General features: G+C 41.6%; 15 protein-coding genes and 2 long non-coding RNA genes across 26 annotated transcripts; 9 read left to right on the top strand and 8 right to left on the bottom strand.

Moving 5' to 3' along the window:
• Positions 1 to 5,397: 5,397 nt before the first annotated feature.
• On the bottom strand, positions 5,398 to 7,799 carry LOC128844430 (uncharacterized). The gene is made up of 2 exons (XR_008446472.1): positions 7,624 to 7,799; positions 5,398 to 7,425 (listed from the first exon to the last, which is right to left on the bottom strand). It is a non-coding gene; the product is annotated as an uncharacterized LOC128844430 (long non-coding RNA).
• A 54,877-nt stretch (positions 7,800 to 62,676) lies between these two features.
• LOC128844450 (parvalbumin beta) lies at positions 62,677 to 67,771 on the top strand. Its single transcript, XM_054042197.1, has 5 exons — positions 62,677 to 62,748; positions 64,657 to 64,724; positions 65,515 to 65,647; positions 66,024 to 66,133; positions 67,457 to 67,771. Exons 2-5 carry the CDS (start codon positions 64,664 to 64,666, stop codon positions 67,480 to 67,482), a joined length of 330 nt encoding a protein of 109 aa, XP_053898172.1. The 5' UTR covers positions 62,677 to 62,748; positions 64,657 to 64,663; the 3' UTR covers positions 67,483 to 67,771.
• An 8,000-nt stretch (positions 67,772 to 75,771) lies between these two features.
• LOC128843938 (parvalbumin beta-like) lies at positions 75,772 to 88,930 on the top strand. Its single transcript, XM_054041081.1, is given in 6 exon segments — positions 75,772 to 75,866; positions 76,372 to 76,472; positions 77,176 to 77,232; positions 77,235 to 77,307; positions 78,312 to 78,421; positions 88,865 to 88,930. Coding segments are annotated over 6 exon segments (462 nt in total). The 3' UTR covers positions 88,891 to 88,930.
• Positions 88,931 to 96,388: 7,458 nt separating this feature from the next.
• LOC128844470 (parvalbumin, thymic CPV3) lies at positions 96,389 to 101,654 on the top strand. Its single transcript, XM_054042232.1, has 5 exons — positions 96,389 to 96,429; positions 97,025 to 97,092; positions 97,540 to 97,672; positions 98,135 to 98,244; positions 101,346 to 101,654. Exons 2-5 carry the CDS (start codon positions 97,032 to 97,034, stop codon positions 101,369 to 101,371), a joined length of 330 nt encoding a protein of 109 aa, XP_053898207.1. The 5' UTR covers positions 96,389 to 96,429; positions 97,025 to 97,031; the 3' UTR covers positions 101,372 to 101,654.
• A 13,085-nt stretch (positions 101,655 to 114,739) lies between these two features.
• On the top strand, positions 114,740 to 145,100 carry CCZ1 (CCZ1 homolog, vacuolar protein trafficking and biogenesis associated). Of its 2 annotated transcripts, XM_054042230.1 has the most exons (15): positions 114,740 to 114,968; positions 117,013 to 117,110; positions 117,201 to 117,294; positions 117,387 to 117,464; positions 118,629 to 118,676; positions 119,143 to 119,226; positions 121,514 to 121,689; positions 125,978 to 126,059; positions 130,378 to 130,439; positions 131,689 to 131,800; positions 132,578 to 132,611; positions 133,067 to 133,184; positions 140,844 to 141,002; positions 142,292 to 142,419; positions 144,744 to 145,100. In XM_054042230.1, exons 1-15 carry the CDS (start codon positions 114,867 to 114,869, stop codon positions 144,797 to 144,799), a joined length of 1,431 nt encoding a protein of 476 aa, XP_053898205.1. In that variant the 5' UTR covers positions 114,740 to 114,866; the 3' UTR covers positions 144,800 to 145,100. The 2 variants fall into 2 exon arrangements, with proteins under 2 accessions (XP_053898205.1, XP_053898206.1); XM_054042231.1 differs by lacking the exon at positions 117,013 to 117,110 and having other exon boundaries at positions 114,886 to 114,968; positions 144,744 to 145,099.
• Positions 145,101 to 145,653: 553 nt separating this feature from the next.
• On the bottom strand, positions 145,654 to 180,147 carry LOC128843874 (radial spoke head 10 homolog B2-like). 3 transcript variants are annotated; one of them, XM_054040975.1, is made up of 22 exons: positions 179,709 to 180,147; positions 178,395 to 178,758; positions 177,483 to 177,558; positions 176,834 to 176,902; positions 176,159 to 176,332; positions 171,783 to 171,868; positions 170,530 to 170,650; positions 168,631 to 168,807; positions 167,721 to 167,862; positions 166,218 to 166,339; positions 165,886 to 166,075; positions 164,900 to 165,011; positions 163,882 to 163,961; positions 163,628 to 163,776; positions 162,281 to 162,388; positions 160,777 to 160,953; positions 159,251 to 159,382; positions 157,126 to 157,198; positions 156,321 to 156,383; positions 153,027 to 153,164; positions 149,664 to 149,853; positions 145,654 to 146,380 (listed from the first exon to the last, which is right to left on the bottom strand). In XM_054040975.1, the coding sequence occupies exons 2-22, from the start codon at positions 178,649 to 178,651 to the stop codon at positions 146,179 to 146,181; spliced, it is 2,838 nt and encodes a 945-aa protein (XP_053896950.1). In that variant the 5' UTR covers positions 178,652 to 178,758; positions 179,709 to 180,147; the 3' UTR covers positions 145,654 to 146,178. The 3 variants fall into 3 exon arrangements, with proteins under 3 accessions (XP_053896950.1, XP_053896951.1, XP_053896952.1); XM_054040976.1 differs by lacking the exon at positions 156,321 to 156,383; XM_054040977.1 differs by lacking the exon at positions 179,709 to 180,147 and having other exon boundaries at positions 177,664 to 178,477.
• A 7,202-nt stretch (positions 180,148 to 187,349) lies between these two features.
• PMS2 (PMS1 homolog 2, mismatch repair system component) lies at positions 187,350 to 211,123 on the bottom strand. 2 transcript variants are annotated; one of them, XM_054041654.1, is made up of 15 exons: positions 210,891 to 211,123; positions 209,401 to 209,540; positions 208,293 to 208,379; positions 206,802 to 206,904; positions 200,421 to 200,604; positions 199,513 to 199,680; positions 197,861 to 197,958; positions 197,072 to 197,171; positions 196,212 to 196,296; positions 195,553 to 195,705; positions 193,907 to 194,825; positions 193,119 to 193,286; positions 189,943 to 190,043; positions 188,369 to 188,538; positions 187,350 to 187,998 (listed from the first exon to the last, which is right to left on the bottom strand). In XM_054041654.1, exons 1-15 carry the CDS (start codon positions 210,908 to 210,910, stop codon positions 187,855 to 187,857), a joined length of 2,640 nt encoding a protein of 879 aa, XP_053897629.1. In that variant the 5' UTR covers positions 210,911 to 211,123; the 3' UTR covers positions 187,350 to 187,854. The 2 variants fall into 2 exon arrangements, with proteins under 2 accessions (XP_053897629.1, XP_053897630.1); XM_054041655.1 differs by lacking the exon at positions 199,513 to 199,680 and having other exon boundaries at positions 210,891 to 211,119.
• Positions 211,124 to 211,269: 146 nt separating this feature from the next.
• AIMP2 (aminoacyl tRNA synthetase complex interacting multifunctional protein 2) lies at positions 211,270 to 219,871 on the top strand. 2 transcript variants are annotated; one of them, XM_054041658.1, is made up of 4 exons: positions 211,270 to 211,370; positions 215,211 to 215,417; positions 215,999 to 216,230; positions 219,329 to 219,871. In XM_054041658.1, exons 1-4 carry the CDS (start codon positions 211,356 to 211,358, stop codon positions 219,712 to 219,714), a joined length of 840 nt encoding a protein of 279 aa, XP_053897633.1. In that variant the 5' UTR covers positions 211,270 to 211,355; the 3' UTR covers positions 219,715 to 219,871. The 2 variants fall into 2 exon arrangements, with proteins under 2 accessions (XP_053897633.1, XP_053897632.1); XM_054041657.1 differs by having other exon boundaries at positions 211,298 to 211,484.
• A 681-nt stretch (positions 219,872 to 220,552) lies between these two features.
• Positions 220,553 to 257,491, bottom strand: EIF2AK1 (eukaryotic translation initiation factor 2 alpha kinase 1). The gene is made up of 15 exons (XM_054042670.1): positions 257,256 to 257,491; positions 250,380 to 250,535; positions 246,431 to 246,564; positions 245,886 to 245,917; positions 243,881 to 243,980; positions 242,230 to 242,310; positions 241,493 to 241,590; positions 240,531 to 240,590; positions 239,367 to 239,739; positions 236,413 to 236,524; positions 234,048 to 234,154; positions 223,647 to 223,767; positions 223,430 to 223,509; positions 222,210 to 222,443; positions 220,553 to 220,779 (listed from the first exon to the last, which is right to left on the bottom strand). Exons 1-15 carry the CDS (start codon positions 257,380 to 257,382, stop codon positions 220,645 to 220,647), a joined length of 1,950 nt encoding a protein of 649 aa, XP_053898645.1. The 5' UTR covers positions 257,383 to 257,491; the 3' UTR covers positions 220,553 to 220,644.
• ANKRD61 (ankyrin repeat domain 61) lies at positions 223,775 to 232,116 on the top strand. Its single transcript, XM_054042671.1, has 3 exons — positions 223,775 to 225,299; positions 229,967 to 230,061; positions 231,034 to 232,116. The coding sequence occupies exons 1-3, from the start codon at positions 225,069 to 225,071 to the stop codon at positions 231,974 to 231,976; spliced, it is 1,269 nt and encodes a 422-aa protein (XP_053898646.1). The 5' UTR covers positions 223,775 to 225,068; the 3' UTR covers positions 231,977 to 232,116.
• A 13,975-nt stretch (positions 257,492 to 271,466) lies between the features above and the next one.
• Positions 271,467 to 311,583, top strand: USP42 (ubiquitin specific peptidase 42). 3 transcript variants are annotated; one of them, XM_054041626.1, is made up of 19 exons: positions 271,467 to 271,541; positions 276,513 to 276,759; positions 278,967 to 279,167; positions 279,598 to 279,708; positions 279,901 to 280,003; positions 280,162 to 280,229; positions 280,557 to 280,627; positions 281,761 to 281,843; positions 284,897 to 285,008; positions 285,479 to 285,619; positions 291,641 to 291,741; positions 292,294 to 292,447; positions 293,163 to 293,909; positions 294,846 to 294,937; positions 295,733 to 297,253; positions 300,988 to 301,322; positions 305,509 to 305,600; positions 307,123 to 307,166; positions 310,665 to 311,583. In XM_054041626.1, the coding sequence occupies exons 2-18, from the start codon at positions 276,522 to 276,524 to the stop codon at positions 307,135 to 307,137; spliced, it is 4,185 nt and encodes a 1,394-aa protein (XP_053897601.1). In that variant the 5' UTR covers positions 271,467 to 271,541; positions 276,513 to 276,521; the 3' UTR covers positions 307,138 to 307,166; positions 310,665 to 311,583. The 3 variants fall into 3 exon arrangements, with proteins under 3 accessions (XP_053897601.1, XP_053897602.1, XP_053897603.1); XM_054041627.1 differs by lacking the exon at positions 271,467 to 271,541 and adding an exon at positions 271,940 to 271,978; XM_054041628.1 differs by lacking the exon at positions 271,467 to 271,541 and adding an exon at positions 272,918 to 272,980.
• A 1,026-nt stretch (positions 311,584 to 312,609) lies between these two features.
• On the bottom strand, positions 312,610 to 407,440 carry CYTH3 (cytohesin 3). 2 transcript variants are annotated; one of them, XR_008446443.1, is made up of 14 exons: positions 407,282 to 407,440; positions 355,950 to 356,032; positions 354,447 to 354,511; positions 353,910 to 353,976; positions 346,597 to 346,715; positions 337,396 to 337,476; positions 333,213 to 333,325; positions 332,166 to 332,314; positions 331,271 to 331,382; positions 323,030 to 323,106; positions 321,918 to 321,989; positions 321,631 to 321,785; positions 319,710 to 319,850; positions 312,610 to 312,723 (listed from the first exon to the last, which is right to left on the bottom strand). XR_008446443.1 is itself a non-coding variant. In XM_054041629.1 (13 exons), the coding sequence occupies exons 1-13, from the start codon at positions 407,304 to 407,306 to the stop codon at positions 319,778 to 319,780; spliced, it is 1,191 nt and encodes a 396-aa protein (XP_053897604.1). In that variant the 5' UTR covers positions 407,307 to 407,440; the 3' UTR covers positions 317,996 to 319,777. The 2 variants fall into 2 exon arrangements, 1 of the variants encoding a protein (XP_053897604.1); XM_054041629.1 differs by lacking the exon at positions 312,610 to 312,723 and having other exon boundaries at positions 317,996 to 319,850.
• A 26,276-nt stretch (positions 407,441 to 433,716) lies between these two features.
• Positions 433,717 to 440,201, bottom strand: LOC128844734 (small integral membrane protein 10-like protein 2A). The gene is made up of 2 exons (XM_054042680.1): positions 439,941 to 440,201; positions 433,717 to 433,950 (listed from the first exon to the last, which is right to left on the bottom strand). Exons 1-2 carry the CDS (start codon positions 440,124 to 440,126, stop codon positions 433,930 to 433,932), a joined length of 207 nt encoding a protein of 68 aa, XP_053898655.1. The 5' UTR covers positions 440,127 to 440,201; the 3' UTR covers positions 433,717 to 433,929.
• Positions 440,202 to 440,480: 279 nt separating this feature from the next.
• LOC128844982 (uncharacterized) lies at positions 440,481 to 447,491 on the top strand. Its single transcript, XR_008446582.1, has 3 exons — positions 440,481 to 440,724; positions 446,299 to 446,645; positions 447,399 to 447,491. It is a non-coding gene; the product is annotated as an uncharacterized LOC128844982 (long non-coding RNA).
• A 5,899-nt stretch (positions 447,492 to 453,390) lies between these two features.
• On the top strand, positions 453,391 to 472,114 carry RAC1 (Rac family small GTPase 1). The gene is made up of 6 exons (XM_054041543.1): positions 453,391 to 453,619; positions 463,902 to 463,973; positions 464,426 to 464,543; positions 468,730 to 468,792; positions 470,163 to 470,322; positions 470,474 to 472,114. Exons 1-6 carry the CDS (start codon positions 453,585 to 453,587, stop codon positions 470,602 to 470,604), a joined length of 579 nt encoding a protein of 192 aa, XP_053897518.1. The 5' UTR covers positions 453,391 to 453,584; the 3' UTR covers positions 470,605 to 472,114.
• Positions 472,115 to 481,482: 9,368 nt separating this feature from the next.
• Positions 481,483 to 503,354, bottom strand: DAGLB (diacylglycerol lipase beta). 2 transcript variants are annotated; one of them, XM_054042121.1, is made up of 16 exons: positions 503,279 to 503,354; positions 502,819 to 502,947; positions 501,666 to 501,817; positions 498,549 to 498,723; positions 497,592 to 497,853; positions 495,070 to 495,195; positions 493,418 to 493,545; positions 491,057 to 491,183; positions 490,525 to 490,608; positions 489,894 to 489,971; positions 489,375 to 489,455; positions 489,112 to 489,239; positions 486,740 to 486,808; positions 486,567 to 486,639; positions 484,907 to 485,160; positions 481,483 to 482,994 (listed from the first exon to the last, which is right to left on the bottom strand). In XM_054042121.1, the coding sequence occupies exons 2-16, from the start codon at positions 502,911 to 502,913 to the stop codon at positions 482,799 to 482,801; spliced, it is 2,028 nt and encodes a 675-aa protein (XP_053898096.1). In that variant the 5' UTR covers positions 502,914 to 502,947; positions 503,279 to 503,354; the 3' UTR covers positions 481,483 to 482,798. The 2 variants fall into 2 exon arrangements, with proteins under 2 accessions (XP_053898096.1, XP_053898097.1); XM_054042122.1 differs by lacking the exons at positions 498,549 to 498,723; positions 501,666 to 501,817; positions 502,819 to 502,947; positions 503,279 to 503,354 and adding an exon at positions 498,147 to 498,353.
• A 3,258-nt stretch (positions 503,355 to 506,612) lies between these two features.
• KDELR2 (KDEL endoplasmic reticulum protein retention receptor 2) lies at positions 506,613 to 525,660 on the bottom strand. The gene is made up of 5 exons (XM_054041944.1): positions 525,475 to 525,660; positions 513,162 to 513,262; positions 511,590 to 511,748; positions 509,650 to 509,902; positions 506,613 to 507,851 (listed from the first exon to the last, which is right to left on the bottom strand). Exons 1-5 carry the CDS (start codon positions 525,563 to 525,565, stop codon positions 507,817 to 507,819), a joined length of 639 nt encoding a protein of 212 aa, XP_053897919.1. The 5' UTR covers positions 525,566 to 525,660; the 3' UTR covers positions 506,613 to 507,816.
• Between the last annotated feature and the right edge of the window lie 276 nt (positions 525,661 to 525,936).

Here is a 525,936-nt window from a genome sequence, read left to right as displayed (position 1 = left end):
TATTCTTAAGGTGTTCTAATTAGTTTTCCTTTTTCTCAGAAATATTTTGCTTGCACAGTGCTATGTAGAAAAAAAAATCTTAATTTTGATTTTAGAATACATTTTCTGTATTGTTAAAGCTCCATACTGTCTGTTGTCTGTTCTTAAAAACCAGCAGTAAACCATTCCAGGGCATCTTTTATTTGACTATCAGTGCACGTCTCAGACATTGGAGGGCAGAAGTTATCCCTAAAATGAATGTGTTTGTGGAATAATATTACCCACAAATTGATCTTGTTTGTACATGGAAAAAATAACCATATAGCTTCAATCTGAATGACTTATTTTAGATTGAGGGAAACAACAAAACAAGAAAAGAACAAAACGTAAGCTTTCCATGAGAGAGTAGAGCTTGTATCTCATTTGTAACATACTACATTAACTCTGCCTCAGAAAATTGCAGCTGCTCCTTCAGACAGACTAGAAATATTAAGGTGGATGTGACAGGGTTCACTATTCACTTCAGGGACACCTCCTTGTGGCTCATTGGAGCTTAGCTTTCGACCAGTCTGATGCCCGCTCCTTCAGTTGCTCACCCTGTGGTCTCTCTCTCTCTGGGGTCTGGTTACTCCCTCTTTATGACACAATGTGCTCCCTCTTCAAGGCTTGGCCCTCCTGCCAGGTCATTATAGTATTCCCCTTCCAGGTATCAGAGTCCCTAACTGTCCCAGCCAGTCTTCCAATTCACTGCCCAGACTGTACCACCTTCCCAATGGGTAGTAGTGGTACCCAGGCCCACCATCTACTCCAGATCCCAGCCCAGGAATCCTGTGCCCCAGCAACCACAGTCTACCCCATTTCAGACCCTGTCACTGTTTCCCTGGGCTCTTTCCTATGTCTTCTGCCCCCTACCCTCCCCCCTCAGGTTAGGGTTGCCAACTTTGTAATATTTAAAAAATATACACTCCAGCAGGAGAGATGGAACCTCCCCCACTCCACCTTTTCCTGTGGAGCCAACCTGAACTGTGGGACTGTTGAGACCTCTGTCCCACCAACCTGGAGTATCCCTCTCACATTGTGATAAGCTACAACCCTCTGGCAGGTTCTGCACTTACACAGACATCCACAGGCAGGGACACACCCAAATGAGTTACATGAATGCTTCTTCCAGCCACTCAAGAACCAACAATAGAGAGATTCCAGGCAATTCCCCCAGCCTTGCACCCCCTGAATATACCATCTTGACTTGGTCAGAAGCCTGACCAGTGTAAGTTTATTACCCAGTCCACCCCTCCCTCAATGTGGAGAGGACATACATTAGCCTTTGTATACAGAGTTGAGATTTCCCAAGCACTTCAACCAAAACAGACTGTTTTAGGTAAAATATCAAACAAATTTATTAACTCAGAAAGATAGATTTTAAGTGATTATAAGTAGTGAGTGTAGAGATCAAAGTTGATTACCTAAGAAATAAAACAGATTCATAGTCTTAGCTTTATAAATTAAACAAGATTTGGGTCAAGCAGTGTCTCACCCTGATAGATAGTACAAACAAGTCACAGATCTTCAATACACAGGCTGGAACTCTCCTCCATTCCAGGACCACCTCCCCAGTTCAAAATCTTTGTCCCCCAGACCTATTTCCAGGTGTTGAGTTGGGGGGGGGAGTGAGGCCAAGTCATGATGCGACTCCCCTTCTTTTATAGTTTCTTCCAGCTTGCTGGAAAGATCTTTTGCTATTACGTGGATCAAGCAGCCAGCATTGTATATATATTCTGTGAAGTCGCCATTGTATACAGTTCCTGGGATAGTTGTTGGGAGTATGGCTTCCCTTTAATGGACCATCAGCACCTCTGGTTACGCCATTGTTGTACCTGAAAGGCTGGTATGTTGTGAGTTTGGGAACACACACAATTTCAATCAGGGCCAGCTCCAGGGTTTTGGCTGCCTCAAGCAGCCAAAAAAAAAAAAAAAAAAAAGTCACGATCTGCGGCAGCAATTTGGCGTAAGGTCCTTCGCTCCGAGCGGGAGCAAGGGACCGTCCGCTGAATAGCTGGACGTGCCGCCCCTCTCCGGAGCGGCCGCCCCAAGCACCTGCTTGCCAGGCTGGTGCCTGGAGCCAGCCCTGATTTCAATAACACATATAGTAAAACGTCATAATCAATGATACACGTATGTTCAACAGATCAAGACTTTTAAAATGATACCTCACAAGTAGGTAGGTGATCAGATTTTATAGGGACAGTCCTGATATTTGGGGCTTTTTCTTATATAGGTACCTATTACCCCCAATCCCCAGTCATGATTTTTCACACTTGCTATCTGGTCATCCTACTCACAAGGCATATTTTGTACAAAACATATAATAATTATATGACGGTGGTGAATATGGGGGTTCCAGGGTGCTGCTTGAAGGTACAGAATGTCACACCCCAAAGACATCCCTCCCACCCCAAGGCCCCACCCCCCACTTGCTTCTTTTCACCCTCTGCCCCTCATTGTTTGCTGCTTCCCTCCCCCCACAGTCAGGAGGAACTCACTTGCAAAGCCAGGGCTGGGAGATGCAACCACCCAATGCAGGTAAGAGACAGCCCAATCTGAGTAGGGAATGATGCAGGTGATGACCAAGTGCCTCCCCCCCTCCACCACCTACAGTAACTGACTTCAGGTGTCCAGTCAATAGATCTAACTGGACATTGTCAAGTCCCCTTTTTGACCAGACTTTATAGTAAAAAACCAGAAACCTGTCCACCCTACCCCAGGCTATGACTGGAGCCTCCTCCGTTCCCTGTGGCTACATCACATTCTCATGTTCTTGCCAAAGTCCGTATTCCCAGGCAGGATCCCAGGGTTTGTTCCCCTAGAACACCCCTCCTCTCTAAAGAGTGGGTGTAGAGTTCCATCCCTCCCACTGCCCAGCTCCTCCCCCAGCTGGGTTTCATCAGCCATTAGGCCTTATCAGCCCTGACTCCGAGTTAATTGGCCTTTTTTTAACCTAGTCAGGCCTTGTGTGCAGTAGACACCCCATCAGAGTGCACCTACTGAAGTACTGGGGATATGCAGGAGTCCCCACACACATACACGCACTTCATCTGAAGGGGAGGAGCCACCAGACCCAGGTATCATATAATTTTGGGAGGCAACAAATAAAAATCAGGGATCCAGAGGGGGACACTGAGCAGAGAGCACCCACTGCTCCTCAAAGGCGTCCAGGGAGCCAGTAGACATGGCCTAGAGAAACTCTGCCCAGAGACATGACTTGAGGGAGGAACAGGGCCGGCTCCAGGCACCAGCCTGGCAAGCAGGTGCTTGGGGCGGCCGCTCCAGAGGGGGGGCGGCACATCCAGGTATTTGGCGGCAATTCAGTGGACGGTCCCTCACTCCCTCTCGGAGCAAAGGACCTCCCGCCGAATTGCCGCCGCAGATTGCAATCACGGCTTTTTTTTTTTTTTTTTTTTTGGCTGCTTGGGGCAGCCAAAACCCTGGAGCCGGCCCTGGGGAGGAACAGGAGAATGTCCAAAGGACAGTAATGTAGAAGGCATGTTCCAGAGGGTTGAGGTGTGATGCACCAGAACACCTGATTTTTGCATTATTAGTTTACCACTGTAATCCCTGAGGAGGAAGTTTGCAGTGGATAACACCCTCAGTAAGTGGGACCAATCACAGTGCAGTACACAGAAAACAAAATCATAATAGTTACAAGGCTATGTACAGCACAAACATAACTGTTGAAAACTAGTCAGTCATTCTTACCCTTAGGAAGGAGAGGAACTAGGTGGATAAGCAGTTCCTTTCACCCTAAAATATCTGGGCCTGATTTTTCTCTTACTCCCCAAGTGCCTTTACGTGTTCCCCTGTAGTGCCCAGCCTCATATCCACGGAACACTCACAGAAATAGCAGGTCTGCTGTCCCCAAGGAAACCGTGTACACACCAGCTTGTATGATTCAACTCAGGATCAGTATTTTGCTTAATATCACAGCACTTAGATATATTTACAGTGAAAACAAGGATAAGTTTATTACCAAAGATTCAAGAAATAGTGTGTAAGGATAATGTAAACAAAAGATTACATATAGAACAAAATCATAACACACTTTCTAGAGACTAAACTTAACAAGTTAACCTCCTGTCTAAAGAAGTTTAGCTCACCCAAAGCCTTTTGCAGCATCTTCAGCCAAAGCTGATTGTGATTCCATTGTCATGAATATAAACACACTGCCAGCTTACTTCCTAGAGACAGGATAAGGGGGTATCCTTTTTGCCTTCTCTTTATATCTCCAAAGTTAATTGTATGTACTCACAGACAATATAACCCCACCATTGCTTGTTTTATCTATGTGCTCTTCCCTGTTGATTTCAAATGTGAATGTCCATCCATTGTGTTGGCTTACAATGCTTAATTTACATGCTGCCAAACAGACAGTTGAATAAACATCTTTTGTCTGACTGAAAAATCTGTTTGTCAACCCTGCCTTCACACAGACTTTAAAACATTTTCAGTATAGATATGTAACTTCCTACATAGTATCTGTACATACATTTGACAATGATATTACTGACCAGAGTGACCCTGGCTTTCATTTATGACCTCACATGACATTCTTTGGTAACCAGAATGTACATACCAGAATCAGGATATTCTTGTACCCCCTTAGCAGCACGGAGGGGGTTCTTGTGTCACAGGGACATTTGGATTGGGCCCCTTCTGTCTCCTACTATCTTACATTGGGTCCACATTTTCTATCATTATTATCCAAACTATAGCACTATCATTGCAGATGTGATAAAAGACCACATCTACTACATATTGGTGTAGGTATGTCTAATGTGCCAATCACCATAGTATCTAGGTGCCTACATACAATAGGATATAGATACATCTGTAGCCATTTCATTAGTTTACAATATAAGGGTGTTCTCATTTTAGCAGTGAGACAACAAGCAGTTAGTGTTTCTTAGATACAGCAGTTACATTTATTTCACAATCCACCTATCATAACTGAACATCAGGCCTTTAAACCAGTAAGATGCCAAGTTACAACAATATCCTGGGTGTTAGGATATCATCAGAGGTACTAGTCAGAGTGCAAAATTTCCCAATGCCATTTTCTAATTGTGATACAATAAGGTACTGTGAGTCAGAATAAAGTACACAGTGAGTCAGTAAAGCCACGAGTAGAATAAAGGAAATTTAACTCCCAGTCCCATGCTTTAACTACTTGCCCATGTTGCTCTTTGCCTTCAGAAAAATAACCATCAGAGTGACAAAGATGCAAAAATCTACCCTCTTACCTACCATCACCAGGAATTGTACAATCTACCTACAGATGTTTCTGCAGTGAGACATTTGTAGCAACTATATTAGGCTAATATAATGAGTAGTATTATGACAAATAGTCCAGAACACACTTAAAAATTAAACATTTCCAAACATTTATATTTATTAAAATTGAACAAAAATCTCATCCACAGAATGGGATATACATTACCCAATAGCACAGCCTCCTGTTTCTTGATTATGCACTGTTAACATCACCAATTTGCTGTTATGTGTGGGAGGTGTTAAAAACCTTTTTTTAGAGAGAGATAATTGGATTAACTTAGGGATATGTAGTGTTTTATTTCTGGCAGATTTTCTTAAATGCTTCTGATAATGTTATTGGTTTGGAAGGAGTGTTGTCTACCAGCTAGAGCAGAGAACTGGGAGTCATGAGTGCCAGGTTATTTTACCAGCTCTCCTTGAGATGAACGATGTGATTGTAAGCAAGTCACTTAAGCGCTCTGTGCCTCACTTTCTCCATCTGTAAAATGGGCATAATACTTCCTTGCACCACGGGGGTATTGTGAGACTAAATTAATTAATATCTCTGAAGCAATCTGAGATATTTGCATTACACCGTGCTATAGAAGTGCAAAGCATTATTTATTATTGATTTAATATATTTTATTTTACTTGAGTAAACATTTTCCACTTCTCCAATACTCTCCATCTGAGGATCTCAGAATGCTTTACAAACATTTGCTAATTAAGTCTCATGACCCCACTGACATGTACATAAGTATTATTATTCCTACTTTACAGCTGAGGAAACAGACAGAGAGCCTGATTCTCAGTTGCTCCATTCCTATACATGGAGGCAGGATGGAGTGGCTGTGCAAGGGCTTTTTTAGACCCTGGTATAAATTGGAGAAGCTGGGCTGGAAGAAGGTTTAGCTCTGCTCCAGCTAGGTAGGAGACATAGAGTAACTGAGAATCAGGCCCAGAAAGATTAGTAATTGCAGAACATAGAGAATCAGTGACATAACTGGGAGTGGCCCCTGGATCTCCTTATTCCCAGATCACTGTTTTAACTTTTAGACTTTCCATTCATTTTGTATCAGCTTGAATGATGTTGGGAATTTCCCCCCTTAAAAATAGTGTAGGTTTTTTTCTCTCTATTGTTTGTAACAGGTCCTTAGAAGTTTGCAAACAACGTATTTTTCCACTCATTTTTGTCTTTTCCAATGTAACAAACTGATTGTTTTCCCATCTATTTTAAATGGAGCTGAAGTTAACATGGCTGACTTTGTTTAACAAGAACTTTTATTTCTTTGGCTTCAGAGTAGCTTGACGGTGTTTTTACAGCTCTGGGGATAGGGTTTCATAGTTAACTGCTATGCAGAGCCAGCATGAGAATACAAAATGTGGTTTTATGGATCCCCCCCAAAAATTGACTATGGAAGAGTAGCTTCAAAACTAACAAAAGAAAATCTTGGTATTTAAGGCCTAATGTTCAGCCATCCTTCAAAGGCATGCCCTCTCACACCAAACTGGCTTTGGAGCTGAACTGATTTGTGTGAGCACACAAATGCCTAGTTTTGCACATGCAAATGTAACCTTTGGGTGGGCTAGAGTTCATTTCATTTCCTGTCTCCAGTACCTTAAGAAAAAAAACCCCAACTCCCATAGAAAGTAGCTGGAGACCCAGAGTTCAGTCTCTAAGGATTTTCAGCAAGAATTGTACAGGGGTCAACCTCCTCACATGCAAGTCCCAAAAGAAACTAAAGAAATGAATTTAATTAAATAACTTTGTTTCTTTATCATAAGATTTTATAAATAATAATCTAATTTTTACAGCATGACATGGCTATTTTATAATCCACAGACATTACCGTCACAGTTACACATGAACATAAAGAAAACAAATTAAAACCTGAACAGTTCAGTCCCCACAGAAATACAGTGAGAAGAAACTGAGAGTTCCTAAAAGCTTAGGTTTTGTTCACCTAAATCTCAGAGTCTTTGATCACCAAATCTACACAGTCTGCTGAGTCTAAAACAACATCTTCCCTCCACTTGCTTGTAGGAATCTTCCATTGGAATCCATGCAGACGCTTCCTCTGCTGAAATCACTGCTAGCCAGTCAGCTAACTGATTAACCACTCAGTTATGTGTACAGAAACCCTGTTACAAGAAAATACAAAACTGAGAATAGCAAAATATAAACAACTCTTTCCCCATTACTACATTTAAAGAAAAGCTGGTGAATCAGACTAGTTGAGATAATTTAACTGGAACAGTTTGGCTAAAATCAAAACATTCAAAGCATACAATTAAAATAGAAGTTATTTTTCCTTCCCAATTTTCCCTTGCTGTAATTACCATTGCCCAGGCTTCCCTGTTAGAGGGGCTGCTGCAAAATGCTTCAGCGTTAGGGACAACAGCCTGCTTTCTGCTCCTGGACTCAGCTTCTCCCAACTCACACAGGACACATGGCCTTCTGCAAAGCAGCTGCCCTGACTGCTTGCCTCATGAAGTCTGACCCTAATAACAGGGAACCTATTGGAGCATACCCAAAACTACCACACCCAATTCCAGAAGCTTCTGGATGTGGAGTGTTTAATCTGCCTAGCAACAATGACCCAGACACAACTCACTCCTACCTCCTCCCAATGGGTCTCTTAAAGAGATATCTCCCTATAGTTACACAAACAGCTGCTCCCGAAAATTATGCACACTAGGGTTACCATATTTAGTGCCTCCAAATGGAGGACTACACGGGGGCCCGGCCCCGCCCCCAGCCCCGCCCACGCCCACGCCCAACTCCGCCCCCTCCCCAAAGTCTCCGCCCCCTCCCCTGCTTCCCGCGAACATTTGATTCGCGGGAAGCCTGAAGCAGGTAAGGGGGAGTGTGGGGGGAGGAGGCGCGGCCCCGGACCGGCCCCCGGCCCCGCGGGCCCAGCTCCCCGGCTCCCGGACCGGACCGCGGCCCGGCCCCGCGCCCCCGCTCCCCGCCTGGCCCCGCGCCCAGCCCGGCCCGGCACTGCGCCCCTGGACCCGGGCCCGGCACCGCGCGCCCGGCCCGGCACCATGCCCCCGGCCCCGCACCAGCCCCGGCCCCGCACCACCGACCCCAGACAAAGAGGCCCCGGCCGAGCCCTCCGTCCCTCCCGATTTTCCCGGACATGCCCGGCTTTTGGGGATTTCCCCCCGGACGGGGATTTGAGCCCCCAAAAGCCAGACATGTCCGGGAAAATCCGCACGTATGGTAACCCTAATGCACACACATTTTTGGATGTTGGTTGAAAATTGAGTCTGCAGAATCTAGAAGTGCCCAGTAATTTTAAAATAAGTTAAATAATAGTCCTGAAGCATTTGGCATATTTCTTTAAGTATTTATTATCTTCTTGACTAATGCAGTTTCTGATCTGTATTTGTATCCGTTTCTGAAATGCCTGTAAAAATTAATATAACACATCTCTATTGGACCAGATCAAATATTATTTCCCTATCGCCTCAATATGATAAGGTACTATCATCAACTCCCACTGACTTAACCAAGGGCACTCATGACCTTGCAGGAGGTGTTTATTCAACACAATTGCAGAGGCTTGGTCTTTGTTCTCTGTTGCATAACTTCCATGTCTATACTTATTATAAGGTTTTTGCTTCCCCCTTCCATTTGTTTTTAGTAAATGTTATACTTGAACTCTGTGCAAAGTTAGAAAATTCTAGTCCAGACACAGTATGGCAGGAGCGTAAATATAGTAAAGAGACTAGTTAATCAAATGAGTATCTATTGCAATATTTGTTTAAATAGATATGTATATAGACTAGGGCTGTCGATTAATCGCAGTTAATTCATGCGCTTAACTCAAAAACATTAATCACAATTAATCGCACTGTTAAACAATAGAATATCAATTGAAATTTATTAAATATTTGGATGTTTTTCTAGATTTTCAGTTATATTGATTTCTATTACAACACAGAACACAAAGTGTATAGTGCTCACTTTATATTATTAATTTTGATTACAAATATTTGCACTGTAAAAATGATAAAAGAAATGGTACTTTTCAATTCACCTCATACAAGTACTGAAGTGCAATCTCTTTATCATGAAAGTGTAACTTACAAATGTAGATTTTTTTTTGTTACATAACTGCACTCAAAAACAAAACAATGTAAAACTTTAGAGCCTACAAGTCCACTCAGTCCTACTTTTTGTTCAGCCAGTCACTAAGACAAACAAGTTTTTTACATTTACGGGAGATACTGCTGCCTGCTTCTTATTTACAATATCACCTGAAAGTGAGAAAAGGTGTCCGCATGGCACTTTTGTAGCGGCGTTGCGAGGTATTTACGTGCCAGATATGCTAAACATTTGTATGTTCATGCTTCAACCACCATTCCAGAGGACATGATTCCATGCCAATGATCCTCATTTAAAAAAATTAAGCGTTAATTAAATTTGTGACTGAACTCCTTGGGGGAGAATTGTATGTCTCCTGTTCAGTTTTACCCGCATTCTGCCAAATATTTCATGTTATAGCAGTCTCAGATGATGACCCAGCACATATTCATTTTAAGAACACTTTCACAGCAGATTTGACAAAACACAAAAAAGTACCAATGTGAGATTTCTAAAAATAGGTACAGCACTCGACCCAAGGTTTAAGAATATGAAGTGCTGTCCAAAATCTGAGAGGGACGAGGTGTGGAGCATGCTTTCAGAAGTCTTTAAAGAGCAATACTCAGATATGGAAACTACAGAACCTGTAAAAAGCAACAGAGGGTCCTGTGGCACCTTTGAGACTAACAGAAGTATTGAGAGCATAAGCTTTCTTTGAGACTAACAGAAGTATTGAGAGCATAAGCTTTCGTGGGTAAGAACCTCACTTCTTCATATGCTTGCATCTGAAGAAGTGAGGTTCTTACCCACGAAAGCTTATGCTCTCAATACTTCTGTTAGTCTCAAAGGTGCCACAGGACCCTCTGTTGCTTTTTACAGATTCAGACTAACACGGCTACCCCTCTGATACAGAACCTGAACCATCAAAAGAGAAAATCAACCTTCTGCTGGTGGCATCTGACTCAGATGATGAAAATGAACATGCGTCGGTCTGCTCTACTCTGTATCGTTATCAAATAGAATCCGTCATCAGGGTGGTTGAAGCATGAAGGGACATATGAATCTTTAGTGCCTCTGGCACGTAAATATCTTGCGACGCCGGCTACAACTGTGCCATGCGAACTCCTGTTCTCACTTTCAGGTGACGTTGTAAACAAAAAGTAGGCAGCATTATCTCCTGCAAATTGCAACCAAACTTGTTTGAGTGATTGGTTGAAGTAGGACTGAGTAGACTTGTAGGCTCTAAAGTTTTACATTGTTTTATTTTTGAATGCAGTTATAAATATAAAGTGAGCACTGTACACGTATTTTGTGTTGTAATTGAAATCAGTATATTTGAAAATGTAGAAAACATCCAAAAATATTTAAATAAATGGTATTCTATTATTGTTTAACAGCACAAATAATCGTGCGATTAATCGCGATTCATTTTTTTAATTGTTTGATAGCCCTAATATAGACCAAATAATGCTTTAAAAAGAACGCAAAGAAACTATTGCCACGTTGTAGGCCAGATCCTGAGACCTAACTCAAACTAATAGAACCAGTAAAGTCAATGGATCAGACAATGAAGTTTTTATTCAGTTCTTACCCAAGCAATACTCTCACTGAAGGCAATGGTTGTAGCATGTGCTCAGTACCTTTCAGGAACTGGACCACTGGGTCTGCTTAACCGAATAAGCATGACCGCATCAGGCCCTATGAATTTTTATTTGAGTACACAGACTCAGCTAGGGTTTCCACCTTTCTAATGGTAACCGGACCCCCGAAGTTCTGCCCCCTGCTCTGCCTCTTCCCTCCAAGGCCACGCCTCGCTCCACCTCTTCCCTTGAGGCCCCGACCCATTCTCCGCCTCTTTCTCCCAAGGCCCAGCCCCTGCTCCACCTCTAGATAAAAAAAACTGGACATCAAGGATTGTCAAATGGCACCCAGACACCCAAGCTGAAAACCGGACTGTCCAGGTGAAAAGTGGACAGGTGGCAACCCTAGACTCAGCAGAATCCTCAACAGATTGCAGAATTAACCCATTCCAGGAAAAAAAAAGATCTATCTGTAAATTGCCATGGGTGGATTGTAATGTTAAATGTTAGTGGAACCAATTTTATATAAATTAACACCTTGTTGGTGTAAGCAAGTATCCGAGTGAGCTTCCAGCAAAGACAGTCTCTCAAGTTGTGATCCTGCAAGGAGGTCCATGTGAGTGGAGCCAGCGCCTGAGACATGGGTCTCTTGATCACAGAGTTCACAAATCCAATCAACAGAGGACGGCAAACTTTGAAAAGAGGGTATAATATGATTTGCAGATATTCTAATAGACTAATGCTATTGATATAAGTCAATAATAAACACACAGATCATAACCCGAATGTCTTGGCTGTTTGAAAGAGAGCAACAGTAAGAAGTAAGAAGTCTCTTACAAAAACATTGCTGCACTTGGGCCCTATCCAGCAGTACTTTCTTAATCGAAACTCCCACTGACTAACTATTTTCCATTTCTATATATCACCTTCAATCCACTGATCTCAACATACTTTATAAACATTAAGGTTCGTAACAGTATTATTATCTTCTTTTTACAGGTGAGGAATCTGAAGCACAAAGACACTAAGGGACTTGCCCAAGGCTGAGCCAGAAATTGAGCCCAAATCACCTGAGTTCCAGTCCAGTGCCTTAACCATAAGACTATCCTTCTATCCCTCAAATTTCAATGAGAGTTTAGTATGAATAAAGGATTCAGGCTTACACCCATTGCATATATTGTGCTTTCACATGGAAAATGGTCTCAAATTCAGAGGAGACCCAGAGGGAACAGTGAGTCAGAAGTTGAGAGCAGCAGGCTGAGTTGCAGCAACACAGATGATTGCTGCCCACAAGCTATCTGAGCTTAGCTGCCACACTTGGGATTCAAGAGTGGAAGGAATGCACTTGGGAGGAAAAGTGTTGTGGGAGATGGGTGAAACCTTGAATTACTGGTGATTTTGGATCTTGTTTATCCTTTTCCCACCCCTGAATGTTGCTCTCCATAGCATTCAAATTCCTGCATTGCCAACTAGCCAAGAGTATGAAGCAGAGGTGAAACAAGACAAAGGCAAACTATGCAGGACCAGAAGGAAATTTGCCAACTGTGGGGTTACATGGAAGTGGCAGGAAGGTGACCTCAGAATGAAGAGAACAGCAGACTACAAGCTGATATGTCCAAGGAGTGCATGTCCGGGAGTGTATACCTTTGGGGGCTGGAGGCTTGTTTTATTTTGTTTTTTTAATAGCGTGAGTTTAAGCCACAAGATTCAGATCAGGACCCAGATTTTTAAAACCTCAAAGATGTGAAAGCATTTGGATTCAGGATTCTTGTTTGGGTTCATCTCTGAATTCTTTAAATATCAATGCATGACACAGATGTATCTATCTAAGGTATCAATAGGGCACTGTAATATCTCAAATGATGGCAGAAAATTAAAGCAGAATAAAAAAGCCACAGGGATTTGTTAGTATAGACATAAAAAACAAGGAGCAAAGTCTAATGCCCTACACAAAAAACAACTCTCTAGAGACAAGCTGCTGACTCCTTTAAAAGCCAGCTTGAAAATGATAGAAAATGTCTTATTTTAAAGGTTTATTTATTAATTTTAACTAGTTACTTTAAAAAAAATCCAAAACAAACAATGGTTCCTTTTCATCATCACAGCAGCCTTCAGAGTCTAAAGATCATCCAGGATCAAAAGACCTCCATTCATGTATAACCTCTTCATGTCCTTTTTAGTTATAATAATTAACTCTCTGAATGGGGCAGAAACAGTTTGCAGAGCAATCAAAATGTTTGAAGACTCTTATAGATTAAGGTGCTATGATACCAGGGTGATGAGAAAGAAAGATCATGAACACTGAAGACAGAACTATGTTTGTGCAAGTGGGTGCTGACGCACACACACCTGACATTTAGAGCTAACACAGTTCAGCACAACCACACTGCAATTTTTTTTCCTGCCACAACAGAACTGCAATGGTATTTGCATGCCCACATATACCTGTCACAGGGCTGGCCCTTTAAAGGAGTCAGATGCCCAACCTACTTGAAGGGAATGAGCCAACCCAGGTCCACTAGGAAACAGTGAACTGCTTAAGTAGCTGGAAGACAGGTAATTAAAGAAGGAGCACCTGAGCCTAATAAAAGGCTTAGGAGAGCTCAGTTGAAAAAAGGAAAAAGCCCCTGAGGAGAAAAGAACAGCACTAGAGAAGAAAGGAAGCTTTTAAGCCATGTCTATATTACCACTTATGTCACTCAGGGATGTAAAAAAAACACACCCCTGAGCGATATAAGTTTCACTGGCTAAGTGGGAATGTGCACAGCGCTGTGTGAGTGGGAGAGCTTCTCCCGCTGACATAGCTACCGCTGCTCGTAGGAGGTGATTTAATTATGTTGATGGGAGCGATCTCTCCTGTCAGCACAGAGTGGCTACGTGAGAGATCTTACAGCAGCGCAATTCCACCGATACAGCTGTGCCACTGTAAGGTCTCCAGTGTAGACATAGCCTTAGTGAGCTGAACTAGGCAAAAGTTTTCCAGGTGGGGAAGCCTGGGCGAGACTCTGAATAAGCAGGAGAAAGATTGCAAAAAGCTCTCCAGGTAGGGAGAAGTGGCAGGGTGGCTCTACGGAGTGAGCAGTGGCGAGTCTCAGAGCCTGGGTCTGCAGACTCAGGCTTGTGGTATGGTGCTAAAAATATCTGTGTAGACGTGGGTCAGCCTGGAGCTGAGAGCTGAGCTCCAACCCACGCTGCAACATTTACACAGCTATTTTCAGTGCCATGGTGCGAGCCTGACGCTGTTAACCCAGGCTATGAGATTTGCTACTGCTCACTGCACAGGTGCACTCAGAGAGACCCTGAACAAACAGGAGAAAGACTCCAGAGCTCTCCAGACAGCTGAGAAGCCTGAGGCTTTACAGCAGAAGAAGCAGCTCCTGGAAGATCAAGACTTGTTTGGGGACTGTTATGTGAGCCTTATGTGTTAAAGGTAAGCAGGGCCAGCTCTAGGCACCAGTGTTACAAGCATGTGCTTGGGGCGTCCCTTTTCAAGGGGCAGCATTCCGGCTCTTTGGGGGCTGCGCTTTTTTTTTTTTTTGCTTGGGGCGGCAAAAAACCTGAAGCCGGCCCTGAAGCTAAGAGCCTTTAAACCAGTGGTGGGCAACCGGCAGGCCGCATGCGGCCCATCAGGGTAATCTGATCGTGGGCTGTGAGACATTTTGCTGATGTTGACCGTCCGCAGGCATGATCCCCCACAGCTCCCAGTGGCCCGGAACAGCGACCAGCGGCCTCCGGGAGCTGCAGGGGGCCATGCCTGCGGATGGTCAATGTCAGCAAAATGTCTCGCAGCCCACGATCAGATTACCCTGATGGGCCGCATGTGGTCCGCGGGCCACAGGTTGCCCACCACTGCTTTAAACGCTTGTGTGAGTGCTCCTTTCAGAAGGCTTTGTTAAAGGGAGATACACAGCTGTAACGTAGAGTGTTTTGCCTCTCCTTGTGCAGGCTGCTTAAGTGACCTCATTGATACTTCATTCAGGAGAGGAAACTAAGCAGGGGCGCTGGAACAGTTTGTATAGTGGCAGTGCTGAAAGCCATTGAACCAAACTGTAAACCCTGTATATGAGGGAAACCACTTCAAGCCAGGGGGTGTGGCAGCACCCCCAGGACTCCTAGTTCCAGGCCCTATGCTGCACAGTCATGCAAACAGGCATGTGAGTGGGACTGCTCACATGATTTAAGTTACTCGTGTGTCCCATGTCTGCCTCAGTGCATTCTGTGAAAATCTGGGCAATGAGCCCATGCTCCTTGAGCAGCTGCTCCTCAAGTGCAAGAAACTGAAGGTGTTTTTCAAGATGCTTATCCTTGCTCCCCTTGGTGAAGCCTGATTAGACAGATCTGATTTTATTCAGTAAATATGGGTAACTATCAATTTTCCTCCATTCAAGAAAACACACAAAAATTGGCCATCACTAAAACTACCTGATGCACTTATAGAGATTTACTTCCTTCTTTTGCTGTCAATTAGAACTGTCAGCTGATAAATGTATCTATCAAAGGCATGTATAAGATACCAATCACCATAGAATCTAAACACTAGTATGAACAGTATAAAATGTTATGATTATCAACTATTTTGATTTTATTTGATTCTTAAGAATCTTAATTTCTACAGACAATAAATATGGAATTAGTAACAACTACTAGTTGACAAGTTGTGTTTTTAATCACACACACACACCTTGGAAAGAAATACCAGTCTAAAACCCCTGACCAAAACACCACATTTCTTGGGGTATTCAGAAACTGGATCCAACATTGAATCTTATGGCTCAAGTTCCTAATGTTATCTACTGAAATCCATTTAAAAAAAAAATCAAACCCTTCCAACCCTAACTATACTCCTGTCCTTTGTAACTGGCTGCCTTACCTGGCTGATTTTATTACATGCTTCCTCTCCTGCCCCCCATTTCAGTAAATATTGGGAGGAAGAGGTGCTGTCAGAATTTAAAAATAAAGCCTTTTTACTTATAAGACAGATGGAATGTCATCTTCAACAGTACCCTGGTAGGGTTGCCAACCCTCCAGGATTGTCCTGAAGTCTCCAGGAATTAAAGATTAATTGTGGATGAAAGATTACATCAGGGGTGGCCAACCTGAGCCTGAGAAGGAGCCAGAATTTACACACATTGCCAAAGAACATGTACATTGCCAAAGAGCCACAGTAATATGTAATGATTATATATGTATATGTGTGTGTATATATGTGTGTGTGTGTATATATATTTATTATACATTTATAAAGTATATTTAACAATAACAACTTAATCTTTTACTTAGTGGGACTTCTGGCAATCCTTGCTTTCAACAATGCCCTTGAAGTTTGGTTTGTGTTCAGTTGTGCTCACACGCAGCAGTTCTCTTAAGTGTCTGTCAAAATGGATCGGTGTTTGGATTTCACATGTTTGAGAGTTGAGAAAACAGACTCACAAAGTAGGTCGAGGCAAACATTGAGATTAATTTTAGGGCTGCCCCTCTGATGTTGAGGTATTTATCCTGTGGTACAGTTTTCCAGAAAGTAAGGGTACCCCTCTGTCTTCTGAACAGATTTCAATCTTTCATCTTCCAGAAGTTCTATTATTTCCATCTGGGATGTTGCTTCGTCAGTGACTAAAGAGGGTTCAGACAATTGGCTTCAGCACTAAAATGATCAGAAATCTGATCTGAAGTCTTTTCTGCTGTAAATCTTGGAATCTTTCCTCAAAACTGTCCTTAAGATCTTTAATCACGCTTGCATACCTAGTTGTGCTCCATTTTAGGGGTTCTGCTGTGTCTTCTTTTGATCTGGCTTGAAGTTGTGACATTGAGGGAAAGTGGGTCAGCTCTCCCTCAAGCATTTGTCTGTGAAACAACTGCAGTTTGTTCATGAACGCAAATACACCTTGCACTTGATCAGACAGCAACTGAAATTTTCCTTGTAAGTGCACGTTTAGTTTATCCAATGCAGCAGCATGTCTGCAAGAAATGCCAAGTCTAGAACCCACCCAGGATCTGTAAGTTCGGGGTGTATTCTGTGCTTCTCCTCTATAAACAATGTTGCTGGTTCCAGGAGCTCAAAAAAACAGGAAATAACTTTACCTCTCAAGAGCCATCAAACTGCACAGTGAAATGGCAAATCGGCAGGGTAGTCGTCTTCATCCCATCATTAGATTTTGAAATTGTCTTTGAGTGCATTTGAGAGAATGAAATGCACAATGTGCAAGACAGGTTTCATGACATGATCAAATTTGAGATTTTTAGATACCAGTTGCTCCCAATAAATAATACAGTGAAATGTCCAAAATTCGGGAAAGATCGCGTCAGACTTGCAAAGCCCTATTAATCCATTCGCAGATCCCCACATGGACGGAGCCCCGTCCGTTGCAATGGCAGTGAGCTTCTGTAAAGGCAAGTGGCTTTTCGCAACTACCAACATCAACGCTCCTTTAGATCTGGTCCACGAATTCTGTCCTTTAGCAACACGATATCGATGAGTTCTTCCCTTACAACACAGTTGTCAGACACAGTGTGACCAAATACCAATAATAAGGTTTATCCTGTGCCTGGCACAACTCATCCAAAGTGATGCGCAAATACTCACACTGCTGAAGTTGCGAGTGCAGTTGCGATTCGATGTCACTGTTCAGGTTGGAGATTCTGCGTTCTATTGTGTGGCGTGAAAGCTGCAGGTCAGAAATTTTCTTCTGTAGATTCTCATTCTCTGGTGACAGGACTGAAATCACATCAGTGAGGCACATGGTTATAAGCTCTCCTTCAGAGTAGGGCTTTTTCGCATGGGCTATGTGCCAGGCCACATAATAGGAGGCTAATGTTACAGTCTGCGATCGGTTGGCAAATCTGGTGAAGAACTGGGCTTCTATACCTGTTTGTTTTTTCAAAGTTTTCAGTTTTCAGTGGAGTTCAGAACCTTGTGGGAATTCTTGATCCATATGTACATGGCTAGAAGCGAAATGACGCTACAAGTTTGAAGATTTGAACTGAGAGATACACATCTGGCAAAGAAGACACATGGCCTTACCATTACGTTCAACGAAGAAGTACTTATTCTCCCACTCCTGTTGGAAGCCTCGATTTTCATCTGTGTATTTTCTTTTCTGTTGGCACTTGCCTTCCATTGTTAGATGGTGTAAGAAAAATTTTGATTAAAAATTTCCACACCAGCTAGTCACTGTGTGCTTTATTCAAGGAGACACTGGTGTTGGCCAGGGGATGCTGGACCCCTGACTCTGTCCCAGGCCTTGCCCCCCACTCCATCCCTTTCCCCAAGTCCCCACCCCCACCTCCGCTCCGCCTCTTCCTGCCCCTTTCCCCAAGTGAGCTGTGTCCTCGCTCCTCCCCCCCTCTGCACCACTAGCAGCCAAGTTCCCCTCACCCCCCCCGCCCCACCTTCTCCTCCCCATCCCCTGAGCATGCCGCGTCCCCGCTCTTCCGCCTACCTCCCAGCACTTCCCTCCTGGCCGCTGCCAAACAGCTGTTTGTACACTCCGGAGGGTAGGGGGAGGAGCAGGAACGTGGAGTGCTCAGGGGAGGAGGCGGGGAAGAGGCGGGGTCGGGGGGGGATTTGGGGAAGGAGTTGGAATTGGGTCAGGGAGAGGGCAGAGTTGGGGCAGGGACTTTGGGGAAGAGGTTGGAATGGGGGCAGGGAAGGGGTGGGATGAGGTGGGGCAGGGGTGGGGCCTCAAGGAAGGGGTGGAGTTGGGGCGGGGCTTGGGGCAGCAGGGGGGGGGTCGAGCACTCATGGAAAAGAGGGGAAGTGGGCGCCTATGCAATATATTCCACATGACAATCATTCTAAACTGACTACAAATTATCACAAGAGATTATACTGGATGAACAATAAAGTAGCTTTGCTGAAATATTCATTCCCTGCCAAGTGCACGTGAACAGATACAAGTGATTTTGTACATCCGAACATTTTTTGCATTTAAGGATTCCTTGTAACTGGAGAAAGATGACCTATATATGCCAAGAAGTTGTATCGGAAAGGGTAAAAACACTTCCTCTTGAAACTTCCCTTTAGGCTAAATAAAGCAGAGGTGGATTAAGAGTATCACCAGTAATTAAAAGCTGTTTTCAGTCTATTAAACCCTTGTGATGAAGTCATATCAAAATATGATATGATTTTTTGCTTGTGCTATGTATACATGCCTTCAGCAGGTGGTTCGAAAGCTGCCCAACAAAATGACAACTTCTAAATCAACCTTGTGTAAAGAGGGGCATGGTTATCTTAACAGTTTATAAAGCTATATCACAAGTGCAATCTATAGTGTGATGTTACAGGCAGGGCCGGTTCCAGGCACCAGCTTACCAAGCAGGTGCTTGGGGTGGCCACTTCGGAGAGGGGCGGCACGTCCAGCTGTTCGGCGGCAATTCAGCGGACGGTCCCTCACTCCTGCTCGGAGCGAAGGACCTCCCACCAAATTGCCACCGCAGACCACAATCGCGGCTTTTTTGTTTTGTTTTGTTTTTTGTTTGGCTGCTTGCGGCGGCCAAAACCCTGGAGCCGGCCCTGGTTACAGGAAGCAGTTTGTAAAGAAAGACATTCTCATTTTAAGGCAACCAAGGTGCTCAATTGTTCCGGATCAGCTTTTTCAGCCATTGCTCTCAATTAGAAATCCAGGTACTCGGTTCTGGCACAGAGAGAGAATGGCAATTAACTTTCCCATTTCCTAATGGCCACCGATGTATGGATTAAACATGGCTGGCTTCTGCTGCCCAGTTTACTGCTGAGCTGATATTTTAGAAGCAGGGCTAACACCTGTTCCCTCTGCTTAGTAGAATCGTACGTCTTAGCCATCCCACACATTGATGGCTGCCTTTTATTTTAGATCCAAATATAGTCTCCATCCCTCACAAACCTCCACACACTTTATTTTAGTCGGTGATGTGTCTCGGAAATGCTGAATCATTGAACGTAAATTAACAGAAAATGTTATTTATGCCAAGGAAATTAACACTTCACTTCATGTTAAATTCCCATGTAGCTGTTAGCCTCGCGGCCTTCACCGATCTCCCCCATTGACGTCTGTGCACAAGAAAGGCCAGCAGTGAATCTTGTTTTGAGTTCCCTCTGCCTGGCATTTGAACGTAGATGTTGCAGCTGTAACTGTGAGAATGGTTGCTAGAGCTGCCCTCCCTGTCAACAGTGCTCAACAGTAGCTGGTCCCATAACAGGAGGTGGGTTTATACAGATGTTCTCTGTTCAAAGTGCTTTGCTCCAGCTGATAAACACAGACCTGGCAATAAAGAGCCTGCATTCTGACCTATTCTGCACTCCAACCAAGATTCCTTGGATAGGCAGATCCTCTGAGGAGGAAACAGTCACCAGGGCCGGCTCCAGGCACCAGCCGAACAACCACGTGCTTGCGGCGGCCCCTTCTAAGGGGCGGCCAATCTTGGAGTGGTGGGGCAGCGCTCCGGTTTTTTTATTTTGGTGGGGTGGCGCTCGGTTTTTTTTTTTGGTTCAGCAGGGTGGCGCTCGGGGGGGGTTGTTTTGGCGGGGCGGCGCTTGGGAGGGTTGTTACGGCGGGGTGGTGCTCTTTTTTTTTTTTTTTTTTTTTTGCTTGGGGCGGCAAGAAATTTAGAGCCGGCCCTGACAGCCACAATAAGGGTCCCAGCCCTCATTCAGTTACTTGATCCCTCACCACAGCAGATGAGGATTCTGAGGCAGAGGCCATGGTAACATAGGGAGCCCTCCAGAACATCACAGATGAATGCCAAGGGCAGGAGGCATAGGCGTCAACTCTTGGGTACTCTTGGGGCAGAGTGGGGGTGGAGCACCACCGGGGAAAAGTAAAAGTTGATGCCTATGACAGAAGGCACTGTCTGTACCCTAGTGACTCCGGCCAAAGGCTGCCACAGAGCCCTGAGCTGCTTCAGCCAAAGACTGGTTCCATGTTTCCCATTTCCACAGGCTAGCTGGGGTGGAGGCTGCACAGAGGGCCCAGATAAACTGCACACTCCTGCTTGTGGCTGGAATAAGTGATGAGTGATGAGCATGTAGGAGTTCTGACATTTTGAGTGCTCAGCATGCAAAACTCTGGCCAATGGGCATGACATACCCACATTTCCTGTAACCATGTCCTTTTTCTGTTCTATTTACCACTCCACTCCCTTCTGACTCATGGTTTTGTCCACCTCTGAGATCTGGAACATGTCCCCAAAGGGTCATGGTTCTGAACATTTGCTCCTTTTAATCACAGCTTCCCCCATTCCTTCTCCCATCCTCCTCCCAGTACATAGGAGTGCAAGATAAGCCAGAATGTGGGGTAGAAAGAATAGTGAGCATTTTGAACGTGTTCAGTGTTGTACAAGTATAGGGGAAGACATAGTCCATTTCCTGAACAGCCTAGACGCTAACTCAAACATAGAAATGAGGATCAGCATTTGAAATAGGTTAGGTATATTATTGCATACCTAACTTATACACTTATTTACTGACCCTATATTACATGAGTTATGTATAAAAGATATAGCTGTAGATATGTGAACACAAGCAGATAATATAAAAGGTTCAATATACTGGCACATAAAAATATATAACCTTGTTCATAAATTAGTAGGACCAATAAAGTTATTGATGTTATGCATAACAAATAGCTCCTGGATTACACAGCTCTTCACATAATACCAGAAGTGAAAAAAGTTTTTGTATTTACTGCTATTGCACATGCTCACCAATTAAGGAGTGGAAGGCCTGGGGCTAGCCAACCTGTAGCCTGATTTGGGTTGTGTTAGTAGTGTTGATTTAATTTATCCACTTAATTTAATTTTATTTAATTAATTGATAATATTAATTATTATTATTATGGATATTCATTAGTATGGGTTTTGGCTCACCAATTTGTTTGATCAGAAGATAAAGTTTTTATTAAAATCAATGAAATAGTAAGCAAATAGCAAAACAGTTAGAATTACAGAGTTACACTTGTATTAATGTTATTCTAAAGACACATATGATAATACAATATTTATGAGCTCAAACGGGGTTAATACTCACACTCTGTTTTAATAACCTGGTGTTGGCAGATACAGCGGCAACGCCTTGGACGTTTTCACACCTCTGGCAGCAGAAGCTAAATGCAGAGCTGTTTATTCTCTAGCTTAATTTATTAAGCTTGAACTGAAATAAATGCAAGCTTAGTCTAGTTACCTTAAACTTACAGTCTGAAAAGAAACAAAGTACGGCCTATTAATAGTTAATAGCCGTCGTAGATGGGTAGCATCGATACGTAGTTGAAGGTGGAGGCAATGAAGAGTAGACAGGAGCAGATAGGTGGGTAGATTGCCTGCCTAATGGCGAGCTGCCTCGCCTTTTTATAGGGCATTAGTCGGAAATTCTTCCTCTTATGCCCAAATTTCATCCTTCCCCCACAGAAATGTTAGGGTACACTTACCCCATAGGCTAGTATGTGTGTGTGTATGGATGACAGGTAAGTACGCATTTGTGGTGTACTTGTTACATTTGTCATACCACTTTGAAAGCCATCTTCCATTATTCATTGGTTTAGGCAAAAGGTCTCTAGACATCTGTGTGGGTGTTTTATCTATTATTACTTTTCTAGGTAAGGGTCCCCAAATGTGCTAACTTTGCCTTAGCTTCACATACAGGGTTTTGGCCTGTAGGTCTCTTGCATTACAGCCAAACTTACTTTTAATATCAATCTATAAGCCTATTATACCAAATACTCAAATTTATAAGAAAGATATATTTATATGGACAAGCAGATTAATCCTTAGGGCTACCCCAACCTTGCTTACTAACGAGGCACAGCTGTTTTTCTATTGAGAACAGTAGGAAGAAACAGTAAATGGGGAAATGCTCATGGATCCGAGTCTGCTAGGAGTGAGCAAGCTCTAGCAGACAGTCAGAACTGAGATTCCAGCCAGGTAGGAGCTGGGAATGGTCTGACAAAGCAGGAAAGGCCTCAGCCAGGAAACATGTGGGCCTTTTGGATGGACTTTATTTTGGGGATTGTTTTATTTTGTTTCTTTTTATATTAATAAATCCAGTCCCTAGGGAGGGATATTCTTGACCACAAAAAAAGCCTGGGTGAAGTCTTATTTTCAACAGTCCAAGTGGAGAAACTGAGGCAAGCTGCCTGTGGCATGACTCTAGGCCATGAGTGGGTGCACAGGAGGGGGCTGGCCTGTTCACACATAAATGGCTAATGAGAAACATTGGGGAATTGTAAAGTGACCTGATTTGCACTACAATAGTAGTAACTGGGCAAATTAGGCATGCAATCACTTGTGCATTTTGCAGGTGTGACTGTGTGCCTACCTTGTTCCTGGCCCTGATGATACTGAGTTTGATTCTAACGTACACTAAGGCTACTTTACACCACTCTGGCAGTGAAAAGGGGCCTTAAAGTGGGTGTACATTTACACTGCCAGAGCACTTGCGCACTCAGAATCGCATAGAAACCAATGGGAGTTCTATGGAATGCAAACCAATAGAATGCAGGGTCAGGTCCTATGAGGAAGGTATGAAGCGTTTACAGAGAGTTAGGTTGGGCCTGTGCAGAAGTGTAAAGGGAAGTAGCACTCTACCTTAGGTCCCTGCATGGACTACTCAGATCTGGGGTCCAGCTGTGCACAGGAGAACGTGGAGCGGATAGGTGGGGAGAGAAAAGGGTTAGGCCAGGAGCAAATTACTGCCCCCTTCCTCTCCCTTGTGCAGTGAGGACATAGGGAGAGAATTGTGCCTCACAGATGTGTCCAAGTCCCAGTGTCTCTCAGGACTACTCCTTGGGTGGGCCAGCTTGTTCATCTGCCCTTTGTCAGTGCAGTGCCTAAAGGCACAAGATAGTCCTAAATAAGTAAGTCTAAATAAGTCAAGAGGGCCAAGGTTGGGTGATATACATGTGGAGAGACTGGGAAGAAGGTACAACTTGCATCCCTTTAGACTTCCTCATCCTCAGTTGTTTGCTTTTTTAAAAAAAATGATGGAAATATGAAGCTAATTGGGCGACAGAAAGAGGAAGAACAGTAAAAGGGAAATACAAAGCTGTTTGGAAAAGAAATGGGAGCGTAAGAAAAACTTCACATTAAATTTCAAAGAGTGAGCTTCTGTCAGAAAGATGATTGTTGTCAGTTACAAGCCTTCCAGTTATTCCAAGCAACATGACCTTCAAACAGCCTCTGATACAGTAATGACAACTTTCCAGTGTTAAATCTTAATTTGTTGTGAATAGAGTTTTCCTTCAATTTTCTCTCCACTACTCTGATGGAATTAGTTCCCCAGCCAATGCTGTTTATAAAACTGAGATGAGTCAAACTAAAGCATTTAACAATATGTAGCGATTACTTTTTTTTTTCTGTTTACAATATGTGGAGCATACCTTTAAAATAAAAACAATGGTTCTTGTTTGACAAATTATTCCATACTGTCAACAAGACACTAGAATTCTCCTTTTTGCACATACACACACTAGCACCTCTTCGGCAACTTGAAACCTAAAGAGGTAAATCAACTCACAGAAAGTTGTAACTTTATTTATGTTAAAACACATTAGAGCTGGACCTCAGTTCTAAAATACCTCACATGGTGGAGGAAAGAGAACTGAACTTTGCAGCATCGGATAGGCTCCTCTCTAAAAGAAATATGTCTGTATTTTCATTGGCACCAGGAACACCACACACGATTTGTTTTTGGAAAAACAAGCACACGATCACTTAAAGAATCTGTTTTTCTGACTTCTAATGGATCCAACAATGGCAGGTGAGGACAGTGGGATCTTTCCTAACCATAACCCATGAGCATCTGAAACCAAAAATTATTTGGAAGATTATACTATCTGGCTTCAGATTATAGAACAAAGATATGGATTACTGGCTCAGGCCTCTCCAACTTGTGGTAGGTTAAACTTGGAAGTTTTTGGGCATTGATCCTGCAGTCAGATCTCCGCATGGATCCATGTGTCCACAAAGGTCTACCCATGAGGATCCAGTTCCAGGATAGTGGCTTGGGTCTGGTAATATTGCCCAAATATAAAAATCATCTGAAATCTGAAAGGGTTAAAATCACAAGGCAGGATCCCATTGCAAAGCTCCTTGTTATAGACATGGAATGAATGTAGCACTGGTGAAAAGACCTGGATTGACAGCTAGAGACTAGTTTCAGAGGGGTAGCCATATTAGTCTGTATCAGCGAAAACAACCAGGAGTCCTTGTGGCACCTTAGAACTAACAAGTTTATTTGGGCATAAGCTTTCGTGGGCTGGAACCCACTTCATCAGATACATGAAGTGAAAAATACAGGAGCAGGTATAAATACATGAAAGGATGGCGGTTGCTTTACCAAGTGTGAGGTCAATCTAACGAGATAAATCAGCAGGATACCAAGGGAGGAAAAAAAAACGTTTGAAGTGGTAAGAGAGTGCCCCATTACAGACAGTTGACAAGAAGGTGTGAGTAACAGTAGGGAAAATTAGTATTGGGGAAATTAAGTTTAGGTTTTGTAATGACCCAACCACTCCCAGTCTTTATTCAGGCCTAATCTGATGGTATCCAGTTTGCAAATTAATTCCAGTTCAGTGGCTGATGTTGTTAGGTCCTATGGGGCCCCACCCCTGCACCGCCCCTTCTTAGAAGCCCCACCACGGTCACTCCATCCCCCCTCCCTCTGTTGCTCCCTCTCCTCACCCTCACTCACTCGCTCATTTTCACCAGGCTGGCTCAGAGGGTTGGGGTGCAGGAGGGGTTGAGGGCTCCAGCTAGGGTGCAGGCTCTGGGGTGAGGCCAGGAATGAGGGATTTGGAGTGTAGGAGGGGGATCCAGGCTGGGACCAAGGGGTTTGGAGGGAGGGAGGGGGTCAGGGGTGGAGCAGGGGGTTGGGGCATGTGGGGAGGGGGTGAGGACTCTGGCTGGGGGTGTGGGCTCTGGAGTGGGGCTGGGGATGAGGGGCTTGAGGTACAGGAGGACGCTCTGGGCTGGGATTGAGGGATTTAGAGAGCAGGAGAGGGATCAGAGCTGGGGCAGAGGGTTGGGGTGCGGGAGGGGCTCAGGCTCCGGATGGCGCTTATCTCAGGTGGCTCCCGGGAGCAGCAGCCTGTCCCCACTCCAGCTCCTACACAGAGGCATGGCCAGGCAGCTCTGCGCGCTGCAACGTCTGCAGGCGTCGCCCCCGCAGCTCTCATTGGCCACAGTTCCCAGCCAACAGGAGCTGCAGAGCTGGCGCTTTGGGTAGGGGCAGTGGGCAGAGCCCCCTGGCTGCCCCTGTGCCTAGGAGCCAGAGGGGGACATGCTGCTGCTTCCAGGAGCTGCACAGAGCCACAGCAGACAGGGAGCCTGCCTTAGCCCCGCTGCGCTGTTGACTGGACTTTTAATGGCCCGGCAACCCTACAAGTGGGGATAGCAATGCTTACAGGCCTCACCAGGGTATTGTGAGATTTTATTCCCTAGTTAACATAAAGCTCCATATAGGTGTAAAGTGATAGATCAGGACTAATTATTCTTGTAAATAACACACTAAAATGAAGAATGTGAGCACAGAGGCAGTAGAACACGGTCAACTATGTGTATCAGCCAAACATTAGGAGCATCATCATCTCAGTCACACCTAATAATGTAGTCGCTTTCACACCACAAGCCTAAGCCCTTGCTATATGGAGAAATACAAAGCCTGGGGGATGCAGCGACTGCAAGTGAGCTGCTAAGTTGTAAGCAACGTGAAATGGCTGAGGCACGTGTTGCTGGGAATATTATCTTCAGAGAGGAGTTGAGCTATTTTTGATATGGTTGAGTGGGGCTGAAGATTAATCAGATACAAATTACCCTGCCTTTGAAAGCTAGGGCTGATTCACCGAACCTTTCCCTGCTCTCGCCTTTCTGTCTAATGTAATTTTACATCCCTGAGCAGGGCTGGCTCTAGGCACCAGCTTGCCAAGCAGGTGCTTGGGGCGGCCACTCTGGAGAGGGGCGGCACGTCCAACTATTCGGCGGCAATTCGGCGGACGGTCCCTCACTCCCACTCGGAGCCAAGGACCTCCCGCCAAATTGCCGCCGCAGATCGCGATCGCAATTTTTTTTTTTTTTTGCTCCGCTTGGGGTGGCAAAAACCCTGGAGCCAGGCCTGTCCCTGAGCAATTGGGCACAATGCATTGCAGCCAGTGGTAAAAGACGAAGGAGAGAGAGTGTTACCGGAGCAGCATGGCAGAAGTCTCATCCTGAATCAGGAAGAGACAAACATAACTCCTTCCTATCGCTGCAGAACTTCTTCTCTGAGCTCCAGCCACACTATGTAGTCCCCTGCGCTAGCATAGAAAAGCGTATTGTGAAATCAGTTTTTCCTGCAGCCCCCTCCCCCTGGGAGGCAGTCTTTCACTGTGTAAACATTTGAAAATGTTTTGAGAGCTGCTGTCTGCCAGTGGCAGCTGGATGTGTTTGGCCAGGCCTGCCCAGGGGGAGTAGAACAATCAACTAGGCAATTTCTAAGCAAATTATTTATTTTCCACCTGACATTTGCCCAGTACTAATTGTTGAGAAGCAAATTTCTGGTACTGGGACGGGTGACCAGGTGTCCGGTTTTCGACCAGAACGCCCAGTCAAAAAGGGACCCTGGCGGCTCTGGTCAGTACTGCTGACCAGGCCATTCAAAGTCCAGTTGGCAGTGCTGCAGCGCTAAGGCAGGCTAGTCCCTACCTGTCCTGGCACTGTGCCTCAGAAGCAGCCAGCAGGTCCAACTCCTAGGCCGGGGGGCCACAGTGCTCTGTGCGCTGCCCCCACCCCGAGCACTGGCTCCACACTCCCATAGGCGGAGCTGCAAGGGCGGTGCCTGCAGGCAAGAGCAGCGTGCAGAGCCTTCTCCGATGCCTCCACCTAGGAGCTAGACCTGCTGGCCCCTTCCGGGGTGCAGTATGGAGTCATGACAGGCAGGAATCCTGCTTTAGCCCCTCCACTGCGCCGCTGATTGGGAGCTGCTGGAGGTAAGTCTGTGCCCCAACCCTGAGCCCCAACCCCCTGTCCCAGACCCCCTCCCCAACCCCAGAGCCCCCTCCTGCACCTCAACCCCTCATCCCTGGCCCACCCCAGAGCCCGCACCCCCAGTTAGAGCCTTCACCCCCTCCTACACCCCAGCCAGTGAAAGTGAGTGAGGTGGGGGAAAGCCAGCCACCGAGGGAGGGGGAATGTGCTTCGGAGAAGGGGCGGGAAAGGGGTGGGGCCTCAGGGAAGGGGCAGGGCTAGTGTGTTCGGTTTTGTGCAATTAGAAAGTTGGCAACCCTAGGTGACGGGATAGCTTTCAGCACATCCCTTCCCCTGTCCCCACTGAAACTCGCACTCTGTGTGAATTCCTCCATGATGTTGGCTCCTATTCTTCTGAAGAACCCAAGTGCAAGGCTACTGCCCAGGGGTCTCTGTCACCCCTCAACATGGTAAATTCCATTCTGTGAGCTACGAGACTGACTGTGAAATGGCCATGAGCTGAGGACACTCAATTTTTTGGTACACGGGATCAGTACCCAGGGTCACCACCTGGAGAGAGCTCTCCTTGGATTACCAGAAATCAGCTGTGCCCCATGCTCAACCAGCCGCCTGCCTTGTTGTGATGCTGGTATTTCCTGATTTGGACTTACATTCCTACAAGAAACTGATTGCTTGTGAGTGAAAATATCCTGCAATAACCCTTTATGTGGAGTCCATCTCTTTTCTGCACACTCCTCCTGCAGATACCCTGAGCAGGTAAATTAAAAATGAAGGACAAGCCCTTTGTTCTTCTGTGATGTCCTAAATTATTCCTAACTCTATGTGGGTTCCTCCCAAGACACTAGACCCAGCCTGGTTTCCTGCTGGGAGCCGAGGGTACTAAAGCATATCTCCAGCATTTGCCAATAAATGAGCAAAACAGTAGTTAGGTACCCCCTAACAGCTTCCTTCTGAAAATCCTGCTGCCTGAGTGCAGTGGTGGAACATGAGCACTAATGCAGCCTAGGTGGCCAGAGAGGCATCTAATTATCAAACGTTGAGTACAGCCCATCCTCAGCTCTGAAAAATATTCAGTTACCTGAGTGGCCAAAGACAGCACGACTTCCCTCCTGCATCTCCCACACATCCCCTTTGAAAGCCAACCTGGATATGCCCAATCCTACACCGAGTCAGTGCCACAGCTAGGATTAGAACTCAGGAGTTCAATCCCAGGTGTAATTCTCCTGGGCCAAATTCTCAGTTCCATGTATGCTGCTGCTTCGGTTCCAAAGGGGTGGCATATGTAAACTGAAAGCAGAGCCTGGCATACTGCCCTTAATTCCAATCTAGGACTCTCATTTTCCATTCTCTTGGAAATATGCATACTCTTGCTTTGTCACTTTATCCTACACAGTCTTACAGCCAAACTCTCAATAAAGCCATTCCTTGATTTCTTGCTTTTTCTAAGATCATTGGGTCTAACTCTGATCTCATTTACCCTGGAGTAAATCAGAAGTAACTATACTGTAGTCAATGGGGTTACACCAGTGAACCCTGTGGAAGTCAGGTTGGAATCACACCCATTATTATAGATTTGGGGATCTCAGTTGATTATTTTCCTTTCAAGTGTCCTTGGTCTACAATCTATCATCTCTGTTTTATTGACTCTCCACTGTCTTAGAATCACAGAATCATAGAACTGGAAGGGACCTCAAGAGGTCATCTAGTCCAGTCCCCTGCACTCGTGGCAGGACTAATTATCTAGACCATTCCTGACAGGTGTTTGTCTAACCTGCTCTTTAAAATCTCCAATGATGGAGATTCCACAACCTCCCTAGGCAATTTATTCCAGTGCTTAACCACCCTGACAGTTAGGAAGTTTTTCCTAATGTCCAACCTAAACATCCCTTGCTGCAATTTAAGCCCATTGCTTCTTGTCCTATCCTCAGAGGTTAAGAAAAACAATTTTTCTTCCTCCTCCTTGTAACAACCTTTTACATATTTGAAAACTGTTATCATGTCCCCTCTTAGTCTTCTCTTTTCCAGACTACACAAACCCACTTTTTTCAATCTTCCCTCATAGGTCATGTTTTCTAGACCTTTAATCATTTTTGTTGCTCTTCTCTGGACTTTTTCCAATTTGTCCACATCCTACCTGAAATGTGGCGCCCAGAACTGGACACAATACTCCGGCTGAGGCCTAATCAGAGCGGAGTAGAGCGGAAAAATTACTTCTTGTGTCTTGCTTACAACACTCCTGCTAATACATCCCAGAACGATGTTCGCTTTTTGTGCAACAGTGTTACACTGTTGACTCATATTTAGCTTGTGATCCAGTATTACCCCCAGATCCCTTTCCGCAGTACTCCTTCCTAGGCAGTTATTTCCGATTTTATATGTGTGCAACTGATTGTTCCTTCCTAAATGGAGTTCTTTGCATTTGTCCTTATTGAATTTCATTCTATTTACTTCAAACCAATTCTCCAGTTTGTCCAGTTCATTTTGAATTTTAATCCTATCCTCCAAAGTACTTGCAACCCCTCCCAGCTTGGTATCATCCGCAAACTTTATAAGTGTACTCTCTATGCCATTATCTAAATCACTGATGAAGATATTGAACAGAAACGGACCCAGAACTGATCCCTGTGGGACCCCACTTGTTATGCCCTTCCACCATGACTGTGTACCACTGATAACTACTCTCTAGGAACAGTTTTCCAACCAGTTTTGCACCCACTTATAGTAGCTCCATCTAGGTTGCATTTCCCTAGTTTATTTATGAGAAGGTCATGCAGAACAGTATCAAAAGCTTTACTAAAATCAAGTTATACTATGTCTCACTTCCCCCCCATCCACAAGGATTGTTACCCTGTCAAAGAAAGCTATCAGGTTGGTTTCACATGATTTGTTTTTGACAAATCCATGCTGACTGTTAATTATCACCTTATTATCTTTTAGATGTTTGCAAATTGATTGCTTAATTATTTGCTCCATTATCTTTCCAGGTACAGAAGTTAAGCTGACTGGTCTGTAATTCCCTGGGTTGTCCTTATTTCCTTTATCAGAGTATGGTATGTGATAGGGATCTTAAGAAAAATCAGCTACCATCCACACAGCAGATATTCATGGACATAGCTTCTGTGCTTGCCAGAGGTGACTCTCTGAACTGCTGCAGTATGACATTAACATTCTTTTCCACTCCTACCACCTTCCCCACCTATTTTACAAAGAAAGAAACCTGCCGTGAATATTTACATAACATGTTTCCAATACCCAGCCACTTGACTTTACTCAATAGGCAAAATCCTATCTTTTCCTTATTTTTTCTCCTCAAGTCAAACTGAAGAAAGTTCGTAGCCCACTGTAAGCACCTTGGGCTGGGAACATCTCTTCTTGTATGTCTGGAAAGCATTTAACATACCACAAGCACTAATGAGTACATAATAAATAAAATAATAACAACCAACAACCAACTAATTAATTAATAATAATCCCCAGAATAATAAAGTTTACCAGATTTTGGGACTGTGGTGTTGTTTCATTTTCTCTTTAACCTTTCCATATAAGAAGCATAGTCAATAACTTTTGTCTATGAAGACTTTGCAGATCCAACTCATCTTGAGAATTCATAGTGCTCCTTAAAGCATGTTCACCATAGTCACTCTGCTATACAGAATGGACTCAGTCATGTCTGCAGTGACATCTCCTCCACTGGATCCTGCAGTTTGGCAGGATATAAGTAGATCCCTGAGGATCTTCCATACAGGAGTGACCTTGGGGTCTTTTCTGAGTGGGACAAACCCCACCCACTGGGGATCTCTGAGGGATTTTTGGTAGGAGGGGATGATTAGGTCCACTGACAACAATGGGAATTACTCATATCCTGAGTGGGAAAATCCAGCCCTTGAGAAGAAGCTCTGCTAGTTAATTGGGCAGCAGAGCCAGGTGAGAGAGCAGAAACTGAATGGCCACTGTGGTAATGTTAAATATCTCCAGTGCATGTTCCATACAGGAACAAGCCAAGAAGTCAGTAGGAGAAAAGCTCCTGCAGAAGCTGTGCTGGCAGGGGGAAGGAAGTCCAGGAGTCACAGTGGAGAGGAACAGTTCTTTGCTGAGAGACTGTGGAATCCAGGGGGTTTGCCCATTAACTGTTGGCCCTACAGACTGTTGGGCCCTTATTTGTATATGTAGGAGTGAATCTACAATTCTATCTTCTGTGTACTGCACACTGACCTATGGAGAGCCTCTGCTTGTCTTCTAAGGGTGGTGCTGTGAGGCAACCTGAGTTGGGTTTAGAAAATAGCATATTGTGTTCTCTCTATCGTTTATTCTTTCCTTGATCTCCAATAGAAGCTGATCAGACTAAAAGTACATAATTTCGCTTTTTTGCCACTAGAAAGTGAAAGGCCTCGCCTTCGGCCTGCTCTGCCAGGACTCAAACCTCTCCCTCTATTGTTATTATAAAGTGGTAACAGTGTATGTCTATATTGCAATAACATACCCTTGGCTGGCCTGAGTTCGCTGGGTTCATGCTGCAGGACTATAAAATTGCAGTGTAGACATTAGGACTTGGGATGGAGCCTGGGGTCTCAGATCCTGTGGTCTGAGAGCAATTTTATAGCCCCGCAGCTTGAGTCCCGTGAGCCCAAGTCTGCTGACCTGGGCCTGCTGTGGGTATTTTATTGCAGTGTAGGCATACCCTAGTCATGAACCTGGCCCCCATTGTGCTAGGTGCTGTACAAACAGAAAACAAAAAGACAGCTTCTGTCCCAAGGAGCTTATAATTTAAGTATAAGACAGGAGACAACAGGTAGATACCACAGAGAGATCGGTGGAGATAGCATAACAGGGACTTTGCCAGACTGACTTCACTGAGTTTGCTGCTGACATTTTCCTCTCCTGCTGATTTTTCCACTGCAAAGCAGGATGGGGGGCCAGTCAGTACATGCTGATGAGCCTGCCCTTCTCCTTTGCTCCCATAAAACAGCTTAGCACAGTATCAGACATAAGTTTTTCCCAAATTATTTGATAGCAAGTGTGATGCAGATAGGAAGTGTGAAATATCGGGACGGGGATTGGGGGGTAATAGGCGCCTATATCAGACAAAGCCCCGAATATTGGGGCATCTGGTCACCCTAGATGAAGGGGAATATTATTATAGCCAGATAAAGTGCTGGAGCTCTCTTCTTACACTCATGTGTTGAGCCCCAGCAGCACCTTGCTAGGGTATTATGTTTTCATACACAAACGGAATCCACCTTTTTCATTGGGTTGCTGCAGAGAACACCCACCACCCCCAAGCAACCACAGAGACTGTGTCCACATCCAAAGAAGCCACAAGGTGGCACTCACTAGCCTTCTTTGAAGCCTCTCTAACACAGAGAGCCTGTACACACAAATGGCAGAAGGTTGCGCAGGGATACAGATGGTTTGGTGGCTGGAAGCCAAGCTGGGTGAACGTTTCACAAAACTACATCTTAGTCCTTAGGCAAGTGTCTTCTAAATCAAAGTTGACAAATCACCTAGGTTTAGAGGGCTGGCATCTTAACAAATCTTACTAAGCAAAACAATTTAATTGAAACTGGGCTGGTCTACACTTAGTCCGGACTTCGGACTAAGGTACGCAAATTCAGCTACGTTAATAACGTAGCTGAATTCGAAGTACCTTACTCCGGACTTACCGCGGTCCAGACGCGGCCGGAAGTCTCCCCCCGTCGACGCCGCGTACTCCTCTCGGCGAGCTGGAGTACCGGCGTCGATTGTGAGCACTTCCGGGATCGATCCGGGATCGATTTATCGCGTCTTAACCAGACGCGATAAATCGATCCCAGAACATCGATGGCGTGCCTCCGGACCAGCCGGTAAGTGAAGACTAGGCCTCAGGCACGGAAAAATATCAGCAAGGAGACACCATTACACATAGGTGTCAAGTCTACAAGAGCTTGTGGCTCAAGATTCCTTATATTTACAGACCTGCCACCCTTCAACTGTGCTCACTGGCGAAAGAGCTGAGATGATGGCTGTGACGACAGGGCTATCCCAAAAGTGCGGTCTGATGTGCAGGGTCTTGTTTATTTTTTTCACTCTCATTTTATATTTATATTCTGAATCATTTCTATTTCCCATACTTTTTTTCATATTTTTCACTAATTTCTCTTCAGTTAATATGATTTATCCTATTCACTCCTTCCATGATATAGTTTCCCAGGAATCACAGAGAGCAGAGCCAGGGGATAGTGTTGGGTCATAGAGTCCGATACTTTGCATTTATCAAGATCCCTCCCTACACTGTTTCCACTAGCGCCTCATCTATAGATCCCCATGCAGATACAAAATTTGTGTCTGCATCTGATCCGTGATCTGCAAAGGTGGTCTGCAGATATCAAGCAGATATCCGCAGATTTGCAGGGCTCTACTTATCTAACTTTTTTTGAAGGTCAGCAGTGATTGTGCCTCATCACTCTGTCTGCCTTACTGGCTTTCGGTGGGCAAATGGAGTCAGCTATTGTTTAAGTCTGATTTTACTGCCACTGCACTGGGAGGTGGATCTAGCCCTAAAGTAGGAGGAATATTACTCTTTGAGAACATGCATCTGTGCACTGCATTAGTCTAGCTAAAGCATCTAATTCCCTATTGTCTAAAATGTGAATATGAGGTCACTCTCAGGAGCAAATGGATTGAGACGGTTTGAAAAGGCTCAGTTGTGTCTCTGAAGCAATGCACTGGGGAGAAGCAGAGCCACACTATACTGGGCAATTCAGGGAGGCACAGGCTGCTTTTATAGTAATGTCAAGTATTGGCATCTCCTTGATGAACAGATATTTCATTTCAACCTTCACAGGAAAGCCAACCAATTAAACACCACTGATCTCTCCCTGAACATTTATTTTCTCAATTTCTGACCACTGCTCCTTGTCCAGCTATCCGTGGAGAGGGTGAATTTGTATTGTTATCTTCAAAGGATGTGGGACCTGTTTCAAAGCCTATTGAAGTCAATAGAAAGGCTCTCATCAACTTCAATGGAATTTTAAATATATTGTGACCATGCCCACTGTGCAGTGTCTTTCGTCTGTAGAGCTGGCCAAGTTATAACTTGCTTTACTTACATAATTGATTTAGTTGGGAATTGGTCCTGCTTTGAGCAGGGGGTTGGACTAGATGACCTCTTGAGGTCCCTTCCAATCCTGATATTCTATGATTCTATGATAATCAAGTCACTTCCCATAGAAGTCAATAGAACTACTTGGATGAGTATTAGATTAGCAGAATTAGGCTCTTTGCATTAACTTAGATTGTATCTTATCTCACAGCATGTGTCTCACATCTTATTGTTTAGTTCTGTCCGCCTGCATTCATGCTACCGCTCTGATCAACAGCACATTTGGAGCCTGGTCCTGCTCCCACTGAAGTCAATGGTTGCTATACATTAGCATTTCAGTCATCATGTGCCTTATCTTTATGTAATGCCAGCTAAAAATCAGATTGTGTTTATACATAAGAACCTCTCCTTATTTTGCATGCATCTAGCCTTAGTTCAGACAGCTCAGAAATGCTTTCCCTTCTTTCCTCCCTAATGTCTTGTCAGAATTTGATTAGTTGCATTTTTTTAAATCTTTCACAGTCATGCCCTTAGCAACTCGATTCACTCTCTTCCATTACAGTCTAGTTTTATGGCATTTGCTGCTAGGAGCACATCCTACCTTTTCTATGACCACAGAGGGCCCTAGAAACAATCTAACCTGTGAGATTCCACTACCAGGTATTTAAGGAATCCAAACGGTGCGGTCAGCAGGGCCAGGAGGAAGCACGTACCTGGGGGCGGCATATGCTAAGGGGCAGCTTTTTATTTGTTTGTTTATTTGCTTGGGGCGGCAAAAATGGTAGAGCCGGCCCTGGCAGTCAGCACAAACTTGCAGAGCCCACTTCCATGATCAGTGTCCTGCACAGGGCCGGGTCCAGGGTTTTGGCCACCCCAAGCAGCCAAAACAAAACAAAACAAAAAAAGCCGCGATCGCGATCTGCGGCAGCAATTCGGCGGGAGGTCCTTCGCTCCCAGGCAGAGTGAGGGACCGTCCGCCAAATTGCCGCCGAATACCTAGACGTGCCGTCCCTCTCCGGAGCCGCCGCCCCAAGCACCTGCTTGAGAAGCTGGTGCCTGGAGCCAGCCCTGGTCCTGCATGTATCCACGCAGTGGGTTTGAGAGTGAAGCAAGGTTGCCCCACTGTGCAAATCCACTGCCATTGCTCCCTGTGGAGTGAGCCTGCAGGAGCAGCAGTGTTACGGCAACTTCCGAGGTGCCCAAGGGGCTCTGGAGCGGCTCTGCTGAAATTCTATGGATGGGGAGGATTCTTTGGCTTGTAGCTTCTGTGGAACAGCTCTGTGCCAAGGCTGGCTACTTGTGCTTGGTCAGGGGGATGGGATTTACAGATTCCTCTTTAGTTCACAGCCATCCTTGCCAGCCTAGTTTATCACCTAGGTGAGTTCCTCTGTTGTTCTAGCAGAGATTGCCTGATCTGTATCACTCTCTTTAATGATATTAAGAGGATCTTCATTCCAGCCAATCTCCAAGCTCATGTAGCACACTCCACCCATGAAGAAGTGCAATTTAAGCAAGGTGCTGAATGCTCTCAATCCCCCACTATGGGAAATGGAAGTTGCAGTTACTCAGGATCAGGCCTTAAATCATTAAATGCCATTCAGAAATCATACAGATGCATTTCTAAATCTGTCATACAAGGAATTGCCAGTTTGTCTGTTCCATTCCCCAACTGTAAATGAAGTTAATGCAAGCAAGTAAGAAAACCCAAGGCTTTGGAAGGAAGTTTCATGTTGTAGGACAAAGCTACCCACTGCATATCTGAGTAGCAATCAGTATGTACCACAACAGTTAAAGTTCTGTTAGCTTTTCCATTACAAGCTCCATTTTTGATAGGTTTGTAACTCAGCCATAAAAAAAGTTATTCTGAGCCAACATTAGGTATCAAAATTTTCACTTGAGGAGGTTAAATGAATCAGCTGCATTTTTTTTAGGTTAGAGTACAGACATTTAAAAAAATTTACAGAATTTTGATGTTTTCAATGCATGATTTTTGCTAAGTTTTGCAATAGGTTAGCCAGTGAGGTCAACTGACCCCCACCTCGTCCCCTGGAATAAACTGATTATTGTGTCCTGCATATACTATTGCACTGCTGCGTGTTGCAGTATCACTGCAACCTTGAGGATCACATGGTCTTAGGAAGAACTGGCCCCAAACAAACAGGAAATCCATTCTGGAATCTTAGCTCTCTCTCAATTACTGCTGTGTTTTTCGTCCATCCGAGCAATTGGTGGGCAAGTGTCTGGTAAAGCAAGAGAGACAATCATTTTCAAAACATAATTTCTTAGAAATTGAAGGGGCTAATTTCTTTACACAAGAAAGGATCCTATTTCACTTCATTGATCCCTGGTCTTTTGGTTTATTTTTAGAGTGCTTCAGGTTCCTTCAGGGTAAAAGGTGCAAGAGGAATATAAGGGATGATGCTTTTAAACTTAAAATAATTTAGAAATCCTTTGAAGATCATGTTGTTGTAAGGTTATGTAGTGGAAAGATAAATTTGCCATGGGCCAAGCCCTGCTCCTATCGAAGGCCATGGCAAAATTACTATTGGTTTTATTGTATATTTTGCCTGCGTAAGAACTGCCATCATTTTGTTCTTGAATATCTTCTCTTGGGGTGTGATTTGTTCCAACTCTTTCACTTTCCTGATTGCCAGCAGAACTGCTGTGAATTTGAATTTCTAGTGGGCACATATGGTGAACAGAACTCTATAGGATCACAGACCAAAATTCAGGCCCCGGGGTCTCAGCCTCTGGAAAAAGAGTGACTGAACTGGATGCTGAGTTTTTGTCATGTGGTCTTCTGAGGATCCAAATGGTAAAAAAAAAAAGCAAGGCAGTTTTGCAGGCACCATAGTCTATTCAACTGAGTTTGGGAGAAGGTGTTAAGAGACCTGAGTTCTAATCCTGTATCTGACACAGACATGCTGGCTAGAATACTATGTTGGGTCACCCCTACTTTAACCACAGCTCCTGCTCAGCCAGCACTTATACTACAGTGATGAGAGCCGTATAAGTACATAGACAGAAGTCAGTAAAGATCCTGGGTTAATCAAGCTCAATGTCAGCATGTGGCTTGTTAACTTCAGTAAGCTCAGTATCTTGTGTCTGCATTAAAGAATGATTCATTTTAAAAGAATGTGGGTATCAAAGTGCATACAGATCTCCAACTACTCACAAGTAGTACTGGAATATCTGTTTCCTGCTGATACAGATTTCCACCCACTGGGGGTGAAAGTGCCTATTTCATGCATCGCTTTGCACTGGATTGTATCCAGTTACTTTACTTACCATTATGCAACTTAACCCAATGCAATCCAACACCATAAGACAAAATTAGAATTGCATAAATATATTTGTGCAGTTTCTTCACCATCCATAACAATATTCTTTTCACTCTCCAACCCAAGATGAACCTGAGGACATTAATTAAGTTACTGATGAAGACTAACAATGTTTATTTTTCTGAATTAAACCTAAACTCTTTGTTATCCTTATGGACTCAATTACTGGCTCAGAAGGGAGTGCTGCAGTTCAAAATGCAGCATGTATCATGCTGATAACTGGGAGAATCCGTGATCTAGACACACTGGGCCTAAGGTCATTAATCAGTCCTTACTCGGGTGTCACAGAGTTCACTCACTGCTGGTGGTGCCTCCTGCTGGCTGTCCTGAGGATTAGCTCCAGCCAGGCATTACACCCTCCCCTGGTGGTGCCTCTCCCATTGTCCTCTCACCCTGTGGACCCCTCTCACTCGAGGCACTGCAGCCTCCTCTTCATGACTCAGCCCTCCAGCCGGGTCATCATACATGCTCCCCCATTCTGGGGTATCAAAGTCCTTTTTGACAAAGGGGCTCAGGGAGTCTTCCTGTTCACTGCCTCGCCAGTGCCACTATGTCTGCAACTGGTAGGGGGACCCGGGCCCGCTCTCTACTCTGGATCCCAGGTCAGGGGCCCTTTCATCAGCAGCCAAGGTTTGACCTACCCCATACCTCATTGCTTTTCCCCTGAGACTTGCCTACTGCTCTGGCTTTCCTGCTTCTCGGGGCTTGCCAAACCACAAGCCTTCCTCCCAGGGAGTAACTGTAGACTACTTGCCTCTAGTCCCCCACTTCTCCCAGGGAGACTGAAGACTCCTTCCCTCCAGCCACCTTCTGTTGCCAGCTTCCTGGCTTACATAGGGCCTGTTCCTACCCAGATGAGCCTGTTCTACTTAAATTCCTGCTCCCTGTCTCTTTCTCCAGGTGCAGGCTGGGCAGCTAACTGGCCCTCTTAACCCTTCTAGGCCTTGTGTGGGGTGAACACCCCATCACATCAGGCAAAAGTCCAATTAACTTCCAGTGGGAGCTCTGCCTATCTAAAGAATGAGTAAGGACTTCCTTCAGGATTCATCCCAGTATTAATATGAGGCCAAATTATTCTGCCTTCATTGGGAATTACAGTTGAGTTAAAACAGAAGAATTTGGCCTATACTTAGCAATTACATAGCACTTTCATTTAATATTAACTAACAAATCCTTATAATAATATCTCTGTAATTAAGTATTGTTATCCCGATTTTACAAATGAAGAGCCAGAGCAGAGAGGTTAAGTAACTTACATAGGGCCAGACCGTGATATGCTTATTTGCACTGAACAATACCATACTCCATGAGTCCCATGAAAGAAAATAGGACTACTCTCTGTAGAGTAAGGCTCTGTCCAACCTGAATGAGTATAACACAATCTGGCCCTTAGGTTGTAAGCTCCTTGGGCCACAGACTATCATTTTATTACATGTGTTTGTTCAGCACCTAGCAAAATGGCAGCGGTGACCTCCTGACAGGGACCTCATGCAGCTATCACAATACAAATCAATTAAAATAATTGCTCAGGGCCACAAAAAGAGTCAAGGTCAGGGCCAAGGTTAGAACTCAGAATCTCCTATCCTGTGTTTAGCGCTTGCCTTTCTCATTAGTATAAATAATCTGAATGCTTGTTAACTATGCTGGATAAAGATACATTGCAAGCTCTCTGGGGGCAAGGACTGTCTCTGTAACTGTCTGTACAGAGCCTAGCATAATGGGGCCCCAAGGCTGATGTGGGGCCTTTTGGCACAATCACAATATACACTTTCACTAATAACAATAATAAGATGGCTAGTGTCATGGGTAGTTGGTATGGTGAGTAGTTTTTAGAGCCTAAAAATAATGCAGACACCATTTAACCTTTAACTAGAAGCTCAGACGGGATGACAGGGGATGGATAACTTGATAAATTGCCCTGTTCACTCACCCTGAAGCATCTGGCAGTGGCCACTGTTGGAAGACAGGATACTGGGCTAGATGGACCATTGGTCTGACTCAGTATGGGCATTCTTGTGTTCATGTAAATTAAATTAGTAGAGGAACAGGGAAGGATTGATGCTAATGATCGGCACCTTATGTTACTCTTGGATCCAGCTCCTCAAGCAGTTGCACAACCCTAATTAGACCATATTATTAATAGGTAACATATTTATCAAGGACTATGGTCCAGATCCTGCTGCACTGAAGTCAATGGGAGTTTTGCTATTGACTTCAATGGAAATAAGAACAGTCTCTGTAGAGCAGGTATCTATAAATGTCATATGTTTGTGCCTATAAATCAGGGGTGGCCAAACTGTGGCTCGCGAGCAAAAATGCGTCTCTTTTACCATTAAAGTGTGGCTTGCAAGCTCCCACACACACACACACCCATTCTCCGCCTACCAGACTGATGGGGGAACTCAGGACCTCTGCCTTGCAATGGGGTGATGGGTATGAGCTTCTGTCCAGTGGAGAGGGGGGGTCTCGGAGCTTCAGCCCTGCAGAGCACACCTGCCGAGGCTCGGGGCTTCAGCAGGAGTGGGGCTGAAGCCCTGAGCCCCAGCTCCCGGAAGGTGTGCCCTAGCTCTTGAACTTCTGAAGATTGTCATATGCGGCTTGGAGGGCCAGTAAGTTTGGCCACATCTGCTATAAATCCTAAATGTTTTCTCTGCTGGGAAGATTAAATCTTGCTGCAGCCAGGGCTCTCTGCAAGAAGCAATGGAATTTCCCTGGCTCAGATCTGGGAACACTCCAGACATTCCATAGGGGAAACACCATTTCACTCTGCAGTCTCATCTATTCTTTAGCCAATACAGAAGTGATGGTCACTATGCCACATGAACCTGGAGGTGAGGGAATAAAGATGGGTGAAAAAGGTGTACCAGGGAGTCTCAGATGGGCTATGGGGCTGCCCAGGGGTAAGCTCCATTTACACAGAGAAGCTGTGTCTGGTGAGATGGAGTAATTAATGTCAATGACAAATGACTGATGATGATTATTATTATTACACATTGCACTTCTATAGCAGCTTAAGTTTGGGGATCTCAGAGTACTTTATAAACATTAATTAACCCTTGTCACATCCCTGTGAGGTAGCTAAGTATTACTGTGAACATTTTCAGATAATTGCAGTGATGCACGAAGTGGGTACTGTGAAGAACTGCCCATGGTCTCATTGTAAATGGATGAGGCAAAAACAGAATCCAGGAATTCTGACACTCAGCCCCCTGCTCTAACCATTCTTGCCTTCCCCCCTATCTAAAAAACAAAAGCCATAATGAAAGATTTGACATGGCTATCAGATACCCACTGAGCCTATCTGCCTTTCAGTGTACAAGGAGAAAATCCTTTCTAAGTGCCACTGACTTTAGAGGATAATATTTTGCATATAGTTCAGCTGGGGGGATTTACATTTTAATATCTAATTAGAAGGCCACATTCTCAATGCAGAGCAACTAAAAAGCTTTACAAGGCTAGAAAGTAAGAAGAATATTCTAATAAGGAACAGATTAGCTGTATGAGGATTCTAAATTCATTCTTGATAAGACATGTTTTTGCCTCACATATACATACTATGCTTCAGTGCTATGACAAATTAAATCTCTAAAAAACCCAAAACACTAAAAGAATTTTGGAGCTATTTTTGTTTAAAAAATGGAAATTAAGAGATTGGTTCTACAGACCTTACTGTTGCTAATGCAGACCTCATGTTTTCTGCAACGCTATGGCTGCAGAACTGACAGAATTCACTCTAGTGCAGAACTTGCCTGCAGAAGTTAAACTTTCATTTACAAAAAAAACAAGTTCTGTCCCCATTGAAGTAAATGGCAAAACTCCTACTGAATTAAATGGGACCAGGGTTTCACCCTAAGTTGCTAGTCAGTCATGAATGTGGAGAAAGCTTTCTGAATGTGCACCTGCAGAGCTGCCTTTCTGTGCCTGCAGCCTGAAATAAGAGCCCTACATTTCATCATTTTCAAAAGTGGCTACTGATTGGGTGCCCAACTTGAGACATGTTGGGCCTGATTTTCAGGAGAACTGAGCAACTCCAGCTCGAACTAAAGTCAAAGATGGGTACTGGGCTGCCTATACTCATGGTCGTCTGTTAGGATGGCACCTTGCTCAATCAGAACAGGCAACCAGCAAAACAAGACTGAAATATAAAAAACATAGGTTGTGGTCCACTTGGTGCCTGCACATCTATGAAAACTATGTGGGGTGTCAAACCATTTTCACATAAGTGTATAGCCCACCGGTGCTCCATGTGAATGCAAGCCCATCGGACAAGCCCAGTCATGAAGGAGTCAATGTGGTGGAGTCTAAGACATCAATTGCATATGCTTGGAAGTGGGCAAAAAGCAGAGAATACATAACCCTATGATAGGAGTGGGGGCAGATTTTCAAGTGCTCAAAACCCATAATTCAGGCTGGGTTTTCCAAAGTGCTCAGCATGAAGCCACACTCATTGTGACACTTAACGCACAGATTTTTAGAACAGCTCAGCACTCAATACACTGAGCTCTTCTGAAAATCTGGACCCTGTTGTGTAATGCTACTTATAATGAGATAAAGACAAAAACAGGTTCTTGGTATCTATCAGGTCTGCATAAGAAACACCCTTTGATGCATCTTGCATAGATGGGGTTAAACATGGTGCTGATACATCACTCACTGTTAGACCACAGAAATGGGTGTGGCCTGTTTATATGGTTATACCACTTATATGCTGATCTGGCACTGCCTGATAACAGAGCTCAGACAGAAATGTGTGTGTTTCCCTTTAAGGGTAACTGACAGTGGAAAGGTTGCCATTTTGCCTTTTACCACGCCTTCCGTCTGGTGTCAACATCATTTTTCTCTTGGCACTCGCTCAGTTGGTCATTTTAGTGCTACTTCATTACGGGCCAACTGCCATATATGGACCAAATTTTGATGTCATCCTTGGAGGAGAGACAAGAAGTTGTAATGACCCCATACCCCCCTTCCATAACTTGTGGCACTGTACCTGCAGAGTAAGCCCTGTCCTACATATGCTCATTCCTCTGAGGAGAAAGGAAATGCTGCTGCATTCATTGTCTGGACTAAGACAAGAGAATGAAGGCACTCTCTCCTGCTACCTGGAGGCTTAAAAATTGGCTGTGATTAAATAAAATACCTTCAACGGGTTCACCTTGAGGCCACATCCCTTGCCTCAAACAAGTACAATCTGATGAAACAGCAGTCCTGCTTAGAGGAACTCATGAGAAAGTGAAGCTACGGAGAATTTGTCAGTCTCGGGTTCTTAGAAACACAGGCAAAAGCACATCACCAAAGCGCAGAACTCAGAGTTTTTGTTAAATATAGCCCTAAACTCTCACTATGCTTGAAAGCATGTGTCAGCCTTAACTGCGCTGAGATGTTTGTAATATTACACCCCTGTCAGGGAGCTATGAAAGCGTTCTAACATGAGCTAGGTTTACTTAGCTTGCCTGAAAGTCTGTGCTTTCTGAAAGCCTCCACTGCTGTGGCAATATTCAGTTTTTTGTCAAATTTTCCCACCATAGCAATAGCACCAAGGCAGCTCCCCTTCGATGCTAGCAGCAGCACAAGGCTGGCGTTGGTATTTTTACCACTGTGTCATTCAATTCTGCTCAGAACCAGTACAATGTAAATGAGGCATGTAATCCCTACAGCCTAAAAAGCCGATACAGCCGTTTCAGAGATCCACAGTGATTTCCTCTCATCAATGTGGTCCTTTTTTTTGTGAGTTAACTCTGAAAATGTCCCAAAAACAGAAAGGGGGCCATTAATCTCCTTGTGATTTCTGCTCATTACAATGCTATTAAAAAAAATCACACTGGACAATAATGAGAAATAAAAATGTTAACATCTCTGTCCTTTTGAAATCCTCTGACGTTTCTAATCCCTGTTACCTTTTTTAATGAAAGCCTGTGCTGTGAGCAGGTAAACAAGCCTATTAACCACCAAGTCTGCAAAGTTCCCTAATGGTGCTAAAGCCAGCATGGGGGATTTGGGTCAACTGAGATGTAAGACATCTGATCCAGCAGATCCCGACTGGAATTTCCTTAGTAGCTGAAACAGTAGAGGGCCAGCTGAATTGTCAAATTCATCAGACAACTTAAAATGGTCCTAAATTAAGGGGTAGAATGAAACCTACTGATTTTTAGGGGTGGGGGCAGGAGAGGAGAGGGGCGAGGGGGAATCATGTCAGAAAAGCATCAGTTGACTCAAATCCATTTACTTCTAAATGGAGTCAGGCAGCCCTTATGTAACCCATGCTCATTCCCCTCCCTGAAATAGCCTCTCAGAGAAAATAAATCAGTAAGATCCATACATTCAAATCCCTTTTGTAGCTTTAATAGTGAACATTTGCAATCATTTCTCAGCTGCAATACACGGATGCTTTCTAAACCTTCCACATCTGCTCTACAGCACAGGTGCAGTGCGGTTTGGTTTCATGATATAGATAATTACAGGGGCAGCAAATATATTAGCTCACTTCTGAATTTCTTTCATCAATCCGATATTATTAGAAGCATTAAGTGGGAGCATTCAGCTGGCTAATGGATTGGTCAAGTACCATAGTAGGTTGGGTATTTAGTTTTATTCCTAATCTCCATTAGTAGGGCCTTAAAAAAATATAGTAATATCAGTTGACCTACAATACACTGCTCTCCCTTAGTGGTCCACAAGATAAGGTCACTTGAGGAGAAACAAAACAGTGCTCTGTTTAAATTGTGCTTTCTCATTTTATGTAACTAAAAAAAAAAAAAAAAGTCAAACATTCCTCAATGTTATTTAATGAGATGGTATTTCAGTAAGTACCAGATTCTGCTCTTTTGAGACAGAAAAAAATAGAGTAACTAGAGGTGTTCCCCAAGGGTCAGTGCTCAGACCGATCCTATTCAACTTATTTATAAATGATCTGAAGAAAGGGGTAAACAGTGAGGTGGCAAAGTTTGCAGATGATACTAAACTGCTCAAGATAGTTAAGACCAAAGCAGACTGTGATGAACTTCAAAAAGATCTCACAAAACTAAGTGATTGGGCAACAAAATGGCAAATGAAATTTAATGGGGATAAATGTAAAGTAATGCACATTGGAAAAAATAACCCCAACTATACATACATAATGGGGGCTAATTTAGCTACAACAAGTCAGGAAAAAGGTCTTGGAGTCATCGTGGATAGTTCTCTGAAGATGTCCGCGCAGTGTGCAGAGGTGGTCAAAAAAGCAAACAGGATGTTAGGGATCATTAAAAAGGGGATAGAGAATAAGACTGAGAATATATTATTGCCCTTATATAAATCGATGGTATGCCCACATCTCGAATACTGCGTACAGATGTGGTCTCCTCATCTAAAAAAAGATATACTGGCACTAGAAAAGGTTCAGAAAAGGGCAACTAAAATGATTAGGGGTTTGGAACAGGTCTCATAGACTCATAGACTCTAAGGTCAGAAGGGACCATTATGATCATCTAGTCTGACCTCCCGCATGATGCGGGCCACAAAACCTGACCCACCCACTCCTGGAAGAATTCTCTCCCTTGACTTAGCTGTTGAACTCCCCAAATCATTATTTAAAGACTTCTAGTCGCTCAGAATCCTCCAGCAAGCGACCCCTGCCCCATGCTGCGGAGGAAGGCGAAAAACCTCCAGGGCCTCTGCCAATCTACCCTGGAGGAAAATTCCTTCCCGACTCCAAACATGGCGATCAGCTGAACCCCGAGCATGCGGGCAAGATTCTCTAGCCAGACCTTCTGGAAAAGTTCTCTGTAGTAACTTTTAATATCCCATCATTGACCATTGTTATCAATCTATTGACTAAAATCACTGTATCCCATCAAACCATCCCCTCCATAAACTTATCAAGCTTGATCTTAAAGCCAGAGCGGTCTTTCGCCCCCACTGTTTCCCTCGGAAGGCTGTTCCAAAACTTCACCCCTCTGATGGTTAGAAACTTTTGTCTAATTTCTAGCCTAAACTTCCTGACGGCCAGTTTATATCCATTCGTTCTAGTGTCCACATTAGTACTGAGCTGAAATAATTCCTCTCCCTCCCTGATATTTATCCCTCTGATATATTTATAAAGAGCAATCATATCCCCCCTCAGCCTTCTTTTGGTTAAGGTAAACAAACCGAGCTCCTCGAGTCTCCTTTCATACAACAGATTTTCCATTCCTCGGATCATCCTAGTGGCCCTTCTTTGTACCCGTTCCAGTTTGATTTCATCCTTTTTAAACATAGGAGACCAGAACTGCACACAGTACTCCAAATGAGGTTTCACCAGTGCCTTGTATAACGGAACCAGCACCTCCCTATCCCTACTAGAAATACCTTGCCTAATGCATCCCAAGACCGCATTAGTTTTTTTCACGGCCACATCACATTGCTGACTCATAGTCATCCTGCGATCAACCAGGACTCCGAGGTCCTTCTCCTCTTCCGTTACTTCCAACTGATGAGTCCCCAGCTTATAACTCAAATTCTTGTTAGTTATCCCTAAATGCATAACCTTACACTTCTCACTATTAAATTTCATCTTATTACTATTACTCCAGTTTACAAGGCCATCTAAATCTCCCTGCAGGATATCCCTATCCTTCTCCGAATTAGCAATACCTCCCAACTGCTTGTCAACCTTAATTGATGAGGGAAGTTATTCTTATTCCAACTGTTAAAAACTGTGGGTGAAACCCTCCCCTCAATCCAGTCAGTGGGAATTTTATCACAGTTATCAGTGGGCCCAGGATTTTACCCTCTATGCTTTGTGGTTGCTTTTGTTAATGCCACTTAATTAAAACTGGACCTTTACTGAGAAACATTTGGAAGAAAGGAAGTCTTTGCTAAAGACTTAACACACCTGCCCCTTCAAATAAAGGATGAGAAAATTTAGTCTATATCTGAAACCTCCAGCAAAACCAGGAAAGATAACATCTCTGATATTTACAAGGTAAAAATGAACCAAAAAAAAAATTGTCACAATCTTTCAGGCCTTCTGTATGCAATGTGAATCTGCAAAAGATGGCACTCACCCAATTGTTTTTTTCCTTTTTGCAGGTCACTTTGAAGACATATTAAAGGATTTCTGTGCACACAAGAAGCCCTTTCCAGCACTCATTACACCACAGACTTCCCAGAGAAGTCAGTGAAAGTTTTGTGTATAAAAGGAATATCAAGTGGGCTAATAAGAGGCAAAAGAACAGCTACCAGATTCTGCCCTCTGCAGAATTATATGGATGGAACATTCTGTTGGTGAGAATTTCAGATTCCATCCAATTTTTAACACATGCCTTGATCTGGCAGAGGCATCAAGAATGATGTGTATTGGGAATGGTGCAGTCCAAAGGTAAACTGAAAAAATCTTCCATGAGATGTGAATGGGTAAGGTTACCATACGTCCGGATTTTCCCGGACATGTCCAGCTTTTTGGGCTCCAAATCCCCGTCCGTGGGGAAATCCCAAAAAGCCGGACATGTCCGGGAAAATCGGGACATGCGGGGCCGGCGGTGCCGAGCCGGGGGCTCAGGGGCCGGCGGTGCCGGACCGGGGGCTCGGGGGCCGGGCCGGCAGTGCGGTGCCGGGCCGGGGGCTCGGGGGCCGGGCCAGCGGTGCGGTGCCGGGCCGGAGGCTCGGGGGCCAGGCCGGGGGTGCGGTGCCAGGCCAGGGGCTCGGGGACCGGGCCGGCGGTGCGGTGCTGAGCCGAGCCGGGGGCTCAGGGGCCGGGCCAGTGGTGCGGTGCCGAGCCGGGGGCTCGGGGGCCGGGCCGGCGGTGCAGTGCTGAGCCGAGCCAGGGGCTCGGGGGCCAGGCCGGCGGTGCGGTGCCGAGCCGAGCCGGGGGCACGGGGGCTGGGCTGGCGGTGCGGTGCCGGGCCGGGGGCTCTGGGGCCGGGCTGGCGGTGCGGTGCCGGGGGCCGGGCCGGGGACCGGCAGTGCTGGGCGGGCCGGGGGTGCTCGGCCAGGGGCCCGGGGGCCGGGACCGGGACCGGCAGTGCTGGGCGGGCCGGGGGTGCTCTGCCGGGGGCCAGGCCCCGGGCCGGCACCCCAGGGCCCGAGCCGACCCAGGCTGGAAACGCCGGGGGGGGGGGGGGCAGACTGGGCCGCGCCTCCTCCCCCCACACCCCTTACCTGCTTCAGGCTTCCCGCGAATCAAATGTTCGTGGGAAGCAGGGGAGGGGGCGGAGTTGGGGCGGGGACTTTGGGGAAGGGGCGGAGTTGGGGCGTGGGCGGGGCTGGGGGGCGGGGCCGGGGCCCCAGTGGAGTGTCCTCCTTTTGGAGGCTCAAAATATGGTAACCCTATGAATGGGTATGTCCAGCACCTTGTCTGCATGCAAAATTTGCATCAGTTTAAATAACTAGTTTAAATAAATTGCTATAAGGCATTCTTAAACCGATTTAAGAGTGTTCAGACAAGGCGAATGCATCAATTTAATAGTATCCACACAACAGGTTACAGCATTTTAACTAAACCGATTTAGTTAAATCAGTGCAGCTTTTGTGGGAAGTCAAGGCCTAAGTAGGCATCCTGCTCATTCTGTTGATGACAGAAACCCCCCTTTGTTGACTGCAGCCAGAGTGGATTTGAATATCTCCATCTTGAATCTGGATTCCCTCAAACAACTGTTATTCCTGCATGATGTGAACATGCCTTAACTGAGTATCCTGATGATCTTGCTGATACACCTTTCTTTTTCCCCTTCCTCTTTTGACATCCATAGTGATGCATCAGGAAATTATGCTTTTCAGGGCAGGCCCCATGTCCTTTTATTTCTACTGCAAGGTGCCCAGAACAGTTTGGAGCATCAAAGAATGATAACAACTACAGATAATTCATATAGCATATGGTCAATTTCCAGATTTATAAATAGCTGCTTGAGATTTTGGAAGAAGTTTACCCAAAAAAAGCAGGGGGAGCTCCTGGTATCCTTTTTACTGTGGCCATCAATGTCCCAATGACATTTCTATCACACTCAGTCCCTTGGTTGTTGAGGGCTTATTAATTCATCTGAGTAGGCTCACTTTGCTGGCAGACAGAACAATATTTTTTGACATAAGTTTCTTTATCTATTTTGTGGCACCCAGTTGTTTGCTTAATCTCAAAATATCTGACTGCCCCAAGTATTCGTAAACTTTAGACCTTCTCTAACAGTTCTCCGAAGCATGACTTGAGATGCTCATCCTGGTAGGTTTAACTTCTAATAACACACAGTTTCCTATGCAAAATAATTCTATTGTTCATAATCAGATCCATCGCATAATTGAAACTGCTGTCTGAACTGTCGACTACTCCATCCATTCTAAAGACATGTGATCCTCAGCCTTAGAGAAAATGTTTGCACTGACAAGCGAGCATTTTTCAACATGGCTGTTCATTAAAGCTCTAAGTACTAGATTTTTCAGGAAATAACTGAGATTTGGTATTCTGAAATTACCTTTTCCACAGCATTTTGAGATATTAGATCTGGAAAAATGGTTAGTACAGGCTTAATATGATCATCTAATTTCTGTAACCTCATATATTGTACAGAAGTAATTAACATTTGAGTAAAAATGTCAGGATAAATCCTACCCTGAATTACATCCTATGCAACTCAGTCAAGATTCTAGGAATCCCATGGGAATTTTTATGTAAAAGAGTTCATAAAGCGTGCTTAGTGCAGCTCAGTTTCATGATGTTCACATCTAGGTGCTGCTACCCAGTATTATCAACTCCAAATATCCAAAAATCATAAGATTATATTGTTTTTTGAACTCTACCACCATGTATGTGGCAGTTATTGTTGCCAGCTCTTGCAAATTTACAGAGTAGGTTGATTCTGGACCCCGGTGCTGGAATTCTTGCTGGCTGCCTGATGGTGGCAAGCTTCCAGTTTCTCTTCAAACCCCACAATTCCACTTAATTATGTGCCCAACCAACCCGACATCTGCCTGTCATAAGACAGATCCTCCTCAGAGCACCCTTTTTTGATAGGCCACAAAACAACAGGTGCACTTACCTCCGTTTCCCCACTTCTTCCATCCACAAAAAGAACATCGTTTCTCAAAATGTCCAATTGAAAAGCCCTCCTATAAGCATAATTTATTCCTGTACATGTTCAATATTCCACACAATGCATATGATAAAACCACTCTCCCCAAATCCCCAAAGTACAACAGCTTCACAGCAGTTTTCCAGGCCCCTTCCCGGGATGTCATTTGCAGCATCCCCTCTCCAAAGTCCATCTCCAGTCTGTTTCCAGACTCTTTCTGCCATTATTCCAGGGTTCCACTCCTCAAGCCATCTGGCTGAGAGCTCCAAGATTCATTTATCTCCCATGACCCTTATCTGGTAGCCCCAAGGCAGGGCTCTGAGTCCTGTGACATAGCTCCCTGCAATGTTCCACTCAGCCAGGTCTCCCTGCCTGTAAGTCCTATCCTTGCCCAGGGAACATCCCTCCAGGACCAACCCCTTGTCATGGGCTTGGCTCACTGCAGCCCTCCACTCAGGCCTGCTCATAGGTGCTGAGAAAAAAATAGTGGGTGACCCCGCTGATCAGCTCCTCCCCCCCAGTGCCTCCCACCCGCTAGTGTGCCCCACCCATTAGCACCTTCTCCTCCCTCCCAGCACCTCCCGCCCACAGCAATCAGTTCTTCAGTGTGCTGGGGGGCGGGGACGGAGCGAGGGCAGGGCCCACTTGGGGCAGAGGGTGGAGCGGGGGGTGGGAAGAAGAAGGGCGGGAAGAGGCGGGGCAGGGTTGGGGCCTTGGGGGAAGGGGTAGAGTGGGGGTGGGGCCTAGGGAGTCAAGCACCCCCCTGGCAAATCACAAAGTGGCACCTATGGGCCTGCTACAAGGGGGTTTCTCTGAGTATTCCACTGACCTAGGCCTCCTTGCCTATGAGTCTTTCCCCTGCTCCTGGGAGGCACCCTCCTGCATCAACTCTCTTGTTTTGGGCTCAGTTTCTCCTAACCAGGCTGGCCCTTCCCCTTCTTCCTAGGGGCCTCAGCATGAGCTCTCCTTTAACCCAGCAGGGCTTCCCCAGGTCTACTCCTCACCATCGATGTTTGCTCTTCCCAATGGTTCCCTGTGCCAGCTCTCCTGTGCTGGAACTCTCCTTTTCTCCACAGCCAGTTCTCACCTGCCCCTTTTCCTGACTAACTCTCAGGCTGCTCTCCAGGTCTACAACTTGCTCAGACTCTCCCTATGCCCCCTTGAGCTCAGGTTCCCACTTATAAGCCAAATTAGGAGGCCGGTAATGAGTCACAAGTGTACTGGCCTCTTCCTTCTTAAAGGGCCAGTGTCACCCTGTGACACTGCCCATCCCAGCAATTAATTACGTACTCCCTCCACTCCCACATCAATTTTGCCCCCCGTCCCACAACTGCTTCTTGCCCCTCAGCATACCGCTGCTCCTCCTGCAGTTCCAGGAGTTCTTACCCACTCCCATGCCTGGGGGGGCCGCTGCATTATGGTCTCCCTTTTCCCAGGCCTCAGAGGGGACAGTTTCACATTCTTCACTCCCTCTCACTCTTCTCAGGCACGGTGTTGTAGGAATGGGCAGGGTGTGATGTACACCTTGCACATGGTAGGTTGCAGGGCTGCTACTAGCAGGTCAGGCTTCTGTACCAGATATGGACCGGCTACAGAGTGTTCTTCCCTGAGAATACATCAGAGATGTGTTTACATTAAGACATTTAACGTATCACCAGAAATGGTTGTTGTGAGCTTGTTAAAGTATGTTGCACGTGGTGCCCTCTGGTGGCTGAAAAGTATCATACATTTTAGCATTCCATTACCTCTCCCCCTTTAAGTTTTACCTTCCTACCATTTACAAAATTTACGCTATCACACTACCTTTAAATTTCAGTATTGCTCAATCTGTAAAGTGTCTCCGAATCATACTGGTTTTCTAATTACAAGATCCGAACACGTAACAACTTGGTCATCTGGCTGTCCATTAATTGCAATGACTATCTGGTCGATTTGGAATCTTGGAGTCTTCTTCTTCTTGTTCTGCAGCTGCCACCTGTCGAATTTGCACTGTTGATTGTTCTTTTTGAGGAACAAATGTAGATTTCAACAGTTTCTGTTGAACTCTTTTGGTCTTGATCACATATGACCGGGGTGATCTTTTTTTTTTTTTTTTTTTTTTTACAACAGCTGGAGTTCTCCATCCTATTTCTTTATCCAATTTGACACAAACACAGTCACTAGGTTCTAGACCCAGCAGTTCTTTAGCTGAGAGATGTCTTTTATAAGAATATTTGTAAGGTCTTTTCGCCTCTTTATCTGATTTGGCCACTTTGGAGATAGGTTCTTTTCCAAAATTGGAACAGTAGTTCTGAGTTGTCTTCCCATCAGAAGTGGTGCTGGACTATATCCAGATGGTGCTATTGGTGTTGATCTGGGAAGGATGAAGAGCAGGGAGGAGCCAACCCATTTTTTTTTCACAGTAAGGAAGAGGAAAGAAGGGAACTGAGCTGCTGGGCTCTTTCTATTCCTTCCTTCCCCTCCACTCCTGTGAAAATGGTGTCAGCTGCTCCCTCTCCCCTGTCTCTATCCAAAAACTTCTCTGGCCCCTGAGAGGCAGGGAGAGAGGTTTGGCTGGCCCCTGCAGCAGCACTGATTGATGCTGTTCCCCAGGAGGTGGGCAAATGGGGAACAGAGCTAATAAGTGGGGGTTCCCCTGGGTCAAGACTGGAAATCACCTAAGTGAGACTGGCTTTTGCAGGAGTCAAAATCACTGATGAGTTAGCAACACTGCCTGCCTTAAGCACCTTGGCTGTTCTCTCAGGAAAGAACACACAAAGTAGATATTTTCTTGGAGAGTCAGGACCCAAAACCGGCAGGGCTTCACAGACTAAACCCAACATCTTAAATTTCATCAAGAAATGGATTGGTGAGACTGTGGAGCACAAAAGTCACATGCTTTCTTCAAGAAACATGGCAAAATGTGTGGGCAGAGCATTCAGTATCAGCCCAGGCTTCCAAGTGGCCTTCAGACATGCCCTCATAAAGAACAAATTGCAGTAATCCATTCACATGGTGACAAAGGCACCCATTACTGTGTCAAGATCTGTACCTGTGTGATAACGGCAGAACTTCCTTGCCAAGCACAGATTATAGGAAGTGCTTTTGGCTACATCTACTTCTTGACCTTTTAAAAGCAGATTAGTATACAGGAAAACCTCTAGGACCTTGTTAACAAAAGGTGAACCAATTCCTATTATATCAACATTATACTTTCCTCTGGACATTTCCTCCTCCAGCAATGCCTTTATCTTGGCAAGACTGAGATTTAGCCAGCTAATCTTCATTTAGTTAAAGCCTTCAGTAGACAACTGGAGACCGGAAAGACTCCAATGTCCAGATTTGATGAAAAGGAGACGTAGAGCCGATGCTTGTCTGTAGCCTGATGGCTCTGTCACCCAACTTGCCTCACTATCTGCCCAAGCAGCCTCATTTAATCAGTGAATAGAAGGGGTGAAAGAACAGAACTTTGTGGCAACCCACAGAAGAGACCTCTCAGGACAAAACAGCAATTGCCTCATGCTGCTCTCTGGATTATCTTAGAAAATAATAGAGCCACTCAAGCATCACTCCAATTTTACTTGCCAGTGTCTGCAGAAAGGGTAGCAAAACCTCATGATCAATTTCTGGACATTTCATAGAAATTTCCTGTATAATACCTAGCCATTTATAGCCATGGTTGAATTCTTAATAATGAGGGAGGTTTCACATCATAGAGTTTCAGTTAACCTTTTGCCCCAAAAAGTCCTAGCTTAAGAAAACTGCTCTTTTTTAAAAAACAGTATTCTACCTTTTTAAATCTTGGAAATGTTAGCAAAATGCAATCAGTGCTACTATCCAACTGCATCTATGGCAATCACAATTTGTGTAAATGAATCTTTCTGTGAATTAATTTATCACCTGGACACTATACATCCATTTAATCAATCAACAGAACAACATATTTGAAAAGAAATATGTTCCCTTCAAACAGAGTAAGCTGTTTTACTTTATTCCCACCAACTAGAGCAATTTGCTAGTAGAAGCCACTGTAAAAGTCACCTAGCTTGTCCACAACTGGGGCCTCATCGTCTCTAAATAATAGGGACTCACATTTTCTCTTTACATTGTTCTGTAGTCTATAATAAACCTGAAATCACCAGGAGATCTGGACATCAATACAAGTGGTAATGCTTATGAGCTACAGTACAAATACAATACTGTATAGAAAGGACAATGCCCTTTTCTGTTTTTTCATCCCACTGATCCTTTAAATATTTGAACAACTGAATCATTATTATTGATGCACTATTTGATTAAACCAGGCTTAGCATTAAAATGCTGGATGAATTCTTGTTTCTAAAGACTTTTAATGCTTCCATATCCGATACCATTACATCTGCAGTATCAGCTTCCATTTTAATTCATCTTATTTTTCCATGGTCCTCATTCTGATTATTGTTAGTGCTTTAGTAGTTTTTGTGCACCAGAGACAGCATCTGTGAGGTTCATTTTTATGGCAGGAAACATTTTTATTATAGCAAACATGGTTTCAGTAAGCTAGAAATGTATAGGCTTGACAGGTTTTTTTGCTGGGACATTCATTTGCAGGCCTTTTCAATGACAGCAGACCTTTTCCAATGCACTTTCCCTGATCCCAGGAATTGTTATTTATAACAATTATGTTGATGTGGGACAAAATCTGGCCATAGGCCTATTGGATCAGATTGTCAGTTGCACTGAGGCCCCTTTACATTCCTCTGGTAGCATAAAAGGGCATTAAAGTGAGTGTAAATGTAATTTATTCCCACGTTAAGGACTCTTTACACTGCCAGAGTAGTCTAAGCAGCCTTGTATAACTGAGAATCAGGCCCTCTATGTCTGGAAGGGTTTGCTGACAACTATGCCACATCCATCTGGTAACTTTCTAAATCTGACATACAATTACATTACTATTTATTACTGTAGTTCCTGGGAGCCCATGTCATGGCCTAGGCCCGAGGGTGCTAGGTGCTGTACAAACACAGTATCAAAAAAGGTCCCTGCCCCAAAAAGCTTCCTTACTGCTGTGGTCAATATTAGATTCATAGATTCATAGATTCATAGATTCTAGGACTGGAAGGGACCTCGAGAGGTCATCGAGTCCAGTCCCCTGCCCGCATGGCAGGACCAAATACTGCCTAGACCATCCCTAATAGACATTTATCTAACCTACTCTTAAATATCTCCAGAGACGGAGATTCCACAACCTCCCTAGGCAATTTGTTCCAGTGTTTAACCACCCTGACAGTTAGGAACTTTTTCCTAATGTCCAATCTAGACCTCCCTTGCTGCAGTTTAAACCCATTGTTTCTGGTTCTATCCTTAGAGGCTAAGGTGAACAAGTTCTCTCCCTCCTCCTTATGACACCCTTTTATATACCTGAAAACTGCTATCATGTCCCCTCTCAGTCTTCTCTTTTCCAAACTAAACAAACCCAATTCTTTCAGCCTTCCTTCATAGGTCATGTTCTCAAGACCTTTAATCATTCTTGTTGCTCTTCTTTGGACCCTTTCCAGTTTCTCCACATCTTTTTTAAAATGCGGCGCCCAGAACTGGACACAATTCTCCAGCTGAGGCCTAACCAGAGCAGAGTAGAGCGGAAGAATGACTTCTCGTGTCTTGCTCACAACACACCTGTTAATGCATCCCAGAATCATGTTTGCTTTTTTTGCAACAGCATCACACTGTTGACTCATATTTAGCTTGTGGTCCACTATAACCCCTAGATCCCTTTCTGCCGTACTCCTTCCTAGACAGTCTTTTCCCATTCTGTATGTGTGAAATTGATTTTTCCTTCCTAAGTGGAGCACTTTGCATTTGTCTTTGTTAAACTTCATCCTGTTTAACTCAGACCATTTCTCCAATTTGTCCAGATCATTTTGAATTATGACCCTGTCCTCCAAAGTAGTTGCAATCCCTCCCAGTTTGGTATCATCCGCAAACTTAATAAGCGTACTTTCTATGCCAATATCTAAGTCGTTGATGAAGATATTGAACAGAGCCGGTCCCAAAACAGACCCCTGCGGTACCCCACTCGTTACGCCTTTCCAGCAGGATTGGGAACCATTAATAACAACTCTCTGAGTATGATTATCCAGCCAGTTATGCACCCACCTTATAGTAGCCCCATCTAATTTGTATTTGCCTAGTTTATCGATAAGAATATCATGCGAGACCGTATCAAATGCCTTACTAAAGTCTAGGTATACCACATCCACCGCTTCACCCTTATCCACAAGGCTCGTTATCCTATCGAAGAAAGCTATCAGATTGGTTTGACATGATTTGTTCTTCACAAATCCATGCTGGCTATTCCCTATCACCTTACCACCTTCCAAGTGTTGGCAGACGATTTCCTTAATTACTTGCTCCATTATCTTCCCTGGCACAGAAGTTAAACTAACTGGTCTGTAGTTACCTGGGTTGTTTTTATTTCCCTTTTTATAGATGGGAACTATATTTGCCCTTTTCCAGTCTTCTGGAATCTCTCCCGTCTCCCATGACTTTCCAAAGATAATAGCTAGAGGCTCAGATACCTCCTCTATTAGCTCCTTGAGTATTCTAGGATGCATTTCATCAGGCCCGGGTGACTTGCAGGCATCTAACTTTTCTAAGTGATGTTTAACTTGTTCTTTTTTTATTTTATCCGCTAAACCTACCCCCTTCCCATTAGCATTCACTATGTTAGGCATTCCTTCAGACTTCTCGGTGAAGACCGAAACAAAGAAGTCATTAAGCATCTCTGCCATTTCCAAGTTTCCTGTTACTGTTTCTCCCTCTTCACTAAGCAGTGGGCCTACCCTGTCTTTGGTCTTCCTCTTGCTTCTAATGTATTGATAAAAAGTCTTCTTGTTTCCTTTTATTCCCGTAGCTAGTTTGAGCTCATTTTGTGCCTTTGCCTTTCTAACCTTGCCCCTGCATTCCTGTGTTGTTTGCCTATATTCATCCTTTGTAATCTGTCCTAGTTTCCATTTTTTATATGACTCCTTTTTATTTTTTAGATCGTGCAAGATCTCGTGGTTAAGCCAAGGTGGTCTTTTGCCACATTTTCTATCTTTCCTAACCAGCGGAATAGCTTGCTTTTGGGCCCTTAATAGTGTCCCTTTGAAAAACTGCCAACTCTCCTCAGTTGTTTTTCCCCTCAGTCTTGATTCCCATGGGACCTTACCTATCAGCTCTCTGAGCTTCCCAAAATCTGCCTTCCTGAAATCCATTGTCTCTATTTTGCTGTTCTCCCTTCTACCCTTCCTTAGAATTGCAAAGTCTATGATTTCATGATCACTTTCACCCAGGCTGCCTTCTACTTTCACATTCTCAACGAGTTCCTCCCTATTTGTTAAAATCAAGTCTAGAACAGCTTCCCCCCTAGTAGCTTTTTCAACCTTCTGAAATAAAAAGTTGTCTCCAATGCAGTCCAAGAATTTGTTGGATAGTCTGTTCCCCGCTGTGTTATTTTCCCAACATATATCCGGATAGTTGAAGTCCCCCATCACCACCAAATCTTGGGCTTTGGATGATTTTGTTAGTTGCTTGAAAAAAGCCTCATCCACCTCTTCCACCTGGTTAGGTGGCCTGCCTAGCATGACATCTCCCTTGTTTTTTGCCCCTTTAAGCCTAACCCAGAGACTCTCAACACTTCCGTCTCCTATGTCCATCTCTACCTCAGTCCAAGTTGTGTGGCTGATTTCTCCAACACTCATGCAAATAGTCCCAATATCTTCAGCTGATTATTACATAAGTAAAAGTTGCAGGTTCAGTGCACTTGTAATGACTTATATTGAGTCTCTCTAGGCTATTAAAGAAAACTTTGCTCTAAGATGTGGGCACAGTACAAAGCTACAACCAGCTCTGTAGGTTGCCTATGCATGAATGATGGCCTCCTTTGATTATCCTATTGGTATTATGCTTAGGAGGAAAGAACTGGGCAGACAAACATCAAGTAGCTCTTTTCTTTTAATCATTAACTTTTGCTTATGACTTAGGTATAAAATATTTTCTTCATGTGCTGAAAATTGCTTTGGTGTAGTTGCAGTTATTTTCCCACACAACAAATGGTAAGATTATCCCTCGCCTAAATTTACATTGGCCATCTTGTTAGGACCCTTGCAGGTGGCATTCCACTAGGTAATGAAGTAGCTTTTGACTTTAGTATTATGCCAGGCAGGTTGCTCTATTTTTCTGATGTGATCTGTGTGGGTTTTCAAACCACAGAAACAATCCCCCAGAGTTCAAATGTTTTATTTATTAAATGGATTAATGAATGAATCCAACAGATGAAATGGATTAATGTATCCATCATCTAGGAAGTCTTTATCTGAAAAAGCCTTTTTCTTACTTCTTTCACATGCACACTCGTTTAGTAAGCATTAGAAATGGGAATGATCTACAGAATGGATTCAGACACGAAAACCTCCAAGTGCAGGTGCGATCAGATCTGAGGCCATTAGCATGATAGAGCCTAGATGTGAAATTCAGATCTGGATCCAAGTTTCCCTAAAGTTTTGGATCAAGGGTTGGCACTCATCTTTAGCAAATCACAGATGAGGGGCTAAATATAAATATTGCTTGTCTTATGCAAGTAATCCCATTGACTCACATAAATAAGGAGAGTAAGATTTGACTCTAGGTAGAAAGATTTGTAATTAGTATATATATAGTTAGTTTGGTTGAAGTCAATGGGAAGTCTGAGTGCTCAGCACCTCTTAAAATCAGTCACATAAATTGTAAGTATGTGGCTTCAGACAGTAACATCAATTTATTACCATGCAATAAATTATCTAACAATTGTTATAGTTAATTAAAGTCTGCACAAAATAAGCCAAATCTTATTTGATTTTTCATGCGCTGCTTCCTGCCAGCAAGGCAGCTTCTCTTTCACTACCGTCTTGAGGGAAAATATTTTAATACAAATGTTCCCATCTACAATACAGTTACAGTCTGCCTGCTAGAGTCCTTGGCAGTTACTGAAAGTTGTGACTCTACAGTCACCTTCACAGAAAGTAAAAACTTTTGCGTACAATGGCATACAATAGAAAACAGAACAACCGAGTGCTCTCAAACTAGAATAGCTGTTCAACAAACAAGATGGTGCACTGGCATAATAATAAATGTATGTAATTTACATAAGAAAGGCCATTCTGGGTCAGACCAAAGGTCCATCTAGCCCAGTATCTTGTCTTCCTACAGTGGTCAATGCCAAGTACCCCAGAGGGAATGAACATTCACAGCTTCTGGCAGACAGAGGCTATAAACACCATCCCTGCCCATCCTGGCTAATAGCCATTGATGGACCTAGCCTCCATGAATTTATATAGTTCTTTTTTGAACCCTATTATAGTCTTGGCCTTCACAACATCCCCTGGCAAAGAGTTCCACAGGTTGTTCCGCAGTTCCTTTCATTTGTTTTAAACCTGCTGCCTATTAAACAAAGAAGCTCTTCACCACAGATGGGATGGAAGTGAACCCACAGCCTCTGGCTTAGGAGGCCAATGCCTTATCCATTAGGCCACTGGGATCAGTTTTGTCTTGTAGGATCCCAAAATGTTTTACAAGCTGAATGAATAAACAAAGTATTTTGTTTTCACTATTCAAATAGTATTGGTTATATATGATTGATGAAGTAAGTCAAATGGTATGATTTCTATTCTCTGATTTGATGAGTGCACGGACATTTTCAATCCAGTGTTAAAAGCTGTATGTATAACCCATGCCTGCTGGGTGGGTGCTCTGTCCCCCTCTAGTGGCTCCTATACCACTTAGAGATTAATGAGTCTGCTACAGCCTTAACTAATAGCATGTAGCTTTTAGCTCATGTAGTAGAGACTCATGCATTTAGCTCCAGAGGTCCGAGGTTTTATCCTGCCCACCGACAACCAGGGTCTGTCAGCGTTTCATATGTACATCTATAAAATGCAGCTTTAGAAAAAATCCCCACATAAGAACTTTGAAATTCACTTTTCATGAACATGCATGGAAATGAAACACAAAAGAGATGCAAGGGAGGCCTAAGCAAATTAATTGAAAATTAGACTGTATAGTCACAAAAAACATGTTTGTAGTATTTGCCTAACTACAACATACAAGAATCACTGCACTAGTGAAATGCAGCCACCTCTGGAGTGAAGAGGGACAACAGAACTATATTATGCAGCTGGCACAGCACACTACACAGAGGTGGGGCAATGGGGAGGGGGACAGAGGGGAGGATTTTGATGGCCCCACAGATCCTGATTTCCCAAGGACAGCAACTTAATGTCCTCTAGTTTAAAATGTGGCCTTTCGACCTGGGGGGGAGAAGGTAATTTTGGCACTAGCAGAGTTAAAATCATAATCAAGACTGGAGGCCTAAAATGGAAAGAGAACAGTATTTATACCATTGCTGCTTCATGCATTAAACAAGAAATCCTATAGCAGGCAAACAGATGTAAGAGGATTGAAATGGTGCAGGTCCCTTGGTCTAAACTGTCCCTAAGAAGGAATCTGTCTGTCTGAAGAGGATCATCCTTTCCTTACTTCCCGCTGTTTCCTAATGCTACACAGGTCTCCCTCCCCCTGCTAAATTGGGTGGCTGCTGGAAGGCTATTAACAGGCTTTGATGAAAAAAAATAAAATCAGCCAGACAGACAGATGTGTTTTGCAGTCTCTAAAGTAGCACTTGCTGCTAAAATGGCTGTTGGAGGCTGGCTGTAAATAGTGTTACATGATCTCTGTGCATTTCATCCTGCCAGCCACTGCACGTGTTTTGGATCTCTGCTGCCTCCAACTTCAGTGCAAACCAGGCTCCAAAATTTGCCAGAGTCTGACCACAGTTCAACTGTCTGGGGCTGTAAATCATTTGATTCAGGATCTGTCCTTAAAATTACAGCAAGCAAAAGGAATCATCTGGCTACAACTCATTGGAAAACAAAAACACATTTGTGTCCTCAAGTGATTCATACACTTAAGCGCAGACTAATGGTTATGGGCCACAGGCACTATAACAAATAATAGTAATCAATGCTATTTTTAAATAGAAGAATGGGGGTGAGGGGTTAACGTATGTGGAATTAGCTCTAAGCAAGATGAGATGCTATTGCTGTAAAAATTGAAAGCATCCTCTGACACAGACACCCATGGTTCAAATTCTCATTTATACTCATGCCATCCCAGAGTTTTAGCAGATTTTGCCTTTCTCCTTAACTTAGTTTCATTAGCCGATATCATGCCATCCATTTTTATGCAGGACTCCCCCCTGATTTCATATCAATTGCTGGCACAATGTGGGCCATTTTCTGATTTGAAAAAAAATGGGGGGTCATTTTTCTAGCAGAAATTAACACTTTCTGAAAGAAATCAACTAAACCTAGGCACTGCAGTATTTGTACATTACATCTCACGAAAGAAAATTCAGACAATTCAATAGTTTCTCGGTTATTTCAATTTTTCAAAAGTGTACCATAGCACAGAGCAACTCTGGAAAACAGCAATGGGGAAAAAAATAAATAAAAGGATTAGATACCTAAAAGAGATCTGAAAACAGCTTAAAAATTGTAAAGACGTCCCTTTCAGAGTGTCCTCTGCAGTAATGCTTTGGAAAATTTCCCCTCTTTTTTATGATAAATGCAAAGATCCCTCAAGCTGAAGCTCAGAAGCTTTCATCTCAGAGACAGCTAAGTAGATCAGGCCCTTCCTATCACTTGGACATAACACAGCTAAACATGGGTACTGCTTCCTAACTTTAAAGAATTCTCAGGTTCTGATTAGGAACAAACCAAATTCCTCAACCATTACAGAAATAGATGCTTTTTGCTGTTCAGATGGACTGGCATAATATTATTTTACCTATTGCAGCATCACAGTCACTGTTTTTAAAGTGACAACAGCCCCAAAATCTTTGTGAGAATATGACTATTATTCTCCTTAAACTGTATGCTACCCAAAATTTCAGTAGGGCAATATTCCATACATGAGTAAACTTCAATTTCCTTTTTTTCCTTTACCCCAAGCCTTGTCTACAAATAACATAAGAAGTTATCACAATAAAATGTTTATCTAATGCATCTCATCAAGATTCGGTCCAGCTTCAGTTCATCTGAGTACTGGGATCAAATGTATTAGATTGTTTGTTTGTGGCCTAGATCATATGAAGAAGTTGATATTTTCTGCTTAAATCAGAAGAAATTTAATACAACGCACTCCTTTCCACATATCTCGCCACTTATCTTATTTCGTTTGCAAATATCATATGTATTCTCTTGAGATAAAAATAGTGTAAGATGATTAGTTAGGCAAGTTCATTCGACACCATTCCCCCTTCATGACGCTGAAATCTAAAATCTGTATATGGTATACAACTTAAAGTATATATAAGCAAGCTCAGCTCTGCTGGAGACACACAGCAAGTGCTTTCCTTCCAACTAGATTGCCTCCTTGTCCAGTCAAGAAGACCACAAAGGTAAGACCATTAGAACCTCTGCTTTTGGAAAAAGAAAAAGAAAATGCTTCATAAACTGAAAGAACCTAGGCAATTAAAAAACAAAATAAAATCTTATAATCTTTTCAGTCTGACATACCTTTACAATCTAGAGTAGAATGAAATCAGTGATCAGACTAGTGGGAGGGAAATGGCAGTATGGTGCACCTCTCAGAAATGACGGCATGCTCCAACTTTTTTCCCCCTTTAACTTTTCCCCTTCCTTTTTTCTACCATCAGCAGTGAGAAGTGGGTGATTGGCATAACTCCCTATCACCCTGAGTGCTGAGAGCAATGGTAGCAAGTATTCACAAGAAATCATTGAGATAAATTCACTGCTAGCATAAGCGGAAGAAACGCCAGTGGAGAAACTTAATTGGAGATGCACCCATTGAGACCAGTGGGGAATTTGCCCTATTGTTTCTTTGCACCTTCTGAAGTACCTGCAAGCAAGGACTAGCCAGACCTACATGATTAACTGTTTATTTCCTCTCTCAGAAATCAGTTTGGATTGACGTAGACAACTGATTGCCTGAGCAAGTTTACAACTTATGTAGATCTGATTAACAGGGCACATAAGTCATAAATGGTTAGCCACCCCATCTTCCCTCATATCCATGTGCCCAGAAAGGAAAATAAAAGGGGAAACATATTTAATTTTTCTACAAGTATTTTATATGGGAAAGATAGTTTATTGGAAAAGCACTGGGATGGGCTTGGGAGATCTTGATTTTATTCCTGGCTCTGCCACAGACATCTCTGTGACCCTCAAAAAGTCACTTCTCTGTACCTCAGTTCCCCATCCATAAGTAATACGTACCTACCTCACAGAAATGTTGTGAATCTTAACTCATTAATAATTGTGATATACTTTGAAATCTTCAATGGAGAATACTATAGCAGTGCAACTGTATTAATATTAAATTACATTCCCATGAACAGAATAGACTGGGATTTAGGGCTTCAGCAACTGTTTGGTAATCAACACACAGCTTTGTCAGACAGAGCCTCTGGAGTCATCTTTGCTTCAGTGGGAAGAAGGGGATCTTTGTTAAAAGTTGATGTTTCAGAAGAAACTGGCTTCCCTCCTCCAGTCTTCAAAGATTTACTCTCAGCACATCGATTTACCAAAATGAAGGCATCTGGGTAAAAATCCAGCTCATTCTATTCTGTGCCGAGACAAGGCAGCCCAACTTGTTTAAGAAGAACAGTTGTCTAGACAGCTACCGTAAGAGTTAGTCTTCTATAGAAACATAAATGCAAGAAGCCAAATTCATCTCTGATGTAATTCAATTTACCTCAGTGAAGCTAGGCGCGGGTTGTATTTATTCCTGTGCATTTAGATTCCTTTAACATTAAATTAGAATAAATAGACTAAATCTTCATCTTATCATTTTTTTTTTTCAATTTTTAAAAAATTTCAGCCCATTTACTGATAATCATGATTTGATTTTAAAATATTCTAGGCAAAATAGCTCCAAGAACTTTGCCAGGGATAAAAATGGCCCTCTGTTTTATGTACTCTGTAGATACATTTGGACTGTTTATATAATACCTTTTAAATGAGTAATAATCTACTTCCAGGGAAATCCTCACAGAAGTCACACTTTTGGGGTGCTAGACACCTTTGACTTGCTCTCTTCCCATGCTCCCCAGACATCATATCTTACTCCAGCCCTACACCCTGTCATGTGGAATTCCTCACTCATTCCTCAGCTTCAAGTGGAAGCACCTGCTGCAGACATCTGTTACTGTATGCTCCGTTTACAATTAGATGAATAATATATCCTTTATCAGACATTGTCCCACCAGCAACTTCAAACAAAGCCTTTGCGTGAAAGAGATGGAGAAGTTATTTTAATGACTAAATACCTCACATTTATTTTACAGTTCAGCAATGGCTATGACTGATATCCTTTCTGCTAAAGATATTGAAGCTGCTCTTACCAGCTGCCAGGGTAAGGAACGGTCCCTCTGCAATGAGGAGACATTATTTTTACATTTTAATATGGTATGGCTATCATTTTCTCTGTAGATCTCTTCCCTTTGAGATCCCTTTGTAGCTGCATTACAAGGTAGCCTCCTGAATTCAAAAAGACCTACAACAGGTTATTTTATGGGTACCATTCCCTTAAATGTGCAGCAGCAAACTGAGTTAAAGGGCGACATCCTCAGATGGTATAAATTCGGTGTAGCTCCACTGATTTTTATTGCACTCTGCCAATTTTACACCAGTTGAGGATTTGTCCTTAAGTATTCATTCACTGAGGTCCTGCCTTGCAGGATTATGCCCACATTTATGTATATTCCATGAGACAGTTGAAGACCCTGGATTAAATTTATTTTCTCCTGAAGCCGTTGCCTGTGTAATGACTGTGTGAAGCTGGAGTAAAGGCTTCATAGTTTGGCTGAAAGGCTTTATGTCAGACACACATACTCTAAATGTTTATTGTAATTGCCTGTGAGGTAGATTGAAATAAGTTTCAGGGGCTTTGCAGAATGTCCATTCTAACAGGAAACACGAATTTGGCCACAGGATATCCAACAATAGGCCTACAGTTGTTAGAAGGGGAAGCTCCATTTAGATTGTGTCTAGTGTGCTGCACCGAGGAACAAAAGCAGCAGGAGCTGAATTGAAGCACTGAGCCTGGCACCCAGATATTATGGGGATGGGTACCTTAGAAATATGTACAACAGTAATAACCTCAAGAGAAAAGGTGTTAAACAATAGGTTTTTGTTTCTTCCAGCTGCTGACTCTTTCAACTACAAGTCTTTCTTCTCCAAGGTCGGTCTAAAAGGCAAGTCTACTGACCAGGTAAAGAAAATTTTTGGAATCCTTGACCAGGACAAGAGCGGCTTCATTGAGGAAGATGAGCTTCAGTAAGTATAGCTTAGCTGCTGTTACTTATTAGAAAACGTAGGCTTCTGGATGTTTTCTGCGTCCTGTGGTCTGCTGCTGCTTTTAAAGAAACGCCAACATCTTGGCTGTCTCTGAATGTGGTCTTAACATCAGCTTGTGAAATAAGTTTAGGAATTTCCACATATGTTAAGATTAGACCTTATTCATTTGTGGGGTTTAGGCTGTTGAATTAGGGGAGAAAGACAGAAATCCTGAACTACCAAAATCATCTTAGAGAACAGTGTGTCACAGAACTCTGTGTATGGCACCCAGAAAGATGGGGCCACATCCTGACTTTGGGCTCTAATCACTTCCACAATACAAAGAACACTTAGTAATGTCTCTGTTTTATTTCAGGCTGTTCCTGCAGAATTTCTCCTCAACTGCCCGAGCTCTAACTGCTGCTGAGACCAAGGCTTTCATGGCTGCAGGTGACACTGACGGTGATGGCAAAATCGGAGTGGATGGTAAGTTTTTCAATGTGGTCTTCAGTAAGTTTTGGTTTCTTCAAATATGTATTTTCAGGCTGAAAGTAAATGTACAGCACTAATAATTAGGTGGAGTAATAGGGCCCAGTTTCCCTCTGAAACAGGTTTTACACAAGCGTAGCTTCACTGATTTCAATCAATTTACGCCTAGTGTCGCTAGTTTCCATGACAGCAGAATTAGGCCTGATATGGAGCCTGATCCTGCACCCACTGAAGTAAATGAGAGCTTTGCCATTGCTTTCAGTGGAGGGAAGATCAGGCCCATCGACTCTAAAGGTCTGATTTTTCAGAGGTGCTGAGGACCAGCAGCTCCTATGGACTTTAATTACAGTTGTGGGTGCTCTGCACATCAGATCACAGGTGAACACTCGACCTATACTCAGTAATACAGTAAAAAAATTGATTGTGCTTTTTTTTTTTTTTTGTAAGGATGCTACAATTGCTGTAATGCATGTAAACACCCAGCACTCATTCAGAGTTTGTCTGACGATATTTGTGCTAGAGAATAATCTGATCAGTGCAAGTTTCACTGGACAGCACTTCTATGGGAAACTAGACCAAATTACTTTAAAAAACCCAAGAGGAGAGATATGGGCTGGCTGGGCAATTTCTTTTTGAACTCGCAAGGAAGCAAATAGGGCATCATGGATCATGTACTGGAGATAAAGTTGCTGAAAACTGGGCCAGACTAGGACAGGTGGCAACAACCCTAACAGACACACGTGCTAATCTTAGCTGGAGTTCGGGAGGAGAAGCAGGAATGTGCTTCAGCAGCAGCTCTTGCAGCTTCTACTTATAAACCCCAAATAGGACATCATCTTATACAGATCTCAGGCAGCTCCTTAGCGATAACACTTCTGACTCTGAAACTATGTCACTGCTAACATTCAGTGCCTCATTTGGAAGCTAAAAAAGCAAGAAAATTCAGACTGAAGGTGACAACCCTGTCCTAATCCACCCTCTTTCATTTTGGCTATTGCAGCACATTCAGTGTGCGTGGTAAACTCACACTCCAGCTGGAAACCCTGGTATAGTGGATTAAATAAAATTCAGTTTTAACTCAGGATTTCCTAAGAATATGATTTTATAGGTCCATTCCTCATCTCAGCATACAATCTGTTTTAAGGAGTGAAGAGCTGCTACACCCCCTGTGTTTCAATTTAGCAGTAGCTTCAAGTAGTTTGTTACAACAACATGGTGGGCCCTTGTCTAGGATTTTTGGACAGTTTTCTTTCCAAAAGCCCTAATAATCACTTTCATCTAGTTTTATTCCCTGCTTGTCTCGTTTTCTTTCTCTAACAGAATTCCAGGCTCTGGTGAAGGCATAAAGAGCATTAGACCAAAAGCAACAATGGACAGTCTCTTCAAATTCCCTCCTCCAACAAGCACCTCACACTCAGCACATATTTGTACATTTTTATATTGTCTCATGGCATTAGTAAAATGCCTGTATGTTAACTCCACATATGGGACTGTTAAGAGATCTTGCAATGTACAGGTATTTTGGTCATGTGGCGTTGTTTTCAGTGTAAAAGCAGGCACTTTGTGATTTTCGACCACTCACAATGTTGAAGTTGTGGCTGGAAGAAGGAAAAAAATTATTAAAAAATTCTGCAAAAAAAAACTGTTGTCTTTTATTCTCTCTGCTCAAATCTTCCTTTCCCAGTTCCCCAGGCCCACTTTCCAGCCCACCCACCCCAGACACACTTTTGATGATCTTAAACAATATGATATCTTTTAGTGTTTAATTGCTCTGATTTGGTTGAGTTTTCTTCTGCTTAATTCTATGATCCCTGAGGAAAAGGGATGCTAACAAGGTATCTAAAAATAATCTATATTCAGTTCCAGCTGTGAGACTTTTAGAGAAAAAATGTAAGAGGAGTTGACACATAGCTCATAGCAGGGAATAAATTCCTGGTTAATTTAAAAAGCAAGTGGTAGGCTATCGTCTGTATTGTCAGAAAGTGCTAATGGCCTAAAATGTAATTCTCTCAAGAGGAAATATCTTCCTTTATCTTTATATTAACAACTACTGTGCGGTAGCTGCATTCTAGTGGAATTGGGGAGCAGGAAACTTAGGTATTAATCCCAACTCTGCCAATATCAAAGGCCATGATCCTGCAACGAGCTACATGTTGGTGGGCTGTTGCTGTGTAACCATGAACATGTCACTTAATCTCTCTGTGCCTGTCACCAGCTGTAAAACAGCTATATTAACCATTTCCTGCCTTGTAAAAATGCTGTGCTTGCTACAGATGAAAAAATGCTCAGCATCATTCCTCAAGTCTGTTATTCAATGCCAAAGTGTAAAAATATCACCAGTAATACACTAATATAGAGTGGCTATTACCCAACTCCTTCATTTATCATAATGAACGCTGACTGATGTACATTAATATTAGTATCCTTAATAGTATAGCCTTAATATTAGCCGTTTAGTTTATGTCTGAAAATGACTGGGGCTACTCATTCCTTTTATAAATGTCTTACAGCACACGTAGTGGGATGTTGCTAAGTCTCAATTATTTACTTAGTCCATTGATAAAGGGTTATGGTTAAATACAAGAAGAGGAGCAGTTTTATATTTTCAGAGGGGTGGGTTAAAAATTTCCCCCCAACATTTAATTACTTATTTTGCCATGACTTGGTTCCAGACCAAAAGTACACTGTGGTTTTAATATTTCTTGCTGACATCGGATGATAATTGTCACCTATTTTTTGGCAGCTGTTTTGAAAAACCGCAGAAACCGAGCATGTTGGAAATTGTATGTAATTTTTGGGGCAGGCATGTCCATAAATTGCAAGCCGATCAAGTAATGCATAGCACAGCTCACTTACACGCAAGCATGTAACCGAGCTTTTTGGCAGATGTTAAGACTGACTGCTGAAGAGGAATCCTGGCAATCAGTCTTGCTGAGGCCTTGGCAGTCAAGCATAACACAAAGTTATCCTGAATATAAATCCTAATTCTATCCCCAGTTGCTTTGATGTTAAATCTTGATTTAAATTATTGCTGGTGTTAATTGCTAGATGGCAATATTGCAAATAGTGAAGAGACTACATTGACTCCTTCTACCTTTATTCATTCGCCTGTCTATGGAAGACAAAGATAAAGTGCACATCCATATCTCTGGCAGTCCAGAGACACAAAACTGGCATTACTGTTAATCAGTACAAATTAATGTCTGTTTTCCATAAGCATAATAGACATATATCACCAGCATACACAGATCCAGGGCCTGCTAATGCATTCCTTGCCTGCCAAATCTCCCAATGAGTACACAAGAAATGCAGGTTTGGGCCTTGAGCTAACCTCAGTTTCAGGAGTACTGAGCAACGACAACTCTCATTGAATTCAGTGGCAATTAGGGGTGTGTAGCACCTCTGAGAATCAGGCCACTCATGTATATGCTCCTACTCCATGTCAAAATTCCTGCCAATGTAATTGTTTTCAAGAGAAAATCTGCTGCAGTTATACAGTCGTTTCTGACAATATGGCAGATTTTAAACATTTAAAAAATGTTAAGAAGCCATGCCACCACTTTGTCAGTAAGAAATCAAAACAAAATGCCAAAAAGCCATAGACACTGTGCAGGCAGGATCTATGCAAAATTAGAGCTTTTTTCTCTACTGACTGGCGCTGGGATTGGTATTCTCAGAGTTATGTTAATAATTCAGGTCATGATGTCTGTTACCTATCTCTCTATAGATAGAAAAGAACCATTTCACTGAAATATGTGGATAGACAATTACTGATTGACGGAAGCATTAACAACTTACAATGATGTACTCAGATTGCGTATTCCCAAGTACGTATCAATTTGACATTAGAAAGACCTGGGCATGTACCAGCAGCAACTAAATAAATAGAAATTAGAGGCAAATATAACTGAGCCTTAGGTTTCATGCCTTGCAGTGCACTCAAAACATGTACTCATAGCTTATTGCTACATTAAAAAGCTAACTGCAAGATCTGAAGGAAGGGATCATGTCTTCTTTCATATCACAATGGAAATGAATAAAAGATAAAGTAAAATAGACTTAAACGGCCCCTTTCAGTGAGTTTCAGTTCAGCCCATGACAGATTTTAATTTCCTTAATGGGCGCAGGAGGCAGCACTCTCCAAATTGTGATGACCCAAGACCTCTGGGGAAATCACATGGATGGCAGGGCATCTAAGCAGAGGGCTTTCCCCTCTGAACTGCTTCCCGAGCCCTTTTCAATGCTGGAAGTATGAGTTCCACAGAAGTCCTTACAAAGAGATTTTCTTAGATTGTAACAGGTTGCAGAGGCTCTGCCTGACAACCAGTGAGGATTAAACTTCCTGCTCAGAACTCACAGAGGTGCGTGAGATAGGGAAACGAAGTAGGGCTAAACCCTCAGAGGGAACCGAGAAAACTATGAGCAGAGGGAGAGGAAATCCAGAGGAGACAGAGTTGTTAGACAGCTGGGCTGTAGCACAAGATGAACTCTTTCTATGTGATTCTCTCCTTATGCAATTCCAGGGTAGTTCAGTGTTGGGGTAGAATTGTACATTAGGTAGAGTAACCAGAGCAGATCTGTGTTCTTGCTATTCTTCTCCACTGAAGTGGTCGATAGTAGCTATGGTATCAAAAGCACAAGGTAGGACTACCCTAACCTGTTGTGGGGCACTGCACCAGCCCCACAACTCCTGCAGAGGTAAAGTGGAAGCCACCACCTCCTCTCTGTCTCAGCACCAATGACTGCACCAGTGTAGGGATTAATCTGGTCCAGGGCCTTAAAGAAACCGTGCCTGAGAAAAGACCTGCTTTATCTGCTAGACCAGCTGTCCCACTCACCAGCTTCCAAAAATTTTTTTCTTATCTTCTTAAATAACATACTCAACATTTCCCTTATAAAACTTATTCCTTCTGAAATATAAAACAGTTCCCCAGTCCTGCAAGCCTTCCTCAGCCAGGGCTCATTGGACTGCAGACTGCTGGGGAGAAAGGAAGAAGGACCTGGTGTCTCCAACTCAATGGGAATTTTGAGTAAAAACTGCAGGTTCAGGTCCTATGTTTATTCATTTGGGAGGAACACAGAAGTGAACATTATTGAAAAGAATATGCATTAAATATATAGCACCATCCTGTACTTAGATACATTTTTAGCAGTGCCTTTTCTCAGTCTATTTTTAATTGTTTATCTGTCACAAAACCAGAAAGGATCAATCCACATGCTGCATAACACACTGGTAGCCTGTTCTCAGCCTTTGGAATCAGGCCATACCACTGCCTAAGACACCTTTCTGTGAGTTTCAGGATAAAGGAAATAAAACCATGGTCTTTATATTTTACTAAATAAGAGGCAAAAGGGGGACGCAAGATAGAGATGACATCTGGATTTCACACACCTCAAAGTACAGGATCTAGCTGTCTTAAGACACATATATACTTCAGTCTGGAGATGTGAATTCCAGCCTGAGGAGACATACTTACACTAGCTCTGGCTGAACTAGCATGCTAAAATAAAGCGGAGCTCCAGCGGTGAGAGCAGCAGAAGGGGCTAGCTACTCTGAGTATGTCCCTAGAGTCTTGGACAGCATCATATGCGGGGCAGCTCCTCCCGCTGCCAGGTCTACACTCTATTTTTACTGCACTGGATCAATCAGAAATATCACAGGTGTGTCTCCCTGAGCTGGAAATTACACCTCCAGTTCCAGTATAGATATATCCCTAGGTACTTATGTGGCCCCTGTTACCATACTATCTGAGCACCTTCATCTGTAATCCCTCACAACACCTCTGGGAAGTAGGGAAGTGCTATTATCCCTAGTTTACAAATGGGGAACTGAAGCACAGAGAGACTAAGTGACTTGCCCAAGGTCATACAGGAAGTCTGTGGTGGAGAAGGGATTTGAACACAGGGCTCCGGCTAATGTCCACTGAACTGTCCTTCCTCTCAATCCACAATTTGGGGGCCAGACTTTTCGAATGAGTGTAAAGGAGCTGGGGTCCAAGTCCCCTTGAAATTCAGTGGGAGTTGGGTGTCCAACTACTTCAGGCGCCTTGGAAAATCCCACCCAGGGGCTGTTTGAAAAAGTCAGATCCAGGTTTGGATCTCCAATACCCATAAAATTTGGAGGCATTTTGCATGGGGCTCATCTCTAATAAGAAGAGAGGGGAAATAATGCTAAAGTGTTGAGCTGAGGAGAAAAAAAGAAGAGAAATAGAAAGAGGATCTGAGACCATCCATTCCACTCTCACACCCAGAGTGGTACAGTTTCTTCTTTGCATCAGCAGCCTGCCCATGTGAAAAAGTTTTGATGTAGCAGCACCACAGAGGCCTGGATCTCTTCATACAAACAGAGACGGGGCAGAAGTATCAGAGGGTTGGATTCATTTCCTGAAATGAGCTAATGAAATAGATACATCTTGTTTGAATATTAATTCTTTGAATGGAGACAGACCTTACAGATTTCAGAGTAGAAGCCGTGTTAGTCTGTATCCGCAAAAAGAACAGGAGTACTTGTGGCACCTTAGAGACTAACAAATTTATTAGAGCATAAGCTTTCGTGGACTACAGCCCACTTCTTCGGATGCATATATATATATATATATGCAAATATATGATATATGCATCCGAAGAAGTGGGCTGTAGTCCACGAAAGCTTATGCTCTAATAAATTTGTTAGTCTCTAAGGTGCCACAAGTACTCCTGTTCTTTTTGCAGACCTTACAGAACTGTTTTCATGCTTGTTTACATATGTTAAACATTTTAATAAGCAGAACCTGTGGAATTGGGACTAATTTAATGTTTCAAATTTTATAAAACCCTCTGTATTTCTAATTCCAAATTATTTTACTTGCAAGCACACAGAGGTTGCATAACAACAATTTAGGGTTATTGGTAACCTATTTGTACATCACTTTCAATGGGAAATGGCTACTCCACAGCTCAGGATTTTCTTCTCGCGGTGTACCACTCCCTGGGTAGCAGGAAAAGGAGGAGTTGCTGTAGGTACAGAAGAACTGGATCAAGGCCCAATGGAGATAATCCACATACCATGGCAGTTTCATTACCACTTGGGAGCCCTTAGACAGTTACTCCTATTAGGAGTCTGAAGGTATTGCTGTTCCCCTGGCCTTTCAGGCTGGTTATGACAACCCTGACAGCAATCCATGGGGGAACCCAGGCCAGATTCAGGGGGTAGGAATGTCTGCCTTCTGAAGGGAGAACATTGTTTAATCAGATAGAAGACTTTTGAAGACCTCCCAGGAGGCACTAGAACTGTTGGTACTAACTAATGGGCTTCTAAAACAAATCAACCTCCTGCTTCCAGTGATCTCCTTCGGACTGACCTGTACACCTGCTAGAGCATCTTCAGTATCTTGAAAAAAGGAGACTGGCTGGTCATTTTGTAAACTTAGGGGGACTTTTTTTTTTTAATCTAAATCCTCTAGTCCACTTTCTATTCTCAATGCTGAATTACTTAGGGCTTAATTTGTGATGAAAGAGGTGCTGGGGCTCAAGCAATTTTTTTACTTTCATAACTGACATGGCAAACCCAGAGGTGCCGGGGCTATGAACTAACAAGCCTAGAGGTCCCAGGGCTCAGCCCTGGCAAACCCCGGCACAAATTAAGTTCCGTATGTACTGCCCAAATCATACAAAATGGTTTTATTTTGTTTACGCTCATCTTATTTTTTCTAGACACTTTTGGCATATTTTAGAAATGCAGTTCTGGGGTTCTTCAGCTCTTATTTAGGCCAAATGTTCTCCAGAGAGTTTGAGAGACAGTTGGACTTGACTGCCTCTGGTGCCACCTACAGGGCAACTGGAGTTAATCACCAACCTTGTCTCATCAAAACATGACATTACAAGTTTTATTAGTAAATACTTCTTTTTTAAAAAAACAAACAAAGGCAATGGGAGTCAACAAAAATTTGCAGATTTACATCACATTTGGCTTTTAGTTCCAATAACAATCCCTAAATAACAACAAAGGTTCTAGCGTTGACAGGGGTTCTCAACCTTTTTCTTTCTGAGGTCTCCTCAATATGCTATAAAAATTTCATGGCCCACCCGTGCCACAACAACTGTTTTTCTGCATATCCAGTAGATTAAAAGCCAGGGCAGGTTTTAGGGGGTAGCAAGCAGGGCAATTGCCAGGGGCCCCACACCACAAGGGGCCCCACGCCACAAGGGGCCCCGCAAAGCTAAGTTGCTCCAGCTTCGGCTTCAGTCCCGGTGGGTGGGACTCGGGGGCCTGGGCTTCTGCCCCACATGGTGGGGCTTCAACTTTCCACCCTGGGCTCCAGCAAATCTAATGCCAATCCTGCTTGGTGGACCCCCTGAAACCTGCTCGCAGCCCCCCAGGGGCCCCCGGACCCCTGGTTGAGAATTGCTGGACTAGAACTCAGCTGCCAGATCTAGGGGTACTCACAGCTCCTGTGTAGTGTGAATTCCAGACAGGAGTGGTACAGTGAGTTCCTTCTTGAATGATAACCAACAACTGCCATTACCCCAGCTCTTCCCTGAGCACATGTGTAATTCCGATTACTGTTAACAGGAGCTGCAAATAGACAAGACTAGGATTATGGAAGTTAGAGACAGGGAAGACTGATTCATTCATCAAGTTCATCCCTCCTGCCAGTTCAGGACAAGATGCCTGAGAAAGGACATATTCAGTATTAAACTGATACTACAGAGCCCCCGTATCTTTGTTTCCAGGATGCTTAGTTTGCCACATAACACAGTTTTAGAATTATACAATTAGCTCCTCTTTTAAATGTAAACAGCACTGCAGAGGTAACCCACACAAGCTGATAAATGTAAGGTGAAGTTTCTGTCTCTGTCTTTGACTCATGCTATTTTTGAAAGAGGTTGAGGGGGCAACTTCATGGGATAACAGATAACTGTCAGTTTTTATTTTACCAGCTCTTCCCAAACATCAAATTATTTTCACTCCCTTTCTTAAACTGCTGTATATTCCTGTGTGCCGTTAAACAACTGAAACACACCACCCCCAGAAGTGGTTGCATTTATCATTGTTGTTATTATTTAAAGTGTATATGATGCAATGGTTTTGCACTGAGCTTTACAGAAATGAAAAGGCAAAGTCTCTTCCCCCCGAAGAACTTACAATCAAAATGACATGTTTCAGTAACAGATTAACTGAACTCTGTATCTAGCTTGTTAAAAAGCATTTGGGGATTCTTTAGAAGGAAACATGCTATATACACTTTACACACAAACTTTACTCGCGTGAGCAGCTTCACTTACGTCAATAGGACTACTAACAGGAGCACATAAAGGTTAGCAGGATCAGGCCCTAAGACTCCAAAGTCTAGCGGTACAGACATATATTTCAGTAACTGTAGCCTAAGCAATATCAAATTGTTAAAATCTTTTTCATCCATAGTTCAAAAAAATCACTTACTTTGCTAAAATTAGGTACAAGTGACTTGAGTGGGTTTACCTCATATGGCTCTAAACCTTATCATATTGTCTAAAACACCACGTACAATCCTCTATGATATAAATATCAATCTGATTAGCTAGCAGCTATAGTATCTCCTCCCCTTTGACATCTGAGCCCTGACATGATTCTATGACTTCTGTGAAAGGTCTGACAGGTCTAAACTAAAGCCTATATGTCAAGGTCTCTGCCAAGCAAAAAATCAAGCGAAGAGCACTATTATTTTTCTGCCTCCTTCTCCTCTCAGCTTGGGAAAAATCCATCAACAGGGTGAGTTGAGCTTTTTGCTTGTTGTTTTGGGGGTTTGGTTTTTGTTATTGTTGGTGGGTTTTTCCCCCCAGGTCTCACACTGACCCATTCAAAAAAACCTACTTGGATATAACTGTGTATGTCAAACTGAACCTCAAAAGCTGTAGTTTTTACAGGGTGTTTGGTTTTGTGTTGGCATCATCAACCTGAAGGATCAACTGGAGAGAATCCACTACAACCTATGATGAAAAACATGTGGCCAAATGAAAGAACTTGCTAAAGGAAAGAACCACATTCAGTGCTTCAGAGGAACACCTCCCCTGGGCAAAACTGTGGCCTGTGTTGCTGTTGCCTTCTGCAGATCTAAGGACATGTCCCCATCTGGCAGTGGTAGAGGCCAATATGCCAAGATCAACATTCAATGGCTCTGCTGGCCATTGGTGGAGCTGCAGACGTATCTCACACTAAGCTCTCCAACAGCCTGTACTTGAAAATAGTACTTGCCCATCATCACGGTTTGTATTAGCGCCAGCTTATTTTGTTTGCCTCTTCCCTGTAACTTTGACGTGGCTCTCACTGGTATCCTGAATGATGCTGAAATCGCTGCTGGCCTACCGAGCTGCCACAGTAATGCCTGCCTTTTAAAAGCCTCCTGCCTTTTCTCTTTGCCTTTCAAATTCCCCTTTCCCTGCCATCCAATCACTCAGTTCCAGTAGAAACAGAAAAGGCAACCAGATAGCCTGAAATAACCTAACATGATTTACCATTTCTAGTGTCCACGACAAGGTTATCGCCCCACATTTGTTTTACAAACTACATTTCTACTTGTATTCTCCCCCCAATAAGGCAAGGAGGTAGAATACATGTGAGTTTTAACCTGTACTCAGTCTAGGGCCTAATTCCCCCAACACTTATGCATGTGAATCACTTTAATCAGAAAAATAGTCACAAGGGAGGAAATCCTGGCCTCAGTGAAGTTAGTGATAAAACTCCCATTGGCTTAAATTGGGTCAGGATTTCACCCACTGAGTTCAGTGAAAACTACTTATATGAGTGACTTAAATACTTGCACATGTAAATCTCTGCAGGAATGAGCCCAGAGTCATTAGCTTTTCTCCCTAGGCTTAAGAGAGATCAATGATTGAAATGTTCAGCTCATCTGAAATAGATTAAGAAAATCAAAGAGTTATTGAGGAGCTTCATTGTGCTGAGGAGCAAAACAGTCTCTTTGTAGTTTGGCGAATATAACAAATGGAAAAAACTGAGGCCGCTTTTCAGGTTCCTAATCTCTAACCTCTCTTCTCTATCCTCTCTCACTGACCTCCCTCAGCCGCAGATTCCTTCGATTACAAAACCTTTGTCATCAAAGTGGGTCTGAACTCCAAGTCCAAGAACAGCTGGTCAAAGTCTTTGGAATCCTTGCCCTTGATAGGAATGGCTTAATTGAGGAAGATGAGCTGAAGTAAGTGGATCAAAACACTACAAACAAGTTCAGCCTTCACAATCACAAAATGCACTGCAGCATGGGATTAGAAATAGACTTACTCTGATCTGTGTTTTTGAAACCTAGGTTGTAATTACTCACTTTTTTTCCATTTGTGTTTGGGCTGAAAACCACAAGAAAAATATTTAAGAAAAAACACTTGGGTTCCCGGCTTATTTTATTGCCTAGTGTCCACTTCAAGAAGAGAACAATAGGAAGTTCAAAAAGCGTGGAGCACAAGGACAAGTCAGTTACATAGCTCTGAAAATATTTATTTTGTATGAGGATAATTAACAGGCTTTTAAAAGATTGAAAAACAGCAGTTCTGCTGGGGTTTGGCTTTTGTGCTCTAAATTCTAATGGCTATCGACTTCTTACAACCCTAATCTTAAAGAAGCTAATCATATGAATCTCATTTTGAAATAAAAGTTAGGATGGCTAAATTGTTACTGGTCATATCATCAGTCTAAATTTCCAGGGATGATATCCTGACCCCCTGAAGCAGGGCTGGCTCCAGGGTTTTTGCCGCCCCAAGCGGCGCAAAAAAAAAAAAAAAAAAGCCACGATCGCGATCTGCGGCGGCAATTCGGCGGGAGGTCCTTGGCTCCGAGCGAGAGTGAGGGACCGTCCGCCGAATTCCCATCGAATAGTTGGACCTGCCGCCCCTCTCCGGAGTGACCGCCCCAACCACCTGCTTGGCAAGCTGGTGCCTGGAGCCGCCGCTGCCCTGAAGTCAATGGAAATTTTGCCATTGAATTCAATGGAGCCAGGATTTCAGCTGAGGACTTTTCATACTTCGATGCAAATAGCCTCTTCTTCCCCTAAAACACATTTGTAATTAACTTTCACTTATTTTTTTATCATTGCATGGTAAACTTCTCAGGCAGACATGTAAAATCCTGTTCCAACTGAATTCAATGGGAATTTTGCTATTGACTTCAATAGGGCCAGGTTCACTGATTTGTCCTCTCATTTTTTGACAGGTTCTTCCTGCAGAATTTCTCCACAAGTGTCAGAACTTTGACTGATGCCAAGACTAAGGCTTCCCTGGCAGCAGTTGACAGTGATGGAGATGATAAAATTAGAGTGAATGGTAAGGATCCCGTTATAAAATGGTCACCCTGGATAAGGTGTTAAATGTGTTCACACCACTTACTTCATTGCCATGACAGGGGTCAAACCTTAACCACTATCCCCTCCCTGATATTAAACTTCTAAAAAAACACTTCTCAGTTATTATGGTTTTAATTATGAGAAAATAATCCCCTTTGAATAGTGCTACATCTTGAAAATAATCTATATAGGGAGATGGGGAAAACCCCATTCCTTAATTTCAATTTGTCCAGATATAACAATTTCCTGAAAGATACAATGGGCTCCATTATTGCGTAAGCCACTGACTTAATCCTAAATCCTGGAGAAAAATTTGATTTAGTTTTAAAAAATTAACTGAATGTAAATGAGAAAAAGCAGTAAAGAGAAAATATTAAAATTATTTCCCCCTACAGTTGAATTTTTCTGCATGTAATTATTAATCATGGTTGGGGACAGGAGCTTGAAAGAATTTATTTACTTAATAAAAAATGTAAAAGTACTTTATAACAACAAATCACATATGATACTTGTGTGTAAGAGCTAGAGTGATTAAAGTATCTAAGGAGACCTCACTATGTGTCACAGTGCAATTCAAAGACTTTGCTGAGTGGTATGGTTGAGGGTAGATCCTTGCGCACATATGCAGACCCCCATTGACTTCAATGTGACTTAATGCAATTGCAGGGATCCATGTGAGCAGATCTTCTTACTGGACTGGGGCTCTATAATGTAGACAACTAAGATTAGTAATGTACATTTTTGCATCCTGCAGACACTTACGTATGAAAGTAACTTTATGTCCATAATTAGTCCCATTCAACTCAGGAAGACTACTCATGTGCATAAAGTTACTCATGTGCATATATTTTTTCCAGGATCGGGACCCTAATTTATTCCTGTGCAAAAACAACCGCACTATTTTGTCAGTGATTTTGGCTTCTGAAATGTAGAGACAAGGACACTTCGAATACTTTAGACACTACACAATGACACTTCTAATACTTCTCTTTGGTTTAAGACATCCGCTTTATCAGTGTATCACACGGTCAGTTTAGCACTGATTTTTCAGAGGAAATATAATTAAGTTCTCATGTAATTATTTAAACATTGGCAAGACACTTTTATGACACCAACCTAATAAAACCCAGTTGTTGTTTTTTCCCTTGAGTTACAGGCTCTTTGAGACAGATCGTGCTGAGCCAAGAGCTGACGCAGCATCCTATCCCTCAATCACCACCAATGTAGGTTAATTGAGACCTAACTGGGAGGTCAAGCAACAGAGTACAGCTACAGCTCAGGGGCTAATTAGATGGGGAAGCCATTCCAGCAGCTGGGAATAGGAAGGAAGACCCTAGAAGGGAGCACTGAGAGCCTTAAGGAAGGCAGAGATAGACAGGGCTGGCTGCTGCTGCTAGCTGTGTCCATTTCCCCAAAAGCAAATGGGGGAGCTGGCTGGGGCTTGTAAATAGCACTACAGGCAGAGGCCTGCTGGAACAAAACAATAAAACACAGTGGTGATGAAGGAGACCTGAAGTGGTGTGGTCTCTGAGTAAGGCCTGAAAGGACAGCCCCGTGACCCCTGGTTAAATCTTACCAAGCATTCAAGATTAAGACCAGGCTGATTGTACTGTAAACAATCTTTCTTACTGCAAGTCCACTATTGATTTATACATTGTTCCCATGAAATGGCATTAACAGTTGCCAATATATTGTTTCTCATTGCTTGAAAATGTGTAACCCACAATGAACTACTTGAACTTTAGTGTCTCGTGTCATAATTAAAAGACTCTACATCATTGGGAGACTCAGATGGAACTCCTTATGCTAATCAAAATAACTTTGAACTTTGTGCTTTGTTTTCAATAGGTGCCTTTAAAAATATTAAACAAATGTGAAATATTGAATGTCTCTGCGGGCAATTTATCTTCAATATTCACAAATGCCAATCTAATTTTTAATGAATATCCATGAAGTCAAAAAGGCAGGTTCTACTTGTATACCTAACTAGCATTTGCCTTAAGTGGTTTAATAAAAAGCCCTGGCTACCCCATCTAGATAATGTAAGTGGCAGTGATAGAATTTATACATAAATAAGTAAAAGGTGGATTAATGATCAATGAGTTTAGAGCCCTACCAAATCAGGGTCCATTTTGGTCAATTTCATGGTCATAGGATTTTTAAAATCGTATATTTCATGATTTCACATATTTAAATCTGAAATTTCATGGTGTTGTAACTGCAGGGGTCCTGATCCAAAAGGGGTTGTGGGAAGGTTGCAAGGTTATTGTAGGGAGATTGTGGAATTACCACCCTTGCTTCTGCGCTGTTGTTGGCAGCAGCGCTGTCTTCAGAGCTGGGCGGCTGGCAAGCAACAGCTGCTGGTCAGGAGCCCAGCTGGAAAGGCATTGCTGCCGCCAGCAGCAGCGCAGAAGTAAGGATGCATGATATGATATTGCCACTCTTATTTCTGTGCTGCTGTTGGCGGGACGCTGCCTTCCTTGGTAGCTGGTCAGCAGTCACCACTCTCTGGCTACCCAGCTAGAAGGCAGTGCAGAAGTAAGGGTGGCAATACTGTGACCCCCTTACAATAACCTTGCAACCCTCCCCCACAACTCCCTTTTGTTTTGGGACCCTCAGTTTGAGAAATGCTGGTCTCCCCTGTAAAATCTGTACAGTATAGGGTAAAGTACACAAAAGACCAGATTTCACAGGGGGGACCAGATTTCACGATCCGTGATGTGTTTTTTATGGCTGTGAATTTGGTTGGGCCCTACTCAGATGATTACATTTTTCAGTTATTTTACACACTGAATAAGACTACAAGCAAACAGAGGTCTCTACATCTTATAGAGGTGCATCTTATAGAGTCTACATCGATGGTAGGATCTGGCCTTAAACAGGTTATTCATTTCTTTTAACATAAGATTAACTGAATCCAGTCTGAATTATGATTACCCCTTCTATAGCAATAAACATAAACCATGAGATGCCTTGTGGGTTCTCTGAGAAATAACCCACCTGCATGCCCACCTGATGTCACTCTTGTTTCACTTAACAGAAGTTAAAACATTTTTTGGCTTGTTTGAAGCACTCCGAATAAGAATCACACTAGTATCCTACATGTCCATCTCTGCTTATTAATTGCTTTTTCTGGGTGAAATTCAGTCTTCCACAGACAGAGAGCACAAGGCCTATGCACCACTTAAACCACCCAGGTCTCCCTACAGGTATTATCAACTTTAATAAAAAATCCTCCAGGACAAGTGTTGTAGAATATGCTATTGTTGCCATGGTCGTAGCCAAGATGTCATATACTGATCCTAAATTCCCTGTAAGCTGTGCAGCTGCACAGCAACCTTCTTAGCGCTGCGCAGGCGCTCAGGGAACCCGCCCGGGGAGGGGGTGCCCCTCCCCCAGCCCCAACTCTGCCGCAGTGCCCAGACACTCCAGGGCGCCCCTACTCTGGCCTGAACCCAGCTGCGGCCGGAGCAGCCCAGCCTCGACCGGCCCTAGACCCAGCTGCGGCCAAGGTGGCCCAGCCTGACCCAATCCGGACCCGGTGGATTTTGGTGAACATAACAAAATTCATTCTTCACATGGGTGGAAAAAATTAGAAGGAGCACTGTTGATGACTACTATATATTGACTCCCTTCAGGAAACACACCACCCTTCCCAGTATGCTGAGGGGAATTGTCTTCAGAACTGGTTACTGTGGTTAATAGAATCAAATGATATGTACATCTTCTAGCCTAATACAAAAACTCTCGGAGCCACATTATTTGTCACAGGAAATTAAAAGGGGCAATAATGCCTTCATTTTCTCTCTCTCTCTCTCCCTCTCTCTCTCTCTCTATGGACTACGGGGGCTAGTAGCACCACCTATTTTAAGGTTGTCCAACACTTCCAACTATAAGATCCTGTGTTCAGTTGCTTTTAACTTATTGTTTGAGCTGAATTTTTCCCTGCCAGGTGTCTGCTTCAGGCTGAATTTTTCTGAAAAATTTCAGCCAAAACAGTTCAGCTGTTTCCAAGAATGAGGGTAGGAAAAAATACATTGTTTTGCCCTCGTTAAAAAATTCTGGTGACCTTTTCTTTGAGAAGCCCTGCCACCTCCGTGCTTTCGAGCAGGGACTTGAAATGTGGCAGGAAGTGGCCCTCAAGTCAAGGATATGTCTTTTGCTAGAACTATGAAAATCTGCCCAAATTTGGCCAAATCATAAGCCTTTGAAAATTTGTGCAGTTCACACATGTGCAGCAAGGCTGCAGGGGGAGGAGCAGGACTTTCCTTGCAATTGAACTCTGGTCTGCGATGGACCATGCTAGGTCCAAGCACCAGAACTGAAAGGAGAGAGACTTTCCTTCCTGTGTTTTCAAAACTCCTTTTGTTGAGCCCACGCAGCTGCTGCATTCAAATGCAGAGAGGACAAGAGCTGAACCTGGGGGTAGAGAAGATTGGGACAAGGTGTCTCGGGCCGGGGGCAGGGACTGAACCTGGAGGCTAGCAGGAGGGAGAACGAAACTGGGGCTGAGAGTTGAGGTGGAGGGGAGACTGACTCTGGGAGCCGGATTGCGGCAGACAAACTGGCTGGGCAAGGAGACTAGGACTGGGAACCAGGGAAAGAAACAGGCAGGGGGGATGGTAGGGGCTGGGAACCATTAGATAGGAAGGGACTGAGAATGAACAGTGAGCCAGGGAGGAAGAAAGAGAATAGCTGGGCAAGGAGACCGGGACTGGGAACAAGCTGGATGAGGAAAGAAGAAGAGGGAAAACAGAAATGAAAAGAAGCTAGGGTGTGGGTGTAAAATGTGGATAATAATATCTCACAGGGATGTTGTGAAAATAAATTCATTCATATTTGTGAAGCACTCAGATGCTATAGTGGTGAATGCTATAGAAAAGACCAGGAGGAAATTAATAATTCTGTCTTCAGAGCAGAGTTGGACTCGTGTGCAGTAAATACAGCATGGGCCACACATTGAACATCAAGGAGAAAACAAAATATTGAATAGCTTCTCATTAATTGAGCACCATCCTGCCTGTGAACTGAATGAGGCAGGGATCCTGTGGGAAAAAATAGTATGTGGCTATGTAATTAATCATATGCACAAGGGGGGCAAATTAAGATTGCACAGGCAAGAGAAAAAAAATCAAGCCAGCGCTTTACCATGAGGCAAGAAAGAGAGATACCATTGTAGTTGTTTTTCTTTATGAGGCACACAGATGCTAGGGTGATGGGGGCCATATACAAACCCTGATGGATAGCTAATTCAAACATAATAGATCTTTTGCTGAATTTGTGTACAGTGTTTATTTGGAACCACTTTTTTCTTTTACCGTACCCGTTGACCATATGGATCATTACATTTCAGCATGATGGTCTCCCCCCCCCCCCCCCCCCCCCCCCCCCCCCCCCCCCCCCCTCCCCCCCCCACCCCCCCCAAATATCACATCACATGTTTTGCACTGTCTTTACTTAGGCACTGATCCTGCAAACACTTATGCACGTGCTTTACTTTACCACTGTGAGCAGTCCCATTGTGGGAATATTTACGATAACAAAGTTGTCTACTTCTGCTAAACAATCAGTTCCACCTTGTATTGTGCTGTGACACTATGAGTACCTTTCCCAAACCATCTCTGTGTAGCTCAAAAACGTGTCTCTTTCACCAACAGAAGTTGGTCCAATAAAATATATTACCTCACCCACCTTGCCTCGGCAACAAAGTTAGACATATGCAGAAGTGTTCGCGGAATTAGGGCTTTAATATCAAAAATATGTTGCTGCTAAAGAGGGCATTGGAGCATCACAAGAGCTTATCATCATACATTATGGAGAAAGAGGAAAATGGGAGATTGTCATCATTAATGAATCAAGCAATCTGATTGGCTAATGTATAAGGCATTAAATGGGTGATCCAATGCCCATAAAAGTCAATGGGAGTCCTTCCATTGATTTCAGTGGACACTGGATCAGACCCTAATATTTTAGAATTTTCCTGTACATTGAAACAGCATCTTCTGTCACAAATTGATGTGCATTATTCCATTTGCACCCCTCCCCAAGCACGCCGTCGCTGCTCCACTTCTCCCGCCTCCCAGGCGCCACAAGCCTGGGAGGGGAGGAGAATTAGACCGGGGGCAGCATGCTCGGGGAGGAGGCGGAGCAGAGGTGAGCTGGGGTGGGGAGCTGCCGCACGGCTCCCCGGTGGGGGGAGCTGCCGCGGGGAGGGCGCCTCAGGGCTGGGGGTGGGGCGCAAGGTGAAACTTCCGCCTAGGGCGTGAAACTTCCTTGCACCGGCCCTGCCCATAGGCCCCACACCTGAAAGGAATTCTGCACGAGCAGGCTCCTACATACGCAAAGAGGCCCATTAAAGTTAAGGGGGCTCTGCATGGGTGCTGGGGTCTAGGTGGACAGAATAACTTGCAATATTGGGGCCATAGGCCCTGATTCAGCAAAGCACTTAAAACATGTGTAAATACATCCCTATTCAGCAAAGAACTTAATCCTGTACTTAACTTTAATTTCACTGGCACTTCAGCACATGCTTAAAGTTAAGCAAGTGCTTAAGTACTTTGCTGAATTGGAGCCATAACTGAGCACTATTTTGCTCCACATTTATTAGGAGACCACATCTGTTAGCCAAGTGATTTTTGTCAGTGCTCTGGGTGATTACTTATGACATTGGTCACTATATAAATACAAGGTATTTTTTTTACATTATACATCATTTAGGATCTGAGCCTGGTCTCACTGCAGACAACAGGATTTTTGCCAGTTATTTCAGTGGGACCAGGACTGATCAGTTAATAAGGAAATAGCTGGAATTACTGCAGCGGCATTTCTTTTATTTACCACTGCTCTTTATATTAAAAAAAGAACAGGAGTACTTGTGGCACCTTAGAGACTAACAAATTTATTAGAGCATAAGCTTTCGTGGACTACAGCCCACTTCTTCAGATGCATATAGAATGGAACATATATTGAGGAGATATATATCTTAGGTGCCACAAGTACTCCTGTTCTTTTTGCGGATACAGACTAACACGGCTTCTACTCTGAAACCTGCTCTTTATATTGTTGGTCATTGTGAGATGGAATTATTTGGTCCCCTGCAGAATCAACTAGAAACAATATAACAATATACTGTAGTTCTCTTCATATTTATTACATATACTAAAAGGCAGCGTCCAGGCTCTTAAACATCTTTTAACCTTTATGGCAAGATTATTACTGAAATATCGGGAAAATGTGAATAATGCAGGAATGCAAAGATCACACTACCTGATTGTGCAGCTGACAGCAACCACAAACATCTTAAACCATCATGTGTAGTGTCAGGGTCATAAGATAGTATTACTAGATCATGGTGACACTAGACAATTTGTTTAATGATAATCATAGAGCATATCAAATGTTAGCAGAGACGCAGAGATGGCATCTTATATTGCTTCAGCTTTTTAAATGAAAAAGCACTGTGGACTAAAATATTTAGGAAATAATTCTGCTGAAGTTCATGAAGTATTTATTCTGCTATTGTATTTTATACAAAAATTTCTTCTTTACTAGGAATGGGAAAGTACATAACCCTCATTCTTATCACAGGACAGTAGGGGAGAAATAAACTTCATTGTTTAGCTCCAGACATTTCAACTCTTCAGGGTATATCCTCCATTTGTCACACACCCTGAACTCCCACCCAAAACTCTGGCTGATATCCTGATCACATTCTAGTCAACAGAAGTTTTGCTATTGACACTTATAGGACTAAGATTTCATCGGTTTGATTTTTCAGTGCATTGTCATAGTGGTCATAGCAGAAAAAAAATTGAACATAAAATAGTTTATTCCCAAAACATCTCTGTTCTATTTCCTTGAGGGTCCATGCCAAGTACCAAATCCCACCTGATGTAAAGGCTTTTGGAAACTACCTGGATGGGACTGAGTATTTATTTCCTGAGAATGAAAATGGATGCCCCGGGGGAGCACTAGAAGTGACATATAATGACTTGGTTCATTGTAGGGCATGATTCTCATTGGACCCTTCACACTATAAGTTACAGTTACATCCACTATTAGTTACACTGCCAGAGTTGTGAATAAGGCTTTAGTGTAAGTGAGGACCAGGCCCTATGGACCATTCAGCTTCTAGCTCCTCATGACAAAAGGGAGAGCCTCTTATTGAGGATGATGATACCACAGCACCACCTCTGACATGAGTGGAGTGGGAAGATGGAGTTGTATGGGTTTTAGAACGGCTGTTAGAGCATCCATTTACACTATTGTAGTCGGTCTCAGATTAACACTTCTCTAGTCTCACCTGAGACTGCTGTTGAAGCTTCTCTTGCATCTGCTGGTGTTAATGTCCTAGTTGGCTGTCACTTGCTAATTAATTCTATGTAGCTTAAAACAAACAGAAGACAAAGAGTAAAGGAACAGCTTGAAGAGTGTCAGTGTTTTAGTGTAATGCAAGTTCCCCTGTGCTTATGGAAGAAGTTAGTGGAATTAGATTAGGAAATAGTGCTGTAAACATTTTATCTAGATATGCTTTAATACTTTCATTTAGTCTATACTGCAAGGAGATTCATTTCATGGTTACAATTTCACAATATGAATTGCTTCGTATTTGTCTGAATTGCACTTTTCAATTTAATTCTGAAATTTTGAAGCCAAAAAAGCAGTTTCTTCCCAAAAGCACTGTGTTTAAATGGGTGCAGACAGTAAAACAAATATGGAGGGAAAGTTATGTACCAGGTAAGTCTCCAAAAAAACAATCCAATGGGTGTCTGAAATATCCCTATTAAGCAAAAGGAAACAACTAACATTTCTTTAATTGTTTTCTGGACTTAATAAGAAAACTGGCCAAGCACTTCTGAAAACAGAATTCACTGCTCTAGGGCCAGATCCTTAGCCAATGTAAATCGCTGATTGCTCAGAGATGGTTTCATTATTTAAAGTGTCATATGCCCACTCTATACTTGTATACTGACTGCACCATTATTTTTATAAAATATCTCCCTTTGTCCTTTTGGTTTATTTCATTTTTATAAACACCTTACACTACTAAAATGTAAGCAGTTGGTTAAGAGAAAGAGGTATCGGAGAATCTGAAAAACAACATATTCAGGTATTGTAGAGTAACTTATTTAATTAAAATATCTCTTTATATGATACACTCCTCCATGATGATTTCATCCTAACTGTAGTGGAGGGAAAGCAAATGAAGAGTGTCATTAATAAATAAATAAATACCAGTAACTCTAGATTTCCACCTGTATCACTATACAGTGACATCAACTTCATTCTGAAATTCAGCTCTTTTAGGCTTTTGTAACCCATCTTTCAGACAGGATTAGCATCACAGTTGGTCTCAGTGTTGAATTTCAAACATTACAGAACCCCATCTTTAATTGTTGCAGTCACTCTATGTTAGCCATTGCCCTGCTTTTATATCTTTTACTGTACTGTACAACTCATTTCAATTACTTTACTGCTTATGAATATTCTGCTTGGGGTGAATGGTTTTTAAATGTTGGATTCTCTAAGTGGCAGAGTTTATGAGAGTCAGGCACAGTCCTTTGAATTTTTTATCCTTAGATGTGGAGTTGAACATGGATGTTGTACAAGCAAATGTCTATGTGGTGGTCTCCCTAAGCAATTTAATCCACCAGTGTAGTGTTTTTGCTAACTGCAACATTAAAATAGATTTGGTTGATTTTTGATACTAATTACATGACATAATTCAGTGTAAAGATGGGGAGGGGAGAATGTTTGATTTGGTAGCTGGCAGAACACTAGAAGTCTTCCGGATCTTGTCAGGTCTTCCATAGGGAGCGGGGTGGATTGACCTGGAATGTCGTTTAGTTTTACTGGGACTGTCTGCATGGGGGATGGGAGAGCAGGGGATGACTTTAGGTGAAGGACGGTACCTGAGCCTGTAACCTGAGCCAGGAAGGGGGGTGGGGCGAGGCGACACCTTTGCCCAGGGAAACTGGACAAAGGGAGAGGGGGAGAGAGCCTGGAAGAGGGGTTTTTGGTTTCAGTTTTGGGCTGGCTGGGAAGAGGCAGGGAACCCCAAGATCCTTGCCACCCAGAGGGACCTGGCAGAGGGGTCCTGGTTGTACCTACAAGCCCTGCTTGGGACTGTGTTCCTGTTATCTAATAAACCTTTTGATTTACTGGCTGGCTGAGAGTCACGGTGAATCGCAGGAAATGGGGGTAGGGCGACCAGACAGCAAATATGAAAATCGGGACTGGGGGTAGGGGGTAATAGGAGCCTATATAAGAAAAAGACCCAAAAATCGGGACTGTCCCTATAAAATTGGGACATCTGGTCACCCTAAGTGGGGGGTGCAGGGCCCTGACTCCCCCACACTCCGTGACACCTTGATCTTGATGTTGTCTTCAATACAATTTATATTTTCTTTTCCTTGCAAATTAGTATCAACTGGCAAACCCAATGCTTAAGAATAAAAGAGTTCAGCAAGCAGCATACAAGGAATCCAAGTGGAAACAAAGGAAGCCCACAATAAAGTCCAGGGATCAAATCCTGGCCCCGCTGAAGTCAATGGCAACACGCTAGAAGATTACAAAATACAGTGTACGTTCTAGCAAGAAAATGTTAGGTGCTGAAATAGATCCAAACAAGACTTCAGAAACAACCCACTAGTACATGAAGAGAAGGAAACTAAGGCCTTGTCTACACTACGAGAGTAGTTCGATTTTACTTAAATCGAATTTTTGGAATCGATATTGCAAAGTCGAACGTGTGTGTCCACACTAAGGACAGTAATTCGACTTTGTGAGTCCACACTAACGGGGAAAGCGTCGACATTGGAAGTGGTGCACTGTGGTCAGCTATCCCACAGTTCCCGGAGTCCCCGCTGCCCATTGGAATTCTGGGTGGAGCCGCAAATGCCTTCTGGGTAAAAAAAATGTGTCCAGGGTGCTTTTGGGTAACTGTCGTCATCCGTCCATCACTCCCGCCCTCCCTCCCTGAAAGCGCCGGCGGGAAATCAGTTCGCGCACTTTTCTAGTCAGTGACAGCGCGGACGCCACAGCACTGCGAGCATGGAGCCTGCTGCAACCATCACTGCAGTTGTGGCCGCTCTCAACGCCTCGCAACTTATCATACACCTTTCCCTGAGGCAGATGCAGAAAAGTCAGGCGAGGAGGCTACGTCAACGCGGTGATGGCCTGAAGTCTGAGAGTAGCACAGACCTCTCAGAAAGCAGGGGACCCAGCGCCGAGAACATCACGGTGGCAATGGGTCATGTTGATGCCGTGGAACGGCGATTCTGGGCACGGGAAACAAGCACTGAGTGGTGGGACCGCATAGTGCTGCAGGTCTGGGATGAATCCCAGTGGCTGCGAAACTTTCGCATGCAGAAGGGAACTTTCCTGGAACTTTGTGAGTTGCTGTCCCCTGCCCTGAAGCGCAATGACACCCGGATGCGAGCAGCCCTGACTGTCCAGAAGCGAGTGGCCATAGCCCTGTGGAAGCTTGCAACGCCAGACAGCTACCGGTCAGTCGCGAACCAGTTTGGGGTGGACAAATCTACCGTGGGGGTTGTTGTGATGCAAGTAGCCAAGGCAATCGTTGATGTACTGCTGCCAAAGGTAGTGACCCTGGGAAACGTGGAGGCGATCATAGATGGCTTCGCAGCGATGGGATTCCCAAACTGCGGTGGGGCCATAGATGGAACTCACATCCCTATCCTGGCACCGGAACACCAGGCCAGCCAGTACATTAACAGAAAGGGCTACTTTTCCATGGTGCTGCAAGCACTGGTGGACCACAGGGGACGTTTTACCAACATCTACGTGGGATGGCCGGGCAAGGTTCATGACGCTCGTGTTTTCAGGAACTCTGGTCTGTTTAGACGGCTGCAGCAAGGTATTTACTTCCCGGACCACAAAATAACTCTTGGGGATGTGGAGATGCCTATAGTCATCCTCGGGGACCCAGCCTACCCGCTAATGCCCTGGCTCATGAAGCCCTATACTGGCACCCTGGACACTGAAAAAGAACTCTTCAACTACCGGCTGAGCAAGTGCAGAATGGTGGTGGAGTGTGCTTTTGGCTGTCTCAAGGGGAGATGGAGAAGCTTACTGACTCGCTGTGATCTCAGCGAAACCAATATCCCCATTGTTATTGCAGCTTGCTGTGTGCTCCACAATCTCTGTGAGAGCAAGGGGGAGACCTTTATGGCGGGGTGGGAGGTTGAGGAAAATAGTCTGGCTGCTGATTACTCACAGCCAGACAGCCGGGCGATTAGAAGAGACCAGCGGGAAGCGCTGTGCATCCGGAAGGCTTTGAAAGCAAAGTTCCTGAGTGAGCAGGGTAACCTGTGACTTTAAAGTTTGTGTATTGAGAAGCTAAACCTGCCCCCGTTTCTTTGCCCAGTTAATGTTGACTATCCTATCCAGTTACATACCCCCTTCACCCCACTTCCAACACACGTTTCAAAATAAAAATAGTTCTACTTTGTTAAAGCACACCGTTTTCTTTAATACTGTATTCGTGGGAATTTTTTAAAACTGGGACGCAGACTGTGGTGCGGAGCGGGTGTACTGTAGTGGCGCGAATGCAGCTTCTAAACTCAAGGATTGACAGGCTCCGCTGCGGTGGGATGGTTGTTTCAACGGAGCCTGTCACCCCTCCTGATAGGGACTGTGTGTATGCGGGGGTCTATGTGACTTTGTGGCAGGGGGAGGACGGTTACAGATCCCCTGCTGTGTGGCTCTGTGATCCTGCCTAAGGACCGCCGCTTAAGATCTGTAACTGCCCTCCCCTGCCACAAAGTCACAGAGCAACCCACCCCCCACCACATAACATGAAAACAACCTCCCAGACTAACCAGGGTAACTAGTCACTGCATCACTGCACTATGTATGTGCCCTGCTGCTGTGCCTGCCCCCGACTATATACCCTGCCAAAGGTGACTGTCCTGTCGAATTACCAACCCCCTATCCCCCCCTCCTCCAAAAGAACATGATGGAAACAGTAGTTAACAGAAACGTATTTTTTATTATCAACCAAACATGGAACTGGGAAAGTGAAACTTGGACGGGGGCTTGTGTCAGGCGGGAAGGAAAGAACTTGTCAAATTTTGGGGAATGAGAGCCTTCTGCTGCTCGAGCTCTCTGCAGGGGTGGAGTGAGAGTTAGCAGGGACTCTGCCGCCTCTCCTTCTGTGCACTTTGGGTGAGGGGAGTATGGGACTTGGTGGCGGGGGAGGGCGGTTAGAGATGGACTGCAGCGGGGCTCTGTCCTCCTGCCTCCGTTCCTGCAGAACATCCACAAGGCGCCGAAGCGTGTCCATTTGCTCCCTCATTAGTCCAAGCAGGGTTTGAGTCGCCTGCTGGTCTTCCTGACGCCACCTCTCCTCCCGATCCATGTTGGCTTGGTGCATTCGGGTCAAGTTCTCCCGCCACTGGGTCTGCTGTGCTGCCTGGGCTCTGGAGCAGGCTATAAGCTCCGAGAACATGTCCTCCCGTGTCCTCTTCTTCTTATGCCTAATCCGCGCTAGCCTCTGGGAGTGTGATGACAGGCTAGGTTGTGAGACAGTCGCAGATGGGGCTGTGGGAATGGGAAAAAGGGAGTGAATTCCTCAGAAAGATAAATGTAGTTGTGAACAAAGAACATAGTCTTTCTCTGTTAACAAGACCATGCACAGCACCTATCACATGCGCACTCAGCACAAGATCGAATTCTCGGCCTTCGCATTCAGTGCCTGGGGTCTTCTACAGCACATTTGAGAAGCCTCTCAGGAGAACGGAATTTCTGTTGCAGGCAGACATGGTAAGCCGTAGACTTGTGGCAGCTTAAAACTTTAATATTAGCAATGGCCTCATTTCACATTGAAATCAATGTCGGTCCCTGCTGCCAGCAATTCGGCAAGCAGGAAGTCTGCTCCTGTCCCACACCCTCGCGGCTGTCCCCGGGAACGATCCCTTTCGGCTGCCCCTCTCCCGCCTCCACCGCGTGGCTGCAAACCAGCGGTTACAGTTCTGTAAAGGAACGGCAAAGCAGTCCCAACACTAACATTCCCCTACCTCATTCAAAGCAGGTCATCATGAGCGACATCACCCTCATGAGGATCTCTGACAGCGAGAAAGAGAGAATGCTCCGGGAAAGCCTCCAAAGACCAGGGCCGTATGCCGCCATGCTGTGCAGAGCAATGATTCCAGAGTACTTGATAGTCTCGTGGCGTGGCAACGTGTCCTACTACGGAGGACCCAATAAGGCCGCTCTCCCCAAGAACCTAATGCAGCGGATTTCCAATTACCTCCAGGAGAGCTTCCTCGAGATGTCACAGGAGGATTTCTGCTCCATCCCCGGACATATAGACCGCATTTTACTGTAGCTGCTGTAGCAGTGACTAACCAGTAGAGCGGCTTGGGCAGGACAATCATGCAAAACCGGACATTGCTAGATTTTTTTTCAATAGTTGCACTGCCCATGACTGAACCGTTAAGCTAATCAAACTAATCATGAGAAACCCATTTTTTAAATTGTTAATATTCCTGTTCTGTTACAAATAAATGTTTAGATTTTTACAACACTTACTGGCTGATCCTTCCCCAGATTCTGTGTCCGGGGTAACGGCTGGGGAGGGTTGGTAGGGGATCTCTGTAAGGGTGATGAAGAGATCCTGGCTGTCGGGGAAATCAGCGTTGTGAGCGCTGTCGACTGCCTCGTCCTCCTCATCTCCTTCCTCATCTTCCCCGTCCGCTAACATGTCCGAGGATCCAGCCGTGGACACTATCCCATCCTCAGAGTCCACGGTCACTGGTGGGGTAGTGGTGGCGGCCGCACCGAGGATGGAATGCAGTGCCTCGTAGAAACGGGATGTCTGGGGATGGGATCCGGAGCGTCCGTTTGCCTCTTTGGTCTTCTGGTAGCCTTGTCTCAGCTCCTTGATTTTCACGCGGCACTGCGTTACATCCCGGCTGTATCCTCTCTCTGCCATGTCTTTAGAGATCTTCTCGTAGATCTTTGCATTCCGTCTTTTGGATCGCAGCTCGGAAAGCACGGACTCATCGCCCCACACAGCGATGAGATCCAAGACTTCCCGATCAGTCCATGCTGGGGCCCTCTTTCTATTCTGAGATTGCACGGCCATCACTGCTGGAGAGCTCTGCATCGTTGCCAGTGCTGCTGAGCTCGCCACGATGTCCAGACAGGAAATGAGATTCAAACTGGCCAGACAGGAAAAGGAATTCAAATTCAAATTTTCCCGGGGCTTTTCCTGTGTGGCAGTTCAGAGCATCCGAGCTCGTACTGCTGTCCAGAGCGTCAACAGAGTGGTGCACTGTGGGATAGCTCCCGGAGCTATTAGCGTCGATTTCCATCCACACCTAGCCTAATTCGACATGGCCATGTCGAATTTAGCGCTACTCCCCTCGTCGGGGAGGAGTACAGAAGTCGAATTAAAGAGACCTCTATGTCGAACTAAATACCTTCGCGGTGTGGACGGGTGCAGGGTTAATTCGATGTAACAGCGCTAACTTCGACATAAACGCCTAGTGTAGACCAGGCCTCAGCAAGGAAGTTATAAAGTGAGACTTCACATGATCTTGAAAAGACATAAGAGGACCTAAAATACAACATTTAGAAGATACAGAAGAGGATGCAAAACCCACCTGAAAGGGAAAGGGACAATTTATGGGAAAAACCTACACAAAATACATAGTACATCAGTCTCAGCTTCCTTTGATTGACTGACTATAACCAATTTTAAATGGAAGAGTAACATGAGTATGAAATACTGAGCTGAAAGGATGGATAGGAGGACCATGAAAAGCCATGGGACCAGATCTCCAAATGGTGCAAATCAGCACAACTCCATTAAAATAATTTGAAATACACTGATTTGCACCAGCTGAGGATCTGGCCCATGTTTCAAAGTGTGAGCCATGATTACTACGAATAGTTTTCCAGTTGACCAGAGACAGGAAAAGAGCCTGCTGACAGCATTCAGTATTTGGTATAGTTCATAGGAGACCCTGTTTATGAATCCTGAAGTCTATATTCAGTTTTACCTAGTCCTTATTGAGGCAATATTCTCACTGACCTCAAGGGGAATTTTCGCTGAATATGGATTGAGTAAAGCTTTCAGGATTTAGCCTACAGTGCAATTGTTCATATTCCAGCCACGGTATATAGAATTGACCCTGTTTGTGCAAACAATGCAATTAATCCCTATCCAACAATATTTGTGTAGATACTTTGGGCCAGATCTCTCAGCTGGTGGAAATGGGACTTAGGTCATTTCACATCAACTGCCCCTATTCAAGCCGATAGATCTTATTTTGTTACTAATTGTGCACAATTAAAGAGGCATTTAAAGCAAGTGTCTAATTATTAATGATTTAAGACTTCTTACAAAATGTGTGGTGATAAAGAAAGGAAATTATTATTAAATTATTATTACTTTTTTATATTGGTAACTCTTTATATTTCTTGATTCCAAATTGAGGTACACAAAAATTATGGTGCAATTACTCTGACTAATACTATGTAGATCACTAGTAAATCCACTGACATTTAATCATAAATTAATCATAGACTATCAGGGTTGGAAGGGACCTCAGGAGATCATCTAGTCCAACCCCCTGCTCAAAGCAGGACCAATCCCCAGACATCTAAGCAGTCCCCTCAAGGATTAAACTCACAACCCTGGGTTTAGCAGGCCAATGCTCAAACCACTGAGCTATTCCCCCCCCCCCTCCAATTTACACCAATATGAGATGAGAATCAAGTCTAGACTTATATGTAATTATATATAATGTATGACTTTTGTCTTCTGTGAGATATTCTCTGCTCAACATGTTAAGCAATTCCTACCAATACTAACAAGAGTAATGCATGCACTTCAAGAGGATAATATATGCATAAATGAATTACTGTACTAAAACCTGACAAATCTGTAAGTACAAACTAACAATTCAAGTGCTTTTACTGTGGTCTTCATCCTGCAACCCTTGCTCACATGAATAATCCTTAATCACATGAGCAGAAGCTTGCTTGAGAAGTGTAACCTGAACTCTGCAGTTCCAGGTTTTCTAACATTTGAGAGATTTCTTTTCAAATCTAATGTTCTTGAAAGTTAATATGGACTCAAACCACCACTATGTGCCTGCAATTCTAATTTCACGTTAAGGAAATTCCTTGTGTTGTTTTCTGTATAGGTCAATAGCCACACTAAGATCCAATCTGTCATTTGTAAAATACATGTTATCTATTCCATGTATTTAAAATGACTTACATATGGATTATTTAGCTAGGCCATCCTGCTTTGCAAGGAAGAAATGGATAACAAAACTAACCTGTTTAATTTTACCCTAATTTAGCTGTCTTTTGCTGTCAGGGATAGTTTTGGTCTCCCCTCTGTCCCTTTCCAGGGATAGCACTGTAATTTAGGAAATGGCTTGGACATGTGAAAATCAAGCTTGCTGTAGAAAGATCATCCCAAAGGATGTCTTCCTTTCCCCTATCCTAATGACAAGTTCTCTTTGTCAGACTGACACATCACTTCAGATCTTTCATCTCTCACTTCCTCTGAGCCTCCCCAGAGTCAACAGACTTAGGGAAACCAAACTGGCTTTTCTTTTCTAAGCATCTGACTGTTGGAGTCACCTTCCAGCATGTGACTTTAAAATCTGGATGCTATTTGGAAACCCCAAGTCCTTGGAGTTTATAGACTATGTCTTGATAGCAGAGTTGAAAAGTAATTAAGCACATATGTGGATTTATTAAAAATTTGCTGCTCTTGTTTGTATTCCCTTACAATATAAATAGAAAAAAAGTTTATTTAGTTAGGCAGGAAATTTGAGCTCGGTCTCAAGTCGAGCATTTGATCCATGACAAGGTAACCTAAGTAGTGGTTATTGTCACCTTTTGAATCCTATATAAGACAGGCTGGCAAGCCAGACAACACTACTGTTTTGTCTCATATCTCTTCAGCTATTTTTTCTTCACCTACTTGGGAAAATCAAAAAGGTGAGCAGCCAGCTAGAGATTAAAGAGCAGATCTGTGCAACGGTGAGCCAGTAGCAAGTACAGTAGCTCATGGTGTAAGATGTTCAGTTTTATCTCTGGAGGTTATATACAGATGGAGCTTATGTAGATAAGTTCCGGTTTTTGTTTTCTTTTTTAGGCGTGCTGGTGGAGGAAAAAAACTTCTTTCCTTTCCTTTTTCTTCTGCATGCCCTATTATTGTATATTGCTAAATGCCACACATTCCAACAAACTAGTGGTTAGGTTACTTTAACTATTACGTAGAGAGTTTAAACCTGTCTGACATGCCTAAATATTGAGTAGGTAACAGATAAAAATGTGTCACCAACTTAAAATGATATTCATGCAAACAAATTGATTAAAATAGGGATATAAAAAAATTTCAGTAACAGTAGTTTCAGTGTATACCAATTAGCTTCTCTTCCCTTAAAATACTCCTGTTACAATGTTGAATTTAAAAATGGTCTATTATAAAACTCTAAACAAACGAGTTTACTGGGGGGACATGTTTACTTGTGTATGTGTTTGCAATTCACTTGTACCTGTCTGCAATACATTTTTTTTTTTTTTGGACCAGGTTTAAGATGAGCATCACTGACATCCTCAGCCCTTCTGATATTGCTGCTGCCCTGAGGGACTGCCAAGGTAAGAAAATCTACAGGTGAACATAAAGCTGTTATTCAGCAAAATATGTAACAAATTTAATTCAGTCTTCAAGGAATACTGAAGATACGTTTCCAGAGAGTTCACCGTGGAAAAGAGATTTTCTGTTGTCAGACTTAGTGGCTGGCTGAGTTAATTTGTTACTGTTCATGACTAAGGCTGATGGCGGGCTGAGTTTATACGTTATCCACATATGATTTTTTTAATGTTTTCAGACGCTCATTTATTATGTTGTAAGATTAATTAAATTGTCAGGGCACCTAGAGCTTCTTGTATTGGCAGCCCTTTTTATTTTACTACTGTTTACATCGAAACAATAACATTAAAATATCAAAGTAACATGATCAGACGGTTCAGGATTTGAAGCTGAGACAAGGAGTGCTAACTGAAGTGACTTGGGTCATCCTGGCTTTTATTGTTTATCTCCAGCCCCCGATTCCTTCAGCCACAAAAAATTCTTTCAGATCAGCGGAATGTCCAAAAAGAGCAGCAGTCAGATCAAGGATATCTTCCGGCTCTTAGACAATGATCAAAGCGGCTTTATCGAGGAAGATGAGCTCAAGTAAGGGGTTTCTTTGTTTCTTTGACTAGTAAGAGACTTTCACAGAGGTCAGCATTACTCTGTGTCCTAAACCTTCCTCTGCTGAAGCTGAGGGCAGGTCATGCTGAATGTAAGTATGGTAAATCCTTGTACTGATTTTGAATGATGTCCTATGGGAATCTTTAGAGAGAAAACAATACAGTCTAAAAACTAGCAATAAAGAAGAGAGTAGGTACAGAAAAATGTCATTCCCCAAGGCTGTGCTTTGCCAAAGTGTACAGTCAAACATGCCCGGACTGCACTTATCAAGCAGGAATGTATGAAATTAAGCTTTAACTCCCAGAACAATGCAAGCTCTGTTTGGATGATTTAGCAAAAAGGTGTAGATAATCTGTTTATAGAAACTGATCGGCTTGATAATGCACCTGGCATAAAAAGAATTGTCTTCCATGATAATCACACCCAAAGGATATTTTCCTCTAGGTATTTCCTCCAGCGGTTTGAGTGCGGAGCCAGAGTATTAACTGCTTCAGAAACCAAGACTTTTTTGGCAGCTGCAGATCATGATGGGGATGGCAAAATTGGGGTTGAAGGTATGAAGTTAATTACATATTGAATAATGTGCAGAAGAATGTGATTATGGGACCTCATTCTTCTCCCACTTACACTGGTTTCCCATCAGTGTGACTCCACTGACTTCTGTGGAGTCACCCTTGATTTACAACCTGTGTGAGGGGAGAATCAGGCCACGATGTTGGAGACCCATCTTTGAAATCCCTTGTGCAGGAGCAGGCTGAAAAGATCAGACCACATATCCTATGGAACCTAATAATTACTGCTCACTCCAAACTCCTGTTTACTTCAATGGGAATTCTATGTTCAGAATAGTGGGATGATTCTCTTCCCACTTACACTGGTCTGAATCAGGAGTGACAGCATTTGTGGAGTTACACTAATGTAAAAACTATGAGAGGAAGACTCAGACAATGGCAGGATCACCACAGTATCAAGTACAAGTGGGTTCATTTACACTAGAATACACCAGCAATAACTCCATTACTCCATTCATGTCAGTGAAATTATTCCAGATTTGCAAAAGTTTAAATGAGAGAAGTATTTGAACCATTGTCTGTTTTGCACAGAAGCAATACAGGGTGAGTGTAATAGGAGGGCAGAGATGATCAAGTAGCATCATCTCCCTTCCGCAGATCCCACAGAAGGTCCTCTATGTGTGGGGTTTGAATGCTGTGGATTTCCGGTAGAGTGTCTGGGTTAGGATGGGGTCCGACCTGGGGGAATGATCACCCTAGACCAGCCGTTCTCAAACTTCATTGCACCGTGACCCCTTCTGACAACAAAAATTACTATGTGACCCCAGGAGCGGGGACCAAAACCTGAGCCCACCCAAGTCCTGCCAAAGCCCAAGCCCCACCACCCTGGGCCAGGGGACCAAAGCCCAAGCGCAAGGGCTTCAGCCCCCAGGTCAGGGGCCTGTAACCTAAGCCCCACCACCCACGCTGAGGCCCTCAGGCTTCGGCTTCAGCCCTGGGCGGTGTGGCTCAGGCTTTGGCTTCTGCCCCAGCATGTCTAATGCCAGCCCTGATGACCCCACTAAAATGGAGTTGTGACCCATTCTGGTGTCCCAACCCACGGTTTGAGAATCGCTGCCCTAGGCAGTAGCATCTTGCCCCAACACCTGGAGATTCTAGTCTGATTTAATGCCCAATGCAGCAGTAACTTCCACATGTCCAGGTTCTGTGTCTTCTAGTCCCCCTTTTGGGACAGGTGGTGCACAAAGTTGGGCAAGCAGCCAATGGCAGCTTGGCTGAAGAAGAGGACAGGCTTCCATGGAGAAGGGGCCCTAGAGAGCAACATGAAAGGAATATCCCTGTGTGCAGGTTCCCCAGCCTGCTGCATGATGGGAGGGCCACAACTCTCCTGTTCCTTCCCCTAGAGCAGGGGTGGGCAACCTATGGCCACAAGCCTTTTTAAGCCAGACCACGAGCTCCCGTGGGGGAGTGGGGTCTGGAGCTTGCCCCACTCCGGCGCTCCAGCCAGGGTGCTGGGTCGGGGGCTGCATCACGCGGCTCAGCCCTGCTCCGGCGCTGCAGCTGGGGCGCAAGTTCGGGGACTGCACCACGTGGCTCGGACCCACTCCGGCGCTCCAGCCAGGGTGCAGGGTTGGGGGCCACACCACGCGGCTCCCAGAAGCAGCGGCAAGGTCCCACTCTGGCTCCTACCCTCTCCAATGGCCCCCTCCGGCACTCCAATGGAAACTGCAGGGGCAGTGCCTGCGGATGGGGCAGCATGCAGAGCCACCTGGCCGTACCTTCGCATAGGAGCCGGAGAAGGGACATGCCACTGCTTCTAAGTGCTGCTTGCGGTAAGCGTCGCTGGGAGCCTGCACCCCTGAGCCTCTCCCGACACCCCAACCTCTTGGCCCCGCATTGATCCCCCTCCCGCTGTCCAAACCCCTCAATCCCAGCCTGGAGCACCCTCCTGCACCCCAAACCTCTCATTCCCAGCCCCACCTCAGAGCCCGCACTCCCAGCTGGAACCTGCACCCCTTCCCGCACCCCTGCCCCAGACATGATCCCCCTCCTGTCCTCCAAATCCCTCGGTCCCAGCCCAGAGCACCCTCCTACACCCCAAACTCCTCATCCTTAGCCCCACCCCAGAGCCCACACCCCCAACCAAAGATCTCACCCCCTCCCACACCCCAATCCCAATTTTGTGGGCATTCATGGCCTGACATACAGTTTCTATTCCCCAATGTGGCCCTCAGTCAGTTTGCCCACCCCTGTCCTAGAGGGAATATTCTGTCCCACAGAATCTAAGGGCCTGCAAGGTTCTAAAAGCTGCCATCTTTCTGTGTAGGCCCAATGCTCTATGTAGGCCCATGCTTAGTCTAAATGAACTAAAAAAGTCAATTAAAAAATAGGAGATGGTTGAACATATTTTGCTTTATTTAAAACCCACTCAAACATCATGGCTTCAGACGCTAATTCAAACTAACATATTATTGGGTTCCTACTTAATTTAGAAGAGATTATGAAAAAGAGGGGCAGAGGGAATTGGGAACAATATTAATATAGTATAAACACCACAAAGAGGACATTCAGTTGTGCCAGTCTAGCTCTTGGTGGCTATAATACATAACACACATTTTCCTTGAGGTAGGAAAATGTGTGTTTCTTTTAAAAATGAAATCAACCTTGGGAAAAAGATGTGGGTTTAAACTACAAGAAAATGGGGTTGTGAAATTAGTCTGGTGAACCCCCCCAAGTAGTCCAAAAGGTCCATAAAATAGTGAACTTCATGAGGTTCTATAATAAGCAGCAAATAATAGAGGGAAAATTTGCATGACTGTTTTCTTGGATGCATTAATCTGAGAGAAATAATTTAGGTAATAAACCCCAGTACTGGTGACTATAATCCCAAAATTGCATGACTCAGGATGATGCTTGTCAGTTAGTCTGAGATGGAGGAGAAACCTACTTTATAACAATCAGGAGACTTGTTCAAAAACGTATATATTTCTTCTATTTTTTTTACTTCCCATCTAGGCTTCTTTCACTTGTTTGTTTTATGCTCTTTTCAGCTGCAAAGCTCTTGATAAGGCTGTAGTGTTCAGTTTTTTTCAATGTATTGTTTTTATTAATGCTACTGTTACTTCTCCATTGTTCTTTGGTAGAATTCCAGGAAATGGTGCACTCCTGAAGGACTGAAGGCAACAGAGAAAGAAACAGAAAGGGGAGGGGGGATGAATCTGCAGGAGATGATACTCTAAAACTCTGTAAATCAGGGAGTCCCCTTGTTTATTTATTAATCTTCACAGTGTCTGTTATTTGTTTGCTGCTCTAGTGAGGTACCAAAGCACCAGTTAATATTGATTTTTGATAATGTGGACCATCTTACCATGTTCTAGGAATACATTTCAGCAGACACTGCCCTTAAAATTAACCAATAAAAATAAATTTCTCATCACATGCTGTTGCCTGTGTTTGATCTTTCTGACCACCACACTGGAACATGTGTGAATTCCTAAACTAAAAGTGTTAATCTCTGAAAGATACTGATTCCCACTCCAGCCCTCCATCGGCAGCCGTTCTGTTGAAGTCAATGGAAGTTCTCTTGTTGGGTCAAGCCCAAATTTTTAACCAAACTGTTGACAGTCAAAGACTAAGTCCTGCAGCTTTTACTCAGGAAGATATGGGGGAAAGAAATCTCTGCCTGACTTCCAATTAAAAAACATTCATGGACTTTTGCCTAAGAAAGAGCTTCAGGATGGGGCTGTCACAATATCATGCAGACCCTTGATAAGGACAATAAACTATCCAAATAGGAGATAACAGCTTTCTGCTTGATTTTGTCGTAGTAATTTAGGCTCAGGACTATGCTCTCCTGAGGAAGGGACAAAATCAGAAGAAAACCCACACATATTTGAGGCTGCAGAGAAGTTGTCATATCATGGAGTCTTCAAAATCGCAGAGAAGGCTAATGGCCTTCCTCTAACCACAGATTTGTGAGAAAATCCCTCAGGTATAGCCCTGGTGTACACTACAAACTTATGTTGGCATAACTACGTCACTCAGGGCTGTGGAAAGTCCAGTGTTATTTCAACGGGAGGTCTTCTCCTGTGGACATAGCTACCACCTCTTGAGGAGGTGGAGTACCTATGCCAACGGGAGAAGCTCTCCTGTCAACATAGGCAGCGCTGTAAGTGTAGACAAGCTCATAGAAGCCCAGATCGTACTCCCTAGGCCCTTTTACTCTAAGGCTGTAGTGCTCCAGTGCCGCCCCACTGGTGGCTGGCCTTTAGCTTTCTTCGGGGAGGATGCCTGAATGTGTGGAGGAATCTATGGGGAATTACTGTTGACATGGCTCAGGGCCCCTGCGTACCAATCACAAGAGACTTCCAGTCTGTGCCTACAGTGTCAGAAAAATGCCCTCCCCCAAGCCTGTTATTTTATGCACTGCTGGAGAAATACTTTTATGAACAAATAATCATCCATTCATTAGGAAAACAGGCCAGATGCATTAGATGGAGTATATCTGATGACACATTGACTTTCACAACTCATCTGGCTGGGCATGGCATCTTTTTCTTCAAACTGTAAATCTTTGTCTTGTCTACTCAAAATGCTTAACATTCAAAATTAGTAATAGACGAGGAACCAAATTCTATCCACAGTCATATCTTTGAAGCCTCACTGGAGGCTGACCTCAGCAACTTCAAAGGGGATGTATGAGTGGGGCTGATGAAAGAATCCAGCTTAAAATTACATATTTGTTTATATTTTATAACCAGCTACTGTATTTGCAAATTGGTTCCCTCCTTTACTGCAAAGGCCTGAGTTCAGGATTCCATGCCCCCCCCCCCACCCCGCCACCCCCATGTCTGCAATGATTGATGACATTACCAATACCAAATACAGTGCAGGAAAATGTTGATTGGGGCATAATCATTTGTTGCTAGGATGACCAGATGAGAGGAAGAAAATATTGGGACACATGGGGGGTGGGGGAGCAAAAAAAAAAAAAAAGCCAAGTGCTGCCGGCAGAGTGACAACCAAAAAAAAAAAGTTGCCAAAAATCGGCTGGGACGCGGGACAAACACCTAAATATCAGGACGGTCCCGATTTTATCGGGACATCTGGTCACCCTAGTTGTTGCAGAGGAAGGAAATACAGAATCTTTGAAAGCACCTAGGACAAGGAGCTATATACATCTTACAGCAGCAAAGTCACAGAAACTGTATTCAATTAATCCAATTTACAAGCACTTTTACTTACTATTATTAGGATGTTGTTTTGGGCCACACACACATTATCTTCCCTCCAAGCAGTATGTTGCCAGTCTAAAGTAATATACTGGAAAAAATCCCAATGGTTTCAAATGCATTTCACACTGAAACACAAACGTTTACACAAATTAAGCTTTTCCTTGTACTGCATGAAGGTTTTTTTCTGGAGTCATCTCATTCACAATGTCCTAAACCAGCAGTACTAATACAAATTCAAATATAACGCATTTTTCCAATGTCCCTCTTTCTCCCACCTCTCTAATCTCTTCTTCCTTTGGGAGTACAGTATCATACAAGCAAAGTCATCTTATCCTTTCTAAATAGACACACAAATTCAAGGTGCTGCTTATATGGTTGGTTGAACAGCAGAATTATTATTCCATGTCTGAATGTTTTGTACAGCTTCATTTAATTGTTTGAGCACCTGGACACTGTGTACACATGTGGAAATAGAATAAGGTTGCCATGTTTTCCCCTTTATTGTTAATAAATTGTACTAACACATTCAATAAGAAATGAACATTTATTTAACTAGTACGACAATGTTAAGAAATGTGGGACCAGATCCTTACCTGGCCACCACAGTTTCATTGGCTTCAACTGAGCTACTCCTATTCACACCAGTTGAAGATCTGGTCCACGGAGTTTTTGATAGCATATGATGAATGCCACATGACAATCACAAGGAAAAGAAATGTGAGGAACCCTGGACTAGTTCACATGTAAGTAACAATGTGGGGAGGGATAGCTCAGTGGTTTGATCATTGGCCTGCTAAACCCAGCATTGTGAGTTCAATCCGTAAGGGGCCATTTAGGGATCTGGAGCAAAAATCTGTCTTGGGATTGGTCCTGCTTTGAGCAGGGGATTGGACTAGATGACCTCCTGAGGTCCATTCTAACAAAAACAAACCCATTTTACTGGCAATAAAGTAAAGTGCTCTGATGTTGAATAATCATATTACCCTGGCCCAAGAAACAGATGTAAGATCAAGAACATATCCTGCTGCCATTGCAGGCCCAGCTCTGGTTCATCTCAACTGTAGGATACGCATTACAGACCCAGATCAGAAGAACCTGAGGGCACAGTATCAAATCTATTATTCCCCTCCAAACTCAAATGCAGGAAATGATCTCTCAGAACTAAATGCTTTGAGTGTGTTCACATAATATTTGAGCCCAGAGACAGGACCAACCTAGTCAATCTACAGTCATCCAAACACCAAAGACTTCCCAGAAGAGCTGATCAAGACAGTGTCTGATGACAAAGTTTACCAGGCTTGTGGTCTTTGAAGACTTCCATCCACGCAGGCAGTATGTTTAACTTGGCGTCACAAAATCTCCTATGTGAGCTCCCCAATTTAGGTTTCTGACATGCAATTTCCAGATCCTCACACCTAGCTGACCATATTCTAGACCAGCTGTTTCCAAACTTTATTGACTCAAGTAGTACAACCTGAAAATTTCTCCTTTTTGTGCACATTTGTTTAGGCCTTAATAGGCTTATCCTAAGTATTTCCAGATTTTACAGAATAAATGCCTAAGGAACACTAAAATGTACAGTGATAACATCCTTTTTAAACACCTCAGGTTTTTAGACAGTGCATCAAAAGGAAACATAATGGATCACCCGCTATTCTTATTTATGTTTTGGGTGTTATTCAGATCACAAGGCACAATTACATGTTATAAATGACATCTTGTTATACTTTGATATGCCACTGAACTACATTCAATGGCTTGACTCTTTAAACGTGTCTAATTTAACTTCAACGTTCCTTTTAATTCATTCTCTGGATTATTGTGGCATATGTGCAAAAGTGCTGTGACGTTGCACTCTATATAGTATATGATTTTATGAAAGTATCTGATGAGTGTGAATATAATGTAACTGGAATATGCTTTATGCAAAAGGTCTCTTGTAAGGTATCATTACAAAGCTTATAATCTACTGAGTCTGGTCATCCTATCTGTATAAATGTATCACTCTTGTATCTGAAACTAGAAATATGAAATATAACTCATAATATTGTAATTATGCAAAGTGTGGGCCATTAATGGTGGTTTGGAATCTTGATGGCTCCCATTAACCAGGACAATTGTCTGTAGATGGCTCTGTTTTACTTGTAAGTCTTCCTGTATACGTGTGTGCTGGCAAGTGGATAATGAAGTCTTACAGTGACATGTGATCATGTCACCTGAACTGGAATCCATCTTTAACCTGGTGTTTTTCCATTTAGAAGGAGCGGGGGAACCCAGAGAGGGACAAAGGATTCCCACCTTATGCAAAAAATATATAAGTGGGTGGAACAGAACAAAGGGGCGGCCATCATGAGAAATCCCCTAGCTACCACCTGAGCTGGAACAGGGGCTGTACCAGGGAAAAGGATTGTGCCCAGACTAGGAAGGCATCCAGTCTGTGAAAGAAACTTATTGAAACATCTCTGAGGGTGAGATTTTATCTGTATTCAGTTTTATTACTGTATTAGGCTTAGACTTGCATGTTGTTGTTTTTTATTTTGTTTGTTAATTCACTTTGTTCTGTCTGCTATTACCACTTAAATCCTACTTTCTGTATTTAATAAAATCACTTTTTACTTATCAACTAACCCAGAGTATGTATTAATACCTGGAGGGGGGGCAAACAGCTGTGCATATCTCTCTATCAGTGTTATAGAGGGTGAACAATTTATGAGTTTACCCTGTATACGCTTTATACAGGGTAAAACTGATTTATTCGGGGTTTGGACCCCATTGGGAGTTGGGCATCTGAGTGTTAAAGACAGGAACACTTTTTAAGTTGCTTTCAGGTAAATCTGCAGCTTTGGGGCACATGGTTCAGGCGCTGGGTCTGTGCTGGAGCAGACTGGTGGGTCTGGCTCAACAAGACAGGGTGCTAGAGTCCCAAGCTGGCAGGGAAAGCAGGGTCAGAAGTAGTCTTGGCACATCAGTTGGCAGTCCCAAGGGGGTTTCTGTGATCCAACCCATCACAAGTGCCCTTTGCACAAAACTGAAATCAAGAAAAATACAAAACATTTTGAGTAGCCCTTGAAGAAAATTTTAAAAAGCGCTCTTAAGGAGAAGTAGGTGCCTATGTCAAATGGCGGAGGTCTGGGGTGAGTGACTGAAGGAGAAAGAGGAGCTCAGAAAGGAGGGGTGCAAGTGAGGAAGTCTTGGCTGAAAGTGAGGATTTACCTGGGCATCAGGCAGCTTCAGCTCCAGGAGGTCCCTTTCTCCTCAGCTGCTCCAGTCTAGCTCCATCCCAAGCTTGGCCCCTGGAAGACTGCGCTGCTGGGCAAGCTGCACATGGGAAGGCTGGGCAAGCTGCTAGGAGGTAGCTCAAATGGCATCCAGCCAGCTACTCTGCAGCTGTAGCCAGACTTTTACAGTGCTGTCAACCCGAGTGATTTTTTGTGACTGACAGGATTTCAGAGGGTGCTGGTGATGACGCGAGAAGCACCAGACCCCTGGTGAAGTCCAGCCCTGGTAGAAGCTGTCAGAGTCTCTCCTCTTTGTCTTTCCCGCAGAAGAGAACAAAGAGCTCAGCTCCCTCCTTCCCGACTCTGAGAAACGTGGACAGGACAGCGACTCTGCTCCTCCCCCATCCACCATCTCACCTGGGAAGGAGTGGAGTAGGAGTGAAGAGCAGCATCCCCCGGCTTGGTATGTGGGAGCGGGGACCCTGCTGTAGCCCCTCCGCCAAAGGCCTGAGGGGGCAAAAAACTCCAGAAGGAAGAGAGATGAGGCTGATGGGGCTGAACAGAGGAGCGGGGCTGATGGAAGCTTGAATTGATGGGGGCTGAACTGATGGTGGGGGCTGAATTGAGGGACATGGGGGATGGCAGGGTGGGGATGGGTGAACTGATGCAGGGACTGAGGGACAGGATTAATTGCTGGGTAGGGAGCAGGCAGATGTGTGGGTGAGAGCTCTTGCAGCAGGGGCCAAAATCATTTTACCAAACATGCTTGGGAGAGTGGGCAACACTAATTGCCGCACCGCCTGGGAAGGGGCAGATGGAATTCAAGATAAAAGTGTCACGGAGTATTGGGGAACTCAGGGCCCTGCACCCCCGGCTTCCTGCGATTCACCATGACTCTCAGCCAGCCAGTAAAGCAGAAGGTTTATTTGGATGACAGGAATACAGTCCAAGACAGGTCTTGCAGGCACAGACAACAGGGACCCCCTCAGTTAGGTCCATCTTGGGGTCCCCGGGCATCCCAGCCCAGCCCCCCTTGGGAGGTCAGAGCCATCTCTGCCTCCCAGCCCTCTCTCCCTGCCTGCTTCCAGCACACTGCCTTCAGCGACCCCTCCCACAGCCTTTGTCTAGTTTCCCGGGCTAAGGAGTCGCCTCGCCTTCAACCCCTTCCTGGGTTCTCATGTTACACACTCAGGTATGCGCCCTCGGGCAGATCCCATCCTCCAATGCAGACTATCCCAGCACACTCCCCTGTCAGCATTCACAGACCACAGTGAGAACAGGCCCAGTTCGTCACAAAAAGACAGACTGAAAAAACAATATAATATTTATTTTTAAATCTTTTTTTTTTTAACCAATCAAATGATTTTGCGGTGTTTGCCTCATGATTTTTGATCTCTTGAGGTTGTCAACACTGCTTTTAACCACTGGACCCGACCAACTGCCCCCACCCTTCAACTTCCCTGGAGCGACAGGAGGCAATTCCCCATACATCCCCCAGTTTCCAGCCCTACAGAGAACAGACTGCAGCCTCTGCAGAGCAGAGAGCTCAGATGGAGCTTCCACTTGGCAGCAGCTTCCTGTGGGGGGAGCCTCTGATGTCAGGGCTCCCTACCTTTTAGATAGACAGCTGAGTGCACCCATTTGCACTGCCACAGTGCACAATACATCGCTAAACATGACTTCTAGGGAAGAATTGTCAATGAGACTTATTCATTATGTCTGAAAGCAGCCATTAAAGAGTATTTTGCATCTTGGCCATTTTCTGGTGCTCTGCAACCTGTGTGAAAACTGTTCATTTGAAACAGGAAGGGTTTTGTTTTTGTCTATTTTTCAAGAGTTGTGTGTGTGCCACTTCCACCAAACTCATGTCCACACTTTGGGAAACCCTTCTCTAGACTAGATCCTTAGCTGTACATGCATTTAAGACACACAAACTACCCAGGGTTCTGGTCAGACTGCTGCCTTCTTCCGATGGGAATCAGAACTGACTGTGTCTCCAGATAAGAAGAAGCTATTACCATGGTCCACACCAAAAGCTCACTGCTGCAGTCAAATTTCCAAATGTACTTGTGCCCAATGAGAGGCCCAGGAGTAGAAAAATTAGTGAAGCACTGCAAGTTCTGCAACACTGCTTGATTATTGCTATTGAGAGCAAGCCCTGAAGTGTGCCCTCCCCTTGTACCAATGGACCAGGACTGTGAAATGTCTTAGAGTGTATAATCTTGCTCAGGATTACCAAATAAAAACATACTTTTTAATTTGATCATGTGCTTCTTAGTAGTTCTAATTAGATATGGCTTGCAGGACATTAGGACATCAAATGAGGGAGGATCCAATACATTATCTCAGCACACTCCGAGACTCTCTCTAAATTCCAGTGTTCAAGGCATCAGCATTCAAAGGAAGCTTTGTATAGCATTTCTTTGAAAAATCTCTATAGTACAGTGGTTGCACTAAACAGTGTCTTCCATTTTGAGAAACATTACTAGTTCCAGTGGGAGCCTGCATTTTAAGTAAAGAGAAACTGGTAGAATTTTTTGAAATGGAGGAAACTTTTAAAGTCAGATCTATTACAGTTTTACATCCTCTCCAAATCATGCTATTTATTGCTGTAACTTCATAGGGAAGGATGATCTTGTGTCTAAAACAGACAAGATCTTAGACAAGGGAGAAGCCCTTTGCCTTAATATTAGTAGACAATCTGACTTCCTCCAACTGTATCTGAGAGAATCAAAATATTGATTTACAAGCAACAATTTATAAGCTTACTGGATTTTCTTCTGATCATGCAAACATGAATTTCAGTTCTCTTCAGACATACACTGGTTGACTATTTTCACTCCACAGAAGATATGTGCAGGTTTATGGGGTAAGAATTTTTGCTTTATTAAACACTGAGTCATCAAATTAGAATGATAAACATTTATTAAAGATGTTATAAGGAACAAATTGGTGTACCACAAACACATTACACTGTTTAATAACTAAATTTCACTGCCTGAGATTGGATTCTTACATTTGGGTCTTCTTCCTCAATACTCAGCATTTATATAATCATGACAAAGCTCTGGCGTTAACTCACTGATAAGCTTAAAGGGAAACATATAATGGTTTTACCCTCTATGGACTGCAGACTTGTAAAGAGATTATATAATATGAGCATTATTATGAGCAATACCTAATAAAGACCTTTCCTTATGTGATATAGTCAAATTACTGTTTTTTGAATCCAACAACCCCTAATTCAAGCTCAGTCAGCCACAATAGATTTCATACAAATTCAAGCTTTTTTTCCCCCATTACTATGGCAGCAATTCATTGATTTGCACAGTGAAGGATATTTTTGTAGTATAAGCCAAAAACTAAATTTAAAAAATATAAAGGGAGGGTTTTGGAGAATGAAGCAAAATTTGTTGGAAGACGAACACTGTGAAAGCCCACATATTCCTACACCTGAAGGTTTCTGTTGCTCATCATCTCCTACGTACAAAATTTATTCACAGAAATCAACAGAAGGGGTTGGAATGACAGATCAGCCCCATATTGGGCTTTACAAGGAAAACTGGAAGGTTTCTGAATGTTTCTTTTCATTATCAATATTTTTCTTTTTACTTTATTTTTACAGCTTACCATTCCCATCTTAGTAAAATTAAAATCACACTTATGCAAAATGTTGGGGAGGCATGTTACATACATGACATTTCAGAAAAAGGAGATAGAGCCCAACTATTCCTTCTATAATGTATTACCTTCTCATTCAGCGCTAAAATGCCTTGAGCCCCAGTGTTATAAGAAGCTCTGTGGGGGTTCAGGTTTCTACCTGCTTTGAGCTCATTCCAAGATCAGAGCCTTATTTTGTAACTACTTGTAGAGCAATATCAAACTGCTGACTCACCGACTTTTGGTTACACTTTTAGCCCTCAGACTGTCAATGAAATAACTATTTGACCTGTCAGCTGTATTTATTTACAGCTGTCATCTCCAACACCCAGAGTGATTTATAGTATTCTTTTTGTTAAGTCTGCTATTATGCAGCTGACAGAGATGCTCAAAATAGTACCAAGAAACAGTCAACAACTCTAAAAGTATGACATGATAAAAAATATTCCTATTTCCCACATCAGACTAAAGTTTTTGTTTTTTTATGTATGGTAAAACACAGATAAAAAGTTTTTTAGTTATTTGCCCATGGTTGCTGGGGTAATCCACTGTCACATTTAACTGCAAATGCATTTGTACAATAGTTTGATTTTATGTAATGAAGGGGTAGGAATCAGATTTCAAACTCACAGCTATCTAATGACACTCTGCAAATGCCAAGGTGTGGTGTTACTGTGCATACAATTAAGAAGATAGGATGAAACTGGAACCACAATAATAATTTCCATCTGCCTTGTTAATGTGTACACTAGGACTGTAGTTTTAACCATTTTACATTATGTTTTAGCCATTATCACAGACGCAACATATATTTTGATAAATTCCTCAGAAAAAACTTTGTCGAGTTATAGTTAAGATTGCAGAAGTGCATTTCCCATCAATACAATCACTAGACATCTAGAAAATCACTAGTTAAGGAAACATTAGTATCCATACCACTCACATGCCACCTTAGAAATCACACATAACCACATTCCTATCCTATCTGCTTCTACAACATAGCTCCTTTTAGTATTATTATTAAATAGTTGTATTGCCATAGCGCTTAGGAGCCCCAGTTATGAACCTTATCCCCATTGTGCTAGATGTTGTACAAATGCAGAACAAAAACACAGTACCTATCCACAATCTACTAAACTTTTAATAATTGCACTGATGGGAAATGCACTTGATCATACTTAAATATGAGTTACCAAACATATCAGCATTGGAATTTCCATTTTTGTTTTTAAATAAGCGATAAAGGGACATGTTTGTCCCATCTGACTTGCTGTTCCAATCTCCACCACCACCTACTATGCTCCTTTGGGATGTTTTTTTGGAAATATTTTATTCTGACTATTTCTAGGCTGTGTCACATCTCTCAAATGAATTGGCAGCTGCAACATTCTAGAACGAAATTTTTTAATGTTAATTTTTTTTTTATAAGTGGAAGAATTAGGAACTGGAATGATCAGCCTTTCTGATTACTTACATTTGGTACTGGATGTTTTTCATGTTTGGCCAAACTCTCAGATCTTTATTCTGTCTTTACTCTGGCAACTCTACTCAGTGCCACTCAATCCATGAGTGTTTCTGTAGCCCTCATGCCCAGCTTCCTCTCCTGCCAGTACTGAAACATGCTCAAGATGAACTGAGAGAGAGAGAGAGAGCTGCATGGAGGACCTGGCACTGGAAGAAGTCAGTCTCCCCTTGCTGCTGCTTCTGTAACACCACAAACAGCAGTTTAAAAATCTGCTGAGGCTCATTGGAAGTCCTGGGTCTTTTGCTAAGATTTGGGTGTACCAGAGCATTACTACTTCTCCTCTCCTAATTGCAGCCTTGACTGTAGGGAAAATATGGTCACAACTCTTTAGTGTTTCTGGTGAAATATATTATTGTGGAGCTGTCAGTAGTGACAACATAGTTAAGTTTGCATTAAGATTTGCACTTCTAATGGGTATTAAATTCCTTTCTCATGTATAAAAAGTAATGTGTATCAATACCACATTTACAACACTTACTCAGGGTCTTCTTCTTAGCGTATGCACAACATACTTCAGGTGGCATGTGATCAGGATTCATCACTGAATTTGGTCCACTGGTTAGATCATTAGCTTCCCCAGCCTGGGCACTAACGGTGAGCGTGAGGTGAACGCTGATCCCGAGGACTTGATTTAGCACTACCTTACTGCAGTTTTATGCCTGTGGAACTCCACACTGGACTAATGAAATGGTGAAACAGCCCCTGGATTTTTAGGGAAACCATCACCTGCAGTTGGGCATGACTAATGCTATCCAGACTCACTCTGAGAAGTTAGACAATCTGGACAAAATAGTAGAATAGATTAAGACAGCACACAATACAATGATGAAAGTAACTAACTGAGAACTTGAGGGGAAACAGACATAGAAAATATGATCTTCTTCCAAATTTAATCTTGCACAACTTGCTTGCAACTCTACAGTGCAGTACTCTGTAAAAATGGCATTGTGGGGTACCATGTTTATTTTTATTGACTCCAGATCTGTCTACAAGCAAGGGTTTTTTCTAAATGCCTGACTCATGAACACTGCTTGAGTAACTGAAGCTGGGATTTTGCCATCTCAGGCATCATCACACGTAATAAAGAAACTGGAAAAATTCTGCTCTTAGTTACACCTTACAGTTTCATAGATCTAAGGACCAGAAAGGACCATATGATTATCTAGTCTAACCTTCTGCAACTGCAGAGGCTGTAGAATATTGCCAAAAAATTTCTGCATCAAGCCTAATAATCTGTGGTTGAATGGGGGCATCTCTTAGAATAACATCCAGTCTTGATTTAAAGACTTTAAATAATGGAGAATCCACCACATCTCTTTCTAAATTGTTTGAGTAGTTAATTATCTTCACTGTCAAAATAGTCCCTTTATTTGCAGTTGAAATTTGTCTAGCTTCAACTTCCAACCGCTAGATCTAGTTCTGCTAGATTAAACCCCCCCTAACTTCAGATATCTTCTTCTTATACTAACACACAGTAGTCAAGTCATCTCAATCGTCTCTATAAAATATATAGATTGAAATCCTTAGTCTGACATTGTAAGGCATATTCTCTAGACCTCAATCATTCCTGTGGTTCTTTGCTGAACACTCTCTAATTTCCAACATACTTTAAAAAGTATGAATATCAGAACAGGACACAGTATTCCACTTGTGATCTCATCAATATTGTATACAGAGGTAATATCACTTCCCTGCTCCTACCTGATATTCCCCCAGAGATAGGCCAGTGTGGAAACAACAGGGTTCCAGAAGTTTACTTGAGGACACGATTTGGCTCAGCCCGTTTCAGAACTTACTGACTAATCACATTAATGTGTGAGGACAATATTGTAAGCACCTGACTGGAAGCTGTCTGGGACAGGGACCGTGTCTACCTGTACATCTAGTGCGGAGCTCAGTGGTCTTAATAGGGGCCTTTGGCCACTCCCACAATACAAATAATAAATAATTAAAAGAGGAGAAGGAATAAACCACAAAGACCTTTTTCAAATGTGTAAGTTCATGAAATCCTGGTCCTGCTAAATAATGTCAAAACTCCCATTGACTTCATTGGGACCAAGATTTCACCCTCTAGTTTTATGAAAGCTTAACCAGACTTGAGCCACCCGACCCTGCAGCTCTAGATACTTTTCAACTTCCTCCATCCACACAAAGCACGTCAAAATCCCTGCAAGCGTCATAAAGAAATGCTCACCCAGAGAGTATCACCATCCCACTACAACACTATTCAGCGGCGCTGCTCAGGCCAGTCCCCCACCTGAACACCCCTTACCCATAACCAAAGCCACAGAGAGAGAGACTCGCTCTTCCCGGCAATGCCACTTTTCAAGAGGAGCACAACTGCATGCGGCAAACGAGACCGCCCGGGGAGCGCTAGGGCGAGCGCCCCCCATCGCGGTGTACCCCACCCCAGCTGGGTACTTAGCCAGCCCCCAGCTCTGTCGTGCCCCCCAAGTGCTTCGAGACAGCAACGCTCCTCTTCCTGGGCGGCCTGGGCGGGAAGCAGCTCCGCTCGGGCTTTCCGCGTTTCCTTCCCCGGGGCTTCTTCAAAGCCAAAGGAACAGACAACAGGAGCCCCTGGGACCCTCCGGCTTCTGCTGAGCTGCCCTTGGAAACGGGGCCTGCCCCGCGGCCGCCTTCAGCTCCCCGGGGGCCTCTGGGGATCCCGCCCTCCCTCGCAGGGGCCCTACAGGATGCTCGGTTTCCGCGGGGCTGGGAGGGGTCCCCACTGAGGAGCCCCGGGCCGGCTGTTGCGGAGGGGGCAGGAACGGGGAGGCCTCCGGCAAGTGCCCTCAGCGCGGTGGGGGCGGCGGAGCTCTGAGAGGGTCGGCCCGGCCCGGCTCCTCCCGCCCGTGCCGCCCGCGGGCGCAGATAGAGCGGATCCGGGTCGGCGCCGTTCCCTTCCGGGGCAGGGGGAAGGCGGAAGTGCCGCGGGAGGTTGGGGTTGGTGCCGGCTGAGGGCCCCCGGCTGCTCCCCGATGGTGTGTGGCGGCTGCCAGCCCCAGACTCTCTCGCTTCAGGCCCAGTATGGCGGCGGCGGCGGGGGGAGCCGGGCAGGAGAAGCAGCTCGCTCCAGCCCTGCTTAGCTTCTTCATCTACAACCCCAAGCTGGGGCCCAGAGAGGGAGAGGTACGTGGGGCAGCCTGGGCTCGGTGTGTGTGTGTGCCTGGCTGGCGGGGGAGGGGGTGCTGTGTCTGCCTCGTGGGGGAGGGGTCTGTCGCTACAAGGGAGCGTGTGTGTGTGTGTGGGGGGGTCTGTTCCTCTTCACCAGAGGCCGGGGGGGCCACAGAGGTTTTGTCTGAGGGGAGAGGAGTGGGCCACATCTGTGTGTCTGTCTGAGGGGCGGAGGGGTTCCCGGGGAGGTCCCTCACCCATTGTTCCCTCATCTTTCTAACATTCACGTGGTGATTCCGGGCCCCACTTTGCGCAGTTCTGGGACCCCCGTGAAACACCAGTGATGTTGCCTTGGGATGCTGCTGCCCCACCGGGACATTCTGACTCTCATGTTTGCACTGTCTGACAGGCTAACGCAAAGCAGCTGTCGGGCTTCTGCTCCAGCCATTCTATTTTTTCCTAGACACTGGACAACAAAATGTCCTGTAGTAATATCGTTATGTATAGCGCGCCCATGGAGAAAGGGTTGTTCTTCCCTGCCTCTCAAGCTATAAAGGGATGCTTTCATCTTAAAAGTATGAGCTAAAAGTTTCCAGTATTACAACTGTCCTTGTATCACCTTACCAATATTTGTGGTTTTACAATGACATACTTCTGTTTTTTTAAATTATTTTTCTCTTTTTTGTTGCCCTGTAAAAGTCCCACATAAAAGAAGGGGGAAACTGAAACTGACTAAGCAGATGCAGCAGTGAAACTAACTAGACACAAAGTATTGTTTCAAAGCATAAAGTAAACTGAAAAATAGAGGAAAATGCAGCTACAGTTATCTTAGGTATTTACTCTAAGAATACATTAAAATATTCAGGAAAAAGTATGATTTTAAGATGAGGGTATACCTATAGCTAAAACTTTAGCATTTAGAAACAGGGCTGCTTGGCCCATTAAATTCCTGCAGCAACAAGGTTAAAAGAAAGACTGGTGGAAAAGTAGTTGTGAAAAAAACTCACATTTCCCAACGTAAAATGCATATGCAGATAAGTGAGTTGGGATCCATGGGCTAGAAGTTGTTCTGAGCACCTGAGTTTGCAGGATCAGGGCTTTAGAATTTTAGGGTTTTAAAAAGATCCTTCAGAAGTCTTTCATTTGTTTAGATGTTCCAGGTGCATACAATAATGCTAAATGTTTATATAGCACATTTTATTTACAAAGTGCTTTGTAAACATTAACTCATTAACCAACATCCCTGAGAGTAGGTATGCACATGATGAATCCTTCCTGCTTTCGGGAAAGGTATCTGTTAAACACTGTTGTTATGCACTTCTTCTGAGTGAGTCAAATTGATATCAAGATGTAAATGTACATACTAAACATTTGAGCAGCTAGATGAAGCTAGTTAAGTTAACTAGCAATAGTAATGGAAGACTGATCTGCCAAGCTATCACAGATAAATACCAGATGACATACTATCTTGAAAACAGCCATCTGATACATTATAGTCTATCTACCTATCTTCCTGGGTAACATCATAGTACTAGTTTTCTGTGTATAAATTCTGCTGAATCCTGAGGCTAACCATTTAAAATAAGTGTGCTTAACTTTTGTAGTGTACCTGAATTCTTGGATAGATATGGAGAAAAATAAAAAGCTTTCTTTTGAGAAACAAGGCAAACTTTAATATTTGAAGGGGTCTATTTTCTTCTCATTGTATGTGTGAGTTAAATATACACATTGAGGAGCAAACTTATTTTTGACTTCCTGGCTTAAATATGTGGTGTTCCTGTGCACAGCTATACAGCTGCATTTCACTTCAGCTAAATTCCAAAGGAAAATGAAGTGATACTTGTGTACCGTACTGCATTTGTAAAGAACTTCGAGATCATTTTTGATGGCAGGCCTTGTTAATGTGCCCTATATTAGTTTTATTTTTTAGTATATAAGCCTATTTGGTTATAAGGCAGTTTTTAAACTCTGTTCAGTAAATTTTGAAAAATTACATTATTTTGGATCTCTGCTATTCTGTTTAAAATTTAATCATCTTTATTCTTATTTCAAATTTTAGGAGGAAAAAAAGATTCTCTTTTATCACCCAAATGAAGTAGAAAAGAATGAAAAAATTAGAAATGTTGGATTATGTGAAGCTATAGTACAGTTCACAAGGTAGTAAAGTGTTACTGTTTGCATAGTTTATTACAGTATAACAAATTGTATGTTTGCTAAAATTTTGTTCCAAATATATTATTTTTCCAGGACCTTTAGTCCATCAAAACCCGCAAAATCTTTGCATACTCAGAAGAATAGACAGTTCTTCAATGAACCTGAAGAAAATTTCTGGATGGTCATGGTATTTATATGCATGATATATACCTTCCTAAAATGTTAAAAATTGCTAAATACATTCTGCATTGCCTGATGCCAGTTTGTTCCACTTTCTAGGTAGTACGGAATCCTGTAATAGAAAAATACCACAAAGATGGAAAACCAGTCATTGAGTATCAAGAAGAAGAGTTACTGGTAATGTTCAGTTATTCTCTCTAATTTGCCTTTACTTTTCTAATTAAATATTTTCGTTGTAATTGTTTTAAAAAATATAGCTAGCGATTTCTTTTAGTTCAGCTTATATCTATAACTTTTGGCTGTTGTAGAACTGATTTAAGAATATGACTGCAAACTGGAAATAAAGTAGAACAGAGCATTTTGCAACAAACTCTAAAAGGGAAGAAAGAGACAAAGATATAGGAAAAAATTATCCAATAAGAACAGCAGTGAAATTATGTAATGAAATGAAATGTCATTAAAAATAACAAAAACGGAGAGATCTATTGAAATTTCAAGGAACAGGCCAATACAATTAATGATCCAATATTGATTTAATTTGAAGAGATTATAAAGAAATCTTCCTTACTAAATTTAACTAGAGCAGCTTCTGTTACGATCCTAAGACTATTATTGATCATCTTTGCTGGAAAATCAAACATATCATGTCTGCCAGGAGGCTTCATTTCAGCATTGCAATGTCATCAATTCCCTTTAACTGTAAGCAGGCAGAGTAATTGGCCAGATGGAATAATTTAAAAAAATGTTTGTTCAGGGTTCCTGTGTTCTTTAAAGTTTTTATTCCTCATTGTGTTCTTAAAGAAATCATTCCAACAAAACAAACCAGTCTTACTCCTCTTGCCAGAAAACAAATTAAAAACCCAGTCTGATGACTAGGTATGGAGTCCTCCCCTACTCTAAGTCCTCACCTGCCCTGAACTCCTATGAAGAGTGAGGGGGAAGCTGATTTGGAACGAACTACTCTTCACTAATGACCAGCTAGTGCCCAGTACTTATCACAGTTCTAAGTTGTTACTTTAGTCATATTCTTTTTTCAGTACATGTTATGGTTTAATAATAGTAATACTGTTAGGTTTACATTTAGCAAGGAAAGAGGAATAGAAAATAATTCATGTGTATACTGAAAAAATACTTCATAGGTGTACTGTCTATAGTTACTTTTTTCAGCAGTAGCCAGTAACTGCTAGTTTTTGTTTTCGATTTGTGTAACAGATGTTCTAGTCTTTCTATGTTCTGGCTTACATGTGGTAGTTAAAAGAATGTGCATGACATTTGTAGGTCAATCAGAATATTTGGAGCTGTGCCTATTCTTATAATGACCTATTATTGGCTGTTTTACAGGACAAGGTTTACAGTTCAGTCCTACAGCAGTGCTATAGCATGTACAAGGTAAGGGTAATAGATTTATAACAAGATTATCCTTTGAGAGAGGGAGATAGGGTGCAGAGGGTGGTCTACTATCTGAGCATGAACAAATTACTCCTTAAGGGGTGCCAGTCTGATCCATACTGTCCATTTCTTCCTGAAGATGTAGTAGTGGCAGTGGGGAGGATATAACAGAGTGCTTTTGTAGTCCTCAGTGCTGTTCTTGAGTTCACTGTAATAGGAGTAGTAAAACGATTCCCAATTTCTGTGAAAACTTAAATTAATTCCTTCACATAGTTACAGATCTTGATTGACAGGTGGTTATCCCAAATCTGCCGAAGCTACACATCATCTAGGTCAGTTAGTTTGTATGGAATTAGGAAACGGGAATTATGTGGGTAGCAGTTTAGTTCTTGTTTTTCTGATTTTAATCAAGTTATGATTTACATAGTTGCCCAACTAATATTGCTTTTTTTTTTTAACCTATTAGCTTTTTAATGGTACATTCCTTAAAGCCATAGAAGATGGAGGTGTAAGGGTTCTAAAAGAGAGATTAGAGAAATTCTTCCATCGGGTAAGTTCTTACTGTTTATTATTAGAGTACGGACAATGTGTTTGATACTGAAGAGGAAACAAAATGTACAAGTGCCTGCACGGAAGAGCTTACACAGTGTGTGTGTGTGTGTCTGTCTCTCTCTCAACAATGGGAAGACTAGACTGAATGACTAGGAATGTTTGAAAAATGTTTTGTTTCATATTATTATTGTCTTGCATGCATCATGGAAGAGTCTTTAGAAGGGATTTGAATAAACAGAGTGATAGCTCGATGGATTAGAATAGGATGATCTTCTGTTACAGATAAAATCGTCTTAATATCCATGTTTAGAAAACTGTTAAAACCTTAATCTAATAATCAAGTATGATTGAACGTTTTCTTAATAGAGTTATTTGCAAGACATAATTACAAAGCCTTTGACAAATCACATCCATTTAGTTTTGTCCGACAGTGGCAAAGTGCGTCTCAAATCCCCAGGTTGAAAAGAACACCATGCTACTGTTACCAGTTAGTTCTCTAGCTCCAACCTTGCTGATAATCCACGCAGTGATGGAATTTCACTGATGGGATTTTTGTTTTCAGAGTACTTTTAAAAAATGTGGGAGAGAAGAGACAGACTGTTCCCTTCAGTTTAAGGCACTGGACCAGGACTAAGGAGAGCAGTATTCAGTTTGGCTCTGCCACAGACTTCTTACATGATGCTGGGCAGGGCTATCTTAACACATGGATGGAGAGAGGGGGCCTATGTATAACTATAACTCTTGCATCCCCTACCTTTGTGTATTTGATTTTTCAACTTCAATGTTTATAGTTTAGTTCTTTGGATTTCATATAATACAGCATTAGATGTGATGTAGAACATCATGTGTATGCTGCAGGGTTTCCCTAAATAGTACTTCTGAATATCAATAACTAAAAGAAATATAAGGATAGTGAAATAACTTTTAGGATCATATAATCTTTTGTTTCTTGTGAATTAATGGAGCACTGCTGTGTAACTTTCAGCCGTGTACCCAATTTTTCACGCCGACTAGAACAGTCAGTATGTTTTCTCTTGTGATAAATGTAATGTGCCATATCCCAAGCACTCCTGTAAGTATGACATTTTGTATGCAGTTACACATTGTTTTAATACCACAGAAATTCAAAGAATAAAACAACTTCAATATATAACATGCTTTAAGTGCATTGTGGGATAGTTCATCATGGGCACATAACTGTCATCAAATCCATTCAGCTACTAATGTGGCATATGTTGGTGGCTTGTTGGTAGGGCAGTTGGTCGTACTGTTGGATGCTCTCTGGTTCCATGCTATCTTTGTATCACTGTTCACTGGCTTTTCTGATGTACCCTGAACAATCTTAATTTGGTTTCTTCATGTGATCTTTTATCAGCACCATTACACCCTACTTTGTCTGTTTAATAATATGCATAATAGAAATGCTGAAACAAAAGTGCATATAGTGTTTAAAAGGTAACCAACCATTTCTTGTCAAGTCTTGGCATGCCATTATTTCTGCATGGTTTATATCATAACCCATTATTGTAATGTATGACCTGCATACAACACAACTAGGAGAAAGAAGTGGAGATTCAGTCAACACCAAGCTCTTCCAATATTTTTGCACATTTGCAAAAACACTTACAGTAAATAAAGTTGTTCTGAGCCTTCCATATGTCTTACTCCAGCACGTTTCTCTTATGTTTATACCGTAGAGGAGTTGCAGTGGACAGCGCATTAGGGTTTCAATTCCTTTAGGATTTTTTTTTAAGCAAAAAGAGGAAAAATGTTGCTGATGCTTTTCAAGGCCAGGCACTTAAATTTCAGTTTGCACAAGTTGTTCAAAGTAGATGGTCCCCTGCACAGAACCCAATTGAAGTAATTGGGGGCCACACATTGGTACAGGGGTGATCTACATAGAACAACTTACAGGATTGGAGCCTTAGATTATTGGCTCTTTGAGGCAGTGAACCTGTCTTTTTATTTGTCTGCAAAACATTATGCATATCTTTGCTCCTCGCTAATGATTCTAGTTATCATTGATCATATTGAATGTGGATAAATGAGATTTAGCTAGGCTCTATTTTCTCCGTGCCCCCAAAATGGATGTGTGAACTAACATCACAAATAATTGTGTCAACATGCAGTATAATATATAGGCTGTCACTTAAGGATTTGGTACAGAGCAAAAGCGCCCAAAAATAAATGCGGAAAAGGTTATGTTGAAATGTTAATTTTTATTACCTTTTAAATATTCAGAAAACCATTAACTACGCTCCTTTCCTTTATATTTGTTCCTTTAGTACTTGCAAACACTGCATTTACAGTCATGTGACCTGCTGGATGTTTTTTGTGGAATCAGCTTCTTTCCACTGGATAAAATGACTTATTTGAAAATCCAATCATTTATTAATAGGATGGAGGAAAGCCTGAACATAGTCAAATACACTGCCTTTCTCTACAATGATCAGCTCATCTGGTAGGTATCAGACTAACGGGTGTAAGGGGGGGAAAATAACATGCATCTTAAAATAAATAACATTACTGTATTTAGTAGTAGTAGTATTTTCGTAGGATGCCTAGGAGTCCTCCTCATGGCTCAGGACCCCATTGTGCTAGATGCTATACAGACACACACCAAAAAGACTGTCTCTGCCTCCAAGGAGCTTCTGTAAGGCAGACCTTTCATGTTGTGGGAAAAGATAGAACTAAGATTGCTAGAGATAAATGAAACTAGATTCTCCACATATGGGGGAGTGATAAATAATGAAGAGGACAGGTCACTGACTGAAAGCAATCTAGATTGCTTGGTAAACTGGGTGCAAGCAAACAATATGCATTTTAATACAGCTAAATGTAAATGTATACATCTGGGAACAAAGAATGTAAGCCATACTTACACGATGGAGAACTCTATCCCAGGAAGCAGTGACTCTGAAAAGATTTGAGGGTTGTGGAAGGTAATCAGCTGAATACGAGCTCCCAGTGTGATGTTGTGGCCAAAAGAGCTAATGGAAGCTGGGATGCATAAACAGGAATCTTGAGTAGGTGTAGAGAGGTTATTTTACCTCTGTATTTGACACTAGTGTGTCTGCTGCTGGAATACAGTGTCCAGTTCTGAGGTACACAATTCAAGAAGGATATTGATAAAGTGGAGAGGGTTCAGAGAAGAACCACAAGAATGATTAAAGAATTAAAAAACATGCCTTACAGTGATAGACTCAAGGAGCTCAGCCTGTTTAATTTAACAAAGAGAAGGTAACAGGTGACTTGATTAGTTTATTAGTATCTACATGGGGAGCAAATATTTAATAATGGGCTCTTCAGTCCATCCGAGACAGATATAACACAATCCAGTCTCTGGAAACTGAAGCTAAACAAATTCAGATTGGAAATAAGGCATACATTTTTAATGGTGAGAGTAATTAATCGTTGGAACAGTTTACAAAGATTCATGGTGGATTCTCCATCACTGACCATTTTAAAATCAAAATTGGATGTTTTTCTAAAAGAACAGCTCTAGGAATTATTTTGGGGAAATTCTGTGGCCGGTGCTATTGTGCTAGGCGATTACAGTGATCCCTTCTGGTCTTAGAATCTATGAATATAGAACAGTTGAGTATACAGCCTTTCCTAATAGTTATGGATAGTTTCCATTGTGAGAAACATGCACATTGAAATTGGAAGAGCTGGCCACCCATGGAAAGATCTTTCATTTACAAAGTGATCTGGAGAATAAAAACTGTGGCAATAACTCAAACTGTGTGAAAATATTTGGAAAGGACAAATAAGTTTTTACTTCTCAAGCAATGTTTTCTACAGAATTATTGAGACAGAGACACAGTTTTAACACAGTTCAAGCTCAATGTGTAACTTTGTAGGCATATTTTCTTTTTTCTCCAAGAAAACTACACAAGTCTTAAAGATGATTTAAAAAACAATCAGTGATGGTTAGATATTTGCATGTATTCACTTGTCAAGAATGTCACAGTGCACAATTTGAGTGTCAACAACAAAGAGAAGATGAGTTGCTTTAAGGATGCTGGAGATTACACTTGAGAAGTGAAGAGACATGGAATTAATATTTTGAATGGCTTTTCTTTTTTTCTTAAATATTTAAGGCCCAGGCAATCTTTCCTGGAAAAAAAAGGATCTTTCTTGTAGGTTGGAATGTCCAGTTACGACTTGCATTCACACATAATGTATAAACAATGCATCATCCCTTTTAACAGTACCTTATAGACATTTCATCTAAGCCATAATGATCTCAATCAGTAATGATGGGCTTAAATCCTGGGACCTGGTCCAGTTGAGTGGCTGAATCAATGGGAGGTGATGGTGGTCAACACCAGAGAATTTTTGCTCTGTTACCTTAAAGTCAGAGTCTGCAGTTAGGATGTTGTTGATTGCAGTTGAAACAGATGTTGCATAGTTCACTAATGCAGAAACCTTAAGCACATAACATGGAGGGTTGCCAACTTTCTGATTGCAGAAAACTGAACACCCTTGCCCTGCCCCTTCCCCGAGGCCACGCCCCTGCCCCTTTTCTGGGGCCCCTTCTTTGGGGCCTTGCCCCTGCTCACTCCATCCCTCTCCCTCCATCGCTCACTCTCCCCCACCCTTGCTCACTATTTTTCACCAGGCTGGGGCAAGGGTTTAGGGTGCTGGAGGGAATGGGGAATGGGGCTGAGGGGTTCAGAGTGTGGCAGGGGGTGCTGGGCTGGGGCAGGGGTTGGGGTGTGGGAGGGGGTACTGTCTCTGGACTGAGGGTGCAGGCTCTGGGGTGGGGCCAGAAATGAGGGGTTCAGGGTGTGGGAGGGGGCTTGGGCTGGAGCAGGGATTGGGGTGTGTGGGGGGGGGTGAGGGCTCTGGCTGGGCATGTGGGCTCTGGGGTGGGGCCGGGGATGAGCGGTGTGGGGTGCAGGAGGGGGCTCCGGGTTGGAGCTGAGGGGTTCAAAGTGTGGGAGGGGGCTCAGGGCAGGGGGTTGGGGTGCAGGAGAGAGTGTGGGCTCTAGGAGGGAGTTTGGATGTGGGAGGGGGCTCAGGGCTCGGTCAACGGTTGGAGTGCAGGAGAGGGTGTGGGGTGCAGGCTCTGGATGGCGCTTACCTCAGGTGGTTCCTGGAAGTGGCTGGTATGTCCCCCTGGCTCCTAGGCGCAGGAGCGGCCAGGACCAGGGGGCTTTGTGTGCTGCCCACAGGTGCCGTCCCTACAGCTCCCATTGGCCACGGTTCCCAGGCAATGGGAGCTGCAGAGATGGTGCTCAGGGCGGCACCTGCACCACAGGCAGGGGCAGCGCTCAGAGTTTCCCTGGCCACCCCTGCACCTAGGAGCCAGAGGGACATGCCAGCCACTTTCAGGGCTGCGCGGAGCCAGACGCTTCAGCAAACTGGACTTTTAGCAGCCCCGTCAGCTATGCTGACCAAAACCACCAGGGTCCCTTTACAATCGGGTGTTCTGGTTGAAAACTGGATGCCTGGCAACCCTAATAACATGGCTGAGGGGAAACGCTATGAATAATAGGAGTTTTAAATGAAGGGAAGGAAAGTTTTGAGAAGTAATGCATAACCCTCATAAATGTGATAATCTGACATTAGTATTTGACACAAATACACACATCATGTTAAACTGCGTGGGGCCATATTCTGTGCTGACTCAAAATTTGTAGAACCCTTCTGACTTCTGTGGAGTTGTAAATCAAAGCAAAATTTGGCCACATGCTCTTAATGTGATGTGTGTGTTACAAACAGAGCTGGCTATCGATTTCTAATGGATGGTTTCTTTGTAATAGTGTGAACCAATATACTAATTTAATAATTGCTGAAGATTTTAAACTGATAAGTTTCATATCAAAAGTGAAACATATAACAGGGAAAAGGACCTAGTCTGAACAAGATATTACCATAACGTCTGAATTAATTTTTAATGAATCTTATTAATCATTAGGGTTCTTGGTAATCATTCATATCATTAACAACAATTAGCAGCTTTTAAAAGTACTTTTTAAAACTAAAGACAATTTACAAATCCATATTTGATTTTACAGGCAGGTTATGTACAACCAAAAAGTAATATTGAACTGCAGTACATTTTCAGCTAATCAAAACTACTTTTGATCCATCCTGACTTCATTTGTAGAAAATATTACAACAGATTGCTTTTTTAGCAGAAACAAAGAAGTTTATGGAATTTGCTGCATCAATGTAATTTAAAACAGACAACTCCTCTTCAGCTGTGTTTGATTTTACGGTGCTTATTAACATCGCACAGGTGTTTTTGGCATATTATCTCACTTAGGAGTAGCGAGGCAAGGTGCTCCTATTCAAAGGCTCTTAAGAAGTGAGGAGAGAATGTGCACAATGTTTAGATGAGAAATTTATAAACTATTATTTCATAGTCTTCCTATATTTGTCTAGATTCCAGTATTTACTGCACATAATTTGCTTGTGAAATCAAATATGGATTCATAAATTAGGAAAAGCCTTCTTATAGCTCATGATTTTATCTCTTTGTTAACCTGGATATGTTGTTAGTATTGTAGGGGAATGAGCATTCTATTAAAAATTAAACATACACTGGGACTGTCTGTACAAAAGAAATTGGTGTGTTCTCATGAAAGAGAACTGAGTTAATTCTCCCAGAAGGCTCTAAATTGCGGCCTGTCCAGCTCTTGGTTAGAAAGGTGTTGGCCATGAAGTAAGGCCATTAGAGAAATTGTTTTTCCTGCTTTGTGATCTACATTTTAACTTTTTTCCCTCTCATATTCCAGGAGTGGTTTAGAACAAGATGATATGAGAATTTTATACAAATATCTCACAACATCCCTCTTTCCAAGGCACATAGAGCCAGAGGTATGGATATGTGTGTTTTTGTTTTTTGTTTTTTTTTTTAACAGCACATATACTTTGCACAGATTTCTTGTAGCATATACATTATAGCAATATAAATAAGCTATACAAGTACTTGAACTGGAGTTCCTTTGATATAGAAGAGGGGAAGTTTCTGAAAGTGCTTTCTTCAATTTAGGAATTAATTCTTTATGCATACATGCCAGTCCAAAAAAGCCCAAATTGTTGGCCTTTAGGGCACACTACAAAGTCTTACTTTTTGAGCAGATATTTTTTGGGAGTGCTTTTTTTGTAATTTGACAATGTAGTGAGATATTGATTTGTTTTGTAATGACTTGCTGCTGCCTGGTGGTTGCATGTAGCCAAGGGAGGTCTGCTGCTGCTCAGATTCTCTAATGGTTTTGTAATATATATTTAGCGGATGGTAAGTGTACTTAGAGTCCAGGATAGGTAGTTCTTTAGGTATGTCTATTTAAATCTGAATAAATATTGTCATAGCACTGTCAGTACAGTTCAGTTGGTAACATTCTAGCTTCTAAGCCAGAACATCATGGAGTCTAATCCTATACCAAAGCTTGGGATCATATCAAATGCTAACCATACAGTGTGCTAATATAATGCAGTACTGTATTCTGTATTTCTATAAACTTCTTTTATATGAGGCCTTAATTTTGCCACTTTTGGTGACTGGCCAGGTGAATATTAAAGATCTCATAAAACTCTTTTAAAAAAAAAAAAAAAAAAGTTAAAGTGCAGAGCTTGGACTCAGAAAATCTGAGTTCGCTTCCTGTGTGACATTGGTTAACTCATACCACCTCTGTTTCTTGGTGTTCCTGTCCATTAGATAAAGAAGGAGTATTTACTGTATAGTTGTTGGAAAGCTTAATCCATTAATATTTGCATAGTGTTCTAGCTCTTCAAATGGAAGGTGCTATGGAAATGCAAAGTGCTGTGATAAGATTGTGGTCTTTGCTCACATTCCCTTTCTTGGTGAAGTTCGTTCCAAGACTGAGCTGTGATGGAGTGTATATATATGGTATATTTGCCTGTCCAGTTGATGCACTCCAAGTATTTAATTGCTTTCTAGTAAAGTGCTTTAGTATATAGATGGAGTATTGACGGTACTATATTAAATCAAGTTCAGATCTAAATCTAGTCGTGATAATTGGTTAATAGCAAAAATACAGTAAACAAATGAGCTTTTACTTTTTTAGAATAGGTCTGAGCAGAGGCATTCTTAACTAGCAAAACAGAGAGCGGCACATGATGGTTGCCAGTGATCCAAGCCTTTGTCACCTCCAGAATGGCTGTGTCTGAAGACTGTTTAGCTGAAGTTTCTAATGCAGAGTGTGGCTGCCTGCTTAATAAGTAGTATCCTACAGGGAATTGCTCATGCTCTGTAGTGTACAATAGTTTCCAATTGGCTTCTATGAAACTAAATATTAGGTTGAGACCTGGCTCCCTCAAAAAGACTGCCTTTCTTCTCATATGATGTCATCTCAGTTACGATTAGCAGATGCATTTGTTCTAACAGTCCCCTGCTTTTGATAAGAAGGTACTGGTGTTTTCAGTGAAGTGTCCTTGATCTTGGACACGCTTCTCCCCTTTGTCCAGGTTTGCTGACGTTCAATATTTCTATTCAACAACAATTATCTGTGTTATAAAATTGTGTATGTGCCTAGGTGTCAGATGCATTGAGGAAAATATCCAAACAGATAATGGAAGTCTGTAGATTCCTTAGAGCAGAACAGTTTCTGAACAGCAGCTCACTTTGTCTGCCAAGTGGAAATCAATCTTTTTGATTTTCATTTGTAAATCATTCTGCTGGGTCGTTGTATGTTTTTACAACTACCACCTGAATTGAAAAACCATTAAACTAATCAGATTTGAATTTTCTATATATAGAGCAGAAAATACTCCTTTTGTACTGTTATAGTACGAGTTGCTGCTAGTAACTACTGTGGCTCAGTTTTGCAAAACCATCTCCATTCTGTAATCCCCTTGTTTTCACACACTTGTAATTTTCCAAAACATTCATCTTTGGGGGTAGCGTTTTCTATCCTTGGCATCACCATTAAGATGACTTGTTTTAACATTTTTAGTGAAATCCATTCACTTGATTTTGATTAATTAGAGGATGAAAAATATCAAAATTTTCAAATACATTTGAAAGGCCAGCCTTAACTCTGCCCCTTTGTGCTTAAAATGTGTTTTCTTTATGGGCCGAGTTATACTTCCACTGCATCCAGTGAAAGGAGGAACAGTCCCAAATCATTTATAAATGATCAGTTAGTACATATGTAGTTTATCTTATACAGATTTTCATGCAGTAACTTTAAATATACTATGCGTAAGTTTTCATACTTTGCATGATATTTAAGTTTCAGTGAGATGCACAAAATAAATCTGCAAAGATTTCTTATTTTTCTTGGACTTCAACTAACTATAAATGAATTATTCATTTCTCTCCCTGAGAAGCGGGGGGAAAAGGTGGCCAGGGTCTAAGTTTTGTCAAATGAAAATGAATTTGATCGTCTTTAAACCTCTGTTCATACACATGGTAAAACCACCACACTTATGTGCGATCTGCTGAAGGCTCACGCGTTGTGGAAGGTAGTGCCGTGCAGGGATCTTGCACAACACCAACCTGCATGCTCCATAACTCTCTCTTACCTTTTTATGAGTACTAAATTCACTCCCATATAAACAAATAAAGCAAATTTTTATTAACCGTGGCTAATGGGACTGAAATAATTTGCATTTCTACTAATCTTTTTTGTATACTGCAATTACATGTGAAAACAGCATGTCCATGAGCATTATTTTCATGTGGAGTTATTAGCAAATAATATGTACTTAGAGTTAATGCTGCTACAGATTAATCTGAAGTTATTGTTTTCAGCTACCTCTGAGATTTTAATAGGCGTAATGGTTATATACAAAAAAGTAATATGTGATTATATGGGTACATGGACAGGGTACAGTGAAGAGAGTATAATTTAAATAATATTTTGCATTTGTATAACATGAAAAATCTATAGCCTCCTAGGAACTCAATACACCGCACAAATATTAATTGACTTTAGTAGAACCTTGTCCAAAGCCTGTGGCAGGGCCGTGCTAGCACACAGGTCTCCAGACTCCAGTTCTTGTACCTTCACCACAAGGCCATCTTTCCTCCCATAACTGAATTAAATGAGCTCTGGTAAGTTTTAGAAATTACAGAAGTAAACATTTCAGAAAACTACAGATTCTGCTTCATTTAGGTTCATTGTGAGTCTGCACTACTGGCATCATATTAAGAAAGCGGGAGCTGGGATAGCCCAGTACATTCCCTAGGGAGTTTCAGAAAGGCTGCTTAACCGGGCCTTGGATATCACTGTTGGTGTTCACAAGTGAAAAAGGAACAGTATTCCCTTAGCAGTAGAAAACCTGAATGTTAGAAAGCTGTAAGGATTCAAATTGTGAAGCAGATTACAGCAGGTATCCCAAAAGGGAGCCAACTCCCCTGCAGTCAACAAAAATGTTGCAAATATGTAGACTTCACTATAAACAACAAATAGGAAAATAATGTAGAATATTCAATAACTGAAAATTAGAGATGGATAAACATTCTGTGGATATTGAACTACAGCTATATTAAAACCACATCTCTATTAAAACTGCAGTTTTGATCTCATTTGAGGGTTTCCCTTAAGGGCTTTAGTTAGGATGGTTGACTAGTGACCAACGTATTACCTAGATAAAATGCAGTTCAACCATGCACAGCTTTACCAGTGTGAGATGTAGCCTGTGCTGCTGTTAATATACAGAAATGTAAAGATTTTAATGAGGATGCAAGGATGGTCTTGTAGTTTTGGCACTAGACTAGGACCTAGGAAGTGTGGGTTCAGTTTCTGGCTCTTCCAGACTTCTTGTGTGGCCATGAGCAACTCACTTAATCTTCTGCCTCAGTTTCCCACCTGCACAATGAAAATACTTATCAACCCGACAATGGTGGTGTGAGGATAAGTTCATTAGAGTTTGCTCAGATACCATGATGATGGGAGCCATAAAATTACTTTAAAAGAGCTATATATCAAAGTTAAAACTTAACTTATGGAACTTTTTTCAGATTAATAAATATAAAACCAAAATGCCCAATTTTCAAAATATTGTTGCCATATATTCTTGCCCCTCCCATTCTGCATTAATGGTGTATTTCCTAGCAAGAGAGGTATAGTCTGCGGTCTGTTGATTGTGGACAGTTTCTTTAGCTACTGCAGAACAAAGAGAAATGGAAAGAAATGTCCCAAGCTGTTTATTTCCTGTTTGTTTTCAGTTAGCAGGAAGAGATTCCCCAATACGTGCAGAAATGCCAGGAAATCTACAACACTACGGAAGGTAGTTCTTATCATCTGTCATACTCTATACTGTTTCTTCCCTTCAGAAGGAAAGCTAGGCTTTTCGCACATAGAATAAGAACTGAATGGTTTGTTTAGGTAGGAGTGTAAATGAATTCCTGGGACTAATTTCTACACCCAGATAATCCCATAGGCTTCAGTGGGGTTGCACAGAGCATGAATCAGTGTAGATTTTGGCCTGTGATTTAGAGCTAGTGCATACTTATTTCCTTCTTGCTGTTCTTAGCATGTTGTACAGAAAGTATTTTAGTATTTCTCCAATTCCTTTTCCCCGAGCAATAAGATTTGTCGTACAGGAGCAAAACAATGGTCTGTCCAGTGACTTGCGTATCACAATGGCCTATATATTAAGTGCATCGGTGGGAGACTTTTTGCATTTGGCCAGTGTGTGACCTTATTCTGAATGAAGGGTTGGGTCCTTCTTGGCCCCCCGTTTCCAGAGCACGAATTGTGTTTTCTTTAATAAAAAACCCAGTTTAGTGTTTTCCACTTCTTTAGCGTGAGCATAAAATCAGGGTGGGTTAGCTCACTTCAGTCTTGCAAAATTCGGATGTTTTTCACATATGTGTACATTGGTAGGAAGCAGAAGAATGAGATGTACCACAGAATGCATTCTGTAGTCATCACTGAGAAGGTGTTCCTTTTAAAAGCAACCGGAGGATTTATTGGGTTTCCCTGATCTATGTATTTTTTACCTTTATTTCCCTAGCTCAGAGTTATTTTGGTGCTAACATGTAAACTTTTTTGAGGTTTTTTCGAGGGCCTGTTGGTAAATACAGATGGTTCCATGAGCAATAGTCACCTTTGATCAAGAAAAGGCTGTTGAAATGCCACTGATCACTTGCAACTCAGTCTTGAATCACCACATTCTGTTTATCTTGATCTAAAAAAACCCTCTTTCTGTGCATTCTGACAAAGTTTACTCCAAACTAAGGCCCTGATCATTCAAATGCTTACTCACATGCTTCATTTTAAAGAGAGTAGTCGCTTTGAAGTTGGGACGTAAGTCTTTCAGTTAATTTGAAATTAGTAATTTGACATGGACACATGTTCAGATACTATGGTAATAGGGAGTTATATAAGTAACTGGGTAGACAGAAATTCTTTGTGTTCAAATGGATGCATGTATTGAAAAAGTTGTTTTAAAAAATTGTTCATGTGCTTATAAATTGTTTTTCTGTCGAATACAAAAATGAATTGTATCTGTCCTGTTTAATTCTGGTTTTTAGGTTTCTTACTGGACCTTTAAATCTTAATGATCCAGAAGTAAAATGCAGATTCCCCAAAATATTTGTAAACACAGATGGCACTTATGAAGAACTTCATTTAATTGTTTATAAGGTACCAAACTCTCTCTATTCCAGTGTATTATGAATCCACACAGGAGGAAAACATTGCTGTGTTTTATTTCTGAATCCATGCAGGAAGGTGCGTAGGGCATGACCAGATTAGAACAGTGAGATAGGGAGCTGTCCGAAGGTTCAAATTTAAAACTTCAAATAATCTTTTTCTGAATTCTTTGAGTTTCTTTTGGAGATTCTGGTTTAATCCAAATGATGCAAACTTGGCAAAAGTCTGTCTGTATTCCTTCCATGTTGCTTTACCAGCAGTGAACTCAAAAAGCAACATATGCTAGCCATGTGTAATATTTTCTCAGAGCTCCTCACCCTGGCTTCTGGCCAGTGCCAACCCTAAGCTAGAAAGATATTATATATGTTATAAAAAGGTTTACATGTGGGTTAGGACTGGTTTAACTAAATGGATTTTAAAACTGATTTTAGTTAAAGATTTAGTAGGATAAAGTGCACATTTTGTGTGTAGGCAATGCCCTAGCCAGGTTACATTTCAATTCCTGCAGAGCAGCACACTACTTCTCAAAGCCCCCATGAATAGCTGATTTAAAAACCTTGTCAAGGACTGAAGTAATATGGAAAATTGGGTATCCTATATAGGCTCATGGGAGCAAAGGTTTTACTGTTAACACTCTAGCTTTACTGTGACTTAAGGAATTTTCAAAATTTAACTGGTTTAAAATAAATGACTTCTACAGTGAATGTATTGGTGAAGTTGAGGAAAGAAAATGTGTTTTGTAAATGTTTTTGTTTTGGTTTGTTTCAGGCCATGAGTGCAGCTGTCTGTTTTATGATTGATGGTAGGTATATATTTGTATTATTTGAAATAAACCATGGAGATTAAATGCTTTTCTTTTGACAACTTTGTTGTTCGGTACTATCTCCTTACCAAACCGTTATCAAACATAAATCTAGCCTGATTTTGCTATTGCAAAGTATTCAAGACTATAACGAATGTATGTTAATTTGTTCTGTGTGGATGCTTTCACCAGCTTCTTAGTCAAGTAGATTATTTATATTGTGTTTTGCTTGATGGTACAAAAGGGACACACTTTTGCCCTCAGTTACTCCGTGGAAGCCACCTGGATGTTGATGAGATTTCTTGGGTGTAACTGACAGCAGAATATGGTCCAAGAGTCTTATAAATGTTTAAAGTTAGCTACAAAAGAACATGTTTGCTTTTTTGGCACAAAATAGTATAGACCTCATGTACTGTTAGGAAAAAACTCATTATCTTTTTAAAACTGCTTCATAGCCTCAATGCAACCTACACTGGATTTTTGCCGTAAACTGGACAGCATTGTTGGGCCTCAACTCACAGTATTAGCATCAGACATATGTGAACAATACAACATCAACAAAAGGATATCAGGGTTTGTACTATCTTTATGTTCCTATTGCAAACCTTCACCAGGTAGCTCAAAGTCTATTTTAATGACTGCTTCAATAAGGGTAACAATATGAGTGCATATTTTAAGAGCATTCTCTTTGAATTAACATGTATATTTTATAAGATGTTATCTCTCTCCATATGTATCTTTGACATTTATAGAGAACCCATTGTGACATATTTAAGTGCCCTGGGGGAACTGCACTAGTTTTTATAAAAGTAACAATTTTATTTAGGTCATTGTGTGGTTAAGGTTCATTTTGCCTTTGGTAAGGCCTTTTGGCACATGTTTAGTCTTACAATCTTATAATTGCTACTTTTTTCCTACCCAACTAATTATCAAAGTATTAACCATTTTAAAGGAAACCTGCAAATAGTTAAAAGGAAAAGTCCAACAACTGTAGAATATGCTGCCTACCCCAAATAGCTAGGGAAGAGGGGCATTCAGACTCAGTGGTCAGGCAATTCCTGTGGGGTTTTGTGGTCATTTTTCATGTGCAAACAGAAATGACCTGATCCCAATAGTCCATTTTTAGTCTGAAATGAGGGTTCTGTTGGGGTGTGCAACATTAGCAGCATAATGGACATTGATGTATCCTCTAGAGTGGGAGCAGGAGAACTAGGACTTATTTTTCCCCCTTCCCTTGTCTCGCAAATTTTAAATTGAGTGTACATCTCCCCATTGCCCTTGGTGGAAGTATCTAGTATTTAATTCTAAGGTCCTATCCACACTGGATCAAAACCAGGACTCTGGTTGTTCTGAAGCTAATGTGGACAGGACCTAAAGTAGTTAGAAATTCTTCAGATCATTTTTAACAAGGAGTCTAAATAAAAGTAGATTCTGTAACTTCAGAGAAAATCCAATTACTCTGAAGGAATTTCTGTCTCTGACTCTTTGCAGTAGGGCCAGTGGAATGCAGGAAGGGGGGGGGGGGGGGCATTTTAACTTTGATTTCCTAGTAAGTTTGAAAAAAATAAAATTGCTGAGGTTTAGGTGCTACCTAATCTTTTAAGGTCTTAGATATACAAAATAAGCAGTTTATTGGCACCTTTTACTAGAAAATATACTTGCCCAAAGGCTCCTTCAGCAGTGGGGTCCCATCATTGTTTGGGCAGACAACAGGAGGTTTTGTTTAAAAGGTCAAGGCATTATCATTGTTACAATCTTATTTCTTCAGGTTCCCTATTCATGGGCTTGCTAAGAGAGAGTATTGCCTCTGGCTCCTGTCCTTGTATTCAGCCAAGCTGTGTTCAGTGTAGGGCCCAATAGGGAGCAGGGTAGACGCATTTTTAAGCCACTTTTGTATTCCTCTGATCCCTTGGGCTGCTGGGTAACATTTGATACCAGGTGTAAATTACAGTAACCATGGTACCATTACACCAGCCAGAGTGCAACAATGTTCTGGCCATCCCTGTGGCTAAAGGGGTTAGTGTGTCATAGAGCAGCTAATGCCATCTCTGTGCTTCCAAGGGAATCCCCAGCTGCCTATACTTATTCAATTCATTTTCCTCTACTCCTCCTGCAAAAAAATGGAACTGCTAGAGAAGATGTACTGATGTGGCGGCGTGTTTTCTTGCAAGACTAGAATTCTAAAGGACCATACAAATAGAGATAAGTGTAGACGATAATCCTCTGCTCCCTCAGTGCTCTGCATAATGCCAGGGTCACTTGTAGCAACTTATAGACCAAGAGAGAGAGGCTTTTCTTGCATTGGCCACATGCTGTACATTTATTGTCTTGTATCAGAGGGGTACCTGTGTTAGTCTGGATCTGTAAAAAGCAACAGAGAGTCCTGTGGCACCTTATAGACTAACAGGTGTATTGGAGCATAAGCTTTCGTGGGTGAATACCCACTTCGTCTTTGTTGCTGTTTATTGTCTTGTTCCTCCACTTTGTGAACATTTTTGGCTGACTTCAATGAAAACTTAGTTTGCTACTGAAACATTGTGTGAGGATGGCTTGTTCTTGAACATCTTTCCAAAGGCTAATCCCATAATCAGAAAGGAGCCTTTCTGAGTACCTACCTTCATCACACTGCCAGTGTGACTGGTCCCTTTAAGTGGGAGCAGGTTCCAGTGCACCTGGGACTGATTAGCTGCTACCCAACTGGGCTGAAGGGCGGGCAGGCACCTGAGCGTTATAATGGAGGAGAGAGCAGCAGGGGAAAGGCTGTTACCTGTGGACTTCTTTCAGTCCAGGGAGGTAGAGAGGAGAACAGCTGCTGCTGTCTCTTCCTTTGTAAGCCCTTCCCTTCCTTTCGCTCTACCAGGTGCCTTCCCGTAAGCCCAACTGGGCAGCAGATAATCAGTCACTGGTGCACTGGACGCCCCGCCCCACACACACTGCCTCTTAAAGGGGCCAGTCACCCTGTGACACACACACATTAGTTGCCCAAAGGCAGCTTGTAAAGCTGACTATAGACAATGTAGCAAGCTTTGTGGTGACCTTCCTCTTGACTTTCTGAGACTTTGTTTTTCCCAAACTGTGATGGTGTATAGCGTAAAAAAACGAAACACTGGGATGATATTTTTCAGTTAGCTAAATAAGGGCCGTGACATTTATATTTTTGAGTAGACAAGGTGAGGCGCTTTCAGTTTAGATAAAATATATTGGCTATGTAATTTAATTTATTATAAATCTATGGATATGCATATGCAGACAATGTAGTATGCAGTGCCAAGATCAGAACCTGGGATGTTTCTGTCTACAGAGAGGAAGCATAGCCTTGCGAATAAGGCACTAGGCTGGGACTCAGGAGACCTCAGTTCAATTCCCTGGGCTGCCACAGGCTGTCTTGACACCTTAGACAAATCTTTTTTTTTTTTTTTTTTTTTTTTGGTGCCTCAGTTCCTCATCTGTAAAATGAGATCATTATACTTATTTATGTCCAAGAGCTGTTATGAGGAAAATTCCTTGTATGTATCGGATGCTCAGATATTATGATGTGGACCATATTGATACTAGAAGGACCACTACCACTTGAGCTCCAGAAGAATGTTATCTCTGAGTAGTATTAGGTGTTATCCTACGCAGTTCAGTCTCTAAGGGGTGGCAGCTGCAGATATCTGACATTGTATCAAGCAGAAAAGAGCAGCATGCACATTAGCCAGTGCATTATATAACCTCTCCTAGTATATTGTATATTAAAAGAACATTATTTAGGTGGCAAGTCAAGCACTCAAAACTTAGGAGATGCCAGAATTAATGTTGCCTATGCAACCTTAATGCTGCCCCTTGTGCTTATGCATTATGCTACTGTCTTTAATTACATGATTACATACTGTTTTTTCTACAGACCCTCTACCTCATTTCCTAACTGTTTAGTGCTTGACTTTGCAACCTTTAATGTTCTTTTAGCATTTACTAGGTCTTTAAAAAAATTCCTTAGGTCTTTGAAAAAAGAAATTCTATCATGTAGCATCCTATTGAAAACTACCTGGATGATTGGCAGGATTGGAATGTTTAGATCCACCACACAGACCATGTGAGCTAACAGAGTAACGGATAGCAACTGTAGGTTGTCATCTTGTAGGTGGACCAGCATTAGAGGGAGATGGTAAGCTTTGCCAGTGTGTTTCATGTACTTACTGCCAGCAGAGGAATGGTGAGACTGAGGACTCTTAGGTTCCATTCCAAGCTCTGGATGGAGTGTGTCTAATGGGTTTGCACTCTCTTCTGCCTGTTCGTCCCTCCCCACTCCTCAAGTTTGAACCCTTCTACTCCATCCCCTCCAATTTATCCCAGTCCTGTCTTTTCCCTGCCTGTGGTTCCTTATCTCAGTCCCATTTTTCTCATGTAGCCAGTCCCAGTCTCCTCTCCTCAGGCTTCTCATCCCAGTCCTAGTCTCCTTGCCCAACCAGTCTTAGTCTTACCATTCCAGGCTCCCATTCCAGTTTCCCCTACTCCCAGTCTGTCTCGTTGCCCAGTCATTCCCAATTCTCACCCCCAGCTCCTTGTCCTGAATCTCCTTATGCAACCAATAACAGTTCCCCTGCTCCCACGCTTCATCCAGTTTCTCTCTCTTCCCCACTGACCTCTTGTTGCTGCTGCCGCCACCTCCCACATCCACACTTGGCTCCAAGTCCCAATCTCTCTCCCTAGACGACTTCTCCAATCTATGTTCCATTCTCCACCAGCAGCCCCCTGTCCCAATCTCTTTGCTCTGCCAATCTCATTTCTTCCCCCACCCCCGCAACCCTGGCTCCACATTAGATATGTCTCCCTTGCCCCCTCACCTCCTTCCCTCCACCTACTGGCTCCAGGTCCTAGTCCCCTTGCCCAGCCAGTTTGTCTCCCCCTCCCAGCTTCCTGTGGTCTTGTCCAGCCAGTCCCAATCTTTCCCCTCCAACCCTGCCAGCCTTCTGTCCCAATCTTCCCTCCATCCCACTGCGGGCCCAGCTCTTGTCTACCCTGCATTCGAGTCAGACAGCTTCCTCCTCCATGCTCCTTGAGTCCAGTAGGGGTGGTCACTGAGAGCACAGGAGGGACAGTCTCCTTGCTCTCTGTTCATGTGCCCAGACCCAGCATGGCCCAGAGCTGCAATCGTATGAAAAGTCCAGCTTCGCTCCTTCAGCCCTGGACTGGAGCATGCCCAGTGCGCCACTGACTCTTCGGGGAATTTAGCTGCTAAAAATCTAAGCCTCTATTGAGCATATGCAAACCACAGTTTTTCAAAGGCTTATAGCTTGGCCAAATTTGGACAGATCCTCATGGGGATGGAAAAAGGCACATCACTGACACACAGACCATTCCCTGCCAAATTTCAATAATTTTTCCAATAAAAGGTTTCCAGAATTATTTTAATATGGGCAGAACATTTTTTCCTTACCCTCTTTCTTGGAAACAGCTGAACCCACATTTTCCAGGGCAATTCAGATTGAGGCAGACACCTGACGTAAAATTTCAGCCCAAATGGTTAAAGTTTGGCAAAGTTATAAGCAACTTAAAACAGCATGTTATAATGGGAAGTGTCAGACAACCTTAATATGCAGCTCTATCAGCCCCATATATAACAACATGCACACTAGCTCAAAAAATTTAGATAGCAAAATACAGCTGCAAGCCTTATACTTTACCAAGAGTACTGTGCCATCTTGCAAGAAACTTAACAGCTCAAGGCTATAGAGGTCTGGGACTCTGTTACTGAAATCTTTATTCCTTTTGTCTAACTCTTAAAAGCCCAGGGTAAATCATTGCTGGATTTTACATAGTAGGTTTGTTTTTTCTCTAGTTCCTTTTGTGTTTTATGTTAAAAGAAAAGTGCCTTTTTATACAATAGCACCACTCTAATCGATTGTGATAGCATAGATGTCAGCCCTAATCTAAGCACATATTGTATATTGGCCAGCAAAGAGAAGCTGTGGGTCATTTACATGATAGAGGTTTAAGGCAGCAGCCTAGTTAGTGTATAGTTCATGATGGTTTAAACCAACAGACACATTACACTGAAGGATTATAAACTTTAAAGAGTTTAAATTCCCTACAGCAAGTGGCATTTGTCTGCTGCTGTCAAGCTAATATAAGTGAAGGTGTATATTTAGGATGATAACGTTGTCATTTAGGATGTTTGAAACCATGAATCAGTTGTACCACACAAATGGTTTGTTTGGTAGCACTGTATAAGAAGAGGGGAAAATTCCCAGGCAAGATTTATGTAGTACACACTTGACTGTTTGGGGGAAGAGTTGAGGTGCTTATTAGCTTCTCCCACAATCCTAAATATTTTCTTCAAAAGGCATATTTTCTTCAAAAGGCATATTTTCTTCAAAAGGTATATTTGTCATGTGGAGTATTTGTTGGTTTCCTACAGTATTGCTGTTCTAAGGATGATTCAATCATACCAAAGATACATGCACACTTACTTTGGTGTGTGGTGACTGTACTAAACTGGCAGAATTGCAGTGAGTCAAATAAAATATGCTTGCAATGGTGCCAACCTATTAAATCATTAAATACTTGGTTTTTTTATGTCATTGAGGGATTAAAGCAAAGGAAGATCATCTTATTAAATCTCCCTTAAAATTTTAATGCAGCAGTGCCCTGATAACTTTATATGGTTTCTTTTTACACTAATGCAGTTGGGTGACATAATAGGGAGCAAGATATCCCGACGTTTGAGCCATTTGTTGGTCCGCTAAGGTGATAGTGAGTAAACTGCCATATGATGTCTAGCATAGATGAGACCGTTCCAAACAACTGAATATGTAACCTTAAGTGCCAACTGCTGCAGCAAACCTTCACTGATTGTAATTGTTGAAGCCATCACCAAAACCAATATCAATGACTTAAGTTTAAGTCTTGACTTACCAAACTGGGAAAGGGAGATCATCTCATGCCCGAATCCACCAAGGAGGGTGAAAAACTCTCGTTGGCTTGGCCATTCTGGGAAAGAGGGGAAGTTTTCCTGATCTCAAATATGATAGTCAATGAAAAACTGATACAGTTCTAAATCCCTTATGAAACAAATTAGTAACACAACACCTAACCAAGCCAACAGCTGACTCTTCTTTAGGCAGGCAGCAAGGATCCCCACTCGCAGGCAGCCAGCACCTATATGCTCTCTCCCCAGAGTAGCTAACCAATCCAGCAACCAGCTGTGGTTCAAATCCACCAATGGTGTAAGATCATGGGCCCAGTGGGAGAACTCAAAGAGCTAGTGAAGGAGAAAGGGAGATGTTCTGATGTCCCTCACCGGTGGTTGGGTCCTGGTAAGAGCAGGAAATGCATTAGGCAGAGATAATTTTATTCTCTTTCCTGTACTAGGAATTCATGCAGGTCTCTCTTATGGTGTCAGTGTTTTGGAGGTCTAAATGTTTTTCATTTCAATGGCTATCCAAAAACAGTCTGTCAACCCTGCCACAGGTCTGGAAAAGTAGTTAGGCATGGCAGGATTTGATTTAAATTGATAGATGTTGGTAAATCAACTAAAAAAAAATATTGATCACTAAAAGTTGGCAGGATAGTAGCCTTTCCCCCTTTGCCCCTGTCACCAGCACTGTGGCAGTTCAAGGAGCCCTCTGCAGCCCTGCTGTCATGTGTCTGCAGGGCTGCAGGGAACTCCCTGAGCTGCCAGAGCTGGTGAGACCTGATCCCTGGAGGCACAAGGTGTGGGGAAAGGTGTAATTCTGGTGGGGCAAAGCAGAGACCCCCAATCAGGACTGTGGTGAGAAAGAGGTAAATTTCTGGCCATGGGGGAGATAACCCTGCTGCTGAATTGCTCCATCCCTGTTCCAGAACTGTGGCCAAGGTTTTGTCATCCTCATCGCAGCCCTGGCCTGAGGTCTCAGCTCCCCCAAGCCAGGGCTGCAGCCTCTCCCTCACCTTGCACCCTGGTGTCATGGGCCTCTCAGTTGTGTAGGGAGCCCCTGCCAAGCTGCCCTAATCCCAACCCTTCGCACAAGCTCCCTCAACTTCCAGCAACAGTTTTAAAAAATCTTTAAAATAAATGGTATAAATGGTCAAAATTAGAAAAAAAATCAAATTCTGCCAAGCCTAATAGTAATATATGCACAATGTCTCAATATGATGATAAGGTACCTGATCATGGATTTCATGTTGTGCATGGATTAGTGATCTGTGACTTACATATACACATTTCACAAAGACCACTTAGTCACCATTTTCTTTAACTTGTTTTCCTAGGTCTGAGAAGGAACCTCAGTTTAAGTTTATCTATTTCAATCATATGAACTTGGCAGAGAAAAGTACAATTCACATGAGGAAAACACCCAGTGTATCACTCACGTCCGTTCACCCTGACCTCATGAAGATTCTAGGTGATATCAACAGTGATTTTACTAGGTAATCTTATTTACAGTTCTCCTTCTGTCAAATAGGCCTCAGCTTTTAGCAGTGTTCAACTACTGAATTATCCTGGGTTTTCATTTATGTATATATACATACAATTACTGAATATATAAAATTGGGGAATAAGTAATATAGAACAGATTTTTCTTTTATGTGTACCACTGTAGCCAGTTTGATACATTGAAATGTCTGTCCTGTCCCACCCTTCTGGTCTCTTTTTTTTTTTTTTTCCCCCCCCATGAATTTTCATGTCCCTGAGATGTTGGGCTAGATTTCAATAAGGGATTGGATACTTCTGTGGATATCAAGAACAGTCACAGTTGTTATAATTAATAACCAATTTTGGAAGGGATTTAAACCTTATGCTTCAGGGCTTAAGTCAATCTCTGACTATTAGAGATCAGGATGAAATCTAATTTTGAGGGTACATTATCCCACATTTGCCTACTAATTAACATACTAAACTCTTTAAAATATGCTTATAATAAAACACTAAATCCAAGTACTTATTTGAAAAAAAGTATTAGTTTCTCCTATGATGGTGGAATCAAAGCTTGTCATGCCAAACCCGTGAAAAAATGCAGAAATTGGGCTTGTTTTTGGCTTAATTGGCTTGTGAGTTGCTTGTTGGCTAGTTTTTGACTTGCAGCTTGTTGCATTTTTTTTTTTTTTATTTTTTTTTTGATTGGCTCCCGGAAAGCAGGGGCTGGGGGGGAGAGAGTCGGGTGCACAGTGGGCCCACCACAGTCCCAGACTGCACGCCAGAAGGATCTAGTCACATAGAGTGTTGGGGTTCTTAGGGATTGGCTTGTTTTGGCCTTCTTGTGAAAGTCAGGGTGCTACCGCGTGAAAGTTGGCAACTGTGGACACCAAGCAGTTTCTTTCAAAGCACTGATGTTTAGTTGACTAGTAGACTAAATAAGTGGTTGGCTTACTTCCTCGTGATTAAATTCTCCCAAATGGAGATTGTGGAGGCTATGCTGGCACTGACTTGCTGTATTTATGTCTCCTGAGTTGAGCACACCTGCTCATTTTTGGTTTTCTGTTCATTTGCAATGTCACAGCAATCTGCGAGATCAGCTATTCAGTTCACATCTAGTTTATTCATAACCCTTAGGGCAGTTAAACAATTACTAAAACTGTTGTATTTGCTGGTTATTTCTTGAGATCTTTACTTCAATATTGTTGCTTGTAATGTAAGTTATTTATTTTGCTTTTCGAGTCCCTTATTTTTGATGTCGGTACAAATTTCCCTAAGGTTTGTTGTATCCAATTTCTTTCAGAGTTGATGAGGATGAAGAAATCATTGTGAAGGCAATGAGTGACTACTGGGTGGTTGGGAAAAAGTCTGATCAACGGGAACTGTATGTTATTTTGAATCAAAAAAATGCAAACCTTATTGAAGTTAATGGTAAGTTTTTTGTTGTGTTTTTTTTTTTTTTAATTTTTGCTATTTGTTAAATACTGTTGGTGTTACTAAAATGCTTATCAATGGATTTTTAGTTCTCTATTTTATATAAGATACGCTTAATGGGGGATTTTTTTCTATGCTACACCAGATCAGCTTGCCTAAGGCTTTGTCTCTCCTCCATGTTTTGCATGGCAACTAAATCATAAATATTCAGACTTTAAGTCGATGTTCTTAACAATGAATCGATGACCATTATCTTACTCCTTGACATTTAATGGGAGTGCTCTGTTGAAATTTAATTTTGGAATATTTAATAAATGAAGTGCATTATTATATTTCCAGGAGGTTAAAATGCCTACTTTTCTGAACTTGTCTTTTATAAGTCAAGGCAATATATTTTCACAAAGGGAAGTAGTCATTAAGATTATTACTGTTTTTCTCCCAAAGTGCTTTCCTACTTCAGTTTTACACTGCAATTTAAGACATACCAAGTACATGAAGAAACATGCATCAATATTACCTTTAGCCCAATTCATTTGGATAAAAAATGAGAACATTATGGGGCAATATCAACTTGAAAACTAAACAGTTTTTTTTACAAGATAAAAGTACTTTGTTTCTACATCTGCCCCTGACCTTCCTGCTAATTATTCTGGTTTTACAGTCCTACTTCTCTATAATTGTTTTTTCTCTCTCCTTGCTTCTGTGCGGAAGAGGCACAGAAATGGGGGAGACAGACTTGCTGTACTTAAAGTGCTGTCAAATGCACAAAATGTATAAATGATCTGGAAAAAGGGGTAAACAGCGAGGTGGCAAAATTTGCAGATGATGCAAAATTATTAAAGATAGTTAAAACCCAGGCAGACTGCAAAGAGCTACAAAAGGATCTCTCAAAACTGGGTGACTGGGCAACCAAATGGCAGATGAAATGTTAATAAATAAATGTTAATAAATGCAAAGTAATGCACCTTGGAAAGCATAATCCCAAATATACATATAAAATGATGGTCTAAATTAAATGGAAAGAATTAGAGAAATTCATGGAGGGTAGAAATTCACATTTGCCAGAAGCTGGGAATGAATGACAGGGGATGGATCACTGGATGATTACCTGTTCTGTTCATTCCCTCTGGGGCACCTGGCACTGGCCACTATCGGAAGATGGACCTTTGGCCTGACACAGTAGGGCCATTCTTATGTTCTTATAAACTGGAGAAAAACAGGATTACTCTAACCAAATCCTGGGTATAACTGTCAATAAGAGTTGGTTTGGGGAAAAACCCCAGATAAATGATTTTTCAACTGATGGCTGTCACTTTCAATAAACGTAAGACTCCTTTAGGTGTGGCCCAAGGCTACAAAACCAGTAATTTAGATGCTGGTAAAGGGCCTGATCAAGCAAGATGCTCAGCACCCTTAACTTCTGTTTAGCTATATTGAAGATGAGGGCCCTGAACACCTTTAGGATCATACCCGTTGTGCAGGAATAGTAGATAAGAATGTTTATACAGTAACTATAGTGCTGCCCCTAAATTACAAAGCAATCGCTAAAAACATTGTACTGGAAATTAATCTTCTCTATGAGAAGAAAGTAGGGGAGCACAAAACAAAAGACTTTAATCTTAATATTATTTGAGTAAGGATATTGATTTATCAATGTTTCTTCTAATCCAGTGGTTCTTATTGCACTGCAACCCCCTTCTGACAACCAAAATTACTACATGACCCCAGAAGGGGGGACCGAAACGTGAGCATGCCCCAGCCCTGCCACCCTGGGCCGGGGTGGGAGAGCAAAGCCGAAGCCCAAGAGCTTCAGCCCAAGGCTGAACCACACCACTCAGTGCTGAAGCCCTTGGGCTTTGGCTTCAGCCATGGGCCCCAGCACGTCTTAACGCCAGCCCAGGCAGCCCCATTAAAATAGGGTCACGACCCACAGTTTGAGAATCCCTGTTCTAATCATTAAGCAAGACTTGTTTAACAAGAAAAGTTTGTTCTTTTATTCTGTGAATACAGGATAAAAGCTAAGTCCATATTTGGCATGAAAAGACTGATATGTGAATTTTCAGACTGGGTCTGCTGAACAAAATTGACCCACCTTTCTCTTACTAAAAATAGAAATAAGGAGTTGATATGCACCAGGACATTCCTTAAAAAAAAAAAAGGGGGGGGGGGGGAGTGAGAATATGTTTTAAAAGCAGAAAACCCTAACAAATGTAATATTTTTCCCCGGATACAGTTACAGTTCTGTCAAGTCTTCTTTTAAAAGCAGGGTGTTTATATAATATGTTTCTGAACTCTCTCTCTTTTTTTTTTTTTTTAAACAGAAGAAGTAAAGAAACTTTGTGCAACACAGTTCAATAATATTTTCTTCCTGGATTGATCTGCAGAGGGCTGATTTAGTGAAAAAGAATCTACAAATGTCAGAAACATTTTTGTTTAACATGAAAGGTTATTAGTCATATTATTGACTGGAATAATGACAATAGTAAAGCAATACTTGCTTTGTAAGAATCAAATTTCTACTGAAGCTGTAAACTCTGATCATAAGATTTTTAGATTTTAAAATATTTATGTGCAAACTAATTAAAACCAATCTGATAATTCAACTGTACCATTCCATTTCTCTAATATTGTTATGTTAATATTTTACTGGACAATAAAATTAATAATTGTTACAATTTTAAGGGCCCTTTTGTTCCCCTTCTGTGCTCACGTGCAAATGAGTGGACTGAAGTGTGGGGATTTATTTTCTACACATTAGCATGTAAAAGAGAGGGGGAGGTAGTTGATGTTAACCCTATCATCTGAGTCTGAAGTGGCACCCACAGTAAAGGATATTGAGTTACCTAAAATAGTCTCAGAATCATCAGCATGTAAAAGCTACACTGCACCAGTTCTTCAATACTACACAAGTAAACTAACCTGTTCCTCTCCTGTATAAGTTGACAGAGGCTGCTGCTTTAACAATAAAAAGTGAAAAGGATAAGGGCCTGATCTTCCAATTCATACTTTGTAGTCATACCACTGAAATCACATGATGCAGGATTAAGCCCAAAGATTTACTTTACATGAGTGAAATATCTGGATTCCTTACATGCCAATGTACATAAAATAGGTGTACAGACGCTCCCCGACTTACCCAAGGCGTTCCGGAACAGAACACTTGCGTAAATCGAATTTTGTGTAAGTCAGGAACATATCTCCAACAATTATGCAAAAAAAACCTAAACACAAAAAAAACCCTTATGGAACTTTTTACTTAAGTGCAGATTTCCCTAAGTTGGGTTTGTGTAACCTGAGGAACGTCTGTATAAGCAAAAGCCTCATGCAGGATGTATAGTTTTAAATTCCATTCAGACTATGCAGTCTCATGGTTACAAGAGTTAGCCAACAAACAAACCTGAAACACTAATGATCTTTTAATGGAAAAATGTCTCGTAATATGGCAAATAGTACATGTATGGAATGGCTTTGTATGTTCAAAGGTTTACACAAGTTTTATGTAACAATCAATTATATAATCACACTCCCCAATTTCTAGGGGGCTCAGGATATCAGCAGATGGAGGTGTGGGGGAAGACTGGAGAGTTAAATTTCCCTCTGATATAAACAAATACAAATAATTGTATTCATTCATTTCCTAGAACCTACATTGTAATGTTTAGATTTTACAGACCTAGAAAGTAAATCTGATACCTTAAAAATGTTAACAAGCGCAGACTTTACTTACAACTTTATTATTGCAACAGTCAGCCTAATTTACTTTTTCTTTTTCTTCACCCCTGCAGAAACCTTGCTAATGACTGGCTGGGGCAGAATCACTACTTCTTCCTTTGCAGGAAGTGGCAGCTGTGTAGCTGAATCCTCTGGCTCTTTAACCACTCCACTATCTGTCTCTGCTTTTTCTGCTGCAGCTTCTTCTTGTTTTTTGGCCTCTTCGGCTTTCCTTATGGCGATAAGCCTAAGCTCACACAAACAAACAGAAGTTTACACTTGTTTACCACTGCAACAAATTCATGCAAACTTATCATAGGCTAAAATGATTGTTTTGCTTAAGTAAATATAGCCATACTGCAATTACATGCAGAATGAATTACCTAATGAAAAATGTGATCCTTTTAATCCTTTCCTAAAATGTGTGTGCTGTGTAGTTGCTACTTCGCAATCAACCATTGTTAAGCTTCATGTATCATTGCATAATCCAAGCACATTCTTAAAAGGAAAAATTATTTACCTGTGATCCTAGTTCTCTGAACATATCATCTCGTTAGCACAAGACTGCTTCCCTAGCTCTCAAATTGTTTTTTTGACCCCTGAAGGTAGTGGCAGCAGTGCAACATGTGAGGTAGGTTTTCCTAATAGTAATCCTATGCAGCGCATAAATACTACTCTCTGAATGTTCCAGTCAATTCTTTCGATTATGCAGAAGGCAAAGCTCCCATAAAAGAAACTAATGCCAGATCAGTATAAGGGCTTATCTCCACTCCAAGTTGCATTTGTTTAATTAAATTGTTTGATTAAACTAGTGTAACTATGTGGAGACAGTGTTCTGTGGTTTTAACTTGCACCTCTAAATGTACAGTTGCAAACTAAACCAATATAAACAGTTTTAAACTAACAAGTGTCCACCTGGTTATGCTGGTTTAACTAAATCCCCATAAAAATCACATTAGTTATCTCAGTGTGTAGCCCAGGCATACTTTTTTTTTTTTTTTAAGTGCTTCGGTAAAGAAAATGAACAAGGTATAACGGAAAAAATGTCAATAAGTAACCAGCAAGTTCTGAGAGGAAGTGGGCAGAGGAGTGACAATCGTGCCAGGTATTTTCAGGGAAGCAGAATTACAGGTAAGTAATCTTCCCTTCTCTAAAGAGATCTTCTGTACAGGAGTCTCACTCCTTCAGAGATGTTCCAAAAGCCAGTGGAGCTCAGCTGTAGCAAGGGCAAGGAGAGCTTTTGGGGAGAGAGGACTAATGCTGCTCGTCAGGCACAGAATACAAAGCTGTAGAATGGGCCCATACCACAGAAGCAAACGCCACGCAAAAATATTTGACCAACTGAAAATGACGGATGTCCTGAAATTAAAAAAAAAAATAAAAAATTGTATGAAGGTGAGAGAGTTTGGTCTCTCCTACCTTGGAAACAAATGCTGGAGCACAGAGAATCTCAAAAGGGAATCCCTTTTGGAGCCTGAATTCAACCAATAATGCTTTCCAAACGTATGAAGAAAGGAAAGTGTAGTTGCTTTGCATATGTCTGTGATAGGAACATCCATTAGGCAGGTAGTGGTGAGCATAGACTCTAGGTTATGCCAAGGCAGTTTCAGACCAGTTACGTCCTAACAATGCAAAGCACTGAAGACATTGGGTAAAGTTTTTGTAAGTGCCCAAGTTCCGTTTTCAAAAGAGATTTTGGTATCAAATTGAAAGTTAATGGCTTAATGACTTAGGAGCTTTAGGCACTTATGAAAATTTTACCCATAGTCATTTCCCACTTAACTGGTGTAAAAAGAAAAAGTTGTGTGGTCTTTCTCAGTGCTTTATATAGAATCATAGAAATGTAGGGCTGTAAGTCACCTTGAGAAGTCACCTCGTCCAGTCCCCTCCCTGTGCTGAGACAGGATGAAATAAACCTAGGCCATCCCTGACAGGTATTTGTCCAACCTTTTCTTAAACCTCCAATGATGGGGATTCCATAACATCCCTTGGAAGCCTATTCCAGAGCTTAACAACTCTTATCGTTAGAAAGCTTTCCTAATATCTAACCTAAATCTTCCCTTGCTGGACATTAATTCTTGTCCTACCCTCAGTGGAGACCGAGAATTGACCATAGTCCTCTTTATAATAGCCCTTAACAGATTTGAAGATTTATCAGGTCTTCTTTCTTCAAGACTAAACATACCCATTTTTTTTAACCTCTCCTCATAGGTCAGGTTTTCTAATCCTTTTATCATTTTTGTTGTTCTCCTCTGCACACTTTCCAATTTGTCCACATCTTTCCTAAAGTGTGGTGCCCAGAACTGGACTCAGTACTCCAGCTGAGGCCTCACCAGTGCCAAGCAGAGTGGGACAATTACCTCTGGTCTTGTATTCGACATATCTGTTAATGCAGTGTTTTTTGCTGCTGTATCACATTGACTGCTATTCAATTTGTGATCCTTTTCAGCAGTACTATTGCCTAGCCCATTATTTTTGTAGTTGTCCATTTGATTTTTCCTTCCTAAGTGAAATACTTTTCACTTATCTCTATTGAATTTCAGCTTGTTGAATTCAGACTGATTGTCCAAAGTGCTTGCAACCATTCCCAGTTTAGTGTCATCTGCAAATTTTATGAGCATACTCTCCACTCCATTATCCAAGTCACTAATGAAAATATTGACTAGTTCTGGACCCAGGACTGACCCCCTGTAAGACCCTCCTAGATACACCCTCCCAATTTGACAACAAACCTTTGATAACTACTCTTTCAATCAGTTGTGTACTAATTTATAGTAATTTAATCTAGCCCACACTTCCCTAGTTTGCTTATGCGAATGTCATGTAAGACTGTCAAAAACCTTACTAAAATCAAGAGATACCATAGCTATTGCTTCCCCCTATTCACTAGGCCAGTTGTGAATTCAATCCTTGAGGGGGCCACTTAGGGATCTGGGGCAAAATCAGTACTTGGTCCTGCTAGTGAAGTCAGGGGGCTGGACTCAGTGACCTTTCAAGGTCCCTTCCAGTTCTAGGAGATAGGATATCTCCATTAATTTGTATTTCAAAAGTAGCTGAGTGTTCTACAGAAGGGTTTGAAAAATGTTAAACCCCATGTGAACCCCTGGTGACAAGGGGTTGGTGTGATATATTCAGATTGCAATGAGCTAGGATAATTGAGACTAGCTCCTGATAGGCAGAAATAGCTGCCAAATGTGCTTCAGAAAAGAAGAAAATAATCACACAGGGCCTTTCCCCTAAGTGTCAGGGGTAGTTGTGTGTTGTATGTAAACATTTTCTTTTTCATCTCAATTTCTTTCTGAGAGAACCTGGGTAACGTTCTATAACAAATGAAAAGAAATTGATTATTGTAGTCTACTGATTGCACTATATAAATCAGTCATCCAATAGTAGCTAGTGGATGTGATTTATCAAAGAACAGAGTGACAATTTCCCAAATCCTAAATCTTCAAGAACAAGGTATTCATGTAGGACCTTACTCTAGATGTCTCTAGGTGTAAAATGAAGCTTTTAAATTAATTAAGACTCACTTTGCTTCCTCTTCAATTTTCAACTGCAAGGCTAATTCAGCATCCCGTTTCCTATTTTCTTCTACATTTTCCTTCACCATTTGAGCATGCTTGTAGGCAGGAAAGAACTTGTTCACAAAAAAGATGTACATCTGATTCAGCCACAGACTGAGTTTTTCCTTCTGTTCGTTTTTTGCTTTTTCTAGTTTATCTGTAACAGAACCATTTACATTTTAATTGTAGTTTAACCTACTTAAGAATATATTTGGCTCATTCTAAATTTTAATCAATACAACCAACTCCTCCCCATCCAGGATGTTCTAGAATTCTGATATGGCTACCAAAATAAAAGTGTGTCCTGTGAAGCTGCTAGGCTACCATCTAGGCCTCAAGGCTCATAAGAGGCATATGCTTTGTTCCTCTGCTTGGTGTCGAAGGGAGCCACATTGGAGGAAATGTTCAAAAACAACACATGGGGTAGACTGTGGCAGCTATATGGTAGCATCATTCCCTTTGCTGCATAGTTGCCACTTGCTGACCTCTGTACTGGAAGGCTATTGTTTCTGCTTCAACTCCAGCATAAATGTGTTCGTTTAGCATTAAATTACTGCTACAGCAATTCCATATCTACAGTTGTTTTACGCAGGAGAGGTGAGTAGGAAAATGATTGTGTCAAGATGCCAGGTAGGACAAAGTGTGGGTCAGAAGTGCTGCAAAATCATGGACATAACTCTGTCTTCAGCTGATCCTATGGAGCCCAGCCTCTGCTCCTTTAAGAGGCAAATCCCCATCCCTTTCTACACATTCTTTTGTGAGAAGGAGATGGTCCAGGCTACGGTGAAAATCCTGGTGGATTGGTGAGGTCAGTTTTTCTCCTGTTGGCACTTGCCCCTCTAACAGCAGTGTCCTTCCCTTAAAAAAATGTATATAAATAAAAACAAAGAATTCAAAAACACCTAAAGTAAAATTAATGGACCGTAGTTCTTATGGCACAACATAAAATGCACCTTGCTTGAAGGGCATCCCAATTTGGGATTCTGGTATCCATTCTCACGTCCAACTTGCTCCTACATACATATGCAATAACATTCTACAGTTGTTATAAAAAGAATACAGTAAGGATGGTTGCTGAAGCACCTTGTCTGCTTGTACTCTTGTGTTTGTGACAACCCCTCCGCCCCCCCGTCCATTCGTATAAGACTTTTATAGCTATGAAGAACAACAGAGCTAGGATTCCCTAAGCAGGCAAGAGGGAGTCAATGTAGGCAAATGGGAGATGCAAGGCTCAAGAGAGGCTCATGAGAAGTGCCATGTGGTGCACTAACGGGAACCCCACATACAAATTATGCTTTTCTGGCTGACAGATTATGTAAACACTGTGATACAGAGACCCCCTGGCAAAAAGTCCCCCATTCTTTGTAAACAGCTCTCACCTCAGATCTGACAAACTCATTACACCCAACATATATCTTGCAGGATTTTCATCTATATACGATATCATGTAAGGTATCTACAGAAAGCTCGTAACTTGTCAAGACAATCATTGTGCAATATATGTTCTGGTAATATTTAAGGAATAGTATATTTATACTGAAAGTATGCCTTATGGACTTGGTCATAGAAATGAAATAACAAAAGGGGTAATGTGCCTGAGGCCAGGTCTACACTAGTTATAGCAGTATAACTATGTCATTCAGGGATGTGAATAATCCACATCCCTGAGCAACATAGTTAAACCGGCCTAACCCCCAACGTAGACAGTGCTATGGCGACAGGAGAGCTTCTCCCATCGATTATAGCTACCACCTCTCTCTAAGGTGGATTAATTACACCAACGGGAGAGGCTCTCCTGTCAGTGTAGGAGTGTCTTCACTAAGGGCTTGTCTACACTTACATTTTATAGTGCTCTAATTTTCTGGCTCGGGGGTGAAAAATCTGCAAGTCTGAGCGCTTTAAAGTGCTAGTGTAGATGGGCTTTGAGTGCTTGGAGCTAATCCCCCTCGTGGAGGTGGATTACCAGGAGTGCTGGAAGAGCTCTCTCCTAGCGCTCATGCACGACCACACTCGCACTTCAAAGCACTGCCGTGGGAGCATTCCCGCAGCAGCGCTTTGAAGTTTCCAGTGTAGACATACCCTTAAGCACTACAGTGGCACAGCTGAGCTGATGCAGTGTTTTAAGTGTAGACTTGCCCTCAGTGATGGTGCATTCAAGCAAAAGGGAGTTGTCACTCTTCCTTAATCAGCTGGCGAGGTAATGAAAGGTTCAATTCACTACCCTTGCTCCCTCCTACAACTATCAATGGAAAATCATTAGCAGCACAACCAAACAATCAAAACCCGTTGGAGGTGATAAAGGAACATTACAACAGACAGAGCTTGGCCCAGACCTTGAATAAAAACAAAAGGCTGTTTTCAGTATAACACGGATCTAGAGTACTTCTCCCTCTCTAACACTGAAGAAACCCCTGGGGAGCAAGGCTGTTTTCATGAATGTTTGGGTCCTGGTTCCTGTGAAATCAGCCACCTCTGCAGAAGACTGAATTTTTAGGGGGAAATCTACTTTATCAGCTAGGAAAAGTAACGATTGATACATGTAGACCCAGGCTCGCTTTTTATGATTTTTTGTATTGTAAACACTTGTACTCATCACACTCTTGTTTCTAGTTAAATATTTATTCTCTCTCAAATAAGCCGCCTTCTATTTTATTATACGTTCTCACAAGTGCTATGTAGTTTACAGGCGGAGTGGCTTAAGGTAAAACTAGTGAATTGGGGTACAACACTGCACCTTTGGGTGCAAAGGATCTGTAATTTCTGTGGGTAGCCAGTGTCAGGGGCTGGATAATACAGGGATAACAATTCAAAGGGACTCAAGGATTAAGATGCACTTATTTTTAACCTGCAAGGTGAAGTTAGCCCAGAGGAGAGTGCGTGAGGGGCTGGTGGTGTCAGGGAGCTGACAGCCAGCTACCACAAGACAGACACCCTTTTGCTAGAGGCAGGGGGTGACTCTCGGTCCTGGGTACCCTGAGAACCACCACAAATGCCCTCTGGTTTGTTATATGGATTTTCTTTCTCTAGCCAATGACGACAGAACAGTCCTACACCTGTAAATAACAATATGTACCTTCAGTGAGAATGGAAACGTTTTATGTAAGTTTAGAGAACTCTTCTTTAAAATAAAAACTAGGATTTTTTAATTGTGGAAAGAAACATGGAAAGAGAATCTTAAACATCTCATTTCATTTTTTTTTTTAAACAGTGAAACTCACTCTATTGTGTTGGATGTTCTTTTACTGCCCTCTTGTGACAACAACCTAAAGGATTAGGAGCTATTCAATTACATTTTTTTTCATTGGTACCAGATCTTCAAAACTACTTTACCTGCAAATTCTTTCATGGGGTTGCTGAGCACTTGGCCTTGTTCTGCATCCAAATCCATCAAAGACTGAACTAACATTTCATCTTTGTCATCAGCAGACAGCTGGTACACTGTGTTTGAGGAGAATGTGACATTTGGAACTGCAAGGGAAGAAAATAAAATTACATACTGTGACCCAAGAACCCGTACTGCCAACTGGCAGGGGGCACTGGGATACAAAGGGGTACAGAGATCCCCTGGATTCACCAAAAGCCTGTCAACGCAAGGTCTTTAATGGAAGCCTGTATTACAGTGGTCATCATAACTATTGCAAGATGTATGTATGGAAAAGATGTGAGGAGTTATGTGTATATACTAAAAATGTTCTCTAGATCTGTAGTTAAAAGCAGATCACTCAAAGGCAGCATGTCTTCAGACAAACTTCTCCAGATGGACGGTGGGAGACATTTAGCTCCATGGTGGACTATTGTGTATTGTACAATAGGAGTCTGTTAACAATCTACGTTAAATGCTAATGAATAGCTAGCTGAGACTTGAGAGAGAAATTAAGAGGAAGAAGTAAACAGCAGAGGGAGGTGGGGGGACTCTATCTGGAGATGCACATCAAAGGTCTGTTCTGGTATATTTGTGGGGAGGGAAGGGTGCACAAAGACAGCCTGGCATTCCTTCAATCTGTGAGGACAAGCTGCCAGCACACTTCATCTTGTGAGAAGGGATTTCAACCAAACTGCTTGAAAATGCTGGGGAAAGAAGTTGGGGTGGGTTATCTTGTAGGAGATAGGGGAATGCCATATGAGTTAAGTTTAGTCTCTAAAAATGGTATTATGCTTTATATGTAACCATTTGTTCCCATCTCTCACATTGATTTTTATTTGAATCTATTTTTTTTAAATCAATTCCCTTTTGTTTTATAATTGAACACAAGTGCTTTGTGTAATACAGGAATGGTGATCTTGGGTAAAACTAGTGAACTCTGGGACACTGCTCCTTTGGGAACAGAGGATCTGGGATTTCTGTGGGTATCCAGTGATCATTTAGGGGCTGGATATCACAGGGGGACACAATGAAGGGACTCAAGGACTGGGGTGCATCTGTTGTCAATCTGCAAGGCAAAGAAAGGGCTGGTGTAGTCCACAGAAGACGGCTTGAGTGGCTGACAGGCTGGTTGTCTTAGGCCTGGTCTACGCTTGGGGGGAGGAAGGGGAGGAGAGAGAATCAATCTAAGTTACACAACTTCAGCTACGTGAATAATGTAGCTGAAGTCGATGTACTTAGATCTACTTACGCAGTGTCTTCACTGCGGTAGGTCGACTGCTGACACTGCCCCATTGAGTCCACCTACGCTTCTCTGTTTGGTGGAGTACTGGAATTTACAGGAGAGCGCTCGGCGGTCGATTTATCGCATCTTCGCTAGACGCGATAAATCAACCCCAGCTGGATCGATCGCTCCAGAGGTAAGTGTAGACATGTCCTTAGGGAGCTAACACCCAGCTAGTACAGGCAAGATTCCCTCACACTGGAGGCAGTTGGTAACAAGATGACACTCAGCCCTGGGTTCCCTGAGAAGCATCACACATACTAATAAGTACTAATAAACACTTTAACAACCTTTTATGTCTCTGTATTAGGTAAATATAAACTGCCACCTCTAGTTCTAATGCTGGAGTTTGCATAGAATTTTGCACTGGAGAAAAGCTAATTTCCCTCAGAAAACAAAGGGGCTGGTTTTACACTTCTGTTTTCATCTCAAGTGGCTGGGACAGAGAAGGGAAAGTGGAAAAAAAACTTTTTTTTAGCTTGAAAAGTATATTTTACTATGCTATTTTATCATTAATCATGAACCTTACAATAAAATTCATGAACACAAGCTTCAGGTGTGTGATGCTCAAAAGCTGAACTGACAACAGAGTGGTACAGAAGGCAGTCTCAAACTCAGGAAACACTTTTGAGGACATTTAGCTGTAGTATTGGAACAAACTCTTGCAGAGTATCCAGATGTGCTCTTGCAAAAGGCCTTACTACTACTCATTCCAAGAGGTCAGTAGGGGATGTAAACTGTAGAGTAAAGCATGTCCTGTTTATATTAGGGATGTGTGTTTTTTGATGGAAACAAAAGTACTGTAAAAATTTCTACACAGACAAATTCATGCAAAGTTAACGTTGCTCTAGTGAATTTCCTACCAACACAATCCCTAAAAGTCAAGGAAACCACCAGATAAGCCAATGTTACCATTCAGACCAGCCCTTTCTTCATAGAGCTTACCACCCCATCATCAAACAGACTCAAACACATGCACTTGGACTTGTCATCTCCATAATATGTTCTCTTGCCCTTCAGACAACCACGCACGATGCACACATCCATCCCTCAGTCACACTGAAAATCTTAACTCTGACCCCAACCAGATTAATATATTTGATCACTACTTTAAAATGCTTAAGTCTTGAGTTAAGGGTGTGCATGCAAGCATGATTCAGAGGTCGTGTGCAGTACAGGTGGCTATTTGTTGCAAGTGAAAGGGTGGGGAACGTATCAGTTCAGCTGGCTGGTTAAGATATGTCTAGCCTGGTCTAGATGTTAACGGTGCCATTAACTGCCTATTTCCTGGATTTTTAGTGTTTTGGTAGAAAAAAAATGGTAAATGTGTGCTGGGTAAGAAAAATCAGGAGTGGGGGGGAATTCAAGAGTGCTGGCGGGGCTAAGGGGGAAGAGCAGCACCTCCAGGCACCAGAGATGATCTCTACTGGCTTGCTGGAGTGAGGTGGGGCAGGGGTGGAAATGCCCCAGGCTGTGCACCACAACAAGCAGTGGAGGGGCATTTTAACCTTCAGACGCTAACAATTCTCATGCTCCTCAGCCAGCTCAAGCTGCAACCTACAAGCACTACCTCGTTCATGGACTGGCTAGTGCGTGAGGAGCCAGGGACCTGCTAGTTCTGCAGGAGGAGTGCCCACTGTCACCCACCGTGCCTGGCTCACGACATCAGGACTCCATGGGATTCCACTCCAAGTCCCTCAGGTGGAGAAGGCAGGGAAATGTGTTTCCCTGCAGCACAGAGATGCTCCTCAGCCCCACCTCCACTTGCCTCCTTCTCCTCCCTGCACACACAGTGCATTTGCCCTGGCACCTAGCTGTACCTGGCTCCACGCCTTGTTCCCTTAGGTGGTCTCTCTCCCTAGATCAACTCTCCAGACAAGCCATTGACCAGCAGTAGACCTGGGGAAACTTCCCCAGCCATCCACCAGCACCTGCCCGCCCCGCCCCCCGTGCTGCCTACAGCGAGCCTCCTTCTCACCTGTTCCAGCTCCTTCCTTTGGTGCCCGGAAGCCTATGGTGGAAGCATGTTCTACAATGGCCTCTAGGGGGGTGAAGATGAAAACAGTAAGTGTGGTCATTTTGTCTAGACAAAGGCACACTGAGTTGGTGCAGGATTAGCTAGTGTGGGGAAAGAGCAGCCTGGGGTTGTTCAGACCGACTCGAAGGAATCTGAAAGAAACATTAGACCAGGGATAGGCAACCTATGGCATGCGTGCCGAAGGCGGCACACGAGCTGATTTTCAGTGGCACTCAACTGCCCGGGTCCTGGCCACCAGTCCGGGGGGCTCTGCATTTTAATTTAATTTTAAATGAAGTTTCTTAAACATTTTAAAAACCTTATTTACTTTACATACAACAATAGTTTAGTTATATATTATAGAAAGAGATCTAAAAACATTAAAATGTATTACTGGCACGCAAAACCTTAAATTAGAGTGAATAAATGAAGACTCAGTACACCACTTCTGAAAGGTTCAATAAGGAGGGATAGGATTCTAAAACCACAACTGTATGTAGTGTGAAAAGGAGCTTGGAAATTCAAGCTTGTCCTCCTGCTTGAAATGGTGCAAATGTGTGAAATTAAATGTTAGATTAAAGGATTTAAACCCTGCTTTAAATGTAAAACTGAATGCAGCCTTCACTCCATAATAAAATACACCCCACTATACGAAGTCTAAGATACATTTTTAATTAACTCGGGGGGGGGGTGTGTCTTGTGAGACCCATATTCTCTTTCCCCCACTACCAGTAATAGATGCTAACAGCTATTCTGTAGTACTCACCTCTCTCTTTTTCAGTGGATTTAAAAGTCTGTCTGGAAGTTCTATATTCTACTGCAGAGTCCTTGGATTTAAGCTTGTGTTGGAATGAAAACAGAAATCACAAATATAATCTTTGAATTTCTATATTTTTCTTGCACATGTTTCCATCCACAAAGCATTTTGGAATAGCAGCAGCTACTACATTAAGGCACAGGAAGCCCTCAGTACAGCCAATTCTGCAATCTTGCCTGCTGTAGTCAATATTTAATAATACTTGGAACTATACATATAGTGTTTTACATTTTCAAATTCTTGTACAAATATTAGCTAATCAAACCTAACAATATCCCTGTAATATCTTAAAAGGAAATACGATTATACCTGTTTTACAGAGGGGGAAACAGACAGAGGGATTAAGGCCCCAATCCTGAAATTGGCTCCATGTGGGCACATAGGAGTCCCGCTTAAATTGCAGGGATGTGTCTGTGCTGAGCCAATTACCAGATCAGGGCTTAAGTGACGTGTCCAAGGCCACACAGTAAAACAGTGGCAGAGTTACAACTAGACCACAGAAGTACCTGATTTCCAGCTCTATCCTCAGTGCACTAGACCATGCTACCTACCAAAGCAGCCATCTACAGTAGCTTTTTAATAGGCTTTTTAGCTGGATCTTCTTGAACCACAGGCTCACAGAAAATGGCTGCCATGTTCCTTAGAGCCTTGTTGAAAATAGAGGTCCTGTCCTTACACGTGTCCTTCTGAGGTAACTGTTTGATACCATTAGTTGTCCTGTCCTGCTGAAGTAAAAAATGAATCTTCTCTACTGATTATATTACTTAGTAGGAGAAACTGCTGTCTCCAGAAACTCTTTACAAGTGCAGCTAAAGAAAGAGAGAGAGATTAATGGAGGATGTGAAGAAAAATAAAGTGACAGAGAAACTACGATCTTCCAAATTTCATATTATGCAGCTTCTTTGTCTTGCAGCCTTACATTATTGTCCTCCCCTCTAACAAGCAACTGTTCAATGGCAATGAGGAGTTCCACGTCTATCGTCTCTCAGTGACCCTCTATGAAGTTTAGTCTGCTCACTAAATGCCAGAGCCAGAGCTGCTTACTAAATGCCAAACATATCCTAGGATCCGAGAGTCAAGTGGAAATTTTCCCACCTCATAATATGTGGGGGAGAGGGGTATTATTATTATTACTAAAACTCATTCATACATCTTTACATCAACAGTAATAAAAATTCTGCAAGCCAAATTCTGACCCCAGTTACAGCAGTGCAACCGCATTGGAGACACAGCTTTGTGCAGTAACAACAGAGTTGCATAGGTTTTCTGTGGGCAGAATTTGACTCTGCCATTTTGGACCGTAGTTTTAGAATTCCTACTTTGAGAGAATGAATATACTCCTGCTTGAGCACCTTTATTAACTGTGTAGTGTTAACAGGAGGAAAGAATAGTAAAAGCTTATTTTTTAATCATTAAATAAGCAGCTGAGACCCAAAATATACACAGGAAACAGATGTGGTGAGTAAGAAGGTCCCATTTTCAGAAATTAAACATTGAAAATGTAATATGTGCTATCAGAAATAACAACAAATTAAAATTGCGGTGATCTTACTTGATGCCTCCAAGTCTCTTTGACCAGTTTCCAGCTCCCTGCGTGCAACTAAATCTAAAGCTTGGTTCCCCAGTGCCCACTAGTCCCAGCTATAACTGCTGTGCCCCACGAAGGTTTATCTATAATGTTTATCTTCAATGCTTTCTTCCTGCTTTAGTTATTAATTATGTCATCAGCTGCCCTAGAGGAGACAGTATTCTAAACACAGGTCTTTGGAGGTAGTAATGGAAGCAAACATTTACATTTGTTAAACAAAATATATCTATTTTAGATCTACACATGCATGCACGCACACACATATATTCTATTCTATTAACAACAGATGAAATCCTGGCCCCATTAAAGTAAAGGGCAAACTCACTTTGATGTCAATGGGGCCAGATTTTCTTCAAATGTGTTTTAGATCTCAAACTACATACAACTTAAAAAAAAAAAGAAGAGTCAAGCCTGTCTGCCCCCTGCCTGAAAAAGCAAAAATGATGGTCCTTTTACTTTCCTTTTCAGAGCACCTGTTTTACTGACCTCTGGTTTCTTTATTCTATTATCAGGTGACTGTGCTAGCTTGCTTGAAGACCTCGTAGTAATGTAGTAGTGACTTGTCTCAGAGGGTTCATGGCTAACCTCAGCACTGGTCATACTTCTGCTATGAATGGACTAATACAAAATAAACACAAAAGAGATGGTGTTTTCAGCATAATCCAGTACAGTTTTGAAAATGGTATTGTAACTTTATCATGTTAGAAATCAAACTCAAGCATGCAATTACATTAGCAAATGGTTTACACCCTCTGAAGCTAGAAATAGCTATGCCAACAAAGCATCAAAATGGCTAATGGAAGCAATAAACATTCTGTGCGTCTAATGTAGCTATTGGGTTTGGGTATTACATACAGTGAAACCCAGGGGTGCTGGAACAATTTGTGTAGTGGGGGTGCTGAGAGCCACTGAACCAAACTGTAAACCCTGTATATAATGGGATCCACTTCAAGCCAGGGGGTGCGGTAGCCCTCCCAGCACCCGTAGTTCCAGCACCTATGGTGGAACCCTATTCTGGTGAAGTAATTTTTCACAACACTCTCTAAAAATGTTATTGTGGATTCCATATTCATTGCCTCCCACTAATTTCCAGATAGAAATTGCTCACTTTGCAAGTAAAGAGATTTTTTTTTTCTAACTGACAGCATTGCAAATTCAGCCTAAGCTCTGAGAATCAAGCTGGGTTCCTTCTGTATTGTGCATCATTGCTAGTAATAAAAGATTCTTTAGACCAAATTATGTCCTCTACCAAATTCTATAAACCAAATTATGCCCAGCTCCCCAGGCCATCTCCACTGCTGACAGTGTTTTTGCACAGGTATCACTGAAAGCATCATTTGATCTGTAGAATCTTTAACTGTTTTTTTAAAAAACTATCTAGCTGTCTGTGAAACACTGAGACTCATTGAAAATAGATAATGTTTTCACCCCTCAGCCAAAAGGCCAAGAAGCAATATCTACAATGCCATTTTTACAGGGTCACTTTTTAGAACAGAGCTGCACTTTACAGAAGATAGACACTTGTCTCTTATCATGTGAACTTCACTCTCCAACAATGTCCACCCATTTGTGAGCTTCCCATACAAATATCTGTGCCTTTTTCCATGCTGCCAATTACGCCCTCTCTGAACTGATCTGAAAGGCCACTTTCCTCTGCCAAAATGCTTATAGGAAATCAGCCAATTAATAGTGGCTTAAGGGGCAGATGGGCTGCACATAAATTCTGCATATATATATAAAGTATCAGGAAAGAAGTGTAAGTGTATATAAAAATTGTATACATTTGCTTGGATCCCTTTCCTCCCAGCCTTTGTGTGTCACTTATTTTCTTGAACTGTAACCTCCTTGGGGCAAGGACTATATGTTTGCATGGAACAGAGGGATCTAATTCATACATGTTAGCATGGAACCCAGAACTATTTGGTCCATTAATGAGACCTCGGCTCTAGATGGGTACTGTAATATAAATATTAAATGATAACATAGCATATGAAGTGCTACATCATTAGTACCTGAAATGAGGAGTATTCTGGGTGCTGCAGAATATGCCGTGCCCCTTCTGTGTAATCTTCAGTTCTATAACCATTTCCTTCTTGATTTACAAGATCTACTTGCTGCTTAATCATATCATTGGTAACATATAACAGGGCGCAATCAAGGAGAGCTTCAAAGAATTCAAGAAAAACCAACTAGAGTAAAATAATAATAATAATAATTACTTCATCTCTGTAGAATCTCCTCTTTGAGGACTAAGCATCTGATCCAGCAAAGCATTTGAGCAGATGCTTAATTTTAAGCACATAAGCAGTCCCATTGACTTAAATTGGATTGTTCATGTGCATGATGCTTAAAGAGCTTATGAATCAGGGCCTAATAATCAATAATGATCATGACCCTTCTTCTCTGTGGAAAACTGATCAGAACCAAAGTCCTATTACATTACTATATGCTATTATGACATTAGCAGGTAATACACAGTATTTCACATTGCATACAACTGAATGATAATACAGTATTGCATCATCCTCCTGGCTAAGTTTTTGCTACACTTGGCATTAAGGCTCAGGGATATTTCTCTATCTGGTGGACAAGGAAATGGTTATATTGTTGTCTGGAATGGACAGTGTTTTGTTGTATGCATTGTGCCTAGAGTCTACAGTAACGGGCATGTAATGGATTAATAATAAAACAAACTACGTCCATCCAAGCCACCCCAAACAAGTATTTATAACAAATTCAATCATGTAGATTACAGTAGACTGCCGTTGGGTGAAAACTAATTCCTTAGGGACAAAATTCACCCACCCTGCACAACACTGGAGTGCAAAAAGATTTCTACAGGGATTGAGGGGATGGAAGTCTCTACCTGCAGGCTGGCTGAGAGGCTGCAATAAAATTCCTCCACAGCCACTACTCCAGCCTTGTAGGCTGGAAGTGCAGGCACTGCTGCTTCACACCCCATGTTCAGGGTTCCTGGGCCAGCAGATCTGCACGATCGAGGATCTCACCATTCAGCTGCTGATCCAGCCTAAAGGTTCCTAAGTAGCAAGAAGTGCAGAGACCTCCCAGTGCAGCCATTCCATCTGTGCACTCCTGTGCAATTCCCCCATGGAAAATAAGTGATGCAAAGAGTCCTGCACAACTATGCAATGTTGTACTCTCCGAACATATCCCAGACATCCAGTGTGCAGTCACAGGGCATAGAGAACACATTTGCAGTTAACTGTCCAGTAATAGGAAGGGCATGATAATGAGCAAACCATGGAACAATGAGAAGTATGTGGGATAAAATAACCCCAGATGATATATGCTGAACAAAGGAATATCAAGATGGGACGCTTAATGATCAGCGCCATTTCTTCTGTATAAACAACACTATTTTTCTTCTCTTCTGGAAGGTATGATGGTACAATTCTACTTGCTGACATCTTCTAAAAATAATTGTAATTGATCCTGTAGCAATTACCTGCTGACGATTCGCATCATGAACTGTTATGTACTTTTTTCCTTACATACCTCATGCTGTAAATTGCTGTCATCTCCATCGCGTACAAAAGGATTGTCCTTTACCAGTATTTCCACAATTTTTGTAGCAGTTAATTGTTTGCTTAGCATATTTAAATCCTGTATGTCAAAAAGGTCAAAAGTTACTTGAGATATTTATAAATATGGACCTGATCTGGCGCCCTTTGAAGTCAATGTCAAAATTCCCCTTGATTTCAATGGAAGCAGGATTGGTCTCTCACAAAATAATTCATGCCATGTAGGATAAAATCAGGACCTCATTGTAGTCAATAGGAGTTTTGCCATTGACTTCAACAGAGCTAGTATTCACTTATATAGTATGTTAAACCCAAAGTGCAGGAAAGTTCATCAATTAACTATCCCCCTGGATCCTGCTGACCAGGGCCGGCTCCAGGGTTTTGGCCGCCCCAAGCAGCCAAAACAAAAAACAAAAAAGCCGCAGCCGCGATCGCAATCGCGATCTGCGGCGGCAATTCGGCGGGAGGTCCTTCACTCCCAGGCGGAGTGAGGGACCGTCCGCCGAATTGCCGCCGAATACCTGGACGTGCCGCCCCTCTCCGGAGCGGCCGCCCCAAGCACCTGCTTGAGAAGCTGGTGCCTGGAGCCAGCCCTGCTGCTGACTTAGATTCACCCAACAGCTACCCATTTCTCTGTCTGCCAGGTTTTATTTTTTTTAATTCCACTCTGCATAAAAGAAGGGGTGAATCAGTAAGTGTTCCCCATAGGAATGCAGAGGAGTCTTGCAAGCAGGCAGCTGATTTCCAGAGGTGTAAGCAGGCTTGATTTTTAATCATTAAGGGCCTGATCCAAAACCTACTGATATCAATGGGAGACTTCAGTGTGATTTGGATCAGGCCCTAAATTCCAGGGCTCTGGGAAATAATCCTGTGTCCACGATGCTTTACCATACTTCAAATTACATAAATACATCATTTAAACATATTGTTTATTGAATGTTATTTTATTTCTGAATCCGTCAGCCTTGGACTTCTGCAGACATTAATTTTTAATCAGTAACAATTAGTATCTACCTTTAAAAAAGCGTTAGTGAAAATATTTAAATTGATTAAAAACATTAAATACTCAAAATAAGTCTAAGGCATAGAGGAATCAAAGAATTTGGAATTGGATCCTCCATACAGTTAAGCATGTGAGCAACTTTATTCTTGTGAACCATACCTTTGAGGCCAATAGGATAATTTATGTGAATACAGTTACTCAAGTTCTTAAGTGTTTTCAATAGCAGGCCCTTAGTGAAAAGAGTTTAAAAATGTCACTGTGAACTAGACAAATAAATTAGTACCTAGACACACAAATCAAAGTATATAAGATTATTACTTTCAACATCCAGAGGAAGTGTCTCATTTTCATTGTGGGTTCATAAGGAGGTATGGTGCTTGGTCTACAGTAAGCCCTGTATATCTCCCAGCATTTATCAATGTAATTAATTGCACAGACAGTTTGTTGCTGTTCACAGAATAAAATGCCTGTAGAAGTGAAGTGGGAAAATACAGAAGTTCAAATAAAACTTGTTTAATAACTATTACCAGCAATTGATTCTGCTTAGCACAGAAAAGTGTTGCATTACTTACCTTGTATATGACAGGCATTGGGAATAATGTTCTTCATCATCATTTTTGAGAAACACTTAAACAGATATGGACCTTTATCTCTATAGTTAAAACAAAGTTTTATATTACATCTTCCTTTTCGCACAGCAGGTATTATGGATCATTGTTTGATTCACAAGTGCAACACTGGATATTTATCCTGTAAAAGTTAGACTGTGGATTTTTCCTTGACAAATTCTTCAGTGAACTATGTTCTATCCCTAGGGCCTATTTGCAATGCTGTCACATTGTGAAGCTCCAGAAGATTTATTTATTTTCCTGAAGCCCAAAGCAATGGATGTATTTTATACAATTTACAGGCATATCGGATGGAATTTTCAAAAATGATTAAGTATCTTAGGAGCACAAGCCCAACTGAAAGTCAGTATTTTCTTTTTCCTCCCTTCTTCTGAACAGATTATTTACTATATTTTACATAAAACAATACAAATCAAATTTTATATAATTACCGATTATAAAGTATTACTGACCAGCCAAAGGCACTCATATGTCAATGACATTCTGGAACTTATACTATATCTGTGCTCCACCACCCTTGGGAGTAAGAATTTTAAGGTAAGCTGGGAAATTTTTTTTATTTTTTTTTTTTTTTAGGGGAGGGTTGCATGGCAATGCCACAGACTGAAGCCAAATCATAAAGCCAGACTCCACTATTCAACTGAAACGGATGTATGTATGCCATGTACATTCCCTAAATAATTCAATACTAGTTAAAAAAAAAAAAAGAAAGAAAAGAAAAGAGTCAGAAGAGAAGGAGGAGAGAACTTTCTCCTGAGATCTGAATCCAACCACTCACCCCAGGGAGTTGTGGACAGGCCAGTAGAGAAGGAAGGAGAAAGAAAGAAGGAGCAGAAGAAAGGTCAGAAAAAGGAGAGGGGGCAGAGGAAGAATTCTGAGAATGGCTACCATCTAGTAATTATAGAATAGTCAAACACTGAAACTCGGGGAACTCTCACTTAAAGTAAGTAAAAGCACTTACTTGTGCTCTTTGTGATAGATATGGACTGCTAGATGAATAAGGCAAGTCAAAAATGTTCTTAGCAGCAAAGTTTCATATGGAGAATGCACCTCCTCAGGTGTTGTTTTATCTTCTAAAACAAGAAGATAGAAGAAAAGAATCTCCATTAGCAATACTAGCTAAATCAGTTTGATCTACAAATAACAAAAAGCTTATCACCATATCTGCCAATAGGCCTTTCTCATCTTCCTATGATCTCCCACATTGATCCAACATTCACTAGACTAGACTAGAGGTAGCACTACTTCCAAGTTAGCAAGCCAACATGGCATCACCTACCTGGGTCATGAGGGTAGGGGAGAATTCAAAATGCCCCTGTAGTCTTGAGCAAATCACTCAGGACCTGGTCAGGCAAAGCCCCATTGATTTCTGCCTTTTCAGGAACCCTTCTTAGAGCTCTTCCCCATGGCACACGAGCATAGGGCAGGGAAAGCAAAGCTAGCGCTAACCCCTTGTGTAGCAAGGATCAGGTTGTGCCTCTGCAACTTGTCACAAAGACTCACAACAGCAACAGGTGAAGCTGACCGACTAACTGGCTATGCAGGAGAACAGTGACACATACTATACACAAATTGGTGTCAGACACACGAAGTAAATAAACTGGAAAAAAAAAAAGAATTCTTTCCTCTTTAATCTCTTTCGTTCTAGTCACCTGAAGTGTTACTTGTAGCAATAATAAGGAATATAATTCAGACAGAAGTATGATTTTTAAAATAATGCTTTAAAACATTTTTGATGAGTGTTATTATTTTGTGATTATTTTTGCCTGAGGATCCCAAAGCACATGAGTGATTCTTCTTATGCCCATTTCACAGAAAACAGGTAAATTGCCCATGGGCACTGAACAAGTCAGTCACAGTGTTGTGTATAGAATCCAATTCTCAGACTCCTAGTCCCCAACTCTGACTATCAGAAGCATATAATGGTTAATCTACAGGCATACAAACCATTCAGTATCCTGTCCATATCAGCAAGGGTTACATTGTAATGATGAAACCTGCAATCCTTCAGAAATCTCCAGAACTGGAGCTTAGTCATCAGGAAGGTGTTGTCAAGAGACTGATCACAGCCTAAGCTGCTGTAAAAACTGTAGATTCTTCTCAGTTCTGTAATATGTCTCAATACCGCATATTCTACCTACACAAAACAGTAAATAGCATGCCTTACTTTTAATTTCATGACAAGTAGTAACCTCACCTGATATATTTACTAAATCCAGCCAGGGACAGTACTGCCAGAAGTTAATGCAGGATTATCCTTTGCTGTCCTATGCTCTTACCTGTTTCATTTCTTCCTGTCTGTCTTTCTCCGGAAACAAGTTCAGCAATGAAGATATGTCTAGTTCAATGTTTGATCCCAACACAGAAGTATTTCCTGGGCCATCAACTATTCTGATGGTTTCTACCAAGTAACAAAAGTAACAATTTATCTTTGGATAATAAAATAAAATATGTACAAAGATAAAATAATATCCTCAATTATCTTGTTCCAAGTTCCATTGACTTAAAGAAGAGAAGAATTGGACCCCCAGTTGGTAAAATTTAACTATTTAACATTATCTTAACATATTAAAGACACACATCCACCTTCCATAAGTCCAACAAAACATGTTAACATCATGTCTTGTTAAATTTCCATATTGCAGTGTTTCCAAGTGCGTCTAGATGCATTAAGGATGTGGCTTGGATGAGAACTCACTCATTTTAAAGAGTCTTCCAAATGGAACAAAAAAGAAGCATGGAAGTAAAGAGGAATACGTAATTAAACAACATATTTTCCTGGGTGGAAGAAGTTGACCTTGTTAAAAAAATCTTTGTTAGGAAATCATATTTTAGAAAACTATTAAAAGGGAACTGTAAAATGTTATGAAAAACACAACTCTGTTTACACTCCCATATCACTGAGAGAATATAGGCATAAACTCAAAAAATACAAATTTATCTGAGGGGGACCCATACGTACACAGCTGCTGCCAAATCAGGATAGTGCAAAGATGAGCTTTAAATCACCTTTGCACACACATATCACTGACCTTTGCCCTATCCAGTTTGGCCACACCTCAGGATTTTTCTCCCCTAATCTTATGCATGTGCGTTACATCATTCTGTGTCTAGGGCAAGCATTGCAAGGTCCAGAACAGAGTGAAAGCCTTAGGCCTGGTCTACACTTAAAATTCTGGTGTACATGAAGTGTACTAAGTGCCATAGCTATGCTAAGCTCTGGTGTAGGCGCGGCTAAGTCAATGGAAGAATGCTTCACTGACAGTTGAGGAGGTGGATTATCTACAGCAACAGAAAAACCCCTACCGGCCCTGTAGGAAGCATTTACATGACAGAGCTACAGCGCCATAGCTGTGCTGCTGAAATGACCATATAGTACAGACAAGCCTTACTTTTCTATTTCTGAACTGAGCAGCCAGCCAAGTAGCACTTTTATAGGAGGAATAACAACATAAGAGCTTTGCTTTTTCCTGTCACCACTTCTGGACTTGTGCAAAGGAACTTAGAGAAACTAAACCAACAGGAAATCAATTGCCATTTATGATATCAAATTTTAATTCTTTTATGAACACATTACGATTTAAAACTGCAATTTCCTGTGAAACCTTGCATTAGTAATTAAAATATCTCATTTATCTATCAATGAACCTTCATAGGGAAATGTGTATGACTCTTCAGTGAACACAGAACAGTCTCACACAGTAAATGTGTAATTTTTATAAAATGTGAACTATCTGACTAGAAAGTATCTACTTTCCCCACCATCGCTTCAAACTGCTCACCAGTGCCAAAGGGACTTTGCGTACGAATGCCACTCAGATCCTGCATATTCATTGCATCCACTTGAAAAGCTGGGTACTCTGCTATTTGATCATTTATAAACTCCCCTTCATAAATACGCCCATTCTTGAAGACAAATCTCCCCTGGGTGGTGGGCAAAAGGGGGAGAGGAAGGGAGAGAGAGAGAGGCTCTTTTGTTTCATTTTGATGTAAATGTACACATTTAGTAAAAAACCATTAGAAAATAAATATGTTTGCAAGCATTTGGATTTCCTTCTGATCTAAATCAAGTTTAAACTGCAATATATGAGACAGTGCAAAGTGAAGGATGAGACTTATCTGCATGTGTAAAGTACTTTGAGATCAACCAATGAAAATCTGCTGCTGTGCTATATAAGTGCTAAATGTTTTACTCTGAAACATCTGAGGAATAAGGATCTTTTCACTATGCTTAAAATTGTTTACAGCTTTTCAACATACTTTAACAGTCTGTCCCCATATCACAGAGCTGGAGATGGAAACAACCTATTAGCTAGAGTCCACCCCTGTGAGAAGGTGCATCAGACATTAAAAGTGACTTTAGCCAAAAGGCCAACAGAAGACAACGGCCATTTATCAGCCAAAAGGCTGATAATATCAGACACACCTATTACACTGAAAAGCTTTATGTTAAAATACATTTCACCATATACAAGCCATGTTCCTCCACTTGGAACTTATCCAGTGTCCAGTGAGGTCAGTGGAAGGGCTCCTATCAACTTCATTGGGCATGGACATCAATGTGTGCATTCCAATACATTAAGGAAAACATGGTTTTCCTTACAGCTACCTAGACATTTGCAATACAGAACAGATTGAGCCCTAATTGCATTTTGATCTTTTTTTTCCCCCCCATCACTTGTTGATACTCACAATGCCATGTTTTTTATTGCAAACCCATTCTCCATCATACATTGCTCCACTGGCATAGAAGAACCTTCCATGTCCATGACGATCCCCATTTACAAAATCCCCTACATATTCATTCCTCAAAGGATACTGAGACCCAGGTATTCTCTTCAGAAACCAGGAGTGGGTACCAGACCCATGCTGAAAAAAAACAAGCCATTACAAGAACTTTCCAAAGAGCTACTATTGGTGCAGATCTAAATTCATACAAAGGAATGGAACTACCTAGACTTTGTTTTGTTTTGTTTTGGGGTTACCGTTGCTAATTCAGCTAAATGGGCTTGATTTAGCCCCAGGTTACCTTAGCTCCTACCAGGTAACTCAGGACATAAAGCAACAGAGGGTCCTGTGGCACCTTTAAGACTAACAGAAGTATTGGGAGCATAAACTTTCGTGGGTAAGAACCCACGGTTACCCCTCTGATTCAGGACATAAAGCCCACCAGGAGGCATGGTAGCAGCACCTCAGGGGATGAACCAATTCAACACATCCTCCAGGCAGCCTTCACTGGCTGGTCTCCTATAGAAAATGGGCCACAGTTTAGAGATGTCATTCCCTGGTCTGTGCGCCCTGCCAAGCAGCCAGGGCAGGGTCCCAGAACCAGTTCTTAGGAGAGCTGTGCTGCTCTGGAGGCCAAACTCTCTTCCCATTTTATGTGGGGGTGAAAAGGAAGCAGCTCACCCCCACACTCACCCCAACAGAATGATGGGGGAAGACCTGGTGAGGGGAATCTAATGGAGTTTTACACCAACCCCAGCCTGCTTCCATGGGTTCTTTCACAGGAGGGGACACTGGGGAGCTAGATCTTCAGGTCACCACTCAGATCAGGTGATATTTTCACTTTTAACTGTCTTAAAATACTGAATTTATATACTAAGCTATAAGAATTAACTAAGTGAGGTCTACATTAGCATAAATAAAATCAACTATACAAATGACCTGCATATGTAAAGAGTTTTATTTTCACTGAAGTTTATATGAAATATAAAACCTGTTTCTATATAATTAACTGGGGAGTGGGGAGAAACATCATTGGGTAGACTGGCCCTGTAAGAGAGTTAGGCTCAGACCCACCTTGCCAGCTGCCTCCCCAACATAATAGGCTTTAAGACTAATAAAAGGGAGTCTACTCAGCTCAGTTCAGGAATGGAGGGAGGGAGACCTGCAGGGAGTAAGAAGCCTCCTGAAAGGGACCCAGGGTCAGGGGAAAGGACTTAGAAGGGGGAACTCCACACCAGCCAGATGGAGAGGCAGGAGCAGAAGTCTCCCAAGGAAGAGGTTTGAGGAAACATCAGGCAGCAGAAGCTGGGTTTTGGGAAAGAACAGTTGAGTCCAGCCTAAGGAAATGTAGAGTCAGGGAAAGATTTGTTTTGATTTAAATTGATACTTTAACTATGATGTTGTTTTAATAAACCAGACCCCAAGGAGGGATGTTATCTGACTTCTGAATGGCTGGGTCCAGTTTTAGGAAAGCCCAAGAAGGGGGAACTGAGGTAGTGGCACAGTCCAGTGCTGGACTGGGTAAGCCCCCGCCACTTACACCAACCCTAAGCTTTCACTCTAAAGCCTCGTACTAAATATCCTGCAGCCAAAAAGATTTAATTTTTATTATGGGAAGGATTTATATTTTCCTTTGGTTGGTGTGTAAAATTAAGTTACCTTTTCGTAAAAACAAGTCAGCAGCATGGTTTAATATTGGACTTTTGCTAGTTATAACTAATAACATGAAAAGCAATTTATGAGTAAAACACTTCTGTATCTACAATTAGCAGAATCATACTGAGCTTCTTTACTCCTGTATGAATTGATGCATCTAATCTTACCGGTGTAAGAGTCAGGTATTGAATTAAAGTGGTGTAGTACCTGTATGCCATTTATCCACTGTCCAGTATACTCCTGGTTAGTCGTCAGCCATCTCATCCGTCCTTCCCCATGGCGCACATTTTTTTCCCATTGACCTTCATAGATATTTCCAGATTTATAACTACAAGAAACCAAATGAATAAGGAAGTTAATTACTCAGCTATCATATACACTAACAAGGTACAATGGCAGTTAGGTGCCTAAATCCACCAATTTATAACAAGAGTTACATCTTGTTGCTGGGAAAAAACAGTAATACTGGGATAGATTTTCAATGTTGATATTACTACATTCTGATTTTTCCTTTGTTTATGATTGTAATATATACTACCTAAAGGAAAACATTCCCAGTTGACTACACTTAATAATAAATATCAATTATAATATATTAAGACTCCAATAATTCAAAGGTCTTGGGGACATGCAAAACTTCAAAGCAACTGGCTTAGCAGACTTTGAAAACTGGGCTCAGCGTGTATCTTTTGAAGTCAAACTCCAACACACAAAAAAACTAGGGACTGACATCCTGCTTTGTTGGCATGTCTTGAGAAAGCTAACCTGCTGTCTGTAACTGGAGAAGGTGTCCAGTAGGTTTAGAAGGCTGTGCTCTGGATCAGCTAACAGAGTACGGATGTAAAAAATATAAACATCGCTGACCAACTCCCCCAATTATCAATTTATCCATATCAGCATTTGTGTGGTGAAGTCTGATGTCAGTGCATGAAGACTTCACATTCTGTCAAACCTCAGAAGATATTACCAAAAGTCTCAGTTATCCTAAAATTTGTCTGAGGATAGCATGCCATAATCAATCAATCAAAACACCTTCTCATGCACAATCCCACAAAAGAATTCATTTGTTTGTGAGGGGGGAATGACGGGTGTTGCCATGCAATCAAGAAGAATTCTTTTAAAGAAATGTTTCAGTTTATTGCTGCCAGTCTTTAATTGTTTTATCTTTAGTTGTTTTCTTTGTAGGAATGAAGAAGAAAAAGGCTTACCCAAGTAAAAATTAAAGCCATATACTAGACCTGGTATAGCTGTTTACTCCTGTGCAAAGAAGGGCAAGATAAATATAAAATTCTACCATTCTGAGTTGGTAGCATTTTCACCCTTTTGTATATCTCTGAATGATTACACAAACTGCAAGGCAGTAGAGAATCAGGCCCAGTACATGGAACAAAGGATTGAGTGTGTGTGCCAAATAAAAATAAATTAATTCTGAAGACGTGCTGAACAAACGTTATACCTACCATCTTATCCCCCAGCCATCTTTGATGTTGTTTACCCAGTCACCTTCATACCAGGAAGTACCTTCCTGATTATAATAAATGGTACCCTGAAACACAGAGTATGATCGGTTTAATTAATCAATACCTAAATATTCACATAAATGTTTTCAGGTAACATTATATACCATGGACATAGACAAGTGGGAACTTGGGTGGACTTCAGCTCACCCCAAAATTTAAGGATTGGATTAAGAAAGAAAAAGCAGAGTTTGAAATAAGAAGCTTGTTTTTCCTCTCTTTATTAAAAGTGGACAAATTTAGTTATGGTACAAAACTACACAAAGTGATATTCAAGAGCTTTGATTTTATTATTTTTTAATTCTAGCTCCCCCCCCAATAAAAAGTTGTCATCACCCCTGTATATGCCAAAGATACCAATTACCACTTGTATTCAAACATTCCCTCAGCAGTCTCTAAGAAAAAAAGAGACTCAATTTATGTTAAAAGCAACTGAGAGTCTAAAATTTAAAAAAAAAATGATATCCTGTTATTTTCACCAACATTAGCTACATACTAAGAGAGACCATGCATTTAGGTGTTTAAAAATGTTAAAAATTACACTTAGCCAAACAATGCTAAGTGGCCTCAAACCCTTTGGGAATGCTTTCACCAATCTATTCTATTCTATATAGGTTCTTATACTGCCCTTATCACCATAGTATGTGAGCAGCTTTCAGTAATGCATCAAGTGATATGAATTACATTGGTTATGTGTTTGTTCTCTCCTCTTCTCCCCACCTGGAGAAGCATTTGCAGTGAAGTGTTTTGCTTTGGTAGGTTTTTGTTTTTGTTTTTTGTTTTGTTTTTAACATGTGTTGCTATGATTTATGTTAAAGAAGGCAAGGTCAAAGAAACATGTATACTTGGAGCGCAATGATGATCCTTAGTTCCTGGGGGAGTTCATTTCACAGCTACCAAGAAAGTTCTGTCTGCCACACAGACAAGCTCTACTCTTATTGCAAAGAGTTCCACTGTGCTAGAAGAGACCATGGCCTGCATCCCAGAGCTTTAGGCATTCTTTAAATATCCTGGGCCAAGGCCATGGAGCCCCTTGAAGAGAAGGACCAAGACCTTGAATTTAATTCAAAATTCTGTGGAAAGCCAACGTAGAAAGTGGAGGACAGGTCTGATGTGCTTGCAATGATCTATGTTTTGGAGAAGACACACTGTGCGGTTCTGCACTAGTTGGAGTTTCCTTGGTGCTGAAAACTTCATGCCCAGGTTTGTCACACTGCTATAGTCCAGCCGATAAGTGAGTAAGGTGTGAATAACTGAGGTCAGGTCATCATCTGCCAGTATAGGATGGAGTCTCCTAGCCACTGGAGACGATAAATAGCATTACTTTCAGCTGCAGCTATGTGAGCGTGCGGCATCAGCAAGTAATCCAAGAGTATTCCTAGACTACAGACCAAATTGAGTATTTGTGGGTGTGTATCTTCAGCCAAAGGAGATTACACCATGGCTACAGGCTCTTCCAAATGCTTTCATCTACCCACCAGCATCACTTGTCTTGCTTGGGTTCAGTTTCAGCTTGCTGTTCTTCATGAGTTGAAGGCCATCTTGGTGATAGTGGTGTAGTTGTATGTGGTGAGGAATAGGTAGAGCTGTGTGTCATCTAGATATTGCTGGCACTTGAGTTCCTGACATCTGACTACTTCACCTAGTGATTGCATGTAGATGTTGAAAAGGACTGTAGAGAGAGAAATGATCCTTCTGGGACTCCACAAGTGAGTGGACTAGTGGGTGGAGGTGCAGTTTCCCCATCACTACAAAGTTTGAGTCCTCCAGGGAGGACTCAAACTATATCAGCACATTACCCTGGGCCCCTGCAACCTCTCTAAAGTGAGACAGCAGTACCTCATGGTCTGTTGACTGTTGCAGACAGGCCCAGAAGGATGAGAATGGACATCTGTCCTCTCACAGGAGGAGATCATTCATCAGTGCCACTAAAGCGGTTTAAGTTCCATGTCCTGGCCTGAATCCGCTATAGCTGTGACTCAACTAAGTCTGGAAATAAGGCATGAATTTTTAACAGTGAGGGTAATTAACCACTGGAACAATTTATCAGGGTTGGGGTGGATTCTACATCACTGGCAATTTTTAAGTCAAGGTTGCATGTTTTTCTAAAAGATCTGCTCTAGTTCAAACAGGACTATTTCAATTAAGTTGTATGGCCCGTGTTATGCAGGAGATCAGAGTAAATGATCACTGTGGTCCCTTCTGACCTCAGAATCTATTAACTACAGTAAACAGATGGAGATAAAGCAGCAGTACTCTGACTCATCCAGAGTTCCACATTAACTTCTAGAGCCAGTTCTGCAATGGCATCCTTCAGAAGGCATAGGACACAACCGGGATGCTGCCCTAATTGTTCTGTTCTCTTCCTCTGGACAGTTCTGTCAGTGTCATTTCTTCCTCCATATCGTGTTTCTGGTCTGCTCAGTTGTCTGCAATAGATACTTTTAAGAACAGATCTCCAATGTACCCCAGAATCCTTTGTACCAGTTACAGACGTGCTTCAAATGAGGCAACATGACAAATATCACAAAGGATTCTGAGACACATCTGATACTCAAAGATTCCCACTGCTCATGACTGAGCAGAAACAAGGACAACATTCTGGAAGGTTGACTAAATATAAAATAAAATGTAGTACTTATAGAGCTTTACACATTTCAAACTCTGTACAAACATCCACTAATACACTGTTGTGACACCCTCAAGTAGTTAAGTAACTCCTCACTTAAAGTCGTCCTGGTTAACATTGTTTTGTTGTTACGTTGCTGATCAATTAGGGAACATGCTTATTTAAAGCTGTGCAATGCTCCCTTCTAACGTCGTTTAGCAGTTGCCTGCTTTTTCCACTGCTTGCAGGAAGAGCAGCCCGTTGCAGCTAGCTGGTGGGGGCTTGGAACCAGGGTGGACCAGCAGCCCCCATATCAGCTCCCCGCTCCCCTAAGTTCTCTGTGCAGCAGCTGCCCAGCAGGCTAGCAATTGCAGCTGTCCCTCCCCCCACTGCCATGCGCTGCTCCTGCCCTCTGCCTTGGAGCTCCTCCCCGAGACTCCTGCTTGTTGTGCGGGGGAGAGGGGGGCTAATGTCAGGGTGTCCCCCTCCCCCTCACTTACCCCATCTTCCATAGAGCAGGGGGGACACACGACAGGGCTCAGGACAGAGGGAGCTTGCTGGCAGCAGCAGCAGCTGCGGTCTCAGCAAGCTGATCTAATTAACAAGGCAGTGTACTTAAAGGGGAAATGTGTCTCTCTCTCTCTCACACACACAGTGTGTGTTTCTGTCAGCGATGCTCTCTCCCCTCCCTCCATTCCTGCTGCCTTGTAGAGTGTGAGAATTAACCCTTGAGGGTTCAGCCAATTGCTAGTTCATCATTTAGCAGTAAGGCATTCCCTGGAAATATCCCACCCTCTGACTTCACCACCTCAACCAAGCTGCACAATCATCATCACTGTGTACCAGTATTAAATTGTTTGTTTAAAACTTAGTGTGTGTGTGTGAGAGAGAGAGAGAGAGAGAGTGTGTGTTATTATTATGTATATTATAGTCTTTTGTCTGATGAAAAAAAATTCCCTGGAACCTACCCCCCTCATTTACATTAATTCAAGTGCCTCTTAGAGATGATGTGCAAGGGCCTACATTTTCAAAAGTGACCAGTGATTTTGGGTACCTCAATTTATTGGTGTCCAACTTGAAACATCTTAAAGAGGCCTGATTTTCAGAAAATGCTGAGAACCCACCTCTTACAATAAGGCCAATTTAAGGTATCTGAAGTTGGGCACACAAAATCACTAGCTTTTTTGAAAATTTAGGCCTGCATGCTAATCCCACAGTACTTAGACTAAAGACTTAGCTATTGTCATAATTATTATTGGCATACTTAAGCTACTATCTTCAGCACATTTGGGGAGCGGGATTTGGCTAACTGCTCTTTCAGCAAAGTATTTTGTGCCATTATTGCCACTATTTATGAAACAACCTCTGGTTCTTCACCTCTTGATCAGCTTGGTCACCATCTAATTCGAGCTTCCTAAAAGGGCAGGTAACATATATATTTACTAGTTAATATTAAAGCAGAAAGTTGGGGTGTTCCCACAATGCATCCCTTTTAATAGAAATGAAGGCTTGCCCCACCAGGACCACTCATTTTAATTAACATATACTACATCAGAGATACTTCACTAGGATAATTCAAGGCTTATGAACCAGTTGAGTCCCACTTAAGTCCCCCACATAAGTGATGCAGAAGCCTTGTGCTAACCCTCTGTCTTTCATCCCAGATGTCATTGGTCCAGATGATACTTTCATCAGTGCTTTTCTTATTTACCTTTCCATGTCTTTTGCCTTCACACCATTGGCCAATGTATGAAACTGGATGGGTGCCACACTTGTACATGCCAAAGCCATGCCTGACTCCATTCTTCACCTCTCCTTCATACATGCTGCCATCAGGCCATGTGTAACTGCCATTATACATCTGCACATTCTTAACAAAGTTCCCCTAAGAGATTAAATTATAAATTGATTACTCTCTCAAGTGAGACAGCAGTACTCATTACTCCTCCTGGATGTAAGGGAGATGAGAGTAAACATTTGTGGGAGACAGTATCTAGGGTGTGGGCTGATCTGTCCTGAAGGAAGGTCCCTGAAGGAAGCCAAGCCCAAGGAGAAGTTCTGAGTTGCACAGTATGTTATCTTATTGTTGATTTTTTTTTTTGTAAAAAAGCCAAACCGCAGGAAGGAGGCAAGTCTGGACTTTGCAGTGCATGCACTGTGTTTGTAGAGCAAGCTGGGAAAGGCACCTGTTCACAGTGCACAAAGAGGAAAAAACACAACTAACTCTAGTTACATTTTCTGTGTTCTTTAAATTTAATACACAGCCACTACAATAAGTTTGCTATTGCCACCTGCAATCATCTAACCTACATGCTTTCCTATAATTTGCATGTATAGATTGTAATCAGCTGTATGATACTTTAAAATTATTTACATTGCACTTTACCTCATACTTCACTCCATCAGCCCATGTATAAATCCCGTGTCCATGCATGAGCCCTTCGGAAAACATGCCCTTCAAAATAATACACATATTATTGTTTTTATTCCTTTATCACAACTTGGGTCTATAGCTATTAAGTAGTTTGAGGAGAAGTAACATGTTCTAATTAAACCTCCTCTAACTATCAGCACTAAAAGAACTAAGTTTTGAATGTCAGCAGCCCTTAGAAACTACAGAATCCACTATTCAAAACACATACATTTTAGCTGTGCAGTTCCCAATGAAGTCAAAGGGAGTAGCAGCATATCCTCCTCCAGGGAAAGAATTTTCCCATTACATTTTGGATACATTTACACAGCAAGCAGCAGCAAGCCTCCAATCCTGAGTCAACAGACTCAGGCTCACAGGGCTTGCGCTACCACACTAGAAATAGGTGTGTAGACCTTGTAGCTCAGGCTGGAACTCAGGCACTGAAACCCATGCAACCCCCTGAGCTGCAATGTCTATGCAGCTACTTTTAGCACCGTAGCACAAGCCCTGCCAGCCCAAGTCTGTTGACCCAGGCTTGGAACTTTGCTGCCACAGGCTGTGAAGTCGTACCCTTAGTGCCTTGCCAAAGATGTACCCATAAACAGAATGCTGATCTACTCACTCTGTATATATTTCCTCCCTGAAAATATGCTACACCTTCTCCATCATATAATCCATGGACTTTTTCTCCTTCATAGCTACAAAGAAAACAAACTAACGATGAAATAATCAAATCACTACAAGTAAACCAGAAACAGAAGTTAAAAATAATGACTATTACTTTCTGACAAAAGCCAAATTACATTGTTAGCATCTGTTAGCTCCCATTCTGGAAGAGGTGGCGTGAAAGCATATGCTGCATTTTGCTGCTGGGTGGAACATCAGGCTTGCTCCCCTTTCATGACCAAAGTACTGTCAGGAAGTGGGTACCCCCATGCTCATTATGCACCTCACCCTAAATGATAAGCAGCACCAAATATTATGTAATTACACTAGTGTATTCACTTTATATAGAAAACTACATGTACACTTACAGTGAAATTCATTTTACGCAAATAAAGCAAGAAGAATCAGGCTTTATGCAAGTGAAGTGTGAATGAGGTAGGGAAGCAAGATTCTAGAGCCAGGGCACAGGGCTGCAATACAGCTCTCCATCCATAATAAACACTGCTATTATGGTGTATTAAGGCCACTTGAACTCTAACCATGTAGGCCCATCCCCATTGGCACCCTCTTTTCAGTAATTTATGCCAACACCCCTTGTACAGCCAGTCTGCTGGTGTTCTACCACACAGTGGGTCTTAAATGGAGCAGACAACTTTGTGCATACACACACATTCTAGTTACCATTACCCTTTGTCTTGCAGTGCATTTGTGTCTGATGTCTATCTGCCTTTTGGACTCTAAACCCGACAAGGCAGGAGCCATGTCTATGAGTATGTTTTGTACAATACCAAGCACACCACAGGTACTTAAATAGTAAGTCCTCATCTAGTGGATGTGTTTTTAACTAAACTGACATGTTTTAACATACTTTTCTACAATAAGTTGAGTTAGAATAGGCTCCTCATAATACTGAGCTGCTTCTTGGATCAGAGGTTCTTCCATCTCTTTTGATTCTTCTTGGGATTCTAAAGGGCTTGCTTGTGCTTCCTCCGCTTGATTCAATGATGTTTGGACACATGACAGCTGAACTGAAGAAATACCTTCTAATGAAGTCTCAGGTGGAAGAGGAGGGGCAGGTGCTAACTTTTCTGTTTTTTTGCCATCTTTCTTCTTATCTTTAGCCATTGCCACTGAATTGCCTCAAAGTTACGTTTTTCTGAACAAAAGGCTTTAGCTTCTTTTGCCTATTTTTTACGTCAGAGGTTTAGTTTTCAAAATCTGAACTCATTTAACTGAAAAAGAAAACATAAAAAGCAAACAACATGATAAAAATCTGATTTCTCTCCCCTCATTGCCCCTAAAAACAATATTTTTAAAAAGTTTTATTGCTGTATGGTAATTGCAACCATTTCCTAAAAGTATTTAAAGTAAAAGTGTTAGATGTTTCATGAGCTTCTAGGGCAGTGGTTCTCAACCAGGGGTATACGTACCCCTAGGGGTATACAGAGGTCTTCCAGGGGGCACATCAACTCACCTAGATATTTGCGTAGTTTTACAACAGGCTACATAAGAAGCACTAGCAAAGTCAGTACAAACTAAAATGTCATATAATTACTTGTTTATACTGCTCTATATACTATACATTGAAAAGTAAGTTCAATATTTATATTCCAATTGATTTATTTTATAATTATATGGTAAAAATGAGAAAGTAAGTATTTTTTTAATAACAGTGTGCTGTGATACTTTTGTATTTTTATGTCTGATTGTGTAACCAAGTGAAATGTAACTTGGGGTACACAAAACAAATCAGAAAGGGATGCAGTAGTGTGGAAAGGTTGAGAACCACTGTTCTAGGGAAATGAGGGTGGCAGGAATGCACTAGATTCCACTAATACTTTTTTGGGAACTAATGGGTTACAGATTCACCTGATATCTGTAACACACAACATGACAGTTTATGTAAATAAGGTAATGCCACATATTTGTGACCCCAGAGGATCATGTGAAAAAAAAATATCACAGAACAATGTGGTGGTCTAGAATCATGACTCCCACTGTTTCGTGGTTAAATCTTCATGGCTTAGTATTCCTGATTCTGCAAGGCAGTAATATTACATGCTCTATTAGGTAGGAATGATTCAGGGGCAATTAAAAACACACTCATTAAACCCTCGTGGGTATTTGGTTAAAGCAAGTGTAAAAATTATATTAGTTAAAAAGATGGTGGACAATAACAAACCTCCTGCAAGCCCAAGCTGCGGTTCTGTTACAGCTAGCAGGGTGTGGAGATTCCTGAGACTAATTTCTCCAAGCTCGAAAACTTCTCTAGAAGGAGATAGCAATTTACCCACGACTCCTCAGCTACATTTGCAAAAACACCTGAGGCGATTGTATCCTTACTGGATTCTCGGTCCTCCCGCACCCACAACAAACCGGGAAGAAAAATCAATATGGGATGCCTAGGAACAGCTGCGCCCGAGGGTCTCTGGCGGGCGCGCTCAGCATGCAGCAGCCCCCAGGACGGCTGGCCGGGAAGCTCCGGGCTCCCCTCCACGCTTGCTAGGTCGCCCACCACCTAGCGGGAAGCCAGGGCCCCCCTGCTCGGTCCCCAGGGTTCCGGCCAACGCCCGGGGGCGCCTCTGCGCAAAGCGGAGGGTGGCGCGGACGAGCTGTTTCGGGGCCCGTCCCTCCGGCTCCTGCCACCGCGTCCTACGCCCGGCGCCAGTAACCATAGTAACCGCAGCAGCACAAACTGCTCTTGCTCCCGTTTTGCTACTTTGGGTGCACTGAGCATGCTCACTCGAACTGAGCATGCCCAGTAACCTTCGTTGTAGCCACTGCCCTCTCTCTGCCCTTACTTCTACTTACGATTTGCTGCCTCATCTTTGGGGGGGGGGTTAAAAGGATTAAGGGGGGCAAATTGCAGCGGGGGGCTATCAGGGTCTGAGCAGGGGGCAGAATTTTACTGGCCTGGGGGGTTCAAGCTACTGTAGCTAGCGGCAGAAGAGGGTCTGAAGGGCAAAAATCGGTGGTGGGGAGTGAGAGCCGGGGTTAAGCGGCGGGGGGGGGGGAGACACTGCCAGACCCCGTGCGGGTACAAAACCCCCGTTTAGGGAGGGGGAGGGGGGGAACGGTGACCCCCATGGGATGAGCCACCCACTGTGCTCGCTAATCTAGGGGTGTGGGGGGGCAGAGGCTGTTTTTGTTGTTCTCACAGGGACGCTGCATGTCAGCCTCGGAGCAGGGGGCGGGTTCCTGGGACTGGGGTCTTAAAGGCACAGGCCTCCAATTCCTAGCCTGTCAAAGCTTAATCACCGCAGCTCCTCTCTATCCTATACAAGTGTTGCAGGGCCAGGGCCGCCCAGACGGGGGGCCAAGTGGGGCAATTTTCCGCAGGGGCCCCCACGAATATGTCGGAGGCTGCCCCCGCCTCCGTCTTCCCCCGGTGTCTCAGCGTGCCGCGTCCGGGAGCGGCCCTGGTGCACTGCAGCGCGGTGGCTCCAACGCTGTCCGGGGCTGCTCCTGGTCGCAGCACGCTGAGGCTCCAGGAGAGGGGGTAAGCACCATGGTAAGGGGTAGGGCACCGCTCCCCGACCCCATCCTAACCATCACCATCACCCAGCAACAGCCCATTATGTAATTGCAAATGTATACATACCATTAAAGCATTTAATGTTTTTAAATAATGTATTTAGTGTATTTTCAAATTATTACAAATTAATTTTTGAATGTATGTCACTGGTTATTTTTTACATTTCCAAATACATGTTACTTTAGTATTGCAACTTTTTTTATGGAAGGGGCCCCCAAAATTGCTTTGCTCCAGGCCCCCTGAATCCTCTGGGCGGCCCTGTACACGGCTACGTTACTGATCCAGCCAGGAGACTGAATGCGGTGAAATATTGTACAGACACTCCCTCCCTCCAACTCTGCCTCTCACATTTTGAATATGTAAAAGTGTCTTCTATCAGTTTCTATGCCTATATGAAATCACTGCAGCTCATTTCTCTTATATAACGTGCTGAGTTGCTAACTCCCTCCCAGAGCCCACATGTCTGCACCCCCTCCTGTACCCCAATCCCATGCCCCAGGTCAGAGCCTGCACCCCTCACTCAAACTACGCATAGCCTGCAACCCTCCTGCACCCCAACTCCATCCCAGAGCCTGCACCCCAAAAAGGGCTGGATTAACTTTTTGTGGGCCTGGTGCTAAACATATTTGTGGTCCCCAAGGGGGGAAATGGGGACATGGGGCATGGGGGGCAGAGTCCTCAGAGCGACAGGCTGGCCGGGGGCAATGGGAGATGGGTCATGGCACGGCAGGGACAACCCTGCTCCACCCAGCCCAGTACAATGGCACTGTTTACAAACCGGGAGCTGCCAGACGCACACTGGCCAGCCCGGCCCTGTGCTCCCATCATGCTTCTTCCCCTTCGGGGCGGGCCCATGACCCCAAGGTGATACCAGAGTGGCCCCTTTGGTTGATCTGCTTCCTCCTGGCTAATGTGACAAATTGATCTATTGTATGATTGAAGCGCGCTGTTTCACGTATTTGTGTGTAAGTCCGTGAAAAGGGAGGTAAGCTTTGGGGGTACGGAGCATGCCCCTGAGCCCAAGGTGAGACCAGAGTGGCCCCTTTCATCGATCTGCTTCCTCCTGGCTAGCATGCCCCTGAGCCCAAGGTCATACCAGAGTGGCCCCTTTCATTTTTTCCACTGGCTTCCGCCTTCCTTATTTCCAATGACTTGTCTGCTCATGCACCTGTCACTGGTCCATGGGGTTGCGAATCAGGAGGGATGGGGTTTGTGGTCAAAAACACCCACGGTCTGCTTCCTCCTGGCTAATGTGCCAAATTGATCTATTGGACAATTGAGGTGCGCTTTTTCACGTTTTTGTGTGTGAATACGTGAAAAGACCCCCACAAACCCTCATGCCCAGTGCCCTCCCACTGACCACTCCGAACCCCCCCCCAGATCCTCTCACTGCCCAGTGCCCGCTAGCTGTAGACTCACAGCCCTCCCACAACTGCACAGTGCCCTGCCCCTCCCCACCCAGAGCCCCCCCACAGATTCCCTCACTGCCCAGTGCCCCCCACCGCCCCACTGCCACAACTGCACAGTGCCCCACCCAGACCCCTGCACACTTCCCAGTGCTCCAACACACACAGATCTCCCCACCCCCCACTGCACAGCACCCCCCCAGACCCACTAGAGACCTACTCTCCCACACCTTAACCCCCAGCCACAATACCCGGTCCTGATGGGAGGTGACTGTCTGCCAGGCTGAGCCGGCAGCGCAGCCAGAGCTTGTCCTGGGGCAGGATAACTCCGGCCCCTTGGGGGTGCAATCAGCCAGGCTGGAGCAGGAGCAGGAGCAGGGCCTACCCGGGCCAGGCTCCCTCAGGACCCACATGCCTGGCAGGACCCAGCTGAGCCTCCCACACTCTCCCCCTCCCCCAGCCGTCCTCTGGGACTGGCTGAGACTGGCCCAGCCTCTGCACCAATCCCAGGTGGCTCTTTCCCTGGGGAGGCAGGTGGGGCCCCACAGGTCCCAGGCAGTGGCAGTGGAGACAGCTCAGAGCTGGAGCAGTGCTGGGGAGTGGGGCATATCCCTGGGACATGACTCCTGAGATCCCACCCACACCCATGGCCCCGTGGCCAGCAGCCCTGCCGAGCCCACATGGTGGCCCCCAGCTGCTGGGTGATGAGCCCCCTACAGCAGTGGCATAGCCAGGTTCTAACATCAGGGATTTCTTGTATTATGTATAGTGAGTGTATTATATAAAAATCAGGTAGTAGGGTTTACAATGTTCTAACAAGAGATTATGCTATTATCATTATCCAGTCAACTTGCACACCACTATTTTGAATTAGTGATATTTCACAGAGAGAGAAAGAAGAAAGCTGAATTTAGAGAATAATTATTAACCAGATTCTTGGTTATTCACTCCAGTCCATAGCACACACCACCATAAACCCAGTACAATCTGGCCAAGAGAATATTCACCTCAAATTGTCATCTGCTACACTCCCCCCCCCCCCCGGCCCATTCCCAGTCACCACTATTCAGCAGGTCCGCCCAGAGGGGGGGGGGGGGGCAAGTGGGGCAATTTGCCCCAGGCCCGGAGTATGTCGGAGACTCCCCACACTTCCGTCTTCCCCCATCCCATCCCCCGGCGTCCTGGATGTGGCACGCTGAGGCTCCAGTAGAGGGGGTAAGCGGCATGGTAAGGGAGGGTCCGGACAACCCCCTGACCCCATCCCCTCACAGCCATGACCCCCAGCTCCGAGCCTAGCCCCTCTGAGCCGGACACCTCCAGACCCCATCCATCCCCTCCACAGCCCAAACCACCAGCTCCAAGCCCAGCCTCTCTGAGCCGGACACCCCCTGACCCCATCTCCCCACATCCCTGAGCCCAGCCCCTGTGAGCCGGGCGCCCCCCAACCCAGAGCCCAGCTCTCCCCGGAGCCCTGGGCAACAGCAGCACCACCCCCAGGCAGCGACAGCCCATTTGCACCAACCATCACCATCACCCAGCGACAGCCCATTATGTAACTGCAAATGTCTACATCCCATTAAAGCATTTAATGTTTTCAAATGCTGGATTTAGTGTATTTTCAAATTATTACAAATTAATTTTTGAATGTATTTCACTGGTTATTTTTTACATTTCCAAATACATGTTACTAGAGTATTGCAAATTTTTTTTATGGAAGGGGCCCCAAAAATTGCTTTGCTTTGTAATAATTTGAAAATACACTAAATACATTATTTAAAAACATTAAATGCTTTAATGGTATGTATACCAGCTGCTTAGCTGCAGCGTGCCAGGGCCGCTCCCGGACACGGCGCACTGGGATGCCGGGGGATGGGGGAAGACGGATGCAGGGGGAGCTTCCGACATATTCATGGCGGCCCCTGTGGGGCCCCCGGGACCTGGGGCAAATTGCACCACTTCCCCCCACCGGGCGGCCCTGAGACATTCTCTCGCCTAGACCTAAACCAGTTTCAACAGATTTAAAATTTTTATTAAGATGATTTAAAAAAAACAAAGTGAACAGAGTTTGAGCATAGAAATTTATGGTTATCAGGGAATACTGTACAGAATTATCGATGGTGCAAAGTTTGGTTTAAAATCAGGTGGCATAAGGAATACATAATCTGCAATATCCCCGATTGGGGGTAAAAGATTGATGGGTCAAAGTTCAGGCATTGAGATATGAGGGTATGAAGTTCATATAGTGGCTATGTACGGGTGTGGAGTATAATGAGTAGATATAATGATGAGGATGGATTGACCCTCATTTGGTGAGATTTAATGTTCAGGGAGTTTATGGTTCCAGTAATTCTCTACAGATTTGTCACCAAGATCAAGGACTGCAGTGAAAAGACAGCAAGGTCTGTGTGCTGGACTTCTGTGTAGAAGTTGATTCACAAATATTCAGTGTAGTGTATTATATGGTGTCATCTTACATCCTTCCCAAGGACAAAAAATCTTCTGAAACAATGAAGGCTTGGGCTCATAACCAGTGGCTGCAGAACTTTTGGATGCGCAAGTCCACATTTCTGCATCCGTGTGCAAAACTCACCCAAATAAGAGCTGCACTGACACTGGAAAAGAAAAAAAAATTGCACTATGGGGATCTGCAACAACCGATTCTTATTGGTCAATCAGTGGTCTCTCTCCTAAACCAAGGTGGACTGGATTTTTTTAATGTAAGTAGTCACAACATATTGTTAAAGCTCATTTTATGCTCAATGCTGTGTTAAGATCTCTGCAGTCACAGATAATAACGGTCTTCTTGGGGAATCAGGGCACAGTATCCAGTCTGCAAGACACACACACACCCCGCTTGAACAAAAACCCCACCCCTCCTGTTTTGCAACCATCCCCCAGAGGAAGCAGACCGTGAGTGTTTTCGACCACAAACCCCATCCCTCCCGTTTTGCAACCATCCCCCCAGAGGAAGCAGACCGTGAGTGTTTTCCACCACAAACCCCATCCCTCCCGTTTTGCAACCATCCCTCAGAGGAAGCAGACCGTGAGTGTTTTCCACCACAAACCCCATCCCTCCCGTTGTGCAACCATCCACAGAGGAAGCAGACTGTGAGTGTTTTCGACCACAAACCCCATCATTCCCGTTTTACAACCATCCCTGGACCAGTGACAGGTGCATGAGCAGCCCAGTCATTGGAACTAAGCAAGGAGAAGCCAGTGGAAAAAATTAAAAGGGGCCACTGTGGTCTCACCTTGGGCTCAGGGGCACGCTCCATACCCACAAACCCTACCTCCCCTTTCACGAATTCAATGGAAGGGGCCACTCCGGTCAGGAAGCAGATCGGGATCGTTTTTGACCACATACCCCATCCCCTCCTGATTCGCAACCCCCTGGACAGGCGGTAGCAAGTTAACAAACAGTTTACCAAACTGCTACGCTGCATGGCAGAAACCGCTCCCAGTTGCGTTTTGTGCTAAAGCCACTCACTCGTCTCCTTAAAGGGACCGCCACCAATTCCCCAGCCCCTCAGTACCGGGATAGTACAACCCCCTCCGGCGGGCTGTGCGTGCCTATTACAGCGGCCCCGGCCTGCTGCTGGAATGGCCACTCCCCGGCATGCCTGCGGAACAGCCCCTCCCCACCTGCCTCTGGCTCCCAGCTAGCAGCAATGCCCAGGGGCGATTCGGAGGCACGTTTTTTCTACCCCAGGGACTGCAGCACGGCTGGTGCCAGGCAGGCGCGAGGGTAGGTATTTTTCTTCTAGTGGTCCTGACCCAGTCCCAATGTTTCCTTTTGGTCTCTTTGCACCACCATGATGGTTTTAGGTTATTTCTGCAATACACGAGGTTCTACAGCAGGGGTAGGCAACTTATGGCACGCGAGCCGAAGGCGGCACACGAGCTGATTTTCAGTGGCACTCCCACACTGCCCGGGTCCTGGCCACCGGTCCGCTCTGTATTTTAATTTAATTTTAAATGAAGCTTCTTAAACATTTTGAAACCTTATTTACTTTACATACGACAATAGTTTAGTTATATAATTATAGACTTATAGAAAGAGACCTTCTAAAAACATTAAAATGTATTACTGGCACACAAAACCTTCAATTAGAGTGAATAAATGAAGACTCGGCACACCACTTCTGAAAGGTTGCTGACCCCTGTTCTACAGTAAAGGAAGCTGGCTCTAGCCCCCAACCTGCCTTTTGGAAGACATTTGGATACTTAACAGCTGTTCAGCCCTTACCCTGATAAGCTTAGACTAGAGTACTTATTCATGGTACAGCATCATGCCCACATCATATACAGGGAAACTAAGAAATAGAGGTAGATTTAAGTAGATTCTGCCCAACTTCACACAATTCAATAACATAGCCAGGAAGAGAATGCACATCTTCTACCTTGCAGTCCCACATGCTATCCATTAGCAGGGACAAAAGCAAGGTTGCAAACATCCCCCTCTAAAAATAGCACCTAACACACGGATGTAAACAAAAACACTTTTCTTGGTCCCACCAAGGTCAGAGTTTTGTCACTGACTTTCAATAAGCCCAGGATTTAGCCTCCTGGCACCAAAGTAACCAATATAATAACTGCTTTGTTTCTACATTGAAAGAAGCTCCTAATTTGAGGATTGCCTTCCTTATTCCTTACCATTGGTGGTGGGGGGGTCGGATGGTTGCTTGCTTTCATTCTCAGAAAAGGAATCTTTTCTTGAAAGAATGTTTATGGAGTAAGGTTCAGTAAGATGCTGCTTAAGAGGCAGAGGTGGATGTCAGAGGTACACAATTCTATTCCATCCTCTCCTTAACACCAGAGTTTAATGTTTCTCACTACTAAACATTAAACTGAACATCAGAAAAACCTTGACACAGAATTGCAATTAATAGTGAAAAGAAAAAATATGATTTAATACTTTCACCTAAACATCAAATATGATTTATTTGAAACGTTACACAAGAGGCACTATAGCCTATGAGATATAATTTTACTTTGTCATACCATAATACGGTCTCTATAAAGAGTGTTCACCTAAAGTCTTGAACTTCCATATAAAAGAGTTTATTTTTTAAGTATTTCAGCTGCCAAAAAAAGTAATATGCAAGGCCATTCATGACAAAAGGAATGTATTTACAAGTAAATTCTGGTATGTCTTTATATAGGAGTAAGAAAGAAAGATTGATTACAGGATGCCTGTGTTGTTCAGGTAATATTTAAATATGCAAATATTAAATTTAAATATGCAAAATGGTGGCTAAAACGGTCACTTCTTTGACAAAATAAAAAAGTTTTATGATAAAATCTGTAATTCAAAGAGAAGTGGATTAATAACATTGCCAATGAATTAAAAGTAAAAAAAACACTAATAAAATACACACAAGGGTCTGCTATTCTTGAGAAATTAGGTCTAAATTGACTATGTGCCTCATAGTTGGCCTTCCATGGGGACAGTTCCAAGGATGCTCAATCTCACCCATGTGGGTGATCAATTTCTTCATCTCATTTACAGTAAGTGCAGTTCCAATCATCACCTGTGAACAAAAATGCAAACAAAGTTTAACAATTATATTTTCTTTCTCCCTTATGGCAAATTGCTGCACAAAAGCTGTACTTCTCCAATTACAACAGCAGACAAGATACTGTGTAAGACATTAAAATAAAGAGACCTACAGGACAATCAAAATTTAATTTAAGACCATATACAAAGGGCCCAATTGTGCCCTTCGCTGTACTAGAACTGGTATAATTAGAGACTTCAGTGCAAGTTACTCTTGATTTCCACTGGGACAAAAGAGCAGGATCAGGACCAAGGATGTTCGGTGCCAAAAATCCACTAGCAACATAAAGTCCAATTAAATATACAGTGTATACTAGTAAATATACATAAAATGCAGCACTTACAGATTTTCTACAAGCTCGAGAAGCAAACATCTGTCTGACCCTGGAGGGCCTACACATGACTCCTGGGCAATCACTTAACATGAAAATCAACTCCTCTATGTCCTGTGGACCAAAAGTCCAATTTTTGCTTGTTGGCAAGGAAATCAACTTAACCCTTTCAGTTACAGGAGCTGGAAGATTTTTTTAAAAAGGAAAAATATTTAAGAGAGAAAACAGTTTATCAATGCAAGTGAACATTTCATTTTGTTTATTGTTTGACAAATAAGTAAAAATTTAAACATGCTCCTTCCATAAGTCAATCCATAATGATCCCTACATGGAGTACTAAAATTTAATTAGCAAACAGAGAGATGTTCGAATTTTACAAAAATTCTAATATTTTAAAAACCCGACAGCTTGAAAGAGCTGACTGTCTAAAGTTATTTTTGAAGTTGTGTAACTAAAAATAATTAGATTGTTTGTAAAAGTTTGATAATTACCATTGCTATTTTAGGCAAAAACAAAAAAAACAACCCTTGAAATTTAAAAATGCATAATGGTGCATGGCCTGGCCTGTATATTCTTGAAAAATGCCACAAGGGATAACAGATTTTCCTCTACGGCACACAATACTTTACACTACATAGTGATTTTTGCTCTGAGACTCTGACATAAACAAGTATTATCCCCATTTTACAGATGAAAAATGATGCACTTAGCTGTTAAGTGATTTGCCCAAAACCACAGACAAGTTAGTACTAGGGCCAAAGAGAGAACCCAATAATCCCAACTGTTAGTTCCCTTCTCTATCAGATCATTTGTGTGCCTATATGTAACCCTGTTATTCCAACAAGGGTTTTATTAATGCAATGCAAGAAGAATAAACTCAATATCTCTTGGAGTGGCAATTGGGTCTATTAGGTCACTACCACATGCTAAGAAGAATTACTGTAGGAGTCATAGAATCATAGACTTCAAGGTCAGAAGGGACCATTATGATCATCTAGTCTGACCTCCTGCACAACACAGGCCACAGAATCTCACCCACCCACTCCTGTATCAAACCTATCTCTGAGCCATTGAAGTCCTCAAATCATGGTTTAAAGACTTCAAGGTGCAGAGAATCTTCCAGCAAGTGACCCGTGCCCCACGCTGCAGAGGAAGGCAAAAAAACCCAGGGCCTCTGCTAATTTGCCCTGGAGGAAAATTCCTTCCCGACCCCAAATATGGCGATCAGCTAAACCCTGAGCATGTGGGCAAGACTCACCAGCCAGACACCCAGGAAAGAATTCTCTGTAGTAACACAGATCCCACCCCATCTAACATCCCATCACAGGCCATTGGGTATGTTTACCGCTATATAACTCTTTATCAGTCCAATTTCTTAAATAACAAATATGCATTCTATAATTTTTCATTAAATATTTTCAAGAATCATAGAAGAAAAACAGTATGCATTGAATATGGCACATCAATATTTAAGACCTTATTATGCAATACTACTGACAACTTCTATCAACTTAATCTTGTTTACCGAGTGAGAAGAGTAAAACTGTAAACTTTTCTAGTTCTAGTGAGTCTGCATCCAAACTTACCATCTTCATCAATGACAAAATCAAACCCATTTTTTCTAAATATCTCCAGGTTTTCAATCAATATAGTTTCATTTATAGCAGTTAAATTAAGATTTTGTGGCCTACGAGAGAGGAAAAAATTAAATATATATCTTAAGGCAAATTACAAAGTTGTGTAATATGACAACAGAATTAAAAACAATTAAATCCTGGCTCTGACACTTAGGCACTATGTCCTTAACCATGTCCCTATAGTTTCTTTGGGTTTTACCCAGGCTTATGTTCAGCACTTCTAAGAGAAAGCCTGACCTATCTTAAAGGGTGTTATAGGAATTAATATTGATAACACATTTTGAGTATGTAAGGTGCTACATAAGCATGATTATTAAAATTCCTGTGAAACATTGCATTAAGCTTATAAAATTCCAAAATCCTAATACAGAATGACCAAGGCTGAAATTCAGCAGAAATTTAGTTCTGCAACTGCCAAGCCACGACAACAGATATAAAGCCTAGTTCAGGAGAATTTAAAATTTTAGAGAACTGCAGAAACACAGTACCAGCATTTGGCTTGCCTTTTCCTCTCTAAGGGCCTGATCCAAAGTTCAATGGACAGACTCTGATTAACTTTGAGGACTTTGAATCTGGTCCTATAATTCCAATTCACCGAAGTACTTACACACATGCTTAAATTTTAAGTATGTGCTTAAGTGCTTTAATATACTGAAGCCTAAAACTCTCCTTTCCTCATGCACACTTCTCTTCTGTCAGATTCCAGCTAGACTTTTATAGAAAATGCTCATACCAAATGTTTCCTTTCCTAAGATTCTGCACTAATCTTCAGCTAAACTTGTCCCTTAAGCTTCAAGGCTTTTCTCAAGTTATTTACAACATTTTGACACCCACCAGACAACTGGCCATCACAGCCTTGATGGGCCATTAGGAAGAAACAATAAGACTGTGAAGATACTAATCTCTCTGTGACAGTGCCCCCATAAGGCTTTCTGGAATATGCTCATGATTGTATATATGACATAACTAGAATATGTTTTATGCTACATATGCCATGTAACATATCTCTGTAAAGGTTATGATCTACTGAATCTATTAATTCTATTTGTATGCATGTATCATTTTTGTACTTGAAGTTAGGAACATTGGCTCTATACTTGCTTGATTTTAACTAGCTTAGTTGAGCATTCGGTCAGCTTCGTGAGAGAAGTGCAAATTAAGTGCCCAATCAAAAACCACTTAAGCCAACAATGAACTTGAAGATGCCAATCCACATCTGAGCTTTCACAGGAATGTGGCTTGGCTGGTAAAAATTGAGTCATGCATGGACATGTGACTTGCCCAAGTGACTCCAAAATTCCATCTTGGAGCTGGACTTTACATAGAAGAGAGGAGGGGGTCTCCACCCACAAGAGAAAGTCTATTTAAATCCCTGCGAGACCCTTCCATTGGATCTTCGGCTAGCTAAAGAGAGAGCCTCTCCACCCCCAAGGATACCTGAAAGAAACTGGAACAAAGGACAGTAACTATGGGGTGGGTGAGTGATTGCTGGACCCAGACTAGAAGGAGACTAGTCTGTAAAAGGAAGCTTGCTGGGTGAGGTTTTTATCTGTATTCAGTTTCTTAGATAGGGACTTGTGCGTTTTATTTTATTTTGCTTGGTAATTCACTTTGTTCTGTCTGTTACTACTTGGAACCACTTAAATCCTACTTTCTGTATTTAATAAAATCACTTTTTACTTATTAATTAACCCAGAGTATGTATTAATACCGGGGGGGAGGGGGGGCGGCAAACTGGTGTGCATATCTCTCTATCAGTGTTATAGAGGGCGAACAATTTATGAGTTTACCCTGTATAAGCTTTATACAGGGTAAAACAGATTTATTTGGGGTTTGGACCCCATTGGGAGTTGGACATCTGGGTGTTAAAGACAGGAACACTTCTGTAAGGTGCTTTCAGTTAAGCCTACAGCTGTTAGGGGATGTGGTTCAGACTCTGGGTCTAGGTTTGCAGCAGACTAGCAGGTCTGGCTCAAACCAGGCAGGGCACTGAAGTTCTAAACTGCCAGGGCAGGAAAACAGGGGCAGAAGTAGTCTTGGCACATCAGTTGGCAACCCCAAGGGGGTTTCTGTGATCCAACCCGTCACACTCTCTCCTTCCTGAGACACTACCAGGTCAGGTGATAAGAACACCTGATACAAAATACCACTTTGGACACTGCTGGTACTTTTCCTCTGTAGGGGGATGGGGATCAAACAAACAAAGGTTTCCTGCCTTAGGAAAATCCCTTTTAAGGGTGGGGAGGGGGTTAATCTGGACTTTCCTCCATTGCCTACCCAAGAAGAAGGACTGCTGAAAGAACCTGAAGGGACAAAGGAACTAAAGCTGAAGGGAAAGGCAGGGGTGAGTCTAGACTGAGACAGGGGTCCAGTGTGTAAGAAGAAATAACTGGAACTCTAAGCTTCTGGAATTCTCCAACTTACCTAAAATAACATTTAGGGTGAGAAATTACTTCTTGAAACCAGTCTCTGTAAGATCTTAAGCTTAGTATGTCTTGTTTTATTTGCTCAGTAATCTGCTTTGTTCTATTTGCTATCCCTTATAATCACTTAAAATCTGCCTTTTGTAGTTAATAATTTTTTACTAAACCCAGTTTGTGCAATTTCTAACAGGGGGGGGGGGGGGGAGGATAAGAAGTTGTGCATCTCTCTCTCTCTCTCTCATCATATTGAGGGAGACGGTGAATTTTTATGAGCTTTTTATACAGTGCAAGACAGTATTATTTTGGGTTTATTCCCCAAAAGGGGTGTGCATGTGAGTGATGCGTGAATCCTCTCACACAGAGCTGACTTCAATTTGTGTCTGCAGCTGGGTGTGGCCCTACCTGTATGTGTGTGCTACAAGAGGCCGGAGAGCCTAATTCAGCAAAACAAGGGAGAGGGAATCCAGGCTGGTGGAACAGGAGGGGCTCATGAAACCCCAGTACATCAGGTGGCATCCCAGAAGGGAGGGTCCAACCCATCTTACAGAAGTTCAACATGACTAAAACTGCACTTGGCACATTGAAAGTTCCAGAGCATTACAATCTACTTCACTGGAAGTGGAGTTTCACTACATCCATTTATTATACTAGGTTCCAGCTGTTTCAAACCAATGTTAATAGTAACACATCAAAGACACTTACGCTATCAGCTTCTGACCTTGGAGAACATTGTGCTGTTGTAACATCTCAAAGTTGTATTTTTCATCAGTAGCATGTTGGTCAATTATGAAGAGATCAGAGTTCAGCTTGGCTACTATAAATCCTAAATTGAACTGACCTATGATTTCCATTTTTGCAAACATCTCTTTACTGTATATAGAAAAACAAACAGATTATAAACTGTGATAGCTCTAAAATCTTTACATGTGAGTTATCTGCCTCCTTTTCAATAGGAAAGGGTAGGCCTCTCCACACCACTGACAACCAAAATATTTACTATCAAGAATATCTGTGTCTCAGACCCTCACTGTCCAGTCCCTATCTGAATCAGTCCATCTCCAAAGCTACTCTATCCCCAAACTTTACAGTATTTTAGAAGAGGCAACATGAATAATGGGCTCCACTCAGCAGAATATCACCAAAGAAATACCTCAATAATTATATGTTTGGTGTTTCTTTGGATACACCACTCAACATACTCCAGATTATTACTAAAGAGGAGTTTATAAAATGTGTGGCACTAACTGTTTATTATGCACATTTCCATATTCTACATGGACCTATATGTTTGCAGAAGCTTGAGTTACCTGATGAAACAAATTGCCAAAAAGGTGCTAACACAGTAATGTAGGTTTGTCATTCATATAAAAACCTAGATCTCCAAAATTAACAAACAGATCAAAGCTTTCCTGTAAATACTATTAAACAAAGTTGATGAAAAATATAGGTTATCATTTGGTTAACATAAGGTAACAAGAAGGTGCAAATACCTGATTTCTTTTCTTAATTCATCCTCTGCTGTTTTATTGTCTCCAGGGCTAATCTTTGCTCTAAATCTTCTATAATTCTGTGCTTCTGCCTTTTTCTGTTGCTGCTGTATTAGCCTTTTTACTCTTTCTGCTAAAGAACTCATAGAGAACTCAAGTGGCAGAGTTTTCTTTTTAATTTCAATTGGTACATCAACATGTGGCACTGATGCACAGTTCTCAGCATTTCTCAGTTCTGGACAGGTGGCTGCCTTTAAATTAACCTGCTCACTTTTAAAACGCTTCACATTTGGGGAAAAACTATTGGCTTGCTGAGGTAACTCACTCCGTTCATTCTGTTCACCCATTTGGGTCAATTCATGTTCAACCCCTGAAAATTTGGCATCACATTCCAATGATTCCTCACTAAGTTTGACAGTTTCAAGACATACACTTTGAAGCTCCTCTTTTGAAATACGGAACTCTTCTTCAGGTGAGCTGCCTGCACTTTCATTGCTGAGGCAGCTACCAACTTCTGGAGTACTAAAGCCAACATTTGACTCTGCAGAGGTGCTACCACATCCAGAATCTGTGTCATTTTCTAACTTCCTCAAATCTCTGCTAGTAACTGAGTATGTATTTGAGTCCATCTGCCTCCAGTGTTCAGACTCCTTGCTGGAGATGGACTTTTGACTCTTTACAGGACTTGAAGTGTTAAGAAATGACATAAGTTCTCTCTTCCCCGGGGAGTTGTGTTGCTTTCCGACATTGCTAGGGCTCTGAAAACTGCTCTCTGTCATTTGATGGAGAGAGAATGACTCTCTTAATTTAACAATAGTCATTGCTCTTTTCTCTTCTCCCCTTGGCTTCTGGGCTGCAGAATCAAACAGCAGTCCTGTCTGAGGCTTTTCTGTTTCTTCTGCTACTATCTTTTTGAAGTTACCTAATAAAATATGAATGGAGAAAATTGTAGATTTTCATTAAATGCAATTAAAAAACAAAACAAACATCAAACATTTGGGGGACTGAATAACTCATTTGGGGGAAGGGACAAAGAAGGGGGGGGGAGGGAGAGATTGGTAACAAGCCACTATAGACATCACCAGATTGAATGTAACCCTGGTTAGCAGTGCTGAAAGCTGTTACCATTTAATGGCTGTTCAGTAGCATTTTTTTTTTTTTAAATAAATCTCATATCCAATGCAGGGCAGTGAGGAACCGGGTACCACAAATGCTTGTGCTATACCTGATCAATGGATAATTAGGGGACTTCATCTCCTGAGATGCAAATAGGCCAGCACCAAATTTACTTAAAGGCAACCAAAGGAAAATATAAAAAAGAAACTAGGCTTGCCTAGGCTAGCAACCCAAAGTTGATTTTTTATGATGTATAAAGGAAGCCTGAAAAGCTTTTGCATGGGGGGGGGAGGAATGGGTTTTTTTGTTTGTTTGTTTGAAACTAAGGGCAGATCAATCTTGACAACATACTCTGCATCGCTGGAGTCTGACTACAAACTGTGGACTAGAAATCTGGTAATAAGCTTGTCAGTTTCATTAGCAGGCATATTTGCTATCAGAAAGTTAATTTTAAAAATACATCTTTTTCATCCTTCTGAGCTCTCCAACATCGGCCACACCCACAGTGACTTCCACAGTTAACATTAATGTACCTGTAATATCCAGCAGTTTTTGATTGATGTTAAGTTTGTTAACATTGCTACCAAACATTCCCACAAGAGACGTCTTTAAAATTGCTAGCAAAACTTTCTCCTGTTGCAGTAAAATTTGCCTCTTGTCAGGAGTTACATTGATGTCAACACACTCTAAAAATAAAGGAAAGCTATTAATTATATTTCAGATTAAATTATAGAATATTTTTGTTCCTTCCATCCTTGGACTGAAGTTCCCTTATTTTTCCCCTCTTTATTCACAGAGTACAACAAAAGCCACTGGTAATATGGATAACGTGGCTGCAAACACAACATTGCTAAACCACCTGCAGATCCAGCAACGGTGGTGAAAAATACTGCTTCTGCATTGTAAGACATTTTAAGTTCCCCAATATTTAATTCTACCCAGCAGACTGCCTTTTTCAACCTGGTCTAGACTGGCATAGAAAGTTACTTCTGGTTAGTTTACAAACAATCATAGAACATGTTCCGATTACAGATCAGAAGCATCTTCACAACACAATAATAACTATTCATCTAGTTCGTCCAAAAGCGACTTAAAACCCCAATGATTCTAAAGCTATGCAATTGCATATATTACATATTTATTATTTCTAGCATTTTACAAAGGTTAATGGAGATTGATTAGAAGAACTCACCAGAATCTACACAAATGTTAAGAACGATAAATGGATATTGGTGCTTATTGTACATGTGGTAAACTTCATTCACAACTTTGGAAATCTGCACAGAACACAGAGAATAAGTGAGATACCATTACTTACTTCTATTATTTACTGATACATGTTATCTAATGCAGTAATAAACAGACTTCAAGCCTGATCTAGAAAATCCTTATTCACATGATTAGACCTTTACTCACACAAATAGTCCCACTGTAGATAAAGAGGCTAAAGTGAGTATTTGCAGGATAAGACTCATATGTACAAGTTTCTAATCTGGTCATTTCCTGGGACTCTTTTGACCTACCACCAACCATTTATATCTTTCCTTTATTAGATCAATACAAAGGAAGAAGAAGTAACAACAATTACTAGGTCTAGATTACTTTTTTAAAATAAATTTTGACACAATATTATTGATTTTAAAGTATTTTTTAATTTTTATCGATTAAAATTTTCACGGTTATACAAAATTAGGGGTCTTAAGCATTTACTGTATTTAGATATTGATCTACTTAAATTTTCACAGTTGCAAAAAGTTATGGGAGGGATCAGGCAATTATTTAAATAGAGTGGAGGCTGAGATTCAAAAAGTTAAAGCTTTATAACCGTTAAAACACAAACTGTCAAAATATATGAAGTAAATATCTTTAAATCACACTCTAATAAGTTATCAAGCAACATTTTTGTTATTTTGCCTATCTGTAAATTCTGAATATTTTTGATGGAATTGTTTTTATTGGTTTGTGTATGATGAAATCAATGTTACCATCTTCTACTGATAAAAATCTAATCCTTCCAAGCCTAACTATAAGCGATATTATTAAGAACTGTACCTTTGATTGGTCACATGGTCGCTGATTGACAAAGAAAAACTGTCTATCTGTTGTACTCCTTCCAACACCATGATCACAATGGGAAACGAAGCCTGTAATACTGTTTAATATTAATATTGTAAGAGTGGGACTCAATAGAAGAAAGGAAGACTAGAAACTTTTAAGAGTCAATGCTAGTTCTATAGAGGAACATTTCTGACGAGGTTAAAAGCTAAAACTATTACATGTTTTCAGTAAATACCTACATGTGGCTTTGCTACTCTTCCCAGCTTAGCAAAGGCTAATAGTTCACCGTTAGCAAGCTCTCCAGCCAACTGAAAGAGCAGCATTCACTGACTTCTGAAAAAGCTGCGTTCATGCTTTCTCTACCTCAAGGAGCGTCAACTGTGACACTGATTTTGAGAACACGGTAAACCCAAACATTTATCTGGCTGTTCACAAATCTCTTCTATATTAACCACTATAAATTCTAAAAAAGTTAGTATTTTAATTTAAAAGAACTTCTTTATTCAAATTGGACCATATTCTACCTTGTCTTACACCCAGGCATTCGCACTGACTTCAGTGAGGATATACAGGTATAACTGAGGGCACAATTTGACCCATAATGTATAATTATCGAGAACACTAAATGTGGTAACTAATTCAGCAGAATATTAGAGTAAGCCAAAATTGGAGTAAACCAAGAAATATTAGCCCCATCCCTCCCTCGCCACATACATTTAACCGGTTACATCATAGTCCTGAGTTATAACATGGAAATACTGACAGCGGTGGCTTCCTACTTACGTAAAAAGATTCTGTGGCATATCAGTGGAGTGGAGGCCATATTCTTCACAAACAGCTTCACTAGGAGGTAGCTGAACAAAGGGAATGAGGTTTTGCAACTGAAAGAAAATTTAAATTCATAGCTATTCCTTAGTGCAAGAACATCAAAAATCATTTTAGTGATTTAAAGTCAGTGGGTTTTTCATTCATTTTTGCCTCTGTTAAAGTTTAACTCAGTCAGAAGGATGATAATTGATTAAACAATTATAGCTATGGCCTTTTCAGTTCCTTGTTTTATTATAGTCAGGATCACAACCAACTTGGCACGTGGTAATTATATTTTTTAAAAGTTGGCTGGCCAGGTTGAATGAAGGAACTACCCTTAAACACACAGAGGTTATAGTCACACTGTTAAAGAGCCTATGCAAAAGTATAAATCCCTAACAAACTCTTCCTCTTAACCTGTATTTGACACACAATTCCTATGTTAAGTGTTCTGCTCTCCCTTTCATGCCAACACTCACTCACTAAACCTATTTAAGACAGAAAAAAATAGCATTATTTATTCAGCTTCAGACTTCCCAGCCATAAATGATCCAATCAAGATTCATGCCATATCAGAAAATGTCATCAGATAAATTCATATATTTTGAATGAATGATAATACAATTGATAAGACATCCCATTTGAAACACAAGTTACCTGAAACATGGATATAATTTTCTTCAATCATAAATTTTCATGTAGTTTTTCAGTTAGGACACACTTACTTTTTTCTGTTTTTGATTTTGCAATTCAGCACTTTGGTCTTAAAGGTGCAGTAGTATATAAATAGATACATGTAACTTAATATTTTAGTTGACTGATCCATGAAGGACATCCAATTAAATTTTGGTCTGGACTCTCACTCTCAGGAGGAACAGGGGTTGGGAGCATTGCAGGGATAGCACAAATGGGCCCCTGAACAGGAGGAGATACTTAGTACAATATCACAGATTAGCAACCCCACCAGCCAATGTAGTAAAAATGCTTGGTAGCTATGACGTAGGGCTGGGAGTAAGAGTGCATTTACTACTTTTGTCTTCCTTTTGCTACTTCTTTCCACTGGATAGTTATAACAGATTTATTTATAGTAAGCATTAAGCTGCAAATGTCTACATCTGCTGACTGCTATTCCAATTTGGAAGATAGACTACAACTTTAAAGAATAAGCTTCTGAATTTCATAGTGAAGGGTTGCAAAACTCAGACATCTTCCACACCACACCATGCTAACATTTTTATAATTATGCTTTTGGGGATTGGAGATGATACCTATGGTCCACATATCACAAAAATGAACAGATGACCAACCTTAATCTCTCACAAACACTTCTTAGAATACTAATTTAACCAGTCTAAACTGAGGTATTAAGATTTACGCTCATCCCAACGTTCTGTATTTCTCTTTCTGCAAAGCAGGTAGAACTGTGACAAGGGAGGGAAAAAAAAAAAAAAATCTGTGGAAACTGCATTCTCTTGCCTTATGTAACCTATAGGGTGTGCTAGAGCACAATAATTATTACACCCTTCCTCCATAATGGTTTATACGGCATCTTTACTCATACTGTATTTAATTAGATTTTAACATATTCTTGCAGCTGCTTTTTCTCCCTTTCCTACAGTAAGTATTACCTGTTTTTGGCCAAATATTGCTCCAATGTTTTCCTTTAGACTACAGCTCCCAGTGGTACACACCACTGAGTGTTTTTTCCCTTGGCCAACCTGATTGGTGCAGTTAATTCGAACTCCTGTTGAAATGATACAGTACGCTTGTAATATTTGGACCATTTTTGCATATTCCTGTTAAAGAAACAAAAGTTTGAATATTTTTATGAAACAGAAAACACATTAATAATTTTTTTAAAATGTCTAAATAGGATAGCCTGTCTTTGTGTACATCACATTTTTTCCCCTTACTTCCAAACCGGGTTGTATAGCTTTATTCTGAGATTCAGCTGCAACTTCCAGAAACCCTGCAAACAGTTTGATCTTACATGAGAAAAATAAGAGGAAGATTAAACCATATTTACTAGATATATGTTAAGTAGGTAGTTTAAAACACTAAATTTTCAAATTTTAATTATGCAATGTTCATTCCTCTCTTGCTTTCTTTCTCAAATCTGAAAGTCTTGTCACTGTAGTTCTACATAAAATCTGTGCAAAATATGTAAGGAAAGCAAAAGAGAGAGTCCATTTTATTATTTCACAAAGATCTGTATAATATTATAATGTAAATATAGAGTCAACAGATGAAAAAGTATGCAAGATTTAGAAGCATCAAACCAACACTTAACGTAAATGTTAGTACCACTAATGAGAAGTTAGACTGAAAAGAGAAGAACCTTACTTAGACCACATCTTATTATTTATGTTGAAAGAGAAAGTTCTAGATGTCTGAGCTAATCAACTCTCTCTAGCACTATGGTATACCAAGATATAAAGGAAAGAATTATGATTTAAATTATATGTATCTATTTTTTATAAAGTTTAGATTTGCAAGTTATCACATTTTTAAAAGCAGAATTTCCAGTTCACTAGACCTTTTTAATATTTCGTTGAAATTCCTTGTGCCGCACTGGCAGGGTATAAAACAATTGCTGCACGCTAACAGTTGTTCCCTGCTGTCGTGGATAAGGAGTTTTCTGAGTAATTTTTCCATTGTGATCAAATACCAGACGAGTTCCAACCTTTGCAGATTTGTGACAAGTAAAAATGGTAACATCACTGGAAGAAGGAAAAAGAACCAATAGGATTATTAACTGAACAGTAGCTTTTCTTTATCCAGTCTACAGTACCAAAAACTTCAGGTATTTCTATTCACATTATGCCAGTACCATTCACACAACTTTAATTAAGGTTAAATTATCAACTCCCTTTTGTAAGAATTTCTAATGGATAGATATTTGTTCTGTATTGATTTTATATATATATATATATATATATATATATACACACACATACATATACACACACATACATACATATATATATATTTATATATGGAGATATATTTATGTCATAGAACTGGAAGGGACCCTGAAAGGTCATTGAGTCCAGCCCCCTGCCTTCACTAGCAGGACCAAGTACTGATTTTTGCCCCAGATCCCTAAATGGTCCCCTCAAGGATTGAACTCACAACCCTGGGTTTAGCAGGCTAATGCTCAAACCACTGAGCTATCCCCCCCCAACTTGGTACCATAAATAAGTTCTCTAAGAAGCAACTTTCACTCCCTCCTTAAGATTTTTAACCAAGAGTATACATAAAAATGCTTAACAATACTGTGCAGACCTTCCTAATTTTCCTAGTTACAATGCAAAAATCTAAGTTTTTATCCCTTACATACATCTTGTAGATAGACCATGATGTTAGGCTCTGATTTTGCTGTTTCATGTTACTTGGATACTACTATTCTAATACAAACACAAAACACTGTAATATTTGTGATGCACAAGACTGTATGCGAACACTGCAATTATTTCCAATATGCAGCTAGTTCAAGAGAAATCATAAAACAAAGTTTTAAAGCATTACAAACTACAAAAAAAAAAGCAAATGTTTGAAGAATAATACTTTGCCTTTGCACAGCACTTTACACCTGAGGATCAAAATGCATTGCAAAGCACAGCCCTTGCAAACCCTTACGCATGTGCTTAACTTTAAAACTGGGAGGTCAGTAAGACTAATCAGATGCTTAATGTTAAGGAAGTGCATACGTCTTTGGAGGATCAGGGCATCAGTTATGTGTTATCTGAACGATTTATTTCCTTTATACAGAACTTACAATTAAAAATAACTATGAATCCTGAATGAATTCAGGCGGTCTTTGCAATGTGGGAGAAATCTATGTCAATGTCAAAAAATTATTTCATCAGTTTCTGATATTTGGATCAATTTATTCAGCCATATAGAACTGCATACTGTAGGTTTATACAGAATGCTTTGCTGAGCCCTACATATTTCAATAAATTCCTGTAAATTGTGCAACTTTGACCACTTCTAAGTTAGTAGGAAGTTATTCAAAATTAAAATGTCTCTGGATGCTGCGAGATCATGATAAACATCTAGCTGTTATAACTTCAGGAGTCAACATACTCGGACTTCAATAATTGTAGAAGACTGCACTAATGTATTATGCTTTACATGATAAATCATTGTATTTACAATGAAGGATACTGCATATTAAAAGAACCAAAGGACATCTTGGGGTTTTTTGCAACTAGAATATGAACAGTCTTTTTTCTTAACATAGGCCTGGATACAGGAAGGCATTTACACATGTCCTTCAGCACTTTACTAGATAGGGATGCCTTAAAAATTAACAACCTAACCATAGTTATTGCTGTTCTAACATGTACTACTTATTGGATTTTCCATTTAAAGTTAGTTATTTGTGATAAGAAAAATCACTGCTTAAATGGATTGTCCCTGAAAATTCATAGATTCATAGATTATAGGACTGGAAGGGACCTCGAGAGGTCATCGAGTCCAGTCCCCTGCCCGCATGGCAGGACCAAATACTGTCTAGACCATCCCTGATAGACATTTATCTAACCTACTCTTAAATATCTCCAGAGACGGAGATTCCACAACCTCCCTAGGCAATTTGTTCCAGTGTTTAACCACCCTGACAGTTAGGAACTTTTTCCTAATGTCCAACCTAGACCTCCCTTGCTGCAGTTTAAACCCATTGTTTCTGGTTCTATCCTTAGAGGCTAAGGTGAACAAGTTCTCTCCCTCCTCCTTATGACACCCTTTTAGATACCTGAAAAATATATTACATAAGAACATAAGACTGGCCGTACTGGGTCAGACCAAAGGTCCATCCAGCCCAGTATCCTGTCTACGTAAGAGCCTTTGGTGAGGGACCTTATCAAAGGCTTTCTGGAAATCTAAGTACACTATGTCCACTGGATCTCCCTTGTCCACATGTTTGTTGATCCCTTCAAAGAACTCTAATAGATTAGTAAGACATGATTTCTCTTTACAGAAACCATGTTGACTTTTGCCCAACAATTTATGTTCTTCTATGTGTCTGACAATTTTATTCTTTACAATTGTTTCAACTAATTTGCCCGGTACTGACATTAGACTTACTGGTCTGCAATTGCCGGAATCTAGAGCCCTTTTTAAATATTGGCGTTACATTAGCTATCTTCAGGTCATTGGGTACAGAAGCCGATTTAAAGGACAGGTTACAAACCATAATTGTTAGTTCCGCAATTTCACATTTGAGTTCTTTCAGAACTCTTGGGTGAATGCCATCTGATCCCAGTGACTTGTTACTGTTAAGTTTATCAATTAATTCCAAAACCTCCTCTAGTGACACCTCAATCTGTGACAAGTCCTCAGATTTGTCACCTACAAAAGCTGCTCAGGTTTGGGAATCTCCCTAACATCCTCAGCCGTGAAGACTGAAGCAAGAATTCATTTAGTTTCTCCGCAATGACTTTATCATCTTTAAGTGCTCCTTTTGTATCTTGATCGTCCAGGGGCCCCACTGGTTGTTTAGCAGGCTTCCTGCTTCTGATGCACTTAAAAAACATTTTGTTATTACCTTTTGAGTTTTTGGCTAGCTGTTCTTCAAACTCCTTTTTAGCTTTTCTTATTACATTTTTACACTTAATTTGGCAGTGTTTATGCTCCTTTCTATTTACCTCACTAGGATTTGACTTCCACTTTTTAAAAGATGCCTTTTTATCTCCCACTGCTTCTTTTACATGGTTGTTAAACCACGGTGGCTCCTTTTTAGTTCTTTTACTGTGTTTTTTAATTTGGGGTATACATTTAAGTTGGGCCTCTATTATGGTGTCTTTGAAAAGTGTCCATGCAGCTTGCAGGGATTTCATTCTAGTCACTGTACCTTTTCATTTCTGTTTAACTAACCCCCTCATTTTTGCATAGTTCCCCTTTCTGAAGTTAAATGCCACAGTGTTGGGCTGTTGAGGTGTTCTTCCCACCACAGGAATGTTAAAAGTTATTACATTATGGTCACTATTACCAAGCGGTCCTATTATAGTTACCTCTTGGACCAGATCCTGCACTCCTAACTAAATCAAGAATTGCCTCTCTCCTTGTGGGTACCTGTACCAGCTGCTCCAAGTCATTTAAAGTATCAAGAAATTTTGTCTCTGCATTTCGTCCTGAGGTGACATGTTCCCAGTCAATATGGGGATAATTGAAATCCCCCACTATTATTGAGTTCTTTATTTTGATAGCCTCTCTAATCTCCCATAGCATTTCATTGTCACTATCGCTGTCCTGGTCAGGTGGTCGATAATAGATCCCTAATGTTATAGTCTTATTAGAGCATGAAATTACTATCCATAGAGATTCCATGGAACATGTGGATTCACTTAAGATTTTTACTTCATTTGATTCTACATTTTCTTTCACATATACTGCCACTCCTCCCCACCGCATGACCTGTTCTGTCCTTCCGATATATTTTGTACCCCGAAATGATTGTGTCCCATTGATTGTCCTCACTCCACCAGGTTTCTGTGATGCCTATTATATCAATATCCTCCTTTAACACGAGGCACTCTAGTTCACCCATCTTATTATTTAGACTCCTAGCATTTGTGTACAAGCACTTTAAAAACTTGTCACTGTTTATTTGTCTGCCCTTTTCTGATGTGTCAGATTCTTTTTTATGTGAATGTTTCTTGTCTGATCTGGCCCCTACTTTATCCTCTTTCATCCTCTCCTCCTGACTAAAACCTAGAGAATCTCTATCAATAGACTCTCCTCTAAGAGAAGTCTCTGTCCAATCCACGTGCTCCTCTGCAGTAATCGGTTTTCCCCCCATCTCTTAGTTTAAAAACTGCTCTGCAACCTTTTTAATGTTAAGTGCCAGTAGTCTGGCTCCACTTTGGTTTAGGTGGAGCCCATCCCTCCTCTATAGGCTCCCCCAACCCAAAAGTTTCCCCGGTTCCTAATAAATCTAAACCCCTCCTCTGTATACCATCGTCTCATCCACGCATTGAGACTCTGAAGCTCTGCCTGCCTACCTGGCCCTGCGCATGGAACTGGAAGCATTTCTGAGAATGCCACCATAGATGTCCTGGATTTCAGTCTCTTCCCTAGCAGCATAAATTTGGCCTCCAGGACATCTCTCCTACCCTTCCCTCTATCATTGGTACCTACATGTACCACGACCACCAGTTCCTCCCCAGCACTACACATAAGTCTATCTAGATGTCTCGAGAGATCCGCACCAGGCACGCAAGTCACCATATGGTTCTCCCAGTCATCACAAACCCAGCTATCTATGTTTCTAATGATAGAATCTCCCATTACTAACACCTGCCTTTTCCTCGTGACTGGCGTTCCCTCCCCCAGAGAGGTAATATGTAGAATAGAATATGTATACAGTAACTCCTCACTTAAAAGTCGTCCCGGTTTACGTTGTTTCATTGTAATGTTGCTGATCAATTAGGGAACATGCTCGTTTAAAGTTCCACAACCCTCCCTTATAACGTTGTTTGACAGCCGCCTGCTTTGTCCACTGCTTGCAGAAAGAGCAGCCCATTGCAGCCAGCTAGTGGGGGCTTGGAACCAGGGTGGACCGGCAGCCCCCTATCAGCTCCCCACTCCCCTAAGTTCCCTGTGCAGCAGCCACCCTAGGCAAGCTATCAATTGCCAGCAGTTCAGCTGTCCCTCCCCACACAGCCATGTGCTGCTCCTGCCCTCTGCCTTGGAGCTGTTCCCAGGAGCCTCCTGCTTGCTGTGGGTGGGGGGGCGGAGAGGGGTGAAAGAGGGGGCTAATGTCAGGGTGTACTCCTCCCCCCTGCTCTTGCCCCCCGCTTACCCCATCTCTAGAACGGGGGGGGACAGGACAGGGCTCAGGACGGTGGGAGCTTCCTGGCAGCAACTGCTGTCTCAACTTGCTGATCTACTTAAAAAGGCAATGTATTTAAAATGGGATCAACATACTTAAAGAGGCAATGCACAGCTTGCTCGCTCTCACACACACACAGGGTGTCTCTCTCTGTCTGCCATGCTGTCTCCCCTCTCTCCATTTGTGCTGCCTTGTAGAGTGTGAGGCTACATTAAAAACAATGTTTTAACCTTTGAGGGCTCAGCTGAGTGCTAGTTCATCATTTAGCAGCAAGGCATTCCCTGGGAAATATCCCACCCTCTTCCACCTCTGACTTCACCACCTCAACCAAACTTCACAATCATCATTGCTGTGTACAGTATTAAATTGTTTAAAATGTATACTGTGTGTGTAATATATATATACATATATATATATATATATAAAAATAAATCACACACACAGAGTATATGTCTTTTGTCTGGTGAAAAAAATTTCCCTGGAACCTAACCCTCCCCATTTACATTATTTCTTATGGGGAAATTGGATTTGCTTAACATCGTTTCGCTTAAAGTCGCATTTTTCAGGAACATAACTACAACGTTAAGCGAGGAGTTACTGTACAAAACAAAACAATACATTTTAACAATTGTTAATTTGGTTGCAGTTCAACTGAATAACATGAGACTCAGCAGAGTTTGGTCTCATCCACATGCATTGTAACTGGGTTACAAAATATTCTTTAAAATAGGCAAATTACTAGATCAAGGTAAACTTGTTTTTAACCGAGCTATAACACAATTAAATCCAATTCAGACTTGCTGGGTCTGGATCATTAATAAATTAAATAATTTAAGTAATAATTTAATAAATATTTTAATTTAACTGTTATTTTTGTATTGCAGAGAGGTCTTAATTCAAACAAATCTACACAGTTAAAAAATAAGATGATAAAGGAGAAAAACAAATAATTGGGTTCTTTTTTAGTTGAGAAATAACCTATTTACAAGTTTCCAAAGCCTTGTTTCATTAATCACTGAAGTCATATTTTTGCATTCATGTGGAATCTTTACGTCAACTAATGAAGCACAATATTTTTACCTTAACGCACACAGTGAACTCAGAGCTTCACCTCGAAATCCAAATGTTCCAACATGCATTAGATCAGAGAAATCTTGTATCTTGGAAGTATAATATTTCAGAGCTGGAAAAATGTATTTAAAATATGTGTAACTGTATCACATCTTTCCAAAATGACACTGATGTATGAAGGTATATTTTGTATCTTCCCAAAGGAACAGAAAACTTTGATGCTTATACCATATTTTATGTAAACTATAGTAGAGTCAAGTAAATAATTAACCAACTATTCACTATTTTCCCCCGTTTTCTGCTTGCAAATAATCTGCAAAATTCTCCAATGTAATTCCAAATTATGTATTCCTTCAGTGAATACATTTTGATGTGCAGACCTTTGCAAACTGTTTGTTGAGAATATTTGCCATTTTTGAAGTGTTGGATAGTTACATACGTCCCATAGTATTGTTTCTGCTTCCTGTTTGGATGACTTAAAATCTACAAATTGCAAATTTTACAGTCAAATATACAATTTCAAGCTTGCTTTCAGCAAATATTCAAGCTTAAAATTCATTTTTTAATTAACAGTTATACTTGTAAAATGTGACTGCTTTTTAAAGAAAGTGAACATAAAAGAGTAAGGAACACAGATGAATCAAAATTTCCTTGAGACTTTGAATAAGCATATGCAACAATTTGCCCTCCACCTCCACTATTCACTCGCATAATTAGGTCCAGGTCTTCACACGTGTACATACCATAACGACACCAGGATGGACAATAAAACTAGTTTTACTGCAACTCTGGTGGGAACATCCGTCATTCTAGAAAGATTAAGTCAGGGGTCCCCAACGCGGCGCCCGCGGGTGCCATGGCGCCCGCCGGGGCATCTAAGTGCGCCCGCGTACTGGCCGGCGGATGAGCATCCGCCGAAAAGCAGCGTCATCCAGAGGTGTCGCCGCTGAAACGTCGCCGATTTTCGGTGGTATTTCGGCAGCGACACCTCTGGATGACGCTGCTTGTCGGCGGCATTTCAGTAGCGATGCCTATTGACGTTGCCGCTTGTCGGCAGCATTTCGGCGCATGCTCATCTGCCGCCACAGTCCTCCGTGGCTCGTCGTCTGGCGCCCGCCAGATGAAAAAGGTTGGGGACCACCGGGTTAAGTAAAAAAAAAAAAAATTAAGGAGATATACCTATCTCCTAGAACTGGAAGGGACCTTGAAAGGTCATTGAGTCCAGTCCCCTGCCTTCACTAGCAGGACCAAGTACTGATTTTGCCCCAGATCCCTAAATGGCCCCCTCAAGGACTGAACTCATAACCCTGGGTTTAGCAGGCCAATGCTCAAACCACTGAGCTATCCCTCCCCCTAAAGAGATTAAACTTGGGAATTTTATAAGAAAGAAGTAGTTTTCTCACTGCAGTTATCAGTTTGACAGATAAATCAGAGTTTATATATAATATAAATATTCTCAAACATTTAGAACAAACATAAATTGTGAAGAATTCAACTTACTCAAGCCCTCAAAGTTTTCTTCTTCTACTCCACAACCATTATCTGAAACTTCGATAAGATCTGCTCCATACTCTTTAAGCTTTAGGTCTAAACATTTTAAAAGATGGTTTTCATTCAGTGTTCATGATCAATGTTTAGAATGTATAGCATCACAAAGTCAATAATGCATTGTAAAGTCTTCAACAGCCATTTGCTTTCTGAATCAAATTAAAAAAAGATTCACAGCTTTCAAGAGTTAAGTTATTCAATTCCAAATCAACCTGTGCTTCTGCTAGATTAGCTCAATTTTTTAACTTTGCATGCACGTATTAGAGTTTTCTACTCATAAAAGTTGCCAGCCTGAAGACTAAAATCCTCTATTCCTTGAAAGAGATTAAGCATAAGCAGCAGCACAAGCTTCCTCACACTGCTTTGTTAATATGTCTGAACTCTGACATGGAGGAAGCACTTCACACATGACACACTAATAGTTGAGTCTCCATTTCCATTCAGATCCCTGGCCTCCTTGCAGAGACTTGAAGAAGAGTTCTGTGTAGCTTGTCTCTTTAGCCAGCAGAAGTTGGTCCATAAAAGATATTATCTCAACAACCTTGTCTCTCTAATAAGAGTATCAGTTAATGTTAATTATGGCTGTAGTTTTTGTGATGTGGAAAACTGTCCATTGGGAACTAGACTTAAACCAAACTAATTCCTGATAGTCCACCGAATGGCCATCAAATGGTGGTAACTAGGCTGGATTCCAGGTCAGATTTTGATTACATATGGTTTTCTAGCAGCGTAGGACATGCTGCAGCAAGCTTCCAAAATAGGCCTGATCCTGCAAACTTTTATGCCCGTGCTTAATTTTACACAATAGTAATCCCATTAATTTTATATAACATCAGACATGGAAATAAAGTAGTATAGCCTCCACAGATCCAATTGTAGAATTGGGACCCCAAGTGCTCTATGCCTTAGTTTTCCCATCTGTGAAATGGCTATAAATATACCTGGTCAAATACAAAGCATTTGTCCGAAACAGTTTGGAGGTGCAGAGCACTTAGAAGTTACAAAGCAGCATATGAATATTAAGTACTAGTCTCACATGAAATTAAAACAACAAGTTTACCAATATTAGTAGCTCCAGCATCTACACTGTTTTCCACCAACTCCTTCACCGCAGTGCCTAGATTCAGTACAACCTGTCCTGAACAGATCTGGTGAACTGATTTATGGTCTATAGGCTTGATGGCTTTAGCAGGCTGTGCACTAAAAGAAAAAAGCAATTAAGGATTAGATGTGAAAAAGGTTGCTATCATTCAGTACTACTTCCCTCACCACAATTATAGCAACTAAAAACACAGAGTTAAGAACCAAGTAAATAGAGGCTGCCAGCTACAGCGCAGAGTCTCATGAGTGTTAGAGCTTGTCTGCGCAAACATTTATTTTGCAGCAACCTGGCGTGTGAACGGACCCTGCACTAGCCTACCACAGACTAAGGGTATATCTATATTTAAAACATTTACAGCAGCACAACTTCAGCATAGACACTACCTACACCAACAGGAAGGCTTCTTCCGTCCATATAGGTAACCCGCCTCCCTGAGAAGTGGTAGCTAGATCGACAGAAGAAGTCTTCTAGCAACCTAGCACTGTCTACGCTGGGGGTTAGGTCAGTATAGCTATGTCTCTTAGGGGTGTGGATTTTTCACACCCTGAGAGATGTAGCTATACTGATGTAAGTCTCTACTGTAGATCAGCACTAAATAATTAGATTGACCTAGCTATATCACTCAGCGCTGTGAAAAATTTCATCCGATGATCGCCATAGCTACATCAACCTGACCCCCAAGTAAAAACACCTGTGTCAATGGAAAAAGTCTTATACTGAGCTATCTACTGCCACTAATGGAAGTGGATTAAAGACATTGACAGAAAAAGCACTTCTGTAGACATACAAAGCATCTACATAAAAACAGCCATACTGGGTCAAACCAAAGGTCCATCTAGCCCAGTATCCTGTCTTCCAACAGTGGCCAATGCCAGGTGCCCCAGAGGGAATGAACAGAACAAGTAATCATCCAGTGATCCATCCCCTGTCATCCATTCCCCGCTTCTGGCAAACAGAGGCTAGGGACAGCATCCCTTCCCATCCTGGCTAATACCTATTGATGGATCTATCCTCCACGAACTTACCTAGTTCTTTTTTGAACCCTGTTATACAGGTTGACTGTGTGTTGTGAGAAGCAATACTTCCTTTTGTTTGTTTTACACCTGCTACCTACTAATTTCCTCTGGTGGCCCCTAGTACTTGTGTTATGAGACGGAGTAAATAACACTTCCTTATCTACTTTCTCTACACTAGTCGTGATTTTATAGACCTCCATCACACCCCACTTTGTGTTAGTTTGACTGGATGACGCAGGTTTGGGGTGGCAGAAGGGCATAGTGGGGGCACCGCACGGACGGACGCGCCAGCGCCTCACCACCACTAGAGAAGGGCCCCGCGCGGACGCGCGCCCCCGGGCGGGAGATGAAGCCACCTCCGGGCCAGGGAGAGGCGCCCTCAGTCGCCCCCATGTCACCAGCACCTCCCCCACCTCGGGGAACGGGCCTCACCAGGGTGCCGTCGCCTCCATAGAGTCTCAGCTCCCGGCACGCAGACGGCCAGGCTGGCTCGGCGGGACTCCCGAACCCAGCCCAGCAACGCGCCAACATTAAGCCCCCTCGGACAGATCCCCCAGCAGCACAACTCTTGCAGACTCCATTTTCCCGCATGCTGATTGGCTGACCGGTCTGCCCAATCAACAGAGGGATCTCTGCTCTTTGCCCTATTGAGATCCACCTGCTTGCATCAGTCACTCATTCTGACCAGTGGGAGGAGGGTAAAGGAGCTGGGCGGGGAGAGAGTTCTAGTTGGACCAATAACGTGTGCTTTGGCGTGAGGGACTTGTCCATGGCCCAATGGAGGGCAGGTTGAGGTGGGCGGGGCAGTTTCTGGGCTGGTGCCTGCTGCGGTGGCAGCGTAGTGTGATTGACTCAGTCAGCCGGGGTTAGCAGTAGGTGCGGGGCTGCTGTGGCGCGATGCCCATGTACAAGGTGAGGTCCTTTCACGGGGCGCCCGGCGCGGTGCGGGCCGAGCAGCTCCCCACCTGCATGTACCGGCTGCAGAACCTGCACCGCGGCCCGGCGGCCGCCGCGCCACCGCACCAGGTAGGAGCGGAGCGGGAGGTGGGCTCCTGAGGAGCGCGGCCGCCGCACGCGGGCGGAACGGAGGCCTGTTTGGGGGGCTCGGCTGGGAGCGGTGGGGGTTGGGCTTCTGGGCCAGCCCGCTGCCTCACGGGAAGGGTCTACGCGGCCCCTGGAGCTGGGCCCTGTGGACTCTTCCCCCCCCCCCAGGGAGGGACACGGCTCCGTCCCCACGTAGCCGAGGAGCCCGGACCCGGGTATTCACCCCAAGGGGGGGGGGGTGAGAAGTCAGGCAGCTCGCGGAACCCCCAAGCCCTGGGGTGGGGGGGTCTCCTCAATTCCTGCACCGGGGGAAGCCAGCCGTTGCTTTGTGTGGCCACTTCCGGGAAACCCTCGTCTGGTGGAGCTCTGTCCCGGCCTACCCGGCTGCGTGCTCTTGATAACGCCGAGCCTCCTTTGTCGGCAGTGAAGTTTGCCTGCCCATAGTCGCATGGGCTCTGACTGTGTGAACGCTGAATGTTGTGGGACCTGTACGCTCAAAGCCCTCTGCGGATAGTACTAGGAACTGGGAGGTTATGGGGGGAGGGATAGCTCAGTGGTTTGAGCATTGGCCCGCTAAACCCAGGGTTGTGAGTTCAATCCTTGAGGGGTCCATTTAGGGATCTGGGGCAAAAATCTGTCTGGGGATTGGTCCTGCTTTGAGCAGGGGGTTGGACTAGATGACCTCCTGAGGTCCCTTCCAACCCTGATATTCTATGATTCTAGTCCCTTAGCATCTCTGCTGCAGGAGTGGGGAAACTGAGACAAGAAGATAAAATGTCTTTCTTGAGGCTATAGAGTCCTAGGCAAAGCTTTCGGCATGCCCTGGACTCCATCTCTCTTTGTAGAAGGCTGTGCCAGAGTCTGTTTTATTTTTTGAGATTAAGATGTTGTGTCTTGCCTTGATGGCTGTGAAGGTAACCATAGAATGTGAATCAAGTGTAAGGTGATAGCACTGTTGTCCTGACTGCAACAATATGACTGAGAAATGTTAATTCCCTATGCATCTTAATGGGTTATCTACTCAAAACCTAAATATAGTAGTACAAATGTCAGCATTGTCAGCTATTTGCTGATTATGTTATCAGACATCAATTTTACATTCTTTACCCACAGTCTCAAACCAGTTTGCATACCCAGGTGCCAAAAGTTCCAACTCTTCCTTTCCAGTTGCCTGACCCTTCAGTTTCCCTGACATCTACAAAGCAGTTAGGAATTGTCAATACAAAAATCTGTGGCATAGCAAAAATGGGACAGTGTAAAATAAATGTAGTGGTCTGTAGATTAAATATTTTGATAGCCAAACCTGGGAAGTCATGGGTGGTGTGTGTGCGAAGGAGCAGATAGTTCATGACGGAATATTTCAGTGTTCTGCAGAGCAGAAAAAGTTGGCGAATTATTAGTCTATTTACTGTACTTCACCAGCTCTGTTTACATGTCCTCTACAGAAATGAAGTATTACTACACATACTTGACATAGCTATTTTTGTGAAAATCAGATCTAATTGTTAGGTTTGGTACCCACATGCACTAAAATATCACTAGGTGTGAATTAAAATCAATGTAGGTGTTTTAGCGCAAGGGTATGCGGACCAGCCCATACGATGTATTTCATACTGTTCTTGGTGAAACCTCACTGTTAGTACTAAATAGAAGCTTTTTCTTTCCTCATACTTTGAAGAATCAAGGGCCACACCTAAGATAACGCACAAGGATATACATTAGGTGTTTGCCTTTAGCACCAAAGTACTTTCATTATGCATTGTATAGGCTGCCTGTTGCCATTTGGCTTTTTTTTAAATCAGTAATCTTGATTAAAAATTGGCATGAAACAATCTTGTATGTCTTGCCTGGTAATAACTAAAACTTTTACTGCCACTTTTTTTAAGGATCTCCAAAGTACTTCACAAAGATAGGTATTATCCAACTACCACAGATGGGTAAAATACTTTGCTTGGATTTGTATAACAGTTCTGGGAAGAACCAGATCTGACTCTAAGCCTTACGTTTGAGCTCTAGAATTCACTTTTATTTAAAGCTTTTTGATATTGCAACATCAGCATGAGTTTCATCACTATGAAAGTCACTAGTTGAAGTAAGTGGCTGGCAAGTCATTCTTGGTTCTTTAGGCTTCTGTATTCATGAAGTCCTTAAACTCTTCAAAGTTTAATTTTGAATTCTTATGTATGTAGATTTGCAGTTTTTATCTGCAATATGGTTTTGATTAAGAACATAACATAAGAACGGCCGTACCGGGTCAGACCAAAGGTCCACCTAGCCCAGTATCCTGTCTACGGACAGTGGCCAATGCTAGGTGCCCCAGAGGGAGTGGACGAACAGGCAGTGATCAAGTGATCTCTCTCCTGCCATCCATCTCCATCCTCTGACAAACAGAGGCTAGGGACACCATTCCTTACCCATCCTAGCTAATAGCCATTAATGGACTTAACCTCCATGAATTTATCCAGTTCTCTTTTAAACCCTGTTATAGTCCTAGCCTTAACAACCTTCTTAGGTAAGGAGTTCCACAAGTTGACTGTGCACTGCGTGAAGAAGAACTTCCTTGTATTTGTTTTAAACCTGCTGCCTATTAATTTCATTTGGTGACCCCTAGTTCTTGTATTATGGGAATAAGTAAATAACTTTTCCTTATCCACTTTCTCCACATCACTCATGATTTTATATACCTCTATCATATCCCCCCTTAGTCTCCTCTTTTCCAAGCTGAAGAGTCCTAGCCTCTTTAATCTCTCCTCATATGGGACCCGTTCCAAACCCCTAATCATTTTAGTTGCCCTTTTCTGAACCTTTTCTAGTGCCAACATATCTTTTTTGAGATGAGGAGACCACATCTGTATGCAGTATTCGAGATGTGGGCGTACCATCGATTTATATAAGGGCAATAATATATTCTCAGTCTTATTCTTTATCCCCTTTTTAATGATCCCTAACATCCTGTTTGCTTTTTTGACCGCCTCTGCATACTGCGCGGACATCTTCAGAGAACTATCCACGATGACTCCAAGATCTTTTTCCTGACTTGTTGTAGCTAAATTAGCCCCCATCATATTGGATGTATAGCTGGGGTTATTTTTTCCAATGTGCATTACTTTACATTTATCCACATTAAATTTCATTTGCCATTTTGTTGCCCAATCACTTAGTTTTGTGAGATCTTTTTGAAGTTCATCACAGTCCGAGGACTGACCCTTGGGGAACACCACTAGTTACCCCTCTCCATTCTGAGAATTTACCATTAATTCCTACCCTTTGTTCCCGGTCTTTTAACCAGTTCTCAATCCATGAAAGGACCTTCCCTTTTATCCCATGATTAGGTCTTAGAATCACTGTTCTGTAGATGGAGCTGTAACACGTGGATCAAAAATTGTTTAATAAACTACTTAAGATATTTTAACCAATAGGATTTCAGTAAACCATTTAAATAAGGGGCATATTTACAATCCATCATTTTGCAGTCATCTGTTCACGTAAAGTCAGTGGAAGTGACATGGGTTACTAATAAGCTTAAGAATTTCCCTTAGGATATTTTTAAAAACTTTTCATAGTGTGTTAAAATGAAAGGTGTGATGTGACTAGTGTCAAATAAATTCCTATAGAGTTTTATGCACAGTTCATTCAATGATATACAATAATTGTATTGATGTATTGGGTATGAGTGAAAATAAATTTAATCTAATTCTTTCCCTCTAGGAAGAGGTTGACTCATCACTTCTAGCACTTGAATCCCGCCAAGAAGAGATCTTAAAACGCTTGTATGAACTTAAAACTGCTGTCGATGGGCTCTCAAAGATGATACAAACACCAGATGCTGACTTTGATGTAACTAATATAATTCAAGCTGATGAATATGCTCCTTTGACTGCAAACGCAGCAGACTTAGATTCAATGCTTGGGAAGGCAAGTCCAGACTAGTTTATTATCAATATACATGTGTCCAGTGAATGAATTACCTTTTGTGCAGAGGTCTCTGTGATCAGTAGTTAATTTGCATCCAAATTTGAATAAGAAGGGTAAAAAACTGCAGGCGGAGTAAAATTTGGGCTGCTCAAAACTGGTATGTACAAAAGACCTACTACTGCTCTTTAAAATAAAATCTGTTCAGTTTGGGTTATTTGAAACCTCCAGATCACAGAACTCTAAGATGGACTAGTTGATCTTGAAATTATGGCCATGGCACTAAATCTTAGTTCTGTTGACGTTAATGGACTCTTTACCTTGGACTTCAGCTAGAACCAGGTTTTGACTCATAATTAGCACTGTGTTTTTTATCTTAGAAATATTACTGCTTGGTAAGGAGGTTGCTTGAGCAGACATTGTAAATGTTAAAAATAAATGGAATGCTATAAGGTTTAGGATATACAACTATATGGCCTGATAAATTTCTTGTTCAACACCAAATTGTACTTATTGAATGTCTCTGCAGTGCAATGAGTGGTTGCACATTAATGTCTGCTAAATATTATTTACTTTTGATGCAGGATTATGGTGCTCTGAAAGATATTGTGATCAATGCAAACCCTTCTCAACCTCCATTGTCACTGCTAGTACTGCACAGTCTGCTGTGTGAGCGTTATAAGATTTTATCAGCTGTTCATACACACTCATCAGTGAAATGTGTGCCAGAAAACCTCTTGAAATGCTTCGGTGAGCAGACTAGGAAACAATCACGTCACGAGTATCAGTTGGGCTTCACTCTCATTTGGAAGAATGGTAAGAATGGCATCTAACTTACAGAAGGGGAGTGTTGGCTTTCAAATGGTTAAATAGTTCTAATTTCAGGCATTTGCTTTAGATGAACACAGCATTTAAAGGGTCATTCAATTTGAAAAATCACACTTCCATGTGAATTTTGTACCTACTGTTGCTACAAGTGATTCCTAAGGTTACTAAAAAAGAAAAATCAGAGCTTTTTTTCTTAATGTCCTTTTGACAGCAGTTTGTGTACGCTCAAATGTGTCTTGTTCAGGTGTATCCCTCATCTGCTCTGGAAGGAGCTTCCACAAGCATGTTCTTCCTCAGCTAGGCAAGAAATGGGGGGGGGGGGGGGGGGTGCCAACCCTCCTGGTTTTGCTGGCAGTCTCCTGGAATCACGCTCTATCTTCTGGAGGCTACTTCAGCCAAACCGGGAGATTTTGGGTGCTAACAGTCTGGCACGGCAGCGGGGCTAAGGTAGTTTCCCTACCTGCCCTGGCACCCTCCCTGGGGTTGGGGGAGGGCAGGGGGTCTCTGCGCGCTGCCCCCACCCTGAGTGCTGACTCCACAGCTCCCACTGACCGGGAACTGCAGCCAATGGGAGCTGTAGGGGCAGAGCTTGCAGGCAGTGGTGCAAGGAGACCCACTGGCCCCCTTGCCTAGGAGCCGCTGCTAGAGGGATGTGCCGGTCGCTTTCGGGAACTGCCCGAGGTAAATGCTGGTCCCCTGACCACCTCCTGCACCCCAATAGAGCCCGCAACCAAACTCCCTTCCAAAGCCTGACCCCACACCCCCTCCCGCAACCAAACTCCCTCCCAAAGCCTGACTCCACACCCCCTCCCGCACCCAAACTCCATAGGTGCTGGAACTAGTAGTGCTGTAGCACCCCCGGCTTGAAGTAGTTTCCATTATATACAGGGCTTACAGTTTGGTTCAATGGCTCTCAGCATTGCCACTATGCAAATTGTTTCAGCAGCCCTGCTAAACTCCCTCGCAGAGCCTGATCCCACACCTCCTCCCAGAGCCCAGTTGTATGGGGTTTACCAATGCCTGGGAATCCAGAAGAAATTAATCCAAGAGGAGCCAAAGACTGCAAGCCTTATTAGTGACATTATTTTATACCTTCAGTAAATGAGGCATAAAAGCCTACTCCTGTTTGTCCTCTTCCACCACGAACTTCCATTTTAGCCAGGCTGAGTTCGAGCTATCTCCCTTTCAGTTCATATCCCTATCAATTTTATATAAAAAGTTATTAAACTAATATTTTCTTGTTATTCTGAAAGTCTTTTCTGTAGTGAACTGCATTCTCATTTGATGATTCTCTAAATATGAATAAGGGTAAAATCCTACTACAATAGTAGCACTATCCAGTTAGGGAGATAGTGAAACAATGACAGACATTCCTAAACTTATTTCATACTGCACAGAAACTACATTAAAAGAACATTATTAAAATTGCAAAGTCAAGCCCTTAAAAGTTAGGAACTTTGCATAGGTAGCCTTAATTTTCAATCTTAATTTGGCTCCCTTGTGTGTATGCATTTGATGGTCTTTAATTCATAATCACATACTACTTTTTCACAGGACCTGCTGTGGGGATGAATGAGGGGTGTGTAGTAGAGACTTGGCGGTAGGACCCCTGCCTCATTTGTTGCAGAAGTAGGAAGGTGTGTAGTGAATGAGTTGGGATTGCAGGAAGAGAAAGGACAGTCTCATAGTTATGGCAGTTGAATGTGGAGTACACCAGGAACTTAGGTCCTAGGCATCTCAAATTGGGCACCTGAAATTAGTAGATACTTTTGATCTTAATTTCTTGTCTTTAGTTTCTCCATCTCTAAAATACACCCTGGCTCACAGGGTTAAGACAAATTCATTATTTGGGAAGGAACTCCAATAATCTAGTAGTAAGCAACATGGAAAAGCTCATAAGGAGATTAATCATTCTGTTTTTAAGAGCAGGTCTTGAATAGTATGCAGTAAGGCAGGCATAGGGCCATGCATTGAGCAATTAGAAAACAATATTGAATAGCTGTTCATTGAGTACTGAATGAAGCAGGAATCCTGTGGGGGAAAAGTGTGATCATATAATTAAAGACTATCATAATATATATGTACAAGGGGGGTGAATTTAGGTTGCAGTATTCAAAAAGCAAGAAAGGTATACACAAATAACTCCTGAAAACAAATTCTGTTGGAGAGCATCATCTTCAATCCATGCATTATTCATCAGTAGAACTGGAATATTTACATCTGCCTCACAGACCTCTGCCCCTGGAGTTTATGGAGTAGTAAGTAGTTATCCTCTGTGTACCAGCTGAGAGTGCGGGGGATAGGACACTTCGCCTGTGAGTTTCACTGATATTTGGTGATACTCAAGCATGTTGGGTTTCATTCCAGGCTCTGTGGAGTGTAGTCTAGTGGGCAAAGACTCCTTTACCCCTTTCCCAGCCATTGGCACTCTTCATTGGAATCAACCAACTGTCACCTCCCCATTGCCTAGGCCCAATGAATCATGGAGAGCATGAGAGAGTGTTAGGTACTTGCCCTAGGCAGGTTCCTTGACCTAGCATAGTCCAGAATTCACTGCAGGGAAAGTTCTGCTCAGCCTCAAACTGCAGCATGCCCACTGAGGACAGAATCTTCAAGGAATTTAGCTGTTAAAATCTAAGTCCCCAATGAGCATGTGGAAACTGACTTTTCAAAGGCTTAGAACTTGGCCAAATTTGGATTTATCACAGCAAAAGCCCTCCTCTTTCCCAAACTTCAGGGCCCTGCTCCATAGTATTGGGCAGTAGGGGAAGGAGGTAGTGCTAGAACGTCTCATTGAAAAGTTAGGCTGAACTTAACAGAAGCAAAAAGTATTTTTTCCTAGACTCATTCTTGGAAACAGCTGAAATGTTTAAAAAAAAAACAACCCTGGAGACCGAAGCAGACACCTAGCATGGAAAACTTCAACCCAACAGGGCAAGTTATAAGTAACTGAAAACAGGATCTTCTAGAGAAAACTTTAATAGGCAGCACTAGCAGCCCCGCCTCTACTACTAATCAACCCTTTTCCCTATATGTAATGTAAACATTTGTGGTGCCAACTGTTCTTAATTTTGTCTTAATTTCAGTTCCCAAGCCCCAGATGAAGTTCAGCATTCAAACCATGTGTCCCATTGAAGGAGAAGGAAATATTGCTAGATTTTTGTTCTCCTTATTTGGCCAGAAGCATAATGCAGTCACTTCAACTCTGATAGACAGTTGGGTGGATACAGCCATCTTCCAGCTGAAGGAAGGTAGCAATAAAGAAAAAGCAGCAGTCTTACGCTCCATGAACACCACCCTTGGCAAGACACCCTGGCTGGGGGGAAATGAACTCACTGTAGCAGACATCGTGGCGTGGTGTGCACTTCAGCAGACAAGTAGCTCTAATGCTGTTCCAGCCAATGTACAGAAATGGATGAAGTCTTGTGAGAATTTGGCACCTTTCAACAGTGCCCTTAAACTATTAAAATGAGTATGCACTCTTCCAAGGGGGATTCTGTAGTTTTATTCCACCTGACTGTTGTGGTGGTTGTGAAAGTCTCTTCTAAAATGTATTTTAGTAAGATTGTGGACTGAAGTCTTTTAACATCAATTGTAAAATCTTATACCAATAAAGACATTACAGTTGCCTTTTGCTTTTAATCTTCATTGTATGAGATTAAAATGAACCCATAATAGCCTGTGGTGCCACCGCTATATGTTAGACCAGTGGTTGTAAGTGTTGAGGGCATGTTTGGACCCCCAACTATCCCCCCCAAGGATCCAGGAAGATGCTTAGAGCTAAAATGCTAGATGTAAACAGTAGGCACTCCCCTGCACTGGCAACCCGGGAGAAGTGTGTGATCAGACACTACTAAAAAAACAGCTCCAGCCACACACTGCCTACTGGGGGGGCAGGGGATGAAGGAGTGGGGGAGGCTGGGGGATAGAATGGGTAGTGACCCAATTAGGGAGAGGGGTACAGCAGGGGCACAGATAGGGTACATTGGGGAGCTGCTACTTAAGGGAGAATGCCAATGACTAAGACTAAAATATAGTCACAAGTATTTTTAGTAAAAGTCATGGACAGGTCACAGGTAGTAAACAAAAATTCACAGCCTGTGACCTCTCCATGACCTTTACTATAGTCCCCTAACTAAAACTTGGGCAGGGGGCTTAATTCCATGTCATGCTTCTTTATAAGATGTAAATTAAGGGTACTATATCACCAGAAGTGACCTTATAGTAACAAGTGAAATATGAGAGAGAGAGAGAGCGCATAACTAAATTATGCCTGAAAGACAAATACCATTAAAGTATAGACACAGGAAAGGTGTTTTGAAATATTTATATAAGAAACTTTATATAATTTTATAGGTTATATTGAGCTACTCATGTATATACAGTCTGACTGATGCTTTACTTAAACTGGAGAACCAAGCCTCTTGTGCTTTTCTTCTCTATCCTCTTTTTCTCTTGAAAGCAATTTTATTTTCTCCTTAAGTTTTTCAATTTCTTCCTCTTGCTGCATCACCTTCTGCTGTAGACTACAAATAACCTGAAAGCAAAAGTCAGTTTAAGAAAAGTCATGTATTGGAAGGATCCCTCTTAAATTTGCTTGCCACTAGCTAATACACCAAGCCAACTAAATGTTTTCCCCCTTGAAAAGTTAACTTACTCTACAGCCAAAAGAAATGCAAGTTTCACTGATGATAGGGATGGCAGTAGCAGACAGTTGGTAGCTGCAGCACTAGGGGGTGGACTTTTCCTTCTGCTACAGTACCAAGGGTACATCCAGGCTACCCGCTGAATCGGCGGGTAGTAATCGATCTATCGAGGATCGATATATCGCGTCTTGTCTAGATGCGATATATCGATCCCCGAACGCACTCCCGTCGACTCTGGAACTCCACCAGGGTGAGCAGTAGTAGCAGAGTCGATGGGGGAGCCGTGGCTGTTGATCCCACGCCATGAGGACCCGAGGTAAGTAGAAATAAGATACGTCGACTTCAGCTACGCTATTCCTGTAGCTGAAGTTGCATATCTTACATTGACACCCGCCCAGTGTAGACCAGCCCCAAGTGGCTTATGTTTTGCAGTGGTGCCCAAACTTTTCTTGTCACGTGCCACCTGCTCCCTGTAATGGAATCTGTCCACGTTCCCCCTCCATTACTGCACAGTTGGCATAGGTGCTGCACCCCCAGCTTGAAGTGGTTTCCATTATATACAGGGTTTACAGTTTGGTTTAATGGCTCTCGGCACACTCACTACAAATTGTTCCAGCGCCCCTGACAGTTGGCTGAACTGGACAGGGAGGAGGAGCTGGAGCTAGAGGCAGAGCTGGTTTGGTGGTGGAGAGGGAATGAGGGTGGAGCTGGGGCAGGGGTGAGTGGCACTCCCTCCCCACCCCTGTGGGGGCTAGCCTGGGCCCTGCCACATGCCCTCCCAACCTCTGCATGCCCCTGAGGAAGGGGGGGGGGGGGAATACATCCCACAGTTTAGGAACCACTGTTTTAAAGGGAGATGACTGAAATGTTCTGGTGCTTCTGAGATTAGAGCACAGCCCTTGAACCAGCATATAGGTGACTCAGAAGATCAACATTCTAAAGTGGTAAGGGAACCCCTGGTAGGTTTTGTGGTAGAAGCACAAGAGTGAGAATCCTGCAAAATTACGTTTTCAGAGAAGCAGATAAAACTGACGCAACAATGAAAATCAGTTATCTATTGAGACCAATATTTCTCAACCACCCAAGATTAGAAACACTGATGCAACAGCCCATGAAGTGGTCCTAAGCACAGTAATCAGAAAAGCACAACATTTGTTTTAAGTTGTAAAACTAGCAATGAGGGCATGCAAACAGGCAGAGGGAGAACACAGCTCTGTCAGCACAATGCAATTTTTTATGTTCCTCTTGCATAAAAGCATTTTTTCAGCTGTATGTTTTCTTATGCTGTACTAAAATGGAGGCTGTTAGAGTAATAACTTACATTTTCTGTATTATGAAACAGTTCACTTTCAAGAAGCTGAGCAGCAGTTGGTCTCTGTGATGACACCTCACTGGTTAGCAACTTAACATACTTGGTTTGTACTGGCCATTTACTGCTAAAAGAACTAGGAACATGGCCATTTCTTAAACTTGTCAAAATTTTGGTTCTTTCCATTTCTGTTCCAAATGGTTGAAAAAGTTCTAGAAGAATTACACCCACACTGTACATGTCTGACTGGAAGAGGGGAAAAAAGTAAAGAGGTCTAGTTACATTTATTTTCAAAATAAAATTTTCAATATTGTACACAGTTTCTAGGAAGCAATATCAGGTGTTGAACACTGCATCCTAAAAGCTAACTGTTTGGCACTTTGCTAAAGACAGTTTTAGCAGACACATGAACTACCTCATCACCAGGGCCGGCTTTAGCGTTTTTGCCGCCCCAAGAAGGGGGGGGGGAGGGAAGCGATCGCAAGCGGCGGCAGCTCTACCACTGCTTCATTCTACAGTGGCAATTCGGTGGCAGGTCCTTCACTCAGAGAAGAAGTGACGGCCCCGCCACCGAACGGCCAGACGTGCTGCCCCCCTCTTCATTGGCCGCCCCAGGCACCTGCTTGCTAGGCTGGTGCCTGGAGCCAGCCCTACTCATCACAGGAGGTGCACAAGAAAAAGGCAGAACTGAAACCTATGCCATAGCCAGTAGTGAGGAAACTTTACTAGTTATAGTGTAACTGCCCAGCAGGAGGCTTAGAGTTTTGTTCCTACTAACTGTAACAAGCATTTCTTTTAAAAACAAGTATAAATTTGTTTCATTACATTTAATCATAGAATATCAGAGTTGGAAGGGACCTCCGGAGGTCATCTAGTCCAACCCCCTGCTCAAAGCAGGAGCAATCCCCAGACAGATTTTTGCCCCAGATCCTTAAATGGCCCCCTCATGGATTGAACTCACAACCCTGGGTTTAGCAGGCCAATGCTCAAACCACTGAGCTATCCCTCCCCCCAAGTCTCATTCACTTTAACCTTTTCTTTTTAGAGAAATGTTGCTCTTAAGATTAAGCTTTGAAAAGACTCAAAACCATATGATTTCTTGAAAAAAGATGTATTTGAGAAGCAAAGACAAAGGTAATCACTATCTTAACCTAAAGAAAGTACATTAGAATAACAAATACTGGGCACAAAAGTATTTTTAAAACTCTATAGGAAAAAACAATTGTCACTACCTTGTAATCATAGTGAGATCCTTGCAACTGTTCTGGTGAAGCATACAGACAAGTACCAACTCCTGAAGTATGTTTTAGGCCTACAAAAAAGAAACTGAATTTAAATTGCTTCAGTGTCTTCAATTTCATTTATAAAAACTGATAATGATTTAAACATTAATCTTAAATAATAAATTGCTATTTTTTTAATTGAAAACTAATGTGTTTTTTCAATTACCATTTGTCTTCTCTGTCTTTAACCAGTGGTTTGGGTTTTCTTGTATAATATCTCTGCAAGCTAGTCCGAAATCTCCTATTTTCACATGGTGGTCTGATCCATATAGAAAGACATTTCTGGGCTACAAAAATAAACTGCATCAATCTCTTACGTTAAAAAAAAATCAGAATTTTTTAAAAAGTATTCTGAAGTAACATTTCTGTATTTAAGTTGCACAAATTGTAATATTCCTTGTAGTCTTCAGGAGGATAAAATCAAACAACACCTATACTATTTATTTACAGTTACCAATAGTTATTTAACAGCTGCATTAATGACCTAGTAAAAGAGCAAAAATGAAATTCACAAGTGTTATATCGGAAGATGATGCAAACACCAGTGGAGGCAGACATGCAACACCAGAGGCTCTAGAGGGAAAAGAAACATGGGGAAATAGTAACAAAACAAGAATTAACATGGGAAAAAATACAAGCTTATAAACTTGGGGGGGAAATAATATTAAACTGATCTGCAGCAGGAGGGGGAAACCTGAGAAACAGTAATGACAAGAAAGACCTAGCATGATAGTGCACTGCAAATTTAGATCATTTAATGTCTAATGGCAACAAACAAAACAAAAACTTGGACTCTGTATACTGAAGCATAAAATAGAGTCCCTCTTCTCCAAATGGCTCTAGTGACCACATCTCAAATAGTACATTAAATTCTGGGTAACTCGTTATCAGAAATACACTGATAAATTGGGAAGAGTCTAGCAAAGAGCACAAGGGATTTAGGAGGCAGAAAGCATCGATGTATGAAGAAAGATTAAAATATCGTAATATGTTAAATTTAAATTGGCTATATGACCATTAAGATAGAAAATGCTAAAAAATATTAAAAATACCTGCAAACTGTAAACCAAGAAAGGAGAATTATTTAGAGTGTTAAAAAGAGTATGGTATGAAATTAAATAGAACATTTAGGCTGCATTCCAAAAAATCATCTCCACAGTGAAGTGTATTAGGATGCAATACTTCCCTTTTGAGGAATTGTAAAAACCCTATTGCTTGGTAAATGAACTGTACAGAATAATCCTGCCCTGCCTGGGAGATGAAACCCTGAATGATTAATGCACTGTCCATATTTAATATCTTGATTATTTTATAGCAACTCTAAATGTTACACAAGCACGAAGGGAATGTTTTATACTTAGAAATACATCACAATAATTACATCTGACAAACATATGAAGCGAGATGCCAGACAAATATCAGTTAGTATTCTACTGATAGTTGTAACTTTAAAACCAGACTTCAGATCTGTTCTAGAACCAGACATCTTGCAACATCACAAAGAGTGATACAGTTCCCATGGCAGAGTCCAAAATTCTGCCTTTCCTTTGGGCCATGTATTCGCACTACAAACTAAATTTATTTTACCATGGGTAACATAACCAAGGGAGCCAGCACACCCACAACTGAGTCTGATCCTTTCACTTACTCCCTTTCTTCCTGTAGGCAGAAGGGATTTAAGCCACTTCAGGCAAAACTATATGAAGCAATAATGAAAGATGACAGCACCAACATTAAAGCTTTACTAGCACTCCAACCTGTCAATGAACCACTGATTGTTTGGGATAACTCTGCATGCAGAAGAACACTGTCAATCCAGGTAACCATTTGACCTAAATTATCATTATTTTTAAATCCACAGAGTAAAGATGCTATTTAAAATTCACAAAAAAAATTCTTCAACTAATTCATTAAAAACATCAAAAGGTTAATATTAAAAAATGGGGGCTTTTAAATCTATATTTGACTGGTTAGATCTTACTGGGTGTTCAGCTTTTGATAACCAAGACTATTTATTTTGGGACTTAATATATAAATTAGGCTCCTCTTTTAAAAAAATTCCTGGCCAAAACAATAAAGATATCTGACATTCACTTTTAATGCATAAAAATCTCCCATTCATAAATATATGAGGTAGAATAAATCCCACAAGCTCCACAATCCCAGAAAGTAGTTTACTATGACCCAGTGATTTGACTCAATTGTATGGTCAGACTAGCTACAAGACATCTGTGAAATTCAATACTATACCTTCTAAAAACTTGACTGATCATAAAAACAAAACATCCTAGGTTTACTGGTAGAGATCCCACTTACAAATGGGAATTTTATCATTGTAACTGATTTGTGTCATATTTTTCAGAATCAAGAAATGTATTAAAAATGGTATTTCTAAGATATGTTAAGTTTTGGTGCCTGTCAAACTCAAGGGCTACTTGATAGTGTTCATCTAAACTAACAGCAGTGACATTCAGAGTTAAAGCTGCCACTCACTCCATCGTTAATTCTGTTGTAAATGTTGCAGAAGTCACAGACCAACAGAAATCTTATACATAATACCGGTTTGCTCAAGCTCTCTGGGACAGGCTGTATTCTGGCCCTCCTTTTTTCCTCCCTGCTGCTGCAGTATAAGCAGCCAATTGAGTACTAGGACTGTGATATTAGAAGAAAATCAGCCAATAAATACTCTCCTTTCCTTCCCTCCCCTATTTCTTTAATTAATTTGTATTCTGCAATCCTACTGATTAAAATATTGTTAAGTATGAGTTTTAATTTAAAACCAAACAATAGACAAGAACATCTACACAAAAAAACTCTCAATCTCAGCTGCGAGGAGGAAGGGTCAGGGAGCTCTGCCTTTCTCTCAACTTTCTGGCTGCACCCACACTGCCAAGTGGTTCATTTCACTAGCAAACCTCCCAGTTTGCCTGATGCACATGACCAGCCCAAAACATAAATTAGAGATTCACTCCCAACAGCAAGGAAGCTGTGGTACAAATTTCCCACATGAAAAGCCAGATAAAGATGGGGGAGACTGGACTAGGGTGTCAGAAACCACATACATGGTAACCATATATATGTTGAACAGTGAAAAAAAACTCTTAAGCTTCCAAGAGTAAGATGAATGGGTTAAAAATATGGGTGTAATATAGTATGGAATTAGTGATAACCATCAGTAGAGCTCCTGTGTTTCTAGGCTTACTAATCCTGTCACCTTCCTTTTCATCATTTAACATAAGAACATAAGAATGGCCATACTGGGTCAGACCAAAGGTCCATCCAGCCCAGTATGGCCACTGTTAGCAGACAGCAATGCCAGGTGTCCCAGAGGGAGTGAACCTAACAGGTAATGATCAAGTGATCTCTCTCCTGCCATCCATCTCCACTCTGACAGAGGCTAGGGACACCATTCCTTACCCATCCTAGCTAATAGCCATTAATGGATTTAACCTCCATGAATTTATCCAGTTCTCTTTTAAACCCTGTTATAGTCCTAGCCTTCACAACCTCCTCAGGCAAGGAGTTCCACAGGTTGACTGTGCGCTGTGTGAAGAACTTCCTTGTATTTGTTTTAAACCTGCTGCCTATTAATTTCATTTGGTGGCCCGTAGTTCTTATATTATGGGAACAAGTAAATAACTTTTCCTTATTCACTTTCTCCACACCACTCATGATTTTATATATCTCTATTATATCCCCCCTTAGTCTCCTCTTTTCCAAGCTGAAAAGTCCTAGCCTCTAATCTCTCCTCATATGGGACCCGTTCCAAACCCCTAATCATTTTAGTTGCCCTTCTCTGAAGCTTTTCTAATGCCAGTATATCTTTTTTGAGATGAGGAGACCACATCTGTACGCAGTATTCAAGATGTGGGCGTACCATGGATTTATATAAGGGCAATAAGATATTCTCCGTCTTATTCTCTATCCCTTTTTTAATGATTCCTAACATCCTGTTTGCTTTTTTGACTGCCGCTGCACACTGCGTGGACGTCTTCAGAGAACTATCCACGATGACTCCAAGATCTCTTTCCTGATTAGTTGTAGCTAAATTAGCCCCCCGTCATATTGTATGTATGGTTGGGGTTATTTTTTCCAATGTGCATTACTTTACATTTATCCATATTAAATTTCATTTTAAATTTCATTTGGCTAGTTTACCTAGCCAAAGCTCTATCCTGAGTAATCATTTAAGCCTGTACATACTGTCATTAGATTAGTGTGTATCCCTGTGCAGTAAGGCATCTCCTCTCCAAAAAGATATGGGCATCATGAAAAGGAAATTGCTTAACTGTGTAATTTTCCCTCTAATTATGAACTGTTAGTAGAGAGGATTCCCAGTTAGCGCAGTGTGTTTGTAACAGGAGGTGCTGACTCAGGAGTTCTCTCTGTCATTTATATTAATTGAGCCCTAATTGAAAGACCGGCACTTGGCAGTGGCTATTTAACTGAGTAGGGGTGCAGCCAAGGGGCTAACAGGGTGGAAGTAATCCCAGCAGTTAGGCCTATATAAGCACACAGGAAGGACGTATAGGAGGAAGAGTTGGGAGCCCGAAGGAAGGCAGAAGCAGGCAGGACTAGCTGCTGCTGCTACTGTACCCTTCCCTAGAAGCAAATGGAGCTGGTGACTCACTGTCAATATAAAATACAATAAAATACGGTGGTAGTGATGGAGACCTGGAGTGGGTGTGGCCTGTGGTTAAGGCCTGAGAGGACACTTCCAAGACAGTGTTTTATGCATTTTTACAATAAATTCCAATTAAACAGAAGTTAACCATTTTCCATGGACTGTCTTCATTAGGAAGGGATGTCAGAACATACCAGATACGTACAGGAACATTGCACAAATGCACTACTATAGTCAGCTTGGAACTCATTAACTGTACTACCCGTAAGAAATGTATGAACTTTACCATTCATATTAAAAATAGGGTATTATTTATGTAGCAATTTACCATCATGCCAAATAAGTAACAAATTCTGCCCACGGAAAACTTACTGAGGATACAAGTGAATACAGTAAATAGAATTAGTACAAAGCATGGTGGAGGCATTTCAAATGGTATGCATCAATCTAAGTGGCTTTCTAAGGGTATGTCTACATTACCCGCCAGATCGGCAGGCAGTGATCGATCCAGCGGGGATCGATATATCGCGTCTAGTCTAGTCAACCCCCCGAGCCCGCTCCCGTCGACTCCTGTACTCCAACGCCACAAGAGGCGCAGGCAGAGTCGATGGAGGAGCGGCAGCAGTCGACTCACCGTGGTGAAGACACCACAGTAAGTCGATCTAAGTACGTCGACTTCAGCTACGTTATTCACGTAGCTGAAGTTGCGTAACTTAGATCGATTCCCCCCCACCCCCAACGTAGACCAGGGCTTAGTGTTGCCAAGGAGGTTTTGGCCAGTATTGTTTGGAATGTTGTCCCAAGCATATTGGGGACCTTGAAAGAAAGCAAGAAGTCAGAAGGAAACACAGGGAACATTGTTGGGTGATGGTTTCTCTGCCTTCCTAGGAACACACAAATACTGTTATTTCAGTCTGTAGCCGTAAGATATAGTGTACACTACCAAGAAAACCACAAGACTGTCAGAAAGAATTGGGGTGAAGACAACTACTATTAAGAACAAGAAAGGTGAATAGCTAAAATCCTTATTCGGGAAGAAATGGACAGACACAGGATATTTCTTCCTAGTCTTCTTTAATTACAATGTTGTTACAGTTATTGCTTTATAATAAGAAAAGCAGAAGCGTAAGATGTAAGTCAATATACTCCTAAATCTGTAGGAAGCACAAACGCACATACAGCTCACGGAACCAGCTTGATTGAAATCCCAGGAAGGCAGTCTGTCTTTGACCGTTTCAGGACGGTATGTTTACCCCATCTGCAAAGTATGCTCACTAGAATCAGACAGATGCACATGCATAGCTTTATATCTAACACACACACACACACACACCAGGTGACCCAAATTTCTTGATTTTATTTTTTTCAAACATTGAATGGTTAGAAATCTTAAAAGCCCAACTATAGAAAAATAATCAAATTTCTACTATTTAATGCTTAACTACTATAATTATGGACACACTTGACTACGCTCTTTCAATTAAATTAATATTAAAATTAAAATGTTCAATAGGCAGATAAATCAGAGTTCTTTTTTTTTTTTGAAAAAAATACAAGGTTCTTAAGTTTTATTTGCAACTAAATTCTGCAGAACATATTCTGCTATCGGTTTGCTGCTTTAGTGGACCAAATTCTGCAATCTGTGATGTAGACAGCAAGTATGCCAATATTATTCAGGCAAATGCCTCCATCTGCTCTCATTTATCAAGGGTCTAAGGAAGATTGGTTAAACCTAACCTTATCCAGCTAACATGTTTGTCACAAATTGTACTAGATAAACTAATTCACCTTCAAGAAAAGTCAGACTGTAGATTACAAAACTCAGAAGTACATTAACAAATACGTATTTTGGTTCCATACAGGATCAGACTATTCTTCCAATTCACTTAGCTGCCAAACACAGAAGAGAAAAGAGTTTGCGTTGTTTGCTAGAATCTGGTGCTGACCCAAAACTAAGGTAGGGCATTTGTAGTCACTCACGTTGCACTCCATCAAGAATATGCACAATTGCATATTGAAGTGGAATATAACTTTAGGGCTCCCTTAGTGATTAAGATCTTACATTTTCTACAGGTGTTGATGTGCACTATGTGACAAGATCTCTGGAGGTCATAATTTTGAACGTGGAGTTTTTTTATTATTAGTTCACTTAACATATGCAGAAATACATAACTGAAGGGACACAGGATAACATGGACACAGTACACAAATTAGGGTAGAAAATGTGAATATGCTCACTATACTGCCAGCTACTGTGGCTACAAATAAATGAAGGAGAAAAGATACATCTCAAACTGAAAACAAAGCGGGAAAGACAAAGGACTGGACAAAAATAGGCTAGTCCCAAATAATAAATAATGTAAAACAGTGGTTCCCAACCTTTTTTGATCTGCCACCCACAAAATCAGCCAAAGAATCATCCCATCCCAGAGTCTTTTGACCACAAAGGGTTGTGGAATTTAGGTCACGAGTATGGTAGGAGTTTCTGCCTGCCTCCCCACATACTCTTCTTTATGCCTGCGTTTTGCTCAGCTCTGGGGTAGCAAAGCTCCTAGGAAGTCTCCTCTCTTCCCAAGCTCCAGAGTTGAGCATAATTAAGGCAGGGAAGAAAGAAGCGGAGGAGCAGCTCTGGGACTGGCTGCTGGTCTGGAGGGGGCGGAGGCATCAGCCACAACAACAAATTAGGGGTAAGTACGGCATTGTTCTGCCTCTCACCAACCCCAGCTACTGGGTTTTAGTGACCCATACATTTTGCTGTTCTCTCAACTGATGGCGTGGAACCCACTGCTAGGTCATGTCCGACTAGTTTAGCAATGCTAGACTAAACTATTTTTCACGGTTTAAAATATTTTACTTTGATATCTTTATGTAAGCCACTTGATGTTTACTGAAGTTAAAAGAATTAACTTATTAAATTTGTATATTTTAGAGATAACAGAGGTTACACAGCACTTCACCTCCTCCTACTACACTGGCCAAATATTTATCTAACTGGGACAGGCATTTTGACCAGATTTCAGAGAAACCTGGGAATTACACAGCGTAATGCAGAAGAATGTCTTCGTATCTTGTGTGAGAAGGGAGTTCAAACAGATCCTGAAATGGATAGTAGCTACAGACACAGCTCCTTACATTTAGCCCTATACTCTGGAGCCTCTCGAGCTATATCTATTCTAATTGAGAATGGTGTCAACATAGATGGCAGAGATGAGTTTGGCAAAACAGCGCTTCACACTGCTGCAGAGTATTTGAACAAGGAGGTAACAGAAACTTTAATCTCCTGTGGAGCAAACATTAATTGTACTCTTCCAACTTATGGAAAAACTGCTCTTCAACTTGCAGTGTGCACTGCATCATCTAAAGCAGGCACAGTTTTAGCTGCCGATATAGATTGCATCAATTTACTGTTAATGAACGGAGCCAAAGTAAATACTCAAGATTGTGAAGGAAGAGCAGCTATTCATGATGCTTGCTTGGGAGGCAGAAAAGAAATAGTTGATCTCCTCTTAGATTACCATGCAGATGTTAACATTTTAACAAGACAAGGGCAATCTCCCCTTTTTCTGTTTCTTCAACACAGGTCAAATCTAAGATGTACATCACTGTTAAATAAGCTGTTAAACCTCTCATACCCATTGAAGCTAACCAATAATCAAGGAGATCTACCCACTGGACTTCTGCTCCAAGAGTTTCAAATACAAAAAGACTTTCTCATAAGATTATCACAAAACATTTTGTCTCTACAAGACATCTGCAAACTCACTGTCAGAAGAATATATGGGGAAAAAAACAAACAATGCTTGAAAAAACAACTTCCCGTAACTGTTTGGAATTCTTTATACAACTACCAGGACTACTCACAACTTTGGTAAATAAATCTCATGACTTAAACAGTCACAAAGTTAAATGATTCTGGCAGATTTGATTAATGTGTGTGACATATGTAGTGACACACACCTACATGAAAAAGTGAATTGATAAACTGTTGATCCTGAAACTGTGTAATGAAAAATTAAACATGAATCAGGATGCATATTAATACTGTATGTGTATTTTGAAGCAGCTCTTAAATGTAATTTTAATACTCAAGGGTTTTTTTTAAAACACATAATACTTTTCATGTGTAATCATGATTTTAAGTACAATATCTAGAAAGACAGCCAGTGAACCTCCAAGAGAAAGGGATGGGGAAATTACACATTCAGTCTATTTCTATATGTTTTCAGTTTAAGTAGTAAACAAAACAAGCAAGATAGTCTACAAATTCTCATAATTAAAGCCAATTAGTCAACAATAATCATATAACTATATCTACTGTCATCAATCAAGGTTACTCAAGAGGACGTAACGAGAAAAGTTCTAATTCGTTAGATTTTTTAAAAATTTGGCTCTCATTGTTCTTAATGGGAACGAAGTCAAGCTGCCCTCAGGGAAGATGGTGAACCCTTATGCGGTCTGGAGGCAGAGAGGTGCACTGTGAGAAGAAGGTGAATAGAACCAGGGGCCATCTTGGTTAAGGGCAGCATGTGGCCTCAGTGCCATTGAGAACAATAGCAGATAACCATTTTGAAAGAGAACCATTTTTTGAGAGTTTCTCTGAAGACAATAATTTTCTCCCTTAACAGAGTCTGAAGGAAAATAAACAGAAAAAAAAATTACCATTAATACTAAAATGTAGTTTTAAAAAAATACCCATTGCATCAAGTCTATTCAAGATTCATCCGTCTACTGGAGTTTGTGTAGATAGATAAGGCTGCAAGTTTGTCACGGAGGTCACAGTCTCTGTGACTTTCTGGGATCTCTGGGACTTCTGCAGAGGCCAATGCAGCTGGTCCGGGGGCCGCCTGAACTGCTCAGGCGGCCCCTGGGCCAGTCGCACCAGCCGCTGCTGGGGCAGTCTCGGGCCACCGCCCCCTCCCACCTCCAGCAGCAGCAGGAGTTTGGGTGTAGGAGAGGACTCAGGGCTGGGGCGTGGGGCGAGGGCCTCAGGGGGCTGCCCAGAAGCAACAACATTCCTCGGCTCCTAGGCAGAGGCGCAGCCAGGGGACTCTGCACGCTGCCTGCACCTGCAGGCACTGATCCCACAGCTCCCATTGGCCACAGTTCCCTGCCAATGAGAGCTGCAGAGCTGGCGCTGGGGGCAGAGGCAGTGCACAGAGTTGCTTGGCTGCACCTCCGCCTAGGAGCTGAGGGAGGGGGATGTCGCTGCTTTCGGGGAGGCACAGAGACAGTTACGGAGCCTGCCAGCCTCGCCAAACCCCCCTCCGCCCCCACCCAAGATTTAGTCAGGGGTATACAATACAAGTCATGGACAGGTCACAGGCTTTGAATGTTTGTTTACTGCCCGTGACCTGTCCATGACTTTTACTAAAGAATACCCATGATTAAAACATAGCCTTATAGATAGAAAATGCCTAACCTGAGATCATTTGGGACATATAACAGTCTGACAAACAGTGCTAAATTTCTTAAAGGAACTTATTTTAATTAATTTTAACTCAAATTAATTAACAGATTTACTTGTAAATTTTCAGCAAATTCATTCTGTCACGAAGTGCTGTAATTTTGGGGAAGGTGCAGTATATTCTTCATACATGAAGAGGTTGCAATCTTTAAGTGCAAAACTCAGCTCAGCCTTAGCTATGGAGCCAGTATCAGCAACTCCATAACACAAATGGTCTTTCCTGCCTTTAATAGTAATACCTAGTTCCTATAAGGCATTTTTCACCAGTAGATCTCAAAGCACTTTTCAAAGGAAATCAGAATCATTATCCCATTTTACAGATGGGAAAACTGAGGCACAGAGAGATGAACCAAGTTGCCCAAAGTCACCCAACATACTAGTGGCAAATCTGATAACAGAACCCAGGTCTTTTGAATACAAGTCCAGTGCTCTATTCACTAGGCCACACTGCATCCTCTAATGATAATTTTTCAACTTACTTTAATGTCTCGATGTACGACTCCTTTGCTGTGGATATAGTATACTCCTTCTAGTAACTCTTGAAAAATTTTTGATGTCCAGCTGACATCCACAAGGTGATAAGAACCTTAAAACAATTTAAAATTTTTAATTATTTCAGCTGATTTTGCTAAAACTAAAATGCTTTATAAATCTATGGTAAAATGGCGTGTCAGTTTATCTGCAAACACAAAGACAATCTAAATAAAATTAGCATAGGTTAAAAGTGATTTCCCATGGCGTAAACAGGAAATTTCTTCTTTAAGATAGTGGTTGGTGTATGAGCTCTAAAGAAAGAGAGTTTATATCCTCTCTCTCGCTCTAATCTAATTGTGAATGTGCTCATTATCCAGATGTCTAATTCTCTTCTGAATCTTACTAAGCATCAGTATTTACTCTTATCGGTGTTAAATTTGTTGCTTTTCGATTTGATTGAAATGTCCTGTGGAGTTAAAATCACAGAAATTCCTGGTCCTCTGGTTCCTAAAGAGGATCCAAAAATGTTGCATGAAAGAATAAAAGTGAAAAACTTCCAGGTAAGAGGTTATTCTCTCTCCTAGAATCATGGGTTGAGAGTTTCAAAGTAATGCAAGAGATTTAACCTCACATCCACTATGATTCATGGAGAAGGTATGGCTAAATCCCTTTCACTGCTTTGAAATTCTCAACACTGATGTTCCTGTCTTATTGATCTCTGCTCTAACAAGATGGTGTTGAAAATGGCTGACATCTTTATATCATTCATCATTCTGTATACCTCTATCATGTTTCTTCGTACTTGTCTCATCTCTGAACTACATAATCTGTCTTTTCAGTCGCTCCTCATTCAGAAGTCTTTCTGTGCCTTCAATCATTTTCACTGTCCTTCACTGAGCCCTTTTTATTTCTGCCTTTCTCTGAGATCAAGTGACCAGAATTGAACACAGTATTCCAGGTAAGGGCATGCCAATTTAATATAATAGCATATTTTCTGTATTATTTTATACTCTATTCTTTATAGAGCCTAACCCATCTATGATCATACTGCCTATTCATGTATCATTTTTAGGTCTTCAGATTTCCCTAGCCTTGACTAACCTAAACAGTCATCTACAAATTTTGCCACTTCATTTTGTTCAACTCTTTTTCCAGATCATAAATATATTAAACACTGCTCCTAGTACAGAACCCTGAGGCTCACCAATGTTAACCTTTTGCTACCCTCAAAACTGATCATTTATTCCTACCCTGTTTCTTAGTTTCTAACCAATGGTAGTAGTTTACCTTTCACCCCACAACTACTTGGTTTCATTAACATCCTCTTGTGTGAGTCTTTGTCAATTTTTTTTTTCAAAGAAAAAACAAATTATACTGGAGTTCTTCTATTCAATTCTCAACCAGGACCAATCTTGCTTAATTTAAGAAACCAAAAAGACTAGTTGTAGGTAGGAAAAGGAGGGAGGGAAGGGGAAACAAATAAAAACCAAGCAGATAGGAAATCTCACTCCATGCAAAGAATGTAAGAAAAAAATTGTTCTCAAAAGTGATGTGATAAGTAATCAGATTAAAGACACATTTTTCATTTCAAGATTTAGAGTTGTATAGAACAGTTTGTGTTAAGTAGATTTCTTTTCACACTAACTATGAAAGGAGCAGAGCATATCTTTAATGCTCTGTCCTTAAACGACCTGTCCCTCTAGAGATCAACAGTCAATGAAGCCTGCTGCCATCACCATCTAAGAACTGCTCCAACCAGGACCAGATGTTAAATCCACTATGGTCAATCAAAATAATGCTGTATGATGTTTTTTGTTTCTCCAAGAACAAATTTTAAAGCTTTCAATTGCGTTGTAACCTCACTGCATTAGAGAAAATGAATAAACTATAAAGCTGTCTCCTTGTCGTTGAAAACTAATGTTTAATAGACCAAGCAACCACAATTAGGAATTATTACACCTGCTTTTGGAACATAGCTCATTCTGATCAACTGAAATTGTTCTGGAAAAGGAACAAAAATCTACATGATCTAAACTGCTCATTGAAAAAGGACAGGCCTTCTCAACAGCAGCTCTACTTCTCCAGATCAGTCCTACTTCTCATGCATAGTTTTTCACCCGTCACTTTTGGGTGAAGTTTAAGTCTCTTCTACAAACACCTCATCTGTATAGACTACACACATTTTACTAAATTACTGTTATTCTGATTGAATGAAAGGGGGAAAGGACCTAATAACTAAAGTCCATGTTATTAACTGCTGTCAATAAAGTATAAAATCAAACACATTGACTTCCAAATAGAAAATCAAAATATATTTGTTTTTTGCTCTGTAAGTATTTATATTTAAAAAACAAACAGTATAAATCTTACTGGAAGATTCCTCTGTTCGCTCGCCACATCTTTTGTTTCTGTCAACAATCCAGTCCCACAAGGAGATTTCACACAGTTGCATCTGTATATGAAGCATCAGACAATACTCCATCTAACAGGAAAATATTGGTACATATTTTTTCACTGTAATATAAGGGATGATCACTTATACAAGTTTATATTGTTTCAAGACAAATGATCTGCAGTTTTAAACTAAGATTGAGTACAGAGTGGATGGCAGATACAGTGCTATTAAATTTATTGTGTTTTAGGTGAGAGAAGAGAATGTACAATTATTTTGCTTTCCTTATTCCTCAAATGGTACTAATAACTGTTTAAAAAGCATACAAGCTATATGCAGTGTAGTTCTAGCCATGTTGGTCCCAGAACGATGATGACAGAATAATAAAAGCTAACACAACAACATGACAGATGTTCTTAAGATATCAAAGAGTATCTGGGTAAGTCCCTGGAAAGATTTTAGGTTTTTTTATTCCTTTTTCAGATGGGCTATGTAGGGAAGCATTCTGACCAAGGAAAATAATTTACAAGAATATCAATATTGGAAAATATACTTGTTTTGATAAATACAATACCAGAATCAAGAAAATACTGGCTCTCACTGCCTTTAGAGCAAAATGCATTCAGACTGGACTAGTCAATTTATTTTTTCCCTTACAGTCAGTTTCATTTTATGATGATGATGCACTAGTACAACCCTGCAGTGGCTGGGTGCGATCACTGTTGAGATGAAATGCTATTTTCAATTTAGGAACATATTTATCAATTTCATATCTCCAGAGGAAAACCCTAAAATTGGACCTCAACTACCCAACAATGTCCCTTTAAGATATTACGTCAAATTTGATAGATACCCAGCTGCAGTCCATACCCCAACTGATAAGGCAAGACATTGTAGTTGGTGCCATACAGGTGTTGTATCATATTATTACATAGTTTCTCCATCTTTTAGCAGTTTGATCCTGCACCACTGAACTCAACGGTGGCTTTGACAATGATTTCAATAGGAGCAGAAACAGGAGAAGAGCTTGTATTATTTATTAGCACATTGAGTATGTAATTACATACTCAATTTCTCGTGTGTTGGTTCATTTGATAATTAGATGACTGTAGCAAACATCTTTAAAAACTTTCACAACAGATATTTTGAGAAGCAAGACATATCACTGGTTTAAAGGTAAAATGATCAGCTTTAAATAGCATTTTAATTTTTTTTTTAATTAAGTTTTGTTATTAACAACACTTTGGAAACTCAAAACAGAAATCTACTTTCAAATATTCTCTCTACTTTCACAACATTTTTAATAGTGGTTGTATTTTTTTATTTATTGATTGATTGATTGAGAAAATGGGGATAGAATTTATATTTCCTGATGTTTATGGATTCACTTGCAGCCCACATGGCGTATGTTCATCTAGCGAGATCTGCTTGGAAAGCCTCTGTGCACTTTTGAAGGGTGGAACAAAAAAGAGCAGCATTTTGTACAACTGAACACATGCTAAGTCCTCAGAAGTATGAATATTAAATATACAATTAATGTGTTAATATAGGTTTCAGAGTAGCAGCCGTGTTAGTCTGTATCCGCAAAAAGAAGAACAGGAGTACTTGTGGCACCTTAGAGACTAACAAATTTATTAGAGCATAAGCTTTCGTGGACTACAGCCCACTTCTTCGGATGCATGCAGTCTCTAAGGTGCCACAAGTACTCCTGTTCTTCTTTTTGTGTTAATACAGTATCTTCTAGCTGGTTTCTTTTACATATATAAAACCTCTGCTTCCTGTCCTGCAACTGCTTCCCTGATAATCCTCTAAAAACACGGCCCATGTCAGATTCCTTCTCTCCAACTTCCTACTCCCTCCTCTCCACCCCACTTCCTAAAAGTCCAAATTTCACCCATGTATCTCCCAGCACCTTTAATCAAGTCCTTTAATACACATCAATTTCATGCCTCACCCAACACTCGCTTTCTATTCTTCCCGAAGATTACTTCCCACTAACACAAGCCCTGATCTCTTCTTGTCCTCTCACTCAATTCCCCTATTTATACTCCCTTTTCACCAGCTGCAGAACAATCTAAACCCAGCCCCACTAAATCCTAATTTCTACACACAACACCCTCTCTCCTAGAACTCTTGGCTCCTGACCCAGTCTATCATCACTAGCCAGTAAATTCTGACACACTCCCACAAGCACTGCCCCATATCTTCTCTTTCCTTGCATCTCCCTTCAGGAACTCCAGAGGACACTTCCATAAAAGCTGCGGATCTTTGGAAGCAACCCTCCCATGCCAAAATGAGCATTTCATTATGTGGGAACTCTGACAGCAGCAGGGTCTTGAGACATTCCTGACATGGCTACGCAGCTCCACTCCCACCCCAGATGCTCAGCTGTCTCTTTCTCCTCAGTATTTATACTTCACCAAGTGGTTCCCACTTCCACCTGTTTCTGCTTCCCTTTTCCTCTCCATAAGTGACACTGCCTGACTGGAAGATAACTGAAAACTTGCACACACGCCACATTTAGGTGCATTCGTCAGCAATGTTTGGATTGGTCACTAGTGCAGAATGCTGGAGGTTTTTTGGCTTATTTGAGTTTTTGGGGTTCTCTGTTTGGTTTTTGCAAGAATAGCATTTCTGATTTTTAAAATTATATGTATAATTTTAACTGAAGAGAGCCAAAGCTACAACTATTATAGACTTTTCTTTAATGCTAAATTTTGGCAACTCTTGTGGTGAGCATCCCTGTAATTATGTTATCCACTCAAAAAAAACCCAACAATTGAGATAAAATTACTAGACTTTGGCTCCAATCCCAGTCATACCATTTATAGAATTCATTGTTATAATTCATGGGCACACTTACTTAAGACTACTCTGCACATATCATCACATCAGAGATCAGTTAACTGTATTTAAAGAGGGGTTTATTTACCTCACACTGCCTGTGCACAGACATGTGTTTCTGGGAGCATTCGTCTTCAGTGCAAGAATCACTTGAAATGATACTATCTTTATTCAGATTAGAATGAAGTCCATGTGATAGATGATTTTTAAAATAAACTGGTCCATTGGCAGTACTATTTATGCAACTTTCTTGTGAGTCAGTGAGTGGTTCACATTTATTCATTTTTATTCTTTCTTCACCATCTCCACTGGTAAAATCTTTTGTTATATCCATTTGCTGCACTGATTTATTATCTTGATTCTCAAGAAAGGTATATCCAAAGGATTTAATTTCTTCTGAGGTAAGGTCAGCAAAGATAATGGAACTGCTGCTTTCCATATTTTGAATATGACACTGGTCTCTGAAGAGAAGGAATCAATAAGTATATACAGTTTGTATGTTATCTACTAAACACAACAAGAGGCAGACGTCAGAATTGTACTTCAGCTTTTATTCTGGAAATGTTATAAAAAGAGATATGACTATTTCAAACCCTGGGAAAACTGGGATAATATCCAATATTTGTTTTACCCTTAGAAGCAGGAGTTCTGCCCCTTCCCTACAAAAACCTTACAATTGCTCAGTTCCCATTGTAGGGTCACCCTTTAAAAGACTCTTCCGAGGGTTTATTTCTGATAGTTAACCTTTTCAGTTTGGCAGAGACAAGCAGCTATAGCCCCATGTGATCATTTGACGGATGTCTGTTGCATCTATGTCCCTTCCAGCTCGTAAGTGTTGCTATTACATTTTCCCCCTTCCCACCCTCTCATCTTTGAGATGGCAAATCCTCACATTTTTCTCTTGAATAGAAACCCTCTACCTTCCTAATGACGCTAAATCTGAACTGAATCTTGTTGGTAAATAGTACACCATTTGTGAAGTCTATATGTCTAATAATAATGTTAGATACTATTGTGATAGACCCTATTAACTCCCAAGGTGGAGGAATGTTAGACAAATTTTCTCACCCTCAGACATCTGATGAAAGAGGGAACAAATACAAGAATAACTGATGCCTAATAGTTCACTACTTGATACAAGGAAGTAATATTGTTGTAACATAAGTTTAACTCTACAACATTTAATGTTACATGGAGAAAGACCCTATGTTAAACCCAGATTAATATCATCATTTAACATTGTAATACTTACTCGCCACTCTCTTGGTCAGAAGACTTTTTGAGTGACTGCAACTTCAGGACTGTCTTATCTATTAGATGAACAGAAAAAGTCACATTTTACAAAACAAGACAAGCACACATTTCATTGCATATTAACATTACAGCTATAGCTACTGATTAAACTAGTAAAATTTACAACGAAGGCAGTGAAAACTGAAGAAAAAGGAAAGTAAGAGGAGATGCATAGTAGAGAAGAAGGGTGGGGGGAACAGAGAAACAATGCCTCCCTGTCAATGACAGAAGTTGATGTCTCAAAATCAGATTCTGCCAACAGAAAGCTCAGACGCTACAGAGAAACCCCAATTTACCTCACCACATATGTTAAAAGCCCTAATATGGAAAACAAAATAAGAGGCAGTTTACATTTTGCCATTAAAATAATTCTGGACTGCATCAATTTTTCTAAAGTTTTCTGGAGCAGTTAGGAAGAGGAGAAAGTTGGAAAGGGATCTCCAGACACCACCAGAGATCTGTGATTTCAAAATCAGTAAGCAAAGGAACTTCTCTCTCAACCTCCTTAATACACAGTGCTTTTCCTCCAAAGGTCTCAAGTTGGTCCTTCCCCCAGGGTCCCTTCTACACCTAGCCACACTGCTATGCCTTGCCTGAGCTTGCTTTTTTTTTTTTTTTTTTTAAAGAAACTGGATTCAACTGGACCCTATGCAGCGTCCAAAATCCTACTCAAATATTTTAATAGGTAGATTTAGATGTCCTGCATTTCTAAATTAACCATTATACCCCCGATAATCTCTTGATCAGGACAGTGCAGTAGGTAAGGGCACTTGATAGCCATTGTCACGCTTCCTAGAAAAAATGTTTGGAAAAATCTCTGGTTCCTTCATCAATTCTGAGAGTTGAGTGTTCTGCAAATTAATAGAACAGACATGCTTATGGGAAGTATGAAGTTACAATGATAGCAAATAATACTCCCCTTTTGGACATGCTTGTTGAACATGTTCTATCCAAGCAGTGTGATAGCCTACAATATTAGGATGTTGCAGGCCAGCCAACACTTTAACTTCTCGCAATACCTGAAAACAGACCAAAAGGCAACTTTATGATCATCCTTTAATTTGACTGTAATATGAACCCAAAGGGGAAAAAAAACAAAGGTTTCTAGATACAGTTATTTTACCTCTCACTGGAATTTAAGAATTCGAGGCCAGATAATTATTTTGCAGCATTAAGGATAATACAATTCAGATCTTGCAGACTAATGTTTTATATTAGACTCAGGTTGGGACTAAATAAACATATTTTAGTGTATTATAAAACATTCTTCCTGTTTAGAAACATGAGATACAAAGTTTATAAAAAGCAACAGAGGGTCCTGTGGCACCTTTAAGACTAACAGAAGTATTGGGAGCATGAGCTTTCGTGGGTAAGAACCTCACTTCTTCAGATGCTTGCATCTGAAGTGAGGTTCTTACCCACGAAAGTTCATGCTCCCAATACTTCTATTAGTCTTAAAGGTGACACAGGACCCTCGGTTGCTTTTTACAGATTCAGACTAACACGGCTACCCCTCTGAAAGTTTATAAAATAGGAGATATGCCCACTTACTACTTTGCCATAACCAACATTAATGCCACTGCTAATTATATTAGGAATCAATTACAGTAAGCCCTGAGTTAAACAGAGAATCTGAACATGGAAAAATAAATTCATACCTTCATGCAATCTCTTTTGGTTGCTTTCTTAATAAGATTTTTTTTAATTGCATAGAGCTGACCATCTAATTTGTTTCTGACCTGAAAAGAATTTTTAAAAGGGAAAAGTTAGAAAAAGCAAATTTCACAAATTTAGATCAATGTGTCAAAAACTCATTTGAACAACAACAATTTGTTTCCTAAGAGTCAAAATCTTACACTCTTTATTCAGATAACCTCTCAATGACATTAGAGGAGGTCTTCTGGATTTGACCCTAAATGTCTAATGAAGAGGTGCCCAAGTTTTGCCTAATATACAGCAGCACAAGGGTCAAAACTTACATAAAATGAAATGGACACCACTGCAGCCATCCTTCCCTTCAATATTGAGTGCTGCTCACTGAGACTACAGATCCAAGCCCACAAAGTTCCTTCTTGATCTGAATAGCCTCGCCAATGATATATTGACAAATTATTTGTATTTTTAACTACTGTCTTTGGTCTGTAACATTAGAGAGGTTACACTAGATAGGAAATGAGTTCTTTGCTCATTATTACAACGCAACTAAATATTTTTAAAACAACTTTGGCAAGTAGTACATGACTCAGAAAAACAAGGTGGATGAGGTAATATCATTTATTGGATCAACTTCTGTTGGTGAGAGAGACAAGCTTTAGAGCTACAAAGAGCTAATCCTCAGGCCTGGAAAAGGTATTCAGAGTGTCACAGCTAAATACAAGGTCGTACAGATAGTTTAGACAGTTACATGACTTATGAGTCTGAAACTAAATACACCTCTACCTCAATATAACACTGTCCTCGGGAGCCAAAAAATCTTAGTGCGTTATAGGTGAAACTGCATTATATTGAACTTGCTTTGATCCGCCTGAGTGCACAGCCCCGCCTCCCCGGAGCACTGCTTTACCGCGTTATATCCAAATTTGTGTTATATCGGGTCGCATTATATTGGGGTACCTTCATTTTCTAAAATATATTTTAATTTAGATTTATACAATATCCACCAAACATCATAATATGGTTGACAAAGGAAACGAGGTTAGTTACTTTTTTCAGAAGAACTCAGCATCCGCTGAGAAGAGAAGCCATTATGAACAGTGGGTGCTCAACACCGCTGAAAATCAAGCCCTAAGACTGTAAGCTCTCGGGCGGGGGGTCCCTTTAAAAGGGGAGAACGACGACACGACTGTCTTTCTAGGCATTTATATAACACTCACTTCAATGGCACCTCTGGGTGCTACTACAATATAAATAGTAAAAATAATAGTTACTATTCACGAGTGGTTGGTACAACCCACATTCAAAATTAAAATAATTTTCTTTTTTAATCAACCACAGTTAAAACAAAATAAGTTTCTCTGCTTATTTTATATAGATAAATCCAAGTACTTCATCTGAGAAGTAAGGGTTCTCTCATATTCAGGATATAAGAATAAGACCGTACACAAAAGTGAAATATACAATATATTCTGTTTTAGACAAAAATGCATTGGGGTCTTCAGAAAGCACCCTTCTGAAAGAAGAACTAAAACCTCTTACACAGTTTCAGTTCATATTTGTTTTATTGCATATTTCTAAGAACAAAAACAATCAGGTGAACCATTTTCCACCTCAAACAGTTAACAAAACTGTTAAAATAGAGGATAAAAATACCTTGTACACTGTACCATATCCCCCTTTTCCTAGTCTTGCAATCTCATCAAATTCATTTAAGTAGCGTGAAGTTTGTGCTTCAAAGAGAACTTCTTTTTCACTAATTAAAAAAAAGGTATATTTTATGACTTGTTAAACTCAATCACAAGCTAAAATTCAGATACTATGTAAATCGCAGATAGAGATGACACAGAACCTTCATTTACATTGTGAAAAATAGCTAAGTACTATGACACTATCCCTATAGTGCAAATTGAAAGCTAACAGTGTGTGTGAACGAGAAGGTTAATGTTCCAAACAGCAATACTTTGTGAAGTTCAAGGGGGAGATTTAGGCTATGTCTACGCTAGAGACCTTACAGGTGCACAGCTGTATCGATGCAGTTGCGCCACTGTAAGATGTCCTGTGTAGCCGCTCTATGATGACGGAAGAGAGCTCTCCCAGCGGCATCATTAAACCACCCACAGTGAGCAGCGGTAGCTATGTCGGTGGGAGAGCGTCTCCCACTGACATAGTGCTGTCCACACTGTTCAGTTGATGTAACTTATGTCTGTCGGGGGTGGAGGTATTTTTTCACACCCAGGAGCAACATACATTTTACCGACAAAAGTGCTAGTGTAGACACAGTCTTATTGAAATGGTGGTGCAAGATGACCTGCTGAAGAGAATTGGAATTACATTAGATTGAGTTAATACATAGGTGCTGTAAGCAATACAGAAAGAATTAGCATTAGTGACTAGGAAACCCACTTGCAGATTAGTTACTTGCTATTCTGAAAAATTTGGTAAACAATTTCAAAGGATTCTGCACCACAAGGTGAACTTGGTCCTATTTTGACAACTTTAGTTTAATTTAAAATATTTATCATTATAGTAATGTATAGTAAACTAGAAAATATATTACTGTGTATTTTAGGCAAAGTAGCAAAGCCTTTACTAAATAATGGTGGTGAAAGTTCAGGGCGAGGAGTGGGCAGGTTACATGAGAACTATTTTTTACAGATTAGCAGAATGAGAATTAGAAATATTTTATACTGTATATATCAAAAGGCCATTATCAGCAATAACTGTTTTCCTAGAATGATTTTACAGAATCTCTCTCAGCCATAACTTGCTAACTCTGCAACAGCTGGAGGCGCAAAGCTAGCTATTTTCTCTTTAGTAATTCAGTCCCCTTCTTTCAGCTGTCAAGTAGGACATTTTGACTTTAAAAAGAAAAGCTTCAACCACTTTTGTGAAATTTATCTCACCCCTCTTCAAAGAACGATAGCAAGGGGAGAACCCTCATCTGATTCAAAAACCTTTTCAAAATAAATACAAAATGTCTTTGTCTCCACTGAAAACAATACTCTAGCCACTATTGTCATAATACATTCCAGATTCCTGAAAAAGCATTCCCTAAGATGCAAGATAATGATAATCACGCCCATGTCAGAATTTCGGCCTGCACCCAAACTCCATTGACATTCTAAAGTTAGCAGGAAACATTTATAACAACTCTGTTATTTTATTTAATGGAAAAAAAATTAATGGGACTATTTCTCCGGTAGTGACAGGAGAAGGGTCAGAAGATCCAGCTTGGAGTGTATAACCTCCAGCTGGTGCCTCTATTTCCTTTACAGATCCAGAAATTTACCTGTGAATCCCATACGGAGAACCAAGCATCATCAAAGGCCAAACACTAAGGGGGCGCTTTTGCTCCTGGCAATTGGCTATCATGTCACAGCTACTTAAAAAAAATTAACTTTAATACAGCAGCCCATCAAGTAAAACCCAATGTCCTACATGAAGAAAATGCAATAGGAAATCTCTCTTCATCTTTACCCTTTTAAAGAGTAAGCTTATCTTTTTGTATACACAGGTGTTTTACACTTTATCAAATTCCTGACACGCAAGATCTCAAGTGCAATATTTTCATGCTAAGCTGAAATCTATTATTTTTATAGTGCAAAACTACAGACAGAAAGTTAATCTTAATACTTGGCACAGCACTTTGGACACATACCTGACTGTGTGAGAATCTCCATTGTCAAGCTCCTATAAAACAACAAAATACAACTTTTAAAAAAAGCTATATACCGTCAGAAAACTGATGTGCAGTTAACGGTTAAGTATGAACTTCACTATGAGAAAGTAAATTAGCAGGACAGCAATTCCAATTATTCTCCTAAATGTTGTAAATAAGAAAAAATAGTAACAGATTTAAATCAATATGTCTAACTTTCGATCTGAACAAAATAAAGCTTTGACCAGAAATAGCAAGAATACTGTAGACTTTAAGTTACTATTTGCATCTATAGATCTAGATATTTCCCCTCACACCCACCCAAAGTGTAACCAAAGCACCATTTTGTATGACTTTTGAAAATACACAATCCAAATATAAAAATAGTTCCATAAAGAAAGTTGCTTCAGAAATCCTAACACGTAGGTTCAGTAATGTAAAGTATCAGGGGGTAGCCGTGTTAGTCTGTATCTACAAAAACAACAAGGAGTCTGGTGGCACCTTAAAGACTAACAGGGTTATTAAAGAAACTTAACAAAGTTTACCTCAAGAATTTGTTGATTAGCTGCTTTCATTAATTGAGTAATGGCTCTATTATGTTGCAATCTTAAAGTACTAAATTCATCACAGAAGGCAAAAGAGGAGAGCAAGCCCATTCTAGTAAATGTCCGACAGATTACTGTAAAAAGAAACAGGATAGAGGTTATTTAATAGGAAACCTAACTAAACAATTGCAACTTTAAATAGTATACCCAGACTATATATTAATCCTTATTATTTCTTAGCCTGGTCACAATTTATAGTGATCAACTGAATCAATGAATATGAACAGGAGCTAGGTACCCAATTGCATTTTAGGTCTCTTTCCCACCCAATATAAATAAATATGAGCAAAGTTCTGAGCAACAATTACTTGTATTTTAGCACACGGGAGGGAACAAATGCCAATACTAACACCACATGTGGGTATTTACATAACCATCTTGACCTGTACTTTTTATTCAGAAGTAACTGCTTTATTATTGAAACTGAAGATAATTTATAATTCAGTCAATATAGAGCTTGGAGTGCATGTGGTAATAGTGCATGAACAGTCACATAAGGAATTCTTTTTAAAACAATAACTGAAAGAGATTCTGAATCTGAAAAAACAAATGCATTCCATTATCTGTACCCTAACCCCTTTTTCCTCACTCCTGGTGAGGAACCAAACTAAAACTAATTACACCCCAACTACAGCTACCCTGTAGAAATCCCTTCCCATTCACCAAATTAATCCACATTCCTTCACCTCCTGTCTTCAGGGTGAAAGTCTCTTGTGCCCATCTCCTTCCTTTCCTAGCTGAATAAACTATCTGACCACCACCCCACCCGTTTGGCTGCCACAAATAAAGCACCTTTGTTGTATTTTTAGAGTTCAGTGCTAACAGCATTCCAGTCTGTTCACAATTATGAGGACTCATATTACCATGGGCTATCAACACTATGCTATTAGTGAAGAGTGACAGTATCAACGTTTTTGCTAATTCCCCTAGTGTGTATGCACATGTATATGCATGTACATGTAAATACACAAAGAACGCATTGGTCATAGCTCCACAGTTAAGCTAAGACCAATTTCTCTCTCAAAATTGTTCATTATGCAGTCTATTATGAGGAATAAAAAACTGGGCCTGATAAAATTACTACATACTGGAAGAGTAGAGATGGAATTTTGGTGACAGTTACAAAAAAAAAAAAAAAAAATACTTAGGACTGTTTAGGAAGTTCCAAGGAGTTATAACTGTTTAGGAGTCCTAATGAGTTAAAAGGGACTTTTTTTTTAAATATATTGAGCCTCTTTCTTTGGATCATTGTAGCTCAAAAACAGCCTGTTACCAAACCCAGTAAACTATCCATATAAATACATTTCTTTGAAAATATGTACATAAGCTATATTTACAGAAATTACATTGCAATTAATGGAAGTTGTTGAACAATTGTTGAATTTAATATTATAGTTATAGGCAGGACTCTGGGTCACTAAATGGTGCACTCTAATGAGGTAACAACCAATCACTGCCCTTCCTCTCCAGTTCATTTGTAAACTTCACCTCTATTGGCTGAAATTAGTTAATGGGAACTTTCCACCAGTCAAGACTTTTCAGGGGTCAAGTGCTGGATTATCAATACACAAAGAACACTTGATTGGGTCATAGTAGACATAGTGACAGAGTACTGGTTGTGTAGATTTGTCTTGACAAAGAGAAGGAGAGGTAGAGAACTTGTGGTTATTTACCTTGGGATAGACAGTAGAGACATTGGTATAGTACTGATAAACAGATCCTGAAATAGATATTAGAAGTAGTGGTAGAATACTTGTTTTTATTTGTCTTGAGAGAGTAAAGATAGTGGTGTAGGTTTAGGTACATTAGTCTTGGAATAGATAATAGACTACTTCTGTAGATTTGAAGATTTTAATCTAAGAGGGAAAAAACCTGATAGTTGATAATTTGTAGACTATCACTGTGTACTGCTTCGTCCAAACACACACATGTAAGTACAAAAATATATATTTACTCTTATTTCAACAGTTTATTTCTACAGTCTTGTATATGAAAAACATTTTTAACAATGACATTTCTTAATTGTGCTAATTGTGTGTTTAATCAAAGAAAATATTCAAAACAAAAGCTACATGCACAAAAAAAGGAAGATTTCAATCAAAATGTCTGCACAAAAATAAGGGAAGCACTTTTATAGAGCTAAAATGCAAAGATTAGAAGGGTATAATTAGATGTAGTCAGAAATGTAAAAAAGGAAAATACTCATCTTTTTGTTTTTTTTCTTACTATTTTAAGAATATACTTAGGAAATGCATAGAAACAAAATTCTATACCAAAAATATCAATGATCCATCAAGCCATATCAAGTAATAAAATACTTAAATTGCTACATACTAGTGCTGCGATCCTGCAAACACTTATGTATGTGCTTACCTTTAATCCCATGGGAATTCCAATAGGAAACCCGCAAAAGAAATGGAATTTCAGCTCCAAATATGAGTTTAACGATAACCTGTTTCCTATGTTTCTAATGCTGAGTGTGTTGTTTGTAGTTAAATAAATAAATGTTATTGAAAACCTTTTTTATATTTAGGTTACTGTAATGTATTCTCAAAACTAAGGTTTTGTCCGGGGATAGAGTTTTCACACTTTTTAATCAGGAATATTTTTGTATCACTCCCCCTGTAAAGCCAGGCATCTTAATTAGCAAGTCAATTCTACAGTGAATATTACAAAATTTTACAGTTGGACTAAAATTGTTTTCCCATAACTATAAAAATGTCGTTAGTTTTAGGTCTGATATTTTGGATCCTGGACTAGGAGCAAATGCTGAGACCCCACTTTTCCAACAGCACTTCAAGCCATACAGGGTCATCTGATATCAAACTTTAAATCTGGCACTAGTGCAGGTCTGAATATTGGTCATCCTGGGATTGAGGTACATAACATTTTGCTCAGAAATTTCCACAATTGAGAGGAAGGAGAAATACTTCTTTGTCAGTTGTTTTTGTTTTTAAATGACAGTTGTTTGAAAGCTGCTCGGAGATACGGAATATTAGACGTAGTCCCAAATGAAATGGATTAATGGGAAGAGGGCAGGTGAGATGATAAAAGGTTCATGATTGCATACCACATGGATCCACCATGTGCATCACTTGGCTGTACAATTTAACCACCATCACATATAGGGGGGTGCATATAGACACAAACAAAAACACTGTTCATGGGAAATCTAATTCATTTTTTTTAGTTCAGCACCTTCCAACAATAAGTAGAGCTGGTAAAGTAAAAAAGTTATCTGAATATTCACCTTGGAGTAATGTTAACGAAAACTAGTTGATAGAAATTGAAGAATAGAAATTAAGGGTATTTTCTTATTGACTTTTTTTTTTTTTTTTAAAGATTCCGTTGATTTGAATCCTGTTTTGATTAGCATAATACAAGTACATTTGTTGCTTTTGCATAATTTGTACTGAGAATTATACAAATTGTCTACATGTTTATGAATATTTCTATTACATCATATTCCTTTCCTATAACTGTGTTTTCCCTGTTTTTGTAGTTCAAATAACAGATTTTAATAAAGCCTATGGAATGAGTTTAGAGTCATCTTAGTAATATCACCTGTTACCTCTCTTGCACTGTACTTTCCTAAGAGGCTGGTGAAACAGAATTTTTAGTAGAGTAGTAATAATTCTCTGCAACTTGATCCTGCATATTTTTGGAAGGTAGAGAATGTCCTCAAATCCTAGTCAAATTGAGGGTGCTCCCAACCTTCCAAGTGGCATTCAGCTACCCCCAGTATCAGATCCATAATTTTCCAATAGTCCAATGTAAACTGACAAACGGATCTCATAACTCAGAAAACAAACGTAGCATTTTATATTCAGGCACACATGACAATAAATCAGTTTAAGGTAAAGTAAAAACTGTAGATATTCTCACTAACTTTGGAACAAACATCTTGATTGAACAGGATTTTGTGCATACACGTGGCAAAGATGTTCTAGCAGAGAAACAAGCAGTAGCTGGTTTGCAATTGTAGAAGTGAAGTAACGTTTTTCTGAACCACTCACAACTCGAAGTTCTTCTGGTACATCAGATTCTGAAAATAAAACAAAACAATTTAAGGGTCATAATATACCCTAATACCATAATATACTGACTTGGTGAAACCAAAAGTGGTTACCAGCAGCAAACTTTTTTGTTGTGTAGACTGACCCCTAATTGTAATTGTGTAACCGGTTTGGCCAGTTCTTCATTACAGCTCTCTGTACAGGACAATGTCTCAGAGTGCACTGTGCAGACGCTTCTAATGCCACTCTCTGTGTATGGCCTTCTGCCACTCTGTCCCATTAAGACATGGATGCCCCATACAAGTGAATTTAGACAATATGGTGGGTTTAGACACAAACATGTTTTTTTTTTTTTTTTTTAAAGTGGGCCTGTAAAACATGGCATAGACCATTCCTTATCATTGGAGCAGTAGTTCTGTGAACTGCTGGCAGCTACTAAAAGACAGAAATAAATTTTTTTTTTATGTTTAAAATGTGCCTTTCACCATAATATTTAGGAAACAAATGTTCTCTGAGAAAAAAATTACTTTTTAAAAACCTTCAGAGATTACTCATTACTGTTAAATGAACAGGAACACTCGGTCCCTTTAAAAGGGAATTTATAACAGCACAGTAAAGTCAATTTAGGACCCACCCATACTGCAAGTCTAAACATGCAGAGTTGTCTGGTTACAAATGTATTTTTAAATAAATATAAAATATAACTACTTTACTGTAGCATATGTGACAACACAACCATCATAAGGCTTTCCCAATCTGAGTGGAGATACTAATTTAATTACAAAGCTTCCTTTTCTAATATTTGTTTAATATACCCTATAAAACTGAGTTTTCAAGAACAGCCTTTTAGACCAAAAGCCCTGTTTTCAAGTGAGACATGATGTAACAATTTTATTACAAATATAAACAACAAAATCCTCCTTCTTAAGATAAAAATGTACTACATTTGGAAATGGAGAAAGGTAAATTACAGTGTCCCCCAGGGATCTGTACAGAGTCTAGTGCTGTTCAACATATTAATAAATGATCTGGAAAAAGGAGTAAGCAGTGGGTGGCAAAGTTTGCAAACGATATAAAATTACTCAAGATAGTTAGGTCCAAAGCAGACTGCAAAGAGTTACAAAGGGATCTTAACTAAACTGCGTGACTGGACAACAAAATGGCAGATGAAATTCAATATTGATAAATGCAAAGTAATGCACATTGGAAAACATCACAACTCTACATACAAAATGATGGGGTTTAAATGAGCTGTTACCACTCAAGAATGAGATAATGGAGTCATGTGGGTAGTTCTCTGGAAACATCTGCTCAATGTGCAGGAGCAGTCCAAAAAACTAGCAGAATGTTAGGAACCAGGGTGGATAAAAATCAATGATTTTTTTTTTTTAATCTGATTTTTTTTTTATTTAAATCGGATTTCTTTGATAAAATGCTTTTTGAGGAAAAAACCTATCTAAAGATAGTTTTAATTAAGCTACCTTATAGCTCAAAGGTATCTCATTGTGGAATAGGGATTAGAAATTCTAATTCTATAGTATGAGACAATATATTCATGTTTAAAAAAAGTTTTGTAAATGAGTTCCAATAGTTCATGGATTAAGGACCCAATCGTATGAGGTTCCAGGGGCTTCTGTATAGATTATTTAGGTTAATCTTTCTATCTACCCAATGGGACTCGGTATCTTCTACACTGAGCACTATCCGAGATGCTTAGTTTTGCTGTTCTCAAACTGTGGATTTGTGTCTCCAGAGATAATATGCTTGTTAACAGCAAAAATATTTTTAAATAAATAAATAATATATAGAGGTGAGAAATAACAGACCTCAACCCTACTGTCCCTCTGCAAATTTGTGTACACAGAATCAATCCCTTACCTCTCTCTAAAAGTACAAAGTTTCAAAAAGTTCAATGAATAGAAGATTGTTGGGGGCAGAATAGATCTGGACAAGGAGAAGAAGTCTGGAGATAAATGTGAGAAGGGAGAGACAGGCAGGAGAAAGAAAAGTGAAACTGTTTTGAGCAGCATGTTCCAGAAGTCTTGAGGTCTTTCTGATATAGCTTTCATTGATTTGAGATCTACCATGACATTCTCTCACTAGAAGGGAAAACCTATAATGGCAGCAGGTCATAAAGAGAGACCCAGTTTGGGAATATTTTAATTAAGTTCCTCTACCTGTGGGTAAGACAGGCATGCATGCAAAATGCAAACAGTGCAATAAAGAAATGCAAGGCCTGGTTGCCCAAATGAAACAACATGAGAAGTGTTCCTTCTCAGGAGGAAGTTGTGTTGAAGATGATGAAAGGAACATGTCTGAACATGCAGGAACTTCAGGTTGGTAAATTTTCTATTTCATACTTCTTTGTTAGGGACTGCCTGTCTTCCTTCTGGACTATTCTTGTATTCTCATGTTTGAGCAAAAAATATAGTAGTTACTCTATAGTACTATAATTTTAGATACAGTTGTGATAAAAAATAAATAGCTAAAATAGGCAGATCTTCCTTTTAGAATTTCACCTTTAAAGTAGTACTCTGTGTCAGTGAATGTAATAAGTAATACTAAATGAGCAATACGGTAATAGTAATTAAATAATTGCATTGACTTATTTTGTTTAGGAGAATCCATCCTCAACATACAGGATTTTGAAGACTATCCACCTTCAAGATCACCATCATTTTCTATAGTTTCAGAGTTATCTGCCAATGATAGTGTTTCAGTCACATCATGTATGTCATATAGCCACAGTATATCACCTGTAGCAAAAAGAAAAAAAAAAATCTCCATCATCCAGAAACAACCATAGATAAATTTGTGATAAGAACCAGCAGATTACAAAAAAAGGTAATTGATGAAAAAATTGCCTGGTTTGTTTATGCAACAAACTCCCTTTTCTGTATGACTGAGAACCCACACTTCATTACCAGGGTTCAGTCATTAAGACCAGGATACAGTCCACACAACAGAGCAGATGTCTCAGGCAAATTGCTGGATAAAGTGTATGGAAGAGAAATTGAGCAGTGTGCATAAGATCTAGAGGGTGAAATTGTTAACCTGAGTCTTGATGGATGGAGCAATGTCCATAATGATCCTGTTGTATGTGCTTGTGTGACAACAGAAGAAAGGAATGTCTTCCTTACAGAAACAATTGATACATCAGGAAATCCACACATAGCAGAATACTTACAAGAAGTAACAGTAAAAGATATAACAAACTGTGAAAAAAAAATTCAAATGTCTAGTATGCAACTTGGTCACAGACAATGCTGCAAATGTATCCAAGATGAGAAGAAATTATTTAGAAGAGAGTCCCAAGCTAATAACATATGGTTGCAGTGCTCATTTGATGCACCTCCTAGCCAAAGACTTCAGTGTTCCAGAAATAAAGGCTAATGTTGTTGAAATTGCAAAATACTTTCATAACAACCACTTTGGAGCAGCTGCTCTGAAAAAAGTGGGAGGAACCAAGCTCACTCTCCCACAAGACATGCAATGGAACTCAGTAGTGGTCTATTTTGAGCACTATATCAAGAACTGGCCTAATCTCATGAGTTTGTGAACAAAATTGTGAAAAAATAGATGGCACTGTCACAGCCAAAGTTCTCAACACTGGGCATAAGAGAAATGTTGAACACCTGCTGAATACCCTGAAGCCTATTTCTGTAGGCTTGAACAAAATGCAGGGAAATAGCTGTTTTATTGCTGACACTGTTGAAATTTGGAAGGAACTGAGTGAGATCTTAAAAAGAGAAATATGCAATGACAGAGTTAACTTACAAGCATTAAAAAAATGAACGGGACAAGCATTATCTCCAGCTCATTTTCTTGCAAATATTCTCAATACTCGGTACCAGGGTCAAACCTTAACTGCTGAAGAAGAGGAGTTAGCTATGACATGGACATCCAGCAATCATCCCTCCATAATGCCAACTATAATAAACTTCAGAGCTAAGAGTGAACCATTCAAGAAATATATGTATGCTGATGATGTTTTAAAGAAAGTCACATCAGTGAACTGGTGGAAGTCACTTAAGCACTTGGATTCAGAGACTGTTGAAGTTATAATCTCATTTTAACAGCAGTAGCTTCTTCTACCAGTGTAGAAAGAATATTTTCATCCTTTGGACTAATTCATTCCAAAGTGAGAAATCATTTGGGACCTGGAAAAGCAGGAAAGCTTGTTTTTCCTTTTCCATATTATGAACAAACAGGAAAATGAAGGTGAAGTTAGCTGCAGAAGCCAATATTTTAAGTTTCTTGTGTATACCTGGCTGACATAGCCCATTTAATTTTTGTGGGTTTTTTTAAATATTTCATGTAACTGTTTTAAAAACAATTTTAACAAAAACAAACCTGATTTTAAAAAACTTGAATGTTTAACTAAATTCAAAAATTCATATGCTTATTTTGTTAAAATATTATGTTTTCTGTTGAAGAAAAAAATCGAGAATACATAACATTGTTGTTTTAGTTAAATAAAACAATTTAAATGTCTGTCTGGTGATGTTCTCCTCCTAATACAGCACGGAAAGAAAATCCTCCAAATATTAATGATTAACCTGTTGAATTGGAGATAGTTCACCTCTCAATGACTTCATAAATATCTGCTTCAATTACCTTTGGTAAATGAAATAACCAAACATTCATTTTCTGATATAGCTGTAAAACTAATCTGAAAAGTTTTCAAAATAAATCTCTTTAAAAATGTATAGTGTGTATCTTCTAAAAATGAAACCTACAGCTATCTCTGAGTTGTGAAGAATATGTATTAAGATTATAACAAATCAACAAGAATGCACTTTTATGCAGAAATCCATGATTAAAGAGTCTTCCTGACTAGTGATTTAAATCAAATCCACCCTGTTAGGAACCATTAGGAAAAAGGATATATACAGTAATAAGACAGTAAATATCATAATGGCACTATAAATCCAGGGTATGCACACATCTTGAATACTGCACACAGTTCTGGTCACCCCATCTAAAAAAGATATATTAGAAATGGACAAGGTACAGAGAAGGGCAACAAACATGATTAGGGATATAGAACCACTTCCATAAAAGAAGAGATTAAAAAGACTAGGACTATTCATCTTGGAAAAGAGACAACTAAGTGGGGAATATAATAAAGGTCTGTAAAATAATTAATGGTGTGGAGAAAGTGAATACGGAAATGTTATTTATGCCTTTACATAATATAAAAACCAGGCGTCACCCAATGAAATTAATAGGCATCAGGTTTAAAACAAACAAACGGAAATACTTCTTCACAGAATGCAGTCATCTGTGGAATTCATTGCCAGGGGCTGTTGTGAAGGCCAAAAGTATAACTGGGTCCAAAAAAGAATTAGGTAAGTTAATGGAGGATAGATTCCTCAATGGCTATTAACTAATCTCAGGTCGGGGATGCCACCCCATGCTCTGGGTGTCCCTAAGGCTCATACTGGATAATAGAGGCTGGATCACTTGATAATTGCCCTGTTCTGTTCATTCCCTCAGAAGTATCTGGCATTGGCCATTGCTGGAAGACTCTATACTGGGCTAGATCTAGATGGACCATTAGTGTGACCCAGTATGGCCACTCTTATGTAGAAATATTTCAAAGCTTCCCCTCCCACCCCGCATACTGTTTTATAGAAAAAAACATCTGCTTAATAAATGAAACATTCACATGCACCTCAGTAACACAGTCTCCACTGATTTGTAGAATTCACAGAAATCTTATCCTTCAAAAAGATCAGGATAATGATTTTGATAGAAGATTTAAATACTACCCAGGAGAGTCAAACAAACAAAAAACAAGCAGACATGACAGCAGCACCTGACACAAGCCAAGTGGAGAGTGGGAAGGAAATGAGAATGAAGGAAAAACCAGAGACCCAAATAACCCTAAGGGGGATAACAAATAATGATCAGCAAGAGAGGTTTAGGTTGGACATTAGGAAAAAGTTCCTAACTGTCAGGGTGGTTAAACACTGGAATAAACTGCCTAGGGAGGTTGTGGAATCTCCATCTCTGGAGATATTTAAGAGTAGGTTAGATAAATGTGTATCAGGAATGGTCTAGACAGTATTTGGTCCTGCCATGAGGGCAGGGGACTGGACTCGATGACCTCTCGAGGTCCCTTCCAGTCCTAGAATCTATGAATCTTCCACATTAAAAGTTTACATCAAACTTCCAGAGTCCCCGAGTCATCCGTACTCAGAGGAAGGCCACGGCGAGGGGCCACGGAGACCCTATAGAAAACACACAGTCTCCAGGAACTCCTCAGAAATACTTCAGGAGGACAAAGTGGGCAGACAGTTAGTTAAATTGGAGATTAGGAATTAATGACTGACAACTGTGCTGCTCTTGCATCACCCTCCCTACCAGGCACCTGATGCCTTGCAAGAATTAGGGGCCAATTTCATCATCACCCCCCTCCCCCACCAGACAATGATAGGGGCCACGGGGAGGCTTTTGTACCATCCCCCAGTGGGGCCGGGAGGGGGGGTGGATACCTCCCTCTCCTTAGGGGAAGGGGCGCAATGTCGCCCCATCACTGGGGGGTTGGGGGGATTTGCACTGCTCTCTCAGTGTGTCCCAGGAGCTGGGGGGGGGGACGACTTTAAGCCCCCGTTATCTGCCCCCGCAGCGAATATCCCTCTGGGGCGGGAGGGGGCAGATGCAGTGCCCTTTCCCCTCAGCAGCTGGGGCACTTTCCGCCCCGGGCCCTGCTAGAGTCGTGGACGGCGGCTCCCCTCACTCACCGTCGTACTGCGGCTCCGGCCCCTCCTCGGGAAACTCGATAGCGGGCGGCGGCAGGTTGGGCCCCCTGGCTCTAGGCCAAAACCTGGGCCGCCGTTCCCCCGCAGCGCCCCCGCCACCTCTCCACATGGCCGGGACCTCTGGGACTCAGCGACCCGCCGCTTCCCGCGGCCTGGCAGAGCGAACGGAGGCGAGGGGGGTGGAACGTACCGGCTCTTTCCAGCCCGAGCTCGCCCAGCTGCGCCCTCTACAGGGTCCCGCCATGGCGCGCTAGGAGTCTTCCTCGGTCGATCTCGTGCGGAATGGGCCTAACCCTAGGGGGCCGGGGGCGCTGACCATTGCCACACACACACCAGGACGCTGAGCAGTCCCCCACCCCCGCACCATAGGTGCTGGAACTAGGAGTGCTCAGCACCCACACTATACAAATTGTTCCAGCCATTCATCCCCCCCCCACACACACACATACACATACATAGGGGCCATGGCCCTAATCTGTCGTCCCCACATGCCTCTGGGGGATAGAGGCTCTCGCTAATTTGCTTCCTGCACATCTGGGAGGCAGGGAGCTGGCTAATATTCCCCTCCCCCAACTGCACTCCTTGGGATGGAGAGACTGACGTGCAGATTATGCTCACCCCATACTACATCCTGTAATGCTGGGGGTTGGGGTATCCCATCCCATACTGTGTCCTTCAAGGGGCTTGGGCATCAGACTAATTCCAGTGCACACTGCATTCATTGGATCTGGGGTATTGAGATACCGACTAGTCCCACTCACACTTGAGAATATAGATACTGACAGGTCAATTTTTAAATTGTAAGATCTTTAGTGCATGAGGTGTTCCTTTTTATTTGGAAAGCACCTATCCATAATGGGCAGTAGCAGAAATTAATAATACATATAATCATAATATTTTCAGAGTTCAATGCATCAAAAAATTGTGATGATTATTAGTATCTGTCACACCACAAAAAGTGGCACTGAATCTTTTTTACCAAACACATGGTGATGTCCTGAGTCAGGTAGAACCATGTTTCCAAACTGAACTTTTCCCGGTTTTGAGCACACAATAATTTAAAATCGCTAACAGCTTACCCCATACAAATTCTAACCAAAATGATCATATATAATCCTATTGTAAACAAATGCAGTATAATCATCTCAATTATACAAATTTCCCTCTGAACCCAAAAAAGGGTCAGTGCCTCCAATAACTATTAATTACAGTGAATGTTTCCTTAATTATCCAAAACCATGCTTCAGTTAATTTAATTCAGCATCCCCAGCGATATTAACATATGTCAAGGTATTATTAAACATTATGGCCCCTGATACTAATGAGAGCTAGTGAGCACCAACAGCTCCTAATGAATTTACCACTTCTGTACAAAAAAAGAAGTATTAAAAGGAAAACACAAAACCTTGATTTATGTGCTGATTAAACAAGATTGTCATTCAAGTAAAGAGCATTACAGTATGAAGTACAGATAATTTTCAACTATGCAAAAATTACAAGCATATGTAATGTATTGGCTCATGTGTCTCTCTCTCTGTTAGTACTGCTCTCTGTTGCCCATAATAAATCAAACCTACTCAGGCTAGGTCTACCCTACAGAGTTAGGCCAATGTAAAGCAGCTTACGTTGACCTACCTCTGCAAGAGTCTACACTACAGCATTGCTCCTGTCGATGTAAGTCCCCCACTACACCAACCTAATAACTCCACCTCCGTGAGAGGCGTAGCACTTAGGTCGATGTAGTTAGGACAATGTAGTGTCTGTGTAGACACTGCATTACTTATATTGCCTGTCAGCACCACATGTAGCTCTGAGCTGAGAGCCCGACTGCCCAGTGCTGAGAGCCTGGTCTGTCAGCTCTGTGCCAAGCCCGGGTTCTCAGCTCCCCATACTGCTCCACTTGTTACTCTTGGGGGAATTCTGTGCCAAAAAATTAAAAATTCTATGCCAAAAAAAATTAAAAATTCTGGGCACAATATTTTAGAATTATGCAAAATTATGCATATTTTATTTGTCAAAATAACACAGTATAATCAAACAGTTTCAATTATTTTGGTAATTTATTACAAAATACCTGTCAACAAGTATGTCTGTAACAATACAGATAACAAAAATATTCAGGAAATATTTTTTGACAAATAGATTCCTTACTAGCCGTATTAATACAGAACTTTGAGTAATAATTAATTTAAACTACAATACAGAAACGTATTTTCCATACCCCTCAGAAGCAGTGCAAAGGCTTCGGGAAGTCAGGGTAACAGAGGAGCTGAGGGAGAGAGAAATAATTGCTGGGAAAGAGCCTGGGAGTGAACCTGGATGGTTGTTGGGTGCAGGTGGGAGAAGTATGGACAAGTTTTTTTTCCAGGGGGTAGGAATTGTTAGGGAGTTGAGAGCTTCCCCCATGCAGACCCTTAGCCTCTCCCAATCAGTCAAGCACATCTGCCCCTGTCCCCATGTGTCCCAATACCCTCTCCCCATTCCCATATGTCCCTGTACCCCCACTCAGCAACCCCTCCTCCCCGTCCCCATGTGTCCCTGCACCCTCCTCCCCCATCCCCATGCATTCCCTTATTCCCATGTGTCCCTGCACCCCAACTCAGTCATCACATACCCCCCACACTCCTCCCCATGTGTCCCCACACCCCCATGCACCCCACATCCCCATTGTCCCTGCACGCACACTCAGCCACCCCGATCCCGTGTGGCCCCGCACCAAAACTCCCATTCAGCCCCCACCCCAATCTGTCCCCCCACGATTTGTCCTTCTGAATACCACTCTATGTGACCCCCCCAACAGCCTCCTGTGTCCCACACTGTCCATCTGCCTATATTCCATGCCTCTTCACCTGGCCCCTCTCATCCTCCCTTATCAGCTGCTGATGGCTATGGCCGATGAGCAGGCTGCCCTCAGTTCTGGCACCACAGCAGTTGCCCCTTACACAGATGAGCTTTATCCTTATGGTAGAAAGTTCCATTGTGCCAGGAGAGCAGAGGTGTGGACCACAGTCTTCATCCCAAAAGTTTAGGTGATCTTTTAGATATGCTGGGTCATTGAGGTGACCAAAGCCCACAGGTAAGTCAAGAACATGGAAACATGGGAGAAGGTTTGGAATTTGAGGGGGAACCTGGGCTGTTATAGCAGGGAAAAAGGAGAGACAAGACAGAACTGGTGGGGGGGATCAAATCAGTAGCTTAGATGTCTGTATACTAATGCAAGAAGTATGGGGACTAAGCAGGAAGAATGTGAAATGCTAGTAAATAAACACAACTATGACATAGTTGGCATCACAGAGACCTGGTGGGATAATACGTATGACTGGAATATTGGTATAGAAGGGTACAGCTTGCTCAGAAAGGACAGGCAGGGAAAAAAGGGAGGAGGTGTTGCCTTATATATTAAAAATGTATACACTTGGACTGAGGTTGAGATGGAAATAGGACACAGACTTGTTGACAGTCTCTGGGTAAGGATAAGGGGTAAAAAACAAGGGTGATGTCATGGTAGGGGTGTACTACAGACCACTTAACCAGGAAGAAGAGCTGGATGAGGCTTTTTCTAAACAACTAACAAAATCATCCAAAGCACAGGACTTGGTGGTGATGGGGGACTTCAACTACTCAGACATCTGTGGGGAAAATAACACAGGAGGGCAGGTAAACAAATCGGCCCAGCCCACCAGGGGCTTTCCCTACACAAGCGGTGTCCCACGTTTGGGAAACACTGATATAGAAGATACACCTCTACCCCGATATAACGCTATCCTCGGGAGCCAAAAAATCTTACCGCGTTATAGGTGAAACCGCGTTATATCGAACTTGCTTTGATCCACCGGAGAGCGCAGCCCACTCCCCCAGAGAGCTGCTTTACCACGTTATATCCGAATTCGTGTTATATCGGGTCGCGTTATAATGGGGTAGAGGTGTAATAAGGTGATAAGTGACAGTCAGCATGGATTTGTCAAAAACAAATCATGTCAAACCAACCTGATAGCTTTCTTTGACAGGGTAACAAGACTTGTGGATGGGGGGAAGCAGTAGATGTAGTTTAGTAAAGCTTTTGATACTATCTTGCATGACCTTCTTATAAACAAACTAGGGAAATGCAACCTAGATGGAGCTACTATAAGGTGGGTGCAAAACTGGTTGGAAAACCATTCCCAGAGAGTAGTTATCAGTGATTCACAGTCATGCCTGAAGGACATAACAAGTGGGGTCCTGCAGGGATCAGTTCTGGGTCTGGTTCTGTTCAATATCTTCATCAATGATTTAGATAATGGCATAGAGAGTACACTTATAAAGTTTGCGGACGATACCAATCTGGGAAGGGTTGCAAGTGCTTTGGAGGATAGGATTAAAATTCAAAATGATCTGGACAAACTGGAGAAATGGTCTGAAGTAAATAGGATGAAATTCAATAAAGACAAATGCAAAGTACTCCACTTAGGAAGGAATAATCAGTTGCACACATACAAAACGCTGTTGCAAAAAAAGTGAACATCATTCTGGGATGTATTAGCAGGTATGTTGTAAGCAAGACACAAGAAGTAATTCTTCTGCTCTACTCTGCAATGATTGGGCCTCAACTGGAGTACTGTATCCAGTTCTGGGTGCCACATTTCAGGAAGGATGTGGACAAATTGGAGAGAATCCAGAGAAGAGCGACAAAAAATATTAAAATTCTAGAAAACATGAACTATGAGGAAGGTTGAAAAAATTGGGTTTGTTTAGTCTGGAAAAGAGAAGACTGAGGGGGGACATGATAACAGTTTGCAAGTACGTAAAAGATTGTTATAAGGAGGAGAGAGAAAATTTGTTTTTCTTAACCTCTGAAGATAGGATAAGAAGCAATGGGCTTAAATTGCAGCAAGGGAGGTTTAGGTTGGACATTAGGAAATACTTCCTAACTGTCAGGGTGGTTAAGCACTGGAATAAATTGCCTAGGGAGGTTGTGGAATCTCCATCACTGGACATTTTAAAGAGTAGGTTAGACAAATACCTGTCAGGGATGGTCTAGATAATACTTAGTCCTGCCATGAGTGCAGGGGACTGGACTAGATGACCTCTTGAGGTCCCTTCCAGTCCTATGATTCTATGTATAATATCCCTCCATACTATCCCACTTATTCCCCACCCCCTTCACACACAAAACACAATTAATTCTAGAAAATAAACCTTTGTCTTCACATTTTTGCCGTAGTTGTCTTTTAAAAGAATGGAAACAAAATCATATATTCCTATAGCAAAACTTCTACCTGTGTTAATAACAACACTTGGAACTACTAAAACAGAAAGTATGTTTTTAAATCTAATTTATTTTCCCCTAATTTATATTGTTTATTTTTTGAATTTCTTAGTTTGAACAGTATTTGTAGTTAGTTAGTTTCTTTCTTTCTGACATGGTAGCACAATACTCTAATGTTTGGGTTGGAAATACTGATGAAGCATGTTTAGTCAACACAATAACTGGTTTACGTCTATTAAAATCAGCAAGCAAATAATAAATATTAATAAATAATACTTTCCCAAAAACTTTTATAAAACCTAAATTTAACCTGACCTGACTGATAGTTTAACTATGTATTTCTTAGGTGTTTTCTTTAATTAAAAAGAAGTGGCTAGTGATTTGTGTTTTTAGAAATCAGAGAGGAGCAGGAACCTTATGTAGTCCTCATCAGCCATCTGTATCAAGCTACACAAGCAGCTAATGGGACCACCATTTTCTCTGGGGACTATTCAACTTGAGAAGTCAGCAGATAGCAAATTGAGAAAGTGACTAATTAGAACACTTTTGCAGGACCCTGTAATTGAACATTACAACTAATGGCTTGTGTCTTTTCATGGAACATTATACAGGTTCAAAATGGGTACTCTGGTTCACTTTAATGTTCACACTCAACAGATTTTTTTTTGTTTGTTTTTGGTCTTCCCAAGGGAGCTTACTGTGCCCTGTCAGAAACCTTCATCCTTCAGTGTGCCTGCTCTGTGATATTGGAAGTCTTTGAAAATGCTGCAGTTTAAAAATCTGAATTCTTCTGTCATCCAAGAGCTGTCATTGCACAGATCAAAACAGCCATTAGCTGTTTGAACTGTAAGGTTTCCATGTAGAGGTCACAGGTTTTGGGACCATCTGCAGAGTTGCATCAGCAGGATCCCATTTATCCATGCTAGCCATCAGATGTGTATGTCTCGATGTACTTGTGCATTACCTCAAATTTTGGAAGCTGCCTGCTGAAAAATTGTATAAAGTCCCCTTCAAAACTCTAAAATAACATTTACAGCTAAAAAGAAAATCCTCACTAAGAACATATTCTTTTCTGCACCATCCCTCCCCTCACTTCACTGAATTCAGGAATTCTCTTCAAATGAAAGAGCTTCTTCCTTCATGTCTATTGTTATATTGCTATAAGAAGATAGTAACAGACAGATGTCATGGCTGTAAGTTAGTTTTGTTAAATAAATGCTTGTACATTAAAAGCCTGTTGTTTTGTATACAACTGGAGACTTCTGTGTAGCTGGATAATAGAGAGATACTTAAACTGTCTCTACCTCCACAATGTGAATAAATATCTTTGAAGAATGCTCCTCCATTTAAATTATCTTCAGAGAATACTGCTAATTTTTAGTAATAATTATTGTTGATATGTTGCAATATTCCGTAGAGTTTTAATCAAGGATAATATTACTGTCAGACTTCTAAAATGAATACTTTGCTGTAACAAACTGAAATGACCAAATCAACAATTAGTAGGCCTTTAAAATGGATCATATTACTTTGTAAAGCTGTACCATTGTGAAATTACCATAGCTGTACGGACATACAACAAACTGCTGTTCACAACCTCCTGTTGCAGCTTGCCAAGGAAAAAACTTTTCTAACTGCCATTCAGTGGGTCCAGATTGAATTCCAGTTTCCACAAAGTTGAGAGGATGAAAGTACTGTGGAGGCCATGTACTTGGCTCTCAAAAGAACAAAGATGTATGCTATGTCGCTCAGCAGTGACTGCCAACCAACCAAAGCCACCTCTCCAAGAGGCAGTAACGAGGTCAATGGAAACAGTCTTCCATCGACTAGCACCATCTACACTAGGACTTAGGTCGGCTTAACTACATTTCTCAGGGGTGTGAATTTTTCACACCCCTGAGAAACATAGTTGGATCAACCTAACCTGCTAGTGTAGACCAGCCTGAATATAAAGGAAACAGCGTTTTGTCTCATCAGTATATTATTGCCAAAACAGCCTGTGGCATCTCATGCTATCCCATAGGATGTACAAAAATGTTGACCATTGACAAGATTGAACCCTCTGCGATTCCACATGTCAAAGCTCTTGGGGGAAAGGGACAGATGTCCATCATAATTCTTTGGAGAGGAAAGCAAGAAGTCAGTTGAGCACAATAATATTGATTCCTGCCATCGCACACAGAAGAGTCAACAGGAGATCATGACCAACAGTATCAAAGGCTGCTGACAGATCTGGAAGTAACTACATTGTTATTTCCCCTTTGTTAATTGCCACAAGGTCATCCAGTGCTGTTCTGTGCCATAGCCTCACAGGAAGCCAGACTGGGCAATCTAGGATGCCAGCAGAAGCCAGGTGTTGCTGGATTTTGTTCACTATCATCTTCTCAATGACATCTCCCAGGAAGGAGAGGTTAGACCAGGGATCGGCAACCTTTCAGAAGTGGTGTGCCGAGTCTTCATTTATTCACTCTCATTTAAGGTTTCGCGTGCCAGTAATACATTTACATGTTTATAGAAGGTCTCTTTCTATAAGTCTATAATATATAACTAAACTGTTGTTGTATGTAAAGTAAATAAGCTTTTTAAAATGTTTAAGAAGCTTCATTAAAAATTAAATTAAAATGCAGAGCCCCCCGGACCGGTGGCCAGGACCCGGGCAGTGTGAGTGCCACTGAAAATCAGCTCTCGTGCCGTCTTCGGCACCTGTGCCATAGGTTGCCTACCCCTGGGTTAGACAGAAGATGGTAAATTTGCTAAGTTGTTGGCAATCAAGTGTTGTTTTTTAAAGAGCAGACTGGTTTACTGAATGTTTTAGTAGCGTGTATAAGGAAGAAGACATTCACTATTTCTATCAGTAGTGAGCCAAAGCATTCCCTGCCAATTTTGACTACCCAGAAGGGGAGTTGATCCAGGTTATAAGTGACAGCAACACACCTGTGAACAAAGACTATTCAGACAAAATCCAAACAAAAGGTAAGGGGGTAAAATCCTGGTCTTGAAGTAAATGAGAAGAATTTTGTTATTGACTTCAGTGGAGCCTGGATTTCACCTACGGTTTCTAGCAGCCTGGAACCCAAAATCTGCATTCTTGTAATTCCAGAAAATTTCCACTCAGGATAATAGAATTACTCTGAGTTTTCACTGGTATAAGTGAGGTCAGAATCTGTACGAGAGTCAGGGATCAGATTGGAAAAATAAATGGCGATGGAATTTTTCCAAGCTCTGCCAACAGAATAAGCTCTGCCCACATGAGACACCACTCATGGTAGATTGTGCACATGTTCAAAATATGATTATGCATGTTCTTTGGGCTACTTGGGCTCAACTCCCTCTCAGTGGAGTTTGACTACACCTATTGACTCTGCTGGGTGCAGCCTGACCAGAGAATCTGGTCTATAATCTCTATAGACACATGGACACTGGCAAATGGTAAAGTGTTTTATTGTTACATTAAAAGTACGGTCAAAGTTAAAATTTCCTTTGAGTGATTTGGTATGAACCAGGGTTTTAAAGCTGAATATAGCAGATAGTCATGGTGGGGAGTGAGGCTGTTGCGGGTAGTCATTTTGAGGAGTGGGCTATGGTGAGGCATAGGAAAGAGCAGGACTATGTGGTATGATAATATTTTTTACTTACTTTGCATAGGTGTAAGTGGCTACACCAGGTGCCAGGCAGTGGAGAATCAGTCTGTGTAAATGAACTCTGCTCCCCAGATCCCCATTCTCCTCAGTGATTGTGTAAGTGTGTGAACTCTTTCCCCAACACCCAATTCTCCTCAGTGTATCAGAATTCTATTCAGGGCCTGAATTTGAGGGAGGAGTAGTGGTGCTCTGCACACAAACCAAGCTCCAGTAACTTGAGATGCTACTTACAATGGATAGTGCACATGTTCAAAATATGATCATGTGTGCTGGGCTCCTCGGATCAGCTCTTTCTCATGGGGATTTGGATACACCTGCGGCAGGGCTGAATTGAGACATAAAAACAACAGGCACATGGCATAGGGTCCTGGCTCCTGAATCATGCAATGACATCAGAGCCTGAATTTTAATTTAAAAAACGTATTTATATCTGTAAGTTTCTAGCCCTCATGATAGTGAAAAAAATCTTTAAAATGTGACCCATGATGCAGTGATGTCTGCCTGAGACTGCAAATAACTTCCAACAGAGAGAGTAACAGCAGCCACTAGAACCAAGGAGAAAGTCACCTGGACTCACACCCACTACCAGATCTGATTAGGCCCCTGCTGCATTAGTGTGAGAACTGGGCTTGCTGTGAAGTTGTTAGGAATTAGGATGCCAGGTTGGACTCTTCGGGACTGGTTTGTCCTTGATGGGCCTCAGCTCCCCCTTGGGCTATGGTTAGGCTTACCAACTTTCTAAATACAGAAAACCCAATGCCCTTGTCTCGCCCTCTACCTCGCCCCTTCTCTGAGGCCCCAGCCCCCACTCACTCCATCCCCTCTCCGTCACTCGCTCTCTCCTACTCTCGCTCACTCGCTCAGTTTCACCGGGCTAGGGTAGGCGGTTGGGGTATGGGGTGGAGTGAGAGCTCCAGCTGGGGGTGTGGGCTCTGGGGTGCGGCTGAAGATGAGGGATTTGGGGTGCAGGAAGGGGCTCAGGGCTGAGTCTGAGGGGTTCGAAGTGCGGGAGGAGGCTCTGGGCTGGGGCAGAGGTGCGGGAGGGGGTGAGGGCTCAGGCTGGGGGTGCGGGCTCTCGGGTGGGGCTGGGCATGAGGGTTTGGGATGTAGGAGGGGGCTCCGGGCTGGGGCCAAGGGGTTCAGAGTGTGGGAGGGGGCTTTGGGCTGGGATGGGGTTGGGGTGTGGAAGGTGGTACAGGATCTGTGCTGGGAGTGTGGGCTCTGGGGTGGGGCCAGAAATGAGGGGTTCACAGTGTGGAAGAGGGCTCTGGCCTGGGGCAGGGAGTTGGGATGCGGGAGAGAGTGTGTGGTGCGGGCTCTGGGGTAGGGAGTTTGGGTGCGGGAGGGGGTTCCGAGCTGGGGCGGGGGTTGGGGCACGGGATAGGGTTCTGGGTGCAGGCTCTGGCAGAGCTGACCTTAGGCGGCTCCTGGGAAAGCGGCGACATGTCCCTCAGGCTCTTGGGTTGAGGCACGCTCGGGGGCTCCACGTGTTGCCCCTGCCTGCAGGCGCTGCCGCCCCAGCTCCCATTGGCCGCATTTCCCGGCCAATGGGAGCTGCAGAGCTGGCGCTCGGAGCAGGGGCAGTGCGCAGCGCCCCTGAGGCTGCCCCTCTGCCTAGGAGACAGACATGCCGGCTACTTCCCGGGAGCTGCATGGAGCCAAGCAGGAAGCCTACCAGCCCTTGCTGCGCCGCCAGCTGGACTTTTAACAGCCCGGTCAGCAGTGTTGACTGGAACTGCCAGGGTCCCTTTTTGAGCAGGAGTTTTAGTCGAAAACTGGACACTTGGCAACCCTAGCTCTGATCTTCTCCTCTGGCCTTTTGGCTCTACAAGTCAGACTAATAGGATAAAAGTGCCACTATATCCCAAGCACCAGCTACTTGTGACACCAAGCTGTCTCTCACAAAAGTCTGTGCAGATCTTCATAATGATCTCTCTCTCTTTTCTTCTGTTAACAAACAGGTAACATTGATATTTAAATTATTGTAATTAATCTGAATTAAAACCCTATAGGCATGTCTACACTGTAGCTGGGAGGTATAATTCCAGGTCAGGTAGACGTACACATGCTAGCTCTGCTTCTTGAGCTAGTGAGCTAAAAATAGCAGTGCCCCAAGCCACTGCAGCCACACTGCTATTTTTAGCATTCTAGCTCGAGTAGAGCTAGCATGTGTATGTCTAACCAAGCTGGGAATTACAGATCCCAACCACAGTGTAGATGTACCCATAAAGAGGAACAGGACAGTTCTCCTCACTGCCTCTGAGCTATTGTTTCAGGCTCTCTGCAAATTCATACATATGTCACTGCATTGGTAACAAAAAGACTAGAGACTGAAGAATGAAAGCTGAGAATACTATATTCTCAAACAAACAAAAAATATGTAGTTTTACACCCAGCGTGATCCAGCCTAGTTTAAGCCCCATTCTCCACTCTTTGTGAACCCCTCAGAACCCCATTATCTGCTTTGTATGTCTGTATGTCTGTGTGTGTGTGAGAGAGAACTATGCCCCATTTTGTTCAGTGCATCTGTAAGTATGCTAAACAGAGTCCCATTTTTTTCAGTAGCTGACATCTCTCATTGGCTTCAATGGGATAGAAGCTAGAATGCCATCAACAAAGGTTAGGAAACTTGACAGGAAACTGTGAGGGGGCAAGGGAATGTGAGGACGAGGAGGGAGACTCAGGGGGCATAGGAGAATGTGGGGAGCAGGAGAGAGTCTGAGGGGCATGCAGAGGAATGTGAAGAGGTTAGAAAGGAGACTGTAGGGGTGCCAAGGGAATGAGGGGACTAGCAAGGACATAGAAGAGGGATGTTGGGGAATGTGCAGCAAGAGAGAGACTGAGGGGATGCAGGAGAATAAGGTTGGTCAGAGAAGGAGAATGTAAGTTGTAGGAAACTGACTGAAATGAAGAAAAATATAGGGGCAGGTTAACGTGAAGCGCAGGTGAGGAATAGGAGATTGCGTGGGAGCATGAAACAGTCAAATCTTAAAAAAAAAAAGTGCTATTGGTGCTCTCTGCCTGCATTTACAGTTGATTATGCATATATATTCAAACTATCAAGATGCATGGTCTCTGTGTTCCTTGGGCTCAGCCTAAAGAACTGATGCTCGGTCCTCAGTTATATCAGCATAGCTACATTTGTCAGGGGTGTGAATCAATACATACCCCTGACTGACATAGCTAACCCAACAAAACCCCCAGCATAGACACAGCTATGCTGATAGAAGGGGCTTCTGCTGACATACCTAATGCCATTTACGGAGACAGTGTTTCTACAAAAAAACGCTTTGTTGGTGTATACTGCATCTACATTAGTGGGCTATGCTGACATGGTTATGCCAACATAGTCTCCATAGTGTAGACACAGCCTGAATAGCAGCCAAATACACCAATGAGCTCTGCCGAGGCTGACTTCTGAAGCTTCTGTGCTCCACTGGGCTTTCTGAGCTTGAACTGCTCTTATGGAGCATCAGTAAGGCTACAATTTAGTTATGGGTATTTTTAGTAAAAGTCATGGACAGGTCATGGGCAATAACCAAAAAGTCACACGGGCTGGTAACCTGTCCATGACTTTTATTAAAAATACTCCTAATTAAATCTTAGCTGCTGAAGGGGGGGGAGTGTGCTTCCAGGGATGCTGCTGATCCTAGGGGAGGCTTTAAGAGGTGGCCCAGGGTCCCCCCACCGCTGCTGCTGCTCTGGACAGGGGGCAGTGGCCTGGGCCCCGCCACCACTGCTGCTCTGTGCGGGGGTGGCCCGGGGCCCTTCCACTGCCGCTTCTGCTCTGGGCAGGTGGCCATGGCCCAGGGCCCTGCTGCTACTGCTACTCCAAGTGGGGGGCGGCCTGGGGCTCCACCACTGCTGTTGGGGGCGGGGGGCACAGCCCAGGATGCCGCTGCTGCTCCCGGACCACTGCTCCAAGGCAGTGCCCGGGACCAACTGCCTGGGGCTGCCTGAGCATGGGTACACCCCAGCTGCTCCTGCAGCCTTGAGGTCAGCTGCTGCAGAAATCACAGAGGTCTCGGAAAGTCATGGAATCCGTGACTTCCATGACCTCCATAAAAGACTCACTGCCTTAAGCATCAGACACCCTGCTGGACTCTGCTAAGGCTTGGTCTACACTACAGAGTTAAATAAACTAACTAGTTTATTGGGGTTGGCTACTCTTTTGGGGAAGGAGGAGCTCACTCATTTTTGTGTCAAAAAGATAATTAATTGTGGATTGCAGATCTTCCTAATATGATCCTCCCTCTCTTTTCTGACATGCTTTGATGAGCAGTGAAATAGTTGACAATTAAACGTATTTTGACAATGTTGACGTGTAAACAATTTTACTTGAGCATCTGCATTAGAACCCTTTGAAATGAATGGTGCAGTTCACACATCTCAGAGCTATTGTCTCAGGTTCAGTTAGCTTCAAAAATGTGACCTGAGTGTATGGCATCAACTATAAGCACTTGAAACTTCCTTTTAAAAGAAGACAAAAGCTTAGATTTTGGAGTACAAGATAGCAGCACAAAAAAAGATGCTTGTACACCTACTCTGAGCCCTGAAGGGAGGCAAAATGGGAGGAAGGCAGGACAGGAGAAGGATAGAATGGTAGCTTCCCAGCTCAGGGTTTAGGAAAAGCTAAGTGGAATCCTCATGCAAGTAGCCAGCAGGGAGCTCTGCGTGTATGTATGTGTATTTAAGGCTGAATTAGAAACCTGAAATGATAAGAGTGTAAATTGGGGATAGATGGCTCCCCTCAACTTCAAAGGCTTAAAAAACTGAACAGATTTTAAAAGATGTGATTTCTTTTAAAATCTCATAATTTTAAAGTTAATCGTTATTTTCAAGGGGTATTGGACTCACTTTTGTCTGGTTGGGATTGGCAATAGCTTTTTGCCTTAGCACATGTTTGTGGTTCCCTGCAGCTCACAGTTCCCGTAGTTTAATCATGGCCTGTGAACAGGCATTTACGGCTCCATGTTGACCATACAGCTTGGCGACGGTCCCTAGTGGCGTGTTTGCGGCCCAATGTTGCCTTTGTAGTTTGGTAACGCTCCTTTAATTGGCGTTTGCGGCTCCCTGAACCTCCAGCCCTTTGCGCTCCCTGCAGTCCCTGCCCTTTGAGGACCGCGCCTGGGCCGGGTCGCTGCAGCGCCCCCTGGCGGTTCTCGCTGGAGGCGCAGGGGCGGTGCTGGTCCCTGTGTGACCCGGAGGAGTTCGCCCCCCCCACTCCCTGGCCGGCGCCGGGCCCCGGATGCAGGAGGCCGGCGGAGGGACGTCATTGTTCCCCGACGGGCTGGAACAGGAGGCGGGGCGGAGCGGCCGGGCTGAGGCGGGCGCTGCAGAGAAGGGGACCCGGCAGCGCCGAGCCGAGCGGGGCCGAGCTAGGTAACGGGGCTGGGGAGGGAGACAGGCCGCACCGGGGCCTTGCGGAGCCCGGCAGTGTCGCATGCTGCCCCCTCCCTACAAATCAATGGGCCGGGGGAGGGGCCACGGCTGGCTGGCGGGGGCCCGGCCCATCCCACCCCCGGAGCAGCGGGACCCAGCCCCTTCCCCCTCCTTGCGGGCAGTATAGGGGGGAGGGACCCCTGGGCAGGGCAGGGCGCCGCCCCCAGGAGCGTGGCGGGATTGAGTCTCTTCGCCGCCGCCAGGCCCGGGGAGACCTGCCCTGGCGGGTGGCTACTCCCCTTTCCCGTCGGGAGCCGGGTGTCCCGCTGCTCGCTGCGGCTCCCGCGCCCAATTGCCCGCCCCCGCTTCCCTCCTAATGAGGGATGCGCCCGAGGGCGGGGGTCATCGTCCCTGCCACACGGGGCTGAGAGATTCGGGTAACCGCCCCATCCTCCGCCAAGTCCGGCGTGGGGCTCCCTCCTCCCGTCCGGCCTTGTTACCTGCTGCTCCCCCTCACGGATGGGGGGTGTCTCGTGGTACCGTCTTCCCCCCCCCCCCCGCTTCTGGCGTTACCCCCGGCTCCCCATCTTAGCGATGGGCGGATTCTCTCAGGAACCCCCCCCCACATTTTTCCTCTCCGGGGGCGGGGGGGGGCGCTTCTCTTGTACTGTTACCGCCCCGCTTGGTTGCCATGGTCACTGTCTCTCAAATGGGTGATTCCTTTACAGACGCTTCTCCTCCTTCCCTCGCTCAGTGTCTGGGCTTCAGGCCCTAACATGTGGGGGAGAGGAACAAACTGAGGCCGGCGCTCGGTATTTGGTCCATCTGCTCTTACTAGGCCTAGAGCTTTTGCCACCCCTCCCTCAAAGTAGGCCCTGTGGCTGCTACTGAATTTGGAGAATGGGGGGAAAATGTGTCCCCCATTTGACTCTCAGACACAGATGACATCCGGATTGCAGTGTTCAGGGTTTGGTGTGGATGATTTCATGGCACCAGCACAATAGGATCAGGATGGGCAATAGAGTTGGAAAAGGCCCATTAAACCACCCAATCCATTTCTCCAGCTGCTGCAGAGTATAGGCCTTCCCTAGGGAGGCTGTATCTGATATTTTAGATATTAGGAATATATTACTGATACTGGGATTGTATATTTGGGGTGGAGGGAGAAGGATAGAGAATTGTAGCTATGTTTTCTTTCTGAAATATTTCAGTGCAATGTCTAATGTGCAAGCTGGCTGCCATCCTCTACCTCTAGGGGTGGCTTCATTTCACTGGTGCTTTATGTACTGTGTGTAATTGGGAAAGTACTTTGGGCTGCATCCTTCATGCACATTCTATCCTCCTCCTCAAATACTTTTTACGCAGTAGGACCATGGATGTAAAATGACCCAAAACCCTGATGTTATAAGTCTATGGTGTGAATAAATGAAAGTATCCAGGTCAGTAATGAAAGCATAAGGTGTTAGTGGGGGGAGAGAAATTGTAAGGGAAAAAATGTGTTCAGATGAGATCTGAAGTCAGAATGAAGGTACAGACTGAGTCATTTTGGATCTGTTTTGAAGCAAGTTGTAGCTTTGGAATGGAGGGGGAGAAAGACTTCAATTTGTACCTTTTTTCAGTTTTTCCCATTGTTTAACTTGCACAGCCTTCATACAGGTGATGCTGTGAGACCATAATGCTTTCAAGTGAAGTATCTGCGTGCTTTGTAAGACATAGAAAAATGTTTCTTTGAAGTAACTCTAAGGTTGTGACACATAATTGGCTTCCAATTAGGGATGGAATGATAGCCTTAATTTTGTATTTCTTAGCTTTGATGGTTTGTTACTTCTTCCTTACATTTCTTTATTTACTGTTTAAAAAAAATCCTGATTTTTAAAATCAGGCTGAGACTAGAATACAACTTTCTTTCCCCAGTTGTTAGATGGCTATAATGTAAAGGTCTTTTTTGTACATCAGTAGTATGTGGTTCCACAATGTTAACATAAGTATATTAAAAATCATGAAAAGGTGTGGTATGTAGCAATTTTCAGTCACTACCATTTTATGTTTGAATTTTTTAAGAGTGCAGTCTAAATTAGAAAAAGGTTCTTATGTGGTAAGATATATAATTTAAATATCTGAAGTTAAAACACTTTTTGTTGCATTATTTTAAACAGGGCCAAACAGAGTTTTGTAAATATTGGTTTTATATATTTTATATATGCGTATACTGTATATAAGTAATCGTTCCTGGGTGCTGTGATTTGTGTCAAGTATGCAGCCAGACCAATGTTTACAGTCAGGTTAAACTGATAGTGGTTTCTAATGGAACTGCTGACATGATCTTAACAACAGTGATGCAAAACTCCATGCTGCTTCTAGTGGCACATAATTACATTTGTTGTTACTTTCTTAATCCTATATTGGGGCAGATGTTATAAGTCATTGCTTGTATAAGGAAATAAATTTACAATAGCAAGTGGTTTCAGGGATAGAAAAAATTGTAGATATGTGTGCAGGAGATAATGTAAATATTTGTAGTCCTGTGCTGTTCAGTTCATTGACCTAAGAAGTTATCCTTAGATAACTGTTTTAATTTGGACAGTAGAAGTTAGACATTCGGAACAAGTGATGGATTTAATTTATTAATAGTAGTAATAGTACCTAGCACATCTGTAACTTTTCACCTGGAAATTTCAAAGCATTTGTCAATCATTAATTCTCAAAAAAGCTTAAAAATAAGAAGTCTTGACTATAGTGTTTTTATTTTGTTTCAAATATTCAGTTTTTATTTGGTGGTATTCTTTTCTTTTTCATTTCCTTTCACTCTTGATTCCCCCCAGTGTATTGATGAATATTATTGAAGCATCTTTTCTTTTGATTGAGAACATGAAAAACTGACTTTTAAGGGGATGGCACTTGCACATTGTGTATCAGGGCTTGCATCTGCAACTTGGTGGTTGAGAGAATCTTATCTGAGACACAGTGAGCCAGGGACCTCAATCTAAGTCATCTTTTAGTATCAGGATGGCTCCACTTCTCAATAAAATGATTCCATAAAGTCTACTTAGAATTCTTTCATTTCAGTGTTATGCATTTTCTTCTTAGTAATAGTGGATAGAAATGTCTAAGCGTGTAAATCCACTAGCATTCAGAGCCCACCCCCCTCATGTCATTAAAATTTGAGCCTATTTGAAATTGTTTCTCTCTATAATTCTGATATATTACCAGGCATACTTGGTAATCTTCATGTAGAATGAGCCCTATAATTTAATTAGGACTTTTACTCAGAATTTGTGGTTTTGTGTGAGAACCTGGACACTCTCTGTTAGCTTAGTTTGCTTTATTTAACCTCCTCACTTTAATGAAACAACACTTCCATCATATATCTTAAAGCTGTTTAAGACATACCATCTCATTCACATCACGAGAACAAATAAAAATACTGCCACCCTTACTTATGTTAAGCTAATGGGGCTACTTGTGTGAGTAAAAGCTGCAGGATCAGATCCTTTACGTTGAAATAAGATAATGTACAATCTTGCTATAAAACTTGTTGTGATAGAAAGTGGTAACATATTTACTGCACATGCTCAATAGCACATATTTAAAGGGACAACATCGCAAAATCTAGTCAGTTTTTAAAATATTACTTTTCTAGTTAGTACTCCTGCACGTGAGTTTCCCTGACAATTTGTGGTTTGTCACATTTCCTTAATTTTTAAATAGGTATCTTCTGTTCTACAGAAAAATTAGCACAAACTACTGTCAAATGTGCAAAGTAAACAAACTGGAAAAAGAGCTACCTTTTGGTCTAATCTTTCAATAATAATTGTAACTGTGATATGTTAAATTGATTAAATTAAAATTGCATTTGTTACCAAAATTATGTCCAAACAGATATTTCTTTGACGGTCAGAAAAAATCCTGGAAGAAATACCCCCATCCCATCCCCAGAGGTGATTCCTCTGGGTATTTCCCACTCTCTAAGTCCTTGTGCTGTGTGGTTCTCATAAATGTTAGGTGGGTAAGACATAGCTTCTTCTGGAGCCTATCAGCAGTTCTGCAGCAGACAGACAAATAAAGTCATTTCTTTTCCCAGTGTCCGGGCTTGAGCATATTGTTTTTGTAGTGCTTCCAGATTTTGCCATCTTGAATAAAAGGAACCAAGCTCAAGATATACATACTTGGACACTTCACCACTAAATAAAACTTAGTATAGTTTTTAAGTACCTTTTGTTTGTATGCAAGTTCGTTATGCTAAATATAAAATGGCACAATATACCACTAGATATATAAATCGTAAATCATCATTTGGAAAGGAGAGATCAGAATGGTGGCTGAGTGTTCTGATTGTGCAGGTAACTTAGCTAATCACAGGCTCATTAAAATTTTTCTTTCCTATGTCTATAAATAACACATTGGCTCTGTCTCTTTGAGTCAATATTGGCTATACCAAAACTTTTATTTTTCTTTATGGATTAAAATTTCATGTTTTAAAATGCTCTTTATGCTAGAGCCTGGCAAAAGACATCTAAAACAATTATTTTTTTAGTCTCTCTCAGCTTTTGTACAGTATTTCCTCTTTAATTGTTTTACAAAATTTTAATGTCATCAAATGCAAAACTGGTTGACCAGTTTACACTTTTGTGGGAAAAATACCGTTGCAGTCAAAGCTGAATGCAAAGTTTACCTAAGTGGTATTTTCACAAGGGTTTGCTATTAAACAATGCTGGTTACTGGAAAAAAATCTCATGAAAGTCAAAAGTGGTAGTGGTGTAATTCAGCTGGAAAACTTTGTTTAGTGTGTCTTGGTGCATTTTTTGAAACATTCACATGAAAGACTTAGTCCTCTAAATTATTTGTGTCTCGTTGGCAAAGATAATTAGTTTCATTAAAGGGAAAGTGTAAGGGTTACCATTCTTTTCCTTGTGGAGTGCTTTTTCATATAACATTCTCATATTAAACAGAACTTTCAACTCTGTGTTACAGAGATGAACAATGACCATAGTTGACAAAGTATCTGAGTCTTCAAACCCTGCAGCTTGTCAGAAGCAGCCTTGTAGCTCCGTGGTACCCTCTACTGGAGACATGGACTCAGCCTCTGCAAGTTGGGGTGCTGTATCATCTTTGGAAGTTCCAAAGCACAAGATCACTTTGGGACCAGTACCTGGTGCTGCAGTTTATTCTAGTTCATCTGTACCTGATAAATCCAAGCCTTCATCTCAGAAAGATCAATGTAAGTATGTCCTGTCCCCCCGCCCCAATGCAAATTACGAAAAAATAAAACCAGCTGCCATTTAGTAGGGCCTGCCATCCTCATCTTGCAGTTCTTACTCATTGGGGTAATTCTATTGATATAAAATGGGACTATTATGATTAAGGACTGCAGCAGCAGATTCTAGTTTTGTGAACCATGTGTGAGAGCTCAAATGGCCAATGTTGTGAACTTAATTTGAACCTGTTTACAAACAATATAACAAACTTTTTGGGGGGCAGAGGCAGTGTTTCTCCATCACTTATAGTATACTTATTTAGTCAAGTGTTTATTTCTGTAAAGAAGGATGCGTTTTATCAGTGTTGCTTTTTGTGGCCTGTATTATTTAGAGTTCTCTGAAATATAACATTCCTCCTAAAATACTTGGTGTCAATATCCACATCACAGAAGGAGGGTGAAAAAATGTTCTTGTCTGAGGATAGGACAAGAAACAATGGACTTCAATTGCAGCAAGTGAGGTATAGGTTGGACATTAGGAAAAACTTCCTGTCTGGGTAGTTAAGCACCGGAGCAAATTGCCTAGAGTGATTGTGGAATCTCTCATTGGAGGTTTTTAAGAACAAACTAGACAGACGCCGTCAGGAATGGTCTAGTTTAGGGGTTCTCGGACTTCATTGTACCGTGACCACCTTCTGACAACAAAAATGACTACATGACCCTGGAGGCTGGGCTGAATCCTGAGCCCACCCGAGACAGGGGACAAAGCCTTAGCTCCACCGCCCTTGGCAGGGGGCCAAAGCTGAAGTCCAAGTGCTTCAGCCCCAGGCAGCGGGCCTGTAATCTGAGCCCTGCCACCCAGTGCTGATGCCCTCAGGCTTGGCTTCGGCCCCGGGCAGTGGGGCTCGGGCTTCAGCTTCGGCTGTGGGCTCCAGCAAGTTTTAAGCCAGCCTTGGTGACCCCATTAAAACAGGGTCATGACCCACAGTTTGAGAACCCCTGGTCTAGTTATTACATAGTCCTGCCTTGAGTGCAGGGAACTGGACTATATAAATGGCTTTCAAACCTTTTTTCTGGCTACCCAGTTGAAAAAAATTGTTGATGCCTGCAACCCAATGGAGCTGGGGATGAGGGGTTCGGGGTGTGGGGGTGCAGGAAGGGGCTCTGGGCGGGGCAGGGGATTGGGGTGCAGGCTTACTCCTGGCGGCTCCCGGTCAGCGGCGCAGCCGGGGGTGCAGAGGCAGGCTTCCTGCCTGTCCTGGCACTGCAGACCTCACTGCACCCCGGAAGTGGCCAGCAGCAGGTCCAGCTCCTCGGCGGAGGCATGCAAGCGGCTCTCGCCCGCAGGCACTGCCCCCCCCCCCAGCTCCCATTGGCCAGGAACCGGTCAGTTGGAGTCCGGAGCCAGTGCACAGGATGGGGGCAGCGCGCGGAGCCCCATGGCCCCCGTCTAGAAGCCGGACCAGCTGCTGGCCACTTCCGGGACGCAGCGCGGTGTTGGAACAGGTAGGCACTAGCCTGCCTTGGCTGGGCAGCACCGCCGACAGGACTTTTAACATCCCGGTCGGCGGTGCTAACCGGAGCCACTAGAATCCCTGGGTGCTGAGCAAGTCGACCCAGTGCCTTACATGCTGTGACCCAGTACTGAGTCGTGACCCAAACTTTGAAAAACACTGGACTAGATGATGACCTTTCAAGGTCCCTTCCAGTCCCACACTTCTATGACTCTATGATTCTATCATTAAGGGCTACTTATTGTGCTTGTTACTTGCTTGCTTTGGTATCCAGTCATATTTATAATTAATAAACCATAAAAAGTGTAAGTTTTCCTTTGTAATTTACAATAAGGAAAAAAAGATTAATTTGAATTGAGAGTCAGATTGAGGAAGCTAGATAGAAAAGGACTTGCTTAGTTAGGTTACTGAAATCTGGGCAATGATTAGTCTCTGTTGTATTGTCCCACATTAGTGCATTCTACTGTCTTAATTTTTTCCAATTGGCATACAAAACCATATCTTTTTACTGAGCTTGAGTTGACTTCAGACCTTGCTTTGTGGCACTGAGGCAGTCTTTAATACGTTACTCATCAAGTAACTACTAGAATGTAGATTATTATAATTAGTTCTGTTAAAGTTCTTCTAGATGCTCATGCATAAGGTAATATTACTTTAACACGATTTTAACATTAAATGATTTAATATCTTTAAAATGTGTTGGTATTTTTTTGGCAGCTCTTAGTGATGGCATTGCTCCGCCACAGAAGGTTCTTTTTCCAGCAGAGAAGATTTGTTTGAAATGGCAGCAAACGCACAGAGTTGGAGCTGGACTCCAAAATCTTGGCAATACATGTTTCCTCAACTCTGCTCTGCAGTGTTTGACTTATACACCCCCTCTTGCCAACTACATGCTTTCTCATGAACACTCCAAAACATGTGAGTACTTTTAAAAAGTATGTAGCACCCAAAAACATTACACACTTGATGTACGTATAAGATGACAGGTCCCTGCTATGAAGAGCTTATACTCTAAATAGGCTATATGCAGACAAAAGTGGGAGAGGGCAAGGGATGCAACATAAGATTGATTTTTTTTTTTGGTTTTGCATTTCAGTTTTTTACTTTATCCTAAATTATTTCATTTTGTGTTTAACTCTTTCCTAACTTTACCTATTTCTGTGAATTGAACCCTTTTTAGTTTCCATTTTGTAACCTATCATTATAGGTTTTCCACTTGTTCTTAATTGTCAGCTGTTTTGAAATAATATTTTTTGTGGAGATTGTTCCTATAACCTCAAGATTTTTTGAGGTCTTCCATAGATAAATATTTCATTAATTTGAGATGCAATGTTGCTTCACTCCTCAGGCCATGAACAAGGATTCTGCATGATGTGTACAATGCAAGCTCACATTACGCAGGCGCTCTCTAACTCTGGCAATGTTATCAAACCTATGGCTGTCATCAATGATCTTAGACGTAAGTAATTTCAAATAATTTATTTGTAAAATGCCATTTTTGTGTTTAGATATTTTATTGCCTTGTTTATTTGTCTGATTTTAATTGTAGTTTATAGAACTTAGGGTTTTTTTAATAACTTTATGAAGGAACGTTTAAAAAAACCTTTATTTTCATCCATTTTCACATGTAACATTTATATTTATTGGTTAGGGATAGCAAAACATTTCCGGTTTGGAAATCAGGAAGATGCACATGAATTTCTACGCTACACTGTTGATGCTATGCAGAAGGCATGTTTGAATGGAAGCAACAAGTAAGTGCCAACAAAATAATATTTGAATATGCTGTCGTTCCTATTCCTGTTTCCCTGGAAATAGAACAGTACATGTTCTGGGTTTTCAAAAGAGGAAACGTTCACAGAAAAAAATAAACTGACTTTAATCTTCTAATCACTGCATAATTTATTTTCAGATTGGACAGACATACCCAAGCTACCACACTCATCTATCAAATATTTGGAGGGTACTTAAGATCAAGAGGTACTTTTCTTAAAAAAAAATTTTTTTTTAGGAATGGTTTTGGCCTTATGACTGTATTATATGACTGAAACCAGGGTTAGTCAGTTATTTTTTTGTCTTGTTAATTTCTTGGTCAAGGTCCAGACTCCAGAGAAGAAAATAAAAAAACAATTATGATAATAAACACACAGATTTCAGGGTCTGTTCAAAAGCATCTAGCGGTCCGGATTTGGCCCGCAGTCTGCCTGTTGACTACCCTGACTTAAATGCTAATTAAGGTAATGTGTGCTAATAACTTAGGCAATAGACTATGCTTATTATGTTAAGTATTTTATATTTCGATTTCAGTAAAGTGTATGAACTGCAAAGGAGTCTCAGATACCTTCGATCCATACCTTGATATTACATTGGAGATAAAGGTAAATTATTTTCTTACTCTAGCTGAGTAAGTTTTAAAAAGAAAACCCCTTAATTAACTGCATAGCTTTTGAAAATTTAAAATGCAATTTAAGTTGATTCTACCCACATAGTTCTGTGATGGATGTGACTTATACTGTACTTTCTCTTATCAATATAAATGGGCTGTGTATGGCTTACTTAATCTGGACAAGTATTAAAATAGAACATCATTCTGAAGTCTTGAATCCACAGGCATGGCAATGCTATCTTATACTTCCCAGTTCAACAAAGATTTAATAGCAGAATGTTATAACTGAGGGTCCATATTGTTAAAACACTACTTTTACAATATATGTACCACAGATCAATTACTAGTGTACTACTTTTACAGTATGTACCACAGACCCATTACTGCTATACTATGAAATATTATAAATAATTAAACCTCATCTATATTCATCAGTTATGAGTTATAGGATTTAAATACTACAATTTAGTTTCCAACTCAATGAATACAAATCAACTCTTCTTAATGAAGGAAAATATCTTCTAACTGATTCAGAATCATACCTTATAAAATCTCTTCTTACTTTGATACATATTGCTTTTATTTCAATCACGACACTTAAAGAAAAGTTTGCATGAGTTTTAGAGTGTAGCATAACAAACATTCTTATTTATTTGGAAAGCATACCTATGCACAAAATTATGTACATTTTGTGATGTAATATATTCTGCAATCTGTGTCTCTCTCTCCCCCCGCCCCCGTTCACAAATTCAGTAGTCTGTAGTGGCTCTCCATTAAAATCATGTTAGTTCATACTACTGTAAGTTAAAGTGAGGATGTGGTGTGTTCTTATGATGTTTCTGATAACTCATGGAGGATAAGTCCATCAATGGCTATTAGCCAAGATGATCATGGATGTAACCTCGTGCTCTGATGTCCCTAGCCTCTGACTGCCAGCAGCTTGGAGTAGACAATAGGGAATGGATCATTCAATAGTTGCCTGTTCTGTTCATTCTCTCTGAAGCACCTGTATTGGCCACTGTCGGGAAAAACAGGATACTGGGCTAGATGGACCATTGGTCTGACCTAATATGGCATTTAATATGTTATGTTCTAATGCATTGCACTGTTATCTTACTGTTTTAGACAGCTCAGAGTGTAAACAAAGCTCTGGAACAGTTTGTGAAGCCCGAACAACTGGATGGTGAAAATGCCTATAAATGTAGCAAGTAAGATGAATATTAATGACATCTTAATACTAGATGCTTGGTTCTATCAATGTATTATTGCATGTCATTTTTAAAAAGTTATTTATTGATGTTTTGCTTAATTCAGAAACTCAGTGTAAGGTAAAATTTTATTTGTTGTACCCAAGCAAGTATAATACAAAACATCTAAAACTTGGAAAACCTTTTTTGAGAAGGCCAGTTCCCTAATTGTTCTTCTGGGAGGGTTTGGTGTGGGGAGATATTTCCTAAGAGATGCACTCATTTTGGCTCACCGAAGTGTTCATATACTATTATTGTCTATACACAGTACTTTGCTCATGTTACTGAATCACACCATTTTAAAAGTGAAAAAAGTTGACTATAAATTACTGCTATGTTAAATAAACCATCCTAAACCTAATCTGCTATCACTGAACACACAGCATGTCCTAGATAACATAGAAAGATAAATAAATTGATCAAACTTCCTTTTTGGATCTTAAAAATAGATTGCATGTTTAAAACATTTGGATAAGAACACAGAGGTACAAAGATGATATACAGTAAAAGTTGTTTTATCCAACATGTTGTGGGAAATGGGGGGTGCTGATAACTGAAGAATGCCAGTTAACTAAGAGGGAGGGAGTTTGGGTGCAGGAGGAGGTGCGGGGCTGGGGATTGGGGCAGGGGAGGGGGTGTGGAGTGCAGGCTCTGGGAGGGAGTTTGGTTGCGGGAGGGGGCTCGGGGCAGCGGATTGGGGTGTGGGAGAGGGGTGCTGGACCCAGGGGGCATTCACCTCAGGCAGCTCCCTGCAAGCGGCGACCTGTCTCGGCTGCTCCTAGTCAATGGGTGCTGCGCAGCTGGCAATGGTGTGTGTGTGTGTGGGGGGGCAGCACGCAGAGCCACCTCCGCCTAGGAGCAGCCAGACCCCGGGCAAGTCACCGCTTCCCAAGCCGCCTCCTGCACTCAAACACCCTCCCAGAGCCCACGCTCCACACCTCCTCCCGTGCCCCAACCCCCTACCAGCCCTGCGCCAACCAGATTATAAACCAGTATTTCAATGAAGATCAGAAATGCCGGTTTATAGAGTTTCCGGTTGAAGTGCCAGATAAAACAGCTTTTACTGTGATAGCAAAACAGGCCATAATTTTAACTCAGTGCAACTAAGCAAAGAGATTTACTAAACTTCGTCTTCTAATGTTCTTGCCTCATCTCTAAATTATTAATGTAACGAAGCCCATGTTCTGCCACTCGAGGTAGAATATTAATGGCTAATTAGTAAGGTTAAGATTTTGTCATAGGTGTTTTTAGTAAAAGTCACAGACAATAAACTAAAATTCATAGAAGTCCCCCGGGCAACTGGCTTCGCTGCTCTGGCGGGGGCTGAGGTCACAGCGGTCTGTTAAAGTTACAGAATCCTTGACCTCTGTGGCAAAATCGTATCCTTACCCAACATTTTCCTCCAAATGCACTTAGTATCTCTTTTTTGTTATGCTAAAATGAGGTATCCAGTAGATGAAATAAAAAGGTTCAAATCCAGGTTTTCCCTTGTTCGCTAGGATCTGCAGACTACAAACACAAAATGAATTCTGATGGTGTAAAGATCACAGATGGGAAGCATATCTAACAACCATGGGCTTAAGGAGTATCCCATTTCTGTGTTGTGTGGTCTTCCATATGTCTAATCTGCAGGGGTCTATAGTCTGGTCAAACTTGAGGCCCCAAGCTTCCCTCTTCTCAATGGGGTTTAAAAACATATTTTTTTTTAAAAAAGCACCCTGCTGACCTACAGGGCTTTTTCCATTTCTGGGAACTCTTTCTTCTACTTAACTCCTCTGAGGAAACTCGGATATCTTCTCAGTTTGTGTTGGCTAGGTTTATACTAATTTTAAAGCCCACAAACTACAGTTTGTTTGAATATCCAACCTAAGTTTTGTATATAATTCTGTGAAAATTTCTTGACATTCTGGTCAGTAAATGCTCTTCATGGGTAGGAATTCCCCACTCCAGTCCAGTATTTTGGGGCATAAATCTAGAAAGATAGCCTTTTCTCTATTTCCCCACCCCTTGTTTGCTGCCAAGTCATATTATTACTATTCTCCCTTCCTTTGTGGTAGAAGCTGGATCCCACTGGTTAATCCTGCAGATCCTGTCATTGATGAGTAATGATCCATCACATTTACATTCAGGCTGTTTAGGAGTCATTTTTCAAAGGCAATCAGATGCTTCACTCTCTTTCCTCTCCAGGTAGTCTCAGTACAGGAAGGTAGTGGTCACAGTCTTGATTGTCAACAGTTCTTAGAATATCAGGGTTGGAAGGGACCTCAGGAGGTCATCTAGTCCAACCCCCTGCTCAAAGCAGGAGCAATCCCCAGACAGATTTTTGCCCCAGATCCCTAAATGGCCCCCTCAGGGATTGAACTCACAACCCTGGGTTTAGCAGGCCAATGCTCAAACCACTGAGCTATCCCTCCCCCCTAGTGTAGGACAATTGTTTGCCTGTTTTTATTGAAGATAGATTAAATCCATTTTGGAAGTTCATATGTGCTCTTCCCAGCCCCAGATTGAAGCTGATGTTCCCTTCTTTCAGTTACGCTTTTGGTATTCTGCACTCTGGCAGAAAGCTGAAAGGAGGTAGCCTGAAGTCTGATTTAACTTTTTGTAATATTAGAAGTGCTGCACCTTCATACATTTTCCTAAGCTATTTCCAAAGACCGTGAATGCTGTAGTGAGAAGGCTGCTGCTTGCTGCATTGTGAGAGTTGCTGGCAAGCTTTATTTTTTGTTGGCATCACAGAGATTTACAGATGTCTTCAAATATTAGTTTGGATGTCAAAAGAGAAGTTTCTAGAGCCTGTCTTCTATTTGTCCTAGAGAACTGCCCTCATGTATTCTGCTGTCTCTTGTACTAGCTATGCCTGAAATGTCGTGTATGAACTTCTGAAAAGCAAAAACATTGCGTGTAAAGAAATAATTACTCAGATAATGTAGACAAGTGTCTGAGCCATGGAAAACATGATATAAATGCTTAAAAATCCACATAAGGTTAACCAATTGTCTGTGTTTGCTTTTAAGGTGTAAGAAGATGGTTCCTGCTTCAAAGAGGTTTACAATACATCGGTCTTCTAATGTTCTTACATTGTCTCTGAAACGGTTTGCAAATTTTAGTGGTGGAAAAATTACCAAGGTACATAAAATGGTGTTACAACTGCATCTTTTTTTAACATTTAAATTTTCTAATACCAAGTGACCATACAAAGCCAATTAATGCATACACACAGCAACTCTAGATTGTAGATGCCAGCTGTTAGATAGAAAAATAAACTCAATAACTTAATCTCCTCCTTCTCTCATCTGGTAATAGCAGAGATCCATTTTAACAATAAACATGAAACCAACAGTAAACATCCTCCTGTGCCCTTCAAGAGCTGCCTTTTTAGCAGACTGTTCTGCTATTCAATGTTGGACATTTTTCAACCTGTCATTTTCCAAATGAAAATGAATCCTCACTTTTGTTTTATATGTATGCTTTTGATCCATTTTGTGTGTGTATATTTTAGAAATGTTTTCTACCTCTGCATCTGAAGTCTTTTTCAAACTTTTTATAATAGTTCATAAAATATTTCAGCAAAATTTGAGCCTTCTATCTCTATTTAGGAAGTGAAATATCCTGAGTATCTGGATATTCGACCATATATGTCTCAACCAAATGGAGAACCAATCATTTATGTTCTATATGCAGTCCTGGTGCATACTGGTTTCAGCTGTCATGCAGGACACTACTACTGCTATATAAAGGTAAAGATAAACATATTTTTCTTTTAATAAACAGATTTCAAAAAACCCCACAACCTTTCTAAAATAAGCATTGGGGACATTAATTTTTCATTCCTCTCTTCACCAGTACAGCCTATACTCTGAGGAAGGGAGCTGTTCTTGAAGGCAGGCTGTTTGGATGATCTGTCTTGGTAGGTTCCCATCCATATAAGGATGCAGAATCTTGCATATGTTTTTTGTCACCCTCCTCAAGAAAGTCCTTTATTCCTTTTTGGATGGGAATTCTCCTAGGGGAGTCTTCGCACGACCCAGATATTTCCATTAACCAAAAACAGTGAGTCTTCCCCACTCTGTGTTCTTTTTAAAGCTATCTCGACCATCCTAGTGCTACTGGAATGTCCTACTGAACCCTTCTTGGTTTTCTGTGTAGTCTTTAACGCTACCAGGACACTTCTCCCTATCAGTTGTATCATCCCAGGAAGTCCTGTCTGTCTAGAAACATCCTTTGTTGCAGATGGCCTGTCCTGTTAGAAACCTTTCACCTCAATCCTAGTTGGAGATTAAATTCCTCATTCATTTAATTAACAAGGCATGTTCTGTATTGTGCAGGTGTGGATTATCAATTATACTAGCAAGTTTACAACGAGGTTCCCACTCCCGGGATTTTCCTGTTGGAGGTTTTTCAGAGGCCCACAAATGCTTGTCTGCAAAATTCTGTGGACACTCTTGATGGATTTTCCTGTTGTTTAAAGAGGATTTTCTAAGTTAGCAAGATCCTCTGCCTGTGTCTGTGTCTATCCCAATTTAGATAGTAAACTCATTGGGACAGGGATGGTGGCTTCCTTTGTGTCTTACAGAGCACAGTCTGTGTGCTTAACAAATAGTAAATAATTACTGGTGGTCCTCTCACCATGGGACTTCAGAAGCATCCAGCAGGGACCATCTTAATGCCCTTCATTAAAATCAGACAAAGCTAAGTAGAAATTATAACAGGATGAATGAGAGAGAAAGCAGGGCTAGGTTACAGAATAATTAGAATTCTCTGCATCTAATCCTGTTTCCTCTTCTGAATTAGCAGAAAGAAAATAAGATATGAAATTCTACCTGGATGGATTTTGGGGATCCTGGGAACGTTGTGATATGGTTGGGTATCTCCTTCATTCTCTCCCTTTCCTCTTTCCTGGTGTCTCATCTACCCTTGTATAATTATGCCTCTGTGGGTCCCCCCAGTCCTGGGGGCCCCTAAGATGGAGAGAGGTTTTCTTCTTTCTGTCAGAATTTTTAGGCAGGATTAGTTTAAGCCAGGGGTAGTCAATAGGCAGACCACAAGCCAAATGCGGACTGCCAGACACTTTTGAACAGACCCTGAAATATTTTTATTTACTTATTATTTTTATTATTATTTATTTTTTTTTTTTTTTTAATTTTCTCTGGAGTCTGGACCTTGACCAAGAAATATGGACCTTAACAAAAAAATAATTGACTATCCCTGGTTTAAGCTCTGGTTCTGCAGAGGGGGTGAAGTGTTCTGACATTTCTGAGTTGGAGTGCCCTTGTTTGGAGTATTACCCAAACACAAGCTGCCAATTGAATTCTGAGTGCATGACGATGACTCTTAGAACTGAACACCGCTTCATCTACCTCTGTCAAACCACTGGGTGGGGATAGACCATGGGTAAGAAATGACTTTTTTTTTTTCCTTTTCTATACATGACGTGATCATTACTATTATGATACAGAACAATTGGGAGAACCTTGATTGGCAATAAGGGCTCTGCCTTTTCAGGAAAAGTTGTATCCCAGTACATCTTTGCATACAGCCATGTTTGATGCTTTAAAGGTGGACTCTTCTTTAGTAGCTCTTGTTTATAATAGCCTTCCATCTGAGCAGTTTTCCTTGCAAAACTAACTGGATAGCACCACAGAGGCTGGGGCTCTTCAGCTCTGAGTGGATGGAGTTATGGACTTAGAGGATACCAGGCTAATGCCCTGACTCAGGTAGGTATCAAAGCTGAAGCCAACAGCTTAGCTCATTAATTGGCTTTATTGCTGAGGTTAGCCAATCTGGGCAGCGTGTGGACACATGGTCCTTGAGGTCTCCGTATGAATCTTATGGCTTCCCCAGGGAGGTAAACCTGAAGTCTCAGCATGCACATAGTGTAATGGCCTTATAGATTAAGTATGGAGCAGAAGAGTGGGCTTCACCCAGATAAGTCAGGCAACAGATATGCTTGATTTGGGGAAATATAGAGCGGCATGTAAGAAACTTTATAAAAACTGAACGGGGTACATTCTAAGATTTGCTAAGGCAGATGACACAGCATACATCCCTTGTGCTGTAAGGCAGCAGAGAAAGCACTGAGGTAGTTGGGGGCTATGCTTCGTTATATAGTCTTGTGTGCTGAATGGGTGCCATTACAAGGAAGCAGTCCTGTAGCCCCATAAGACTCTGCTTTAAAGAGGATTCTGCATGTTTAAGGCATCAGGACACCATCCCTCAAATGGGAATCATAGAGGCCCTCAAAGAATAAATTGTTTAACAAGTTCCATCAGACTGCTGGTGCACTAACTTTCTCAGTGTACTTTCATTTCTACTGTCTTTGCTTTGTGGTTTTGTGAAATTTTTATTATTTTTTTTTTGGTGACTGAAAAAAATTTGTTAGGGTGTCTGTCCTTAATATCACTATATAAGGGCACTTATAGCTATGTAATGGGATAATTGATATTGTCTCTAAATCTTATTTTCACTAACCTGCACTTTCCTGTTGATAAATTATTTGACTCCATTCTCAGTAAGACTATTAAGGAGGCTTCTGAATTGTGGAAGATGATTTTTCTCTGTAAATTCAACTCCTCTAGCTGCCATTGAGTTTCCTCCCTAAAATGGCCTTTTTGTCCCTTTCTTTGGATAGAGTTTCCTGCTATTGCTTCAAGTATCAGCCCGAGAATCCAACATTTCTGCCAAACCAAATACCTTTAAGAATCTAAGGTCAAGACCCCACCTCATTCTCTCCCACTAGAGGCAGGCTGTCCTGTTTGCAAGGAAGGGGGGAGGAGGAAGGACCTCAGTCTGAAAATTTCAAGTTAACATAAAGCAGCCTTGCAGATAGTATCTTCAGTTTTACTTCCTGACCAGCATTACTAATTTAATGTCCATCCCTTTTGGAACTCTTCGGCTTCATAGGTTGTCGTAAGTCTTGCTAGCCCTGTTAGTGAAATTTTAGCAGGTTAGAGTATTTTGTTACTTTGCAGTTGGTTACCTGCAGTAATCAGCCAGTCACCCACCTTTATGGCAAAGACACTGAAATTATTCATAGACTGTGGGTTTCTCATCACTGAGCATTTTTCTCTGGAACCCTAGCAAACTATAGAGCACCTGAAAGTGTTTGAAACCACCCAATGGAAAGTTACTAGGATATAGACAACCTTCAGCAACACAAGTTCTTTGACCATGTGATCATGATCTCATTAGCTGCCAACAGGGAAGGTGTGTTGGATGCTTTAGCCACAAACATGGCAAGAAATGATTTCTGTGTATTAAGTTAGAGTTCAAGGCTGTGTTTGGTCCTATAGCATATGCCATCATATGAGTGTAAATGAGAACTGCTTGAATACACACTACCGACATCTGTCAGAGGAATCAGGACATTAGCTCTGAACCAGGAAACCAGGAAATTGATGAGTTCTACAGATTGTTGTACTTTAAAAAAAGAATTCTTCTGTAAGCTATGAATCTGCCAATTTTATTTAATTTCCCCTTGTTTCTTGTATGAGAGAGTTGTATGGATGAAAGTTGAATTAAGTTTTTTTTTTTCCTCTTGCTTTACGCAGTGCTTGAATAACTCTTGGCTTGATGTCTTTTGCTTTCAGTATCCACCTCAATGCCATGCTATAGCACAGGCGTTCTCAAACAGGGTCACACGGTTATTATGTGTGGGGGGGGGGGGGGGGGAGGGTGTCACAAGCTGTCAGCTTCCACCCCAAACTCCGCTTCACCTCCAGCATTCATAATAGTGCTAAATATAAAAAAAGTGTTTTTAATTTATAAGGGGGGGGGGGCCGCACACAAAGGCTTGCTGTGTGAAAGGGGTCACCAATACAAATGTTTGAGAACCACTGCATAGCACAAGTTATTTTCTGATAAGCTTTCTTTTATTCTCTGGGATGCCCAGTGTCCTTATGCCTGCTCATCCCAGACCCCTGAAAAAACTAAAACAACTCAAAGCTTACGTATCTTTCTTGTACTGGTCTGGTCTCAGTTCAGAGAATGAAAATTAAAATGGCTGGAGGTCTGGGCTTTAGTATAGGGAATCCTGGACTAGCATTATTAAAAAAGGCAAGATGATACTTGGAGCAATCTAATTTTAAAGCATGTGTCCCTTAACATTTTAAAACTTTTTCATTGTTTTAGCAAACTTGTACGTGTTCATGTCATCACTGTGACTTCCTCTCCTGATGAGGTCCTAATCTGCTGCTGCCCTAAGCAGTTATATGTTCAAAAGGAGCTATAAAGTTTAAGAAATGGTCAGACTCTATCTTTGCATTTGTCTGATATTTTTTGCACATAACTATTGAAAAGTAGAACTAATGAAAGGTTTTACATAGTTAACATTTAAGTAACAGATATTGAAAACATAATAAATTTAAGAGTCATCCATGTTATAACACCAGTATCTCAGATTGTGGCACAGAGAAATGCTTTGGTTGATGAGTAGACTTTCTGGACTAGAAAACTCTTCCACACACTAGTCCTGGACCAGTTATCCTGGTCCAACAGTGTCTTTTACTCTGTTTCCTTTTGAACCTTTGGCTCAGGATCCTGGCTCTAAATGATAGTTTGTTGTCCTTCCTTTCCGTTGGTTCCATTACTTTATCATACCGTAGCTGTGTCTGTAGTTTTGCATAAGATTAACAAAAGCAGTTTAAAGTAGAATAGAACTCTATCTTGCCTTCCTATAATACTGTAATATGCTGACGTAAATTAGCCCCTTCTGTCTGCTTCATATATGGTTATGCTTCTGGTTAGACTCTCTGAGAATCTTCCTCTTACAGTAATTTTTAAAATAAACGTTCTTGCAGTTTGAGTATTTGCTAAGCAAAAAATTTACCTAGTTTCACAGAATATTTATTCTTTTAGTTTTGTTTTATCACATGTTCCTTTTCCCTTGAAGACATGATTGACTTTTATAGTTCTGCTTTCCTTCTTGATGAGGAACAAATGAATCTAAAACGTACATAATTTCTCCCTCCATACAGCACAGAGCTTGCTTCAGCTCTCCATGGCTGGCTGTAAAAGGACTCTTCCGTAGTCACACACTCAACAAAGATCCCACTTGTATAGTGTAATCTTAATTCTGCCCCTTGTCAGAACTAATAAGGTTGCAGTGTTCTTTTGGCTAACTACCCATAAAATGGTGTGATAGTTCATATGGATATATATAGCGGACATATAGGCAGTCTCTTCCTAACCCGTGTCAGTGGGGTTGACTTATACTATGAAGCAGAAGGGTTTATATCCCTTATAAAAATGTTTATTCTGTCTATTGTATCTGTAGGTATTCACATCGATAGAAACCTTGATTTCTTTTTCAAATTCTCCTAAACTCTTGGCCTCCATATCTTGTGAACATGAATTCCACAGATTATATTGTGCTTTTATTTGTTATGAATTTGTTGCCAGTTTTATTTAATGCCCCTTTATTCTTGTAGTATATGTGATTTGTTGTGTGGATCCTTGATGGGACAGTGTTTTAGAATAACAGGTGCTCTAAACAATAAAACTGCTCCTGAGAACAGTTCCCTTGCTAAAGTTAAAATCTGCACTGGTGAAGGGGAACATTCACTAACAAATATTAGTGGTAACAAATCTCTGTAGATAAGGGATTTAATTAAAAAAAAAAAAAAATCATCAGTGTACATTACTATAATGAAAACGGCTATGTTTTGGAGTGTTCTTTATTCTTCTGCAGCTTTAGTTTTCTGTGTTGTTTTTTCTAGCAGATGTTGTAACTGATTTAAAATATGTCATTGACTTATTTGCAGGCCAGTAATGGGCAATGGTACCAGATGAATGATTCTATTGTGTCCAACAGTGACATCAGATCTGTGCTTAATCAGCAAGCTTATGTGCTCTTTTATATCAGGTAATATCAAGTACCATAATGTGTTCAAGATTCAGTTACTTTCTTGTTCTTCATCATTTTTTTTTCTTTTCCCTCTCCTGGGAAAAATTCCAATTTGGTTAATTCATCTCTGTCTACCCTAAAACTCCACCTATAGTTTAAGCTATAGAAGTTGTCCTTACCTGCCTGACTTAATTTTTTTTTTTTTTTTTTTTTTGCTGGTGTAAGTTAAATGTCTGTCATCCTACACCCACCACTGAAAGAGTTATCTACAGAGTGAAGTGATGCCTTTATAGGTGGAGCATTTTGAATCTTCTGGATCAAATGCTGTGTAATTGGTTGACTTTGGGGGTGGGAGATTGAAGTGATGGATGTTGTGAAGTTGAGTTGCTGCTTGGGGTTGGGAAATTATAATCGGAGGTCTGTTATCTAACTTACGATTTGTAGCCTTGGTTAAAGTTTGTTTATTTAAAAAAACCAGTTTCTGTGAAGTATTAAACTGTGCGATGTCTCTAAAGTCTGGGCTAAGCAAAAGAACAAATATGAATGAATAATTATCTGTCGTTTCTTTAGGTCCCATGATATGAAAAATGGAGGAGAACACCCCCATTCCATTCATACACCAGGACAGTCTTCTCCCCGTCCAGTTATCAGTCAGCGGGTGGTTAATAGCAGGCAGGGGGCATCAGGATTTATAGGACCACAGCTTCCTCCTCACATGATTAAGGTAATCTTCATATGTAGATAATGGCATCAGCTTGATGGCCGGAGTTTTGTAAACAGCCTTTGTTTATTTGTTATAAATGTTCAGGATCTCAGATTTCCTTTCCCCACAATACAGCTCTGTGCGCAGTGCTCCTTCTGCAGCCTAAGCAGCTAGAAACACTTTAATAGAGACAAACACTGAACTGTGCAAATATTACTTCCCCATTGCTTTGAACTCCAAACTAGGTGCCAAAAGTACTCAAAAAGCACACTGTCAAAATATTTACTTTAAATAATACTTGAATTTATTAAAACTGAAATAATTTTAAAAATCCAACTTACTTGCTTTATTTATGCTGTTTCGTCTTTTGCACTTCAGTTGAGATGGTGAAACCAGATTGGCTTGTTCTCAGTTATTAGTACAAATGTTCTAAGGTTTGCAAAGAATAGGGATTTTTGTTTTAGATTTTCGTTTTTGTTTTGTAACTTACAATCAGCAAAGGATTGCCGTTGGTGTTAGGTTTTTAAAAAACAAAACAAAATGTGAACACTGAAAATCTGTGAACAAAATGTGAACACTAAACTACCGGCAAGATTATATAACTCATATGGGGTGTTTTCTGCTTAGCCACTGGGGCAGTTTGTAGAAATATCAAGTAAGCCCATTATGTCTTGGGATATTAAATGCTGTCTATCCACATGCACACATTTTCATAGTGATTTCTTTGTAATTACAGAATTCCAGTCATTTAAATGGAACTGGATCACTAAAAGAAACTCCAAGCAGTTCTGTGGCAAGTGCTAGCAATGTTACCCTAAACAGACCAGCTTCAGCTCCACCTTCAACTTCCATTCAAAACTGGACAATTAACAGACCCACTATTCCTGATCCTTCGAAAAAACAGAAAATCACTATCAGTATTCACAATAACAAATTGCCTACTCGCCAAACTCTGTCTCAACCCAACCTTCATAATTCTTTGGAGAATCTCAGCAAGCCTGTTCCTTCGTCCACGATTACAAATTCCTCTGCAGTAAAGTCTACCTCAAGTGCACCTACAATGTCAGTTGCTACTAAAGTATCTAAACAAACAACTCCTAGTGAATCTTGTTCTAAGCCATTAATGAATGGCAAGTCTAAACTAAACTCTAGTACGTTGGTCCCTTACGGTGCAGAATCTTCAGAAGAATCTGATGAGGAGTCGAAGGGATTAGTTAAGGAGAATGGCCACTCAAAATCTTTTAATGGAATTTTGATTGGAAATGTAGTTAGTACATTACAGAACTCTTGTTCTTCCTGTCAAGATGCTGAAGAGGTTGTATCCCAGCATGAACTGCCAAAAAATGTTACAGTTAATGGTGCTATTAGTATAGATAGTGATCCTGAAGAAAATGGATTGAAATTTGATGAATCTACTTGCCAAGTCAAGCCTGTTAAATCTACAGAAATTCCATTTTCTAAAGTGAATGGATTGCATGGAAAAGTGAGTTTTACATTTGTTTCTTCTAGACTGTCTGTCTCTTCATGGCAGATTATAAATATGACTGTGATGCACTCAATATTAGAATGTTCCTCATTCAGGCAAAGTTCAGAGGAAAATATACAACACAGGCTGCCGTCCTAGCACTTTGTGCTGCAATCCCTTAGATCTTGCACTAATCAGGGTTAAGCTGAATCAATACTTGCTAATCTCATTTCCACATCTGTAAAATGGAGAGAGCATGCATCTCTCTGTGGTGGCTTAATAATATTTAGCATTTATATAATGTTTTGCAAACACTAACTATTCTTCTTAGGTGGGTACTGTAAGCATTATGTTGTGCTCAAGTACCAGAGAGGTAGGTGTGCTAAATACTTGGCTATAATTCCATCTAGTAAAATGGGGAAACTGAAACATGGAGAGGTTAAGTGATTTACCTGAGACTGTATAGCAAGTCAGGCTTAGGATCTGGGACTACAAAACCACACTGCTTTTTTATGTAAAACTTTGAGGTAGTAAAGTGCTCAGTGGTGTTGTCCCAGTGCAAGTTGGGGGGCATTGTGTTAGGTGTGCAGTCTTTCTGATGAGACAAAAACTGTGGTGCTGACCATCAAAGAACCTATGTCACTCTTTATAAGAGGGGTGCTGTTTCTGGTATGTTGTCCAGATTTCATCTGATAGTTATATTCTGCCTGTCTTAATTCCCCTATAGTTTAAAGTATGTAGTATTGTATTGTACTTTTTCTTTTTCTAAATTGTGTGCTGTTAATGCTTGCAGTATTGAATGTTAGGGTGCTGTGCCTACAGTGATCCATATGAATAGTCTGTATGTCTGATTATGATTGGAAAGTGCTCTAGGACTCTTTGGGCTGAGATGCTATGTAAGTTTGTATGATTGCTATCATTCCGTATGTTTTAACTCAGACCTTTTAATTGTAGATAATACCTACAGCTTTGCCACCAGTTCCTGAAGATAGAATTTTAGAGTCTTTCCGATATAACCAGTTGAAAAGCTTGTCAGAGGAAATAAGGTAAAATACACTTTGTCCAAATTAAGATTCCATACAAGTTTTATTATGGGTATACTAACTATTAATAATACATAAATGGAAAGACCTAGCTCACTGTAGGAATACCATACCAAAACTAATAGTAGTGAGAGCAGAACCTATGTTTGGCATTGTGCCTATTCTTCTTATATTTAAAAACCTGTTGATGCCTCATGGAAAACTTTGGAAAAACATTCTATGTAGAAACCATTCTGTCATATTGTCTATATTTTCTATATTCCTCTTCCCCTTTTTTTCACTCCTAGGGATGCATGCATGAACACGATATCTATTTATTAGTGTGGGTATAAGTATTTTTCGGTCTACCACACTTCTAAAATATGGGCAGCTCATTAGGAGTAATCCCAGCTGCTCTGCTAGGACACTGACCAGGTGAGTGTAAATTCCTGCCACCTGCCTTCCCTTGCCTCTGGGAGGGAGGGAGAGGGAAACCCACTATTACAACGTTTTTATTGTGGGGAAGGGCAAGCATAGCGAGTATGGTCATGAGTCAACGCAGCAAATAGATGGAGGGGAAGTAGGAGAACTGACAGGGAAGGTGCTCCTGAAGTGTTGCACACAGAAAAGTAAGCAAAAGAGCTTCTCCGTGAGGAGGGAATATATTATAAGTAGATGTGTTTCTAAACAGAATGTCTTTCAGAGTTTTCCAGGAGTCAGATGTTTACCAATGAAAAGGATTTTACTCTTAACAATCATCACATAGAGTATTTGTCTTATTTCTGTTGAAAGTCACAAATACATTTCTATTTTGTGCAGTGCTACTGGACTTGAAAAAACTTCTGAAAATGATGGTCATATAGAAACTTTAGTGAGTGGCAACAATACTATTTCCTATGAGAAGTCTAGTAAAGTTCCCACTAACCTGAGCTGCAATGTCCAGAATCCCTTTACTACATCAGATGGTGAGACCATTTCTACCAAAGAAGAAATTGCCGAAAGTATTGTATCAAAACCTGATAATGCACATTCTGATATCAGTGATCAGTGTAACACTAAGAAAATATCCCTGGGAATTGATGATGAATTCTCTAAACAGTGCGATCCCAAGGATTATGCAGATAAGATAAGAGGAACACAAGAGGTAAAAATGACTTTGAAGGAGAGTCCTCTGCACATCAGAGGGTCTGCAGAGACTGCAGAGAAATTGGGGCAAAGCCCCTTCACGAAGTCTGACAATGAATGTAGTTCTAAAAAACTTGTAGCTCTAAACATTAAAGATGAATGCCAAGAAACAAAGGAGAGAGCTAATAATTACACAGATGTACCACCTACTAATGACTCTTCTGCTACAAGGTTGGATAAAGTTTTAGAGAGTCATTATTCTAAAGAAAACGATGGACTGGATGGTAATGAAATATGTGAAGAAAATAAGGATAGGCAAAAAATTAAGTCTCATTCTCCAGTCAAGGAAAAAAATTGCACCCCCAAAAAAATTGACAAAGGGCATTACCGTACTAAAAGAGAGCGCTCTGAAAGTGAAGAGCAGGAGAAGCAAACCAAACGCAAACCAGATGATGATGATTCCAAAAAAAGGCAATCCTACAGCAAGGAGAGTATGAAGCAAGATCGCTATAAGCAGGAGCACTGCAATGGAAATAAGTACAAACTTACGCATAGTGAAAGAAACAGCCCTGATAATGGCAGAAGTTTAGGAAAATACACCTATTACAGATCCCGAAGTAGAGGGAAAACTGATCAGGAGAGGAGTAGATATTACCATTCTAAAAGGGAAAGATCTTGGAGTAGGGAAAGATATTACCAAGATATACCAAGGAGATGGGACAAGTGCAGATATTACAATGATTATCATCCTTATGCAGCAAGAGATGGTAGAGAGAGAAAATTCTTTCATGGGGACAGAGACTATGACAAATCAAGTCAGGTTTACAACATTAGGTCATATAGGGATTATTATTACACAAGCAGATGGAATCATGAACCAGTAGCTAAAGAGAGAGAGAAACATCATTTTGGCAGCTCCAAAATAGATTTATATAATTGCTCAGCTCCCTCTCAGCACTCTGAAAAATATTCCCATGAAAAATGTGCATCCATGTCTGAAGAAAACAATTCAAGTTTTGAGATGTCTTGCCACAAATATGAATATCTAAAAGACAGAAAAAGAAAATGTGCTAGTCTAGAAGGTAGTGACAGTGATATGGAAAAGAAACACAGGAGTTTGCAAAGTGAGCCAACAGAAGAGCAAAAAGTGAAAAAACACAAGAAGTCAAAGAAAAAAAAGAAGTCCAAAGATAAACACCGAGAGAAAGATGAGAGGTAAGCAAGAGAAACTTTTATTTACAATGTTCTAAACAAACTCCTCTTCCTAATTTGTCTTTGGCTGTTTCCCTGGTCTTCCCCTCTTTTTCCATTGCTTCTGAGCCCATGGCACTGTAAAATCTGTCAGGGGAGATCAGGTTAGTTTGATGTGTCTTGCATAGATGGGATCAAATTGAGTTGTGTGAGAGCTTTGGAACAGGATCGAACAAATAATCTAAACATTTGTAAACAGACCCTGACTAAGTTTATTGCACACTTTTCAAAACAGGCTATGGTCAAACTTGGGTAGGCAGGCTATGACATAACTTTTCCTCCTAAAGTAGGAATGGGCTGAATTTGTTTGCACCAAATGGTAGCCTGGAATAGAGGCGCAGTCATACAGCTTTTCTTTTAACTGAATGGAAGCTGTATGTGTCCTGTCACAAGTCTAGATGGGTGTGGAATGCACAGGACCAGTTCATGTGTATAGGAAAAGGAGGTTTGGAGAGACACTAGTGCTTCTCTGCCTTCTCTATCCAACAAAATCAGCTGTATTTTTGTGAGAAGGGAGTGCAGGTACAGTGAAGTATAGCATGACAGTAAGGTAGAGAAGGCAGGGAAATACTGATGCTTTCCCTCTTCCTTCTTCTGAACCCTTGAGTTGATCCTGAGGCCCTCTGCCTGGACTCCACTACTCTTAGCAAACCCTGTCCAAGAAGAATCTCTTCCCCCTCCATTAGAAGGCTCATGGTTGCACTGGGATTCTTCCTTGCACAAGGCAGCAATCTCAGACAGTCCAGGGAGCCACTTTTATCCTACAGCCCCCCAGCTACACTCATCTGCAGGCCTGAAACCCCTTCTGTCTCCCACAGAAACCAGTAATATCCTCTGTTGATTTTTATTGCAGAAAAGGAAACTTATAGCAAGTCATAACTTTACTTAGGCTTTGTGAAATAAGAAGCCTGAGAGTTTGTTCAGAGGCCCCCCAAAAAGTCAGAATCACAAGTGAAACTTCAAAAAGGTGGGATTTAAAATTGCTTAGAATTCCTACATTACAGAAGTGTGTTATGAAAACAAGGTAGAAAATTAGTTTTTCTTCCTAAGTGATCTGTGTGAAGCTTATTGCTAATTTAAGGGAGTACAGTGCTGGTTTTCATGTGTTTGCAACTTAACTAAACTGTGGAGCCACTATGGCACCTCACTGCTCAGGAGTACTATGTGATAATGCTTTCCTGTCATAGCAGAGAAATTACATCGTGTTTTGACCCTTCTACTGACAGCCTCATGTTTTAGGTCCACTTTCATATTTATTCTTAATTGCTAGATTATTTATAATTTGATTTTAAATATTATAAAATGCATAAAGATGGACCAGTTGGATCACTTGATGGACTGAAGTCCATGATTATGGCTGGGAGTGAAGAAAATGTTTGTACTACTTTGGCCTGGTCTACACGGAGGGGGGGTCGATGTAAGATACGCAACTTCAGCTATGGGAATAGCGTAGCTGAAGTCGACGTATCTTATTTCGACTTACCTCCTGTCCTCACGGCACGGGATTGATGGCTGCGGCTCCCCCGTTGACTCCGCTACCGCCGCTTGTCCTGGTGGAGTTCCGGAGTCAAAGGGAGCGCATTTGGGGATCGATATATCACGTCTCGTCTAGACGCGATATATCGATCCCCAATAGGTTGATCACTACCCACTGATACGGCGGGTAGTCTGGACGTACCCTTTGATGAGTTGCGCTCTGTTATACAGTTACTTATTTCATATTGTGTGAAAGTAAGCTATGGATACCTTGGCTGCCAGCAACTAGTGTATTTTCAGTGTTCTAAAACCATGGCCCTCTGTGCTCTATTGCACAATGGGACCAAATTCTATGGCAATAATCACTACATTCCACAGCAGTGTTAATTTATTGTGATGTCATGAAATTCTTTTCATTCCCATCTCCCACCCACCCCACACATAACTATGGTTCATTGTTGGAATCTATTAAGTTGACTTAAAATTGGTGGATGATTATGTTCAACAATGATTAGATTAGGGGCTAGTTTTTGCTTTGATCACGAGGTGGTTCCTCTCCAAACCCTGGGGCTTAGCTGCTGCACTTTTCTCCAGCCAGCCCAGTTAATCAATCTACACTTCTGATTCCTCCCATTCACTTGCTGCAAATTGGGCTCTGGCTCTAACATTACTACTCCTGGTGTCTGACTCTGTGGAACAATACAGGGAGCAGGCACTATAATCCAGTTATCTCCTTCTTTGGGGAAAGCTGGCCACAATTGGTAGCTTTTGGCAGGATAAAGGGACAGAAAATAATTTATCAAAATGCTGAATTCCATGGCATCTCGGAATAGTCTATAGCCACATAACTGCAAAGTCCAGAGGATCCTGACTGAGATGCATGTGTTTTATGAGATCTACAGGCTCAGACAGGCATTGTTCTACATTGGTCTGCTGTCTATTTACAACTTCAAGGTTATTTTATTAGCCATAAGGATTAGAAATATAATTTATTTTAAATGAAAACTCAGATTCTGGAGTCCATTTCTGCAGCAGGGTCTGAATTCTGTAGCCCTGGAATCACTGAATACATAGGTCTCTGTATATAATTCATTCTGTCTCCTAATGTTCCAAAACTGTTTTTCCCACTTAAAAAAAGGTAGTGAGCTGGCTACATGTAGCCTGTTCTCTGGTAATACCCTCTTAATTTAAGAACCCAATAAGTAATACTAGTCTCTTATTTTTGGATACTTGGTTCGTATTCTGATGTGGGTTCACTATACTTATCCTGACTCTTCAGAAAAATGACTTAATTGACTTTGTGTGTGTGAAGGCATCTTGTGAATACAGAACACTTTTTTCATTGTGTTGGAAATACAAAATAACACGTAATACAGTATACCTGCATTAAACTAGAAAAGCAATATCTCTCAGTAACAGTTTGAGTATTTCTCCTCTCCATCCCATTGTTCTTCCTTCTAATCAGAAATTAAAAGCAAGTATGTAGTAGTCATAGAGAGTGAAGCCATGCACAGGTTCCCCTCATAATGAGCTGTGCTTTCCCTCAGGAGGCAAATGATGCAAATTGTGTCTGATGCTTGCCAGGTTGCTCCCATATACGATATGAGAGTGTTTCTAAATGGGGGGTGAGGAGGGGGGGGCGTTAAATAGACAAACTGAGAACTGATTTTTAAAAAAACTTCAGTGTGTGATCATCTTGATAATTTAGTCTTACATCAGAGGGATGACTTCTATGTAGTGCTTGATAGGTATAGAGTTCAATATTTTGTTCTAATCAGTGGCATATGTTTAAAACGCTCCCTTTTGAAAAAGAAACCCTTGAGAAAAGGACAAAAGATTATTTAGCTTGCCACTAACTTGGGGATGAAAATGGAGAATGCTTAACTATTTCCTTGCTGAACACAGCTGATCCATTACACAAAGTGCATTACCCGATGTATTGAGTATTCCACTGTTTGCAGCAGAGCAGCACAGATGCTGGAGGAAAGGAACAGCACCACAGCTGTTAAGAAAATAAGATGTGCTCTTTATTTTGAGCTTTAGCCAGCCAGATTTTAGTAGATATGACCTGTGGCCAAATTTAGAACAATATCATCTTTTCTATGCATGTGCCTAACTCCTCAAAAATTAATAAATTGTATATGTATAAATAGTGTAATATGTTTGTAACAATAGTGTAAGCATCACATTTGTTTTCATATTAACTTGTATGTTTTTTTCAGATATCGCCAGGATTCAGACTTCTCTGGGGCCTGCTCTGATTCTGACATCCACAAACATAAGAAAAAGAAGAAGAAAAAGAAGAAACATACAAAGAAATCTGAGGGCTTTATTGAATATTTAGATCCTAATATCCAGAAGGCTGCTGGCTCTGAGACTAATAAGACATGGGAGAAAAAAGAATTTCATTGTACGGATGACCCTCCATCTGAAGAATATAGTAAACATGGGAGTAAATGGCCTCATGAGGGAGGGGATGCTGATTCCTGTCATAAAACAAAATACATAGGAGGAGGCCAGGAAAATAGCTATCACATATCTAAAGAGTATAGCAAAGGTAAGAGACCATTAGAAATTAATGGGATTTCTATTTTTTTCAAATAGAGAAAAATATTTGAAGTAATTTTAAGTGCTTTGTAATACATATACAATATGTCACATCTTCCAGACAGCAAGCAACACAATTATGTTGGATAATTTCTTCAGTTTTGTATATCTGTGAAATAAAGTAGATAAAATTAGCTATTTTTACTTACCCTGGGTTATTGACTAGACAGTTGCTGTCGTCAGCATGTTTGTTACAAGAAATCCTGGGGCAGCTCATATTGATGAGCTCATAAGTATGAGTTTACGTCACATAGGGAGGGGAAGAATAGCATTGTTATTGTCTATTCTGCCTGTGTCAAGTCTGCTTAATTTAAATATTTTTGCCTTTTGGGGTTTTCTCCTGAGCACAGTAAATATGTTTATACTAATTTGTGTACTTTTATAATTTTTTTTTTGGGGGGGAGGGGAGAGGAGGGGAAGTCCAAAAAATTTTGGAATCCAGTAATCCTTGACCAATAAAGTCTCTACACAAAACTATTCATCATATATTGGGCCCTACCAAATTCACAGTCCATTTTGGTCAATTTCACAGTCATAGGATTTTAAAAATCATAAATTTCATGATGTCATCTATTTAAATCCTGAAATTTCAGAGTGTTGTAACTCTAGGAGTCCTGACCCAAAAAGGAGGGTTTTTTTGGGGGGGAGGTTCCGCAAGGTTATTGTAGGTTGTGGTACTGCTACCCTTACTTCTGCACTGCTGCTGGTGGCGGTGCTGCCTCAGAGCCGCAGCTGGAGAGTGGCGGCTGCTGGCCGGGAGCCCAGCTCTGAAGGCAGAGCCGCTGCCAGCAGCAGCACAGAAGTAAGGATGGTCTGGTATGATATTGCCACCCTTACTTCTGTGCTGCTGCCTGCAGAGCTGGGCCCTTGACTGAGGGCCCAGCTCTGCAGGCAGCAGCCGCCACTCTCTGGCCCCCCAGCTCTGAAGGCAGCAGTGCAGAAGTAAGGGTGGCATGGTATGGCTGCTGGTGGGGCACTGCCCTCAGAGCTGCCGCACTCCTGCCGCCCAGCTCTTAAGTCAGTGCAACCCTCCAAAATAACCTTGTAACCCCCCTGCAACTCCCTTTTGGGTCAGGACCCCCAATTTGAGAAATGCTGGTCTCCCTCCATAAAATCTGTATAGTAGAGAATAAAAGCACACAAAAGACCAGATTTCATGGTCCATGATGTGTTTTTCAGGGCCCTAATCAGAGAAAAAACTACCAATGGATGTGTTTACCTACATTATCATGTGAGAAATTGGATTCTAATTCATCCCTTCTTTTCTGAGCAGGGAAGTGGGAGGAAAGCCTTATGTTGCTCTGTAATAACTCCTCTGGCCATACTGGAAGTACTGGTGACTGGCTAAGGGAATAACTCCTTGCATAAGGGAATGGATAGCACTGTGTTGTTGTAATTAGTGAATCTTGTGACTAAAGGAGGTGAAGGAAATAAGGGAGGATGATTTAAATCAAAATAACAAATCACCAACTCTAACTTGATTTAAATCAGCAAGCAGGAAATTTTGACATAAATTACAGATTTTAATTTTGTTTTTCATTTGGGACTGGATATGGATTTGAGATCTGGGTTCTATTCCCAGCTCAGTCACTGGTCTGCTAGGTGACCGTGGGTACCTCATCTGTAAAATGGGGAGAATGATGGTTACATCCTTTGTCAAGTGCTTTGAGATCTACTGATAAATGTTGTATAAGACCTAGGTATTTGCACTTCTAAGTTACTTTCCTAGAGAAAGGTTCAGTGTCATTGATTAGCATGTTTAAATGGTTATACTAATTTGCAATCAAATACCGCTTTTTACACTAAATGTTATACTTTTGCTAAACAGGAGGATACACTGCATCTATGCACTGCATCTATACACCTTTAAAAATTATATAGCTTAACGTGTGTGTGTGTGTATATAAATATATTCTTAATTATATTTTTGTTAGAAAATGAAAAGCTAATTTCTATGTTCTTTGTATTAAAGTGCATTTGGATGGAATTTTAACGTAAAAAAAATTACACTGTTTTTAGTTAAATAAAACTACTGTACATGTGCCGGATGTATAAAGTTTACCAAACTGTGTAAAAATGTAAAATCAGTTAGAACTGTTTTTATTAAACACAGGAAATATTTACTGTAGTTAGTGACTATTTCTAGTTACTATGGGCCAGATTTTCAAAGGTATTTAGGCACCTAAAGATTCAGATAGGGGCCCAGTGGGATTTTCAGAAGTGCCTAAGGACAAGGTAGGAACATAATGCCCATTTAAATTAACAGCCAGTGAAATCAATGGGAGTTGCATGCCCAACCTGCTTAGGTACTTTTGAAATCCCATTAAAACCCTATCTGCGGGTACGTCCAGACTACCCGCCGTATCAGTGGGTAGCGATCGATTTATCGGGGATCGATATATCGTGTCTTGTTAAGACGCGATATATCGATCCCCGAACACGCTCCCCATCGACTCCGGAACTCCACTGGAGCAAGCGGCGGTAGCGGAGTCGACGGGGGAGCCGCGGCCCTCGATCCCGTGCCGTGAGGACCCAAGGTAAATCAATCAATCCCTTCCCACCCATTCTCCCCCCCCCCCCCGCCCCAGTGCATCTTTAGGCCTAAATACCTTTGAAAATCTGGCCCGTTGTCCAGGTTTTTACAATGAGTAGATCTCCTCCTTTCCCAGATAGTTTTTATTTATAGAGTGGAAGAGAAAACAAGTTTTCCTACTTTGTCAGCTCCCATTCAGTTTCTCAACTTTGAATGAACTAGTCCACATGAAGAAAATATTCTCTGCATTTGCTAGCTAAACTGAAAGTAATTAAGGCAAAAGCTTTTCTGCACAACAGAAACTGAAAGTACTGATATTTATGAAAATGTAAATCACTCCATTGTAAAGACTGAAAATAATAGGTACTTAATGCAGTACATATTGTTACACAGCTTGAGTTGGCCCTAAAAGTTAGATATTTTCCTCCTGATTCTGTATATAATTAAAAAAGCAGCACCGTTTATTTCCTTTAAACTTGAGGAGGGCTCATAGATGCACCATATTTTTTATTTAAATTATTTTAATAGATTATAGAAAGTCATAATTTCATATTTAATTTTAAATGGATTTAAATTAAAAATGACTTTTCAAAAAAAAAAAAAAATTTTTACCCACCCTTTTGTAAATACAAGAAACCATGTAAGGGAGAAGCAAAAAGATGGTCAGCAGTGCACCACCCAGAGAATCCCTGCTCCAAAGAGGTCAAGAATTAAGGAAAATTTAAGATTGGACACATTAGAAGTCTCCCTATGGGGATGTATTAGTTGTTTTATTAATTGCTGTATAAACTCAATTAAGGTCCTTGAAGTAGTAGTTTTTTTAATAATGCTTTGCTCTTAAAAAGAATTATATCTGAAGATTTGAAATTACTTCATAAATCTGGATCAGTATCATGACCATATTGCAGATAGGGAAACTGAGGCATAAGGGTTAACTGATTTGCCCAAGGTCCTTGCAGAGCTGGGACTGAATCCAAATCAGACTCCCAGTCCAATGTTCTATCAACTGGACTATACTCTCTTGGGATTGCATGAAGACAGAATGGTAGTTTGACAAATTAGGATTGGGGGAGTATTTCATGTAGAGGGGTGGCATGGTCAAATGCACATAAATGGAGGAGATTAACAAGGTGTTGAAACTGGTATAGTTAGTTGGTGGAGGATTTGAGTTAGGGGATGAGGTCTGAAAAGTAGGTAAGGACAGAGTTGTGAAGGGCTTTGAAAGGTACGAATGAGTAGTTTAAACTTGATGTGGTGGTTAATTGGAGAACCAGTGAAGGAATTCAGAGAGGACAGTAAATTCACTCTGATCAATCAGGAAGATAATTTGGAAGCTGCATCTTGGACAGATTGGGAAGGAGTGAAGTAAGGGAAGAAAATTTCAGTAATCAAGATGGGAAATGATGCTATGTGACATCCAGATACAGATTAGTAGCAATCCAATAAAACATCTTATTAACAAAGGCTGCCAAAATGAGTCACTTCATTGGAAACACTGCCCCAGTAACAATTTGTTTATACTAACAGTGCTGACTTGTTAATCAAAATAATGCTAGTTTGTGATAAGTGGGTTTTGTTAATACTGAAATATTTTCTATTTCAGCTATAGACCTACTTTGTCATAAGGACCATGGACACACAGTCATTAAATCTTTGGATGGCAACTTTGCATACACAGATGAAACCAGATGGAAAGTATGTTAAATTCCTGTGATTCTATTTCATTTTGGGTATAATAATACAGACAAATTGGCTGCTGCAGGCTTTTTCCCCACTCTTATTCCATAAGAGACATCTCTCATATAGAACAAAAAATACAATCCTAATTTGGATTCTAAATGTAATACGTGTTGGACTCTCTCCTACTGCTCTCGCCTAACACCAATATACCAGATGGCTTTGAATGAATGTTTTTTAACCCTTCGGCATCAACTGTAGACTTGATGAACCATACAGCTATCAGTGGCTGAAAATTAAGTTCTTGACAAAATTTTCTTGTTTAAAATAACTTTTTCTTATAAAAATGTTCATAAACTAACTATTTAGTACCATCTTTAGATCAGAGAAATTTAGATATAGTTCCAGGTATCCAAATATGAATAGTAACAGATTAGTTTCGAAGTCTAATTTTATTTTTACTTGTATTGCTGTAGATTGGTACAAATTAAGAGTTGTTTCCAAAAACTAAGCACCAATTGCTAGACACTAAAAATCAGGGACTGAATAGAGACACTGGATTCATGGTTTATTGTAGGGATGGCCCAACCATGGCTCCTGAGCTGTATGCAGCTCTTTTACAGTTAGTGTGGCTTGTGGAGCCCCCACCCCCACCCCCATTTCTGCTTACCACCCTGGAGGTGGTGGGGGGGACCTTGGGGCTCCTGCCGCAGGGATTCTGCCCTGCGCAAGGCCCCAAACCCCACCACCCCGGGCAGTAGCCCTGAGCCCCAGCAGGCACACCTGGCTCTCGTACTTCTGAAAATTATTGTATGTGCCTGGGAGGGTCAGGCCACCCCTGACTTATTACAACAATCTGTAACCCACTAACACCCTATTTTTGTCCTATGACTGCAGAGGTGTTAACAGGCCACTCTATTTTGAATGGTCCCTTAGAATAAACCCTAACTACTTATGCTAAACAATCTGTTCCACCTTGCATTTAGCTGTGACACTGAGGGCTTGTCTACACTGGCACTTTACAGCGTTGCAACTTTCTTGCTCAGGGGTGTGAAAAAACACTCCCCTGAGCACTGCAAGTTTCAGTGCTGTAAAGTGCCAATGTAGACAGTGCACTAGTGCTGGCAGCTGCGCTCTCAGTGCTGGGAGCTATTCCCCTCATGGAGCTGGGTTTTTAATAGCGCTGGGAGAGCTCTCTTCCAGTGCTATTCTGCAACTAAACAAGCGCTTTAATATTGGTAGTGAAGACATGCCCTGAGTATTTCCCAAACCTTGAAGAAGAGACTCTGTATGGTTCAAAAGCTAGTCTCTCTCATCAATAGAAGTTGATCCAATAAAATATTACCTCACCTACCTTGTCTCCCTAATATCCTGGAAACAAGAAGCTACAACTACACTGTATACACCAGTTGATTGTAGTACTTACCAAGGATTTTGTTTTTTCTCAACACTAGCACAGCAGTGCTCTGTAAAGTAGCAACTGAATTACACTGGTTTTATAACAGCTGAGATTTTGCCAACCTGTTTTCCTCTCTTGTAGGTGAGTGAAAAGTAATCCTTGCAGAAAAAACTCACTAGCCACAGGCAAGTTGTATTTGTCAATCTTCTATATTTTTTATGTCCTTGGCAATTGGGTGAGGGGAGCTCTGTTGCTAACAAATTGTGGCCTGAAGATGCATATAACTTTGAGGTGAAAAATCAGCATCTTACTGCCTGCTCTAATAGTCAAAGAGTGTTGGCAGTGTCATTCTAGCATAGATAACAAGTGAACTTCAGCATCTCAAAAGTTGTGAGCTGCATTGTGCGTTACTGCTGGAGGATTATTAACACAGGGAGACGTTCCTTTAAACTTGATTTAAATTGTGGTGATCTGCTAGTCTTCCTATTGGAACGACTCGTCGTTTGTTTATTTTTAAAAGCAGCTGTTTCTATGGCTTAATGTAAACTGCAATTACACTAAGGCTTTATCTACACTATCATTTTTGTCTGCAAAATTTTTGTTGGTCGGGGTATAAAAAAAACAAAACACACCTCTGACCGACATAAGTTTCACCAATTAAAGCACTGGTGTGGACAGTTCTCGGTTAGTGGGAGACGCTCTCCTGCTGACATAGCTACCACTGTTCATTGGAAATGGTTTAATTATGCCAGTGGGAGAGCTCTCCCACCAGCATAGAGCGGCTACATGGGAGACCTTACAGGGGCACAGCTGGGCCACTGTAAAGTCTGTAGTGTAGACATAGCCTAAGAGTAACGTTCTGCCCTGAAAAGTCCCTTCAGGACAAGAGATGGAGGTTAACTGTAGAGGGAGGAACTACTAACGATGGAAATGGGTTCATAATATCTAGAAATATTTTGAGTGAGGATATTGAAAACAAGGTATTTGTAGATCTTGGTATCCAGGGGCTGGGGCTGCCCTCAGATTCCTAAAATGTAGGTAGTTGCCATAGTTCCCCTCTTCTTCAGTGTGAGAAGCTGATCAACTGCAGATTTCTATTGCTACTATCTAAATTCCAGCAAGCCATTTCTGTCCCTCTGCCAAGGAAGCAAAGCAGTAGCAATATAGCTCTTTATATTAATTTAATTGAAAAATCCATGTCTATATACACACTGGTAGTTACCACAAATAGGTAACATTTTAATGGTATCATTTTCTCTTCCCAAGAACTAACAAGTATCTCAAATAACAGTTTGAGAAATGTGGAATTTTTAATGGGAAAAGTGTAGGTGCAGTCCTCGCTGTTCCAAAGCCTATATATTCCAGTTTTAGAGAAGAAAATAGAAGGCAGAGACAGAAGAAAAATTATAATCAGATTTTAAAGGATTTTGTCTGTAATGAACGAGAGTTGGCCAGCAGGTGGCAAAATTGGTTCAGTACAGACAAGTAAAATCTATGGAAAGGAAGCAAGTGTGTGTTAAATAAATCACCAAATGCATTGTTTTTGTGTGTTGTGATTTATTGTGGTGTAGGGCAAAAGTGTTACAGTAACAAAATCCAAAAAATTATATTCCCTCTTCAAAATACTGCCCTGCACAATAGGCAGGATGATACTGTTGTGGTGACAGTGCTGGGCAGAGTAACCTCCTAAGTCTGAGGAATTTTAACCTTTTCATATACTTAAGGAAATCAGTTGGCTTTATTTAGACCGGGGTGGGCAAACTTTTTGGCCTGAGGGCCACATCTCATTATGGAAATTGTATGGTGGGCCATGAATGCTCACAAAATTAGGGGCTGGGGTGCAGGAGGGGGTGAGGGCTCCTGCTGGGGGTGCGGGCTCTGGGTTGGGGCCAGAAATGAGGAGTTAAGGGTGCAGGGGCTCTGAGCTGGGGCAGCAGGTTGGGGTGAGTGGAGGGTGTGGGGTCTCCAGCTGGGAGTGTGGGCTCTGGGGTGGGGCTGAGGATGTAGGAGGGTGCTCTGGGCTGGGACCAAGGGCTTTAGAGGGTGGGAGGGGGATCAGAGTTGGGGTGTAGGAGAGGGTCAGGGTGCAGGCTCCGGGCGGCACTTACCTCAAGCAGCTCCCGGAAGCAGTGGCATGTTCCCCCTCTGGCTCCCACACACAGGTGTGGCCAGGTGGCTCTGCATGCTGCCCTGTCCAGAGGTGCTGCCCCTGCAGCTCCCATTGGCTGCAGTTCCTGGCGAATGGGAGCTGCAAGGGCAGCACTTGGGGCGGAGGCAAGGTGTGGAGCCTTCTGGCTGCCCCTATGCATAGGAGTCAGAGCAGGGACATGCCTCTGCTTCCAGGAGTTGGGTGGTGCCATGGCACACGTGGATCGGGGCAAGCCTCAGACCCCACTCCCCAGCAGGAGCTCAAGGGCCAGATTAAAACATCTGAAGGGCTGATTTGGACCCTGGGCTGTAGTTTGCCCACCCCTGATTTAGACTGTAGAAAAGATGAGACAATACAAAGGATTAAGCAGTTTCTGAATGATGAGTTAACTCAAAGGGATGGAACAATGCTTGGAGAGGGTATGAAAATCAAACCAAGTTATAGGGCTAACTAGCTGATGGGACGCACATATAAGTACAAGACAAGAGTGACAGTGGAATTGAGAGCCATTATCTTGGGTTGGGATCTTGTCAGATTTCATAAACTAAATGGCTGAAGCTGGCTAATGAGTGGGCTGGAGGCTTAAAAAAATCCAGGTGCTGCATAAAACAGAACTTTTGACTTTGAGTGGCATTTGTCCCTCTGTCATTCTTAAATCAGAGCCCCAGCAAGTTGCTGGGGGGTGTCATTTTTTTGGGGAAAGCTTGACCATGATAGATCATTAATGAAACCAGGGTATTTAATGTTAGGAATGTCCTGGCTAAATTCCAACCAGGTTTGCCTACCTAGGATTAAACTCAGCAACCTTGTAAGTTGAGGACAGCATTGGTTGCATTCAGTTTTGAAATCCTTCTGTTTTGATATGTGGTTCAGAGCTGTAGCTACACATGATATGGAGCACCTGCAACTTCAGGCCTTAACTGTTGTTAAGAAATCAAAACAGGAATCTCGAGAAGTAGTAGAGAGGTATTTACCTGTATAGCTGGCAGTGATGCAGTCACTACTGGAATACTCTGTGCAGAAATGTGGGCACCAGAACAAGAAGAATGTTGATAAATTGGAGAGGGTTGAAAGAAGAGCCATGAGAATGATTAAAGGATTAGAAACCTGCCTTCTAGTGATTGAGCTCTTTCAGTCTATTTATTTAGATTAAAGAGAAGGTTAATGGGTGACTTGATTAATCTATCTACATGGGAAGCAAATTTAATAATGGGCTCTTCAATCTAGCAGCGTCGGCATAACATGATCCAATAACGGTCTGTTGAAACTAGACAAATTCCAACTGGAAATAAGGTGTACATTTTTAACCATGAGAGTAACTCCTGGAACAACTTACCAAGGGTCATGGTGGATTCTCCATCACTGAAGTTTTAAATCAAGATTGGATGTCTTTCTAAAAGATATGCTCTAGGAATTATTTCAGGGAAGTTCTGTGGCCTGTGTTATATAGAAGGTCAGATTAAATGGCCTTGGAATCTGATTTAGTGCTGAAATTTCATATCAGGAAATGACGCTTCCTCCTCTTGTCTTTCAGATTCAAAGTGTGTTGATGGAAGCCATCCCTACAGTTTAAACTATATTTATAACAGAACAATTAACTCTTCAATCCATAACTGGTGCTTCAGAATACTGTACAGGATTTTACCATGGAAGAACTTTTTTTAGTTTTTACCTTGAGACTTTTTTTTAAAATTTACCCATAATCCAAAAGGATGGAAACTTTCTACAACTGCTGAACATTGTAAATATCACACTGAAAATAATGCCCTGGAATAGAACATCTCAAATGCTGCTTAATTACAGACTCAGGTTGATTATGTGTTATTCATGTAATATTACTCCACGTTAAACTTCTGGTGCAAGCGACTAGCAAACCACAACTGACAGTCTGTATATTTAATTTAAAGACTTATTCACAAGCTTTCAGATAACTAGAATATCTCTGATATCTGACACTAGAAACTAATTTACTTCACACTTTAGCTGTATTAAAGCTTTGAAGAAAAACTTACAGAAAAGTTCTGGTTTAGAACTTTGTGAAACATACCACTCAGCATACACAGTTCTGAATGTATCTCCGAGACTATTTGTATACCCTCCCATATGTTTTTGTTACTTTTTTATATAGTGTCACTTGTCTTGACTGATTGGTCTCAGTTGTCTGTTTTGTCCCTTTAAAGTTGCAGACAAATTCATACTGTGATTTTATTTTTATTATGAAATGCTATCAAACTGTGATACTTATAATTCACTGGTCCTGCATCAGGAGATGGAGTGGGGAAGCTGTATTAAATACAGTTCATCTGTATAATCTGTCTGGTTTATACAAGCTGTGTTGTTCAGAGATGTCTAAAGTTTGATCTTTGTTTTTTTAAAGATAAAGCACTTGCCCCACTGTAAATACATAGCATGTAAAATTTATATAGTATATAAATACAGGAAAGTCAAAAGAGCTTTTTACACTGTTTACTTCTTGAGTTATTTATTCAACTTCTACCCATTAGAACAGTGCACTGAAGGGCTGAAAAGCTTAATTGTAGCTCTGCCTTAATGTCAGATGATAAAGGGGGTGTGGTCAAAGCTCAACTATATTTATCTTTTAAATGATTGGATTGATTCATGTTAGCAGAGGGGAATGACAATTCTTCCACCTGTTCCTAATAGTCTATTTTCCACCAAGTTATGACTGCCTATGGTGCTTCTGCTGTCCCCTGTGAAAGGCCTTAAGACCGAGCTTGTCATAAATACACTTCTAACTCTCCGCACCTTCCCTGTGGCAACAAATCATGTATTTACATGAAAAGTAATAGCTCAGTTGTGAGAAAGTAAACTTGTAGCTGCTTGGTTTTGTTCCCCAAGCCTCATATTTTGTACCTTACGCTCGTCTTAGTAGACTCTCCCCTTATTAGGAATGACCGCTACTGCTCATCTCTCCAGTTTGTCTGTTTTACCTTACTGTGTTTGCTGTGAATTCAGTTACTTGTTTGGTCAGAAAAGCTTGGAGTTTGAGCTGTTTTCTCTCTTTCAACATCACTAAAACTGGTCCTTAGAGCTGCTGCTAAATACCACTAGCCTAGGGTAAAGTTTTGCATTCAAGAATTTTTGGGAGGGGAAAAAAAAAAAAGTAAATACAAAGTAAGTTTGTGATCAGGTTTCATAGGAAACTCGGCATTTGCCTTTGACCAGCTTTGTAAAATAGCTTGCCCCAAAGGTAGCTTGCGAAGGAAAACTCAATTTGAGCAGTTTTATTCTTTTCATGTAGAAAATAGACCTGTTTTTCCTGAAAGATTCTGGATGAGTGGAGAATTAGTAGGTTTAAACAGGCACTAAGCAACTGAAACCTGATGAAGAAAGTGATTTTTGTCCAGAGTAGTTAAAGTTTGCTTGGCAGGAACTTGAGTTTAATATAAACACTTAGGGAAAAGAGATGTCTATTACATCTTTAACATGTACTCTACCTTTTCAGTTAAGGGCTGACACCTCGGAGGCTGCAACCCATGCCATGCCTTGCCACGCCTGATATTTCAAAGCAGCTGAAACTTTAATTCTCTGGCTTTGGATACACCTACATTTTCCTTTTCAGTGCCTCTTATCTGATTAAAGGAAAAGAGAGAGGTCATTCATCTTTGCACCCTGTCTACCAAGAGATGTGAGCAAGCATCAGTTATTACTTTACCCTATTTAAAGCCCCAAATGAGGAAAGTGTCTTCAGGATAGCACTTACATGCTTAAGTGATTTACTGAATAATGCCTAGGTCAGATATTAACATAATGAAAGAAAATGTCTGGTTTGTAAGGCAGAATGAGCAAAAGTTAAGTAATTTAAAGAGTCATTGTGACCAGAGCTGAGATGGGAAGTTTTGGATTTGATAGCCACTTGCATAGTAACTGCTTTTGGAGTAAGCTAAATCTTAAGCAGTTGGATCCCTTATTCTGTACTTTTATCCTCAGTAAACGAAAGGAGTTGGATGGCTGTATAGTTTCATACTTTATTTTATTTTTCAAAATGAAATCTCACCACAGTTTAAACATGTCTTACTGGTAAACGAGCCCATTAATATTTGCAATGGATTTACAGAGTTATAATATTACCTCAGACTTACTTGATACATAATTTCCATGCAAATTGTGTACAATGCGTAACAAATCAATACATAGCTGTACAGTATTTACATTAACTTTATACTGAACTGTAAATAGAAATGCTTTCCAAGAAAATATAGGAAAAAAACTGGTAAACCACAATTTGTAGCTTCTCATCTACAAGAGATCTAACTTTTCCAGCAAGCATATCTAGATAGATATGTATTAAAATTTAAAAATATGCATTGCTCTATATATGAAGCATTATAAATGCTGAGTTTAAAAAGGTTCAGTTTTGTACCATATGCTTCAAAATGTTAAGTGACTTACTAAAAAGAGCTTTTTGTCAGGTTATGTAGCTTTTTAATCAGTCCAGCTGATCTTAAGTATTATATACACTTTCTTCCCTAGATGACACTAACTGAAGTTGAAATTAGTAGTGACCTAGGGCCATGAAAGTTATGGAGGCTGGCAGGGGCCAGAAAAGTAGCAGAAGCAGCGGTCTGTTGCCAGGATCTCTGCCTACTGTCCCCATGTTGCTTAATGGGTAGTATAAAAAAACCCAATCCTGCTATGACATCAGAACCTCTTAAGAACTGGAAAATAGGGAGATTTTTCAAAACAAACAGGACTGGGGAAGTCAACTGCAATTAGATTGTTTTTTTTCTGGCCTAGCCTCAGAAAAAGCAATTGTGCTTTAGGCCATGATGGTGGCTTGCCTTAAGCTCATCCTAACCTTAAATCCTCACGAGAGAGGTCTTTTCATCCCCTCATGGACAGTACCTAATCTGGCCAAAATTTTCATAAGTCTAGTAAAAAATTAATTTGCAAAGAAAAATGGTTTAAGGCCAGTGGAAATTTTGGCTCAATTTCAATCCCTGCTAATACTGCTACAGAGAACATCTGAAATAAAATATTCTTACACAAGAATACTACTGGCACCTTTGGTGGTAAATTAATTATATTGAGCACCATATTTAATCTTTCATTCAGAATAAAAAAAATGGACACAAGTTACCGCTTTTTAAAATGCTAAGGAATAGTATGTATTTCCTGCTATAACATGCCATAGTTACACACCGTTCCAAGTATTAGATGTACAGGGTATGAAAAGTTTCAAACTAAATACAGCATATCACATCTCCTAAGGCATTTCCTTCATGCTTACAGACAAATATCCTTGACAATAAGTAGACTGTTTTCAAAGGGTTGTGTTTTTCAGGGATGTAAGGACTGGTACAGAAAGTGTTCATGGCCCATCAGTGCTTTTGTAACCTTCTAGACTTATTTAATTATTTAAATTATTTGTTTATGGTTTTACACCTTTATACAACCATAGTTCTGGATTTGTCACCATTTCTATTACAAATCCAAATGTTTCCAGCTACACCCTCCCCCCCCTTAACACACAGTCCTTAACAAAACATACTTTTTAGAGCTGTCAATTAATTGCAGTTAACTCACATGATTCCATTTTTTTTTTAGTTAATCGAGATTAATCGCACGCTTAAACAGAATACCAATTGAAATGTATTAAATACTTTGGATTTTTTCTACATTTTATATATAATGTATTCTGTGTTGTAATTGAAATCAGTGTATATTATTCTCAATTACAAATATTTGCCCTGTGAAAGAAACAAAAGAAATAGTATTTTTCAGTACTCCTCATACAAATACTGAAGTGAAAGCTCTGTATCCTCGAAGTGCAACTTACAAATGTAGACTTTTTTTGTTACATAACTGCTCTCAGAAACAAAACAATGTAAAACTTCAGAGCTTATAAGTCCACTCAGTCCTACTTCTTGTTCAGCCAATTGCTAAGACAAACAAGTTTGTTCACATTTACTGGAGATAATACTGCCCTCTTATTATTTACAATATCACTAGAAAGTGAGAACAGGTGTTTGCATGGCACTTTTGTAGCCAGCATTACAAGGTATTTACGTGCCAGATATGCTAAACATTCATATGTCCCTTCATGCTTTGGCCACCATTCCAGAGGACATGCTTCTATGTGGATGACATTTGTTAAAAGACTAATGCGTTAATTAAATTTGTGACTGAACTCCTTGGAGAATTTTATGTCCCCTGCTCTGTTTTACCTGCATTCTGCCATATATTTCATGTTATAGCAGTTTCAGATGATGACCCAGCACACGTTCATTTTAAGAACACTTTACTGCAGATTTGACAAAACACAAAGAAGGGATCAATGTCAGATTTCGAAAAATAGCTGCAGCACTCGACCCAAGGTTTAAGAATCTGAAGTGCCTTCTCAAATCTGAGAGGGACGAGGTGTGGAGCATGCTTTCAAATGTCTTAAAAGACCAACATTCTGCTGAGGAAACTACAGAACCTGAACACTAAAACAGAAAATCAACCTTCTACCTGGTGGCTTCTGACTCAGATGACGAAAATGAACACACATCAGTCCGTACTGCTTTGGATTGTTATCTATCAGAACCTCTCATCAGCATGGACATATGTTCACTGAAATGGTGGTTGTAGAGTGTCCAGATGTCCTGATTTTATAGGGACAGTCCCAATTTTGGGGTCTTTTTCTTATATAGGCTCTTATTACCCGCCACTCCAGTCCCGATTTTTCACTTTTGCTGTCTGGGCATGAAGGGATATCTGAATCTTTAGTGCATCTGGCATGTAAATATCTTGCAACGCTGCTACAACAGTGCTGTAAGAACACCTGTTCTTGCTTTCAGGTGACATTGTAAACAAGAAGCGGGCAGCATTATCTTCTGCAAATGTAAACAAACTTGTTTGAGTGATTGGCTGAACAAGTAGTAAGACTGAATGGACTTGCAGGCTCTAAAGTTTTACATTGTTTATTTTTGAATGCAGTTATTTTCTGCACATAATTCTACACTTGTAAGTTCAACTTTCATGCTAAAGAGATTGCACTACAGTACTTGTATTAGGTGAATTGAAATATTGTTTTTTTACAGTGCAAATACTTATAATCAGAAAAATGTAAAGTGAGCACTGTACTCTTTGTATTGTGTTGTAATTGAAATCAATATATTTGAAAATGTAGAAAACATCCAATGGTATTCTATTACGGTTTAACAGTGCGATTAATCGCAATTAATTTTTTTAATTGCTTGACAGCCTTAATACTTTTCTATGTTAAGTTAAACTTTTTAAAGTAGGGGGGCTGAGAGGAGAAACAGGTTGTGATTTGAGAGTTGTGTAGTGGAATATTCTAATTTTTAAAGTTCTAATTATCCACCGAGTCCACAACTTGCCTTGAAGTCCTGGCTCCATGGATTGGAGATGCCACCCCTCCCCCATGGTTTCAAAGCTGTCATAACTGAGCATTAACCTTAATACGCCTTTAAAGAGATTACAACTGGAAAAAAAATCAAAAAAGGAAATTCTCTGTCTGGGCTTCTCCATCAGCCCATCTGAAGGCAGACAGTGCCCACAGTATTCATATCTTAGGTTCCACATAGCACAAGGCAAGTTAGTAAGATAGAAGCCTTGGCTTCTATTGAAGTTAGAGATGAAAGACTTATAGGCAGTCTTGTCCATGTATCTCCCAGTGCAGAATAATTCCCTATACTTTAGTCAAAATTGCTTTTGTAGGTTTAAGTCAACAGCTATGTTTACTTTGTCAAGATATGGAAGCTCTAAAGTACTAATGGCACAGATGCCATGGCTCAGGTTGAAACAATATATGGAAAGCTACAAGAGCATGAACACAGGAGCAGGGTCAAAAAAAATTTCCATCATAAAATTCAATTTAAAAGACATTTTTGCCCCAATGAAAGATTTTTGTATAATTTAGAAAAGAAAATGTTTCAATAAAGCAGGCTAGACCATAAGTTTGTGTGTCTTAGATAATGGATGTTATGAAGGAATATCTCATAAAATACTTTAACTCCTCACTTAAAGTCATCCTGGTTCATGTTGTTTCGATGTTAAGTTGCTGATCAATTAGGGAACATGCTCGTTTAAAGTTGTGAAATGCTCCTGTCAAAGGGTCTTTTGGCAGCCGCCTGTTTGGTCTACTGCTTGCAGGAAGAGCAACCTATTGCAGCTAGCTGGTGGGGGCTTGGAACCAGCGTGGACCAGCAGCCCCCATATCAGCTCCCCACTCCCCTAAGTTCCCTGTGCAGCAGCTGCCTGCAGTTCAGCTGTGTCCCTCCCCCCACTGCCACGTGCTGCTTCTGCCCTCTGCCTTGGAGCTGCTCCCAGAGACTCCTGCTTGTTGTACAGGGGAAGGCTAATGTCAGGGTGTCTCTCCCTCCCCTCTGCTCCTGCATCCCATTTACCCCATCTTCCATAGATAGGGTTACCATATTTTGTGCCTCCAAAAGGAGGACACTCCACGGGGCCCCGCCCACGCCCACGCCCCAACTCCACCCCTTCCCCAAAGTCTCCGCCCCCTCCCCTGCTTCCCGCGAACATTTGATTCGCGGGAAGCCTGAAGCAGGTAAGGGGGGTGTGGGGGGAGGAGGCGCGGCCCAGTCTGGCCCCCCCGGCGTCTCCAGCCTGGGTCGGCTCGGGCACTGGGGTGCCGGCCCTGGGCCCAGCCCCCGGCCGAGCACCCCCGCCCGCCTAGCACTGCCGGTCCCCGGCCCGTCCCCCGCTCCGCCCCGCCCCCGAGCCCCCGGCACCGCTCCGCCAGCCCATCCCCCGCGCCCCCGTCCCGGCACCGCACCGCCGGCCCGTCCCCCGGCACCGCGCCCCCGGCCCGTCCCCCGTCCCCCGCGCCCCCGGCCCGGCACCGCACCGCTGGCCCGTCCCCCGCACGCCCGGCACCGCACCGCCGGCCCGTCCCCCGCGCCCCCGGACATGTCTGGCTTTTTGGGATTTCCCCCCGGACGGGGATTTGGAGCCCAAAAAGCCGGACATGTCCGGGAAAATCTGGACGTATGGTAACCGTATCCATAGAGCGGGAAGGGGGGAAGAGACACACTATGGAGGGAGCCTCTAGGCAGTAGCTGTTGTTTCAGGAGGTGGCAGCAAGCTGATTTAATTAACAGGGCAGTGTACTTAAGCCTGGGGTCAGCTACTTAAAGGGGAAATGTGCATTTTTTCCCTCACACACAGGGTGTGTGTCTGTCTGCCTTCCCTCCTTTCCTGCTGCCTCGCAGAGTGTGAGTTAACCCTTGAGGGCTCAGTCAAGTGCTAGTTCATTTAGCAGTGAGGCATTCCCTGGAAAATATCCCACCCTCTAATTCCTCCACCTCACCCAAGCTTCACAATCATCATCACTGTGTACCAGTATTAAATTGTTTGTTTAAAACTTATACTGTGTGTGTATGTGTATATCTATCCATATATCCCTGGAACTTAACCCACCATTTACATTAATTCTTATGGGGAAATTGGATTCGCTTAACATAGTTTCGCTTAAAGTCACATTTTTCAGGAACATAACTACAACGTTAAGTGAGGAGTTACTGTACCACAAAAGACATTCAACCAGTTATCAAGATATTTGAAAGTAAATGGTTATACTAGGTAAGTATTTTAGTAGAGTTGATGGCATGAGATCTAACAATTAGGGTTTTCTATTCCCTCTTCTCCCCAGTTTTAAGTCACTGAAGCACAAATGTGAGAAGCCATGTTTAAAAACAAAACATACAGAGACACTGTTTGCTTTATTCCAGGTTTTTGTTAACCAAGTACTGCTTTCTTTACTCATACAAGTAATCCTATTGACTTTCATGGGGCTAAACTCACAAATAAGGAGATAACTTAACACTGCCCCTCCTTTAAAGAAAATCAGTGTAATTTTGGAGCATTTTACCCATACAAAATCAGAGATTCTCAGTAATAATAATGCAAATCCAAGTTTAGCCTGCTTAAGAAAAACTCTGTCCTCAAAGTCACTTCTTCAGCCCATGAACCCTTGCCTTTGTAGCTGCATATTTTCAGTGCACAGCCTACTGCTTGGCCCAAGCAGTTAACTGTATAGATAACAGTCTAATATGAAAAGGTATATTTTAAAGCTAATACTATTCAGCATTGGGGGAAGAATGGCTAATGTGATGAGCTTTTAGAATTTCATTTTCTATAAAGTGGGGTTAGAATGCTGCTGCATTGCTAAGGATATGTTTTCAAAACTAGTATTAAGGTTTTTTTGCATAAGGAAAAATAAGTGCTGAGTAGCCCTGTACACCAGTTCTGAGTGCTGTATTACAGTGAGGTGTTAGTTTGTCGAAGTCCTTACATCATCTCCTGTCATGGGCAATATGCTCAAGGAACAGGCAGGAGAATATATTATCCTGAAATATTTTCTCCCCCGAAAAGTGAAATTGCAACAAATAAAAATGCACATAAGGCTTCCATGTTTTCAGTTAGTGTAAATGAAATTCCATTACAGTCATTCCTTGCAATTGTCCCTTGGGAATTTTGCTCCAGTATCGTATGCAAAATAATAATCTTCTTGGATGATCTTACAAAGGGATATAATGTAAGAATATATTTCTAATAACTTTTCATTCAGCTTGCTTCATTTTTACTTTACCTTATCACTTGACTTTGATCCATTTATACATTAACTAGTGCAGGTCCGTAAGTGGCCGATGTTAAGTGCTATTTTTTATTAGCAATTCTTCTCTTTCTTGTTGCCAGCATATCATAAAAGGGATCCCTGCTGATACTTGCTCTAGTGGAAGGAGGAGGAGATATCAATTTAGTTTATAAATCATGTATTACCCAAACACATTTGTTTACTTTTCCATATCCAGAGACCCAGAGCTGTAATATGTTGGTAAACAAACGCATCCTTACAAAAATCAGCAACACGATTTTCAGGTAGTTAGCTACATTCTTTTCTCTTTAGCAGGGCCGGCTCTGTTTTTTTGGCCACCCCAAGCAAAAACAAAAAACAACCTGGGGCACCGCCGGAGCGCGGGTACAGGGGGACCGGCTGGGGGGAGGGGGTGGGAGCGGGCAGGAGAGAGAGAGAAGGGGGTGGCCAGGGCTACAGCAGGGGCGCTGCCATGCGGCCCCTCCCGCTGCGCCGCCTCCTGCCGCTCCGGTCGGCGAAGAGGGAAGGAAGAGGACTGCCCTGCAGGGCGCTCTGGTTCTCCGCGCCGCCACCGCCCCCTACAGGGCGGCCAGAGCGGGGGGGGGGGGGGGGGGGAAAGTGGCCGTGCTGCCCTAGGATTGGGCGGAATGCCGCCTCCAACAATCTGCCGCCTCAAGCACCAGCTTGCTCAGCTGGTGCCTGGAGCCAGCCCTGCTCTTTAGCCAACTAAAGTTCTCTCATATTTTCTTGATTTTCAGTTCATAGTAGCCAGAACGATAATGTCTCAAAGTGCTTCATTTGGCTTCATGCATCTTGCCCCAGCAACCCTAGGGTTACCATATTTAGTGCCTCCGAAAGGAGGACACTTTAAAGGGGCCCCAGCCCCGCCCCCAGCCCCGCCCCCGCCCCAACCCCGCCCCCTCCCCAAAGTCTCCGCCCCCTCCCCTGCTTCCCGCGAACATTTGAGTCGCGGGAAGCCTGAAGCAGGTAAGGGGGGTGTGTGTGGGGGGAGGAGGCGCGGCCCACCCCCAGCACCGCAGGTCCCCAGCCTGTCCCCCGAGCCCCCGACCCGGCACCCGAGCCCCCGGCCCAGCCCGGCACCGGGCCCCCCCGAGCACCGCCGGCCGAGCCCCCGGCCCGGCACCCGAGCCCCCGGCCTGGCACCCAGCCCGGCACCCGGCACCCGAGCCGCCGGCCGAGCCCCCCGGCCCGGCCCGGCCCCGGGCCCCCCCGAGCACCGCCGGCACCTGGCCCGGCACCCGAGCCCCCGGCCCGGCCCGGCCCCCGAGCCCCCGGCCCAGCACCCGGCCCCGGGCCCCCCCGAGCCCTGCCGGCCGAGCCCCCCGGCCCAGCACCCGACCCGGCACCCGAGCCGCCGGCCGAGCCCCCCGGCCCGGCCCCGGGCCCCCCCGAGCACCGCCGGCCGAGCCCCCGGCCCGGCCCGGCACCGCCGGCCAGGCCCCCCGAGCCCCCGGCCCGGCACCGGGCCCCCCCGAGCACCGCCGGCGGAGCCCCCGAGCCCCCGGCCCGGCACCCGAACCCCCGGCCCGGCACCGGGCCCCCCGAGCACCGCCGGCTGAGCCCCCGAGCCCCCGGCCCGGCACCCGAGCCGCCGACCGCATGTCCGATTTTCCCGGACATGTCTGGCTTTTTGGGATTTCCCCCCGGACAGGGATTTGGAGCCCAAAAAGCCGGACATGTCCGGGAAAATCCGGACGTATGGTAACCCTAAGCAACCCCTTCCAGCTAGTCATTAATCCTCAGGAAAGGCCCTTGCCTATGGCTACTGCTTAAATAGTTCTTCAAGGCATGTTCCTTAGTACAGCACACATTCCCAGATTCTTTATTTGGAAAGGAATTTATATACAATTTACACTTCAGCACTTTTGAAAGACATTTAAGACTTTGAACTCACTTAATAGATTTGATCCACTCTTCCTTCTCTTCAGGGGTGGGGGCAGATATCCTGTACACAACATGGTTGCCTTCTACCACTCTACCATCAGCTTCAGTTTTACAGGCTTTAATTACTTGACCTTTATGACTGGGGTTATAGAGCTCAAAGCAGTTCTAAAGATAAGGAAATAACCAAAGCTTGATTCAAGGAAGAACTAAAGATCCGCATGTACACTAAACCTGGGTACCCTGACTGTTACTTAAATAACCCATTTACTAGGTTCATTAAAAGGAAAAAATTCTTACTGGTTTTCTAGGATCTTCAACTTCTCTTATACTAAGATTTTCTAAAGGAATAATTCCTCTAGGTTCTTTGTCCTAAAAGACAGGAAGAGTACACATTATTATTCAGTTATACTTTTTACTCCTGGGGGAATTCTGCACCAAAAAAAATTTAAAAATTCTGCACATAATATTTTAAAATTCTGCATATTTTATTTGTCAAAATAACAATATAATCATACCAGTTTCAATTATTTTTGGTCATTTGTTTCAAAATACCCATCAGCAAGTATGTCTAACAATACAGACAACAACAAAAAGATTCAGGAAATGTTTTTTGACAAATAGATTCCTTGCTAGGCATATTAATATAGAACTCTGAGTAATAATTCATTTAAACTACAATACAGAACTGTATTTCTCATACCCCTCAGAAGCAGTGCAAAGGCTTGGAGGAGTTGGGTGACGGAGGAATGAGGGAGAGGGAAGTAAATTGCTGGGAAGGAACTTGAAGGGTTGTTGGGTATGGGTGGGAAAAGTATGGAACAGGTTTATTTGGGGGGCGGGGATGGATTGTTAGGGAGCTTTCCCCCATGTAGACCCCATGTGTCCTTGTACCCCCAGTCCACATGTGTAACCCCATCCCCATGTGGCCCTGCACCCTTCCCCCTGTGGCTCCGTCCCCATGTGTCTCTGTGTCCCCACCCAGACACTCCCCTGTCCCTATGTAGCTCTGCACCCCTCTCCCATCACCATGTGGCCCTGCACCTCCCTCCCCACTGTAGCCCAGGGCCTCCACTCCTATTCATCCCCTGCCCTAGTCTGACCACCCCCCAGCACCCCATGCTCTGTGAATCCCCATAGTCCCGGTCCCCTGGCCTGGCAGGCACTGCAACAAAGGCACTTCAGGCTCTTTCTTCCCTTGCTGGCTGGGAGCCGCTGCTTTGGGCTATCTGCACAGCGCCCTCTGGTGGGCAAAAGGAAGAACTGCAGCAACATTTCAGCAGAAGCTTTTTTGTGTGCAAAATATTAAAAGTATGCGTGGCTTATTAATTATGTGCATGCGCAGTAGTGCAGAATTCCCCCAGGAGTAACTTTTGGATTCCAGATACAGTGTCACAGCAATATATACTTACTGTTGTGTATTCAAAATAATACAGGCAATTATCTGTCAGAATAAACCATCTCCGCTTCCATGTTTTTACTCTTCCCCCTATAAATAGAAGACCACTAACTTAAAACTGTTTTATCATCAAGATTCTAGGCTATGGATAAGACAGTAATTTAGTCGTTAATTAAACTTAATGTTTAATGGTTTTTAAAATATGACTTAAATGCTTAGTTGCAAATGGATAAGACACAGATGAGTTAAGGTTAAAGGAATTTAAGTTTCCCTGTAAACATTCTAATACTCAAGGACAAAATCCTGAAGAAACATTAACTATGGTGATGCTGACATGCCACCTTAACAGCTTCTGAGCTCAGTGTTATTCTATTTTTAAATAAGTCCACATGAAAACAGTACTTACTGAATAGATCTGCTCCCTGTCTGTGTTCAGTCATATCTGCTTACTATAGTGACAATTATATTATTAATAATATTTATCCATTAGCAGTACAGCATCAACAACACTTGGGGAGAGGAAGCTGGATCATCTACTGAATTGTTGACTAGGTTCTGACAGCAGGACCAGATTCTGCCCTCACTTAGACCCGTGCAACAATGGGGTTCCACAGGTGTGACTAAGGGCAGAATTTGACCTGCCCTAACTTTGACTCATGATGATGCACAAGTCATTTAAGAACCCAGACTGACTTTCAAATCCCAGGTTGAGTGCCCGTTAAAAATGTTTGCTCAGCCTGCACGTAAACATCTCTGTAATTCTTTACAGTTCCAATATTTTTTAAAATCAGTTTCCAGAAAAGAACTGCAGATCATGCATTGCAAGTTAATAATATACAGGTTGAGTTACAGCATAGTTAAATGATTTCAAAGTAATATCATCACATGTGCATCATCCGTTCATCAGTGATTTAATCTTATTACCCCACCCTCTCAATATAGTTGACCTTGTTATTGAATACCCTGAGCACAAAAATCTATTACCACCAAACACACCCTCAACCAGGGAGCATTCACCTTAACATCAATCATGTAACTAAATCCAGCATATAAACATAATTTTTTCTGTAGCTCTTCCTTACTCAAGGTGGTTACATTTTTGTTTAAACCATTAAAAACATCTGAGGGTAGAGAACAATTATAGAAATAGCCTGAATATCCTGTTCTTGTCTTGCAGATTGGGTATTATCATCCATCATAGCCTCCTTTTGGCTGGTTATAGGACCCCCATTAAGTAATCCATTGCTAACACTATGTAACATTCACATTTACCCAGCAAAGTGTACACTTCCACCACACACATACACCCATTTTAAGGAAACAATTTGAAAGTGGAAATGGTCAAGTACTAAGAGACAGGCAAATGCAAGATGCAGAAGCCAAGGCAGAATCAATGGTGGTAGAGTGAACTACAAACGCAAAGCATGAGGGAAGAAGAGCAGGTGTCAAGTGGTGAGGGACATCAGAGACAGGAAAGATCTTAATTTCTGCATCTTGCTGCCAATGTTTTAATGCATCATGGATCTGTTCCAGCTTCCATCAAAGTCTATTGAAAGGGTTTAAGCTAGAAGTGGAAAAGCAAAAATAAACCTTAGCCTGACTCACTTCTGGATCCATGAATGAGAAGCTGCCAAAATAACTATTAGGGCAGTTCTACCTTGTTGTCATTTGTGACATTACGTATTTTTCGTATTATATCGTGTAAATTCCAATTATTTTAACTCATGTTTCTGCCTTGTAGGTTGGCCAAGTCCTCGGCTTTGTTTGAGTTTGACTACCTTAAAAAACTTTATGGCTTGCCCAGATCTAGTATATGAAGAGATTCAGTGGGGCAGGAAGTGGTAGAGCAAAATGGATAGGAAGATATTAAGTCTCAGAAAAACAAATAAGCAGGGAAACTGGTTACCCTTGCAAAGACCTCTTAGACTAAAGATAACAAAAGGAGAATTATGAACTCTTATACAACGTCAGATTAGAATACAAGGCAGATCAGACACCATACACATTATAAGAAGGCCTGTACAGAGACTCCAAAACCAGACACGGCAGACTTCAACAACACTAGTAGTGTCCAGAGTTAAAGTAACAGTAGTTTGGGGGCAGATTATATGCCATTTGACAGCTGATAAAGGGCAGCAGGCATTCTGCACCCACCAGTTTATCAGGTGAGTCAAGAGTACCCACCACAATATCACAGGACTAGGAAATAAGCTGCTCAATATGACTTATTGATCATAATGTCACATTTAAGATTATTGGGCAGTAGTAACTATCACATAGCAGATCTTTTTCTCCTTGGTTTCCAGTGCCTTAGGCTGCCAAACTGATGATATAGCACTTTGAATTAACTTTCTTTTATATCCCACTCCTGCTGTCAGTTTTAAAAGATACATTTTAAAGGGTATTAAATTGTCAGAAGAGAGACTGGAAACAAAGTGTGAAACGATAAGTATTTAAAGAACAGATTAAGATATAATCTACAAGTGCATCACAAGGACCAAGCTAATTAAGTAAAATGAAAGGAACAGCACCAATAATAAGCAGCAGAGAGCAGAAAGGCTTAAAGGATCCAGTAGATGGATAATCCAAGGGAATCATCAGGAAATTCTATACCAAGTGAATGTAGAGAAGAGAAAAAAAATGCAACAGACCAGCCCTTTTCACCTATATAATCAGATTACAGGAAATTCTCTCATCTCAAAGGGAACTGGAAACCAGAAAACAAAATTTATAGGGGAAAAAAGATGGAGAAGTAAGTAATAATTTACCCATCACAGTTAATTAAAAATATTAAAGGGTCTTAAAATTGCCTAAGCATCAGAATAAGACAATTATGTATTTCAGGTGTAAAAAAAAATTTTTTTTAAACAGCAATTTCAGCACATCCAGCTCAGTCAAGAAGATTTAGAGAACTAGAAATTGGCTAAAATTGTCATAAAAAAAGACTAAGAATGATTTTGGATTAATTAATTTCAGTGCAGTTAAATGCAAAGGTTCAGAAGCTAATTTAGTGCCTGGAAGAGTACACAATGGATTGGGCATGAGTACGGGTTTCCCCACACAAGAAAAATGTGTCCAGTAATACTGTACTGTATAAGACTAAAATCACATCAGCTATAAAGAGAATGATTCAATGGAAAGGAGCCCCACAAGCCAGTTTCCTAGACACCAGTCCGGGAAGAGAAGTAGCACCCTCTATAGAATGCTGTGCTGGGGGCAAGTACCATGTACAGAGTGGGATAGGAAGTCTGGCCCCTTTGAGAATCCCGACACATGCTCAGTGAGTTGTTTGATATCCTCGTGTAGAAGCAGCTTCTTCTGCCACTCATCGTCACCTGTCCAGCTTAAGTCATTTCCCTCTTCTGTCAGCAGGATAATATATTTGTTTCCAAGTATCTATTTTTCTCCCTCTAACTAGAAAAAGGAAATGATTCAAGCCACATTAATTGTAACTTTTTTTTAGTTCCAGACATTTTGGGTCAGCTATTTGCCAACAGAAGCTGTTCTTGGAAAGCACACACGCATCCTGGCACAAAAGAATTATGTCCCAGGCATTCCCTCCATCAATGTTCATGTCCAGCTTTAAATTCTTAATTGGAGAGGGAAGGGGTTCTCCTTGAACCAACAATTCCTTTATTTGGTCCATAATTAATCCTTACGAAAATTTTGAGAACAGTCCCCAAAATACTAATGTCTTGAGCTGTTGCAAAGGATATTTGATTAGCATTCACCAGTCTTCAACCACTTCACTTGCCACTTAGATGTTCACTGTACCACATTAGAAAGCATACAATCTTGTGAGTTAAGAGAGCAAGCTGAATACTTCTATACAAATGCATTGGTTGAATCCACACCAATGTTCTAAATCAAAACATTACTTCTTGAAGTCCAGTTCTGGCACTTAGATTTGGCAGGATTTTATTTACACAAAGTCACCTCTGAACAGCTTTCCACAGGCAAGCCCCCAGAAAAACTGTGTTTTGCAGCCCAGGCACTTTAATGATGTTATTAGGATGGTTTCAGAGCCAGACCGGCCTTTGGAGACCTTGGAGTTTTTGGGCAGATAAACTTTACAAAAAATACTAACGTAAGAAAATCCATGCTCCTGGAGACAGCAGTGAAGTGAGCAGTTGTTCTAAGTGAAGAAAACAAGGAAGCAGACACTATAACAAGGCAAAACAGAAACACTAGCTTGATATACCAGTAGCTTCTTCCTGTTATCTCTTATTTTTTCAGAAAACATACTTTCTATCTTCAAGTGTAAAGCAGATAACAGCACAACTGATCATCTTCATTTTTTCCTACTCATTATATGAATCAAGACTCCTTAGTAGTTTGATAATGAATGTTTGAATATTCAAATCCTTCTTTAGGCAGAGCCTCGCTAATTTAGGAATACTACAATGCGCTAAGAGAGAATGTGACTTAACACTACTTTAACATTGGGAGTCACAATATCCCCATACACCATACTAATATGTTGGTCAAGCTTCCTGGCAATGAGAAAATCGAAGGGATAAAAGAGAAAAAAAAAATCACCAGGTTTATTTCTGGTAACTGCATTCATGGCTCTACAGCTCATTAACTTAGCAAAAATATTTGTCTGCACTAGTCTGCGTCTACTGATGAAACTCAGTCCTTCAAGGAACAGTAGGCGTTACATATTTACAGTCTAATTCACAGGAAAATTACTGACATGTTTCACCTCCCTATCCAATTAACCCTTGTGCAGTGGGCATTTCAACAGCAGCACCTTTCAGTTTAATACATGCTCTTCTCACTGGGACTAGGTAGGATTGTTTGTTTAGTGTGCACATCTAGATGAAAGCTTGGTTTTACTTGGTTCATGTGTCACTGGAGCCACAGGTAGAGCCCCCAGAAATAAATGGTGATTTTATTGATTTATTGAATTTTCTTAAATTCGTTTGCTTCTCTAATTTCGTAAAGCTCTCATTCTTTGTTCACTGACTATTTCTTTTGCAGCTGATGCTTTACCCCTATCCTTCAATTTGTCCTTCCCCACTGATTGACAGTGGATAAGAAATATTCATGGCATCATTGACATGCTCACATCCAATCGCTTTTCTTGCAAGGTAATATTTTTAAAAGTAAAATAAATAAAATATTTAGCTCCCAAAATAGTTGCTGATTCCAGATCTTTATTTTAATTTAAAGAAAAACACCTGTATTTTTTTTTACCTTTATGTTTCACCTTTAAGAGATTTATTTCCCTTATGGGCTATTTCTCAAAGCACTTTTTCATGCAGAGGAGTCTGATTAAATAAATATCTTCTATATTATACAATTCAGTTATAACAGTTTTACTCCTTGGAGTAATTTAAAAAGGGAGCTACTGTAAATTAAAGTCACAACTGGTGAAGGTAAAGTTATTGCATAGTAGTATTTGCAAGCAGATTTTTGGATATATTTAAAAAACAACATCAAAAGTTTTAGATTTTAAAAAACTGTAGGTAATATTAATATTTTGAGTGGTAATAGACTTATCTGGATGGCTTTTGTGCTAAAATATTTCTCGTTCTTGAAGTCTTGTCTTAAGAAATCCTTTCAGTTGAGGTGAGCACTGCCACATACTGTTGAATGGATAATGTATCAGCTCTTCAAGTCATCTTTCAAATTGTCTCAGCTATGAATACTGTGCCTGTTAAGCCATTTATGTCTTCAAACAGCAACAGGAAGAGGCTCTGCTTTTTTACTTAGGAACACAAAGAGGGTATTTGAGGATTTTGCAGTGTTCGTAACATCTGCAGATGAAGTAATGGAGACAACCACACAGCAAGCCTTCCGGCCAAAGGCCACATATGGGGGGGGCGAGCGGGGGGGGGGGGGGCACACAGGCAATGGCCCAACCACTTTTTGGCCAGGCCGAACCTGACAGGTGCTGTAACCCCACACACAGCTTGCAATGCCACTTACTCCAATTGGAGGGAATGTGTATAAGGGCTCATGGGAAGGAGGGCCAGGCTGCTGGTGGGGGAGGCACCTCAGAGGGAAATAGAGGGGTCAGGCAAGGAGGGCAAATTTATGGGGGTCTCCACTTTAAATGGCCCTCTGCAGCCCTTGCTCCGGGCATTGTGTTCTAAGGGCCCCATTGCAAGAGGTGCCAAGCACCCCCAACTCCCATTGATGTCAATGGAAATTGAAGGTGCTTAACACCTGAAACTATGGAGTCCTGAAGTAGCTAATTAGCGATGTGCCTAATAGCTCCCCCCCCCAAGGCTATAATATTTTGGGAGGTGGCCCCTATTGTTGGACTTATTAGAATGTATTCTTAATAAACGGATACTGCCAAAGCACTTGTGCCCATACACTCTTCTGTTCACTTGGTTGTTACTAGCACAGAAGCAGAAGTAAAAAGTTGAACTGAGTGAATTTATGGACTATGGATATCGCTACATAATAGTTCCTATCAATATTTAATACATCTATCTACAATCCACAGCCATTTTCACATCAGTTCCTATAAAACCAGCATGATACGAGACCACACCAGCTGTTGTGGCTGGAGGCATTCTGCCTACAGAGCACAGAGAAGCTGGGTAAGCACATGCAGTAGCTATCATTGTTACATCTTTTTTCCAAGGGTGTCACAACTAGCTGTCACGGATTCACAGGTCCAGTGCTCTCGAACAGCTCTGGAACAGCCCCTGGGAGTGTCTCAATCCTTGTATTTCCTGCCAGTGCCAGCGTCTAGCTAGCATGGATGGAGGTGAGCCCTTGCTCTGCCTTCAGTGTACCTCCTCTCTACCTAGTGCTGCTGGCTGCTCTTTAATTCCCACTGACCTTGCACTCAGGGATCATCAGAACTCTGGCTGCCTCTGAGCTGGCGCAAGGTTCTTCTTATACCAGAGCAGCCAGAATCTGGCTCTGAAATTGAGCAGATTTTGGTCTTTAAATCAGTCTTTTAAAACAGAACAAAGAACGTTTAAAAAAACTAGAACCAAGTTTTAGAGTCTGTTCTAATCAGGAAAATGGCTACCCTTTGCAGCTGGCTCCCTCATTAAACTCAAATGGATAAGCAAGCCACATCAACTTCAAAAGTGTCTGCAAAAAAATCAGAGCAGCTTAGAGCTGCAGTGCCAGCATGGTACAAACTGCCCGAGATTTCAGAATCCTGAACTCTGAGGGGTTTTTATATTTAATTAAAATAAACTAAATACAAAAAAACCCATACAAGGAAGTTATTATGGAGTAACTACATGCACATTTCAGCTATAGGCTATTTTGTTTAAGCCTTTCAACATTCTGACAGAAAATTTTCATACGAGTAACAAGACATATTTTAGAACTTGTGTTATAAGATAACTGCACTTCTCTGCTGCGACAAGTACTCCTCTCATTTGTATACCTCAATGAGTCTGAAGGATGCTGTGAAGCAATCTGAAACACTAACTATCATTGCGTTGCTTTACAAAGTATATAGTCTTATTTTGCAGAAGAATCTCAAGGGGGGAGATAGTAAATTATTAACACCATAATGTACAAGCATACATTATGTACAAGTAAAGGCCCACTGGGGCTAAAGTTAGTGACATTACATGAGAAGCATAGTGCTACAATAAATGTGATTTAAGAAACAAACAAAGAAGAAGAAAAATAAAAAAAGAATGAGCAACTGAACAAGGGGGGGAGCTGGAAAGCCATCAGGTACGTACCTCCTAATGCAGAATAAGCAGAGACAGCCAGTCACAGAACAGAAAGGTGATAGGTCATAGGCCATAAGGAAAACAAGAAGGCACATTTAAACCACTCATTAAAAATCATAGCCAAAACCAAACCAACAGAAACACACAAATAATATGGAAAAATGAAGACATACAAAAACAACTATTTGAAAATAAATGCATTGCTTTTTGAGCAGAAAACTGAGCTGAAGTGATTGTACAGTTTTCTGGAATGGTTTCACATAGATTTGTTATTTTTCAGTCACTGGGATTTGTAAAAAGTAAATGGAGCTTCCTTTCTGCTGCCGAGGTTTCAGTTCTCACGTACCAGAAATCAAACTCCACTTCAAAATTCAAGTGACAAGATTACGTCTCCTTTTTATACTTCTCAGAATTAGCAATTACACAAAACAGTGTAAAGAATTTATTGATTTTTAGATCATATGTTTTTAAGCAGGAATTATTACTAATTTAATCCTATTAGATTTACAACAAAGCAGTTAGCAAGGAAAGCGGCGTACACATCACTCACACACAAAGCAAAGTATTATAGAAATTGCTCTTCTACTAACCTAATTTCAGTAGCCAACCTTCTCTGTCTGGATTAAAAAATGTATGTGTTAGATCATTTCCATCATCTTCTGGAATTTTAAATGGCTCATTTTTAATACTTTCATACAAATTCTGGAAGAAAACAAAAAAAATTCAGCAATATGTACATCAGATAACCAAGAGATTCCATTCTCTCTGACTACTTATATACAAATGAACTAGGAACATCTCCCAGAGAAACTGGAACCATTCCTCCTCTAAGCAGTATTCACCACAGTCTACAAATAAAGTAAGTTAAAAGCAGATATAGTTTCTTTGCAAATAAGTGTCCCCTTTTGAAGATTTCCTGTGTATTTCTCAGTAAAGAAATAGTTTTCTTAAGAAGTTTGACACTCATTTTTTCCAGAGCTTTCATATTCTCAATAGTTTTTTTCAATACAAGCTTCACTAAAAAAAATTGTTTTTGAAAAATATTAGACATCACTAACTTGAACATCTCAATAAAATGTTTGACATCTTTGTATCATTACTTTTCTTCCACAGTATGTTATGATGGTCATCTTTGGATCCTCAGTGATCTCTACTATTTTCCCCCCTTTATTCTCCCCACACTCAACCTTATGTTGAATAGAGCAGATTCCAATCAAGACAGACTGGCTGTAGTGATATATCCAATCAACATTGCTCAAAAAGCCAAAGAGGTTGCTTGTTGAGTGAAGCAAGGTGTTTCTTCCTCTGAGTCCCTCAAGAGGCTGAGGTATGTCGCAAGCTCATGGTACTTGGTTGTCAAAGCTGCATCACACAAAATGATCTTGAGACATTAATTGACAGATTGGTCAGAGAATCGTTGCACTTGCTTCTAAGCCCCAGTTCAAAAACCACAAGGTTCCACTTGGTCATCTTAATGCGACTTACCCGTAGCAGTTCTTCTGGAAGGTCCCCACCTTCATTAATGCCACGATTCATAGATATAAACCGCTCCACTGTTGGTTTATCTCTGACATTATGGTTGTGTAGACTAGTATTTAACATAATGATTGCAAATGATAGCACATAGCATGTATCTGAAATAACATTGAAAAGGAATTACTGCTGTGTACTGTATATACAGTAGCCTGTAAAAGAAACCCCAGGAAGTTCTGAATAGCAAAGTAAAGGAATTATGTGTGTCCCCACCTCCCCCCCGCAAAAAGGATTCAGATCGGGGGAAAACTTTTGAACGCTCCCTCTAAACACTGGACCTGTTAACATTCAAACATGTCATCCATCAGCTGAGAGTTTGTATTTGCTTTTTGTGACACAAACCATGTAGGTTATTTGTGCACATTTCATCTTCAAACATATTTGCTCCAGGTTACTCTCCCCCCACTCCACCCCCCCTTGCTCCTTCAACACTGCACTTGGTTTGTAAATCTGTTTTAAAGGGTCCAGGTTTAAATGTTCGGTTATTTTCCCCTCTTTTTTTTTTTTTTGGCCAAGTGGTTCTCCTAACGTTAGTCCCTTCAGTTTTATTTTTAACGTGTTTTACTTTTGCATTTATACTTCAGACATCGGTGATGAGGCATTACATTCTGGCATTTGCAGAAACTGGTCCCCAAAAATCATCTCAGAAATATTGCTTATTTTGATGCAGCAGCATTTTGCTGTAGCATCTTCTACCTTTCAGTTTGTATGATATGTTGCACTTTATTAATAGTTTATTTAAACCATTGTTTTAACACTGCTAGGAAGAAAGATGTTTTTGATCCAATCTTGCACCTCTTACTTAGAAATAAGAAGTAGTGCAGGATTAGGCTCTTTGTTTTGCCCACACCTCAGAACGTTCTTGTTTTTCATTTCACATATTGTCTTAGGCTGGACTTCCAAGTTTGCCGCCTTCTCTTTGAATTCAAGACAGTTTAACACATGATCTGATAAATTATATACTAAGGTGATTCTGATAGAAAATGTATCATGACTAACCTGTAGACTGAAAGACTCCAGGATTACAAAGGCAATAGCGTGAAGCAAAAGCTTCCATCATACGGTCAATTTTCTGAGCCTCTCCTGGAAGTCTGAAACTCCACAGGAATTGCCTATAAAAGGGAAGTATAAACACTTCAGTAAAATAAGATCCATTCCAATATTTATACATTAGACATATATTGGCAATAATCAGCTTCTAAGCAGAAATTAGTAATTTGTAAATAAAATGAGAAGTTATTTTAAAACAAATCTCAAAATTTAACTCATAAACAATTAGAAAATATATAACTCAGCACTCAGCTAACAGCAATGCATGCTCACAGATAACACAACGTATTCTGACAAGCCCACATATTCTGGTACAAATTTTGCAATTCTCTCCTTTTCCATGTTGTCAGAAGCGGGAAATACATAGGAGACCATGCTTTCTAACTAGCTGTACCACAGTGCTTCTTCACTGCTAAAAGAAGCATATTCTTCTCAGGACTTTGTTGAAAGGAAAAGAGGGCTGTATTATACACAATAGCCCAGAACCAAAATAGGTGGACTAAAACCCAATATCTTCATTTGAACCAACCAGACATAATGAGTCAATGCTTGGGATAGCGAGAGCCCTTCTTGACTGGGATGGATAAGGGACAGACGATGCGATCATGGCCAGATCTTAAAAAGGAAATGTGACCTCTCAATATCACTGCAATGGGATTTAAATTCAGATATAGGAAATAAAGTGTTCCTATTACAAGTATGAAATAAAAGTAGGTTTTGCCTTCTTCTTGGATTGCCCTTAAAAAAAAAAAATCGAACTGACAGGGATATAAAGCTGCAATAAAATGTTAAGCAAAATGATTGCAAGAACTGATCTAAAATTAAAAGAACTGTAGATTACAAATGGTCATTAAAGTAAGATCCAAAATAGTATAGAACAGCAATATTGGCATTAACACAGAGTTTATAGGAAAGTGATGTTCTCAAATGCTATACCACATAAAATGTTTTTCACACTTCCTGTTGGCATATCAGTTTAGGAATTATTATTCGTGTTTTTAAGTCCAACCATCAAAGCTACAACTGTAAGGCAAAGTTAGGGCAGACAGCACAGCCTCTTGTTTGTGGCTTTACTTCTTTGAAGCTAGCCAGCTGAAACAATTTCACGTTCTTAAAATAGAAAAGTAAATACGAGATCCACATCCATAAGATAATGACGTCAAAAAAGAAACCAAGGATTAGGTACAAAAAAGTGCCAGTCTAAAAAACACTTCCAGTGACTGATATTTTTACAACACTTCTGTATAGAGACTGAATCTCCTTTCAGGAGGGATGCCCTGTTGACATTTTAAACATTAAGCTTCCCAATTCATGAAAGTGAAGACCAAAAATATTTGCAAGCAAAACAGAGTATCTTAGGACATTTGTAATGGGTCACAGAACCTTTCATATCCAAGCTGCCAGTTCTAAACCACTCCAGATCAGCAGTGACTGAAAGAAGTTGCCTAAGATTACAGTTTGATAGCATAAATGAAATTAATTTTAATGGTTTAAAGCTCATTCCTGGTGGACATATATCTCAACACAAATGGCTCCTTACTGGCAGTCTCAGAGAGAATGCAGAGTTGACTGGGCATGGAGAGTGAACTAGCACTACCTATATGCTGCACCTCTTCAGTGCATGAAATGAAGAAATTTCATCTCAGAACCAGCAATCCAACATTTGCCATGTGTTCTAAAGAGAGCTGGTCTGAGAAACTTGGATGGAGCCATATTTTGTTGAAATATGCAGTTTTGTCAAAATGCTTCATGAAAAGGAACCAATTTTGCACAAATTTTGTTTACAAAAACAAAACAAAAACAGGAAGAAGTCCTGACAATGTCAAAGAGTTAAAATCAAAATAAACCTTTCAATTTGTCTAAATGAAGTATTTTGAACAATCTGAAAAAAAATTCTTTCAAAGGAATTTTCCTTTGGAGAATTTTTAAATTTTTGATTTTCACTGAAATTTGGAATGAGGCTAAATTTCAAAATCTTTAAATTCTTCACACAGCTCTAGTACTAAATTAACTTACAGCATATTTTAGGTGCAGAAACCAAGTGAAAGCAAAAGCTTGCCAGACTAATATAAAATAAGAGAGAACATTTTAGGTAAAGGATGCATGAAATCAAGCAGCTTCCTAAACCATATTGTACTATAGTTGTTTTGTTGTTGTTTGTTCATTTGTTTGTGTTTGGTTGGATAACTTTATGGATTTGGTACAACATAACTGAAGTTTTGCTGCAATAAATCAATATTGGTCAATTTTAGTATCTTCCACAGCCTTTCAGTTTCACCGATAATATTCAAGATTTGTGAAAACTCAAGTGAAAATAATACTGCATATATAGATAAGTCACTTTTCAGAGTAACAGCCGTGTCAGTCTGTATCCGCAAAAAGAACAGGAGTACTTGTGGCACCTTAGAGACTAACACATTTATTAGAGAGGATAATGCGCTAATAAATTTGTTAGTCTCTAAGGTGCCACAAGTACTCCTGTTCTTTTTGCAGATAAGTCACTGTACTCCCCACGGTTCTATATGATAAAACATAAATGTTTGCATTCCCTGTATAGCATCTAAACTGAATTTTCATTCTCTGGGAAACTTCTGCTCTCAATTACTCTGGATTTACATTGCTGTCTCTCCATTGGCAATTAGACCAAGCAAAGGTGGGTCCCGCTGAAAAACTATTTGACCGGTCCTAAGTACAAAGCTTGTCTCCTTCCCACATGCCCCAAACTGCTCTGCCCGAACAGCTGGATATGGTAGGGGAAAGCAGGAGGAAATAACTGCAAATGGTGCACTTCTGGAGGGAGTTAAAAATCGCTTATTCATTTGCATCTTTTAAAAAAAGCCATGCCCACATTCACATTGCTAGGCCATTTATTAACCAGGTGTTCCTTTCTACAGTACCTTCCCCTTTGCCACATTTTATTCTGTGTGCTACACCCAGCTGTTGCATCTTGTCTTCAGATTATAAATTCTGTAGTTTTTTTTTTAAACTATGTTTGAACACCTCCCAACACAATGGGGCCCAATCCTGATTGAGGATTTTGGGAGCTACTATAATAAAATAATTAACAGCAGCAGCCTGCGGAAGAGTGGATTGAGGTTTGCTATTAAGAGGCAGGAGATGGAAGTATTGTGTATTCCAGACAGAACCATGGAGTCAGAGGAAACCTCCTGATTCCTCAGGCAGCTCAAGTTATCACCACTACAAGCCTTAGTCAGCATAAAGCTGCTCTTATGATGCACCACATGAGAATGTAGCATGTGTAGGAAAGACCATATCAACATTTTAACCTATCTGTTTTGGGGTGGGAGCCCCTTCCGGCTACAAATTTGACAGCACTCTCTAAACCCTGGCAATTCATTGAAATTAATCTGGATTTACACCAGGTTAACAACCAAATTCAAGCACTACATATTTTAATCTATCTGCTGCCAACCTGTGAAAAATAAGAAGTCTATTATTTACTTAACAAGAATAAATATGTTAAGAATTTAATTCTGAGGTGGTGGGAAGGAAGTGATGGGGAAAAGTAGAAGCAATACTTTGCTTTGACAATATTCTCTTTACAATGGAATCTAATCACCAATTCAGAGTCAGGGACTTTTTTGCTTATCTCAGAAAATTTGCACATGTGAGCTATTTGGCAGGCACATCAAGCATCATTTCATGGAGGATAGGTCCATCAACAGCTATTAGCCAGGATGGGTAGGGATGGTGTCCCTAGCCTCTGTTTGCCAGAAGCTGGGAATGGGCAACAGGGGATGGATCACTTGATGATTACCTGTTCTGTTCATTCCCTCTGGGGCATCTGGCATTGGCCACAGTCAGAAGACAGGAAACTGGGCTAGATGGACCTTTGGTCTGACCCAGTATGGCTGTTCTTAGGTTCATCTGAAACTGGTCTTTGGCTCTTTGCATTTGTGTGAAATCATTAATTTCACGTATTAAGAGTTCAAAGGCAATGTATATGCAAACAAGCAAAAAAGAGTGAAACATGAAGATTTGTTTACTAACAAGATACAGAGTAAATCATACATTCAAGTCAAAGATCAGCTACTTGAGTGAATCATCATCATCTATATACTTAGATTTAATTAAATATGAAGTTTGAGAAAGACAATTATAATGCACTCACCTTAAGGCTTGTACAAGATTGAGATCAGCAAACTCATGGAGTTCAACAAAAGCCTGAAGAACTTTAATATTAAATTCATCTCTGAGGGAAAAAAACCAAAATGACAATAGAGAATTACTACACCAAACCATAAACTTAAAGAACTGCTTCCTATTAATGCAAAAGATAGAAAGAAAGTAAGAAACTAACCAGGCAAATAGAATCCATCGTTAATCAAATGAAGCCATCATTAATATTTCTAACACATATTTAGCTTTGGGATATTTTAAGTGCAAGATTCTTCTCCCAGTTTTGCTAAAATGAAATTTAACCTAGTAGGACTAGAAAGTGCTGCTGCTGCCATTAAAAACAGGAGCTGGCAAGAGCCTGTCACTCTACATTGATTTTAACTCTTTATCTAAATGATCTTCAAAATGACTCATTCTCTTTGTTCAACAGTTATTGTTGCACCTGTCTTGAAATGGGAACCTCAAGCAGTCTGGATAAATGAATGGAAAGACTAGAGAGTTTCATGGTATCTTGTATATGTTCAGCTATAATCCTTTGCCGAAATGCTATTTTGTAACTTCTTACAGCAATATTCCCAGAGAAAAAACGGTTACTAACACAGGCGCCGGCTTCCTCCTTTCCCTGGGGGTGCTCAACCCCTGCTCAGCCCTACACCCCGCCCCTGCTCCATCCCAGGCCAGGCCTCCACTCCACCCCTTCCCCCAAGGCCCCACCCCGCCTCTTCCCACCCAGTTCTGCCCCCTCCCCCAAGCGCACCCAGTTCCTACTCCTCCCCCTCCCGCACGTCGCGGAACAGGTGATTCCGTCGGGCGGGAGGTGCTGGGGGAGGGAGAGGGGAGCTGGCTGCCAGTGGGTGCTAAGCACCAAGCACCCACGAATTCGGCACCTATAGTTACTAACCTTCCATAACTCTTGTTCTTCGAGATGCATTGCTCATGTCCCTTCCATGCTAGGTGTGTGCGTGCCGCTTGCACCATTGCCGGAGATTTTCCCCTTTGTGGTATCCATTGAGCCGGCTCTAACACCCTCTGGAGCCACATGCTTATACGTCGGTATAAGGGGCTCCACTGGCCCTGCACCATCTCAGTTCCTACTTGCCATTGACTCTGACAGAGGGGTAGGAGGGTGGTCATGGAATGGACATGAGCAACACATCTCAAAGAACAACAGTTACAGAAGGTTAGTAACAGTTTTTTCTTCTTCAAGTGCTTGCTCATGTCCATTCCATGCTAGGTGACTCACAGTCAGTACCCCAGGAGGTGGGCTCGGAGTTTACAGACATGCTGATTGCTACACTGCTCTTCTGAAACTGGCACTGTCTCAGGCCTGCTGGATGATGGCATAGTGGGACGCAAAGGTATGCACCGAAGATTAGGTCACAGCTCTGCAGATGTCCTGGATTGAGACCAGCACGAGGAATGCTGTTGACGAAACTTGGACTCTCGTGGAACGAACGATTACAATGGAGGTGGGATATTCACTTACTTGCAGCAAGCCTGAATAGAAGCAGCAGGGCTACTAACGGCTTGACAGGGGAGGCCCCATGAGCTTTGACAGGACCAGGTTTAAGTGCCATGGGGGGGGAGGAGCTGGTTTGCAAACTTGAGGATACAGTCTTTCCAAGCCCTTGAGAAATCAGACCGTTATTTCCTGTACCTTAACAGATGAGAGAGCCAGGTCCTGCTGTTTTAAGTGGAGCAAATAGTCCAAGATAGACTGAAGGGAAGATCGAGATGGAAAGAGATCACATTCGGAAGCCCAAAAAGCAAAACATTTCCACTTGCCCAAGTAGGTAGCCTTGGCGGAAGACTTTCTACAACTTAGCAAGATCTGCCAAACCTGTTCCAAGCAGGGTTGTTCTTCAGGGTTCAGCCATACAGCAGTTAGATGCAGGGAGGCGAGATTCAGATGAAGTAACCGGCTATGGTCTTGTGAAATCAGATGCAGACGGAGCGGGAGAGAGTGGAGCTGCCACCAAGAGGTCCAGGAGCATGCTGAACCAATGCTGGCGCAGCCATGCTGGTGCTCTCAAGGTAACTCTTACCTTGTCCAGTTTGATTTTTAGAAGAACCTTTTGAACCAAGGAAATCAGGCGAAAAGCGTACAGTAGGTGGCCAGCCCACAAGAGCAGGGAGGCATCCGAGAGGGAGCCTAAGCTGTGCCCACGCAGCAAACAAGACTGCTGACATTTTCTGTTCTGCCTGTTGGCGAGCAGGTTCACCTAGGGAGGCCCCCCCACTTTTGGAAGATGAATCTGGTGACCTCTGGGTGAAGGGACGACACGTGGTGAGAGGAGAAGGATCAGCTGAAGTGATCCACCAATACATTCCAGACTCCCGAGAGATGTGATGCCTTGAGATGGAGTGTCTCACACAGAAGTCCCATAGGTGGACAGCCTCCTGACACAGGGCCAAGGATGGAGCCCTTCCTTGCTTACTGCTATAGAATATGGCCACTGTATTGTCTGCCAGGACTTGTACCACCGTGCCTGAGATCTGGGGAAGGAACAGTTGGCATGCTAAGCGAACCGCCCTGAGCTCCCTGATGTTTATGTGCAGCGAGAGTTCTTCCTGGGACCGAAGGCCCTGAGGTTGTTGAGGTGGGCTCCCCACCCTAAGTCTGACGCATCTGAGACTAAGGATACTGATGGTTGTGGGGTAACAAAGGGCACCCCCATCATTGCCGACCTGGGGTCTTTCCACCAGTGCAGGGAGGCGAGGGCCTGTGAGCACTGAATTCAAGTGGTGTCTGCTCAGGGAATAAACTGATGCTAGCCACATCTGGAGGGGTCTGAGTCACGTATTGAACCATGTAAGTACAAGCCACCATGTGACCCAGTAGCCTGAGGCACACCCCGAGCTGTTGTGATTGGGTGGGCCATGACTTTGGATATCAGGTCTGACTTGGTCTGGAAACGGGCTTCCAGCAGGAAAGCCTGGCTTGGATCGAGTCGAGCACCGCCCTGATAAATTCTATTCTCTGAACCGGGACAAGAATTGACTTCTACTTGTTTATCAGCAGGCCCAGTGTCCTGAAGGTGACTTGGACTGTGCTAATACTGTTCTGTACTTGAGCCTGTGACCGACCTTTGATCAGCCAGTCATCAAGGTACAGGTAGACTTGTACCATTTGCTGCCTGACTAAGGCTGCTACAACCGCCATTCACTTTGTTAATACCCGTGGGGCTGCCAATAGACCAAAGGGGAAGGCAGTGAATTGAAAGTGGCGCTGACCCACTATAAACCTGAGAAATCTTCTGTGGCCACGGAAGATAGAAATGTGAAAATATGTCTCCTTTAAGTCAAGGGCAGTGTACCGGTCTCTTGGGTCCAGGAGGAAATGATGGAGGCAAGGGAGACCATGTGGAACCTCAATTCATTAAGGTATCTATTGAGGTGCTGCAGGTCCAAGATAGGCCAGAGGCCCCCTTTGGGCTTTGGGATTAGGAAGTACCGGGAGTAGAATCCCTTCCCTCTCAAGTCTTGAAGAACTTGCTCCACAGCCCCTATCAGTAGGAAGGATTGCACTTCCTGGACGAGGAGATGCTCATGATAAGGGGTCCTGAAAAGGGAGAGTGAGGGGAAGTGGGAGAGGGGTGAGTAGAAGCCGCAGGGTATAACCAGCTGTCACCGTGTTCAGGACCCAACAGTCTGATGTTATGAATGACCATGCCAGGCTGAAGAGATAGACAGTCCGAAAATAAAAGGGGAGGAGGATTTGAAACAGTGATGGGTACAGCGCCCTCGGGTGCACCTTCAAAAGGCCAGCTTGGGTCCACCAGAGTATCTCTGAGACCCCCACTGGGAGGCTGAGTTGGGCGGAAGTGGTTGGTACCATCTATAACCCCTCTCTTTTCTTGGAGGCACCAAGAACCAAGGAGACTGCTGGGGCCTAAAGTCCTTTCTGGAAGCAGACAGAGTGTACAGGCCTAAGAAACAGAGTGGCCCTTGAAGCCAGGAACAGCACCTCAAAGTGACTGCAGAGGCCATGGTCTGGGCCACTGAGTCGGCAGCGTCCAGAGCCACCTGGAGAGAGGTGCTGGACTCTTGGGGCAGGGAATCTTTGCATTTATTCAGGGAGTCCCATAGATAAAAGTCCTATCTCCCCAGGATTCTTCTCTTGGCAACCACAGGGGAGCGGCACCCGCTTCTGCCTCCATACAGTGACAGGCTCCAGGGACTGGTGGTGTCCTGGAGATTGGGACACTGGGATCCCCTGTTCCCTCCTGCTTCCGGACGCCGGAGCTGGTAGGTGTCCCATTGGCCTTGGTGGGACCGAGAGAGAGAGAAGGTCCCTAGCCACCTGAAAAGCCTCTGGAGTCAATGATACTGTCAGTCCACAGGCACCGTAGTGGTCTCCTGGTCTCAGCAGAGAACCCTGCACCAGGCTTAATGCCCTCAGCAGAGTTGATGGTGCCGACATGGGTCCAGGGGCAGAAGAGTGGCCAGGCCTGGGTCTCACTCAACTGCCTTCTCCTTGCTTCTCTCTCGGCCCACTGCTTCTTATGCTTCTTCCTCCGCACCGAAGATGGAGAACAGCGCCAGGAAGAGCTCATTGCCGTGGGAGTACTTCGCAGCGACACCAAAGTACTCAGCACCGAATCGGAGAAGCTCGTCTCTGAGACAGGTCTGAGAGTGGCTTCCCTGGGGATAGCCTTCAGTCTGATGTTCCCGTCTTTTTTGGTGTGGGGTCTGAAGTCCCAACAGACTTGGCTCTTGTCCTTCGTGTGAGTTTTGCCCAGGCACTTTAAGCACCTGGAGTGCAAGTCACTCACGGGCATAGGCTTGCCACAGGCGGCACAAGGCTTGAAGCCTGGGGACCGAGGCATGCCCGGCCACTGGGGCAAAGAAGTCCCTCACAATAGGAACTAACTAACTAACTAACTAATTAATTAACTATATATATATATATATATATATATATATATATATATACACACACACACACACACACATATACACACACACACACTACTTGAAATATAGACACTACACTATGATAACTATGAATGTAGAAAAATGTTTAAAAATCACTGGGAAGAAGCCTTTCCAAAGCAAGAAGGATCGTTCCAGCAACCGTCATGGGCAGTAAGAAGGAACCAAGTGGGTGCAGGGCCGGCAGCGCCCCTTATACCAGCACATAAGCATGTGGCTCCTGAGGGCGCCAGAGCCGGCCCAACGGATAACACTAAGGGAAAAATCTCTGTCAACAGTGCAAGCGGCGCACCCACACCTAGCATGGAATGGACCTGAGCAACCACTCGAAGAACAAAAAAACATTACTATGCTTTCTTTAGCAACAGCACACTAGAGGGGGAAAGAGTCATGTTCCCCCCCCCCTCATCCCCTTCTCCTATAGGACAGGACCATCACTGCCAAACTGTTAAATCAACAGCTATCAATAAGGCCTGCTCCCTAAATACAGACCTAAAAAGGAATAATAAAATACCACTTGACGCGTACAGTATCCTTAGTCCATTCTGAGAAATCACTGCACTGAATGCTTCTTTCCCAAGATCACGCTAAAAACATAATAGGTATTGAATTTAATTTCCCCCTGTATGTCCCTTAAACTTCTAAACAAAACCAAAGTTAGAATGAGTTTAAGTAGGTAATATGTATGCAATTTTTGAAATGCAAACAGAAATTTAACACAACAAGAACAACCTGGGTCCACATGCAATTTAATGTCAATACCAAACCTGACAGTAGTGTAGTCTATATCTAGGACTTTGGGGGTAGAGGGAGAGGGAAAATCAAGTTGTGGTGTTGTTTACCTCCTTCCTCACCAGTAATAGTAACTGACAACAGTTTTAGGATGGTTCAAGGGACAGAACAGAATTCACTTCACTTTTGCATAGCTGAACTGGCACAACATTGCTAAGAGAAGTAAAAATTTGATTACATTAGTAAAGTTAGATGTACACAGCAAGCAGAAATGTTGCATAAAAATTAGCTTTTTTAATATCCACATTTCTGACTTCACGCTGGATATTTTCCATGGTTTTCTGGCCAAATATTAGCCACATATCATTGCAGTCATATTTTCAGGTCTTCTCATGTTTTAATTGCCACTCTGTAGATTGACACTAATTTCTGAGTTGTAATTTGACATTTAATGTTAGTTACTAAATTAGTCTGCAGTTAACTGTTCAGAATTCAAGAAGATGGAAACTGAGTTGTGTAGACACAGTATACTCACACAACTGAAACCAATGAAATTTTAGGGATTAGTTAGGAAGAGAAACAGCACGGCTTGATTTTTTTCAGATCCTAGATGAAGACTGCAGTGTTGGCAGGTTTGGGATGGGAAGAGGTGGGAAATAATCTTTTGAATTGTAAATTGAGCTAGTTTGCTATGATCCTGCAGACACCACCTCATGAAAATAATCACAGTGACTTCAGTGGCACTATTGATGTGAGCAAGGACTAGCTGCATGACTAAGGGTTTGAGGATCAGGCCCTGAGAGGAAAAAATATTATTTCAAGATCAGATGCCAGAGTGAAAGAGAGAAGAAACACGGCTTACTTTACACAAACTCTATTGTAATTATGGAGATAAGTTAATAATGCATAGTGGAGGTATAGCGATCTATAAAAAACAAAAATCTACATTTTCATTACTTGTAGTTGAAATATTCAAAATGATGTTTGGATTGTTTCTCAGAGGTCTAGTTCTCGTGTTTATGCAAAAAGTTGAAATTCCTACATACTGTGCACCATGTTACAGTATAAACTTTCATTACACCCACTTAACTCTAAGGGCCTATAGTGAACTGCAAGCTAAAACCCCAATCCTGTAAATAGATTCCATGTGGGCTTAAGGGTGTTATGGCAGAGAAGATCAGTTTACAAGAGTAGGGCCCAAGTGACTAGGCTATTAAAACTCTAACTGGCATCTGATTTTGATAAAAAATACAGGCAAGAGTTATGTCTGTAGTCTTTTCAATGAAGAAAGAGATTAGTTTACAGGTTTTACCAGTGATACAATTTTGCTGCTGAATTTTTTTTTAAACAAATACTTTCTGTACTGCATTACAATTGGAGTAATCTGCATATTTATTGTGCTGTACATGATAAAAGCTAAGATGCATTCTCCCCTTTAGGTACCTACTTAATACCCATTAACGTTAATAGGATGTATATGTGCAGGGAAGAAGACAACACTAAATAAAAACAGCTGACTATCATTAGTCTAGGCACCAACCTTTTGAATGATGAGCAATTTTCTCATCATCTAGTTACTAACATCATGAAGCATTCTTTGTCTGGGCAGATCATTAAGAACTACTACAAGATTGTTGAAATATGATTCTGAAACCTTCCAGAAGTTTATGACATTAAATCTTGCACAATAACCAAATCTAGAAAAACTATTTTATTTTTCAGAGCAATGAATTGTGTAAGCAATGTGTGATATTTTCATAATTCATCCATTTTTAAAAAAGCTTCTTATAGCACAGTGCTTTTACTTCCCAATATAACTTTTATAACCCTCAGGGTACAATGTACCTCATGCAGCCAGTGAAGGTGAGAGAGAGACTGATAAAAAGTGTAATTCTCCACTAGAGCAATCAAGCGATTAAAAAAATTAATCACGATTAATCGTGATGTTAAACAATAATAGAATACCATTTAAATATTTTTGGATGTTTTCTATATTTTCAAATATATTGATTTCAATTACAACACAGAATACAAAGTGTACAGTGCTCACTTTATATTTATTTTTATTACAAAAATTTGCACTGTAGATAACAAAATAAATAGTATTTTTCAACTCACTGAATACAAGTACTGTAAAAAATAACTGCATTAAAACAAGAACAATATAAAACTTTAGCACCTACAAGTCCACTCAGTCCCACTTCTTGTTCAGCCAATCGCTCAGACAAACAAGTTTGGTTACAATTTGCAGGAGATAATGCTGCCCACGTCTTGTTTACCATGTCACCTGAAAGCGAGAACAGGTGTTCACATGCACTGTTATAGCTGGCGTTGCAAGATATTTACGTGCCAGATGCACTAAAGAGTCATATGTCCCTTCATGCTTCGACCACCATTCCAAAGGACATAAGTCCAGGCTGATGACGGATTCTGTTCGATAACGATCCAAAAGCAGGGCGGACCATTGCATGTTCATTTTAATTATCTGAGTCAGATGCCACCAGCAGAAGGTTAATTTTCTTTTTTGGTGGTTCAGTTTCTGTAGTTTTCACATCAGAGTGTTGCTCTTTTAAGACTTCTGAAAACATGCTCCATACTTCATCCCTCTCAGATTTTGGATGGCACTTCAGATTCTTAAATCTTGGGTCTAGTGCTGTAGCTATTTTTAGAAATCTCACATTAGTACCTTTTTTGCGTTTTGTCAAACCTGCTGTGAAAGTGTTCTTAAAACAAACATGTGCTGGGTCATCATCCAAGACTGCCATAACATGAAATATATGGCAGAATGCGGGTAAACCAGAACAATTCTCCCCCAAGGAGTTCAGTCACAAATTTAATTAATGAATTATTTTTTTAACAAGCATTATCAGCATGTCCTCTGGAATGGTGGCCAAAGCATGAAAGGGCATACAAATGTTTAGCATAGTTGGCACATAAATACCTTGCAATGCAGGCTACAAAGGTGCCATGCAAATGCCTGTTCTCACTTTCAGGTGACATTGTAAATAAGACGCAGGCAGCAGTATCTCCCGTAAATGTAAACAAACTTGTTTGTCTTAGCGATTGGCTGAACAAGAAATAGGACTGAGTACACTTGTAGGCGTTAAAGTTTTACATCGTTTTGTTTTTGAGTGCAGTTATATAACAACAACAAAAATCTACATTTGTAAGTTACACTTTCATGATAAAGAGATTGCACTACAGTACTTGTATGAGGTGAATTGCAAAATACTATTTCTTTTATCATTTTTACAGTGGATATATTTGTAATCAAATATAATATAAAGTGAGCACTGTACACTTTGTATTCAGTGTTGCAACAGAAATCAATATATTTGAAAAATGTAGAAAAACATCCAAAAATATTTAATAAATTTCAATTGGTATTCTATTGTTTAACAGTGCGATTAATCGTGATTAATTTTTTTAGTTTGTGTGAGTTAACTGCGATTAATCGACAGCCCTGCTCTCCATGTATTTAAACATACTATATAACGAAAGAAGAGATCAATTTGTTTCAGTTTACCTCTCACCAAGATAATCTCCAATTACAGTTTTATTTAGTCCTTCCCCTTTATAGAGGAACTGTGCAATGTCTTCTGGAGTGTTCTGCAGCAGGTCATTTTCTATAAGAAACTGGATCCCCTAGGAAAAGAAATTTAAGAGGAAGAAGAATTATGTTTCCTTTCACAAACATTTATTTGAACACTGTCCAGGATATTTTGGGATGAATACACAGAGATATACATATCCGTACCATTTTCCACATTAAAAGAAAAATCTGTAGATTAAATTAGAGAAATCATTTATCTTTCAGGTAATGAAACTAGACATCTGTTCAGTCAGGTAGGTAATTTCTAGAATTAATTTACAGATCAGAAAAAGGAATTCCTAAGGTTGGAAACAGCAGGTGGCAATTTAAATTCCTTAAATTTAGAAAGATATTTAATTGAGTAACTATTCCATATTGGCCTTGGGAAGCAAACTGGAAGGGGAGTTAGCATTTAACAAAATTCAAATCAGTCCATGTTACTGCATTAATATCGGACAGAGGGCACAATCTGTGAGATCACATAAAGAGAGATACAGGGACAACATAATTTACTTATCATCATACTACAAGATAAAGCATCTGTTATAATTTGCAATGCCATGACTGAATGCATCAAGTCATTACTTGCAGTAGAAATTATGATTTGAGATAATTAATCCCATTTTGAGAATTTATGGGAAATCTTGGCATTAGGATGGTAATTAATTTCTGTCCCTGTTTGAACAAAGAGAGGATCTCATCATGGCAAATAAAGCCCAATGAAGTCAATGAGAGTCTTTCCATTTCATTTAATGAGCTTTCAATCAAGCTCATTCAGAGATGGGCTGAGGAAACAAGAGAGAGTAACCCTATAGAGAGTCAAGAGACAGGAAAGTTTTGGCTTGTCCATCCTCAGAGGCCTTTTTAGCCTTTGTACTTCCTAAATATTCTCATGAGATAAAGAGTCCTTGATATACAGTTTCTAGGGAAATCCAGAAGGCTTTCTGCAAAGAAATGAGGAAAGGACATTTTCAAAAACTGTATTAACATTATAGAAATCTTAAGGAATAAAAGGGGTGCTGTGTTAGCTCTTAAAATGATACTCAAGCCCCAAACAGATATTTCTCCAAGACAATATTTCTCTAACAAAAGGTCTTAATTTTTCCATTGCTTTCACAAAATTTATAACAAAATGTTGGGAGAAAGTAGCAATTGCAGCTCCATACAACTTTGAGGTCCTGAATTCTATCCATATGTGGAAGAGTTCACTAAATTATTAAAATCTTTGCTACTGAAACACATCCTGAGATTCCACTTGTTATTTTTAGAGATAAAAGCAAAAAACTTCTCCATTTCTGTAAATGGATATTGTTTATTGTTGTTCTCCTCTAGACTTGCAGGACATCCATCATCCTTGAAAAGGTAGGGAGAGGGAGGAAGAAAAAATACTGTACTACTTCTAATTTTACCTTCCACTGTCCAAGCCATTAGTGAAAACATGAAAATATTCTTATGGTTGGTTGATTTAGTTTGTTTTTGCAACAGTACCCTTACCTGCCTGGTAAGGAGGATTAGTTTGCTGACTGCAATCTACTTTAGAAGGGCAAACCTAATGCCATTCAGTCTTGAAGCTTTTTTTTAAGCCAGAAAGACCATTCACTCTCTTGAAGTTTCGCCACTGGAAAAATTACTTTCAGTGTCAGGATAGAACATTGATGTTTGTGACTCTCTTTTCAAATCACAGAGAAAGACATGATTTCTTTGCAAAGAAAATGTTTCAGTTTTATCTTGCTTGATAGTTGGATGTGTTGACTACTTAGCTAGACAAAAAGATGCTCCAAAGAGGAGTAAACGTAGGCAAATAAAATGAACTTTTTGTTTCCAAGAATAAGTTTGGTACATGTCTGAAAAGAGCACTATGACAATTAGGAGATTATTCCAAATTAAGGAACAAATAAGGTTAATCAGGATACAGACATTTTCAGCTTTAAAAAACACAAACCACCACTGAAAGCTATAAATCTGTCAAGCACAGAAAATCCTGTAGGAGTTCTAAAGGATGCATTCCAGAGGTGTCATAACTGTGGAGTTGTTAAAGCAGTGTTGATTTTTTTCCACTTAAATCAGGATTAAAATCGCTACCATACTTAAATAATTTAATTTTGTCTTTAAAATGTGCCACCATAACTCTTCAGAGGATGATTGAATTTTCTATACTTCTTTGGTCAAAAGACTATTTTAAAATGAGCCCTTTTTGAAAAAAAAAAAAGTTTTTAAATCTCTTATAGCTAAAGAACCAGTCCCTATAAACTCCATCATCTCTCTCTCACACACACACACACACACACACACACACCCATACCCATACCCATACCCATACCCATACCCATCTCCGGGATAGGATCATTTTCAAAGTTTGAAAGAAACACATGCAATAGCGTTATTCCCCTTATTTGTCACTCTAATTCAGCTCTACAAGGGAAGAGAAGAAAGAACTGCCCATTTGCCCTATTTCTGTTCTCAAAAATTATTTTCCTATTTCTCTAGTCCTTGTGCCCTGTCCTCACTGACATACTTTACTCTATGCACCTCTGGTCCTCCATCTTTCCATGCTTCATACTCTAATTTGTTAAACCTAGCAGGGGTTATGCTGATTTAAAAGAATGAGCTTCCTTTGATATGAGGGCACAGGACATCCTTTCAGACAAGCGTCAGAAACAACAGCTATGTCAGTAATGAAGCTGCAAGTTCCCTTTCTTTGGCATCTTTAGCGCCTCATTCTTTTTTATGCATCTAGGACTGTGTTCAATTCTGGTCGCCTTATCTATAAAGAATATAGCAGAAAGACAATTCCATGAAAAATTATGGAAATTATTAGAGGCCATGAGAAAGCTTTTGTGTGAAGACAGATTGAAAAAGATTGTGAAATGTTTACTTTTAAAAGGGACATGAGAAAGGTATCAAATTAAAGAACAGAACAGAGACAGTAGATCAAGAAGTTCAGTTAAATTGGAAGGATACAAATGTAATTAGCTTGTTAAACTCATTGCCACACAATATCATAGAGGACAGCAAAATTCAACAGAGGACTGGACATCTCTATGGTCAGTAAGGACATCCAGAATTCCATTAGTAAGGTTTTTCAAAAACAAGTTTAGCTAAATCCTGGTTTATAAGACAATCTCTACTTGCAGGAGTTAGGAAATAGCTTTCTGTAAGAGCATGTTAATCCTTTACTGTCTACTATAGGGCTTCTTATACCTCTCTCTAAAGCATCTAGTACTAGCCATTGTAAGAAATACAATATTGGACTAGATGGACCACCAGTGTAATCTGCTATGGCACTTGCTATATTCCCATTATAGACTATAGAACAGTGATTCTCAAACTTTTTTTTTCGTGGACCCCTTGCAAATTGCTGAGGGTCTCACGGGCCACTTAATGATCTTCCAAATGTTTGTACCATTAGCTAACTATTGTAAAGCGCTTCGGATAAAAGCGCTATATAAAAAAAGTTATAATAATTAACGTTTTTGGTTCTACAAATAAAAGCACACAACTCATATTTTAATATCAGTAGCCTTATCTTTCTATGCGATAGATGTGCCTTCTCTCCCTCGCCGTGGCAGCCCCCGAGCTGGGGCTGGGAAGGATGGGGGTCTCTCCCCCACTGCAGCAGCCCCCGGGCTGGGAAGGAGGGCTATCTCTCCCCAGCAGCCACAGCCCTGGATCTGCGGAAAGTAGCCTCTTTCTCTGGCCACCGCAGCCCTACGCATCCCAAATTCCCCCACCCCTCTTCTCACTCCACTGCCACCTGCCACCTACCCCCTATTCCCCTCAAGGCTACCACCTCACCTTACGTGTGCGTCTTCTCCAGAGTCCAGGCACCTAATTAGTGGAGCCACACCTGTGCAGCTCCACTAATTAGGTGGGTGACGCTTCATTTTCTCGTGTGCAGCTGCCCAGGTGCGCACCTTAGAGGGAACTATCTGTGGACCACCTGAATGGAGCTCCTGGACCACTGGTTGTCCGCGGACCACAGTTTGAGAACCTCTGCTATAGAATATGTATTCCCATGGGGAACATATTTTACCATAGAGGTTGGAATTAAAGTTTTGCATTCAGGTGGGATTGTGAGGAATCTGATGTTTGCATTGTGGCTGGACTATAATGGCATTTTCTTGTGCAGCACAGGAGAAAGTGAGGATGGCCGGGTACTGGAAAGGTGGTATAGTATAAGAGTTGAGATTACTGTGATATCAGTTTAATATATTATTTTCTTGATTTTTAATTATTGCATTATTTAAAAATACACTGGCAAAACTAATGTAAAAAGTTAGGGACACTTATGCATGCTAGATTAACAAGTTCACTTTCTTACAGAAGCTAGAATAGGTGAAAACTTCCTTTTAGCAGAAAAATTATGCAGAAAGGCCATCAATTCAGGATATAGGCCTTCTAGATCTGATAAAGTAGTCTATTATAGATAACATTATTTCAATATATGTATAGTACCTTACAGAAGGCTGAATGCAGTTATGTGCTGTCTTGTTTTTTCATTACAATTATGTAACAAGTACAGTAGATTCATCATCAGACAATTTTGAATGTATACAGACAATGGCTAGGGGGAATTAGTTATAATCTCCAAAACAGGTCTTAATGTATCTATTTGAACTGAAATATAAGGACATCCCATCAACCCTACCCTTGTCTTCATGAAGCTAATCAGGTTTCTTAGATCTAATAATACCTCTTTTCTGCAAATCCAAATCCTCAAATTACCATCCACAGAAACAGTCATCTTAAATACCCTGCAAACCAGGACTCAATTTCATTTTCCTTTGTAGCAGAAAAGAGGTGATAAAGAATTAAGAGGCAGATAGACAGGAAGAGGAGATTTGTCTGGGACAACAACAGTGTCTGGAAGAAGTGGGTCAAACAGACCACTGAAATACCCCTGCCTCCCACTCTAGACTTTGTCTCTCTCTGTACTGCTTTAGCGTCCGTTGACTAATTTAAGACAGGAGACAGCTGTATTAGTTTGCCTTCTCCACATAAAACACGATTACAAAAATGTATTTATACATTCACTACAAATATTAAATATATTTTTCTTAGTCAGCTATTAATGACTTCAATTAAATCAGCTTTGAATTTCAGTTTATATTTTAGAGTTAATCATAAAGTTTTATACCTCCCAAGAAGAACTGTCTTTCGAGATCCACCACAGACAATGTGTATCAAGCCCCAGCTATGATTTCATACTTCAAATTCACATACTGTGGTGCTTTTCACACAAAACCCAAAAGCATTTTATAAACTTTACAGATATAGAGCCCTGTTCACATGAGATCAAAGCTAAACTGGTTTTGAAAAGATATATACAATAACACCATGTAACTGCATCAAATGAAACAGTTTTCAAATCCAGTTCAGTGTACCCATGGAACAAATCAGCAAACAAAGTCAAATATAATAAACTCTTACCCACAAAAGGTTCAATTAGGATGGGTAATAAATTAGCCGGATTTGAAAATTGCATAGCACGAATTTAAACTAGGAGTTCGCAGATACTTTGAATAGAGTGGATCCCATCCAATAAAAAGACCATTCTGTGAAGTCACCTCCCCTTCCATTTGTGCTCACACAATTATCCCACTTATTTCACATTCCTGATCATGCAGTCTGCCTTCTCTCCTATTTGTGATCAAAAACAATATTCCTGTTGCAACAATAGCAAATTACTTCTATGGAAGAGCAACATTAGGAAAGTATTTAATGTATTTTTAGCTCCCGTGAATTCAACATAGCACTTGCAAAGATAAGCCAGCACCATGTGACCACCCAGTTCTTGCAGACCACCGCTGTTTCACAGACCACAGCTTCAGAGTGCTGATGTAAACCCATTTCCCACAGATAAAGAATGTTATAGTAATAATGTGGCCAGGACTTCTACACATAGGAATAATTTCACCCACCTGTGAACTATAGCCATCACTGCAAGAAAAGTACCTGAACTCATTTTTCAATTTGGCCACAAACCTTCTAGGCAGTAAAATAACAGGACACCTGAAAGCATGGCACCCCAAAACAAAAACAGAAAGGAGTAAAAAAAAAAAAAAAAAAAACAACCACCCGCCAAAAGATACAGGTGAAAGAGAGGAAACTATGGTCTATTAATCTAAATAAGATTATTTAGAAGAAAAAGACAATTTATAGGTTATAATAGCCTAAGTAACATACAGAGTTGTTAATTGAAAACACTGCTGTAAGTGAACCATTAAGTCATCCAAATATATTCAAGTTCAACATTCTTGAGAAGGAATCGTATCAAAAACTAGCACAGTGACCCCAAGCTTTAGTAAGGAAGATTTTTGGGGGGGAAATATTATGTTAATGTAGATATCATTCAGCTACTCAAAATCCAGTCCTAATGAACTCAGAAAGCAGTAAACAATACATCAGGGGAAATACACAATGGAAATTAGGAAGGGTAAAGAAGGGATTTGAAGAGCAATTAGCCAGATATGTTAAAGCAACAAGAAATTCTCAGTTTATCAGGAGGAGACACCTGCAAGAGAATTGGTGAGTCCTGGACTATGAGGGGGAAAAGGGAACAATTAAGGAAAATAAGGACATTGCAGAGAAGCTAAATGATGTCTTCACATCAGTCTTAACCCTAGACATACATTTCTTCAAATAATAAGCAAGAAATATTTTTTTAAAGTGATGACTATGTTTCTACTTGCAATTATTTGTGTAAGTGCTATTTATGAATGCACATAATTGAACATTAGCATTTGTGTATATAAATGTAGTGGTTTATATGAGCAGTTAATTGTGAGCACAAATTAAAAAGCCAGGTAGGAGACTATATAACAAAGGGCTCCAAACTTCTGACCAAACTGTAAAATATTTTTAGGACTGAATTTAGCACATCAACACAGAATATCTCCATCGAATGTTATCAGGTCTCTATGCAAGCGTGCCACAATGAGTATACTGACAAACTTACCTACCGTATTTAAAATTCTGACTACAAGAAAGATGTTTGCTCTAATAGATATATAATTTACTATTATTCTTTTCATTATCATTGTAGTAAAGGGTGGAGACAGTTAGATTTTGGGCCCATCTTCATGATGATTTTGCAAGACCATAAAAGTGTCCTGATGAATGTTTGGGGAGTTTTAAAACGCACCGTTTAATTTAACTTTAATTGATTACCACCAGTATGGTCTGCACTTGCCAAAAATAATATCATTAACAATAACTTAAATCCTGACAAATACAAATTGTACTACCTTCTTAGGGTCCATGTTGAATTTCTTCCTTCCCATTGCTATTTGCTTATTTCTCTGTGTAGTTTTGCTATTCATTTGGAAGACAAAAAAAAAAAAGATTATCAGCTGCTCTTGCTGAACGCAATAATTTAAACTCTCTGACTTTATTTATATTTTCAACTTTGTTTTTAATATTTTATTTTTATATAGTAAAAAAAAAATCATAGTAGCATAAGGCATTTACTTCCAAAAAGTGACAACCAAAAATAGTCTATTATTTAAAATCATTTTACAAAGAGGACCCACTAGTTATCACAGTTTCACAGGATCACAGGTATTACCTACGGAAAATTCTATCAGATCACTAAGTCCATCTTTCTGCAAGGGCAAAATAAAAGCTGTATGATATCTAAATGGATTCTGCAGATCTTAAAACAAGCCAAGCAAAGATTTATAAATATCCAGTTTTTGGTAACACAAGCAATTTTTGTTTCCTGTTCCTGAAACACCTTTGCCAGTATCTTATTACTGAGTGGAATGCTTGTCAGAGTTACTTACCTTTCTTCTACACTAGTCAGATTATCAATTTCTGTCATAACCTCTGCTATTTCAAATTTTAACCTCTGCCAAAAGAAGGAAAGGAAAGTAAGTTAACCAACCAGTATTAAAGCATTTTTAAAGATATTCACTCTGCCATAAACAAAATTAATGTGATCAATGTAGATTTCATTTTATTTACGAGTCAGTAGAGCTGTGAGAGAATTGCACAACCAGGGCTCGCTAGAATTAGTATTAAAAAAGAGCAGAGCCCTCTATTCTAGCTTGAAAACTCAATGTGGAAAAGAGAGGCTCTACTGAAAATCTTGCTTAGGACATCCTAATAGTAATATGACTAGATTAGCAAGGAAAGGAAGGAGGAAAAGGCCACAGATCATGTGCAAAGACGGTGAGCTGAAGATATCATACTTTTCTAGATGTGGTCCCTACTCTTCCCTTTTATTACCGGCCTTTGCAAAAACGAATCATAATGTGGTGAGGGTTTTCTGCAATAAATAGCAGTGGGATTTTTTGTGCTATCCAAACAGGAATCAATAAAAGTTGTTGCCCATTTGGGATATATGGTTTGAACTTTACACCAGCATTAATTTATAGATAGACATTTGTATCTTGTCACTAGAACTCTACTGGGCTCTCTTGTCACTGAGCTCTACTCAGACCATTAGATCCAAAAACCTCCTCCCAAAAGCAACTTATGCTGAGATTCTGTTCTGACTCTCAGTCCAAAATTCACTGCTTAGGGCCATCTCTCCTGGCCACTGATGCCAAGTTCTTAATCTTTCATAGTGTATTTCTCTTATCCTTTTTCATAGTCTCATTGCCAATACAAGTATTATAAGTTTCAGTATGAAAATTCCCTGCTCCAATATCTCAATTCACTACTTCCCACAATCAGCTCCAGTATTTCTGTATATGAAGTATTAACTATACAAATGAAGTGTATGTAGATACACACAATGTATTATACAGATTCAGGGTAAAATTTTCAAAAGTGCTTGAATGACTTAGGAATTTAAGGACTTGTCTACAAAATTAGTTTACAGCAAGTTGCGGTGTGAATCTAGCCCACACTAGCCTGCCACGGACTGACTAACTGTTTATAATGTGTTTTAATCTATTCCTCTTTGAAACATGACTAGTTAGATCAAAGAGCATCAACAAACTGTTAATGCGTGTCAGCACAGTGCACATGAACAGTTAGTCTGCAGCATGGTAGTGCAGAATAGATTCACACCCCAGTTTGCCGTGAAATCATTCATGTAGACAAGCCTTAAGTCTCACTGAAAGTCAGTAAGATTTAGGTTCTTAAATCACTATGTAAAATTTTCAAAAACGCTTAAATGACTTAAGAATCTAAACTTAATTAACTTTCAAGTCACTTAAGTGCTTTTGAAAATGTTACAAACAATATATAATTATAAATACATCATAACATATTGCTATAACATTAAATGTACTGAGGTAGTCTTCTTTGCATCTTTATCTGACAGATAAATAAATTACCTCAATATCATCAATTAGTTCTTTTTTCCTGCGACGAATGTTTAAAAGTTCTTCTCTCTCTTCTATGGAGAGATCATCCGGTACTGAAAATAAAGCAAATTTATATACTATTATCAATCACAGACAAATTAAAGAAATGCAATTTTTACAAGAAAATGCTTTAGCTAAAAATATGAGGGAAAAAATGGCATATACCCATTGTTACTGAACTTCCTCTTTATAAATCATAAAGAAGGCAATTCATTGAATTAACATCACCCCCAAAAGATTCTAGTATTCAAAGAAAGCAATACAGCTGTTGGGGACTCATTATCATATAATGGGTTTTATGACTTGGGTCTACACTTAAGTGGCCAAATTCATAAAAGAAATCATTGGAATTATACCAGCGATGGGCCAAAGTTGTTCCTATTTTTTAAAAAAGGAGATTCCTAAAATTACCCTATGTAGGTTTACAAAATGTATTATGACTTGTAAAGTACATATATTCATCAAATCTTTCAGGAAATAATTACAATATTTATATATAGACTCCTTATGGAGATGTGGTCTGAAATCAGCCCCAGGATACAGGATTAAATTTTATTTGGTTGCTTTGTATGGCAGGTACTGTACTTGCAATACTGCTGACATTTTTAATATCAATTACTTTTATCAGCAGGTAACGTTTTTATTCATTACAGATAAGGACACAGTTGGAAAACATTAACACAGCATCTCATATATTCAGTGTTTTACAATAACATTTTTAAAAGTTTGCCATATTTAAAACAACTTCTCTCAACTGTTTACTTAGTTATACTGAAATAAGAGTGCTACCCTGCTGATAAAAGTAATTGCTACTGAAGATGCAAGCACAGTGCTGTATATATCTGTAGCTGAACCTCAGCCCACCACTACTTCCCCTGTTGCCCTTGTCTGGCAGGCAGGAAACCTGAGGTATTGCTCCAATAATATCTCAGCTGTTTTCTGGACAATCAGATTTTTCCTTGCCTGTTAGTAAGCATCCTAGGCAGGGGCTGCATCTCATTTGTTTGTACTACACTAAAGACATTGTCAGTGCTCAGTAAGCAACAGTATTCACACTTCTTTCTGATTTTCATGTACTGTGGTTAACAGTTTGAATGCTAGCTGTTCTCAAGGAAATGTTTTTGTTTTAATTAAGATGACAAAGCAGCTTGCCTCACAAGCTCAGTAAAATGCAACTATTACAATAATTAGCAAGGGTTCTGCACCAAGTGAGATGTGTGACAAATGTAGTAATTTTAAATGGCAAAAGCCTTCTCCTTTTCTAATGCACATGCATTTAGCAGGCAGACCAGAAACAAAGATTTGGGTTTATTTTTAAATATATTTGAAATTTGAAGTATATCTTCTTCTGATAGTCAATGGTCAAGCTCCAATTGTAAAAGTTTGCAATTTTTTTATATATATTCTCAACAGAATACAAAATTAAAATGGCAACATTGTCTATAAGCCACTACTAACAAGTGATCTCATTTAACTGTTCCAGGTACAAACATGATTATATTACTTTCAATTTAGGAAATGGTCAAGTCTTTTGTTAAAAAAAAAATTTTTTTTTTGCCTGTTTTTTCCCCTATATATTTCTCACTGGAAACCCATCCCCTCTTAAAAAATTTTCTCAGAACAGATACTGACACATCTGAAACACAGGATCATTCATTTTACATCAGGCTTTACAAAGAGATAGGTTCCTGGGTCAGTGGTTTTGTTCAGTGATGTGTGGTTGCTGGTGAGTATTTGCTTTAGGTTGGAGGGTTGTCTGTAAGCGAGGACACCAGCAACCACACATCACTGAACAAAACCACTGACCCAGGAACCTATCCTTGTAACAAAGCCCGATGCCAACTCTGTCCACATATCTATTCAAGTGACATAATCATAGGACCTAATCACATCAGCCATACCATCAGGGGCTCGTTCACCTGCACATCTACCAATGTGATATATGCCATCATGTGCCAACAATGCCCCTCTGCCATGTACATTGGCCAAACCAGACAGTCTCTACGCAAAAGAATTAATGGACACAAATCTGACATCAGGAATCATAATACTCAAAAACCAGTGGGAGAACACTTTAACCTGTCTGGCCATTCAATGACAGACCTGCGGGTGGCTATATTATAACAGAAAAACTTCAAAAACAGACTCCAACGAGAGACTGCTGAGCTGGAATTGATATGCAAACTAGACACAATCAACTCAGGATTGAATAAGGACTGGGAATGGCTGAGCCATTACAAACATTGAATCTATCTCCCCTTGTAAGTATTCTCATACTTCTTCTCAAACTGTCTGTACTGGGCTAGCTTGATCATCACTTCAAAAGTTTTTTTTCTCTTACTTAATTGGCCTCTCAGAGTTGGTAAGACAACTCCCACCTGTTTATGCTCTCTGTATGTGTGTATATATATCTCCTCAATATTTATTCCACTCTGTATGCATCCGAAGAAATGGGCTGTAGTCCACAAAAGCTTATGCTCTAATAAATTTGTTAGTCTCTAAGGTGCCACAAGTACTCCTGTTCTTTTTATGGATACAGACTAACACAGCTGCTACTCTGAAACCAGTCTTGTTACAGTTTCTCTTGGTAGTTTCATGTTGTTTAATACCTGATTGAGAAAGTTAAAGAGTCAAATCTCCACTGAAAACTAATTAAACTTCTACTCTGAATTGACAGGACTTATGCCTGAATTAAGTACTGTAGGTTCAGGCTGTCCAGTGTAGAGAAAAGAATTACTCCATTATTTTTGTAGAATCTTCAAATATAGTGTTTCATTTCTTCTTATAGCTCTATAGCAGCAATACACAGACATGCTGTTCCCAGACACAGACACATCCATGCTTATATGATTAATGATACTGTCGCACAAGAAGAAAAGTAAAACCAAATGGATTCATATTGTTTTCTGCTGCACTGGGAAATCACAAATTATCCATTTGCCAGATGGAAAAGGAGAAAAATCATCAGGGAAAGAAGATTCTAAACAGGGTAATTTAAGGCAGTGGTCCTCAACTTATATAGCATTGTGGCTCACTGCCAGCAGCCCCAACCCTGGACCCCAGACCCATGCCGCATGGGGCCAGCCGGCTGCCCACCCCAGATACCCAGTGGTTGCTCCAGAGCTTGCGGGGCCAGGCGGCTGCCCCAGAGCTTGGATCCTGCAGGGCTGGCCAGCAGCCTCGATCCCAGACTCCCACCATGTGTGGCAGGCCAGCAGCCTGGACCCCACCGTGCTGGGCAGCGGGGCAGCCAAGAACCCGGACCCTGCCATGCGGGCCGGCCTTTAGCACACAGCTGAGCTGGGCTGCAGCAGTGTGCTAATTGGGCCACATGCGGCCTGCTAGCCACTGGTTGAGAACCGCTGCTTTAAGGCTTGTCTACACTGCCCTGCAGTTCGGATTAAGGGGGCGTGAATAGCAGTGCACATCAAAGTGCTGCACTGTAACTCCGCTGTGTGGGCATTGCAGGCACAAATGTAAAGGTTCCAAGTTTGCACTAAAGTAGTTCTTGCTCCACCACAGACTTCCTGTGGGACTTCGGGCAAGTCAGTTAGGACTTGTCTAGACGGAGCATGTGTAGCAACCTGAGCATAAATCTACAGTGCATTAGTATGACACACACTAACAGTCCATGTGGATCCTGCTACAGCACACTAGGAGTATCCCATCAGAGTAGATCAATGAGCACTACCGAACTTTTCAGTGCATGGTAGCAGGCTTCACACAGACAGACAGTGCATGGCAGGCTAGCACATGCTTGCACCCCAGCTTGCTACACATTCTCCATCTAGACAAGCCCAGAGTCCCTCTGTGTCTCAGTTCCTCATCTGTAAAATGGGAATAATAGTATTTCTGTACCTCAGGGAATGGTTGTGGTAAATGTATTAGAGACTGTGAGGCACTCAGATACTACTGAAATGGGAGGCCCATATGAATACATCAAATTTGATTAAATTAATTAAAAGGTTTATCATAGATAAAATATGTCATTTTTCAATGTGAGAAACACCAAAGAAGTATTTCCCTCTGATATCATTCAATTCAAAATAATTAAAGTCACACACACAAAAAATATTTGCAACAGTACTAGCTAGATCAAAAGTCACCACAGTGATGTTAGAGTCTTCTCTGAACAAAAAAGCAGGCAAATCTAGTTTAATTTTTTTGAAGGTGCCTGCCACCATTATATCGGCACCACAGGTTGTGCAAGGCAGAAAGTCATTTATTCTGGAAAGATAGCAGTGGCCACTGTGGTATCAACTGCAAGTGGAATCAGCACCTTTAATAAATTCCCATTTATAAATAAATAAAATTGCTGTTGTGCTTAAAAGGTTTGAAAATGTCATTGAGATTTTTGGCATACAGACTTCTTGTGCCTTCACAGCAAGCTTACTAAAATGATTCTATAAGTAGGCTCCAAATCCACTGTTAGAATCATAGAATAATAGGGTTGGAAGAGACCTCAGGAGGTCATCTAGTCCAATCCCCTGCTCAAAGCAGGACCAACACCAACTAAATCATCCCAGCCAGGGCTTTGTCAAGCCTGGCCTTAAAAACCTCTAAGGATGGAGATTCCACCACTTCCCTAGGTAACCCATTCCAGTGCTTCACCACCCTCCTAGTGAAATAGTGTTTCCTAATATCCAAAATAGTTACAGTCAATAGACCTCAATGACTCCCAATAAACATTCTACTATCAAATCATTTCAGCACATCTAAATAATCCACATACCTTCTTGACCTGTAAACGAAGAGACAAGTAGGGTGAGGTAATATCGTTTATTGGACCAACTTCTATAAATGAAACAGACAAACTTTCAACTTACACAGAGCTCTTCTTCACTCATCTTATCTCTCTATTATCCTGGGACCAATACAGCTACAACAACACTGCAAACAATGTAAATGAAGATGCTTGAGGCAGTCTTGTCTGAGTGCAAGCAGCATTCTGGGAATATTCTGTAGTTGAAATTCTGGTAACTAACACATGTTTTTCCTTTTTAAACTTAGATACAGATATGGAACTATACATAGGCGTCTCTCAGAATACAAAATTACATCTTTCTTCTGTATTACTCATTACTACTCATTTTCTAGATATCATCTTTGAGTCATTTCCAAAATGTCTGAGGTTCAACACTTCTGAACACAACATATACAGGGTGGGAGGAATGAACGTGTCCATTTAAACAATAAAGCCAAACAAAAACCTTCCTGGACTTTTTGATGGAAAAAATATTTCAGTATAGTGAGTAAACTGCAACTATCACATTTTGAGGTTATCTTCAAATCTTTACACAAGGGCTATTTTCCATGTTAATGTAAAAGATATTGTTAGCTCGGATTGAATAATTCATTATCATGAAGACTCAATCTTGCAGACTAGTAAATGTGAAGTCAATATATTAACTAAATTTTTACTGAAGATTAAGAGGGTTGTTCACAGCCCAAGTTATATGCTTATCCAGTTACTAAAGAGAAGGAGGTAGATATACAGAAAATACAGAAGAGCTGAGACCCTATAGGTTAGAGTTAAATAGATATTGCTCTTTTTAAAAATAGCATAGTAATTTTTTTTTAATCCGATCATGCCACTTGGCCCATCTTCCCTCAAATCAGTTTAACTGATTTTAAACACCTGAAGTAAATTTTCCATAAGTAAACTTTCAACATCATAGGCAGAAAAAAATACCAAACAGGACCCTTCATAAGTTACTTCAAATGACAGTACAGTTTTCATACAGATTTTTTAAGAGCAATCATGTAATCAGTCCACACCTTTGTAGTTCACTACAGTAACTCCACTGGAGACAGTGGTGTTTTACACTGCAGCTTGTATTACAGATACCAAATTAAAGTTTAAGAGAGTGATAGCATCATTACCACACGAGAGAAAAACATAAGCAGAAGCTTCTAGTCTTTAGAGACTTATGTCAAATATGCATTTCTCTCCACAAGCCCGCCTAAAAAGTGTGAAAACCAAACCACCAATATTTTTTGAACGCTGACAACTTAAAATGTAATAGCATCAAAATAAATGGAATCCATAAGTCATGTGCAAGCCACAACATTTTATATTTCTGTTTGCCAATGATTTCCTTCAACCAGCCTTTGTACTTGGTCTCCCTAAAGCATAACTTCTTGGAAAGGTGGTGAGATCTTGTCTTCATACTTATTTGGTAAGCACCTGAAAAACTGCTGGAGTTATTTATATATTAGCTGTTCAACTGATCCACTTTGGAGAAAAAAAGCTTCAAAAAATCCTATATATCCCTATTTGCACATAAAGGAAAGAACTGCAAGAAAACCACTTCAGAAATAATTTGAGAATAACAATCTATATTTCAGTACCCTTGAAAATGCAATATATTCAATACAGCTATGTCTACAGAAGAACGTGACACATACCAGTAGGAGCAAGAAAGCCCCAGAGGCGAGAGACGACTAGGAACACATCCCACTATAGAAAAAGAAGTCTAATCTTTCTTTTCCAAGCCCAGATCTTTGATCTCACCATACTCTTCAGCAACAAAGATTAAATCATTTCTGGTACATTGATGCTGCCATGCAAATAGCCTCGGGTGGATTCTTTAGCTTAGCAAATCCTACTTGTTGGCCTGTCTTTCAGTCTTCATTCATTGGCTGAGATGTGAGAATGCAACCTCAAGGCTTTATCTGGACTGGTAGAAAAAAAAAGGGTATAGAGCAAGGGTCGGCAACCTTTCAGAAGTGGTGTGCCAAGTCTTCATTTATTCACTCTAATTTAAGGTTTTGTGTGCCAGTAATACATTTTAGAAGTTTTTAGAAGTCTCTTTCTATAAGTCTATAATATATAACTAAACTATTGTTGTATGTAAAGTAAATAAGGTTTTTAAAATGTTTAAGAAGCTTAATTTAAAATTAAATTAAAATGCCGAGCCCCCTGGACTGGTGGCCAGGACCCGGGCAGCGTGAGTGCCACTGAAAATCAGCTTGCATTCCGCCTTCGGCAAGCGTGCCATAGGTTGCCTACCCTGGTATAGAGCCTTCTTTAAGGATCCCCCCTCCTTTGGGAATTGGGAGGGGAAGCATCACCTCAGCTGGTGAGCAGGCTGGTGGGGGTCAGGTAAGCCACTATCCCATGTGCACCATGGGGAGGGTGTATCACCCCTGTCCCTTTGGCCTGAGTCCCCTCTTATGCCCAGTTAGTAGCTTCCACTCACCTACCCTTAGGATTAGCGTAGGATTGGATTTTAGAGATTGGAAAGGAATTTCCCCCTCATTTACAGATGGCCAGAGCAGGATGGTTCTTTGTTTGTTGTTGGGGGTTTTTTTTTGCCTTGACCATAGCAGCTCAGGGCTCCTGTGGGACAGGTCAGGAGGTAAAGTTAAAGATGTCACAATTTAGCAGGTGGCCAGTGCTGGTACTTGTTCCACTTAGGGTCCAGTTTTCTGATAAACCGGAATTAGAAGTGGAGTTTGTGGGAAGGCAGCCCCTAAAGAAGCTAGGGCTCCTAACGTATGGTATAGAGGAGACAACCCCTTTCCCCTGCCCCTTAACCTTCGTAATAGGAGAGGTAAGGTGGGGTCTCAGTGGTCTGGGACCAGCTGTGTAGAAGGGTGGGGATGATAGCAGCCCTCCACCACGGAGGAAATGATGGAGGAAGAAATCATGACCTGTACAGCATGAACTTTTGCTGGTTAGTTCCCAGATAAATTAAGTAATAAAGCTGCGGACTAATTAAACTATGTCCCTTACATTTGGTCTTTCTTTCTCCCTGTCCAGGATAATTGTGCCCTGCTCCCCCCGTAACTGATTCCAGAGTTAAGTCTGTGAAAGAGAGAGTAAAGCAGCTCCCAGCCAGCAAAACAGAGATCTTACAACAACATATGAATCAGTAACAGATAGAACATGAAATTATTGCCCAATCCAATTTAAGAGGCAAAGTAAAGTATAGGAATCGTGGAGTTAACTGGCATCATTGTTTCTGAAGGATAAAGGTTTTCCTTAATACTCTTCCTAAAACCCATCTCCCTCATAAGAGAAAAGTAAACCCCAAACTGCTGCAGTACTATGTTAGAAGTTGTATTCCCATCCCCAGTAAAAAGTGATCTAACAGATTTTGAGCTAGCTATAGCAGCTGATGTTTTAGTATAGGTATATTGATATTTACAATATGTAAGATCAATAAGCCCTTCCTTGTCCAAAAACTACATTTGTACAGCATCTATTGGCCTGATAACTGTATGCCACGTGGAAAATTAACATGTATACAGCTGTTGGAACAAAACTGGCCATTCCAGTCCATTCCTCTGAACAGATAATCTCAGGGTGGTCTCTCCCACCCCTCTCTCCCTCAATCCCTCTTCTTTTCTATTAAATCAAGAGAGTATTTTCAAGTTTTTAGACAAGATGTATAAACAAAAGCTGTGACCACACTTGTGGTCATTAAAGACTCCATAGACATTTTCGTAGGAGGATAACATCCTGGACAGATTCTATTATGCAGACAGAACATGATTTCCCAAAATTCCTCCTGTAAACTTAGCTGGATTTCATAGTAGTCTTCAGTTTTTGTCCTTGACTATTGTGTTGCAATACTGTGTGCCATTTAACAGCTGCTATCTTCCATCCTTATCCTAACAGTGGCCACATTGTAGTTGTGGATGAAGATATTCCTAAATACAGGCAACAATGCAGTATGCCTTTCACATGCCAAGTTACCGTTCAATCAATGGGAAAAAGGAATTCAGGAATGTGTCCACTATACTTTGCGGACGTACAAAGAGCACTGCAGAACCTAGAACAGTACCTCAAAATCACAGAATACTTGACAATGCTCCATTACAAGAAGTTGTTGATCACCTATTTCATTCTGGGGGAAGGAGATATTTTAATTCTTGTTATAAGCATCACAATCAATCATTATTTGGCCTATCTGGATTTCTTCCAGTAATATGAAAAGAACTGCACAAGTTGATAGTGCTTCTATTGGCACATTCAAGTGTATGTTCAGGAAGTCAGAGGAAACATTGTTCCCCTCTACCATGACTTGTAAACATTTTAGATGTATGAATTTGGGAAAGTGATTTACTCTGTAAGGAGGACTCATCAGATTTAGTATATTAAAAATAGGATAAAATAATCTGGGTTATTCTTATATGTACTTTATCCTAAAAGGAATTTGTAGGGTAACTGCACTTTAGGAAGGAAATAAACTCTTGTAAACCAATTAACTGGTTATTTCTTTACCTTTTTTGGTCATTTTATTAGGGTTTGGTTAAGTTTTTCATATGGTCAGATAGTGATCAAATTAACATTACTAGTCAAGCAGCAGGGAGAGAGTTAGTAGCTCAGAAGAGGTTGGAAGGTCAAAGTCTAGTAAGATTGCTTTGGAAAAGAAAAAAAAAAAAAAAATCTCGCTACAGCTTTCTCCACTCAGAAAAGAACCCACAACCCACACAACTTCACAAAATGAAACTGAGAAGCTAAAGTAGAGCAACACCCCACAATGGCCACACAGTTCAAACCAATTTTTAAGATGGTTTTAGCTTATTATAATAATAATGGCTTCTCTCTCTCTCTCTTTTTTGGTAATACTATGGGTTTTGAGGATTTTTTTTTAAACCAAGAATCAACACAGTAAGAGATGTACTATAGGTTTAGTCTAACTTGAAGGCAGGATGTATTTTAAAGAAGAACCAAGATCTTTCTTGAGAATTTACTAGGCATGAGACAATGTTACTACTGGAGAGAGAGGATTAGTATTTTGCACTCCACAGAAATGGCAGATGAGGTCAGTAAGGACCTAGCAGTTACAATATCAGTGTGGGTTTTAAAATGACCATTTAGAGAACGTAGATAAATGGTGGGGCTGCCCCAAAATTAAGCTTTTGGGCCCAGGGACACAAAAACATTTTAACAAAAAGTAGTAAATTACCCATAGGGCTTGTCTACACTACCACACAGGGTTGATCTAAAATATGCAACTTCAGCTACTTGAATAGCGTAGCTGAAGTCAACGTACTTAGATCTACAAACCGCGGTGTCTTCACTGCGGTAAGTCGAGAAATGACGCTCTCCCGTCGACTCCGCTTGTGCTTCTTATTCTGGTGAAGTACCGGAGTCGACAGGAGAGCGCTCACCATCGCTCTACTAGATGCAATAAATTGACCCCCGCTGGATCGATCGCTGCCCGCCGATCTGGTGGGTAGTGTAGACAAGCCCATAAACATGCCTTTTCCTGCTTATCTGGCACAGGGGGAAAAAAAAAAATCACAAAACTACTAAGAAATTCCTTATTCCTTGCAGCCCACATTTTAACACCATCTTTTTGGCATTCAATGGATGTACACCTTGCCTGCACAGAGATGGTTTGGGCGAGGCCCAAGGTATTCTATCCTTGGTAAGTTCTTATTAAGACATGAGATAGCTGTGGATTTTAATGTTACCTGGTCATCATTGGTTCAGTTCTTGAACTTCTTAGAGACAGCTAAGGAAACATCTATCCTTTCTTTTTGCCACTTCTAATTACACTATTAACACAAAAAGTCTTTAATACTGAAAAAAACATGTATATTTTCTATTCCTGACCATGCTTCTAGCAATTACCACAAACAGACAGTATTGATGACTATGATTAAGTTGCATTTTTCCTGGTTTTGTGTTTTATATTTCAGCAATTTATCCTTTTGTTAATGATTAATCACATTTCCATTAGAAAAACCAAAACATTTGCAAAAATGAAGCAAAGGGTCAATCTTCAGGCAAGAAAAGGAAGACAATTCATTGCTGAGGCTATCACACTATTTTGAAAAATACTAAACACCTTTGCAGTCTTCAGTTCAACTTGATATACCAACGATATGCTGATTTCCATTCTGGAACCTTTTTTAAGTCTTGCTACTCTTATATTTCAAAAACACAAAACACCACAAGACTGACTTGCTTTTCAAAATGCCTAATATCACTGAATATAATAAGAAAGCTGAGTTTAATCATACCCAATTTTCTAGCAATAAATGAATACCAGAATTAATGTGACTGTGAATTAAAAAAAAAGGGTCATCCATGTGCACGTTTACCAAGAGCAGCAGACTTTTTACACTGTAAAGAGAAGCAGATGAGGGATGGACAGAAAAAAAAAAAAAGGTCATGTTTAGATCTTAAAACATCTGATCAGATCCAAAAAGTACTGCAGAAATAAAAGCATGACTTCATCTACCGGCAGGGTGGATAAAAATCAATTACACCTCTACCCCGATATAACGCGAAATCGGATATAACGCGGTAAAGCAGCGCTCTGGGGGATGGGGCTGCGCGCTCCAGCGGATTAAAGGAAGTTCGATATAACGCACTTTCACCTATAACACGGTAAGATTTTTTGGCTCCCGAGGACAACGTTATAGCGTGGTAGAGGTGTATATATATAAAAAAAAAAAAATCGGATTTTTTTGATAAAATGCTTTTTGAGGAAAAAAACCTATCTAAAGATAGTTTTAATTAAGAAACATTATAGCTCAAAGATATCTCATCATGGAATACGGATTACAAATTCTAATTATATAGTATGAGACAATATATTAATGTAATGTTTAAGAAAAGTTTTGTAAATGAGTTCCAATAGTTCATGGATTAGGGACCCAATCTTATGCAGTTCCAGGGACTTTTGTATAGATCAGGGGTCTCAAACTCAATTTACCTTAGAACCAGTGCCAGTCCTCAAATCCTCCCACCGGGCCAATAATGTCACTCATGCCACCCAGAACCTGCCCCCCAAAACTCTGCACCGCACCTGCCTAAGGCTCTAGGAGGAAGTTTGGGTGGGGGAGGAGGTCTGAGGTAGGAGACTCGGGTGCAGGCTCTGGGAGGCAGTTTGGGTGGGGGAGGGGGTCTGGGGTGCAGGTTCTGAGATGAAGTTTGGGTGCTGGGCACAGGCTCCGGGCTAGGGCCGGGGGTGGGGGTGCAGGAGGAGGGGGTGGGGGTGCAGGGTCTGGGAGGGATGCAGGCTCTGGGCTGAGGCAGGGGGTGGGGTTGCAGGAGGAGGGTGTGGGGTTGCAGGCTCTGGGAGGGAGTTTGAGGCAGGAGGGGGCATGTGGGAAGGGGGAGGAGGTGCAGACTCTGGGAGGGGGTGGGGGATACAGCACTTACCAGGGGCTCCTAGGCAGGGTGGGCTGGGGGGACTCCGTGCACTGCTGCCCGCAGTCACTGCCCCGCAGCTTCCCATTGGCCGCAGGGACCAGAGGGAGGGGCCGACAGACATGTGAAACGAGCTGGCACAAGCCACTCAGCTCCGCTGGGCTGCCAGTGGTGGGCGGGGCCCTGGGACGTTTTAAATCGCCCGGGAGGGGGCTGGGGCGGAAGCACCCTGGGGCAGCAGGCAGGGCCAAGGGAAAGACCCGGCCCAAAATTGCTGGAGCCCCGCAGACCACATTGGGTAGGGTTACCATATTTAAAAAATAAAAAAAGAGGACACTGCATGGGGCCCTGGCCCCACTCCCGCCCCTTCCCTACTCCTGCCCCCACTCCAACTCCACCCCTTCCCCGCCCCTTCCCCAAAGTCCCCGCCCTAACTCCCCCTCCTCCCTCCCAGCCACGCGAAAAGGGCTACCCAAGCGCTACCGGCTTCACGGTTTGCCTGGCAGCCCCCAGACCCTGTGCCCCTGGCCGGCGCTTCCCCAGCGTAGCTGGAGCCCGAGAGGGGAAGCGCCCAGCTGGGGGCGCAGGGTCTGGAGGCTGCCCAGCAAACCGTGAAGACGGTAGCGCTCGGGCTTCGGGCAGCCCCCATGCCTCCGGACCCTGCACCGCCGGAGCAGAGCAGCTGGAGCCCAGGAGGGGAAGTGCCTGGCCGGCGGCTGGGGTCCGGAGGCAAGGGGGCTGCCCGAAGCCGGTAGCGCTCGGGCAGCTCGGCTCTTAAACAGAGCCGAAGAGTCAGGGGAGGAGCAGAGCAGCCACAGGAGGGGAAGTGCCCGGCCGGTATTTTCCCGGACGTGTTCGGCTTTTTGGCAATTCCCCCCGATGGGGGTTTGATTACCAAAAAGCCGGACATGTCTGGGAAAAACCGAACGTATGGTAACCCTAACATTGGGGAGGTTCTCGGGCCGCAGATGGAACAGTGGGCCGGGAGTTTGAGACCCCTGGGACTCAGTGCTAAGTCTAGAAGATGCTATCAGAGATGCTTAGTTTTGCAGGTCTCAAACTGTGGATTTGTGACTCCAGAGAGAACATGCTTGCTAACAGCAAAAATATTTTTAAATAAATACATATACAGAGGTGAGAAATAACAGCCCTCAACCCTATTGTCCCTCTGCAAATTTGTGTACACAGAGTCAATCCCTTACCTCTCTCTAAAAGTGCAAAGTTTCAGGAAGTTCAATGAATAGAAGATTGCTGGGGAATAGATCTGAACAAGGAGAAGTAGTCTAGAGATAAACATGAGAAGGGAGGGACAGGCATTAGAAACAAAAGTGAAACTGTTTGAGCAGCATATTCCAGAAGTCTTGAGCTCTTTTTGAGTGTAGCCTTCATTGATTTGAGATCTACCCAGGGATGAAAGTAAGTTAATGGATTTACCGGTACGCTGGAGTCCTGAGCAGGTGCGTGGCCTCAACCGGAAGAGGCGGGGCCTTTAAATCACCCTTGAAGCTGCTGGGAGCCCCTGAGCTCAGGGGCGATTTAAAGGGCCCGGGGCTCTGGCCGCTGATACCGCAGTGGAGCTCTGGGCCCTTTAAATCGCCGGAGCCCTGTCGCTACTACCCAGGGGCTCCGGCACTGATTTAAAGGGCCAAGGGCTCCGGCTGCTGTGGGGAGCCCCGGGCCCTTTAAAGCGCAGCCTGAGCCCCGCTGCCGGAGTCCCGGGGTAATGGCGGCAGGGCTCCGGCAGTGATTTAAAGGGCGGCCGCTACCCCAGGGCTCTGGAGGCGATTTAAAGGGCCCTGGGCTCTGGCCGCTGCTGGAGCCCAGGGCCCTTTAAATCGCCAGCCTGGGGAAGCCAGTCCAGCATGGCATACCGGCTCTTGCTGCTACGCCGGACCGGACCGGCTTACTTTAATCTCTGAATCTACCATACCATTCTCTCACTAGAAGGGAAAATCTATAATGGCAACAGGCCGTAAAAGAGATCCAGTTTGGGTCTCATCTATCTCATCCATCTCGGAGTTGTGAAGAATATGTATTAAGATTATAACAACCAACAATAATGCACTTTTATGTAGAAATCACTGATTAAATTGAGTCTTCCTGACTAGTTATTTAAATCATGATTTAAATCAAATCCATCCTGTCTACCGGATTCAAGTATATGAGGATAAGTCTATAAAACTTCAGCCTGTTTCTGAATCACCACTCCATTGTGTCTACTGCATAGACATACAGTGGTGATCAGCATTACTTCTATGATTACCGCAATATACTATTGTTGGAGAGGAGAAAACAGTAACTTCAGGTTAATGTAAATAAGCAAAGCACCTCACCATGCAAGTACTATATGCAAGAAAATACATACTTCTGCCATATTAAATACAATGGATGAATTCACGTTACCTCCTTTTTTTTTCCTTTGACTTTCAGCCATTTAAATATGGAAACTGGTTACTGCACCATTTATTTTGATTTTCCACTTTAAAGAGAAATGGAAAAACCTACTACTGGCATTACAATTGGCTCAGTGTGGTTACAGTATCAATGCAAGTGTCAGAGACATTCTCATTCCAAAAATAAATCAGTCCTTAAGCCTTCCATTTAGATGGCATCAGACCAGCAAAATATTGTCAAACAGAATCCAATATTGCATTTTTATTTATATACATTTATATATACACAATGCAAGCTACATGGCAGAAGCTTGCAGAAATCACAGAATTTTAGGAGAACTCAATTCAGGGGAGGAGGGATGCATGTATGGAAGGGAAGGGGAGAATAATAAGGTTACCTAATTTTGCATTGAAAGTCAGACATTTTAAAGCCTTTTTTGTTCATAGTACATTACATAAAAAATAAATGATGTTACCACTACATTTATTTGTTCACGAGTACAATGATAGGACAATTTTGAATTTTCTTTAATGACTTCCATGTCAAGGTCAAGGACATGATTTACCTTATCATCACTTCAATCACATTTTAGCAGCGCAGAGTGAGAGAATGTTCTAGTAGTAATGCCAAGAGACCACGAGTGATAGCAGACAAGAACAAAGTAGATATGCAAGAGTGAGCTCTTTTAACCTGTGGGATAGTCTTCCAAAGAGAAGTGATGAACATCCTACACTTTGGTCATTTAAGACTTTGCCTGCTAAAGCATTAGAAAGTGTATTACTGTACAAAAAAAACCAGATTGGTAGGGTTTGGAGTAGACAACCTTACTAGGCCTTTTTCCACCTCGAATTTCTATGACTGTGCCATTTGCTTTTACCTGAGGCCAAGCACATAGAAAATGCTGGCAATAGCTTTAAAAAAACAAAACAAACAAACAAAAACTGCTTAGTTTTAAAAGCTTGCAGGAAGACATAATTTCAGTTAGGCAAGTTTTAAACATATTTTTGCAAGTCTTTCAAACATTTATACTATACCACTTAGCATGCTAAAAAAATTATAGTTTAAATCCAGATTAGTAAACTAGGAAAGTGTAACTTCTTTTGAGAGCTTTTACAGTTTTCCACTTAGTGTGAACTCTGTTACCAGAATACCTAATTGTACAACTTCTAACAGGAAATGGGTTCTAGACATAACATTCAGAGCTAGATTTTAATCCTTCTCACTCTTCATGCCCATCTCCACATAAATGCAGTCTTGCGTCTAATACTGCAAAACATCAGTATTTTATCAGACAAAGATTATCATCTTCTGTCCCTCATTGTCTGAGAATGGTGAATGCCTTACCCTGTTTAAATTTATAAAAAAGATCATTCAAAAGATGATCACTCAGAGTACGAGTGCATTTTAGGCACTATACAGCTCTCCTCAAACTATACATTTAAACAGAAATGACTGGAGCAACTTCTCTGGATAGAATACATTCAAGATAAATGACATGAATGTCATCAGTTGTGACAAACATTTCTGCACAGTTCACTAGAAGCTATATCCTTTGCTAACAACGATATATCAAGCTGCCTAACTCTAAGGAATATTAGTACAAAGTAATACAATTACTGACATTTGTCTTTGACTGGAAGCAGATTACAAAGCACCTTGCAGCCACCAAAATCCAACGCTAAGTGTGTTCCTATGATATCAGTCATGCAAAGATCCCAGTAGGAATCATCACAAAATGGAAATAAATCAGGAGAAGAAAAAGAAAAATGAAAACAACTGTGTAGATCCTGTTCAACATGGAACCTGTTTCTACTTTCAGAAGAGGATGTTGAAGGATAGGCAACATACATAAGAACATAAGACTGGCCATACTGGGTCAGACCAAAGGTCCATCCAGCCCAGTATCCTGTCCACCAACAGTGACCAATGCCAGGTGCCCCAGAGGGAGTGAACCTAACAGGTAACGATCAAGTGATCTCTCTCCTGCCATCTATCTCCACTCTCTGACAAACAGAGGCTAGGGACACCATTCCTTACCCATCCTGGGTAGTAGCCATTAATGGACTTAACCTCCAAGAATGTATCTAGTTCTCTTTTAAACCCTGTTATAGTCCTAGCCTTCACAACCTCCTCAGGCAAGGAGTTCCACAGGTTGACTGTGCGCTGTGTGAAGAAGAACTTCCTTTTATTTGTTTTAAACCTGCTGCCCATTAATTTCATTTGGTGGCCCCTAGTTCTTATATTATGGGAACAAGTAAATAACTTTTCCTTATTCACTTTCTCCACACCACTAATGATTTTATATACCTCTATCATATCCCCCCTTAGTCTCCTCTTTTCCAAGATGAAAAGTCCTAATCTCTTTAATCTCTCCTCATATGGGACCCGTTCCAAACCCCTAAACATTTTAGTTGCCCTTCTCTGAAGCTTTTCTAATGCCAGTATATCTTTTTTGAGATGTGACCACCACATCTGTACACAGTATTCAAGATGTGGGCATGGATTTATATAAGGGCAATAAGATATTCTCCATCTTATTCTCTATCCCTTTTTTAATGGATTCCTAACATCCTGTTTGCTTTTTTGACTGCCCTGCACACTTCGTGGATGTCTTCAGAGAACTATCCATGATGACTCCAAGATCTCTTTCCTGATTAGTTGTGGCTAAATTAGCCCCCATCATATTGTATGTATAGTTGGAGTTATTTTTTCCAATGTCCATGACTTTACATTTATCCACATTTTGTTGCCCAATCACTTAATTTTGTGAGATCTTTTTGAAGTTCTTCACAGTCTGCTTTGATCTTAACTATCTTGAGCAGTTTAGTATCATCTGCAAACTTTGCCACCTCACTGCTTACCCCTTTCTCCAGATCATTTATGAATAAGTTGAATAGGACTGGTCCTAGGACTGACCCTTGGGGAACACCACTAGTTACCCTTCTCCATTCTGAAAATGTACCGTTTATTCCTATCCTTTGTTCCCTGTCTTTTAACCAGTTCTCAGTCCATGAAAGGATCTTCCCTCTTATCCCATGACAACTTAATTTACGTAAGAGCTTTTGGTGAGGGACCTTGTCAAAGGTTTTCTGGAAATCTAAGTATATTATGTCCACTGGTTCCCCCTCGTCCATGTTTGTTGACCCCTTCCAAGAACATACCCTCTGTCTCTCCCCACACCCCTGCCCCCATTCTGCCCCAACATACATTTGGAATTGTACAAGAGGTGCTTCAACAGAGGTATTCAAAAAGTGAGATACAAGCAAATGTGTATGGGGGGAATTATTTTAGATAAGACATTTCAAATATGAACTAGGAAAAGAGTGTATGCTCATAAAGCCAATGACAGATATTACTACCACAAAATAAAAAGAAGCCTGCCATCCCATAATAGATTTAAAATTATAGTTAAGATCTATTAAACAAAACAAAAAACAGTCTTGAATGTTACACAGTACTACTGACCTCAGCTATACATTTTGTAAGACAGACAGAGGTTTACAGAACTTCTCACAAAGGCAGAAGCGTAGAATAGTGTAGCTATTTCAGAATAAAAAGAACAAGGAGTACATGTGGCCCAAATAAATTAGTTAGTCTCTAAGGTGCCACAAGTATTCCTTGTTCTTTTGGCTGATACAGACTAACAGGCTATCACTCTGAAACCTATTTCAGAATAATTAAACTGTGGACTGCTATTAAACTGTGGACATAATTTGACCCCACAGGATTCCATCTTTTGAGGTTGTCTTCATGACACTTTTTTTTTTCTATGTACTCCCAGAATTATTTTGCTGTTCAAACTTACATGATAAATTAAATGGAAACTGGAACATCTCATTTTTTGCAAAGGAGGAAACACAATCACTCCCATCACTGGTGTCAATGGATATTCCTCTTCTGCAGAACTGCCTCACATTTACAGTAACACTTCCCTTATCTTGTTTTTTTCACTCTCCCACAGACAAGGTAAGTAAGGGTATGTCTACACAACGAGTAGTTCGATTTTACTTAAAGCAAATTTGTGGAACCGATATTACACAGTTGAACGTGTGTATCCACACTAAGGACAGTAATTCGACTTTGAGAGTCCACACTAACGGGGCAAGCGTCGACATTGGAAGCCGTGCACTGTGGGCAGCTATCCCACAGTTCCCGCAGTCCCCGCTGCCCATTGGAATTCTGGGTCGAGCCCCCAATGCCTGCTGGGGCAAAAAATGTGTCAAGGGTGGTTTTGGGTAACTGTCATAATTCAACCGTCACTCCCGCCCTCCCTCCGTGAAAGCGCAATCAGTTTGCGCACTTTGCTGGTGATTGACAGCGCGGATGCCACAGCACTGCGAGCATGGAGCCTGCTGCAATCATCACTGCAGTTATGGCCGTTATCAACACCTCGCACCTTATCATCCACCTTTTTCAGAGGCAGGTGCTGAGAAATCGGGCAAGGAGGCTACGGCAGCGCGGTGAGGACATTAAGTCTGAGAAGGGCACAGACCTCTCACAAAGCACAGGACCACGCGCCGTGGACATCATGGTGGCAATGGGTCACGTTGATGCTGTGGAACGGTGATTCTGGGCCCGGGAAACAAGCACGGACTGGTGGGACCGCATAGTGCTGCAGGTCTGGGATGAATCACAGTGGCTGCGAAACTTTCGGATGCGTAAGGGAACTTTCCTGGAACTTTGTGAGTTGCTGTCCCCTGCCCTGAAGCGCAAAGACACCCAGATGCAAGCAGCCCTGACTGTCCAGAAGAGAGTGGCCATAGCTCTGGAAGCTTGCAACGCCAGACAGCTACCGGTCAGTCACGAATCACTTTGGAATGGGCAAATCTACCATGGGGGTTGCTGTGATGCACGTAGACAATGCAATCGTTAAGCTACTGCTCTCAAAGGTAGTGACCCTGGGAAACGTGCAGGTGATCATAGATGGCTTCGCTGCGATGGGGTTCCCAAACTGCGGTGGGGCTATAGATGGAACTCACATCCCTACCCTGGGACCGGCCCACCAGGCCACCTAGTACATTAACCGAAAGGGCTACTTTTCAATGGTGCTGCAAGCACTGGTGGACCATAGGGGATGTTTTACCAACATCAACGTCGGATGGCCGGGCAAGGTTCATGATGCTCGTGTTTTCAGGAACTCTGGTCTGTTTAGACGGCTGAGGGAAGGTACTTACTTCCCGGACCACAAAATAACTGTTGGGGATGTGGAGATGCCTATAGTCATCCTCGGGGACCCAGCTTACCCGCTAATGCCCTGGCTCATGAAGCCCTATACAGGCACCCTGGACAGTGAAAAAGAACTCTTCAACTACCGGCTGAGCAAGTGCAGAATGGTGGTGGAGTGTGCTTTTGGACGTCTGAAGGGGAGATGGAGAAGCTTACTGACTCGCTCTGATCTCAGCGAAACCAATATTCCCATTGTTATTGCAGCTTGCTGTGTGCTCCACAATCTCTGGCACCCCTCCTTTTCAGGACTCTATGTGTGGTGGCTATGTGACTTTGTGGCAGGGGAGGGCGGTTACAGATCACCTGCTGCATGGCTCTGTCATCCAGGCTAAGGACCACTGCATAAGATCTGTAACCACCCTCCCACGCCACAAACTCACATAGCCCCCACACACAGAACATGAAAACCACCTCCCAGACTGACCAGGGTGCCTAGTGACTGCAATGTGTGTGTGACCTTCTGCTGAACCTGCCCCCGTGTCTGTACCCTGGTAAAGGTGACTGTCCTCTCCAATTACCAACCCCCTTTCCCCCCTTCAAACACACTCTCATCTAAAAGAACATGACGGAAACAGTAATTAACAGAAACGTATTTTTTATTAACAACTACACAGGGGATGAAACTGGGACGGGGGCTTGGGTGAGGTGCTTTTGGAGTGAAGGAAAGGACTTATCAAATCTTTGGGAATGAGAGCCTTTTGTTACTTGAGCAGTCTGCAGGGGTGGAGTGACTGTTTTCACGGCCCCTGCTGCCCCTCCTTCTTGGGATTTTGGGTGAGGGGGGGATGGGACTTTGTGACAGGGGAGGGCAGTTAGAGAGAGAATGCAGCGGGGCTCTGTCCTCCTGCCTCCGGTCCTGCAGAACATCTACAAGGTGCCTGAGCGTGTCCGTTTGCTCCCTCATTAGTCCAAGCAGCGTTTGAGTCACCTGCTGGTCTTCCTGCCGCCACCTGTCCTCTCGTTTGCTGTGTGACCGCTGGTATTGCGACATGTTCTCCTTCCACTGGGTCTGCTGTGCCGCCTCGGCTCGGGAGCAGCCCATAAGTTCTGAGAACATCTCGTCCCGTGTCCTTCTCTTTCGTCGCCTGATCTGCGCCAGCCTCTGGGAGGGGGATGCCAGAGTAGCTCGGGAGACACTCGCAGCTGTGGGATGGGAAAAAGGAAGTGAATTCCTCAGAAAGATACAGTTTTGTGAACAATTAATATAGTCTCTCTCTGTGAACAAGACCATGCACAGCACCTATCACGTGCGCACTCAAGTACAAGGTCGAATTTTCGGCCTTCCCATTGAGTGCCTGGGGTCTTGCTGTACAGATCACACAAGCAGGGCCGGACAACGGAATTCGGCTAGCAGGCGGACATGGTAAGCCGTAAACTTTTGGCTGCTTAAAGCTTAATTTATAGCATTGCCCTCCTTTCACGTTCCAAGCAATGCTCCTAGCTTTGGCTAGTTCCTGCTGCCGGCAATCCAGACAGCATGAACTCTGCCCCTGTCCCACCCCCCTCGCGGCTGTCCCCGGGAAAGATCCCTGCATGCTGCCCATCATGCCTCCACCGCGTGGCTGTAAACGGCCAGTTACAGTTATGTAAAGGAACAGGCAATCAGTCCCAATACTAACATTCCCCTAATTCAAAGCAGGTCACCATGAGTGATATCACTCTGATGAGGATTTCGGAGACAGAGAAAGACCGCATGCTGCGTGAATGCCAGCAAGCACCAGGGCCGTATGCTGCCATGCTTTGCGAGGCAATGATCCCGGACTACTTGCTGCTAGCCTGGTGTGGAAAGTTTCCTACCATGGAGGACGCAATAAGGCCGCTCTCCCCAGGAAACTGATGCAAAGGCTTTCACAATACCTCCAGGAGACCTTCGTGGAGATGTCCCAGGAGGATTTCTGCTCTATCCCCAGACATATTGACAGAATTTTCCAGTAGCTGCACTGGAAAGGACTAAAAACTAAAGCGCCTAGGGCAAACTAATCATGAAAAACCCATTGTTAAGATACCATTCCTATTCTGTTCAAAATAAATGTTTAAAACACTTACCTACTGATGTTTCCCCTGATTCACGGTCTGGGTTACCGCCTTGGGAGGGTTGGTAGGGGATCTCCGTGAGGGTGATGAAAAGATCCTGGGTGTAGGGGAAATCAGCATTGAAAGCGCTGTCAACTGCCTCGTTCTCCTCATCTCCTTCCTCATCTTCTCCATCCGCAAACATCTCCAAGGAAGCGGCCGTCGACAATACCCCATCATCAGAGTCCACGGACAGTGGTGGGGTAGTGGTGGCGGCTGCACCTAGAATGGAATGCAGTGCCTCGTAGAAACGGCATGTCTGGGGCTGGGATCCGGAACGTCCGTTTGACTCTTTGGTCTTCTGGTACCCTTGTCTCAGCTCCTTAATTTTCACGTGGCACTGCATTGCATCCCTGCTGTATCCTCTCTCCGTCATGGCTTTGGAGATCTTCTCGTAGATCTTCGCATTCCGTTTTTTTGATCGCAGCTCCGAAAGCACAGACTCATCGCCCCACAGAGCGATCAGATCCAAGACTTCCCGATCAGTCCATGCTGGGGCCCTCTTTCTATTCTGCGATTGCATGGTCACCTCTGCTGGATAGCTCTGCATCGTTGCCAGTGCTGCTGAGCTCGCCACGATGTCCAAACAGGAAATTAAATTCAAACTGGCCAGACAGGAAAAGGAATTTAAATTTTTCCGGGGCTTTTCCTGTGTGGCTGGTCAGAGCATCCGAGCTCAGACTGCTGTCCAGAGCATCAACAGAGTGGTGCACTGTGGGATAGCTCCCGGAGCTATTAGCGTCGAATTACATCCACACCTACCCTAATTCGAGATGGCCATGTTGAATTTAGCGCTACTCCCCTCATCGGGGAGGAGTACAGAAATCGATTTAAAGAGACCTCTATGTCGAAATAAATAGCTTCGTTGTGTGGACGGGTGCAGGGTTAATTGGAGTTAACGCTGCTAAATTCGACATAACCTCCTAGTGTAGACCAGGCCAAAGGCTGGTGGACTTTCTAGCTTCCGTTTGCTCAAAACTGCATGAACCCAAAGCCAAAGTATTTAGGGAGAAACAGAGCACGAAAATGTTTTTCTGACCAAAGGTTCAACCTTTAGTAGCACAAAAGGGAAGACAAGCCATGAATGGGGGGCCTGGGGGGAAACCAGCTTGTACCAAAATGAATTAAAATAAAATAAAATTTTTAAAAAGGCATTAAAGGTACTATATAACAAGTTTAAGTGAAGACAAAACAAAAGTGGCTTTGGTTTGTAAGTGACCTATTGCTCAGTTTCATGTATTTGTTTTTAAAACATTATGCCACAGAGTTAAGGGATTTTTGTTTTAATTTTCTCGCAAGCTCCCTCCTACGCTGCTGCAAGACAAAGCTTCAGCTACAAAGGTTTCCTTCCAATTCTCCTCCCATATTTTTCACCCCAAAATCTGTCACTAACTCCCTGCCTAGCTCATTAATTCCCCTTCCCACACACATCTCCACTCATTTCTGTTGTGCACTTTGCCCTTAGCGTTCCATGGGATAGGCCCAGGCTATCCTATAATCTACTATCTGATGTGGCTTTTGAAGACACAAGTTTCCCCATAAGCCACTTGGTTTTTCTGCCACCCTGCAAGGGTCAGCACGGATTCACCATTTTAAAACATCTGTTTACATTTCTTCATATTGTCTTCTTACTGTCAAAACCAATGGGCAAGTTTTAGTCCTGAACACATGCATCATTAATTGATTTCAGCTATGCTACTTACTGGTTTTCAAAATTAAGTCTTAGACCCAAAGTCCATAGCAAAATGCCCTATTAACTTCAACAGGACCAGGATTTGGCCTTTGTTGCTTAACAGGCTTCTTCTTGTGCTGTATACCATGACTGCATATGTAGGTTCTGATCCTGCACCACAGAGCCCTATCTAGCTGAAAAGTAGACTACACAGTTGCTACCACACAGAAGCCACATGAGTCTTTCTGGCAACACAGCTATGGAGGCTACTTTCAAGGGTCCCCCCTCACTGGTAGCCATGTAACAAAATATTATGCAGTTACTTGTAGTTGCCCCTTTCCTAAGAGCAGGATTTGGATCTCATCAAAACATGGGGGTAAGTTTTGCTCCTGTTGACATTTGTCCATGGGGCAAAATTTCAGAGGCACTAGTACAAGCATATGCTTTCTGGCTATCTGCTTAGTTCCAGAGCTCAGCCACAAAGAAACGATAGACTCTAAATACTGAAGTTTACTTCCACCACCACAACCCAACGGAGCACCAAAAGATGGCAATTGGGTGGGAGGGGAATAAAGGGGGCACATAAAAGGCCACCCATGGTGGGACTACTCATCCAATCGAGGGGAATAGGATTTATTTTCCTCCTCCAGGTTAGTTTTAGCTTGAGGAGAGACTGGACACAAAACCGGCCTGTTTCCTCATGCGATAGGTGGACGTACAGAGTGGGTTCCTTCAGCCATAAAACTAAAGTAATGCCTAAAAGCTGGATTGCCCCACAAGGTGGTGACAGGAAGGGCCAAGCACAGGCAGTTGAAAGGGGCCAGAAGTTCATTTACATACTTCTCATGGGAGTCATGAAGCTTAATTCATTGTTTGTAAAGCGTTTTGAGATCCCTAAGTAAAAGGTTCTATAGTGTGTGTAAAATGTTTGTCATCATTTTTCCATCCCCCAGCCAGTCTGGCAATTCCCTAATCCCAATTTGGAAGACTTTCATTGTGGTGGGATGATGGAAGTGGATAGTTCCCCTGGATACATCATATTATATTCCAAGGCCAGCATCCCTGGCCTTCCATGGTTCATCTGTGACCAAAGTCAATAATTTCTGCTGGATCAGGTCATTATGTTTAAAGAAAGGCACACTTATCAAACAAGAACCAACCAACTTAGTTTATTTTTCTGAAGTATCTTTATGTTAAATAAAGGATTTTTCACAAGAACAGTGCTGACTGCTTTGGTGTCCTGATCATTTTCTAATTTGAATAACCAGATTCTTTCCAAAGTAAGCTTTCCTCCACTACTTCTACTATGTGTTGTGGCAATCTCTTCACTTCAAAATAAATAACCCTCAAAAGACACGTGGGGAGATAATATTTGTGTTTTTGTGTATTTACATATGTATGAGTAGGGTAATATAATCAACAGTCCCGATCTATGCTGTATTCTGATAATTCAGAGGTCAAAAGAAGATCCTAGCATTTAAATGAATTGTAAACATGGGATATCTTGGTATTCATCTCTCTTTGAAATGTACTGCGAATGGTGAAGGACCAAGCAAATGGCCCTATGTTAATTCGTATAGTTAAGTACCGGTGATGAACCTCCTTCAAAGTCATCCTAATTACCTTTTGTTCCCGAGGAAATCCCAACTTTTCAAAGAGGACATGAAATTGTATTAGGGTTACCATTCGTCCGGATTTACCCGGACATGTCCTCCTTTTTGTGCTAAAAATAGCGTCCGGGGGGAATTTGTAAAGCACTCACAAGGTCCGGGATTTCCCCCCTCCCCCGGAGCGGCTGGGAGGGCTGCAGGAAAGTCCCGGGCTGGACTCCGGAGCAGCTGGAGAGGAGCTCCGCCCTGCATTCTGAGCAAGTGTCTCAGCACAAAGTGCAGCCCTCCCCTTTTGCAACTGGGAGCGGTTACTGCCATGCAGCGTAGCAAAACGGGAGCGAGAGCACTTTGTGCTGATACAAGGGCAGCTCTCCCCTGCAACCCGGTCCGGGCCAGGGACCGGGTTTTGTTGTGCAGGGCCAGGGACCGGGTTTTGTTGTGCTGGGGAGCTTAGCCACGTGTCCGGCTCGCACAGAGCCCAACACCCTGTTCTGAGCAGCAGGGTAAGGGGGGCAGGAGAAGGGGCAGGGAGGTTCTGGAGGGGGCAGTCAAGAAACGGGGGGGGCTTTTTGGGGGGAGTGGAGAAAGTTTTGGGCAGTCAGGGTACAGGTAGGGGGTAGGGTCCTGGTGGGCAGTTGGGGGGGGGGGTCTTAGGAGGGGGCAGTTAGGGGACAAGGAACAGGGAGTCTTAGGTAGGGGGTGGGGTTCTGGAGGGAAGTTAGGAGCAGGGGTCCCAGGAGGGGGCAGTCAGGGGACAAGGAGCGGGGGGGTAGGGGGCTGGGAGTTCTGGGGGGGAGCTGTCAGGGGGCAGGAGTGGGGAGAGGGATCGGCGCAGTCAGGGGACAGGGAGCAGAGGGGTTTAGATGGGTTGGGAGTTCTGGGGGGGGCTGTCAGGGGGCAGGAGTGCGGAGAGGGATCGGAGCAGTCAGGGGACAGGGAGCAGAGGGGTTTAGATGGGTTGGGAGTTCTGGGGGGGAGCTGTCAGGGGGCAGGAGTGGGGAGAGGGATCGGAGCAGTCGGGACAGGGAGCAGAGGGGTTTAGATGGGTTGGGAGTTCTGGGGGGGGCTGTCAGGGGGTGGGGAGTGGTTGGATGGGGCGTGGGAGTCCCAGGGGTCTGTCTGGGGGTGGGGGTGTGGATAAAGGTTGGGGCAGTCAGGGGACAAGAGGCAGGGAGGCTTAGATAGTCCTGGGGGGCAGTTAGGGGCAGGGGTCCCAGGAGGGGGTAGTCAGGGGACAAGGAACGGGGGGAGGATTGGGAGGTCAGGGGGGCGGGAAGTGGGAGGGGCAGGGGCGGGGCTAGGGCGGGGCTTCTCCCGTCCTCTTTTTTGCTCGCTGAAATATGGTAACCCTAATTGTATAAAAGAACTTTCAGTCCTGATTCTGTCATCTCAGATCTGTTTAGACTTCATCAGGGAAGTTTGAGTTGCAAGACTGAGGTCCCAGTTACACTGGTATGCCCTGAACATGTGATTTGGAGATTGGACTATGACTACAAACTGAATTCTAAAGGAACTCTTTGAAACTACGAAGCTCACCATCTCTGCTATGAATCTGAACCTCAATGGATTGAACTCATGTCAGTATGTATATTGATCTTCTAACCATACTCTCTCTCTCTTGTTTTTTAATAAAGTTTAGTTAATAAGAATTGGCTGTAGCGTGAATTTGGGTAAGATCTGGAATATTCAATAACCTGGGAGGTAATGTGTCCGATCCTTTGGGATTGGTAGAACCTTTTCTTTTATATGATGAAGTAAGATTTTCAGAAATTTTCTTCATATTTGATGTGGGTACCTGGATGGAGGCCTGAGGCTGGATCACTTTAAGGGAACTGTGTTGTTTGGATTTCTGAGTAGCCAGTAAGGTAATAAAGAAGCTGTTTTATGCTGGTTTGGTGAATCTAAGTATTGGAATATCCACCAGCTTTGTGGGGATTGTCTGCCCCACCCTTTGCAGTTCCCCACTAGGACCCCAGTCACAATCACTCTCTCTCAAACAGATGTTTAGGTGCTAAACAAGCAATAATGTGCATTTCTATTGCACCTTTCATCTGAAGAGCTCTAAGTCATCTCAGTAACTCTGAGTTAGGGTATATAAACATACTCCCTCCTGCAACAGAGGAAGCTGAGGAACAGTATTTAAAATCTTTCCTTAAGAAGACAACCAACCTTGAACCCTCACCTAGCAAATTCTCTCTAATAATCACCAGTTTCTGCAAGCTCTATTTATAGATGCATTGGGAAGATTTGATTTTTAGTTTCTTACACTTTTGACAGATAATATCGATGTTTATTTTTAAGCTTTTTGGGGTTGAAATTTTCACAGTTGCAGGAAAATATAGGGGTCAGATAATTAATAACAGTTGACATTGTAATTCAAAAAATTAAAGCTTTATAGCCATAAAAACAAAAAACTGTCAATATCACATGTCAAAATATACAAAATAAATACCCTTAAATCAAATGTTAAAAAATTCTCAAATAGGATTTCCCTTACTTTACCTGAAAATTTCAATCATCACCAATGGAAATATTTTTTCACTGGTCTGTGTGTATGGTGAAATTGACATTTACTGATAAAACGGTCATCCTTCCAAGTCCATTTAAAAACATTTACTAAAGTTTCTACTTCATCCATTCATGCTCAAATAGCAAACATTGTTACACATCTGGAAACATCAGAAAGAGACCAAATGTTCCAGATCTGTTAAACCTGAACACTCCTGAAATATTGATAGCATTTTGCTTTTTCTAAAGGAGAGGAAGTGACAGTAAATGATTTATACTAGAAGTATCAGCTTCACTGACAATGTGGTTATATTTATTCTCTGCTAAGCAACTTTCCAAAGAGTTTATCTGCATGTTTAGAACTAATGCTGTACCTGGTATGAGCTCTCTCATAGCATAATCAGGAAGACAAAGTTGTTAATTTGCCAGCATTACAGGAAGATTCATATTTGCAACATCTTTAATGTTACAAATGAACAATGAATGCCTTAAAGCAAAACAGATATGGATCAGATTTTAATCTCTGTAAAACACTATTTCTTTACCAACTATTTATTTGTAAGTAGCTTTGCTACAACAATTAATGCAGCAAATGGGAATATTTATTGCCAATTCAGGTTAGTGGTGAAGTTTCCATAATGGCAGTCAGTATTAGAGTTCATCTTGTGGAATTTTTCTTAATACTTTCCACTATTTCTTAGCACTAGAGCAGCTTCACCAGTAACAACAATGATGCTGATCATGTGTTGGAATTTTAACTGCCATGTTGTCTAAACCTGGTAACGAACATTAGAAAAACAGTGATTAAAATGCCAGAGGTAGTCTACAATAGCATTCTCCCATTGTTGCTATCACCACTGGAACAAGAGGCAGTGGGAAACACTAAGAAAAATGCTAACAGACCAAAAAAAAAAAAATCAAAATGCTGGCTAAGGCCTGTTTCAAAATCCTATTGAAAATAGTTCTATGAGATTTTTCACTTACAGAGTCCAATCTGTCAATCCTCCATTCTTGGAACTCTCACCAATTTAAAGGACTAGGTCCTTAATTTTGTCAAAGGATTTGGATACTTATCAATGAGCCAAATGTCCAGTTTAAGCTATTGGTGTTTAGAACAATACTCTTGCAACTCAAATTCACACAAATTAGTTTTCTGTGAAATTATGTTTATTTCTGGAGATTGTTTCTGATCCTTGAATGACAGACTAAAACAAAAAAAAAAATGGATATTCTAGATAAATTTGTACTAGTATACTAGATTTAGTTGTTCTAGGCCAATTGCTATGGTTACTAGTAAAGAAAGATGCAATTTACCAAGACACTGTCAGGTTTTATTTGGCCCCATATTTAGATTTATAAATGCTTGAGAAATTTTCCTATTTTTTTTTTTTTTTTTTTTTTTTTAAGTTCTAGTGCAAGGAGAAACCATCTGTAGGGTCTGTATTTCCACTACTGTCCCATTGTGCTAGGACAAGAGAATCTCACTGACTGGAAACTGACCATAAATTTAAAAAAAAACAAAAAACACACTAGTCTATTTCTAGTGTCCTAGCTAAAAGAAATGCAAACAGTAAATATCTTAGTAAAAAGAAAGTTAAACTCTAATTTTAAGTACCAAATACTTTGTTAATAATGGGCAGATATTTTCCAATTATGTAATTTTGATGTAAACATTCTTACTAGATGCTTTGACAAAGCACACAATTTTGCATGCCACATTGAGCTAGCTCACATAAAAACAGATGACATTGTTTCCATAGGAATTAATGACAATTGAAAGTGACAACTTACATACACCACAGAACACCATCGCTTCATTGCTCATTAATGCAGGTCACCACTGTGTTTACTCTATTCCAGAAAGTCTCAAGAGGCAGCTAGATATAGTAGCAGAAGCTGATGAACTGCCAGTTGTGAGGAAAGAATGGGGCTTGGCTAACAGAATACATTCATCCTACATGTATATTCTGTGGTGTTATAACTGCATATTTGCTACAACATGAGTCAAATGATTCAGCAAAAATTAATTGATTTATGACTCGCACATAAAAACATTATGTTAATATGAGTATTTGTTTAAAATCAACCCTTTTCCTCAAATATTTTAAAGGGCGTGAGGAAACAAACATTCTGCTAGAATTATTCCACTATTACCCATCTAAGGTTACATTCTGGCCTTACTGGAAATCAAAGGAACTTTTCCGGCCAGGATGACTTCAATGGGGCCAGGATTTTACCCCAACAAATAGGTGTATTCAATTTCTAGATAAGATGTGGGGGTTTTAACCTAGTACTAAATGCTTCTCATTTAGAGCACTAGAAAATTCCTCTGTGGAAAATTGTTTATTAGAGCCAAAGTTTTTATCTCATACGTGTTCTAATTAAAACCAAGCTGATTGTGGACCCGTACAGCACCATCCCCACCTCCACGTGGGAGGAGGAGCAGATCAATTGACTGGAAATAAAGAGGAGGGAAATTGCTAATCAATTCTATGTGTTTGACTCCTTTGCCCTCCCTGTAATCTCTGCCCCTGCAGGGAAAATGAAGATTCCATAGTTTAAACTTTGCATTTGACAGAATCTAACACTAATGATAATGCCCGGTACTCTCCATCTGAGGACCTCAAAGCACATTGCAATGAACTCAGCTTCATAAAACCTCTGGGAGGTAAGTGAATATACTAAACCCCTTGTGTCAAGTAAGCCAGTGGCCAAACCAAAAACTGAATTTAGGAATGTTGACTCTTTTGTCTGAAACAGTAGATTCCCGTGACACCTTATTGAAGAATACAGTAGTAGCCATCTGGGCTGGCCGACCCCAACAGCAAGACAGAGTAAGAGATGTTTGCTTATGCCAGGCAGCTGTCTCTACAAGGGGCAAGTGAGTGGCTGCAGACCAGCACACTCTGTTATTCCTGCACACCCATCACCGTGGTAACTGTGTACGATTAGCATTGGTCTCGTGGTGTTTCTCTCCTGGGATTCTGCGCATGTGTAATCACCCCAGCGAGGTCCTCACCAAGGTCTGAACTCTCTCCACCTCCAGCACAGGCCTTTCCCATTTGAGATGAAGGGGCGACAGTAGTAGGCAGTTATCCCCCATATGGTCCCACCACTAGCATAGGGGCACATGGCACCCAGCTACGCACCGCTCAGAGACTTGTGCCCAAGTAGCCCCCATGACTCCAGCAGAGTTTCTTCAAGTGGGGGAAGCGGGGGCAGACTCCTGGGTTCCATACCCACCTCTGCCACCGACTCTCCATGTGACCTTGGGCAAGTCACCTCCCCGCTCGGGGCCTCCCCTACCCCTTTAAGAGAAGCCTCAGCCCGCTGGTCCGACACCTTCAACAAGGGTCTCTCAGCTCTCCCAGCGCATGCGCACTGGCCCAAACAGACTGACGGGCCGCTAGCCCTTTAAGAGTGCCCCCACCAGGCGTTGTTAGCGCATGCACAGTATCCACCTATGTGCTCTCGTCCCGGTCTCAATCAGTGCTCAATCGGCGGCTCCTAAGAAACTGTCCCCTCCCCCAACCCCCCGGGGAGAGGTGAGGGCTGCAGGCCCCAGGGGCTGGAGGCAGAAAGGGGAATATGGGGTGTGTGTGTGTTCTCTGGAGGCGGGGAGTTGGGGAGCCCAGGGGTGATGGGGGAGGTATGGGAAGGGGGACGTAGGGGAGGGTTCTGCGGGGTGATGGGGGAGGTCGGGCGAGAGACGTAGGGGAGGGTTCAGGGGATCCAGGGGCAAGCTGGGGCAGGACACATGGTCTCTGGAGGCAGGGGGTTGGGGAGCCTGGGGGGGGGGAAATGAGCTGGGGAAGGGGCATGATGGACTCTGGGGAGCCAGGGGCTGATGGGGGAGGCAGGAACCAAGGAGTGGAACTGGGAATGGGATGCTGGAGTAGAGGACATAAGGGTGGAGCTGGTTGAGTGGTAGAAGCATAAGAGGTGGCTCGGGGGGAGGGAGGCTGAAAGATGGGCCATGGCTTAAGAGAGTCAGTGGAAAGAGGTCTGGGGAGCCAGGAGATGACGGGGGTGGAGCCAGGAGCCCTGGAGAGGAGATGACCTTGGGGAACCAAGGGGGCTGGAGACAGGGGTTGAGGTGAGGGCTGGGGAGCCAGAAGATGATTACAGGAGGGCGGCCAGAGCCATGGGACCAGGGGATAAACAGGAGAGTCAGGAAAGTAAGGAGAAGGCGGCTGGAGCCAGGAAGTGGCAAAGGAAATGGGATGGCATAGGGGAAAGTCAGGAGTTGTGCAAAGGAGGGATGGCTGTGTGGCTGGAGGAGCTGCAGCCAGTGGGTGTTGGGTGGGGGAAACTGGAGGCAGATATCTAGATGCTGTTGTGATCCATGTTCTCTACATGGATGTATGTGTGGGAAGCAGTCTTGGGTTATTTTCATGTATGTAGGCCTGGGGTACTGGATGCCAACAGCGGGGTTATGTTATCTTTTTCTCTCCGGTTAGGCAAGTAGAACATGTGTTAGCATGGGAGTGAGCCCAGCAGTGTCTCAAATGGCTATGAAGGGGATTGGTGAGGATTGTTAGGGGAAGAATGGTGAGGTGTAAACTTTCAAAATTCAGAAGGCTTGGAGAATTTGTCTAAACTGAAATTCTAGCTGTTTTAGGGCCCCTCAGCCCCCTAATTCATTTACAACCACTTCCAGCAACCCAAAATGTAGATACTTTGGTTTAAAGGTTCTGTATAAACAAAACAAAATTACCTGGAAAAACTAGTTTTGTGTTCCTGCTTCCCACTCTGTTGCTGGTGTACTGGAAGCAGCATTCTGAATAGTCGTATTCAGTGTAGCTTCTTGTTTTGCGAAGATAGCAGGATATTTGAAATTATGTTGAACATTTTATTGATTCCATCTAAACGTTCAGTCAGCTCAAGTTAAGCACCACTTCATGTGCACCTGTTGGGGATAGATCACTTGACGATTACCTGTTTTGTTCATTCCCTCTGGGGCATGTGGCATTGGCCACTGTCGGAAGACAGGATACTGAGCTAGCTGGACCTTTGGTTTGACCCAGTATGGCCATTCTTATGTTCTTATTAGCTATATTAGCGATTCTAATTTATCTATATTTGTGAAAAATCTGATGTACCATATCAAGTTCAGTATTTTCCCAGAGTTTATAATGCTTAAACTGCATTTTGATAGCAGTACATCTCTCACCTCAGTGAAACTACTACACATTCTCAAGAAGTTTCCTCCATATTAAGTAAGTTTATACTTATTCAATTTGTAGATTTTTCCTAGAGAACAATTATTTTAGATTTTAATTCAACATTTTAACCACATGGATTAAATATTTATATAAAGTAGATTTTAAAACTAAATCTCTTATTGTAGTTGCTACATTGTAATGATTTGCAACATGGGTAAATGTACAGTTAATACTTGAATTATGACAACAGGTACACCTCTACCTCGATATAACGCTGTCCTCGGGAGCAAAAAAATCTTACCGCATTATAGGTGAAACTGCGTTATATTGAATTTGCTTTGATCCGCTGGAGTGCGCAGCCTCGCCCCCCAGAGCACTGCTTTACCGCCTTATATCAGAATTCATGTTATATCGGGTCGCGTTATATCAGGGTAGAGGTGTACTTGCCTACTGCATCAGGACTGTTGACTTACATTTCAAGGAAACAGTTAACTTGAAAATTACTTTTAGGCTCCTGAGCAGCTAAAGAGAAGCATATGGTCCTTAAATATTGGAAGAAGAGACTTAAGTGTTTCCTCTTCTAAAACAAGAAAGGACTGATACTCAAGAATGATGAAACATTGCTTACTTTACTGCCACAATATCAAAAAGATGAGGCAAACTGATTTACTTTCTAACATTTTACACAACACAATTTATGTCAGTTAAAAAAAATGGAGAGACAAGGAACAAATGCCTCCTAGATAAATTCTTAAAGCTGGAACCTTATAATACAATATGCACTATTCAATGCAAGTATAGTGAAACAACAGTGTCATCATTTGTGCCATAAAATTTAAGTCTAAAAACAAAAGAAGTGTCAGATCTAAGGGAAAATGACAATTAAAAGAGCCAAATTTGGAGGTATATTTACAAACCTCATACTGACAGCAACTCTGTAAAATTAATTTAGTTTCCAGGAAGATATATTCACCCTGCACAAAAGTTCAGCCTAAAGAAAAATGCTATAGGGGTCTTATTACAAAAACAGAACTCCCTTGTTCCTACAGTTCTAAATGGTGATTGAATTCCTGAAACCTGAGTTCAAGAGCTCTCACCTAGCCTAAGCAGCAACTCAGGATAATAAGACAGATCCAACAAGTTATCATTCTTAAGTATTTTGATATCCCTTTATTTCAAGTCATTACTTTCAATACTGTTGTACTAACAAAACTGATATTACTATAATTTCTTTGGTCAACTGTTAAAGGTATTTTGCAAACTGTGCTGCTTTCCTCACCCTTCAGCTCCCCCCTTGAAGTCACAGATCACAGTCCCTGTAACACTCTACTGATGCAGGAAGAAGAAATAATCCTGTAGTCCCTCCCAAATTCTAGTTCTATAGGGCAGGATGGCAGGCTGTCTTTTGGCTTTAGCCAAAATACTGGCCACACATTCTTTTAGATTCCCCCTCCCCCCGCAAAAAATAATTCACAGTAAGAGCCAAGGCACGTGTGAACATAATACTTTTCAACACCATCCTTTGAAAAGTCAACAGTATTGTTTAAAAACCTTCCTTTATTTTAGCTTATAAACACAAATCACTTCTGATTACATAGGAATAGCTAGTTGTTCTGGTAAATGTGGCCTCAGATAGTATGTTACTACAAGTCTCATACAGTTTGACTAGCGCTGTCATAAACTGCTTAATTAATGCATTAACAACTGAAATTACAAAGGAAGAGAGCATCCTGAAATTTAGCATGGTCATTTCAAGGAGTCTGTCTGCAAAAGTATGTCTGAGAAAGAAATAGAAGAGGCAGATTCCTAAACAACTGTATTTCCATCATGCACAGTACTGGTCTCAAGTACCCAAAGAAACAGGATGTCTGTCTTCAATTATAAGGAAACCTTGAGAAATTTGACCTTTTTAAAACAGTTTTGAAAGACAAAAATGTATGATACCATGTTTTAATGATGATTATTAAAATAATTCTATTCACTTTCAATATAGCTACAGTATGGAACTGCATCTTGACCAAAAGGCATCCTCTACACAGCTGGGAAGATGATGCTTACTGCATGCTAATTTGAATCCTTTATATATACCCCCTGTTTCTTCCCTTACCCACTTACTCTGTACAAAACAGAAACACTGTTGAAACAAATACAATACAACAAAAATTAAACTTTATCTCCTGACTGTTCCCTAGATGCATCCCACCTTGAATAGTCATTTTGTAGGACCTCTCAGCAGTAGTACTTTAGAAAGTGTAGGATTTCCCATGTACTAAAACATTGCTCCTACAAATTATTGTATTATACCTCCCATGTGTCTTCTAATAACTATGTACTTTTCTATTTGTGTTAATTGGCTATGTTTTTGTTTAAACAAAATGAAATGCCACATTTAAGCTAAAGTCTCAAACAAAATTTGAAGGGATTTAAATATTTCAGGATGGGATTTATGGCAAAGTCCTGAAATGGAGACTCCTAGTTCCTGTTGCTTTTAGTTGAATATTTTTGTAGAGTCACTTTTTTCCCACCCTACCCTTTTCCTTTACTGAATTTCCACACAATGACTTAGATTTGACCATCACCGGACATGTGAGCAGCAGCAACAACAAAAGTTACAGCTGGAGCCTATATTAGTCCCAGCTGCAAGGGATCTTGAGCTGCATTTACAAAATAAGAGAGACCCAAATAGACACAGTGGAGGAACTCTTTTCAGTAAATTTGTATCATATCATAACTAAACAAACATTTCTTTAGCTCTTTCTAAACTCAATTTTCCTTTTCAATTCAAACATTAAAAAAAAGCTTTTGCCAAATAAAATAAATAAATAAATGAGAGAAGTATTTAAAAAAAAACAAAAAAACTTTACTACAGAAAGCCAGAAAAATAATCAGCTCCATATGGACTTTTAAATCTAACATACCAGTATGAATGTTTGTGCCAAGTCCATCCACCCACAGGCTCCACAGACTTTTGAGAATTATTTATATTTCATTTTGATTACCAATTTCACCTAGGCTTCCCATTTAATAATAAAGGTTAGTTTAAATTTGTCAGCTCTCCAACAAAGGTAGATGATGCAAAGAGAAAAGAAGTTTCCAAACTCTAAAAACTATATAAACGTAGTTACATAAAGGTACACTTAGGATACCAGTGAAGTCACAAGTAAGGATTGCAGGACTGGACCTTTGGACTATTCTTCATATGTCTGCATTTTAAAAAAATATCAGCTAATTTTTTAGAACACTAATTTGTGCTTATGTCATATACTGGTATAAAACCAACACTAAACCTTACAGCACCTCCAACTTACACTGCACAAAGTGAGACTAGAGTTAGAAGTATTTTGATCTTAAAATTACTTGAAAAAAGTTTCATTTCAAGTATTCAAAAAATATTATGTTTAATGCACAAAAATCCACTTCATACAGCCAGAAAAATAATCAGTTCCATATGTTCGTTTTATCTATCCTTACTAATAGATCTACAAGCTGAAATGTCACAAAAGTGCCTAAAAAGGCTGACCTTGTGGAATAAACAGGAGACAGGTTTGAGAACCAACTTGGGGGACTCTTCAGGCCAGGAGAGTAACTGGTTCATAGAACTGAAGAGTGTTGTGAATGAGGCATTTCAGCAAACTAATAGCATGCCCTAACAGCACTTATTTACCACCATTAGCTAACAAAAAGAAGAGAAAGACTGCTGTGTTTAAGAGAAAGAAAGTGATCTATAATCATAGATGAAAATCCTCTCTTCTTTATTTCACTTAAGAGTCAGTTCCTATACAAGTTCTGATCCAGGTCTTCCAATTGTGGAGGACAGAAGACTGGGAAGAAATTACAGCAAATGTCCTCCTTACCCACAGACAGGGCGTGAATTATACTTTTTTTAATGCTAATATCACATAACAAGGCATTTTTCAGTGTCAAACAATAACTGAAGGGAGCAGTATAATAGATTACAACCAATTTTTAAAGTCAATTTAATAAGGGTCGATTAGTTAAATTATAAGGCTTTTCATTTAAAAAATTAATTCCAGGGCTTTACTTCCATATTGCAGATCTACCTATTTCAACTTCAACATTACGAACAACTTTCCAATCATAAATGTGACTGACAGGCCCACTCTGGACTAAGTGGGTTACAGATTTTTCCCTCTGGCATGTACACTTGTGTTTAAAATATGCAGACAGCCTACATTTAGGTTTGATTTAGCTTGATAGCTTCTGAAGGAGGTACACTCTCCAACTGCAAACTCTCTAATTTGGCTGGGTCCCAAAAAAAGTGGGACCCCAATTGAACAAAAATAAAATTTTCATTTTTTTTCCAAGTAATCAAGTTGGCAGATCCCTTTAAATGGCCCCTTTGCCATGTACATTGGCCAAACCGGACAGTCTCTACGCAAAAGAATTAATGAACACAAATCTGACATCAGGAATCAAAATACTCAAAAACCAGTGGGAGAACACTTTAACCTGTCTGGTCATTCAATGACAGACCTGCGGGTGGCTATTTTACAACAGAAAAACTTCAAAAACAGACTCCAATGAGAGACTGCTGAGCTGGAATTGATATGCAAACTAGATACAATCAACTTCGGATTGAATAAGGACTGGGAATGGCTGAGCCATTACAAATTGGATCTCTCCCCCCTTGTAAGTATTCTCACACTCCTTATCAAACCGTCTGTATTGGGCTATCTTGATTATCACTTCAAAAGTTTTTTGTTTGTTGGTTGGTTTTTTTGTTGTTGGGTTTTTTTTCCTCTAACTTAATTGGCCCCTCAGAGTTGGTAAGACAACTCCCACCTGTTCATGCTCTCTGTATGTGTGTATATATATCTCCTCAATATATGTTCCATTCTATATGCATCCGAAGAAGTGGGCTTTAGCCCACGAAAGCTTATGCTCTAATAAATTTGTTAATCTCTAAGGTGCCACAAGTACTCCTGTTCCCCTTACAACGGATTATCAGCCTGCATAGTTTGCAGGCAGCTTTTCAGGACAGGCACATCTAACTTGCACAGCACTTAACATGTGCAAGAAATGGGCCAAACTCCTCTGAATCCTCTCTACCAGAACTCTTAAACCACGCAAAATGAAGCCCCTTTCCTGAACACATTAGGAGGTTCACAGTTGGAGAAAGCACCCATCCTGTAGGACTCCTCTACTGGAATAGCATCTCTGCTCCACAGGGCCTCCTCCAAAAGCCTCTTGCTTTATCGTCAATTTTCTCAGCTGCCCTCTCTCCCAAGTCCCTGACTGGTCATTTATGAATCATTAAAAGAGGAATGTGCTGCAGCTTTACAAATGGAAGAATGACATGTGCAAATAGCCGCATAATCACATAGTACTTGGAAACAGCACACATTCCGGTGGGAACATTTCTCTTTGGTCTATTAGAATGAGTGGGCAGGAAGTTCATTTATCCAGACTGGTGTCTCAAATGAGCAAGAAAGAATAGTGTTCAAACCTTCATTACGAACAAGAGAAAATACAATTCCTTATTTTGCAATTTCCAGATATGTGGTGCAATTATAAATTAAATCTTAGAAGTGCCACTTTGGGATGCTAACATTTCATGTGTAGAATTCCCATTTACATCAGCAGGAGTTGTGTGAGTCACAATTGGGCACATTATGCTAGACTTCTTGCTAATGATGTGAAGTCCTTTATAAAGGTGTAATATTAGGGGTTTACAAAAACAAAAGTGGCTATTCCAGTTTTTTAAGCCAGGGACGGGAGGAAAGAAGTGGAAATGAAGACTATCATAAGAAAGAAAGGTACCTGCAGGGTATACTGTAACCTGAACAAGTAGGCAATATGCAATTTCACGCTGTAAATTATGTTGGCTGTTAATTATGTGGTCATATAAGGAATCAAGTCTACAACTCAGAGGTGCTCCCACGCAAGACTTTCAGGAAATATTAGTCTCCTTATTTACACATGCCCAAATGTTTCTGATGGAAACTTGAAGGTTTTACTCTAAAAATATCAACAAGGACTAATTTGTCTTTTTCTAGTCAAGGCCCATGTGACTAACAACATTATAAACAAGCCCAATCCAACTTTGGGGAAAAGGATAGATTTTGAACCAGATTCAGACTTCACAGCTGAATCTTATCTCCAATTTTTACTTTAAATATTTCATCATCAAGCAAGGGCCATAAAAGTTAAGAAGATGGGAATCTATAAATACTTTAGGAGCAAGAGAGAGAGAGAGAGAGAGAGAGAGAGAGAGAGAGAGAGAAAGGAAAGCGTAGGCCTACTACTTGGCCAGAAAGGAGAACTAACAACAGATATGATCAAGAGGGCTAAGGTTTTTTAACACCTATTTTGTTTCAGACTTCCCTTAAAAAAAGAAAAAAAATTGTGACCAGATGCTTAACAACAAGGGGGAAAAGAACACAAATCACAATAGGGAAAGAACATGTTGAAGATTATTGGGTAAGTTAGATGTATGTATTCAAGGCAGCACAGCCTGATGAAATTCATCCTACAGTACTTAAGGAATTAACTCAAGAAGTCTCAGGACCATCAGCAATTATCTCTGAGAACTCATGGATGCTGGGTGAGGTCCCAGAAGACTGGAGAAAGGCAATCATAGTATCTATCCTTTAAAAATGGAATGAAAGGACCCGGGGAATTACAGACCTGTCAGCCTAACGTTGATACCTGAAAAGATATTGGAACAAGTTATTAAACAATCAATTTGTAAGCACCTAGAGGATAACAGGGTAATAAGTAATAGGCAATATGGATTTGTCAAGAACAAATCATGCTCAAGCAACCTAACTTCTTTCTTTGATAAGGTTACTGGTCTAGTAAATGAGAAGGAAGCACTATACATGATTTATTTTGATTTTACTAAAGCTTTTGACAGTCCCACATGACATTCTCACAAGCATACTACAGAAATTACTATAAGGTGGATGCATAACTGGTTGAAAGGCCAATCGCAAAAACTAGTTATCAATGGTTCACTGTGAAACTGAGAGGGCATATGTAGTAGGGTCTGTTGTATTAATGTAGATTAAATAAATGGGTTAAGGTGTTAACATAATTCAATCACTGTCCATCATTCAATGGTGTTAAAAAAGGTCTGGGACTTGGTATACTGAGACCTCACTCAGCCTGCTTAAAAATCTTTAACTTTTTATCAAAGATACAGAAAATGAAAGACAGCTAACGCATTTGAAATGTAAAGTATTAAGGTTTTCATTTTAACAACATCCCTTGTTTCTTTTCTATCTAGCTGTAGATAGTTTTGTTTGAGTCTCTTAGATGATATTAAAGATGGTGATAACTGTCATCCCAGGTGGTGTTTGGGATTCAGCTGGACTTGGTAGGGGTAGTAAAACCACCTGGGTCCCCCCCTCTCTGGCCAGGACATCTCTCAGGATCAGGATGATGAAGGCCCAGGGTCCCAAGAAACAGCTGGGGTGGCAGCTATGGTAGTGAAGCTTGCTCTAGTAGCTTCTGTTTTGTTTTTTCTTACTTTCCCCAAAATTTTTTTTCTTTTAAGGACCCAAAAAGGGAGTGATGGTTGAAACAGCCCATTTCCCTTATTATTTTGTCTAGTAATTAAGCTTAATATCCGACATACTCATTTTGGCTTATTAACTTCTGGCTCGACATCTCTTCTTTTTAACTAGCATAATTTTAACAGTTTTTGAATCAGACTAACTTGGTTTTTTTATTTAGACTAATTCAGTTATTTTGTCTCCCTTTTGTATTTTCCCCCCCATCAACACTTGTTATCACAGAATATTGTAACATTTTGTGAATTTCTACATACATTTTACAGATGAGCTCACAATGTGGGTAAATGTGTAAGCTCCACTGTAATCACAGGTCCCACAGGGGTCAGTCTTGAGTCCAGTACTATTCAATATTTTCATGAATGATTTAGAGCAGCGGTTCTCAAACTGTGGCTCGGGACCCCAAAGCGGGTCACGACTAAGGTGACCATATTTCCCTATGCTGAATACGGGACACCTGGTAAAATTACTCATACTCAAACGACTTCAACGGCAATCACTCAGAACTGTGCAGTCCAAATGTTCATATTAAAATCAAGTTGACTGAGCCCCTGTTAAAAAGAAATACTGCATAGTTGGAGTCTTTTTATTTACTTTCCTATCTTTAAGGCTTTAGGGTTCACACAGGGTGAGGTCACTCACACACTTCCATACATCTCTTACATGGGGGGGGAGGGGTGACAACTGACCAACCCTCCTCTCCCTGCCTGGAGCTCTCTGCTCTCCCTCCATGCCTGGCTGAGCCCCTGGGATGGACCGGCCTCTCCTGGTACCTGGTGCTGCATCTTCCCGAGGCAACACGTGGGGGGGCACGCAGGGTCACATGCCTCCCTCCCCAGATTTCTGCCCCGGTTCATATCAGAACATTGCCAGCAGCAGCCTTTCGGCACTGTGGCAGGGAAGGAATGGGAGCTGCTTCTAGCCGCAGGGTGTGGGGAGAGGAAGGGATGACCTGACTCGTGTCTTTGCAAAACTCATCTCTTCCCACCACCACCCACTCCCTGTGACTGGAAGCAACCTGTCCCTTCCTGCCTGCACAGTGTCAAAAGCCAACTAACACCTCCAGGCTGCTGCTGGCCACCGACATAACCAAGCCACCACCTGTACCCTGACTCTATACCACGAGCTCTAAGGATGCATTGTGCACCAGGGCCCAGGGAATCTGACTGCAGGGGTGGGTGAAGAGGATGCTGAGCCCTTGCCCAGGGGGATGCAAAGTCGGGGCGCGAACAGGTTGGAAATTGCTTCTCTCTGGCCCCCGCCACTTCAGAGCTTAGCTGAGGGGCAGAGAGGCTTCCCTGTGCCAGTGCTGTGCAGAGCTCCTCCTGGCCAGCACCCCAGGCCGGAGGGTCTTGGGCTTTTCTGTGTTGCCGGCTCAGCCAGAGGCAGTGGTGGAAGGAAGGAGCCTGCTGACCAGACTGTTGGTGAGCTGAGCACTCCAACCAGGAGCTGGTTCTCCGCACAGTGCTGGGAGCAGAACGCACCCCGCCGGGGGGAAGGGTGATATGGAGGAGCAGCAGGAGCGAGGGAGATGAAGGAGCAAAGCAGGGAGAGGACAGCGAGAGGGAAAGCACGTAAAATGCAGATGGGTGGGCAGGAGAGGCGCCGCCTGGCACCTGCCCACACTCTCCAGGAGAAAGCTCCGGGCTGGGGCAGGGGGTGAGGGCTCTGGCTGGGGGTGTGGGCTCTGGGGTGGGACTGGAGATGAGGGGTTTGGGGTGCAAGAGAAGGCTCTGGGCTGGGGTAGGGGGTAGGTCCGAGAGCGGAGCCTTGGGGGGGGGGGAAAGGGGGGCTGGCTCCCCTCACTTTTGGGAAGGCTCTGACACTCTTGTCTGGTCAAGACAGACTAACTTGGCAGTCTCCTTCAGGACTCCCTTTCCATCCTAGAGGAGATTACAGACCCAGTCCTGCAATTTTTCCACATACCAAATTCTCATTCAGTGAATTCCTATTGAGCTTTTTATATAAAGAGAAACTGAATGACCAAACAAGAAACTGATCAACATAATCTGGCATCACAACACGAGAGTAGGGAATCTAACAGATGCTTTTTTCTGAAAAATGATGAAATATTACTGTGTCTATGTACTAAAGGATCATCTTTATAATGATACTTTTAATGAGAAAAGTTGTATGTTAAAATTGTTTTTAAAAAAAAAAAATCTACCTACAAGTAGATACCAGTACTTAATGCAACTGGGGAAATAACTATGTAGCACTTAGTTTTCTTTTAATTAAACCTTATATTATCATCAAATTATGGGTTTAAAAGATCTCCAAAATGTAATGAAATAAACGTTACACAGATGTTCACCAAAAACAAGAATGTTTTTACTTCATAGCAACCAAATAGGTCAAACCACTTCCTTTTTCAGACAAATCTCAAAGGACCACAAAACAAATGGTTTTCTAGTGGATTTTATATGTCTATCCCTGCTAAGAGGAAACAGTGCTGTCCAAAAAATTTGCTTTCCCATGAAATTGTTGGATTCTTTTTAAAATTAAAATCACTTTGCCAGATATTTGCTTGAAAACTATACATACATGTTAAAAATAAAGTTACTTTAATATTGCATGATTTTTAATGAAGATGCACACAAGTCAAATAACTACTTCGTATGAAGAGACTACAAAGTGAAGCACTCAAACCCAGGAATGCCCAAGTAAAGTTGTGTGGACTACCTTATTCTCTGCTCCCAGGCACCTTTAATTACATGATCACATACGATATATTCCTGCCTCAATCAGAGCACAGTACAGATGTGCTCAGGGAATGAGTCAGTTCTTAAATAGTTATTCTTATCCAGAAGGTTCAGCATGTGCCTATGTACCTTATTAACTACACATGCACTCACACCCTTTACTAAGGCCAATGTTTCACCAAGATGTATACTTAAATATCTTGCTGAATTCTAGAACTAAAAGGAGAAAAGGATCATACCAGGGATGTTTCATTTGCTGTACACCATCCACTTTTTGAAATTAATTAACCCAGGGAAACCTTGCCTCATTCAATCACCACAGTCCACTGTCTCATTCATTGTCCATCCTGATGCACATGTTGCATGAGAAGAAATACTATGTGATCACATAATCAACGACTATACCTTGAAAGAATGCACTCAAGGAGGCACTGCACAAAAAGATACAATATAAACTCTTCAGAGCAAGGATTAAGTATAAAACAAGAGAGAACAAAGAGATTAGGGTTGCCAGTTTTGGTAGGACGTATTCATGGAGGTTTCCTCACATGACATAATCTTTAATTAAAGATTAATCTTTAATTCCTGGAGACTCCAGGACAACCCTGGATGGTTGGCAACCCTAAAAGAGACAGACAGGAGAGTACAAGGAAACTAGACAACAGGGGTCAGCATGACAGGCAGCACACTAACAGCCTAGCTGTTGTTTTGGGTGTGTTTGGTTTGGTTTTGTTTTGTTTTGGGGGGGGGGAGGGAGCACCAAAGAAAAGGAGAGATTTAAGGAGAGTTTTAAAGGAGAATAAAGTGTTAGTGCGAGGATGTTCATGGGGTGTGTGTATGAAAATTTAACCAAGTGAGCAATGGAACGTGGCACTAAGGGCAAATCAGAGCAGGAGTTGAAATCTCAACAAAGGATGAGAGATGATAGGTAGGCTATGAAGGGCCCTGGAAGTGAAGACAAGGGGCTTATGTTTGATGAGATAGAAAAGAGGGAGCTCATGGAGGGATGCAAAGAGACGGATGACACAGTCAAAGCAACAGGTTAGGAGAATGATTTCTGAATGGATGTCACTGAGGCAAGTTTGCATTTGTCAAGGCCAGAAAGAAGAAGTTGCAGTAACTGAGACAAGAAGATGAGAGCCTTAACATGAGTTTTAGCTGCGCAGACAGACCGAAAAGTACCTTAGAGAGGATATGCAGAAAGCACCAGCAAGATTTAGACATAGCCTAGATGTGAGGACCCACAGAGAGGTCTGAGTCGAAAATGACACCCAAGATACAGGCCTCAGCGACAGGCAGGATGGTGCCGTTGTCCACAATGAATGCGAAAGGAGCTAGTTAGGAAGGCTTGTGGGAAGGTGGGGCGGGGGGCGTTGGTGATGAAAGGGAGATGGAGCAACAGATGGAGAGGTAAGTTGGGGGGGGCATGGATGGGATTTTTTTAAAGATGGGACAAGCTAAAGAATGCTTATGTTGTATGGGGAAAGAGCAAGAGGAGAGTGACAGGTTAAGAGAAATGGAAGGGATGAGAATAGACATGAGAAAGATCGGGAGATGGGATGGGGTTATTGAGGCAAGTGGAGAGTTTAGAGCAGTGGTTTTCAAAGTTTTTTTCTGGGGACCAAGCTGAAGAAAATTATTGATGCCTGCAACCCAATGGAGCTGGGGATGAGGGGTTTGGGAGAGGCTCAGAGCTGGGGCACAGGGATGAGGGCTGTGGGGTGGGGCTAGGAATGAGGGGTTTGGGGTGCAGGAAGGGTTTCCAGGTTTGCGGGGGCTCAGGGCTGGGGCAGGAGATTGGGGCGTGGGGTTGGGGTGCAGACTTACCTCCGGTGGCTTCTGGTCAGCAGTGCAGCTGGGGTGCAGAGGCAGGCTTCCCGCCTGTCCTGGCACCATGGACCGCGCTGCACCTGAAGCAGCAGGTCCAGCTCCTAGGCAGAGGCACGCAAACGGATCTGCCTGGCTCTTGCCCACAGGCACCATCCCCACCCCCACCCCCAGCTCCCATTGGCCGAGTGTGGAACCAATGCTTGGGGTAGAGTGCAGTGCGGTGTCAGAGCAGATAGGCACTAGCCTACCTTAGCTGGGCAGCACCACCGACAGGACTTTTAATGTCCTAGTCGGTGGTGCTGACCAGAGCGACCCAGTGCATTACATGCCGAGACTGACTCGAACTTTGAAAAACACTGGTTTAGAGGACAGCAAACTTCTGCATGTGAGAGGGAAGAAGGAAAGAGTTGTGGGAGGGGGAAGAAAAGGCAAGCTGAGGGAAGAGGAAAGTCACATTTTGTCAATATTCTCCAGTGTAAAAAACGGCAAGATTCTATGCAGAGATGGAAGCAGAGGCACAAAGAGGGAGGGTTTGAGTAGTTCATCTTGTGGGTGAACTAGAGCATATATTCTACAAAGACATCCAATCTTGCTTTAAAAAGGGTAGATCCTCAGTTAGTGTAGTCATAGCTCCATTGACTAAGTGATGGAGAATTTACCACACTCCTTGGTAAGTTGTTCCAGTTAATTGCCCTAGCCTCTTAAAAATTGCCCCTTACTTCTAGTTTGAATTCTTCTAGCCGCTGGATATTGTTATATATTTGTCTGAGAGATTAAAGACCTTTTTAGTATTATCTTCTCCCTGTGTAGGTACCTATAAACCATGTTCAAATTGTCTCTTAACTTTCTCTTTGACAACGTAAATAATCTGTATTCCTTAAGTCTCTCGTTGTAAGATCTGCTTGCCAGACATCAAATCATTCTTATTGGTCTTTTCTGAACCTGTTAAAAAAATTTCAATATCCTTTTAAAAAGTGTTGACACCTGGCCTGGACACAGTATTCCAGTAGTGATCTTACCAATGCCATATGCAGAGGCAATATCTTCCTATTCCAATTTTATATTCTTCAGTTTGTACATCCAAGGATCACATTAGCCATAGCATTGCAATGGAAGCCCACATTCAGTTGGTTATCTACCATTATCCCCTGTCACTGCTTTGCACTATATAATCCCCTGTTCTCTATGTATAACCTTATACTTGTCTATATTAATACATATTGTTTCATTGCATCATGACATCCAAAGAACTATGTGTAAGGGACTATTCATTATTTACCACCTCATGAAGTTTTGCAATCTCTGCAAATTTTATCAGCAATTATTTCATGTTTTCTTCTGATGATTGAAAGGAAACATTCAATAGCACTGGGCCAAGAACAAATCCTTAAGATTTCCCCATTAGATTTAAAAATATAAATGATTAATGGGAATCATTTATCACTTAGCTAGTTTTTAATCCATTTAATGTGTCATGCTGATTTCCCATAGAACTATTTTTTAATCCAAATATCATATAATATATTAGAATTCTATAAGGTATTTGACATGACCAGTTATCTTTTGCAACCAAACTTGTAATTACATCAAAGAGCAAGGCCTATTTATCATGAAACCATCCTGACTGATATTAATTATATTTCTGTCCATTAGTACTTTACTGATTCGGATTCATATCAGCTGCTCCATTATTTTGCCTGCGATCAATGTCCAGCTAACCAGTCTAAACCAAGGTCATCCCATGTACCCTTTTTAATTATTGACAGAACCCAGGCTCTCTCTATTTGGAATTTCCCCAGGTTTTTGTTTTTTAATTAACATCAATCCTCAGAGAGCTTCTTGACCAACTCTTTAAAACTACAGGTGCAAGTTATCCAGACCTGGTGCTCTGAAATTAGACATATGCAAATAGATGCTGGTTAACATACTTTTTCGTTACTGTTGGAATTTAAGCATATCATATTATATGAATACAGCATATAGTTATGGTTCCAAACACAGAAAATAAATGTTTGTGTATAATATATGATGTAGTGAATTTCCAGTTCACATGGATTTTTCAGTGCATATTCTCCCTTCCACAGGCTTTTACAGAGAAATGGAAAATATGGGACACAGAAAGGTTGACTTGAGCCTAAGAATACTTATTTTTAACTCCTACCATACTTAAATTACTTTTTTTGAAAACCAGTTTTAATTCTTTTACGTTTTTCTCAGGGCACTTTTGCCTTTATTATTAAATTTATCCATTTGTAGGTTAAAGGATGATAACTCTGCTTTTCCATTTAGACAGAGTGAAAGCAGACTTAATACATTTGCTTCATCAGTAAGCTGTTCTTCTGTGGCCTATGTGAAACGTGCTGGTGGTTTCAGTCTAGCTCCTCTGGGCAGGTGCCTACACCACAGCAACCAACACCACACTTGGCATTCTCGTTGGCAGTTCCAGCAGAGAGGTCAAGGATTGAAAGAACCTGAATACTGAATTACTCTTTCATGCAAAGAAATGCCTCAGAGTTCAGGACTGAAGTACACAGTTTAGGGAACAGTATGGAGAAGTTTACATTGCACTGCTTGTGCTGTAGCTGTTTGGGAAGGATGGAGGGATTTGGATCTCTGTGAATTTAGCACCTTATAGAAAGTTAACTTTTACTTTGTTTAAAAACCAATGACCCCCCCCCCCCCCCCCAAAAAAGCTACTAATTAAAAAAAGAGTAAGTGACTGATCTTGCAGTCCTTTCATAAGCAGAATTCCTCATGACCTGAATGGGAGAGAATATGCAACAACTAATCAAATTCAAGAAAACGAATGTAACAGAATTAGAACTGATCCTAATACAAAATAACAGGAGCCATATTCTGCCATAAATTTTTATGCAGAATGATCCGATCTAAGAATTTTAAGGCCTGGAAATTATCTCAAAAGAAACTTCATTATTTATCACTATACAAGCATAACACCTGCTACCAAATGCAAGGACCTCAGATACCCAAATGAAATACTATAACATACTAACTGCAGCAAGAGATGTTTCAGTCTAATAAAGTCATAAAAGACATCATTTCAAGCTGGGGAAGGAAGGGGAATCAACATGTTTTCCTGAATGAAGTACAAAGAGCCCTGTAATTAGAACACAACAGACAGCTGAAATAAAACACTAATTAATTTGGATCATATCTTACTCCTATTCCATGCACAGAGCCCCTTTGAAATCAACGGGAATTTTGTGTGATAATAGATGGTATGACATGGGCCTTTATGCCCACATTTATACTACCGGGAAGGGGTGGGGGGGGGGAAGAGTTTAAACTAGTAGGGAGCATGTCCTACATTTGACAGCTTCACTATCAAATTTTCTTTTTCTTTTTTAATGATAATGTATAGCGGTTTTCATCCACACCTCAAAAGATTTTACTAAAAGAGGTGTATATAATTTTTCCCATTTACAGATGAGGAACTGGAGGCACAAAGAGGTGAACTCAAGCTTACACATCAGGTTAATGACAGAGCTGATAACAGAACTCAGGTCTCCTTAATCCCAGTCCAATGCCCTAGCCACTGATTCACACTGTCAAATTCATTTATTTTTATGAATTGAACACCTCTTTATGTGGGTCTTTCAGCGACAGGCAAGAGAAAACTATTTTTAACCTACTAAAAATGGCATTTTAAAAGCTCAGAAATCAGCATAGAGTCTCAGGGCAGGTGTAGCTGAAACTGCTGTTAATTCATTTTAAAACTGACTAGATTTCAAGTTGACACTTAACTCTGTATATATAATTTCTTGTCATGATATGGTCAATTTTCTTACCACTTGTCATTCCAAAATCTAGTTAGTTTAAAATAATGTTAAACTAATCCTACTCTACCAATGGAAGTTTTGAACAAGAAAGGAAACCAGGATTAGGCTTTTTCTTATGAAAATAAGTGTAATAATCACAAAAGGCTAATGTAAAAGTTCATATACGCTTAATGTAGAGACGGGGCAGTTTCAGTTATTTGGATCTGTAATATTATAACGCTGACTAAGGACACTTGTAAACTATACAATAATTTGACCACCCTGAATAGTACATTTTTTATTAAATGAGATATGACAAATAATCCGAGAATAATAATAGAAGTGACTTTTTCAGTAATAAGTAGATCCATTTTGAGGGTCCAATCTTTGCAAGGTGCCAAGTACTTCAAATCCAATGTACCTCAATGAGAACTGAAGGTGCTCAGAACCTCAAAGTAGGCTCTCTGCACCTTGCAGAACTGGACCTTAAGCCTGAAGAAACCAATTTTTCCACATACTCTGCAGTGTGAAAGTTAAATTTTTTTGATGATTCAAGCTCATACAAGTGAAAAATATCTATATTAGATGGATTGAATGTCAATAAACAAGCATATTAAAGTATCCTTCATATACATGAAAATTCAGTGATATACTGTTGACATACCCTTGATGTAATATCAAGTTGTTTTAAAACATTAAATCTTTAATTTACTATTTTTCTGCTGTTTACTAGTGTTTTCCCATTACTATTAGTAGTAGTAAAACCACTTTTTTCCCCTTTTCTTCTTTTTAAAGAAAAGTCGTATCTTATTGACAAAACAGCTGAGGGAAATAGTTGCTGAGAAATATTGATGTTTGCAGATGGACTGTTTGTAGGATATTTTTCTGTGATGTTACTGATGCATCATGGCATTTTTTCCACTTGTCAAAACAAATACCACACCCACTTTATTTCAGTGTTCTTCCCTTACTATTTTAAGAGCTAGCAATCACATTACAACTACTAATCTTACCACTCATTACTTGACATATTTATAATGAAACAAATCTATTCATCCATACACAATTACTGTTTATTTTATTTGGAAGACATCTTGATTAACAACCTCGTCCTGAAAAACTACCTTTGATATGGGACAACAGTTAGTCAGCATCCTTATTAGTGATAGCATTGAGAATTGGCTAGTCAGACAAAAAGCTTCACACAGACAATGCATTTCAGATAAAACAGAGAAAGCCCTCGAGCAAATCTGTTTGGGGTCTATTAGCTCATGTAGTTGTACAAATTAATCCCTGAAAGATCACAATTGTACTAAAAGATGGTGAAAGAAGCACGTCCTGATTTTCTAAGATGTGGATTTGGAAACATTTACATTACTACCTATGGAAATTGTTTACCTTGTGTAAACTGGATGAACAACTCAGTGATTATCATTGCACCTACATTAAAATTACACACAAATGCAGGGCTGTTGCAGAATATAATTAGCCTTTTCACTGTACATTATTTACTGCAAAACACACACACAATTTTTGATAGGAGCAGCAGCTGCATACAGTGTGCAATGATTTCACTGTGTTAAGACACAAGAACAAACAACTGGCTGTCAATATAACACCATGGGGGCAAGTCAACTGTGAGAGCTGGCCAAACATAGATGCACACAGTGAGTTCTACTGTCAGGGTGTTTAAATCGACTTCGCTTTTCCAGCATTCTCACAGACCCTAAGCAAGTGTGCATTCATTTTTCCTCCCTCAGAAATGTTTGACCTTTTGGGGGGTAGGAGAGATTCATAAACTAGGGTGCACAGAGCTCTCTATTGTTGTCATTAGCACATGGAACTTGAGCAAGTCAATCCTAATAGGAGCAATGTCCCTAGACTAGGATCAGCAAAGACTGGCAGTACTTGGACATCCCTGCCAGAAGGATAAGGCCCATTTCTCCTCCAACAACATTCCTCTTTATTCAGGATGTAGAAGCCTGAAAACTATTCACTACTTGTTATTATAGTCACTTCCCTTGGTTTTCCCCCAAGAGACATTAATAAATATGTAAAAAGAAGGTCTGTGGGGGATAGTGTGGGGGCTGAGAGAGATGTGTATGAATGGGATTGTTATGTGGAGGAGGGAAGGAAGAGCAAAGTGGATGTATGGTGGGGAACACAAGTGGGCGAAGGGTGAGAAGGACAATACGGCAGGGTGGAGGGGACCGGGTAAGTGCTCTGCATTAAAGATGATGTGGGGGAGGCACAGTCGGGGATGTGGATGCGGGGAGCAGGGTGGGAGTCATGGGGTATCCCAGGGCGCTCGGCAGGAGTGGTATGTGGTTGCGGGGGAGCAAAGAGATGGGGTGGGGAGCAGGCAGGAAGGTGTGGCCAGTGTTACGAGAAGGGACAGCACGGGTGGGAGGCGATGGCAAGGAGGGCGCAGCGGAGGTGGGCTGTTCGTGCGTGGGAGACGGGATCGGCGTCTCCCTGAGAGCAGGACGCTCCAGACAGGGAGGGAGACACAACACACAGCGCCCAAACGGGGAAAGCCGGGGGCGGGAGGACGTGTCCCCCCAGCTCAAAGCCTCACGCACGAGAGACCAGGTACAGGAGACCGTGTCCCCGCCAACACCCGGCGGCCCAGACCCCCTCTACCGCCTCCCCCAGCCCCGGCGGCTTCCCACACCAACTCCGCCACTTACCGCCGCCGCCGCCCTCCTCGTCCATGTCGGGCGCCGTGAGCAGGACCCTCGGGAGCGGCAGAGGCTGAGCGAGGCCCGGGGGTTTCCCCAGCTCCCGTCCCGTCGCCCCCGTCAGACTCACACACACACACAGCAGCCGCCCCGAGCTCAGCTGCTGCCTCTCCCCAAGCCGCCCGCCCCCTCTCATGTGACCCACAAAGAGTGGGAGGGGGAAGGCGGGCCGGGCCCAGCCCTGGGCTGCCTCATCCCCAACCCTCACTCCGGAGCGGCACAGCGACCGCCCACCCCTCTCTGGGGGCTGGGGAAGGGGCACCCCGCTGGCCTGGGGTCCCTTCCAGTGTCAACAGGGCTCTTGCCCGGGAGGTGTTTTCAATCTCTCTCACACACACTCCCCCCGTGGAAGGGATAAAGCTCCTGCTCTTCCCCTAGCTGCCAAATTTTGTACAGCTCCATGTGAGAGTTTATATGTCGTTACATGTTTTGCAGAGCATTGGTAGATGTAGATTTGTAGCCTAAACTTCAGTTTAAGCTCAATACACCTTGCCCCCCGAAGCAGTGGGGGGGGGGAGGAAGATATGGGGCTGCACAAAATGTGGTGGGTGCTGAAGAGCATCTGGGGAGTAGGTAGGGAATGTCTGGAGGGATGAGTTGAGGCGATTGGGGGGGAGGGCAGTTAACAACAGCTAGAGTTGCCAACCCTCCACTATTGTCCTGGAGTCTCCAGGAATATGTCCAACCAAAATTGGCAACCTTAACAGCAGCTGGATTTGTAGAGGTGTCCAATGGGGAGGGGAGATAAACTGGAGCCTAGTCTAAGGGGAAGCTGAGGACTGTTGTATGTGTGGCTGGGCATAGCTTGGTGATAACTGGGGGAGGGAAGCTAGAGGTTAGCTACGTTTGTTGGGAGGGCTGGGGGGGGCAGCAGGTTGAGATAACTGGGAGCTGTTGGGGGGTGTTTGAGAAGTTGGCGGTAGCTAGGTTTGTGGAAGTGTCCAGGGCGGTACCTGGGTAAATTAAGGAAGGTGGGGGAGAGAGTTGGGGGTGGATGTGAATAGCTTGGGAAGATGGCAGCTGAGAGAAGCCAGGATTTATGGGAGGTGGAGCTAGGTGGATAGAAGAGTCTGGTGGGGAGCGTAGGGCAAATACTGGCACTTTTTGCAGGTGCTTGCCTGCTCTTCTTGGCAGCTCTCTCCTGGTGAAAGGAGGCTGCTTCCCCAGCAAGCATTATGGTCGCTGTGAAGGACAGGTGGAGGCTATTCCTGCAGCTCAGTTGAATGTATGACATCCAATCTGGGCTGCAGGACTCCATGAGGATCACCCCATTTTAACATTTGCAGGATGCCCTGTACAAGTCAGAGAGGTCCACAGTTTCAACATTGAAGGAGGGGCCATATGGGTTTTGGCATCTACAGCGGAGTCCCTTATGTGTTTCAGGGGGCCTCTATTTTGGTAGAGAGGAAGACCCTCTATGGCAGGGGTTCTCAAATGTCATTGCACCGTGACCTTGTTCTGACAACAAAGTTACTATATGACCCCAGGAGGCAGGGGGAGACCGAGTCCCACTGCCTTGGGTGGAGGGAGAGGGGGCTGGAGCCTGAGCCCCACCACCTTGGGTGGGGGTGGAGTTCGGGCTTCAGCTCTGGTTCCCAGCAAGTCTAATGCTGGCCCTGGTAACCCCATTAAAATGGGGTCACAACTCACTTTGGGGTCACAACCCACAGTTTGAGAACTGCTGCTCTATGGGGGTGAATCACACATTTTGATATGTGCCGGAGGCTCACCTTTCTACATTTGCATGGGTCACAGCACCACCAGATAACCCAGGGGTGGGCAAACTTTTTGGCCCGAGGGCCACATCGGGGTTGCAAAACTGTATGGAGGGCCGGGTAAGGAAGGCTATGCCTACCCAAACAGCCTGGCCTCTGCCCCCTCCCACTTCCTGCCCTCTGACTGCCCTCCTCAGAACTCCTGACCCATCCAACCCCCCCCCCCCGCTCCTTGTCCCCTGACTGCTCCCTCCTGCAACCCCCTGACCCCTAACTGCCCCCCCGGGACACCACCCTTTATCCAACCCCCCTGCTCCCTGCCCTCCCCACCCCCCGGGACTCCCATGCCTATCAACCCCCCCTGTTTCCCATCCCCTGATCCCTCCACCCAGAACTTCCACCCCATCCAACCGCTGGCTCCCTGTTCCCTGACTGCCTCCCGGGACCCTCTGCCCCTTATCCAACCGCCGCCCAGAGCAGCAGGAGCTTGCAGCCCCACTGCCCAGAGTGCTGGCGGCATGGTGAGCTGAGGCTGCAGGGGAGGGGGCGGGAGCTAGCCTCCCCGACCAGGAGCTCAGGGGCCAGGCAGGATGGTCCCACGGGCCGTAGTTTGCCCACCTCTGAGATAGCCTATACCTGCCTACAGGCTTTTGACCAGAGACTCAAGCTTTTGTGGGATTTTTCAGGCACTGTCTCCAGAATCTTAGGCCTTTCATAGGTGTCACAGGTGGTAGGACTGCAGCCTCCACCCCCACAAATGTGAATAGAACAGTTCTGGCAGTAGAGGATAGAATATATTCCTCTTTTTAAACAAAAATAATTCATGTAAATTTTTGTATACAAGGAAGAAACTGTAGGGAAAGAGGTCAGCTAAGAGGAAAGGCTCTTTAGTTTCCCATTGTAAGCTGGTATGTGCCGGCTTGCAGCCTATGAAACTGTGTCAGTGGTACTTACCTCATAATACCCTTGTTTATAGGTGGTCATTATAGTCAATTTTGCTTGGAGCTGAGGTTTGGTTCAGGCAACCTCTCTTCACAGGAGCAGTTTTGCTCACTTCAAAATCATATAAATCTCACTAATCCTTTAAAAGAGTCCTCCTATTCTATTTTTTGTAATTACACGTTATTACATTTTTAATAACTTGGCACAAAAATAGTGGGATGATTACACAGTACAACATTATAGCATTTAATTGGAAGGAGATACATCTTTAAAGGGTTGCATTACATAGTGGAATTTTAAGAAGATCTTTAAAACTAGAAAGCAAAAAAGTTTGAATGAAGAAATAAAGTGACTAGAGCTTTGGACATTTTACAAGGTGGGAAAGCTATGACCATTTACACCAGATGAGTGTGACGTTCCCCTGGTGTGATCTGGACTGGGGATCTGCTAGATTACTCCAATCCTTGACTCTGAGAGCCAGCCTTACCCTGCTCTGCTGTGAGAACCCCTACTCCTGAGCTGTTCACACACAGCCTCTGGCATGTAAGCTGCTCCTTGGATTGTGCAACCGAATGACACCAGCCCATCTCTCTGGTCCCAGACATAATCCTAGGAACCTCCATCTTGCAGTGTCTAGTTATGCCCGCTGGATGCTGCAAGCTTATATGAGTTTTTCAATTTAACAAAGAAATTGATATGTACCAGGCTTATTATCCCAAGGGGAGTCTCTGACACGCTTCAAACCAAATGCACTGCTTCAGGTAGAATTTATTTATTTATTAACTACAAAGATAGATTTTAAGTGGTTATAAGTCAAAGCACAACAAGTCGGATTTGGTCAAATGAAACAAAAGCAAAACACATTCTAGACTGATCTTAACATTTCCAGTGCCCTTACAAACTGAGATGCTTCTCACCACAGCTGGCTGGTTTCCCTCCAGCCAGGCTCTCCCCTCTGATCAGCGCTTCAGTCGCTTGGTGGTGATGGCTGTAGATGGAGGTGGAAGAGAGAAGAAGAGCATGGCAAACATCTCTCCCTTTTATCGTGTCCTTTCTTCCCTCTTGGCTTTGCCCCCTCCCTTCAAAGTCAGGTGAGCATTACCTCATCGCAGTCCCAAACTGACCAAAGGAAGGGGGGTGACTCACTTGAGAGTCCAACAGATCCTTTGTTGTTGCCTAGGCCAGTGTACTTTGTTCCTGTAAGGCTGGGCTGGGTTTGTCCCATACATGCCCTGATGAGGTGTAACTGCCCCTCTGCTCTGGGAGAGTTTTTGTCTGGGCTTGTTTAGTCACGAGGACACATTTTCAGCCTCATAACTATATACATGAAATTACAACCTATGACAGTGCATCATGAGCCTTCCGAAGACACCCAACATGACAAACTTTGCATGGGATAGATACCACACAATCATTTTATAAGGATGAATATGGGGTGCAGGGTGTTCCCATGATGTTCAGAACATCACAATGAGGAACTGGCCTTTGGAGTCTAATGCTCAGATTGTTCAACTTGTATTTCAATGTATTCAAGTACACAGATTTTAGGCTTTTATTTTTATCTCTAATGTAGTATTGCTTTAGATAACATTTATTTCCTTACTGCTTGTGTTTGGCAAACTATTTTCCCCTTTCATGCTGTTTCAGTTAACCTTAAAGTTAATACTGTATACTTTTTTTGCTGCAAGGGAAACTCCAGTGCACAATAATAAGATATTCTAATCACTGCCTCTAACTACCAAGAAAAGTAAGACACAGTACAGTCCTCCTCCCATTAATTCAATGGCAAAACTCCCATTGCCTTCAAAGGGAACAGGATTGTGCCCAAAAAGAAAACAAGGTGTCTTATATTAATAACAAAAAAAAGCAACAATTGTATGATACAAAGTACAATTGAAAGAATTGGTATTCCCCTTAGGAAGCATTCAGATACCACAGTAATAGGATATTTTATAAAAACTTCTATAGATGGTGCTGAAAAATCAGACAGTTTCAGAGTTGTATGGTAAATGAAATAATTTTTTAAAAAATCATATTTTATTGTAATGTTATTAATTTACACCAACTGTTACATTAACCACAGCAATAGAACTGACCCAACAGTTGGAAACTATCTGCCTTTCAATACTTTCTCATGGGAAAGCTGTTCCTTTTAGACCGATCATACAGTGCACCATCAATAAGGGCTCCTGCTAGGAAGGACCCTTAAAAGTTATAATCTCTGCTTTCAGGTTGTTGTTTCACTGAGTATGGTATTGAAACAATGGTAGCTGTTTCTAGAAACTTTTAAACTTTTCATATACATCTATCTTACTGTAAATATATTTATCCAAGGGCCTAGTTCTGCAGATACCCTATGCACAGAACTCCCTTTGACTTCAATGAAAGTTCTGCATGTCAAGCGCTGACAGGATCAGGCCCTTTAATCTTTATACACTAACAGTCAATTATGTCAGTAGTTTTTAAGATCAAACCCTTTTACCTCTGTCCTTCAGTTTCTTTATCTGTAAAATGGGGTTAATAATAATGCCTTGCTGTGGTGCTGCCTCATTCAGCAGTGAGAATTAGTTAATTACAGTATCTATACAGCTTTGAAAATGTAAAGGATTAAGTTCAGAGTATTTTATTTTTGTTGATAATAATAATAATGTTAAATTATCATCAATTGTTTAATAATCTGCATCTTCTATAGGCAAAAGAGCAGATCCCTCAACTTCTTCAACCTGAAACTCCATAACTTCCAAGAGCTGCCATGTTTGGGTCCGTAATTTTCAAGGCACTCTATTTTCCTTTACATAATGATGCAGTTTTCAATCCACACCTTTCTAGAGGCTGCCTTTAAAATATATATATATATATATATATATATATATATATATTCTTCCTTGTGATCCTTCTCCCATCAAGTCATGTCTCAGTTTCTATCACACAGCTATGTTTTTAGATTCAGAAGTTTCATATTTGATGCTCTTCAGAACCTGTCATTCCAGATAAATAATTTTCTAATAGGTCTTTTATTCTGTTCTTTATCTTTGGGAGAGAATAGGACATCCTCCAAGAACTTTGAGGTTAGCAGAGATAGTCCCATTAATTGTGACAATGATGGTATTTGCTGAGTTTTGAGGCAGTCCAGTTTCTCATTTATTGTAATTTTTAGGCATTTTTGTTTTTTCATTCTTCCCTCTCTTTTGGTTAAGAATTTCCATTAAGCAGTAATTTATCTCAGATTTTCCAGCGTAATGGGCCAGGAGCTCCTTTGGTTTGATGCCCACCTCTGTTCAGAGGGTCAGGACGAGACATATGCACCACTTAAGTCCCACAGTCAAGATGGGGCTATGGCTTAAGCCTTTAGTTAGCCCTCTGTTTAGGCTGCATTTTAACCCCAAAAAAACCCCTCTGCTATTTTGGAAGTTTACCCTTCATCCCTTTTTTATTGTGGGACATTAAAAAGATTACCTACCTACTAGAGAAAATGAGAGGACAACACAGAATATCAAGAAAACAGTAAGAGATGGAATGAAAAGAACGGGTTTTTTTTTGTTTTTGTTTTTTTTTAAATCAAGTGTTGCTTCCTTCTCACTGTTTAACAAGTTCTGTCTAGCACATTGGTAATTCTTTCTACAAGCATAACAAAACCAAGCAAGATTAATCTTACTTTGATAAGTTTCCATTTTATGCTGTTAGATTTTTGTAAATAGTACAATTTGAGTCAAAAGTGTTAGCTATAGAAATGTGCATTAAAATGGACAGTAATGGGAAATTATATGATCTTTATTCTAAAAGCATTGAGAATACTCAGAATTGTATTTTTCTAGGCAGAAATGAACAAAATACTTCTCACTATACCATCAGACTTCAGTATCAGAAGAAGGGACTTGGACTACTATTTCTTATCTTTAATCACTGTGAGAGCAAAACCTTATTCAAGGGGGTAGTCCTCTCTTACACAAGTAAATCCATTGCATCTCTATTCACATGACATGTCAGTCACTCATTTGCAGGATCAGGTTCTATGTACTAACTCCACTGAACCCAATGTAAGTTTTATCATTAACTTGAGGGGGACCAATACATCCCACTGAATATATATGTTCCACATCTTCAGTAAACTGGAATTATTTGATTTTAAATTATTTTTGTATTTCAGTTACTCACATGATTTAATAACAGTCATGCAAACACTTCATGGTCTCATATGTTATTCTTGTTATTGCTAAAAATAAGAAAAATAGTTTTATTTCAACTCACCAGTTGTGTTAAAGGACCCCTCTATATAAGGTCTATATAAACAAGGAACTTAATTAATTTTTATTATTTATTTATTTATTTATTTTAAGTAGCCCTGCATGCTAGATTCCAGACAGGAAAGTCTTAGCCCATCATTATCTGTCGCTTTCTTATTTCTTCATCAGTACTTGAACTATACACTCCTACAGTCACTTCCTCCGTCTGGCTTATTTACTGGCATTCTTATGCTGTAAATATGCATCATACTTAATCTAAATTGTAAAAACATATTTACAGAATTTCATGTTTGCTGGTTGTCTTGGTAATTTCAGATGTGCTTGCATCTTTCATTTAGTCAATATAGCAAAGTAAAAGAACTGTATGGAAAATCTGAAGTAAACACAATAGCTCAGGTTTAAGAAATCAAACATCTTTTAAGTGCTGTTTTTGCTTGTCATGTAGTGTATGCATAAGAAGCTGTTTAATTTAAAATAGTAAAACATATCTCTTGACCTTTGAGAAGATAAAAATTCTGTCAAGCAATTAAAAAAAGCGTGATTTTGATTTTAAAAAATTGCACGATTAAAAAAATTAAGCAATAATAGAATATAATTTATTTAAATATTTTGGATGTTTTCTACATTTTGAAATATATTGATTTCAATTACCACACAGAATACAAAGTGCACAGTGCTCACTTTATTTTGTATTACAAATATTTGCACTGTAAAAAACAAAAGAAATAGAATTTTTCAATTCACCTAATACAAGTACTGTAGTTCAATCTCTTTATCATGAAAGTTGAACTTACAAATGTAGAATTATGTAAAAAAAACTGCATTAAAAAAATCAAATATAAAACTTTAGCGCCTACAAGTCCATTCAGTCCTATTTCCTGTTCAGCCAATTGCTCAAACAAGTTTGTTTACATTTGCAGAAAATAATGCTGCTCACTTCTTGTTCACAATGTCACTTGAAAGTGAGAACAGATGTTCGCATGGCACTATTGTAGCCGGTATCACAAGATATTTACATGCCAGATGTGCTAAAGGTTCATATGTCCCTTCATGCTTCAATCACCATCCCAGGGGATATGTGACCATGCTGATGACGGGTTCTGCTCAATAACAATCCAAAGCAGTGTGGACCGCTGCATGTTCATTTTCATCATCATGAGTCAGATGCCATCAGAAGGTTGATTTTCTTTTTTGGGTTAGGGTTCTGTAGTTTCCACATTGGAATGTTGCTATTTTAAGACTTCTGAAAGCAAACTCCACACCTTATCCCTCTCAGATTTTAGAAGGCACTTCAGATTCTTAAACCTTGGGTCGAGTGCTGTAGCTATTTTTAGAAATCTCACATTGGTACCTTCTTTGCGTTTTGTCAAATCTGCAGCGAAAGTATTCTTAAAATGAACATGTGTTGAGTCATCATCCGAGACTAATATAACAGGAAAATATGAACATAAGAATGGCCCTACTGGGTCAGATCAAATGTCCTTCTAGCCCAGTAGCCTGTTGTCCGACAGTGACCAGTGCAGGTGCCCCAGAGGGAATGAAAAGAACAGGTAATCATCAAGTGATCCATCCCTTGTCACTCATTCTGAGCTTCTGGCAGAATGCATGTAAAATAGAGTTGGAGACATACAATTCTCCCCCAAGGAGTTCAGTCACCAATGTAATTAACACATTTTTTTAATGAGCGTCATCAGCATGGAAGCATGTCCTCTGGAATGGTGGCCGAAGCATGAAGGGGGATACGAATGTTTAGCATAGCTGGCACATCAATCCTTGCAATGCCAGCTACAAAAATCCCATGCGAACGCCTGTTTTCACTTTCTGGTGACATTGTAAATAAGAATGTGAGTTAGAATGGGAGTTCTATGATCTCAAGCATAATCTATTTCTTGTATATTGTCTCTTAATTTAAACATTTAAAGGGGCCTCATTTTCAGAGGGTGAAAACTCAGCACTTTGATTATGCAGCTCCTTTAAGGGGTCTTAGGTTGGGCACTCAAATACTTGGTGACACCAAAAATCATTAGTCACTTCTTAAAATCTTGTCTTAAAAAATGTCACACACAAATAATCCAGAAAATACTTAGGAGTCAAATTGATGAACATCTCAATTTATAACAGTGTAAAAATATGACTCACTGTGTTAATACAACTGAAATCAATATTCTCTGTATTTTTATACCTAAAAACTAAACAGTGTCAGTTTTAATATGCAGGAGGTTATATGTACCCTTTCATTTATATGTTTGGTTGAGAACAGCCAAAACCAGGAAGAGGATAAAACAACAGAAGGAAGTGGCCTAAGATATAAAACTTTCAGGTCTGCATAGCAGAATTTACCACTAAAAACTAATGTTGGCAAGCTGCCATCTCTCAGATAAAAGCAGCACTGTAATGTCAAAAGTTTAAAATAGGTGTAATGTACAAAATTAAAATAGATACATTGGAAAATGATATTATGCTTTACATAGTCAGGCAAACATTTTATTTTCAAGTTTCATTTTTTTAACATGCATCCTTATGAACTTAGTTATAGTTTCATTACCAAAATTCTCAGCAAGTTGCACAGGTGTTAGATCTCCCAGGGGACTTTCCACATCAGCTGCAGCATTCAGCAATAAATAGCAAATACCCAAGTACCCTAGATGAAACAAAGATGGTGAAGAGGATTTTGGAGTCCAAAGACTTCTGTTAATATCACACCTATATTTCTTTTATTTTGTGGAAAAACAAAATTAGTTCACCTATTTTAAATATCTATTTAAATTTAAATACACTATTTTAATTCCCACAACAATCTAAGACAACATATGTGATTTCCAAGAATATTGTTTTAACAATAAATTTGCACAGAATACTATATCTCCATTTACTGGAGTATAAATGAAAAACAATATCAGAATTTTAGGAGATTCTGGGAATGTGTTTTTTTGTTTGTTTGTTTTTGTTTTTTTAAATAATAAAAACTTAGAACATTAACAGAATTGGTCAACCTGCTTTTGTTAAAAACATATAAAGATTAACAGGTTTAACATCATATGCTAGCAGCACAATCAAAATGGAAAGACATTTCAGACATGCTGTGATGAATAAGGGACTGACACATTTTCTGAATGTGTACATTATAAAAGCAAAATTGTAGTAAGACCAGTTATAAAAATCTGCAGCTCACTAACAATTCTTCAATAAACAGAAAATCAAACAGTCTCCTCCGCACACAGGAAAAACCTTTTGCAACCTGCCTGATACATAACTTTTTTCTTCTTCACAGACTAATCCTTCCATAAAATATTCTTTAGACATTTCTTTGTGCATCCTTATGTTCACAATGTCTTGGTCTATCCTGCAAACTTTTGCAAGCCAAGATTTGCAGAGAACAGTTTCCTGATATGGCTTTTTTTCCTAGCCACTAATATCCCGATGGAATATTATGCCATATTTCGTACAAACTGCTCCCCCGTCCCTTTTCAAATCATGGTTGTATTTCACTCAGATTTAGCAGAGCTGAGATACATATATTTTAAAATAGACAAAGAGCTCCTAATTACTTAATCATTTGATTCCTTAACTACAAGTACTGAAAGGTCAACTGAAAAGGTTAAAAAAAAAATTCAATAACCTTCTTTGCCATTTTTACATTATAAAGCCACATATATTGGGGTTTAAAAATAGAGTCCTCTTAGAAGTTTAGACTTCTGACAGCGACCATAAAAAATATGATGTGTGAGAAAGTTTACCATAGACAATAGCAAGATGTAGTGCAGTAGCTCCATCACACTGGGGATTTGGGAAATTCACATTAATTCCAGGATAATGCAGCAGCAAAGATACAAGGTGCATTTTTCCAGTATTCACTGCAGCATGGAGTGGTGTGTTTCCATTTTCTGCTGCGTGGTTTACATCAGGTATGGGAAGTCCCTAGAACAAAAAAATAAGCAGGAAAACATTTTTGAGCTGAACCACCAAAACAGATTTACAATGAGAAAAGCAGCTATATTTCAGACCATAGAACAACTCCTCCATATTCTGTATTAATAAAATATAAAGCCTTTTATCTCTGGGTAACAGGCTCAGATGTGTTCCAAACCTATAGTGATCAAAAGTCATTACACCCATCTGATGGCTGCTACCTGTGTGAAATTACTCAGTGATTTTTAGCCCCCTTCTTAGTAGAGGCATCAAGCCTAATTCAATTGTCAGCTCTAAGTGGAACTCTTGTTCTCTCTAGGTTCTTTTACAGTGTCAGACGCACGAAGTGGGCATTCACCCACAAAAGCTTATGCTCCAATACATCTGTTAGTCTTAAAGGTGCCACAGGACCCTCTGTTGCTTTTTACAGATCCAGACTAACACGGCTACCCCCTGATACTAGAAAGCAAAAAGTAATTTTTCTCTGTTTTAGCTTGTTTATTTATGCATTTGACAGCCCTTTAAGTATAATTAGTTTCCCCTAATTATGTGGTTCTTCCATACAAGAGGGGAGTGAACATTTTTAAGAATAGGAAAATATGATAGCAAAATAACAATCACTAGTAGAGTGACTCAAGAGCAGGGCAGAATCTGAGTCTTTTGCACTCAAAAAATCAAAATAAGGAGCTCTGGATTAATTGTTTATACCCACGTCTTTTAGCCATACTAATTTGTTATAAACCCCTCGAGATCCTAATTAATATATTTTATTTTTTTGTATTTAATGTAACCTTTTCAGTCAACTGACCATGTCAAGAAAATAGTCCAGTATCTTTGGTTGGTCATATATAGTGGCTAAAAATATGAGATTTCGATCTTTTTCATCTACTGCACCAAGGTCCAGCTTCTGGTTTATAATAAGATAATGCAAGACATCAGCATATCCCAGCTGGACACTGTGTAGAGCTCTGAGGAAGAAGAAAAAAAAATATATGTAAAATTTCTTCATAAAGATGATAAAATGATAAAAATAATGCATGGAAGCTTGTAATAGGCTGATTAGTAATGGTTGTTTACAGTTCTATATAATTTTCTAACAATTGAGAAAGGCAGTCATTAAAACCGTATATAAACTGTCACCAAAAGTCCATTATAAAATAAGCCATTTAAAAAAAAAATAGGAAGTGAGGGCATTTTATAAACTTATGAGGATTTTTAGTGGGTTTCTGTAACTGTGGAAGTCTATGGAGTATGCTTTAACTTTGGCCATTGGCCATTTAATTGTTATATATGTCAGGTGTTAAATCCGGACAATGTGCTTAAACTTAATTGTGACAGTGAATTCTTTTATTTTTTTGCCATTATTTGTATTTATATAGTCATGGTTGGCCAAAGCTTTAAATCACTCCATAATTGGCTAAAGGGAAATTGGGTGAAGGGAGAGCTCTTGTTCTAATACGCGCAATCTCTTCTTCATCCCCTCAAGTACTGCCATTTTTTATTTTTTTTTAAATCGGAGAGGGACAGATCCAATTTCCCTTCAAGTCAATGTAATGATTCCCATTGACTTCACTGGGAGCGGATTATATTCATTATCTTGGTTAAATTTAAAATGGCACTCACAAAACTAATTTGCGCCTTGATTGTGCAGTCTAATCCATACAGGCAGACCCCTATACTTGTAAGGTGTCCCATTTAAGTCAATAGATGTGGGGACCACTCGCATGGATCATATTGCAGGACTGAAGCTTTGATTTGTTCTCTTAATACCAGCCTGGTTTACTGAAACCGATATAAGGCTAAATATCTAAAACTTCCTTTCCACAATTTATATTGACTGACTTTTTCCATTTCACTCATTTGGGACAGTGTAGTCAGGCTCCATTTTCCTCCCACCAACTTTATTTAAAAAAATTGTCCATTTGACTGTGTAGATCTCCTGGACTAGAAAAAATACAGGTGGGTTTGGATTAAAAAGATAGTAAATAATTCAGAGAAACACAACAAGAAATTTTTGTTTAAATCAGCGGCCATGTCATTCAAAATATTTCATTTCTTATTAAACTTTGTAATGTACAGAAAAGTGTCTTACCCTCATCCTTCAATCCCCCCAAAAAGTGAACTTTGGGCCTAAATTATTTGACAATGTTCTTGTCACGCAGTGGGGCGGGGGGGAAATCTCTGTGCACTCTACTTAAAATTTCCCCTCACTCTTCTGTGTGATTTATTGTATTGTGATCAATTATACTCTCAACCAACAACCTAATAACAGGATTTTTTCTATTAGACAAGGCATCACCTCATATCAGGAAAAGTTAAAAACATCATTCACAATAAATTAAATCATATCACAATAACTATATTAATTTTCAAAAATGACTGAACATTATATTTAAGGCCTGATTTAACTTAATATAAAATCATAAAGAGCTGCTGGAAGGGCATAACGAGTGGGGTCCTGCAGGGATCGGTTCTGGGTCCGGTTCTGTTCAATATCTTCATCAATGATTTAGATAATGGCAGAGAGAGTACACTTATAAAGTTTGCATTTGATACCAAGCTGAGAAGGGTTGCAAGTGCTTTAGAGGATAGGATTAAAATTCAAAATGATTTGGACAAACTGGAGAAATGGTCTGAAGTATGTAGGATGAAATTCAATAAGGACAAATTTAAAGTACTCCACTTAGGAAGGAACAATTAGTTGCACACATACAAAATGGGAAATGACTGCCTAGGAAGGAGTACTGCGGAAAGGGATCTGGGGGTCATAGTGGACCACAAGCTAAATAGGAGTCAACAGTGTAACGCTGTTGCAGAAAAAGCTAACATAATTCTGGGATGAATTAGCAGGTGTGTCGTAAGCAAGACACAAGAAGTAATTCTTTCACTCTACTCCGCTCTGATTAGGCCTCAACTGGAGTATTGTGTTCAGTTGGTCTAGAAAACGTGACCTATGAGGGAAAAATTGTGTTTGTTTAGTCTGGAAAAGAGAAGACAGAGGGGACATAACAGTTTTCAAGTACGTAAAAGGTTATTACAAGGAGGAGGGGGGGGAATTTCTTAACCTCTGAGGATAGGACAAGAAGCAACGGGCTTAAATTGCAGCAAGGGAGGTTTAGGTTGGGCATTAGGAAAAACTTCTTAACAGTCAGGGTGATTAAGCACTAGAATAAATTGCCTAGGGAGGTTGTGGAATCTCCATCAATGGAGATTTTTAAGACCAGGTTAGACAAACACCTGTCATGAATGGTCTAGATAATTAGTCCTGCCATGAGTTCAGTAGACTGGAGTAGATGACCTCTCAAGGACCCTTCCAGTTCTATGATTGCCATTATGGACACCATATTTAAGAGATTTTTAAACCACTATTAAAGCAACAAGAACACACCGTTGTAATTGTCAAGAAAAAATTAAACTCCACATTAAGATTATTAAAATTAAACTAGTTCTAAAGCATGATTCAAACTGGTTTACAGTTTCTTACTTTAGGCTTCCATTCTGCCAGTATCCAAAGTTATATCCCTTTTTAAGCAAGGCTGATGCCAATGGCAATTAAAAATTAATTTCCAAATTCAGGTAACAGATCATTCATAGAAGAAGTGTTCCTTTCCTATCAGATTTTCAGACTGTTGGGTTGAGCAAAAGGGATAAAATGGTCCTTTAACTCAATATTTGTCAAGCCTGGAATTTCTGCTAGGAATGGAAGTGCAACTCCTTCTCAGACAGATCATCAATTGAAGAATGTCAAGTGTACATGGCTAACAAAGACTCATCAGGTATTTTCACTAATAAAAACATTTTTCACAAGAATGATAGTAATAGTAGCCATTTGCAAACAGCAGAATGGAACTGTAGGCTTTAGATATTATTGTCAACAGTACAAATTTTAAAAAGGAGCCTAAAGCACTTGCTATAAGAGAGATAAAGAGACTCATTCAGACTACAATGGCTGTGTTCTGGATACTAGAACAAGACACATTAGAATGAGTTTAAAATTGAACAAGCGCCAAAAACAGCTTGACAAAGTGCCCATAAAAACCATCCTGAAATGACAACTCCCACAAGCTAGGAGGTTGCTGACACCTGCAAGTAATTTAGCCAAAGGAGAGTGTGATCAGAAGGTACAATTACCAACTACAAATTAATGGCTTAGCATAAAAGGAAAGCAAGAAGTAAGAAGAGTTTTGAAAATCATGTTCAGCAGTGGTAACAATATAGGTCACGGAGTTTTTGAATTGACCATCAAATTGTAGAGAGGACACAGGAACTAGACTGGAAGGACTTGGAAAGTGCTACAGTCTGTACAAACGCTATCACTCAAAAGCAGCAGGAGGGTGGCATAAGATGAAAAGAGGCTGAACATTTAACTTATATCCGTCTGCCTTGATTAGTTTTCCTCTCAAGAGCCAGAGAGGGATGTAGGACAGAGAGACAGGCAAGTTTAGCTTATGTAACACCCTCATATTTTCAGCCTAATAGAAAGTTCATCATCCAGAAACCTGGCTCAAAATAAGTGGCTGAAGGTGCACAGCAGGCAAGCCTTTAAGAAAATGCTAGACAGCACTATTAAAAAGTCTGCTTTTATTTATATATATATATATATACACACACACACACACACGCCCCCTACCCCGATATAACACAAATTTGGATATAACGCGGTAAAGCAGTGCTCTGGGGCGGCGGGGCTGTGCACTCCAGCAGATCAAAGCAAGTTCAACAACGCCGTTTCACTTATAACACGGTAAGATTTTTTGGCTCCCAAGGACAGCGTTATATCGGGGTAGAGGTGTGATATATATAATCATTTACAAAAAAAAAAAAAAAAAGTCACCAGACTGATGGGGCTTCAAGAAAGATTTTGCAATGAACTGTTTCAGACTGATTAGTACATGACCTAGACCAGAAATGGTAGCATTTTTTGAATGAGACAAAAACAAGCAATTTTCATAACTTGTTTCTTTCACTCTAGGGCAGGGGTAGGCAACCTATGGCACATGTGCAGAAGGCGGCACGTGAGCTGATTTTCAGTGGCACTCACACTGCCTGGGTCCTCGCCACCGGTCCAGGAGGCTCTGCATTTTAATTTAAATTTTAAATTAAGCTTCTTAAACATTTTAAAAACCTTATTTACTTTACATACAACAATAGTTTAGTTATATATTATAGATTTATAGAAAGAGACCTTCTATAAACGTTAAAATGTATTATTGGCACGTGAAACCTTAAATTAGAGTGAATAAATGAAGACTCGGCACACCACTTCTGAAAGGTTGCCGACCCCTGCTCTAGGGAATCCTGCTTATGAGCAAAGATCAGAAACAAGAAACGTTAGTGCTGCTCCAATCCTTGAGGAAGCCACTAGGCAGGAAATTTATCCTTGTGTGCCACCAGTGTACATATTGGATTTGAAAGGCAGACAGGGGATAAGGTTGATTCCCCTACTGAGGGGCTGCTGGTCCAGAGAAGATTTTTAATTTGTAAAAAGGCCAGCCTGAGAAAATTTTACTTACTCTGGTGAGCAACTACTTGCACGAGCAATTTCACAGACCTCAGAATGGACCACTTGTGAGAGTAATTGCTAATCAGAACAATTTAAGTCTCCACCATCTGGCTCAAAATGAGAGCAAAGTTTCAGATGGTTGGTCTGTGTCACTTGGGCTTTTTGCTCAGTGAGCAACAAATAAGCACGTGTCTTTCAGGATTTGTTTTTTGTTTTTTTTCCCCTTTTGTCCTTTGCTCGTTTGAACCCTTTCAATAGGAAACAGAGCTTTAGAAGAGTTACAACTTGTGGGTTTTTTGAGTTAAGAGGTTAAGGAATACATAACAGACTCTTTCAATATGTTTAGATACAATATTTGTAAAAACTTTGCACTTCTTACAACTCAGAAAATTTCAAAACATGTTATAAGCACTAAACACGTTGACAATAAGACCTCAAATTTTCCCCCTCAAAGGCAACATGAAAATTATTTTTAAAATTGGTTGTGCGCCCATTTGCTCTTTATAATGCAAAAAGAACTGAAGAGATTTATTCAGCTTAGAAGTATCCAGAAAGTCACATCTAGCTTTCCCTATTTTTGCTGTAGGACTTTGTAGAGATCTCAGATGTTGATTAGGCAAGCTCTGTCACTGCCTAACTGAAGAAGCTGGAGGATTGAATCTTTAGTAAAGGTGGCCTCTCTCACGAGTGCTTATTGGACTTTAGAGTTAAAGTTTTATACACTTACATTAATTTTCCCTTTTCTTAGTTGCTTAGCTATGTCTGACTGTTAGAATTTTGACATCAGGAGGCCAGAGTTCCATATCATATAAAATCTGAATTTATTAAAAACAAAACACAAAAAAAACCTCGCACCAGCTTTCAGGCTCTCTTTATGGCTCAGTGAAGAAGAAAAAAAATCCCTTCAACTTCTTTTGCAGGTGATTTTTAAAGAACAATCCTGCTATAATTGCATTAGAAACAACCTGGGAATAGCCAGTGTGTTTTTGGAAACTTTAGATCGTATGTCAAATATGAGCTCCTTATACTGCTTTAAAGGCAGTATTTTGCTAACCATGGCTTTTTCCACAAAAGAGCATCATGTTTGACTCGCACATGACTTTGCCTCCAAAGCAGTGTACATTCCTGCAGCCATAGCCGAAATGATGCTAATGGCACAAAAAGGAGCAAAGGACAGAAAGCTTGACTTTTGCAACTCAAAAGACTCATGAAGGAAAGAGAACGATTCAAACTTTTAAAAGTTACAGTAGACAAAAAAAGCTGGATTTTCACTAACATTACAGCTCTATGAAAATATGACTATATAAAAATGGCAAGGCTGTGACTTCACTATATGCTTTGTTAGGAAATTTCTGTATTCATTTTTTCCTTTCCTTTGCTGCTTTGTTTCAATAGCCTTCTCCCTCACTCAGTATCCATTTAAAAAAAAAAAAAAAAAAGTTTTAGTTGTAAATGTGATTTTTGTGCATGAGAAGGGTGCCATGCTTGCCCTGGAGACCAAAGTCCCATTTTTCTACAGAATAAATATAGCACATAGAACAGCAGCAACATATTTTCCTCAGAGTGTCCTCCAATCTGCAGAAGTTCTGACATTCCTCACCAAAGCCAGGAAGGTAGTTTGTTCTCCATGTCTGGTCAATCCTGGTGTAATTTAGTAATAATTGTAGTGATGACTTCGGGTGGCTTTGTCAATTAGTAGTAATTGTGATGGTAGCTTTCCATTTCCACTTGATGTTGAAATCATGATCATGAATATAAATTTTACAACAGAAATTGTGTAAGATTAAGGAAAAGATGGAGAGGAGGGAGGAAACTTGTTAGTTCAAGTATCTTAATCAGCAAACATGGAAATGTAATTTTGGACTATCTGGTAAAGTGACTAGGTATTCAAAATTAGCTTGATCCTGAAGAAGTCATTCAGCAAGAGGAAAGGAAGTTAAGGTCAAGTTGCTAAGTGGTGAGTGGTTTGGGGAATACAGAAGAGCCACATTAAGCATGGCAGAGAAAGGCTCAGAGCATCCCTTCCTTATATGCATGCAGAGGAGATCCTTCATGTGAGGATTTCCTCCTGTATGTTTAGAAGGGAGAGGTGCTATCTCTAAGAGAGCCAGCACTGGACAGACCAATAGGGCCTCTTCTGTAGCCCCCAACCTCCACCTCTCAAGTAAAGTTTCACTTAACGGAGTTTTGCAAAGTTCTGGTCCTTTGGGAGTCATTAGAGATTGATCTGGGTCTTTGGGGGAAGGGGGGAAGAGGGGAACACAAAACACACCCTCCTCATTTTTTGAGAGACCAAGAACAGAAAAAAAAATTGGTAGGACCCCAGCATATTACTTGAGTCTACTATCCTTAGCAGATAGGGTCACTGAGGTAGCTTTGCTTCTACAATTTAGCCCAAGCCCTGTAAATCCTGACTGCAGCCCTGTTAAGTCCAGACGTAAGAAGGCATATTCTCTCCTCTTTCCACATGCAGAATTCCTACTCCTTTTAATGAAAGTCCTGCACATGGACTGACTGAAACTATAGTTTTGGCCTCTAACTATCACTCCAAATAGAAAGGGCTGTCTTTTATGTTTCAGCCTTTGTAACTTAGACAAAGCTACTCCCATGGTACCATATGGACTCGTGTTAATAGTAGCGTGAGATTGAAGAGTCATGTTCCAATGCAATGGTGCACCATCCTAGCCCTAACATGCAATTTCATACATACTTTTTTTTAAATCCACAGTTGAACTTGAGTATTATGTAAAGATTATGCAAATTTAGACCTAGTCAGTTGGGAAATATCCTGGATTTGGATAAATCATTATTGGTGTATTACAACTGCTTATCACCTATGAGTAAGGAATGGATATAAAAAAAGAAATACAAAGTATGAGAATACTTGCTGTAAGTTCTGGACTGGATTCCATCTCTTAAAGAAACCAAACTTGTATGGTAAGACACTGCTTCTCTTATGAACTGGTTTACATATTCTTCAGGACAATATCTTCATATTTGCGTATTGAGGATTCTCCCTTCTCCCCATACAATTCTCATTGTGAAAGGGACACTTGAGATTTACTCCCCACTTTAAAAGTAGAGAGAACAACAGCATCTTGATCTTATTTGTATACCAGCTACAGTGCCGCTATGACCTGTGTTTTGCAAGTTGGTTAAGTACTATGGTAACAGGCTATCTTACAATCTATTACACTGCAGTTTATAAAATCAGAAAACAAAAAACAAGCAATTTTTCAAAACACTTTTATTTCTTTTTTAAACAGTTTGATAAAACCATTCATTGGCATTTAGAGTTCAACTGTAAACAATCACAATAAGTTGCTATTGTGTATTGAACTTTATACATTTTTACACAAAATTGCAGTAACAATCCATAGGAATAAGTTACATTCAGCATATTTGAGAATGGATTTGGCTATTGAAACACTATACTGGAAAAATCTGTGCGGTCAGGTAAGTAAAATTATTCAAAAGCTGAATGTTTAACTCCCTCCTGTGGTGTAAGTAAGCAGCATCATTATTCATCAGCTTCTATAAGTGTATATAGTGCTAGTGCTATATATTAAAAAGCCTGTTTTCACTCAGAACAAAATTTCAAGTTAACTACAGAAACTCCTTGCTCACGAGTCAGAGTATTATATAAGAGAGTTTCAAATAGACAAAGTTATTGTAAACATCTTTCCTTACACCAAAATGGGTATGCCACATTTAGATACATTTGTAGTCCTTTTGGGCTGACACACTCTAGGAGACCTTCTCAATTCTTTATGTTGCAGTAAGAGTTTTAAAGCATGACCAAAAAGAGAATCTAGTTGTTTTGTGTGCAAAAGCCTATAGTAAGAGTTTTAGCATTTACAGCCAAGACAATTCACATTACCATGCATATAAGCATTGAAAACTAAATTGTTACCCACCATTTGGGGATGGATTCTGTGTCAATTGAAGCCAGTGGCAAGGCTCCCACTGACTTCAGTGGTGAAGATCAGGCACTAGCTAATCTAGAGTGAGCTGATTTTAAAGAGAGACTGTCAATTTCAAAAATTACTTGTCATAACAGTAGGTGGTAAATACTCAAGATGACTATAACTAAAAGATTAGAGAACAAAGTTATTGTTTCAGTTTGTTAACTTTAAGTCAGTTTCCCAGTCTGTATGGGTCTTCCACACACCAGAGAAGCATGACTTTTTTTAATTTTAAAAAGTAGTAACAAAAATGGGCACGGTTATACAGTCTCTGATACCATTCCTGAAATTCCCTTAGATCACTTTTTGAAATGGATTAGGTTTCAAATTAGCAGTATCACTTTAATGAACAGCTGAACCTGGGTCTTAATACTGCATCCAGTGAACATCCAAAACTCCCCTTGATGTCAATGGGAGTTTTGGTAGCACAAGCACTGCAGGACCAGCTTCAAAACACATACCAATCCAAAATCAACCGAAAAAAGAATCAAGGACTGAAATTTAGAGCATAATGTTCAAACAATCACTTTCAGGCCATTATTCTGACATTTGGGCGTCAAAACAAGTAGCCATATGTCCTTAATGTATTTAACATGAAAATTTTTTTAATCAGTAAATATGAATGGGTCAGAGAAAACATCCTCAGAATTTTCATAAGTGGACCTCTAAATCATTTATTTGGGGAAGTGTATCATGTATTTTTACATGAGAAATGATAGATTTTAGTCTAATTTCAAGAGAGGTTCACCACATTAAAGATTAGTAAGTCGAACTTATTTTTAAAGTTACTTTGTCTAAAGGCTTCAACATCTTTCAAGTATTATAGAAAAAAGATCAAGCTAATGTCATAAAGCATACCTCATTTAACACAATAATTATGAAAAAGATTGCAACCAGGTTTATTCAGACAGTTCAACATAACTCTTAAAAACTCATGACAGAGTATCTTACCAAGAAACCCAAGCAGCATAACATGGTTATTTTGGTTACTAGCTGCAGGCCTTGATAGATTTGATGCCACAAGTATCTGACAACATAAATAAGATTACAATTCACAGTCACAACAATAAAACCAGTGGGGATTTGGACTGTCAGGTAAATGTTTTTCAAAGCAGCTGGTTTAGAGAAAAAAAAAACAAAATAAACTTACCACCGAGGTGGTATATCTGATAAGGCTAACTGGTAAACTCCGATAAGCTCTCATGACAGATGTCAGTGTTAATTCACTGTCAAAATTTGTTACGATAACCAAATATAGAGGAGCCTATCCAAAACAGAAGAGGGTAGTGATGTGGGCAGGAGGGAAGTATACAGGACCAAACCATTTTCTCTGCTAAACTGGTAAAAGTATGAGAAAGAGGCTAAGGACCTGCTCCTATGAAGAAAGTACACGTTTTTTCAAGCATGCAACATAAAAAGTTCAGTCAAAGCACTTATGTTCCTCAAAACTCAGAAAATAAGCCACAACAAGCAGTTCCCACAATATGTTGCAGGTATTCCTTGCCTGGGCCCATAAAGTTTCCTTGTGAGGTATACATGTAATTTACATGAATGCTAGTACCTGCTAGCCTTGATATTTAGTACAGTTTCTACTGCTTTTTGAAGTTTAACACTAAAGGGCCAAGAAGGTTTACACAGCATTCAAACACACGGCTGTGGTTTTGCCTATACACATACAGTTCTCCACAGGCACATAAAAAAGGCTCAAGGCATTATTCAATATTTGTTTTAAACGTACTTAAAGTGATCTTTAAAAAGAGCAGTGCAGTATTTGCTTAAGTTCCACTTGAGTCAAGAAACGGGTTTATAAAAAGTTACTAGATAATTCTCAATACTAGATTTTTTATTTTCTTACCTTTCTTTAACCACTTCGTTTGTTTGCTTTGTAGTAGCAGAAACAGAACTCTTGATATGTAGTTCAGGAACGAGCTTGGTACTGACCAATGCCTTATAAAACTGAATTTTAAAAGCATTAAGTTGTTTAGTAACTAGTCTTATATTTTACTTTGATGTTTTAAATGCTTCTGACTGACATCCATAACTTAGCAAGCAAAAAATTGGAAATATATATAAAAAAAAGCCATCTTCTAGTCTTTTGAAATTACCCACCCCACTAAAATATATTCTTTCCTAGTACAACAGATTCCTTAGGACAGCCTCAACCCTAGAGAAGCATTTACTGTGAAAATTGATTCCTACATTGGATTTACTGAGGCCATGAAACTCCCTGAAAACCAATTCAATGCTTTTAGTCCAGACATTTTCCCTTTTTTGAGATGAGACAATATCAGGTATAGTGAAAAAAAATTAATGGTGTACACATAGCTGTACACAGTAGCCATGTGTATAAATATTACACATCTATGAAAGACTCTCTCCCCTTTGGTTTACAGTTCTCCCTCCCAGGGGGAGGGCACTGACATTTCTGTGTTGCTGTCTCTGCCAGATAATTCTAGTAGTACAAGAATACTGCTTTTGATTTATGCTTCTCCAGCCTTGACGTGCAGTGTATGTATGGCATGTGAAATGCTACCACACTAAACCATCCTTTATTTCAGTCTCAGATGGAATGTTTAAGTTACTTTTTAGGTTTACAATAAATCAAATTCAAGGCATGTTAACTTATTATTAGAATGGATTTAATCCACTCAGAATTAACACTCTTTAAACATTGTTAAAAGATTACATAGAGACGACAAACGACAATTCAATCACCTTTCTGTGTCTAGTATCAGGGGATAGCTGAGTTAGTCTGTATCCACCCTGACTGAACTGGCCCTGTCAACACTGGTTCTCCACTTGTGAGATAACTCCTTTCTCTTCATGGGTCAGTATAATAATGCCTGCATCTGTAATTTTCACTCCATGCATCTGAAGAAGTGGGTTTTTTACCCATGAAAGCTTATGCCCAAATAAATCTGTTAGTCTTTAAGGTGCCACTGGACTCTTTGTTGTTTCTGTGTCTAGTTATTGCAGGCTGTTTAACCTGATCCCATGATCATGGCTGAAAGCCACACACTCAGGGAAGTTAATAGTCTTGTCATGGTGAAACATCTATATGATCAGGTCTGTAGTATACAATATTCATCATACCAGAAGTCCCTTCATAGAACAACAACTTGTTTGCAATATTCAAAAGGAATGTTATAAGCCACCAGCACCCTATAATAGGCTTATGTAAAAACATTCTAGTCAGGCTGTTTTTGCTAGGTTTGTCTTTATGATGTTTAAAAAACAAACAAAAAAAAAAAAAGGGGGGGGGCTATTTCTTACACCTTCATTTGCTCCTCCTTATTCCTGGACATTTTGTATACATCAAAATCATCTCTAAAAGTAACTGTGATGTTACAAAAAAGAAGAGGAATGATTAAGAAAGAAACATGCAGCCGGAAAAGATAAACTAAGGGACAAAGTGTTCAGCCTGACCTTACAAGCATAAATAATTGGAGTACAATTTTTGTGCAAACAAATACATTGTTCTTAGATGTCCATGTAACAATAAATGCAGATACAAAACTGGAACTGAGTGCAAAAAATGGATACCAACATTTGAAACACTTAATGTATAGGAAAAGAGATCCTAATTCTTTGCCCGTATCCATAGCTTTAAAAATAAGAAAACCTTATGTCATCTGCCCCAGAAAAGTAGCAGGGAGCAAAATTTCTAAATTAAAAATTTTCATCCTTTCCCATAATAGATCAGTAGCTTCTGATAATTTAATCTACAACTCAGTATTTGACTTTTTAGAGAACTGTAAGATTTCTAATGCTATTGACTTTGTATTCTCATGGCGCAGAACTAACTGAGCTTTTATAAAAACAACAAAGTGGACATGAGTTATATAACACATAATGGTTCTATTACAGTCTATGGGACAAAGTCTAATTTTTGCCCAAGACAGCAACAGCTCCCTCACAGCTGTTTACTATTTATAATGCATGCCTACTTTAACATCTGCTGATTATGTAACTGGTACACATGTGATCTAAGGTCTAAAACTACACATGTAGTTTTAAAGTGCACATGAAATAAAATTATTTTCTAAATTTAAAAAATATTTCTAATCTCTTCCTTCTACAGCAACACATAGTGTCCATATTTGGGACTCAAAACAAATAAAAGGCCACTTCTGAAAGCAACAAAAGAGAAACTTTTCTTCACTCCTAGAAGCCTAAAGGTGTATTGAGTTATTTTCTAAATTTTGTAAATCATAATAACCTGGGACATTGAAATCAATAGGACTATTCATATGAATAAGGGTTTGTGGAATCAGTTCGTAAGGGCCAAATTCTCCAATGCAATGTGGCTAATTTGCAGAGAATTGTTGGCATAAGCTTATCCAAAGGAGAGTTTAATGGGCTTAGGAAGGATCATCTCAGGGTAAGGATGACCTTTCAGTGTTGCAGAGGCACTGTAAATGTTTGTATACCAGCCTGCTACCATAACAGGGAAAAGGGGACATGGCCCTATGTTTTGCACATTTCTGGTCCCTACAGACTGTTTGCAGCCATCACAGAGCTGCCCTCAGGATGCAGTGGGACCAAGTCTCCACAGAACTGCAACAGGATCAGGGGAGTGCAAAAAAATAGAGTTTTATTTCCACCTTTGCACACCTCAACCTCAATGCTCTGGGCAGATCAGCTACCTTACATCCCACCCTCCGGAGTGGGCTTCATATTTCCAGTAAGATTCAGTCATAATGAAGGTTTGTTTTTTAAAGAAAGGACACACAACCCCCCTGCAAATATAGTTAGTTATAAGGGAGACATTGATAGGCCTTTGTCTACAGCTCACCAGCAAGTTTCATTGAAGATATTCTTTAAATGAAACTCACACCATTTCTCTAAAAAAAAAAAAAAAAAAAACTGTTGAGAGATGTCCTATATTGGAGTTCTCAGCTTCAGAATCTCTCAGTTAATTGATATACACAATACTTTTAGAGTCACAGGGTTTTTTTTAAAAAACAAAAACAAACAAAAAAAACCCCACCTGTGCTGAGATAGATGGATTGAATTCTATAGGTAAGAACTTTCCAATAGGGGACTATAAACACCAGCCAAAAGCACAGATTTGGCTCAGACCCTTAAAAAAAGATCAGTGCTGTAAAATTAAAGCCAAAAACTGTTCCAGACAAGCATTAATGTGAAAAACTCATTTGAGAGCTGCATGAATCCTAAATAAGTCAAATTACAATCTCCTGAGCCCAGAAGTTATGGTATTCCATATAACATTCCCCATTACTTACTAGACAAGAGTGTTTTATTAGCAACTCCAAGTGCCATTTAATTTTAGTTGCATAGCTCTCACTAAAACCTGAACTCTAACTTTGTCTCAGCACTGTTTGATTTAATCAGATATATTTTTCTAATATTAAAAACAGACATTATTAAGATTTCAGCATTATTTTGCTTTTACCTTCACTACTGCATGCCAGAGATTTGCTAGTGCAAAAGCTCGTACAGCTAGTAGCCACTGTGTTACCTGAGGATTATTTGTTGTATATTTTATACTTGAAAGCATTTTTTTATATGCAGTTATTTGCTCTGAAGACATGATGTTTAAATAGTCAAGGAAAATATACGGTTTCTGGCTGCTCAGTAGTCCCATAGGATATTCACTCAACGTGGCAGCAAGGATGGAATGCAGATCAGAAGGTTGCAGTTCAGAATCCAACGCCTCCAGAAATGCAAGTTGCAATTCATCCTCAATAATACCCATTTCTAATTCCAACAATTGCCTTTTTTGATTGTACTGTAGCTCTGACAGCCAGAAATGTGCAAAATGTACAAAGTTATCTCCAGTGCAACACCAGACACTCAAGTCACTAATGGAATTATATGCTTTCTCCAGCCAATCTGTCACAGAAGTACTATCAAAGTGGTTAAAAATCTTATCAAGTCGTCCTCTCTCAGGTGAAAAGAGCAGATGAGATGAATCCTTTGAAGCTGCACTTAAATTTAACCTTGTTGGTTCACTCAAATGAGGAGGCATTTTCTTGCCAATATGAGGCAAAGGTACAGCCTTAAATAAAGAACAATTCCTGATCTTAAGAGAAAAGAATTCTTTTTGTAAGCTACTATTAACATCAACTTGAGAATTCTTCAACAAGGAACATACGTCTGGAAGGTGAAGGATCTCATTTTGGCTATTTGGGCCACTTTCACTTAAATGTTCATGGTTTAAAACGTCTTCCTCCTCCATATTCATATGGGAGACAATCATAGCTCTTCTGTCCTTCAAACTTTGCATTTTGTTAAACAGTAATACAGAATATTATTAACCCTAGTTGCAGCACAGACAAGCACAGCAAGTCACAAGTCAATGGATCTCAATATGAACCTGAAAGAAAGAATGAATACAGGAAATTAACTCATGGTCAGTCTCCATCTTCAACTGCTTCTCTTAAAGTAAAATATACACATTTTCATCATATCCAAACAACATTATCAGTATTACCAGGTATTATTTAGGGATCTCCATATCATGAAGGGAAAAAAAGAATAGCTCAACAGCAGAATGTAGTTGAGGAACCTAATAGTATAGTTTGTAAGGAGGTCCCCCTAACTCTTTTCCTTGAATATGTTCAAGCAGATTTATCCTACACTGATGAAAGTGGATATTAATGCTATTAATTTTAACAGGTTCTAAAAATGTTATTTCTATACACAAAATTTAAAATCATGGCCTCTGACAGCAAGTTTCCCTCTACTCCGCTGCACATTTAATGCTGGTTTCTCCTCTTTTGCAGTTTAAATTCACTGAGTTAGAGCTTACCTTTGTTGGGTGGCGGAAAGCATCACAAGTGACTCAGCGAATGAGACATCTGAAAACTTATTGCATAACAATACTCTCTACTTTAACCAATAAGACTGCAGTATGTAAGTGATCAGAGGCTTAACATCAGAGATCAGTTTTAAGTGTCTTTCTTTAGATTTCAGAGTAGCAGCCGTGTTAGTCTGTATCCGCAAAAAGAACAGGAGTACTTGTGGCACCTTAGAGACTAACAAATTTATTAGAGCATAAGCTTTCGTGGGCTACACAGCCCACTTCTTCGGATGCATAAGAAGAAGTGAGCTGTAGCCCACGAAAGCTTATGCTCTAATAAATTTGTTAGTCTCTAAGGTGCCACCAGTACTCCTGTTCTCTTTCTTTAATTTTTAAAACATGGACATTAAAGTCAGAGGCAAAGTCTCAACTATTATGTCCATCAAAGCTGTTTTTAATAACGTTTCATTTCCCCCCAGACATGTTTGTGTGTGTTACCTTCTGTACTTGCTAACTTTGTATCAAGGCACTCAGTGAAAAACTGCACAACTATAAGTCCTCAGCAGCGGGTTAAGTGCCTGGAGAACGTTCACATAGATTGGCACATACAGCACATGAAACAACATGCGCAGCTCAGAGGAAAGATCACCAGGCAAACTGATTGCACAAGCATGATTAGGAGTTACAATGTATATTGCAACAAACCAAATTGCTGATCCTGTTACAAGACGACCACCATCTGCCAACACAGGCAGTAGACAAGGATGAAATAGCTGCCATGGTTACTAACTGAATACTGTGTGTGGAGCTACACATGGCTTATATCCAGACATGTCACTAACTGTTACAAATTTAAAGAGTTGTAGCACAGAAAGACAGGTTCAAGAAGAAAAAGTCGCCATATCCACGTTGTCAATCCTCTGGTCCCTTCAGTCTCCCTATCAGTTTATCATTCTATTGTTATTGTTCCTGAAAGAAGGGTTTGGTTTGTAGTGTGTGTGGCTTATCGGGGGGCGGAGGAGAAGAGATTTGGTAATTAAAAGTTTATTGATCAGTCTTGTCAGTTTCTTTTTGTTTCATCTTACTGCTTGGGGGGAAGGATAGCTCAGTGGTTTGAACACTGGCCTGCTAAACCCAGGGTTGTGAGCTCAATCTTTGAGGGGGCCACTTAGGGATATGGGGCAAAAATCAGTACTTGGTCCTGCTAGTGAAGGCAGGGGGCTGGACTCGATGACCTTTCAAGGTCCCTTCCAGTTCTCCTTCCAGATAGGATATCTCTATTTATTTATTTGCTAGATTTAGAAAGTTTCATCCTTTATGGGCCTCAAGTGGTAATAACATCTGTCCTCTAACATACCACAACCAAGCTTTCAGAGACCTTCTCTATAGTCACTCCCCCCACCCACCCCCAGTAGCTGCCTGATCTGCCTGAAAGGCTGTTCAAGTGCTTGCCTCATCTAGGCCCTCTTCTGTTGCCAATGAAGTCAACAGCAAAACATTCACCACCTTCTGAGAGAGAGTAGGCTCACATCCTTAAGCAGATTGTTAAGGCCCAACCCTCCAGATGATGAGTTTCCAATACCCATTGGGCTAGATGAAATAGAGAGCTCTGCATCTTGGAAGAGCAGGCTCCAAATAGTTTGTTTTACATTTAAATCAAAAGCTTATAAATGTATATTTTACTGTAAGCATCAAGTTATCCTGGGTTTCCTAGTAGGACAATTTTTCTTGAATTTGAAAGTCAATCTCTAACAGAAAACTAATTTTTACTGCTCCTTTGGGTAGTTATACTGATTTTGTTTCAACCTATATATGCTTATAAAATTATTTAGCCAGACAGACAGAAACTGGAACACTAAACACAGCATGTATCCTACAAAGACGACGAGATAACATGCAAGCTGAAGGACTGGTATAATAGTCACTTATTGCTTATTATAGTGACTGCTGTGCAGGATCAGATAACAGCATAACCTCAATGTACTTGTCTTTGTTTTTAAATTTACACAACAGGATGTTTCTCCTGGGGGAATTCTATGCCACTGCATGTGCACAGAATTCATGTCACCTGCGGATTTCTTGGCTTCCCCACAGAAAAATTGCTTTCTAAAAGGGAAGCTGCAAGAGCAGTCACGCACCAATCCCTAGCAGTGTGGGTATATCGTTTCAAGCACCTGGAGTAGCTAACAGAGAGGTAAATCACCGCAAGCCTGGGGACACCCCAGCCAGTGGCTTCTACCCTGAGCTGGGATTAGCTGCTAGTCCCCTCTGGGCTGGAGGCAGGACAGGACAGGACTTCCTCTTCCCCTGCAAGGGGTGACTGGGGCTGTGTCAGACCCACCCCCAGAAACCTTCCCCAGCTGCAGGAAGCTCATCATCCTCCCCTGCTTTCTACCCCCATTGCTCTTCAGCTGTGGGGAGAGGGGTCACTGTGTGGGGAGCTGCTCCCCCATCCACCCAACCCCCATGCATCTGGGCCTCCCATACTCAGATACCCCTGCCAAACTTCACATGGTACATCCAGAACTCCCCTAGCCCTCCATACCCAAACCCCACCCCACCAAACCTCAACCCCTGCATCTGGAGCCCCCCTGCACCCAGACCACTGCCCACTGAGCTCCCTGCACTCAAACTCCCACCCTGATGCCTGAGCCCCCACATCCAGACCCCACCACTGACCCCCAATTAGCTGCACCTGGACCACGACCCCACCAAGCCCCACTCCCCCAGCACCCAGACTCTCCTACTGAGCCCCAACCATCTTCATCTGGAAGCCCCTGCAGAGCCCATTGCCCCTGCACCTGGAACCCCCTCCCCCAACGAGCCTGTGTACATCCAGATGCCCTCCACACCTACGCCTCCCCACTGAGCTGCCTGCATCCAGATTCTCCCACACCTGGATCCTGCCTGGTTGAGCCTGCCTGTCCCACACCTGGTGCACCTGGCATAGAGGGGCAGGGCCCCAGGGCGTTTCTGGGGCAGGCCCAGTCCTTATGCTGTGTCAGGGTTGGGTGCAGCCTCACTACTGAGTCCATGTCCTGGGGGTGGGGGGGGAACTGCAGGGTGATCTCCCACCTTCATGCAGCCAGTGGCCTGTGCTCCCCACTGCCATGCTGGAGCCTCTGCATTTATTTCTTGACAAATAAAACTTGCAGCATTTTAAAATACTGTGTGCAGAATGCCCTCACGAGTAATGATCTGCACAAAATGCATCACAGCCACAATCTGACCTTCACTCTAGCTGGAAGTGAGTGCAAAAGTTTCTCTTTAGTCAGATTAAAAAGACAACAGTGCCCCCAGCAGGGCCGGATTAACTTTTTGTGGGCCCGGCTCCAAACATATTTGTGGGCCCCCCGGGGAATGACTGTAAAAGGGGCCGGAGGCAAAAAGCACAGTGGGGCGGGAGCTTGGGTTGGTCCCTGGAGCAAGGGAGGGACCAGGGGTAAACTGCAAGCGCAGCAGGGCTGGGGTAAACAGGATCCCCCCCACCCAGAGCGCGTACCTACCTTCTCCCTGGTTCTAGCCCATTCTCTTCGTCTCTCTGCACTGAGCTGCCCCTCCTCCAGTGTGACAAAGTGGGAATGTTCTTAATGTTTTCTCTGAATACTGTGTGACTGCCTCAGTTTCCCCTACGCATTTCTTAAGTATCTAGGTGGTGGGATAAGGGTGTGTGATTGTTGTAGAGCCCTAGAGGGCAGGTGTGATGCTGTCTGCACAGAAAATGGCTGACACACGGTCTCCTGGCAACTGATGACCTGGGCCCCTCCCCTGCAAGGTGCCAACTGAAGGTGTTGGAGAACAAAGATCAGGTCGCCTCCTGGGCCGGGGAAAGAGACAAGGGAGGGGCTGGAGGGGATTGCAGTGTGGAGCTGGCTGGGGAAACGGAGGGAGGCCCAGCACTGGTGTCTGGGCTCCCTACCCCACAAGACAGACCTGACTGAGGGGTCCTGTTTTCCCATACCTACAAGCTCTGATTTTACTGTGTTCCTGTCGTCTAATAAACCTTCTGTTTTACTGGCTGGCTGAGAGTCACGGTGAATTGCACGCAGTAGGGGGTGCAGGACCCTGACTCCCCCACACTACGTGACATCCAGCAGCAGCGGGACAGGTTCTCTTCCAGCCCTCTGGGGTGGGTGTTGGGAGTGGGAGGAGCAGAGGGTAATGTGGTTACTTCTATAACCGGACTTTTAGTTTCCGGTCAGCACTGCTAACCGGACACCCAGGTCCCATTTTCTACTGGAGTTTCCAGTCTAAAACTGGATACCTGGCAACAGGGGGTGCCAGAAAAGCCTGAGAAGGGGCAAGCAATCATTTTTAAAAGTGAGAGGCCTAAGGCTTAAGTGATGGGAAGCAAGGGGTGGGTGGGCTAGGGAGTGGAGAGGAGCTAAGGGGCAGGGCCATGTCAGCTGTACTGCCCAGGTAGGTTGGAGACTGGGGATCAGCTTACACAGTATCCCCAGCCCAGGTGACATGACAGCCAGTGGTGGATTTAGCGTTAATAGGGCCCCCTGGCCCTGTGCTCAGCTTCATTTTTGGGGCCCCTCCCTGGGACCCAGACAAGAAAAAGAACATTTTCTCTTATCTCCCCCCACCCCCGTTTTTCCATTTTCCCCCCCCTTCATCCTCCTCCTATAAGTAATAGCAAGTCAATGAAAATAAAGTGAGGTACCTTGATTGTTCTTATAGTCTAACTTATTTTTCCACAGACCATTTGAAAATTGCAGAGGGTCTTGATGGACCACTTATGAGCTTGCCTAATATTGTAAAAAAACATTGGGGTGCGGGGTCTGGCCAGGAGCTAGGATGAGGGAAGGGGCTCAGGGTTGGGGCTGAAGGTTGGGGTGTGGAGCGCTTACCTGGGGCAGCTTCTGTTTTGTGCGAGGGGTGCAGGCGCTCACATTTGGTGCTCAGGATGGGAGTGGGGATGTGGGGGGGTTCAGGAGTCAGGGCATGGAGGGCTGGGTATGTGTGGGGGTGGAGGAGTCAGGGGACTCAGGGTGTGTGAGGGGGTACAGGGGGCTGTGGGTGTGTGAGGGTGCAGAGGTCAGGGTGGGCAGAGGGCTGTGGGCTGAGGTCGTGCAGGTGCTCAGGGCAGGGGTATGCCCTGATTCCAGCCCCTTCCCCAAGGCCCCGCCTCTTCTCCTCCTCCTCCCCGGAGCCGCAAGCCTGCTGAGGCTGCCTCCTCCTTCCTGCTAGCAAGCAGCTGATCGGCGGCGGCGGCGGCGGCGGCGGGGGGGGGGGGGGGGGGCAGAAGGTACCAGGCTGGGGAAAGAGGCGGGGGAGAAGCTTGGCTGCCGGCAGAGCCTGCCCTGCTGCAGCAGGAGCCGGGAGCACTAAGCTTCTCCCCCGTGGGAGGGGCGGAGAGGAGCCGGCCGGACCGGGGCCCCTTTGGACCATGGGCCTGACGACCTGGTAAATCCGGTACTGGCCCTCAGTCCCTGGGTACCTGCGAGGGAAGCGTTAGTAACTCCAACAATGGCCCGCCTCAAGCGGAGTCACGTCCGCCTCCCCTCCCGCAAGCCCCCCGGCGGCGGGAACGGAGACTGCAGCCCCTCCCCATTCACCTGCAGCCTGACGTTGAGCATCATGGAGGCCACGATGTAGAGATAGGGGAAGTTGATCCGGAGCTTCCAGGCCAAGTCGAAGAAGAGGAGGAGGGACCTGGTCAGCCCCTTGCAGAAGACTCCGTAGGACCTGGCGGCGGCCGATTGCGAGAGCCTAGCAGCCAGGGCGGACAGAGCCGCCGCCATATACCCCCCGCCCCCACCGGGCGCTCGGACTGCACCGCCCCCACTCCGTAGTGACCCGCTGGGGAGCCGAGCCAGGGCCTCACCTCCCTTCCGCCGCCCCCAGCCCAAAGAGCCCGGATGTCGATCGCAATGGGGGAGATAGGAAGGACAACTATGGAATTTACATACGCAGGTCCCCCGCTTGCTACGTCACAGCGGTTTTGCGTTATGACGGCACGGCGCAACGACGCAGGCTAGGGGCTACAAAACACACACACACACACACACACACACACACACAGAGCGTCCCTCCCCTGCGCATGGGCAGTGCTCACGGAGCCGCTGGGCTCCTTCCCCAGTCCCTCCCACCTCAGGACTAGGCGCATGCGTATGAAGACTATGAACGCGTTTCAGGCCCATAGGGAGGGCATGTGCAGTACTGTCCTTACTAGCAGAACAGGCGGGAACGAAGAAGGGAGCGACTCGGACGACGGGACGCAGGGCGGGACTAGAGGGCGTTTGGGCCTTCTCCCCCTGTGGAGGAGGAGAACGGGCAGCCAGGCAGGGCGAGGCCGCGGCCGCCGCAGACTCTGGCTACCTTACCTTTGCCAAGGGCAGGGTGAGTGCTGACTAGCTCAGGCTCTGCCCGAGTCTGTTTTTCGTGAAGCAGAGGGAATTATGTGAGGGTCTTCCCTTGACTCTGCTGGATAAAAGCTTAACAGTGTGACCCAGGGGTGCTGCAGGGGTGAGAAAGAAAGTGTTGCCCTAAGTTCTTCCAGTCTAGCTCTAGGCTGAATCCCTCTGCTCTGTGTTTTCATAGGAAGTATATTTTGTATTCATTTTATTCTAGCACGAGCACCCTATAACAACTGCTCTAGCATAGGCACATCAACCAAACAATTTTCCATGCCAATTTTTTTTAAATAAACCACATTCTTTGCACCACTTAGGCAGCCAGACAGCTATCCCTAAACCAAGAGAAAAAGTTGTTTGTTTTACTTTAGTGAAAGCTTTATTTTAATAGTACAGTATTGAAGAACCATTCATCTATAGATTTTCAATACACTTTGCAAAAGTTTCTCACAAGCCCTCTGGGATAAATTAACAATAATTTATACTCACTTTACAGATGGAGAAACAGGTACAGAAGTGTGGTGACTTGCCCAGTACAATAAGCCAGTGGCAGAGTGAATAGAAGGGATTTCAGGGTGCTGATTTTTCTTCCACACCACAGGGAAACGGGTGCAACTCTATTAGGTTTCATTGTTGTAAACACTAGTATTAGATGAAAAATCAGGCCTCTGAAGTATTTTTCTAATTGTCTTCTGAGTACACTCCTTTCTCATTTATTTTAGGACCATTTAAATCATAAAAGTTGCATTTAAGGCTCCCTGCATTAAAAACAGTCTGAAATAATTGTTTATATGATTAACATTAAAATCTTCCAGTAGCACTATAAAAATATTTTACTGCCTCTTAATTGCTTTAATGCACAGATATATAGCAATCCCAAGAGGACTGAATATATTCCCAGGTTGATGTACACTTTTGTTTATAATATTGTTTTGGCCAGTCAATGTTTTCAGAGTAGGGGAGAGCACCTAGGTAACTCATCTCTGCATGCATTTGTATCTGCAATCAGTATGAGCCCAATGCAGGAAACTGAAAGTACTAGCTTTTATTGCCAGAGATAGAAATATTTAGGCTAAGTTGGGGCAAAGCTACTATCCACATTGTGAGTGAGTGAAGAGAGGCTGTCAGCCCAAGAAAAAACTCAGTGTCAGCCCCAAGTCCTTTCAGGCAGGCACACAGACAGACCTTTCCCTTTGCACTTCTCTTCCCCAGTGGAAAAGGAATCCAGCAATTCCCTTTCTGAATTACATGACTGCAGGCAGACAGCCCATAGACTTTTCTAGTTGTTCCATGTTGTTACAGGTAGAGTATTAGAAGCAGCATCTTGAGGCAGTGAGCAGAATCATCTGGTCTGACCTGTGATTGGCATTGGTCCACAGAACCAAATGGGGCAGGGTGGAACATAACCTGGACTGGTCTAAGCCAGCAACTGGATCAGTCATTGGACTAGGCCCAAAGGTGGGCACTTCTGTAAGCAGTGAAGTCTAGGGTTACTTACCAACTTTCTAATCGCACAAAACTGAACACCCTTGCCCCGCCTCTTCCCCTAGGCCCTGCCCCCACTCTGCCCCTTCTGAGGCCCCACCCCTGTTCACTCCATCCCCCCTTCCGCTCTCCCCGACACTCACGCCCTTGCTCATTTTCACTGTTCTGGGGAATTGGGGTACAAGAGGGAGTGAGAGCTCCAGCTGGGGGTGCAGGCTCCAGGGTGGGGCTAGAAAGGAGGGGTTCAGGGGGGGCTGCGTGCTGGGGTGCCAGCTCTGGAGTGGGCCAGGGATGAGGGGTTTGGGGTGTAGGAGGGAGCTCTGAGCTGGAGCCATGGGGTTCAGAGTGTGGGAGGCAGCACCAGGCTGAGGCAGGGAGTTGGGTGTGAGCGGGGGGTATGGGCTCTGGGCTGGGGGTGCGGGCTCCAGGGTGGGGCTAGAAATGAGGGGTTCAGAGTGCAGGAGGGGGCTCAGGGCTGGGATAGGGGGTTGGGGTGCAGGATCTGGGAGGGAGTTTGGATGCAGGAGGGGGTAAGGGGTGTGGGCTCCAGGTGGTGCTTACCTCAGGAGGCTCCCCAGAAGCAGCAACATGTCCCTGAGCTCCTAGGCGCAGGGACAGCCACGCAGCTCTGCACGCTGCCTCAGCCTGCAGGTGTCACCCCTACACCTCCCGTTGGCCATGATTCCTAGCCAATGGGAGCTGCAAAGCTGGCAATCAGGGCACGGGCAGCGCACAGAGCCCCCCTGGCCACACCTCCACCTAGGAGCCAAGGGACATGTCATCACTCCCGGGGACCTGCCCGGAGCCAGGTAAGGAGCCTGCCAGCACCGCCAACTGGACTTTTAATGGCCTGGTCAGTGGTGCTGACCGGAACTGCCAGGGTCCCTTTTTGACCGGGCGTTCTGGTTGAACACCAGACACCTGGCAACCCTAGATTGAAGGCATATTCACATTCATTATTTCTGATACATATTTTTATAGATCCAATATACCCAGCCTTTGCCTGCAAGGAGTGAGATCATGTCATTGTTCTCTCCACATATGGTTTTTAAGTGCCCCATCAGCACTAGAGTTCCTGTCGTTGTGTACTGGAAGAAGAGACTGAAATAGTGCCTAGCCTTTGTGCTAGGGCTACAGTGAGGGGAAATGCCTTCTCTCTTATCCACCCACCTCATGTGTAGTCCTAGACACAACCTGGACATCAACTAATTAAAAATGTGATTTAGCACAGGGGTTCTCAACCTTTTTCCTCTGAGCCCCTTCCCCGCAGTGCTACATAAAAACAAACAAACAAACAAACAAACCACACAGCCCAGCTGTGCCACAATAACTGTTTTTCTGCATATAAAAGCCAGGGCCATCATTGGGGTAGCAAGCAGTGCAATTTCCTGCCCCCCTCTCCCCCATCCCCCCGCATTGCTCAGGCTTCAGTTACAGCCCCAGATGGCGGGGCTCAGGGCCCTGGGCTTCAGCACCATGCACTGAGACTTTGGCTTTCTTCCCTGGACCCCAGGGAGTCTAATGCTGGCCCTTCTTGGTGGCGCCCCTGAAACCTGCTCATGGCCCCCCAGGGGCCCCAGACCCCTGGTTGAGAACCACTGACTGATGCAATACTTTGAGTCTGCTAAGTCTATCAAGTTCATTGTTCCCTGCTGCCCCAAAATATTTAAGTTTTCAGCTATTTAATTGTACTGCAGTGTGCAAACTGAAGGTTAATTTAGGGAAGCCAGATACACTTTTAGGTGGATATCTGCCCAGATTCTCAATAGTTCTGGCCCATACTGCTTACTGAAAGCAGTAGGACCATCATTTATACATTTGATTAAGACTATTAAACCAAAAGATCAAGAAAACATCAATACTGAACTATTAATTCAACAGTACATTTGTCAAGTTCAAATCAACAAGTTATCAATATTGTAATCTATCAAATCAGATTAATCCAAAAAAGGAATTTAAGGACGTGGCTGTCCATTTTTTTTTTTAAACCCCAACTAAATAACTTTATCAAACTGTCAAACCAGGACTTGGAGTAGGTAAAATATTTGGAGGCTGAAAACAAATTATTGGTGGTGTCTAAACCACAACCTCAAAACCAATCAAAGCTTCCTTGAGTTTGAATTTTTGCGTAGTAGCTAACCCTTTTCCTCCCTGCTGACCACACACCATCCTGCAGATATAATGTAGACCTTATCAGAACACTGAGAAGCAGAAGTTTGGCAACTCTTGTTTGACAGTTTACCAATGACAGCTTTATATTTCTTAGGAAAGTTAGTTTTCCTAATCCATCTGTTTGAGGATGTAATTTCCCTCTTTGCATCCCTCCACTTGCTCCCTCTTTTCACATCAAACATAAGCTGCTTGTCTCCACTTTCCAGACCATCTGAAGTTTATCCTTACCTTAGCCATCTTCTTTCATTCAGTATCAAAATGTTGACTCCCACCACTGATTCAATGGTGCCAACCTCCATCACACACTTCGTTAAATATTAAAACAAGCACTTATGTGTATCTTTCCTTGCTTCCCCTCATTCTCAGGAGGAGCACCCCATAAACATCCTCAAAACTACTTCGTTATTTTCTTTCATACCACTCCTTAAAACAAAATAAGTCACCTCTTCTGTGATTTCTACAAAAAACATTAACAAACATAAGGCTACTAGTGTGTTGATACCACAGCCTATATTGCTGACCAAGGTTATTGTATTGTTTTCTTGTACTTATCTATCTGTAGGAAAATGCACTCATTGCTGGTGCACCCTCTCATAGCTAGGCATAATGTAGCTCTCTCAAACTAGCATCCCCGCAGACAGGTACTCCAACCCTGTAGTTGTCTTGTCTCTTCTTGTGATCTAGTCCTCCAGCCAGGTCACTATTTGTTTCCTCTTTCCAGGGGGGACAGAAAGTCAAAAAAACAAAAACAAAACAAAAAAAAAAAACAACCAAACAAACAAAAAAACACAATAGTCTTGCAGCCTCAAGCAGAGTCTTTGAGGTAAGTCCCAACTCAATAGTCTTTCTGTCCCTAAACTGCAGGGTCTTTACATCACCTGTTCCAGTGTCCAGTAGAATGGCTAACACCCCAAGTCTACATCCCTGAAATCCTATCCCAATTTTGAGACCCACTCCAGGAGCTAAGTTAACTCATTTTCTATTACTTTTTCTAATTCTCCTCTCTCCTGACTTCTATGAGCTTATTTTCTTAGAGCAAGGAAACAACACTTGCTCCTAGGTCTTCTCTAACACTGATCATTCTTACTCCTTTTAAGGAAATCTGACTTCTTTCCAAGTGAACCTGCTAATTGACCTACTTAACACACCTCCAGGTGCTAGCAGAGGGGCTAATTGTAACCCTCTCAGTAATAGTAAGGGCTTTATACCCCATCACACCATCTGTTGTCTCTTGTGTTATACTTAGATTGTAAACTCTTTGGGGCAGTAACTGTCTTTTTGTTCTGTGTTTGTACCATGCCTACCACAGTGGGGACCTGGTCCCTGACTAGGGCTCCAAGGTTCTATGGTAATGCAAATAAATAATAATAACTTACACAAAATATGGAGCAAGTATTATATACAGTAGAGTGTAGGCTTGTTAAAACCTGGGCAACTTGCTTTCTCATGGGGACATTTACTGGTGCTCATATGCACACATACAGAGCCACACTTTTACATCCTAAAATTAAAGAATAAAAGGCTGGGATGTCTTCCAGATAATAAAAACACAACTCCAAAACAGAAAAAGGAGAAAGTAAGAGATTTAAAGTAACAGGAAGTTAACAAACGCTTCAACTCTCATGATCTGGGCTCTGATGAAATAGAAATTGGAACCCCTGTCAAGGAGCCAGATGGTGATGTTGCTGATACAGGGCTTCTTACCAGCAGCAGGGTGCAGGAGACTGATCAAAGGATTGTGTAGCCTGTTTGTTGATGTTGTGACTTCCTTCCTCAGAGGTGATCAGTCTCGGGGTTCTGTAATGTCAGTTTTTCCTCAAGTGGCTTGTTAATCCAAAAGGCAAAGACGTTGTCTTTTCCTTTTATTCTTATGGTTTGTGACCCTGTCTTATTCCACCTCCAGCGCAATGATTCCCTCCATGGCTCTTGGGCAATATGATGTGAAACACACTTTGGATTCCAACAGTGTGGCCCAATCAGGTTGGAGTTAAGTAATCCTTAGGATAGCACCAGTTTGGAAAAGTCCTGCAAAAACTAGCAGTTTTAAAAAACATTCACTGTTGCTAACCTCATGGACTGAAAGTTTGTGATACCCCAAAATATAAAAAATTAAGAAGTGGGACCACTTTTGAACTAACATCTTCTAGCAACATACAGAACGTGGGGTCTCGAATTCTCTAAAAATAACTGGTTGCAAAGACCTAGCAACAACACCAGACATTCAACATTCATCCATCAGCAAAGTTAAAAGTAAGTATGACCAGGTGTCATCATTAAGGATGATTTGGTCATGGAAGTCACAGATTCCATGACTTTATCAGTTATCCATGACTTCTTTGGCTTCAGCTTCAGCCCCGGGCATCAGGGATCCAGTTTTGGTTTCAACCCCAACGTGACTTACCCTGATTTTGTATATTTTTCCCATTAATCTTTACTGAATTTTGCTTAATTTTACCATGACAAAATTGTATCCATAGCCATCATTGTCTTTCAAACAAGACAATTTATTAATCCTTATATTTAGGAACAGGGAGGATAGGTCAAACAAATTCTCTTTGGAAATGTCCATCCTGACAGAAAAAGTTACTTTTAAACTTATCAAGATAAAACCCATTTAAAATAAAAATAATGAACGTTCATACCAGGTTTGTATTCTCATATATGCTATTTCTCTCATAGCAGATAGCTTCTTTAGAGCCTTTCATGAGCAGTTCTAGTGAAGAACAGGTTGCTGTCTGTAACTGCTTCTTGAAGTTATATTGTCTTGTTTCAGTTATAATTTACCTTTCTATTTTTATGCTGAGCTTGTTAAAAATAATGTATTTTAGTTTCTGGTTTTAATCTGATGTAGATTTTGCAATTGGCCATATCTGTGTAGTGTCAAAATGTCTTGCTCTCCAGTCCAAGAACAGAGGCTAGTAGTTTTTATGTGAATTAGCTGAACAGTAGTGCAGTGAGATAAAAGAAAGTATCATTTGTTGCTGCTCTATGTTTCTATTCTAGATTAAATTTGCCACAGTAGATGCTGGTCCTTGTCAGCCTCTGGCTCTGTTGATTGACATACATTTAATCTGGAGACACTGTCGTCGGCTTCCTCTGGACACCAGGGTTGCTCAACCCCCTGCTCTGCCCCAAGCCCCGCCCACTCCCAACCCCGTCCAACAAGCTCCCACCCCAGCCTCGTGTCTTCCTGCCTCAGTCCCTGCCCCTTCTCTCAAGCCCCCACCCCTGCCTCGCCTCTTCCCATCCAGTTCCGCCCCCTCCCCCGAGCGCGCCCTGACCCCACGCCTCCCCCTTCCTCCTAGCGCCTCTTGCATGCCGCAGAACAGCTGATTCACAGAGGGTTCCTGTCCCAATATATCCCTACACCTGCCATCCCTGTGTGTCCCTGCACTCCGCCCTTTCCTTTGTCCCCATGTGGCCCTGCAGCCCCCCCATTACCTGTCCCCATGTGGCCCTGCAGTCCCCCCCATTCAGCCCCTGGCTCAATGCTATCATCCCACTAGCTCCTGAGACCACGTCCATGTCTATCCCCCCACTAGCCCTTTTGAACCCGAGTTTCTGACCTTCCAGCAGCACCATGTGTCCTGTTCTGTCTGCTCCCCTGTCTCCCCCATATCCTGTGCCTCCTACCCTGGCCCTGTGGGCAGGGCACTGTGAGGAATGCAGCCAGTTGCTGGCTGCTACTGCCTGTGAGCTGGCTGCCCTCTGTTCTGGTTCCACAGCAGCCCCTGGTGGGCAAAAAGTGTAACTGCAGTGCCTCTCCAGCAGAATGCATTTTCTGCAGAGAAAAAAAAATCTGTGCAGTACATGAATTCTGCAGGTGTGTAGTGGTGCAGAATTTCCCCAGAAGTAAGAACCAGGCCCTTTAGCCATTCTTTCTTATTTTTACACTTATATCACCATACAATTGACAAATGGGTTGATTCTATACCTGTTGTAAATAGAGTTACATTGTCATAAAACTGAAGTAACATAGCAGAGAATCAGACCTAATATTTGCAAACAGAAAAAAAGCCCCTGTCTCAAAGAGCTTACAATCACATACAATGCTTGGTACTATGAGTAGTTCCATTGCCTGCCAATGCTTTCATGGCAGTAAACATTATGATTAGTACTAAGTGCATGCTGGATCAGCATATAAAGGTATAAATTAATACTGAGCAAATTAATAGTGAGCAGACACAGAGTGGTTTGTGGTCATTATAATTGAAATACCTAATGGAAGAGGTGATTATCAGAATTTTGTTAAGAAAGGAAAGGACCTGTTTCCTTTATATGTGCAATACCACGTAAACCACATGTGCTAATACTACATGAAAATTATACATTTGGTTTACAAATTTTCATTATTACTTACATAAGAACAGCCATACTTATTTCCAAAAATATTTTTTTCCTAACATTTTATTTTCACAATTCTTTCAGTCTCTCTCCTCTCTACTATAGTTAGTGTTGACATTTAAAAGTTGTAGTTCCTCTTTTATTTTAAGCCATTTTTCTCCTACAGCAGACTGAGTGCTAAATTTGAATGCTGTACACATCAGCTGATACTGCATTTCTTCAGTTTTTCAAGATTCAGGAAATCAATCATGTCTAAAATATCTGCCTGTAATTTTAAATACTGTGAGTCTGCCTTTGATTTCACACCACTTCTACACCAGTCTGATCTCCTGACTTCAGTGGAGTAAAGTCACTCTGGATTTGCACTTGAGTGAGAAGATAGCTTCTGTAATCTGACTAAGTTAAAAGTAGGTAGCATGCAGTAATAACTTTACTAAAATACACAGCTAAGTAATTTAAGGAAAAACATTAAACAAAATAAAACACACCATTCTGCATAAATTGTGTCTAGCTCTTTTAGTCTTCAAGCTCTTTACAAATATTAACTATTTACTACTAAGGAAATTGAATAAATATTACTATCCCCATTTTACACAGGAGAAAACTGAGGCAGAGAGGTTGGTGACTTGTCCCAGGCCACTGAGGAAGCCAATATCATAGCCAGAACTAGAACTCAGGAACAGGTTCCTGAACATCTAGTCCTGTGCTCACATTTTTCTTTCTGTGAAGAACAAGGCTCTGACCCTGCACCATTAAAGTCAATGAGCGTTTTGATATTGACTTCAGTGAACACAGAATCAAGTCCTATTTGCACTGTATTTAAGCAAGCCATTTTTTTTAACTATCATGTGACTGAAAAGCACCTACAAATTCAATTTTTTCACTGCTCCAGTGAGAGAAAACTCTTTAAACTATTTTTTTAAATAAATAAATACAATTGAGTTAAAAAATTATATACTTAGGACTCAACCTTGCCCTCTAATACTTTGTGAATCACTTTGCTTCTTGTAAAATCAACTACTGCTCAATACCCAGTCAAACTTTCAACTGCTATGAAATTAAATTACACTGTTTTCCCCCAAAAAACAGTTTTACCGTGGCAAGACAGACTTTTCATTTTGTGCCTAGCAATGTTAACACATTGTTTGTTAAAGGAAAATAAATTAATAGTGCTGATGTCAGTGAAAAGTGCAATCTAAAAGTTGGAGCCTGTGTCTAGGAATCAGGACTAATATGTTCTATTTCTCACTTTGGCAGGGACATTTGCTTCACTTCGTTGTGCTTCAATTCCCCCATATGTAAAATGGGCATCATCTACCTTACTGTGGTATTGTATGACTTTATTAATTAACTAATTTGCATGAAAACATGGGGAGATTCTTGGATTAAAGATGCAATCAAAATGCAAATTATCTCCATAATCCTGATACTCTGTCAGAATGTGTAAAACTTTCCAGTATTGCATCACTATGATTATCCTGCCACTCCCTGCCCACATAATCATGCTGCTGTAGTGCCAGCACAATAGAAATTCACACAGTATCTGAACTATTTTGAATGACTTCCTCTTCATGTCTAAGAATGTGGGTTTTTTTTGTATTTTTTTAAAATGTAATGGATGAGGAGAGACAGGTTACCAGATTATAAATCAATATTAAGGCTCTGATGCAAGCCTCAGGCTTATGGTTCATGATATTATCAGAATGCTGGAAGGATTTTAAGGATTCACAGTACCACCATTACTTTTATTACATAACAACTTGTACAATACTATGTTTCTACCTACACATTCTATACATATTACTGTAAATTTCCACATTTGCAGATTATCAGGTACTTTTATGTTTGTTAATTAATTATTTAAAACTTCCCTCTCCCTCCACACTCTTTTCACCTCCTTCATCCTGTTATCTGATTCTGAGGTTTTGAGCATATTGTCAAGCTCTAACCCTTCAGTCTGTTCCCTTGGCCCATCCCTCACTCTTCTCATCCTCAGGACAAAAAACTTGTCTGCAAAGAACTGTGTAAATTTACAGCACTATATTAATTATTTATTTCTGTATTTAAAAAGCTTTTTGCATTTTAGAAAACACAAAAATACAAGAATAAAATAAATAACATGGGTAAAGAGATATTACAATTCAGTAACAAACAATCCCTAATGTACCCAAAGGAACAAAAAAAAAACAACAGCAAGGATCTGCCTTGTACAGCATTCATAGGATACTTAGGTTAAGGGAGATATTCAGCCATGATTCCAAATGCAGAGTTTCCATTGATCCCAGATGATTCCATCTTAGCATGTTTGAGACAATAACATTTTACAAATACATGTTAAAAATATGGCATGGATCCACTGTTCTCTATTAAATTATATGGAATCCATCCAATACTGAATTATTATTTTAATGGCTTAAGTTAAATATATATCTAAAACTTTTGTGGTATAAATATCTGACTACACAGTTAAAATAAATTAATATCAAAATTTAAAAATGCCTTACATTAGTTTTAACATTTATTTGTAGATGTAAGTAAAAAAAACCTGATCCCCAAATAACCAGGTGGAAAGACTTTGAAAAGAACACGTGGATAAAGATTTGGGTTGCCTTTAACAGGATCATAATAATAATTTGTGCTAAAGCAAATGCTTTCTCCATGGCAACCTCTTTCCTTGTCTTTTTATCCTATTGAAGTCATTTTATGTTTTGTCGTGGCAGTCAGGTGCCATAAACATAACTGTGAAGAAAATAAAGTTATGATCTAATCAGAGGAGTAAACAAAAAGAATAAAGGAAATGTGTAAAGGAAAAGTAGAATTTGTATTTTATTATTATTATATACGTAAAGAAGACTAAAAGTTGGTGTGTTTAGATTCTTTAAAGTTGTTGTTTCTGTTTTTCACATTAGACATATTGGATCTAATTATTCATTCTGGATGTGCTACACTCAGCACAGGAAGTGGGGGAGGAGAGCAAAGGTGACTGTACATGATCTTTGCACTTCCCCTATCTCCATGTTCTGGGACTATCCACAGGTCTGCTTAACACTCCTAGCATGAGATCTGTTATTTTATGCTCAGCTGCCCATATAGCCTCTAAAGGCTGTTGCAACAGCCAATAGCTGGAGCTCAGTGGCACTCTGGCCACACTTCTGTCCTAAACCACATCCCAGATAAATTCCTTGCAGTAGAGATGGTTAAAATCTTAAGTTAGGGTATTCCCTGTGGAGCATATCCACTGCCGTTGTGACTTCTCCATCTGCTGAAATGTCTGGAAGGGTCTGTAGGGCAATGGAAAATCAGGTCCATCAGGATTTGACTTCCCTGTTATTGCTGAAGGACCCTCTGGAGGACTGGAGAGCTACAAGGATGATGTTATTGCAAGAGACTGAAACCAGAGCAATTGACAGGGGAAAGGATTTGTAGCCAGACAGTTTTAAAATTCTTGGGATTTTTGTTTGTATATTTTTTGTTAACACCCTTTTAACTCAACTCTTAACAGATGTTTAAAAGGAGAAAAATGTAATGTGATAACATCTCATGTGTTGACTTTGTGGTGTGATGTTATGTTGTGACATGACAAATCAATGTCACAGCATCATGATGTAATGTCATGAGGTTACTTTTTGTTCGTGAGATGTAGTTTTGACATGACCACCACCTCACATTGAAGAGCAATGACTAGGGTTGCCAACTCTGACTGACGCTATTCTGGGAGATATTTTTCCCCACATGATGTAATGTAATTTTCTTGAAATATCCTATTAAAATCTCCCCGATTGTTTTCAATAGTCACTGGGAGATCGATGCTGATTCTGGGAGACTCCAGCCAAATCCTGGAGGGTTGGCAACCCTAGCAATGACCCTCCTGATAAAGGGGTTCCCCTAGGGCCTTCATGACAGGGAGGCATGGTCACTCATAGTACTAGGTCAGGATATGACACCACGTCGCATTACAAGAAGGCACGATGGAAAAGGCTCCCTCGTAATAGAGGTGTGTATGCCAGTGTGTTGGCCACATGCTGAGATTAGGGTTGCCAAGCCTCCAGGATTGGCCTGGAATATCCAGGAATTAAAGATTAATCTTTAATTAAAGATTATGTCATGTAATGTGATGTAATGAAATCTCCAGGAACACATCCAACCAAAATTGGCAACCCCAGCTGAGCTATGATGGCCAGACATGGTGACTTTCAGTCTCACCAGAGCTGGGAGACGGGCCCATAGCAGGACCCCATGTCGCACTAGGACTGCCCAGATAAGGCCCTCTGGGTCACACTGCTCATGAGGAGGCTGAGGCGAGAGCAGGAGCGAGAGGCGAGTTCTCTCCCTCCCCCACGTTCCCTGACTAGGTTAGTAGCACAAACATGGCGGCCCCCCCTCGTTTGAGGGAAGGGAAGGGACACCGAGCGTATCCGAAGCCGTTATTTTCGGAGGGGGACGCCCGAGCAGTGCCGAAGATGGCCGAAGCCAAGCCCGCTGTGAATCACGTGTTGCCGAACACTAACGAAGTTGCGGCTGCCCTCGGGAGAGAGAACCCGAGCTTTTCCGAACGGCTCCGAAGCCGCGTTGCAGCCCGGGCGGGGGGAGTCGAGCGGTTCCAAAGGCGGGGCAGGCGGCGCCGAGCGCAGCGAGGCCGGATGTGAGCGGGTCGGGAGCTTCCTGTTTCCTTGCAGCGCTCGGCTCTCCCAGCTTTGGGTGGTGGCCGCTGCCTCTTCCCCGCTTCCAGGCACTGAGGGCGGAGGCGGCCAGACGCCGGTGCGGACCCGCGCGCCCCTAGCCTCACGGACCTTCCCAACAAGGTAGCAGCAGGCGCCGCAGAGACTCGGCCCCTTAGCAGCCGCGATGCAGGCCATCAAGTGTGTGGTGGTGGGAGACGGGTAAGTCCAGAGCGCTGCTTCTCCGTCCCCGGGTGGGACCTGACCACACCCTCCCCTCACGCTCCCCGGGGTTCCCCCGCGTGGGGTGGCCAGGGCGGGCCTCCCTCTCCGCGTGTCCCCACCCGTGGGGTGGCGGGGGCCCCCTCTCTCCACCCGCTCCCCGGGGGTCCGTCCCCCCCATGGGGTGGCCGGGGCGGGCCTCTCTCCTCTTCTCCGTTCCCAGGGGTCCCCACCCGTGGGGTGGCCGGGGCGGGCCTTTCTTCACCCCCCGCTCCCAGAGGTCCCTCCCGTGGGGTGGCCAGGGCGGGACTCGTTCCCCCCCCCCCCCCCCAAAGGGGGGCCGGGCCTCTCCGCTCCGCTCCCTGGGGGCCCACCTCTCTTCCCCCCCCCAAGCTTTCCACACCCAGTCCCAGCCCAATTCCCAGGGCTCCCTGGTGGGAAGGGCTGCGTGTACAGGGTATTCTGAAGTAGGTGGTGGTGTAAATAACTGCAAGAAATTGATGGATCCCCATGCTAGTGCTGGATGACATTGATACAAAGCGCCCGCCCCCTCCTCCCCCCCAGAATTGTGTAAGTGGGGTACTCTGTATGAGTGTTGGCAGTGGCAGGTTATTTCGGGGTTGTGGGTACATGTTGGGAGATGTGTAGAAGCAGAGCCACCAGGGGACGTTATGTATGCCGGGGTGGTGGTCTGTCTATTCATATTGGCAAATGGGGAAGTGTGAGATATGGCATAAGGGGATGGCTTCAGAATTGCTAGGAAATAAGGGTGTTCCCAGGCTCCTATAAGGACTTTGGTGAATGGCGGGTGCCCTAGAGCTCTGTGTTTATGCGGTGAATGGACAGGTATCCCAAAGGTGGATGATTGGATGGTGACTTGATACATAGTATTTATGCTTACAAAAATTGGGGCCTTCCCTATATGTTAGTGTGCAAGGGTGTGCACTTCATTTTGATGCTGTCAAAGAGATGGCCACTTCCCCAAGTTATTGTAGGGCTATTCTCTTATTCCTGACTGCTTCTAAACCACAGTTGGTTTAGCAATGGACACAGCTGTTTTCCCTGCTCCCTAATTAGATTTGTCATGTATAGTTTAAACAGTTCATTTCTACTTTAAAGTTTTATAATAAAGGTACTGTTGAAAGTATAAGTTTTACATTCAGTTACTTTATCTCTAACATCTCTTTAATAGGACTTAATTATAGTAGTAATAAACACTGGCAGTTGTAAAAAGAACAGGAGTACTTGTGGCACCTTAGAGACTAACAAATTTATTAGAGCATAAGCTTTCGTGGACTACAGCCCACTTCTTCGGATTCATTGTTTTGATAGATCTATGCTTTTACAGCCAAAGATTAAAATGTAGATCAGCGTTTCTCAAACTGGGGTCTGCGGCCCCTGCTGATCTAGTCCTCCCTCTATCTCCTGGAGGCTACTGAAGCTAAACCAAGAGATTTTGGGCGCTAAAAGTCCAGTGGCGCAGCAAGGCTAAGCCAGGCTCCCTGCGTACCCTGGCCCCGTGCCACTGCCGGAAGCGGCTGGCACATCTATGCGGCCCCAGGGGAAGCGTGGGTCTCCGCGTAGTCCCCGAGCACCAACTCTGCAGCTCCCATTGGCTGGGAACTATGGCAGCAGTGCCTGGGAACTGTGGCAGCGGTGCAGGGGCAGTGTGCGGAGGCCCCCTGAGTAGGAGCCGCTGTCAGAGAGATGTGCTGGTCGCTTTCGGGAGCTGCCCAAGATAAGTGCTGCCCAGCCGGAGCCCACATCCTTCATCCCCTCCTGCAGCCCAATCTCCTGCTCCAGCCCAGACCCTGCACCCAAACTCCCTCCCAGAGCCCTCTCCCCCCTCCCACACCCAAACTCCCTCTCACAGCCAGCACCTCTTACCCCCTCCTACATCCCAGACCCCTGCCCCAGTCTGATGAAAGTGTTTGAAGGTGGGGGAGAGTGAGTGACAGAGGGAGGGGGGATGGAGTGATCAGGAGGCAGGAAGGTGTGGGACCTTAGGAGAAGGGGTGGAGTGGGGGCAGGGCCTGGGGCTGAGCGAAGAGGCTTGGGGGTCCCCAAAAATTTTTGAATCAAAGTGAGGGTCCTCAGGTTGCTGAAGTTTGAGAACTGATTTAGATTATAAAGTCAGAGTAGATTGCGATCTCTGCAGGGCAAGGACTGTATTTTACTATGTTTGTAGCTAGTAAGGTAGGGACCTGGTCCTAACTGGAGCTGGTATGTGCTATTGTAATGCAAAAAATTATCAACCTGTCATATATTCATTGTCTGTAAAGAACTGTGTACACCTGTGGTACTTTGCATGCCCTGTTATTATAATAGAAATAACTTTCTGATATTATTTGTAATGGGATTGAACCCGAGTTTATGCATAGTTCTTCCTTTGTAAAGAACATGTTGGAAGGTGTGTATTGTGTGTTTTAGTGCTGAATGATGTTGAATAGGCTTCATAATGGGAAGGTCTTCCCAGCATCTTGGAAGCATTTTTTTTCTTACTAGATGTCAGAGCTCACGGAGCATCACAGGCCAGCTGGAGAACAAGACTTGTTTTATGCAGTTTTTTTTTTCATAGAAACAAAAATCCCAGTGTAGTCTAAGCATAATTGGACATCACAGCAACCCAGTGTAGATAGACTGAGAAGCGTAAGTACAGCTAGAAGAAATCACCATCCACCCTGTGTCATTTAATGTGGTTTTCATCATGTTACTTGGGAATGATTAGTTTTCATTAACGTTTAGACTATTTAAAATAATTTTTAACAAATGTTGAATTTCAAAATTCATGTGAGATACCTGGCTTGCTCTTATTGCTTGTGCTACACAAGAATGGAGTCTTGACATATTTGACAGACTCTGATAGTGCTGTAATTCATTGGCACTGGTAGGAATAACAGATCATTCTTTCACTTAGCTTAAATTAATATAATAGAGTAAATTAACTTTGATTTTTAAATCAACGTCTTAATTCTTTGTCTAAAATATTTTATTAAAGTGAATATTTTGTCTGCGTTAGATGTTCTGAAAGAATGAAATCTACCTGGGTTCAAAAAAGAATAAGATAAATTCATGAAGGATTGGTCTGTTAATGGCTGTTAGCCAAGATGGTCAGGGATGCAACCCATGCTCAGAGCTACCCTCAACCTCTGACTGCAAGAAAACAGGAGTGTATCACTCCAGAATTGCTCTGTTCTGTACTTTCTCTCTGAAGCTCTGGTCCTGGCCACTGTTGGAGACAGGATACTGGACTAGATGGACCATTGGTCTTACCAAGTATGGCAGCTATGTATTCTTAGCAATTTTTTTCCTATTAACTTTTAAAATCTGATGAATAAAGATCAAACAAGTAAAATCACTTATATACAACTCTTCATAATGTGTTAATAATTTACAAGCTAATCGTAACAATACTTACATTGTGATTGTGTACAATAGGAATGGTTAATAAATAGGTCAGTTGTTCATATTACGCATTTTACAAACGGTTTCCATTTATAAAAATCTCACTAGCTTAACATAGCAAATTGTATTTAAACAAATTTTGCCAGACCTAGTGTTGCTGATAATAAATTTAAATGCTATTTTCCATGTTTTGAAAAACACTTTATAATGTTGAATAGAAGGAAACCATGTTGTGTATAGTGGTTCATTCAACAAAAAGTATACAACGTATTAGAGAAACAACAACAATATGGTCCTATATAAGTATAATCTCACTGCAACCATTTTCAGAATTATTTTTCTTTTAACTTTCTTGAAAACTAAAATGGTGTAATTTGCTTAAATTTTGTATATGCTTTTGAGAGATGGGCTGACAAATTCAATTTGTTTGCCTTTCTTAATGCATGTATTTCAGAAACTTTGCTGTCTCAATGAGATCTTGATCTGTGTGTTCCCATTTTGATAGCTCTTTAAGTCCATGGTTGCATTTTTCCATATTTAATTACCTAATTCTGTGTTTTGATATTTAACTTGCTGCTTTTTTTTAAAGAACCAGCTTATCAGGTGATCTAGAAGAAATATCTAAAAATGATTTTAAAATATATATGGAAGCCTTATAGTTTAATAATATTAAACTATATAACTGAGATCCTGATTTGCTTACATATACATATTAATTTGTGTATTCTTTGCCAAATTCTGCTAGAAAAAACAAACCAGAATATATAAATGTACATGTGTCATTGCTACTACTAAATTTCAACATTTATGGACTGTTTGTCTTTTGCATACCATATGTGTACCTGGTTATATGTGCCTTAGACTTCATGCCTGAACCGATATTTATTGGTCACACAGTTGGTTAGAAAAGCACAGCAGTTTCTACGTACATGATGTTTTTGCTCTCATATTTTTGGCCTTGTATCTATCGTTAATATGAAGATTGTTTCGGAGTGATAGATGGCAACTGTTGCTTTCCGAATTATTTTATTATGCAGAGAAATAAGATTGTATAATGTGCAACACTTTTCTGCTACTTACTTTGATATTGATTATTTATAAGGAATTCTTATTGAAGATGAGAATTTGGTACAAAAGCAGTGACACAAGTTATTTTTAGCAGAGTATTTTGCTTTCATTCAGGCTTGTTTAGATGCTTCAGTTAGGAAAGCAACTGGTTATTGTTATGGAATCCTGAGCGGTTTCATCTAATGAGAGGGGACAGTTCTGCAGTGGAAGGAAACTGATTACTAGGCACCACAGAAACAGCCAGACCTCTCATTGTATTGTAAGGGTTTTTGTCATCCTTAATATATACTTACAACTGAAGCAGTGAATCAGTGGCTTTCCTTTAGTGAATGCAGTTGAAATTGCTTTCCTTAACACAAAGATTTTCATTGACTGGAAGTCGATATTTAGTATAAATCAAAGCTGTGATATGTTTGATAGTTAATGGTTAGCTTTTCTATTATAAATTGTCTTCTGAGATTTTTAACTTAGCTGTAAAAATTCTCCCAGAAGGAAAGCTGAGTTTCATCTTGCAAATTACTAACCCTTAAATTTAGTAAAATATCAGGTAGGTTAGGCCACAAACTTATAGTTCTTGTTATATACTTAAAAATGTTTTTCCTACTGAAGTGTTTAGGGCACTATACGTAAGAATAAACAATACTGTATTACTCTAAGACCCAAGATTTTAAAAAACTAGTAGAAACTTAACTGTAAAAAAGTTCAGTTTTTTGCTTGGATTTAAATCAATATGGAGGCATTGTTCTAGTGCATAAAAGCCAATTGTAGCTTCATTGTCCAAGCTCAATGAAGTACAGAAAGTAAACAAAATAAATAGTGAGACGTAAACCTTTCAGTTGATCTAAGGTATCAATAGAACAAAGCAAATTTAAAAAAATATTAACTTGGCAATATCCCTTTAAAACAAAGACAATTAGCTTGTTTTAGTTCAGTGCAAATATTCTAAGTTGTTTCCGGTAGTGAAGCATTCCTGTAGTATGATGGTTCTTTAATTTTCATTCTGCTGAATACTTCAACCTTTCCCATAGCAGTCTGTCTGTCAACTTTGGGGCCACTAGAGAGGCTGTTGGGGGCTGGAATTTGGGGAGCTGCTGTTACAACACACTTTTGAATTTAAAAATTACAACTTGGTAGAATTCTGGTTTATCTAGAATAGTGCCTTTTGGGAAAGAAACTTAGGATTTAGTTCTCAGAACTGGTAGAATAAGATATTTGATTATTTCAAATAAAAGCTCCCATCAGAGTCTCTGGGCCAGGGGTCAGCAACCTTTCAGAAGTGGTGTGCTGAATCTTAATTTATTCACTCTAATTTAAGGTTTCACGTGCCAGTAATACATTTTAACATTTTTAGAAGGTATCTTTCTATAAGTCTTGTTACAGCCTGATGTTGTTAACTTCTGTTAATAGGATTGGAAGGCCATAGTTGCTAGAAATTTTGTTGACCATTTTCAGATTAGTCATTTTCCCCCAATTAGTCATTCTATTAATACATCTCAATCTAAGGTTTCTGTGTATAAGGGATTGCCACTCACTATATGATTACAGCTCTTCCCAAGAAGAGTTGCCTTCATTCAGACTCTAAGCACTTTTCAAATGAAATGTGTTAACATAATATTGAAACAGGAGATGAGGAATAAATGTAATGTAGGTTAGCACAGCAAAGGTAGGCATTAAAGATTTATTTCTGAGTTGGTAACCATACACATCTGATTCATAGGGCAGAGAGCCAAGAGGCTAGAGAGGCAGGAAACATAGAATGGAACAAGTCTGAAACACAGGGCTGTTGAACTTGTTTTTTCTTGTTGATTTAATGACTTAGCCTGATTGTTGTATGGCTTTATAGCACCAGGCAGTTCTTTTAATTCTTTTAAGCTTGGAATGAAATCTTTCACCACCACCTTCCTGGGATGCTCTGAATAACCCACAGCAGACTCACCATTCCCACTGCACAGTGAGTTGAAAATTGCTCTTCATTCACTGTTGCAAATAATGAATGGAATAGTCTTAGTTTTCAATACCTATCAAACCAGTCATCTTAAATTTTATATTCAAATTGTTTATACTTATTGATGTCTTATGGGACCTATTGAGAATGGGGCATCAGGTGAAACATGCTCTGGAATCTTAAGACAGTATTGCCTCTGAGTCCTAAGGAAGCCTCCCATAGAATATGGGACGTTGGTGCTCCAGAACTTCTAGGGTTTAAAGCCTTGATGACTTCTTTATAATCTGGACCTATTCTATTCCTATTCTGTGGCACTCTGAAAGGCCTGGGTCCATACATATCCTTTACGATTTCCTTTTTGGAAGTGTTAATATACTGGACTCAGACTCTTACAGGTATAGAAGTCTAAGAATAATAAAACAATACAATATGCTCCTGTTTGCAGAGAATGCTGGTTTACTCCAAAACACCTTGAAATTCCCCATTTGTGTACAAAGATTTATAATATTTAGAATTTAGAGTGATGTTCATCTTAAAATCACTTTGCAAACATTATTCCTCACAACCACCCTGTGAGGTAAGTAATTATCTCTACTTCACAGGTTGGGAAAACTGCAAAAGGGTCTGTGATTTGCTCCAGGGCACTGTATTACAGCTGGGATTAGAATTTGGGAGTCTCTGGCTCTTAGTCCTGAGCTCGACTGACTAGACTTTACCCCTCTTTCCTTTTATGTACATAGACCTCATTGTTTCTCTGTTATATGCTGTGAATGCTAAACTTTTAGGACTGCCATGAAGGATGCAACTTGACTGCCTCTGTTTTCATAATGATAAACTGGAGCTGTTTCTGCTTCATTTCAATATGCCACTGAAGTGAATCCTTGAAGTAAGCATTTACTGGCTGCCCAGGGATAATCCATCCCTGGTCCACTCTCATTAACTTCCAGATCCTGATGCAAATCCCAGCTTCCCACATGTGTTCCTGATTGACAAATTGCTAGGCCACTTTTTTGCATACATCTTAAAGACATCTACTACAGTAAAATATGCAAAACTGAGGCTTACCAAATACAGAATTTAATGCCATAAATTAGAGGTGAATTTGAGCACAAAACACAGTGCAAATTTCAAGAGGAAATTGCAGCTAATATAACAGGAAGGCAGTTGAAATTTAGACTTTCCTTACTGCTTCAAAATTAGTGTGAACAATTGATTTATATCATCAGATTATAAGAGTTTATATCAGAGTAATGAGAGAAAACTTTATTAGGTGGGACAAAAAGCTACAGCAGATTGAGCATTATGCTGTGCGTCAACCTGCCACTGAGGGCTAGTCTACACTGGCAACGCTAAAGTGCTACCACGGCAGCCCTTTACCATGGCTTGTGTGGTCACGGCAGAGCGCTGGGAGAGAGCTCTCCCAGGACTCTCAAAACCCCACATCCACGAGGGGCACAGCTACCAGCGCTGGGGGTGCTGTCTACACTGACGCTTTACAACACTGAAACTTGCTGGGCTCACTGGGGTGTGTTTTTGCACCCCTGAGCAAGAAAGTTGCACTGCTGTAAATTGCCAGTGTAGACAAGCCCTGAGTCAGAAACAGTTAAAAATTACATATGGACCTGTGGGATAAATTCCCGGACTGGCACTAGTGTGGGCAGATCACAACGGCCTCGCTGAAGATTCTAGTTTTCAGTCATTAAGAACAATTGAATGGCTTGTCAAGCAAACAAAGTATTGTTGAATTGATTAAGGAAGTGTTTTGGAGGAACCTGTTGCAGGCAGAGTTGCGATGTACACAGTAACTTCTATCTCTGACAGAGCACAGGGTCCACCTAACCTGCTTTCATTTTTGAATCACTAGAGATGATTAGTAGCAATAGTAGGTGTTGACAGTTGCAAAGATTATAAAAATATTCAAACAAGGTCTTTTTACCCTTGGAAGGGAAAGAGGAAATCCACATTAAAGTAACTAGATGCTTTCACAAACCAGACAAAATATGTAGTCATGATGGTGATAGTAAATATGATAAAACTGCCATGGGTGTTAACTCAGAATGTTTTAGAGCCAGAAAGCCTATGTATATTAAGGCCCCTGACTAAAATCCTTTTGTAATCCTTGCAGTAATATCTTTCCTCATGCAGAAGCTAAGGACATTTTTAGCAGTAGTATTGATTAGTTGCTAGGATTTCTTTGTGTAACAACTAAGTACTAAGGTAAGACTTTACAGCAGATAACCTGACTTTAATGAGTTTCTTACCCATCTGAGATGCACAAAGTAGAAGAGTTGCATGAGTCATAGTGTAATGGAAGTACGGTAAGGATTAAAATGCTGCTGATGCATACATTTTGGACAATCAGTATTTGGTGATAAAACATCTGCCTGAAAATACTTTGCCTTTTGAAGAGAAGTTCATCTGTTCAAGTGAGGAGTAAGCATCAGGAAGAACATAATCCCCTGATGATATTATCTTCTCTGCAGCAACTAATTGTGAAGTGATCCTCTGGAAAATGTTATAATATCAAAGGATTATAATCTTCAAATGAGGAACAAGTATCGGGACCAGATGAACTCTTAAGCGTTAGAAACCTAATTTTTATGAAATTTCTCTCTCTCTCTCTCTCTCTCTCTCTCTCTCTCTCTCTCTCAAAAAAAAGTTTTATAGTCAAACCTTAATTATCCCAAACCTTGTTAATTGAACCTGTTACCAAAGATCAGCTACCTGCCTTAATATTTGAGTTTAGTTAATGCTGGGGAGAAGGGAGCTGGCTATCAGGCTTTCAAAGAAACCCAGAGCATAGGTTTTCTCCCCAGTTATCTGGAGGAGTTTGGGTTTTTTTGTGGGAGAATCTTTGCATAACTTGGATTCAATGTTAGGATAGAATTAGCCCTAAATGAGTTTTCCATGATATGTCTGTGGGTTTCTAAGGAAGTGATACTGCATACAGCAGGGGTCGGCAGCCTTTCAGCAGTGATGTGTCGAATCTTCATTTATTCACTCTCATTGAAGGTTTCACGTGCCAGTCATACATTTCTATGTTTTTAGAATGTCTCTTTCTATAAGTCTATAATATATAACTAAACTATTGTTGTATGTAAAGTAAATAAGGTTTTTAAAATGTTTAAGAAGCTTCATTTAAAACTAAATTAAAATGCAGAGCTCCCCAGACCGGTGGACAGGACCAGGCAGTGTGAGTGCCACTGAAAATCAGCTTGCGTGCTGCCTTCGGCACGTGTGCCATAGGTTGCCTACCCCTGGCATACAGGATCTCATTCTGCCATTTTAGCAAATGTTGGTGAGGACTGCTACTCCTGTTTCCCCAACCCCTATAATGTGGCATTTTGATAAGAAATTGGCAATCGTTTCTTAAAAGTTAACTGGTGTAAGGAAAATAAAGTTGAGTCTTATAAAAGGAATAACAAGTCAACTTTGAGTTGTATGAAGGGTGAGGGGAGATATTCCTTTCAGTTTTATGAATTTCAAGAACTTTGTGCTAATGATAGCTATCGCAGTACTGTTCAGGGAGTGAAATTGGTCAAATGATAGAGCTTGGTTTTCTGTCTAAGACATATGCCTCTTTTTGTAGCTAAAATTCAAACAAAGTCTGGTAACTTTTTATTGCCCCTTCATATTTTAGGAGATCTTACATTATTTGGTTCTGTCTGCCACTGAGCTTAAGTTTATCTTCTGACTGATGTTTTTACTATTGGAAAGTCACAGAACATTGAGCACTGACGATTCAAGTTTGAGCTTAATCTTGCTTCGAATGGCAAAATGAAATGGTTTCTGTTGAAGGGCTGTTTATTCTCCCTTGCATGTAAGAGAGAGCACTTAACCATGAATACCCTTTCTCTTTTACAGTGCTGTAGGTAAAACATGCCTACTCATCAGTTACACAACCAATGCATTTCCCGGAGAATACATACCCACTGTGTAAGTATATCAATAAAACCCTATGAACTAATTTATGTCAAACTCTGTATACTAGCCACTGTTGGTGGTGGTGGTGGTTTTTAATTGTGTAAATCAGTTGAAAACATCACCTTTTAGTTTTCTCTTAATAAAAGCTTAACTCGGCATCTAATTATTTAAAAGTACTTTTGGCTTCTTGGGCTAACTTTTATATTTGTTGTCTGTCATATGTGGTGGTATCCATGTAGTATTTATTGTACATTTTTGATCAGCTCACTTCCACTCTGCTCACTGGGACTGTATATGATGGCGGAGATAGATGGAGTAGAGTTTGACTTTTTCCATCTGTAATCTTTGTGACTAGGACTTTACAGACTATCTCAGCTTTTGTAGTTTACTGTAAAAGATAAATGTATTGGCTTGCTATTATTCACAAGAAACACTTCAACTAATCTTTTTTTTTAATTCTGTAGTTTTGACAACTACTCTGCTAATGTAATGGTTGATGGAAAACCAGTCAACCTGGGTTTGTGGGATACAGCTGGACAAGAGGACTATGACAGATTACGTCCATTATCCTATCCGCAAACAGTAAGACTTATACTATGAGATATTTGAAGCATGCGTATAGCCTAAATAGCCCTATAAATGTCTGATTGCTTCTTTCTTGAATCATACTAAGATTTTTAACACTTCTTCATATTAAGATATCAAATTGAATGGTAAAATTGAACTCTGGCAAGTATCATCTGAATGCTGCAGCTGTAATACTTGGGTCTTCTATCTGTCTGCAATTGAAGAGATGTTGAAACCTTCACACACACTTTTCATACACTGAGGCATGGTGGCTTTATGTGCAGTTGGAGACCCACTAGACTAGACTAGAATATTTAATTGAAAAATAAATTTTGATGAATTGAGTAATCTCAATAGCAAGTCTGTTGATTGATTAAGGTTCGCATCCCGCCAAAAGCAAGATCTGGTTTTCAGGCATGCTGTTTGGCTCCAGTCTGACACTCCTTGCTAAGCACTTGATGTCATTCAGCTTCTCATTTGATTTGGAAGATGGTATTAAATGTGAAAGAGCCACACTCTCTTTTCTTGGGGTTGACATGGGGTATGTTAGAGCTCTTAAGTTATTTCAGGTCAAGAGTATTTATGATACACTTGTAGTTTTGATTATAACATCAGGAGAAATGTATTTGTGGTTTCATTGCTTGCAACTAGTTAAATCCTGAATCTACATAGACTGTGCCTTGTTCCTCCTGTATATGGAAGATGAAGTAGTCTGCTCCGTTCTCTCAAGTGCAGTTGCCACCACAGCTCAGCTAATCTCTTTAGATGCTAGTTTCCTGAAGCTATTTTCTGCCAAACTCAATGGCCTTGTTTTGAGCTAGACTTTATTGGATGGAACTGTCCTTCAGCTAGAAGAAAGTGGTAAACTTGCAGTTACTGCAGCTTTTTCATAGTAATTACTAGCTATTATAAATGGTCTGAAACTATATTTCATGTTCTCTAATATTAAAATGCAAAACTACTTCATTTCTTATATAATTTCATTTCTCTGCTGAATAAGATGGATTTCACTCAGTGAACGCTAACTTAAAGTTTTGTAGTTTATTCCTCTTCATTCATAGTTTTCATTCATATGCTATGGTCACCAATCCTCACAATAAGGTTTTCTTCTCAACCATGAGATCAGAGACTGACACTAACCTGTCAACTATAGATGGTCCCTACAAAACTTCCAGTTAACTATGCACTTTCTTGTATGCAGGAGCAGTAGTGGGATATTTAAAACAAGTGAAACTTCCAGGCATGTTTAGGAGACTCTCAGCATCTTAACAACATCTTTTTTCTTCTAACATGGTGGTTCTCAACCCGGGGTACGCGTACCCCTCCAAGGTGTACATCAACTCATCTAGATATTTGCCTAGTTTTACAACAGGCTACATAAAAAGCACTAGCAAAGTCAGTACAAACTAAAATTTCATACAAATAATCACTAATTTATACTACTAACTGAAATGTAAGTACAATATTTATATTCCAATTGATTTATTTTATAACTGTATGGTAAAAATGAAAAAGTAAGCAATTTTTCATTAATTTGTATTTTTGTCTGATTTTGTAAAAAAGTAGTTTTTAAGTGAGGTGAAACTTGGGGTACACAAGACAAAAGAGACTCCTGAAAGGGGTACTGTAGTCTGGAAAGGTTGAGAACCCCTGCTCTAAAAGACATCACAGCATGGAGAATGGCTCGTTGGGAACCTACCAAATCGTGAGAAAAGGTAGAACTTTAAAGTGCATTGAACGGTCATGTTCCAAACCTATGTACAGGGGGACAAAATGGTTGTTTGTTCAACCTGCTGGGTACTATTTAAACTTCTAGGGCTAGTACTCAGTCAACAGATCAGTTATAGTAAATAAAAGAAATGTGAGTTGATAAAGACTGGGTGTTAGAAGTTGATGTAGTAACTTCCTTCTCACATGGCGCTGCAATGTTCTGACACTTTCACACTTTAAACTTCACTGCTTTAATGTATTCTGTTCTCACTGTATGGAAAATCTTTGAGGATTGGTAAACGTGACACATGAATGAGAGGAAAAATTCTTACCTAATTTTTTTTACTGTGTGACTCTTGCCCACTCCAGTGTGGCTTAACTTTTATTTTTTTTTAAAGAGATGAGCATGCTTAGTAGTGTTTGCTGTTCCAATCATCTTTATCAATATGGGTAGCTAAATCTACAGCTTTGGAAGAAGTAGTTCTAGTGGGTTTTTCTAGATGTCTGGTGACTTCCAAGGGAGATCCCCTTTTGAGAAGAAAAGCTGTGTTCTGAGGATTGGTGTGAATAGTAATGCTGAGAAGAAATGGTCAGGTAATAGCAAACTTTACGTTAAAGTTACTCCTAAACTTAATTTGTCTCATACTGTTATTAGGTTGGAGGAACCAATGATAACAATTTAACTTCCAGTCTGAAAGATCAACCTATTGCCGTATGTAAAGTTTTCAATAAACTTAAGTTCCAAGTTCTGTTGCCTTGTTTTTCCTCACAATAATACAGTGATAAATTGGCCCCTATTTTACTAAACAATAGCTGTTCCCTTGTACTTAAAGTTTAACTCTTGGGACACTATTATTGCTTTATAGGTCTGAGCTCCCACTACTATCATACCTCTTTAAATCAATGCTTTTCTTAAGAGTAAAGTTTTTCTTGCATAACAAGCAGATAAAATGTGTTTTCCTCCTGTGTTTTGGATAAGATTTTTAATACAGAAGGGTAACCGAAAGTTGCAAATAACCCATAGAACTTCCTGTACACTCAAACATTTGATTACCTGGAATTGTAAAGGGGAGAAGTGAACCTGCACAACATGCATAACTAGGGATTGCCATAAACTTGCAGAATTGGAAAACTGAAGTAGTGGCCATAGTATCATATTATGTGATATTGCCCATCTTTCTTCTTCTGGTGTCATGGTTGGGGAAACTTGCTGGGGTGATGCATGAAGGACTGGGTTGCAAGTGCTTAGCAGTGCAGATGTCAGAAGCAAACCTAACAGCCTTGAAATGCAGTACAATCAACTAACATTCTGAAATGCCTCTGATTCCTTAATAAACTTGTGTTTTTTATTTGTATTTACTCCAATATGAAAAGTGGGTCAAGGGACGCTGGAGCTTTGTGTAATACTTTGTTCAGGTGTAAGATTTATGTAGGAAGATTGCAGTGATCTTCAGATGACCAGATTTAGAAATTAATCTTCTAGTTAACCAAATTTAAACACTTTCCCAAAATAATGTAGAAGCGATCAGGATATGAAGCTTATCAGTCTTTGACATTTATATTTTGTTGCATTTGCAGATTAACCTTATTATTTCCCATCTCTTCTATCTTTTCCTCGATGATTTTGTTTTTTCACCCAATCTCTTCCTTGCAATAAAATTCACCCCCTCCCCCCAACTGAAAGGCAAGGGGATGACTTTTTTAAAGGCCTTTCTTTTTTGATCCAATCACCAAGGAATGGAGTGGGCTAGTAAGATCAATTTGCATGCCAATTTTTTTTACATGCCTGATCCTAGCTGGGAGGGAGGAGGGAAATGTTAAAGTGTTTCACATTAACATTCTATGTAATAGATTCAGAACTCTCACAGGATTCATTTAATCTGTGCACAACAGTAATGATCTGGAAATTATTTACTGGATGCAAGAAAATGTCTGCTTAGATGGTTTAAGGATATTTTACATAGAAGTAGTCATTTAATGCTGGCCAGCTGACGTGATATCTCAGAGCCATACTCCACGTTGCACCCATTCCCTCAGACCAGAAAATCTCCCCTGAACTGGTATGATTTGCTTTCAGAAGTAATGGAGCAGTAACACTTTCTACTTAAGCACACAACCAGCACATTAGTGCAGGATGTTATTTAAATCTTAAATCACTTGGCCTTTCATTGTGTCTAAGCTGAAAAAGAGACAGGAGACTGCAATTCTAGTGACTCTTCTCTTACTGTTACCCATAAAATTCTACTTCTTCCATCAAAATGTCATGGGCTCCTCCAAAGTTCTACTATTTTTCAGTGTTTGAATAGCTTAGCAAGAGTTGATGTGCTGGGAGTAAGATTCTGAAATGCTAACATGCTGCTAGCACAACTATTCTAGCAGTTACTGACTAGATGCCTCCAGTAGCTGAATAGAAACCGATCTTATATTAAAGAAGATACCGTTTGTTCTCCAGGGGTTACTGTGTTGGCCTAACTCAACATTTGTTTTGTAGGATGTCTTCTTAATTTGCTTTTCCCTTGTGAGTCCTGCATCCTTTGAAAATGTCCGTGCTAAGGTAAGTATAGGCTAGTGTCCCCTTCTTTCCTTGGAGAGACTAATCACTGTACTGTTTTTTAGGGCACAGCCTGTATTCTTTGCTTTACAGTAGGAATTAAAGGAAAAACTAGGTTCACATGTTCTATGAAATTCTTGTGAAGACATCAGTAATGTTGGAGTTTAGCAGGTGTCATTTAAATTACATGACTGAACAATGTTTGCAGTGTTGTAGCCATGTAGGTCCCAGGATATTAGAGAGACGAGGTGGGTGAGGTAATATCTTTTATTGGACCAACTTCTGTGGGTGAAGGAGACAAGATTTTGAACTGCACAGAGCTCTTCTTCTGGTCTCTGCAAGTTATGCAGCTCAAAAGCTTGTCTCCTTCACTCACAGAAGTTGGTCCAATAAAAGATATTACCTCAGCCACCTTCTCTTTCTGTGATTGAACAATGCTACTTTACCTGTTAAGGAAAAATCCAGAATTTTGCTGCTTTCAGCCATGTCAGTTGATTCATCTTAAAAATTCTTTTTAGCAGTGCAGTGCACCTGCTACATTTCAAACTAGAATCTTTTTCCTTGATGTGTGATGGTAAGGAAAAAAGTAATTGACAAAACTGATAGGAAAATAAAATGTAAGGCAGTGGTTAAATGGAATACACAATCTTATAAACCTATTTTAAGATGTCAGGTGGTACGGGGAGCTCTAAAAGGCACATTTGAGAGCAAAGAATTTGGGAAAGTACATAGGCAAAAGGGGCAAATTTTGGTGATGGTGGAAGACTTGATCTAGGCTCTGGGCTTTGCCTGCTGAGTAACCAGAAAATCAGCTGGCATTCAGAAGCTTATTTTATTCCTGTCACATTTCCATTGGTAAAGAGAAATGATCCATTCTGCATGATGGAGAGCTGTCGCAGATGGTCTGTATTATCGTGAAAGTATTCTCTTCTCCTTGTTTTGCAAAGCCACATCAGGATTTTTCAGCCTGTAGAAAAGTCAACTGTCCTGGATAAGAAAGGAGTTAAATCTCTCTCTGATGTTAAATGCTGGATGCCATACTTGCTGGCCCAGGTTCACAAAGCCAAAATTTAGCTGTCGTGGGGGGGATCCCCTTTTGGATCCTATCTTTGTTATGCTTAATGTTCAGTGGATCTTGAACAAGGGGATGTATTTCAATTTAGGCACACATTGATTTTACAATTTACAGTATATTGAAAGATATGGGAGAGTATTTCTTCCACCCACCACCCCTCTGTCTTGTTAATGTCCAGTATACCTATTCTGGGGTATCTGTGCCTGTAATTACACTCCTGAGCCCAGATGGACTTTAACTGAAATTTTTCTGCTAACTGTTGAATTGCCAAGTACATACTTGCATCCTTTTTTTGCAGTGGTATCCAGAGGTGCGACACCATTGCCCTAACACTCCCATCATTCTAGTGGGTACCAAACTTGATCTTAGAGATGATAAAGACACTATTGAAAAGCTGAAGGAGAAGAAATTGACTCCAATCACCTATCCACAGGGCCTTGCCATGGCAAAAGAGATTGGTATGATTTTTACTGAATTACATTGACTCTACCTGAAATTCATTGTCTAGGAGACACCGCTTTTAACTGACTGCCAAAAACAGAAACAAGGGTATCTTTGGCACAATGTAGAGAATTGTTTTGTAACTTCAAACCTTCTGGCTTTCTGCAGGTGCAGTGAAATACCTAGAATGCTCAGCACTTACACAGCGAGGCCTCAAGACAGTGTTCGATGAAGCTATTCGAGCAGTTCTCTGCCCTCCTCCTGTAAAGAAGAGGAAGAGAAAATGTCTGCTGCTGTAAATGTTACCCTGCCCCACCCCCACTCCGAACCTTGTGTGCTTTGCTCAGAACCAGGGAGCATTTCACATTCAATGCCAAGTTTTCTGTTATAAATTAGTTCTCTTCCATAACATTTTTGAATCAATCAACAATTTCATGGTTTCATTTGTTTAAAGTATGAAAACTGCTTTTCAAATCCTACTAAAAGTGAAATCCTAAAAAATGACAAACCTATGTAAAGCCTTATTTTTAAAGTCCTATTCTTGCTCAGATTAATCAAGTGTTGCCAAACTATCTGCTGAATTAAGTTGCGTTGTTGTGCTATGAACACTAAGCACTAAACTATTTTTAAGACTGTTGTCTTTAAGAAAACTCTAATGTCTGTAGGAAATGCAAAACACTCTAGTTTTTCACAAATATGTAACAGTACGGTATCCTTAGGAAAATGTTGCAGTCTAATGTAAATGTTTTCTCAACCTGTGGTTGTTGCATAGCATTGTATATCAAACCTAAACGATTAAGATAATTGACAATATGACTGACCTTAGAGTCCCAGTAAAAAATGGTTTATCACTGGTAAGGGCTCAGTTACAATCTAGTTCTTGCTGCTGTGATTAAAAATAAATATTCTTACTGAAGTATATGTACTCCTCTTGACAGCATTGTATTGTGATGGGTAAGTGAAACACATCTGGTTTGACCAAGTGATATTGCCAGACAGTATTTTGACATTGTACAGACCAATTTACACTACATTGTCAACTGAGTGGTTAAGCTGAATAGATTTTTTTTGTCACAGGTAAAATCAGTAACAGTAAAATTAACTTGTCACAAATATGCAGTAAGTGAAAAAGCGGTTGGTGTTTATAGGTAGGTTTTTGAATTTATTTTCAAGTAGGGCATTCATTTAACACAACTTTGAATTGGTCATTCCCACAGATGTTATATTTAGTAAATGCTTTTCTTGTAGAATTTCTTCTTATTGAGCAATATAACTTGTATTTTAAAACCTTTCTGATATATTAGCATTTTGTGTTTTTTTTGTAGATTAGAAAACTTAAGCATATCCTTATTTTCCTGTTACTTCTGATCCAGTAAATTACGTGCTTTCTGAGGCGTTTTCTTTAGTCTTCTAGTCATTAGGTGTAAAAATCATGTGAAACAGTTTACAAGTTTTAGTAATTTTTATACTTTAGATCTCCTTAAGCTATGAACCTTCTCAAACATTACTTTGCCAGGTACCCCAACACTAACATGACTAATGCTGACAATTGTCCTTTAGCTCACCTACATGTGCATCACATTGATTTATCTGGTAATGGTAACTTGGGTCTGTGAGGTTCTGTAACTTAGTGCTAACAATGTTCTGTACATCCTAAACTGGCAAGAATACAATGTTGAACTACACCCTTTCAACCACTAGAACAAAATTTAAAAATCAAGTTGCAAAATTGTGAAGTTTTTACATTGATCTTTTGCTAATGCAGTTAGTATGTTTTGCATGTATGACTTAATAAATTCTTGAATCACATCATTGATAGTGCTTGATTTTTTTTGTCAAAATGTTCTTAAATCTTTATTGCAGAAGTGTGTGTGCTTGCTATTTATAGCAGAGTGGTAGTAGTTTGGAACTGTCTGTCTTTCAGTAATATGTAAGTACATGCTCTTCAGAACAAATGAATTCCAGGTTGCTAGATGTCATAGGGTTAGGGATTAAAAAAACTAGTTCTTGGGTCACTAACCCGAGAACAATGCTGAGAGAAGTTTCCTGGCCCTAACAGTTTTTCTTGCTCTTTGTAGGATGCCATGCTTTGGCCCTTCAAATAAAATTGCTTCTTACTACCTTGCCTTGATCCCTGTTTCAGTTGTGATAGAAAGCTAACCAGCTACTACTGTCTCTAGCTCCCAGTGGTGGCAATTTAATGCTTCAATGATTTGAAAACTGGGACTTGTAGTATAGGACAACCATCTTATCCCCTGGACCATGCTTTCAAACTCCTTTGTGGAGAGGGCTGGAGTATAACTCTAGGACTACCTCCTCCCTTCCTTAAAATAGTATATCTCACTGCTAATGGGAGGCCTAATCAAGAATGGCCTTTGTCATTCTTTGTTTAGCCAGTCAGCATCACTTACTGGGAGGACATCCGCTCTGTTTGTGCCCACTGCTATTGCCCGTTTCCTTTCTTTGCTCTTCATTTCCCTTGTTGCAGCAACTTTGTTCTCCCTCTATTCCTGTCTGATAAATTTAAGTATATAAAGTAGGAGTGATCAGCAGTTACAATTGATGGCATGAACATTATAGACAACACACCAGTAAGACTAATGGGGAGGGCTTTCAAGAAGCAGCCAACACTGCATCATGCTTACCTTGCATTTAGAATGTTAATATCCTAGAGGGCTGGAAGCATTTTTAATGAAAAGTTTATATTTTGTAGAATCTGATATTTTTGTGGTTCACTTAGAACACTTACTCTGGCCCTGTCAAGGCTGTATCCCCCCTTTGAACTTTAGGGTACAATGTGGGGGCCTGCATGAAGACTTCTAAGCTTAACTACCAGCTTAGCTCTGGTCCGCTGCCACCATCTCAAGCTAATTCCCTTCCCTGGGGAGCCTTGAGAAACCTTTCACCAATTCCCTGGTGAATACAGATCCAAACCCCTTGGATCTTAAAACAAGGAAAAATCAATCAGGTTCTTAAAAAGAAGGCTTTTAATTTAAAGAAAAAGGTAAAAATCATCTCTGTAAAATCAGTATGGAAAATAACTTTACAGGGTAATCAAACTTAAAGAGCTCAGAGGACTCCCCTCTAGTCTAGGTTCAAAGTACAGCAAACAAAGATAAACACTCTAGTAAAAGGTACATTTACAAGTTGAGAAAACAAAGTAAAACTAAGACGCCTTGCCTGGCTATTTACTTACAAGTTTGAAATAGGAGAGACTTGTTTAGAAAGATGTGGAGAACCTGGATTGATGTCTGGTCCCTCTCAGTCCCAAGAGTGAATGAACCCCCAAACAAAAGCCTCCCCCCCCCAAGATTTGAAAGTATCTTGTCCCCTTATTGGTCCTTTGGGTCAGATTCCAGCCAGGTTACCTGAGCTTCTTAACCCTTTACAGGGAAAAGGATTTTGGAGTCTCTGGCCAGGAGGGATTTTATAGTACTGTACACAGGACAGCTGTTACCCTCTTCCCTTTATAGTTATGACACGCCCCCCAAATCACAGATAGTGTTGGACATCCGGTTCCACACTGGCTGTGATTTCTTCCTGGAGTTCTAGGAGAAAACAGAGTTAATAAGACACATGTACCTTTAGACATACTACTGATTATATAAAAACTAACAATATGTTTCATTCCAGGAACAATTATTAACCAGTTAACTCTGGGAAACTTTCCCGGGAGAGTGCATCAGCCACTTTGTTAGAAGCTCCCGAAATGTGTTGTATTTCAAAATCAAAATCTTGGAGAGCTAAACTCCACCGAAGAAGTTTTTTGTTATTTCCCTTGGCGGTATGAAGCCACTGTAGCGCAGCATGGTCTGTTTGTAGTTGGAAACGCTGTCCCCAAACATATGGGCGTAGCTTTTCCAGCACGTACACAATGGCGTAGCATTCCTTTTCGCTGATTGACCAGTGGCTTTCCCTCTCAGACAGTTTCTTGCTGAGAAACATGACAGGATGGAATTCTTGATCCGGTCCTTCCTGCATTAAAACTGCTCCCACGCCTCGCTCGGACGCATCTGTGGTTACTAGGAATGGTTTGTCAAAGTCTGGGGCCCTTAGCACAGGGTCAGACATGAGTGTTGCCTTAAGCTGGTTAAAGGCCTTTTGACACTCATCAGTCCACTGAACTGCATTTGGCTGTTTCTTTCTGGTTAGGTCTGTCAGCGGGGCGGCGATTTGGCTGTAGTGGGGTACAAATTGCCTATAATATCCACCTAAGCCTAAGAAGGATTGGACCTGTTTCTTAGACTTTGGAACCGGCCACTTTTGGATAGCATGCACTTTGGCCTGTAGGGGATTTATAGTTCCTCGACCCACCTGGTGCCCCAGGTAAGTCACTCTGTTTTGGCCTATTTGACACTTTTTAGCCTTAACAGTTAGTCCTGCCTGCCGGATGCGCTCGAAGACTTTTTCCAGGTGCTCCAGGTGTTCTGTCCATGAATCAGAAAAAATGGCCACATCAAAGTAGGCAATTGCAGATTCTCCCAATCCCGCTAGGAGACCATCTACAAGTCTTTGGAAGGTGGCGGGTGCATTTCGCAACCCAAAAGGGAGTACATTGAATTCATACACCCCTGCCTGGGTGACGAAGGTTGACCTTTCCTTAGTGGGTTCATCTAGTGGTACTTGCCAGTATCCCTTGGTTAAGTCTAAAGTAGAGATGAATTGGGCATGTCCCAATTTCTCCAATAGCTCATCTGTGCGTGGCATTGGATAGTTGTCAGGATGAGTTACAGCATTTAGTTTACGGTAGTCCACGCAAAAGCGTATTTCCCCATCTGGTTTGGGAACTGGAACCACTGGAGATGCCCAGGCACTATTAGAGGGGCGGATTATACCCATCTGTAGCATGTCCTGGATCTCCCTTTGTATAGCAGTTTGGGCATGAGGTGACTCCCGGTAGGGTGGGGTTCTAATTGGGTGAGCATTACCTGTGTCAATGGAGTGGTATGCCCGTTCGGTCCGTCCTGGAGCGGCTGAGAAAATTGCTGCAAAGCTTGTGCACCGCTCCTTGATCTGCTGTCGCTGCAGACATCCAAGGGTCGTGGAGAGGTTCACCTCTTCCACGCCGCCATTCCTTTTTCCTTCGTAGTAGACACCTTCAGGCCACTCCGCGTCATCTGTTTCCTGGGCTGTAAATTGGCAAACGTTTAATTCTCTGGAATAAAAGGGCTTAAGAGAATTAACATGGTATACCTTAGGCTTTATGTTGGAGGTGGGGGAGGATATGAGATAGTTAACAGCTCCTAGTCACTCCTGGACGGTGAATGGTCCTTCCCACGACGCTTCCATTTTATGGGCCTGGAGCGCCTTTAAGACCATGACTTGGTCTCCTACTTTGAAGGACCGTTCTCTGGAATGTTTATCATACCAGGCCTTTTGCTCTTCCTGAGCATCCTTTAGGTTTTCTTTAGCAAGGGCTAAAGAGTGTCGGAGGGTGCTTTGTAGGTTGCTTACAAAGTCTAGAATGTTAGTTCCTGGAGAAGGCGTAAACCGCTCCCATTGCTGCTTCACCAACTGTAATGGCCCCTTAACCTCGCGGCCATACACAAGTTCAAATGGTGAAAACCCTAAACTGGGATGTGGTACAGCCCTATAGGCGAAAAGCAACTGCTGCAACACTAGGTCCCAATCATTGGAGTGTTCATTTACGAATTTACATATCATGGCCCCCAAAGTTTCATTAAACCTCTCCACCAGGCCATTGGTTTCATGGTGGTAAGGGGTGGCAACCAAGTGATTCACCCCATGAGCTTCCCACAGGTTTTTCATGGTCCCTGCCAGGAAATTAGTTAGACTCATAGACTGTAAGGTCAGAAGGGACCATTCTGATCATCTGGTCTGACCCCCTGCATGCTGCAGGCCACAAGACCCTTCCCTGGACTCTGCCGTTGAATTCCCCAATCCTGTGTTTTAGTGACTTCAATCGGCAGAGACCCTCCTGCTAGTGATCCCTGCCCCATGCATGTTCCTGAATCTGTAAGGATGTCGGAGGGCCAACCTACCCTGGCAAAAATGTCTGTTAATGCCTGGCACACACTTTTAGCCCCGGTGTTGCTTAAGGGTACTGCTTCCGGCCATCGGGTAGCAAAATCCATGAAAGTCAGTACATACTGCTTTCCTCTGGGTGTCTTCTTTGGGAAAGGACCCAGAATATCCACAGCTACTCGCTGAAATGGGACCTCAATTATGGGTAGTGGCTGGAGAGGGGCTTTAACCTGGTCTTGGGGCTTTCCCACTCGTTGGCACACCTCACAAGACCAGACATAATTAGCAACGTCCTTGCCCATTCCCTCCCAGTGGAAGGACTTCCCCAACCGGTCTTTGGTTCTGTTCACCCCAGAATGGCCACTGGGATGATCATGGGCTAAGCTCAAGAGCTTTACCCAATACTTAGTGGGAACTACCAACTGTCTTTGAGGATGCCAGTCTTCCTGGTGTCCACCCGAAAGAGTCTCCTTGTATAAAAGTCCTTGTTCTACAACAAACCGGGATCGGTTAGAAGAGTTGAGAGGCGGTGGGGTGCTCCGTGCTGCCGCCCAAGCTTTCTGAAGACTGTCATCTGCTTCCTGCTCGGCCTGGAACTGTTCCCTTGATGCTGAAGACATCAGTTCCTCCTTGGACTGTGGACTGGGGCTTGGCCCCTCTGGAAGCGATGCAGGTGCTGGGGCTGTTTCCATTGACTGTGAACCGCTGTCCGCTGGTGCACTATGTGGTATGCCAGGCTCTGGCTGAGCCTCTTGGGTAGGGTTATCTGCTGCTTCTGCCCTCTGGCATTGGAGTTGTAGACGGGTTTGCAAACGCTGGACTCAGTGCTGGCAATGGTTCTGGTGCTGGTTGCGTTGCCAGTTCCGGTTCTGGGACTGGCTTTGGCTGGGTCTCTGGGATTGGATCCACTACGGCTGTTGCAGTCGTTGGCAGGGGATCCGGTTCCACCACCTTTGTTTGGGTCTCTGGTAACACAGACGGGGCCCTGGTGGACGGCTCAGGAACAGGGATGGGGGTGCAAGCTTGCTTAGCCTGGCTGCGGGTAACTATTCCCACCCTCTTGGCTAGCTTCACATGGTTGGCCAAGTCTTCCCCCAGCAGCATGGGAATGGGATAATTGTCATAGACTGCAAAAGTCCACATTCCTGACCAGCCTTTGTACTGGACATGCAACTTGGCTGTAGGCAAGGTTACAGACTGTGACACGAAGGGTTGAATTGTCACTGGAGCCTTCGGGTTGATGAGTTTGGGGTCCTCTAGGGATTGGTGGATAGTTGACACTTGTGCCCCAGTGTCCCTCCAAGCGATAACCTTCTTTCCGCCCACTCTCAAGGTTTCCCTTTGCTCCGAGGGTATGAGAGAGGCGTCTGGGGATCTTTGGTGTGATTGTGATGTAATGAACTGTAATCGGTTGGAGTTTTTGAGGCAGTGAGCCTTTATATGTCCCAGTTCATTACATTTAAAACATCGCCCTGCTAAGGTATCCCCGGGGCGATGTTGGTTGGTGGAGACGGGTGTGGTGGGGTGAGAAGGCGTCTGGGGTTTCCCTTGGGATGTGGGTGGGACCTTGGGTTGTCCCCGGTGGTAAGGTTTGGTTTCGGGTTGCCCCTTCTGGCTCCAACTGCTACTATTTTTTTTTTTTCTGCCACCTCCACCTATTTGGCTCCAATCTCCCCTGCCTCAGTTACAGTTTTGGGCTTCCTATCTAGGATGTACCTTTCTATTTCCTCAGGAACACCCTCTAAAAACTGCTCCATTTTTACTAGGGAAACCAGATCTTCCAGAGATTTAACATTTGCTCCTGATCCCAGGCATCACAATTTTTGTCAATGTGGTAGGCATGCCGGGTAAATGACACGTCTGGTTTCCACCTTAGGGCTCTGAACCGCCGACGGGCATGCTCGGGTGTTAGCCCTATTCTGAGTCTGGCCTTGTTTTTAAAAAGTTCATAACTGTTCATGTGTTCCTTAGGCATTTCAGCCGCCACCTCTGCTAAGGGTCCACTGAGCTGCGGCCTCAGCTCTACCATGTACTGGTCTGGAGTGATGCTGTATCCAAGGCAGGCCCTTTCAAAATTTTCTAAGAAGGCCTCAGTATCATCGCCTGCCTTGTAGGTGGGGAATTTTCTGGGATGGGAAGTGGTACCTGGAGAGGAGTTGCTAGGATGGGCTGGTGCATCCTGCCTAGCCCTTGCTACTTCCAGTTCATGCTTCCTTTCTTTTTCTCTCTCCTCCATCTCTTTTTCTCTCGCCTCCTCTTTGGCTTTTTCAAGCTCCATCTCTCTCTTGTGGGCCTCCTCTTTGGCTTTCTCTTCTCTTTCTCTCTGCTCTGTCTCGTGTTTTTTTAATTGAAGCAGTCTGATGTTTTCTCTCATTTTCTTCTGCTTCTAGTTTGGCCAGTTCTATTTTGTTAGCTACTTCTTTGGTAGTCATTTTCCTGTTTTCTTGTGCTAGGTCACACCCTTCTGCAGTTGACTGAAACTGGGATGCACTTAGCTCAGGCTGTTGCTGAGTTAACAAACTTTCTAACTAGCTACTCCCGAGGATGTAAAAAGAAAAAAAAAACAATTCAGCTTGTAAATTCCTTTTACCAGTCGTTTGCTCATTAATTGAACCCTTCTCTTGACAAAGGCTCTTGTTAAAAAAACTTAACACCTCTGCCTTCAGGCAAGGAGAGATAAGATATGCATCTACCTTCAGCTCTGCTTTCCAAGCAGCTAGAAGGAAAAAAAAATCTTACTGGCTTTTGGGTTTAAAATGAATCCCACCGCTATGCCACCATGTCAAGGCTGTATCCTCACTTTGAACTTTAGGGTACAATGTGGGGGCCTGCATGAAGACTTCTAAGCTTAACTACCAGCTTAGCTCTGGTCCGCTGCCACCATCTCAAGCTAATTCCCTTCCCTGGGGAGCCTTGAGAAACCTTTCACCAATTCCCTGGTGAAAACAGATCCAAACCCCTTGGATCTTAAAACAAGGAGAAATTAACCATTCCCCTCCTTCCTCCCACCAACTCCTGGTGAATACAGATCCAACCCCCTTGGATCTAAAAACAAGGAAAAATCAATCAGGTTCTTAAAAAGAAGGCTTTTAATTAAAGAAAAAGTTAAAAATCATCTCTGTAAAATCAGTATGGAAAATAACTTTACAGGGTAATCAAACTTAAAGAGCTCAGAGGACTCCCCTCTAGTCTTAGGTTCAAAGTACAGCAAACAAAGATAAACACTCTAGTAAAAGGTACATTTACAAGTTGAGAAAACAAAATAAACTAAGATGCCTTGCCTGGCTATTTACTTACAAGTTTGAAATAGGAGAGACTTGTTTAGAAAGATGTGGAGAACCTGGATTGATGTCTGGTCCCTCTCAGTCCCAAGAGTGAATGAACCCCCAAACAAAAGCCTCCTCCCCCCTCCCCCCCCAAGATTTGAAAGTATCTTGTCCCCTTATTGGTCCTTTAGGTCAGATGCCAGCCAGGTTACCTGAGCTTCTTAACCCTTTACAGGGAAAAGGATTTTGGAGTCTCTGGCCAGGAGGGATTTTATAGTACTGTACACAGGACAGCTGTTACCCCCTTCCCTTTATAGTTATGACAGGCCCGTATTTAACATCTGCCCTATGTGTACTAAAGTAAAGACAGCTCACTAACCAGGAGTGACTAGGTTACACCTCAATCTACTTCTCTCAGTGCACAGAAACTTGGGTCTCTTGCAGCCCAGATGAAGTGGCTAATCTGCTCTGGGTCTTAATCTCGCCTGTTAGAGCTCTTTTACTTAGTGTATATGACTATAGCAGTGGTTCTTAAACTTTTGAACAGGTGACCCCTTTCACATAGAGGCTTGCTAAGTACAACCCCCACCCCCAATAAATTAAAAACAGTTTCTTATATATTTTACCCTGTTATAAATGCTGGAAGCAAAGCAGGGTTTGGGGTGGAGGCTGACAGCTCATGACCCCCTGAGGTGTTCTGACCTCCAGTTTGAGAGCCCCTGGAAGATAGTGTGATGATTGTGGAAGACATGAATTCAAGTCCCTGCTTCTCCCACATTGGCTAGGGCAGTAGGTGGTGGTGTCAGTAGCTACCGGTGTGGTGCTCTGCTCTTGTTCAATGATAAGTCACCTGTGTGCGTGTTCCTTCTGTGTGCTGCCTCAGTTCTGCGCAGATAGCTGACAGCAGACCCTGAGAGAACCCCCTAGTAAGGTCTGAAGGAACCCAAGCCACGTTTATTAAACGAAACACAGTAATAGTTTCTTGTAGACTCTAGAAGACATACTATGAATTTATGCCCCCAGCAATGGACCAGCTCAGTCAGTGGCGGGACTTTCCACTGCCCCCTAGGCCAGACAAAGATGTGCACTCCAGGACCTACTTTTATACAGTTACAGGACAGATTACATTGCAGTACAGCTCCTTGACTCATTGGGAGGCTGTCTCCCCCTTTTGATCATGTTGGTTCAAACACATCTATCCCTTATGTTGTCCTTTTGACCCTGTCTTTAATATGCACCTGCCTGTTCCTTGTTAGCTCTGTGGAGTGTTCTTGCTATCTTGGCACAAGTCCCTCGTATTAGCACTAATGTGTGGATGCACCTGCTTCTAGCAGCCCTCTTCTTGCCAACTTCTGTGAGTGGGGCCTGCCTCTGGCTCACAGCCCAGTTTTTGCTTAGCAATGCCTGGAAGTACTTTGGTTCAGGCTTCAGGCCTTTGATACAAGAGTTTGTTTCAGGGTCTCATCTTACTACAGGTGTCATCTTCCTGATCTTTATAAAACCTCAAACAGTTGTGGATTTGTCCCAGTGCCCAACAAGAAAACCTCTAGCCTTGTTGCTACTGTGATGTGCACAGGGACAGTTAATAGGAACTCTTACAAGCAGGGATTAAACTTCACACTAGAGGGGAAAAATCAAAGGAAGCATCGTGCCTTTGGTTTGGTACTACTGTACTAAAAGCTGATGGCAATATTTAAGACAGGTCTAAAGGACAAGTTAGCATGCCCTCTACTGGTAGTGCACTAATACTTCAAACAGCCATAGGTCAAAGTGCTCTAGACATGATGTGAGGGGTTTGTCTTGGCGATGTAAATCACTACACTAAGTACTTAAAGTGTTGCTGTAGCACAAAATCCACAACGTGCATTGCTTTTTAATATACAAATAATAAATTTCCTGTCCTATGTTACACATACACTTGCATGATTACACTGAGACAAATTGAGATTTTATTTAGTTCCTGCTTGAAGGGGCACAGCAGGACTACCAAAACAAACTTGCACTACCCCAATACACAAATTCTGACTTTACATTTTTTTTTTTGAAAAAGGTACAATAAGGGACTGTCTCTGACAAGCAACATATGCTTTTTACAAAAGGATCACTTGCTCAGTACAAAGCAACCAAGTTTAATCAGACATTCACCATACAATCAATTTAAATAGTGGAGTTGCAAAATTGGTACTTGGACTGTCTAGTTAAGAAACCTTTGCACCTAAATTAAATGTATGGAAGGTAAGAGTCAGAGGGTCATTAGTCTCAGGCTGGATCTAGTGTAGAAAGGGTACAATGCTTCTCTGTCATTCCCTTAAGAATTTCTTTTCGGATTTATTCCTACATTCTAGAATTTAAAATGAGGCCTTTAGGGTTAAAAACAAACAGATACAAAAATATTGCACATGTATCCAAGCAGCATTTTGAAAAACAAGAGATCCAATATTAGAAAATAGTCCTGAAATAAATGAGATACCATGGAGGTATTTTCAGAAGGTAACTAGTGCAATCAAGACTGGCTGTTTAAAAACAAAATAGAAAACTATTTTTTTTAAACCCTCTCTCTCTCTTTGCACTAGATTTGCAACTGCACCATCATTTACTACCCCATTTCCTTTAATGAAACTTCCTAGTGGCAGTGTTCATTTCTAATAATTATTAATACTGTGCTTTTACATAAGCACCTTTCACCCAAGAATCTCAATGCTTTGCAAAGATGGGTAATACCGTAATTTTACAGATGTGAAACTGAGACACAATGGAAGTTAAGTGACATGCTCAAGATAACATAGCAAGTCTGTGGCAGAGCTAGAATTAGAATTTAGGTGTCATGGTTCCTCTGCTCTAGCTCAATTATCTCCCTATGAATTGTGTTCTCAGTTTATCCAAATCCTTCGCCCTGTAAAATGAAAGATACAGTAATATAGATGTAACTGGCTAAGACTCATCTTACTGTCCCATTTCCAGAAAGGTTAGATCTGTTTCTGTCAAAATCCTGAATACATTCATTTTAACTATCTTATTACAGTTATCCAGTAATGTTTACTTTTGCAGAACCTCTGCAGAGTAAAATGCATTTTGCATTATGATCGTCACCAAGACAACCCCTCCACAGTTTCTATTTTAGGCATGTTAAAAAAAAAAACCCACACCACCACTTAAGTCTGAGGTTAAAGGCTCCTGAATACTTGAAGCCTAAAGAAGAAGAAGAAAAAAAAAAAAAAAAAGGGCTGTTCTCAGAGTTATAGTCATACTGGGTTGGTGTGAAAGTCTCCTTCTATTTGACAGGTAATACAAGATGCTTTTTCCTCAGTTAAGTTGTTCAGGGCTTTGAGCACAACATCTGGCATGTGATCCGTTATCATCTTGGGACTTATTAAAATATTGCTAAAGGCTGTTTCTTTTGACCATCTTGCAGTATATTTAACATCAGAAGAACACCACCTAAAAAGAAATATTTCAATAAAGCCTTTTAGACATTTAGAATATCACATGAATTTTGATCTGTGTCCACTATACAGTGCAAATCCACATGTTGGCCTTAGAAAGCATATTGGTCATATATTTAAAACCTTTGCAGATTATTAAAGGATATAAACAAATCTTTACTCAGCTACTACTAAATATTTTATATAATTAGAAGAAAAAGTGGGCTTTTCAAAAAACCCTCCGTATTGGCCTACTGTGCTCCAATTTATATCAATGGTAAAACAACGCTAATTTGAGAACTAATCCTATTCCCACATTCTTCTTACCCCGAGTTACAGATCCTGTTCTATTGTAACATTTGTGCAGATGGAGTCTGTCAGTTTATTTACATAAACAAATGGAATTTCTCAACTAATGATGAACACATTAGTTAGTGACATCAATGAGCAGCTAATAATTTTTTCCATATTTCCATCAATATAAAACTAAACCAATATTTGCCATTTTCTACATCTGAAACTTCTAAAGGAACCCTTTTTTCCTAGTCTTTAAAATGGTTATTTATTTTTTATTAGCAATATCTCAAAATCACATTTGGGGCTAGATGGACTGGACAAAGTAGTGGTGTGTTATTTACTGACTACCATTATGTTGAGGGTGCTTTTATTACATATCCAATATTAGATTAAATATTATAATACAGCTAATTACTGTGTGTCAGGCTGAACTGAGGAGGAAGGCTGGGGAGTTTATTAGCCCAGGCTATTGATATTAATTATCCACCCACTCAATTGAGACCATCCTCAGGTTATTGCCAAACAGTACTGATTTTTAAAGCTAAAAATATTAAAAAACGAATGTGAAAGAAGAAACCAGAAAGCTAAAAGAAAGAGGGCTGGCAAACGGCTGAAAGGAAAGTGTTTTAAAAGAATCTGGCCTGTCCACCCTTCTTCATTTTCCTCCTCCCTTCTCTTCTGGTCAACAAGGAGGCTCTTTCTCCTCTAAATCACCCATCTTTTTGAGTCTGTTTCAAAATGGAACTAGGAGGGGTGGACAGAGGCAGGAGCCTTGCTGGCCCATAGAGTGGGAAGTGAGGAAGGAGGGAAGAGATTTGCCTTTTTTTAAAACTCTTAAAAAATGCTTCATTTTTTGGTAGTTTCATAATCCCCATTTTCTTTGCTATTTGAGCATCTGTCTCCTTCCTGCTTCAACACAAAAGGAGAGAGAAGCTGAGGCAGCAAGGTTCTTGCTGGACCAGTTTGAGAATTCCAAGTACAGGAGCCAGAAGCAGAGAGATTTGCATGCTCAGGCTACAGTTATTAAGGCAAATATGTAATAGAAATGGTAGTACTACATCATTAACACAACTGCACCATGGCTGGGACAAGCCCATTTCAGTATAATGGATGGTATTACACCAACTTTGACAATAACTAGGTGCTCACTCCACAAACAATGGTAATGTCACGGTAGTGTGTACCAAAGCAATTAGCATCACCATTACAGCACCTACATACTTTGTGATGCCTTATATAGTGCTGTACAGTAGGTGGCCTGCGCCAAACACATAACAAGTACCTGTCCTGGCTAGTTTACTGTTTAAAGGTGTAAGTGAGTAGAACAGATTCAACACAGAATGGATTTCAGTCATTACAGTTGCAATGTCACAAGACAGTATTCAGTGGAGGGGACAAAGAATGAGGAGGTTGTTCCCAGTTTTGGGGGTAAGTGTGAAATGAAGCACTGACTCAGAAGTAGGTTAAAGAAACAGGGAACACCAGAGAAGATTGGATACAATATATAAAGAGCATGAATAGATGTAGGAGAAGATGAGAGCAGAGAGACCAGAGCTCTTGCCTCTGCTTCTAAGGTGAAGAAGAGAAGCTTCAATTTAATAATTCAGTGAAGCATAATGCTGATCATTTACCTTCTTGAGCTGGTTTCTTCTACAATATGGATGATTTTTCCTGGGAGATAAAGATGAGGATACTGAGGTGGAGCATTTAAAGGAGATTCATCCTCAATGGCATTGTAAGAAGGTGACCGATGCATCATTAAACTCTCTTCAGCTAGAAGAGGCTGGGTTAGGGCATCTTGACATCTACCATCTAACTCAGTTGGGAAGTTATCTGGATCGCCTCCAAACACTTCATACCAACACCCATACAGCAGGATCTGGTACTGAGTTCAGAGAGAAAGAAGCAGAATATGAAATTTTGATGTTTATTTTCAAAGTAGTATTTAATTTTAAACACACACACAAAATGCAAGATCTCTATACCAAAGTTTCTCCAAATTAAGTGGAGACACTTTTGTGGACTGAGCTGATATCAATTAATTAAGAGGGGTCAATTCAGAGGGAAACGTCTGCAACTTTGACAATTAATTCCTCCCCCAGTTCTCCTATCCAGCTTGAATCCCCACATTCACAATCTCTAGCTGCCTATCAGCTTCTTTAAGTTTAACTCTTCACAGAAGGCCTCCATAGGGTCTCTAATCTTGGAAGTACACACAAATCTTGTGGAAAAACCCGTGGAGGATCTAGGGTTTAACTCTAGGCATCGATGGAGGGCAGTTTTTAACCCACTCCTTCTCACACCACAAGGAAGTCATCTTCCTGACAATTTATTGTTCCAGTCCTCCAGGAGTATCACCCTAAAGCCTCATCCAGCATGCGATCCTTCTCCAGTGACTACCGCTCTGAGAATGCAAGCATAGCTTCTTTTGGAACTTCACCTGTGTTTCCTCAATGAACAGTAAGGGCTGATGGTACAGCCAGACAAAGCCTTCCCTGGTGATGGGGAGAAGGAGTCCCTTCTACAAAATTCCCACCCCCTTTTGGTCCCAGAAGACAGGACCAAACTTAGCCTACTGAGCCATACTGGAGTCCTCGGTCATTGATCTATCAATCCCTCCTTAATCAGCTGCAGGGATCATTGCTGAGCAACACCAGGAGCACATTGTCCCACTACAGACACTTTGCACAGCCTCTGCATACTTCTAGTTCCTTCTAGCCAACATGGCAACAAATTGGGATGGTAAATAAACAATGCTGCCCTGCAGGAGATTCACCACTAGGCCTCCCGAAACACATGTGAACTTGACTGCAGCCTATAGCGTTTAACCTCACTAATACCAAAACCAAAAACTAGACAATAAAAATGAGATTTTTGCCTTAAAAAAAGGCACTGAAAATAAAGATGTTTTAAACAATTCCCCTATTTTTGTAAGTAATAACGATTTACTAAAACTATTAAAAAATCTTATTGATTTGTCACCATTTATGCTATTTGGTTTATATTTTGCATTTCCCTTGAGCCGCAAACTTGTCTGAATTACATACCCTATTTCAGCTCTCAGGTCTTATGTACAACGACAAGAGTTTCCAAAACAGCAGGGAAAGGTTTAAATAAGATGACACCATATACCTATGTTGTCACTAAATTAAAAATTAACAAACATTTCTATTCAATTTGTGCTTTGGAACCTCCTTCTTAACAGAAAACAAGCCATCACCACACTAAAAGTTGTATCAAAACTACTTGACAATTCCCTTTGCTTTCATTGTTCATGGTGTGTTTTGTTACCTTCGGCCTGTTACAATTAGCAACTATTCTCACTAGCCTTCTCTTCAGGTCTTCCATGTTCGGCATACTTAACCTGTTTAACATACAAAACAAAGTGAAAAAAGCTTCTTAGGCCAACTGCTGGAGAATAACCATCTCTGAATAAAATGTAATGGTTCATCTCAAGTCCTTACCTTGCAACAAGGTCCTTTCCAACAATGACTGACACAATGAAGCATTTAGAGTAGTCTGCAAGTGATTTGCTAAAAAAAAACAAAACAAATATATATATATTTATTTTATTCTTGCTATAACCTATGTTATTTGTATAATATAATAATGTGTTGCAATAAAAACATTCAGTTATTTTACTGCACTTTTTTCTGGAACTAGCCTTTTAAGACTAATTCAAGAGCAGGTTATATTGAACCTCCTTACACATGCTAAATAATAGGGATGGACTAGATGACTTCTCATGGTCCCTTACAATCCTAAATTTCTATGATTCTATGTACAGGCCAAGATTAGTTAAGGATTTTGATTTGAAGCATTTACTTTCAGTATTAACAGTGTATTCGTTAACAGAATTAATAGAGTATTTAATTCTTTAATGGCTATACAGGAACAATGTCCGATGGGACAATTACAACTTTGCTGGAAAACTTTATTTTATAAATAAGCTATGAACAAGTTTCAGTCATCATCTACAAAGGCAAACCCCACAGTCAGAACAAGATAAGCCTGTTCAAATTTCTTTAATATTAAGGCTGTCGATTAATTGCAGTTAACTCATGCGATTAACTCAAAAATATTAATCATGGTTAATTACAGTTTTAATCACACTGTTAAACAATAGAATACCAATTGAAATTTATTAAATATTGTGGATGTTAGAGAGAGAGAGAGAGAGAGAGAAAGTACGTACGTATTTGGTGTTGTAATTGAAATCAAAGTCTATATTATTCTTGATTATCTTTTACAGTGTAAATATTTGTAAACAAAAGAAATAGTATTTTTCAATTCTCCGCATACAAGTACTGTAGTGCAATCTCTGTGTTGTGAAAGTGCAACTTACAAATGTAGATTTTTTATGTTACATAGCTGCACTCAAAAACAAAACAATGTAAAACTTCAGAGCCTACAAGTCCATTCAGTTTTACATTTACAGGAGATAATGCTGCCCTCTTCTCATTTACAGTGTCAATAGAAAGTGAGAACAGGCATTTGCATGGCACTTTTGTAGCCAGCATTGCAAGGTATTTACGTGCCAGATATGCTAAACATTTGTATGCCCCTTCATGCTTCAGCCACCATTCCAGAGGACATGCTTCCATGCTGATGACACTCATTAAAAAAAAAAAAAAAAGAAAGAAAGAGTTAAATGAAATGTGTGACTGAACTCTCTGGGGGAGAATTATATGTCCCCTGCTCTGTTTTACCTGCATTCTGCCATATATTTCATGTTATAGCAGTCTCAGATGATAACCCAGCACATGTTGTTCATTTTAAGAACACTTTCACCGCAGATTTGACAAAAAGGCAAAGAAGGTACCAATGTGAGATTTGTAAAGATAGCTATAGCATCAATCCAAGGTTTAAGAATCTGAAGTGCCTTCCAAAATCTGAGAGAAACGAGGCATGGAGCATGCTCTCAAAGGTCTTAAAAGAGCAACACTCAGATGAAGAAACTACAGAACCCAAACCACCAAAAAAGAAAATCAACCTTCTGCTGGTGGCATCTCACTCAGATAATGAAAATGAACACGTGTCGGTCCGCACTGCTTTGGATGGTTATCGAGCAGATCCCGTCATCAGCATGGACACATCCTCTGGAATGGTAGTTGAAGCATGAAGGGGCATATGAATCTTTAGCATATCTGGCACATAAATATCTTGCGATGCCAGCTACAACAGTGCCATGAGAATGCCTGTCCTCATTTTCAGGTGCCATTGTAAACAAGAAGTGGGCAGCAGTATCTCCTGCAAATGTAAACAAACTTGTTGGTCTGAGCAAATGGCTGAACAAGAAGTAAGACTGAGTGGACTTGCAGGCTCTAAAGTTTTACACGGTTTTGTTTTTGAATGCAGTTATGTAACCAAAAAAAAAAATCTACTTTTGTAAGTTGCACTTTCATGATAAGGAGATTGCACTATAGTACTTGTATAAGGTGAACTGAAAAATACTATTTCTTTTGTTTTTTTACAGTGCTAGTACTTGTAATCAAAAATAAATATAAAGTGAGCACTATACTTTGTATTCTGTGTTGTAATTGAAATCAATATATTTGAAAAATGTAGAAAACATCAAAAAATATTTAAATAAATGGAATTCTATTATTGTTTAATCGCGCAATTTATTTTTTTTAAATTGAGTGATTGTGATTTTTTTAAATTGCTTGACAGCCCTATTTAATATATTAAACTTAAAACCACTACAGCTTCTTCTGTCAAAATACGAGCCAAATCCATCTCTGAAACAACTCCATTCAGTCATACCTGGGATGAATTTGTGTAAGTATCTTAATGATTTCTGTATCTTGCACTTAAAACCAAGTGTTGTATTTACCTTAACAATCCTCCTGGAGGAGAAAAGGCATAACATCTTAATGTTGGGAAGGAGTTTCTGAGCATGATGGCCAATATTGAAGCTGTTCCACCACCTAAACTGTGACCAACTATAACTAGTTTATATTCCTAAAGACAAAAACAGAAGAGTTATATGGTGAGGTTAAAAGAGAGACAGCTTGCTCCACTTTGGTTTCCAATGTAACTGAAGTGTTTTGTCAAACACTGCTGGCAAAGTTGAATAATTTGCAAGTCAGGACTTACAGGAGCAATGGTGAAAGCCTGGTTTAAAATGCCATCATTTATTAGCCTTCTGTAGATGTAATTTGCTGCTTGAGTTATCCCCTAGAAGACAGTATTCTAAGTTAAGAGAAAAAAGTAGTGTCTAGTTGGAAATGCAATACACATATCCCTTTAAATGCAGTGTTCATAGTACTGACCGCAAAAATGTGTGATAACCTAGTTAACAGTTTCAATGCTCTACTGAAGCCCAAGAGTGGCACCTGAATGAGTGTACTGCACATTTACATTTTTTCTTTCTTTTTTTTTTTTTTTTTAATTTAAAGGGACGCGGGAGGCAAGCAAAACACCAGGACTATAACATAAAAACTCTGCCTCCTGCATTGCAGAGAAGAACACTGCCAACAAGCCATCCAGACAGCTGGTCTACTCTGTCTCACAAAAAAAAACAGCTAATTCCATTTAACTGAAGAAATTTAGGGTTGTTAATTTGATTTTTTTTCATTGAATAAATCACTTCAAATGGTTAAAGATGACACATGCCTTATGTACAAAACCATTTTCCAGAACATCTTCGAGCGTCAGGTCTTCACACTCTGCTGACAGATCAGTGAGGAGATCCTGCAAGTAAATAACAAGACAGATCTCTTTTGCTACAGACATCTATTATGGGAATTTTCACAGCCCTTGACACTGTCTTTACGACAGTAATATCCTCAAGCAAACTTTGAGTCTGCAAGTAATTGCACATAGAAAAGAGAAGTATGAATGTCTCTTACTTACACACATCTAGAAACCCATCACAAAGTGCCCTTTACAGCTACTGTATATACAAACAATATTCTGATTCAAGCTACTATGCAAAACCTGGAAAGTACACTGTACATACACCTCACATCATATTGATACAAAATTACCTTTGCCTTTCTCTCACTTGCCCCTTAAAATGGCATGTAGGCTCTCAGGCATCCAAGAACAGACAGGCTTACCACTTAAGAAGATTATCTACTTCCCCTATCTCATTGCTGACTCAACTGTTGGGTTATTTTAAAATTAATTGTGTCACTGTAGCACTACGTATTTCGTCTAGCCACTACAGAGAAGTGTACTGTCTCCTCCAAACCATTGGGACATACCCATCTCCAGAGCCAGTGTTACACAACAGAGATGATACCTCAAAAGACAAGGTTCCTCTCACTGCAACCACAATAGCCTCCTTTTTGTGATCCAAAGCAACAAAAAATGGGATCTCGAAAATCTGAAGGATAAAAAATTAGATGTGTTTAATGAAGATACCAAATTTATTGTAGTTTCCTGGAAAGAAATGAACATGACATCATGAAATTCTATTTAGGCATATAAACTTTTCTTACTGAACTCAGGATTTTTAAAATCTATTGAAAGTTATCATTAGGATTGCTCTTATTCTTGTACAAAGTTATGCGAGAGCTTTTGTTATGTTTTGTGAAGTCTGTCAGTACTTAAAAAAATGTCAATGTTTGTGTCACTTATCTAAACAAGCATCCCTGTATTAGGGTTGGGTTTTGTTTTTTTTTTAATGCTTTTAAAAACATTTTGGGTTAGTTCGGGCTTCCATTTTATAACAGGGGAGGGCAAGGAGAGGAAAGCATCCTCTTCCTGGTTTCTAATTGAACTCAAGAAATTACTGAGAATTCTCTTGCTGAATGTTTGTCCAGATTGTTTACCTTGTTATGAAAGCTGATATGAATGAAATCTCTGTACTGTAGCCCTGTTATTTTTAGGATGGATCCAAAGTGAAAGTTAAGATGATCACCACCAATTATATCAGAATCTGTTGGGCTGTTTCTGCAACTAAGGAAACATGGGAAAGAAAAGTGAACTTGCCAGTTCCAGCTAGTTACATTTCCTTTCAGAAAAAGAACTCAATTACATTCACAGCAGGGTTTCTATTGGGAGCACACTGGGTGTTTATACTATAAAGACTGGCTAATACACCATTGCTATAAATCTTTTCGCAGAGTAAACAAGGCAATTCCTAAGAAGATATTTTTTTTTTTAAAACTACATCCAGATAGAAATCATACACTTGAGGAAAAATTTCAAGTACAAAAACAATTCTAAGGAATGAGTTAATTTGACCCCAGCCACAATTTCAGCTATAAAATTATAAATTCATTCAATTTCTCCCAAGTCTTTATTACTGTATGTTGTGACATCTCAGGAGGATAAATTAACTTTATGGAAATTAAAGCTGGATGGAATATTCACTCCTAATGTCACAAATAATGGAGGCGACTATTTAAACAGAGAGATACTATATAAGATTACGCTTGCCTTCTTAGTATTAACTGACAAAGTTTGCAGTGTTATTGTAGCTGTGATGATCACAGAATATTGGAGACAAGGTGGGTTAGATAATAACTTTTACTTGGTCAACTTCAAAGCTGCCAAAGTTTGACATTGATGCACTTAGTATAATTTCCCAATTTCTTTTTCTTAATTTTGACACACTTGTGTTACATTATGTTAAATATAATATTAACATACAAAGCTAGTTTATGGTGAGATTTACTTATGTTAGATTTTGATCCTGCACCTGTCTCAGTGCAGATAGCCGCCTGTGCAGAGACCCATTAACTTGGGGGAAGACTGTATAGACAGAGAGAATTTCAGGATCAGGGTCTTTAACAACTGACTCATTCCTTATATAGAAGCAAATGGTTCCACTGTAAGACAAAGAGGTCTAGGAGGGGAATCTTGCCTGATTCCCCTAAATAGAGAAAACAATCAATGTACTTCCATTTATACACACTCTTGTCTAAGCAAAAGCATACAAGGCCTCAATCCATCTTTTTCGGTTTGGTTTGATTCCAACAGCCCATGACCCCATTTTGAGGAATGTCCATTCAACTCAATCAAATGCCTTTTCAGATACTAACATTGATCTGGCTGAATGAAGACCAGTAACTCTTTACACTGTTTGCAATCTTTTGTTTCTTTGTTTTCTTGTGACCATTGGGTCACACTCTTTGTAGCTTGCATAGGCTGAGCTCACTGCAAGCACCAGGTGCTCCTTGCATCCTTCCACTCCATCCCACAAGGCCCTGTGTGCTACCTTCCTGTCCCTCTTTATTTCAGGTACTCCCTGAAATTTCCCCATATTCCCCGCATGCCAGCAGCTTTGTGTGCACCCCCATTCCTGTCATACCCTCCATACTAGGAGCTCTGTGTGCACCCTTTTCCCTCCATGCACCCCATCTTCCCAGTGCTGGAGCTGTGTGCCCCCCTCTACCCACACCAGGATACCCCAATCTCTGCCTCACTAGGTTCTGTCTCCCCCCTATTCTCCATGCTAGTGGTCTTGGGTGCTCTCCACTCATACCAAGGTCCCTCTATTTTCACTCCACACCAGGGACTCTGTGTGCCCTTCCCCCATTCTGTCTCCCAGGCCAGGGGCTGTGTGCACACTCCCATTCTCCCATGCCCCAATTCCCCCAAACCAGTATTTTTTTGGGAGATAAGTCATTCAAGGTGCAAACACGTTAAACTTTATTAGGACAGGCAGAAATGAGACAGAGGTAGTTTTCTGCTGGAAGGCATTAATGGGTGCCATTAATCAACTGTTTGATTTTATAGACAAATACAGAGGGGCTTAAAGCTGTTGCTCTATGTGTCTCCCATTCCCCCTTTCAGTTGTCCAATTCTATCCAAAATCAATAGGATTCTGGTCACTAATGCCCACGAACATTCTCTGAACATTTGTAATTAATCAGGTGCAGTGTTCAAAAACTTCTTGTGTTAATAGCCAAACACAGAAATGCCATCAAGTTCAGTGTATGGCTTTGTAAGTTTGGCCAAAGAAAACAGCTTGCCTACCCTTCCAAAATCGGAAGTAGTATTTTGAAGGCTGGTTTCCTTTTACTCAATTTGCGAAAGACAACTCTAGCAATCAAGCTCATGTATACTTATTAATAGATAGAAATTGACGAAATAAGAGAACTTCTATTTAAGTGATTTGTACTGATATGAAAAAACAAATAATTAAAAAAGAAACTATGCACTTTTAAGATCTTATACCAACCTACCAGTCACCACTAAGCTTACAGAGTGCAGTAAATGGGTTAGTGTATATGTAGTAAGGCCATCCATAAGCAGCTGCAGCAAACTGCATGTAGTGAGCAGCATTTTCTAATTCAATATCCAAATCATCAGTCTGGAGGGGGAAAGAAACAAAAACAAAAAAACAAACATGTAAGGCAAGCCCAGGATAAAGAATGCAGGTGCACACCATGCCACTGTAACACTAAGGGCCTAGATCTCCCCACAGACCCAAATAGTCATGGTAATGACGTTTATTCTTTTACCATTGCACTGTAAGCCCCAAATAAGTGAAACAGAACAACTGAGAGGAAGGAGTTCACACTTAGGCATATTCAATTTTCTTATTTAGAAAAAGTTTAGGGTTTATTTGTTAATAATAAAGTCTTGAAAATGGAGTCTTGAAAAATTCTAATTATTATTTAAAGTAATTGTTCAGTAACAGTACCAAGTTTATATGTTTCTATACTTTATTATGCACTGATAAACATGGAACTGAAAATTAAATGTTCATTCTAAGGGGTGTAGGTGGAGGAAAAGCTACAGATTATGTAACAGATAATTCTCACAAGAGCTTTTTTTCCTTTGCACAGAACCCACCATCAGCTGAATTCAAAAGGAACTATCTAGTAAGTGGCGTTCACTTAAACGGTTTCAACTGAAGTGGAATAATCTACTTGGGTTAAAACGGTGCATTAGGTGAGAAATTAAAGATTACAAAAGATACAAAATAATTTACAAGAGATTTTTCCCATTTTAAGCCATTTAAGAGACGGGTGGAAGATCCCAAAATGAAGTGTCACTCCTGATCAGCAAGCATTAAACAATTACTGTTTCTGTTTCTCATCCTGTCTGGATGTTGGTTACTTAGTTATAATTTGAAAGACAAGTACAGTATAATGACACTCCCCGGGTTACGCAAACCTGACTTATGCAAATCCGCACTTATGGAAAAAGTTCCGTAAGCTTTTTTTTTTTTTTTTTTGGGGGGGGGGGGGGGGGGGGGCGAACGGACATAATACGTTCCCGACTTGCACAAGGCATTCCGGAACGGAACGCTTGCGTAAATCAGGGAGCATCTGTACTGCAAGACCAACATTTTCAGCTTTATGCTCATAGAACTGTCATCTTATTTGTTTCTGCGCATATTCTTCTTGGTGATCCAAAAAACCCTATAATTTTCACACATATACCTACTTCCCATTTCAAAATTTCATATTTATCAACATAAATGAAAACATAATTGTGGGGTGGCATTTTTGGAAGTGCCTAAGGAACACAACTCCCATTGTTTTTCAATGGGACTTGTTCTCCTAAATCACTTGGATGCTTTTGAAAATCCCACCCTTATAGCCCGTTTTGGTGGGAGGTTTTTAGTTTATAATCATTTTCTAGTCATTTTTACTTTCAGGTTCTCCATGTATTAGTACAATTCAGCAATGTTTTGATTGCAAACTTCATAAGAGGATTTTTATTGGATTACAAAATTTCCTATTTGAACTTAAAATACTGGGAACTATGAGCCTTAGATTTTGTCAAAGCTAATTTTTACAAAACTTGCGTTTTAGTTCAGTTTGACAAGACTCTGTCCCTTAAACGGGCTGTTATCACAAAGCTGTTTTTTGGTAGCATATCTTACCACATGGGATAGGTGGGAATGACACAGGACTTCTTCAGGCTCTTTTGGGCAGTTTTCCACTTTATCTTGCTCTTGATGGAGCAGAGTGAAGCCTGCTGCTATGTCACTAGGCACCAGGTCAGTGTCCTGCCAAAGAAAATGGAAAATATTCTTTAAAAATAAACCCACATCATCACAGGCAATCCACTGAAAAATGTAAAGTGATTTTCTTTTGCAGTTCTATAGTAAATACATTTACATCAGAAAGCAAGTGTGTGCTTGTGAAACATTCACATCCCCATCCAACGCACTCAATGTTGCATCTTTAAAAACTTTCTGCAAATAAAAGCCACATACATAAATTCCAGTGTAAAAAAGAAAGTTAAAAGCATCTTCTTTAAAAGGCTGTGGAGCCCTAAAGCAAAACATGATCTGAACATGACTAATAATTGTCACAAGCAACTTAGGGGGAAAAAAACCGCTTACCTCCCTCTACAGCTACTATGCAAGTTTGAAGGAGTGCTCATGCTGTTATTTGTGATATGTGACTAGCAAATACTCCTGCTCTGAACCTATGGCAAGGCACATAGCATTTGCTTACAGATCTTTAACAATACTGTAAATACAACCCTGTCACTTAGAGCTCGATCCTGCAAAGTGATGAGCACTACAGTCACAAATGAAGTTGATAAGAAGTGAGGACACTCAGCCCCTCACAGGATTGGGTTCTTAGGGTGCCATGAAGATTATTCCATCTGTAAAGAAACCACATTAGAAGGCCAGGGAGTATGGTAATTGAGCTTTTCATCACAAGATTTTTTGTTCAAATTGACTCTAGGTCAACAGTGATCATTGGAAAGCTCTTAGCAACTTATGTGAAATGAGACTGGCAAAATAAACATGCTATATCATGAGTAATCATTAGAAATACTGGCAGAAGGATTCCCCTTCTATTAGCCATGAGAACTGGGATTTTGAAGTTTGACGGCAATGGGAAGACTCAGCAAAATCAGGACGTGGGCACTTCCTTTTCTACCATGCATAAGTGAAGGGAGGTTTACAGAGGAAAGGTCCAGGTACAGAGGTGGGGAGGTTTTAATTCGGCTGCACAGAATGACTATTCCCCTTATCAAGGCTCCCTCTAACATCCTACAACTCACCGACTTGGAGGCAATTATAGAGCAGCATGCACAGACACCATTTTAATGGGTAAGAACCTCTCCCACCAACCTTGAGTATGAAAAGAGATCCTAAGGTCACTGCTGAACTCTACTCTCTCACACGGCTGCATAGCGTGCTGGTAGTTAAGTCCCAGCTCAATCAATACTACGCAGACCTTAACTTGTGATGAGCTTTCTACAGAACAGCTTTCTTGTATGGGACAGTTTGGTATAGTTCAGGATGGGAGAACTGCCTTAACACACTGTTAATGCTGACATTAACTCTTCATAAGCTCAATAAATTAATGTAGCTAAATTGTAAAAAGCAACAGAGGGTCCTGTGGCACCTTTAAGACTAACAGAAGTATTGGGAGCACAAGCTTTCGTGGGTAAGAACCTCACTTTTTCAGATTGCAAGTTTCTTCATGAGGTTGATAGATTTCCATTCCATATGGCTAAATGTAGTGCCTTGCATGGTGTCAAGTATCAGAGGGGTAGCCGTGTTAGTCTGAATCTGTAAAAAGCTTTTTTTTTGCTTTTTACAGATTCAGACTAACATGGCTACCCCTCTGATACTTTTAGCTAAATTGTTTGCTGTTTGTACCATTCCCTACTACGGGCAAGGGAAAAATGGTAAACTCTGGATCCTCACATACCGAGGTTAAGAAAAATCAACCTCATTCCCCGACTAGGGAATTGCCCAAGCTGAAGAGAAAAATAACTTCACTAGCCGAATTACAGCCAATAGCTTTACTGGGAAAATCTAAATTCCCAATATAGACAAGATCCTAAACTCAATTAATACCACCAGGCATTCTTAGAGGATCATGAGAAAACTCGAGGGGAGTGGGTTTTTTTTTTTTTTTTTTTTTTTTTAAGTGAAGACAGTGAATATGTTTGTACAAGGAAAAAAGTAATGGTACCAATTTATTTTTTAAATGCAAGCAGGAAAACAAGTTTGTGACCAAAATATTGGTGAAAAAGTGGAGGCAAATTCACTGTTGTGAAGCTATTGCCTATCTGGCTCCTATGTCTGTGAAGTGCCAAGTGTGTTAAAATAAAGTAGTTTGAAAAACAGTGGTTACTTGAGCATGTGACTTTTCCAAGTTTGAAGTTTGTAATTTGTTAGTTTGTGCAATTTTCCCAATCTCTTCCCCCAAGAGGGCAAAGGAACCCATGTTAAAAGGAGGACAGCGTGGTGTAAGTTTTCTGTTTCAGAATAGAGCTGATAGGTATCAAAAGCCTGATTCTCAAGTAAATGGCACTGCTGAACTCTCACTGACCTAAAGGCAAGAGCCACATGTGAAAATGCTGCAGTATTGAGGATTCAGTGTTTAGTCAAATGGCATGATAAGAACAAATAAACAAATCTTTCCATCTTACTGAGAAGTAGGTGCGGAAAAGCTCTGCAATACTTGTAAAAGCCACTCGGTGATCATCATCTTGCATAATACAACAACACAGTAACCTGATTCTCCTCTCCCAGACTCTGGTTGCGGTCTTCTTGACATTATAAAACAATTGGCCTGATTGACTGCTTTCCAAGTTGCGATTTATATCATCAGCCAGGTACAGTGTCTTTTTCCCCCCAAGTGGATCAAAGACAATTACAACTGCAACGATGGTAAAGATGATGATAACCCAGCTGCAAAACAGAAGGGTGTGGGAGGAAAGGCTTGGTGAACCATGTACTCCTAAAATACTGTATACAAGAGCATGCAGCTATAGCTCTTGTCAGCTATAGTTCTTGTCATAGAAAAGAAAATACAGTTTATTGTGGTATACCACCAGCACACTCACTTACTGGTACCGATGATGGCTTTGTAATAGGGACACCAATACACTAGGAACAGGATTGAGACTGCCAACTCATTTCACATAACACACTAAACCTCTACTGTAATCACCACTGATGGATGACTGTTTTGAAATAGCTACCTTAAGTTGGGGAAGGCTCCATATGCCATTACCGATCTCTTAAGGCATCTATTCCTGCTCCTCTGTTTCTCTTCTCCCACCCTCTTCACATCTGTCTGATCGTCCATCTTTGTTTGTCTTTTTGACCCCTTCTCAACTTTACTCTTCATAGCTTTCACTTCATCCCCAGCTTTGTAAGGGAGGATGCCACATCTCCTCTCAGGTAATTAGAAAAGCACAATGAAAACAATGAGTTTATTCTAGTCTTTATATATTCACTCACTATAAAAATCCTTGTTTAAGAAACTCCAGTAATTTAAAACAAATATCCAAGTTTTGAGTGGTCAGAAAAAATCTTCACTGGATATTTAAAATATAAATGCATAATATAAGCTTAGCTTAGTTTTCTGTTAGCATCTTTACCTTGCAATAACTGTCCAAAATACGACATTTACCACAGTCCTTTCACAACGTACATCAGTGTCCGACACCCATATAGCGCCCACAACTGCCCAGACCAATTCTGGGATATAAAGACCTAGCCGAGTATAAATCAATTTAGGAAGAGATTTCCTTGGCCCAGGGTTAGAAATTGTTCCTGAAATTACAGATGGAATTTAAGTAAAAAGTCACTTATGTACATAAAATATCCACACACAAAAATCAGTGTTTTTATGCTATGGTGCCCACTGTGAAATTTAATCAAGTATATAAAAACCCAACAAACTAAGATTTTTAAAGTGAAGTTTCGAAGAAGTGAAACTGTAGACCATAAAATGTCTTAGAACTGAATGGTGAACATCTTTAGCATTTTTAATGGTTTAAAACTGGAAATATTAAAATCATTTCTGCTTTCTCAGAGGAATTTTTGTATCTGTTGTTGGACACATCTCATTTCCCAGAAGATACATTTCAGCCTCAGCCTGTTCACATAGGACCTGATTCGACTCTCTAGGCCAGTGGTTTCCAAACTTTTTATGCGCAAGATCACTTTTTGAATTTAAGGGCAACCCAGGATCTACCTTGCCCTTCCCCGAGGCTCCACCCTTTCCCCAAAGCCCCGCCCCACTCTCTCAATTGCTCGCTCTCCCCTACCCTCCCTCACTTTCACCAGCCTGGGGTAGGGGGTTGGGGTTTTGGAGGGGATTCCTTACATTTCTGGCAAGCATTTTTTGCTTCTACATATTATACTGGCATAGAACAAGTATTTCTATTTGGAGTTGCATCTTTAAAGATTTACAGGTTTGTCCAGTCAACTTAATAGAGATCAATCTCAGAGTTTAAATCACTGATCTTTATTCACGGACTTTTCTCAAAGTCACTTTAGCTACAACAAAAACCCAATCATCATACAGCTTATTTTCTCAATAGGTCTGGGCTTACTAATAAGGCAGTTCAATACAAGAACACAAGATGATACAAATTCTGTTCAGATGTCTGTGACTGCAATACTCCATCTTTTTGGGCAAAAGAGCAGTCAAACAGTATTCTCCAAGTCCACCCCAAAAATCTCTTTGGAGTTAGCTAATTGTTCTAGCCCAGGCCCCTTCCTTGGGAGGGAATCATGTTGTCTATGATGCATCCACCCTGCATAAGGATGGGACCCAAAATGCACACATTCGTGTCACAGTTTGGGGTACCACCACCAATCTACCATCCAGCCTGGTCTCACTACTTTAAGACTATGAAGAGAGTTTGGGTTTTTTGTTTTTTTTAAATGAAATTGTGTTCTAGCAGAAGGATCTCATCAAAATAGAAAAGTGGCATCTGTCTGATAAAGAGAACCAAAGCTACCCAGGTCTGAAATACTAGAAACCTTATTGTATTTTCTGTGAGTTACAAGTAGTTCATAGAAGGGCGGGGATGAGCTCAATTTATAAATACTTTTTATACTGTGAGATTATCAACTACAGAGATGTTACTGACAAAACTTGTCACCCAACAAACTAAAAATGGCAATTTACACTCTAATGCGGCAGATATTGTCAAGCAGACGATAGCTTAATTAACTGAATATTTCAGTGCCTCCGATGGTGATGCATGTTACTCAGCCTAACAAACTTCTGTCCACCCACTTGATCCAGGCACGTAATTTAACTAACAACAGATTATTTCACTGTTACTGTTTGAAAGTGCTTGAATTGTTTTTATTGGGGGGGAGGAGGGGAAATAATGTAAAAGTATCAATTGACTCCAGATATACGAGAGACTTATTAGATTATCTAGTCCATCTTCCAGTTTCCTTATTGCACATTTTCTAGAGTTTTCTTCACTTTAGTTTTAGAGACATTAAGTAACAGGGTTTCCACCATTTCCCTTCAGAGATATTGTTTTTAATTGGGGAATTCTCTGTTAGATTTCCCAGAGATCCAATCTCTGTTTTCCCTTTCTTAATTTATCTGGTGATTCCTAGTTATATGCCCTTAAATTATGCTGAATAATCCTTCTCCCTCCTTGATGTTTATATACATGTATTTATATATAGTTATATCCCCAATCATCCCCAAACTTGTAGTTTGGGCAAGGTACCTACATTGATTTTTAATCTTTCATCAGATCAGTCCCTCCAGATGCCTAAATATTTTAGCTGTTTTTCTATGATCACTCTAGGATGGTCCAATGGTTGGGGCACTAGCCTAGGACCTGTGGAGCAGGGACTTGGACCTGGGTCTCCCAACAGACTTTGTGTGTAACCTCAGGCAAGTCACAGCCTCTCTGTAAAACGGAGATCATACTCTACTGGAGTGTTGTGAGGATAAATACACTAGAGATTGTGAAGTGCTCAAATACTACCCTAATGGAGGCATACAAGTACCTAAGACAGATATTAGGAGCGTCTATCTTTCTGGTAATGAGGCTCACAGAACAGAACACAATATACAAAGGGACCATTACAGGTACCTCTCTGTCCCATGATAAGGTGTCTGTGCATATGCTCCCATATCATATTAGTTTGCCTCTCTTCCTCAAGCTGAAACTCTTCCTGTTTACATAATTATTGTATTAATAAGACACTGTATAATTTGTGTGGACCACCTTTTTATATACTTTTCCTTAACAGCCTTCTGTATCTGATACACTTTTGATATGTGGCGCTGACTGTGACTATATAAGGCTATGTTTATAAGTACCATTACGGAGCAGATGGATTCTGCATAGCTGCTCCTGGAAGTCTGTCAGAGGTGTTAAAAACAGTGCATCTTTTCAGATTATTTATTAGTGAACTAGTAAATTGCTGGATGTGGAAGTAGCAGCATTGCTGAATCTGATTTGGTTGTGAGAGGATATTTTGGAGTTCCCCTATTTTATAGTTATCTACAGGGTGTAGTAAACTGTTACCTCTATTTGATTATTTAAGGTTAGCAGAGTTTAATTTATTTGTATTAGGTAGTATTAATACTGAGAAGTGGTTACTATAAATCTTATTACTGTCAGGGCACACAGAATGTTTGTAAAGCTGTTCTATTTTAATGGCAAATCTAAATAAAATATATAAATCCTACTACTACAAATATCAGGTATTGCAGACTAAGTATTTACCTTGCATACTGATATACACAATAGCAGATACAGTGCATATTATGACAGCCAGGAGAACGAGGAGGACAAGCAGGTAGCTGTGCAATAATCCCCCTCCAGTACAGTTAAATTTCCCTTTGTGAATGGAGTACAAAATAAGAATTCCAATCCACCTGCAGAAAAACAGTACCATAAGTTGTCACAGCTAGGAAGAAACATACTTCACCACAAAGCTAATTCAGTCATAAAAAATTATCCATCTTCATTTAAAAATAATTCATAAAAGGGGCATGTTCCCACAATGAAACTCAGAGAATGTAAAGACCCCAGTAGAGTATATTGCAGTAACCACAACAGAGACTACAAGTTCAACAATATCCTCCTTTTTTTATAGCACCTTTCATTCAGATGGATCCCAGAGCACTTCAATGATGGATGAAGTTTATCAGTTTAAGTGATGCAACCACATCTTGAAGTAGTAGCAAATGATTACTGTGTAGTATGGTCTTAATTTAGTACAGCATGCAAAAGTTACATTACATGTCTCATTCTCAATATGAAAACCCAGGTTATCAATACATGATAGGAAAAAACCCTCAATTTCTCTCTCACTTCTATGTAATAAAAAGCCAAATGAACCAGACAGTCTCACATCGCATCTAAACAAATATTCCTAACAGCATACCAACTCAGCAGCTTCCCAGGCATGTTATAAAAATCAACAAGATAATCTACAGATACATAATAGCAATTTCCTAAGGAGCCCAAGGACTACTCCAATTAGCATGAAAGTTAACATACATTTAAAATAAAACAATTAAAATAACCCTAACATTCGCATAATCCTTTATAGAGGACTAGAAATCACTTATCAATAGTTAATCAGCCGCTGATCAATTTTGCCTTCTGTCACCAGGAGGGAATGGCTGGAGGCAGAACACTTGAGTCTGTCTGTATCTATCTGTTGTCTCTTGTCTTATACACTGTAAGCTCCTTGGGGCAGGGAACATCTTTTTGTTCTGTTCATACAACACCTAGCACAATGGCATACTGGGTTCTAATAAGAGGGCACTGCAGATGTACAGTGCACCTTCCATGGCAGACCAGATCTCCCAGCTGCATGGTTCTCCTCCCCTTGGAGGGTGGTGGGAAGAGAGGATGGGGTGGCTCTTACCAGATCATTCTGATGAAAAGTTCAAAGGCTCCCGGAAAAACAAAGTCATCACTAGCGATAGCCCAGCGTCTCCCAAATATCACCATTCCAGGCATCTTGGGGACCCTACCAGTGCTGTGCCTGCTCCTCCTGCAGGAAGCAAATGTACCGATGACCCACACATCTCCTTACCCTCACTAAAGCCAGGAGCCTGCCTCCTACCAAAACTAGCCACCATACCTCAGATTACGTCTCTCTGACCACAAGCTACGCATCTGCCCCCTTTCCCTGCCCCCCTTTCCCACCCCCAGGCCAACCCCTGCTCCTGAAGGGCCGTCCCCAGGCCTGCCGCAGCCGGGCTGGCCCCCACCCAGCCCAACCCCCCCGAAACACTTCACTGCCCAGCCCCAGCCGGGCTGCCCGCCTTCCGCCCCCGCACTTCCCTGCCACACCCCCAGCCTCCCAAGAAGCGACCCCGCACCAGCGAGACGCTCCCTGCTCTCCTCGGACAGAACGTCACACCAGTCCAAAGAGGATTTCGTAAAAACAACACAACGCCATGACGCAACCACGCAGCGTAAGCCCTTAGAATCGCTCAGGGAACACATTCACCCTTTCCCACCGGCGCATGAGTAGAGCTCGCGCGCTAGACGCTTTCCCATCCCGTTTCAGGATGAGACGCATGCGCAGGGCTTCTACGAGCCCCGCCCTTCGAGCGGCCAGGCGCATGCGCAAAGGACGCGGGGCTCGGAGTCCTCTCTGCTCCCTCTCGCCCACGCCTGCCTAGCCCCGAGGCGCATGCGCAGAGCTCTCCCGTGCTGATAGGCACTCCCCTGGAAGTGGAGACGCTGAGAGACAGCAGGCTGGGCACCGGACACTTGGCTGTCCCCCGTGATGCTGCCCCCTGGCAGATGTGGCAGCTGGCCCTGTTCTGCCCCTTATGGCATTGTGACAACCATATGATATCACCTCACAGCACCATACCATCACCCTACATGCCACTACAATGTGGGGTCCTGTGGGTCCCTCCCACACTGACAAGATACAGAGGGGTTCCAAGAATCTCCTCATTCTGAGCTGTATGGTCTGGTTCACCAAAAAAAGTTGTGAGCTCTCAACTGAAAGACAGCAAGAACACTGGTCATCAATATAATTGTGAAATGTATGTATGTGTACTATGTAATGAGTTATTAATCTGTACTAGAATATTATGGTTTTAAGCATACAAGTTAAAAGCAGGTCAGCAAAAGGTGACATGTCTTAGGCTGCTTCTTCCAGATAGGAGGTAAGAAATGTGTATTTCTGTCAGGCTGTAAATAAAGCATTGTAAGCTAACACAATGGATGCCTATTTACAAACAAAGTCAAATGGCAATGAACTGATGTGAACTTAACAGGAAAGGAGCACACAGAAAAAGAAAAAAAGCGATGGGTGTTATCCTGTCTCTGAATAAAGACAATGAACTTTGGGATTATTTCTAAAAGGCAAAGATAACAGCCTGGCATCCTCCACCTCCATTCATGAAAGCAGGGTCTCAGCCAAGCTAGGCTGAAAACGCTAAAGAGGACTTTGGGTGACAAACATATTTAGACAAGTGGTTAACCTGTTAGTTAAATTTAATCTCTGGAGAGCATGTTACAATTTTGTTTTCTGTGTAACCATTTGTTTCCAATATCCTTATCCATTATCTCTTCCATCTCTTGTCTTCGATAAATTTATTCTTGTTTTCACTATGCATAATACCACAGCACTGAGATATATTCAAAGTGCTGGTCATGAGTTGAATCTTACAAGCGGGGGGTATCCTGTTCCTCTGGGACGAGTGGGCCTGGTAATTCTGCAAGGGTCCCGTGGATAATGGGCTGGACACTGCAGGGAATGCTCCAAGTATCTGGGGGTTGGTGTGTGCCTGTCACTACCTGTACAGAGAGACTGAGGTCTGAGAAGGCTTGGAAAGCAGTGCTGATGCTGCTACAGGCTGTTGGTTTCAGGGACCTGATCCAAAGCAAGCAGAGCCAAAACTCTGTCACACTACAGGCAAGTAGTGGCAAGGTGCCGCACAATCTTGGTTCTTGGGTACCCTTGGAAAGCAACATCGCTGCATCAGACCCTGAGTTCCACTGTGACTTGGGTCCAAGGCCTGTCATTTTTCAGTCTGGATGCAGCTCAAGCCATAGACCTGAATCAGAAGGTCTGCATAGTGTAGTCTGGACACATTAGCATGGCTCTGCTGGTCCAGCAGTTGTAAGCCAGGTTTACAATGCACCATGGGCTCAGAAACAACACCGAGTCCACAAGCCTGGGTCGCACAGACCCAGGTTTACAGTGCGGTATAGACATACATTAGGATACCACATGATAAGGTTTTGTTTTTTTTTAATAAAATAGGAAATTACACACACACAAATGATGTTAAAAGAACATTAAGACTGCACATAAAAGTCAAGCACTCAAAAGTTAGGAAATGCCAGAATTAAGTGTGCCTGTGCAACTTTAATTCAGCCCCCTTGTGGATATGGATTTATGATAGTCATAATTACATAATCACATACTATTTTCCCACAAGACCCCTGCCTCATTCAGGTCACAGAATGGAGCTACTCTGGGAATGAATTAGGGTCATATAGTGAAGAAACCTGTCTGTAGGACCCCTACTTCATTTGTTGCAAAGTTGGAAGTGTGTAATGAATGAGGCAGGGGATTGATTGCAAGTGAAAGAGACCTTAATAATGTCCTTTTAATGTAATTTTTGTGTGTTCAGTAATATTCCATGTTCACCTTGCCCAAAGCTGGATATGTATAGAAAAAACAGAATTCCTGTACAGACCTCAGGACAGAGTCTTTCTACTTACAGAAGTGGCCACCTCAGAAAGGGAGATGCCCACATGTGAAATTTATGTTCAATTTATGGGCTACAACTAGGATCAAAACCAGTCTTAACTTCAATGAGAAAAAAAAACAAACCTTTCCCCAAAGGTATGGGTCAGAGACAGCAGGTTTTCAATAGGTATGGAAGACAGGGGAGATGGAAACATTAGGGAACAAATGGGGAACTGGGAACAATATTAAAGGTGGAGAGAAATACACAAAATACGGGCAGAAATAAAAGAAAAGGATGTGGGAAAAGCAAGTCACAAAATTGTTGGATGGGTGTGAGAATATAGAAATGCCTCTAGTAGTTGGACTGGTAGCTGAAAAACAATCTCATTTACATTTGAAGATAGGTGGAATACGGGTGAGGGAAATAAAGGGACCCATACCAGACAAATACAATTTAACTAAATGCAGGTCAAGAATATGAAATCTATCCAGGTACTTATTTGGCACTCATTACTGTAGTATCTGAGCACCTCAATATCATACTGGATTTTATCCTAACACCGCCCCTGTGAGGGAGAAAGTATTATCACCATTTTACAGATGCAGAGCTAAGGCACAGAGTACATTAAGTCACTTATCCAAGTTCATACACAAGGTATAAGGCAAGAACTGAACCCAGCTCTCCTGAATCCCAATACATTATTCAAAACAGTAGACCATTCATACCCCCTTTGTGTTTGATCCACTCATCTTCTCTGTCACATTTCTAAATCCCATCTAGTGCAGCCACAGATTTATTCCCACTTTTAAGATTATTTTCTAAAACATTCATACTAACAGATGTTTCTGTATTTAAAGATAATACATCTATTTTCCCCACAAACACCAGTACATCAACAATGAAATTAATTTAAACAACCGTCTGTTACTACAACTGTTCATCCAGACACAGGATGATACAAAGCCGTAATTTAAGAACAAAGATACAATTTACACCATTTCATAAAATGTTTATTGAGGATGGTAACACAGGATAAATCATGCAACAGCTCAGTAAAAAAGGGAATCATTTAAAGAATATAAAGAATGGTAATTGGTGCTGCTGATTTTCAAACAAGTTTATAAAAATCATACTAATTGTCCAAAAGTGATACATCAAAAACCACTTGAAGCTGAACATGGACATTACTTGTAAAGTATTCATTAAAAAACTGAAGACGTTTAAAATGATCACCTACAGATTACTGCAATTGACAACTATCATGGGTTATTCATCCTTATAGCTGCAACAATATTATTACTAATGAAAGTAGGGCTCTACATCCAAAACAGTTTAACCATCTTTTCCTGAATAAAGAACACAATAGAAATGTTTACCACTAAACCACACAGCCAAGCACCTTACCCTCTCTAACCTGCATTGCCACCAAATACTTTATCACTTGGACTGCCTTCCTAGACAACAGATCAAAGACACAGAGGGCACGCACCCTGGTGGCCACAAGAATGGACTCCCTAACATCCTTTAACAGCCTGTTTTTAAAAGGGAAGGAACCAAAGAGAGAAAACACTAACAAAACATGACTGCCAGCCTTAATGGCACTGACATGTTTTCATAGGAAACTCCCTGTCAGCACATGGCATAGCATACTGGTCACAAGAACTTCACATCAAATATCAGTGGGTTCAGATTTAAGTTGACAGATATAATTCACCTTTTGGAAAAAAAATAAATATAGTGGAATGAAAATTGAAATGAAGGGGAAGAATAATGATTACCATCCATCAGGAAGCACACATGTGTGTGCACTGAAATAAATCAGTAATTTGAAAGAATCCTTGAAAATTAAAAAAAAAAAAAAGTGTTTGTACTTATTTCTGGTCATAAACAACCTCACAAAACCTCACTTTTGGAACTATTCAAATTGAAACTACACACTGAATTTATTAATACAGTATAAGTTTCTTTATGTAAAAAATCTTTATACATAGTAATAAAAAAGATAGAGGCAAGATGCATCAAACAGAAATCCGCTGGTTGTTTTTCCTCTGTTCTTACAGAGCCACTGATGACTATCTGTGCTAAAAAGAGAGTTGTATTTCTGACTTTCTGTCTCAAGCATCTTCGCCTTTGCTTGTAGTAAGGATTGTTCTGTCCAAGCATCCGGAAGGACAGATGCTGGTGATGATTTTTGGCACTTACGCAGGCAAACTGAGCTTCTTTCCTTTTAGTACTAGGAAAAAAAAAAGAGAAAAGTTACTAAATAAATAGATGTATCCATGGACAAATTGTTGAAGTATGTGAAGGAATACAATTTATCAGACAGAATCACTTTTTTGTAAGAAATGCTCTATAATCAGGTCCTCCTAACTCTCATCTCCCCGCCACTAATTCCGTGGGAGAGTACAGTAACTTCTCACTTAACATTGTAGTTATGTTCCTGAAAAATTACTTTAAGCGAATCCAATTTCCCAATAAGAATTAATGTAAATGAGGAGGTTAGGTTCCAGGGAAATTTTTTTCACCAAATATTTACTGGTACATAGTGATGATGATTGTGAAGCTTGGTTGAGGTGGAGGAGTCAGAGGGTGGGATATTTCCAGGGACTGCCTTACTGCTAAATGATGAACTAGCAATTGGCGGAGCACTCAAGGGTTAACTCTCACACTCTACTGTACAAGGCAACAGGAAAGGAGGGAGGGCAGAGACCGAGACACACACCGTGTGTGTGTGTGTGTGTGTGTGTGTGTGTGTGTGTGTGTGTGTGTGTGTGTGTGTGAGTGTGAGTGTGTGAGAGAGAGAGAGAGAGAGAGAGAGAGAGAGATGGATGCGCATTTCCCCTTTAAGTATGAAGAGTGGGTCAGAAGTACACTGCCTTGTTAATTAGATCCGCAAGCTGAGACTGGACTGCAGCTGTAACTGCCTGGAAGCTCCCTGTCGTGTGTCCCCCTTGCTCTATGGAAGATGGGGTAAGTGGGGTGTAGGAGCAGGGGGGATGGGGAGACCCTGACATTAGTCCCCCTCTTCCTCCTCCCCCACAGCAAGCTAGGAGTCTCGGGGAGCAGCTCCAAGGCAGAGGGCAGGAGCAGCACATGGCAGTGGGGGAAGGATAGCTGCAATTGCTAGCCTGCTGGGCAGCTGCTGCACAGGGAACTTAGGGGAGCAGGGAGCTGATAGGGAGCTGTTGGTCCACCCTGGTTCCAACCATACACCAGCTAGCTCCACCAGGCTGCTCTTCCTGCAAGCAATGGACACAGCAGGCGGCTGCCAAACGGCATTAGAAGGGAGCATTGCACAACTTTAAGGGAGCATTGCACAACTTTAAACGAGCATGTTCCCAATGGGACGATTTTAAGTGAGGAGTTACTGTATATGGAAAGAAGAGCCTGTTCCACTCTGTCCCCTGTGTACACATGGAAATTCTTAAATTCTAGCATCATGAATTTTGCCAGGCCAGGGTATGATAACATCAATGAACCAGTAGTGGTGATCTACCATAGTGGGCCTAACCAAAGTAATAAGATTCACAATTATGCAACTTTGGGGTGATAAGATGGGAGGAAATATGAGGAGGGGCAGAACAGCTAACAGATTCTACAGGGCTGAGATCAACATAAAATACACTCAAAGCTTATTTGTCCAGGAGGTGTTCTCCATCTTGAAAGATGCTCCTTCGGACTCGTACTACCAGTTTAAACAGTGTGGAAGAGCTGTGCTGATTTTACAGGGTTCAGGAAGCAGGGATGACATGATTGTTCCCCAAAAAAGGTGCAATGTGAATCCACTGAATTACATTAGTTTTAACTATGTCATAGAGACCCATCAGAACCATGGTTCCACCTGTAGTGGAGACAGGCCCTCAAAAGGCCCAGAACTACCAAAAAAAATATACTGTAATAATTTACACATAATATTAACAAGTTGGTGACCTCAGTACAGACAATCAGTTAGAAAAAAGTCAATTTAACCATGCCTGACACCATGGGGTATTATAATACAACCTGATGCTGCCAGTTACTGTACTACTTACCTTTTGTAACATACAAATAGAAGAAGTCGCAGTAAAGAATGGTCTGGACCACACCAGCAACAACAGCTATGAGATCAAAGAATCCTTCAAAATAGTAGCGCCAAATCCAATTGATTAGGTACAAGGCACGGTACAGACCCAAGAAGAAAAGATAGTGAGTGGTGATGGTCTCTGCTTCCCCAGTTTTACTAATCATAAAAAGCTGGGGGAGGATAGCAACTGATTCAAGGTAGATAGAGAAGGTCCACAAGATCTGAAAGAAAAAAAGGCAAATACATTCAATACCACTAATTTCCCTCCATGCCTATGAGTAAGGAAGATGTTAGGGGGTAAAAATTTAGGTCAAACCAAACAATTTTATGAACATATACAGTAATTTGACAAGTCCTCTTTGTCACAAATCCAGACAAAACCTTCTCCAACCAGGACAAGTAGGAAAACTGCATAAACTTGTTCCTGAGATGAGTCACAGCCAAAGTGACTGTAGACAAGAGAATCTCTGAATCAACTATCTAATGAGCCTGCAGCTGTAGTTTGCGGATGAAGTCAATGCTTCCTAGTATGTGCCTTTGAGTTAAAGATTTGCAGCACCCTGAAATCCATTTAAGAGACTTGATTCTGTGAGATGCTGAGTGTCTCCAAATTGTTGAGGCCACTTTTCATCTCTCTGGATCAGAATTTAAACAAAGAATCTTAGGCTAGTAAATTGCCGGGCTTTGGAGCTATGCTCCGGCTCCGCTCCAGCTCCTGGCAAAAACCTGCAGCTTCACTGCTCCGCGCTCCAGCTCCGCTCCAAAGCAGATGAGTAAGTTCCTCCTATTTTCTTTCACACGCACCCCCAATTAGAGCATGATCCTGCACAAACTGAACCCAGTAGCAAAACTTTCATAGACTTCACTTGTTGCAGGGTCAGGCTCTAATTGTGAAAAAAGTAAAAAAAAGTAGAGAAAAAACCTTCAGTTGACTAGAAGAGAATTCTTATCCATTTACCTTATTAACTGAGGGAAAAAAACTTATCAACCTACAGTTGTTGTGTAATCTCCAAATAAAAATCAGGCAAGAAGGTAAAATTCCATTTTATGCCTAAATGGAAAGAGCGTCCAGCCTCAAGTTTTGCAACATCCATGGAAATCAAAATAATTGAGCATTTTAACACTGGCTGAAAGCTCATGAGTCAACAGAAAAAAAAAAAGAGAGAGATTTAAAAACAAAATGTTGCAATGAAGGACATCAAGACAATATTAAGACACTTTCCTTAATGAAATCTGACAATCCTATGGCCTAGAAAAATTCAGTTTCACTCCAATTAAAATATATACAGGAGGGTATATTTTATACTATAGGGAAGCATTTATTTTCTGTGCTGATAAACGATAAATAAATTTACTGTATTTCTAGTGTGGCTACAATTTCTGTAAATACTCTAGAAGTTTGTAATACAGTATAATGATTCAGAATTTTTGTAATTCTGTTTGGTTTCACCAGATGGCACCAAAATCTCACTGGCTGCCAGTCTGGTAAGCTTGAAAAATGCCCGAAAACATAAGACAAATGATATTGCTGGATTAATATCACAGCCATGAGTGCGAGGTGAACAATATATGCTTCTGTTTGATAAAACAATGAAGTGACCATCCATTGGAGCACTAAATTCAGTCTTTCAAGCGCCATAACCTGTATTCTTTACACAGACTACATTCTGACTGAAGTTCAGCGAGTTTAAAGGTATGTGAGGGGTGCAGGACCACCATATCTGTCATTGGATGTATTTTACAAATGGGCTTTTAGAAATGTCTTTAATGTCCAATACACCCTCAAAATATTTGTTCATACTGAAACATTTCTAAATGTTGAAAGCATATTTTAAATAAAATTACATCATCTTTACATTATTACAGAAAACCAACAAACTTAAAATACCAGAAATAACCTCAACCAACCTCTAGAGGGGAGAAGTCATGATTGACAAGAAACGAGAGTCCACCAACAGGAACCACCAGAAACTCCACTCGGAATGTATCATGGTTTCCATCGTAGGTAGCCTTAAATTTCATGTAGATCAGGTATACAGTGGCATATGAGCAAGCAACGTAGATAAGCTAATAAGAAAAAAAACAGAACACAAATATGATTGTACACCCCCAACAAAAAAAAAATACATGACTGTTTACAAAAAAACCCAAGTTACTATTTGTCTATATGACACTGCAAAAGAATACAAGGAGTGAATGGTGTTTTACTCCTCTTCATAGAGTACTAATTCAAAAGCCAATAACTCTTGGTTCTACATTTTTAATCTAAATAATTATACAAGTTATAACCTGATGGCTTCTGTCATACAGGATGCGAGGCAGTTTCCAATATAACCCTCTATTTTCACATTTCACCTTTAGTTCTACATTTTTCCATACCTTACTTCTGGCTAACAGTGACTAAAGGAAGTTTCAACAAAACTCTTTCAGAAGTTTGAATGAAGAGGATTGGGAGGAAAAATACATTTTCCCTCTTGTAGAAAAATTGTGAAGGGGATACTAAAAAGTGCCAAACATTTAAACTTAAAATTGTACATATGCATAATCCATTACTAGTATGTGCTTTGGGACTTCTGAAAAATATGAAGTTATGAATGGTTGAAAATTACAGTGCAACATGCACATGGATATTAGAAAATTTATGCAGTGATCAGAAACACAGACCTGATCCTCATGCATGCTCTGTCATGTAGCAACAGCATCATGCTTACTCAACAGAGCCGATCTAACACTTTAAAAGCCACACAGCCTGGAGAAAGAGCACATGTCTAGAAGCCCTGAACTGTTGATTTCTATTTCTTTTTTCCTTTTCTATCACTGACTAACCATAATACTGTACACAGTGTGCTTTGTTCCACTGCTTTGTCAGACTCTATGCAGAAAATAATGTTTAAAAAAGGCAAAAATTAAAAGATAAATATATTCAAATATGCCCAAAGTAACGAAACATGACCCCATCAATGTCCAGAGTACACACATCAAAGTGAACATGAAAGTTGAAGAAATATAATCTAGTGGCAGTTAGACTGTTGGACTGGGACAAAAGATTCCGGGAGTGTGTTCCTGGCTCTGCTGTTAATTTCTTGAGCAACCTTGGGCAAGTCAGATTACCTGTTTTTACACACAGTATATGGTTTATCTTACAATGTTGTGATAACTGATGTTCATAAAGCTCTAAATGCCATAATGAAAAGTCCATCTTATTACACAGTTTTTAACAAATTACTAATTTTCTATAGTTGCAGCTTTATTTGATTTAGATGTCATATTTCCTCATATTAAGAGCTTATAGAAGGTTTCTTTGGTGGGAAAGAGTATTTGTATGGAGTGCAAATTTCCATATACGTTGTCTGAAGCTCCTTTGTCCTTTAAGTTACCAATGCAGTAGACCATCACCTACCTACCAGAAGAGGCTTTTGTTAAAGGAATTGTGTGTGCAAAACAATGACTAGCCGTTCTCACTTATGCAGAATACTGTACCTTCATAGATGTGTTATACAATGAAATGAATGCAGAGAAGAGATCCAGATAACGGGTAGTGAAGACCAGAGCAAAGAGAAGCTGGCTTTTCCCAGAAATACCTAAAGCAATAAATGAAATAATTATTATATATAACAAAGGACAATGTTTGCTGCTAAAGGTGTAGAAGTGCAGGATTGGATTTCCCTGCACAATGAGGATAGAGACTGACTTCTCAGAACTAAGAGAAGCACCAACAATGTCATGAGTTTGTGCAGGTTAGTGATATCAAACTAAGGTGCACTGGCATCACTAAACTATGCAGTGGAAAAGGTGCCAGCATGATACAAGATTTAGTTAAAGTTATTAGAAGCCATACAGTTTGCAGATCATACTTTTGGAGGTTACGCCATCTGTTTAGTATCACCACTAGTGGTTTCTATATAGCAGAGCTCAGTTATATTAGTGAGAATTAGCTTTGTATTGTAACCCATGTTGTCACATGCCCCTATACATTAGCTACATACTGGACAGCTCCAAAGATGCAAGGATAGTGCATGTAAACAAGAGATACTGCATATTCCAGGGATAAGAGGAGCACACAAACACCAGTTGCTTAGTGACTTGAAAGGAATTAAAGCTATTTTAACAGTGAATGTGGCAAACTACTCTTACAGTTCAATTGCTGCACATGATTAGGCAAATATATTTTATATAGAATAGTCAGAAAGTGTGCTTATTAGTTGCTATAAAAGTTAAAACCTGTCACTGCAAATCTTTACTCCTCTTTATTAAGGTCCATGGAATTAATTTCCTAGTAATGGCTTTTAGGATCAGGTCCTTAAAAAATACAGAGAAAGTTCAACCATGACGCTCTCCATGCAGAGAGGGAAATGCTTTGAGTAAAATTTCCCGCAAATAAAACAATGCTTTGCACTTAAATGAACTGTATTTATACAAAAAGTCCATATTACTTGAATAGCTTAATTGTAATATTTTGTTAATTAGCTATTTTATTACAACTTTCATATGTAATAAACATTTATTTGGGAAGCTTAATACATTCTCTCTAGTATCAACCAACTGCCAATAATCTAAATCTTAGCATAATAAAGTAAAACCTGTAAAAGCTTAAAATCTTCAGTTATGCAAATAGACAAACACTATATAGTTTTTGTTGATATCTTTTCTAAGTTGGAATTTTGCAATCTCACTTTCCAAAAAATGAAATTTATGGTTTAAGCCCCCACTCACCATTAGCCACAGCTGAATGGAGTTCTCAAGTCGTGAAAATGGGCATTTAGAATATTTTGAATATAAAAGTAAATCCATTTATTTGGCCCCTGAAGTCCAGACCTGCCAATTATACCTGGCATCAGGCCAGGTACAGAACCTACTGTAGACTTGAATCAGCCTACTGTGAAAAGTCAAGATTTGCAACAAACAAAACAACCAACCAACCCAAAATAACCCCCTCCAAACCGTTGTAGATAAAAAAAAATAATAATAATAATCTTTCTAAAATGGCAATTTTTGGAGAAAATATGGACTTGTCTTTCCCATACAAGTTGGCTACAGCCTCTAGTAAGGTTCAGTGATGAATGTGAAGTCAGAGCAGCTGGTCCCATGGAAGGTATTGATTCCAGGACCTACCAGATGGAAAAAGGTCAATTTTATATTTAAAATGTGCATAATGCCCCTCTTACCCTGCTCATTTAGGGTATACATCATGTAGTTTGACAGCCCTTGCAATTGCAGGTTATCTTTAACACTTGGGAAGGGATATTGCAGAAGAACAAATCAATTTCATGAGTTAATTTGCAGAGCAAGCAATCTAACTTGAAGTGGATTACAGAAAACAATCTGTACATGACAGTTTTACTCCTGGGGAAATTCTGTGCCAAAAAATTAAAAATTCTGCAAAGTTCTGCATATTTATTTGTCAAAATAACACAATATAATCATGCCAGTTTAAATTATTTTGGCAATTTATTTCAAAATACCTGCCAGCAAGTATGTTTGTAACAATGTAGACAGGGGAAAAAAAGATTTTTTTTTTTTTTTTTTTTGGACAAATAGATTCCTTACTAGGCATATTAATACAGAACTCTAAGTAATTCATTTAAACTACAATATAGAAACGTACTTTCCACACCCCTCAGAAGCAGTGCAAAGGCCTGGGGAAGTCAGGGGTACTGGAGGAATTGAGGGAGAGGGAAAGAGCCTGGGAGGGAAGCAGGAGGGTTGTTGAATGTGGGTGGGAGAAGTATGCAACAGTTTTTTTGGGGGGCGGGGTTGCGGGGGAATTGTTAGGGAGTTGGGGAGTATCCCCCATGCAGACCCTGGTTGACCTCTAGCCCCTCCCATTCGGTTATGCGCATCTTCCCCTGTCCCCATGTGTCCCAGCACCCTGTACCCCCATTCCCTTCTGACCCTGAAGCCCTCTACCCCCTGCACCCCCACAGCCTCCCTCCCCGTCCCCATGTGACCCTGCAGCCCTCCTCCCTTTAGCCCCTGGCTCTATACTGTCACCCCATTAGCTCCTTAGCCCATGCTAATCTATCCCCCACCACTAACCCTTCTGAACCCCAGACTATGACCTCCCAGCAACCCCATGTGCCACACTTTGTCCATCCCCTGCCTTCTCACCTGTCCCCACGGTGAGGAATGCAGCCTCTTCCCCCTCCCTCTCTGCTGGCTGCCCTCTCTTCTGGAGCCACAGCAGCCCCTGGTAGGTGGAAGTGTAACTGCAGTGCCTCTCCAGCAGAATCTATATTCTGCAGAGGAAAAAAAAAATCTGCAGAGGACATGAATTCTGTGCGTGCGCAGTGGCGTAGAATTCCCCCAGGAGTATAGTTCATGGAGGCACATTATTTAGCATCTTATATTGACTTCCATGTCATAAAAAGGAAATTTATAATGATATTAAATAAAGTCAGCAGAAACATCCTGTATGGAGTTCAACACAAAGAGATTCCTAGTAATTATTTCTGAGTTGCTGTTTGGTGTGATAAATATTGTTCTGAAGCCCTAATTCAAAAGCTTAAATAAGCAGTTTGTCTATCCAAAATCTGGATTGTTTTTCTGCCGAAGCGCTAATGAACAGTACTACCTGAGTTAATTTGCTCTCCCCTTGAATTCCTTCCTCTAACTTAATCTAACACATTACCAGAACAATTTAAGGCAGGTGTTCTCAAACACTGATAGTGTTATTCACTTCTCATATACAGAAATTGTCTTGTGGTCTCCCCTTCCCTATCACAAACCACCTCCTCCTTGAGGCTTTAATCCCCATTTCCTCTCCTTCTCTTAGGAATCAGTGGCTCAGAATAGAGGTACACAGGCTGTCTCCCCCTCATTTCCAGCTGCTTTTTCAGGCCTTCAAGCTCTTCTTGGAACACAGACCTTGGACACACACAGAAGCAGACGGAAGAGAGGAATCAGCACTATGACTTGCCAGCTCTCCGTGGTCCATAAACTACAGTTTGGGAATCACTCATTTGGGGGCTTTTTGGTTAACTATTTCTAATTTTCTCCTTACTTTGGGGTCACACAGTTAAACCATCTGTCGGTTTGCTCACACCCTTCCTTAACGTCTGAAAAAATCATAGGGTGCATGCATATTTGGTGTTAAGTTACAAACTGCTCAAATAAACAAGCTTTGTAAGTGATAGCATAAAGCCCTCAAGATGACAGTTGGGTATTCAACAGTGACTGTTGAAGTATTATCTGTTACCATTATAATGGGTGATGTGCTTCTGGAATGGCCTTACAAACAAATTTGAGTAAGCTGATGTTTTAGAATTCTTAGACTATAACAAACACTGATATGACAAACTCCCACAGGAAAAATCATAGAATCATAGAAATGTAGGGCTGGAAGGGACCTTGAGAAGTCATGTCCAACCCCCTGTGCTGAGGGAGGATTAAATAAACTTAAACCATGCCTCACAGGTGTTTGTCTACCGTGTTCTTAAAAATCTCCAACAATGGGGATTCCACAACTTCCCTTGGAAGCCTTTTCCAGGTCCTAACTACCCTTATAGTTAGAAAGTTTTTCCCAATAGCTAACCTATATCTCCTTTGCTGCAGATTAAGCTCATTATTTCTTGTCCTACCTTCAGTGGACATGGAGAACAATTGATCACCATCTTCTTTATAACAGCCCTTAACATATTAAAAGACTATTATCAGGTCCCCGCTCAGTCTTCTTTTCTCAAGACTAAACATGCCTAGGTTTTTTTTAACCTTTCCTCACAGGTCACATTTTCTGAACGATTTGTCATTTTTGGTTCTCTCCTCTGGACTCTCTCCAATTTGTCCACATCTTTCCTAAAGTGTGGTGCCCAGAACTGGCCACAGTACTCCAGCTGAAGCCTCACCACTGCTGAGTAGAGCAGGACAATTACCTCCCATTTCTTATATAGGACAGTCCTGTTAATACACCCGAGAATGATACTGTACTTTTTTTTTTGCAATTGTATCACATTAGTGATTCATATTAAGTTTATAATCCATTATGAGCTTCAGATCCTTGTCAACAGTACTACCATGTAGCTAGTTGTTCCTCATTTTGTAGTTATTTATTTTTTCTTTCTAGGAGAAGTACTTTGCACTTGTCTTTATTCAATCTCATCTTGTTGAATTTGACCAGTTCAACAATTTGTCAGGGTCATTTTGAATTCTAATCCTGTCCTTCAAAAAGCTTGCAATCCCTCTCATCTTGGTGTCACCTGCAAATTCTATAAGCACACCCACCACTCCAATATCCGAGTCATTAATGAAAATACTGACTAGTACCAGACCCAAGACTGATTCCTGCAGGACCCCACGAGGTACACGCTCCGTGTTTGACAGCAAACCACTTAAAACTACTTTTTCAGTACAGTCTTTCTACCAGTTGTGCACTCACCTTATAGTAATTTCATTTAGACAGCATCTCCCTAGTTTGCTTATAAGCATGTCATGTGGGACTGTGTCAAAAACCTTACTAAAATCAAGATATAGCACATCTACTGCTTCCCCCACTAGGCCAGTAACCCTGTCAAAGAAGGAAATTTTGCTTTGGTTTGGCATGACTTGTTCTTGACAAATCCATGCTGGCTATGCCTTATAGCCCTATTAATCTCTAGGTGCGTAAAAACTGATTGTTTAATAATTTTTTCCATCATCTTTGAAGTATCAAAGTCAGGCTGATTGGTCTATAATTCCCTGTGTGCTCTAATTCCCCCTTTTTAAAGATAGGTACTATGTTTGCCCTTCTCCAGGCCTCTGGGACCTTACCAGTCCTCCAAGAGTTCTTAAAGATAACTGCTAACAATTCCAAGATTGCTTCAGCTCATTCCTTAAGTATAGGGTGACCTGATGTCCCATTTTAAAGGGACAGTCCCATATTTAAGCCCTCCTGCAGGTGTCCTGACTTTTTCTTAAAAACGGGCAAATTGTCCCGTATTTTATGCCCCCCCCCCCCCAATCAGTATTGGCGGGTCCGGCTGCTGACTGGATCCCTGCTCACCAGCCACCTGCCCACCAGCAGTGAGTGAGGGGGTCCAGTGGCTGACAATGGGGGTAGGTGTGCAAGGCTGGTGGCAGGGTGAAGATGCAGCTTGTGGGGCCAGCCGCTCCCTCTGCTGGTCCATCAGCACAGCCCCCACTGTGTGCTGGCTCTCAGCCAGCAGGGCCGGGCCCGGCCCCCTGGCCCATTTCCGGCCAGCACTGGCTGTGTGCTGTGAGGACTGTGTGTATGGGCAGGCGCCAGGCAGCAGCCAGTTATGTGTTTCCTCTGCTGCTCACCCATCAGCCCTTTATGTGCTCCCCCTCTTTCTATCCTCTCCCTGATTTTCCCCTTCATCCCACCCCCCAGTCCCGTGGCTCCCCCATATCTCCCCCGGTGGGACGCATCTCGCTTCCAGCACTAAGAAGAACAGTAAGATCTTACAGATCTTGGGAGACAGACCTGTCCTCGCTTACAGACAACCCCCCAACCTAAAGCAAATACTCACCAGCAACCACACATCACTGAACAAAACCACTAACCCAGGAACCTATCCTTGTAACAAACCCCGATGCCAACTCTGTCCACATATCTATTCAAGTGACATCATCATAGGACCTAATCACATCAGCCATACCATCAGGGGCTCGTTCACCTGCACATCTACCAATGTGATATATGCCATCATGCGCCAACAATGCCCCTCTGCCATGTACATTGGTCAAACCGGACAGTCTCTACGCAAAAGAATTAATGGACACAAATCTGACATCAGGAATCAAAATACTCAAAAACCAGTGGGAGAACACTTTAACCTGTCTGGTCATTCAGTGACAGACCTGCGGGTGGCTATATTACAACAGAAAAACTTCAAAAACAAACTCCAACAAGAGACTGCTGAGCTGGAATTGATATGCAAACTAGACACAATCAACTCAGGATTGAATAAGGACTGGGAATGGCTGAGCCATTACAAACATTGAATCTATCTCCCCTTGTAAGTACTCTCACACTTCTTATCAAACTGTCTGTACTGGGCTAGCTTGATTATCACTTCAAAAGGTTTTTTTCTCTTACTGAATTGGCCTCTCAGAGTTAGTAAGACAACTCCCACCTGTTTATGCTCTCTGTATGTGTGTATATATATCTCCTCAATATATGTTCCATTCTATATGCATCCGAAGAAGTGGGCTGTAGTCCACGAAAGCTTATGCTCTAATAAATTTGTTAGTCTCTAAGGTGCCACAAGTACTCCTGTTCTTCTTTTTGCGGATACAGACTAACACGGCTGTTACTCTGAAACCTGCTTCCAGCACTGTGCGGAGAACCAGCCCTGGTCGGAGCACTCAGCTCACCAATAGTCTGGCCAGCAGGCTCCTTCCTTTCCCTACCACCTCTGGCTGGGCTGGCACCTCAGGAAAGCCCAAAACTCTCTGGCCTGGGGCACTGGCCAGGAGGAGCCAAGCCCTGCATGTGCCAAAGCCCTGTGCAGCGCTGGCATGGGGAAGCCTCTCCACCACTCAGCTAAGCTCTGGTGTGGTGGTGGAAGGAGGAAGTGATTTCCAGCCTGTTTGCATCCCAACCCTGCAAGCTCCACAGCAGCCCTCCGGGAAGGGGCTTAGCACCCTCTTCAGCCACCCCCCTTGGGTCCTGCCCCTAGGGAGTGCAGGGCTGCTCCGCCCCCTAGGCACCCTTCCCTGGCGATCCAACTCTCTGACCAGGTTCGCTGAAGCCCCTGTAGTCAGGTTCCCTGGGTCCTGGTGCACAATGCATCCTTAAGGCTTAACCCCTTCCTCCCCACACTGTAGCTGGGGGACAGGAGGCGGCTGGGTTATGTTGGTGGCCAGCAACAGCCTGAAGGTGTTAGCTGCCTTTCGACACTGTGCAGGCAGGAAGGGACAAGCTGCTTCCAACCACAGGGATGAGATGAGCTCTGCAAAGACATGGGCCAGGTCATCCTTTCCCCCAGTCCCCTTCTCCTGCGGCTGGAGGCAGCTCCTCTCCCTTCCCTCCCGCACAGTGCCGAAAGGCTACTGCTGGCTACATTCTGGTGTGAACCCTGACAGAAATGGGGAGGGGGGTGTGGGGGGGGGGACAGGTGACCCTCCATGCCCCCCCACTCCATGTGTTGCTTTGGGAAGACACAGTGCCCGGTACCAGGAGAGGTGGGTCCATCCTGGGGGCCCAGCCAGGCATGGAAGGCAGAGAGCACCAGGAAGGGAGGGTTTGGGTCGGTCGGTCGCACGCACGCACACACACCCCCCCCCGTGTGAGAGAGGTGTACAAGCGTGTGTGTGTCACCCCTCCTAATGTGAATCTTAAAGCCTTAAAGATAAGAAGGTAAATAAAAAGAATCCAACTAAGCAGTATTTCTTTTTAACAGGCTCAGTCAACTTGATGTTAATTTAAACATTTGTACTGCATCGTTCTGATTGATTGCCGTTGAACTTGCTTGAATATGAGTAATTTTACTAGGTGCCCCGTATTCAGCATAGGGAAATATGGTCACCCTACGTAAGTATTCTAGGATGAATTTAGTCAGCCCCTGCCTTTAACATACCTAAACTTTCTTGACCTTGGTCTTTCCCTATTTCGGTTTGTATTCCTTCCCCTTTGTTGTTTAATATTAACTGTGTTGAGTATCTGGCCAGTAAACAGAGGACCTACACTTTCCTTCATCTTTCTTTTGCTCATAATTTATTTACAGAACTTATTACCTTTTATGTCCCTTACTAGGTGTAACTCATTTTGTATCTTAGATTTTCTCATTTTGGCTGTACATCCTTTTGCTTTTCTTTTGTACTCATCCTTGCAATTTGTCCATGTTTCAACTTTTTGTAGGATTCCTTTCGATTTTCAGGTCATTAAAGAGCTCCTGATGGAGCCATATTGGCCTCTTCCTATCTTTCCTTCACATTGGGATAGTTTGCAATTGAGCCTTCAATACTGTCTCCTTGCAAAACTGCCAGCTCTCTTGAACTCCTTTTTCCCTTAGATTTTCTTCCCACATGACCTTACTTACCAGTTCTCTGAGTTTGTTAAAATCTGCTTTTTTGAAGTCCATTGTCCTTATTCTAGTGCTCTCATTCCTTCCTTTCCTTAGGGTACATCTACACTACAGGGGGGAGTCGATTTAAGATACGCAAATTCAGCTACGTGAATAGCGTAGCTGAATTCGACGTATCACAGCCGACTTACCCCGCTGCGAGGACGGCGGCAAAATCGACTTCTGCGGCTTTCTGTCGGCGGCGCTTACTCCCACCTCCGCTGGTGGAGTAAGAGCGCCGATTCGGGGATCGATTGTCGCGTCCCGTTGGGACGCGATAAATCGATCCCCGAGAGGTCGATTTCTACCCGCCGATTCAGGCGGGTAGTGTAGACCTAGCCTCAGAATCATCAAATCTATCATTACATGATCACTTGCACCCAAATGAACCGCAGAAGGGATGAGCCTCTGAAGAAAAGCCCACAGTGAATTTATTCTCACTCATTGTTGTTAGGGCTCAGAGGCTAGAGCCCTGAGAGAAAAGAAAAGGATTTGAACTCCTTCCCCCTAGTTCCACCTGACTTTTCTTTAAGAAAATAAACCCTGGTAAATTTATCTCCATCTCATAAAGAGGAATAGATAAGAGCATAAAGCAGATTTTTCCTACTAAAAGAGCTAAGGAAAAGTTAATTAATTTCCTTTTAGAAGGGCATTCTGGGAGTGGAAGGAGTCTGGGGCCCTATATAACACAAGCTATTCCACTTCTTGGTGCTAGAAAAGCAGCCCCCAGGAGAGATGTTACAATTCTATAACTTACTGGAGACAGAGGTAAAGGTTTGTTTGTTTCCAAAAACCTACTAACTCTGGAGAAAATGACTTTGGGGAACAGATAGCATTTTGATCATTAAGCACCTTTGGGGGAGGGGAGAAGGGACTAAACTCTATTTTATATTGTATGTTTGCTGATATAATAAGTACCTCAGTATTCCAAAAAGATCACATGAGAAGTCTTGTGAAGCAGGGAACTGAACCAGGATCTTCTGAATCTCAGGTTAGCACTTTAACCACTCAAGCAATAGAAAATATAACCTTTCATCTTAGTCACTGGTTTCAATATAGCCCTTCTTCAATATCTCATATGCCAGGGTTGGAAGTCTTTTTAAACTCCCAAACCACAAGCCTTTCTTTGCATTTGTTTCTTGACATGGGGCCCAGTACTCCAAAACTCTTATTTGTATGACTCACATCAAGAAGGATTTTTAGAATTGGGCTCTTTGACTGTAAACTCTATTGGCAAGGATTATGTTTTAAACAACATTAATCTGTAGGGCCCCTTATAAATAGTTCTGAACTGCTATTGTATCTACATCCTAAATTCACTGCTAGATAGTCTAATTAAGTTTGTTACAATATATAAGTAACTTGGTTTTCTAACTCAAAATTGGTAACTTTAAAAAACAGTTTCCCCAAACTACCAAATTAATAGTGACTGTAGCTGACACAAGATATCAGTCTTTCCATATTCTTCACCTTTCCACATCTAGCTTACCTGCACAGAGTATTAGACATTTCAATGTGGTAAGTGTGGCTTAATTGCTTCACAACATACTACCTCTATATACCATCCATTTTATCTCCCCATCCTCAGGCCTCTTGGGACTCTTAATTTACAATAACTCTCTATTTGTACTTTGTTAACCCACCACCTTAGCCATTCCTGCTTCACTATAAAATTAGTATGTAGGCAATGCTTCATGCCAACAAGTGACAGCAAGGACTAGTTACAGGAATACTTGCTCTCACTGATGCCCAAAAGAAGCTCCAGTTGAAGGCCAGGCTGTAGGAGAATTGGTATTACAGATAGCTGCTGGGTGGGCAGATTATTTAACACACACATATGGAGCACCTAGATTGAATTACTGGAGCAGCAGTAGTTCTAGCGTTCTGGAACAATGTACAATGGTAGAAAACTGCTTCCAAAGCTATTTCCAGATAGCTCTACTGTTCACTGAGTGAAATAGTAGAAGCCCAATCACTTTTCTCTATGGATACAGATTCCATTGTGATAATTTAGTCTGCCCTCCTGTATAATTGTCCCCAAAAGGATTCCTAAAGCATATTTTTAGAAAAACATCCAATCTTGATTAAAAAAAACTTTAAGTGATGGGGAATCCATCATGAGCCTGAGCAATTTTTTTTAAACCACCATCCAGGGGATCCCTCCACACACTGGGGTTTCCCCTACTTAAACACACACCAGTCCAGGGAAGCTCCACTCTGTAGCAGAGAGTTAAAACTATGACTAGGCAAAGCACTAATAAATGTACAATAGGAAGCAAGCCTTCCCCCGATGCAGTGACAGTGAATTTACACAGCTAAATTACAGACCCATGAGAATAGTGGTTCTGAAAAGCTGACACCGTACAGCCAGAATTCAACATCATCCCTCTTCCTAGCAGCCCAATCCACCACACCTTCAGTTAGCTGCCACGTCAGACTAGGCCAGGGATCCCAATTGAGAGCCTATTCTCAAGCCCGGATTCAGTCATTCGCTTCCAATTTTGTATTGCAGTTGGCAATATAAGTGAGAAGCCGCTCAACCCCCCCGAATCTAATAGGATGGCAACGTAACGCCTTTTGAAAAAGGCATTAAGAATGCAAATTAGTGTGATTAGATATAGAATAGGAAGACAGCAAGAGAAACTTCAGGATTTGCAAACTGCAATGTCAGCTACTCCAAACATCTGCACCACAGCCTGCCCGTTACAAATTAGATCTGTGTTTAAAGAAGGAAAGTATACAGAGAGGGGAAAATTTAGGCTGGAAACTGCCAGAGAATGAGCACAGCTCACTTAAAATTAAGAAATTAATCTTATTTCTGCAACTCTGATGGAGTTGTGCAAAGTGACGCTTGCCTGCCTTCCAGGAGACTCGTTCCTTCCCTCCTCCAAACCATCTCCCCATTCATTCGCTTTGCGCCGGGCAGTTACATAAGGAATGAGCTGCACAACTGTAGGATGGAGGAAAGTACTAGTGCTTTCTGCAGCGCGTCAGGGACTGAAGCATGAATAACTGCAACTGCTTAAAGCCACTAAATCTGTAACGTGATCAGAGCTGTCACACGAGGAGGCAATGGAAGCGCATCGCCTTTATTTAGAGCTACCCCAGCCCCGGGGTGTTTTTCGGGGGCGAAAGGGCAAGGACGAGTCTCCCTGATTCACATCTACCCAAGCCTCCCACATTTGGGAAGGGGAAGTCTTCATGTTGTCTACACGCGGGACAGCTCTTCAGAGAAAACTCCCCCCTTCTCCCCGCTGCTAGGGATTTTGTGAGTACCCCATGAAGACCTGACAGTTCTCTCTCTCCAGCAGCTGGAGCAGCCAAATATGTCCCCCACAAAGAAATCCCTCTCTCCCATCCCCAGCAAAGACACCGCTCCCCACCTCAGTGCCCCGGGGGGCGGAAGGGAGGAAACCCCCTCGCCGCCCTATCCCCTGGCAACTGAGGCAACTCCTGGGGTGGGGTGCCCCACACCTGGAGGGGAGGGCAGAGGCCTCTGTGGAAAAGCAGGTTTCCCCACAGAAGGGGCTGAGATGAGACCGCGAGATCGATCCACTCTCTCCCCCCCACACACACCCGGGTCGGTCTAGTTCCCTCCGTCCCCCTCCCCGCATCGGAGGATCAGGCCCCGCTCCCCCGCGTCGGGTCAGTCCGGTCCTCCCAGGGAACATCAGGCTCCGCTCCCTCGGGTGGATCAGTCCCCGCTCCCGCGGGTCGGCTCTGGTCAGTCCGGTCCGCCCAGGAAGGATCAGGCCCCGCTCCCCCAAGTCCGCGCGCTCCCCCCGGGCACGCACCGGCGCAGGAGCGGGTCTTCCAGATCTTGAGCAGCAGGATGATGATGGCCGCCAGATGGGACAGGTCCCCGGTGAGGCGGAAGATGTTCATGGCGGAGGCAGGGGAGCCCGGAGCCGGGGACTGAAGATGGCGAGAGCTCAACGGGCACCGAGCGACGTGGCCCGGAGACGTGGCCAGACAGCCAGCGCACCCAATGCACCCTGGGAAACCGGAGCGGGAGGCCCCGCCCCCACCGCAAGGGACACGCCCCCTCCTCTTCCCTCCCCCCGCCTCGGGGCTGAGCGCGCTCGCACGCCCCCGAGTCCCCAGGCCCGTTTGGCACGCGCGGGGGGGGGGCGCGGCGCGAGCAGCAGATACGGCCCCCCTCGGCTGCCTGTTAGTGTGGCCCCTCCAGACAAGTCACTCAGTGCTCGGCCAGAGCTGCTGCTGGGCTTACGGAGCCGGGTGCACGAGTTAACCCA

This window comes from Malaclemys terrapin, chromosome 10, assembly GCF_027887155.1.
Source record: "Malaclemys terrapin pileata isolate rMalTer1 chromosome 10, rMalTer1.hap1, whole genome shotgun sequence".
Lineage (NCBI taxonomy): Eukaryota > Metazoa > Chordata > Testudines > Emydidae > Malaclemys > Malaclemys terrapin.
The sequence above is the reverse complement of the archived record's forward strand: the minus strand, read 5'-3'. Positions and strand labels throughout refer to the sequence as shown.

What these genes read in the sequence shown, in the direction of transcription:
- LOC128844450 (XM_054042197.1), top strand. Translation starts at nt 64,664, where the DNA reads ATGGCTATGACTGATATCCTTTCTGCTAAAGATATTGAAGCTGCTCTT. An exon ending in TGCTCTTACCAGCTGCCAGG is followed by an intron (nt 64,725 to 65,514) that starts GTAAGGAACGGT and finishes TGTTTCTTCCAG; the next exon opens with CTGCTGACTCTTTCAACTAC. An exon ending in ATTGAGGAAGATGAGCTTCA is followed by an intron (nt 65,648 to 66,023) that starts GTAAGTATAGCT and finishes GTTTTATTTCAG; the next exon opens with GCTGTTCCTGCAGAATTTCT.
- LOC128844470 (XM_054042232.1), top strand. Translation starts at nt 97,032, where the DNA reads ATGAGCATCACTGACATCCTCAGCCCTTCTGATATTGCTGCTGCCCTG. An exon ending in ATCGAGGAAGATGAGCTCAA is followed by an intron (nt 97,673 to 98,134) that starts GTAAGGGGTTTC and finishes ATTTTCCTCTAG; the next exon opens with GTATTTCCTCCAGCGGTTTG. An exon ending in TGGCAAAATTGGGGTTGAAG is followed by an intron (nt 98,245 to 101,345) that starts GTATGAAGTTAA and finishes GTTCTTTGGTAG; the next exon opens with AATTCCAGGAAATGGTGCAC.
- CCZ1 (XM_054042230.1), top strand. Translation starts at nt 114,867, where the DNA reads ATGGCGGCGGCGGCGGGGGGAGCCGGGCAGGAGAAGCAGCTCGCTCCA. An exon ending in GCTATAGTACAGTTCACAAG is followed by an intron (nt 117,111 to 117,200) that starts GTAGTAAAGTGT and finishes TTATTTTTCCAG; the next exon opens with GACCTTTAGTCCATCAAAAC. An exon ending in TAGAGAAATTCTTCCATCGG is followed by an intron (nt 119,227 to 121,513) that starts GTAAGTTCTTAC and finishes TTGTTCCTTTAG; the next exon opens with TACTTGCAAACACTGCATTT.
- LOC128843874 (XM_054040975.1), bottom strand. Translation starts at nt 178,651, where the DNA reads ATGGCTAAAGATAAGAAGAAAGATGGCAAAAAAACAGAAAAGTTAGCA. An exon ending in AGGGAGGAAATATATACAGA is followed by an intron (nt 176,903 to 177,482) that starts GTGAGTAGATCA and finishes ATTATTTTGAAG; the next exon opens with GGCATGTTTTCCGAAGGGCT. An exon ending in CAATGCCTGTCATATACAAG is followed by an intron (nt 163,777 to 163,881) that starts GTAAGTAATGCA and finishes TCACTTCTACAG; the next exon opens with GCATTTTATTCTGTGAACAG.
- PMS2 (XM_054041654.1), bottom strand. Translation starts at nt 210,910, where the DNA reads ATGGAGGCGACGGCACCCTG. An exon ending in TGCTGGAGCTACTAATATTG is followed by an intron (nt 208,380 to 209,400) that starts GTAAACTTGTTG and finishes TAAAATGTTTAG; the next exon opens with ACCTAAAGCTTAAAGAGTAT. An exon ending in TAACATTTGTGTAGATTCTG is followed by an intron (nt 195,706 to 196,211) that starts GTGAGTTCTTCT and finishes CTTTATTTTTAG; the next exon opens with AGTGTGTTGACATCAATGTA.
- AIMP2 (XM_054041657.1), top strand. Translation starts at nt 211,356, where the DNA reads ATGCCCATGTACAAGGTGAGGTCCTTTCACGGGGCGCCCGGCGCGGTG. An exon ending in CCGCCGCGCCACCGCACCAG is followed by an intron (nt 211,485 to 215,210) that starts GTAGGAGCGGAG and finishes CTTTCCCTCTAG; the next exon opens with GAAGAGGTTGACTCATCACT. An exon ending in CACTCTCATTTGGAAGAATG is followed by an intron (nt 216,231 to 219,328) that starts GTAAGAATGGCA and finishes TCTTAATTTCAG; the next exon opens with TTCCCAAGCCCCAGATGAAG.
- ANKRD61 (XM_054042671.1), top strand. Translation starts at nt 225,069, where the DNA reads ATGGGTAACATAACCAAGGGAGCCAGCACACCCACAACTGAGTCTGAT. An exon ending in GAAGAACACTGTCAATCCAG is followed by an intron (nt 225,300 to 229,966) that starts GTAACCATTTGA and finishes GGTTCCATACAG; the next exon opens with GATCAGACTATTCTTCCAAT. An exon ending in GGTGCTGACCCAAAACTAAG is followed by an intron (nt 230,062 to 231,033) that starts GTAGGGCATTTG and finishes TGTATATTTTAG; the next exon opens with AGATAACAGAGGTTACACAG.
- EIF2AK1 (XM_054042670.1), bottom strand. Translation starts at nt 257,382, where the DNA reads ATGTGGAGAGGTGGCGGGGGCGCTGCGGGGGAACGGCGGCCCAGGTTT. An exon ending in TCGTACATCGAGACATTAAA is followed by an intron (nt 223,768 to 234,047) that starts GTAAGTTGAAAA and finishes TTATTTTTGTAG; the next exon opens with CCCAGAAATGTCTTTCTATA. An exon ending in AAAGACAGAGAAGACAAATG is followed by an intron (nt 223,510 to 223,646) that starts GTAATTGAAAAA and finishes TCTTTTTTGTAG; the next exon opens with GCCTAAAACATACTTCAGGA.
- USP42 (XM_054041626.1), top strand. Translation starts at nt 276,522, where the DNA reads ATGACCATAGTTGACAAAGTATCTGAGTCTTCAAACCCTGCAGCTTGT. An exon ending in TGTTTGAATGGAAGCAACAA is followed by an intron (nt 280,004 to 280,161) that starts GTAAGTGCCAAC and finishes ATTTATTTTCAG; the next exon opens with ATTGGACAGACATACCCAAG. An exon ending in TTCCTCCTCACATGATTAAG is followed by an intron (nt 292,448 to 293,162) that starts GTAATCTTCATA and finishes TTGTAATTACAG; the next exon opens with AATTCCAGTCATTTAAATGG.
- CYTH3 (XM_054041629.1), bottom strand. Translation starts at nt 407,306, where the DNA reads ATGGACGAGGAGGGCGGCGGCGGCG. An exon ending in CGAGGAGGGCGGCGGCGGCG is followed by an intron (nt 356,033 to 407,281) that starts GTAAGTGGCGGA and finishes CTTTATTTTCAG; the next exon opens with TACCGGATGATCTCTCCATA. An exon ending in AATCTTGTACAAGCCTTAAG is followed by an intron (nt 333,326 to 337,395) that starts GTGAGTGCATTA and finishes TCCCTTTTATAG; the next exon opens with GCAATTCCTGTGGAGTTTCA.
- LOC128844734 (XM_054042680.1), bottom strand. Translation starts at nt 440,126, where the DNA reads ATGGCGGCGGCTCTGTCCGCCCTGGCTGCTAGGCTCTCGCAATCGGCC. An exon ending in TGCTCAACGTCAGGCTGCAG is followed by an intron (nt 433,951 to 439,940) that starts GTGAATGGGGAG and finishes TCTTTCTTTCAG; the next exon opens with GTTCATATTGAGATCCATTG.
- RAC1 (XM_054041543.1), top strand. Translation starts at nt 453,585, where the DNA reads ATGCAGGCCATCAAGTGTGTGGTGGTGGGAGACGG. An exon ending in TGTGTGGTGGTGGGAGACGG is followed by an intron (nt 453,620 to 463,901) that starts GTAAGTCCAGAG and finishes TCTCTTTTACAG; the next exon opens with TGCTGTAGGTAAAACATGCC. An exon ending in GGAGAATACATACCCACTGT is followed by an intron (nt 463,974 to 464,425) that starts GTAAGTATATCA and finishes TTAATTCTGTAG; the next exon opens with TTTTGACAACTACTCTGCTA.
- DAGLB (XM_054042121.1), bottom strand. Translation starts at nt 502,913, where the DNA reads ATGCCTGGAATGGTGATATTTGGGAGACGCTGGGCTATCGCTAGTGAT. An exon ending in GAGGAACCTTGTCTTTTGAG is followed by an intron (nt 489,972 to 490,524) that starts GTATCATCTCTG and finishes ATTTACTTGCAG; the next exon opens with GATCTCCTCACTGATCTGTC. An exon ending in GAAGAAACCAGCTCAAGAAG is followed by an intron (nt 482,995 to 484,906) that starts GTAAATGATCAG and finishes ATTTCTTTTTAG; the next exon opens with GTGGTGTTCTTCTGATGTTA.
- KDELR2 (XM_054041944.1), bottom strand. Translation starts at nt 525,565, where the DNA reads ATGAACATCTTCCGCCTCACCGGGGACCTGTCCCATCTGGCGGCCATC. An exon ending in TGTATAACACATCTATGAAG is followed by an intron (nt 511,749 to 513,161) that starts GTACAGTATTCT and finishes TTTTCTTATTAG; the next exon opens with CTTATCTACGTTGCTTGCTC. An exon ending in CTATTTGTATGTTACAAAAG is followed by an intron (nt 507,852 to 509,649) that starts GTAAGTAGTACA and finishes TTTTTTTCCTAG; the next exon opens with TACTAAAAGGAAAGAAGCTC.